The sequence below is a fragment of the Ammospiza caudacuta genome, chromosome 17 (genome assembly GCF_027887145.1).
Source record: "Ammospiza caudacuta isolate bAmmCau1 chromosome 17, bAmmCau1.pri, whole genome shotgun sequence".
NCBI lineage: Eukaryota > Metazoa > Chordata > Aves > Passeriformes > Passerellidae > Ammospiza > Ammospiza caudacuta.
The window spans coordinates 10,210,874-10,772,722 of NC_080609.1; the positions used below are offsets into that span (position 1 = coordinate 10,210,874).

The window sequence follows — 561,849 nt, forward strand, 5'->3', positions numbered from 1 at the left end:
CTTTCCCCTCATCTTCTGAAGGGAAGAGGCATTACTTAATAAAATCAGCAGACACTAAAATAAGTTCATCCAGTCCCACTCAGAATCTGACCCAACATGAACCATTTCCCTCTGCATTGTAAATGTGTTTTGCTTTATATAATTCCTTCTGTCCTCAGCACTTAGCAGGAACTAAAACTGTGAATTCTCAGCTACCTGCAGGTACACTTGGAACTGTTCTGCTCCTGCTGCCCTGACCTTTGCATGCTTATCAGCCTGTCATTTCAAGGCTTCTTGCTGTGTCCTTGCACCAAGAGCTGCTTTTTTCTGCAGTGCCGTCAGCAGAGTAACATTTTCAGTTGAGAGATGCTGAAGAAAAAACTAGGTCAGCATAGAGTAGGTGTTTTACTGGAGACAGTAAGGCATCCCTTAAAAGGAGGGCAGGGGTTGTTTTCTTCTTTGAATTATTAAAGACTGCAGTAGGGATAAGAAGTCCTTAGCAAGACAGGAGCCTGCCAAGTCCCCTTTTTCTCAGTTGCTCTCAGCTTTCTGCAGAACACCACCAACCCCACAAGAATGTGGCAGGAGACTCCCACCCCATGGCCCCATTCCCAAGCAGCTCCTTGGCCTACTCAGCTCTCAGATCTGGTTCCCTGCCCCTTACTTTAGGCATGCACATGCCTTAAGAGGCAGCCACTCTCATGGCCCTACAGCCTGGGGGCCCTCAAATATCCCACATCTAAGGAGATTTGGGGCAACCAATTGTGATATGGCTCCTGAAGCAGCTGCTTGAGCTCAGGCTGCAGAGTCAATACTGCCTCCACCTGCAGCAGATTCCCCAATTCCTCTGCCTTCTTGTGCAGCACCATCATCCCCACCTCACCCTGCCCTGTGTTGGAAGAGAGGAACTTCTGCCTGAATGCAGCAAAGGAATAATTTGTACTTAAACTTTGCAGATCACTCTTGAATAGGGAACAGAGAGGCAGCAGCACACAGAGGAAGAGGGAAGGAATGCATGTGGCTGGGCTGTAGGGGAAATTATGTACAAAATAAGGGACACAGTCCTGTGTTTTCCTTGATTTAAATTAAGGGGCTTCATCCAAAGCACCCCTGCAATGTCCCTAAAGAGCATTAAATGAGCCAGCCTGAGAGACCTATAGTTAACCCTCCCAGAAACCAGGGACAGGTCTCCTCTCACATGCCACATCTGAAGTCTTACCCTAGGCAAACAATATCAGCCAGGGGCAGAAACCAGGCAAGGACAACCTTCCTTTTGACCTAGATGGCTGTCACCACATGCAAGCTCCTTGTCTCACCTCCTCAGGCAGTAAAAATAGTACAAAATACAGAAGTCAAAGAGCAAAAGTAAAGCTCTTATTGCTTCCCATTCAGAAGGTAGCCGAGTTATTTTAAATACCTTCATTAGTGCAAGTCTGCAGATTCACATATGTAAGAGATGGAAAAAAAATTAGCTTATTGGAATGTTAACTAGCATATTTACATGTCACTGTAACATTATTTAGTAAACTCCAACATCCTAGAGCAAAGGTTCAAACTCCAATAAGAAACAAGAAAACTTTTCTACCTGAACACACACAAAGATCTTTTCCCCACCCTTCGGAACAAGAAGGATAGAGAGAGGGAATATTAAGATCAGCTCTATTAGGGTCAGAAGAGCTAAACAGCCATACAGTGAAGTACAACATACAGTTAAGTACATAAACCCTCTTCATCAAGGACCACTTACCTGGCTTTTGCAGAAATACTTCATATTCCAGCCAAGTGCTAAGTCAACAAGACTTAAGTATAGCAGGTTGTTTGCTGGACAGTAGCTTAAGTAATCCTTTCAACCCTAACTTCTATCAGGCCAATGACAAAAACTGACTTTTTTTTAAGTGGCTCTAATGTGAGAGTCAGTTTCACTGTTTTTATATTGTTATAATGTTGATTAAATACTAGCATAAGGTCTAATGACCATGTTCATCATGGTCTCTACTCCATACTCTCTTTGCATGAGATATACATTAATACTTGGAAAATGCAGCCTGAAGTCTACTGCATTAGTGACAGCTCACTAATAATGCCTAAGTGAAGCAGGGGCTGTGGCAGACAAGCCCACAGCCTGTGCTGTTTGTGCACAGCATGTTGGACAAGTGTCAGGGTCTGGCCACTGACTTGATCTGAAACTGCACACTGAGAGCACAGAGCTGGACTTGTGATGCTCACTCTCCCTGCTCAAAGTTACCAGACAATGTTTAACCTAAGGCTGTTACACTCCCACTACAGCAAAGCACTTTCACTCTGTCACATGCAATTATATTTTATGCCTCATTTCCTTGACTATGCAAGGCAACATGTACAAAATACAAAATAAGAACTGCATGAAGAGCTGCCTCACCTCAGGTGGCAGTGTTGCAGCTACAGACAGTGCTGTCAGTATTGCAGACAAGACAGCTTTAGCTGTACTCACACTTTTCCTCCCCCAGTTTGAGGGAAGAAAATTTGTCACCCCAAGTTACACACTCCTGGTGCTCCTATTAAGTGACCAATGGAACTTCCAGCCATCAGAAGACCAGCTCTGGCAGCAAGAAATCTGTTCCACTAGTTTTTCTAGTATCCTTCTGGGCTGCTGTACACAGAAAAGGGAGGCTTTACTGTATATCTTCTTCAAAGACCTTTTGTAATTATCTGATTCCCATAAGGACAAAGGAGTTTAGGTTGGTTTTAACAATAAAGTTTTAACACAAATTCTGGGTGTTGCTAAATAATGTCAATAAAGCCAGGATTTACTTTCCAGGTACAGTGCAGGGCTCATGTTTACAAGAGCAGCTGGAGAAGCTACTGATCCTGCAGATACTGGCACAACATAAATTTATAAAAATCCAATTAAATGGAATCACAATTGTGAACAATGATAAGCAATTCAAGAAAGGAAATTGGCTGCAAAGTCCAACAGGAATTTAGCATAGCAACATTCTGTTGCAGAACAAAGATGCTCAGGAAATTAAGTATTATAGCAATTGTTAAGGACAAACGTACAGTAAGGGGACATTCAGAGGATGAACAGTGTTGACTTGCATAACTAGATGCAGGAGAGAGAACACATGACAGACAGAATTCACCAAGTGAATACTCCAATTTTATTTGGAAATGCACACTAATGTACCACATTTACCATGTACGCTCTTCTCTTTAGGCATTTAAGAAAAGCCAGAAATAACAGCATTGTGGCCAGAGAGAGAACAGCAATCACTGCAATGCCAGCCCATGCCTCCTTGCTCAGGAGAGTGCTCCCTGCAAATCAAAGGGAAGGGCAGTTAGTGAGGATCTGTCTCCACAAACTAAGCCCAAACAACACCCCCCAGCACCCCCTGGCTCAGTACCTCGGGCTGCAGACCACTCTTCTGGCACAAGGAGGACAGGGCCTCCCAGGCTCACCACAGCAGAGTTCATAGCTGCCATCCCACTTTCTGCAACAGAAACACAGCACAGGTGAACCCTGCAGTGCAGGGGGTTATCTTGGATCAGTACAACCTAAAATCCTCTCAGACATTACCTCTCTTGCTTCTGGATGGCCTTGGGCATCTTGGGATGCACAATGGGGAGTCTGGGTGAAAACGGTGGCAGATCAGAACGCTGCAGTGGAAGTACACCTGGGACAGAATGAGAGGAGTGAGACACCTCTTCCTTTTGAAACAGCAGCTGCTCTTACTACTGTTCCAAGTCCAATGTCACCTACCAGGCCAGAAAGGGCTTTGTCACCAGAAACAAAAGCAAACGTCTTCACTTCCAGCCTTTGGCGATAGTTGGCATAGCTGACACCACGTCCCACAGGGTGGAACACAGTCCTGTAGCTGTCTAGGTCATACTCACAGCTGCCAATAAATGCAAACCCAGTCAGAACATCAGGGTAGAGAAGATTTGGGTTGTTGGTGTTGACTCCTTTAAGCAGCAGATTAAAGTTCAAGGCTGAGGTGCTGCCTTCTTCCTACAAATTCCAGCATTCCAGGGCAGCACTTAGAAGGCCCTCACACTTAAGGCTCTCTTACTAAAGAGGGAGCAGGGGAGAATTCGGGACTCCTCACACCCACTGCCAAAGGTTCTTTCACTTCTGTGGTGGGGCACTCACCCATCTACAACAATATTCCACTGGGGCAGGGATCCTGGCTCCTGGGAGGCCGTTGCCCAGCAGTCATCCAGCACCAGGTGCAGGCTGGGGTCATTGCGGTTCAGGACCTGAACTTCCAGGAAGATGGGCTGGCGCAGGTACCTCACTATGGGATACTGATCCTCACGGTAGGGCTGCCTGTACGAGTCCTCTGCAAGAGACAAAGTCACTCGTGTTAAATAACTCACGGTGCAAAGAGGGTCTCAAGCTCTTCAACAGCAGCTGCTTGAACAGCTCTGTCCAAGGGCCACAGATTTGGGGTATCTGCTTCAAGCAGCATGGATGAGCAGAAAGGAAGCACACCAGAACAGAAGTCCATACACCGGAAGAGTTCACTCATCCGCCCTCCCCTCCACAAGCTCCAGACACTTCCCAGCCAACTGAGCCCAGAGCCAGCTTTACCTGGGTAGCTTAGAAGAACTAAGGAGAGGGAGCCTTGATTCACTGAAGGAGGTGGAGGAGAAAGGTTATCTACTTTTACAGTGAGGGAGGCATCACCATTGCTGAAGGAGCAGATGACTGTTAACCTGTAACGGGAAGGAGCAGGTAAGTCATGTACTGTTGTGTGGGTAATACAGTACTGGATGGGCTAAAGATGCTTCCAGACACACCTGAGTTCACTGTCCCTTGAGATCCTGCCCAGGGGAAGGTCTGCCCATGATGACCTCACCTCATTCTCATAATGAATCTGCTCCCCATCAAACTGCAGGTAAATGACAGCATTAGTGAGGGCATTTCCTATGCCTGAATCCCACCCCACCAGCCCTGGCCACACTCACCCAGTGCCTGGTCCCACACCCGTTCAGGGGGACGTGGAACCGAACCCTGTCATTCAGAGGTGACCTGTAGGCTGGCCTGCACACAGGATCCCTGAGCCTGAGTGTATCCAAATCCAGCAGTGGTGTGGTACTCTCAGCCAGGATTTCAAAATCCATGTAGCCATCCTGGGTGCACACAGCAGCTGTAACAGAGGATCACAGAAGTTGTCATTGAGTCAGTAACAGCTCTGTCTGCCAGGAGCTGTTGGTAAGGTGACCTAATCCAACACGAAGTGCAACAATGAGCCATGCTGAGGGAGCTGCAGGAGTCAGTCTCTTACCTATTGGTGTGTGCTTCTCACAGGGGCACTCAGGCTGCATCACCATTGCCACTGTCTCCCCATGGAAGTGAAAAGCCAGTTTCAAAGAGGGCATGTAGTACTGAAGTCCTGAGCAGCTCTCCCCACGTAGCTGAAGGACAAGAGAAATTCTCTTAGAGTGTGACAAGAGCTCTTTTTAACACATCCACCTGTTGGAGCTGATTAACAAATAAGCCAAGCCTGAAGAGCACTCTGGCCACAGGGGAAGCTCATTTGCATTGCTCCAGGCATGCCAAATACCTTCCCCCTCCAAGAGGAATATTTTCACCTCCATCTGTTTTTGCCAAAAGACTCCAGGAAACCCAAGTTACCTTGCATGATGCTTATCTATTACAAAGCCAGTTTGCATTCATCTTAAATCACACCTGCCCTCAGCCAGCCACAGGGCATGACTGGCTCAACGGATCCTTAGTCATGGTGAAAGCCACTGTGCCTGTGGGTCTCAAAACACCAAGGAGGTGTGATCACACCAACACCTGTGATGAAAGGATCAGAACTCACCCTGGACTTTAGGATTCCCTTGTTAATATACAGCCTGATCCCTCTCTGTGTGTCCAAAGTGATTCCATTTTCCTGAAGCTGATCCATGGGGATGGTCTTATTCTCTACATCCACATCCATAAGGATCCCTGGAAAGGCTGGGATGGCAACAGTCATGTGTGTTGCATTACAGACTGCTGGACCTGCAACAACATCTTGGATAAATATAACATCACTTTCCCTGGAGCAAAGTGGGGTCAGGTTCTGGCTTTTTCCATGCATTACCTGGAGCACAAAGCATCCTTGACTCCACAGTCAGCCTACGCTCAGGAGGGCCGTACATGAGCTTGAATGCCACAGTGTAGAGCACCTTGTCATTGAGCTGACAAAGAAGATAGAGCTCTATTAGACAGTGCTCAGCTCTGATCCATCACAGGACCAACCCCAGAGGGCCACACACCGCATCAGGTTCAGGTCTACAGCAGCAGCTTCTTCCCACCTCACCCTTTCTAAAAACAGCTGCTGATCATGAGACTGCCAGTCAGATATTCCCAGCAGTGCATCAGCCTGACAATGCTTTCCACAGGTCTACAGGAGGGCGACAGTGCTGCCCAAACAGGGGCTGGGTAACGCCTCAGTGCTGATTCTCCATTCACATACCTTGTAGGACACAACTCCAGTGGCAGCAAAGGCCACCTGAAAGATCAGGTTGTGGCCATCAACTAGAAAGTTATAGCCTTGCTGCATTGCTTGCCCCAGGCTTAGCTGATGTATTCTGGTTCCATCATCAACTGACAGATTCCAGGGCATTGGAGTTGCTGGAAGCTGCAAAGCAGGAAATCAAAAGGCACAGAAGCATCAAGGCATTAGATTTCTCTCTGCAGGGCTGCCACCTCCCAGGCTTTACATTCAACCCTATATTGACAGGGCAGAACTAAGCTTCCCAATGAGATGCAAGTCCATCAGAGAGGTCCCTGCCCAAACTTGGAGATATCAGGCTCAGCTTATCCCAAAACCCCAGGTACTCCCCCCCAGCTCCCTTCACAGGGTGGAAGGAACATACCTTATGCTCATCACTGAGACTTGAAATGAGTCCTGGGAAGGTAACCTGGAACACAATGAGAATTAGACTGCAGGAACTTGCAAGGCAGTAGCCACACACCAAAATCTCCACTACAGTTTCCCAGAGTAAGCTGCCAGCATCAGCTTCCCCTGCAACAGGGCTGGAGCCAGACTGGGTGCATCATTAATGCTTTGCAAACCAACTCTCCAAAGAGCCAGCAGCCAAGCCAAAGTGAACCTGCAGCCAAGAGAGCTCCTTGGAGCTACCCCCAGATCCCAGACAACTCCAGGAGACAGCCACCCTGCTTTGGAAGCCTCAGAGCAGGACCTAGAGCACCCCCACCCCTCTACTTACTGCCATGAAGTCTTTGGTGCAGTTTGTAGCACCAACAAACACAGGAGCAGTGACTTCATCTGCAGGAATGCTGTCACAGTGAGTGCTGTAGGTGATATTGGTCTCCTCTCCCATTGTGTCATTCACCATCAGCTTCAGCCAGAGCTGGTGCTGACCATGCTACAGACAAGAGACACAAATTAGAAAGAGGCTGCAGTACTCACTGCAGCATGAGGGCACTAAAAGCCATTGAGCCTGAACTCTAACTCCAGAGCTGGTTTAGGTGTTTGCACCAGGACAAGGTGACTTCTTGTTTGAATAGCCCAAAGGAAAAGAACGAGCTCTGTAGGAAAGCAGGGGGGCACAGGGTTAGGTTGAGAGCAGAAGATACAAAGATAACTGCAGAAATCAAGGAGAAAACTCCAAGGAGTAGCAGGATTTAGTGCCAGAGTCAGCTGTCCAAAAAAAAAACTAAGCTAATAAACAGCAGAACAGAGTCCTCTGTGGTATTTCAAATACTTAAAAGCAACAGATACAAGTAAAGCATCTGGTTCTGGCCTCCCACTGACTACTCTACCTCAACAGCTATGATCAGCATATGGTGTTAATTGTCTGTCAATACATTTTAAATAGATTGGTGCTCTGAAACTCTTGAACATGGTCCATCTCCCTACAAGAAAACCTGTCAAGTAAATCAAGTCCTCTACAGAAGAGCAAAACATTTATGACAGGCTGAGGGATTTAATGCATAGTTGAAACAATAAGAATTTCAGTAGCTTTGGGTTTGGTTTTCTTTTTCATTTTTGGCATGAAGTGTTCTTCTGTAAAAGTTTGAGATTATCAGAAGTGTAAGTATCCTCAGTCTTGAGGAAAATTAGAAACACTATTAAACCCAGTCCTGTCCAGGGAAAAAAAAATTAAACCTCTAACTCCATCACAGCAGCTTCCTAGGATGAAGGCCCCCTTACCTGCAGGCTGGTGCAGTTGACAAACAGGACACTGAGTGTCAGCCTCTCATAATCCACAGTGTGCTCACAGGACAGGATCTCCTCACCTCTCACATCTAGGAGGGATGGGGAAGGTTAGCCCTGCAGCAGGCAGGCGTCAGCAGAAGGGCCAGGGCAGCAGCAGTACATACCAACAACACACACATGCCAGGAGTAGTTGCTGAGCTCTCTGGAAAACTCCACTTCCATCCCATGCCTATGGCAGGTCACATTCTCTGCAGAGCAAAGGCCACCATGAGCTCCAGCAGACCCTCCTGGAGGCACACACCCTGCAAGCCCCAGCCCGGCAGCCTCCAGAGCCCTCCCATGCCAAGGCAGAGGGGAAGCAGCTCCAGGCAAGCCCAAACCCACATCCCCACCACAGCCAGCCCAGAGAGAGCACATTACCCAAGAGATCCTGGACCCCCAGGCCATCAGCACAAGGGGCTAAGCACAGCAAAAATCCAAACAGGAGCAGCAACCTACAAGGAAAGAGAATCAAGTTTGAGAGCAGCAAGGAAAGGACACAGCTCCCTTCATACCCCAAACCGCACTCACCACATCCTTGAGTTGCTCCAGCACTGCTGCTCAGACCCCATCTCTTCAGGGCACCACAAGCTTGGCCTGGGGCTGCTCAGGGAGGGTTTTATAGGCCCTGGGTCTGGCTCACACAGGTGCCACCTCTCTGCTGCCCAGGGAACAGAGCACTTGCACCTGATGCTCCTTGAGTGGGGGGCTCACAGGAGACCTTAAGGTAATACTGAGTCTTTAACAGGGGTTGCTCTATTTTGAAGGCATCCTTTTCTTGCTCTGATAATGTATTCCCTTTATTCCCATGTTGGATATTTCATGGAAAAATGCATGTCTGTTTTGGTAGTTATTTTTTTAATAGGGTTTTCTGTGCCAGCATAACAACATTTGAGACACCAAGGAGCTCAACGGGGCTTTCCTTGGGACTATTTGAAGCACTGGTGAAGATATCATGGGGGAAGAGATTTCTGAAACCAAGGAAAATGTTTTAACAAAGCAAAGAGCCTGAATGCCAGGTCAGGACTTCTACTTTTGAGCACTCACAGCAAAAACTGCAAAAGTCTCTGTGATACAACAGATAATGTCACTGCTCCCAGCCCTGCTGTGTGCAGGCTCTGCAGGGGATGCCCTTGGACCCAGAGCAGAGCAGCAGTCACATCAGGTTGGTGTCACACTGAGCCTGGCGTGGGTGACCCTCAGCCTGGTGTGGGAACTGGCTGCTCAAGAGGACATCCAGCAGCAGCGTGTCCTGAGGCACAGAAGTTTTCCCTCCCTAAGAAGTGAAGAAATAAACTCTTATTTTTGCTTTAAATGTTGTCATCATCTCTGAATTGTGTAGCCACGATTACCCAGTGTGACTAATTCCATTCTTCTCTGAGCCCATTAGCTCCAAAGATCTCATTAGGCCAGCAGAGCCTTCCTTGCCTCCCCTTGCATGGCCTTTACCATACCACATTTGATGCTTTTAAAAGTTGCAATGAGGAAATGTTGTGCTGGGAAACACCTCATGCAAAACAGATGGCACAACAACATCACTGTGCAGGTTTATGCTCCAAGTTATCTTCAGCAACATAACTGGTGGTGCTGCAGCCTTTCAATCTAAATAGTTTTTTTAACTGGCAATATTTTATTTGAGACAGTTCTCAAATAAATAGAGTATAACCATATATACAGTGAAATCCAAAACCAAATCAAAGCTGCTGGTTAAGTAATTCATTAGCTTACAACACCATGTAGCATCACAACAGAGTTTCTCATGGGCCTGGTAAGACATGTCAATTGGAAGTGGAATGGTTCTGAAGTTCTTTTCACAAACAGAAAGAAAAGCTTCATTCTAACTATCCAGGGAGTTTTAAAAGTTCACAATTTTGAGCTTTAGTCTCAAAAGAATAATCTCCATTCAGGCTGAGAAATTTACCTCATTTGATGTTGAATCATTTATTCCATTTCAAGTTGAGGTTTTTGGATGGGACAACAAAGAACAAGTACCAGGAGTTTAGAAACAGATGAAGATTTTGTTTGGTCTTTTCTTTTTTCTTTCTTTTTTTGTGATGCCCACTTTTATGTCAGAAATAATAATAAAGCTGGCAAAGTCCTGCAGCTTCTCCCCAACTGACATGGGTTTTGCTTCACCTCTAATTAAAACTTGCAGCAATAGTTTCCCACTTAGCTTTGTACTGGGTAAATTTAAAATCAATATTTTCAGATGCTAATGGCAAAAATCACTCTGAGATCAACACTTTGTGTGCTGCATTAATTAAGAGAAAAGCAAGTTAAAGTACTTCTGTAGTAAAAACTAAGGATCTTGAAAATTAAAAGGACCCTTCTGCCACCAAATCACTTTTCATTTGTGTATCATGTTTCCTTTCTCCTACCAGGCACTGGTGATATATGCAGTATGTGAATGGTGATCATTTTACCCCTGAAAAAAGGCCAAGTAAAAGAAATAAAATTCAAAGGCAATAATAAACAGCTGATCTTTTATATATATTTACATGTATTACCTATCTTTGTTCTGCAACAGCTAGGTATTCTTGTAGCTGTAAATTTAGCTGTGTGCTGAGCCTGGTTAAATAGAAAACAGAATCAATGACAGCATCTAATAAAAATTTTTATTAGAAAAGTATTAATGCAGTGCAGGGAAACTGAGAGTAAAACTGTCTTCTAAAGTGGGGATGGACACTGGCCTGGGTGAGGCACAGCCCATCCTGACTGCTCTGGGAGGGCAGGACAGCACCAGGGACACCAGGGGCAGTCTGGGTGACACGAGGGACAGCCAGGGCTTGGCTTTACCCTGACCTGGAGCTCTTTATTCAAAGGTTCAAACCATGAGGGACAGCCAGGGCTTGGCTTTACCCTGACCTGGAGCTCTTTATTCAAAGGTTCAAACCATGAGGGACAGACAGGGCTTGGCTTTACCCTGACCTGGGGCTCTTTATTCAAACTGCCACTGGCTCTCCTTGTCCTCATGGGAAGAAAAAGGTTGGTACAAGTTCATTCCTGAAGAGCTCTTCAATGCCTGTCTGAGAAAATAATGAAGAGAGAAAGCCCATTTTGAGAGGTCTCTGGTGTGTCACAGGGGCAGAATTATGGGATGTAAATGAGGTGGCAGAATTCCATTTGGGGATTGCACCAACTCTGAGCATGGAGCTGGTTTGTGATTCTCTAATGGGGGCACAAAAAGCAACAAAACCCCACTGCTAATTGCTGAGGGTAGAGTCTCTGAGATCCAGGTTAATTCAGTGAGTCACAGAAAACAGCTTGGCAAAAAGTGATGTTTGTGTGGCAGCTCTTGTGAATGTGGCCAGGAGAACCCTGAGCTCACAGCACTGCAGGAAGCTGCAGTAGGCTCTTACCAACTTCTCAGCTGCTGTCTGAAAACTGGCTTTTTATATGGCTTGCTCTTTTTAGTAATTCTTTTGAACTTTAAGTTAGAATTAGTCTAATTCAATAAGTTTCTGGTTGTAGAGGTAGCCCTTAATGCCGCTGAACTCAGGGGAAGTGAATTCTAAACCAAGAAATCTTTGTGATGGGGAATGGACCATCTATTCCCAGGCAAGGACCACAGTGCCCAGCTGGGGCAGTGGGTGCAGACCCATCATGTTTCCTTTTCTGGAATTCCTTGTGGTATCCTGAGGAAATCCTGCACAATTCTGTGTCTAAACAGAGATTACAATACCTGTCAGAAGAGTTTTATAGTTGCCAATTTCCTGAAGATCTCCTGATGAAATGTAACTCACACAGCTGTGGTTTTGCCAGCTGTGACTTGCAGAGCTGTTGGGGGTTTTATCCAAACATCACCCTGTGCATCATTTACAGTCTGCATACACAAAATGGTTCCATGGAAGTGCCTGGTTTGTCAGGGGAGTGACTTGTTTTCAAATACAGCATCCCAGTAAAAGATGGATTACAAATGGCTTCACCAGGAAAGGTAACTGCTCCTGCTTTCCTCCCATCAAACTCAGGGATACTTTATTCCTTGGGGTGAGACCTGGTCACACTGACAGTCATGGCGTTTAGAAGATTATTTTGGAAGTCCTTTTGCAATTCCCACAGAACAGTCAGGCAAAAACACTGAGAAGATGACTGGATCCCCTCTCTAAGGAGTCAATTATGCAACAAACTGAACATGGCAGAGCCACCTTCCAGGAAATGAAAGCATTCCCCACCCACAGCTCCAGACGAAGAGCCTGCAAGGATGAACTTTGCCTCCCCATTCCCCTCCTCACAGGGATGTCTCAGCTTGTAATCATTAATCAGCTCTCCTGTGATGGAAGAGTGACTGTGCAGCCTGGATATTGCTCAGGAGCTGCTGAAAATGTCGAGCAGGTACCACAAAGCAGCGGCCGATGGCAACGTGGACCTGCTGAAAGAGGCCACCAAGAAAGACCTCAACACTTCAGATGAGGATGGGATGACTCCCACCCTCCTGGCAGCCTACCACGGGTACCTGGAAGCTCTGGAAGTCATTTGCAGGAGGGGGTAAGTTCAGCCAGCCTCAAAACTGCAATTCCTGCCTCGTGTTTCCAAGGCCCCGATGACCTCCGGCCCAAAAGGCCGAAAGTCACAGGAATTCCTTTAAGGCATTGCCAAGAATTGTTTCTTTAGTGGCTGTGGTTTAGGTCCAGAGCCTGCAGGGAGGTCTCTGTTGTTTCTCAGACAGGGGGTGAGGAGCCCTTCAGGTGTCTGTCAGTGAAAGCAAATCAGCATCCACAGGAACACATCAGGTCCTGCAGGGCCCTGGCACCTTTCCTTCCTCACTGGAGAAGGTTACCAACAGCCTTTGAGGATATCTTGAGACAAGATTCATAGAGAAATTCCTAATTTGAAACAATTTCAGCAAAAAGATATCTCCCATTTGCTTCCAAAGTGCAGTTAGTAGGCACTTGTGAAGATTTAATGCTGTCCAGAGGTGAGTCACAACAGACAGCCTTGAGGCAGTAACATCTAAAATGGTTATTTCTGTGCTTTTTAAACAACCACCATCAGGTTAAAATGGAGAATACTGATTCAGAAGCTGTGATAGGACCTTTGTAAACCATAAAAAAAAAAAGAAAAAAAAAGAAAAAAAAATAATAAAAAAAGAAAGGAAGGTTTTCTACAGGTTTATTTTCTAGTAATAAAATGTCTGAATCATTTAAATGTCTTACATGGTTAGAATGTCTTATTGAAGTGGTAATTACCTCTCCACCATTGCTCTATTACCTCTCCACTCTATTGCTCAGAGCCTACCTTTTAAGCTGTGGTTCTGTAATAACATCTAATTAAAGAAAATCTGCTCTTGTGTAGAGGTAGAGTTAATAAAATGTTCTTTTCCATAACAGTGAACAGATTGCAGGGAACAGCTGAATAACTATTTGGATGTATCTGAGTTTTCTTTTATTAAAAATTGAGTTGAAATTTTTTTTTTTCATAGATTTGCTTTATAGCTCATTGGGCTCAGGTGTGGCTGTGGTATCACAATGAAAAAGACCTTTGGACTGCGTGGTTGTTGCTGTGTCCTCAGGAGAGGCAAAAATAGATTGAAAGTTTTTCAACTTGTGCAATTCAGGCAGCTCCCAGGAAATACCTGTCAATAATATTCGTCCCTGAACACCTGCAAGCCAGAACAACTAGATAAGGAACAAATAGAAGAATTTAATTTTTTTTCAAAGTTTGAGTGAAAAATACATCTCCTCCCACATAAACTGAAAGAAATCACAGCAGATAACACAACGATCAAAATTTCTGTATATTTGTTATTTTGTGTATTTCTAAGTCTTTTTCTTGGTAGAGGACAGCTTTGGAACACTATCACCTCAAAATCTTCAAACATATGTGATTACCTCTATTTTAATCTAAGATTTCTTGACACAATCAGGAAGATGTGTCTGTCAGAGGTATGGCTGCATTCTCATTGTGTTTTTGGGAAGAAGCTAAGTTTTAGAAGATGTTTGAGCTGTTCTTCAGTCAGTTAATGTTTTCTTGTCAGAAAGTATTTTAATTATTTTTAACAAATTCATCCTTTCCTTGAAGAGGTTTCCTGAAAGAGGCTCTGAGGCACAGGACAATTTTCTTTAGAGTGGTTACAGATTTTAGGACTCTCAAGCTTTAGCCCTTGGAAATTTAGCAATAAACCCTTTTCATCTTGAAATAATTTATCTTCCCAGGCATCAGGAGACATTTTCTCTGCTTGCCTTGCAGGTACATGAATAAAGTCAAGACCAAATAGCAGAATCTACTTTGTTTTGTGTGAGCCTTCTCCTTGGGCAAGCAGGGAGCATGAGAAGCCAGAGCAGATGTCAAACCTCGTGCAAAGTCCCCCTGGGCTGGGAGCAGCCCCTGGAGTTTGTCAATTGTTTGAGACTCAGAGGCTGGCAGGTTCCAGGGGGAGCAGAGACCACAACCAGTTCTGAAGGGGGATGGATGACCCGGCCCTCCCCGGCTCAGGGTGCCCAGGCAGATCACAAATGTGGGAACTGAGGAGCCCAGCACGCCCAGCCACAGCCAGGCAGCTCCCCAGGCACAGCCAAAAAGCAGAAATATGAACACATGGCTGCCACATGGCTGAGAGGAGAAACTCTGATCCTCAGCTGCCACCTCCTCGTGGCCAAGCCTGAGCAAAGCCAGCTCTGCTGGACCCCTGAGCTCAGCCCTGCCTGGGGCAGCTCAGGCTGTGCCCAGATCTGACCCCCAACAAACCTGGCAGTGCTTTGCTGCAGAGCCCCAAAGGTAGAGATGATGCCTGGAGGACATTTTGGGACAGGATGTACCATGTCTTCCACAGTACAGCTCGGAGTCATTGAAATGCTTGAACTCCCAAGAGTAGAATTTTTCCTTGCAAATCTGATCCCTGGCTCTGAAGTCAACAAAGATTTTGGGCTTCTGTGGCCACCCCATTTTTTGGTCACAAGAGGACACAAACTCTGTTCTGAGCATTGCCAAAGCTGACCTTGTCAAATGTGTATCTAAATATTCAAGCTGATTCTTGTCTGCAGGCAGCAGTTCAGTGTGAAGTCAGTGCAAGAGTTAAAAATCAAGCAATACTTTTCACTGGCTTTAAATTCATTTGGAAAATGTGGCATTTTATTTTCAAATGAACTTCTGCCTTTCAAACCACCATGAGTAAAAGCAGCTTACAGAGAACAAAGGAGTTGACAAACAATGGCATCTATCTGGGCTTAAACTAATACCAATGGAGACAAATGGGTAATCAGGGCTTTACTCTGGATCATTTACCTATTACCTACCTAAAAAGTTACTGCAGGAACTCATTAAGTGTGTATCACTGTTGCCAGTGAGGAAACCTTCTAATATTGCCCTCCATTTGACATGCAAAAGGAAAAAATCAATCCATGGAAATGTTCTTGAAACAATTTTGCCAGTAATTCCAGTGAGAATAAGTCAAAGCCTGAGCCCACTTTTGGTTGCCAGACCCTGGGATGACAAAGGAAATGCCCTGGCTCCCTTATGGGGAGATGCAGTCACAGACAGCCCTGGGAGCTTGTGGAACTCTCAGGTCAGGAAGGAGAGCTCATGGCACACTCACAGGGCAGGAACGAGAGCTCATGGCACAGACACAGATCCACACTCAGGGCAGGATGAGAGCTCATGACACACACAGAGCCACATTCAGGGCTTGTGGCAGGGGGTGCAGCCCTGTCCTAGCAGCTGGGGCCAAGCTGAGCCATTGTCCCTGGGCTGTTCTCCTCAGAGCAGAGCACAGTGACACGTTTGGTGTCAGAGCTCAGTGTGGGTACCCAGCTCACTGTGTGCTGTTTTCCCTGGCAGGGGTGACCCTGACAAGTGTGACATCTGGGGGAACACGCCCCTGCACCACGCTGCCTGCAATGGCCACATCCCCTGCGTCTCCTTTCTGGTGAACTTCGGGGCCAACATCTTTGCTCTGGACAACGACCTGCGCACCCCGCTGGAGGCAGCTGCCAGCAGGGACCGCAGGGAGTGCGTGCAGATCCTGGACAAGGCTGCCACCCAGCAGAACCTGCTGAACCCAAAGAAGGTCTCCAAACAAAAGGCACAGGCCCAGAGGAACGTGGAGAGACAAATCAAGGAGTGTGAGAAGCGCCAGGAGAAACACCAGCAGGAAATGAACAGGAATTATATTAAAGAAAAGGTTGGCACGGTGAATTCTTCCAAAGGAACGCACTCCAGGGTAAAGCTGCCTGGGCTATTTGCTTCAAATGCCACAAGTACTTTAACCAAAAACCTGAAAGATACCTTGAAACTCAAGACAAAAAAGACAACTGACAGCACAAGAAGGCAGGAAATACAAAGGAATGACCAAGAGGATGATATGGGTAGGAAAAGTGTGATGCATTTGTTTGATGAGAAAGAGGAGGATGAATTACTGAATGACCTTGGAGAGAAAAACCTTGCTGATAATGACAGTCAGCTCTCCATTTTTCAGCGGCCAGGTCTTGGCAAGATTGTGTTTGGAAGGAATTTGGCTGCCGAGGTAAATCCTGAAACTGTGTCTTCTGAGAAAGAAGGTATAAGAGATACAATAGCCAGTGAGCTCTTTCAGTATGAAAACACTGAGAACCGCAGGGAAGGTGATGCTGAAAACAGTGCTGATGTCCCTTGGAATGAGGAAGAAGTGGTTTGGGATGATGAGGAAACAGAGAATACACCCCTTGAGGTATTTCTGGCATCACAGATGCTGGATGAGTTTCTTCCAGTCTTCATGAGGGAAAAAATTGATTTAGATGCCCTGATGCTATGTTCTGATGAAGATCTACAGAGCATTCAGATAGAGCTTGGGCCAAGAAAGAAAGTCCTGAATGCTGTGAATAAAAGAAAACAGGCACTTGAGAACCCTGGAAAAACTGTAGATACTTGCTTATAAATTATAATATCTGTTGTCGTTACCTACACACTGATTCATTAATTTTCCCTTTTTCCAGTGTTTAACTCTTTTCAGAAGTCTGCTAAAGCAAAAGGCAGAGAGGTTACCAAATGCTTTGGGAAGTACAGAGGGATAACATTTTTTCTCTCTGGATGAGTAGTTCTGGTGAACAGCACATTTTCTGCCAAAAAGCAAGAATATGAAGTTAAAAGCCAAAAAGCTTTTTCTCCCTGAACTGTTTATGTGGATTGGATTTCTTTTGGTCCAGATAATTTCAAATACCAGTGAAGGCCAGGCCAGCTGCATTCCTTAATAAAGCCCTTCCTTTCTTCTCCAAAACCACGATGCAAAGAGCATTCTCAGAGCCTGAGAGCTTTGAGTTTTCTCCATTTGCTTCTGAAGGATCAGTAAAACCTCTCTTCCTAGTACTGGTGTATGTCAGGAAAGGAATCTGAATCTTGATTTTAGCTCTGGTTTATTGACTCTAATCACCTCTGAATTAATGTAAATAAGACTAATTCACTGTAAGTTTCATATATTTGTCAGTAAAGTTTTTACTTCTGTATTGACAATAATTTAAAAATACACAAAGTAGCTTCCCAAGAGATGTTCAGTGTGAGTTGTATATTCCTTTCTTGTCTCATTAGACTGGATCCAATTGCCAGCACCCATCATGTCCTAAATGTCATCGAGGCTGCAATACTTTTAACTGCAAGAAACTGAGGTTTAACTTTCAAAATCTTGGATCTATTTTGGTATATCCCCAGCTTGGTTCCTATAGGCTGCATTTTCCATGCAAAGTCCCAGAAATGAGGATTCATATCCCACACCATTTTCTGTGGGTTGTTGTCAGCCTTAGCCTGAGAGCTGTGCATCACACACAGCTCATAAAAATAAAAAAAGAAAATGAGCTGTGCTGCTGTGGAAGCTGCTGCTCTTCCCACTCTATCTGGAGGCATTCACAGCAGGGTTCCCCAGTTCCCCTGGGAAGCCAGCACTATCAGATATAAATTAAGCACTCCTGTTGAGCTTTGTGAATCTAATAAAGTGCTTTTAGCAGCCATGCTCTGGCTAAGATCACAGATTTTGCATGCACATTCATTAGCAGAACATTTATCTTTAAAGCTCTTTTTATATCTTTCCATTAGCCAGCTATGATTTTTTCCTTAGGGCTCTGCTGCATTTGTGGATGCTAATCCTGGTTAATGATCTGGTTTTTTCATGTTTCTTCTTTCCACTTCATTTTGTGACTGTGATTTGTATATTATAATATCTTTTATTGGATGGACTTTATACTGCATTCTTCCCTGCTTGGATTCCTGCACACAGAAGGTTGATATGTTCTTATATTAAGCAATCACATCAAAGTCCTGTTCTGTGCAACCTTCCATGATGGCTTTTTGCACTCATTTGCTTTGCTGTTTTCAGATTTTATCAACCTCTGTTTCCTTTAGAGTCTGGGAGCACTGGAAGCCCAGCTGTGACTCCTTTCAGTTCAGCTGGAGAGATTTTATGTGCCACATGTGCAATCCTAGAGCAGAACCCAAACCCAAACCATACACCCAGGCAATCTCACACAAGCACAGCTCCACCAAGTACAAGGTTCTCCTTCTTAAGGATTTAATACTCTGCACTGAACAGACATTCAGAAAATGTGCAGCATAGGACAACTGAAAATCTGAGTATCACAGAGGAACAGAGAACTCCCTATTTCTTCCATTTACATTCAGTGATCACATTTATTGAGAGAGCAGTCACTGCAACAACCTGAATACTTTCTTTCTTGTCATCAAATAAATCAACCACAAACTAGAAAAGAAATTGACAATAAAATGAGTGTCAAAGACAAACAGCAGTATCTATTTAATTTTAATATAAATGCAAGTTACACAATTTCATGATCCATTAGTTTGTAAGAGAAGGAAACATAGAAATTGATGCTAATATTTCCCCTCAGAAAATCTAAAGGTGACATCCAAGCAATTCCCATTGTAGCTGAACTTCATGACATCAGAGGTACAATACTGAAGCCAGGCTCCCAAAATCTCCCACTGCCAATGAAGCTGAGAACAATGTGGGTTTTCAGAACCAGGTCTTTGGACTGGCTCCATTTATTTTTTAAAGTGCATAGTCTGTAGGGGAGTACATGTGAAAGTAAACTGGACTTATCTTCTTCCCAAACACTGCATCTCACTTCAAATTACAAATCTGGTATAACACTGGCCCAGAACTGGGATAATATTGTTATAATTATTAATTGCAAGTTTCTGTGGAGTCATTGAATAATGGAGCATCATCTATTTTCATGTTTACCTCAGGTTAGTGTAGCTCTGCATGAAGGAACCAAGAAACTAAGTCAACACAAGCTTCTGAACACTTCAGAAATGACAGAGAAGAAACAAGACATGTAAAAACAGAAGGGTAATTTTGCTACAGTTAAAACACATAAGCTCACAGAGAAATTTCTGTTGTTTTTTCTGATGGAATAAACAGGATCAGTGGAGTTCAGTTTGGATCCACACCAAACATCCCTCAGGCCTATCAGTGGTCTGGTACCTTTCTATGCTACCTCTGCCACTTAGTACATTTTCCAACCAGCTTACACCAGGCTTACAACTGGGAATATTATTTACATCACACCTGCACTGTACTCATTAACCTCTTCTACACCTACCTATGCATCCTCCAGGGCTTTAATGCCAGCTGCTCCTGACCCTGCTTCCTGTTGCTCTGCTCTATTCTACTGGCATGTTATAAAATGTCATCCTACTCTTCCACAGCAGGAAGAAACACTTAATAGCCTGCATGAAATAATGTGAAAATGGAAATAAAATTTCACAAGGCACAACTTGTGAGCCTGAGACAGGAATTTGTTTCCAGGGCAATAGCTGTTTTTCAGCAGATGCTCACTCTTTTGCAAAGCAGTTGCATAACAGCACAAAACTGGAACTTTTCCTTATGTGACTGGGCTCCTCTGCCAGGAAAGGATAATGAAAATTCCTGCCCCAGCTAATATCTGTGATAATACAATTAACAATTGAAGCATGGTACAGCCAAACTGAAAAGATTTGCCTGCATACTTGAAAGGAGTTTGTGTGGTTCCAGCCTTCAAGAAGCTTAGCAAAGCAACTCAGAGGCACCATAGATTAACAGCAAAATCTTCCTACAGAATTGAGATAAAAAGTTAAATCAGAACACATATTAGTCCTCACATTCTGTGTGACTCCTTGCAATGTGAAAATGGCAATATCCAGTGAGGCAGGTACTAAGGGAGGTACTAAGGAGAAACCCAGCAGTAGGGAGGTATTATTTTACTACATAAACCCCCACTCAGAACTGTGCCCTCAGTGAAAAACCACTGAGGGCAAAGGAAGGTGGATTGCAAGGGGTGAGAAAATGATGACTTCCAGTGAGCTGAAAGGGAAGGTGTGTCCAGGAGCCAGAGGAGGGCTGTGTGCCTTGGAGCCTGAAGACAAAGTCACTGTCCCGGGAGCACTGTAACCCACAGCTGCATTTAAAGTACCCTCACAGGTAAATATGATGCCAGAGCCCAATCTACAAACTGATCTATTTTACACCAGAATGAATTATCCCTCTAAAAAACCACAAAATCTACACACAGGCTTCTGCTACATAAATAATTAGAGAGGAAAGGCATTGATTCCAGAAAGATACCCTTGTTAGTATCACTGCAAACATCTAATACTTGCTGTTACAAAAGAGAGACATTTATTAACAATACTGCAAGTATCCAATATTTGAAATTAGAAGACTTTAGAAATTAGTCTATTGCTGAAATTTTACTTTTCCTTCTTGAGTGTTCTAGAAGGGCCACATGTAGATAGGATTGGTGCCTTTCTTGTTAGCAGAGGATTCATGGAAACTAAGTGCAAACGATTTTCTTGGCCTCACTGGCATTGTAGTCTTCTCTCTTTAGTTACCAGCTGACCAGGCATCATAAACAAATTTTGCTGCTACTGTGTCTTCAACTGCCATCCCTGAAAAAGAATTGAAGTTACCTTCAAACAGCTATTCAGCTGTACAAATTTTGCTTCAGAAGGGAACAGGAAGACTCAGGAGATGATCTAACTGGAGAGGAACAGGAATTATTTCCCATCCCAAACACCTAGAGTGTGACATTCAAAGTCCATAGCCATCATGCGGTGTTGGGTGTGTTGTATGAAGTTAATGTAACAGCAGGAATCTAATTTTCAGTGTTCATATCACAACTGGGCCCTTTTGGAGATGTCATGTATCTCAGAGCATGGCAATTCATGCCCAGTGGCACCCTTTCCCCAAGGCCAGCCCCACAGGACAGTGTCACATTGTCCCAGGTCAGACAGACCCCACGGTGGAACAGCGGGGCAGTCGGGCTGTGCTCTGTTAATAAATGCTGCACTCATGTCTTCAACAACTGTGAAATGGAAAATGGACTGCTATTGTTTGCCTGCTTTCCTATCACTTTTCATTACATCAATCCTGCTAGATAAACAAGAAGGGAAATAAAAAGGGAAAATGCAAATCAGAGTCTACTTTCTTGTGGACTGTGCAGTGCCACAGCGGTTCTGAAGATGATCAGCAGCTTTCCCACGCATGGGGGACCTAATAAAGAACAAGGCATTGTTTTCTGTCAGACTTGGACACAGGAAGGGCTGTTCTTACCCAATGATTTAAACACTGTTGTTTTCTCAGGCAGGGCTGGTTTTGTACCCTTCAAAACCTCCCCCAGCTCAGCAAAAATCTCTGCCTGTGAAAAAAAATACATATTTATACAAAAACATAATACCCACACATACATTAAGAGGGAAAAAAACCCTTTTCTTCTGAATGACTTCAAAAGAAAGAACTCCTCCAGTGCTGCATCCCAAAACTGATTACTTTCCATGGTGAAGCAGATCAACATTCAGACAAATTATATAGAAACTGGACAGAAATCAGAGGAGCAGAATGGTTTTCAAAGAAAAACAGCTGGCAGACTTTCCTCAGTAAGTTTTTTTACAGAGGACAGCTTGTTACTTGTCCAACAAAACACATGGGATTCCACACACATTACCATATCTGGAGCTCTTATGTTAAACCTCAAAAGTGTAAATCATATTTATTCTGCAGACACATTAAAAGAGAAAAAGAAAACTCCACTGAAGCTCAAAGAGTCCCTGCTGGCAAATCTGTGCAGATCATTGTCTGCTTGGCTTGTGTGGTCCATTCTTTGGGCTGGTCCATTCAGTGTCAATCACACCAAAGCCTCAGGGGAAGAAAGTTACAGGTTTTAATAAATAGATTTGAAGAATATTTATGATGACCAAACACTCCAGGAAATGTAAGTCTTTCAAAAACAATACATGGTTATCATCAAAAGCCAGTGCTGAAAACATGCTACTGTAATATGGTGTCAAAATGGCAGATACAGAGGTTGCATGGTTTGGTCACAGACAGAGCAATTGCAGTTTTTAACCAGTTTATCCTTCAACCCCTGCCTGGAAAGCATCAACAATTACATTTGATGCCCTAAAGGTTTCAGTGCAGGTCATCATCAATACCAACTAATTTCAAATGCAAGCCAATTGCCACAAAAACAAAGCTCATAGTTTCAGAAAGCCTTACCCCTGATAAAATAACATCTCCTGATTCTGTAAGAGCAGCGTCTCTGGAATCCACAAACAGAACAGAATTCTTCATCAGCTCATCATCCAGTTCTCTCCAGTCTGGTCTGCTTGCTCCAACAGCTAAAGCAACAAAACTGATGAACTTGGGAGCAATGTTTAAAACAAATTCCAACCACATTTTGTTCAAAAGACACGTGTGAAGTAACAATCAACATTATTATGGAAATGTAATGTACAAAATTTCCAGTGTTAGCCTTGGAGAAATACTGATTGATAGGACAACAAAAAAACTCCATTCAAGATTTGATATGTCAGTAAAACAGCTTTGTCAGAAGAGTCTGAGTAGCTGAGGCAAAAGAAAATCCTCTCCCTTTGTCTGTTACCTTTTATACCATTGTTTTCATCAGATCATTACCAAAGGAATTTTTCACACCTTAATTAGATTACCACTTACCCAGAGAAACTGAAAACAAATCATGGAGCTTAATTTTTTTTACACAGCACCAAGATCATCATCAACTTGTTTTGGGCTTAAAAAACAAGCAAACAAGAAACCAAACAAAAGCTAAAAGGACTACCCAATTATACTGTATTCAGATATTTTTTACACACCCAGCTGCTAAAGAACAATAAATTTGCATTTGCCACATTTGCATTTGTTGCTCAAATGCCTCTCCAAACAGTACAAATGCTTCAATGAAGGGTAAAAAAAGGCAAGGAAAGGAGAGAGGTCTTTGTGTCTGTGTTGCCCCAGTGACTGTGGACCTTAATTGATTTTGTTCTACTTCTGACTTCCCTGCCATGACACAACAACTTTCAATGACAAAGGACTAAATCGAGTTTGAAAAATTGGTAGGAAGCTGCTGGGATGTGGGACCTTTCTTTAAATTGCTCCCTTTGAGAACTTGCTTTTGTCTTATTACCAGGCTATCTGGAAAGTGCACAAGGTCATCTGAAAAAGACCCACAATTAATGAAAATAAACAAACAGAGGCACATCCAGAGACTCCAAACAATAGTGTGGCAACATCATTACAAGGCAGGCAACAAAAAAAGCACCACTCCAAACCTCACTATAATTAGAGGTTAAATTATGATGTTCTTAACTCAGTTACTGCATCTTCATAACTCAAGTAAAAAAGTAAATTGGTGTGATCAACTCCAAAAGAAACAAATAGAGGAGATTACAAAATTGGTGGAAGAAAAGATGACACCACCAGGGCAATGTAACAATGAGCAGTAACTACTTAGAAATAAGAACATTTGTTATGGGTTACTTAAATAGAGAGGAAGGTGAGAATAATGACAACATGAGAACAAAGATGATGTGCCACTGTCGTATTTTCTGGAAAAATCCCCTTGCCCAGGATTCTTCTCCTGGGAAGCTTAGAAGCCTCAGAGAAAAAGGAAAACAATATTATCTCATTTGCTTCTCCTGTGTTTTGCTGCTTTGGAATGTGGTTTGGACATTGTTGACCAACAGATGATTGTTTCATTGGTTTCATGTGAATTGTTTTAACTTAATGACCAATCACTGTCCAGCTGTGTCAGACTATGAGGAGAGAGTCACAACTTTTTCATTAGTACCTTTTAGCCCTCTGTAAATATCCTTTCTCTATTCTTTAGTACAGTTTAGTATTCTTTAGTATAGCATTCTTTTATATAACATAGATCATAAAATAAGAGATTAGCCTTCTAAGAACATGGAGTCACATTCATCATTTCCTCCTCCATTTGGGGAACCCCGAAAATGCCACAATGATGCACCACTAAGAGAAAAGAGCACATGGGAAAAGAGCAAATCCCATGCTCTAGCAAAACTGGATTATGCAGGCATTCTGACTCCAGGAGGACAGGCCTGGGAAAAGGGGTCCTCGGTAAGGTGGAAAAGTCAAAATGTAAAGAACATTCATTCCACGGAGCACAGAGAACTGCTTCTCAGCAGATGGTGATGCTAAGCAAAGCGATAATAAACACCTGCTGTACACAAGAACCTACCATTGATGTGGGCACCTGGCTTCACCCAGTCCCCGAAGAGGATGGGAGCCGTTGCCATGGTGACTGTCACGATGACATCGGCCCCTGTCACCGCCTCCTGGGCGGAGGCGCAGACCCGCACGGGGCCGCGGGCAGCGCTGGCGAACTGCACTGCCCTCTCCTTGGTGCGATTCCAGATCCTCACCTGGGGGAAACACAACAAAACACACACAGGTCAACCTGGAGAACTTCTCCTTGCTGAAACAGAACACTTGAATTAAGTTTTCACTAGATAGTTAAACATTGCCTAAAGGCTGGAGATTTTTTCCCCTTTAATGCTCTTATCATACAAGTGATTAAATACCAAGAGTGTTCAGCAACATTTGAATGCCTGTCTTGTGATGCTAGAATAACATCTCCTTGTAGAGGAGATTATTCTTATAAAATGCAAATATTTCTGAAAATTACATTTAAGCGAAAGTCACAAAAAACTTATCCAAGTATGGCATATACAGTAGGATCCTCTCAGACAAAAAGCTATCTGAAACAACTTTGATTCCTATCTTTTTTTCTTTTTAAATATCAACATTTGAGCAAGAAATTCCTGCTGCTCTGACTATTCTTGGGTTCTGCAGAAACAGAACCAAAATGTGGTTAATCTTAACTTTTATGGTGGATTGACCATGGCAGGATACCAGGTGCCCACAAAACTGTTCCATCACTCCCCTCCCCAGCAGCACAGGGAGAGGGAAGAGAAAACAAGATGGAAATATTAGTGGGTCAAGATAAAGGCAGTTCAATAGAACAGAAACAAATGTTGCAGAGACAGCCTTGATGCTGTGTGAGCACTGCTCAGAAGCAGCCAAAACACTGGGGTGTTATCAGAGCCCTGAGCTGCCAGTGCACAGAATTGTGAAGGCTGCTCTGGGAACAGGAGCTCCATCCCACCCTAAGCTGATACAACTTCACTGGCTGTACTTTCTTTACAATGAATCCTGCTAGAGAAAAATAAATGTATCTTCTTAAGAAGGGTCTGTTACCTCTTTAAATGTGAACAGTTCTGTGAAGATATCATAATGGCTGTATGCTTGAACACCAGCTCCCAAAATGCACAGCACTTCTGCAAAAGGTGGCATCAACAACTGAACAGGATCACAAATACAAAAAAAAAAATCAAAAGAGAATATGTAAGGATAATATATTAACAGGCATTACAAATATATATCAAAATACTACAAAAGAAAGCAGTATTGTTAGTCCTTTTAAACAATAAAAAAGAGTATGTAAACAAGTATTCAACAATCACCATATATATTGCGCCTTTCTTTTAATGCACAAGCAAGCATCAGTAGCACCAAAGCACATCTTGGCTTAATTCCAGCGTTGAATTGTCTGACTTGAAATTCAGATTTAAGATGCAACGGCATGAACAGCAAGTTCTGGGGCCTCTGCACACTCCAATATTAACACACCCATGTGGCTGATTAAGTGTAAAAGCACAGTGCTGGTGTTCTGCACTGGCTGAAAGCAGGGCTCAGAACCCCAAAAACCATCAGGACTGAGAGTGGCAGCTGCACAGGTAAACTGGCCCTGGCAGCCTCACACCAATCCACCTCTTGGCATTCACTGGAGCCATAAATCACACCACAAGCATATCCTGGCACTGCAAGAGCCATAATACAGAGACATGGTAAAAGTAGGGATGGTTCTGAGGAAAAAATAATAAAATTCAGTTCCACAATTGTTTTTGGCTCTCTGTTTTAGTTCTTGTCTGTGATTCACCAGTACTTGGCAAAGAGGAAGACAGGGCTGCTGGAGCCCAGCCCTAACTATCCTTGTGTCTTCTTTATGCATTTGCTGTGGCCACTCACTCCTGCCTAAAAAGCTTTAGAATTGTCTAGGCTCTCAAGGTTTATTCTGCTGCTAACAAATGGAGAAAAATCTCATTGATGCCATTTCCCAGTAGTAAGAATTTGTTTTAATGTGCCTTTTAGAGGCTGTGAAGCCCAGATTTCAAAGGTCCTTTGCGTAAAAGGGGTCTGTGAAAAGCAAATGCCATAAAAACAAGATGACAAATATGAGCTAAACTCAAACACTCCTGAAAATTTCCAAAAGAACACATGACAATGAAAGACCTGATCTTGAAGTACCTTCAGCAGCCAAGCTCCTTTGAAGCCAGCATGGACTGCATAAAAACCATAGAACTGACCAAATACAGAATGGCCAAAATGAATGAGGTCCTGTAACCTCCTGTCCAAGGAGTTCATTGTAAATCATTCTGTCCTTTGGTTCAGGAGAAGCTCCTGGGGACAGGTCCTTCACTCAGTTTTATGCCAGTGTAGCTCCATTGCCATGGATAGAGTCACCCTGGCATGAACTGCCCCTCACAAAACAGTGAGATCAGCCTTCATTCTGATGCAAAGCTGAGGAGTGACAAACAACACTATTTTTCAGCTCTGGCTCTCTTCTTACTGCCTCAGGCTTTGAGGTGAAGGCTCAAACCCTGCTGTGCAATGCATGGCCATTTGCTCTCTTCCTGATGTTAGCAGCCCAACCAAAGACAGTTTTTCTAAAAGAAACCCAACACAAAAATTTCCAGCTGAAATGGCAGTGACATAAAGCAATGCACAGTCAGATACAGCTCACCTGGCTTTAGACACTGAAATTTATGGCCATGGTCAGGGACAGTCATCTGGACACCTTCCAGTGACAACAGAGACACTGACAGACACCTTTTAGACAAGTTATCCATCTATACTGGGCATCATCTATCTTAAAAGAAATGGAAATGTTCTTTTCCCCTCTTTTTACAGGTCCAGTGCCACCCACCTGTCCTGTCCTGACAGCAGAAGGCATCTATCTAAATAAAATTCAATATATCACCTCAGCTACATCACTCAAAGCCATAAAGGGGCATGTTAAAACACAAACAAAAGAAAGAAAAAACAGTGAAAGACAGCTCAGTGAATTCCTAGAAGAGGAAGCCACAAAAATATAGCTCAGGTTCCCTCTCCAATCACACACAAAGTGTAAAAGCCAGACACGACTGACTCAAAACAGTGAATTTAAGTTTTCCCTGAAAGTGCATATGTTATGATAAATCTAATTTCAAGCTGTATTGGATGAAAAGACATTTGCATAATTTGTTCTAGCTATTTTATAACTCAAATCCCCACTTAGAGAACAGAAGACACACCTTGGTAGCAATGGCAGAAACTGCAGCTGTTCGTTTTGCTGTGATGACACTGCCATCCATGACCTTTAAAAAATTCAAACAGACTGAAGTGAACACTGAAAAATGAATAAATACCAAACTCATCCAACTTGGGAATGATGTGATGTTACAGATATAAAAGATATACACATGTAGAAGTCAGCAATTATTATCATAGGCAACCACAAACCATACAAAGTCACATTTAAACTGGGCAGCTCCTCTGTTTATCCCAGTTCTTCCACATCATTTCATCAGCACAAAAGGAGTGAAAATGATCAGAGAAGAGCCACCTCTAACTCACCCAGCTCCTGAGGCACTGCACTTCCCTGGCTCTCCAGCACAGGGAACACATGGATGTGACTAAAATACTCTGTGCTCCAGGAAGGGAGCAGTGCAAGCTGGCAGTGATTCCCCATTCTGTCCTGGTCTGTACAGAGGGGCGACAGGGAACCATGGAATTCCTCAAATGTGCATCACACATGGGACACTCCCGCCTCAATGTGCATTAGCTACTGCATACATATTAATTATGAGGCAAAAAACTCAAGGGGTTTGGTAGAAGAACCCAAGATAGTTTTCTTGACCGGTTTTGTCCCTGATTAATAAATGATTAATGAATCATTTATTAATGATTAATAAATCATTATTACTAAATTGCAATGCAAATAATCACTATTCTTTAAAAAAATCTGAAATTATTTAAAGAAAAAGTAATCAGACTCTGAATACTAGTCCCTGCAATGCAAATTGTAGATCTCTTTCAACTTGAGACATAAGATGGTTCAAGATCTGTTCTTTGCCCAGCAAGGTGGGGGGGTAGTGGGGGGGTATTTTTGCTTTCAAATGCAAGATAAACTTCTCCTAGTAATTTCTCCCTCCCAGTTACACTCTGAGCAATCAGATTCAAATCACAGGCTTCAGTAAATAGCACAGAGAGTACAGTTTAACAGAAACGAAATATAGACAGCTTTAAGCCAAATCCTGTTGGTAAATTCAGGCCAATTTACACCAGCTCCAGCTTCCAAGAAGCAGAAGTGAGAGCGGACAGCATGAGCAGAGGAGAACGCAGGACACACGAGACTTACAGCTTTCAAAGTGCCATTGCTGGGGTCGAACAGGAGCACAGTCGCCTGGTGGGAAGGCACGGAGGAATCCTTCAGGTGCTCATAGAAAGTCACCAGCTTGGTTGTCAGCGCGTCGTCCGCAGCGCTGTACGCGGGCATGACTCCGAGGTACCTCGGGGGAGAATTTCCTGCGTTACTCGCGCACCGCTACCACGGGAGCTCACAGCCAGCGACCGTCACACCGCTACCGGCCGCTCAATCGGCAACTCGGTACCGAGGGCCTTTTCTGATGCCCCGAACCCGCCCGCCCGGCCCCTGCCCCCCGTTGCCGCCGTCCCTCGGGCAGCCCCGCCGAGCCCTCACCCGCCGTGGCGGGGCACGGGCAGCACGGTGCGCACCGGCTGCACCACGCCGCCCGCCGCGCCCTCGGAGAAGTTGGCCAGGGCGGCCTCCAGCGCCGGCAGCAGGAGGCTGGCGCGGTGCAGGTGCTTCTCCACCTCCTCGGCGCCGATGAACACGGGAGGAGTGGAGCCCATGGCGTGAGCCGGGCGGACGGGACAGGACAGGATGGGATAGAATAGAATAGGGTAGGATAGGACGGGACGGGATGTCGGGACTCCGAGAGTGCGACACAGCGCACCGTCCGCACGGCCGCTAAGAACTCGCCGGGGCGGCCCCACTGCCGCCGGCCCCGCCGCGGAACCGCCCCGCGGAACGGAACCGCCCGTCCCGGCTCCGCCTCCGCGCCCCACGACCCTCACGGGCGCGGCGGACACCGCGATGTCCGCGCTGAAATCCTGCTCGAGTGTGGCTCCGGTGCCCTGGGCATTGTTGTACCCGCGGGCACCGTCGCTGTCCCGCCTCACCAAGGCGGCGCTTGGGGGGAAGGCGCCTGCGAACGCCACGGAATGGCCCTGACATAGGTTGGGCACAGCCAGCCTGGGGTCCCGCGTCCTGATGGACAGCCCGTACGACAGCCGCCAGCGGCACCCCGCGCCCCGAGGCATGGCCCCGAGGGTCATTCTGGGGCACATTCCCGGGCACATTCCCGAGGGACCGTCGCACCGAGACCCCGCGCGCCGCGGGGTGTCACGGCCCGCAGTGCCCGGGAGGGGGCGACACCCCCGCAGGTTCGCAGCCCCCGGTGCCCGCGCGGTGGCGCTGTTGCCGCCCGGCGCGCCGCCCGCCGGAGCAGTCGAGTTCGGGGTGCGCTCGCTGGAAGGTCAGCGCGGCGCAGGGCGTGCCGGGAAGGCGGGGTCTTCCTCCGGGACAGCCATCTTGTCCTGGCCGGGGCCGAGGCGAGGGTAGCGGGACGATGAAGGGGTTTCCGGTGGCCGCGCGCTCTCTCTCGGTGAGCAGGATCCGGGCGCGTCGTGCGCGGCGCGGGAGAGGCGCAGCTGGCGGTGACAGCCGTTGTCTGGGCTCGGGGGCTACGGGCGAGCCTGACCCCGGCCAGCCCGGGGCGGTGAGCCGGGCGGGGGGCGGCGGGTGGCGGTCGTGGCTACCCGGCTGCCCGTGGGGTCGGTGTGGGCTCCGGGGCTGGGGCCGGGACGGCGGGCGGGCGGCGCGGCGGGACGGCGGCTGAAGGTCAGACAGGCCGCGGGCCGGGCCTGGAGCTGCGAGCGGCGCCCCGGGCTTTGGCAGAGCCGCCCCGGCAGCGGCCCACGAGGCACGGGGAGAAGGGAGGTGAGGGGGATCCCGGTGCGCTGCTGAAGCTTCAGCTGCCTGGGATGAGGTGGTGCCCTTGGCATTGGTGCGTCCTGGAGGAGGGCAGGGGCAGAGGGCTTGTCCTGCCCAAAGCTCTGGCAGAGCTGGCGGACAGCTGGGTGGAACTGTGCTGGATGTGCGCTGGAAATGCGCTCCAGCGGGACGGAGAATGACCTCTGAGTGACAGCGTGTCAGTCCGTTTTAGATATGCGGTAGTGGTTCATAAATAAGCAGACTTAGAGTTTTAAACTAGGTGTCTTACCAAACCCTTGGAGGAAAGGTTGTTTCCTAGATTCATACAGTGAGCAGTAAAGCAATGGGAATTACATCACTGGCATCCGTACAGCCCAGTGCAGTGGTGTTCCTGTCACTCGGTTTTCACCCTGAGATGCATGGGAATTAAGTTATCTTCTAATGTTAAAACGAGAGTAATATGTAAATATACTGGTATAAGCAACTTCTAAAGTTCATGGAAAGTAATAGCATTTCTGATTTGAAATCAGTAATCTTGTCATTTCTGTTGCCAGCTGCTGAATGCAAGGCTCTTGTGGTGTTCACCTCTTTCCTGTGAAGCGCTGCTTCTGGTTATTAAAATCCTGGAATATTAGAATCATGGAATGGTCTGAGTTGGAAGGGACATTAGAGATCATGTCATTCCAGCCCCCCTGCCATGGGCAGGGACTTCTTACACTAGACCAGGTTGTTTCAGGTCCTACCCAACCTGGCTTTGAAGACTTCAAGGGATGAGGCATGCAGAAGTTCTCTGGACAACATGTCCTAGTGCCTCACTACCTCACAGGGAAGAATTTCTTCCTGAAATCTAATGCAACTCTATGACAGTTTAAAATTATTTCCCCTTGTCCTGTCACCATGTGCCTGTGTAGAAAGCCCCTCTTTATCTCTTTTAAGAGCCCTTTAGGGTACTGCAAGGCTGGAGTGAGGTCTCCCTGGAACCTTCTCCTGGCTGGACACCCCAGCTCTCTCAGCCTGTCTGTGTAGCAGAGCTGCTTCAGTCCTTTGATCATCTTCATGGTCTCCTCTGGACCTATTTTAAGAGGCCCATAGTCTGGGGACTTGCGTACATGCCACTGTTTTTACTCCAGGGTTTGAAGTCCTTAATTGTATTTCTACTTTAAAGTCAGATTCTTTTTCAGTATTTAAGGAAATGTGATGAACTAATTAAGGGAATCCATTCTCTTATGCTTTCTCCTTTAGAAGAGATTTTACTCACTGAAAGTAGCTCCTAAAGTTTCATCTTCACCAACTGCAGCAAAGGTGAAATTATGTCCAGACTCCCAGGGTCTTGAGGTCAGTATAAAAATACAGGTTGGTTTAATCCTCCCTCTGTTTTAAATTTATTTTTTAAAACTCAGTCAAAGCAGAGCTGTGATAGTACTTCCACTGAATGAAAACAAAAGTTTTTTTCTTTTTAATACAGATCACAAAATTACCAAATGGCTTAGTTATTGCATCTCTGGAAAACTTTTCTCCAGTTTCAAAAATTGGTGTGTTTATTAAAGCAGGCAGCAGATATGAAATCAACAGTAACCTGGGAACTACTCACCTGCTTCGTCTTGCATCTAATTTGGTAGGTGTTTATTGCCTTTGTTATTATGTTGACAGTAGGTGAAATGGTTTATTATTGCAAAAATAAATGGTGTGATAAAATGTAATGTAAGAGATCTTAGGAAGTGGAGAACAATGTAGCGTGGTACTTGGTTATGTGGTTCAGTGCAGGAGAAATGATAGTGTGTCCTGGAAGATGGGAAGTAATACTCATTTATAATTGTGCTTTCCTCTGGGGTCTTAAACTATATATATACTATATCTGTATCCAAATATACACATAACTAATTCTATTCAAGCTGCAGTAATAATTAGTTCAGATGGTTGACACAAACTCAGTTTTGTGCGTGTGTGGAATATTTCTGAGTAGTTTCTCTTACTGCTGCCATCAACTCAATATCTGTGTTTTAAACAGCTAGAATTGTAAATTGACCTTTTTTTGTTTGTTTAATAGACTACTAAAGGAGCTTCCTCCTTCAGGATCACTCGTGGCATTGAAGCTGTTGGGGGCAGCCTGAGGTTTGTACCCACATAGAAGGATAATCTGTGTTGCTGAGATGCACAGGAGCTCTAGGACTGAAGGAAACATAAGACAATAAACACAAAATGTGTAGGTGGATAAGCTCAGCAGGGTACTTGAATAGTGAATGTTGCCAAGGAAGATCTTTAACTTTTTGTTCTGTTAAGCTTCAAGGATGAGCTCATGATTTGTATCTTAGAAACACCTTTCAGTAAACAGAATATAAATATTGTGCCCATGGAAGAAATATAATTTGTCTAGGAGCTTAATTTTCTTTCTGCCTTTGCAGACTTTGAGAATAACTTTCCTAAAGTCAGTAGATTCCTTTTTTTCCCCTCCATCTTTTGTGAATAGATTGCAGCCTTGGGAGCAGTACAGACAGTAGTTAGCTTTTGTGAATTGGGGGTTTTAAGCCTAGAAAACAAGACTTAAGAGGAATAAAAGAGGGATCTCACTGTACCTGCTTTATTTCAGTGTATCTTGAAATAATCTAGAAAGATCTTTTTATCTGTTTGGTCAAAAATAGTGTTTTATGACTCTACCCTTTTTCTGGTCCTGTCAGTAACAAATATGTTGAAGGAAAAGGACAGGATCAGCTATGTTTTCTGCCCAAAGAAAGTAATTTCTAAATCACTTTGTTTAATACATAGGCACTTTTTTCCCCATGTTTTGCTGTTCAACCTTATTTGCTATTTTACCTTGAATTATTGTGATACCTTAAATTCTGATGGTCACAAGACACTTGTTATTACTTGAATATTATTACTTGAATACTGAAGATGTGAATTTTAATTGAGTCTGTTTCTGCTCTGTGTGTGTTTAAACAGCATCCCAGACAGATTTAAGGTTAAGTAGCTACTCCAGTCTGTACCTTGATTAATTTGATCAATGGAGAGTATGTGTGAAAATTCACTTCTGTGTTCTTTGCTGCAATGGATTTTGGTTTTTTTCTCATGCAGTGTGCACGCAACAAGGGAGAAAATGGCTTACTCTGTTGAGTGTCTGCGAGACCATGTGTAGGTATCTGGGTGGGCTGGAAAGGGAATTACTGCCTTCTTTCACACTGTTTGGTGGTGAAGACCTGTCATTTTACAGGGTGGGAGGAATATCTGTTCTCATGCTTTTGTAAAAAATCAGTAAATTACTATATTAATATTCAGCTTCATAGTCATGTTACTGAGCATACAAATGCTACAGAATTGAATTATCCTACAGAATTGAATTATCCTACTTTGTACAGCAGTGCTGATAATTGCTCTGGCCTGAGTGATGTGTTTTGTTGTTGATGTGTTGCTTGCAGATTAATTTGAATTGCTTTCAACTGCAGAAGAAGCACATGTTAGTTTAGTTTAATGCCTTTGTACCCTTTTTTATCTAGTGACACAGTGATGGAATATCTCCTGAATGTTACCACAGCACCAGAGTTCAGACCATGGGAAGTAGCTGCTCTTCAGCCACAATTAAAAGTTGATAAAACAATTGCACGTCAGAATGTTCAAGTTCGTAAGTGTGTTTTTGATCCACTGTATTGGCTCTGCAGGAGTTCCTTCAAAATGAAAAAACAGTGTGCATTTTGCTCTGTCACATGAACATTGAATTTTTTTGCTTATTGATAGGTATGGTCTTTGTGGTGTTATGGAACTTTTCTTAATACACAGATCTTTCCAACCTGTGGTAACATTTAGCAAGTAACATGCTGAAGACATCCCATTCTCCTTGACAACTTCCATTTTACATTTTTAATTCTTTTCAAGTACAACCAAAGAATGTGCATGTCATAAGTGTTGTTGACAATATATTTGCAGAAGCTTGTGTTCTGAAAACCATATTTAGGTATTACTCATAGGTGTGAAAATAGTATCCTACAGACTTCTTGAATTTGTATGGTTATTTTGGTATAAAAACAATATGTATTTTCATCACACTGAAAATGTGTTCCAGCTTCAAGGTTGTAAATTTAGATTTCTGAGTTTAAGGGAAAACAAAGAGGAAACACAACACAAAGCCTCAGTCAGGTCAAACCTATTCCTGTATATCTTGTGTTATTAACTCATCCTCCAAGATCACCCAGGTAGTTCTACTCAATAAACAGTAATTTGTACCACTCTGAAGCGTGTTTACCTTTGTACCCATTGAAGGTGACAGTGTAATGTTGGAAAAATCTCTGCCTCATACTGAAGTGCTTCTGTTTTTAAAATTAGTCTTTTTTTTTTTTAACTTATATCAACTGCAGGTTGGTTTTCATAGTAATGTAATATTTTCAGTTAGTTATGTTCAGAAACAACTATAAAGAAAGGAATCTTTCTCTTGAGGAAAAAGTGTGAGCAAATACAAGGAGAATATCGAAACAGGAATTACTAGAATGCTATTGGAATGCAAAAAAACTGATGAGAAGATACTGGCATCCTTCATCTGAGCAGGGAGATAGATGAGACACCTCACAAAGCTACAAACATATTCTAGAGAGCCTGTTCTTTCTCAAGAATAAGGAATGCCTACAGTGAAGATGATAATTCATAGGATGCTGCTCCCCTTCTTCTAAACACTGATTGCATTTATAGCTTGCTGTTGAAGCCAAAGTGTTGAGCATATATGTTACTATATATAAGTTTATTTTGGTTACTGCTTAGAAAGTTAAAGAACAGAAGGTCTCAGGCCAGATTGCTCTAGCCCAAGGATTTGGAAACTTCCCTATGAATTGGATTATTCCAGACCTGCTTTTGTAAATTGTATGGTCCTTAAAGTGGACCACAACTCCTTCATTTAGTTTCATTCATAACCTTCATTACATGTGGATCTTGTGTTAATTATCTGAAACTTTGTTCCTCTCAGGAGTGCTGGAAAAGTTGCATGCTGCAGCTTATAAAAATACTCTGGCAAACCCCTTGTATTGCCCAGACTACAGAATTGGAAAAATTACTTCTGAGCAGGTAGGGTTCTTTGTATTGTGCTAAATGTCTGTTTCAGTTTTTTGTCAGGAATAGGTGGTGAGAGAAAATTAATTTAATATATATACAGTCAGTATTTACTACCTTATTTTTTAATTAATCTGGTGTTGAAATAATTTATTTCCATGCAACTTTTAATACTGGGTACAGAACTGATATTTGCATTTAAAAAGATGGTTAATGTCAGTGGCTTACTGTTGACAGTAAGGCTGTCAATGAAATGCAGGTGTTCTTGTATATAAAAGGGTTTTGTAGTTGTCACTGGGAAATGCAATAAAATTACATTCTATAGACAGTTCCTTTTGGAAGCTTTGGAATTTGCTCTAAGAAGTATAAGGGGCTATGTCAAAAACACACATGATTTTTGTTCTTTAAACAAAATCCCCTAAAATTTGAATTTACTGTTGCAGCTCCACCATTTTGTCCAGAACAATTTCACAAGTTCAAGAATTGCTCTCGTAGGAATAGGTATGTATGTTCCTGAGTGAGCACTGCAGGTCCTATGGGAAAACTGCAGGAGAAATTGGAGTTCTCTGTAGAAGTGAACTGTTACCATAGGCTTCACTTTTATTTAACTGCTGTAGCTTTTCAGTGTCATTGCAAATATTTGTTGTATTGCAGGTATCTATCACTCTACCTTAAAGCAAGTTGCAGAGCAATTCCTAAATATCCGAAGTGGAGCTGGTACTCCTGGTGCAAAGGCTGTTTATAAAGGGGGTAAGGATGTTTCTTTATGTATTCTGAGTGACTGATTTTTTGTTTATAAATAGTAGTATTCAAAGTTACAAGTGAAAACTGTACAGTTGCACTAAATCTGGGCATTGGAAGTGACAGTTCAGATGCATGTCCCATTTAAATAAGCACCATGGAAAGTTCTGGGATAAAACTGAACCCAGCTCTTAACAAAGTTTTACCTGGGACATCATTTTTATCTATAAAGTGAAAAATAAGCTGCCAAATGGTTTCTCTTGGCAGTTTTGCTAAAATTCCTGTAAGAGTAGGTTAATGGCTGTCAGGAAATGGAGGCAGGATTTCTCTTTAGGAAGATGTGTTAAATGTTGTAAGTCAAAGCAATGCTTAGCCATTTCAGAGCAGTGTCTTGTACCATTACCAACAGCTATTATTTAGTTGGAGTATTAGATGTGTCTGTAAAGACATGAAGGGGAAAAAGAAAGTTTCCAGCATTTAATATTAATGTTTGACTGGAATAGCTTCAGTTTCTATAACCCAGCATAAATATTATTATGAACAGAAGGTACACTATTTTCTGGGTATTTGTTATGTTGAATTTTATCATCTCACACTGTGTGTGGTTCAGGGTCAGGTTCAAATAAAGCACAGTAAGGTACTGGGTCTTGTGCTAGCAAGAAAAATTTTGAATGTTAGACTTTTTAAAAATTACCTTCAGCCTCATGCTCCCTTCCTGAGGAGGCATGCAGTAACTTCAGGCCTTGCTCTTCTCTTGTTAAAGGGAAATGTTTCTTTCCATGCCTGTGAATGTACAGTAGTTTCTAATTGAACACTCTATTACCTTTTTTCTGTTGTATTTCTAGGAGAAATCAGGAAACAGACTGGTGATAGCCTTGTCCATGCTGCTATTGTAGCAGAAGGAGCTGTTGTTGGGAGCCCAGAAGAAAATGCCTTCAGTGTCCTTCAGTATGTTTTGGGTGCTGGGCCCCTTATCAAGAGGGGAAGCAGTGTTACCAGCAAATTGACCCAGGGTGTTGCTAAAGCAACCAGCCAGCCATTTGATGTAAGTTCAAAGGATTTTGGAACTGTATTCTGATTTTTAAGTAAAATGTGTATTATCTTTTGCAGTTGTGCAAAACAACACGAGAGGTCACTGCCTTCAGCTCGAATCTTAATTGGTTCTTGCACACATTGCAATGTATCAGGGAAGGGCTTCCAGTCTGATCTTTCCTCAGCACAGATGAAGTTTAGCTTCTTGAATTACAGTACTGTAGATCCTAATAGTAATTATTTTCCAGTGCTTGATGCTGAATTACTCTGATGCTTAAAACAATTAATGATAATGTTTGTTTTGCAGGTTTCTGCATTTAATGTTAATTACTCTGATTCTGGGCTCTTTGGGATTTACACCATATCCCAGGCTCCAAATACTAGGGAGGTGAGTTGCTGATTATAATTTAAGCATTAACAACATAACCTTCAAAATAGTGATTTGAGATAGTGACTGATTCATCTTAAAAAAGAAAAGGAAATTAATATGATTTCCTGTGTAAGAATGCTGCATATTCAGTTATGACTTAGCTCTGTTAGCTGGGAATGAGACTTGCTTTGTGGGAAGGACAGATTCATAATATGAACTGAAGTTAATAAAATGCCTTGAATTGCTGACTGTAATTGCTGATATACATTTGTAAGCCAGAGTATATCATGAAGAAGATGCTGTCTCTTGAGGCTGGGAGAACTGAGCACTTACATGAGAAATGGTGAGACCATATAAATGAATGCTGTGGTGCAGTTAAAATCCACATTGGTTTTTGTGCATTTTTGGGAATATTTTACGGTGGTTTTAGTTTTGTTATAAAACTTCTCAGAATTGTGTTCAGGCAGACAATCCTTACATTGTCAGCTGCTCTTCCCTTGAAGTTTCCAAGATACCAGAAAATAGAAGTAACATGTTGAAATTTGATGTGGGAAGAAATCTTAAATTATTTAATTTTCCTCAGGTCATTAAAGCTGCTTTGAACCAGGTGAAGGCAGTTGCTCAGGGCGGTGTCACTGATGCTGATGTCACAATAGCAAAGTAAGTGTGCAAAGAAGTCTCATGTGTGTAAAAAGAATTTTCTTAACAAGTTGTGAAAGATGCAACTATTCTGTACAGCTGAGCTTATCCTGTAATTATTTCCATGGGGAACTACTCACAGTCTTGCATTAAAACTGAGCCCCTGTTCATATTTTTTTGAAATCTGTACTGATTCTCCAGTAGTGTTACTTCCTAATAAACACTTGTTAGAGAAGTGTTAATATTTTCTGAAGACTGTTTCAATGTAAGAAATTAGCAAGTGTCAGCAGGTGCTGTCATTTTAATCATACTCTGTAATGTTAAGATGTGTTTAAATTAGAATCCTAAATTGCATTATTTAGGTAATTCCCTTTACAGTTACACTGAGCAATTCCCAAAACAATTATAATAAGCAATCTGTGCCATCTTCAAAGAAAAAGAGTAATGAGGGTCTGCAAGTGTGAAATACTGAATTAGTGATGGCACACCAAGTGCTGGAAATACCTGCCCCTAGGAATATCTGAGGGAGGGGGTTTCCAATGCTAAACTGCATGGAGCTTTTAAAGCTGCAGTTGTGCAAAACAGCATAGTACAGAATTGAGTAACAAAATGAAAATATTGTGTGTTGCAGGTATAAAACACAAGACTCCATGTAAAGCATAGTTACCCAAAATATGATAGCCTAGACATGATTGGTTCTGCCTTAGTCACTGGTAGCTAAATGGTGGATTCTGGACTTCTTACGCTGGGCATGATTTGTTTTGTGTGTTGTGGGTTTTTTTGTTCTTTTTTAACAAAGCTGCCTAGCATTAAGGAGTTACATGCAGTGCTAGTGTGGCTAGTTTTCTTTTTCTTTTTTTTTGGAGTTCCAGTTCTGGAATGGTTTCATACATTTCCTATATTCCTCTTTTTCCTTTATTGAAAAAAAAAAACCCAACCAAAAAAACCTACAACAGAAGCTTGAACATTTACATTCACTATTTCTTTGTCACTTAGGACAAAATTGCTCTGCATGCAACTATTCTTAATGAGAAAATTAGATATAAACATGATAGTTTGTCTAACTGCATTGGTTACCTAGACAGAAAAAAATCCTGAGCTAGAGATCTTCTGACTGTGTGGGGAGACAGAGGTGTTCAAGTACCTGTCATTTTCATGCTTGGACTGTTTGTGGTGCCTCTTTCCTAACCACGGAATCCTTCCCTATTAGAAAAGGGAAACCTTTCAAAATAAAATCGTGAGAAGTTCAAAAGGACCAAAACCTCATTGTATTTATGGGGTGGTAGGGAAGGTAATAGCAGGGCTTCCAAGCTTGCTCATTCTTGATGCTTTCTTTGATGGCAGAAATCAGCTGAAAGCCAACTATTTGATGTCAGTGGAGACCTCAGAAGGGTTGCTGAATGAAATTGGCTCTGAGGCCCTGGTTTCTGGCACACACACATCCCCATCTGCTGCTGCTCAAAAAATCGACTCTGTAGCCACTGCTGATGTTGTGAATGTAAGTATGTGTCAGCAGGCACAGGTGCTCCTTAATCACTGTGTCAGGTTTTTTATGGAAAACTGATGCTCATTTCTCTGTGTTTATAAACATACACATATTCTGTCTTTAAAAATAGAAAAGGCAGCTCATTCACAAATCCCAGCTGGGTATCTTTTGATGTCTTTACTTACTTTATTAACAGAAGATTCTTTAATGCACGGTAAAACTAGTGTAGCTGGGAATTGTGTAAAATTCTCATCTTCTTCACTAAAATTTACCAAAACTGCCAACTAATATTAATGGTAAACTTCATATTAGTTCCAGTGCAGGTGATTCTGTGTCAAGGTTTTTAGGATTTCTGAGTCTGGAATAATGGGTGTGTTTAATAAAACAATTAAGCTTTCAGTGACAAATAGGTGTAACTTTGTTGCTACTGCACATTATCTTGTTGCTTGTATGTGAAGCTAATTTCTAAAAATCTATCATAAAAAGAAATTCTGAGATAAAAAATATGTTTTTTCACAGTCATTGTTTATTTGTATTACAGCAACTAGCAATAGCTTTAGTAGGAATGAGATACATTGTATTTTATGGTGTAATAATTATTCAAGAATTAACCATTTTTAGAGTTCAGGCCTTTTATATCCAACTGTATCTGCCATTTCTGTTCACATTATAAAGTAATGAGCAGCTGCATTAGAAGCAATTAGATTTATACAGCAAAAGGAGGCTTGTTTACATGATGGTGTGTTATAGTAGTGCCAGGATTTGTTCTTTGTTTTAGTAACTTGAAGCTGATGAGTTGAGTAGCATCAACTCTGTTGTAGTGAATATTTCCTCATATCCACTTTCCTGATTTATTTTCAGGCTGCAAAGAAGTTCCTCAGTGGGAAGAAATCAATGGCAGCTTCTGGGGAGTTGGGAAATACTCCTTTTCTTGATGAGTTGTAAAAACAAATCTGGGATGGATTTGATTCAAGATGGACCTGAGCTCTAAGTCACTTATGTTCTAAATGAATTACTACTAACTTGTTATTTATGAATTCAGTTCTTTCAGAAGGTTAAGTGGAGTAATTGTGGGCTTGCACTCATCAAATAAAGTGCTGAGTTCATACATTTTGTGTAGAAGTTTTTTTCACTGAAAATGGTGTATAAAAGGCTGGTAAATCTGGCTCTGTACAGTGGAGGTAAAAACCACAGTGCAAAAACAAGATGAGTTTTGGTCAATGTAATAAAAACCAAATATGTAAAAAATGATCACTGCAATGAAGGCAAATGCAGTAATTACCACTGGTTAGCCATGTATTCTTGTATATTCAGGAAAAGCTCTTGATAGTTTGTCTCTACCATCCTTACATGAATTAAGTTGAGACTTGCCTTTAAACAAAGCTTGCAGTTCCTGCTTGTCTGGGACTAGCAGAGATTTTGTTTCTCCATGGCTTCTCCACAAGTGGCACTGGAAGAAGCCTTTGAGGGGATTAGCCATGTGTAACTATACGTAATAGGACATAATCTCCTAGGACATATTATTTTTTTTAATTCTAGGCATATATTAAAAGGAAACAGATACAATACATCATAAGAAATTGAGGGTTTGAAGAAGCCAAGTTTTGAGCTGTTCTGAAGCAAAGCCAAGTCTTGCAGACAGGATGCATGTGATACACAAGGGCAGGAGGAAGAGGTCTCAGCATGAAGGAGGTCAAACATCTCTGGCTTGGAATGCAGGATTACACAGGGCACCAGCATCATTGTGGAGTGCAGCATCACACTGTGCCTGCTCAGTGTCTGACCTGTACCAGATATTTGCAAATTGCTGGTAGCATGAGTGAACTCACCACACTAACTGTGAAGATTTATACTGAAAAACATCCAAGTCTATATCATTATCACTACTGGACCCAGTGTCATCTTCATCCTCAGTGTTTTCACTCATACTGGAAAGACACAGCATGCTATTACTTGAACATGCAGTAATTCCCATAGGCATTTAGTTAGCTTTTTATGGGAGCTTCATTTTTTTCAAATGCTTGTTCTAAAGACAAGTTCTTCAATTCTGGAGCTCCTCTAGTATCAAATATTATATTCTCCATTGTCCCTTGTGTACTCTTTCCTTTGGACTTTCTCTTTGCTCAGTCAACAAAAAAACAAGCTCTTCTTTTTCTGCTCTTTCAGCATAGTAAATGATTTATTTAAACATAAAGGTTTAATCTCTTGGAAAGCCCCTTGCTGTGTGAGCTTCCTTTCTGCTGTTCTAGCCTAATTATCTCATTTTAATACTTGTGTTCCTTTGCCTACCTCTGAGGTTTATTTCTGTTAAAACTCTGCCTCAGGAAAACTTGGAACTGCCTTGTAACCCATCTAGATTAATTCTGCTGCCTGTGTGGACCACCCTTAGCACTGAGAGCAAGATCTTCTTAAAGGCTGTTTGCCATGGCTCTCATGAAAAGTGCTTTTTTCCTCTTTAATTTTAAAAGTCCTAATCTTTAATCACTGTTGGGAGTTCAATTGATTAAGAAACAAATAAGCTTTGTACAGGATTGTAGCAAGAGCTCCATCTTGGTACCATCACCTGATTGTGTCTTGATGTGTTTTTTACACTAATGTCCATTACAAATGGGCATGACCTCTGACTTCAGTTTTATTGCCAGCCAGAATTCATGCTCACAGAGGAGAGAGGAAAGGACCTTAAGAGACATTGTCAGGAGCAGTCAGAGGTTAAGCAGGACGTGCCTGCAAGAGCTGAGGCATTCCAGCAGAAAGCAGCCACTGAAGATTTTTATGGAGAGGAAAATCTCCCTTGCACCACTAAGTTATTTTGAGGAGCCACACACATCATGCAGCCCTGTTTCTTCTTGCTGGCATGGAGAGTAGGACATGCTTGCCTCTGTGCCAGTTGGGTGAGTGACTGCAGGATTTTAAGACATTAGTACCTCCCACTACCTCTCTTAATTTCTGCCTCCTCCTAAAGTCAGCAGAGTGGCACCAGCTTGTTCACACTACAAGCAGTAATAAAACTGTTCTTTTGGGTTCCAATTTGAAACTTTTCAGATTTTACTCATCTTAGTCAGATGAAGGGAAAAAAGTCCATAAAGATAAAATCTAATTCACTGCAAGAAAAGCTTCTAAGTAGTGCATTTGTGCATCTTTTCTCAAGCCCCATACTCTGTGCATTGATATTAATGCCAAAATCAGTGTGCTGCTTGTGTTGTCATTGAGAGATGGAGCTTCTACAAAATGCTACATTTTTTGCAAAATTTTACAGCTTTGGTCCTAAACAAGTAAGTTCATCCTAAACATGAATTGAACAGATTCAGCTGTTTGTGGGGTTTTTATTTTTTGTGTGGGGCATGTGCAGAGTTAGATCCAGGTTCCCCAGGAAGCATGCTCAACTTGTTTTTTTTGTTTCCAAAAACTAAGAGCAGCTACAAAGGAACAATGTTTGTTACAAGTCCTCAGCCCACTTCACACCCTTCAGTACTTGCTGCAGTAAATCAAACACATCACATGCTGTAAATAATTTGATTCCTTGTAGTCTTTATTGAAAATGCTTTTGCAGCTTGCCTTCTTCAAATTGTTGCAAATAAAACTGTTTATTTTCACTGATGCATATTCTTAATATTCAATTATTAGTATTCTATTCTTAATATTCAATTATTAGTATTCTAATTATAGGTGGAGAAAAAAACCCAAGAAAAACCATCAAACCCAAACAAACCAAAACCCAAATCATTCTCATATTTATACTTCTGTATATCAAAGGGTTTTTTTTCAGGGAATGGATGAGCGCTATTACATCCTAAGAAAATAATAATAAAAAAGTATTTATTTCAAATTTATGCTCCAGATTCTTCCACTGAGTTTTATACTCAGATCAAAAGTGCAAAGCCTTTTTCCTAAGGCTAAGAACTCCACTTGATGCTTTTTATTTCATCAAGCAAGTAGATATTTCTTCCTGGTACCTGCAATTCTGAAGAAAGGACTGCCCAAACTATAAAGGCACTGCTAGGAAAATTGTTCTAATTTAAAGATATGCATTTTCACTGTACAGCCAGTAAATTTCTAAATTACTTCATTACACTCCAGTCTTTGCTTCATAGATTTCAATGTTAAGAGACAATTTCATGCTGGGAATTACCATAGCACACTATCATCCCTGAACTTCAGTTCATGAGTTTAATGTAATTGGGCTGGGGACCCATGTGAAGCATTCACATTTACAGAGCTTTCAATTTCAACTTTAATACAGGTGTCAGATGTTCCACAAGAAACCTTTAATAACTGGTAATAGTCTGCTAGCTCTGATATGGTTCATTTCAGGTTTAAAACATTTAGGAAATGAACACCTGTGTGGATTGTTAAAGCACAGAGATTAGTCTATTGCTACTTTGTAACTACTCTGTGTAATAAAGAGAAATAAAAAGCAAACAATAAGGCAAATTAATTTCAAGCCTTGTGAGGATTTGTGTTACTTGTAGAATGAAATTACTTGAACAATAATACACTGAATAAAGAATTATATTATTCAAGTCTAGTTGCTATATAAAGGTAATAGTCAAAATATTTTTTGGAAAAAATCTGCTGGTGAATAGGAAATCTGTTTTTGCTGGAGAACAATGTATAGGCTTAAATCTTGATCTAATTATGGAACAGTCACCATAGCAGCTATTTTAAGATCACAGGTATTTCATCACAGTGGAATGCTGGCACTGAGCTTTATACAGTTTGTGCTAGTTTCTTTTCTCTGTAATTTTGAACTGAGTTTCTTTTGATCTGTGTAAGTGTAAATAAATCAGAGACAGGCTCAAAGCATAAATGCAGAACAAGGATATCTTCAATGTAATTAAATTTTAATATCACTATTGGTTTTTTTTACCTGGTTTCGGCTTTCCATCATTAACTGCAAAGCTTTTTTCCTCAAGGCTTGTTATCTGGAGATATGGCCCACCCTGTACCATTGTGAGGGCTAATCCTTGTTCATCCATCCCAGTCTCTGCCATCAGAGCTGCAATCTGGGTGTGCTGAGAGAAGTCTTCCAGTGCTGTCAACAGCCCTTTGAAAAGTGAGAGGAAAACTTTACTAGCTGAAAGTGTGATATCATTCTTCAATAAAAGGTTTAAGGAGACATTTGAGAAGGTGCTGTCCCCATTCTTGGGTATTCAAACAGTTAAGCCTCTCATCCTTAGTTACTTCCTTAGACTGGCATTGTGTGCTGAGCTGCTGCCAAAAGATGACATAAACTTGCTTTCTGCAAATAAATACACTGAAAGTAGTTTTTACTTAGAAATTTATTTCTTAAAAGGTCACACATTTTGCCAAGACAAGGAGCAACAGTGCTGTTACTTAAGTATTCATTACCAGCAGCAATGTATTCAGGGAAGGTAGGGAACAGGACACAACAGAACAGAGGAGTTTCCAGCTACGAAGGACTTCAAGAAAATACAGCATGCCTATAGCAAATGGATTTTTTCAAATCACTATTTCTTCCATGCACCAATTCCTTCTGGTTTAGAGGGAATAATTTCAGCTATTTTTCATCAAAAGCCTTACAATTTTCTCCACCCTTAAGAAAATTTGTCAAGTAGAGGTGATTTCTATGGGAGTTAAGTACAGGGCTTGTCCTCCAAATAACAAATCCTACTGATTGCTGTTGAACACTTTAAGATTACTGATATCTCCATTTTGTTTGTACAGTCTGTCATCTACGTGAAATACTTACATAAAAATAAACAGCACAGGCAATCGCCCACTTGGCTTCCCGGTATGTTCCATATAGACCAGTTGTGCTGCTCTGGAAAAAACAGGTGGGTGTTCACTGTTGGAAGGAAAAAAATGGAAACTACTAGATATTTTCCAAGTACCTGTAGATTTAGGGGCTGTTTGGTTCATTTACTTCAACATTCCCGTACCAGAATTGACTGTATCGAAGGCACAGAGCTATTGTGGCCAAACCAGGCTGGTTTCCCACATTTGGTGCATTGTTCATTTTCTGGCTACAGACTCTCACAGTTCTGTATGGCTGAATCCATTGAAAAGCATGCCATCAAAAATGGCTGTGTTTGGGTGAGATTTCCAGTCACAATTAATTAGACTTCCTCCCAAACACAGACACAACGCTGTGTCGCGCTTCTGAGGGGCTCCACAGCCGCCAAACCTCAGTCCTTCCAGTCCCCTGTTCCCATCAGTGCTATAGAAGCAAAATTTCAGATTTTTTCTGCAATTTCAGCTCATGCCCAGCCTTGCAAAGGGATAAAGAGCAGGCACTCGAGAAACAGAAAGCAGTTTTTTGTGGTGAACACAGACCTGTGACCGTTCCCCAGCCCTTGGTACTGACCAAGAGGCCCAATTCTCGGTTCCAAAAAACCTCTGGGGATCGCGATGCAGGAGGACCAGCCGGAAGGGTCAGTGTTGGGGGTCCCCGGGTCCGAGGCAGGCGGGGACCAAGGGCGACGGGGTCCGGGGGCACCGCCCGCCCCTCACGGCAGCCCCACCCCGGGGCACCGCCCGCCCCGCCCTCGCCAATGCCCCGCCCCCTGCCCAGGCCACACCCACCGCGGTGCTTGGCCCCGCCCACTCCGCGCCTTCGGCCAGCCCCGCCCTTAACCCGCCCACCAGCGCAAACTCCACCTACCATGCACAAGCCACGCCCTTCTCCCACCAGTCGGCCCTGCCCATCAGAGCCAGGCCCCGCCCCGCGCTGCTCAGGGAAAGCCGCAGCGGCCCCGGAGCTGCCCCGCCCCGCCCCGCCCGGCATCGGCCCCGCCCCCCCGGGAAGCCCCGCCCCGCCCGGGGCGCGCGCCGGGGACCGCGGGTTCCCCTTCCGGAGCGGCCGCCGCCCCCCCGCCCGCCGGGTTCGCTTCCGGCGCCGTCCGGGGTCCGTTCCTGGCGCCGCCGCCGAGCGCGGCGCGGGGCCCATGGAGCCGCGGCCGTGAGGCGCCCCCGGCCCGGGCCCGCTGCGGGAGCCGGGCGGAGGCCGGAGCCGGGTGCCGCCGGAGCCGGAGGAGATGGACAAACTGACCATCATCTCAGGATGCCTCTTCCTGGCTGCCGACATCTTCGCCATCGCCAGCCTGGCGAACCCGGACTGGATCAACACCGGCGAGTCCGCGGGTGAGGGCGGCCGGCGGCGGGACCCGCCTGCGGCGTGCGGCAGGTGGCCGGGAGAGGGCTCCGGCGGGGCTCGGGGGCGGGCGGGGCGCGGGCCCGAGGGCGCTGGGGCTGCCCTGAGGGGCCGGAGGGAGCCCAGCCCGGGGGCTGCCGGCACCGGGGCCCAGGAGTGGCTGGGCCGAGTCCCGGGGGTTCCCGGGGCTGCTCCCCCGGGGCGGCAGAGAGTGGAGCGGCCGGGGGGAGCTGGTGGGTCCCAGCCCCGGCAGAGCCCCCGGCGGTGCCTCCCGGCCGCCTCGGCAGAGCCCGGTGTCCCGAGGGGTCCTGCAGAGCCGCCAGCCCGGAGCTGAGGGCCAGGACAGCGTCCCTGCCTGTGCTCCCCGGTGCCGTCACCTTGGACAGGGAATTGAGATCTGTCTCCGCTTACTTTGCGGCGGGTTTGGAGTCTCTCGTACTACACTGACGTTCCCTTTGTTGCAGGGAAGTTCTTGCTTCCCTACATCTTTTTTCTTCCCCCAGAATATTTCCTGCGTGCTGATTTTTATCAGCTTTAAGCCGGGATCCCATGTGGTTTTTATTTTAGAGTGTGGCATTGTTTACTTTAAACGAACAAGGATTTGAGCATCTTTCTTTTTACTAGTGATATAATTGTCTATGAACAATTTATTTCAGTCCATTGATAAAGATCTGCATGTTCTGATCAGTGGAGCAGGGAGAGAGAACAGGAGGAGGGCAGCTCTTTGATCTCATGTCCCAGAGGAATCCAAAGCTCTGTCAGGAAAGGAAGCCATCCTTACTGCAAGCAGATTAAACCAACTTAACCACTTTGGCCGGTCACAGGAGCCGAGGGAACAGCATGAAGCTGTGTCAGGGAGGTTTGGGCTGGGTATCAGAGGGTGCTCAGGCACTGCCCAGGCTCCCCAGGGCAGTGGTCACAGTGTTAACCTCTGTGTGTTCAAAAAGTGTTTGGACAATGCTCTCAGGCACATGGTGTGATTTTTGGGGCTGTCCTGTGCAGAAACAGGACTTGGATTTGATGATCCCTCTAGGTCCCTTTCAGCTCAGGAGATTCTGTGACTTTTCCTACACTTATGATTTCCAAGCAAAAAGAAAATGCTTGGAAAAATGCTTCCACAGGTTAGTACAGAGAAAATTGGTCTGGCTGTAAAGACTTTTGTCAAAAATTCTTGCAGAGGGCTTGAAAAATTTTCTTCATCTGGCTTGCATCTTCTATGCATGTGAACAGTTGAACTGATCCAAGTTGTGTCATATTTCCTTTATTCTAATGAAGTAGAGTATTAAAAACTATTTGGGATTGGTGACTGTACTCTGACCAGACTGTACTCATGGCTTATTTGATTTGCTTCTAATTACCTAGTCTAGAACCCAGACTTTCCTCCATGGCTCAGAGGAAAGGAACGAGTCCCTTCCCAAAGTGCAGCCTTCAGGAACTCCCTGGGTGACTTCACTGTTCCTCCTGTAGCTAATTGTGATGATTTTCCTGCCTATGGCTAGATAAAATGCTTCTTTCCTCTTATAATTCCACCTTACAGCAATGCTGTGGTAATAAGCCGTTCTTCAGGGGCTTAAAGTCAAATAAAATAGTATTAATTTCAAATATTTAAATATGCCCTTCTGAAGTCCTGCCTCGTGTTAGCAGATTTTGTGCAGTGTGTAAGTTGTTGGATTCTCTCTGCATGTATAGAAAGGAGATAACAAAAACTATTCTGAAAAAAGTGTTTATGGAAGAAGTCCTTTGGGAACTAAGCACAGTCCATTATGTTATTTTGTAAAGAAAAATGTTTTCTATCTCTTTGTGATACAAAAATTGTGTCCTAAAATATTTTAAGCAGCAATCATTATTTCTTTACTTAGTGGATGATTGCTTAAGAATCATCTGCCATTTCTGAGGTGCAGCTAACAGTTCTAATTAGGCTGGCAAACATGAAATCTGGATTTTTCTGAGGGACTTCAGCAGTCAAAGAATGTTTTGACAGACCTAAGCCTTTTTTTTTTCTTTGCTCTATTTTGAAGCCAAACAAATTCTTGTCTTGATAAAACCATAAAGGGAGCTGGCTACCATCCTTAATAACTCTTTTCTAGATTTTTATTGATATAGGATTCAATGCAGAATTACAAGAGTTGTGCTTAAAAGCAATACAAATGTGTATTTCTGGTGCTTAAACCTTCTAAAATAAGCCATGTGCCCAAACTGTAAATAAAGGAAGTGTGGAGATGCCCATTGAAGCAAGGACTTCCTGTAGTATTGAATTATGAGCTGGATGCTTTTATGAGTGCCATTCATTACCCAGAGGCTGCTGGGGAGAGCTGTGGCACAGGAGGGCACAGCCCTGATGGTGAAACCTGTCCCAGCTGCTGGTGACATTCAGGGACTCTCACAGACTGCTGTGCCTGGAGCACATCCAAGGATCCAGCTTCCATATGTGCCACTAAGAAGCAGGGTTTTTTTGGAGCATCCTGCACTCAGCTGGTGAAAGGAACTATTGGGTAAAAGAAAATGTTTCTTTGCTTTATCTCTGTGTTATCAGGTTCATCTCCTGTGGGAATTATTCTAGATGCTGCCACTACAAGTCAGCCTGGTAGTGAGGAGGAAGGGGAGTAAGAGTTTCTCTGCTTGGCTGCTGTCCTGGGGGCTCTGAAAGGCCGTGTGGGACAGCCTGGTCTCCTCAGTACTGCAGCTGCTTGAGGGTGGCAGAGAGCAGAGGTCTTGGCAAACCTGGGAAGGCAGCGCTGCATTGGCTCATTCAGAGCTGTTTACAGCCCCTAAGGTTGGGAACCTGGGCTTATGTTTCAGGGAAAAAAAATCTGATTTGAATGCTAAACAATATGTACCTCTTACTCCAGAGACAGTGATGAGTTTCAGCTAAATTGGATTGCAAAATAAATCACTGGCTTTAATGCTTCTCTGAAAAATTGAGATAGTTTTCAATTTTTTTAAATCAATATAGAAGGGCTGATTAGTCTCCTAAATCTTACTCTTAAAGATAAGTTTTATAGTCATTTGAAAAATGTTGTCTATAGAAATTTCTCCCCAGCAATTATCAGCAAAGAATTGCAACTGAGATTATTGAAGGTCTCAGATGCTTATCTGTCCTTAGGCCAGAGGAACTACAGCTTTGTGAACAGAGGTCCAAGTCTGTGTTGGACGCTTTTTCTTTATGTAGTTTTGTAAGAATTGTTCATTAACTTGGTTTCAGATATTTCATACATCTTTAAGATGGCAAAGGAAAGATGAAAATTGAATGGATTTTTCTTACAAAGAGTTCTCTGTGAGATTTTGTTATTCTTGCTGTGCAAGTACAGAACACTGATAACTCCAATCTGGGAACCAGTGGCTGCTCAGTATTCTTGCACTGCCTGCCTTTTCTTATCAAACTGACACTGTGTGAGAAATAAGGACAGAGTTGGCTTTAATTTCAGCCAATGCCCAAAGTGCCACTGATTTCAGTAGGAAGGAATTTTGCTCCTGTATCTCTACACTTCTGCAAAGAACTTTATAAGCTGATAGTTTTGTCTCCATATGTTCCTTTTTTTTGTGTGGGAGGGTCTTTAATGATTTTGATATTTTGTCTTCAGTGGGGGAAGAAGGGGGATAGAAGCAGCTCTAGCTTCAGCTCTCAACTCTTTTATAGGAAAAATGGTATGAATAGTATGCACAGTTGAAATTAGAGTTGTTAAAAGCTGTACATGCGGGGGGATTGACAATTTGAAATGCTTTTATGGGGTTTAGGATAGGTCAAGCAATTCAAGGGAATAATTTAATCAAGTAAAATCTCCCTTCAGAAAGCTAAGCTATCAGTTTGTTTATGTGGCTTAGTCATCCCTTCCTATGTAGCATGATTGTTCATTTGATTCCAATTTACAGAACAACTTGTACCCTGTTTGTAGCAGTTCTTAAGTTAACATGGGTGTCAGGATTTGGGGGTGCTGAACTGATGGGTACCTCCTAAAGCAGGGATACATCCCATCCTCCTGTGCTGCTCCACAGGTCACCAGGGAGCACCCAGGACAGTGTTATGGCCAGGGCCCTCAGCACATGCCCAACATATTTGTGTTCAGCAGAGCTTCCAATTCCACCTTCAATCTATGACAAAAGTATCAAGGCCGCTTGTGTTAGGAATTATACTTTTCATTTAAACTGCCTTCTGTATCTTGCTATGCAGCAGTGATAATGAATTGTAAATCTAGAATATAACATGTGTTTAAAATTGTCTGTTTACCAGTGGTGCCTTTCTGTGTATCTTCTAAAGTGTTATGTGTAGTTCTTGGGCTTTGCATACTCAGTTACTTTTTTATTTGTGAACGATGATTTCAGATGCAGTGGTCTTACAGAAGAGCAGGCCATTCCTCCTGAGGCAGTGAACTCCCTGCTCCTGTGGAATAAGTTGTCTAGCACTTGGTGGAAAATTACTGATGTTCAGTGTTATTCCTCTGCATGTCATGGCTCTTCCTGAGGAATTTTGTTTCACAGGTCCAGCAGGAGCTGTAGCTTTGTTGGGATCAGCTTAATGACCTATCACAGGTAGTACAACCAAGCAGTGATTCCTGGCTCCTGCTGAGCTTGAGACCACTGAAATATTTTTCTCTAATTGGAGCACTGACTGTACATGGCATAAACTCAAGACCACATGAAGGTGCTCAAATGAAACTACTTCTAAATAGAATAAAACAGATGAAGTAAATACAGTATCCACAACTTAAAGAGGGTGTAAACTTGTGTTCCAGCTAGCATTGTTGTTCTAAATGAAGTTGTCTGCTCAAAAATGGTGGTATGTAAAAGTCAATATGACATATTAGCAGTGATTTCTGCCCTTTAGGGCGTGTGCTGAGAGACTGTTCATGTACAATGCTCCCCTGAGGACAAGTCATGGCCTAGAGCAGCATTGTGCTGTCCTCTGAAGGAGATGGGGTTGTTTCTGTGATGTGTGGATAGTTGGCTTTTCAAAAACTGGCTGTAAAAAGGTTCTGGTGATCATTTGTTAAGCACCTTGCAGTATACTCAAAAATCACAGTATGCATCTCCCAGCTCTTCTCAGTAGAAAGTGATGGGACATGATAGGAAGCAATTCTACAAAATTACTTTTTCCTAATGTTTTTTGTGCTATCATGTAGTGACTGTGACAGGAGAAGTTATTTGCCCTTTCATGAACCTGTTTGGATTGCATGCTGAGAATACAAATAAAAGGAGGATGATACAGAGAATGAAGATTTATGTACCATCAGGTCCTAGAGGTGAGTGCTGAAAAGCAATCTCCCAAGCCATCTGAACATCAGAGTGTTAAAATTAGATTGTAGGACATAATTTCCAGGAAAACACATTTCTTTGATGGATGCTCCCAGGTGTGTGAGGACGGAGGGAAAGGTGGTGGTGGGTTGTGATGTGTTGTTGATCCCCACAGTGAGGGATGAGAACTTCCTGCTCCTAAGATGCAGGCCCTGCCAGCAGCACTTGCATTTCAGAGAATTTGCCACTGCTTTAAAAACAGCAATACCAAACCCAAACAAGAACAAGATTCTGAAGCCCATATAATCTGAATACTTTATTAAGAGTAGCCTGTTAATGGATTTGCCTGGACTGGGAGGGTCAGTGCCATCTTTAAAAGGAACATTTCCATTCCACTTCATGTCTGTAGATGTCTTTCAAGTGGATGTAAAAATGTGACAAAGCAGAGTGTTTGAATTGTGTTGGGTTCTGTAATCGACCAGGCCTTAAGGCACAAGAAAAATCAATAGAAAGGCATTGTTGTAATGGATTAATTTTGTGCTTACTCAACCACTCAGCATTTAAACATATGGAACTATTTTATGTGTAGGAAGAATCTCATGAAAGAGAGCTGTGTCAGCCTGGTTATTTGAGCCTGCCAGAGAAGACATGAGAGAGCCAATTGTTTTTGTCCATAGAGGAGCTGATGTTTTACATCTGCTTTTTAACAAATACAAACTCATGCTGCTCCTGTGAGGTGCATGGTGCATGTTTTGTTCTCTCTTTAGCATACAAAAAGGTACAAAACTGTTAGTTTGCCTTCCACCAAATCCTGTTGAATTCCCCACTCTCTAATTAGAGTTAGGTAAGAACTGATTATAGAGTACAGACCTGGGAGCCAATAACTTTCAAATCCAGCATCTGGCATGGCTGACTTTGGATTTTGGCAAATTATTGTGGTAGTACCTCAATTTCTTCCTCTGTAAAACAGAGGTAGTATCTTTATCACAGTAACTTCTATTAGGATTAGCAGCAAAGTTTTAATTTCATTTTGTTTTTTACTTTTGTTTCCTATGACAGTTTTACTTTATTAAACTAATGGGAGCAATCACAGAATAACAGGCATTTCATTTGGCTTTTCTAATAGTAGGTGCTTTGAATAAGGTATTTGTGTTTCAGATATTTGGAGTAACCTTTTTATTTACTTACCAGCAGTGTGCACAGTTCCTACAGAACTAAATTCTATTCTATGTGCAGATACAGATTTATTTTCTGTCCATCCTGTGCTTTACTCAAGTATGTAACTGTCAAGCTGCTTTATACACTGATGGTTTGTCTGTGGGAAAGGAGCCTTGTTGAAACTTCACCTCTGTGCCTTCAGGAAGTTACCTGCCTTTCCTCTGTTTTTTAAATCAATGTAGACCTGATTGGAGGTGTGTGTATTACGTTTGTTGCCACAAACTTACACTGAAATCAACACAAGAGTAACTTAAATGTATGAGTCTTAAAAGTAAGGATTCAATAGTGTATACTGCAAAACAAAGATGTAAAATTGTCTGAAATAATAAAAAAAAAGAATCCTGTTAATGGCTGGGGCTTATTAAAAACATTTGTATTGTTAAGTTTCCAGCCAGCACTTACATGTGAGCAGCATTATGTAAACTGCATTTGTACTTTTGCCAAAGCAAAGAAGATCAGTAGGTCAAACTTTTAAGCTTGACCTACTTTTTTTTTTTTCATAGGTAGTTCACAACAGCTCAACTTTTCCCCATTTATTTTCATGCTGTAGGTTTGTAGGATTTTTATCATAGACAGGAGTTCTTCACCTTGTTCTTGAATCCTTTTCCAGCAGTGGTTGAGACCTTTTTATTTCAGAAGAATGTAACTGGAGTGACTCATGGATGAAGAAGTATATTGAACTTCACAGAGAATAAATGCTGCTATCTATTTTAGAAATAGATATAAAATTATGTTTGTTGTATGGTGGAACAAATACAATATGGAGGCTGTTTTATTCTTCTACAAAGTTATTTGGGAAAGCTATAAAATTATTTAAAATTTTTAGTTCATACAATTTTAAATTTAAAAATAATTTTCCTATTACCTAGTTGTAAGTTATTATTGTAATTCATAGTGCCTACAAATTGAGTAGTTGACAGAGTTTTTTATTAGTAAGGGCTATATGCAGGGAAAAAATTCTTTGATAATTTTGCAGCAATCCCCTTATGTATGCTCTAGCTGCTTTGCTCAATTTCACTTTTCTTCCCCAAGCCTCTGACTGATGGAGATATACACAGATCTGAAAAACTGGAGATATGGCCAAGAAGAGGATCTGTGCAGGGTACGTGTCTGTTTTAAAGAGAAGGGAAACAAACCAGACGGGCAAAGCACTGGCCTGATTCTGTAGGGATCTATATGGAATCAATGGGCACAGGTTACATCCCTTCTCAGTGTGAAAATTCTGGGCTATTCCTCTGATATAATTTTGTTTCCTGTCTGATGTATTGTCTTGTATATATTTTAAATTTTGTAAGTAGAGTTGATGGCAAGAGTTTGGTTTCTCGGGTACCCTAGGAAATGTCTGATTGTGATGGTTTGTGTGTGGGATGGGCTAATCCAGTAGGAAATACTTGCTGCTAAGAGTTTGAGGTTCAAAATTCAGAGTGTGTGTAGAGCCTGGTTCCTGTCTTTGGGTAAAACATACTCAGTGTTCCATCTGGGTCCTTGGGCTGATCTGAAATGCTCCCTTGTGAGGACAGCAAAAGCCTCCCAGTGATTCACTGCAGTGTTCAAAGCCAGCACAGCCCAGTGCAATAGGCAACAGTTGGCTGCTACCCAAAAACCTCATGGGAGCTGCAGTTCTGTGCCATAAATTACAAAGCACTTTAGGATCATTAAGGATGACAGTCTCTCAAGGTGTAGTGATTAATACCCCACTTGGATGTTTAAATACTTGTCCAGTTGAAGACAGTTCACATTTGGCCTTGAACTTACTTGGTGGTGAGCAATTCTCTGTGCCATTGTTTGCACACTGCATTAAAAGGGCTGGGATGTCTCTGAGCTTGGTGCATCCAAGAATTTAATAATCAAATTACACTGTTCATAGACAGTAAAGTCAGGTAGGTTATTTCTGTAGTGCTCATCATGGAGCCAGCTTCCCAGTTCATTTTCTTGCAGTTCTTATTCCTGAGCTTTCCTTTCTTTCACCAAGTGGTTTCCACTTCTCTTGCTGTGACTACTTTCTGCTATTGGCAGCAACATAATTTAGTTGTATTTTAAGGGATCAGAACAGGACGTATGATCATTCAGTGTACCTCAGAACTGCTTTGCTGTGAATACTTCAGAAGGGCTGCTTTGAGCCTAGATTCTTTATACTTTTCTCAAATTGATGGCATATATACGAAGGTCTGCAATAAAATCTTTGTATACATAAATGAGAGGGATCCTGACTTTGTTGATAAGCAGGGTAAATGTACAGGTAAGGGGGAATGGTTTTGTCTGTGACTTCATCAGTGTGAGCTTAATGTATCAAACATTAACAACCTCTACTTGTAATGTCTTTATTCCAAAGTAAAGTGAAGAAAACTCATAAAGGGTTGTCATGGGCTTCACGCTTCCAGAAGAATGACTTCCCTATAGTGGGTGACTTGTTTGACTTGAAAATTTGCTTTGTCAATTTGGAGTAGCTCTACTTCTGTTCTCTATACAAAAGAGAAATACTCTACATTGAGCATTAAGAGATATTTTTTCTCAGTCATTGACAGTAATCCAGCAGTATTCCCACGGTCAGTGGAAGTGTCACCTCCAGAACTGCAACAGTGGAAAAATCTGATTTCCTTTCTTGTAGAGGAGAAAAGGCACTGCTGCTTCCTCTGGGCCTGTTGATGTGAGGAGCATTGTAGGCGTTTCATGCTGTGGGGGAAGAGAAGTCACAAGGGTGAAGAAAAAGCTTTTTTCTTTTCCTTAGGTTGAATTGCATTCTGAAACGAATTGTGCACCTAAATTCGTGCGTTAATGATGTGCTCTCCATCGTAGAAACTCGTGGGAAGAAGCATGTTTCACTTTGTTTTTTAAACCCACACTTAATTCAATTTAAAAACTATGCAACAAGATTGTACAGGAAACTTGAAGAGATTGAAAGGCTTGGAATTTTTAATGTGGTCCCATAAATTCTTTCAGTGGAATATTGCTGGGTCACTCACCAATTTCAAGAAGCATGCTGAAGTTTAATACATGAAAAATGGTAAAATAAAGAGAGTAAAGGCCAGAAGTAGCAGTTGCTGTTTCACAAACAGAAGTCTGTTGATTTATGCTCAATGTAATCTGAAGTAAATGTTCCCTGTAAGTAGATGTTCAGTAAGATGAAGTTGGTGATAAGAACAGAGGATCTCTTGGTTGTTTATATAAAATCTAAAATTAGAGTGAATCTGTTTCAAAGCATCAATACAACAACTGTATAAACATCTGTTAACAGATACATTCTTTGGAGCACTATATAACATTTGGTTGCTTTTCAAGAACAGTCCTACTCCTTGTTTCAATAAGATGGTATTTTACTTCAGTGAAGTGCAAGTTTAACTGTTCACGAATGGTCTGTCTTCTCTTATACTAGTAAAAAAAAAAAGTAAGAGAACTCTCCAGACTCTAACAGTTTATTTTTGTAGATGCCAATTTGTGATAAGGGAGAAAGTGTTATCACCACACAGACAGCACCTGTTAATTGCCTAAATAATTCAGGCTTAAATTATGCAGGCTTCTAAAACAAGGACTTGCCCTAGCAAAAGCAATAAGAAAATACGTACTTTGGGATAAATCCTGATTATGCTCCCTGCGTTCCTATTGTTCTTTGTTTTTAATATTTCCTTTGTGATGTGGACAGCAAGTAAATGCCTAAATTTGAGAATTATTACTGCAGAAGAAGGTTGGAGTTTGGTTTGGTTTATTTTCCAGTTTGCCTTTTGTATTTGTGGGGGCTTAAAATGTTAATTAGCCAGGAAGCTGTGTGCCAGCAGTCCTGAAGGACAGCTTGTATGTAGTTAAGCTATATCTCAGTCTGTCTTTCAGCACATGAAGTGTTACTTGTACACAATAAAATCTTGGCCCTGTACCTAATCCCTATTTAAAGTGCAGTTTAACCTGTATTCCCAGTTGTTACAAGCATGTCATACACAGATTTGGCAACAGTTAGAAAGTGCCTTTAGGAATAAAAACTAAGGTTAAGTTTTATTTTACTTGAAGTACTGTTCTAGTTGCAATGAAATACATTCTTTGGGTAAATAGGTGCTGTTCTTCAGTTGATATAAGTGCCTTATGAAAAAAGCAAGGCTAGTAGACAAAGACAGGATCTTGTATATCCCCAGTGAGTACAATGTTGGTACCCTGTGTGTCCAAGGAAGGACTTGCAAGACCAGAAATGTGCTTAATCTTTCCAATTTTTCTAGGGGTTTTAATAAAGGATTACTTCTACCTGCAAACCTCCCTTCTCATGTCCTCGTTGCTATAAATACAATCCTCCCATGTGCTGTAAAGAAACTGCCACAATTGTTAGTACATTTGGTTTGGGGTTTGAATGTTCTGTTCTTTATTTAGCATAGTCTGTTGTACTTTCAGGTAATCTGGGCTTAAAATATTCTCTCAGTAGTGGACCAAGAGAAGGCTGTGCTCAGGTGTAGGCAAAGACTGAAGCACATAAGGTGTATTTTGGCTGTTTGCAGAACAGACACCGAAACTTGGCAAATGTGTTTCTAACCATATAAATGCCAACATGCATTTCAACACTTCTCTTTTCACCTTCACCACTGGGTGATTCATGAGGCCATGGAGGAGCCAGATCAGTGGGTGTCCTTGGAGCATGTCTGATGCAAGCTGAGATCAGTGCAAAGCACAACAGTTATGTCTGACAGAGGAAGATGATCCCTACTCGTCATGAATTTAATTTGTTAAAATGCACAAGCAATCTTGAAGTCAGAGCCAGGACCTGAATCCTCCCCCTGCCTTGATTGCTTTTGTTATTATGTTAGAGAAGTTGCTTTAGGCTGTAACCAGGAAGGTTGAGAGTTATTTTCTCTCCATGAATAAAAAAGAGGGACAGCAATAGGGTACTTTATTTGGTGTGGTTTGGGAACTTTGGTGTATCTGTCGTGGTCTGCTTGAACATATATAATAAGTTTATAACTTGGCTAACTTGGGGAAATTATGCTTTTGGATATGCAGGAGTTAAAAATGGAGGGCTCTGAAGTCCAGTTGTTGGCAGCCTGTGAACAGACCATCTTCCAAAACACCTGTGTGGAAGGTGATCCACTGCACTGTGAGATCCAGAATTCCTGTGTTGTTCTGGTTGTGTTTTGTTGTACCACGTGGCAAACCCTGGCGCTGCCATTGCTGTCCCAGCCCGGCCACCTCATGTCACTGGCTGCTGTTGGTGCTGCAGCCCCAGAGAGCTGCACATCACCCCTACAGCTGCAGGTGCTGAGCAGAACACTTCTGAGAAGGTTGGGGCAGGGTTTATGGTATACTGGATAAAGAGGTATCATTTTACAGCTCTGTCTCAAGCCAAACATAACTAACTGTTAAAAAGAACACAAGCTCATCGGATGTTAAATGGCAGAACAGCTGTGGGTGTCATAGCTTGTGGCTTTCAGCTGAACATATGGCATAAAATGGTATGGCTGACTCAAAAAATCACTTTTAAATATTGACACTGCCTTTGATCTTTCTTTTTTTAGTTAGTGAATTTTGTCAATTTTGAGTAGCTCTACTTTGGTTGGAGGAAAAATGGAAATAACTAGATTCTTTGTTTGTGTTTTATACTAAATAAAACATTGCTTTCTTATTTTAGGAAAGTTCTCTCTTTTTTCCCAGGCCCTTGCAACTTCTGAAACTGTAAAGATTCTAGTCACTGACAAAACTGTTCCATTGTGAAAGTGCTTATAATGTTAGAAAATAAACAACCAGAAGGATGCAGCTTATTAGAGATCCTTTTAAGCAACATTTAATTAATGCTGTCTTCTGAAGTAGGAATGAATACCTTCTTCTGAAGGAAATACCTTCAGCACAGGCAGATTTCTTGGCTCTGATATGTGAGAACACACAGCCTTTGTTGTGTCAGGAGAGTTGTTCTGCATTAGTGCCTGAGGGTAGCTCTTAGAGAGTCTGGTGATCCATCACAAAAAAAAATCTAAAAAAGAGAGGGGTTGCAGAATTAAAAAAAACATTAAGTAGACTCAATGCACAAGCAGCAGGGCATTAAAAGTTACTAGAATTCAGAAATAAACTCACTTTTTATTAGTCCAAATGTCTGCAATTTAGGCATCTCTTAGAACTAATGTATCATAATGATTGTCATCTGTAGTAATAAACTTTTCTAATATGTGTAAGTCTTTCTCAATAGATGGCCCCTGATTTTTTTCCTTGGGAAAGGAAGAGGGAGGATGAAGACTGTGGGTTTTGTGGAGGGAGGATTTGGTTTGCATTAGGCATGATACAAACACAGAATTGAAAAATTGTGAGGCAACTTGGCACCAGATGTTCTTCAGCAGCAAGGCAGGCTTTTCTGCTAATATACCACAACTCCTTGGACTGGCTTTAGACTTTAGAATTTGGAATTCTTCTCTTTAGAAGTCAGTGAGATTCTAAGGAGTACCAAAAATGGTATCTAATAAGTTCAGTTCTCTGGAAATTAGATTGTTAAATACAGATAAATTGGTAGGTTCCTCATGGCTAACATAAGCTGTGTTTGAAGCCAGAAATATTACCTCACCTGTATGAATATTTTTAAGAATATTTTGTTCCTGAAGCAAGTAAGCATCCTTTAGAGCAAAAAGGGTGATCCATTTCAAAGTTGCTTTGGAAGGAAGAGAGCATCAGATTTGAGAGAAGGGGATAAATGGAGTAGAAGAGAAATAACAGGTTGTATAACATAATTTTACAGCAAGGACTCTTACAACAAGGACTCTTACAACAAGGTTCTTAAAAGATGCCCTCTAGATGTAACAGGAACTTCACAAGTAAATCTAGGTCTTTATTAAAAACTGACTTTTAATATAGTATAAATATTTTTTTAGCTGTTTGCTTCATACCAATAGAAATTCAGTGGGTGTATGAATTGATCTTGCATCTGGCCTTCTTCAAGGTGAGAAACTCCAAAGCTGTTTTCCCAGGGTTATGATACCTATTAGAGGATTTGAGAGACAAATTGGAATGAAGGCCAAAAGCAAAGATTTGGCATACAAAAGGTGGGAAAGATAATTTATGGTCTGTTTGTTTTGAACTATTCAATGTTATGTGCCTTTGCAGCTGATCCTTCATTTCAGCCTTCCTGCAGATCATCCTTTAACATTCATAAATCTCATTTTAGTGAGTCTTGGTTTCCTGTTAATCTATTACCTGAACAAAGTACTGAACATCCGCAGTGAGAGAATCAATCTGTTCTGCTGCATCCTGAGCACTGTGCTTGCATGGTACCTCAGAGTTATTTTAGCAGCATAAGTGCTAAAGAGCATCTACTCAAACTACCTCCATTCCTCTTGAAAGAAGTAATTATTTTTGTAAGAACTGTACCAAACATTGTATTCTCATACTCGATTAGAGACTGGCAGTTGATCTTATATTTTGATTCTTTTATATACCCCTTATACCTACCCAGGTATTACTCAGTTACTGTGTTGTCTTACAGTGACTGAAACACAAATGTGGAAGATAAGGTGTTCAACTTGCATATAGTTACTTAGTAGCAGTTAATTATGTGTATGTGCTGTTTTTAAAAATGCTCTGATATGATGCTATTTGAGGCTGTAAACTTTTAAAAATTGATTTAATGGATCAAGGTTGAAAATTGAGATGAGGACTATAATTTACAAGGCTGTAACTGAACAGCTGTAGATACAGAGCAATTCTGTGAGCTGTGCCTGTGGCCGTCATTCAGTGGGACCTGACATGCAGAGACCCCATGATTCTGTTTGACTCTTACAACATGGGCCTTGCTGTACAGGGTCTGGTGGTCTTCCCCAGCATTGTTAATTCTTTTTTCCTCCTTAGTTTTGCAAACCAGCAGGATGCTGTTATCTTTTTCCTCTTCACACTAGAGGTGGTGCCTATCCTACAGAGGCATAACTTTTCCCTTAACCCCTGCATTGCTTATTCTGAGCATGGCTAATCTCATAAGATGGTACAGGACCTGATTTCTAATGCAGTTTTGCACTGGAAAAGTAGAATTAACTGCATGGAGTTACCTCCAAGACTGTGGTAGGGAATGATCAGTACTGTCAGTTCCCTGGATTTTGGGAAAGGCAGAAGGGAGAGCCCTCTGTTTCCAAGAAACTACTACCTAAACTATGGAATTCATAGAAATTTTGCCCAAAACAAAACACATATTAATAAACCCAAAGAAGTCATTCTCTCTTCCCCCTTTGTACAGCAACATCCCTTCAAGCGCCTGTGCAGGAAAATAAATTCCATATGTAAGAATGGGAAACATCCCACTTCAACTGCCAAATTCCTTTGATGACTTTGAAAATTTTCTTCTTGGAAGTCCCTCCTCCTTGTTTCCTATAGGGGTAGGTGCATTGGAATTGTTCTTTCCATGCTGTGTTGTTTGTTCCTCTCAGAAATTCCTCAGCTATGCTTCACTCACATTGAAATCAGTCTTCTGTCAGAGAGCTTGGTTGCAGGCAGGGAGCAGCAAAAATGTTAAAGGCAAATTGGCCAATGCCAACTTGATGGTTATCCTTAACACTGGTGCCTAGAATTAGTCTGCCATGTCCAAATCACTGTGTTTTCTTTAGACCTTTCAGGTTTCCACTTGGATGGGCAACAAGCTACAACTCTGCTTATTGCTGGAGCCTGTTCCTCTTAGGTGGACCTGCACCTTTTCCCATTCAAGTTTATAATCTGAGTAGAACTTAGAAATTTTCCAAAACCAAGCTGTCCTTGTCTGTGGCCCAGTGAGAGTTACTGGGAATGGCTTAACTGAGGTGTCCTTAACTTCACATATGTCATTCCCTGGCATGTGACTGTTACCTAACCAGCAGCAATGAATGTTTTAGTGTGCCCAAATAACACAGCTCCATGGACTGTGCTCATTACTAAAACATAAAACTTAGCAGTGTCTTTGCCACACTGGCAGTGCTCAAGATTTATGTCACCACCACCTCATTAAGAAACCTCTAACCTGTGCTCTTCACTTAGCAAAGATGGTTTAACAAGTCCACAGTACACTAAAGTCTCTCCTTTGGGTAGGAACTGTCTGCCAGTCACAACTGGCATTTCCAGCAGCACCACTCCATCTCATCAGGACAGTGTGGGAGGGAGAGCAGGTGGCTCTCTGGGGGCAGTTCCAGTTTTAACCCCCTCACAAGGCATATTGGCCTTTTACTTATGGATCTTGGTGGAACTTGGTGATTGGCCATAACACTTAGTAAATGTTAGCATAGAGCATTTTGCTAAGGATGTGGTTGATGTATGGGAAGTAGAAGTAAGGAAGCTGTTGTCAAAGAATATAAGGGGTTGCAGATGCATTTAAACCCAAGGAATAGCATTTTGTATAAAATTATGGTAAAGACTAAATTAATTTTTAAGTTGGGACAGTAGGGGAGTGCAGAGGAGGAGCTCCAGGCTGAGCAAGAGCAGTTCTGAGGGTTTGTGCCTTGGAGGTTCATTTATCAGCATAGCTGCTCAGCTCTGGGACCTCCTAACATTTGAGCCCCACCTCATTCACTGCATCTTGCTTTTACCATATTAGTTATTTCTTGTGCTGTGGTGAGCTCCTCCTGGCAGTGTCACCTCTCCTGTGTCCATCTGGCACACCTGATCCCGTGTGCCCTGGCACTCAGGTGAGCACTGAACATCTCAGGGGCCATTATTATGCTGCTGCTTTCCAGCCGTGCTCTCGCTGTGCCACTTTTAATAATTCAGAAGTGATGTAGAGGAGGGGGAGTTAAAGGGCTGCAGCAATCTTTGTTTCTCTCCGTAGAGTGTGATTCCTCCGTGGTGGCTCTGTAGTTACCAGGGAAACAAGAGAGGGATGGCAGAGCACCGCGGGGCTGGAGTGGGACTTGGGGGTCGGCTCCCTGGCAGCTGCACATCTGCACCAGGGGGGAGAATCAGGGCTTGCCTTTCCTTGGTTTGGTGCCCTTCCCCCTCTTTTCCTCAATGGTTTTGTGAAATTTAATTGTTAAATAGGTGATTCTAGTAAAAATATGCAGTGTCAAAAAATGAGCATTACTGGTGTTTTGAGGAGTTGGATGATCACAAAATCTTTCTCTGAAATTAACTGGAGGCCTGGTTATACACAGACTGTCATTACTGAGAGGTTTTTTAATGTGTTAGAAATGCTTTGGCACTTCAGGGAATAGATTTACTGGAAAAGAATAAGGACCACTTCAGTAACATTTACTCAGTGCAGCATTCTCTGATTTGATAAAGGTCGAATTTCATTTTTAGTAATTAGCATATCTATCCCAATCACCCCCTGCTCTAGCTGTACTGGCCTGAATAATGCCAGTCCCAGAAGCTCTGGGGAGAGAGGCAGGTGAGAGCAGGGAGCAGCCCCTGCACCTCGGGGTTCTCTGTGGCTCCCCAGGGCTGAGCCAGGCAGGGGGAGGTGGGTGGGCAGCTGTGTTTACTGCACTGCAAATGTTTAGGGCTGGATCCATCTTTCAGCTGCCTAATCCACTGGCATTAGCTGTGCTGTTTGTTCCATACCTGTGTTAGGTGCTCAGATTTTCAGCAATTATGCTGAAGTAGTTCTGAGGGGATGACTTAAAAACCTTTTAGTTATGGATCTCGGTGGAACTTGGTGATTGATTTGAGAAGGGCTGTTGAGCTGTTCTCTGACTACAGGCAGAAGGACTCTGTGCAATTTTATATCTCTGTCCCTCTTTTCAATGATAGACTACATAAGAGGAAACAAGATTTTCTGTAACAACTTTGTTTGCAGCTCCCTGGCAACTGTTTGCTTGATTGCTTCAGAATGGAACCAACAGAATAAAATACCATATAAACATGCTCTTCTTTTGAATTTCATGGCAAATGAATACTGTTTTTCCACACCAGAGACTTCTTTTGAAGTCTGAATTCAACAGATTGTCACTATGGGACGAGCCCTGAGGTTTCATTTCTTGTTCCCAGTTTATGCACACAAGTGAGGTATTCCTATGTAGTCAACTTGAACTTTAACTGAATTTATGAACACATAATGAGGTTGATTTTCCAGTTATCTTTGTGAAACCTTTGGAAATGGTTCACAGACCTCTTGCCCTCCATTTGGCTCCCTAGAGGCTGCAAACTCAAGGTTCAAAACCTTAAATATGGAGTATATTGAATTCAGATTTGTAATCCATAAAGCAGAGTTAAGAAAAAATACTGTGTATGTGCTAGAAAGAGCTTAACCATAAAGCTCAGTGTATTTCCTCCAAAATGTCAGATACTGAAATTTAATTGCTGACATTTTAAAATTCTGATAAAAAAAAAAAAAAAAAAAAAAAAAAAAAAAAAAAAATACTCAACAAAAAAAAAAAAAAAAACTTTACCAGAGTAAAATAATACACTTGAGCACCAGAAGTGATGTTTAGGAAGCCATTCCCTGAATGGTTTCTTGCAATTGTCCTTGTGTATTAAGAAGGAATGCTACTGTGGTGCTCACAATTCAGAGATTTTTTTTCTTGTTTTCTTCATTTTCATTTCTGGGTTTTTTTGTTTGGGTGGTTATTGGGTTTTTTTTTAATCTCCTTTTGGAGCAGTAGATGCTGATAGTAAGAGAAATTGCATTAAAAATAATAGTTCAAGATGGAGTTCTCTTCTGTTTCCTCTAGATATGGTACTTCTGGGCTTACCTTTGGTTCTCTCTGAGTCTGACATGTTAAGTGTGCTCTTGTTACTTGAAAAATATCTTCAATATAAACTGCAAATTGTATGTACAAAATGAAATTGTTGTCTCTTGCTTATACATGCTCATCTACAGCAGCTCTTTTTCAGTTTCAGTTAAGACATAAAATGGAACCATGTTCAGCTGAGTGACTCTTATCATTGCTGCTTTTTCCAAAGTTAAAAATGCACTAAATTATTGCCACTGAAGTCAGGAGAGGTCTTTGCATTCAGAAACATCTATTGAGTGTATGATGTCATTTTTATGAAGTCATTCTTTGATTAGAATTGCAGTTTAGAAAAAACTGACTTCTGCTGTAAGGATAGCAAAATTGTTGTTAAATCCTGGTCTTGCACAGTGATTTGGATTAATTTCCTGTTCTATGATGCTGCAGTGAATGGCCTCTTTATCCCCAAACTACAGGAAACTGCTCAGTGTTTTGTGTGAGCTTCTGCAGTGTGTGTGTTCCAGGGAGCTTGACATTTAAGGACACATCTCCCCTCTGTCCCAGCAGCTGATGGGCAATGAAAACATTGCAAGCTATGGAGGAGAAGCAGTTCATGTAAAACTGCACTGTGCAGGCGTGGAGCTGGGCAGGATTATTGCTTGTGTAACCCTGGCTCAGGTTTGTGTGATCCTGGTGCACAGCAATGCTGTGATTGCTGTTTATCTGGAGTACAAAATGCCAGCTTTATTGGTTTTGTAGTTGTTCAGTTTTTGGCTGAAAATTCATCCCTGACTTTCATTCAATGGATGTGTAATTAAAAGGATATATTTGAATAAGACTGAAATTTTGTAGTCTGAACAAATGCGGTAAGAATACTTCAACAGAACAGGTTCAGTAATGGTTTCGCTTTTGGTTCTTCTCATCCCTTGGGATATGAAGCAGTACATTTAATAAGACTCTAAACATCTAATAAAACATTTTATGCTGCCTGCTAACCCAGCAGTTCTAAGCTCAGAGGCTGATGCTGCTGGTACTCGTTGCTCAGGTGTGAGCAGAGAGGATCTGTAGAAATTGGCTCCAGGGTGCCAGGAGGTGCATGCTAGGACTGGTTAATCTTTTGACTATTGGCTTTCTCCTTTGTTTCACACGTTTTCCTTCCCTCAAAAAGAGGCTAGAAAGTATGATAGTTGTTTCTTCCTCCAAAGGACATGCTAAACCTAAGCTTCCCAGTCTTACAGTAATTGAGTCTAAGTTGTCCTCTTTTTATTTGAAACAGGTCAACTGAAACAATATTTACTTGAAGTAATTTGTGGAGAAAGAAGTTGACTCTAATGCTGTCCACTTTTGGGTTTTGCTTCTAATGTAGATAAAGGATAATTGTGATTATTTAGGACAACAGTTCAGAGAAAAAAGACAAAATTGAGAAATCTAGAACTTAATGTTTAAGAGACACTGGAAGAAATGGATCTTAATCTTCCATATTAACTTGGGGTTAGAAAGATAACTTCATTATTAAAGCTCACTAAAGGCTTCTTTATGAGTCTCAAAAGCACTGACTTGGATTTAAAAGAAGATTTTTTTTAATTATTGTTTAACAGACAATACATCATTTTGGTTAAATCTTTATGGTTCCTGTACCAATCTTATCCTTTTCCTAGGATCTTTTTGATAGATCTTTTCTGTAGATATCCCAATTTCTGTGTGTAGTAACTCTTGTTAGCAATCAAAAGGATTGACCAGTCTTGCATGGAGGGACTCTTTTTAATGAGTTACTGTCAAGAAGTGGGGGCTTTTTAATGTTTTTAAAATCATACATGAATCAAATGCAGTTTCTGCTGCAAGAGTCAGAAGCTTTAAGTTGTATTTACAAATGAGGGAAAAAGATATTAGACAATTAAATGCATTTTAGGGAGGCTGCAACTCATTTTGTTAGACTATAAAAGTACTTCATCCTGCACATATGAGGGAGTGATCCTCTATGCAAGTCAGCTACCACGTTAGCAGATATTGGCAGGCTTTATTAGCAGTGCTTTATCCCTTTGATTAGACCTTGATTGCCACTCAGGAACCAGCTACAGCTTGCAGCCATCTCACTTCAGCTTGTGCAAGCGTGTGCTGAAGGAATGAAGACAGATGTTTATAGCATGCCCCCCATCCTCCGCGTTTGAAAGGCTCACTAAGGTTCATCAAAGAAAGAATCCCTTATTTGGGGCAATTCTGAGCTGTGGTTTGCAATGGAGCGCCCCTCAGAGAGGATTTTGAAAGTTTACTTGCCTCTCTGCTATGTGTTTTCAGGTGCTCTCACAGTTGGCCTTGTGCGACAGTGTCAAACCATCCATGGACGTGACAGGACCTGTATTCCTCCACGGCTGCCTCCCGAGTGGGTCACTACGTTATTTTTCATCATAATGGGAATCATTTCACTAACTGTCACATGTGGTTTGCTGGTGGCTTCCCACTGGCGAAGAGAAGCTACTAAATATGCCCGCTGGATAGCTTTCACTGGAAGTAAGTGACCTCAACTGCACAGTCCTGTATGCAGGATAAACTGGTGGAGTCTGAAATACACCATAGTGTTGGAAAGGAGCAACTGCTTAGGGCTCCTGCTATGCAAAACATTCCTTCTCTTTGAGTACCACATCTGAGGGAAAAATAAGTCTTCAGAAATAAAGGGGTTGGTGTCTTAAGTGACTGTAATTGAGAGGGAATAATGGTGTGAAAGAAAGAAAGGCCTGACCCCTTTACCTTCCTTGGACAGTACCATTAATTGTCCTAAGAAAATGAGCAAGGATAGAGGAGGTCAGTTCTGACTTGTGGTTGTAGCATTTCCTACTTCCCCGCTCCCATATATCCAGGACAATCCTAGCAGCTTGCAATCACTGAAATCCCCTCTCTGAGGCAGAGGAGGCAGTTGGTACATCTGAGGTGACCTGTCCTTACTCAGGTGTCTCGTGAATACCTCGTGTGGGGTTGAGGCTGGTTCAGTTCTGCTTCCTGCTCACAGCAGCTGCTTTATTCAGTGTCTGCATCCTAATTGGCTATGCAGGAGGATTGCCCACTGCAGAGCATCTGCTGTGCTTCACAGCACCAAGACTTCTGCTTCCAGAAGTGACCTGCAGCCGTGCTTTAGCCAGAGGGAGGAGTACCAGTGCTTTTCTGCCTCCTTCATTGTGCTCTGCATGAGTACCAGTGTAACTCCTCACAGCTGAGCCTGCTCCAGCAGCCCTGTGTTTGCACACAGGGAAGCATATCCTATGGCTACTTCAGTGCAAAAACAGTTATAATGAGCAAGGGGAATAACTTTCAAACTTCCTTTTCTTGGTGTGTGTTACAAGCTTAGCCCAACTCTGAAATGGTGCCTTAATGGTGGGGATGACAGCATGGAAAAACTCAAAACCTGAGGGCTTTTAAATTGGGTTGAATTATGACAAACCACTAAAGGTAATGTGAACACTAACTAGAAAATGCAAGTTTGTGGTTTACAGGGGCATAAATAAGGTTTAATGGAACTGTGACACCTAATGATATCTAATAGGAGTTAGATTTAACCTTGTTTTGGGGAAGGGAATAGTACTAAAAAGTGCTCGGCTTCAACAGAGGTACTTCACTGAGGTACTTGTACAATCAAAGCCATCTTTCTGACAACGTTGCTACACAGCATATTAAATTAATAGTGCTGCTCCTGCAGACAATGGAGCTATTGAAATGCTGCATCCATTGTGATTGACTTTCATTTATTTTCTGGTGAATGATTAAAATAGCAGACCTGAGTATTACTGAATATTTCATCCCAACTTTTCCAGTGCACCTGTTTATCTCTACATATTTCATGTGTATCTAATGTCTGTGGTGGGGGGTTAAAGTCAAAATGCTGTATAAAGTTAAAATGCTTGCAGGGAGCTGGAGTAAAAGCTCTTGGGTAAAGAGGGAGAGTGTGAGTTCTAGATATCAATGTTTTTCTTTAGTATCTGAAATCATCACATCCCTGCAGCTTTAGTTTTCTACAGCTGTGACGATTAGTTCAGCCAAAAGTGGTACCCTAAGGCTTTTTTGTTTTGAGTTTTTTCTCTAGAGATTTCTTCATGCCTGCAACAGGTTCATTATTAGATGTCTCAGTATAGAAGAACATTTTTATTTCACCACTTGTCTTCTTGGTATGAAATGTTTAATAATGAAACACACTAATTTGTTCTTTTGCAAGTCAGAATTATTCATAATTCTATTAAGATATCATCTCTGTGTTGCTGAAATTATAAAATTCAATGTCTTTGGTATTCATCTCCAATACATACAAGTCTGTGACCTTTGCATTCCTGTTAACAAAGATGATGGGGAATTTTATCTCTGAACTCACTTGTTAGGAAAATTAATTTTGAAAAATAGCAGTGACTGGAAGGAAGATTTCTAGATTTTTCAAAAAGTTCTTGAGAGTGACTTCTGTGGTTCATTGGATACAACCCAAATTAGTAACCTTTTTGTAGGTTAGTATTAGGGACTATGCAGCCATGTGGAATCAACTTGGAATACCCTGAGCAGATCCTTCCTGTGAAGTGCCAGTGCTGTTTAGATGAAAATGTGTAACTCATTAGAAGGGGGTAGGGAAGACTTCATATTTGTATTCCATCTCCTCTGCAAGTGATTTCAAAACTCAGTGGCCTCGTGCAGGCTGCTAGCAGATCATCTTCTCACAGAACTTTGTGAGCACAATGCAGGCCGTGCTATGCTGGGCAGGCAGGGAAGTCTGCTGGGGCTTCCAGGGGAAGCTCTGGGACTGGCAGCTCTGTTCCTTCAAATGCAGGGGGGTCTGGAGCAAATATCTGAAGCAAAGGAATCCTTTTGCTCAGCCTTTTCCTTACAACTCTGAGAGCAGCAGGGAAAGCCTGGTAAGAGGTCCTTTTGTCCAGTTCGTGCTGGAATTTATATATAGTTGTACAACTTATATTTTTCATTGAATTTTTGCTTGTAATCTTGGGATGACTCAAGGTGTTTTCAAATAAATACCTACAGCTAAATTTTTTCATCTGCATACCTATAAATATGAAGTTGCTGAGTGTGGTCTTGTTTATCTTGTTAAGCTAAGAGACATGAAAACAGAAGTTCAACCTGTCAGTTCTCTTTCTTCTATACCCTTCTGAAGGGATACACCCCAGAGGGTATTTACAAGCACAGCATTTGCCTCATTCCCCAGTTGTTGATGGGTTTAGTTGCACAGAAACTTATCCTTTTTGACAACTCAGCAAACAGCTTTGTGGAGAGGAGAGCTATTGCTGTCCTCCAGGCCATACTGCATGAGTGACAAAAGCCTTGTACAGGTAAATGTGAAGATTTTCCTTCATTTTTTTAGAGAATTGTCTTTCAGGAATCACTATTCCTACTGATATGATCAGTATTGTCACTGTGGGCATAGATACCATCAAAACTATCCCTGGTGTTTCAGTAGTACCACATTCATACAGTGTAATGGAGAGTGGGTTCCTGTTGGTGTTCATCTGTGCCCTACCCAGGTTTTGTGTGATTCTTCAATGAACAGGGTGTTACAAACCCATAGCTGTGCCTGGTGTGTAGGTAGCAGGCAAAGCTCTGGTCAGCTATTCCTTTGCTTGTATACCAGAACTGCCTTTTGCCATCCCAGCTTCTATACCAATCTCATCACTAATTATGCTCTGGGACATAGGGACACAAGTTGGTAGCCAAAAAGTGACCTGGTTCTGGTATTTTTCCACATCTCTAACACTGCTTCTATGTTGCTACCTCTGCTTCAGATTTATGTAAACCTCTGTCCTTTTCAGGGTGCTTGTTTTCTATCTTCCAGTTGATAGGATGTGGTGAAAATGTGGAAATCTCAAATGCTGTCATTTTCATAGTCCTTCAGACAAATACTGTCAATTTCCATAAATAGAAAAAATGTCCAGAGCTTATTCCCCATGGAGGCCACATAGCTGATCTCATGTATGTTATTGCAATTTTCGCTATTGCAGGAATTCACAGAGCTCCCTCAAGATCTGTTTACATTGTACAGATTCAGGTCTCTCACCATCTGCTGCAACTAGAAAGGGGATGAATTCTGTGTCTGCTACTACTGAATGAGGAGCTTCTCTGAGGTGTATCAAGAGAGAAGATGCTAGACAGAAAAATCATATTTCTACCATTTTCCTGCAATTACCAGAGAGTCTGGAACTGGTTTGGTTTTTTTCCTGAGGATTTAAAAGTTCATGAGCAATAATGGACTGCTTTTTGGAATGCAAGTGAAAATGGGGCAGGATAATGACATCCTTAACTAACAGTGAATGTCTGTCTCTGGCGTTCCCCAGTGAATAAAGTGCTTCTTGAGTTATTAAAGATTTGTACCAGGTGCTGCTTTCTATGTTAGATGTCTCTATAGAGGCAAGCAGATATTACAGTGAGCCTCTGAAGACTAAACCTTTTTTTAAGAACAGATTTCTTTTGAAGTTGTCATTAGATGCTCAAAACAATTTCAAGCTAAAGAATTAGAGGAACTAATTGGGTTTTTTGACAGCCATGATTCAGATGCAGACTAGAAAGCTCTTCTGTGCTTACGTAGGTCTGCTCAAGAAACACATACCCATGCTTTTCTCAGATGGACTCAGATGTTTGAGATACAATTAAGAAAAGGAAACATTTTTTAAGGATTAGATTGTGTAATGTGGAATTACATGGACCAATAATCATGTCGATTAAAACTTTCTTCATTGTTTGATGCTTAACATCTGGTGTCTGGGTCTTTGGTTCTGTTCTAATAGATGGCCTAACGAGGTGGCACTGAGCAGCAGTGTGGCAGCTGTGCAATTCCAGATGTTTTCTCATTGTCCCCTTCCCCTTTGGAGAACAACCCGGCGGTGCGGGCACGGTGCGAGCGAGACACGAGCCCCCTCCAGTGGCACATCTGGGTTTTCCTGCTCGGCACTGGCAGCCAGGAATGATCCTGCTCTTGCCTCAAGGTGTTGTGAAAGCTGCTTTATGTGGTTTGGAAGGCAAGGAGCAGCTGATGTTCTGAGGTGGATCATGGTTTATGAAAGCATCCTTCTTTGTTTATGCCTAGATCTTACTTGGACACACTGAATTCAGATCCATCATGCCCAGTATCTTCTAGAATATTACTGGTTTTTCCTCAAAGCTGAGACCTGTGCTATGGAAATCATAAGCACTAAGATATTAAATATGTGGTAAACTGTTCATCTTGGATATATACAGAGTCCATTATAAATGGTTTTAGTGTGGGCACTGTAGCTGGATAACTTGGAGCATCTGTATTTAGTGAGGAAGAGCAGTACTGAAGCTACACTAAAAAATATTGATGCTGCTCCAGCCAATCATTTCCTCATTTGTAAAGAAACTAAACTAGAAACTTTGTTCTGGTGAGGCTGAAGGGGACAGGCAAGCTCCTGATTTTATTTTACATACCTTTGGAAACAAAAGCAGCTGCAGCACTTAGGGGAGCTGGTGATGAAGGTGATGGTTATTACTGTTGCCAGTGGTTTTTGATGTTGCTTGACTTTTAAGGAGACTCAAATAGGGAACAGCATCCCTCTGTCTTGCAGTGGTGGAGAAGGGAAAGAGGAGACAATGACAGCACCTGTGTTCCTTACTAACAAACTAAAAGCAGCAGCCTGTGTTAACGAGAAAGGTGAAAAACTCAGCATATGGTGCCCTTTGTTCAGGCAGGAGCATTGTAACTTGGCTTGAGTTTTCGTTTTTGTGTGTGGCCAGGTAATAGGCAGAGTTTGAGGACTAGGGAGAGGCTTCAGTGTGAGCTGTGCTTCATGTCAGAAGATGTTGGTATGTGGATTTGGGGGTTGGTGAGAGCAGGTTCAGCTCTTCTCTCCCACCAGATCTAATTGGATTTGGTTGAATAATAGGTATTGTGGTGCTGTGTTCCACTCACAGTAAATAATGTCTGAAAGGAGGCTGAAATACATAGAAGTGAAATAAGACTAAAGGGCTAATACTTGACTGAACAGGTAGAATCAGATAAAATTTTGTTTTATTCTAATACTGATTAAAAAAAACCCAATTTTATATTCTTGCACATACAATCAAACCAATTCAAAAGCTAATCCATTTTATTGTGAAGAAAATCTTGCCTCTCAGAGGAGCCACATTTAGAATTCATTGCCTGGGTTGACAGTAGAGTCCTGCACAGCTACATCCAAACTAAACAGGGTTACTTTTCCAAAGGTGTGCTACAGAAACACTGAAGTTGTCATCTGGGAAACAACCCTGGGTGTTCTCTCCTGGATTTGATTAATTGATTGGTATTGAAATGTGCTGTGAGGAATCTTGGTTACTATTCATACTTGAAGGCCTGTGAAATCTGTAATGTAATTCTTTAACAGGAGTTCTGGATTTCTTGTACTTTCACACAGAGTCAGTTGCAAGAACAAAACACTTACATGAGTTTGAAGTGAAATAAAAACCCTCATTGCATGGTCTCTTTGTTCACAGAGTCTGAATTTAGTTTTTCACTAAGAAGCTGAAATTAAAGTGAATCAGAAAACTTTAATTTCATTGTATTACAATAAGAAATTCTAAGGATATTTCATTATCTAAGGAAACATTCATATAATGTTAGGAAACTGGTATCTTTTAATCTTAAAAGAAACTGTAATGACAATCTGAATGTTTTCTATTTTTAGCAAAGCTTTTACAGAAAATGAATGTGTGAAGAATGGGAGAGGGCAACTACAGTTGGAAAAAGACAACTGATAATAGAAAAAGTTTCTTCAGTGTTGAATGTTACTTTATCTTGATGGGGCAAAATTACTTTAACTGGAGAATAAACGACTGAACTTTGAGATGTGAGAAAAGTGTATCTACCAGCTTTTTTCTGTAAAGAGAGTTCATAATCTAGTGAGCTGAACTAAACTGAAATTACAGTCAAAACTGGGGACTTTTAGTCTTTCTTGGAAGTAGATGAGGGATGTTCTGAAAGCATCATAAAGCCTACTCAGTCATTGCAAGCAAGTTATCAGCTCAGATAGCTCTGATCTCAGCTCTTCAGTTCAATCAGGATATTTTGTTTTTCTGGAGCACTCTGTGAACAGGTAAATATTTTCACTTTAACACAGCAGTGACTGTTTTTTTCTTTTCTCTTTTCTTTGCAGTGATTCTATTCTGTATGGCAGCCCTAATATTTCCAATAGGATTTTACATCAATGAAGTCGGAGGTCAACCCTATAAATTACCCAATAACACAGTGGTTGGGTCTTCGTATGTACTGTTTGTCTTATCCATTTTCTTTACAATAGTGGGACTTCTATTTGCTGGCAAAGTTTGTTTACCTGGCTGATGAATGTCTGAACTGCAGGACTTTATTTTAGAAAAGAGCAAGACATCAGAATTGCATTCTCAGGAGGATGCCTAAATCAGACTATCAAACACTGACTGAAAAGAGGAATGCTTTGACTTGTTCTCACTATGCACTTTGGATGAAAAAAAGGAGAGCCTTTCCCATAACCAAATACAGACCACGTTGACTAATCTCCTGAGCATACTGCAATGCAGTCAGGTCTGCACTGTGATAGGAACTGGTGAAGAATGCTTTACACTGACAAGCATAACGCCCCACCTTACTGACTGTTCCTGTTTTTAACGTCTCACAATTCGGAAGTCAAAGTATTTATGAACTTTGTGGTGGACCAGAGGGTTGTGGAGGAACTCAAGTGAGGCTGGCCTCGCTGTTTAGGAGATTAGTGTTTTACATCTTCCTTCTGATGAACAAAGCCTTTGGCACCATTGTGGATCAATCTTGCATTACTGCACCAAGAAGCCAATAGATCAAAACATGTTCTCTCAATGTATGTAACAGCAAAAAGACATACATCCCCTGCTCCCCCATAAGCTCTAGGAAACACTAAGGAACATTGTAGAGGGGGATTTCGTCCTTATATTTATATAAATATATATATATAAATATATATATATTTTGCTGATGCAGTATACAGTGTGTGTGTATGTGTGTGTGTGTGTATATACACATATGTATATATATATGTATATACACACAAATGATTCCTGGAAAAGAACTCAGAATGCTTTGCTAGCAAAACACTGTGGTGTGCAAAACTAGAACTCAATAGAAAAAAGCCATTTTTCTGAAGGCCACATAGCTGAGAGTCTTCAGTTTACCTCATTCTTTGTAGCAGCCCTTGATTTTAACAGTTTTTTGTAATAGGTACAAACGATCCCATGCCTTTCTAGGTGCAATTTTAAGTTAAGCTAAAATTCTTTTTATGGTAATTTATTTGTATATGAGGGTAGAAGGTGAGATCATGTCATACCTTAAAATCCTAATTTTGGGAAACTGACACTATTTAAATTATTAGCAACTGTTGTACAGAAAAATCTCTTTTTTTCTACTTCATTGTTACATTAGCATTCATACATGTTCAAGCACAGCATTTTACCATAGGTAAGCATTCCTTTTAGCACATATAAAATGCAATGTTTAAAGTAATGCAAACACTATCCCACTGCAAAGATGGATGAACTTATCTTCAGCTGAATATTAATTCATCTTTGCCAAAAAATGAGCAATATAATTGTTAAAAATGTATGCCTTGTTTACTAAAGTTGTTATTTTAAATGTAGATTTAATGGCCACCAAAATTTGGAGTAAGTATTCCTCACTAACAGTAGTTTTATTTTTCAACACAAGGATAAACCATTGAATCCACAGACATCTTAATTCACTACTAGGTTGGTGTTCCAGGGAAGCTGCCTGTACTATCAGTATTTGTTTTCCTGTTAATACACAGTTTGCCTGAGATTCATTCTGAAAACAAAAAAAATTGTCTGTTTTGAGCACTGTTTCATTGAACTTACTAGAAGAACTGCATTAATGACCAGACAGTCATTTTAGGATGAGATTTATGTTAAAATAAAATCAGCAGTTTCCAAAATAATCACTTACCAGGTAAGCTGGAGTGTTTAAAAACAACACGGTTTGCACAATTATTTTAAACTCTGTGCCATTCAGACCATAGTGGGTCCCTGCCTTTCTCCATTTCTTCCCTCTCCCCCACTCAAGGTATTTTAGTACAAAAATGTAATTTGTTTATGTATATTTTCCTTTGAAATTTTTGACCAAACTTGCCACTGGAATGGTTTCTAAGTAATTGTTTTTTCCAGTCAGTTCATTCACAGGCAGAATGGAGTGTTTATGGATCACTAAATTTTTCCTAAGTGTATTAATCTGTAAATACAGCCAAGCACTTACTTGGAAGTCATGGTTTAATAATTAGAATTTGGTTCCTAATTTAAGCCTTCATCTGCATGGGCAGTCTGAGGCTCCTAGTGATAGTGGTGGAGGTAAAAGGCAGAGTTCAGCTGCTTGATATCTTCTAAAATTTTGGTGTTATCACTACTGTGTCCTAAAATAAAGTATTCACTAAAACTTGGATTATAAATTACATTTTCAGAAATGTTACACTTGTAAATAGTTCGAGATTTTTGTGACTGGAACACAGCTGGGGGGTGGGAGAGTTTCTAAGCTGCTAAAATTTCTTTCCCTTCCCACCCCTCCAACTTACTTATTTCAGTTATTGTAACATCATGTGGAGTTAGGCTTTGATTAAACAGATCACAATAATAATTTTTTTAAAACCAAACAAAAACACTTATCTTGGAGCACACCCAGACTGTGGCTGGCTGACTGGAAATGGATCTGGTCTGCCAGTGCTATTGCTATGAATTATTAAATGTTAGCAAAGGTTTAGTAAATAGATTTATTAAATATTTGAGCATTTCAAATCCAGAAATAGATGCGGCCAAATGCAATTTAGAAAACCCAAACCAGTAACTGAAGAGACAGCTGTCAACAGTTGCTTTTAATAAGGTCACTAAGTACTATATAGTACAGTATTAATTTATAGCAGAAAATCATATCTTGTAAACTGTATATAAAACACTGTTTTATGGTGCAATCATTTGTCAAACTTATGTCTGTTACTTTTGTTTTAAAGTTGTGTGCATTCTTTTCATACCTAAGAGCATCACTGTAAAATCTGCTGAAGACTATTTATAGGTTTTATTTGCACAAGGTTTTGTTTTGAACTACAGGAAGTTCGTATTGAACATGCCTAAACATCTGTAGAGTTTTTCAGTTCATGAAAAGCATATGTTTCCATATGAATCGTCTCCAAAGGTAATCCCATTTTTGTGTTAAGTGTTTACATAAACTTTTCTGATTCTGCCAGCCATTATTTTTTAACTTTTTGAAGGACAGCTCATTTTATACATCAGTAGAGATTTCCATTTATTCTTTTGCTTCTAAATCCTCCCAAAGGTTTGCCAACTCATCATAATGTAATTTGTGCACACTTTGTCATTTATTTGGCTAACAAAACGTGAGATTGGAAACTGAAAATACCTTCAGAAGGAAAAACTAGGAAATTTGTATAAATCTTATCATTGAGCTCAGCTGAAATAATCACCTGGAAGCTGTTTGGCTGAGACCTGGGGAGGGTGTGCTTCGCAGAACACACCAGTCCCACCATTTAACGGGGTTTGTGTGCTGTTGATGCACCGATGGCACGGGCGGTGCCACGCTCCGAGCCCGGCCTCTGCCTCAGCTGGGCCCTCCTGCCGTCCCTGCGTTCCCCAGACCTTGTTTAACCACTCCAGAACACACCTGTAGGTTCCTGTTTGCCCCGACACACACACACACACTGGAAAATGGAAGCTGTCCTTTAAAACCTTTGTGAAGGATGAACATAATGAAGGAAATGGTGTCTGCAGGCGGGCTGTCCTGCCTGGCCTCGAGGCCGGGCCCGCCGCCTGCACCCCCGGCCTTTACTGAGGGTTGTTTTCTATTGGTTAGAGCATTTTTTCAATTAATGATTTCCGAACAAATGTTAATACAAACTGTATAAAATGAACATAATTTTCTTCACTTGTATTTTTGTTATTGAGCAAGTTTATCAAAATAAATTGTCTACTAAAGCGACTGCCTCCGGCTGCACTGACTGGAACCAACCCTGCCACGCACAGGTGTCCTCCCTCAGGTGTGTCCTCTCTCAGGTGTCCTCCCTCAGGTGTGTCCTCCCTCAGGTGTCCCCCCTCAGGTGTGTCCCCTCCCAGATGTGTGTGTCCCCCCTCAGGTGTGTGCTCTCTCAGGTGTGTCCCCCTCAGGTGTCCCCCCTCAGGGGTGTGTCCCCCCCCAGGTGTGTCCCCTCAAGTGCGTCCCCTCACGCCCGGCGGGGCCCCTCGCCTCCCGGCCACTGGCGCCCTCAGGCGGCGGGAAGCGGCGCACCGGGGCCGGCTCCGTCTCCACCGGCAACGCCGCAACAGCGGGTGGGGGCCGGGCTGAGCCCCTCCGCTCCCGGTGCCGCACGAGGGAAGGGTCGGGGCAGTGCCGGGAGGTGCTGAGGGGTTCGGGGAGTCGCTGTCACGGACGCGGTGCCAGGGAGGGGAGGGCGGGCACGGGAGAGCCTTTCCCCCGTCAGGTGAGTCTCATCAGGCGGTGCGGGGTCGGAGGGGCCGAGGGGTCTCTCCCCGGTGGGGTGAGGTGACTCTCGGGCACGGGACACCGCGGGGACCCGGGGCTCCTCCCCCGTGAGGTGAGCGGGGTCTCGGGGAAGGCTGGGGCTGCGCTGACACCCGCTGTGAGCCGCAGGGCCCGGGTGGCCTGGGCCGGGGGGAGGCGTGGAGCCCAGCCAAGGGAAAACCGGGATTTAATGGTTTTTGCTTGACTCGTACCGCGCCCAAAGCCGAGGGCAGCTCGCCCACCCGCTGCCAGCCCGGCTGGCTCAGCTCCCGCCGCCGCGCTGGGCTTTGCTGTGGTTAATCTCTTTTTCTGGTTGAGCTCTGTAGCCGGTGTCCCAGCGGCTGTGCACGCATATAATTACCTGCATAAAATCCATTAACAAGCAGCTCTGCAGAACAGATCCTAAGTGTGTTTTCTATAAATGGATAATTGTAACTTCTCTTTATTTTTTAGTTTGCTGTTGTCCCACATACAATATAAATTGTCATTGAAGTTGCTGACAATATTAATACGTTTCTAATAGTGTTTATTCCTGAAGATTTTAACTTTTTTTTGCTCTAATGCTTTCTTTTTATTTTTAACAAGGCTAAATTTATTAATGTAATGGATACACACATCAGGAAAATGGCATGGTTGTTGGACAACAATCAATATTTGGAAAAAATTGGGTGAGGAAACCATTACAAAATCTAGTTGAGACTTCATGTAAAGTATATACTGTATCCCTTCAAAACATCATATATTACCTTAATGCTTAAACAACTGTCAAAGAGCAGTTCCTACAGAAAAAAACTTGAAATTACTTTATGACAATAGAGGAATTTTATGGGTAATGAATTGCTCTCATAAAATTATTGTCTTGTAGGTTGACAAAATTCCATCAACAGGGTGATCATCCACCAGGGCAAGATTTTACTGTGCCTCCTCTAGGACCAGATAATGCATTGCTGGGAACACATAGCAGCAAGACACAAGATGTGCTGGTAGGCGAGTTTTCCTGCAAAATGGAGCAGCTGGTGCAGTAATGCAGATCCATTATAAATTCCCAGTGGGGAATAAATAAACTGATAGACAACTAATATGCTTCCTTACATACATTTGCATATATACACAGACAGTTTGATGGTGTGATCACTCATGTCAAGAAACTGCATGTAGTTTTTCTGCAGAGATTAATCTGACAACAAATTGGGTAAAACAATAAATGAGATCAGCTGTTGATACTGCATTTTTCCTCCAAAAGGCAGAAGCCAAGTTCAAACTCTGTGTCATATTTGGGAGATGCTTATTTTTATTCCTCTCTGGTAAATCACTAATTCTTTTACTAATCTCTCCTATTTCTTGTCTTCATTCCTGTCTGCTCTAAACTAAGCTCTTTATTCCCTTCCTTTAGCTCACAGTCTGAGGGTGTTGTGAAAGTTTCTTTTCCTTTGTATCCCACATTCAGAAGAGTATTCCACTACGTAAAATTATGTTCTTGGACATGCACTGCCTAACAGCAACTCTTCTTAGGATTAGATTTTTGTCACATTTAAACAGCACATTTAATTTCTCATACTGCATGTAATTTTTTCTCACTTGATCTGTAGCGAGAACAAATGAAGAAAACACAGTCTCAAAAGGTGCAAACAACAGAAGAATGGATAAAAAGCTACAGTTTGGAATCTTTGCAATTAACATTAGAGTATCTGGTAAATGAAGACAATATTATTTTGTAAGTACACTGCCTTTTCTCTAGTCAGTCTTAACTTGTGTGCATCTCTGATGTTAACCATGCATAGTGCTCCAGGAATTCAGGAAATGGTGGTGAAGTGATGGAGTTTACAGAGGAGTCTGTTGCTGATTTTGAATCCAGGCTTTCTGAGTAAGTATCCATCTTCTTTACTGCTTTGATGTGTAACTAATTCTGTGTCTCCATTACTGTAGACACTACCTTAAATCTTAATTTGTTGTCTCTGGGCGCCTCAGAGTATCTCAACATTAAATCCTTCCTGCTGAGATTAAGGAATAATTGTATGTCACTGCAGCTGAGGGTTGGGGTTTTTTATGGAAGATGTTTATCAGCCAGGTGTTGATGTGAAGCTGTTTGCTCATTTTAGAAAGGCAGCCAGGGCCTGGTCAGGTTTCCATATGTAACACTGTGTCACTGGGGGTTATACTCATGAAACTTGGATTAGCTTCAAGCCATGGATGCAGATGTAACATGGAAATTGAAAGTATTCAAAGTGAATTTTAAATCTATAAAATCAAGAAACTTAAATAATTTAATTTATAGGTTCAATAAGCTGTAAAATAATCTTCACAATTGATAAGAGTGCTGCCATTTCAGCATACCTCACTGTGTCAGGCTTTATAAAACAGAAGCAGCTTTTCTGTTTTGAGAAAGCAAAATGCATTTGCCCCTTTAAAATGTTGGCTTAAACTTTCTGTTTGCCAACTTGTAGACACTATGTGCATGGAATTAAAAATCCATTGGTTAAAGTCAAACAATTTTAGAGGACAGGAAGCATTTTGTTTTACCCCAGGTTATAATATTAAACTGTTGGAAGTTGTTCTGCTTTAGGGAAAGAAGTATTTAAGTGGTGAGCCCTGCAATGACCAGTTGTGTAAGGGCATATTTAACATGTTTTAGAACACCTGTCTCTCACAGAGTTTGCACCTGTGAGAAAGGGCTGTGATGAAGACAGGTGTTGATTGTTACATTGACACCCATGTGAGAGAATGCTGTAGTTAATGTGTGCTCTGCCCTTTGTCAGAGTGATTGAACTCTATCAGCACCGAATTCACTGGCTGCTGCAGGACAGCAGAAAGGTAACCTGAGCTTTGCAGTATAATTTTAGAATGAAACTCCATATGGCATTAAAGACTAAATTAACTTTTGAATACTAGTGAAAAGTGGCTTCCAGAAAGCCTTTTTTTTTTTTAATTTTCCTTATTTACTACAAGTTCCACATTATATGCAGTGATGTTGACAGTGGATTGTTCTTCCTGACCTTTCATTGGCATGCAGTTTTCTGCTTTCTGGATTTACTCTTTTCCTCTCTTTGCAGTCTTAGTCATCAGGTCCTCTCAGCACAATTTAAATGGGAGCAGACAATGTTGAGCTTAACCTCTGCCTGGAGTGGGGCTTCTTGTGGTTCATTGTGCCCACCCTTGCACAGCTTTTCCCTCACACTGTGCCTGGCAGTGCCAGTGCTCAGATGTAACTCCCTCCTGAAGGGAATAGGAAAAGATGCAGCATTCCAAAATCTGGTTTCCACAAAGTTGCTTGATTTAGCCTGAAGGGGACAAAGTTTTTTTTATTCATCCTCTCAAGTAATTAATAAGTTGTCTTGGGAAGAAGGTAACATGATTCCTGGTAAGGATTAACTGGGAGCCAGTAGGACTCTCTTTTTCTCTCTTCTTCTTTTCCTCCTTGACTTTGTCATCTTTATGCTAAAAAGTTTAAAATTAAAATAAATACCTAATGCTTGATCTAAAAATGGTGTTGTAAGAATAAACAGTAAAATTATTAAACTGTAGATAAGATAATATTTACAGTGACTTTTCAAAGGTGTTCGGTGTCATAAAAGGAACTAAAGTTGGACTTTTGGTTGATGTGTCTCATTTGAGTTATGGACCTAGACTGTTGGATTTTCAGAAGAACCTTTTGGTAAGTAATAGTAAAGCAAATGTTGTCTATTTTAACATACCAATCAAGCTTTTGTGGAACTAGAAGCCAGGAACCAAATAGAAAACAATCAGCTTAAAATCCTGATGTAAAACAGAATAGAAATTTTCTGTTGTAGAAAAGTGTGCTCCAAATGTCTTTGAAAGTGTAGTATTTGTTAATGGCCAACACAGATCCAAATCAAAACACATCCAGTATACTTCAAAATATAATTAAGAAAAATGTTATTGTTAGTTTTTCAATTCTATCAGCATTCTCTGTGGAATAAACTTGCTTAACAAAAGCAGCTGTAAAAGGTAGAACCAAATTGTACATAGAAATATTTATATTAAATATAGTTTCCTTTAAGTTAACTTTTGTCACAGTAAGGCCCACTTCACAATTTTTGTCAGAACCTTGGTGAATTAATCATTTTCTGTCTTCTCAGAAGAAACTTGTCCTTTATTGTGCTCTTTGTTTTTAGAAAACTTTTGCAGTAAGGATGGAATATGTAGGATTGTATATGTATGGATATAATGTAGCTGGTTTAGTGTCTATATTTGACGCTTGGTACAATTCAGTTTCCCACAGGAATTTTTTACCATCAATTTATATTATTTTTGTGTTTCAAATAAAACTCCTTCAAGAAAACTCAGTTTCCACAGTCTGGTTTACTTAGCTTGAATATGTGAACTATTGTTTAGCCCTATCCATGATTGTGAGGTAACCATTTTTTAGAAATTGCATGGTGTGTGACTGTGCATTCTAGATCACTGCTGTTTCATGTGGTCATCAGCTGAAGAGAAAAACTGGTACCAGTAACATATATATCCCTGCCTCTTGTCCCATTAACAAATTATTTGGAATGCCATGAGTTTGCATGTTTTGTCTCTATCCTTACCAAATATTTGAATCTCTATGAGTTTTTCTTGGAAGCTTTTTTAGTGGTAACTGAAAATATTGCTGTAACTATTTTTAGGAAATTACTATTTTTAATCTTTTACATAATAACCCTGCCAGAAGCAGCATGGATAGTAATGCATTCATAATTTTTTATTTATTAGTGCTTAATAGATGAGCAGCTTTGTTATAAGAAGGAATTGTACTGCCTCTCATTCAGTACAGAAATTTCACCACTGTGGGAGACTCCAAAAACCATCAATGTTCATGTGTAAGTAAGTTAATTTCTCTGAAAAATCAAGGTGTTTCAGACAAGATCTCCATTTCATTTGAGCAATCTCATTTAGGTAATAGTGGTTTTCATCCTGTGCCTGCACTGATTTTAAGAGGGGAGAAAAGCAATGAATTTGACATGTGATCAGTGGTTTCAAGATGGTTTTCACATATAAAATATCTTAGCTGCTCCTGTGGTTTGTAGTAATCCTTGTGATCTATCTTATTTAGCACCTAAATATTCTTTTTGTCTTCCCTTTCCCAGGCTACATGAAGCAAGACAGTGGGTGCAAGAGCTGGAGCCTGGTCAAGGCTGCAATTTGCTGAAAGCCTTGAGGCATGTCCTTGCAATGAGAGACCTGAATTCCTTGGTCCTTATTGTAGGAAGCTGGTAAGTTCGTCTTCTGTCTTAACAACCACATTTAACCTGGATACAGGATTGGTACAGGAAACTGAACTTGATACAAAAATAAATAGAAAACTCAAGATCCATGTATTATGTATTTTTAGTATATACCTTTGAATTCCTTTATTTCTTCCCTTTTTTACTATTTATAAATCTCATTTCTGTTATGAAGGTATGTATTTCCTTTGCAGATCACTTATCACAGTAATCTATTGAGAGCCTGCTAGCTCTAGTTTTACACCAATTAAATGTCATTAAAGCTGTCACTGAAAGAGTCCACATCTTTGGGAAGATTAGAGGATCAGACAGATTTTGCTAGAAAATAGCTATAAGCATTCAAAGGCAGTTCGGTTATAATTTGAAAATTGCAATATTGGAGTTGGGCTTACAAGGAAAAGACTACAATAAGGATTCTAGGAGTGTTACCTTACTCCTAGTTTACTAATTGTATTTTATTTTAAATGTGCAAAAAGGGATGGTGTAAGCTTGGCAAGATTGATACTTAGAGTAATTGAACTTAAATTTCAGATATTATTGAACACACAGTGATGATTACAAGGTTCCAAGTTTTGCTTAGATCTGCTCAGAACAGAAACCAGAAGTTCATATACTATGTGAAAAATTCCCTAATTTCTGTCCTTGACAGAAGTGTAGCTGCAAGGAAAGGTTTTTGGTAGCCATCAGAGCTCAGGAAATGACAGCTGTGTGGGACACTAAGTTCTAAACATAAAGCAAAGTTTTACTTTTTTTGGTGCCTTTGGAAACAGGACATCCCTACATACCAGAGCTGAAAGGTTTTCTGTCACAGTGGCAAAGGCACAACTCCTGATCTTCAGCTTTCAGGGCTAGCAGGGAATACTTGAAAACATTTCATTCACAAGCTGTTCTGAATGGAAATAGAATCCCAGTGGGTTTGTTATCATCCAGACTTTCATGACAGAACCAAGCTCCAGTAATGACATCTCAGTAGTGGTTGAAGGAGGGAGAGAAAATCTCCCCAAAAGCATGATAACGCTAAATACCTAAATAATTCCCATGATTTATTATTTCTTTCCCAGTTTTTTTTTCCATATCTTCTTCAGTGTAGCCTTTTTTCCCCCATTTGATTACTGCCATTGTTAACATATTTTTCTTTTCTTTTTTAATCAGCCCTGACCAGTCTCTTGAAATATTATGTGATTATGCACAGCAGTGTACACTGGGGAGAAAAGTGCAGATTCACACTGTTACATATGATTGCAGCAGCCCTGCTTCTCTTGTAAGTAATTGTGTTAATACTGAACTTGCTGAAATAAACTTCTCTCATAAACTTGTGGGGAAGCTAACCTAGAGTTCTTGAATTAGTGTTCTTTTCTCTTCAGAGCATATTTGGACATATGAAAAAAGTTGTTTGGAGCATCATCTTGTAACTTGCTTTACTCAGTTTTTCAGCCATATTAAAATAAGACTGGTAAGCAAATGATGGAAACATAATTATTTTGGCTTTCTCACTACACGTATCTCAAATATTCTTTTTCTGTCTCTACTGAGAACTAAATAACAACAAACCACATTATCAAAAGAGACTATCAAATCAAGGTAACTGTTTCTCTTCCTATTTTTATATGTAGGCAGTTCTAAAGAACCTTGCAGAAGCTGTAGGAGGCCGTTATCATTGTTACTCTTCCCAGGGAGAGGTAGGTGACAGGGAGAGAGGCAAAGCATTTTTCTCTCTTGCTGATTCTTCACTTTGAGAAGGTAAAATAATTATCACCTGGGTAGAAGCTGATGGTAAGAATTAGTGCTGAAAGTCTCTGTCATAGAAATGCTGAGGATGTGCTCAATAATCCTGTGGTTAATTCTTTCTGCAACTGAAAACATTCCCTAAAAGTGCAATAAATCCTGCAGTTATTGTTTACTGACTTATGGCTGATAAAAGCAGTGGCTTACTGTAGAGTGATTCAAAGTAATAAAGTAATATCTTGTTTATAAATTATTACTAATTTATATGCAGAGCATTAGATGCATTCACACTCAATTCTGCCATTATAGGCAGTCTTGTATTGATGTTTGCAAAGTAAAGTAAGAAAGCTGCTTTCAGTTGGTGTTTGAACAATAGTTAACTTATTTTTCCCCATTTGTTTTTATAATTGCAGAATTTTGATAGCAGTGATTTTCATCTGCTACTTCAGGAAACCCAGAAGGCTAAGGACCTACTCAAGAGCATCAAACAGAGTTTTCAAAGAAGAGTTGGTGGCTTGCTTGGTAATAAAAGAGCAGATGTATGTATATTTTTATTTTCAGGTGTACTTTGAATAATTAGGTTTAGAAATTAAGTGTCCACAATATGAAAAAAATTGTATGATTGATCAGGTATTTTGATATGTGAACCTTGAGTATTCTCTATTGAAAATCCATTGTTAAGAGCAAATTAATAATAAAATCGGTAAAGGAGACATTTTACTAAATATTCTCCAAAATGCATTAATAGAACATTGTCCTGTGATCCCTGTAATGGGAATCTTAAGAGCACCAGCCTAACTCTGTGCACAATCATATAAATGCAGTTGCAGCTGTCCTTTAAATTGCTGCAAAGATACTTCCTCCCGTGTGATTTAGCTGGACATTTAAATCCATTGCAAACTTACAAGGGCTTGTCTTGTTAGCACTGTTATACAAGTCTGGGAGGAATTTTTTTGTGAATAAAATTTCTAATTATATTTCCCCTCATCCTTCCTATGCTGAACATAATTATTTTTTTTCTCTCTTCCAATCCCATAGTTACTAAGGACTGTGTAGAACTACCTATGGAGCAGAAGTCACTCTGGAATTGCTTAGAAGGTTCTATATCCCCAGTAAAAACCCATTTTTAGGAGGACCACTGATAGCTACTTTCAAAGTGTTTTGCTTGTTGGAATCCCAGCACTTCAGTTTTAATTATGTTCACCAGGATTCCATGCTGGATATTTTGAATTGAGGGTAAAAATAAATTATGTTAAAACTTTCAAGAGCTTTTCTTGAAATCTGTTTTAGGTTTCCACAGCATTTGCAAGTTCAGCACCTTCTAGCTTCTTCCCAAAGCCTCCAAGGCACAAAGCACCATTAGTTATTCAAACACCAGGCATCCTGGCCAAAACCTCAGCAGACTGGTTAAAGACCTATGGATTGAAAGGTAGCACAGAAAGAAAAGCTTGACAGGTATGAAACATGAATTAAAGACACACAATGTGTTTTATTTAATGTATATTTTTCTTCCTATAGCTAAAAAGTTAGACCTTTATCAAGTTCTGGCTCCCAATGCTTTCTCTCCTGTGGAAGATTTTGTACCTATTCTTAAAAAAACAGTGTCATCAACTCTACATGAGGCAAGTGAAGAGGAACTTTTTTTCCCTGGGTTTGTGGGGTTTTTTTCTTTCTATTTTTTTTTTATTTCTATTGCTACATCTTTCTAATTTAAATCAGCTGAAATTCTAAAGACTGACATTTGAGTCATAGATTCAACTCAAATATTTCATGTCATTCTTAAGAATGACCCAGGAAGAAATTCCATGTTAGTCAATCTTATGTTGGATTCTGTAAACAGTTAACTCCACTTCTCCTTCTAGAAAGTGATGATGCAGTTTGAGTGGTATGATGGAACTGTAAAAAATATCCATGTTGACCTGCCAGTACTGTACAACTATCAGGTGAGTTGTCTAACATGATGTGGTTTTGTCAGGGCTAGAGCACCATCTACTTATTCCTCATTAATTGTCTTGTTAGCTAAGTGCTGCAGGGATTCCTGTGCACACAGCTGTCCATGTGTGTCTGCAGCCACTGGGATTCTTACAGGCAGAGGTGATGGCTGAGGATTTCCTCCTTGGTCAGAATGCAGATCATCAGACAGTGGGGCAGGTTTGATGAAAGAGAAGCTGTCTGGGGGTGTTTGCTATATACTGGTCTTTTTCTTAGTCCTTTTTCTTTCCCACTTCACTGGCAGTCCTGACAAAGGACTATGGCAATGTTTCCAGGCAGGGTAAATAATCCATTAAAGTGGGAGTGATGTGAAGTCTGTGGAACTCTACAGCCATTCCAAAAGGAGGGTGTGAAGTGGCTGAAATGAAAAGCAGCTTCTGTGGCTTCTTGCTCACTGGGAGATTTGTGCATGCTAAATTGTAGTTTTCTTTGTGAGTTCAGTGTCCTTTTCTAGCTTGATATGCCCTCAAATAACACCTACATAGACTTGGAAAGGTCATGGTGCATAAAGTTTGGACAAATTACCTTAATATCAAATTGCTATTGTTAAAGAATTACATGTGTTTGAGGATATTGTGTTTATGTTAAATGATGTGTTTTGTTATGAACGCTGCCTAAAATTGCTATTGAAAAAAAGGTAAGCTTACAAAAACTGTAATTTTAAAGTTCTTTTGTTTCTTTTCTTGATATGCCTGAACACTGTTTTAGAATATGGTGGCAAGAGGAAAAGTGAAGTGGGGATACAGACCTTTAAATTCTTTGTTGCTTTTTTATCACTGTATGTTTTTCTCATGGACTGTGTTTTCTTATCTGCACTAAGAATGAAATGTTGCTATCTAAGTGAATGAATTTTTTTTTATTACTATGCTGTTATGTTATTTCTGTCCTAAGCATTTGGTAGTAAAAGACTTGAACTTTCTATTTTTAACATAAATTTTCTTTATTTATGCATAGAAAGTCCTTGCTAAAATGGTAAGAATCTATGAGAAACGAATTGACTGGCTATCTGTTGCTAGCAGAAGAATATGGGGAAGTGTTTGTGAAAGAAGGTATTGTATTGATTTTGGAGGTTTTCTTGTGAGGTTTGAAGTGTTAATGTGTTTGAGGAAGGTGTTTATTTACATTTTGTCTGAGGCCTTACCCAACCTCAGTTGCACATTTTCTGTTTTTCCTGTTTACAAGCCTTGAATGTGGAGTTTCAGACAAAAGGAAGGTAGCTGAGGCCCCTCTTACTAGAGATTTACTTGCTCATTGGTTAAGGATTGAATGAGCCCATCTGGCCACTCTGTTGTGCTGGGAACTCACATCCCACAGACTGTCCATCACACCTGTGGGTCTTTCCAAAACTGCTGCTCCCAAATTATCCCTTGTCCATTAACTGTAGACATCCTGCATTGTCTCTGCAAGCAACCCTCAAAACTGGCCATGCTGAGCAGCTCCTCATTAACCCTTTCCTCTAAACAGGAGTTTAGTGTGCTCAATAGCATCAGTCAGTCCATACCTGAGCAACCACTCTGGCACTGATGAGCTGAGAGAAACCTTCACCATTTGTCTTTGGAGTAATATTCCATATTACTGTCCATATTACTGTTCCATTAATGTTCCTGGAGTGCTGCCTGGGACAGGAGAGTGAAATATCCAATAACTCTCCATGTGGCAAACATCCACACATTCCAGGAGGGTTTTAGATACTCGAGTACAGAGAAGGGGAGGAGCTGTTTGGGGTCCCGGAGCATTAATGGCTCCTGAACAAGTAGCCAGTACCCTGATTATTCCATAGTTTAGGAAAGACAGAAGTTTCCATTACTGTTGCTATTTTGATTTTTTAAATATCACCTGATATTTTGCAGAATTTTTTCTTAAATAGATTCAGTCTTTATACAGCATGATCCATAGGTAGAAGATACTTTCCCTGACAAGTTACAGTGCACTAAAGATAAGAATACATAATTAAATAAGACATTTTTCTTTTTTTTAATGAATAGCATTTTTCTTCTACAGGGTGGTTGTACTTGTTGATATATCAGTGACAAACTCTGCCTACATCTCTCATATCCAACACTGTTTGAGACTTTTGCTTGAAGAACAAATGTCAAATAAGGATTGCTTCAATATTATAGCGTAAGTAACTATTTAAGAGTCTTTAAAAATAACTGTAGTGCATTGCAACGAAAGAAGTATGAGAGATTAGTTACTAATAGGCATATTTTAGTATTTAATGTTTTTTAGTGAAGTATTTGCAAAACTAGCACTGATTGGTCCTTATTGGGTGAGTGCATGAATCAGATATATGGAGACCAGATTAGTAATTAAAAATCACTTTTTTGGGTGAGGGTCACTGGAACTGATTGCATCATACCTGTAACAAATACTCACCCTGCTATATTGTTCATAACAGTATTAATTCACCTGTCAGAATCACACCAGAAGAGGATCTTGATGTCTCAGGTGCCATAACTGAGAGCACCCTTTAAATTTTACAGTAACTCCAATGCTGTTTAATATATTATAGTGGTAAAATTCTGTACTCAGCACTGGCAGGCAGAAACATGTGGCACAGCTGCTGGGCAGGTTTCTGGCAGGTAACACTAAGAACCAGCAGCTCATGGAGTTCCTGACATGGTGTGAGAACAGAGCCCTTATCCCACAAGAGAGATACAGGCAGCAGCTGAGGGTTGGAGTTCCTTCTTCACAGCCCTTCCTCTGAGCTCTTCCCAGCTCATTTGTGATCCTAATCAGGAAAGAAAATCAAATAAACCTTGGGTGATGGATAAATGTGGATAATTAAATGGTTTCCAATAGAAAATAGTTGACATCGGGCAGTTTTATATCTGTAATACCCTAAATGAGATTTTTCTTCATCTGTGAATTTATTTTATCTTTTTGCTTGTTCTAAACGATAATATGAAAATTAATTGCTGTTATCTTTCTGTGAAAGATTTGGGAGTGACATTGTGCCTTGGCAGCAGGAACTGTGTCCTTCCCAACCAGAAAACTTAGAAAAAGCTTGGAGGTAGGATCAAATAATTATCTTGTGTATGTGAATTTCACAGGGAAAAATTGCAAACAACTAAAAAATTGTGTGAGTTTATCATGTTACAAAAACAGGCTGCCATGTTCTACAGTGATTGTTCATAGTAGTTTCTTGTGAAAATAGCATTTTAAAAGTTAATAAGCTTGGGGTGACTTTATGTTTCATATGTATATATAATATCTATGTACAAATACACAAGTGTCTGTATAAGGAGTGAAGAGGTTACATGGAGAATTGAAAACTGTTTCAAGTTCAGTTGGGATGTGAGAGCTAAACAATGGGGTTTTTCCCACATGCTTTGGAAAAAATCCCTGCTTTCTGTTTGTGGAGTCACATCTTCTGTGTTCTCATTATACCTCTGGTTTCGTTTCTGTTTCTGTAAGTTCTACTGCATTAATATTTTTCCATGTGAAATGAGGAGAGAATTTTTTACTCTTTATGCTTTGTCTCTTACTTTAAAATCTAGTTTGCTATGCTGGCAATACAGAAACCAGAACAAATAATTTGTTATATAATCAGGGTTTGCTCTCTGTCATTTTCAAACATTTTAGACTCCAGTGCAGTGTTATTTAAGACACTTAGTTCTCCTCATTGCTTTGAACAGAAACAGGAGCTTTTGTTTCTTCATTCTTTGAACTGTAAACATCTTGGTTTAGGTGGGTGTTGAGCTTGGAGTGCAAGGGCAGTAGAAATTTCATGAGTGCCCTCAGAAGAGCTGTGGAAGTTGACTTCAAAGACAAAGATAAACACAAATCACAGGGACTCTACCTGCTGACTACTGGAATACCTGATCAGGAAACAGTGAGTGTCATCATAGGCAACTTTTCTCTAAGTTCCTATCAAATCTAATATCAACTTTATTTTTATCTTTTTTCCCCATGCCTTTTTCCCTTATAGCCAATCACAGTTCATTGACAAAATATTCCCCCTTTACATACCTAAGGCAGCACAACTGTCAGGATCCCAAACTTCCATTTCTATTAGTTAATCAATGTTAGTCATGTTAGTCATATTAGTTAGGCAATTGTTAATCATGTGTTGAAGGAAGCAATTATTAATTATTTATAGAAAATTCAAAACATGCTTTTATGTTTCCTTTCCCATTCCAGCTCTGGGCATCATTTTGCTTCAGATTTCTAAGTTGGAGCAAACTGATTTTTTGTAATTTACCATTTCTGTACAATTCATGTACAGAATTATTCAAACATACAATACAATCCAAATAATACAAAATTATTCAAAAATATTTTCCAGTGGAGCTCCATAGCACACTGTGTAGAGAGAGCTGCTGTTTTTATCCCAGTAATCCCTTGCCTGGATCCATGTTTGTAGTCAATGTGCTCCATTGCCACTAAGCTGTGTGCACAGCCCTGTTTTTATGTGTGTGCAGTGAGGTGTCTCCTCCTTTTGTCACCAAACCTCTGGAAGTTCCGGGCAGATAAGAAATTATTAAAGCCCATATGGCTGACAAGAAAATGAGGGACAAATGGACAGTTTCATCCCTATTTTGCTTCAGTGCACAGCTACATTGATGTCCACAATCTGACTTTGGTTCCCAAATGCACCCCAGCTCAGCCCCTGCCTGCAGTGGAGCTGTTGTCCCTGTAGGCAGCAATAGTGACCATTGTTGTGTGTCTGCATGGACTGAGGAGCCATTGCACCACTCAGGGCATGTTCCTGTTCTGAGCTGCTCCAACTGGGAGCACTTGGACATCACTCAGGAACCAGTGGAGCAGATGGAAGCTTGTCTGAGGTAGAGGCTCACCCCTGATGTTTCTTTCTGTCTGTCTTACAGCACACAATCAGTGCTTATGTGGCTGAGGCTTGTGGAGGTTTGGATTTGCAGCTCCATGTCTGTCTGTTCAGCGGAACAGAGGGCACTGAGATTATCCCAGCCCGCTATGCCACCCCCAGGGAGACTGCCAGTGCTTTGAAAGAAATTGTGCAGGCAGCCAGTGGGAGGTTTCACTGGTTTGGAGAAACAGGTATGAGCAAAGGAAAGTCAGCACATACTTCTTTTTCATTAATGAAATAATATTCATTAATGCTTTTTTACTCCGAAATCAAGTAGTTTACTTTTCTATGATATGCTGAGAGCACTGAGATGTATAACCCAGGTCATAGTGTTATTGAGACCTTCAGCCACTTTGCAGAATATTATAATGCAGCCTTAATGAAGGAATTTTTTTGTTCCTTCATTTGAATTCACCATTTTCTGTTAGCCTTTTTAAAGATGCTTTAAAATATAGTCATTAATATGATAAGTCCAGATGATCAGGCTTGCAGGAAACAAAGGTTTTTTGATTCTCTGCATTAGTATTTAGCATATGGTGCAAATTGTACATTTTAAAAAATACTTATTTTGTCCACTTTAAGAAACCCATGCTAATTAGCATCTATTTGATTATCAGGTATTTTTGAAAGTGATGATATTACCAGTATTATGTCTGAAATGGAAAAAGCAAAGAACTACTCCCAAAAGGTATGAATTCATAGAACTTTTTAAATTACTTGTTTCTTCTTAAAAAAATTCAACAGTGTTTGTTCAGCTGACAATTCAGGATTTTGGACAAAATTCTTTTATGATGAGCAGGAATGTTCTAGAGTGTGAGATTAATGACCACAGAGTAAATATGGACTAGAAAGCAGTTGCACAATAGCACTGCAGGGACTGGTGTTGGAGTAGCCATGATTCCATACCAAATACAAGTTTACAGTTCAAGTGATTCTCCTTTTTGTTGCCAATCCTGTGATGAATTATTTTCAAATAAATTAATTCTTCATTATAATAAAGTTATAAATGTTATATGCAAAAAAATAACATTACATTCTTGTAAGTCCCAGTATAGGGAGGGCAATCAGCACAGTGGCTTTGATAATTCTAAACCAGTTGTTTTCTCAGGTGTACTGAGGGTGTAGAACTAGACTATCTCACCATATTCCATGTACATAACTTTTTTCCCAAGCTGTCCAACAGAATAACTGCAGCAGTGTAGCCAGCCTGGCAGTGTGGTGCCTGCTTCTTATAAAAGTGTGAGTAGAAAGAGATCTACAGTAAGAGCCTTGTCCAGAGGGCTGAGAACCCTTTTGGATGCAAGTCTGAGTCACAAAAGTTGGATTTTTTTAAAAGAAGAGCTGCTAGCTATTCAGTGACACCTAAAAATACTTAGTTGTCATGTTGCATATACTTGGTTCACCATCTTCCACTTTGTTCCAGCCTTGGTTCATGTACACTGCTGCCTTTTGGTTTAGTCTGTTTGCCCAGAGCAGGAAGGGTTTCCATACAGAGTGTTTGGGCAAGCACAGCACAAAGGGGTTTCTGCTCAGTTAGAGGTGTTAAGCATTGTCAGATAGGAATATTATTTATTATTATAGTAGTAAATACCTGTCTTTGAAATGTTATTTCCTTAAATTCCATGTATGTGAATTACTAAGCAATGTGGATTTCCATTTCAGTGTGCATTCCTGGTGCAGTCCTTAAAGCAGCGCTCAGGAAATCAGTCTGTGAAACCCCTCACAGCAGAAGGAGACTCAGATGTGCTTATGAGGAATGAGAAAAAAAACCCACAGAAGGTGCCATCTCCTAAAGCCACAGCTGTGAGTCTGGATGGAATGGTTTGAAATTGTCCCACTTTTAATATGCTGTGTGTTAATTAAAGATCCTACCCAGCTATTGGATGTTGGTCTTTGTGTGAGAAATGCTCAGCTGAAAATTTGAAGAAATAAGAGCAGCACTGAGATAGTACTTTGAATTTGTTTGCATTCAAAATGCTCCATATACCAAAAAGTGCATCATTCTAAGTAATTAATTATAATGGAATAATGACACTGTAGTGTCAAAAGGTGTCTAAATAATCTTTCCTCTGACCTTAAAAATTAATGTTTAATGGAAACAAAGGTAAAGCAGAAATGTGCTTTACCAAATTACATCTATTTTGCAAGTCCTTCTAGAGGATACTGAATATTATGATGTTCTGCTCATTTACAGATGAGACAGCTGCAGCTCAGTAGCATGGCTTTGACCTCACAGAGAGCCAGCATAAAACAAAAACAGGATTCAGGATTTGTTTCCTGCCTGCTGTGCTCATTTCTGTGGAGCTGCACTACTGAATCCCCTGGGATTTTGCTGGTGTTTGTTAATTTTGACTGTTTTGAGTAGGTGTGCACATCTGGAATATGCATAAAGGGCCAGTGTCTGCTGGAACTTTCAGTTCTCATCTTTGCAATGGGAATGGCTTTGTAGGTGTGGGAATGTAGGAAATGGGAATGTAGGTGTGGGAATGTTGCAAAGGCTTTGTAGGCCTTCCAGGGTGTTTTATCCAAAGTGACATATTCTCAACACCTCTTCACAACTGCAGGAGAAACTAATTACTCAGAGATGACAAGAGAACACAGTTTTGCAGGGATTAAACTTGTAGAAAAGGGGTATGGGGTTGTCCACAGATGTTTGGTGATATTTATAGTAGAGCTGTATGTTAAATTAGATGTCAGTTGCTTGAAGGCTCAGTGTCACAGCAAGTCTTGTCCTACAGTAGGGTTAAACAAGTGCTTGTGCTGTTTAGCAGGCTGCTCAGCCCCTAGAGGGATAAGCCAAGCCCAAAGGAGAAATTACTGGTGTCAGCACTAGATTTTCAATAGTCACTAAAATGCTGAGGAAGATACTAAATGCTGTATATTCTAGAAAGCAAGGCCATTACCACACTAGGCTGCTCCTTCAGGTGGCAAACATGGTCCAAACTCCTCTCCCTGTAGGTGTTAGTCTTCAGGTTTATGGGAGCAGATGATATTGGCAAGAAAATTAAAACAGAGCCATTAGAGTTATTTAACCCAGCAAGAAACTGAAAATTAATGTGTTGTCATGGCACTCTGTGGATTTGTCAAAGCCAGAGTAAAGCAGGAATTAAATAATAAAGTAGCATAGTTCCAGCTTAGAATAATGCAGTTATGATCCACCTGAAGCACTTTTTACTTTTTTTTTTGTTATTAAAGGTGCTTAAGGATGTTAAAGACAACCATGGTGCAGAGAGAAATACTCCTGTAAGAGCACAGGCATGGCATCCTCCTAGTGCCAAAGCAGGAATTCCACCAGGTCTGAATGGATTAGGGGCTTCTTGTCTTCAGTTTCTTTTGGGTTTTGCTTAAAAGGCAGTATTTAAGTTAGAGATTTAAATTAAGATTTTAGAAACACCTGGAATTGTAATCTTTAATCAAATTTATAGGAACCATCGTGCTTGTTTTGGAATTCCTTTGGGATGAGTTTTAGCTGTAATTTACCTCATTTGCTTCTACCCTGTGCAAGGAAGGAACTCTGCACAGCTGTGCAATGATTTCCAGGTCCTGGGATTGAATACCTGACCTCTATCAGGAAATGCCATCAGGCTCAGCTGTTCAGACATTTATTATGCTATTAGTTCAATGTATACATTGCCACTAAATCTTAGATCCCATTTTAATAAATATGCTGTTCCACTTGATTTATTTGTGATCTAGTAATGAAGGAAAAGCACAACAGCAGTGTCAGGTTGTGTGAAGTGCTAACTCTTCCAACTGCTCCTGGTATATGAAAGCTCTTAAACTGATTCCAGTTACTGCTGGGCCCTTAAAGGCAAATTAATTTTTTCTCCATTTCTTCTTTTTTATTTTTCTGAGTTTTTTCTTTGTATCATCACTAACTTTTGCAGTTTATTTTTCTTTATATTAAATTTGAGTCTTCAAATCTCCTGATGTTGATATGTAGCAGTGTTCAGAAATCTCGATTCATATTTGCATCTGAGGTGCTCTGTACAAAGTTAACTGGTTTCTCCAACAAATATTATGTTTGTTCAAACCTCCAGTTTTTTTCAAACTAACTCCTGTGACATTCTTCCTAATGGCAATTTCTTATTTGTAAAAGTTCCATTTCTATGAAAGCTGCTGAAATAGTGCTGTAATATTTTTAATCAGTATCAAAGAAAATGAAGGATATATAATTGTGGTAATAGGAATATATGAAGAGAAGAACAGGGTTGGGTTCTGCTTGTGTGAGTTTTATCCAGCTGAGCTAAATTAATGAGGTTTTTAATCTATTATTTACTTTTAGCACAAACAGTAAAAGAATGGCCTCAGACTGAGAATAAAGGAAAGCACAAACCCAGGAAGCAGCCAGAGCTTTCTGTGTCTGCATTTTACACTGAAGAAGGAAGAAATGTGGGTATGTGTTATCAGGATGGGATGGGTGAAGCCCTTTTCTTATCAGCACTTCTATTATAAAACTGGCAGGATGGTAAGTGCCTGATAACCAGGGTGCCTTGAACTGAACAGTGAGTGGGAGAGAGTTTCACTTACCAAACAGTGGTAAGGATTTTTACTTTAGATGCAGGTGGGTGGAACTTTTTGCCTGGTTTTTGAGGTTTTTTTCTTTTGTAAAGTCCCTTGGGATCTTTTGGTTGAAGGTGTTCCAAGGAAAAACCCTGTGAACATGGTTCAGTTGATTACAGGAGATTTGCTTTAGAATCTTTTGAAGGTGACAATTTTTTTGAATAAGTGATTTTTTAGATACTTTGTTCATTTCTTAAATAGGTACAATATATCAGAGATATCCCAAGGCAGTGTGTGTAAAAAAATCTGTTTGCTCTGTCAAATTGCCAGAGGAAGAGGAAATCTGTTCAAGCAAAGAGGTATTTTTCTCCTTACTAATAAATTGCCATTTTGGAACTATCCATCTGAATTAATGTAAATGTTAACTGTGATTCTGTACAATGTGTTATTACTTAAACTGTTCTGATATTTGCCAACAATCAGTTGCTCTATTTGTTTGTCTTACAAGTGGCTGACCAAGTACAGTATTAAAAAGCTTAACCTGGAATTGCCCAGACTGATGTTTGGTCCAAGCTGTACCCACCAGAAGACAACTGTGGAGTCTCTGCACAAGAAAGTATCAGCAAAATACTGTTCTATCTTCCCCAGTGCAGAAATCAATGTAGGTTTTTGCAGATGTCAGGTAAACCTGCATTATTGAAAAGCTTTGTATTTGTTTAGTGAATGTTGATTGATTTTTCTGACTTCTTTCCACTCTTCCCTGTTCTTTCTAAATCATACTTCCACTAGCAAGCTAGAGAGGGTCTTTTATTCACTGCAAAAAAAAACCATTTAGCATGTTAGAAGTCCAAACTGCATGTTCTTTAGAATGTGTAGCATCTCCTCCATTCATACAGTATGAAAAATAATTTTTAAAATTTAAGTAAAATTTATCAAAATCATGTGTGAGTTGAAACGGGGAAAATTGGGTCTTGATTGTTTCAGTTTGTGTAATGACTGGAGAGAAGCACAGAAAATTAAGTGCAAGCAACAGAGTCACAGAATTTTTACCATGTTTCATAGAGAAAAAGACAAACATCTCCCTGGTGTCCAATGCCAGCATTGCACATATAGCAGCTCAGCTCAGATTTCCTGAAGTGAGCTGCTCTTGTACAAACTGAATTTTTCCAGGGGGTTGTGAAACATCTGCAGTTTCAGCCCAGAGAGCTGGAAACCTACAGAGAGCAGCTGGAGAAGGTGCTGCAGCGCTACATCCAGAGAGTGCAGTGGCTCCTCTCAGGTATTGTGTGCCTCTGGTTTGCTGTCAAATATCTACAAACCCTTCTTGTCTGCTGTTCTGGTAGGATGGATCTGAATGTAGCTCTGAACCTTCAGTGTGAATAAAGATTCTCTGTCTTGCATTTCATTGAAAGGTAAAACTTATTTTTGTCAATACAAGAGAATTCAGCATCTGTGCAACTGATAAACATCTTGCTTGCTGACAAATAATTAGGTTTTGGTCTTTGTGAATAGAGTAGAAACTTTCTATCAACAGAATATATACAGGAACATACACAAACAAAATTAGCTTTTCTGCATGTTCTGCTTAGAATGTGCCCTGCTTAGAAATTCAGCATCACTACTGGTGAAGACTGTTTTGATCTCTCTATTGCTCATCAAGATCTTTCTCAGGAAATTGTTTAATTTTTTACTGGATTGTAAAGCACAAATTATTTAATGCAAGTTGCTACAATTAGCTAGTAATTAATATTTGATAGTGCTAGTTTTGAAATGGCCAAACACTTTTCTATTGTTAACCTTTCAAGTATGTAATTGCCACTTGGATTAGACTTAATTATGTAGAAATGTGCCCAGAATTACCCTAAAGAATGAAAATTTACATTAGCTCTATAAAACAAGCCTATGTAATAACTCTTAATTGGTTTTAATGTTGTGGCCCAGGAAGCAGAAGATGGTTTGGTACCATTGTAGAAACAAATGTCTGTGTTTTGATTGATACATCTGGTTCCATGGGCCCATACCTGCCACCTGTCACAAAAGAACTTACCTCCCTTATCTGGGAACAGCTGAGAAAAAATGAAGTCAGGTATGGTGAATTACTGATAAAGACTGAAATCTGCACTCGTTATTATGTAATCAGATTGCTTAATAATTACAGTGATACAGCACTGAAACACAATTCCAGTAATTATTGTATGTTAGAGTATAATGTGCATGTGACAAGAACTGCTTTTTCTGTTGCTTTTACCAGTTTTAAGTTGTAAACTCTCTAAGATCTGAGCCTCTGCTGTGGGCTGATGCTGTTTACCCTTTTAGGCTCAGCATTCCCACAGATTCTCTGTTCATGGAAAGTAAGATATGCTTTTTGACTTTTCCAATGCTGAAGAGCTTAATCCAACACCAGGATCTTTGATAGGGGGTGTGGTTGGGTTTGGGTTTTTTTACTGTTGGGCTTGTGTTTGGGGTTTTTTTTAATTTAATGTATTTACTTATTTCAAAACTGTCTTACCAAAGTGACTCATTGTATTGGTTAGGGTTAAATGTTGTGGGTCATCTTTCTCCTCAGGTTTAACCTGCTGAGATTTGCAGAAAATACAGAGAGTTGGAAAGAGCATCTTGTAGAGGCAACTGATGAAAGCTGCCATGATGCTGTGCAGTGGGCTGCCACATGCCATGCTCATGGCAGCTCCTGCATCCTTGCAGCTTTGCAGGTTGGTGTGCCACAGCTTGGGGAGCACAGCCTGTCTGTGGGGGTAAAACAATTCCAACCTCACTGGTGACATCCTGGGGAAATGATGCTGTCAAAGTGTACAACATCTTTATATGCAAATCACTGAACACCTCAGAAATCAAGTCACTGTTTCTGGCCCCAGGGCTCATAGATACTCAAATTAATTGCTCATACTAAGTTTTAAAAAGAAGTCAAATACCAGTATCAATAGTATTTTTAATATTTGTGTTCAAAGAATACTGGAGAGGGGAAATAGCCAGTTGCTCAAACTGCTGTTTATGTACAGCTGTGGCTGTGCTATGTTGCTCTGACCCAAACAGGGTTTTAAATAAGCAGGGTTTGTTGGGATCTCATGGGTTTTGAGTACAATTCTTGAACTTCAGTAACAGGTGAAGAAACTTTTCTCCTATAAAAATCCTCAGTGTAGAAATCAACTAGTAATGATAACTTAAAACTGAACTTTCAGTTTTATGAGATTTAAAAATGGAATCCAAAAGGAAATGTTGCCTTTAATGAATGATTCTTCTTCCAGACAACCTTGCACAATCTCTAAATAAATGTTATTGCATTCATCATGAATGAAGTTCAGTAGAGCTGCAAGATGTGTATATTACAGAGATGTCTACTGAGTCAATTAGTGTAGCAAATTTTCCTAATATTCATTCAAGTCTTAGTGAGCCTGCTTTTCAGACATTAAACAACTTTAACTCCCATAAAATATGATGTAAAAATCTTCTGTCTGTAGTTGTCCAAAACCAGTTAACTTTCTTATTTCAATGAGTCAATTTGTGGCAATGCCCTGCTTATAAATATGTTGTCTTATGCTACAAATGATCAACTTAAATTTTCAAATTTATATCCTTGATCCCCTTCCCTAATAAGCGAAAATGAAAAGACAAAACTAAGTTGGTCAATGATCAAATATAAATATATTGGCAAATATAAACTATCTTACATCATTGGAATGGTGGTTTTGTTCTGAAGTATAACATTTCATATAAATGTACCAATTATTTAAGCTTATTTTCTGCTTTTCAGAAGGCTCTCAGTTTCCAAGGTGTAGAAGCACTGTATCTATTGACTGATGGAAAACCAGACACCAGTTGCAGTCTGATTTTGAAAGAAATTGAAAGATTGATAAAGAAACAAGATATTAAAATCCACACCATTTGTTTTAGCTGTGCAGACAGGTATATGATACTTTGCAAGAACAAAACAAAAATCTGTTAAAATGACTACTTTATTCATTGTCAGAAGTCTGTGCTAGCAAGATGGTAATGGGGAAGGTTGTTCTGGCACAGGTTCTGCCCCATGGCCTGCCTTTCATACAGGAATTTATAATCATGTCCTCCAATATATTTGTTTTAATGTCATATTTTTGAGAAGCTCTTAGAAATTTTTTTGCTCTTGCTTTCAGAAAATAATTTTCCTAAGTAGTTTTCTACTTTGTGCTAACAGAGGAGCTGTTGAATTCCTGAAGAAGCTTGCTTCCCAAACAGGAGGGCGCTTCCACTGCAGCTCTGGAGGTGAAGATGGACAATTAGCAGCACACAGAATATTGACAGAGGGGCTGGATGATGAAGATGTATGTTCAATAAATCAGTTTGTTTTGTTTCTTAGTTCTTCATCAGTAGAGAAACTTAATTTAAAAAAGACAAACAATTACGAAAAAAAATACAAAACTTCCAAGATATTTCATAGGAAAACCAAAAAGAGAAATCTTAATATCTGTTTTTGCCTTTCTGCTGCCTTGGTGAGGTGGCCAAGCCCATGAAAGGAATACAAAGTGCAATATAGGTTTTGAAAGAGAAGTAAAAAATATATTGTGTTGTCTGCATGGGGTTTTTAAGCTAACTTCAGCTTTTACTGTCTTCTTATCCTTCCCATCTTGTGTTTCATTTAACTGTAAAATCCTTATACAGTGCTTTGCACATTAATTCTCCAGCATGAGACCTCAGGCATTGCCACAGAGCCAGGTTCAGTCTAGGCTGGCTCTGCTCTCCCCTTGTAAGACCAAGAGCTTCTCTGCAAGTAGGGAAATTTAGAGCTTAGGATCAGTTTATTCAGGTGGAGAAACAGAAAACAATAAATAGGTGCAAGTTAAAACATTTTAATTGTGTTTTCAGAATCCAGTTTTCCCTTACTTTGAAGGAGATGATCTAAAGAACCTTACTCAAGAAGTAGCAAAAGCTAGAAGTTTCTTAAAGCAGGCAAAGTCTTGGAGGTGAGTATTTATAAATAATCTTTGTATTTATTATTTCATGGAATGAAGACAAGAATATCTGACTCCCAATGTCTGTTTTATAAAAAAATAGACCTGGAGAATTGTCTAGAATAAGAGTGAAGGACAATTAAATTGAAGATTTATATTTCTTCATTGTTACCCTTCCTAACTGCCAACCCAGACCCAGAAAGCACCAGTTCAATGGGAATAGTAGGCAAAAGTTCCTGCAAAGAGCTTTCAAATGCATTATACCTGAAAAGTCACCCAAGGACAGGGCTAAGCAGAGACTCCAAGGTGTTCTGTGCCTCTGTGAAAAACTGATGGAATTCTTTGGGATTTGTTTTTCTTTCAAACAGATTATTGCTTGAAAAATGGAACACAAACCAAAAAGACAACTCTGGCTTCCAAAAAAAGTGTTCAGGTAAACAGTCACCACATTTACATCATAGTTGATGTATAGTTCATGTATTTCAGTAGGAGGGTAATATTTTATTAAATTTATTCATTTCTAGCAGTAACTTTTTTCAAAATTTGAAATATTTGTAGTGATTTTAGTTCTTAGCTGAGATAGTCCACAGTAAAACCCCAAGTAACCAAAGAAGAGTTCAAAGAGAACCTGTTGGGGGTGAGAAGAGCAAGGCAGATGTGTATTTGAAGTTATTTGTAGTTATTCATGGTCTAGCAAGCAGTTAAGCACATTAGAGAGTTAGAGCCAGGTGTAATGGCTGAAATAACAATTGCTGTATGGGCTGCATGATTTATCTGTTAAATGAACAAGGCTGACTGGAAAATGTCCCCACTAATACAAAGACATCCTCAGCAAACAGGGCACTGTCACTACAGAGTGGTGGGAGAGGCAGCTGGGCAAACTGAACCTCTCCCAGAGCCAACTTGCTGCTTTCAATTGGCAAAGTAAAAACCACAGGAAAAGAGAAATTGCTGGGTGGAAGCACTTTCTCAGGGTTAAACAGACAGAAGCATTTGTCACAGAGCTGTTTGAGGGAAAACAATGGACACAGACAACTGCAGAGTTGCACTAGGGAACGTTGGCCTGCCAAGATATTCATCAAGGGCTTGGGTGAGGCAGATACAGAGCAAGACTGGGTTTTTTAAATCCTTGTTTCTATAGCTGTAGTTTGTATTTTGGTTCAAAAACATTGCCCAGTCATTCAAATAGGAATAAAAAAAATCCAGTCTGCCCTGCTGGCTAAGAATGCCTGGTTCATGGAGAGTGGAAGCTGGTGTGCAAGAGTGGGTGTGTGTGAGTGTGTCAGAGTGTGTCTGAGCCTGCAGAATTCAGCATTTAGGGGCTGATCCCTCCCCAGAGATGCTTGGAGAGGGAGCAGATGTAAAACCATCCTACAGGGGCAAGGAAGTTGTTACAGGCATGCAGAGGTAAGGCTGGTGTTCCACAACTGTCTCTGTATCTCAGCATTCCAAGGAAAACTATTGCTGGTGAAGTGTACAGGAAGGCATTCCTGTTAAAATCCTCCAGAAAGGGCATAGCACTGTAGCCCCATTAAACATGTAAGAAAGGAAACTTTATTACTTTTAGTTTCAGTTGTATTGGTTTTCCATTACTGTTTTGTCAATGGTGACCTGGAGCCCATTCATTTATTATATTTTGACTTGTATTTTTAAAAGTATTCATGTGCTTCACTTGTAGGATTAAATTTTAGATGAAGAAAAGATGCTGAAGAGGTTTGGAATGATAGCATTCACCTGCTTCTTTTCAAAGTGTGCTCACACCTTCCAGCTGCAAGCAGAAAGATGATTTTTTTTCTTTGTTGTCACAACTGCTGGCAAGACAGGAAGCTGCACATAAGTGCTGCACTCACTCCACTTGCAGATTTTGCAGGATTCAAAGTAAATCAAGCCCGACCTCTACAAAGTTTAAATAGAAGTAGAGGATAGTTTTCAATATAGCTAATAGAAATTTTTAAAGTGTATGTATCAGTGGTGATACAGGATCACAACTTTTGTTTCTCTTTTACTGCATTGTATTGATAATTTCTTCAGTTAGTTGCTGGTATGTCTAAATTGCCATTTTTGTCTGTTGTTTGAAAATTCTTTACTGATGCTTATTATCCCTAACAGATGGCTGTGATGTTAGGAAAATAATTCTTTATGCCAGTTTTGCATAGAAAGTCCAAGAAATAACCTTAGTGCAGAAAACAAAGCTTATAATTCATGTTTTTACACAGAGAAGTTTTGCTAATAATTATTTTGACTCTTTACTTTTTGTGTTGACAGTAAAGAAGAATTTAGAGCTGGATGAGACATGCAAGAAAATAATACCCTGTTGCTGATGTAGCCTGGTTGTGTTTTTATAACCAGACACTGCCTATCTTTTGAGCAATTCTATTCTTATATATTTCCTATCTAGAAAGATTAGAAATATGTTTGCCAGTATCAGTTGATTTGTGAAATATGTTTGTTTTTTACTGATTTCTGTAATGACAGCTCACTAGTATTTTGTAGATGTTCACTGTTGTCTTTTAGAGGGTTAGAAATTCATCTCAGGTGTTTCATATATGTAATATAATAAAAATAGTCATACTTCAGAATTAAGATACTTGATCTTCATTTATTCAGGAGCCATTTGCTTCTCTTGTGGGCCACTGGTTATGCTGTGATATGGGAGATTGTGTCTTTTCTACCCTTTTATCTCTTTTGTCTCTATAAAGATTAAAAATTCTTCTATCATAAATGTATCTATTTAATGTTTTATGCTCTGAACCAGGTGACTCCTGCCTTCCATGTTAGTGCCAGCCTTTCCTAGAATGCTGCAGTTGAACTGGTGCTTTGTGCTGTGCATCACTTTGTGATTTTATTTGTGGATGTGTGTAACTGCTGAGATGATTTTATATGAAAAATGTTAATTGTAAATTAATAGGATTGGTTACATTTCTGTTTGGGGTATAGATGATGATCACTGATAAAATGAGTGTTTCTATTAATAGAAATGTTAAAACAGTAAATCCAGGTAGAAAGGATGAGCTTTCTGCATTGCCAAAAAGAGTTTATTTGTTTCTTGGAGGATTTAAGAAATGTCACAGTTCTGTAGCATAGAGTCATATATTCCTATAAAAGTACTTTAAAAGAACTTAAAAGGAAACACACTTCTGCAGATGTTAAATGGTATCAGAGGCTCTTTGCAAAGTAAGATTATAATGAACATGTTGGATTTTGCAAATGTGGATAAGCATCAGAATATTTCAGTCTGTTGTGTTGGACTGCAATTCTCAAAGCTCTCATTTAGAGCCTTTCCCCTCCTGTACAATATTTGGTGTTCAGAGGTTTTACTCTATCAGAACAATTGCATTTACAGAGTGTCTCCATTGGCTGATTGTCAGTGGATGTGTAACCCCAGTTTGGGGCAGCCTCCATCAATACTCATCACTGAGCTGTGTGTTTTGGCTTGCACTGGTTGGTTGTTTCTGGCAGAGCACAGCACATTTCCTGCTTCCCCTGAGCATGAGCTCACACTCCAGCAGGTGTGGGGAACTCAGGAGCCTTCTCCTTGCTGGTGCCGTGAGCCAAGGGCTTCTAATCCTCCTGTTCAAGGAAATGCAATGAAAAGTAAGGAGCAAATGTTGATATTAGAATCTGTGTAAGCACAGAAGCTGTAAAACAGTCAGGGATGACAGGACTGAGCCATCACACCCCATCCAAGTTTCCTTTTGTGTGTTCAGCCTGTGCAGCCAAAGCCTTGTGGGCTCACAGGCTGCTCAAGCCCTGCCACCTCCCAGAGAGCTCCTTCCTTTAAAATACAGATTCCATCTCCTTGCTACCTACCTGGAAACTCCCATCCTGCCTGCTCATCAGGCTGAGGGCTGCTCAGCCAGGAGGGCATTTCCAGGAGATGCCTCAGTGGGGCTGACCTGAGCAACACTCAGTGACTGCAGTGTGGCTCTGTCAGCTCTGTGTCATTTGCTTTCCTGCTCTGTGCTTGCTGGAATGCAGCCCACTGTACTCAAGACATAATAAATGAGGGGTTCTATAATTGACCAAATGCATATTTTTCTGCCAACTAGTTTGTAAGTCATGTCATTGCTGTGACTCACTGAATATGCTGATTTGTGAGCAGTGAATTAAAGACAAATGGCTGAACCAGTTGTGTGTGCAGCCCCCTTCAGGACAGTGCTGCTTTCACAGCAGGAGTTGGGAACTTCTGTGTGGAGCAGCTGATGTGCTGCCACCATTTCCAGTTTCCAGCTGCTGAGCTAGGTTTGACTGGTGCAGGTGTTCATAACCCTTAGCAAGGACTGGCAGTTCAGGAACTCCTTCCTGCATGGGTCAGCCACAGCAGCTTCAGGGGACAACTTCCAGGACAAGGGAGGCTTGGCATAGTGACAAATTCCTCCATCCAAATATGCCTGAATTTGAGTCACCCCAGCAGTTCATGCTGCCTCAAAGGAAGGTGATGGCTCTGTGTGTTGTGTCCTTCAGAATTCTGTTCAGTAAGAATTTCTCTGTGCCTTATAAACATGTTGTTACTGTCAGCATTTATCTAGATTTGTAACTATAAACTTCCAAGAACTTAGGCACCCAAATGTGTTAATACAACTAAGTCACTGGAATTTTCATGGAATCACTTTACTGCATCTAAATCAGATGTATATCAGATGTGTATTTCATTCCATTGAACTTTGGGCCTTTGTGAAGCCATCTCAGATGCTTATAAGATATTTGCTTGCTGATTAGTTTAAATAAATAAATAAGTAGTAGGAAGAGAGAGGAAGAAGGGAAAATGCAATTCCAGAAATCTGCCAGCATCAGAAAATACCCTTTTTCTTCCCTGTCTCTGTTACAATAATGATAATTTAGGTTTGAGATAGTGAATGTGCTGGCAGAAGTAATTTATAAGGAGTCTGATATCTCTGACTTATATCACATGAGAGTTCATCAGTTAGAATCTCAAATTCTCCCCAGAATTTGATAATTAGCTTAGGCAGACCTTGTAAGCCACAAGTTTATCTGCATTCAGTGACATGGGCTGCTCTGTCACTGTGGTCATTCCTAATGTGGTACCAAGGCTTTTCTAAATAAAGTAAAAACCAGCAAATAACAAACCTGTTGGAATTGGTGTTATCATTTCTTTCACACACGCATTTGTACAGTTTGTTTGACACTTTTGTTGTCTCTGTGATTCCAGTGTGTAGCAAGCCAAGCTATGATCCCTGCTAACTGTATAGAAATGTGCCTTTATTCAGTACAATGTAATGCAGTATTTTTATTTATGATGCATTTGTATTCCTTCCCTTCAAATATTCCATAAACTGTCCTCTTCTTTAACAAGACCCAAGGGCTGATGCAGGGATGTTGGTTGCTGCTGTGAGATGTTGCTTTGTTTCTTCCTGTAATTCCATCCTGACCTGGCAATGCAGGCTCAGAGTTATCATTTCATTTGACCTGTAAATCAATCTGTGTAACATGCAAAGTAACCACGAATGCAAAGGAAATGAGAACAAAGTCATTTGAAAAGCATTTTATAGGGCACATTCCAAGGCTGTATTTATGTGTGCTTTATTCCTTCCATGAGGAAACAGTGAAATATGCAGAACTGTAACACAAATACACAAAGAAACAGGAAAAAGGAAGGATAGAGTGAGAATATTTATGTATGTTAATGAAGAATGGAGGGATTTAAGAAGAACCTGATCTCTTAGCTTTGCAGCAAGGAATAAGGATCTGCATCTTCCTTTCCCTTCTGGCCTGGACTTGGAGCATGGCATGGGTGAGTTGCTTTGCCTCTGTGAATTACTGCTCTAACTTAGCAAGGGATGTGAAGAATGTTGTGTTATAACAGTTTGGGTCTTACTTTGCATTTGTTGTTGTTGTATCAATATTGTGTTGGTAAACTTTTTAAAGGACGACTTCATGCCTTAGAAATGTTTGATATGTACCCATATTTAGCAATTGGTTATATGAAAAATATTCTGAATTTTCCTTTCCCAAATTCAGATCCCATGATTAATCTTTATGACTAAAAATTCTAAGCACAGCTAGACATAATTAGAGGAGAGCTCTACTCTTTTTCTCTTCCATTAACATTGCAAGACCTGATTTAAATGCTTTTCAACATTTTCTGTCCTCTCTCACATAAAGAGTGAATGTCTTACTGTTGTCACTTCCCTTCTCTCAGCACTCTGCTGTTTCAGACATCCTTGTTATGAGGGTGGTTGTTTTTGTAGTCACAGAGAGATAAGTTCCCTTAGTCAGAAGTACTCACACCCTGTGACAGCTCTGCCCAGACCTCTGGGGCTGCAGAGGGACTCAGCACTGTCCAAACGAGTCTCAGCACTCTGAGCTCACAGGCTGTGGCAGTGCCTCTGATGGGCATCTGCATGTGAGCAAGTGCACCAGCAGGAGCTCAGACACAGCAAGCTTGGACAGCTCTGCTAATTTAGGGCTTAGATGCAGAAAATTTTAGTAAGTCAGCTGAAGAGAGGATATCTTTTGTATGGCAGGTATTTCAGCAAAACCCTGTCCTTGAGTAGGTTTAAGAGAGAGCTTCGTCTCTTCTGATTTTCTGCCCTTGGGCACTCCAGAACATCCCATCCTGCCTGTGACTCACACCAAATATCCACTGTCCCCTTCACTCACACCTCTGCTGAGCTCCTCATGCTCTGGTTACTCTGTTAAAGGCCCCTTTCTGCACAGGATCCTCCACACCTGAAAACCATTCTCCAGGTTACCCCACAGCTGGGCACAGCTCCTGTCCTGTGGGCTGGGAGTGCAGAGCTGTGAATTCACAGTGCCCAGGACACAGACCTGGTCTCACACTTCTGCCTTCTGTGGTTTGAGCCCCTCTGGGGTCCAGCACCCAGCAGTGCTCAGAGCCAGCACAGGGACCAGCTTTGCCTGCTGGGGACAGACATTGTCTTGTCTGCCTTAGGCCAAATGCTCCTTACTCAATTCAGGCTTGGCTCTGGCAGCATGGGATTTGAAATGAACTTGTGTAAGCACACTGGGCTCCTCTATGAAACACTGCAATTACATTTCAACATCACTTTACAGTCTGGATGTGAGTAACATTTTGATAAGCCAAACAACATTTCAGAAATGTGGATCTCCTCCATGTAAATAAATGGACAAACTCCCTGACACCTTCCTGTTGTATTTTACAGTCATCTGCTATAAGTACTGGATGTTTTGTTTGTTTCTATGTGCCTACATGAACTATGAATGGTCACAGGAGAAAAAGTAGAAAAAGGCAGTATAGAGTTGTGATTCAAGACCAAAACCAAGTTCCAATCTTAATGCAGCAGCTTTTCTCCTTGTAACTTTAGCTTCTGTTTCTTTCAGCAGTACTTAGCAGGATGCATTGAATAAAATATGACCACCCTTCTTTGCTAAAGGTAAGAAAATAAACATAACAGGACAGGTACAAAATACCAGATCTGAAAACTCTGAGGTGTCCCCTTCTTGCCAAGGTGGAAACCAAGGCCAAGTTAAAATGTTCTTTGTTACATTTCACTGAAGAGTGAGGGATTGATATCCTTGGATAAGCTGACAAGCTGCTTTGACTTGTGAAGGAGTTCTGGAATAGCTCGTGGATAGAATGGAAACTTTATTTATTGATGAAATGGTAAAAGCTGTCAGGGCTGTGGACAGCTCAAAACCAACAGTTTGGTGTTCTTGGGGATTTTCCTGTGAGCTGAGCTTGTCACTCACTCAGCAATCCAAGAAGTGCAGATAAATTTGACAGATTCCATATTCTGGTTCTAATGCCAACGACAGGGACTTTAGAACATACACATTATGTGAAAATGCATTTGCCTAGGTGCCAGTTTGAGTTCTTGTCAGCACATGAACATTAAATTACATTAAATTACATTTAAATTGCAATTGGTTACCTATGAACTTGAGATATTTCTAACATGCAAACACTGAAAATTGTAGTAATTTATATTTAGATGTGGGAGTGTTTCTTTAGCATCTTAACTACTGTTTTGAGACGTAATTTTAGACACACCCATTTAAAAATGTTGGCTTTGATTTCTCATTGTTTAACTCGCAAAGGCAAATGTTTTAAAAGTGCTTTAAAATCTTAGGACAGAGCACATATATAATTATTAATAATTTCATTAATTCATCATTCATTTAAAATGCATTATTTAACACTACATCACGTTTTCCTGTTCTATTATGTACAAGGTTGTTTATTACCTTCACATTCATCCTGGAAGCCAGAGAACAACCCATGTGCCCACAGTTAAGCCTCTCTGCAAATACAAAATTGGGTTGGGGATGGAGATATAAAAGTCAGGATGAAAGTGCTGAGTAGCACTGCCAAACAGGATTTTTGTCCCTTCTCCAGTAGTTTATCTACAGAATGATGGTACCAATGGTTTATTTGTGTTGTATAGAGTCTTTTACCAGGTAAGTGAGAGCTACCATCCTATTAAGAAGGCTCTGATGTGGAGAATTTAAAAATTTTTTTCCCGAAAAGGAACGTAAATGATGTACCAATGAAGCCCTGCCCTTTTCTGGCTCCCAGCCAGGCAGCAGCCACAAAGGAGCAGGAAGAGCAAAAGGCCTGAGCACGCGTGAACTGCTCTGAGAGCACCCGATGCCCTTGAGTCACGAATTGTCCAGCACAGACACCTCACCCTCCTACCTGCACAGCAAGGCCTGGGAGACGCTGGCAGCAGGATTCTACCAAGGGTACTTACTGCTTCTTCAGCTTTTTTAAAAAACCTGATGTGTCTGACTTAACCTTTTTATGGGAAGTAATTGGAACATTTCTGATATTTGAAATGACAGTAGGGGAGCTAAGAGCAACTCACAGTGCATGTGCTGCGTGAGATGTGACTATGCTCATCATGCAGAATACATTAATAAATGAGAATAGCTCCTATAAATTCAGAGAAAAAAGAAAGTTACTGATTCTGAAAAGAAGCATTTTCAAAAAGAAAATTGCTTATGTTCAAAATTTGAAAACAATTTTCTAAATCCATGAAGCAGATTAATATACTAATGCTATTAGTGCTTCTTAAGAAAGAGATTTCTAGAAAGCTTTAAACTTTTTTATGCATTATTAAAACCTTAAGGAGGTATTAATGACAAGTATTCAAATATATACCATTTCTCAAATGTCTTTTTGTAATATATGTGATAAGCTTGACTTTATTTCTCCTTAGTTTATAAAAAGATGCTTTTTCTCAGAAGAGAATTTTATGTGGCTTAAGACTCCTGCAGAGCATACTCTAGAGATACAAATTTATGTTTCCTTGCTTGAACAGGACAGCATGCTTGTTTTAGTTCTATTACATTAGTTGTAATTTAAATTTTGTTTGGAAACATGGATTATTTTTCATTTTGAAATGTTTTTCAACATAAGGAGCTTGTGTTTTACACTGTTATGCCACTCAGTTTACTGAATTGAGTGAGCTGACATTGGTGTTAAAACCATGTAACAGCACAGAGAATATGGTCCTTTCCTGTGTCTGAAATCTAAAACCCAACATATAAAATAAGGAAAATATCACAAACAAAATTATAAAATACTAAGTAAGCAATAGTTAAGTAGTCCATAATTTTGTATGCTGTGGCTGCATTTTGTGTTACTTTTCTGGAATGATTTGTCACCTGGAGGTGACAGAGCTGCCAGCTCCCAGCCCTGCCCCGTTTCTGCCTGGGCTCTGCTGAAGCCTGCTGTGAATGGCTGAGAGCAAATGTACTTACCTGTGAGGCTCCTCTCATGCCAGGAGCTCTCCAGCTGAGAGAAAACCAAAATAACCTGCAGAGATTGGCTCCATATTCCTGTACTAGGCTGCAGGCACCCAGCTGGGCTCCCACTTTATGGTGACATGAATGATTGCAGATTTCTTCTGGATTTTTGTTTGGGGTATAAGAGCCTAGGTGCAAAGGCCAAAAGCATGGAATCAGGACAACAGGGACTTTCTGTGTGGGAAAATTAAATGCTGTGGACAAGTGTTGAATAAACTAATTTGCAATACAGAACAAGGTGTACAGATGGGTAACTACCATGGAGTTGTTATCCTAGAATGAAATTCTAATCAGTTTCCCCAGCTAGATGAACCCACAGGGCAGATGGCTTATCTCTTCTGCCCCTTATTGGTTTAGCTGTCTATGAATGCCCTACTGAGAACAATATGGTGAAAAGTTAGTGAGAACTGGACAGGAAACTAAATATATTTAATGTATAACCAGAAAAGCTTAAAATGGTAACAAACAAACAGACCCAAATGTGAAATAAAGTTGATTTTAAAACTAGAATGAATCCTTTCTCATATTTCTCATCTAAAGTCTTGGTTTATTTTCCTGACTTGCAGGATAACATCAATTTGGTATTAATATATCAGAAGCTAATGAGCTTTCAAGGATAAAATGTTTGATTAAACCAAGTATTAAAAAATGCCATCACAGCTGTAAAGGTTAGGTAATCATAATGGCTCTAAAATCCTGTAATTTCATTTCTATATAATATGAAATTTAGGGATATGAGGAAAAGACTCAATTTTGGAATATGAAAATATTCAGATTCATTAAACATTATACATAGAAAACCCATCACCAAAATGATGAATTTATGCATTTTAAACATGCTAAAATAATAAAACTAGTATGGGAGCATTGTAATGTGAAAGTCATTGAAATTACCCAGACCTCAAAGCATTTTGCAGGAATTTTCAAGAGATCTCCTCTCCTCTGTTGCAGCCGGGATGCCAGAGGGGTCCAGGGAAGAGCTCCCCAGCAGCCCACCCTGTGAGAGCCAGGGGACAGAGCCTGCAGGGCTGCTGGCTCCCAGGAGCAGCAGGACAATGGTGACAGGAGGTGGAGGCTACCTGGGGTACAATCTGGGATGTGCCCTGGTCAGCTCAGGAATTGCTGTTGTGCTCTTTGATCTTCGCAAACCCAAATGGGAAATTCCACGCGGAGCGGATTTTTTCAAGGTGTGTTGGAGTTCCATGTCTAATGCTCATTACCAAGGCTTCCTCTTAAGGACCTTTGATTAAAACATTGATGGAAAAGCCTTTCAGGACAAGAAGAAGCTGTGTTAAAAGGTCCTTGCATGCATAAGTACCTGATTAAGGGATGGCAAACAGGGTCCCAGTGTCTCCAGTGTCACCAGTGCTGCTCTGCTGGGCGGTGCCATTCAGCACCAGGGAAACTCAACAATGAAGGGACAAAGGTTCCTGCTCAGGAGAATTATTTCAAGGGAAAAGGTGAGAGCCAAGACAGGGCAATAACAGGCATCACAAATGCCAAACACTGCCATGCAGAGAATGATTGAGGAAAGTGGGATTTCTGGGATTTCCAGGCTGGGAAAGAGGTGACTCGGGAGTGGGAGAGCTCTACAGGCTGTGAGTGGCATTGTCATCTGTCCCAGAACAAGAAGGAAGGGCCATCAGGAATGAGGAGTCAGTTCAGCACAAACAAAATGATGTGGCTTTTCCTGCAGTGAGTAAAAGGCATGTGCAAAGCCTCAAGAAAAATTTACCTCCATTGGAAACTGCTGAATAGATAAATTAAATTAGGCTCAAGAAATTTTAAATTAGGCTCAAGAAATTTTCTGAATGAAAATGCTTCAAGACTAGAAGAGCACTCAGGGGAAAGCCCCACATTTGCTTGCCCTGTTCACCCTCTTCCTGCAGCACCCATTTATGAGCACTGATTCTTTTTGATTTTGAACAATTCAAGGAATTACTGTGTCTGAAAAAAGGGGGAACACAAGAGGTCTCCAGCACTTGACAGCTCACTGCTGTGTGTGGAGGACACATTCCCCAGCACCTCTCACAGCTGCTCCAGGTGCTCAGGTTTGGGCTCTGGGGGCACTTCCTGGGTGCTCCTGTCATGTCACACAAATTCTGGCTAAACCCAGATCTTGTCTGACCCAGGATGTTTTTATGTTCAATTTCATAAACAATTTTTACAGAATATGGAAGAGGGATAAAGTATTATTGAAGAACCATTCAAACACCATAAGCTCAATTTGTTAATGCTAGAAGTCCACATAATTTGATTTAAGTTTGTGGACTGATGGCAATTTACATCTTCTAAAGGGGACTCAGGATCTCACAAATGATCTTCTAGAACAGAGTTTTTTTATAAATCAATTTAGAAAGAATAAATATTACAAAGTATAGGAGAGTTACCTGGAGAATTGAACTATGGAGTCCCAGTAAATGAATTAATAGGCGACTTCAGAGGTTTGAGCCTTGAGCAGTGATTTGGGGATGGCTGATATTGTTTATACTGGTTAGCTCCTGTAGCATTGCATTGAGGGTGGGAGGGGTAAGTCAGCTGCATTTGTGAAATACTTTGGCAACCTTAGGAGAAAAAAGTTGGGAGTTAAAGACTGGTTAGATTAGCTCTTCATATTGTTCTATCAGTTATTCTCTGTTACTCTATCAATTTCATTGCAGGAAATAATATAACACCTAATATTTTGAAATATTTGGTGATTCCAAGGCAAACAGCTGAGCCCTTCCTGCTGTGATTTATTGTCCCTGGGGCTGGATTCTCCAGCCCTCCAGCACTGGCTGCTCCCATTCAAGTCAAACAAGTTTTGCCAGCCTGGAGGCTGCAGGACTAAGTGTGAAAATACGCATTATAATTGAAGCCAACAAGAGTCACCTTTGTTTTGCAACAAAATACTGGCAAAATTCTTAGTCATTGCTTTTTCTGCCTGTTCATAATATTTTATTTAATTGTCTGTGAAAAACAGACCAGAATATCTTTAGATTTTCCATACTATCCATAGTTAATAAAGTTCTATAGAGAATGTAAGGAGCTCTACCTGTCAAAAATCCAATGTTTTCTTGTTTTACAGGGTGATGTGAGGGATTATGAAGCAGTGTTCAAAGCATGTGAAGGGGTTGACTGTGTTTTCCATGTAGCTGCATGTGGAATGTCAGGATTGGAACAAGCAAGTACCATTTTCCTACAGTTTTCTTTGGTTATTTTTGAGAAAGAAAAACACTGTCTGCATGTAACAAAGAATGTCATTTTACAATATTTATGTCAGAAGTTGTTATAAAGGCCAAGTCGTCCATACAAGAAATAAGGAGGTATTCCTTAAATAATAAAGGCAAAGTGTGAAAGTAATGTACTACAAAATATTCTAGAAAAAAGAGATCAGAATTTAAAGATCTCAGATAAGAAGGTGTAGCCTTTTTCTCTGATCTGAAGAGTGACAGCATTGCTCTAAAACTGATGCATTTTCTTCTTGTGAGCTCAGTCATGAGGAAACAGACCACAATCAATATGTTCTGCTGAATTATAGTGATACTCACAGAAGGTGTTATCAAAAAAATCATGAACCTACTAATTTATTTCTAGGAACGGGACAGATTGCCATGGAACAAGAACTTGTGAAAGCTTCCAGGGAGCATCACCCCTGCCCATGATTCTTGTTTCTTTATCGTGGATTGTCTGGGGTGTGACAAAATATTGAAGCGTTATTATTTCCTTTTAAATGCATTTTATCTTACATTTTCCAACTTTCTTTGCTCATACACTGAACAAGACAATAAAAATGAGAGCTGTCAGAAATCACTGTGTGTCAGACAGAACTGTAACATGTATCACAAAAAGACCTCAGCTATTCTAGATCTGGCAGTTGTAACCATCATATTGTAAATGTCACTTGTTTGATTAATTCAATCTTGTGCAAATTCTATTTCTAGCTTCAAAAGAAAGATCAGATTGAATCCATAAATGTTGGAGGCACAAAAGTAATAATTGATGGTAGGTACCTAGATTTTCTTTTTCTGCATCTGATCCAAATAATAAATTAAAAAACATTACAATGTTTTTTAATGGATGTTTCCTGTAGAGATCAGGCAGTGAAATGAGGCTCTTTCCCTCCTGTCAGAGTATGATGTAAACCTGAGTGTGCAGGTCCCATTAAAGCTGGTAGATTTGCCACTGGTTTGAACTGGGATAGCTTTTCAACCTGGACTTCATTCCTTGGCAGTCCAACTAAAGCTCTCCTCCATGTACTGATTAGTTTTTGCCTTTATGTAATGGAGAAGTGTTATCCTCTTTCCTCATAGAAATAACATGAGAGCTGTTGTACTGTTTGTTGTGTCACAAACATTTGGTAACAGGCACCACAGATGTGTAAGTATATTTAGCTATTATTTTATCACATTAATACAGAAAACCTTCATCCTTTCTGCTTACTGTGATCCCTTTTTATTACACACAGATTCTTAACTACTGTTTCTGGAAGATGCCAGTAGATCTCTTTCAGGATATTCTATTCCAGAAGAACATTTTCCAAGTGTACTGTAAATACCAAAGCTACATTCTCTTTGGTTTTCCCTCAAAAACTAAGGGGGGGGGGGGAGGCAAAATCAGTTTTTATTTAGACTCCTTTTCATGCTGCCTGTGTGTTATTACTGAAAAAATGCAGAAATGGAATAGTAGGCAAGTAAAACTCTGAATGAGTTAGAAGGAAGGGTTGCCACATATTGCCTTCTTCCTTGCCCAAGCTCCAAACCCACAGAAACATGTCATGTCAAATTCCCATGGGCTCCCAGCAAACCAAGACACTGGGAGGAGCATGAACCTGCTCATCTACATGTTCATAATACACCTTATTATTGTATTTTTTCCCAAATCTTTACAACAATTAACATTTCTTATTTTCAAAATGAGCCAATGAACCAGCAGGACACACTGCTCTGTAAATTCTAAAAATTCCTGAGTTTGCATTTTAATTCTCTTTAACTTTAAAAATATTGTTAAATGAAAATGAAATTTACATTATACAAATTTGCAATGACAGATATGCAGCAGAATTTAGCTACAATGTCTTGGCTGCACAGGACTGGAATCCATAATTAAGTCTTTGTTGTGCAAATAACATTAATTTCCTTTGTACTTAAAGCAAGACTGATTATACACTGGCAGAGTGTTTTTTCCTGTTAACACCCCATTTGTCACTGATGAACAGAATGGGACAAAGGCAGTTCTGTGGCATGTGGGCAGGGCTGGCTGTGCTCCTGGGTGACTCCATGCTCCATCAAAGTGGGGTGCAAGAGGCAGCTCATGGAACAGGGGTGACCCAGTGGCCTTGGAGTGGCTGCTCCCCACAGCACTGCCCCAAGGGCTGTGCCACAACAAATGCTCTTACTCATCTCCTTTGTATTCAGTTTGGAAAATAAACATATTTTAAGAAAGGTGTCTCAAGGAAAAATCTTCCTCTCACCAAGATAATTCCTCTACCCAGTGACTACAATCCAGTGATGTGATAGTTACAGGTACCTCATAATGAAACATTTGGTGACCACAATGTGTAATATTCACATATTCAATGAAAATACAGCTGAATGGAAGATAATATTATATTAAATGATAAGGTAACATTAAAATTGAAGTATTACCTTTTTTCTATAATTGTAATGTTTGTTTTCAAAAATAAAATCTGCCAGTCCAGCTATTTCTCCCTCTTTGTTTTTGTTTTAAAATAATTTATTTTGTGTATCACTGTAGTCTGCAAACAAAGAAATATCCCCAGACTGATCTATACCAGTACAGTGAATGTGGTGTTTGGAGGGAAGCCTATTGAAGAAGGAGATGAAGAAACTGTTCCATATTTTCCACTGGAAAAGGTACTTTGTCCATGGGATGGTGTGGCATTTACTGTGCTCCAAAGGGTAGATTGTGTAAAGGCTGTTCTGAGAGCAGAAGCTGTTTTACTCTGGATGTTCTCAGTACATTCAGCACAAAAAGTGAGTTAAGTAAATACAAATGGACTTGAATTCACTCTGAAGCTAAACCTGTGCCACTAAAGTGTCTTTTTTTTTGTCATAAACAAACGATATATTTACTAATTCTCACTATTTCTGACTAATCTTACTATTCCTAGTTTTGTTTTGCCCAGCTGATATCTGTGAGCTGGCTAGATTGAAATGTTGTTTGTCATAAACAATGTTTGCCTTTACAGATTCAATAATTATCTTATTCTGCTTCCTTATAGCAATTTAATCATTATTCCAGAACCAAGGCAATTGCAGACCAAATGGTTCTTGCTGCTAATGGAACTTTACTCAAAGGTACCTACAAAGCATTTGGGGCTTTTCAATCATTAGGAGTGCTAATGGACATTCCTTTCTTTGGTTGCTCATTTATCAATAGTATACTTTAAGTGAAATAGGGATTTATTTGTTTCTATTCCTTTCTTCAGTGGATAATTAGCTGTTCTGATAATACCAATTTGTAAGCACTGTCCAATGGGTTCTCCTTGGAATCCCAAGAAGGTTTTCCAGGTCTGTCACAGCTACTGAATTCAGTTTCACACAGAACTGAAATCAAGTTCCAGGGAAGCCGAACCGCTCAGAATGGCCAAAATGAGCCTTAACTTTGCCAGTGTAAAATTCAGCCAATATGTGTGAGCCCTTTGCTGCTCCCCAGCTGTCTGACAGTCACCTGTTGCTCTCTCTCCAAGGAGGGGACAAGCTCCACACGTGTGTGCTGCGCCCGCCGGGCATCTACGGACCAGAAGAGCAGCGGCACCTGCCTCGAGTAGCCGTACGTGTCTTGTAGTCAGCTCTGGAGGACACCACAAGTGGTTGTAAGGGCATCACACAAGTGGTAGTACCTTGATTGCAGTTCCTAAGCATTCCTGCAGGAATGTGGTGAAAGCCTGGGGAGAGGTGATGTGGTGCAGGGTAACAAATAGCAGGAAACTGTGGGACAGGACCAAGCTGGGCTTCTCAGTGAAAAGGAAAAGTGGAAGGCTGAAATGTTGTGGTAAAAGAACTAGGTTTTTATCCCTGTCATTTAATGGAAATTGTCTTTTAAATATGCACTTTAATTGCTACCAAAAATATAATGTCACTATATTTTGCCACTGCCTATCAGTGCAACCATCTTTGACTTCCAGAACCACCCACTGGCTGGGTTTTTCTTGTGACAGGTTTCTTGTGCTGTAATTGTACACAAATACAGCAAATTCCAAGTATTTGAGACAAAATCATATTATACTGAATAATAAAGGAATAATGCAATTATCTTATGTTTTCTGTTTCTACAGATAAACATCCAGCGGAGACTTTTCAACTTCAAGTTTGGGAATCACAAGGTTCAGATGAACTGGGTTCACATAGGAAATCTAGTGCAAGCTCATTTACTGGCTGCTGAGGCTCTCACCTCTGAGAAGGGCTATGTGGCTGTAAGTGAACAATATAATCACTACTAGCTTGAGTTCTCAAACAGGTTTAATTTTTGATGTTTTGAGATCAAAGAGTGTCCAAAAAGTCATATGCTAAATTTTCTGAAATGTTGTGTGGCTCCACAAGCACACAGACAGTGCAAATGCATATACATTTCACTCATATTTTGATGAGGTTTTTGTTTGGTTTGAAAAGATATAATTTCCTGGGTTACTGGAGGAAACTGCATTTTTAACTGGCTTAATATACCATTCATTCACCATTAGATAAATCTATAGATCCTGTTATTATCTTGAAAATAGGTTCTGACCTAGATGCATAAAATTTAGAGCAACCATTCTGAGGCATTCCAGTTGAACTTTCAGAGCTGAAAATTCCAAGAACAGATGTACAAAATTAATGGACAATTTTTAAAGGTTTTTCTTTTTGTTCTACTGGTCACAATTGCAACACCAGTCTGAGGACCATGAAGCATTACAGAACTGGCATCATTGCAGCAGCTGCTTCATTCCCAGTTCCTGAAGGTCCCAGGTTCATTTAGAGTGGTAGGAACATACAGACAACAGGCACTGACACAGGTGAACACCTCTCCATGTGCTCTCAGGTAGTTCAGCACTTGGAAGCCCCTCAGCTGTTTTAGATTGATGCCATTCCCAGAGTCCAGGCTTGCCTGGGTGCTCAGGTGTTCCTGGTGCTCAGAGCTGGGCAGACTCCTCATCCATCAGAGCTGGAACTCAACCTCAGAGCTGTGTTTGTTAAATGCCATCAGTGCTGTCCCTTCTGTGGGACTCACAAAGGTCATTCTGTGCCCAGCACACCATGAAGAACATAATGCTCCAGCTACATGGGGAATTGAGCTCTGATGTACACTAGACCATGGTTAATCACCATGAGCCCAGCCACCACTGGGGGTTACCTCAGCTGCCTCTGGGTACATTCACCTTGTGCATGCTGCTGTGTTGCTCACAAAACCATGACAGGTAGGTAGGTATGAGACAGACAGAAAATTCCATCCTGTGCATAGTTTTGTCACTGTTTTCCTCTGCTTCTTTACCAGAGTGGCCAGGCTTACTACATCCATGATGGTGAAAATGTCATCTTCTCTGAGTGGATTGTGCCTTTGGTAGGTACTGCACAGCCCTGCAGCTCCCACGTGGGCACAAGTCCTGTCACTGACTGACACACCAGACCAACTAAATGAATTCAGTGCACAGAAATTACTGAATGACTTAACATTAAACTCAGTCCTGTTTTCTCTGCATATCCCAAAGTTCCACTGGTGTTAAGGGAAGTTTGAGATACCTGTAACTGTGGAGTTTGGCCTTATTGCTTTGAGAGGATTTAGCTGGGAGGTCCAGAAGCTGCTGCAGGACAGAGCATTTCAGGAAGCAAACACAAGCTCTGCCACTGGCATCTGGCAGGACTCTTAGAGCCATTACTTATCCCTTTGTCCTGGCATCAGCTGCAGCACAGAGGGAAAGCCCATTCAGAATCTTATCTTAGAAGCTAAGACATTAGCTTAGAAGCTAAGACTGCATTTTCAGAACTATTGGGCTGGGATTCTAGGAGCATGCCAAAGTTTTGATCCTGCAATGCCAGCACAGAAAATGACTGCAGCAGAAACTTGGGCCTGTATTTAACTGTAGTTCAGTATTCCAGTCTGGGTGGAATTCACTTCCCCCTTGGAAATTGAAATTTTTCTTCCCTTTACTGTCCAACTGCAGATGAAGGGTGGAAGGTGGGCACCAAAGAATGAGTAGTGGGCTTCAATTACATTTCCTACTATCTGTATTGACAGGAACACTAACTGGGAAAAAAAAAAGTTTACATACAAGTTTTGTCAACATTCTTTTTTTTTTTTCATGCCTCATTGCCACCCTCAATTTGGTATAAGTTCTCTGTAATTCTTTGTTTTTATACCCTTTTTAGTTTGAAAAATTAGGCTACAGGAAACCTTGGATACATATTCCTGTTCTCCTGGCTCATATAGCAGGTAAAAAATAAAATATATTCTTAATTATTGTGGGTCATTTGATTTTTTTTTTTATTCCTATGAAGCTACATAATGGTTTTATAAAATGCAGGGGCCCAAATTGCAGGAATTATTTAAAATAACATTATTTTTATTGAGAATAATCACTTGTGCCATGTGGTATTATTTATAGCAGAGAAAGTTTAAAGGCTATTCATAAACTCATAATGTACTTTATAAATTAAACAGTGCCTTCTGGCAGTAGGAATTACAGGATGTATAATATCAGCTTTGTCTCAGTTTATTGTTAACCAGATGTCTCATTAAGTAATTTCTGTTTCACAGCCACTGTGATGGAATATTTGCACCTGATACTAAAGCCAGTTTTTAGCTTTACACCTTTCTTGACAAGGAATGAGGTAAATATATAAAAAAAGATAATGTTTATATATTTCTGACTCAAATTCTCATTAAGGACCTGATATACCCTTTGGATTGTCTGCATTGCAGCTCTGTTTTCTGTTCTGTTTTCATTGTAATATCATTGTTGATGTATTTTCATCCAAGTTCTAGAAAACTGGATAGTAAAGTCACTGCCATAAGTGTCCTTCTGGCTTTTAGGTGTGGAATGTCACTGTAACTCACACCTTCCGAATTGACAAGGCACGAAATCAGCTCGGTTACAAACCAAAGAAATTCTCATTCGCTGACTCTGTGGATCATTACCTAAAAACAAGACCTACCTGCCAAGAAGATCACACATTCCTTAAAATGGTGTTTGTTTTTGGCATTTTGTTAAGTTTTGTCATTCTTTCTTTCTTCTAAAATCAAATGACCACTCACCTGTTCCAGAAACCTTCATTTTGTTTCTGAGTATTAATTACCTGGCCATGGTACATTCCTCAGCACTCTGGACTTTGTTATTCATATTGCTATGATGACACCTCTCTGACCTCATTAAGAAAGAAAAAAAACCCAAACAAAAAACATCTTAAAAAGTGAAAACATGGGATGTATCAGGAAATGTTCTCCAAGAGCAACAAGTGTTACAGCAAAGGAGGTCACCACAAATGGGTGCAGGAATAGCTTTAATGGACCTTCATTAAGGGATGTTTCATGCTGGGAAGCATTTTCTAAAAATGAGAATTCAGGAGGGTGAGAAGGTGGAAGAAGAGGAACTGTCACAGGACAACAGTGCTGTAACAAATCCAGTACTCCAGTGAAGAAAAGTCTGACTAAACAACTCTTCTGATGAAGCCACAGCTACAGCTACTGTCAGTTAGCCTGAGGAATTACAGAGACCTGGGAAACAGTGGAAAAATATGGAAAGTAAATATTTATAAATAATAGGTGATTAGAGGAGTGAAAAGCATATTTATGTAAAATAGTTGTATTGTTCTAAAGCTTTGTAAAAATGTAATAAATATCACTATGTGTGTTTGTAAATCAAATATATCCTTTCAATGCAATAATAAACAATAACTGAACCAAATAACTGAACCTCCTGTTTTTAAGGAGCTTGTGGGAAGGTGGAATTCAGCCAGCTGGTACTGCTCTCTGGAGTCACATTCTCCACAACCCTGCAGCAGTGCTGGCACACACTGTGTGTTCAGGGAATTGCATTTTGGGGTGAGCAGAGAAGCCAAGCACCAAGACAGGAGTGAGAATCCAACCTCTCTCTTTTCCCCTTTCTTAAGTCTCACATCAGTTGTTTCTTCGGTGGATTGCCCTGTGTGAGCCACCTGTGCTGCATGGACACACCAGATGTAGCCCACACAAACCTTCAAGGTGTCAGGAGTTTTCCCTTGGGAATCAGCTTTGCTCTGACCAGGGAGCAGCTGCTCCCTCTCTGGCTCCCCACGTGAATCAGGAGAGCTGCATTTGCCACAGTGGGTCATGGCAGACAATGATGGAACAGCTCTGCCATCTGATTATCTCCACTCATTATTCATTTTCTTAGCATTTTACAGGATTTTTAAGACCAGCAAGTTTATAAAGATTCTCTCACTCTACATCTATAGGATATGCAAGAGAGTCAAAAGCAATGCTAGAAGAATAAAGGTCACAGGTACAAGACAATACACAGTGACAGGAAAATGAGTGAGCAACCACAGTTACCACTGCAGCTTGTGCAAGCAAAGATTTGTTTTACTCTGTTTTTTTTATCTCTTCACTAAACAAATAGTTCTGTGTGCAGTGAAAGCAGTAGAGTCTGCTTGATTATGGATTTGTATTTGGAGATTGTCCTTGTCCATACAAAGTGAGCTCCCACTATATATCTTCCTTTAGCAGGGGCACTGCTCAGCTCTGTCTCCTATCCCTGGCAACTGACAGGAAGCTTAAAGAAGCTCTGTATATGTGAGACCCTTATCCAGGTTTGAGTAAAACCAGTTAAATTCACAATTTATCACTACAGAGCTGCAGCTGAGCCAGCAAGTGCTGCAGGCAGGCAGTACCATGTAAGCCTTTACTCCCTAAAAATCCAGAATAGAAAACCACAAGTGTAAAGTTACTTCCCAGTGAGAGCATTTTAGCTGCATGTAAACATTCAATTTGGTTCTAAATTAGTTATTTATAAATCTTTCAGATCACTTTTATTGGACTAATAGCTCAGGATGCATCCTGGATTACACCAACAGTTTTCACAGGAGTGCAGGCTCTGACCTTGCTTGGATGCTCCTCAGGAAGGATTAACCAAGGAACTCCCTGGCTTTGTGCTTGCAAGTCCCCGTGGAGTCCCATCATTTCAGTCCTGTAAACCAAACCTGTGGTTTGCTATTTTAAGTAGGATGCTTTTTACATCACTGTTATAACAGGACTGATAATCAATAATTGCCTTCAGTACATTTGTTTATCTTTCTTACAGATGCAGTATTTGAGATTTTAAAACAATGCTCAGTACCAGCTGGGAGTAGTCAGCTCTCTTATTTCTGTGGGTCTTTACTGAGTCTCACTTTAAGCTGGCTCTTGTTTGAGTTACTCCTACTCTAACATAACTGCAATGTGTCTTTAAGTGATTAAAATTTAATATGAACGTTCAGACATAGCACAGCTGTAACAAAAGAGGTAAACGTGTTCAAAGCTTAACTTTTGCCTGGAATGGGTAACTGAAATTCTGCAGCTCCTGACCCTTTTCACACCCTCCCAGGCTCAAATGACCACAGGGAGGCTCAGGTGGAAAGGGACCTTAGTGCCTGTTTGTTTATTTGTGCCTCTTTGGGAACTCCTGCTGTTTTGCAGGTGTCTCACAAGTTCTGCATCTCTATGAGCCATGTCCTGCCACCGACTGTCCAACCAGCGGGCAGGAGGTGGTGTTTTCTTCCTGAACAACCTGTTCAACAGGTACCTCAGTGTGACCGGAGCCCTCACTACTGCCAGGATGCTTTAGTGCAGCAGTCACAGCTGTGCGAAGACACGCGGAGGTAAGATGCACCGTAGGATGCTCTGGGATCCCAGGGATGCTGTGGCAGCCAGGAATACCGTGACATGCTGTAGGACCCCGGGGATGCTGCGGGCTGCATGGACGCCGTGTGAGGAGCAGAGTGCCAGGAAAGCCGTGCGATCCCAGATGAGTGGGACGCAGGGGTTCTGTGGAGCCGGGGGATGCCTGGGATGTCGGGGATGCTGCGGGGGCCGTGCGGGGGCTGTTGCGGGGCCCTGCCCGAGCCCGGCCCCAACGGCCCCAACGGCGCCGCCCGCGGGACCGCCCGAGGCCGGGGGTCGGCCGGGGCCGGGCCGAGCACGGCGCCCTGCGCTGCCGCCCCGCCGCTTTGCAAGTGAGATGCACAGAGCCCCGGCGGGGCTCGGGTGGCTTTGAATGTTTCATTGCGGTCGGGGCAGGGACTGCGTGTCGGAGGGAGTCGGGAGCCACAGCCTCTGAAATGTCCTGACTGCCGGTGAGGGGCCCCTAGAAGGGCAAGAACCTCCTTGTTCAGAAAATGAGGAATTCACGAGTACTTTTTTCTTAATGCAGTTATTAACCTTTTCTATACTATAGCAGCTATTTTATTCGAGTTCCCCTCGAAAGCAAGAGATTTGATAGCCTTGTTCTCTGATACACCTTCTAAAGTTATAAGGATCAGGCATCCCTCTTCCCTCCTGACAGCCTCATCTATCACAACTCCAGTGCTGCCAATGATAACAACTCACTGTGTTCTTAATTTCTGTTTAGCTGCTGGTACTTAGAAAGAATCTGGAAATACCACTTCTCTCAGATGTCTGTCTTGGCAGTAAACTGGGGACTGTAAATTCTGGGTTGCTTTTGTCTTTATCTCTCTTAGGCAGGCTGCATTAAAGCTACATTTTGCTGCTGTGACTAGATCTTGTCAACATGAAACTCCCTGAAATTGTCTGCATCCAGGAGTGCTATAGAGCCACTTTCACCATGTAGAAGGAATTTTTACATGTATCTGGTAGTGCTGGGCAGTATTTCATTGACACAAAATCAAAAATGAGTGGAGCAGCAACACCCATCCACCGAAACTCTGACTGCAGTAAGAGCAAACGTGCTGGAATACTCAATAAAATCAATATGAAAGCCGTGGTGACAGGAGGTGCTGGCTATTGTGGATACAAGCTGGGATGTGCTCTTGCCAACATAGGAGCTTCTGTTGTGCTGTGTGACATACACAAGCCTTTGTGGGTGATTCCCAGTGGAGTGGCTTGGATCCAGGTATGATAAATAATATCTTGCCAACAGTCAAAGTTAGTTCATTTGTATTTTCCATGTCTTCCTAGTTTTTACTGACTCCAAATACCTATTGCCAGTTATTTCAAATTTCTGTGACCTTTTTAACTTTGTGGACATCCCTCATGAATTTTGGTGAATGGATTTTAGTATATCTGAAATGATGAAACCAGCAAAACCTGTAATGCATGGAGCAGTTTCACTCCTGACTCCTCAGGTTCCTGCCTTCATCTAGGCCTTAGCTAAACCACCTGTAGAATAAACACAGGAGTATTGTGAACCTTAATGAATGTCTTTAAAGTTCTTTGGGTTCTATGGAAGAAAAGTATAGTTATCAGCAAGTAGGGAGGTGTGCCCAGTTTTGAGTCCCAGGATATTTGTACAGCAAGTACAGTTCCTTCTATATGGATTCCCTCTGTGCTAACCCACTGTGTGACAAATGCTCACCTGCAGCTTTGATCTCATGTCCAAATATCTTCTGTTGTGTATTACAGACAGATATCAGGGATTACAGTGCTGTACTGGCAGTCTGTGAAGGGGCTGACTGTGTGTTTCACGTAGCTTCCTATGGAATGTCAGGAACAGAGCAGGTGAGTCCACATAGTTTTGTTTTTTTCTGTGTGACTGCCCACACAGAGGGTGAGAGCCTTTGATGCTGTAACACTGCAGGACAGATTTCATCTCTTCATATTGCCCTGGACTTCTGGTAAATTGCGCTGTGCAAACTGGAGTGCCACCTCAAGCAGGCTGCTTGCAGTGATTTCCTCTCATTAGAGGTTCCACCAGCACCCTGGGAGGGTGTTGGAGATGGAAATGGCATTGAAAAGTTCTGAAACACTGTGAAGACAAAATGAAAGACAAGGGAGGCTGGTTCCCTCCAAAACCCTGATTCTTCCCTAAACCTTCACATGGATCTCCTAGGTGTTAAGGTCACTGGGAGGAATAAAACTTAACTAAATTATAAATTATTTCATATGTCTGAATTGTAACAATAACAATATTTGAAGTCTTTAATTGTTCACCATTGGTTTAAAAGCTCTACAGATGCTCTTTAGATGTAGGATGTACAGATGTAGGACTCTGAGTCACAATTTTATAATTAGAGTTACAAGCACACACACACATCCACACACAAACACACCTCTTTCTTATTTTATTTAATAAGAGGAACTTCAGTAATTACCCTGTCTGGATAGAACAGCTCACTCGAAGTTCTTTGCACTGAGCAATGCATAATTTGAATTGCTGTGGTTAGAGGCAACTGGTCACTAAAGTGCTACTGAAACACATGTATTTAACAAACTGCTGCAAGATATGTAATAACTGGACATATATTTTCAGAAGCACTACAATTTTCTTTGCTTCAAGCAGACTAGTCTATAAAAATACAAGAAAAATACACAAATAGTTTAAAAATAATGATTAGACTTCTTTAAGTCTGAAACAGCAGTCTAAATGGCATTTTTAACAATCAAAGCACTAAATTATGTTTATCTGGGGACATTTCTAACATCCCCCTATTGAATTGAATATGTATTATTACTATAAAATGCACCATTTTTTTCTTTTCCTAGTTGCATAAAAAAGAGATTGAAAGTGTCAACATTAGTGGAACAAGACTCATCCTTAATGGTATGTATTTAACTGTGCCATTGGGTGTTAGTACAGCATATCAAACATCACATCCCATTTAAGGAAAGCCACTTGGCCTTTTTGGCACACTCTGTCTGTCACCAAGTGCTTGACTTTGTTGGCAGAAAATGAGGAAACATGCAATTGGGGGGTGGGGTGCTATGCTCAGTTCTGCTACGAGGTGTGACATGAGAGCCAGCACTGCAGTTCAACTACTTCAGCTTCTCAACACCTTGTTTGACTGATGTGGGAATCTCTACATAATGAGTTAACCAATTCCCTGTGTATTTTGTAGTAGTTAACCTGCTTGCTAACAACTTGTACAGGCAGTGAGCAGCCCTTCAAGCAGAAGGACTTCTGTCCTCTGCCCAGCAGGCTGGAGGAGCTCTCCTGAGGCAACTAAAGCTCTTGTTTCTACTCTGATGTCTTCCCTTTCAATATGCTCTGCATTTCAACTCAGTCACAAAACAGAAGGATTTTCTCTTTGAAGATTTGACACTTTCTTAGAAAAAATGGCACACAAACTTTTTCCTAAATAATTTCCCACTAAAGTAATTAATTATTCATTGCAGCCTGCAGGAAAAAAAATGTGCCTCGTCTGGTGTACACCAGCTCAGTGAATGTGGTGTTTGGAGGGCTTCCCATTGAAGATGGGGATGAGGAATCCTTGGCATATTTCCCAATTGACAAGGTATTTCATTGGATTGATTCTCCAATTTCTCTGTTTATTTCCATGTTTCTGAAAAAGCCTGGAGTTTTTCTGACAGAGTTTTGCCTGATGCAAACATCCAGGCACAAGAAAGGCCAGGTGGGATGATGAAAGGGGATAGAATATAAGAAAATAAAGATAGTGTAGAAAGTAATCTTTCTAAGGAGTTGCAGCTGGGCCAATTATCCAAGATCAGGATCAGGCCTGACTTTAACAGGCCACAGCTGTAAGCAATGAGAAGCAGAGTGCTAGAAAAGAGTGGGGTGGCTGGGTGGGAAGGGAACTGGAGTCAGTGGCTGCTTTGTGAAAAAGAGTCAGTGCTCTGAGGAGCTGCCCATGAGAAACACCAGAAGGTATGGAACTTTTGTGGTAAGGAGACAACAGTATGGAACCCCTGTGATAAGATCACAACAGGATGAGACTTTGAGCAGCCTGGTCTAGTGGGAGGTGCCCCTGTCCATGGAAGAGGGGGTTGTAACAAGATGATCACTGAAGTCCCCTTCAACCCAAACCATTCTGTCATTCTATGAAAAAAAAAAGGAAACTCTTTATACTCTTTGAAGATGCTATTTACAACCTTGGCACATCAGTTTCATGTACATCAATATTTATATTTCTTTGTTTTCCTATTAAGGCCTTGATTTGGGAAATAACTCCCACAATGCTGCATTAGCATCAGGGTATTCCACCTGGACATGAGGATTCTGAGATATGGCTTGGTGCTTCTTTAGCTATTTATTATCCACATGATTTTTCTGGTTTTCCCTTAGAAGATGACATATATTCAAGGTAGAGCTGATCTGGAAAAGCAGCCTATTTTTATATGGTTTTATTGCATTTAATTAAAAAAGAGAAAGTACTTCTGGCTGCTTTGCATACACAGTTGTTTTTGGTGTCCCTCCTCTCTCCATCAAATACATCATGGTCTTTCAAGAAGTAAATATGGAGACAAAATATGAATATTTTTAATAACGTTTTAAGTAACACTTTCTCTGGGAGAATGCCACACAGAAGTGAGCAGGATACTTCAGACCAAGTGTAATGACTTCAAAACTTGGCTTTTGACTTTTCCGTTACCTGAAGAAGAAATCCAGATTACAAAGTAGTGATCAATTACATTCCTGGCAGCATCCAAAACATACATATATTTATTGCTTCTCAAATGTGCTGAAATTAATTAACCAGATTTGCATATACAAAAATACTTCCTTACCCTAGAAATATTCATGTGTTGTACTCTGAACCTAATATCCCACAAGTTCTGTATTTTGAGGTATTTGTTGCCTCTGCTGAGTGAAATCTAGTGAAGAAGAGAAGCCTCTCTGTCCCACCATTTCAGGAACAGATACAAATGTATTTGCTTTTTCTCTGTAGCTTGTTGACCACTATTCCAGGACCAAATCCATTGCAGAACAAATGGTACTAGCAGCTGATGGAATTTCACTAGAAGGTATTTTTGTCTGAGCATGAATTCATAGTAAAATTTACTCTTCTTCTTGTTCCTCCCCAGAATCCTGTGTCCTCTATCAATCCTTAGTGGACAAGACTGCCCAGCAGTTATGAAATTAAGTTACCAACTCCCTCTCACAAATTAGAGTATTTTCATTTATAAATTACTTTTAATTGGTTTTAAGTTCCCACAATGTCTGTAAAAGGTTTTAGCATGGTAGCAGTAAGTTCAGTATGTTCATGAAAAATAATAAGAGCGCTATAAATTAAACAAAAACAAGTGTTTAATGTCTCTATCTCATGCAGCATAAGTAAAACACAGATGCTGATTAAATTGTTACATCAACACACTCCCTCAAGTTATAAATTAAAATCTGAAGTGGGTATCTGAGCCTAGGGCTTGGAATTATTTATTAGTGCTTCCCAAAGTTTTCCATGTTGAGGAAGCCAGTTATACACTTGAAAACTTAAGCTCACCTGTGAGATACTATAACTGCCAGTGCAAAACAAATTAATGTAAAGTGCAACATGATTCTGTGTGACCAAGTGATACTGAGCTAAATTTAGCTGTGGACAACTTAGAGAAAAGACTCTTCACTTGATACTTGCAGAGGCTATAACAGATAGAAAGTCCATGATGGGAACTCCATCCCAACAAAATTATTTTGTTCAAAATAAGAAAAGGTATTTTTCCCCCTTTATTTCCTTAGCTGCTCTTCTCATCCAAGTCTCTCCTAATTACAGGACCAATACACAGTTCTATATTAGTCAGTGAAATAGAACCAAACATCCCATTTTGATTCTGTGCCATAGCAGGACTTATATTTTATATGTTTACAAGAACAGTTATTAGCAGATGATGAAACAGCCAGCTGATGTACGTGGGAAGATTTGATTTTTATGATCCCACTGAAATTGTCAAGAGCTTCTCCCTCACTCCAGTGGGAGCTGCACCTGCTGTTGAGTGAATCTTTCAGCTCTGCCTTGTACTGCTAGCAGGTCACTGCTTCCCATCAATGATTTTGTGGGGATTAGTTGGTTTCATTCCACTATCCAATATATTTTTGAACAACCTGCTCACTTCGGTGAACTCATGACCACAGCCAACACATTCATTCACTGCTCTGGCACAGGGACAAGACACTAATTAGAAAGAGATTTTTTGAATATCTGGTGTTTTCTAGGAACACAACTATGATTGCAGGACTTCTCTGAATATTTTCTTGCTATTTTTTATGCTGTAATTCTCCCATCTTATTATCCAACTCCTAATGCAGCATCTTTTGGTATGTATTGTTTTTTAAGGTAGTGAAATGAATTTAGAGTAAGTCCTGCTGCCTCAGCCTTTGGTTCATACAAACAAAGATCCAGTGCAGTGATGTGAAGGTCTGTTAAGAATCTTATCCCATGTTCTAGGAGGGGGAATACTCCACACGTGCGTTCTCCGCCCACCAGGAATCTACGGACCAGAGGAGCAGAGACACTTGCCAAGGCTTGCAGTATGTCATCCAAATCCTTTAACCAGCAGGGTTTTCTATGATATGGGTAAAAAACTGAAAGGAACATCACTTATTTGTATTGCAAATTCACTGATCTTATTGGGTAGCAATTCAACAATTCAGTCATTTGCTGAGGATATTATAACTTTTTTAACAAGCATTATATCTGTAAAGTGTAGATTTTAAAAGTCTTTTTTTTTTTAATTAAATACAAACACATGAAAATCTAGCTTTATAATTTAATGATTACCGTAAGATTCAGGCCAATCCATGATATTTTAAATGTCTGTTTACACGCAACTTACACCAAATTGTTTTAAATATTAATGAGAAGAGATACAGCAAAATATCTTATTTCCACTCTCAACTATTAACAGCTTTCCCTGTCCAATGAAACAGGTTCCAAAGTTGGAAGCACCCTCTGGTACCACAGGTTACTGAGGGCAGCAGCTGAGGTGTTCACTTTTTACTCTTTTTCACTTGCTTTTAAATTGCAGGGCCAACAGATGATGTTTAGAGCATGGTCCCTGTAGAATTCTGTGAGCAGTTATTTTAAAAGAAATAGCGTAATATTAAGTTATACACAGTTTTCAGGAAATAATAGATTCAAGTTGACCACATAATAGATATTTTTTTATTTGTGGCTGAGGTAGGAAATTATATTGCAGTCAGCCAAATTATATGTTATCTACTTGTATATAATTTTAAGAATGCAAAATATCATTTTAGTTAAATCTGAGATTTTATTTTAGCCCCTTTAAAAATATAATATTTAAAAATTTCTATTTGATTTTGAGCTTTATTGTTTTGAGCAAAATTTAAGGCATCATGCAAATGTCATGTTTTGCAGTTTCTAAAATGTACCTGTTCAATGAAAACTGGGATGCTTTCCTTCCAGCCAAAGTGAATCTTCCAGGTTTTCCTAGCCAAAGCTATTTGATAAATTTGATCCAATTTAGTGAATACTTTTGATCCACTCAGAACTGTAATTTAGCTTTCCATACAATATTTTATTTATCCCTAGAGCAGGCTTGTATTTTTTGTGAATTCAGGACATATTGCAATACATCTTTTGACATTTTCTCATGAGCAGTTCCCTTGAATATTTTTAATTGATTAATGTATTTCCTTTCTTTTTAAAATAGAGCTAAACTTACATTTAGCTGGACAAAAAAAGTACACTTTACCTCATTGTAAAACTCATTTTGTTACGGTTCCATGTTTGTTTTTATCTACAGAAGATTATTGAGAGAAGGCTACTTAGCTTCAAGTTTGGGGACCCAAGTGTTCAAATGAACTGGATACATGTAGAGAATTTTGTACAAGCTCATATTCTAGCTGCTCAAGCTCTCACCCCTCAGAAGAACTACATAGCTGTAAGTACACAGTAAAACCACCACAGATGTCACTTGACAGTGGATCCTGCACTGCATCCTGTGCTACAGTAACCACTGCAGTAATTAGAGTTATTGTCCTTCAGCTCTCATTGTTGTCTGTGTTAGCAGCTGGTCAGTGTGCTATGAGCAATGTGGGATGGGCACAGTGCTGCCTGTTGGTGTTGGTTAAGAGATGGAATATTCAATTCTATAACAATGTCTCCATCTCTGCATTTTTAAAATGCAATGTTTATAATTTCTGGAAAATGAGCAAAGAATGTTTGCTTTCTTGGAAATGAAAGTGGAAGTTCAGGCAGATTGATCCTGTTCCCTGTACAGGTCCAGATTTAATGTTCTGAACTGTGATGGTCAGTTCTTCCCAACAGAGGCACATTTCATTTGGGTTCATTGCTTTCAAAAACAGCCACAGCTGTTTCCTTCCTTGTAAATACAGGTTTTTAATCACCTAGAAGCATTGCTCTGAGAGTATATTAGAAAGGGGTTCAAAGTAGATTTTCTTTTCTTAAAGAAAATTTCTTAATTTTTTTTTTCTTAAAGTTCTTAAACTACTTTTTCTAAAACCCTGAAAGCAAAAGGAAAGCAGGAACACAGAGCTTGGCTACACAGGAGTGTTCTGGGTTCCAGTGAGCCTTAACCAGCCCCAGAGCAGAACATTTCCCCCCTTTGGTGGATGTGCCAGCAGCACCACTGGGACCCAGCTCCAGGGGTGTCTCTGCACATCAGCACAGCCACTCTGAACAGGCACATCTGTAATAAACCATTTATTCCAAGGCAGGTTAACCACACAAGCCACCTGCTCACCAATTCTGTTGCACCCAACAGTGCCACTGAATGAAACACAAGCAGAGTTTGTGACTCAGGTGTGCACCACTCATATTTGATATTGCTGGATTATTTTCAAGCTGTTCATAAGGGGTGAGATAAAGAAAAAGAAGTCAATATATATGCAGTACTATTTTTACTGACTTGTCTCTTCTCTACCTCTTTAACAGAGTGGCCAGGTGTATTTCATTCATGATGGAGAAAAATCCAACCTTTTTGAGTGGCTGACTCCCCTGGTACGTGCAATACTGATCTCCAAGTACACTAATTTCTTTAACTGTATGCAACTGCAGCTTTTGTGTGCATGCTACATTTGTATGTTTGCTTTGGGTGTGAGAGTTCCACATGGAACTCTCTGAATGTGGGCTTCATTCCTGCTTGAATTTCAGTGTGATCAGCACTGTAACAAAGCCCACCCAAAATACTACATTAAAGCAAATGTCTTCCCTGAGACCAAAGGACCCTCTACAGCAGCACCCTGTCCTGAGCTGTTACTGTCTTCATTTATGGGGCATGCAGATGGGAATAATGGGCATTTTGGGTGGGCAAAAAATAGAAATCTTAAGTTTTCATCTGTTCATTCTTTTCAAAATACCATGTTGTTGCTAATGATAGGCTCAAAACCATAAACATGTCATGATGTTAAATTAGGTATCAGCACTCTATGACAACTTGATTAATTATTGTAATTTCTCTCATTCTTTTAAGATACAAAAATGACACAGTGTCTGTGGGTAACATTTAATTGGCATCTCCTTAAAAATGAAAAATAGTAAATACTAAGAGCCAGTAAATATTTCCATAAATATCTTCTATATTGAAACTTTAAAATTTGTTTAAAGTTTCTGGGGGTTTTCATTGTTTTTTAAATCTTTTTCAGTTTGAAGGATTAGGTTGCAGTAAGCCATGGATACGTATTCCTACTTGTGTGGTCTATGCATCAGGTAAAATATTTTATCAACATTTCTCTTTCCTGTTCATGCTCCCCTCATTCCTAACTGTAATATAATATTGTTTTACTTGCCCACAATTTTCATTTTCATGTATAAAAATGCTGTCTGCTCACCTAGTGTTCAGCAGTGTAAAACTCACCTCTGTGCAGCTGAAACCAGAATGATCTCTTATTCAAGTCCCACTAAAAGAAGTTCTCTGTTGCCATATTTTTTATGAAGCCTCATGACCTTTTCACTTGATCTGTGCCCAGCTTTTTCCCTTTTCCAAAACCTTATTCCACAAGCACAGTAATTAAGATTAAATTAAATTAGATTAAATTCCAGCCCCTTGAGAGCAAGTAGTGAGATGGTGTTAGTAATGGTGCCCTGAGCTCTCAGGTCTGTGATTATCCTTTTTAGCATTTATAGTGTGAGATGTCCCAATCACAATGGCAAAGCAATTCGCTGTTCTTACTTCAAGTGAAAATCTTTTGTTATGCAGCCACATTCATGGAACACCTTCATGCACTTCTGAGACCAGTTGTTGACCTGCCCCCCCTGCTGACCAGAAATGAGGTAAAATCTGTGTCTGTAAACTTTCCTTAATTCCCATGGGATCCATGCATGTTCATCTGAGGGAGACTCAGTCAGTGGAAAGTAACACCCACCCTGTGCTGCTTCAGCCTCCAGTTTCCAGGGCAAATACATGCCTTGTGTACAATTTAGGCAATATATTGTGCTTGGTTGCCATGATTTTTGGAAAGAGTTTATGCTTGCAATCTGGGAGAGCTCCTCTCTGCCAAGGGTCAGTGTCCTGCATGCCTTGGCTGGGCCTTTAGGAACCTACCTGATGGCTTTGATCTGACTCTTTGAGTACCTAAGCAAGAGAATACTTGCAGAACATTTTTTGTGACATTTACAGATTCTACTTTGTGTCTTTTAATGTCTCTTTGTGCTTTCAAGAATCTCCTTTTGAGGGGACAATTTTAAGAATAATGTGTGCAATACTGATAGGACATTGATGTAATGTTGTGGGGGTTTTTTGTATTTTACATTTCCTCTAACTGTGTCTCTGCTGCCACTCACAGTTTGTTCCAGTTGCCTGTGTAGTCATACCTGTGTATGCTGACTCTTTTGTCCTGCAGGTACAGAACATTTCTGTAACTCACACGTTTCGAATAGACAAGGCACGAGCTCAGCTGGGGTACCGCCCACAGAAGTTTGACTTTGCTGATTCTGTGAACCACTACCTTGAATCCAGACCACGCTCATATTATAAGCTCTTCCTCAATATTTTCCTTGCTTTATTTGTTACTCTAATTTTGGCTTTTATTTTTACACAACTTGGTGGCCTCTCAATTTTGCGGTTTTTTAAAGGAAGAAAACACTGACCTGCACAAACTGCATGGTCACAGCATTGCTACCCAGAGCATTCAACTCCCACTATAGTTACTGGCACAGTGCAACAGAGAGACAGCTGCTGTTGAATTTACAAATAATATCACAAACAAGTGGCTGGACCTGAGAAATTAAAATACAGTAAACAATAATTGCCAAATCACTGAAACACAACCACAGTTATGATTGTTGCCTCTATTTCAAATCAAAACAACAACTTTCCAAATTGATTGCTGAAGTAAATGAGAACCTGCAGGAAAAACAAGAGCTGCAGACAGCCTGCAGTGCTTCACCAGTGAAGAAAAATGGCTGAAATAAGAAGAAAGACTGACCACAGCTTCTGTCATGGCTCACTACCTTGTGGAACAGAGGAACAAAGGCACAGACAGAACAGATTTCTGCAAATAACACACACCAGGCCGACAGAGACTTCACACTGTGTGATTTCATGAATTAGCTCTAGCACCACATCTGAAGGAAAATAAAAGTGTACTTGAAACATTGCTGAAGTCCGTGCTGTGCCTCTGCACAATTTCCCAGAACTGCCCCCTGCCCTGCCCCTGGCACAGAGCTGTGGGTACTGGCTGGTAGGGGTTTTCACAGGCTATTTTAGTTAAATTGGAAGTTACTAAGTAAGTTACATTAGTTAGGTATATTTATGACACAGCAGAGGAATCTGCTGCTATGGCTTGCACAGATCTTTGTACAGCTTTCTTCACCTCCTGTAGTTAAGGGCAACAACTAACACAGTTCAGTTCCTCAGCTGAACTTAAGGCCCAAGTCTGTTTTGGCACCAAATTTCTGAAGTACAGCAGCTGTACTGAGCAAATTCCTGCAGCAGCTGAAGTGAACAATGTGTTTTTCACATTACTGTTCAGCTAAAATGGACCTAAAGAACAGTCCAGCTCCTTCCCATCCACCATCCCATCACAGTGGGAATTTATCAGAGAAATCTCTTCCTCACGTGCATCTTTCTAACCTGTAACATGGAGAGAGAAAAACCAAGGGCAAGATGCAAACAGCAGAGAGCTTGGGAAAGGACTAGGGATGAGAGCTTGAGAAATCATGGTGTGGAGGGGAGTAATCACGGATGGGTTTGAGAATTGTGGAGAGGATGTGAACACTGGCACCTCCCCTCCAGGGGAGTCCAGAGCAGGCCTCAAAGCCCAGGGTCGGGCTGCTGTAACGCAAAAGCAGCACGGAAAGGCAGAACCCCTGAAAGTAACAGCGTTTCTTGTTTTATTCTTAAAGCAAGAGACCCGCTCAGTGGATAATCCCTTTTCTGTAGTTCATATCACAACTCTGTATAATATTGATTGTACCGACTGTGACTGACAACCCCAGCACCCTGGGCGCACCGTGCCCGGCCCGGGCAGCACCGCGCGGGCCCCGGGCCGCCCCCGCCGGCAGCTTCCCGTTTCTGCTGTGCGGGAGCGAAAAGGAGCCGCCGCGGCGGGGACAAAAATAACTTGGCAGCGGTGGGATTCGAACCCACGCCATCGAAATGACTGGAGCCTAAATCCAGCGCCTTAGACCACTCGGCCACGCTACCGCCTGAGAGTTCCGTCTCCCGCCAGGCCTCTTTGACGGAGCAAGCCGTCGTTCTTTCCTTCCATCCATGCACATGGCCCACCCGTGTCCGCGGCAACCCCCGCCTGCAGCGCCCGCCGCGCCCCGTGAACGCCGCTGCCGCCGCCGGTCCCGGCCCCGCGCTCTCCGTGCCGGCGGCTGCGGCGGCGCCGCCAGGCCGGCCCAGCGCAGTCCCCGCTCCCGCCCGGTAGGTGGCGCCGCCGCCCCGTGCCCGGCGCCGCCTGCGCACGTGGCCCCGCGCTCGGCCGGAGCTCGCAGCGGGACTCCTGCTCCTTCTCCCGGGTTCGGCCGGGCCTTGAGCCTCGGCCCCTTCCTCCCTAGGGGCTTTGGGGCCGTCAGGCTGCGCCTCGGGGGCGTTTTGTCCGTGGCAGGCCCAGGCGGGTACCTCGGCAAGACGCTGCCGTGCGGTCTGTGCCCCACAGCAGCCGCGGCTGTGGTGGATCAGCTCCAGCTGGTCCTCGGGAGGGCTTGGCCCGTGCCCTGGTCCCGCAGAGTAGAGGGCAGCCCTTGGCAGCCGCGGTAGCAGGTGTGCACACACTCCGGCCGGAAAGAGGGTCCGTCCTGCCCCGTATCAGCACCCACTGCCTCCCCTGCCCGCTGCAGGTGCCTCTGGCCCACCAGGGCACACGTGCTGCCCAGGAGCTGCCAGCTCGCTGCGAGGCCGGTGACCTTCCCTGGCAGCTGCTCCCTTGGCACGGCACTGTGTCCTCAGCTGAAGCATTCCCACCCACACGGGACACCCCGCCGCCTTTATCTCGCTGGCAGCTGGGGTCGGGCTGCCCGCACACACTTCGCTGTCCCGCCTGTCGCTGCCCCTTACCTGCGGCTGGGCTCCGGACCGTGTGGTGGTGGTTTCTTTCCCTGTCCGCCTCAATCAGAGAGCTGGCTTTGGCAACCAGAGCCTGATTCGGTCACTGGTGAGTAGAAGATGAATTCTTATGTTCTGGGAGGCCTGCAGGAGAAATTTGTATAATTACTTTGTGGACAGAGGTAAAAATAGCAAGACCAAATGCAATGCAATTAAAACAACATGGAGAAATTATGTTCACCATTGCCCTTCTTTCCATAGAAGAAGGTGCTTCCTGCACTGGTGCTGCAGGAAGTTTTAGGTGTGTGTTACATGCACCTCTCATGAGACTGGAGTGAGGTTTATGACCAGCTTGATTCACCTTGTAAGACCAGATTGTCATAGGAGTATGAGGGTAAAAATTGTCAGGAAATTGATTGATTTAAAGGCAATTTAAAATCTGCAGATTTAAACAAATGCAGAATAAAATTGCTCTGCAAGTTAGTATCGTAATGGGTGTCCTTTCCTTTTTCCTTTCAAAAACCACAGTTACCTAGAACAATGATTCTAAAGGAAACCTTATTTTAAACAAGCATACTGAAACTTTACAAGCTATAGTGCTCTTGGAAAAAAATTCATGCAGTGCTGAACATACTCAATGGAAGAATAACATACTAGATTTGCAGGTCACTGATTCCCTAGGTTGCCACTGGAAATTTAATTTTTAGTATTTTCAAACAACAAAAATAGTGACTCAAGCTCTTTAAGTGTAAAGGATAAAACACATATTGTATAAATAGAAAACTAAAACTAGAACATACAGCATGTCTGGGCCAATGCCTGATTTCAACATGTCTTTAGTTTTTCATCATCACTGATTGTTCTTTTAAGAAAATGTTACAGAGAATAGAAGAGAAGCCCCAGGCTTAAACCTGGGAATAAGTACTCCGTTGCACCAGGGTAGCAGAGCTGGCTTATTTAAAAGCATGAGAAATGTGTAGCTTGACAAGGCATCACCTGTGTTCCTGATAGAGCAGAACATTCACCATGAGGATTTATGGCAGAAAGCAGCTTTTAATTCAAAATAATGCAAAGTATTTTGTGTCCAGAGAAGGGCAATGGAGCTGGTGAAGGGTCTAGAGGGTAAATCCTACAAGAGGGAGCTGAGGGTGTTCAGGCTCTCTGCAACTCCCTGAAAGGAGGTTGTGGCAACATAAGGACCAGTGTCTCCTCCCAAGTAACAAGCCAAAAGGAAATGGCCCCAAGCTACATTGGGGGTGGGGGGTTCAGGTTGGATATCAGGAAAATTTTTTCCATTGAAAGAGTGGGTTAAGCATTGGAACAGGCTGCCTAGGGAAGTGGTGGAGTCACCATCCCTGGAAGTGTTCAAAAAACAAGTAGACGTGGCACTTTGTGATACGGTCATGTGGGTGTGGTGGGATTCAGTAAAAGGTTGGTCTTGACCTTGGAGGTCTTTTGCACCCCTAATGATTCCATGATTTGCCTGAGTTTAAAGCAAGCTGCTCTCATGACTGTTCAGCTGTGCTCATGGATCACACCAGTTACAGTATTCCACCTTTATCAGTAGCCTACCATGGCAGGTGGTGATTTTTTAACTATTATCAACACAATTTCACACCGTGGGAACCACACATCTGGCTTCTTCTAGGCTTTCAGAATTCATTTGATGAGTCTGTGCTCTTCCCAGGCCCTGCCATGAAGCATCCCAACATCAGCCCTGCTGGGTGCTGCTCTCCTCAGGGTGCTCAGCTGGGCTGACAGCAGAGTGCAAAATGAAGAAATAAATGCAGGTTCTGGTGCTCATGGGGCAAAAGTGCTCAGTTATTGATCTGCTAATGTTTACCACACTGATTTGCAGCTGAGAGATTAATAAGACCTCAAGAGTTTTTCTGCACAATCACTAACATTGCAAATGTGTTTCTCTTTAAACACTGCATGAATTCGAGAAAAAATGTGCCCTTAGGAAGCAGCATTAAACAGGGGCTCAGTCAAGTGTCTGCTTGACATTTTCAAACCAGGGCTTGCAGCCTCAGCGTGGTGCTGGAAATTGGTGACAAAATTACAGGTACTGTCAAATGGCAGGTGGTGCTCCAGCATGTGTGCTGCTCCCTCCAGTCCCCATGCTGAGACACAGTTTAATTTATGTAACTAATGGTGGGTTTTCCTGGCAGAGAGTCAGAGCATCTGCTCTGTGTGTTTTTAATTAAATATTGGTAATCTTCCTCCTGAAGATTATCTCAGCAGCAGTGTTTTTCTGCTCTCTTTGGAGAGCACAGGGATTGTGCATTTTTCTGTCTGTGGTGCTGCAAGAAACCATCCATCTGTCACAAAGGAGGTACTCACATCTTCCAGTCTTGGTTCTGTAACCTCTGCTCGTGGTAAAAAGCACTAATGAGGATTATTTACATGAGTAAGGGATTGAACAGCAGTAAAAAAGGCAGATTCTTTGCAGGCTGCCAAGTAATACAATTAAGCCAAAACCTATTTACATTAATTTCCATGTAACTCGTGAAAGGATAAGGAGTTTTGTTTAAATTTTCCACAAATTCTAGCTTGAGGAAAAGCTTAAACATGGGCATTTTCAACCCAGAAAGCCAGTGTTTTGGGACAAATTCAAATGTGGCTGCTTTGAGGAAACACGGACTTTGGAACGTGAAATCTGGTGCATAATACTGCCATTTCTTATGGGGAAATGTGCAATAGCGCAATTTAATTTAGCTCCAAAGACCAACCTGAAGCGCAGGCAGGCCCCATGGTCGCTGCTCCCTGTGCCTTCCCTCAGGGCTGGCACCTTCGGGAGCTGCCGTGCAGGGGGTGCTTCCCATGTCCTGCCCAGGACACCCCTCCTTTCAGCTCCGTGCCCAACACGAACAGAAATGAAAGCAAATTTGGGTGGCTGTCGTGTGAGCAGCGGCCACCCGTGAGACCCATCCTGTGAGACCTGCACACCCGCTCTCCTTCCTGTCCCCGGGATTCCCCATCGCTAATACCTAACGGTGTTAGCTGGGGGTTCTGCTCCGATTTTTGTCGGTTTTCTCACTGGAATAAAGCACATGGCAGGGTCCCAGCGCCGTAGGGCTGTGAGGCGGCGCGCCAGGCGCCCGCTGAGGGAGCGGGGGCGGCGCCTTGGCAGGACCGCGGGCGGTGAGGGGCGGCCCCGCTGCCCGGCTCCCGCCTCCTCCGTCCCCTCAGCGTGTCGGCTTCTCCTCCCACCGCCTGCCTTCCCTTAGCGGGGCGGCAGCTGCAGCGCGGTGCGGGGTCTGTGGGATCGCTCCGTTCCGGGTTGCACGGCGGATCTGGGCTCTCCTAAGCCGGTAGGTGCCGTCGCGGTGCGGGGCCTGGCCCGGCGGCGGTGGGAGCTGCCTGAGCGCCGCCCGCGGCGGGAAGCGCGGGAAGGGCGTTTTTAATTGCGGAAAATGACGATCGCTGGAGTGGTCAGAGCCTGCGAAAGGCCGGCGGGCAAGCTTCTGCACGGGCCCAAAAATAACCTGGTTTGTGGCATTGGGCAGCAGTGCTGTGCTCACACCTGAAGATTGGCTTTTCGTCCATTTATGTTTCCACGACAGTGCGCATAATTTGGTGCTTAGGCAGTTTAAAAGTGCCAAGTGCTGTCTGTGACCGTGGAACAGCTGCTGTGTGAGGGGCTGAGTCCGCCCTGACAGCTTGGGACGGCTCCAGGACGGTTCGCGTTCAGAGAATACTTCAAATACCTCAATGCGCATAAAGCATGGAGTTAATTAACAACGTGGGGAACTGAGCAAATGCCTGCAAAAAGTCAGCGGTAGCTAATTGTGTAGAGTATTTAAAGCCAGTTGAAATGAAAGGTCTATTAATGGCAATGAAGGATATTTTAAAGTTATCTTGGAAGTTCATTTTGTGTCCTTTTCAAGCCCCGTGTTTTGGATGCTCTTACCGTAGTGTTTATTTGCTGTTTGGATGGATTTCACTGGGAAGGGCTGTTCTTGCGCCTCGCTGCCTGCAGCTCTAAAAGCCATTGGTGTGTTTGCAGCCGTGCTGTGTTTCCTTGCACAGGGTTTTGTCTCAAATGCTTCGTATTCCGAGCTGGTGCAGTTGAACTCAGCCTTTGCTTCATGAATTTTGCATTGTTGCTCTCTAACACTCAGGCTAATAAAATAATTATCCCAGCTGTGCTTGCAGGCAAGCTGAATGGGATTTGTGCCATGGTGTTTGCAATAATGATACGCTGGAAGGGACCTGTGTTAAAGGCTTCTCATTAGAAATCTGTCTTTGGTAAGACAAGGTTTTCAAAGATGGACAGCAAGTTGAGATATCTCTGGGGTTTTTTATCTTGTTTTTTTATCACAGCTCTTACCTGGACTCACTAAACCTGTTTTCTTGCAGTGTGTGGTGCAGATGAGAATAGACATTTACTTTGCAGGTGTCCATTATTACATAGCTAGTGGGATTGTTCTGGACAAGTTTATATAGCTTTGGGTCTGTATCTCATAAGGGTGATAATACTTTTTAGGGTGCATAGTCTGTATAGTTGCTTAGGTTAAATTTTGTATCTGGAGTTTAAAAGAATGTTAATCTGAAAGGTTAAGAAAAAACCTATTTGTTACTCTTACAGGTATCCTGTTAAATGGCTTTAACTGATATGGTATTAAACCAAAAGGGATTTAGTATTATACCAGGGAGAGGTGGGTCATGGTTGCTTTAATGCTTCTCCACAAGACAAGCTGGGATTCTGTTACAGGGCAGTTCCTGCCTCCCTGTCCTGTCCTAAGGAGTTGCAGGGGGCTGTATCTGAGCTGAAACAGTGAATTAGAAGGAAATGGAGATGCTCCAGTTGTCCCCTCTTTTGCTGACTGTAGTGTTTCTATCACTCAGCCCTTTGGGATGAATTAAGGCAGGTTTAGATGCTGAGGCCACTGTAGAACCCTGGCCAAGATCTCACTAAACCCAGCAGTGCTTTGTAGCAACAGACACCCACAAGAAACAAGTCATGCTTTAACAGCCCTGTGATGTGAATTTTCCCTGCTGTTTATCTGTGTTCACATATTTGCATGTTGTCCTTGCCACTCACCTGCCCCTCCTGACCGTGTGGCTCTTGGAAATAAAGCCAAGAGAAGGAATACCAAAAATAAATACAGAGTAGAGCAGATTAAGAACTGTATTTTAAATTATCTGCATTTTGAATCACGTAGTACAAGGTTGATAAAAAATGGAATAAATTTTCAAAGTGAGTTGGAGTGGGTAGTTAAAATTACAGGTTGTGTGTGATAATGCAGGCTGGCAGGCTTGGTTTAGTGCAGTCTCACTCTCCTTGTTGCTTAGCCTTAGGAATGCTTCTGTAATGGATATTAAAGATTAAATTATCAAAACACAACAGCAGTAGTAACAGAAATTCCTACGTAGTACAACTTCTGTGCTATAATGCAAAAGCACAGAATATAACTCTTGGGATGAAGCTCAGGCTTTAATAAGGGTTTTTGTCAAGCAAACTGTGAGGTTTAGAGCAGTGTTTGTATAATTCAAAATGTGGTTATTGAATTCTGTTTTAAAGAGCATTTTATGTGAGGATGATTATTGGTACATACACTCCCAAAGTAAACATCACAAGTACTTTACAAGAACTATGGTTCCAAGAAAAACCAAGAGACTTTCATAAACACCATTAGCTTTAAATAGAAACTGATTTTAAATAGAAACTGTGTGGTGATATTTCATTTACACAAGTCACAGAAATCAGAATGTTTGCAGTCCCTGCTGCACAAACCCACAGTCCCTGCTGCCTCTCAAGCTGTCCTGAACCCCATGGATCTGCTGATGTGTGACAGCAGAAGGGAGTGCAGGACAGCCCAGGGTGTAATGGGGCTGTCCAGTGCTCTGGCATGTCCTGGATTAGTCACGTCCTTGAGCCACCATGTGCCAGCTGCTGGCTGTGTGTGTGACAGGCTCGGGGTTCTCCAGCACCCGGTGCACACTGGTGAGACCATCACAGTGAAAACAGCAGAGGCAGCTGAGGACGCCTTCCCCCTCCAGGTGTGTGTGCAGTGACACCTTCCAGGTGTGTGTGCAGTGACACCTTCCCCCTCCAGGTGTGTGTGCAGTGACACCTTCCAGGTGTGTGTGCAGTGACACCTTCCCCTTCCAGGTGTGTGTGCAGTGACACCTTTTCCTCCCAGGTGTGTGTGCAGTGACACCTTCCCCCCTGCCAGGTGTGTGTGAGTACAGTGACACCTTTTCCTCCCAGGTGTGTGCTGCTGCCCCTTGCCAGAACTGGCAGCTCCCCGTGCTCTTTGCTGGAGGAGCAGGTGAGCCCCCCAGAGCTGCTCCAGTGCAGTGAGGTGAGCTGGCTGACACCTGCAGCAGTGGTGTTCCAGAGCAGCTGCTGCCTGATGGAGTGCTGGAGTTGCTGCCTGAAGTGTGGGAATGCTGCCCCCATCAGAAGAGCAGTAACCAGCAAAATAATGCTGCTGGTGAAATCTGCCTCTTGTTAAGGCACTGTTTCTGTGGTGACCACTTTCTCAGTAACTGGGGAGTGAGGTCAGCAGCTATGAATACTTCTGTAGGAGTCTATTCATCTTCCTGTTTCATGCAGAAAGAAAACTGAAAATGCAAAGGGCTGAGGAATAACTGTAAAGCAAAACTGAAAACCTTGGTGTGTGGTTGTTTTATTAAACTAGCTGTATGAAAATCCCTAATTTTGCTGGGTGGGTAAAGAACTAAACAATGTGACACTTAGAAGTATCTGTTTTAAATTAAATCCTGTTGCTCAGCAAGCATCAGGGCCAAATTTTGAGTATTCTGACTAGTCCTCTATTTTGTACATGCCAGTATTTCCTGAGTATCTGTGTAAACTTCCACCTCTTCCAAGGGCTTTATTCATTCCTCCACCTCATTTTTCTGCAGTGTGCTACATTTTCAGCAACCTGTGGGTCATTGGCTGTATGTAAGCTAAAAGCCATCTTAAGTCTTGTGGATGGTGGAAATTTTTTCTGTGTTGTTCTTTACTGTCTAGTTCATTTGACTGATAATTTGTGCACAATATCCTTGAGAAGACTTGTCCTGAAAAGATTTGAAAATTTGACTGTGGTGATTGAGGTAAAACTCTCTCAAGTTTCTAAAACTAGTCTTGTGAAACTCAGCATTTCATGTAAGGAAGAATAAAGACATTTGGAGGAGGAGATAACCAAGGATACCAGGTTCCTTCTTAGGATCTTCTCTGTCCTGTAGCAGTTTAAAACCAGAATGTTACTTCTCAGCAGCTCCAGCAGAGGTGTCAAAACTACATGTAGGTACTTGAGGATTACTTTTACATGGCCAGATGCAAATATATTTCTTTTCTGCCAGTGTGCTGGCATCAGTGTCATGCATTATTTGTTCTTTTAATAACAACCTTCTCCTTTTCTCCTCTCACCCAGCTTTTTGCCCCTGTTTGTATGTGCATTGGAGTGGTGTGTGTTCCAGTCCTGGCAGGAGCTGAACCAACCTCCTGCAGACATGGCAGACGAGGACCTGATTTTTCGTATGGAAGGCATTGACAATGCCAGACCAACTGCAGTGGACTCTGGGAATTATCTTGATGGTGATAGTGATGATGAAGACAATTATTTTATCTGCCCAATAACTGATGATCCAGTTTCTAACAAGTCTACCAATACCAAAGTAGACAATTATTACAGCAGCTTAGCAAAAACTGAGCAGTACAGCTCAAGCTCTTCTCCCAGAAGCTTTAGCTTTAAGGTGAGTATTGGCTCCAGCCTTCATTAAAGTTTTGTTTTACTTAGTTGGCATGAGACATTTTCTAACTGCTTCATCTCTTGTAACTAACACTTTTCAATTAAGATACTCATCTTTTTTTTCCAGACCTGCAGTTAATTCCATTAAGCCAATAGTCTGACACTGCCATGGAATTGCTTACTGTCCCTTTCAGTTTAGTGGGGGATCTTCCTCCACTCAGTCCAGGAGAAAATTCACTGCCATTAGGATCAAACCATTTGCAATGCAGTATGTTGATTGGGAGATTCAAAAGATAATACAAGATGTATTACAAGATGCACACAAGATGGTGTAAGAAAAATTGGGGCCTGTCAGAAGATAATTTATGAATTTTGCTAGTCTGTGATATTTTTAGTTGGACAAATAAAATTGTAAATTATAAAATTGTAATGGTAAGTTTTTATGTTATAGCTCCTTCACAGGGAGCTTTTGACATGTTGACACTTTCATGCTTGGGCCTGAGGCATCACCCTGGCAGTAGCTCCTGACAGTGTGCACAAGCAGTGTCTGACCTTTTTGGGATGAGCAGCAGCTACAGCATTGCAGGGAGGTCAGAGGGGCTGTACTGGTGCTTCCTTGGCAGTGTTCCTTTTTCACTCAGCTCCCTTCACACAGATCAGGCCAGGCAATGGAGCCTCAAGTGACATCCACTCTGTAACTTACATTTCCTAAATAAACACAGTTTGTGTTTTGTTATTTGTGTTTACATGCTAAACTGGCATGTCTCTTAGATTTTCCTATATTTAATGTCTTTTATTAACACATTTCTTATTATAGATATTAACATTTATTTCATAGATACTCTAAAATCTCGGTTATGCCTAATGCATTCTTTAATTGTGAAAAAATACTGGGGATTATTTCAGTCAGATAACAGAGTGAGTAACACATTGGAAGTGAACCTGGCTTGTCTGCAGGAACATTTTTGCCAAAGCTAGTTAATAGAAACATTAAAAGGTACGTTTGCCTAAGATGAGGAGCAAAAGCTTAGTATAGAGATGGAACAGATGTTGGTGTATGCTAAACTGAGCAAGTTAAGACTTGGTAGGGAGCTTAGTCCTCATTTGTGTGTACATTTTAACATGTACTCAACACTTGCCTCTGGGTCTGCAGTACAATTTCTGACTCATGCAGTCTGAGATAAAACTGATAAGGACTTCAGAAATTGCAGTTATTTCCTCCTTCCTCAGCTGTCATTTTGCTTCTGCAGAATGTTTGTACCCATGTTTTGGTCTCTACAATGTCTAGTTTGGAACTGTAGCTCCTATTACAGATAAAATGCTTTGTGTTGAGATGTGGAGCAAGCCAGTGTCCATGTCCTGTTTAAGCTGCAGGGCTGGTGATTTCCAGCACAGTGAAGCAGGCAGGCAGGGCTGATGGCACCCTGAACCACAGCCTGGCCTAGCAGAGTCTGCCTGCCAGACCTCAAAGCTAAAGGGATTGTGGGCCATTGGTAATGAAAGGCAGAGCCAGATAGAGAGTTAACTCTATGTTTTAAACTCTATTTTTTAAATTAACTCTCTGCTTTAACAGGACTCAGCAATGTGTAATTAGCTAGTTAATAAGCAATACTTTCCAATTAAAAAAATTACCAACTTACCTCAATAGGTTTCTTCACAGGTGTTCTAAGAAGGAACTTCAGTTGGGAATATAAATGGAAGAGTGGCTTTTAACTGGAATTTTTTGGTTTTTTTTTACTACCAAAGAGAACCAAGACTCTTTGTCAATCATTTGTCTTATCACATGTATTTTCCTGCTTTCATGTCTCTCACGGATCCTTTAGAATGACACACAACATCGTTCTAAGCATGGCTCTGTGGTTGACCATGGTCGGGTAGGTTCAAAAGAAAATGTCAACAGCATATCTAATAGATGCATTTTGATTTTTTGGTTTGGTTTTGCTGTTTTTTTTTATTTCCTTTGGTTTTTTTTTTGTTCATTATTTTATTGTTTGGGAGGACTGATTGCCTCAGCCCATAAGAGTCATCAAGTCAAAACTAGAAGACGTACCTGTTAAATGGAATAATACCCATCCTGTGTTCTCTACCCTGAAATTTCACTGTGTGGCAGCCATATGCCTCCAGCAGGAGAAAAATTGCACTGTTAGCACCATTTCCATGAAATCCAACTGGTGTTTGTTTGAAGATTAGGATATTAGATGAGGTGTTTTGTACCAAACACCTCAAGAGATCAAGCACAAGTAATTAACTTATTTAAATTATCATCTAACATGAACACAAATCACCTTTTGGAGGGGGAATCTGCCCAAGAACATTTTGATACAGCTGATCAACCAAGCAGTTCTTGTTGCTGTCTCTCCTTATTTCTCTCATAGGTATTTAAGTATGCAAATTCTCAGGTCCATATGAGCTGTCATTGCATGACCTGAGGCAACTTCATTTTCTTATGAAACATGTAAAAAATCTTTCTCAACAAGTCCTTTAAAGTAATTTTCTTTGATGTAGTATTGTTTTCATTCTGTGTTATTGTCAGAAAGGGGTGCATTTAAATTGTTTGCAAGGTATACATGGTTAAAGCTGAAATTCAGAATAAACATGAACATTTAAAGCTTAGCTGCTTCAAAACCTTCCTTGATGCCATTGCTGATGCAAACTTTAAGTCTATTTTTTAATAAAAAGGACTAATTTTAATTCCTGAAGATAAAAAACAAATTAATCACAAAATTTAAAAAGTTACTGTTTCTGCACACTTGGAGTTCAGTCAGAGAGGCAGTAATAATATCTCAGAGCTCAATACTTCTTTATTGGCAGGGTGCAGAGTGCTTTTTCTCCTGCTCACTTTGCAGAAGGCATTTAGCACATCACAGGGTCATATCTCCAGTTTTCTTGGAAGTATACAATATAAGAGAGGGAGAACAAAATGTTAAGAATAAAGCATCCAAATTGGCTGGTAGAGAGAGACTGTACTCCAGAAAACTCTTTGATATTTTCCTCTTGACTTGGTGAACATTGAAATAGCTACTTGTCTGGAATTGTTATAATAATCAATTTTTACAACATTCTAATTTCTTCTTTCTCATACTGAGCACAGTCTGGGACCCTGGGGTTCACATAACTTCTTACTTTATCCATACTGATTTTATCTTCAATGCACTTTTTTATACTTACTCTTATGCATGCAAAACCAGCATATGCTGCTACATATGAAAAGCTAAAAATCAAAGCAGAAAAAGTGAATTAATATCATCTGGGTGTGCCTTGCTGCCATTTGCAGAGCATGTTAGAGATATCTGCAAATTACCACAGGTTTTGTAAATTGTATCTGGTATAGACAGTGCCAGCTCTGTTCTCAGTAACTTTACAGTGATGCAAATTGAACTGAAATTTATGCTTGATATATCTGAACTGAGTTTCATTATAATTTAAATTATTAAAATGTCAGAGTTGTCTTTGCTACTACTTGGTCCCTGCTCTGAGCAGTGCTTTGGGGGCTTGTGTGGTTGCACATCTCCATTGCATTGAGATCCTGATGTGCTCTAGTAAGCGCTGGTTTTGTGAGCTGCTGCTGATTATAAATAAAGTGCCAATCTGTACCTTCTTCAGGAAACCTGGAAACATGCTATTGAGAAAGCCAAGCACATGCCTGATCCCTGGGCAGAATTTCATCTGGAGGACGTTGAGATGGAGCACGCCACTCGTTACAGGTCTGTGGGTCTCCTGCTTTGGGTGCTGATGTTCAGTAGGACTGCTGGTTTGTGCAAGGGCTGAGTCTGTAAATATCTGACTGAAGAAATTCAGACAGAATATCTGGCTGAAGAGCTTTCATGATGCCCAAAGTGAGTGGGTCTTAACTCAATCTCCCAGGAAAACATAAATACTGCACATCATCAAAAATAAACCTTTCAGCAAACCATTGTCCCACTTTCTCTTCCATTTAAGGAGTATCTAGGACTTCCACTGTGTAGACAGGAAACAAGGCTGAAAAGTATTTTCTGGTTGATTTTTTAATGCCATAAATGTAATCTAATAAGGAAATTAGTCCCAACTAAGAGGAAGCTTTCTTTCCCAAACTATTTAAAATAAGTATGCAAAATACCCCCCCACAACTTTCCCAAAATAGCAGTTTCAATTTTGCTACTCCATGCAGTAATGTTGCCACAAATGTGGCTGGAATTTAAATCCTTATAAAGCCCAGAATAGCTCAGTGTGGTCTACGTGCTAAAAGGGAGTTTGGCCCTGGAACTGGATTCAGTGCTTTAACATGGGCTTTGCCAAAATATTTACTGTACTGACACAGGTTTCTGGGAGGAAGGGTTAGGGGTTAGAGGCCACTTAATCCCCACTTAGCATCAGTGTTTGGGGAGCCTCCCCTTCCAACCCCATACCAGTCATGCAGTGCTGCTCTTCCCCATAGACTGCATCTGTCCTTGGTCAGCCACACAGTCCTGAAATAGTTTGCATATTTTAAAATACAAATTAGTGATAATTTAGTTTAGGGTTACTCAATATCCTGTTAAAAAGAGATACCTCTGATACTCTTGTTTTTACCTCTTTCTTTGCTGCAAACTGGGGTGTATATACAGATAATGTATAAGTGAGAATCTGGGGAGTCTGCATGCATGAATTCCTCTGTGCAGGTTGGGGGAACCAGGCTGGAAACAATCATGTGTTGATGACTCAGCTGCTGTGGTTCCCAGTTTGGCTTTCACTGTGTTGGGAGTTCAGGGGGTGGGGAGGAGCCACAGCTGTACTCTTTGTATTGTCACGGGGTTGTGCAGGGACTTGCTCCTCCCTCAGTGCAGTGTTGGGCAGTTCCTGGCCCCACTGTGTCTCACAGCTGGTGCTGCTCACATTCTTCACAGCCCCAAGGCAAATATCCAGCCAGAACCAGGCTTATGCAAGCTCAGGGTTGGGAGAGACAACCTGTCCAGTGTGTAGAGCTTGGTGAGGCCCTTTCTGCCCCCAGTGTGCTGCCCAGGCATCACAGAGGGGGTTTAACTTCAAAGCAGATACAGCCTGATCTGTAGTGTTACAGAAGTTCAGGCTCTGCTTCAGAGTCTGTTCATTGACAGCAGTGTTCAGTGTCTCTTCAAAGAGCTAAATGTGTTTCTCCTTGCCTGCCCAAAATGAGGAGGGCCAGAGTGTAGTGGCAAGACTGGAAGCTTTTGTGTGGGAGTGGCAGCAGCACTTTCCAGAGTCAGTTACAGATAAGGAAGTATTGGTGCTGGAAATGAGAGGATTTGGGTTCCCTTTGCATTCTTCTGAAATATCTCCTGATTTTGCAGGTACAATGCTGTTACTGGGGACTGGGTTGAAGATGAAGTCCTTATCAAGATGGCTTCTCAAGTAAGATCACACTGTCCTTCATGTTTACTAACAGCAAGTTTGTCATTTCCTTTCTGTTCCTTAGTAGTGGCAGCAACATGTTTTCCTTATAGAAATTTTGGAGTCTCAGTGTAATTCTTTTCACCAACCTCTTTTTCTTTGTATCCTTCTCTCCAGAATAGAGTAGAAAATGGAGTCAGACCTTCCCTGTCAGCAGCACGAGGCATTTGTTCCATTCCCAGTGATTTCCCTTCCATGTCACCCCTCCCATTTCCTTCTGGCATAATTTCCCTGCCTGGCAGCAGTCCTGCTATTTTGTGTGCTCCCAAATAATTTCTGTTGTTAGAATGAAAACCAACTGAATTTTCTGTATGTGAGGGTAGCAGGCATTGTCCTTTCCCAGTTAAGTCCTGGGGTAGGTTGTGTGTTGGGGTTGCCTTGCTCTGTGTTGCTGGCTGTCTGGCATCTGGGGAGATGATGCTCTTGTTGGCACATCTTCTACAAAAGTCTAAATGCAGAGAGCTTGAGGTCTGTGAAGCTTCTTTAGGCAGTCACATAGAGCTGAATCCCAGCTGGGGAGAGAATTTAAATAGTTTATTTAAAAGACATAGCATTTCTTCTCTATGGGATATTGGTAGGGAGAGTTTTTATCCAAATGCCTTTTCCCTAGATACCGGCTTACCCTACCAATGGTTTTCACTTTTCCTTGAGGAAATATTTCTGTAGAGCCTGTTTGAAAATTGCTTTCTGCATGGTATAAAGGGAAAGTCATGGTTGTGTCTCTTACTGGGTAGAAATGAACTTTGTGGAAATGGCAATGCTGGGTTTTTGTTCTTTTCTTTTCCCCAGCCTTTTGGCCGTGGAGCAATGCGAGAGTGTTTCAGAACGTGAGTATCTGCCCACTTCATCTTTGTTGGCCTCCTTGCAGTATTTTTTTCCGTGGTGACTGGAATTTCACTTAAATGTAGTGGAAATTGTGTAAAGCTCTAGTCCTTTCTAAAAGGCTTTGCTGAGGGGTTTATCCCAGTTTGTGTGACTCCACCTGCAGGGAGTGGGGTTCAGAAAGGAGAATGTCCTCTGAATGTTGTACTTCAGCCATCCCTGGGAGGCAAAATATTCATGAAAGTATAGTAACAGCCACTTAATTTCTGTGTTCCTTGTGTGCTAAAATATCTTAAAATTTGATGTGAGGTCATTGGTGTGTGCAGCCTGGAGACCAACTTGAGGCCTATAGTTAGGCACAGAAAAGAGAAAGAATGAATGTCTGGTTGGTGCAGTCTCAACTGGAAAAGCCTCCATTGGTAAAGAAGGTTATCCTCCTAGAGCTTGCTTTGCATCTCATATACCAGTATCATGTTCTGAGTAAGGCAGAACTTGAACACTAACAGTTGTGCTTCCCAGAAAGATAAAGTGTGGGGGAAGACTGAGGAGGAACTTTTCATTCCTTGGAGAGTGTTATCAAATGTTATTGTGGGGATCAGCATCCAGCTATAAATTGGTGTGTGCTAAGAGATTACCCCACCCCTTCCAAGCTCTGGAAATAAATGTTTCCTGGAAAATGTCAGGGAGTGTGTGTTTGGAAACATTCCCCCTTCTTCCCACATGTGGAATCCAGAGAAACTGCACTTCATGTGTGATTTCAGCTCTAGAAAGATAGAAACTCCTGAAAGAAGGAAATACAATGTTTTGAACTTGAGCAAAAAAGAAGAAAAGTAACTCCACACTGTTCCAGTTTGGCTTTGGCATTTCAGTATCAGTTCATGCTGGTGGCTCTGTTCCTGCAAACCCAGCTGGATACAGTGGTGAATGAAGCCTAGGAAATAACAAATCTCAGCCTGCTGACATTGCTTTCAGTTCTTGTTATTAACCAAACTCCCCATTACACAATATTTTGAGTAATGCCATAAACAGAAATTTGTTAGCAGTTTTGCCTTAACCTCTGGTACTAAAAAAGCATAACTTGAATGTCAGCTTCCTACTGCTGGGTTTCCCATGTGTGTCAGTGGTACAGGGATATTTCCCATCTGGAGCTCTCTCCTAGATTTTTGTAACTCTGCAAGTTTTAGTTAAGACAGCTGCCCATGGCCCAATGAACCATTGTGAGGATATTGACTTTAGAAAAGCATGAGCTGGCTTGTTTTATGGAGAGGAGTGAGTTCCTTGAAGAACTGGGAAGATTTGGGATCTGGCTGAAATTCTTACCTCATTTCTTTGTTGATTCTTTCCAAGGCCTCTGTTGCTGTGACTGTGTGCCCATCCCTGTGGGAGGGCAGGCACCATGAATTTGCTTTGCCTGTAGAGTGTCCCCTCTACCAGGACCTCTGCTTCAAGTTCTTGGCAGGGAGAAGAAGAAGAACAAGGGGGAAGGGTTGAGTGTTTGGGTGCTGCTACTAATTAAAGCACCTGCCTAATGCATTTGTTGGCAGCCAGCAGATCCTTTCTTATCAAAGTTTTCCTGTGCTACACGCTGCCACACCCCCTGCCTCAGCCCCCCTGCTTTGGAGGGATCCGTGGATTAAAGATTTGCATATCAACAAAAGGGAAAAGCTGCATCGTGACAACTGTCAGGTGCAGTTTTCCTTCTGGGAGTATGTGGGTTACGGAACAGTCACTGCTGTGTGTTGAGAAGCAGCAGATTGCTTTTGTCCAAGGAGAGGTTTCTCAGTTCATGTTTGAAAGGCCACTCCCTGGTAATTTCTACGTAAAATAATTGTTGACATTAGAACAGGTTATTGACGAGGCACCAACCCTTCATACTCCAGGTTGGAGAGGAACAGGAAGGGAAAGGGATTGAAAAAAGGAGAAAGTTCAGAGCACAAGTAGCTGCAGCTAAACCAAACAGTTTGGCACATCCCAGCCATTCCCATGGGATGTTTCCTTTTCCCTTCTCCCTTTCCTGTGCTTCACATTTCAGGTGAAATACCTGGTAAATGAGTGAGGGTAATGCTCATCTTGGAGCCTGGCTCTGTCCATGCAGACAAGGAAATGGGAAAAATTGAATTAAAATCCTTGGGGTTCCTTTCACCAACAATTGATTTGTCTTTCAGAAAAAAGCTGTCCAACTTCTTACACACTCAGAACTGGAAAGGTGCCTATAATTATGTTGCCAAGCAATACATAGAGAGTGTGAGCAGGGATGTTTATTTTGAGGATGTCCGACTGCAGATGGAAGCAAAACTCTGGGGAGAAGAGTACAACCGGCACAAGCCACCGAAACAGGTGCATTCAAAGATCTTGCTAAGCAAAAATGCAGTGTTGTTCTTCTGTTGGGGTAGTTTTCAGACATAATTTAGAGGGAATTGTTTGTTCACACTCCATCACATTTAAATGCTTGGATAGATTCTTTTGCCCTTCTGTGTTTTCTGTTAAACTATAGCTGATTTTGAGTGGAGTAAATACAGAAATTGCTTTATATTTCCAAGACTAGGGGCTGTGTGTTTGTGAATGTCTGACTGTCCTTAGCTGTTGACTGAAATCCAAAATAATTTTATCTTTGTATTGCTCTCTTTGATGTGTGCCCAGCTGCTTTTGTGATAACCACAGATGTTATAGGTTTTTTTGCCAGCAGCAGTCTCAGCAAGCACTTAACTGTTAGTGCTCCAGGAGGGTAGATGCTTAAATCTTCTACACCAACCCAAACATGTAACTAGCAATGATTTTTGAAAAGAGCTGGAAGCCTGCTGGAAGCCTTAGCAATTTTAATGGCCAAAATTAGTGATTTTGATATGGGGGATATTTGCATTACCTCCCCTATGAGGAGCTGTTACTACTATGCTGTTACTACCTGGCTCCTAACGGCAAGGTGAGGTCTACAGTGAAGCACACAGAGAGGAATTTACAAATCTAGAAATTTTAAATGTCATTTTGGAGAAAGTATATAAGTAGAGTGAGAGTCGTGATGGTTTCTGCTTTAGGAATGTGTGTGGTACAGAGGGAGAAGGTGAGGCAGGATACAGAGATAACTGAACAGTAGATACCCTCAGCCCTTCTCTGAAAACGCATTTCTTTGAGTTGTGCAGTAGTGATTGTATGTTTTCCTCTCTGGGTGCAAACTCTTAGCAGAGTACTCTTAAGGTACCCACAAGATAAAATAGAAAGAAAGCCAGCACTTGCTAAGAATTTTTTCAGAGGGGTTTGTTGCAGATGTGAGCTGTTTTGAAGTGACTGCTTTTAATTTATGGAATTCCTCCAATAACTCGAGAAGCACATGACTCTTACCTCACCTCCTTTTTAAACAGAAGGATCTTTGCAATTGTTCAGATTCTTGCATTGGGAAAGTTTTCACAGCTGGAGGATTCACACACACTTTGATCTGAGGACAGAATGCTGTTAGTCACTGTTTATCTTCTTTCCCTCCCCAGGTGGATATAGTGCAGACCTGTATTATAGAAATGAAGAACAGGCCTGGAAAGCCTCTCTTTCATCTGGAACATTACATTGAGGGCAAATACATCAAATACAACTCAAATTCTGGATTTGTGCGAGACGACAACATTCGTCTAACTCCACAAGTGAGGCTTTGTTTAATGCTTTCCATGGAGTCTGCTGCAGAGAATTTCTGGGCTCTCTCCAGAGGTCTTGCATTACTGCCAAGAAAGGAAACTGCAGGCTCTGCAGTACAATGCCAGATTAATTTCTCTATTTGCAGTTTGTCTGCCCCTTACTTGGGGCCTGCTCTTTCAGGCTCTGAGTGTTTCTTTATTGGATTTCATTTGATTACAGTTGAGTTGAACAGGGTTAATATTTGGAAACCTTAAGCCCTTTAACTCTGATTATAACTGCAGGCATCAGAATGTTTCAAACTTTCTTCATATTGAGGCAGTGAAGAGATCTCTCATGTACTATGTACTGTGTAGTCCTTTGGTTCCTCACGTAATACCCAAGAGGTGGCTGGTATCCAACTCATGTAAATAAATCTAGTCCATTTGCAAATATAAATGTCAGGTTTTTCTAGCTGCAGCCTCTGAATAGCTGAATCTGAGATTGCATATAGCAATACAAGGAGAGATTTCAAGTGGTTCTTGATTCTTGTAAAATAAAATTTAAATATTATTGAAAAATGTAAAGTGGTCAGCATAAAAAAGAGGTATTTTACTGAGCCTTGGGAGCTTTGTTCTTTACATTTTTTCCCCACTGTTTTTAAGGTATTTGTCATGAGGCTTAATGTAAGCAGAGAATTTGTGTTCTGGGCTGTCATTTGTGCACTGAATCAGTGCTGTGCTTTCACAGGTTGGGAACAAAATGTTCCCTGGTATTTGCAGCAGTTAAAATGTTTGTCTATCACCACCAGTCACCTCCTCCAGACCTGGCAACACATTTTTTGGAGGCCTTCCCAGAAGATTCCTAATATCTCAGCTTTATTCTAAAGAGAAGGGCTTTTTGTAGCTGATTCTTGAAATGTGTTTTTTCAAGAGCACAAATGTATATTTCATTATCTGATACACAAATGTAGACACAGGGGGATCACTCCAAGGGGAAGAAGAATTTGTCTGGATGCTCACATTTATTTATGGGCTCTTTCTCCAAACTGTGGCAAAGCTAATGCTTGTTGGCAGAAGGAAGCAGTGTCCCAGAGATGCAGAGCTTGCACATTCACAGGCACAGCCAGGATGTTTATACAGAAGTTATTCTGCACTGGATTCAGAGCCCGCTGTTTTTCTCTCTGCCAGCCAGCTCCCCACTAGCTAAGGTGAAGACTATAGTGGAAAACAATCTCTAGTACAAAAATGAGGAATTAAGGAATCTCCTTTCCCCTGCCTGTGCCCACTGCTGCTTTTCACTTTGCCTTTTTATCCTCTGCAAGTTGGAGCAGGTTGGAGAGACAGGATAATACATGCTTTTGGTCTCTTGCTGCTTCCATAATGATATTTATACCAGTTATATTTCACTGATAGGGTTATCAGACATCTTTTCCCATTTATCAGAGTGTTGTAATATGTGTTGCTGTTTCCAGTAGATGAAGGGAGAGTGTTCTCAGATATCTTGTATAATTCTTTCCAGGCCTTCAGTCACTTCACCTTTGAGCGCTCGGGACACCAGCTCATTGTTGTTGATATCCAGGGAGTTGGAGATCTTTACACAGACCCTCAGATCCATACAGAGAGTGGTACAGATTTTGGAGATGGCAACCTAGGTAAAAATCAATGGTTCTGTTTCACTAAGGGGTGCTTCTCTTTTCTTCCCAGCTCTGCTGAGTAACCACTGCACTGGGTGAGCTGACACATTTCTGGGGGTGTCAGCTGGGGAAGTCCTGTTGTAAGGAGTCCTGTACAGGTCAGCTGTCATATAAGGGCAGTTTTAAAATGAGAGCTAATCTTGGCTCTTGTCTCCTGGCCTGCTCCTAAACAAGTAATGTAATTAAGTAGTTTTTACATTGTGAGAACAATAATCACAGCCTTTGATTTCCTTGCCACATTGCAGGAGTGGATACAGCTGAATGCAGAGATAGGCACTGTGTATTTTTGAAGTTCCAAGTGTCTATATGTGAAGTTGTTTGTAGGACACTACGAGATTTTTAAGCAGGATTAAATTTAGGCACATTTCTCAGTGATGGATTAGGTTTTTGTTATATCTTGTTCATACGTAGCTTTCCAAGATTTTTCTCACTTCTTTCACTCTCTCGTGCAGAGAGAGTAAAAAGCTCCTACAGGTGTTGAAATGGGAGTGGGTTAGGTGGCTACGAAGCATTCTCTCTCTTGGTTTTTTAGGAAAAGCTTTGGGACTTTCAGCTTTAGTAAGTAAATTGTAATATAAAATTTGACTAAACCCTTCCTTAACTTTTTTTAATGCCTTAGGTGTTCGAGGTATGGCCTTGTTCTTTCATTCTCATTTCTGCAACAACATCTGCAAAAGCATGGGGCTTGCACCATTTGATCTTTCATCCAAAGAGAAAGATGCCTTGGATTATAATAAAAAATTGCTTGTAAGTGTTTGATGAAAAAGTTTAATTAACAGGGAACCTTGAAATCAGTGCATATTTGGGACCAAGTAGATCTGAGAATGCTGAAATAATTTATAAATTTTGGATCTCACAAACCTGATTTGATGCTTGTTGCAAACTGATCTCAGTTTCAGTGGATTTTCATGGCAGTGGGACTTGATGTAACACTTGGAATGAAACTCAGTCCTAAATAAGTAAAAATGTCAGGGTTTGATATTTTGCTGCAGTGTAGAACTTTTCAAAGCAAATACTCCTGGATACCTGTGCATATTTATAGAGGACTGCTAATAAACATTCACACTGGCTTGTATAGCATGCTTAGAGTTCACAGAAGGATTATTGACAGGACTTTCCCGTTATTTCCCCAGGAATCTGCTCAGACAATTCTCCGTGGCACAGAGGAGCGGTGCGGCAGCCGCCGGGTGCGGACGGTGTCCGGGAGCCGCCCCCCGCTGCTCTTCCGCCTGTCGGAAACCTCCGGGGATGAGAGCTTGAGTGATGTGGCGTTTGACTCCCTGCCCTGCTCGCCCTCCTCGGCAACCCCTCACAGCCACAAGGTGGAAATGCTGAGTGAGTGAGCCTCTCATACATCACCTCTGCGGGTTCCTGAACGCTGGACTTGTCTTACCTTGGTTTTGTCTTTGTTTTTAAGCACAGCAGCATTGATTTAGTCCAGAACAGTTTCTAGTGCTCCTCTTTGAGCAGAAATAAAACCGAACATATTTCCATGTAGATAATTAATGCAAAGATGCTTCTGTGAAAAAAACAGCAATAAAATGAGGATACCTAGGGCTTTTTCTCAAGCATGTTATCCTTGTAAGAACAGCAAGTATTTTTTTTTCTCCTAGATTGGCCTGTGTTCAGTGAAGTAGACAACTTGGATCAGCTTGACAACAAAAGGGTGAGTGTCTTTCCAACAGAAAATGAGGCTGCAGTTGCCTAATAAAATGTCTCTTTATAGAACTTCTCAAAGGTTTTGTTCAGTAAAAGCACATAAAGGTACCTGCCTATTTCTCTTGTTGCAGATCATGTTACCTCTGCATTTGCTGTTTCTAGTAAAGGAAGAGCATTTTATCTTAATATTTTAGTATTCATTATTTTGCCACCAGAAATTCATTTGCATCTGGTGCATTTTAATGGATACTTAAAGCATGTGCCTGTTCCCCTGCCTGCATATTGTGTCTTGGGTGCTTGTCCCAGCTGCTGTGGTATTAAAGCTAAAGAATCCCTATGGATTAGGTCTCTGCAAATATTGGTACCATGGAATGTTAGAGAACCTTGCCTGAGGAGGTGCAGGAGGTTTGCAATGGGCATTTTCCAGTGCTGGGCCTTGGTGCCAGGGGCTGTCACTTACTGGTTTATCACTGAAGCTGAAAACTATATTTAGTGGATTCTTGATTTGATAAAATATGAAAGTCCTTGATTTGTTTTAATGTATGTAAGGGAGAAGACAGTCTTAGACTACTTTATGTATCATTAAGTCCTGCTCCTTCTAACAGAGGTAGGAGGAGTATTTTCATCCAGTCTAACCATCCAGTATTTTTCATTTAAAGAGCAAACCATTTGCCCTGTGAGAAATGTCAAGCTGAGGTCCTTAGAAAGTACAATGCTAATGCTGATCTTTTCTTGACTTCTGTAGGATTTTGAAAATGGTGGAGACAGTGGGTATCCCAGTGAAAAGAGAAGTGAGACAGAAGATCTGGATCATAGAGAGAGGGTAAGAACCTGACTGGTATAGCAGAGTTGGTATAGCCTATTCTTACTTAAACTGCTTTTGTAGGAGAATCTTCTTTTTTATCCTTCCTGATCTAGATCTGATCCTGATCTAGACTCTGAAAACAGAGGAAACAAAGAAATTCCCCCACGTTGCAAAATTACTTATTCATATTGGGAATGACATTCTTACAGGAAAAAGATGATTTGTAATAATTAGCTTAATTTCAAATATTGTGTTTGATTAGATGTTGTTGTGTGGGTTTTTTAAGTATTACATATTGCATTTAGGATGTATAACCATCTTCTTGCCATGTGGAATACATAAATATCTGCTTTCAGACTCATTTACTTTCTCTACTTTGTATGGATTGAAATATTACAGAACGTAATGTTGTTGTCAGGAACCTATGGAATTTCAGAATTCCTGGGGGTTAGTTGCTTACTCCTCTAAAATTTTTAAATAAATGGTTTTTGACCTGGAGATCTGTACAAGATATTTAATTAGAAGACAGGAAAGAGAATACTGCTTCTGGAGATACCCCTCCTTATGTCACCTCCTTTGGCAAGGTATTTGTCATGGCATCTCCTGCTTATGGGATTAAAGCCCATGTGTGCCAAGTTCTTTATCATTTTGGTATGTCTTAATATATTGTGATATGACTGATAGAAATGGATCCAGTGGAAACAGTTTTGGTCTTTATAAATTCACTGTCACTATTCATTGTGGAAGTAGGAGTAGTCTAGAGGCATGACTGGCACACATCAGTTGCTGCAAATTGAATGATGCAAATCTCTACATCAACGTAGGGCCATTCAAACAACAACCGGAGGCAGGAGTCTGATGAAGACAGTTTGGGAAGCTCTGCAAGGGTAAATAAAGCAGAAATGTTCACAGACTGAGTTTGCTGCTCTGCTTGTCCTTTGTTCCACTTACCTGCCACCTAACCACATCACTGAACCAGATGTTGGTTCCCCTTCCTTTTCAGCTACAGAAATTTATTAATATCAACTTACCACTCTATTACTTCCTTTTATGTTTTGTCTTTGTTTTCTTGTGAAAGAGGTACTGTGAAACAAATTGTCACCTCTGTAGCTGACCTCTGTCATAAATTCAGGATTATGCATGGGTTTCTCACTTTAAAAAAACTTACAGCTCTGTGAATTTATTTTCTGCCTAGCTAAATTATATTTCCTTTCTGCACTTTAGTTTTGGAATTCTGTCCTGTATGTAGTTGTTCTGTAGTTGAAATCATATCCTGTATGATTTCTTAAAAACATGCAGTGTTTGAAACAGATACACAGTGAAGAGAGCTGCTGTCACCTGAGTTAGGAAAGACCAGACCTTGTATGCTTTTAGAAAATACAACTTCTGTGATAATTTGTCTTGGTTATAAACTTAAACAAATAACTACTGTGAAAGGAAAGAAAAAGCAGAGCTTTGACAACAATTAATAATTTATTTAGATACAATTTTCAGAATTTCCTTTTAATTATTATATATTCCTATTTCAGAAAATTGAAACAGCTTTAACAGACTGAAGTTCTGTGCCAGCAGCCCTTCCTGTTGTGTTTTCTCTGTGTACCTGCAAAGGCCTTAATTGTGATAGGATTGTTTTCAGCTACTGTTTCCCACCGATCCGTTATGTTCGAAAATTTCTTCATTTGGCTTGCTCTTCATGAGAAATGCCAGTGCATGTATCTGCCTGTAATCTTCTGCATGGTTACATATCATTTTTCTAGAGTTCTAGAATGCAAGCTGCATTTAAAGTGTTGGGAACTGAATTTCTGGGCAGAAAAATATGGGTTTCTTCTTTTTTGTGCATGGATAACTTCAGTGCTTGTAGTGTGACTGTTCAGTTGCTTATTTGTGTAACTAACTTCTGATTCAGAACTTTGAGATGATACTTCAAAGTGATGATGTTCAGATTAGAAATAGAGGGGTTTACTCCATTTCTTTAATGAGGAGTAATAACCAATTATTCAGCTACTAACATGACTTTTGAAAGCTGTGTTTTGAAATACAGTATTTACTACTAAGTAACAGTATTAATAGAGGCTTTGATTCCTGGATGGTAATTCATATGGATGGGAATTTTAATTTTGAATATAAATAATCATGTATTTTGTATTTCAGGTCAGTGTGGAGAAGTGGAATCTTTACAACTCTTCCAGAGTCCACATCCACAGACCGTCCTGTGTTGCCCAAGAAATTCAGAGGCTCAATGCACTGGAACTTGAAAAGAAAATTGGGAAGTCAGTCCTTGGAAAGGTGGGATGGGTCTGCTGATACTGTTTTATCCAACAAGGAATATCTTGTATTTATTACTTACATAGAGGTGTTGCCCTGCTTGCATGTATTTGTGCAGTTAAAAAAAACACATCTATACCTTTCTGTCACCTACCCATGTTTTATAAGGGGCATCAGAGTTCAGGAACCCATTAATTCCATCTGCTTTTGGCCTTGCAACATCTGGGCTCCTTTGGGAAGAACCCTGCTGTTGTTAATCTGCATTTCCAGAGGCATCACACAGGAAGGACACAGTGGGATGGGTGTGCTGTGCCTGACCCACATACCTTGCACATAGGCAAAGCTGAGCTCCTGAAAACAGGGAGCATGGACTGACTCTTTTTACTCCAGACTGTTCCAGATAATTCAAATGTGAATTAAGTTTGGGGTTATGTATGGCCTTAAACCCACTCCTAAAACAGGATGTAAATCTAAGTGAATATCCTGGAAGCCTTACATTTTCTCAAACCTTTTGATGTTGGAAGAAACCTGTTTTTCACAGAATCTTTTAGGTTGGAAAAGACCTCTAATATCATCAAGTCCAGCCTCTGTCCAATGACCGCCTTGTCAGCCAGACCATAACACTAAGTGCTCTGACTAGTTCTTTCTTGGAAATGGAAAGAAACATTCTGGAGCTGTGATTCCACCACTTCCCTGGGCAGTCCATTCCAATGTTTAACAGCCCTTCCTGTGGAGAAATCTTCTTGATGTCCAACCTGAACCTCCCCTGGTGCAGCTCGAAGCTGTGTCCTCTCATCCTGTCACCAGCTGCTTGGGAGAAGTTGCTGATCCCCATCTTGCTGGAATCTCCTTTCAGATAATTGTAGAGTCCTAAGGTTTCCCCTGAGCCTCCTCTTACTCCAGGACTTAGCTCTAAAACCTGGTAAAGTATGAGCAGAGGGCTTTTGAAGGATCAGATTCCCACCTCATGCTGTGTCAGATTTGAAGGATCAGATCCCTCATGCTGTGTCAGATTTGAAGGGTCAGATCCCTCATGCTGTGTCAGATTTGAAGGGTCAGATCCCTCATGCTGTGTCAGATTTGAAGGCTCAGATCCCTCATGCTGTGTCAGATTTGAAGGCTCAGATCCCTCATGCTGTGTCAGATTTGAAGGGTCAGATCCCTCATGCTGTCTCTCGTGTGCCATTGTGTGCAGGTGCACCTGGCCATGGTTCGCTACCACGAAGGCGGGCGCTTCTGTGAGAAGGAGCAGGAGTGGGATCGGGAGTCAGCCCTGTTCCACCTGGAGCACGCTGCTGACTGTGGGGAGCTGGAAGCCATCGTTGGGTTGGGCCTCATGTGCTCACAGCTGCCACATCACATTCTGTCTGAGGTCACTCTCGAGGTATGGGAGATGCCAAAAAGCAGAATTGTGGTCCATTGTAAAAATATCACAAAGAATAGCAGGAAATGGAGATGACACAAAAACCATAGTTAGGTGTTCTGTAGCCTCTTCAGAGAAAATAGATTACTTTGTAATTAAGGATTTGGACAAAGCAGCAAAAAAAAAAAAAAAAGCTGCCTTTTTCTGGTTTTGCCAGCAAATTACTGCATGCCTTTGGGAAGCTTTTGAAGCCACCTCTACTGTTCAGCTGCTTTGTTTCTTGTGGCTGTGCCAATTTCTCAGACATACTAAATACTTGCTGACTTTGAGAAACTGCATTTAATGGTAAAGGGATGGTTTTAGAGGCATGCATTTTAAAGGTTTTGTTTTTTTTACTAGGATACAAAGGAGAACAGAAATAAAGGATTTAATTACTTGCTGAGAGCAGCAGAAGCTGGAGACCGGCCTTCCATGATTCTGGTAGCAAGAGCCTATGACACAGGTGTAAATCTTGGTGCAGACAGGTACTGTGCATGGCTAAGTAGATTAACTTGGTGGTACTTCCCTGAGGCAAGGCTGGGGCAATGATTTTTCTGCTTTTGTATTTTAGCATGTCTTTGTTATTTATGTGAGTTTTCTGTTTTGCACAACAGTGATACTCTTTAAATTTCCCACTGTCAAATAACATTAAACTTCTAATTGAACTTCACTGAGAATTCTCAGTGTGCAAAATAACTGATTTTAAAGTATTTATGAAACAAGACTCTGCAACTTGAGGTTTTTTCTAAATTGGTTGCTCTCACAAATGTAAATGCCAAAACCATACAGCTGATAATGAAGCTCAGACTCTGGAGTTCAGGAAAACACTTCAGTCTGATACTTTCTCCTGTAATTCCTGCATAAAGTGACCCCAGCTTCATTTTGCTGTGGTCACCTAATGTCATAGTGCAGTTAGGGAGTCTCCATGAGAACATTTGCTTTCTTGGAGAGCATTAAGGCTCTGAAAAGCCAGTACAAAATTGGATGCTGAATCTCCAATGCCAAGTACATTTGTTTCTTAAGGGAGCCATCATCAGAAATTATTTTTGCCTTCAGGGCCCAGGATTGGAAGGAGGCACTTCACTGGTACAACGCCGCGCTGAACATGACCGACTACGACGAGGGAGGTGAATATGATGGCACTCAGGATGAGCCCCGGTACCTGCTCCTGGCCAGGGAGGCAGAGATGTTAATGATGGGAGGGTTCAAGCTGGATAAGGATCCCCAGAGGTCAGGTGAGGCCTTGTTTCTGTTATCTGTAGTCTTGCTTTTCCTTCCTTTCTCCCTCAGCATGTGCCCCAAAAATAGATTTCTTGCTTCGGCTGTTACAAAACATAGAGAGGGTCAATACCTTCAGATTTGATTGTGCTCAAGGATGATAACAGTGAAAGAAGAGATCTTGGCAGCAATGGGGTAGTGGGTGGTGCCAGGTCCAATCTGTGGCACACTGAGTCACTGCCAGGCACCTTCACTCCCTCTGAGGTTGCTCTTCTGGGTCACTCCCCTGAGCTGCAGGTTGCTGCTTGTAGTTTGAGCTACACCCATGATTCCCAGGCCCTACACAACATTCTCTTAGTTGCTGTGTAACCTGTAGAGTCCTGGGGGGCTCCTACAGGCTGGTCCTGTTTGCAGTCCTTCCAGATAGACTGCTGGGGAGCCACCAGCAGCCAGCTGTATAACTTGAAGAGCAGAGGCCAGGTTCCCAGCTGCTGTAACTCTGACACTGTTAAAACACACCCCTACATCTGGCCCTGCAGTTTGACCTCCATTTCTCCCTTTGTCCTTTATTTGCTTCAGGCTAAAGCCATATTCCTTCTTTACTCTGTCAACATAACTGATGCTGTTTCCTCTCTAGGTGAGCTTTACACAGAAGCAGCAGAAGCAGCCATGGAAGCCATGAAGGGCAGACTGGCAAATCAGTACTATCAGAAAGCAGAAGAGGCTTGGGCAATGATGGAAGAATGACACTGAAATTCAGCACTTCTTGTATATAAATTTGTTATAGACTTGCTGCATTTGCAGCTACAAAGATGTATTTTTATGTGATGTTACCAGGTTGGTTTTTTTTCATATTTTAGTTTTATAATTTTTTTTTGAGGGTAGAAATCTAAATGTAAGTAGTATGTAGGGTGCCATAGCATACTTCTGTTTGTGTTTTAAAGTTGTAATACACACACACTTGAACGTTTTATACTTTTTTTTACTGTTAGAACTGAGTGGCCTAGTTTTTTGTCAAAAGAAAACGAGGCCTTATTGTTTAGGTTTTACATGTCCTGTTTTTTACACAGCAAATGATCCGTTTGTTTACATTTTTCTTCTCCTCCCCACATACATTCTCCTAAATTGTCAGCATTTCTTGATCGTTTTTGGTGTATCTCACCAAATTTGCACATGAACGTAAATTTTCTGTTTGTGGATGCAGCTACTGATGTTAACAAGTAGTCCCATTCTATTTTGCTGACATTGTTGGACACTTATTCTCAAATTAATTTCAGGTGGAATCCTTGGTTTGGTGAAGGGTAGGAGAGATGATTCAGATTGGCAGTGAGGATTTTCAGGGTGGAATGTTTTATTCATTACCAGCATTGCATATTACACCGTTAGAAAATCATTTATGTTCCTGATGAGGTGAGCCATCCAGCTACCTCTCTCATTTTCACATTTTGCACCATATAAAATTTTGTTTGTATAAAAATCTACTGATCTTATATCTCTCCAATAATGTACAGTAGCAAGATTTGTAATATATGGGTAATTTGAAGTTAGTTTTATAGTAGCATCTCAAATCTCAGTGAAGCTAGATCATCTCACTTAAAATGAGAACACGTTTTCCACCATTTCCAGATGGATGTTTGAAGAGGTTAGGAGATGTTGATTCACCTATTTCTATGTACAGAAAACAATTTATATGGTTTAAGTATATTTTAAATGGTATTTTATCTGCAAATACTATTTAGAGAAGAGTTTTTGGTTAGAAAGGGAAAACAGTATTACCCCAAAACACTTGAATTTGTGTTCTCTGCCTAATCCTAATCAGTGAGGGGAGGACAAATACCTGGTGGAGGTTGAATTATCATTGCATAGAGATAAGTTTCTTCAAATCCAGTCTTTTATTCCCAAGCTGCTGTGCCATCTGTGTGGATAGTACAGAAGCTGTTCCTGTTCCTTGGTTGTGGTTGACAGTCATTTTGCAGGAGATTTAAGATGGAGGCTTTTGCCTCCTTGGCCTGGCAGTCTCCTGAGGTGTAAATTGATGTGCACAAGGGGCAGCTCCTGTGAAGTGCTGAATGACCTGTGATGCTCACCACTTCAGCCAGGCAGGTGTAAAGCTTAGCAAGCCATGAGATGATGCAGAATTGATTAGGATTTCTCTCATGCAGAGACAAGGAATATTAATTTCTTGTAAAATGCAGAAGCTGTTCAGGGAACAGAAATCAGTTCTTCCTTTCCTGTGCAAGTGCCTGTCACTGGAATCAAATTATGCTCCCATTTTCTCTTTTTCATGGCAAGTGGATCTTGAATTGCTGTTTAGACATTATCCAAGGGTGATGTCAGTAACAACTGCCACTGTCTGAAAGAGGTGAGCTCCTGGTGGTTAAGGGAGAATTTGAATCCTTTCTAGGAGGGAAGGGAAAGTGACCCTTGGTTATTGTGCTTCTGGCTGGTGCTGTAACCACCAGGCAGCTGTAGCTGTGAGCAGCCTTGCAACACATGGCAGCACCTTCTTGCTGTAGATTGCAGAGGTTGTGGGAAAGCAGTGCCCATGGCCTTTTTCTTTTGTTTTGAGAGTGAGGGCAAAGTTCTTCACTCATTAATGGAGGAGTTTCTCATTTCTAGATCTCATCTGGTCTTAGGTAATGAGGCACTAAAATGACCAGATTTTTGGACCTAATATTTTTGTACATGCTGAAATACAACCAGAGAACTGCAATTCAGATGAATGTTTTCAGTGCCTATCCAAAGGTCTGCCTCAGATGCCTGAAGCCTCTCTGGGATGTGGCCTTTTTTTGCTATTTCAGTTCATAGCATAAAGGTATCAGCTGTCAATGAAAGGTGAAGCCCCTCACCTCTGAAGACAGTTGCATGGTCTATTTTGTGCAGAACCTATAGAGTGTGGGAACTATAAATCAGACACAAGTATTTGTTTCCCTCATAAGGTGGTGATGCCAAATCTTTGAGATTTTCCTTGAGGAGGAAGCATGTGTGACAACACCACTAACCATGTAGGGAGGAGATTGAAAGTGTCCAAAATGTGCATGCAAAGGATGTAGTGTGTAATTATTGACACTTTTTGGTGTAGTTTAATTTGCTGAATTCAGTAGATGCTAAAGTTGCTGACATCTCTGTGTAGATCTGGTATATAAATGTGCACACAATGCAGTGCAAAATTAATTAATTTTTTATTTGCAAATATTAATTTTGGTGATGAAGACTACCTTCTGTCCTAAGGTGTATCAGATGATTTAGCATACAATAAATGGGACTGTCAATAATATGAAAATGGAAATTGTTTACAGAAATATTCACACTTTATTCTGTGACATTCTTTTGAAGGCAAAAACTGTATATTTTAAAGACTTTTGCAATGATATTGCTTTATGCTGTATTTTTAATCTATTCACAATGAATAAATAAAAATCTGTATTTTTTAAAAACGTGAAAATAAATCTGAGGCTCAGCCTGCCAGAATTTACCTGGGTTCAGTGTTTCCAGATGTCAGTGGGAATATTTCTTGAGTAAGGATAGTGAGATGGAAGACTTTGTATGTCAGACCAGCAAATACTGCTTGCCTGCATCACTTAGTCCTCTCATTCACTTTTCTGGGTTCATTCTGGCTAGTAAATAAAATTGTTCTTTTTGTCACTTTTCTCAGTCGAGTTTTACTCATTGCTTGTGAGCATTTGCTTTTATTTGTTTGGGTTTTTCTTTATAAATTGCCAAAATTCAACCCTATTATTGCAAGCTTCCAGAAATCCTCTTTGTTGTTTGCATTATTCCATTCCCAATTTCATTCCCTTTCAACAGTCAGAAGTAACTAACTGGGAGGAAATTATTAGATGTGCAACAACAAAATCTGTTTTCCTCCAGAAAACAAAATGGTTGATGTGTTCTCTGATTTTGCATTTGATTACATATGTAGTGTCTGTAATGGAGGATAAAATGTAAGGACAGGAAGGCTCATTTGCAGGGTGCTACAGAGGCCTCTCTGTGCCTTTAGCATTTGTTTAGTCCTGAGAATGGGCTGGAAATTCCTGGGCTCTGTGATTTGAGGTGGTAAATAAATCATAGCAAAGTGACAGTGTATCATTAGATGTTGTGTCCCACCTCAAATCTAATGATACACTGTCATTTTGCTATGATTTATTTCCCTTTTTGTGCCAGAATAATCTGTTTGATACAGGCCCTTTCAAACTGTTCAAAAGGGAGCTTTTAATGTTGCCTTTTTATTGCTTTATTCAGACAGGTGGAACTTCTTATACCTGTGTAGTTTGAACAATGTGAAATTATCCTCTAGCAAGGGCACTGTGAAATAGCAGAGTTTCCTAACAAAAAAGCACCATGTGGGCCTCTGCACTGTAGAATCACTAAGGTGAAAAATGGTGAAATTTGGCTCTGCTCTAGCTTTATAGCCTTTGGAGGGTTTAGATATAACTGCTGTCACAGAGATGGAGTGTTTGCCAGTGGAACAAAGTAAGAATAGCCTTCTTCAGAAACCATGGAGACAGCAAACTCATAGCTTATAAAGTGTAAATAAGTATATTGACTGTTTCTTAATTACTGGTCTGTGGGACTGATTTGAATCTCATTCTCTTCCCCACAGATGTAATTTCACTCAGAGTAGAATGAGTGCTGACAGAGCCAGTGTAGTTACCATGGGTCAAGTCAGGACTTCTCATCTGAATTTGGACAGCCAGACTTTCATTTGAACCTCTCAGGATGAATGCAGGGCAGTGCTGCCAGGGGTGAGTCAGGGTATTTTCAGGTTGAAGTTCAGGGATATCTCTGAGTTCTTCCTGCTGATGGACCTAACTCCTGTGTGGGGACAGCTCAGGCTTTGTAGCCATTGGGCCTGGCCCTTAGAGTGGGAGTATTTGTTGGGTCCTTGCTATTCTCTGGCAATCTTGTGCAAGGAGAACAATTTAATATGTCTGGTAGCTTGTGTTATGTTGGAGTTCTCCTCTATGTTAATTCTTTTTTAATTTGGAGAAGGTCCTGCCATTGTAACTGATGTTGCACAGGTAAAATGAAAAAAACTGGTGACCCAACTGCCACCCCTGAGGGACAGCCTGTGCTCTTGCCCCCTGTCTGTGTCACACATGGCTGAGGTGAATAATCTTGGGTACACAGGCTTCCTTTGGTGCTCAGGAGAAATGTCTCTGTGGCCAGGCACAAACATTTCAGGGAGAGAGCATGAGGTCAGCTGTGACAGGGCTGAAAAGCAGTTTTCAGGAGGGTGTTGGTACCTTGCACTGCCTGGACAAAAGGACCTGTGGGACTGAGTGGCCCACTCAGTGAGGAACAGTTTGTAATGAGTGTTGCATGCAGCCTCCTGCACAAACACACACACACAAACATATGCTTGGAGGCTGTTAAAACTGACTTTTCTGCCTGAGCAGGTTACAGGTGATTTGCTGTGTGAAGCCAATTCAGGTCTGCCTTCCTTCTCTCCTCCCTGAGCCCCTCCTGCTGCTCTGCAGTCAGCTCCCTCTGTTCTTAAAAAAACCCACATCCTGAAAAGGCACTGAGCTGAGGGTGTGAAACTCTAGCAGCACTAGAGGAATTTATTCATGTTTACATGTGTGTGCTGTTATTCCTCAGTACTTGTAGGCAGTGAATGAAATTTTTAGCAAGACTGTGCAGTGCTGCAGCCTCTCACAATGAGAGAACTGGAATGCTGGCACAGGTTGCCCTGAGAGGTAGTGGATGCCTTATCCCTGTAAACATTCAAGGTCAGGTTGGAAAGCTACCTGATCTGGTTGAAGATGTCGCAGGGGGTCTGACTATCAGACCTTTTTTGGACACTTCCAACCCCAACCAAATCATTCCTTGGTTCCATTTCAGCAGCTCCCTGGAAAGAGAGCTGGCACTACCGGGTGCTGCAGGGACAGGCTGTGGGAGGTGCCAAGGGAAAGGGTTGAATGATGCTGTCAGCAGGACTCCAGCAGGTTTATTTTTTTTATCCTATTTACATGAACTGCCACAAGGACAGAATTAAATCAAGCTGCATTAAGGCTATGTGACCTTACACTAGAGAAGCTAGAATTTTTCTCAAAATACAACCTTTCAGTTGTAGTTAAGTGGTGAAAATAACATTAATTCTTTAAGAAAACTCACCAGACTTTCAGGCAAAATGCAGCTAGAGACTCCCAGAAGCAGTTTCATGGAGTACCAGCAGCTGAGGTGTGCTACCACCTGTGTGCACAAGTGTACCGAGTACTGCCGTGCTGGTCCCTGTGCTAGAGGCAAAAGAACAGCCCCCCAGCCATAAACTGCTGACTTTTGACTTTGCAAATTCAGTGAGCTGCGGCTTTGCAACAGAAAATTAGAATTCAGAACTTTTGTAAGGCTTTCAGAGGGGGTGGCCGGGCGGTGCCACACGTACCGCGCAGGGGCTGTGCTGCTCCGTGGCATCCACGTGGCAGCGGGCGCGGCGCGGAGGGCTCGGGCACAGCTGCTCCTGCCCGTCCGTTCCTGGGTGCATCGTGCAGCTCCAGGTGCCGCTGCTTGGGAACGGGCTGAAAAGGATCCCCCGCATTTTATTTTTCGGGTAGAAAGGGTGTGTGGGCAGAGCGGCTGCTGGGGATGGAGAAATGTGAAGGAGACGGGGGAAAAACCCGTATAGATTAAAAGTGTTGCCAGAATAACGTGGAACCAGGGCGGTAGCGTGGCCGAGCGGTCTAAGGCGCTGGATTAAGGCTCCAGTCTCTTCGGGGGCGTGGGTTCGAATCCCACCGCTGCCAGTAGCGCTTTTTTGCGCCGCAGCCCGGCGCCGCCGCCCCCTAGCGGCGGCGGCGGTGGTCGGGAGAGCATTGTGGGTAGGAGGAGGCGCCGCGTCCCCACGTGCCGGCCCGGGGGCCACCAACATGGCGGCTGCCTGACCGCTGCCCCGCCGCCACCGACACGGGGAGCGGGGGAGCGGCGCCGCCGCCGCCCGCCCGGCCCGCACACAGGTATGCCGGGCTGCGCTGTTTTTGCGCCTCCCGGGGCGCCCCGGCGCAAGAGACCCTGCGGGCGGTGGCGGGGGAGGAGCGCGGCCTGGGCTGGGGTGGGCTCTGCCCGTCCCGGGGGGACGGCGGAGCCGAGACTGCGAGGACTCGGCACGGCGGGGGCAGCGGGGGCGCGGGGCCGCAGCGCCCTGACAGGACCCGGCACGGGCCGGGGTGCGTGGAGGCCGGGCCGGGTCCGGCCGCAGCCGCGGCCCCTCGGCTCCCGCAGCAGCCCCGGGGGGCGCCGGCCGCTCCTCCGGGGGCTGTGAGCGGCGGCCCCGCCGGTGCCACCGGGGCCCGCAGCCCCGCGCCTTCCCCCCGGGGAGGGCTCGGCGTACCCGCCCCGGAGTGCAGCGGCTGCCCCTGCGTGGCACCGGCTCTGCGGGGCCGCAGCCCAGCCCAGCCGTCCCGCCCGGGGGGATTCGCCTCGTCCCCGCGGTCGGGGCGGCTCGGGCGGCTCGCTGCGGCCTCTCCGGGGCCTTTCCCCCAGCCCAGCGCTGCTGGGTCAGGGCAGGGCGGGCGCCAGGGGCGCGGAGCCGCGTCCGGCGGGAGCGCTGCCCGCGGGGAGCACGGGACGGGCACCGCGACCTGCCCCGGTGGTGTCACACAGTGACCCCTGCCCTGGCAGCACGGCCCGGCACTGCCGCACACGGGGTGAGGTGGTAAAGAAAGGTTCGTGCTTGATACATAACCTGGTAAAACCCCAAAGGTGTGCTGCGGTGACATCACCTCCAGAGAGAGGTCCTGCTGCAGAGGAGCCCTCTTGGCTTCACTGCCAGGGGATGACTGTGCAAAGCTGCTTGCAGGCGAGGAGAAAATGAAGCAAGTAATTGGGTCAAAATGGTAATTGCCATAAATGTATGGAAGGTGCTTTAGCTTCTTCTGGCAGGTTCCATTTTACTGTGTGCCGTGGGCCACCCTGAGCTACAGGGCTGCTCTGAGCCCCTTCTAGAGGTGCCCGGGTGCCAGAGGTAATGTGGTAGTGATTCAGGAAATGGCACTTTTTCCATGCTGCCGTTTCAGCATTTATACTTTCAGGTACTGATCCAGCAGGAATTCTTGGCCTTTCTTTCACATTGCATGATTATATGAAGTGTATTTCGGGTTTTAGTGTTAGCACTTTGGGGTCCGTTATTACTGACAAATTTAGGTAAAAATGAAATAGTGGAGCATTTCTTACAGGCCTGACTAAAAGTCTGTGTGTCAAATGATGTGCAAATTTGCAATTTACCTTCTTGCAGATATTTTGGCAGTAAAATAAAATTAAATCTATAATACTCAAATGCCTTTCTAAGCTCAGAGTGAGATGCAGGATTCAGTTGCTTCATCACTGATTTTTACAGTTCTTTAACCACAACATTTTTCGTCATTGGTTCTTTGTTGATGGTGTTATGGGCAGCTAATGAGCAGTTTCATGGATTGGTCCTTGCATTCTTCACTTTGCAGGAGAAATGAGAAGATTTATATCTCTTGCCCTCCTGTGAGCTGATAATTCACATTATACTTTGAGTTGCACCTTAAAGGAAAGTCCTTAAATCAAAAAGGTTCTACCAAAAGAAGTTTGAACCTGCTGACCATATTTGCTGTCTCTTAATGCTTGATTCCATTCTGTAACTCCTGTGGTATCATAAATATATGTATATGAGAAGTGTGGAAATTAGCACTATGTATGCATATATCAGACATAGGATTGTGTCTGCATGCCTTCCTTGTGATTCAGAGGATTTCTTCCAGTTGCATGAGTATTATAAGTTGTGCTGGGACACACTGCTTCCTATTTATAGATGTGTCAGTCTCACTTTCCAGTAAAAGGATCTGTAGTCATGCTTTGTCTTTACAGGACTAAGAGAAAAATGTAGTTTCTGTAACACAGCATTTCCCCTGAGTAGGGACAGGTGGAGTCACAAAGAGATTTTGTGTATAATTGCACAGGCAGTGTTCAGTGTGGGGCCAGAGACCAGATCCTTCAGGCTGTTTCTCTATCCCTCCTTAGCCCAGGGAATCTTGATTTCTCTTCTCAAAAGTGCAATAACTTTCTCAGAAGAGGGAGAAGGAGCCTAGCAGATGTTTGGCATGCAGGCTGTCAGGAAGGGAAGGGTGGTTCCCGGATCTCTCAGGGGTGTGAGGAAGGAAGGTTTGGACTCAGGTGTCCCACCTTTGGGTGTTTCCACATGTCCTCACACACCTTGGGCATCCTCCCACCATCAGCTCTGTGCTGGGTGCAGACTGCAGTTGTTCCATGTCTGCAGAGCTGTCAGGTGTTGGGACACCTGGGGACATGAGCAGGGAAGGCAGAAATGGAACTGACAAACTTCATTTCTTTAAAACATATCAGTGTGTGTTTCTGGGAGGAACTGGATGCCTGATCACAGAAAACACTGATACCAGTCAGATATCACATACTCAGGGTTTTGCTCACAGCCCAGCCTGTGGTTAAGGTACTGGCTTTTTGCTGTGAAGATGTTCTGCATTTCTACAAAATAACTTCAGATAGGAATCTGAAATACTGGGGCATAAATTTTCAAATACAAATGTATGATGCAAGGACCCTGGGACATGCTGGTGCACAAAGAAATGGAGAATGCCAGCTCAGTACCGGGAGGGGCATTTTTTTGGTAGCAGAGATTCTGTAGCTGAGAAATAGGGAATTATATTTCTAGGTGGAATGGCAGAAACACTATAAGCCTGAATGGATATTAATAACACTCGTATCCAGAATGTCTAGCCTCTCTGAAAGGTTTCTTAGATACCTCTGTGTACATTAGTGTGATATTTGAGAAGCCTGTATGTCAGCTGAAGTATACTGAGCTGCCTAAATTGTGTGGTGGCTTGAGTGTTTGAAAAAAATGCCATTTTTCCAGATGTAAAATGGATGCTGGGTTCCTTCTTTCCCAGCTGATCCTGGATGCTGCTTGTTTCTCCTCCTCTTCCTCCATAGGAGATCCAGAAAGAAGTAAGCTGTCCTCAAGGAGTGAGGACAATAAGGGAGAGTTCTTGAACACAGAGCTTGTTTCTTTGCCTGATCATCTTTGTTGCTAAAACTTTCCTTGGTCAGTTTGTGAGAGGTCTTATTTTGTTATGCCTATCTTGACCAGTACTGGCTGATTAACATAACATTGTTGCAGTGACATCCTGAATAATTTGTAAATCCTTTTGTTTGATTTCAGCAGGGAAAAACTATTGTTGATTTAGCTGAGAGATCATTTTTTATTCAGAGGTCTGAACCAGGCACAGCACTGACTCCAGCACTGGATTGAACATAATGAACTTTTGTTCCAGAGTATCCAGTCCTCAGTTAATATCAGAATCTTATTTTCATTGGGTTGGTGTAGTTATGAAGAAAAATCTGTTCTGCTGGTTTTGGAGGACTCCAGGAAAGGCTAAGCAGTGTGTTCTGGAGCTCTCATTTAGCAGTGCAGTCTGAGGAGTGGCAGGTCAGGAGACAAGGCTGCAGCTTGCCAGGGAGATGAAATCAAAGTCAGGGCATTCCCAGACTGCAATATCTGAGACAGGGACCCTGAAGGGCCAGCTGTGGCTGGAAAACAGCTGCTACCTGTGTGTTACTGTTACACACTTTATGTGTACATAAAGATACACTTTATGCAACTGCAAAGGGCTGTCTTTCCCTCCTTAGGGCTCTAGTTCAGGGCTTTCTTAGTAACTGCAGCTGTCACAGAAGTTATAGCAGTTTACCTATTGTTGAGTATCAGGGACCTGTTCATGCAAACACATACATTCCTTCAAAATACAGAATAAACAGATTATCACTGAAAGGAACCAAGTTAACTTGAACAATACTTTGGGCTGCATGTGGTATGTGACACAGATGAAATGATTCATATGACATTCCTCTTTTCTTTCAGGTTGTGCCAAGGAATAAGCCAAGAAAAAAGCTTTATTTTATCCTAGCATGGCAAATGAAGAAGATGATCCAGTTATACAAGAGGTAAAAGTGCATTGTGGTAACAGTGATTGTACATGAGAATTTATTATTATTTTTATTACTACAGTTCCCAGTATTCTTACACTGCTGAAAAAATGTGTCATCAACATCAGTGTTTGTCTTATAACCAATGGCTGGGGCTGTACAAAGAGTTATGTTGTGTGGACCATGGTATCTGTTTTGTCAGAATATCTTGTCCATGTTGGCAGATGCAGCTCAGGTTTTCACCCTTTGTAATCTGTCCATGGCAGAAGATAAGGTGGGGAATTTGCTTCTACCATTGTGTGCTCCCAGTGAACTCCATTGCATGTGTCTGGGAGCTGAAAAAATTGGAATGACTTTGATGATCTGTTAAACATGAATCTACAGTGTTCATGCCTTTTGCTGAAGTAAGGAGTTGTGTTCTGGGTATGGACTTTTTAAAGGACTGCTATGTCCCAAGAAATAGCCACAGTGTGTTGTCATTTGATATGTGATTTTACACACCAGAAGCACAAGGAAGGGCAAATCCATAGAAGGTGAAAAGCCATGAGAAAAGGAGTGGCAATTGTCAGGAGTGTATCTGAAATGGCAGCTTCCATATGTCTTATTCATGAAACATCTGTGCATTTTCAGTTCTGATGGCCAAGTGCAAGTATTGAACCAGCTTGAGGATGTGGGTGTCTCTTGTCTAATTTAGAAAGATTTTATAAAATACCAGTAAGGAACTTTTACCTTTCAGTTGTGCTGCCAAACTGAGAACTTCCTCCTCTTTCTATAATTGTCATAACAGATTTGCTTCATATCCTTGGAGGATAAAAATTCCTCTTTCACATTTGTTTGCCAAGTTTCCTTAGAGAGGAAACACAGCTAGAGCCACTGTCTGCTGCCTCTTTGTAGTGGGATTTTAGGTTTGGTTTTTAAAAAGGCCAAATGTAGAATTTCGTGTCAAAGTCTGCAGAGAGGAAACTTCTGACAGGAGAGTCACGAATCTATTTTATGTTAGAGTTCATATGAAAAGTTAATGCTGTCAGTATTTGAACTCTAAGGGTTCTACTTTTATTACAGCTGGCATCTGATGAAAGTTATTTGTTTTGCTTTTTAGATTGACGTGTTCCTGGCCAGAAGTCTACTGGAGAAGCTCTATCTATTTCAGGTATTTCTGTTAACTTTTATGCAGTGATAGTTTGTTTAAAATAAATGCAAAGAGCATAACTTAATGCTTTAGTCTGCCAAGGTCTGGGATATAGAGAACCTGTTTGGGTGTCATTTTGGAGGCAGGAGTGAGGCTGGTTGTGGTGGGGTCTGTGGGTGTGGAGACCTGGCAGCTTTGGCAGGATGGGAGATCTCCCTGGGATCCACACTGTCCTCTCAGCATTCCCATGTGGCTAAACCTGGCTCTGCTCTCCTGATCAGCAACATGTGGCCTGTACTTTCTAAACTAACATTTACTTGTATACCCACAGATATTTTACTTCTATTAACTCTACAGAGAGTTGACGCTGAGTGATAAGGTTTTCTTTTTCTGCTGGACTAATGTGTTACTGGTTATTGTGGTGTGTGAGGGGCAGGAAGGGGGCTGTGAAGGGACAAAAGCAGAGGGCTGGGAGGAAAACAACAGACTTTCTAGGTCATGTTCCCAAATCCCCTGATGACTCACAAATCAATCAATTAATGTTTTTTCTGGGTGTCTTGTCTCTGAGATGTGGCAAGTGGATCTGCATGTGAGGGGAGAGGGGAATTTGAGTTGATTTCTGTGAAATTCTTTGATCTTTAAGAGAAGAGGGGTGTATGAAATGATCTGTTTTGCAGTATCCCATTCGCCCAGCTTCCATGACCTACGATGATGTTACACATTTGTCAGCGAAGATAAAACCAAAGCAGCAAAAGGTTGGTCATCATTTGAGCCCAGTCTGTAAAAGTTTTTTTATGATGTGCAGAATGTACTTAGGAAAAGCACATTATGCTGTTGAGTTGTTCTAACCATGCAGCTACTTGCAGGACCAGATCTCTGTGCTTGAAGCTATGAAGACTTTTACTGTGTCTGTAAGGTAGAGTTCAGAATAAAAGTTTATAAATCATGGTGAGAAAGCCACTATTTTAACAGAAAACAGAATCACTCAGGGGAACATAGTTACTAATGGTAATTCAGTCTGTGGATGCTTGTGTGAAAAGAGCTTGAATCAAAAGGTCTGTGCAGTATTCAGAGAAGGGTTGAAGAAGGATTGGACCTTGGAGCCATCCTCTGTTTCAGTGTCAGTGCAAGTCTTGATTTCTCTCTTGCCTGGCAGTGAATCATCAGGAGTCCTTTTGAAATCACTGGGGCAGTACAGGTAAAGCATAGCCAAAGCCACAATCATTGCACTTGCTTGCAAATGTATCCCAGAAATCTGGCTATTATTTTACAATATCTTATTTTAAAACTGCAGCAGTAGATGTCTGTGTTACTTGAATTTGGTTCTGGGAAATGGTTAAGGGAAGTGCTTTGGTGAACTTAGGAGTTTGAATGCGTGTTTTGTTCATGAAGTCTTTTATTTAATTCAGCAAACATTTGCACTGTAAGCCCTGTACAAACCTTTGTAAATATGCTGTCTCATCCAGGGACTTGAAACTAGTTCAGTTTATGAATAACATGAAGGGAAAGAAAAAAGAAGATGGTAGCTGTGATACACAAATTTATAAGGGCTTTGACACGCCCTGAAGAATATGCTCTGTATTGTCATAGTATATAAATAGAATTATTATGCAGCAGGATGCTTATTTTTGGACATTGGTCTGAAATTTAAGGTTGAAGTGGGGGGGAATAGTTCTTCTTATAACTAAAGGTTCGGAGCTTGTTACAGTGCTCTGACAAGTGAAAATCAGGAGTAACTGAGGTCAGTGCTGAGTGCTGCAGTCTCAAATTAGCAGAATAGAGGCCTTTGCCTCTGAAGAGGACAGAGTTTTATTCTTGGTACCAGACTAGAAGGAGATCTATCTTATGAGGGATTCTGAATGGCTCCTTGGTGATAGGGAGGCTTGAATGAACTTGCTTGTGCACCTGATCTGTACTGATAAGTAAATTAGACTGATAGTGTCATGGAAGGAATCCAGCAAAGTGAATGTGTATTTCAGGGCTGCCTAAAGAACTCTGCTTTTTCTGATCCCATATGTGTACATGGAAGTTTTTGTATCTCCAGCTTGTTGTTTAAATGACCTCACTGTACCAAACCCATCTATGTGCTGTTCAGCTCTGTGTGAGATTGGCCCTGTGGATTTGATGCTGTTTATGTACTTAAATTTGCTGTAAACCTCTGAAAATGTTAGAAAGTGTGGGGTTGGGTTTTAATTGATCTGTTTGGGGTTGTGCCATGGTAATTAGCTGTCTTTCCCTGGTATTCTTTAGGTTGAACTGGAAATGGCCATCGATACTTTGAATCCGAACTATTGTCGCAGCAAGGGGGAGCAGATCGCTCTCAACGTGGATGGCGCCTGTACAGATGAAACCAGCACCTATTCCTCGTAGGTGTCCTCTTTGCCTTCCTTTCCTTTCTGGGCTGAGCACAGACATCTGTGTGTCCACCAGTGGCTGCTTTGTACACTCTTCTGTAGCAAGTATTCTTGAGAGTAACCTACATTTTTGGGGTGCATCATGAATTCAGATTTGCAGATAGAAGTGATGGATATTTGTCTGTTGTGGTTGTTGAGAGTCCATTTTGGGAATTGGTGCTTCAGACTTTTGGCACCTGCATGCCACATTGCCTGTGGAATGCCATCTCACTGCCCTCCTCTGTCTGCAGGAAGCTGATGGACAAGCAAACTTTCTGCTCTTCCCAAGCTGCCAGTAATGTTTCCCGCTATGCAGCTGCAGTTTATAAAAAAGGTAAGTTTCTTTTGCTTGACCCTCCCATCAGGGAAACATACTCATTTCAGTGTTAAGATAAGACCTGTTTATCTTTTTTTTTGGCCTAGTTTTAATTGGCTGATGGGTCTTTGAAGAAAGGAAAGTTTTCCCTTATCAGTGTCCCAAGAGTCCTTGAGTAGGTCTAGCGAAATTGTAAATATCATGTAAGAACACTCTGGGTTTGTAGATGCCTCCAGAATCTTAACAGTTCATGGTGGTCTGAAATAATATGCACTTATAGCATGAAATTATCCTTATTATTTATATTGCTTTCTTAATCTAAATATGTCTGTCTCATGTTCCTGTTCTGCACTTTTTGTCCCTCCCTTGACTGCCCAGCCCATCCCAGAGTTTTGGTCTGGTGGTCATTTGAGATGACAATATGTAGATTATTTTCAGTGATTACTATTTTACTAGGGGTCTTTTGGACTATGGGTCAGGCCTGTGCCAGAACGTGGCTCTCTACAAGATCTGGTTTCAACACAAAAGGCAAAATTACAGAAACAAGTCTTGATCTTTCATATTGCCCTGAAATCCTGAGCACTGGATGAATTTTTCACTTCAATCCTTTTTTACGTTTTGCTGTATTAAATATTTATGCTCAATTGAAGCTGCGGCTTTACAGAGACAGGGAGATAATGAAAAGTTGTGTCCTTGTGCAGTGGAAAAAATCAATTTTAACCAATATTAATTCTCTTTTTCAGGTGAACTTCACTTGACTCCACTACATGGAATTCTTCAGCTGAGGCCAAGCTTCACCTACTTGGACAAGGCTGATGCAAAACACCGAGAAAGAGAAGCTGCTAATGAAGGTAAATTCTCCACAATTGAGTTTTCTGAGGGGAGGTGAGATACAAGTTCTCTATAATGTGGCTGGTAAGAGTCATTCTGTTCTGAAGGTGTTTATTCTAACATTATTATTCCATTTCTTAGATTGTTTCATTGATTTTGGTTTTTTTACCTAAATGCTTTTATGGGCAGAGTGTGAGGGATTGGCAGAGGGATGGGAGGTGCTGGGGAGTGACAAAGGGTGGTGGTGGGGACAGTGTCCCCACTGCCACTGGGAAGGCCGTGGCAGCAGGATGTCCTATCACAGGAGCAGTGTGGTGCTGTCATACATGGCACAGTTTGGCAGGCTGGGATTGAACCCATGCCTGTGGAGTTCTCAGTGTGCTTTCTTCCTGCATGAGCCCCCAGACCAGCTTTGGCTCTTGCACTGCAGTGGTGTGTTCATTTTTGTGTTTTCTGGCAGGTGGTGATTCATCCCAGGATGAAGCTGAAGATGATGTTAAGCAAATTACTGTATGTCCACATTTTCCTTTTTATGCTGGTTCAGGTAACAGTTCAGAGTGACAGTTTGACAGTTCAGAGTGAAATGAAAGGACAGCAAACCTCAGCTGGTGCTGCTGACCTGGGCTGGGGTGGGAGAGGCCAGGTGGGCTCACCCTTGTTGCACAAGCATAAAGATGGCATTGAGAGCAAGGGGTGATTCATTGGAGCTGGAGCCCTTAGCTTGATGCTGATACACCAGATCAATATGGCAGATGGGTTTTGGGTTTTTTCCAAGGGTTTTAGGGCTGTTTTCAATGATGCCCAAATCTCCTAGGTCCGATTCTCGCGCCCTGAGACCGAACAAGCTCGGCAGCGACGTGTTCAGTCCTACGAGTTCCTGCAGAAGAGACAGGCAGAAGAGCACTGGGTTCACCTGCATTATTATGGCTTGAAGGTAGGTGTGTGCTGGCTCTGAGGAGGCTGCCTGGGCCTGAAGGCTCAGCCAAGTCCAGAACTGTTTTAAATCTGGGCCCATGGGAATCAGGGAATCATCAGAAGAATGAAGAGGAGCTCGGTAGGCTGGAACAGACCCTGAAGGGCTCTGTATCACCTGCTGGATTATGCTTTGGAGTCTCCACATTTCAAAACAGAGCTGGACAAATATAAAGGGGGTGTCTGAGTGTAAGAATCACTTGGGTCTTGGATTATAAACTGGTCTTTGTGAAAGACTTGGGAAACCCATTCAGTCAGGTGTAAGAAATCCTATTTGGCTGACTTGGGCATGTCTGTCAGGAGGTTTCAAAGGCACAGCAAGTGAAATGTTCCCACATCACATGAGCATCATACAAGGAAGTGAAAGCAGAACATCAGGTAGTGAGGTGGAACATTTGAGTGGTGGAATGATGACAGGGTGGGCATAGTTTGGAATGAGAATCAGCTCTCTGGCATTCTGTGTATTTTCAGTGTGTGATAGTGACTCTTGTTTTTTCCCTGTTTCCAGGATAGCCGTTCTGAGCACGAGCGCCAGTATTTATTTAGCCAAGGTCATGGCCTTGCTGAAAACACAGAATTAATTAAATCTCCCAGGTAATAGTTTGGTGGTTTCCTACAGAAATGGCATTAATTAGTTGGGATTGTTTTCAGAGTAATGAGCAGGTATATTCTTTAAAAATCTGCTCTTTGAAAATCCTATTCATGGTAAAAGTTGAATTGTTTTAAAACACACAGTAACAAACTAGCTTTCATCTTACTGAGGTTGCTTTCTTTGTTTCCCTATACCCTTGAGATTAAAACCTCTTGTTTTTACTCAGGGTTGTAGTTTCTTGTATGTTATCACAGCCCTACATTATTTGAACTGTGAATACTGCAAAGGAAAATTAAAACAAAAGCTTCTTCTGGATAATATAAATTAATTCTCCAAAGCCAATAACTCCCATTGTTATCAAGTCTTATAAAACTTCCCTTTGTGATTTGTGGGGACAACTGAAACTGCTTGAAAGGTGTTTGTGTCTGTTTCTTGGTGACTGCAGCTCTGCAAGAGCCTTCCATAATGCAGTCAGTGCTTCTCTGTCACCTGGGACAGCCATGGCCCAAGTAATAGTGAAGTGGCAGAGTCTGGCCCTGGTAATGGTGTTGGCATGTTTTTCTTGTAAATCAGTAAGTCAGTGATAGCTCTTCTGAAGTCTTTTGGATCTGATTCTTTCTCACAGACACTGGTAATTGCATGGGTGGGACAGAAATTTTGCTTTTTGCTGGGCTGATTCTGTCTGTGGGGTTTCACATGACCCTGCTGATGGCTGTCAGAGCAGCTGTGTTTAATACATTTCCTTGTGCAGATCCTCTGTTTGGACCCCTCTGCTGTACAAAAGAGCTGAAATTCTGACTCACACTTACTTCATATTCTCGCTTAGGGCAGAGGAATGTCAGTAACTTTTACTAGTTCTGAGGAGGTAGAAGTGGAAGGGAGAGCTCTTTTCAGGCTGATGTTTGTTTTGTAGATTCACACAAGCAGGTTTACTCTAAGTGAGAAATTATTGTACTTAAACCTGGTAAGTCTCAAGACAAGCATTTTAAAGAATGTGTTTCCTTTTCTTCTAGTGAATATTTAATGATGCTGATGCCTCCAAGCGTAGAGGAAGAGAAGTAAGTGTTTGTACATAGTGTTCAAAGTCCACATTGGCTGGATTCTCCTTTTCATGGGCTGCAAATCTGTTTATCTGCAGTGAGAAACCAATGGCTCCAAGCAATGTGCTTTCTATGGCCCAGCTGAGGACTTTACCCCTTGCTGATCAGATCAAGATCCTGATGAAGAATGGTTTGTAGCTTTTGTAACACATTTGCACTTCACTTTGTGACTTGTAGTTGCCTCAGATAAGGTGCTTTCCCCAGTATTACCAGTTCTGTCACCCCATCAGACAGACTGTCTGGCTCTCTGATTCTCTGAAGAATGTAAGTCCTAAGCCTTTCCCTAAAAAGAGCAGAGGCAGCTAATCAGACTGTTCATACACTTGCCATCAATTTACTCTTAGAAAAATTTCTAATTTAAAATAGCTTTCTGGATACACATTCAGCAAGTATCTCCTGGAATGTGGGGGTCTGAGCATGTACAGCCTGCACTTTGGCATTTTCTGGGGAGTTTTCAATGATACACACTTCATGAGTGTCACCTAGGAATTTTAATGTCTCTTTAGGATTACTGTCTGATGAGAGCAAATCCTGAGGGTTTTGCCTCAGGAATGGCCTGCCTTGTCAGGTATCTCTGCTTACAGATATTGCCAAAGATATAGGTTGGGTTTTTTTTTAAATTATTGTTTTATTAATATGTTAATTTGTGAGCCAGTTCAGCCAGTCAACTCGGCTGTAACACTAGCAGCTACTTTAAGAATATATGATGCCTACAGCACAGGGGGGTAAAACTAAGGCTTTACTTCTTTCCCCAAGATAAATCTTTGCCCGTGCACACGCTGAATCCCCGTTGCTGGCTGTGCGGGTGCTGTTGGTGACTCTGTGTTTGCCTTGCAGTGAAGGTGATGCCGTTCGCCAACCTGCTGGGTCTGCTGGGCTCGGGCACCGACCCCACGGCCGTGCTGCGCTGCGTGCAGCAGGTGGCGCTGCTGGTCCAGGGAAACTGGGTGGTGAAGAGGTACGGCCCGGCCCGGCCCGCCTTTGTCCCGGCATCGCCCCGGCATCGCCCCCGCATCGCGCCGGGACCGCCCCGGTTCTGCCCCGGCATCGCCCCGAGACCACCCCGGCATTGCCCCAGCACCCCTCCGGGCCCCCAGGCCTTGTGTCCCCCACCCACACTCCCAACTCGCGGTTGGAACCTTTGGTTTCTCGTTGTCAGCGTCTCAGTGCAGCTGCTCCGTATCCAAAGGGTTGCTGTGAAAGGATGATGTGAAAGGATAATGCCTTAGTGCCAGTCCCCAAGTGGGATTGTGGCTGAGCAGTGATGTAATCTGTGTTTGCATCGGAGTTGTGACAGGTTTCTGATTTCTGCACTCATGTTCTTTTGTGAGAGAGCTGTTCTGAGTTCTTCCAGAGATTAGCATAAATAGAAACACAGAAAATTAAACCAATGTCAGCTATAGTATTTCTTAGCAAAATTCAGTCCTGTAAGGATCTCTCTGCAGTCCTGTTGCTGCTCTTGTCAGCTGAAAACTACCCTCAGTAAATCAAGCATGGTGGTACTGAGTGTACCACATGAATTGGAGTCTGTATCATCCTGTTTATTAGGATAGAGCATCCTATTGGGAACTGAAATCTAAAATGCAGTATGATTTTTTTTTTTACCTGGGTGGAGCCCTGCATGCAGAGGTTTACAGTCTCTGGAATAGCTGTGTTAAGATGAATGGCATCAGCTGCCAGGCCAAGTATGCCAGCAGGGTGTTTCAGCTATTGTGGTGCAGGCCTGTATTAGCAATGTGACCAGCTTTTACAGCAGCCCTGCTGTCCCTCCAGCTGGTACAGGAGAGCTGGGAGCAGCTTAAAAGACAGTATTGTTGGCATTGAGATTGTTCTTAGGTTAGAGCTGATTCTTTGCTGCTAGTCTGAGGAGGATGTGAGGATCTGTAGTGGATGGAGTGTTTGAGCAGCACACATCAGAGCTTTGAAAAGAGTGGGGACCCATTTCTTCGGCCTGGGTAGGATCAAGATTATGAACCTGAATGGCTGTGGGGCTTTGGAAAGCCTGGTAACATCAGCTGGCCCTGCAAGCAGACAAGGACACAGACACAGAGTAATGTGGTCTCAGGGCTGTTGATTCAAGTATAACATTCTGTAATATTGTTCTGTTAAACCCTTGATTGCTGGGAAGGAAATAAAAAATTGTCTTGCCTGTACATCAGCATTTGGCTAAATGCTGCCTCCAAGGCTGCATACCAAGTTAGCCTAAGCACTTCTTAGGATCATTCTGGTCTTGTTTACATGGATCCAAGGGAGGGTAGGCTTTGCAAGAACAAAGCAGAGCTTGTAGCTGTGTTGCACACACCTGCTTGCCACAAGGCTGTGCTTTGCTGGTCTAAGCCTTTCTGCACTAGGGTAATTGCAGTGGTGTAATTATGCCAATGTTAATGCCTTTAATGAAAACCACGCTTTGCATAAAGGTGTAATTTAACTGCAGAACAGGGAGGGCCTGTTTGTTATGTTAGTCTTCACTAATGCCATTTTTCTGGAGTACCTAGTAACTAATTTCTCTTCCTTTTTAATTAACAGTGATGTTCTCTACCCAAAAGATACTTCTAGTCCCCATAGTGGAGTTCCTGCAGAAGTGCTCTGTAGAGGGAGAGATTTTGTTGTAAGTATAAAAGTGTTTGTTGCTTTTAATGAAAACACAGGTGAAGCTTGCCTGGGAGGCCACAGCATTGCAAAACTCTTCTGCTGTTCTGCAGGGAGGTGTTTCCTCCAAGGAAGTTGTTTGTGCTTTAATCCTGAAGGTGTTGTTACAAGTCTGCTGTGGGAATGTTGGTGTAGGCTCACTTTGTGTCTGCCTGGCAGGTTCAGATCATCTGTCATTAGCAGCATTCATCCTTTCTAGCACGTGCTGCAGAGCACTATCACATTGCCCCCACCATTCAGTGTGGGGCTTGCAGAACAGCCAGGACTGGATAATGAAGTGTTTGTTTCTCCAGCTCTATTTCCGAGGGCTCAGGACTGAGGGCTCAGGAGGGCAGTGTGGGTAAGCCTTGTGCTCCCTGAGCATGCACTGTTGATCTTTAAAAAGGACTTTATTCCCTAGGGCTGCTAATCAGTGAAAGGACTTTGTTCCCAGGCACCTTTTGTGAGCAGTAGCTGCACATGGAAGTTGAAATGAATATGGGTCTTGTAAACACACACATAACCACAGCAAAAAGGAACAACCTCTGCATTGTGTTTATTTTCACTAACCATGGAAAGAATTAAGGTCCTAAGTGGTTCCTAAATTCATAATCAGTTTATGGCTTCCGCCCCACCAGAGCAGCTCTGAGTGTACAGCTCTCATTTGTTTCACTTAGACCTGAGTGTTTCTGCAGAGTTTGTTCATGAGGTTTAGCTCTGAACAGGAGAATGCTCTGCAAGAGACTTTAAGGGTATTACAGTACTACTGTAAGATCAAACTGATGGTGATTGAAGCTGACTTTTCCTTGTCTCTTGATGTCTGCCCAAGACTCTGCCAGATGGAAACCTGGATTCAGGTGTGACCCAGTGACATAAGTGCTCAGGACACAGCAGATTAGGTGACATGTCTTCTGTAAAGTTCAGGAAGCAGAATTATTGTGCTCAGTTAAGTAAGGGATACTGTTTTAATATTTAGGATGAAAAGATACATTATTTTCATTTGGATTATGTCAAATATACCTTCCATGAGAAATGGATCTGTGTTGATCTTAAAGGCAAATAATTTGCTGATTAATACTACAAGAAGGAAAAAGTTCAAATGTTAGAAAATAGAAAGGATCAATATTTCTGGCTTTCAGACAAAGAGAAATGTGTGGTTTTAAGACTCAGAAATAGTATTGAATGCTGTATGGCATCTGTGGAGAAAATGTGTTCTAGCTTATAAAGTGAACTTTATTTCCCTATATTTCTGCAAAGTTATTAGTAAGTTTAAAAAACATTTATGGACTTCTTGTGCTTTAAAACAGAAATGCCCTGTGCCCTCAAGTGAGTGGATTGGGTTTGTGTGTTTGTGGGCAGAGAGAAGCTGAATGGGAGAGACGGAGGCATGGATGATGTTGTAGGCCAGGAAGAAATTGTCAGTAATGAGATTTTGGATTCTTAACAACATTATTAATACACACAGACTAAAAGAGGCTGTGCCTTATTTCATGGAGACAGGAAGAAATGAAAGGTCATGTTCAGTGTTCTGCCCAAGTCCTCTCAGCCTGCTGTGCAGAGCACCTGGCTGTGCCCTACCTGGGGACAGGTGTGTGAGTGACAGGACATCTTGGCATGACTGTCACTGTGATGGGGGTGGAAGAAGGGCACAGGCACTTTGGAGGGGCTCTGTGCTGCTGAAGGGCAGCAGCCATCAGCCTGCACAGGTCCCTGTGTAAGAGTGCATGGAGAGAGTCAGAGTCTTTAGGCTGATGATGAAGTGTGTGAGAAGTGACTTCTGGGGTCCCAGCATCACTGCAGTGCTTTAGTTGTTTTTTTTTTGTTTGTTTGTTTGGGTTTTTGTTTGTTTGGTTTTTTGTTTTTTTGTTTGTTTGGTTGGTTGTTGTTTTTTTTTTTTTTTTTTTTTTTTGGTTTTGAAACTGAATGGAGTTTGAGTTCAAGAGATTCCTTGTAGCTTTTGTAGTCATAGGTTTGCCAAGGCACACCATGGACTCTCAAAGCTTTTGGGCCTGTGTTCATGGCCCTTGGAGGACAGAAGGAGCCAGATGTTTTTCCTCTGGCTGAGAATCACTTACTTCTGCATTCTTGAAGGGATGGGGGTTCTATTTTTGTGGTAACATCGTTGAACAGGGTCATTGCTACAACTTCAGTGAAGCTGCTGCTACATGCAGTTGTTAGGTTTTCCTCTTTTGTTCCCTCCTAGATGTGGAAGTTCACACAGGACCGCTGGGTGGTGAGAAAGGAAGTAGCAGCAGTTACAAAAGTGAGTGGATTCCTTTTCTTCCCAAATCCAAAGGTGGTGATAAGCTGGCCAAATGTTGCTGGGCATTGTGTGGGTGTAGATAGTGGGTGCTGCTGTGAGCCTTCCCTCTCACAGTGCCTGCTTTGCTCTCCATCTGGAACAGGTACAGATAATACTCTTTCTAGAGAAAAACATTCTGAGCAGCTCCCACGAGCTTCCACAACTCCACACTGGCCTTGTAGCTGAGGGACTGGAATGCATCCTGTCCTCTGCTGTGCTTCAGTGGAAAGCTGGGCACAGTTTGAATTGAGCTGACTGAAGGTGCTCACACAGCCCACAGAGGCTGCTCTGCTTTGGGTGTCTTAAGAGCAACTCTTCTGTTGGCATTTGCCAGTTACAATATTGAGTAAAAACTTTAAAGCAACTCAGGCACCTCAACATTCTCTTAAAAGTAGCAAATGAATGAGAAACATTAAGTCAAAAGGACAAACCCCAAATTCTTTAAATGGACTAAAATGATGAAACATGAGTCAGTTTATGCATGGACCATCTATTTTTGGAATGTTAGAACCAGTGCTGCATAAAAGCTGGGCATGTGTAGGTGCAGCATGTCTGGCCTGCAGCTCTAAAATAAGATTAACATTGTAGAATATGCTTCTCTTCCCCATAGAGCCTTTTCATCTCAGTTTGGAAACTCCCTTTTCTTTGCAAAACATGCCATGAGCTATTTGACTCTGGGGTGATTAATCACCACGGCTCTCTGAAGTCCTGGGCTTTTAACAGTGTGTGAAAGTGTTGTGCTGCAGAGCAGGATGAGCATCTCTGACTGAGCTGGGTGTGTGCCCAGGGAGCTGCTCCATGCACACCAGATCAGCCCAGCTCCTGCCCCGTGCACAATGCTCACTGCTGCATCTGTCCTGGCTAAACTGACTTCCATGCTATTTATGCTTTTGCTTTTTCTTTTAGCTTTGCCCAGAAGATGTGAAAGACTTCCTAGAGCACATGTCTGTGGCAAGAATAAACAAAGGTTGGGAGTTCATGCTCCCTTACGATGAAGATTTTGTTAAGAAGCATCCAGATATAGTTCAGAGGCAACAGATGCTGTGGATGGGCATTCAGGCCAAGTAAATATTTTACTGTATTTTGGGGAAAAAGCTAAAAGCAAAGAACTGTTTAGTACAAGGGTTCTGTGGGTACTGATAGATAATGTGATCTGTAGTGCCTCCAAGTCTGTCCCTCACAGTGCTCAGTGGTGTGGTGGGAGGTGTTACTGCATCCCTCAAGTCATTCCTGCTTCCTGGAGAGATGGAAGGTTCTAGCTAATGGCTAAAGCTGGTATGGCTGCATGCAGACATAACAACTGAAACGCTCTTGGAATATTATGTCTTTGTCTTTCAGATTAGAAAAGGTCTATAATCTCTTAAAGGAACACTTGACACCAAAGAAACAAGAGGCACAATCAGGTAAATGGAATTGTGCTTGGATCATGCTGAAGCACTTGCATGTATTCATCTGCCCATCCCTATTCCTGAGTGGTGTTTTGGAGTTCCTCTCTGATTTTGAATGTGGTGGAGACTGGTTTTGTTTAATGTATTTTCTTTCTTAGTGTTTTCCTCTGGAATATTTAAGACAGATCTTGGTCTGTACTAATGTTACTGAGGTTGGGGTGACATCTGTGCCATCCTTGTAGCAGAGCCAGGAGGAGTCTGTGGCCCTGGGGACTCGCTGTTTGACACTGTAAAATCAGCTGGTTCTCTTACCCACTTGCTCATTTAAGGCAGCTTGTGGGGTGTAACCAGCTCCTGAAGGGAGGGCAGACAGAGCCAGTGCACAAATAATTCTCACCTCTCAATTTAATGTTAATGCAACTTAATGTGAGTGAGGTGATTTTTTACCTCCCTGATTTGCAGGAGGCTCTCTGGTGTGGTTGAGGGCCAAGCAATTACTGGAGAATGTAATGGCAGGAGGCTGTAAGGAGGTGTGAAGCTATCTGGTTTTGACATCCTTCTCCAGTATGTTTGCCAGTGAGACTATTAAAGTAGCTGCTCCAAAATCCTAAAAGATTGTAAAAACTTGAGATTCCAGAGTTTAACTGGACATTTGGCTTGGTGCCAGACACTGGAGCAATTGAGGAGTGTGAGCAGAACTGACAAAGGAGCATATGAATCCATTTCAATACCCTGTCTCTGATGTGCTCAGAAGGATTAGGTGCTGGGTTGTTGGAGAGGATTAGTGAGCCTGACAGCAGAGAAGGTAACAGCATGTGTGCTGGGCATGCCTTTGCCTCAGACACTGCACTCCTTGCTTTGGCAGGGACTGGGCTCCTCTGCTGCCAACACAGCCCTTCCTTTCCCCTTTGGATGTCTGGGTGTGGAGAGGGGAGGAAGGGCAGGATTCCATGGGAGAGAGCTCCTTCCTGTCCCTTTCACCCCATTACTGCGTGCTAACACTAAGCACAGGGTCTGAGCCTCTGGTCCTGCCTCTGGCAGGGGCTGCACCAGCCCCCACCAGCCACTAGGGAATCTAAAAGACAAAAAGAAGAGTTGTTAGACAGAAGTATTTGGGTCACAAGCAGAGATGTGTAAGCAGTTTGTATCCTGGTTTCCTGAATTGTGGACAAGGCCCTGGTGATTGAACAAACACACTTTGCTTTGGATTCCTTGACTGGAACACCCTTCCCAAACACTTGGCTTTAGAAAAACACACACTGCCCTCAAAAATATAGCAAAATCCCTCAAAATGTAAAAATCAAATCAACAGACTGGGTTTATGCCTTAGATTTCATAAGATGTTTCCTGGTTTCATTTCACTATGAGCCCTGCTGAGATTTATGGTACCTTTTGTTTCTTACCAGCTCATCCCTTACTGGTTTCTGGGGAGCAAAGGGTCAACATGGCTAAAGCAAAAGTGAAGCAGAACTTTGGGCAGCTGGAGAAGGAGCTCCAGAGGCAGAAGGCAGAGATGAAATCCAACGAGAGCTCGGCCAAGCCGGACGTTGCCAACATCCGCATCAAGGAGGAGCCTGTGAGCCTGGAGGAGCCCATGGACACCTCAGCCCACGAGGGGCTGAACAATGGCCTGGTGAACGGCCTGCACCCAGCCCAGGGCCCCCTGGACCCTGTCAATGGCCACCTGCCCGGGGGCTGCATCGACAGGGTCGCACAGGAACTGAAGGCCTTTGTGTCCTCCACGTTTAAGAAACAGTTTGTGCTCACCCTGAGTGAGCTTAAACGGTTATTTAACCTCCACTTAGCCAGCCTGCCTCCAGGACATACCTTGTTCAGTGGCATTTCAGACAAAATGTTACAGGACATGGTGTTGGACACTGGCTGCAAACAGATATTGGTGCCTGTAAGTATGGTTATCTCTTGGTGTGCTCTGGGGGAGGGATTGGAGCAGGGGGGCAGTTAAACATGTGAGATGTGAAATATTTGTGTCCTGTGCTGATGGACCAGAAGGACAGATGTGCTTGGATGTGTTGGATCTGCTGGAATTCTGTCTGGGCTCCTGCTTCTGGCAGGCTCTGCATTCTGCCCTGTTGTCCTTGGGACTCCATTTCCTCATCCAAGGTGTTGGGTGTGATTTGCTGTCCCAGCTTGCTCCTGTTAACTTGGGCAGTCCCAGATTCCCATCAGCTCTCCTGGAATTGCACAAGCTCCTTCCCTCGGGGACAGGGACCCAGCTGGGAGGGGAAAGGTGACATTGACTGCCTGGGAGCAGCAGGGCACACCCAGCAGAGCCTCTGGGAAGCAACAGAGCCCATGTGCAGCAGGTTCCCTTGGCCTCTCTGCTTCCTCTGGGCTGTGCAGAGGTGTCTGTGTCTTTGTCTGCATGGAAACAATGTGGGTGATTGCGTGAGACAGAGCAGGGCTGGGAGACTGCATTGCTGAGGAGAGCAAAGGCAGTCTGGCATCATGGGAAAGAGCCTAAAAGGAAATTAATTTTACAAGACATCTGGCACTGCTGATTGGGTTACACACAGAAGGAGCTTGGGAGCAGCTGCCTTTGGGAGAGAGGAGAAGGAACATGTGAACTGCTCAAAGGAGCAGGAAGCAGGAGGGCTGGGAGAGCCTGGAGCATGGGAGCTGCTGGGGGCAGCAGGAACGTGTTCAGTCGTGTGCAAAGTACATGTTGTGGCACCTGGGAGCCAGGCAACAGCCTGGAAATGTCACAGGGAGAGAGAGCACCAACTGTGGGGCTTGCTGCTTCCTCTGCTGGCACTCTCCAGGTCCTGGGGTGGTGCCTGCCCGGAGCTGTCTCAGTGCTGGCCAGGCTCTCCCCTGCACCTGGTGTGATGTGTGCCTCTGCCATGCTGAGGGTGAACAGCTGGGGTCATCCCTGCTCTGCTCCTTGGGGCTGGGGCTTATTTGCTTTGGAAATTTGAGGATTTTAGAAATCCACACGAGAAGTGACAGTGAGATCGTTTCTCTTTTCAAAAAGCAAAATAAAATCCTGCTGAAGAGAGTGGCCAGGAGCTTCCTTCTTTGTGGAAAACCCTGTCACAGGAGACCTGCAGAAGTGGTCCCTGGAATGTCTCTCGAGGACACTCTTGCAAGTTTAAGTTCTGCTAACTCAGAATTTGCTGCAGCTCTTGTGTGTGAGCCTGTACTGCTGGCAGCAATGTAAATCACTGCCCTGAGCCTGCCCTGATGCTCTGTGCACATGGCAGAGGTGCTGGGGCTGGGTTTCCTCTTTGCATGGGCTCAGACACTTTGGTGTTTCTTGATTGTTCCCCTGGACAGTTTTGTCAGAACCCAATAAGGGCCTGAGCTCAGGGAAAGCCCTGGAGGGTTGCTCAGTGTGGGATTTCATAGTTACTCATTAGTTTTCTGTAATTGGAAGTGCTTTGGTGATAAAAATCAATGATCTGAGGTAATTAAAATGATGTTCTTTGGTGGGTGAAGACACTCTTGGCTTGACTGCTTACCTATTATAGAAAATGTGTGGCTGAAAATGGCAATTGAGACCTTACCAGGTGAATGCAGGATCTGTTACGGAGCTGACCAACAGATAAACTCACACCAACAGGGTGTGAGGTAAACAGCATTTGTGGGGAGCCAGAGAGGCCACTCAGCTGCAGCTGAGGCCGTGGGGATGCCTGCAGGGTGCTGTGCTTGCTGTCCCTCATCAGGTGTGGGGGAAAAGCACAGGTCAGGAAAGAGCAAATCCTGAGCTGGTGCTGCCGTGGGAGAGGGTGAGGAGAGGGGACAGAGGAGAGGAGCCCTGGGCAGGCAGGGCTGGGTGCCTGAGCCACTCTCCCTCCCCGTGGAGGTGTCTGTGCAGGGCTCTGGCTCCTGGGCCCCCACACCCATTTCCTGCAGCCTGGGGGTGGTTGCTGCTGCCACAGCTCCCTTCCCATGGCCCCTGCAGTGGCAAGGTTCTGCCCAGGGATATTGAGGATATTTTTGAGGCCTCAGGAAATGATGTAACTGTGTGTGTTGTGTGTGTCCTGCCTGGCTGGGCTGAGGGAGGGGAGTGCAGCCTGCACTCACAGAGAGCCCTGCAGGCTGTGCCAGTGCCAGGCTCCCTCAGAGGTGAGATCAACAGTTTACCTTCAGGATTTCTCCAGCTGATAAGGTTTTTTCTGGCACTCTCAGCCCCCTCCATCTGGTGTAGCTCTAACTGAGGCTGCCTGGCAGTGGCTCAGGGCTGAGTGAGAACTTCCCAGAGCCCAGGGCTCCTCCCTGAGAGGTTCCACTTGAACGTGGCAGCCCTGGGACCTGGGGCAGCGTGGAGTTCATCTCCCAAGAGCCTGCACTTGCTCCAGGATCTCAGAGCAGGAAGGGACACAGGGCAAATATTTTTAAAAGGATTTTAAGGTAGCAGAGAACTGTATCAAGGTGAGGCTGGAGAGATCAAGGTGACATAAACCAGCAAAGGGACAGCAGATGGCAAGGCAGTGAACTCTCTGTGCTGTGTCTCTCTGAGGAATCCCTGGTGGCATTTCCCACTCCCAGGCTGTGTGACAGGAGCAAGCAGGCAGGGAGTGTTGGCTTGCAGCAGTTTGCAGAGGGAGGCTGGCTGGGAGGAGGAGATTCTGTGAGTTTTTCTTCCCAAGTACTGTGTTTGTTTGGAGCCGTTTCCTCCCAGAATGGCTGGATAAACACAGCTGTGGCTGAGGCACGAGGGGTTTGCACTCCAGGCTGTGCTGGCTCGCTTGTGGAGCCCAGCAGGTTGTGCCTGGGTGCTCCCAGTGCCCTGCTGCCCTTTGCCATCCCTGCTGTGGTGTGTGGAAGGAAGCTGAGTATGTGATTTTATCTCTGCTGAAAACCTACAAGAGAGATTATTCCTCAAAAGCAAGTGTCCTTGTGGGAGGAGAATTATGTCAGGTGCTGTGAGCCTAGTCAGCCTGAATCCTGGCTCTAAACCAAGTGTAAAACCTTGTTATATCCCAGCCATTTGGACTAACCTGCAAGTCAAAGCTGCTAATCCCACTAGGCAGCTCCCACTGGACAAAACCCTCCCCCTTTGCAATAAGATCAGAGGCAGAGCATGAAAGGAATGCTGATCCTTTCACTCTGTGATGCACAAGTCTTCTGGCTGGTGAGGGAGGCTGGGAAGAAAGGTTTGGTTTGTAGCAGCAGCCAGGACTGAGGGATGCTGGAACAATTGGGACTGGCTTGTTAGCTTTTCACAGATGATTGATTTAGGTCATCTGGGTGGTTAGCAAGGAATAAATCGTTAGTGACAGACAGGAAGAGACATGTCAGAGTGAAGGCATATTCCAGCAGTGCTCATTAGTCACTGCTGCAAGGGGAAATGTTAAGACAAATGGATGGTGTTTTATTTTTTTTAGGGGGAGAGGCAGTTGTGCTCCTTCCTGTCTGCAGGGGTGTGAGGCTTCTGCCTCAAAAAATGAAGGTGTTTCTCTAGCTTGGCACATGGGGGGAAAACAAAACATGCAAAACCACTGTCGCTTCTGGAGCCTGAAATGAGCCAATAGCTGGTTCAGTGTCCCTCAGTGCTCAGTCTTCTGAGTGCTGTAGTCTGCTCCAGAACAGAGATGGCAATACAGCAGAAGCTTGTCAGTAATGCTCATTTGGGATTGGTGAAGCAGATAAGTGCAGGATGGAGTGAATCTGTAAAACCTGACAGTGTAAAGGTAAAAACTGCCTGAAGGACCCTGCAGTGCACTTGGTGCTCTCAGCTGCTCTGGATGGTCTGGAAGCAAAAACTGCTGACAGGAAAAGTCTGCAGATATCTTGCCGTGGGGATACCATCAAGGTCCAAGCCCTGGGATTGTTCTGGTACATAGTGGTCAACTCTCCACCATGGGAAGAGTGGGAAGCTGTCCCCATGCACAGTTCATGGGATTCCAGTATGTCCAGCTGTTCCCTTGAAAGCCCAGCTGTGGTTGGTGTGTGACAGATGTGGCACCAGTGCCCTGTGCAGGGTGTCCCACCCTGGGCAGAGCCATCAGTCAGACCTGGGCATGTTGAGACACCTCAGGGTGCCATTCCCTGGGTCACAGCTGTGACACAGACCATGATTCCGCTCTGGCACTGGGGCTGTGAGAAGGTGCTGAGCAGGCACAGGGCAGCCAGAGCCAAGGCACCCCTTCCAGTGTGGGGTGGGACAGCAATTGGGTTTTTTCAGCATTTTTCCATGGCAGCCAGTGTTTTGATTGAGTAATGGGTGTCCAGGGATACAGTATCATGGAATCATTAAGCAGAACTCATTAAATAGCTGGTTATTTTTAACAGCCTCTTGTTCTCAGTTTCCTCCACAGACTGCTGCCTCACCAGATGAACTAAAGGTCTATGCACTTTGGGAAGCTGGTGACACTTATGATCAGGTAAAGAGAAAATAAATGACGTTCCCCCACTATATTTTTATTGAGTGTTTGGCATTGTTTGCATCCATGTTTTTGGAACTGGTACACCAGATAGTTTTTCTCTTTCTCTATGGGTATTTTCAACACCAACCTGTTTCTAGCTGAAAGGAAGCTCATAACATGTTGGTAATCATGTCAGTATCTCAGTGGCTGTTTCTGAACCTGTGAGAAGAAAGGATTCTCCAGTGCAGGCCTCAGACCAGGATCCAGTGCAAGGCTTTTTCCTTTTGATGGTAATGCAACATTAACCAGAGATTACCAGGTGTATCTGTTGTATCTGTTTATACTTAAGAGTAGGAAGTGATTGCAGCATATGTGAGCATCTGCTGAGTTCCAGCTCTGACAGAGTGATCAAGGTGAAAGGCAGGTGCCTGATGACCTGTGGGTGGGCAGTGCAATTCCCAGCTCCATGAACTGAGTACATTTTTATAGGACAGAGGCAAGAACTAGCCAACCTTTGCCTGGGGTGATGTGCACTCCCATGCAAGCATTGGAGAGGAAGGCCTTGCAATGCCTTCCTCAGTGTGTTGTTGTACCTTTTGAGTGCCCCAGGTCACAGAAGAGGAGCAGGAGTGGCCACAGGGTCTGCAGGGACCCCTTGGAGGATAAGGCACTGCTGGAGAGCAGGAACATAGGGGATGTTTTCAGGATTATGAAGCAAGAATCCTCTGATGTAGTTCAGGGAATGTTTTGTACAGACTGAGGCATGTGCAGTTTTGATAGAAAGGCAGGAATAATTGTTCTCTGTGGACTTACTGTGCATTTTCTTTTAAAGCATCGCCAAGTTTTGCTTGAAATCTTTTCGAAGAACTACCGAGTGCGCAGGAATGTCATCCAGAGCCAGCTGAGCCAGGAGTGTGGGGAGGATCTCAACAAGCAGGAGGTGGATAGAGTGTTAAAGGTGAGCTTCTGTTCACTTTGGGTTTGAGCCAACTAACATCAGTTTTAATGCTTGATTTGAGCAAAGGATTATATTTTACCTTGAACTGACAAATGATAAGGATGGTAGAACAGTTGTTGTTGGAATATGCACAAATCCCGTGTTTCACCTTGTTTTCTTAAAAATGCACTTGTCTCACTCTGTCTCCTTTCCCTCCAAGGAGCAGTGGCTCACACATTATTTTGTATTATTGCAACAAATCTCTCTGTCATCTTAAAGCAGCAGAGAATAGAGGGTAGTAAATGTGATACTTGAGTTCTTTTTAAATAATGCAGAATTAAACATCAAGGAGGTGGGAGGGCTCCGCCCAGTGCTCTGAGTTACCAACTGCTGCTGGTTAGTGCTGAAGAGCACGAGTGCCACATGTTCAGAAGGAAGTGGATTTTACTCTCTAGCAGGATGTGCAGCTTTGCACAGAGCAAAACCCTGGCCAAAACCAGCAGCCAGAGTAGTAGTTAACACATCTCATTGTAAATGTTTATTTAAATCCTTTCATCTCCCTTTGAAGATGCACCATTTACTTGCTCAAGAAATTTAAGGTATAAAGTACAGACCACACAGGCCATGACTTTAAAAGAGATGCAGGATGGCCCAGCAGAAAGTTGCCAACTAATGTAATACTTTAATCATTGTGGCTGGGCCTTTGCTCACTGTCACCCACTTCAATAAGACAAGTGCTTAAGTACTTTATTACATTGTGATCTGCAAATGAATAATAGCATCTTTGAAGAAGTACAGATCTGTTGCTGTGATAATAAACAAACTGGTCTTGCTTGAAAGAACCTGATCGTCTTAGCAGTGAAATAAGCTCAGACATTTCTGCCTGCTAGACAATATTTCCTTTGGCTCCCTGTGCTGGGGGATTTGTCAGTGACTGCATGAGCTCAAGTATCAGCCCTCCTGGAACATCTAGACAATGTACTGGCATTAGTTTTTCATGATGCTGTTGCTACAGATAACCTATTTCTAGAAAAAATACTTCCCCCTAAGTCTTCAGGCACTGTTTTTATATAAGTCAGTGGGTGACCAGCCTTGTGTTGTGGCAGGTTTTACTGCCTTGAATACATTTGTCACAGGACTAGAGGAAATTACCTTTGTTTCTGAAATAAAATTTAGAATAGAAAATCATATGATTTAATGAAATGGGAAGATTCTCTGGCTTCTTTAAGCCACAAGAGATTGGATTCCACTTGAAGTGAAATTGGTTTTGTTGACTCCTATTTCCCCATCTGCCTGTGCTCATTTTTATACATAGAGGAACAGACTGACAGGGTTTGTATTTTTGCATTTATAGATCACTTTGCAAACCCTCTTTCTAACCTCTGGGTTTGTTTTTGTTAAAGATGAGCCCCGAGACTTCAGAAACAAAGATACATTTAGGCTCCACAGCCTCAGTTCTGCAGTACTGCTTGAGCCTGTGTTGAATTACCTAAGAGGGAGGTTGGAGCAAAAGAAAGGGAAGCTGTTAGCTCAGAACTCCAGGGACTTTGTGCTCAGCTAATAGAAACAAGGAAATGAGCCCCAGGACAGCCCAATTCCTGTGCTGCTTTGCTGAGGCACACGTGTGGTCACAGCAGGGCTGAGGTTTGACACTTCATTATCATAGAAAGGGTTTCTTAAAAAGCTTCGTATCCAGTGACTGCCCTCACTCTCCTGCTCTGTCCTGCTGCTCCTCTCAGCCTTTTCCCCTCTTTCCCCTCTCTGCCCTGCTCCTCCAGCCCTCACACATCCTTCCCTCCCTCAGCTGGCTTCCCATGAGCCCCAGGTTCTCCCCCAGGAGCCTCTGCTGTTCCTCACTGCCTGGGCATCATTGTCCCTCTGTGGCTCTGTCCTTTGGGATGGGGACACCCTGTGCCCTGGGGTCACACTCCCTCTGTGCCCTGGAGAAGGGCTTGTCACTGATCATGATTATTGTCCCAGAGCCAGCCAGTCATTCCCAAGGCTTTATGGACTTTAGAATCATAGAGGCTTCAAGGTTGGGAGAGACCTTTGAGCCCATGCAGTCCAACCATCGATGCAGCAGTAGCACAGTGACCAGGAGCCATCAGCCAGCCCCATGCACACACCCCTTACACACCTCCAGGGATGGTGCCTCCCACGGGCCGAGCAGCCTAACAGAGCTAACAGAGCATTCCTTTCCCTCTCCGCAGGACTGCTGCGTGAGCTACGGAGGGATGTGGTATTTAAAGGGGACGGTGCAGTCCTGACAGCGGGGCAGAGGTGTCGGTGACCTCGGGGACGCAGGAGGAGCCCCAGCAGGTGGCACAGGCGGAGCAATGCCGTGGCTGGCAGCCAGCGCGGGATCTGAGCTGCCCTGGGGCGTGGCAGCCCCTGCCAGCCCAGACTCAGAGTTTGCGTGGCCTCGAGGCGCAGAGCCGCCGCGAAGGCACCGTGGGACCCTGTCTGCAGCTTGATTAATCTGGGATTTCTAATGTATTGCAATTCTCCTTCTGTTTCGTTATGACAAAATAAAACCATATAGTGACACAGACATGATGGAAAATCATGGTCTAAAACTTTATTTTGTAAGTAATGCCAATAAATTAAATTTGTTTACAAACATCCCAGTTTTTGTTAAATCCCTGGATGCTCATACTTTAGTGTGAGCATTGTCATAGCCCTTGCAGCCCTCTTCATAGAGAGCAGATAGTCGTGTTCATGGGAATGTCAGGCCTGGGAGGGGGGAACAAAATCACTGTCTGTGAACTCTGTACTACATAACCATTGTTCTCACCTGTTGTCTGTGAAATGAGTTATTTGGAGAAGCACCTACATCTGAGACATGGGGAACAGCTTCTGGATTTCTTCTGCTGGTGTGGGGATGGTTTGAGGGACCTTGTGCATTACTGTATGTGACAGAGCAAGGTAAGTAACTGAGGGCATCATCTGGAAGGCATCCAGCTGTAGTTACCACACGGCAACCATGTAAAACCTCTATTTTGTGTAATTTTTAAATAAAATTTTATCTCAAAGGTCAATTCTACCCCGCCTTGTATTTGTCCAAGAAGAAATAGAAGCTGCACCTGCTCCTTTTACATCCTGAAGGCCTGGGGAGGAAGGATGGAGGCAGAGAGCCAAGTGAGTGCAGTCCCTGAACTCCCTGTTGAGGCTGGGTGGCTCATCCTGACCTGGCCTCACCTGCAGTGCCAGCAGGAGGATCTGCTGTGGGCACAGCACAGCCTGGGCACTGCTGCTCCTGTGCTTTCCTGTGGGCACAGCACAGCCTGGGCACTGCTGCTCCTGCTCTCTGCTGTGGGCACAGCACAGATTGGCTAAAGGGGATTCCATTGATTTCATCGACTTATGCTCAGAAAAGGCTGAGTTGAGTTGTTGACCAAAATAAGAAGATTAAAATAGTTAATCCAGATAAGATTGGCTAAGAATATTGTCCCCATACTTACAGCAGTTCACAGGCACACTCAGGCACACTCTCACCCTTGCACACTACTCACACTGGAACTGCTGCTGCCCAGCAGGTGTGGTTTGCCCATCCCTGCAGTGGTGAGGAACACTGGCAGGGAACCACTTTGTCTTTCTCAGGGTGCTGCTTTCCAGTCTCTGAACTGGGGTGAGGGACACAGTGACAGGACAGAAACCTCAGGCACAGCAGCTTTTCTGCTTTCCCCACCCTTGGCTTTTTTTTTAACAGCACTGACAAAAACCACAACAATGAGGAACAACTACTTATTTTCATCTGGATTTCTGTCCTAGACAGGTCTGTTCTTTTCCACGTAGCATAACTCTTCTAAAATACAAATTTTGTGGGAACTCTATCTGAGCTCTGTAGGAAAGACAGCAGTACTAGATAATGCAGGTGCCAGCTGAACCAAGTTCAGTTTCCTGATTGGCACAGATGGATATAATTACTACTTACACATGCAGCTTGACTGGATTATTTATTTGCTTAGAAAAATATTCAGAAGATTCAATTCCCATTTTTAAATAATTTTCAGACTGCAATACATGTTTTAGAGAAACTCCCACAACATGAAGTGTTGATACTGCACCTGAAGGATGAGCAGAACAGAGAACAGTGTAAGGCAGCAGAGCTGCAGCAGCTGGACTAAAGGTGAGAAAACTGTCAACATTCTGGGTCAAGGGTTTGGTACCTTGCAGCAAGCCAGAAGGAAGCTGCTTCCCAAAAACTGCTGGCCACATTAAGCTATGAGACCCTTTACAAGGAGAAGAATGTCACCTTTCATTGTGCCTTTCTTCTTTCCTCCTCATTTCTCTCTGTTCTGAAGAACAACCTTCTCCATGTTCATTGTTTTTCAGAAATTATTGTATCAATTACTATTAGGGAATGGAAAAGGAGAGGGAGAACAAGAGTATGGTCCCATTTTCAGTAGGATTTGTGCTGGCAGCCCCCAGGCAGCATGGAATAGATTAAGAGAGGCCAACACTGGAAGCAAGAGACAAAACAATGTAAGGTTTTACCTGGCCTGTCTCCTCAAGCACTTAGAGTTTGTGGTATGCAACATTAAAAGCTACTCCACTATGTCAATGCTACTTCTAAAGTTAAATAGCTAAATAACAACTCTCTAACTCACCAAATACACATAAAAATGAACTTTGCAGACATTCCACCAGAGAACCGTAGGTCCCAAGTAACACATAGAGTCAATTCACAGTATCTTGCCTTAAGACAAAGTGCCCTACAAAGGAAACCATATCTAAAAAGCCACACAAACTTTACATCAAATCCTTTCTTAGTAGAAAGACATTTATACTAATCTGGGGGAGAACTTAGTGATTGTGAAAGCATGGTATTAGCTTAAAGCAAGCACAGCTTTCCACCACCCTGCCAAAGCAAGATAGCTGGACTGCTCCCCTCCTGGAGCTGAGGAGTTGCTGCCCCTGGGACTGGTCGGGGCTTTGCTTTTGTTCATTTTCTCCATCAGTGTAGTCACAGGGCTAGACCATCCCTGTGAACCAAAGGAGAGCTTGAGTCTGGTTCTTGTGAGAGATTCAGAGTTCTCAGCTCTGTTATTTCTGAAGTGGACTAAGGAAACAAGTGCCAGTCACTGCTCTGGCCAGAGCTGAAGTGTAATTTGAAGTAGTAGTGTAGCATAAAACTATGATGTTTGTTTGCTTTACAACCACTGGTTTGTGTGACAGTGCTAAACATTAAATCTACTGCTACACAGGAACAGGGAATCTAGCTGATAACTAACTAGCTTGTTAACTACAGGGCTACCAGCCTATCCAAAACATTCATTTTGAGTGCTTAAGAAACACATCAGTTTAAGGGGTCTTCTGACATTCATATGAAGTGTTTTCTTGACTAATAGATAAGGTTAGGGCTGAGAGGAGAGAGTCTTGTACTTTGCTCTGTGTTCATCTATTTCTTCTTTTGTTTTTCTGATACAGCTAAAAATCTCCTTGAATAGTGCTTTGTATTCAGGGGGAGCATTTGTGGAAGAGTCACTTAGCTCAGCAATTGTGAATTCTTGATTGCTAGCTGAAAGATCATACTGGGTGTTCCCCACGTTTAGGTCTTTGGAATACTGCTTCAGTGTTTGTACAGCCTTGTGTTTCAAAGAATCTTCATCCACTTGACACTTCTTCAAAAGCTCCTCATACTTCACTTTCAGAGCATTGTACTGAGCATCAACTTCATTGAGTACAGAGATCCCTCGCTGCTTCACAGCTTCAGCTCTCCTGATGCAGGTTTCCTCGTGGCCCCTGAGGATGTCTGCCCCGGCCGCGCTGCTCAGGAGGCTCTCGCTGCAGCTCCGTTTCAGTGCCTTCTTCTCAAGCTCCGATACTGTCACAAGTCCATCATCTGCCAGGCTCTGACCAAGCTCCCTGTCCAGAGATTCCTTGAATGAAATGAAAAAGGATTCTGGCACCAATTTCTCTGCATTATGGAGGCTGTTTTCAGACTGAAGGATCTGTCGCATCTCAGCTACTTCTGCTTCCAGCTCCTCCGCACGAGCCCGATACAGGTCTGTGTCAACCAGCCTCCGCTCCAGCTCACAGTTCTCTTTCACCATCAGACTGTACTCCTCTTCCATGGTCACCCTCTTCTCTTTCTCTACATTCAGCTGGGCTTGCAGAACTGTCACTGCCTTCTTCAACTTCTCATTCTCTTCTTCTAGAGGACTTAGCTGACTATCCATAGACGTAATCTTCTCTGCAAAGACGTGATCATAAACGAAATACCTGCAGAACAAAATAGGGATTATCAAAGATAGGAAGTACAGCTGACCACACCTAAAGCTTTCCTGTCCTGGGTAACTAATGACATATTTAAACTGTGTGCTAACACACTTCAGAGCACTAACAGGGGCCATTGCACTAACCAATCAGTCAGTTTAGTAATCAGAGCAGGGTTTGTAAGGACTTACATGCCACTGAACCAAGCTCACAGCTTAGGCAGAATGGCAGCTTGTTAACAGTTTCATGTTACAGACAAGCTGACTGAATAATGTAAGTTTAAATTATAATTTAAGTTTAAATACACATTGCCTCCCTTTACCACACAGTACTTTCTGACACTATTTTTTTCTACAGCACTCCACTCCTGTAACTTTTGTCATTATTGATATACAAACATGCTTCATAATTGACAAAGCAATGCTGGAGGCTGGTATTTTCACAAGCCTTTGGCAGCTTGAAGGATTCAGTTATCTTTTGAATTGTCAAGAAATAACTTCTTTTGGGATTTATGATTTATTCTAGAGTACCTCCATATAGACACAAGAGCCTGTTCTGTCTGTGGAGATGCTTTCTTTACAAAATTGCCCTTTAGGCTTGCAGTTAGTTTGAGCTTTTACCAGGTGATTGTCCCGATGGCCCCATTAATGCAGGTCAGCTGGCTCAAATGGCTCTACATTTAAAAGGGCAGCCCAGCAGCCCAGCCACCATTTTCCCAGTTTAGGTGTCCTCTTCCCCAGCTTCAGCTCGAAAAAGCTACGGAAATATCCATGGACATCCAAGGAAATCGTAAGTTACAGGAAATATTTTGCATTTAGTGAGTTTGTTTTTCAGATTATCTGTGTGTTTGCTTTTATCTGACTGAAAATACTGGGGGGCAAAGTGTTGTAAGCTTTCTATGCTATCATTTGACATGGCTGGCTCTGGGGACAAAGTGGAGCACCAATACTGGTGTGGTCTAGAAGCAGACCAGAAGTAATGACAGTACCATACAGCAGAGATGCTTTGCTAGTTGTGAATGTCAGGTAGTTTTTTTTCCAGCTTGTGTCTTAGGTTTTAAAGTTTTGCTTAAAATAGTTTAGTGTTCTTTGCTCTGTAAGGTAAAAACTCTTACTGGCGGAGGTCGTAGAGCTCCTTCAAGCATGAGAAGCTGTGCATTGACCTGGGCTGCTCAGATCTCTCCTGGCTCATCCGGCCTCGTCCGGGCTTCTTCAGTTCTTCCACTTGTCGCTGCAGGTCATCTATGTGTGTTTGCAGACTTTCAATAGTCTCTGTCAAGCTAAAAGGTGAAAAGACCTTTAAATAAACCTAACCTTTCAATTTGCCAGTATTGTAGAAATCCACTAGGCACAGACAGACACTCAGTAACTGCACAAATACACCTGGACTGCTCTTACTGATATTAACAGCTGGGGGGAGGGAATCTCTAAAAATCTGTTACCTTATTATCTTTTGTTGTGAAGCTCTACTCTCTGCAACCAGTTTTTGATTAGTGTCTTCCAGTTCTCTTGCTGTCACATCCAGCTGTTCATAGACTTTGGCATGCTGGTCGTTCATCTGCCGCAGGAGCTCCACTTGCTTTGTGAGGTACTGCAAGACAGTTCTGCTGTTACTGTTTGCCCTTGAAACACAAGGCACAGCTCCTGTGCTGCATTTCTGCTCACATTCAGAGAGAAACTCCTGAGTTTTCCAAATGTAAATTCCTGTGTTTGCTTTGGTAAGCTGAGGAGACACTATCAGTACCTAGGCAGCTTGCCTTTGTTATGGAGGCCACCCCAGGATGATGCAGCAGCCCCTCCCTGGAGGAGTGGGTTGGATGGGGCCAGCTGTGGATGGTGCCAGCTCTCTTTATCTGTGCCCAAGCCTTCTGCATGGGGCTGTGCTGCAGTCAGCACTGATAGAGCCTTCAGGCTCCAACACAGCCCTTACCTGTCCCCTGTGTGCTAAAGGTTGCAGTCTGCTCCAACTGAAATTTCTTATCTGCGTTGACCCAACAATTTTCTCAACATTAAAACTGAAATATTGGGTAGCACCATCCATAATTAAACATATTTTCAGCTGACCCAAGTTATTCCTGTCTGAAGCAGCATTAGGTTCAGCATGGCAGAATTTAGGTTGTGGTCACTCTTAAGACAGTATGTGGCTAGTATGTGTTAGGCAGTATAACTTATTGAATTCAAATCTTTAATTTCTCACAGGGAACTATTCCAGTTACTGTAATCCCCAAACAAAGGTCTCATGGCCTTTTTAAAAAAATAAAACCTCACATGAAGTATTCTCAATGTAATCCTCTTGGGTTTTACAATTAACTACACACAGTGTTTAGTTTCCTGAATAACGTCAGAAAGCTTGGAATTCTTAGTCTAAGCAGTTCACAATCACCTAAAGCTCTTTAAAAAAGTGTCTTATATTCTCCCACTCAGGACATGAGCATTTACATGAGATAGTAATTTTCTGTTTGAGTCTAACCCCCTAAATGTGAAATATTTTGTTCTTATATAGAGTTTGTATTTTACAATATATTCTGTATTACTACATGTTACCTTCTTAAAACTAAGCTTCAAGCAGGAACATCCAGCAAACTCCTAGGCAGAATTACTTCTCTTTACATAGGCCTGTTATATACTCAAAACTTCTACTATTCTACTTAACCTTTTACCTCATTAGAAGATTGTTGGGTTTACATTTTAGGCAATTTAAGAACAGATAATAAGTTAATCTAGGACTAGTAACTGCTCCATACAGACTTCCAGAAGATCAACATGATAGCTGTTGGCTAGATCCTTTTGTAGCCTGTGCACACATGACAGAGGATTTACACAGAAATAGAAGGTAGATTAGCAGTAGAATCTCAATGTGACCCATTTCAGATTAACTTTCCCTATTGGTTATAGCTGAAGGAAGGAGCTGGAGATCCTCAGACTTTCTTCTGCAATACAGGAGTGGGTTAAGCACAGGAGCCAAGGTTTGGTGCCTGAAGAGATGCTGGTACTTTTTACAATGGGCTTTTGCAGACCTTTGAGATGAATGCAAGGGGGGAAGCACAACTTCCTCCACCTTCCATCTCCAGCATCTTCAGGGCTGGTGTCCAGTTGGCCTGGTACAACCAGACCACCAAAGATGATGTCATAAATACTTCAGAAGTTCATGTTTAATCTATGTCGCCTACAATGGAGCACCTAACATGAAGCAGCACCTTTCATTCTAGCACATGGAAACTGGAGAGTGTCAGGATTTCCAAGGTCTGAGTGCTCAGAACAGATTCAGGCAGGAATAAAGCTGCTGTTTCCATGCAGCCTTTATTACATCCACAGTGATTAGTGAGTGGCACACGTGTCAGCACAAAGGTCAGATATAATGATCCAAAGCTGTAAAATGTTCAATGTGTTAGTATTTAATAGAGGAGATGTAATCTTAAGCACACCACAGCCTTTGACCCTTCTCCTCCAGCAAAGGCAATGCTGTATTTCAGAATGATTTCTCAGCCAGCTCTAGACTTTGCTGCCCATAAGATCCAAATTAATAGGGAGAGTCCCAAAGATTTACATGGATATACTGCACTGAATAAGCTAGTTCAGAAATTCAGTGTTGTAGCTACAGGAACAGCTGAATGATCACGGGTAGGTTACAGAGACTTGAAAATTGGGAAAAATCAAGCATAGAGACTGAATATGCCATTTGCACATGAATCCTGTGCAACGGGGTATCCTGTGATTCCACAAGGGCCAGAAATGCTGGTATGAAAATAAGAGACTGAACTGCTTTATACCTTGCATATTTTTATACATTACTTTATACATTGCAAACTTTATTCCCATTTGTTTCAGTGAATTCCTGTAACAATTCCTTGTGCCAGTAAGCCAATATTTTCATCTCCTCAATTGGAGGGTCTCTGGGTATTTGAACGAGGGGTTCATTTTCCCTTTCCTGACAGAAATCCAGGTGCAAGAGAAACTTCTTTGTGCTGCTATTACACTTTAAAATGGCACTGGGGAAAGAGAAAACACTGAGACAGGAGATAGGATTGGGAAGACAGCTTGTTACTACAGCAGATACAAATCCAGCCTTTGGCTCAACAAGCTGGGCAAAGAAAAGGTGCAGGCACTATTTATATACCAGAAGAATCACAAAAACTGTTCTCCCACTCTCCCTCTCCTCTTGGAGGGAGCTAATAGGACAATCCAATACACATCTACTCTCCTTGAGAGAGAGGAGGAAAGAGATTGAAGAGCTATCAGATAAAGCCTTCAAAAGGTAGCATTGCCAAAGTCTAGGTAGAGCAAGACATTGAGAGAAAAAAATTAATCTTGTGTTGTGTCTGAGTTTGTGTGACTGTAGTGTACTTGGCCCTGCAGCACACCAGCTATAGATCACTGCTGCAAGGACACTGGTGACACTTCTGGAGCTGCAGCTCTCTCATGTCCTCTGCAAACACTGAACCACCAGAACAGCTAAACAAGTAAACTGGCTTAAACCAAGAGGATATTGCATTTTTACCAGCACTGCACTGTTTCTGTAAATCAGTGTAGTCAAATAATATTTTCCACATTTCTAGACAGTGTTAAAATGCTGCTAATTAAGTAGCTACACTCCATCAGCCAGGTTAGTTGCCTGTCACAAAGTTCTTGTGTGTTATTTCAAAGGTATGTTGGAACTCTGCTAAACACTCTCTTAAATATGGCTGTTCATACAAGTACCTTGTGTACAGTATTTGTACAGCACCTTGGAAGTGTTTGTCTTCTCTACACCTTCAGAACTGATCTTTTTATAAAAGCTATTCATGGCAATGAGGTATTTCAGTCTCTGCAGAAGTAAATACATCTTCTAATGCTGTGGCAGTAATATAAACATCAGCCATTCCAACCAGTGTATCTCAGAATGAACAGGATAACAAAAATTTCAGTTAGCACATAACAGAAGAAAGAGCCAATAGATGAGGTACAAAAACAAAAGTAACCTCTAAAAACACAAATCAAACCTGCACTCAGAAAAATTCCTCCTCACTTACTATAAATGCTGCATTTGTGTTGACTACTTTAAAGACACCAATAATTCTGTAATTATTAAGGTTAGGATTCTTTCAGTTACCTGTTGCCACTACAATAGTGAGCATTTTCAGTCTGAAATTCCAACTGTACAAAATGCACATCTCTAATTGCAGTACTGCTAGCACAAAGGAACTCAGATTTTGTAAAAATCTGGTACATACCAGTCAAAGCCTGTTCCCTGTGATTCACACCAGAACCAAATGGAAATGCTGACTACATTTTCAATATGTTGTCAGTCAGCAAAGTCCTGAATATTTAATAATTTAATTATTAGAGACCATGCATTGCCCTCTAATAGCTGAAAAAAAAATCTCATTATGCTGACAAATGCTAGGTCTGCAAGAACACAGGCAGTATTAAAAAAAAGAGAAATTGCCAAAAATAGCCAGGTTTTTCCTCTCAGTTATCTAAAGATGACTGGTTTTGAAAGGATGGTTATGTTTTTGGGTTTTTTCCCTGGAAAATATGGAGCAATATATCCACTATATCCTATATTTAGATACTACTTAAATGGGGTTTTTTTCTGTTTTTTTTTGTTTTGTTTTGTTTTTGTTTTTTTTTTTTGTTTTGTTTTGTTTTTTTTGGGTTTTTTTTGGTTTTTTTTTGTCATTACAGGGTTTCTTTTACATTGAAATAGACTTTAGCTCCCTTTATCACAGATCAGTTTAGTGGAAGTAAATATCTTCAGATTTTACTTAAATCTCACTTCTGCACTTATCAGCTTTTAAATTACAATGCTGCAATCATTAATTCTCATGTAATAGTTTAAATTATTAATGTCTTTGTCATCATATAATTTGATGTTATTTTACCTGGCAAGATCAGAAAGTTTAGCAATAAAAATAACTGAAGTATCTTCTCTGTACAAAACTAAAAAATACCAGGCATTTGTCATTAAAGCAAATCCAACGTTTAGTGGCACAAAGCTTCTGGTAATCACACAAACAGTTCTAAGTATGAGCCACCTTTACCAGTTCTCAAATTCTCAAAATAGCAGAAGTGGTGAAAGATTGTTCAGTATTTTCCATTAGATCTCAAAGAAATTCAGAGCTTAACTTATACACTGTATGATGCAGGTCTAGATGTTTTCACACAGGGATCCTTTAGATATTTTACCTCTATCTCCTGCAGCTGCTCTTGATTTGTTGCATACATTTGCTGCAAGGATTCTTCTAGTTCAGTGTTACGGTCCAGTAGCGTCTTGCCAAGCTCAGCAGCAAGGTGAAGATCTAAACAAAGAAATCATGTTTGCATGTGAGTGAGAGAAACAAGGATGTAATCTAATTCTGAAGCCTGCTATCAAACACTTGAGGTATTTTCTCATTGCTGTTACAACTGCTGTGAGTTATCTCCAGTACCCAACATGAAGTTAGATTTGCATTAGTGATGTTCTTCTCAGGTTTATGCTAAGTCAGCCCTGACACCCAGGGACACATTTATGTCATGAGGGTTCCTCAGTTCCCCCGTGGCCCTTCAGACACACCCAGCCATGTTCCCCTCCCAGCCCAGGCTGCACCAGCTCTGCTCCAGGTCTCTGGGGCTTCACGCTCTCCACAGCACTCAGAGCAATGAGCACAGCAGACCCCATAACTGCTCATCAGCCCAGAGCCAGGCCAAAGCTGATGAACTCTTCATTGACTTGGCTGTTCCTCCCCATTACCCCTCTAGCAGAGCTCAGGTCACTCAGGATCATAGTGCTAAATGAAGGTTTCAGATGCTTTTCATGGTGAAACAATATTATCAAAAGATATAAAATTGATGGAGACTTGCAGCTATTCTGCTTTTCAAGCTCATAAACTCAGATGACAAGAACTGTTTCATGTGCTTCAAAACATCACTTTAAATGTCATTTGTTCTCGGGCATTTAATCTCAATTTCACTTCAGTCATCTTCAATCACCTCCCGGGTGCAGTGACTGTAGCTGTTGCAAATTAAGAAATAAGTCATCTGAACACTCAGCTCTGTTCTAGAGGGAAGTTTGATATTTGCTCAACAGCATCAAAATGCTAGATCTTCTGTATTATTATGTTGAAAGACACGTGTAATTTAAAAGCTAACATAATGTGACAAAGTAATAAATCTTGGTATTAATGCTAAAATTGCAGTTACTCTGTGGAGGGTACTACATGTCTAGGATCCAAGAGATTTCTAGAAATATCTTATTTTCCACCTCCTTCCCATCACATGACCCATGACCTGCATGCATTCAATACCACCTTGTTAGTTCTCACACAGAACTTGTATCATTAATCAAGAGAAGAAAAGTCCAGAAAATCTTTGAGTCACATCAAGAAGCTTTAAATGAATAAACAGGAGACATGTATTGCATCATCAGTGGTTACAGCCAGAGAAGCAAACACATTAATTCCATTTTCATTTGATTGCAATGCCCTTTTTTAACATTTATGCTCCCTCTGTTATCTTATCAGCTGGGAACTGTAACACATCCAATACTGCTCCAAGATTGTTTTGTGCTAACCTTCAGCTGGCAGCCTGTCCAAAATGATTTCTCCATCTCCACACATTTGCCAAAGCCCAAATCCAGACTTACAAGGACAAGTCAGTACAAACATTTGTCTATGAAGTTGTAGAAGTCCAATTCTGGCAAAACAACAGCTGTGCTATTCTTTACACATTCTTTAGAGCACAATGCATTGTTTCCTACCTTAAGGTCAGATTCTTAGCTTAAATGCCATAAAATTATTTAAAAGAAATCTCACTGCATGGGAGTTCTTCAGTTTTAAAAGATGTACAATTAGAAGGCACAAGGCATATTAGTCTGTACTTAGGAGTTTATCCTCACATCACTTTTTCACTGTAGCATTACTCATTACAAAGCAGGATTTAAAGTATTTGGATAAGGAAACCTTAAGGCATCCTGCTTAAATTTTTCCCATTTGGTAAACAGATTGCACATTGTTTACCATGGCCAGAATAACTCCCAGTCAAACACCAAGCTGTTTGTTCTATCTCATTACAGAATACTGTAGTCTTCAAATTCAATGAATTCATTATCCTATAGAAAATGGAGTCCTGCTTCACAAGTTCTTGTACTGCACAGATCTTCACTAGGAGCCACCACCTTTAAAACAATATCATTCAAAGCAAAGACCAGTCTATTCTTTTATTTTAATAGAGTAGAAAAAGAGCTTTAGAGAGGATTTAGGATTATGTTAAAGGCATAATGCATAATGGAATTACTATCATTTCCCTTCCCAAAGTGAAAGTTTGTTTTCATGTTTAAGTATATTTAGGAGTTTATAGCTTCATTCTTAAATGCCCCCTCACCTACTAATCAAAGAGCACACAGCACACAGTGTTTGGAGAAAAAGGTGAATAATGGCATTCATGTCATACCTCACACTCACTCTGTTTGTTAGACTGGCAGAGGCACAAATGGGTTACTATGGCAGAAACACTTTTATAATTAAGGTAATTTGTTTCTGAGGGGGAAAATACAGTGGGAGCACTCAGGAACATACAATAAAACCTTAACTCTAAAGGAAGCAAGTACTGAAATAATTTCATCTCTTCTAAAATTCAGATTTTTTTTGCATCCGTTTTTCTACATTGTCAAGTATCTGGAAGCCCTCTAAAGAGCAAATTTTACAAGAGAAATGTGTCATGTATGTTTTCCAGCTACAAAATGGAAAGTATTAATTTACATTCCTCTGGAGAGAGTTATGGTAGAACACTAGAAGCAAAACTGCATTTTCTGTTGTAAATTTATGTAAAGCAAAGCTAAATTCTGACAGACATGCCTTTCTCCTTTTCACCATAAAGATGGAAGCAGAGAGGTTTTTAATAATGCAAAATGCGTATGTGCAGATCTAAAGATCTTGGTTTTAGTAGATCTGATTAGTTGTACTGGTGTTTAACAGCTCCATCAGAAATCTCCAAAACAAGACTGCAAGGATGTCTTCTGTGATACTGAACAGCCCTCACTTACCTGTGCTTCACAATCTCTTCTGACTGCATAACCATCATTGAAAAAAAGATAAAAACAGTACCAAAATCCTTCTCTGCTACTTTTTCATAACCCACCTAACAGAATTATTCAGAGGATTTTCAATCTAAAATTAGCCTATTCTTTTAAACAGCAACAGGCACTAATTGTGAAAGAGGTAAAAGTAAGGCTAGTGTAAGTTTACTTAATTGTAAAACGAATTTTTTTTCTACTTAGTTTCCTATTTCTGCTCTGTATTTGGAATACCCTCTATTCTGTAAAAGTGAGTGACAGCAAGATGAAAAAGAGCAGTCCATACACAAAAATTCTTCTTTAAAGGTCAGCATACTTCAGCAAAACATTGCAGAAGGATGTCTGCTCCCAACCTTACAGGAATTCCATGAGCACTTTATGCATGAGCAATATGCCAGAAAAGCCCATCTCCATTGTCAAGGCAAAAATCTTTGGTACACAGGAAGACTGTCAAGGTTTTCCAAAACCCCTACCCTAAATTAAAGTCTCAAAGACCGACTGACAAGGACTTCAAGCTTGTTTCATGGTGCTTTCTAATGTTTTACAACCTAGGTTCTCATAACCATACTGATCAGTTTTTAAACATGCACTGATTGTTTGGGTTGTGAGGAGTTTCACGAGCCCTTGATAAGCACTTACTACCCTGTTTACACACACACACCCGTGTGTCTTAGCCTGGGCAGCAGCAGGAGGATCCTTCAGAGTCCAGAAATCATGTACAGCACAACATTTAAAAACCATTCCTGTAAAGAATTTCTTCTTTACATTTCAACTTGCCTATCACTTTCTTTTCCTCCTTTTCCTTTTGGCAAGGCTATTGGTTGCCTCCATTTAGGAAAAATAGAGAATCCCCAGAAAGATTGTGTCCACATGTTGAGGGGACATAACCTAACCCCCAAAATGCACTAATCCTCTAGAATGGAATACTGTTTCTTAAAAGATGACAGCAGAGTCAACTGGTGATTATTTCACTCATTTTAATTAAAAGATGAAAGTAGAGAAACATCAAGAAGGTAAGAAGTCAGTTGTTATACATTGTGAAGTCTCTTTGTAGGTTCTTCAACTCCATAAACACTGACATAGTAAAAACATTACTGAATCATGTCTTCAAACTTTTCACTCTCTTCCCTGTGACAGCATACTGCAGTTTCAGGATCTTACTTCAACTGATTTGTTTGTATCCTAGAGCCAGGAAAACATCAATTTTGGGTGAGGAGTACCTAAATACAGCTGTCAGTCAGCTATTTTTTATAGCATACAATTAGAGAGACCTGGCCCGTCTCAAAAAGAGTTTCTGTGGTCAGATACCTGATCTCAGTGGGAATACTGCTTAGCTTTCTCTATGCTTTACAGTACAGCAGCACCCACCAATCCCAAGAATTAATGTATTTCAACATAAAAGCAAAAGTGTAAGACCGGAGCAGGTTTGCAGGAAGCCACAGCTTTGAACTCGCCTTTCAAAACAAAGTCGGGATTTAGAACAAATAGTAGAACTAAGTAACTTAAGAAAATACCAGTCATAAATGCCACTAAGCTCTTAAGGAAATGGCACATTCTTTCCGTATCACGCTTGTTAAAAGATTTCAGTGCAATTATACTTGTATTCCTACGGCTCCTTTCTCATTTGTGAAATGAACAGCATTTACCTCTTGCATGTAGTGTTTTAAGACCTACTGATGGAATGACAGAAGCTATACATGTATATATCCGAGGTGTAGCGGAGTTATTTGTTATTTTAAAAAGAAAACCTAAAGAGTTTCTAAGGAACCTGCAACTAATCGAGCATTGCTACGACAACTTCATCGACTGGAAGCCCTTACAAAGAGCTCAACAGGGCGCAATAGCGCATCCGACCCGGTGCTTCCAGCACCAGCCCGAACAGGGCAGCTGCACATTCCGTGCAAGGTGCAACTTTCCGGAGAGCCGCTTCCCTCCCTCCGGCCGGAGAGGGGACCCGGCACCATCAGCTCGGCTGCCGCACCTCCTTCCCTCAGACAAAGACGGCCGCAGTCCTCACCGGTGACAGCGATTCGGCGCCGGCGGGAAGCGCGGCCGTGCGGGGATCTCGGGCTCCGACGCGCCTCGCCCGCACGACCGACGCCGCCCCGCCGCCCCCGAGCGCCCTTCCCGGCGCCCCGCACCGCCGCGGCCCCTTCCCTCGCACACCGCCCTCCTCGCCCAGCCCCTGCCCTCACACACCCCGGCGGTCCCCGCAGCCCCCTACCTCACCCGCCCCGCTCAACGCGGCCCCTTCCCTCACACCCCCGGCTCGCTCCACACCCTCCCTCACACGCCCCCCGCCGCCGCCCCGGCTCACCTTGCTGCAGGTCCTGCTGGTCGTACCAGGGCTCATCCTCGCGGATTTCGAACTCCTCCACCAGGCTGTCGGCCAGCATCGCGCCCCTTCTCCTCACTGGCGGCTGACCGGCGGCGCCCACCCCACGATGCCCCTTGCACCGAACGGAGCAGAGCGAGCCGGCAGCCGCTCCCCGCCTCAGCAGCCGCCTCCGGCCATTGCCGAGCGGTTCCGGACTTTGCCGAACCTCTCCCCCTTCTGGCCGGGCTGCGCCGGCGGCAACGTGGCAGCTGCTGCTGCCGCCACCCGCCCCCCCGCCTCCCGCGATTCAAACACAGCACCCTCGCCTCGCCTCGCCCGCGGGCAGCCAATGGGGAGCCGCCCGCCGCACAGATCGAAAGGAGGCTGCACCAATCATAAGGCGAATTTATGTCAAACAGCCAATGAAAGAAAAGAGAGGGCGGGCCCGGGGCAGCCGCGCCCCGCCCCGCGGTGCGCAGCCTCCCGTCACAAGAGGTGGGTCGGTGCCGCTGGAAGGGGCGGTGGTCGCCGGCGCTCAGGGCTGCTGATGGCGGGGCGCGGCTGCTGAGGGATGTCGGCTGCCGCTTGTGGCGGAGCAGAGCTGGTACAGGCCGGGGTGGGACAGTGCGACTTGGCTTAGGAAAAGCCGGGGCTCATTGTTGCCCCGCGTTGGGAGCGCTGAGGGAAGAGCCCGTGAGGAAGGACCCGGCGTGGCGTCCAGGTGCGGGCCGCCTCTCCGCCGGCGTGTGGGAGGGGAGGGCGGAACGGGGAGCCTGCAGTCCGCAAAGGGCTGGCTCCATCCCCGCACCTCGCTCCAGTGGCCGCCGCTCGCTCTCGCCTTTTTACCGCACAAAGCGGAGGGAGCCGTGTTTCCTGTCCAGGGACCTGCTGAGAGAAACGAGCGTAACTTCCCCATTGTTAACACACCGAAGGTGCAGTCCTGTGAGCGCCCCGAGCCTGGCGGAGCGGGCACCGGCCGGTGCCGCAGCCCGGCTCCCTCTGTGAGCACCCCCGAGAGCCTCCCCTCAGTGCTGCCCCTCGGGACCAGCAGCGCGTTTATTCTGGTTTCCGTCCTAATGTGGTGCACTCATGTCATCAGAAGGATGAGGAAGACCCGTGTGTCCAACCAGTCTGTCAGGGCTGTGAGCATTGCACAGCGGTTTGGGACCCAGAACGGCAGGGCAGGATGTCGGCTAGGGCGCCTCAAGCAACGTTTGCTATTATCTCTCGGAATCCACTTTTCTTCTTTAGACTCTTGTTCTAATTTCTTTTAGCAGTTGTCATCCTGCTGTGGGAGAAACGCAGGTAATGTCACAGTGCATCTCACTGGCCTCAACAGCCTGTTCTTTCAGCCTCTGAGTATTAACGCAGTTGTAACCACTAGAAATTTCTGAAACCGATTTGCCTTCTGTGAGTCACAAAATGTTCACCAGGGCTTTAACCTGCTCAATATAAAGGCTGACTGTTAAGAAGAGGGAGGGGATGCTCATGCATGATTTCATTGTAGTGCTATTAAAGGGAACATCTGGGGAAGGAAGTGTGGTACCTCAACTTCTAATTGAACCTATTTCATAAACAAGGTGCATGACTAGATGTACCAATTAGGGTAAAGTTGTGTCAGATCCTGCTTATTACCATTAGTCATGGTGCTAGAGACCATGTTTGTGCATTGTTAGAAGATTTTTGTTGAAGGAATTTCAAATGTCTTTCAGATTTTCTATGGGGACTATTTTTTATTTGTGTCAGAAGGAATCAAACAATTTAGAAATGACTGCTGGTAATGTTAGTGTGAAGCACTTTTATTCCTGGTGGTTGTGGAATTGGAAGGAAAGTAAAGTTTCCTAATTTTCCATTTTGAAAACCTGTGCAGGGTGCTCCAGGTGGAAATAGACATGAAATATCTACCTTTCCAAAAGCCCTAATATCCACTATATAAATAATTTCATTAAGTATATTTGTGAAGGTTTGAAAGAGCAAATGTGACACTTGCCAATAACATACTAATTGTAATGACTTTGATATTAATCATAAAATAATAATTTTAATTTTACATCTTTTCAATAACCTTTTCCTTCATTTTAGGTTTCTCAGATTGTGAAACCAAACTTGCTACAAAAATGCAAAATTTTGTTGCCTGAAAATGGTATTGTCTTAACAGGTGTAGAAAAATAAGTTTGAAGATCTACATCATGGTCATTCTCAAATATTTTTAAAAATCAGTCATATTCTCAGAAATAAATTGGCTTTAATGAAACAAATCCTAGGGTTCCAGTTGTTTGTCAGCTTGACTTTTTTCTTAGCTATAAAATGAAGTCACCTACTCTCTGCAACATGTTTCATATCACAGCATCTTATATATGCAAAAGTGCATCCACACTTTATTTGCTCTTCAAGCATTCATTTCCCATGGTGGGGGGATGGAAAAACTGCCTGTTCCATCCTCCCCAGCCCCACCTGATCTGTGGCTTTTGTGTGGTCCTTGCCAGCAATTCGGAAGTTCCTCCCTTCCTGCACAGCAGCCTCTCTTCAGCCGCCTTGCAAACCACAGGAAGGCTGGAAGGAGCCTTGGCTTTCATTTCCTGTTTCTTCCATGGTTATTTTTATGAGGAGCTGCTTCCAGAGCTGCTGATCAAGCAGATATTCGTAGCAGGTGTTTTGATGGAAATGTGAAAATTGCATTTACGGTAAAATAGTTGATATGCAGAGGAGCAAAGTGTGAACTATTGGCATAAAGCAGCTTGTAAAGCTCTGCATAGTAAGGCTGAAATTTCAGCTTGAGGTATCAAAATTAATAGCAGACAGCTGCCTTTAACAGATTTAAAAATGAATAAAGCTTCAGTTAAAAAATAGATACCTGTGAGTAATTATGTATTGGGCTTACAGAATCAAGTATAATCACGTATCGTCAAGGGCTACTTTTAAGTTGCTGTTAAACAACTTTAAAAGGTAGAGATTCCCTGGAGCTGGCTCCTTTCATGGCATAGTTCACACCAAACATGCTAAGATAATTGATGGAAAAGATCAGCATCTTAAAAATTTGTTGGCTGAATATCTGAATGGTAGATTAAAGAAACCTGTATTCTTGGGCTGAATCTCTGCTATGTGGGCATACATAAAATGGTGTGTGTGCTACTTGTTATGTTTTATTTACATGCACCCTTCCATACCATGAAACTGTAAATTTAAAGGTGTTTTGTTTTAATTTTTTTACGGTTTGTTAGGTGAAAATATTGCTTCCATGACTTCTTAGCGATTAGTATTTTAAAATAGGAGGGCAAAACTTGGTATTTGTTTTGAAAGAAATATTCATCTACGTGCATGCTGCATTTGACATTCATAGCTTTGAAATACATAAGGAGTTGAGTCACTTCATTCCAACATAGTCCATAATTTTAAGAATATATAACTAGCAAGAAAGATCTAAAATGTATGCAATTACTTTGAACTCTACACCAAGATGAGTGTTTGCAATAGGAAATTTTTAAGTGGAGTCTATACATCAGTTAAGAAGGGTTTCTTTCAAATTTTTGTCTACTTGTTCCATTGACTTCTAAATACTGATTATACTTAGAAATGCCACCTAATAACTTATTATTTTGGGCTCAGTTTCTTATCACTCTGTGAAATGTGTTTCTGATTTAACAAAAAAGGAAGAATGGGAACATTTTCCTCCAATAGTTCCTTTCTGCAGCTCTGAAATAAGCAAATCCCCCATGTTATTTCAATTTGGAAAATTATTCTACTAATTGTTGTAATTCTCTTTTGTAACTTGAGGAAGAAGAGAGCTGTACTCCTGGAAGATGAAGATTCTCTGGGGAATTCATGCTAATGCACTGGCATATTCTATGACTACCTTAGGTGCTGGAATGATGAACAGCATTTTTAATTTCTACTACGTTAAGCTTTTCCTAAACCGATACAAAATTTCAGAAACAGGATTTCATGTGGCACAGGTACTGTACAATGGAATATTTTGATTGCCATATTGTGCTATGTGTCAGTGTTATTACCACAAAATGATCCTTTTAATGACAGATTAATTTTGGAATCATTGCAATTCATTAACAGTAAATTATCTTTGACTTTAGTTAATCCATAAACAAGGGAACTTACACATAAAGCACATAATTTACAGCCTGTAGAATAAAAATCTCCAGACTTAATTGCTGAAAAGATTTTTATGTTTGAGAGCTTGAAGTAATTTTCTAAACTGATTTTGCACCTCAGCTCCATAGATAAGTTTGACATTAGTGCTTTCCTATGAACTGTTTAAGTACTTAAATACTGCATTTATCCTGCAAGTCATTATCCATGTGAGTAACTCACATTGTAAATGGTCTCCTGAAAGTAATGGGCCAGCTCATGTTTTGAATTAACTTACTGTGAGAGTAATATCTGAGCTGTGCAGGATGAAAGCCCAGATATATAAGGTTTTGAAAGAATAGTCTCAGAGACAGTTTATTTCACATGTAGTTGGTCACCTACCTACTTACTCAATCTTATTTTTTCAAAATTTCTATAAACCTATGAATACCCATAAGAATTTTAGAGTCTGTTTTGACTCTAAGTAGCTGTTACTAAGACCTAAGTAGCTGTACTAAGACTCTAAGACCTGTTCTACTCTGAGTAGCTTTTCTATATATTTATTTATTGTCTGAATAGAAGTTTCTTTTAAATAAATATGCTGTGTTTGCATAATCTCTGTAGAGGAATGACAGTAGTGACAGATTCCCTTGTTTGTGGCAGGTCGTGTTTATGGTCTGGAACGCCGTCAATGATCCCCTTTTTGGGTATGTGAAAAATGCCAATCACTTGTTTTTAAAATTTTAAAAGTTTAATAGTAATAAAATGGTTATAAAAATAGTAATACAATTAGAGTAATAATAATTTGGACAATTTGAATTAGGACAATATGAGACAATAGAAACAAAGACTAAAGGACAGTCTGGGTACCTTTTTCTGGGCAGCACGAGCCTGAAAAAGGACACACGTTAACAGAGGATTAACCCTTAAAAACAATAACCTGTTCCATATTCATACATCTCATACATGATGCATAAATTCCATTCAAATACAGGATTCTGTCTGGTCATCATCAACTTCTTCCTCATAATCCTAACAGTGTCATCCTGCCCGAGCGAGGTGGGAAGTTTGTTTGTCCTCATAACAGGGCAATAAATTCTTTCTTGTCATGGAAGTATTTTATGAAAAATCCTTTTGTTAGAATCTTTTTTCCTGAGAAGCTGAGAAGCTTAATCTTCTCCGTGTTTTGCTGCTTTGGAATGTGATTTAGAGAATTGTTTAGCCAGCATGTGAAATTGTTTTTACTTGATGACCAATGACAGCTACCTGTGTCGAGGCTGTGAGCAGTCACAAGATTTTATTATCATTCCTTTCAAGCCTTCTGATGAAATCCTTTCTTCTATTCTTTAGTATATAATTTATAATATATCATTAATAATTAATACATAATTTTCTATAATAATATCAACTAATATTCTAACTAACTAAAATAATAACTAATATATAATTTTCTTTTAATATAATATCATAAAATAATAAATCAGCCTTCTGAAACATGGAGTCAAGATTCTCATCTCTTCCCTCATCCTGGGACCCCTGCAAACACCACTACACCTTCTCTGAAAGATGTAGGTGTCCTGTGGCTGCTATCTCGCTGCAAGTCCTTTCTTTAGAAAGAAAGTATCCTACATAGCATAGTTTCTATTTTAACATTTTGTTATAACCTAGAACTATATTTAACACACTATTTAAGAGAATATGTCACTGTAGGACTTGAAACAACATGAGCGCACACACCGCTACTCTCAAGGTGAAGAAAAAGGGAAGTTTATTTTCTGACTCCAGCATTTATAGAGTGACAGTGGATTGGAGGGTGACAGTGCCACCTCTCCAGTGACACTGGACAAACTAGCAGTCCGTCAAATTTCTCCTCCTCCATAAAAGAATGCAAAACAATAAGTTATTTACAGAAAATGTGTGAGAAAGTTTGCTGCAAGAATGTAAACATCAGAAGGCTTAGAAAACCTTAAAAAAATCAGGGTGACAGGAATTAATACAGTATTACTTTCTAACACAACACACACAATATTCATTTGAATATTGTGAAAAACCAATGATAAAATCCTCATTTTCCCCAGGTACATTCAGGACAACTCCCGGCTGAAGTGCTGCACGCGGCGCCAGTTCTCCATCCTGTACGGGGCCCCCCTGTACGGCCTGGCCTTCCTGCTGCCCTGGTTCCCCTGGAGGCTCTATGGGGAGGGTGACTGGCTCTGCAGCCTGCACCTCATCGTGGCCCTGTGTGCCTTTGACGGGCTGCTGACCTTCGTGCTGCTGGCGCAGTGCGCGCTCTTCACCGAGAGCTGTCCCCGGCACGACAGCAGGCTCAGGCTCGTCAAGTACAGCCAGGTGGCCACGCTGCTGGGCTCCACCAGCGTGCTCTTCTGTGGGCTCATATCTGATAACATGGAAAACTTTGGGTATTTTCAGGTTTTCGTTGTTTTGATCGCAGCGCTAGCCACAGCTTGTATGTGTTGCACAGGTAAATACAGCACGAGTCAGTATGAGCAGAGGGCAGGTCACATGGAGGATGCTAACCTGGAAAATGGTAATGGAGCTTTCTCCTTGGCCTCAGTGGTTTCATTGACCAAACAGATCATGACAGAGAAGAACTTTCTGTGTTTTGTAACAATGAACTTCTTCCAAGTCTTCCACCTAGCCTTCTACAACAATTTCATGATGATCTTCGCGGATAATCTCATTCCGAAGGATGTCCTTTCTTCCTCAGTACGAAGTGTCATGTATGGAGCAGGTTTTATTTGTCCTCAGGTAGGTAGTTATGCTTTATTTATGAATATGAAAACCTGTTGTTTTAGTAGTGCACAGTATCCATTTAATGTTTGAAAAAATGCTGTATTTGGCATAAGGCATTTACAAAATGAGTGCTAAATCTCACTCCCCAGTGCTCTAGAAGAAGAAAATATCTCAGTGCAGGCTGATCAAGTGTAAGAGGTAGAGGGAGCAGACAGACAGGCTGGTGGAACATGTGTTTAAAACAACATGAGACTTGAGTAGGCAAGGGATGAATGTTTTGTATCCTCCAGCACTTATAATACCTAAGCATAAAGGAATGAAAAACATGGCCAAGATCAAATGCTTCTAAAGCAAAATCTACAGAATTCTGAATTCCTTTTTGTTTTGATTTGTTTTCCAATGCTGTGTATTATAAATGAAAGACTGGGCTCTTCTTCAGGAAGTTTCTGAAATAAAAAGCTCAAAATACCAGAAAAAATTTTAAAGTATGAAAAGCATTGTTAAAATATGTGGTATCTCAGTCATGGAAACCAAACAAAACTCTAAATAGCTGCTTTTGGAGAAAAATCCATTCCCATTTATTTTCTGGATTGGTCTGTTGGTCAGCAGTATTTATGGGGAAGAGAGACATCCTTTTAAGAGCCCAGTCAGGGATGAGGGGAGGAATAATGAACTGAAAAGAGAAAGAGAACCCAAAAGAGTAATGTGTGAAAACAAGCAGCAAAAGTATATCCCACAGAATTTGATCATACTTCTCAGCAGTAAATTAAAAATTCCTCTGTTCATTGCCTTCTAACTTCTTTCTCTAAATCTTCAAAAACTTTCTCTGTTTTTACCTGTTGGATGCTGAAAGTTAGGATACTCAAAATATGAGTATCCTGACATTCATTATAGGTGCTGATGGTGTTGATAATTTTTTAAAATCAGGCTGTTGTATTCATTAAATTGTAATGGGTTTTGATAAGTACTATGTATAAGAAGATAGATGAAAATGCAACTGGAATTCACAGCTCAATTTCAGTTCCCATTTGGGCTTTTGCATATAAAACATAGAGATCCTGGACATAACTTCTGTTCCATAACTCCTAACTATCTATAATTTCAACTTTTGTCCTTATCACAGCTTTAATAGTTTTGGAGTTTTCCCCTGTACCTCAGGCAGTTAGGTAATGAACTTTGGAAACAAATCAGAAGCTACAGAAGTTAGGAAAGCTTAAATAATTTTACACTTAATATATAACAATCACTTTTATTGATAAAATCAGTGTGACAGTGTGAAAAGAACAATCTTTCAGAAAATCCATCCCTTTCTGCTCCCCAGAGACTCTTTGTCTAGGAGGTCACTGAACCGTGGAGGGTTTGCTGTGACCTTATTTTTCTCAGGTTTTGTCCCTTTTTGCTCAAGATACAATAAGAGAATTCTCTAATGGCAATGTCCTAAACTTCACTTACTGGAAAAACACCCAACCCTTGTAAAATAAAGCTCCTTTTTATGAACTCTGCTTCAGTGGCCTCTGCTAAAATTCAGCTTCTGACTTAGGTTCCTTCTAGTAGTGGATGTGAGGAACACAACCTGCCCACAAGGAAAATGCTGCTGTAGCATAGACAAACAACTCTGAATTTGCATCATTGTTTGTATTTTCCTTACAAACACACAGTCTTAAAGACATGCAAGTAGTGAGGAATTTTCTAAGTCATAAGTACTTCCTGAGACAGGGTTATTTTGCAATTACAGGGAGACAGGAACATGGTGTTTACAATAGCAGGCATTACATGATCCCTTAGTATTTCTAGAGGAGGCACTTTTCAGCAGAATCCCTGAAAACAGCCAGGGGGAGAAATATGTTTTAAATTTCTTACAACAAGATATTTTTCTTGTACCACCTTTCCAGATTTGTTTTACCTCCCTGATCAAGCTTTTTATACAGTAGCACTTGCCATGATAATCCTTGTCTGACCATAGCATCCTGGCTTTATTTGTTATGGTAAAGCAGTGAGTTTGTACAATTGTACAAGGAAAATTCTTCCCTGTTCTTCATCTGAATATTACACAGTTCATCTCTATAACACAGAAGAAAGGAGAAAATGTGGATCTTTATACAGATCCACAGATTTTTTTTTGTGTATTTGTGACAGAGATGAGGACATGTAGATGGTGACAAAAGCCCATATAATGAAAAGAACATAATTCATTACAGAATGTCCTATTGAAACTGAAAAGTGAGGAGAATGTAGAACTTAAATTTTGTTCATACTCTAATCAGCACTTAATATTATTTTCATGAGTTAGCCAGTCATTAGATTCTCAGAATCTGCTCCTTGCCAAGATTGGCAAAATTAACACTCAGCCATGCACAAGCACTGGGCTCTGCCTTTCTGTGCTTGCTAGCAAAGCCTCTACCTTGCTTAGTTAAAGCTGTCCTGATGGGCTTGCTTTGACAGCTTAAAAATCATGCTTGATTTCTATAAATGTCAGTGAAAATAGTAACATCAATGAAAAAGCAATGACTGAAAATACATCTTTTCAGCAGTTACGTGGCAAGATGCTTGATTTACAGTTACCATACTGCAGAGCTAATACTTTAAGAAATAAGAGAAGTAAAGATCATGAGCATTAAATAATAGTTAGGCATTGTGGGGAACTGTTTCCCTCAGGATACAGCAGTTCTCAGGCTGGTTTTTCAGTGAAAGGGGACTGTACCTAGTAGAAGTGGCATAGAATGAGCCAGTAGACAGTTGTCTTTGTTCAATTTCTATTTTTTTTATTTTGTTGAACTTCTTAGAAAGGGTCACTGTTTGCTTTTTCTTTTCTTTAAAGGGTATTAATTATGTCAGGTCTGTGTTTTATAGCTCTCCTAATGCTGAGACACTGTACTGTGCCTTTTCATCTTATATGTGTATATATTATCTTTTCAGTGCCTTGTTCTTCTTAGTCATGCTTGGTTGAAGAAGTTTGGTTATTACAGAATCATCTTATTTTCCTTTTACTATGAAGGAGTAGCTGCTGCTGTCATGTGTCTTCTAGGGCAAGAACACCATTATCTGCTGGCATTTTATGTCACAACAAACATGTAAGTAAATCCACTCCCCTGTTCATAGACACAGCTGAAATACTTCTAACAGAGCAGACACTTGCTTTTATTTACCATGAAGATTCTGCCTCTGCTTTCATGGTTTTCATTCTGTTTCACTTACCAGAAAAGTTGAAACTCCAGTTACAACTTTTTTTTGTTTGTTTTTGTTTTTGTTTTAGCTTTTATTTTCTGCTTGAAATAAAAAATATGTTAAATGCAAACAGCAATTACAGTTTGCAGGCACATACCTCCAGTACTTTAACCTGAGATGCAAGGGAAGGAGAATCTCATGAAGGGCTCAGCAGAGGAATCAGCCTCTCTCCCCAAGGAGTTTGCTAGGAAAGCTCAGCCCTCACCCTGTGTTCCAGGAGCCCTTTTGTGCTGCACTGCAGCAGATCTGGGTAACTCAGGCTGGGTACCCAGCACTGAGCCATTCCTCTGGTGCTCAGTGTAAGATGCCAATTGCAGTAATTTCACATAAGTACATAATGATACATGGAAAACCTTATTTCAAGATAAAGAGCTGTTTGTATCAGACTACTGTTACAGCAGTTTGGTTTTATTTCTTCATGTTCTCTTTCATTGTTGTCTTTCTCCATGTTCTTTCCTGCCCTCTTTTTCTTCATCTTTCCCTCCCCACCCCGTTTTCTTTCTTATTTTCAGTATTGCAGTCGTGGCCTACTCTAACACTGAATTGTGTGAACAATAAATTGAATTTCGTTATCTGCATGTTTTAAATGATGAAGATGTGTTTTGATTTCTCCAAGAAAAAATTCCGAGGTACCTAAGACTGTATGTTTAAAGAGCTAGTTGTTCAAAGTACCTTGATAGTAAAAGCTCATCACACCCAAAATTGAATGACACAGAAATTGTAGTATTTTAATTTATTGTTTCATTTGGTTATTTGTTAACAATCAGCTTTGTATGTGTGTGTTTCTATGTGTGTGTTGCAAATCCATATATATCTATATACACCATAAATTCAGATCTAGGAATGCATGTAAACTATTCTTTCTGTTCTAAATCTTCCACCTTGAAGTTTATCTTCCACATGGTCATGTCTTTTCCAGATTTCAAGAGCAAATTTTCAGTTTCCCCTTTTTCTGAGGTGTTTCTTTTCTCCTGATCATTTAAAATGACATTTACTGTTAGTGTAAATTTATTGTCAAAGAGTCCATGACCTTTTACACCAATGTCCAGCAAAAAAAAAGAAGAAAACCTCCCCACTTTTAGGTTTGCATATTGGCTTCTAATTCTCAACTAAGAACAGATCTGGTAATGCTTTCAGATAGATCACCATGTTTTAAGGAACATCTCAGCTTTGTGTGTTTGCAGAATGTTTGTGTTGGTGTGTTTGTGTTTGAATGTCAGTTACAATTTCATTATAAAGTAAATATAAGAACTATGAACATCTGAAATATTTTGTTTTTCTTTAGGGTAATTGTGCAAGCTTCATTTAGCTTGTTCAATTTGCCTTTGGCAGATATTGTTGATGCAGATTTAATAAAGCACAAGAGGAGGTAAGTCAGTCATTACAGTTTTTTTAAACATGCTTTTTGCCTTGTTACTCTTTGGTAATAAATTATGTCAAATTAAAGGTAGTAAATGATCTGGGATCCTTGATACACAAGTACTTTTTGTGAGAGCAGCTTAGCACAAGTGAAGATCAGAACTTGAGTAAAGTTTCCTGCAGTTCTTTCAGAGAATTTAAACAGATTATTAGCTCATTTCTCTTTTTTCTTATACTATAATATAAGCCAAGTCCTACCAATTTTTGTAGCTTTATTTTTGCTAGCTTCAATTTAATTACTTTGTAACCAGGTACATCTGTAATCATGTACAGAATTTTCTGAAAGAATGAGGCCTTTCCAAGATGGAAAAGGTGTTAAGAAAGCTTTGCCTATGCTATGTAAAATGAAGATTTCAAAGTCTAACTGGTTCCTTTATCTCCTGAAATAAAAGTGATAAAACCTGCTGCAGAATAGCATATTGCAACTCATTGATCTTTCGGATTTTTATCAAAGTGCACAGAACTTCCTGTTGGTTCAATCAGTTCTTATGTAAGTGTAGATTCACTCCTGTTGAAGAACTTGCCCCTCAAATCTGTTGCTTTCATGAGGAAAAAATTACCTCATTTTCTGGCCTATGCATGCAAAATCTTCAGTTGTAATTAATTCTCCATGAACTGTTCATTCTGATTTAACTTCAATAATTAATCAAAGTGCACAAAGTTGAATTTAAGTACGAGTGACTTCAGAATTAGGGCCAAGCTGTGTCTATGTATATATCTGTGTATATATATTTATATAAATAAATATATATATATACTCATACACACACCCCATAGAGGTTTGTAAGCTATAATTTCCAAATAAATTGAAATTTCATTATGAGAGTAGATCTGCTATAATGTGTGTACTATATGAATCCAAAGATCATGATATTTAACATTTGCACATTAACAAGATTTCAAGGTTTTTAAAATCACAATTGTAATCAATACACTAATAAGTTTATGTTGTGCAATAATTTGGTTTTTTTCCCAAAATATTTCAGATTACCACTTTCCTCTATGGTTTTTGGTACCAATGCTTTGTTTACCAAGCCTGCCCAATCTTTGGCTCCAATGGTTGTGCTTACAATACTGAATCATTATGGATATTATAACCTGAATAATGTACCTGGTCGTCCTGATATAAGGTGAGATCAAAAAAGATACTTTAAATCTTAGAAAATAACATTAAATAGTCCTGTAATCTAAAAATAAAATTGATCAGCAATTACTTTGCATCAACTGCACTTCAAAAACATAAACATTTAAAAAATACTTATTAGTTGTTTTTGTCCGTGTAGAAGTACAAATGTTTTTTAAAGAGTAAATAATTTATTAAACAATATACATTAGGATATCTACCTATTTTGAAAAGCAAAGGATACCTTTCATCCCCTGGCTTTTTGCAATAAAAGAAGAAAATGTTTGAGCTCACTTAATAGCTCTTATTAAGATACATGTTGTCCTGGTATCTGCATTTTGTTTGCCTCATAAAGCTACTTCCTTAAATATATAATATAAAAAGTTAATCAGATTTTTGTTGTTGTTGGTTTTTGGTTTATTTTTGAGAGAAAGCAGTGTAATCACTGGAGGGAGAGACTTTGCCTGGAGTAGGAATGGAGCATTTTGGCTCCCATAGTCCTTACCATTCTAATGCTAATGATTTCATTGCAGTCCCTGGAGACCTTAATACAGCATAAAGCTCTGGTTGCTGGTTAGTTGGACATGTGTGGGCTTTTATAAAAATAAATTAACAGAGAATAACCACACTGAAAGGGCCACAGGCTGTATTTATGACCATCAGGAGGAAGTGGCAACAGAAAGAACAACAGAAGTCAGGGCTAAATGGAAAATTCAGTCCTGATTAGGATTTACTTGAAGGAACAATATGAATATCCTGAGAGCTACACAGCTCTCCTAAACCTTTACTAAAAACCTAAATGGAACAGGTAAACACAATTTTATATGAACTTTTGTGGAGATAGCTCCTGAGGGAGAGAAGTCTGGTTATGAGACACCTAAGGTTAGGAGAACATTCTATATTTGAGGAATTAAAAAAAAAAAATGTATGAGGACAAGCATGACATAAAAGAACAACAGGTGGTCTTCAGAAATGCATCCAGACAGAAGCAAAGGCAGCTTAAGTTTGAGGCTATGTGTGAGAACAGCTTATTTTAATGCTTTCTGTAGATAGCCAGTGAGATGATGAGAAGAGGACATGAACCTCATTATAATGTCAAATAAGATGAGTGATTTTTGCAGAAGACTTGTAGGTTGAACTGGATGGGGATATGAGAGGGCTGAATATATTCATCTTGATGATTCAGAGAAATTCAGATTTGAAACATAAAAACTGCAGTTCTGATCCCTTTCAATCAGAGAAATGATCCCTTTGTGGATGGATTTTAAATCACAGTAGTCATAAATCTTTTTTGCCTGGTAAATAGGCCCTGGACTATAGCAACAATAAATTTATTATTTAGAGGCTGAAATACTTGGAATGCTTAGTCTATAAATCCTGTGTTTTCACTTGAGTCATGCTGAAATTTTATTTATTTCAGTCAGGCCAGGAACAGCCTAAAACATACAAAGCCGAGATTAGTGAATCAGAGCACCTGAAATATATATTTCTCTTGCCCATCCTTTCAAAAGTAATTTCTTAAATATGAAGCAGTTTGCCTGTGTTTCCTGTACATTTGGGGTGTGAATGGGTTTCCTTTGCTTGCAAATGGAGTACAGGCTTGATACACAATCCATGAAGACCAGAAAGCTCAAAGTTGTTTCTAGGGAGTCACTTTGCCCTTGGCACTTTTCTCAGACCATTGACTGAGCTAAAACTACTTTTATATATATATATATATATATATATATATATATATATATATATAAAAAACCTATTGGCTGGTCTCATATTTCAGCCATAGGCAGACAGTTAAAATACACTTGCCCCAGGACCAAGTTGTTTGAGAACAAACAGAAATTAAATAAAAGAGATTGTTTAAAATACACCCAAACTGTTTTGGGGGGAAAAAAAGCTTTTCACAGATGTGCATTGTATAAAATGAAGTGTTATGACCCATACCAATACAATCTCAGCTCTGTCCTTCCTCCTGCTCCAAAGCTGGCAATATCTATTGAGTGCTTTGGAAAGCATTTGCTTTATTAGGTGTAGTGGCAGTGAATTGTGAAGATAGTACAGAGGACCCTTATTCTGCATTAACAAAATGTTTGGGCCCTGAATAAATATGTCTGAAGAGTTTCCAGCAATGTTGTTTACTGGGACAAGGCAGAGTATGCAGTCTATACACTATTTACTGCATTCTGAATTATTTTTAATAATTGATTTTACTAATAATTATTACTTTTTCTTGATCTGAGAGTTTGGGGATGACACAAAGCTGGGGCTGTGGCGCGAGCACAGAGGGTCACAGTGCCATTGGGGGGATCTTGGCAGGCTGGGGAAATGGGCTGGAATTAGACAAAGTCCTGCAGCAGGGCAAAGGTGATCCTTCCCCTCTGCTCACACACTGTGCCACATCCTTAGGAAGTGTGGGCACTGCACAGAAGTTAAGCACTTTGTCATGGAAAGTGGTTTTATATCTTTAAAATTTGAGCAATATTTTGCTGAATGGAATGTCCTGATTTTTCCTTTCTTCCATCATCATAGCAAAAGCAGTATGTGCCCTGTATGGCTTCAGATGTTTTTTGTTGGGTTTGGCTTTTTTTTCGTTTTTTTTCAGTTTGGCTTGATTTTTTTTTTACTTTGCTATGAAAAAGATGCCTAGTTTAAAACCTCCCTCTTCTGGAGAGCCACTGCAACTACCACCAGCTTCTCTTGAGAGTGCTTTTCAAATTCGTTCTTCAGAATGAAGATGTTTGGCAGCAATTCTTCATTATTTATTGAAGGCACTTTAAACTGTCAATGCTTTCATATTGCATTACTGAACTACCTGACATTCTGTTCAGAGTGATTTTAGGGCTGTTTAGGGAAACAACGTATGTTTTATTCCTGTGTGTGCAAAAAAAGGTAGTTGTGAAAATTTCTGGAGTTACTAGTTCAACTGTAATTGTGATAAAATCCAAGATCTGCTCTGGATTTATCCCAGTCCCTTAATGAAATATTTTCCCATTCCTTGTTTAGTGTATTATAATTTTTCATAATTCCTGCAATAACTTAAGGTTTTAGAGTACAACAGGTAATATTACTTTCTAAATCAGCATTGTTCTAGTGAAACCAAATCAGGCCTGCACAGTGAGAGTGATTTTGCAGATGTTCTTTGTGTCAAGGTGGAATAATGTTAGCATTGAAAACTGCAATCCTCTTCAGTGTGCAGAGCAGGCCCAATGCAAGCCCCAACATCCTGTTGACTGTGTCTGAGTCCTGTTCTCATCACTAGGTGTTAAATCGTGTGTCTGTGGGCTCCCTGTGGCACTGCTCCTGCAGTCCCTGGGGCAGCTGTGCCAGGGCTGTGCGTGGTGTGGGCTCCTGCCCCTGGAGGTGCGCTGGAAAAGCACTTGGGTCCGGGCCAGTAAACAGCTCCACATGGGAAATGACTGTCCCTGCCAATAAACATTGGCCGTGGCCCAGTGGCTGCCAGTGAACATTTCCAGCCACAAATGCAATTGCCCGAGTGATTGAGTGATTCACTCCTGAGCCTGGGGCTTTTGTTTTCTCCTGGAGCATTAGCACGGACGTGGTTTGAGATAAACTGAGGGCTCATTTCTGAGCCTGGCTCGGTACTAAGGACAGAATCTGGGCTTTGTTGGAGGTTGCAAACATTTTTTCTGTTAAACTGAGCGAGACATGAGTTGATTCTTTCATGATTCAGAGGAGCTCTTAGGTTTTATTCCAAAACCTGCTCAAGGTTTGGGGGATTTTTCACAGATTTCAGGTTTTTGGACCATATCCATAGCTGTGAGTCTCTTATCTCATCCCTGAATACTAAGGAAAAATTAGAAAGGAACATAAACTGCCTCATGGAGAGAAAGTTCACTTAGGGGCTGTTTCTCAGCTTGAGTTGACTTTCCTGATATTTAAGTAATTAGAATCCCATAATTAACAGAATACAAGCAGATAATGGTTCATACTAGATGAATGCCAAAATGCATGCTTTGAGCTGTCAGAAACCATGCTGCTCATAAAAGGGAGCTCATTTAATTCCTGTATTTTCTTGCCTCATTCATATTTGCTGATGCTTTTATTTATTTTTCATTAGAGAAGATTTAAATGAGGAAATGCCATGCATTCATTACAAAAAAAGAAAACTAGTGTTAATTTCACATTTATTCTTTCTATGGCTTATATTATCTTGTAATCATTTATTTTAAAACCAAATGAACTAAGGCATGATATTTCAAATTGCCCTTGAAACCACACCTGAATTTTGTGCAATTATCATTATTTCTGTCTAGCATTCAGCATCTAAAACATCACACTGTGGATAGTTAGAGCACAGATTTCAACTCAAATAAATTAATTTCATGTTCAAATGTTTGCTTCCATTTTCTACTTTTCTTTCTCTTCCAAATTTTTCAATCTTATTAAAGCTTTTTGGATGCTCTTTTCTATAATTGGATGAAATTTGCTTAAATTGATTTCTATATTACATAATCAGGAACGTAGTGAACAGGATTTCTTAGGTTGTATTAAAATTAACTCTTTCTATGCTAATTGTCTGAATTCCTCCCCCCTAGAGAAAACAATATATAATACATATCTGTATGTAGAATTAGAAAATACACAAGATTTTTCTATTTCTTTTACTTAGAATTGCCAGTACAGTAGCACAGTAGCATGTCTTTGTTTATAATGGGAATGATGTAAAAATAACTTGTTTAGTGACCATGGAAGTTAATCTTCATATTGAAAGCTGTGTTCTCATTTGTTCCAGCAGGTCGTTTTTGGATCTCCATGATGCCATGTTCTACCTGGTCTGTCTGGTTCCCTTCTGCATTGCATTCCTACAGATCCTGACCTGGACTCCCTTTTCCATCCAGAACAGCCACCTGGCAGCTCCACAGTAAATATGGAACAGTGGTCAGTGCTTCTCCTGCTGAACCACAAGAGAGTTCTGTAAGTTTTCCATGTGAGAGAGCAAAATTGCAAGATGAAACACAGTTTGAGCTGTTTCATTCAGTCTCTACAGACTGTGACTCACATTCAGCCTTAATGCTGAGCCTACACAAGTTTTTCCTAGTTCAGTTGCTTTCTGTTAATGGGTTTTATCCTTAATTACTTTATTTAAAGTAATTCCTGGTATATAATGATTCCTGTTAACTCATTTGAAGAAAGGATGTGGCGGATCAGGGAAAGGGATCCCAACCCAGCACCTGGAATTCCAGGGAACTGTCTTTTCTGAAGCCTACTGGTGGATTCATTTTGCCATGCTGATAAAATGGCAGATCTGTGAAGTTAATCTGGAAGATCTCAGTGGATCCATCCCTCATGGATGGCAGGGAGATAAGATTTAGATGGTGTCTAGCTGGCCAGTGTCAAGACAAATCTGACAACTACCATGGGAAGAGCCAAGAGAATTCACTACCCTGTGAAAGTCTGTGTAAGGCTGCAGGAGAAAAGGATCCAGATGCTGTTCAGTGTTGTTCAGTATGGAAAAAGCTCAGGAAGTCCTCACTGGCTTTCAGAACCTCTGGTTGGTGGAAGGTCAGTGCAGTTTTCTGGCTTTAAATGGGAAAATAATTTTGAAGGTGTGCTATAGATAGTGCCTTATAGAGAATGTCATTGTGGCAAGGACAGCCTCAGTCTGTGGGTCTAGGGTTCAGCTCTTGGACAAATGGAGGCACACACAGTTCCTAAACCAAGCTCTCCCTGTTCACTGGTGTTATGTTGGCTAACTCATTTGGTGTGTGACTATTTAAGTTAATTTCTGAATCATCAAGTTGAAATTAGTTAATTTCTGATTTTTTCAATGAATCCTTTGATTTTTATAAAATAAAGGGTTTTGGACCAAAATTTAGAAACATTGAGTCCTCTCTTCATTTCACACATTGCAATGATAAGACACATTAGCATGTTTACAGTACTCCCATTTAATCAATATTATTCTTCCTCCAATATAGCCACAGTGTAATAGTGCAGTGATAAACCTTTAGCATAATACAGTCACTGCATTTTTGTATTTTGTTTTGCCTGGACAAATACAGTTTTAGTAGCACTTTCTTAGGGAGTGTCACTTGAAAATACAAGAGCACTGTGGATCCCAGTTTTAAAAGGCTGAGCAAGCTGATTTTCAAGGCTCTGCACTTACTGTGACAGGTAACTTGGAACAGAAAGGAGTGTAAGAAATGGCTTTGCATTTTGGTGGACACCAGCATTATTTAATGAAGTTTGAGATTCGAAATACCAGAGTTGAGAAAACATTCATTTGTGCCTTGGCTTTTACATTTGCAGAGCAGAAATAACATCATTTCCTTGCCTTTTTTGAAGTGTGAAGTGCTTTCAAGGCGATGAATGAAAAAGAGGGAGATCATCATTAATTATTTAGAAATCCAAATGAATCCTTTGATAGAAATATGAAGATTTATGTTAAAATGTAAGAAGCCAGAACTGTGGTGAAGTTTGAAGTTGCCTTATCTGGTTTTTATCTGTCTTGTCAGAGACACTGTTGTCCATTTGCGTTGTGCAGGCTGACAGCATTATGTGCACAGAGAGCATCACTTGTGTGCTCTGGGGATGGGTAAATACAAATAGCAGAGCAGATACAGCCTGGGTGTTTGGGGTTTGAATTTGAAAAGATTTCCTGCATTGGATGTATTTATTTCATATCTGAAAGGCAGGAGTAGAAGTCAAAGGAATTTAAGTTAATATAATCTTTGATTCATTATATGAAACAGTCTTCTCCCTGACAGTTCCTTTAAAATGGTAATAACATTAAATAGTCTCTTTCTTTATTGTTTCTAAATTTCCTAAATTTCCCATGCTTATCCTATCTTCATAGAATATATATTTAAAAATGTACAATAAAATAACATTATTGTACCACAAATAAGGTTTGTTAGGTGACTGTGTTAGTTATTTCTAATCTTATTAGAAAATAGTGTACAACTGGAAGAGTACCATGCTATACAACAGGAAATCTAATAAGTGGTTTTAAGAGTCAAAATTACATCAAGAATTCATTGGAATCATCAGAATTATTTTTTTCTGGAAAATGTCTGGTAAAGTTTCCATTAATTTGCTGAAATAAGAAAGGAGTAAGGAGTGATGTGACTCAATGCACTGTTGGAATAGGCTCTACAATCTGCTGCATCTCTAGAATTCCTACAGGAAATGTACATAATCAAAGGTTTCTAAGCAAGACAGCCTAAAGACAGAAGACATTAACTGTAGAACAAACCAGTTTAGAAAAAAATCTGAGAAATACAATTCAAATTATTTAATATGTGAAATATTAATAATTTCCCATTTTATTATGCACTATTCTCCTATTTGTCTGTCCTATTTCCCTTGCTATAAGGGCTGGAGAAATGTCTTTTAGAGCATCAACAGTCAATCCCAAAGAGGACTGGAAGGGTGCTTTAAATTTGGGTGGTGGTCTCCCTCTGGGAATAGAAGGTTGGCACTGTGCTGTGAGTGACATTGCTTATTCTCCATTTCTCTGGCACCCACTAAACTTTGTTATCTTCTGCTAAACCTACATGATTGGTTTGGGCTGTGAATCAAGGAAAGGATGATCAAAGGCAAAAGTTCAGTGTCTTACAACAGCTGGTTTCCCTGCTTTCTCTCCTTATTAGCCAGCAGTATCTGAGCTTGAACTCCCACTGCTGGAAAAATGTCTCAATTTAATCTGGATAATTTAAGAGTGTCTAAAGTAGTCTCATAACTGATAAAGAGGCTAAAAGTGTGTGTATAGTATAAAATATGAAATGCTGTGGTAAGCTCAGAGGAGGAGAAATGTGATGCTTGAATCCCATTCTTAGAGTTTCTCTATAAATTCTGAGAATATGGAACTTAAAACACTGAATGAATTTTATTTATTGAAAATCAATAAGCAGAAATGTCTGCTAGACTAAAAGGATGTTGTCCAATAGACACTAAAGGATGTTAGTCTAATATAGTGGTAATATAATATATGCTCAGTGATGGAGTGAAAATATTGAATAAATGACAGCAAAGCATATTTAAGTGAGGAAAAATGATGTTTGGTGGAGCTTGCATGCTCACTTCTGGTTTGGTGTTGTACCAAAAGACCTTCCCAGTCTCCTGCTGCCCTGAATTTGGAACTGCTCAGTAATTCATGGATGTTCTGTGTTGACGTGGCTGGTAGGAATGTTTACATTTGGATCCAGCTCACAGCCTAATGCGTGCTGTCAGGAAGACAAGCAGGAAGGGGAAGGAACACTTCAGATAAGGCACATCTCCACAAGTACTTCCAGGCACTTCCTGCCATAACTGAGCCAGCCTGGGGGGGAAAAGGCTCAGTAGTACAGGCAGGCAAAAAATTCAGCTGGTTTGGTAAAGGAACATAAAACTGAGACTGGGGGGAGTCGTCCTGAAGGTCTGGGGAGACCCCACAGCTGGGATTCCTGGGTTACCTGTGGGGGAGAGGATTTCACATATCTGTGTTTACCTTAACGACCTCTTCTGGTAATCCCTTTCTTGCTAATGTTTCAATAATAGAAGGGAAAGTTGTTTTATCACTGCATTTGATGCCTTGTGAAGGCTGACCCAGAACAGAGACTAGATGGAGTTAAAGAATAAAGTAGGGATTTATTAGGAGGCCTCAGTAAATCCACCTTGGGCAGCACAAGAGCGCAGCCAGGGAGAGCTCTGGTTCACCCCAGGTGAACCCAAAATGGTCACAAAATGCACAACCAGTCATGGGGTCTCTCTATTTTATAAGTTCTGGTTCATTTGCATATTGGAGCTAATTGTCCAGTTACAGCTTTAGCTTATGAAGTCCCATCCTTCTTGTTTTTCTCTCTTCAGTCCACGTTGTTTGTGCTCCTGGGCCTGAGATTTGGATAATTTGTCCTTGGTCCCCAGCTAGAGAAGGAATTGTTTGTCTACCCACTCTGTGAAGAGAGCTCACCATCCCCTAATATGAAGCGCAGACCCACGCACTAAAGCAGTACACAATCTTAAAAATATAAAAGCTAAAACCTGAGGCATCACATTTTATTGGGAAAATTGAGGATTCACATCAAAGACTACACAAGGCTGTGCAGCCAGCCCTGCCCCTGAGGGGCAGCACACAGCAACAACGGCTGGGCTCAACCCTTTGGGACTGGGACCTTTTCTACTCCAGGGATTCAATTGATTATGGAAATTTTCCACCAAGACAAAGAAAAAACGCTCTCCAAATAGTGTTGCAGAAAGCAGAAAAGGTGATTCCATTATTTATGTTTTCCCAGCACACTAACTGAATGACAAAGCTGGCTTACCCCACAAAGGGTTTGCTGAAGTTGTCCAGCAGTTGGTTACAACTCCAGCAGCTTATATGCAAATGACTATAGATCAAAATTATTACCTAAATATGCATGAATAGTGAGTTCTTTATGGCTTGTCAAGAGAAAAATATGCTGAGTATACAACTACTGCATCAGAATATTAATGACAAATGTAACACTGGGTAGGAATTTTGAAAAATTCCATTAAAACACACCCAGGTTGTATGCTAATGATGCAAAGACAAAAGCTAGCAAATTTCTTGATTTATTTGATATGCAATCAATTATCTGTATTTTTTAATGTGATAAAACCAAGATAAGTTTCCCTGTGAACAACACGTAACTAAGCTGAAGTAGTTTTGTTTACTGGTTTATAATATTGTGAGCAGATGTCTGTTTAAAAAGCAGCAAATTTATCTTTTGTCGATTTGGATTTTGATTACAAAGTTGTTTTATTCCTGGAGGGAAAAAATAAACTAGTCTGTCTATACAAATAAGAACAGGCATGGAGAGTCTTAATCCAAGCCAAATAAAAATAGACCAAAAAGGCATTCTAGCCCATCTAGCTATTGGAGAGAGAAAAAAAAAATCAAAAAAACCAAACAGTCTTCAGTGGAAAACTGTCTAAAGCTCTCAAGACAAAAACCTTCCTCAAGAGGGTTAAACATCAGTGAAAATGAACTGCACACAAACATCCTCTGGCAATGTTCTGTCGTTGCTCTGGTTTTGCTGATTTCCCAGGACAGGCAAGGTTGGATGTAATCAGAGCTTGATCAGAGGAGGTTCCAGGTAAAACCCAGGATCCCAGAAGGGTCTGGCTGCCAGTGCCACCCTGCTCATGACACAAAGGGGCTGGACCCGCCATCAAACCCGCTCTGAGGGCTGGGACCCGCTCTCTGAGGGCTCCTCAGCAGCAATGTTGGGGCTCAGCCATCAAACCCGCTCTGAGGGCTGGGACCCGCTCTCTGAGGGCTCCTCAGCAGCAATGTTGGGGCTCAGCCATCAAACCCGCTCTGAGGGCTGGGACCCGCTCTCTGAGGGCTCCTCAGCAGCAATGTTGGGGCTCAGCCATCAAACCCGCTCTCAGGGCCGGCCCCGCTCTCTGAGGGCTCCTCACGAGCGAGGCTCGGCCCGCGCCGCTCTGCGCACGCGCGGCTGACAGGGCGGTGCCGAGCACGTGCGCCAACGCCACCGAGGCGGCCTCCGCCCTCCCGCCGGCCCGGGGCGGGGACGAAGGAGGAGCCCGGCTGGGGGGCCCGACCGAGCTGCCGCCAGCCCGCCCTGTCTGGGCCCGCTCCGGTTCGAACGCAGCGCGGCCCCGCCCGGCCATTGGCGAGGGAGAGGGAGGGAGTGCGCGCCAGGCCCCGGCGTGTCGCAGCCAAGGCGTCCGGGCGGGCCCCGCTGCCGCGGCGGCGCGTTCCGCCCGGAGCGTGAGCGCGGGCCCCGAGCGGAGCCGCCGCTGCCATGGAGCGGGGGGGCGGCGGCGGCGCGCGGGGCTGATCGCGCCCCTTCCCCATGAGACTGTGGCTGTGCTGGCTGGGCTGCTACACCCTGCTCCTGTGGGTGCTCAGGAGGACGATGTGGGCTGGCCCGGCCCGGTACCTGCGGAGCCCTTTATCCAGGTCCCTCTACGTGAATATGATGGGCAGCCACCGCCAGCCAGCCCCGGACGCCAGGGAGAACCACCAGGTACAGCCGCGCTGCCCGCCCCTCCCTTCCCTTCCCTCATCGTGCCGGGCTGGGCGGCGGGGGCGGCTCAGGGACCCCCGATCCCCGGGGAGCTCCGCCGGGCAGGGGCGGGGGGTCCGGCGGGGGGGATCGGCGGGAGGAGCGGGGAGCCCGCTGCGGGCTGAGGGGGCAGCGGGCCGGGCAGCGCAGACAAAGAGAGGGAACTGCTCTGTCCTGCGGTGAGAAAGTTGCCGTGCGCCCTCCCTGCGGAACGCGCTGCCGAGCGCTCCCGGCGCTGCGGGCTCGGGGGGCGCCGCGGGGGAGGCGCGGAGAGCCCGGCGGGGGAACGGCGCCTGTCCCGGCACCCGGAGCGGGCGGGTCGGGGCCGGAGCCGCTCCCGGGAGAGCGGCACCCCGGGTTCTTGACCTGCGCCCCTGGTTCTGGATGGGCACCCCGGGTTCTGGATGTGCACCCCGGTTTTCTCAATGCACACACAGATCTTTGTCCGGCGAGCCCTGTGAGAGCGCTCCAGGGAAGTTTGCAGGTGCTGGTGACGGGGGTGGGTTTGTAATCACAGAGGTGTTTGTAATTAGTACCTGTGCATCTAGAGGAAAACAAAAAAAAAAGTGGGAAGCTGAGACTCCCACAGAGGCCTTGGAGCAGTAGGGGGTGGCAGACTGGGAATGAGTTGTTGCAATGTGATCCGACTGCGATAAAAGGTTAGTGCCGTGTTTGGGCGGTGTGGCCTCATGGGTCGGTACCTTGTGGAGAAGTTAGGGGCCGTGCCCTTGCGGTGCAATGTTCATGTGATAGATTTCATTTGGAATACCTTCAGATCCGCACTGTGTTCTGGCGAAATGCTGCTGAAAATCTGACAGGAGTTAGAAGGGCTAATAAAAAGTCTTAGTGCAGAAGGAAGCTGGCAGCTTAATCTAGGTTAAATATGCAGAACCAAGCTAACGAAGATGTAGTATAAGCGCTTGAGGACTGCTGTACAAAGGGAGACCGTAATTCTTCCTGCTGATCCATTTCTGCAGCTTTCTTACTGCTTTGGGTGGGCTCTGACATCCAGAACCTTGTTGGGTGGATGCATCCCTGCAATTTAGTGCTTGTGGTCTGCTCTTGGGATTGTTCAGGACATAAGTACAAAGAGAAGCAGAATTCAGGTTTACAGGAAGAACTTCCTTCTGGTGAACAAAGAAAATCTGAAAGTCTTTTGTGTTGTTAAAAGACAAGTCAGGGAAATTGTGGAGGTGCCTGTGTCATTCACAGGTGGATGGTCTTCAGTGGATAATCTTCATCTCTGTTTTATTTGATCTAGATTTTAAATATAGGTATTGATTATTTAGTACATTCAGTAAGATTTATGGTTACTGAGTTTGTGGGGTAAGCAAGGGTTGGATGTTCAGACTGCTGGTACTTTGACTCTGTGGTTTTACTGACTTAACTAGTTTTATGTAAATTATTTAAAAGAATTTTTCATCCTTTTACTAATATTAGGCAAGAATTGCAATGTTTGTAATTTTTGCTATAACAAAGGTCTTAGTACAACAATCTGAAAATGTGTAAGAGATTGACACACACTTTGTCACGTAACTAGTGGCCTTTCTTAGGTTGTATGTGTAGAAAAAAGCAGTTTCTGTTCTGAGGAAAAAGTTCTGGAATTAAGCTGCTTTTCACCTTTTTTTTTAATTTGAAATTTAGATAGGGGTTTTTGGGAGTTTTTTTTTTCTCTCTTATAATGTGTCAGAATTTCTGTTATTCACCAGTGTTATATAGGTAGTTGTCAATAACCTTATTGGCAAGATTAACCATGAGAGATTATGGAATCATTGAATCATTAAGGTTGAAAAAGAGTTCTAAGATCATCAAGTCCAACCTTTGACCAAATACCACCATACCCACTAAACCATATTGGGAAAAAGAAATTGGAGATCTGTGAACAACACCCAGTTTTTGGAAACAAGCTTCTGTTAGTTGTCACCATCATCCTTCTGCCAGTGGTTGTGTCAATATTTAGAAGTCTTAAAGACAAGAATTGTAGGACTCTTGTTTTTCAGTGGAACTGCAGGTGAGAGTTCAGTGCAGAGCCCTGAGGTGGATGAGCTCAGGTGTGGTCATGCTGCTTATGGAACAAAGCCTCTGTTTCCCAAGGCTTTGTGAAGGTTTTCTTCTGGGTTGAACCTGGCAACACATTGCAAAAGGCAAATCACCTGAGCCACTCCAAACCTGTTCAGTGGAGTGAGGCAGCAGCCTTGAGAATGGAGCTGACCCATCCCAGCCTGCTCCTCAGCTCCTTGGGATCATTTGCCTCTGCCACACTCTTGGAATTGGCTTCTGAAGGAATGGACAAAGTGCACAAGCTGCTGCTTTGGTGGTTTTTCAGGAACCACTTAGGATTCCTTTTGGGAATCACTGGCCTATGCTGATTTATTTAGCAAGTGCTGAGCTGCAGTGAGAAGAGACCTGAACTGGTGAATCAGCTGTTGTGGGGATCCCTGTGCCGGGCTCAGAATCTGGGTTTCAGAGGAAAGGATCACTCACTCTTTCCACCCAGCAGTGTGTTTGAAAGTGCAGTCCAGAGCCTGATTCTGCCAGAAATGCATCATTGTGCAGGAGGTTTGCAAACCTCAGCAGGCACGTTTGCTGCTCAGCTGAGGGGTCTTGGGGTCCCCCCTCTCTGCTTTGGGCCAGTGTTTGATGGAGCCCCTGTCATGAATGTGGCACAGGGGCCCTGGGGCACTGTGTGCTCCCCTCTGCTGCTGGCACTGCACACGCTGCAGTGACAATCCTGTCCCATTCCAGTGATGATTCCAAGTTCCACTGTGTCAATGCTGTGTAAACCTGCCTTGAGTGAATGTTCCACTCCCAACAAGGCAAACAAATGTGATGGGGTCAGGGTTTGAGCACATGTGTGTTAAATCTTTGGGGAGTTACCCCAGCTGACAGTTTCTGTCCTTCCATGTGCATTTTTTACAAGGTTCTGCTAAAACTCTACATCTCACTTTAGGATACTTAAAGCTTCCTATCTGCACAATGAGCACATGCAGCCAGATTAATGAACATTAAGGAAGATTTAAGAGAGAGATGAGAGGGTGTTGGCTGTAGAGAATAATTCTTAATGGTAGAATGTAGACACAATGGCTTTTTATGAGAAGGACTGGCACCAACTCCATGTAAATGTAGGAGAGTGAAAAATAATAGTGATATTCTTCATTAGAAAGAAATTTGATTTTTTTTAATACAACTTTTGGCTATGTTGGCTTTCTAGGGAATTTACCTTGTAGATCTCTTCCAAGTACAGGGTGATAATTAAGACAAAATTAAAACCACTGTTTCTTAGCAAGTAATCAGTCCTCACTTTGTTACAGTTCTAAGTTAATTTAACCCTGAAGTTTGTTGGAAAGACTGTAGGAAAAGCTGAATTTTTGCATTTATGAAAATTGGCAATAATTTTGTATGTATTAATTTTGACTACTTCTGGGCTTACATTGCTGAACTTTTAAAATGATTCTTTATTTCTTTCTCTAGTGGTATGTCTGCAACACTGAACAGTTGTCTGAATCCCTTCAGCCTATTTTTGTCCAGAGTTACCTTGACCAAGGAACACAGATCTTCTTAAACAACAGCATTGAGAAGTCAGGCTGGCTGTTTATCCAGCTCTACCACTCTTTTGTGTCCTCTATTTTTAGCCTTTTTATGTCTAGAACATCTATCAATGGGTAAGTGAAAAGTCAATCTTGGGTAAGCTAAATACAGTTTGGATTTAGAGTTTCCAAGTGTTCGGCCCTACCTCTTGATTGGCCAGCTTTTCAAAATGTGAAATTTCCCTTTGCTACTCTGTCAGATGTGAAACACCCTCCTGTGTTCATCATTCCCAGCCCTCTTAGTGGTGAACACCATTTCCAGTATGGGGGGACATAGGAGGTAATTGCAATTAATACAAGGCAGTCAGAGGATTCTAATTGCATTTTATAACAATTACTTGTGTTAATTTTCTCCTAAGAGAGTGTTCTTTGTGTCTCTTCCCTCAGCTTTCTTCCCCCCTCCCACCTTGCCCTTTCCCTGCTGCCACATTTTTATCAGTTGCTGTTGTGATTGTGCTGGTGGCTGTATCCAGACTGTTCTGTATTATTGTACCTAAAACTCTTCCTGCTGGAGAGTGTTTGCCTGTCCATGGCAAATCAAATCTAAACACTGCAAAGCTGGCCAAGTGCTGTGCCTGGTAACACAAATGTGGAATATTGTCCTTTCTCTTATTCCCTGAAACAATTCCACCCCAATTTGTGTGTAAGCTGCCCTGGAACAGATGACTTCTGATGGAGCATGTTTGGCTTATGAACCATCAGCAAAGCAGGAAAACATAAGCTGATAAAACAGTATTCTTCTGTTCTTATTGCACCGGTTCCAGGAGAGTTTGGCTGTTCATGGGTGCTTTAGTGGTTTTTTTCAAACAAGGCAGGGCTCTTTTTTGCTTACCTCACCCCATTCAGACATGTTTAACAGCTTATCAGCTTTGACCTTATGAAAAATGCATTTTGTTACATTTAGCCAATTTCTCCAGTATCCCCACCTCTGCACCTGCTACATACTTCTGCACAGTCTGATACAAAATAGGAGCTGTCTAGTGGGGGTAGAAAAATAGTCTTTTTCCTTATTTTCTACTCAGATGACTTTATGAGCTTCCCTGTGGTGTTCTTAGTTATGTCTAGCTTTATCTAAAGGTTCCTTTGGTCTCTTCTTCCTTTCTCTTCCATTTTTTTTTCAAAGGCTCTTCAGGGCTTTGAATAACACCTCATAATGCTGTTAGGAATAATAGCTATGAGCCAATTATACAGTGTGGACTGACACATGTGTGCTGCAAGGGGGCTCTACTTAAATTGGATGTAGTGTGTTTATTTTTATACATTTGATATCCTGCTTAGTTTCTTCTCTATGACTTTGTATACTCTGTCCTTTTTGTTTCTTTGGGTTTTAGTAGTCAGCCCTTCCTAGGCCAGCTCCTTTTCACATTTTTTATTCTTTGAGTCTTTTTGTCTCTGTTTACCTTTTTTCCTGTTTGCTTTTTTCCCCCTGTTCATTGTCTTTAAGTTTAACCTGCTATCCAACAGGAGTTTAAAGAATAGTATTTATCTACCTGCAGTCTATTAGTGACCAGTTCTTCTTCCTCTGCCTGTTCTTCTAACTGTTTCATCATTGAATTCTGCTGTGACAGCTGGAACGTGTCACTGTGTAGTCTTCAAACAGTTATGGGCGGGTATGGCATTGACTTGATCCATAAGGAATCCAACTGTCACCTCTACCCAATTCCTTAATGAGTTGTCTATTTTCTGTTCCACAGCTTTTCATGTTGAATGCAGGATCTGCAGACAGCAGCAAAAGCCATTGTAACACAGAATTTTAAAAATCTCTTTTGCCCCTCCAGCGGCGTTACCCCCATGCTTTCTTTAAATCTGTTTTCTGTCTTCCCTCCTCATTCCACATCCTATTCCTCATTCATTGTGCATGCTTCTGTGTCTGCAGCCATTTTATTTCCTCTGTTATTTCATCCTGTTGGTTTGTTTTAAGGCAGGTAGCAGAGATTCGAATCTGCAAATGTGACAAATAAGGTTTCTTTCTCTTCCCCCTTTTTTTTTTTAATGCAATCATTTTCTTGAGCTGCACCCCATGAGCTCTTCCTTACCTAATCAAATTCCTTCTGGAGTCTTAACCACTGTAACTGCATGTGGCTCTGTATTTGATCTCTTACAAATGCAAGGCAAGTTGAACTGGATTTAAAATTTATCTGAGCAGTGACCTTGTCTACTATTATGTATGCCTGGTTCCTGCCAAAGCACATTCTAAATTTTTTCACTGCCTGTCCATTAAAGTTTGTACAAAATTGATCATTTCTTGTTTTACATTTTAGGCTGCTGGGAAGAGGCTCGATGTTTGTGTTTTCCCCAGAACAATTTCAAAGACTGCTTAAAATAAATCCTGAATGGAAATCCCACAGACTTCTTGATTTAGGGGCTGGAGATGGAGAAGTCACAAAAGTTATGAGTCCTCACTTTGAAGAAATCTATGCCACTGAATTGTCTGAAACGATGATATGGCAGCTTCAGAAGAAGAAATACAGGTATTGACTGAATAATTCCTACATCCTTTATATCAGAAATTACAGCAAGCAATCTATTTGTAATTTAATGAATGTTCAGTATTTTCAGTCAATTCCTTTATTGTTTGATTGTTGTGGAAAAGGTTAGCCTGTACAAAAGCAGAAAACCAAACACATATGATGATCCCTCTTACCAGTGTTGGTTTTTGTCTCCTTTATTACCTGATGTTTATCAGACAGTGTAAAGGTTCATAGGGCTGGACATGCAGCCATGCTGATCATTGATTTAGTTTCCTTTTCCAAAAGACCAGAAGGGATCAGGTCTGTCTCTTCTCTAAATGGTTGACCTTACCTGCACTATCAACACATCCACAGGGAATTTTTCTCTTCAGTAGTTGTGTCTGAAATCAGCTTGTTTTTATTTAACAGATTGTATCTCTTTTTCCTTTCACAGGGTGCTTGGTGTGAATGAATGGCAGAACACAGGATTTCAGTATGATGTTATCAGCTGTTTGAATTTGCTGGATCGCTGTGATCAACCACTGACTGTATTAAAGGACATTAGGAGTGTACTGGAGCCAACCAGAGGCAGAGTCATCCTAGCACTGGTTCTGCCTTTTCACCCCTATGTGGAAAATGGTAAGTGCACAGATTAACAGCTCTTTAGGCAGGTAAAGAAAACGTTTGTAGGATCTAGTTTCCCAAATTAAGTGTTTCATAAAAGACATGTTTGTATTTGATTTTTTACTAATAACGAGTAGAGGGCATGTTCAGAAGTATGAAATCATAGGTAAATAGGCCACATGATGTAAGCTGTTTTGTTAACTCCACAGAATACATTGTTGACACCAACAAAAAGCTCAGATATTGAAGTCACAGATCCTGTTTTGCAAGTTTACCACATTTCAGTTTGTTGGAGCAACTTGGGAAAACTGGTCTCTGATTAGGGCCCTTTACCCCAGCTGTCTCTAGTGACCAGTTGAGCAAAACCCCCAGAACTGTCTAATGCTGAGTAGAGCCATTCAGGTCAAGTTGTTTCAAGTGTTCCAGATGAATCCCACCTAAAAATCCATAGAAAGATAACTTTCACTTTCCAGCATGAGGTCTCAAAGTAGAATATGGACTCCTACAAATCCAAAGTATCAACCGCTATTAATATTGTATGAATTTACATTGTACTAGTAACAGGAATAAAAAAGTAAAGTTCAGTGCCAAAATTATTTACCCTACTTGGAATTTAAAGAAATATACGAGATTTTCAGATGAATCTGTCCTTATGACTAAACTTTTAAAGAGACTGGGAACCTCTTTACATGCCTGTGATTGTGGATTCAGGTTGAAGCACCCTGAAGGTGGTTTGAATTCCAGGAGGCTGATGTTCATCAGTCATTGTTCTGGTTCTCCTTGAGTGTTAAAACTTGCCTGTGGGGAGGCATGGATGGCCACAAAATACAGAACTAATCATGTTCTGGCAATCACTATGCATCAAACTGAATCTGGTTTTCTCTTTTTGCATGCTAGGGGTATTTTGATGGGAAAAAGGAAAAAAATAAGCATAAGAAGTAATGCCATTAGGTGAAGAATTGCTTATAATATAGTATTTGAGCTTGTAATTTTGTAACTGTTTTGAAAAGTAATGTGACCTAAATTAGATTTGGTGTTTTACTTAGGCATCTCTAAAATATTTCAAGCATATTTGGTTACAACTTATTGTTCCTATAATATGGAACAATATGGCTTCTCCTTGTAGAAATCCTTTGCCACTATTTGCCACAATTATGGATATGGGCCCATATAAACTGTTAACAGTGCAGGTTAGCACACACAAAAGTTACACCTTTCCCACTAAAGATTAATTTAACTGTGGGCTAAAGAAACAGACAGTTAGTTGCCAGACTGTCTTTGTGATGCAAAAACCATTTTAGAATTTCAGTATTTTCATTCAGCTGTTCTACATGATGCACTTTAAAAATAGATATGTACATATATTTTATATATAACAAAATTATACTTGGAACATTCAAAGAGGAGAACATTCCTCAGCTCAAGTAACTTCTTGTAGCAGCTCATTAAAACCAGCTTGGACCCATGTAGTGAAACTTTTTAATTTTGTAGAGGGAGAACAAATGGAAAAGTGTTGGGGCAGGTAAGGTGTTTGATCCAGTGATAATTCCATAGATTGAAGTGGAGAAATTATTTTAATCAAAATGAGATATATGGGTTATTACATGCAGTATAGTGGAATGGTAGTGGTGGAAGCTATGTGAATAACATAAATCCTGCTCTAAGAGAACAAAGCAAGGTGGAGAAGAAATTAAAATACAGATCTGTGCTCACTGTTAGTGGAATGACAGTGACACCTAGAGTCCAGAGGAGCTCAGTCATGAATTCTCTCTGGGGCTTTCCAGTTTTGTTTCAACATGCAGGACAACCAGAAATGCAGTTACTGCAGGTGTCTAAATCTGGCAAGAGAGCCTGATGAATCATCAGGTATTAGACCAGTCACTAAGAACAAGTACTACCACAACTTCATTTTTAATAGGTGTCTCACAGAGTCATATAAGAATCCTCTGTATTTCCTAATATAGACAGAAAAAGTCATTATTGGGTAATACATGAGTGGACTGGTGTAAGTTTCTCTAAAATAAAAATGTCATGCCATACTTCAGAAGTTGTGAACACTGGGAGCCTGGGAGTGTGACATTTCCTTGTTGAGTGTGTTAATGTCCTTGTAATGGATTGACAGGGATGAGAAGGCACAGGTGTGTATTCTGTCCTCCTGAAATACCATTAATTGAACTGGAAACACAGTAGTGTGTGAGATGGACCCTTGCTTTGTCTCAGTTGTCAGTTCTCATCTTGAAGAAGTGAGAAATGCCACTTCATTTGTTAAACAAAGCCTTGCTTTATTTAAATTATGATAAAAGATGCAGCTATTCTTTAGAAAGAAATATGCCTAATACCAGCAGGTACCTTATAAAAGTGCTGATTTTGCAGATTGGCTAGGTAGTAACTGCTGGAAAAGGTACTTAAAAAGTATACTGGATAGTGTGGTTCTTTTTTGTGCTTGTGTCCATGTTGAACAGGTCTGTAAAGGCATAACGTGGTGCTCCAGGTGTTCCTGACTTGGGATGCTGGGACTGGGAGATGGGGTTGTCAGCCTAGCAGGTGAATTTTAGTCTTGGAGGACAAATGTTTTCACAATGACAGTTACTTTCCCAAATAGGTTTGGAAGATGCTCCCGTCCCAAATGAGCTTTTCCAGGATAGTGTGTGTGTGTTTATATTGTCAGTGTTTTCTGCTTGCCTGTCTAATACACAGGTTTTGCTCTGTTTAAACTCTTCTAAGGCTCATTTACTGTTGGTCTGTAAATGTTACATCAATAACTACCCCATTAACATGAGCAAATCCAGAATTTCACCCATGAAACAAGTTTATTTTCTGTTGCTGTCAACTGTCAAACATCTTTCACATCCTGTTTTTTGTAACAGAAATACATAAAAGTTTATATAAAGAGAAAAAAAAGGAATTAAATCTAAAGTAAAAATAAAGCATCAGCAGTTGTCTTAGAAAGATGAAGTCTTTTCTCAGGGTTCTTGGAAATGAAAAAAGGAATATGTAACACAGATGTAAGGTACAATGCACTTGGTTCTGGTGATCTGTTTAGAAAATACTCCTGAAGAACACTGCCCTGCAAGGTTTTCTCCTCTTCCTTTAAAGCAAAGAAGTCTGTGAAGAAGCTTAAACTTCCTCACCTGCTCCTTTGCATGCAGGAGAACTGTTGAACAAATCTCAAGTGCTGCATGTGCTCATCTGTTCTGATAAACAGTGTCATCTTCCAAATCCTCCTAGGGACAGAAGTGTTTTGTTATTGAGGTGGTGGTTTTTTTTTTAATAAAGGCAAAATTTCTTTTTTGAGGCAAGCTCCATCCCTTTAGTGTTTCAGTAAAATCCTTTCTCCCCTCTTAGGCAGTTGTTTTTGTCCATGTGGTATCTACTTCAGTCTTCAGAACATGTTTCTTATCCTGTTGGCTTTTCCTAATCTCCAGGGGGCACAGGAGCAGTAAAACACAGCCCATATTTTCATATCTGATGGTCAAACCAAGGACCAGGTCATGTCAGCAGGGACTGGAAGGCTTTAAAGGGGTAATTACCCAGGAAAGTGATTGGAGCTGTATGGAAATAAATGAAGTGAAATGTACATAGGAGAAGTGCTTGACTTTGGTCTGTGTGTCATTTGGCTCCTCCTTGCATCTCTGAATGATCTCTGTGCTCAGAATAGGAAAGAATTAACATTGTTTCTCAAGAGAAGCAATTTTCTTTGCATGCAAATATGTGTGATTTCTAAAGTTGTGTAGTTTGGTTTTGTTTGTTGGGGTTTTTTTTAATAATTTACATGACATGTAAAATTATTGTCGTATAAGACTTAATGGCCTAAATTTAGAATGCTGAAATAAGTTGTGTGGCTTTACCCAGTGATATTGAAGACTTAGTTTAGGCTCTGTGTGTTGGAGGAAGGGAAATACCTTTAAATATATCACAGAGCTTTTGTAATAGTTTTGTTATGTTTCTGTCCCCTGCTCTGGGTTAGTGGAGCAAGAGGAGCTGAAAAAGCAGTACTTCAGTACTTTGCAAACATAACCTCCTGATAGCTCCAGGCATTTTACCAAACAGCACAGAACCAGACCTCTTCTTGGCAAAATGCAAATTTATGGCAGTTCTAATTTTAAATGTACAAGCATACATTTAAAAAGGGCTGTGTGTGTATATACACACACACATGTATAAATATATGTAATTGTATGCATCTGGCCATTTAGAATGCTTTATAATGTCCTTGACTGTCACTCAGAATACCTTTTTTACATCTCTATCAACTTTAAAGGAAATAGATACAGTAAACTCCTAAAACCTTCTGGTTTCCCTTTTCCCCCATAAATTTAGGTATTGGTGGGTGGATACTCACAGGCTGTTGTTGGTGTTGAGCATATCTCTGCTTTTGAAGCTCTTGAGCAATTGCTTGAAAAATTTTTCGGCCGCTATTTATTTTCTGCAAATAATTTAAAATATTTTGATTCAGTGCAACATTTTGAGTTGGAGAAAACATCTTTTTCTACCTTTTCTAAATTAGGTTTTTTTACCTGGATATGTCTTTGGGATTGTTACTTAGTAGCATTTTAAAAACATGCAGTTTGGCAAGCAGTAGGTTATTAAATTACATTATTATTGCATTACTTAACATATACACCTTCTTTAATGGCTCTTTAAATGTATGGATTCTGATTTTCATACAAGGATATGTTGTTGATTGATAGCAAAACCTGTTATTGTCAGAGGTTTGAACAAAATTTACTTAAAACCTGAAGGAAACAGTGTGTTAGAGATGGCCTTTACAGAGATTACCTTACCATGCATCCAATGTGCTAAAAATAAATTACCTGATTTGTTAAAACTAGTTAAATATAAATTGATAACTAATTTTGTACAAATATAAAGCAAAGCCTTAGCAGCTCAGATGTCTCTTTAATGGAATAATCAATTAATCACAAATTTGATGCCAAATATACTTCAAAAAGACAAGAAGCTGTGACTCACAGACAAATCAAATAACATGGTAACATACACAGTTCTCTGTTGTTTGGTCTTTCCCACTTTTCTTTTGCAGCTTTGGTTTTAGCTGGAGGGAGGGAAAATAAACGAAAAAACAATTAAAATACAAGATGAGAAGTTAGCAGAGTAGTTAAAATTGTTGCCCTTTTGCAGTGCCAGTTTGTAGGTAAGTGTTCACTAGGTCAGCTTATACCATTGGAAAAATCAGATTTTCACGTGTGAAGCCTTTTTCAGTTTCTGGTAGTAGATACTGCAAGTGTTTTTGCTTTGAGCACGGTGGGACCTGCTTGAAACACTACTGAATTCTCAAAAATAAACCAATGGCATCACAGATCCAGTTTTTCCCCTGAAGAAGGCTTGTTTAATTTTTCCCACTGTATTTTTCACTCTGCACCTTCACTTCTAAAGAAAAACAAAAATGAAAAAGCCAGTCCTGTCTTTATGCTCAGACAGTAATCACTACAGGAAAGACTCATTTTACCATATCATACCAGTAAGGACTGTGAAGTCCTGATTCCCCTGTCAAAGTCTCATTATCTTGTAAAGATTCCTGTTGTAGCTCTGTTTTTATCTAAACACAAAGTTTGTTCTAGATTTAAAAAAAAAAACCCGACAATCACATAACTGTTAACCATGTGCATTTTAATGGGTTTGTTTCTGTAAGCATAAAAATTTTTCCAAGTCTCTGATATTTTTAAATTTTACTAAGGTTTCCCTTCTGTACATCTATGAAGAGAATCAGTAGACAAGCGAGGTCAGTCTGCAGTAACTTTACTGCAGCTCATAAATACTTTTACATGAATTTAAATTATTATACTTTTACTGGAAGTTTATACTCTCAGGATAATTATAATTTCAGAATACCTTTTATTTTAGACACTTTACTGAAGAAAGTAAATGTGGTTCCTGTTGAGAGTCCAGGTATGTGCCACACAGGAGTTCACAGATGTGTGTGTGCAGCACATGGACTTCAACCAACCTCCTCTTTAAAACTTAACCATAATAGTTATGAAAACTAGAAATGTGTTTTTATTCCCCTTATGGAGATGTTAAAACTGCATTGATTTACAAATGAACAAAACCAGAAAATCACTCTGAGCCTACCTTGTAGACCACAAAGGAAATGAGCACAGCAGAGCTGTACAGGAACAGTAAGGTTGAAGCAATGATCATGGAGATGAGTTTTCCATGGCTGAGCTGCTTTCCTGATCCTTTATTAAAAAGGAGTGTTAGAATAAAGGGCAGTTCTGATTCACTTAATTTTTTTAAGACTCTGCATTCCAACCCACTTTCTCTGAGGAATTAAAAAACCATCTACCAGCAATATTTTTCTGGGTAATTTTCAGTCTAAATTCCTAAATGAGATAATTTTCCTTTTGTTCATTCATATGTTTGCAAGGGCAATGGAGACCTGTTAGTTTTGATTACAAACCTTTCCTATAGGGGTAGAAAGAGAATGGCATCCAGTGTTCTGTTCCTGTAAAGGTATATCTGAATAAAGCTCATAGACTTCTGTTCAGAAATGGAATTAGAGAAAGGAAGAAATATAAAGAAAGTAATAATCCAACTGAGTGTTTCTGGATTTTTTTCTTTTTCTGTTATAGGCATGTAAAACTGAAATGTTACTAAAGTTTCATCACTTTCTTAACTAGAGGCAAGTGATACAAAGGTTTGGAGCATTTTTCTCAGGCTGTCAGTGTGAATCCCCAGGTCTGAGGCCCTGCACTCTCTTGGCAACTTCTACTAAATGTTGGTTTCTCTACTTCCCATTTTCTAGTAGATACTTCTTTCTGACAGCCACAAAAGTCTTTCTGTAAGAGGATGTAGAGTGTGGTTAGACAGCAATAAGTACAAAACTTCTTTCTTTTGTAGAACTCTAGAGTCATCTTTATCATATGACAGAACAGCCTAATTAGCAAACGAGGTTGAGATGCTTATTTGTGAAATCCCTCTGGTTTTACTAATAACATCTTAATATAGCCATACTACTCCTAATGGGTTTGTTGGTATTTCCATCTTAAATGTCATTCTTGAAAGTATAAAGAGAGTATTTAGAAGAGATAATTTATTTCTTCTAAGATGCTTCATTAAGAAGGAATAATCAACTGACCTGTTACTGTTAGTACTGTTCCATCTCCTGTTTGTTTAGAAAGGGGTGACGAGTCTGAAAATGCTATTCCACAGATATAAACAGCGCTGTCATCTTCAGTCAGATCTTTTATCTGAAGTAAGATGTTATTTCCTGCTGAATGTACTTTGTACTTCTGATGATCTGTGCAGCCAGGAGTACACAAACCCTGATGTGTACTAGTTAAAAAGCGAAACCACAAAACTTCAGGTTGGGGTGAGGAGCATCCAGAGGCAGAGAAGGAGCAGGGTAGGGACACGTTCATGGAGGAGTCAACCTGCTGAAACCTGGGCTGGGCCACAGTGACTTGGCAGTGACCTGCAACACCTGCTGGGAAGGAACAGTTCTTGATGGGAGGGACAGCTAGAAAACCAGGTACAGTCTGAAAAGAAAAAACAACTGCTTTTGGTTCATTCAAGGAAAGGTGGGAGGGAAGGAAGAAAACAACTGTGTTTAAACTTGACATGATTAAGGTTGTTTGTTTTTAATAGTTCCTATAGCTTGCACATGTGCTCATTTAACACTTTTATCTACAGGGTGATATGCTTGGCTTTCTATTTTTTGACAAAATAGGGAAGATTGATAGATCTAAAGCAATGTGAATGTTTCCTTTGGCACTGAGAAGACCAGAAGAATACTTTGTGCAGTTTCTAGCCTGAGATGTAGTGCTGCCTGTTTGTGGGGGTACTGGCCAGTGGGGGTGGGTGTTGTGGGACATACGTGCAGTTGCTCAGGGGAGCAGTTCTGCAGGGCTTTCCCTCTCTCCTCCACTGTTCCTGGTCTGAGTCGAACCAGACAAGCTGAGGGCAGGTGGTGGAAATGTCATAAATCAAGACATTTATAATTTAGCAACTTCATAACATTGATTAGAATTCACAATAGTTCCTAGATATTCTTCCACTTCATCACATATATTGACTCTAGGTTTCTAAGAATAATAGTGCTTGTTAGTCCTGACATTTAAAAATGTGTGCAGAGAAAACAAGAAGGTTAATCAGAGAAGAGCATTCTAATTAAGGAACTAAAATGTGTGGTTTAGTATGTCTAGTCTGGAAGATTTTTTTTTAAGTTTTTATTGACATCCATGTGAATTCTGTGTTAATATATTTAATTTTATTCAAATAAATAGTGTAGTTATTTAAACTATGGCATTGAGCTTATTGCAGTGAGAATAAAGGTAGTATCTAAGTAGCATCCTTTTCTGCTTGCCAGAAAATAACAAACTAGAAGATAAATAAACTGACATCTCTTAGTGTACTGTTGAGACACAATTTGTAAACCTGTCCATGATGAACAATTAGCATTGTCCCTTTATCATTTTTCTCACTAAATCAAATCAGATTCAGTGGCTGTGACTTCTACAGGAATAAAGTGGAACTGATTCTGTGTCAGGTCCATAGCAGAGCCATTCCACAGCAGCCTACAGCAAGCTGAAGATTGTAAGTTGTGGGTGTACTTGTACCCTGTGTGATGAAGGGCAGTAGCCTGTGCTTCTGCAGCTGATCCCTTCTCATTTCCACCTTATCCAGGGGCTCCAGTGTCCTTGCAGAGCAGAACTCCATGGCCTCAGGTCACAGGTGCTGCCTGCTGGACTTCCCAAACCCTCCACCCAAACAAACACAGTGCTCTGAAACCGGGCTGCTGCTGGAGTGTTCCAAGCAGGGAAGTGCAGCAGGATTTGACCCAGAAATTACAGGCTACAGCAGCGTTTCAGACTTTTTCTTCTCTTTTTCAGGGAAGAAAAAAGCATTTGCTAGCAGTTGTGTACTTTGGAAGTTATATGACAATAGCAGAAATTAACCTGATTTTCAGCAAAGCTTTTCACTGCTTTTCTTTTGTAGCTGTGCTGCAAACCATAACCACAAAATTCTCAGTCTAGTTTAACTGCTGTTAAGTGAGAAAATGTAAGAAATTTTTGGAAAGTCTTACCAGCACCATACAGGATCCAGTCAAACGCCAGCATTAGCACGTTTTTAAATTTGTTGAAAGATGCCATTTCTTGTATCTCTGTGGAAATGAATCTTCTTGAAGGAAGAGGAACTTAGGAAATGTTTGGATTTGCAGAACTGTCTTAATCACAAGATTTAGAACTTCCTGTTTAGAAGGGTGTTTACTACTGCATCTAGCAAACTGGTTAAAGGTACAGACCAAACAGAAAGCTTTTGTTTGTTGTGGATGACATTACTTGGAAAATGAGTGAAGAACTTTAAATTTTGAATTCCTGAGAGTTGTACCTATAATCCTTCAGATTATTTCATTGGATATTACAAATAACAAGACATTTTCCAGCATGCTACTTAATCAGCTTCTTAATTGTGTATGACCCTAAGCAGCCTTTAGCAGATCAGCTGGTAGGTGGCCACTGAAGGCACAAAGTAGCCATCCACTGTAATGGGGGTGATCTGCTGGTGAAAGCTTCACAGCAAATCATAGTTTTCAACTTGCTGGCTCTAATTACTGTAATTACTTCTGTGCCTGTCTGCTGGACACGAAACTCACTAATGGCAGTTACCTTTTAGCCACTCCTGGCACTTCTAGTTTAAAAATGTAACAAAAGATAACCTTGAAGAAGCTGCTTTTGAACAGCAGGGATAAACTGGAACTGATCTTGCAACAGGTCTATGAGTGGTGTGGCAACCTCCTGTGTGGAGTGGAATGAAACATAATTAGTGTAATTATGCTTTCTGTAGGAAAATGCAGCACACAATAAAGTTTTCTTTATAATTGAAACAAAGCTGTTCTGTTTTCTCAGTAGGTGGCAAGTGGGAAAAGCCCTCAGAAGTTTTGGAAATCAAAGGGCACACTTGGGAAGAGCAGGTGAACAGCCTGCCAGAAGTTTTCAGTAAAGCTGGTTTTGCCATCGAGGCTTTCACCAGACTGCCCTACCTCTGTGAAGGTGACATGTACAATGACTACTACGTGCTGGATGATGCTGTCTTTGTCCTCAAGCCAGTGTAAGCCTGGGTGAAGTAAAGCTCCACAATCTAACCCAAGAAGCAGCCTCTGAAAGAGGATTTTGATTTATGGTTACTTAAAGGGAGGGAATTTTGGGATTGCCATGCTAAATAAATACCATGTAAGAAATTTAAAGGCCAAAATAATAATGTATTTCTTTGTAGTGTGATTAGGGGTGGGGGGGAAGAAAAGGTTGTTTTTTAAATGGACTCCTCAGCTGAGTATTTCTTTTTTACCAGCTCTTAAACCAACATTGCAATCTGCAATCCAGCAGCAATGGGGAATATTTTTTTATAATTACCTGCAACAGGGATCATATCCAAACAAAAGCAATAGTCTTTATAATGGTGAAACTGACAGTGTGAACTGTTGTGAAAGAAATCAAGCAAAATCTGGCAATAAAGTTATCCATTCACTTCAAGCCTTGTTGAATAAAACTGTTGAAATGGATAATCTTCCATGCTAAGTTACTTTCTCTCTTACTGTCATTCTTCACGTTTTTAATCATGCTAATAAACTTTTTTGAGATGACTTTTGCATTAACTTCTGTGTTCATTTTTGTAACCATAGCCATGCTTGCCTGCAGCAACTGCTGTTTGTGTTGAAAATCAAGCTTTCAGTAGCAACACAACCTTGCATTTATTTCAACAGCATTTAATTATTGTTTAATGGGATAACAGTGCACAAAAAATGTATCACTTTTAGTTGGGTTTCCTTCATGTTCTTCCCTGTCCTCATTGCTTTTGCATTTGCCATTTTCCATAACCAAGGGGTTATGGTAGAACTTGTCAAAACTGCATTTTAAGCTGATGGCTTTGAAAACAAACCCTCTAAGCAAGTTGTTGCCAAATGTTTTCAGCTATAAAAAGTTGCAGGTGGTTTCTTTTAAATTTTCTGAGTCAAACTGTCTCTGAGGATCAGGCTGTAGGGGCTTGATCATTTTCATTTTAGCTAGCTTGAGATATTTTCCTTTCTTCAAAAGCACTAAATTAATGCTATTTATTTTATCATGTCTTCTTTTAAAAACTGTTTAAGTGGATAATTTCTGGCAGTTGGGATATAACTTCTCTTTAAAACGAGAGACACCATAAGTAGACCTGGCAGGTGTATGTCATGTAGTGCTTGGATTGCAAGTGTGAGAGAGCAGAGAAGCCTCAGGTAAGTAAAGTAAGAACTGACTTCTGTTGCTTTTGAAGTCTAAAAAAGTTGTCTGTTGTGGGTTTTTTGTGGTTTTTATAATTAATGGTGATTTTATGCCAGGTAGGCTGCTTAACAATGTCATTTTAGGTTTACCTCAAGCTGATGGGTAATGATTTCTCCTGCCAATTTATTAGCTTTTTGTTGTCAGTCATCTTTGTGGAATAGTATTCTGTAGTATAGGGCAAGGGATGGTGAAATTTCAAATTACTTCTCAACAGTAATTTAGACTCAGTGTTATTCTCATTTCAGGATGTGCTGTTGCATTTTGGCACATAGTGCAATCAGATTTGTCTGTTGGGAAAATGAGCTGTATATGCTCTGGACTGAATCCATTAATTTATCTTCTGCTACCTTCATTTTATACTCATCTAGTAGTGGGAAGATGTTTTTTAATGTGTCATTAATTTAGGTTAAGGTAGCAAATATGAAGTAAGACAAACTTCTTCAAAGGTACTTAAGTGTTTTAATCCCACATGTTAAAAATCACACAAGAGACTGTATTTCATGTCTCTCATCTTTTAGTCCTGTCACTGAGGATTTCAGTTTGTAATGGCTTTGAGAGGTTTGGGAACAGAAGGTGCAATGTAAACAATAGGGGGGTTTTATCCTTTTTTACGATTTTCTACTTTGTTCACTCTATTTAACCAAGTATTCTTACACTTGAGATGAGGAGTTAAAAGATAACCAATGATGAAGAAAATCTTTCTACAAAGCCTAAATTCATCAGGGTCAAACACCTGCTTAGACCTGTTGAATAAACAGAATAACCCCCAGGACTGTACCTACACCTGCAGGTACAGTATTTCTGTGCCTACACCTGCATTTCTAAAGCCAGAGTTCCTTGGGAGGGAAGGGACTTCTTCCTTCCTACAGGCACTAAGAGCATTTGTGTGCAGTCAATGATGCTCACAGCTCACAGAAAGAAACTCGTGAGTCCAATAGTTCATTAAATTGCCCCAAATTTAAAGGAACAAGTGTTGCAGTTCCAATGTCCAAATTCATTACTCCTGGGTTTGGGAATCCTGCCGCGTCCTGCTGTGGGTGCCAGTGTCCATCCAAGCTGCACTGCAGTGCTCTCAATGTGCAGGGTTTTGCTCTGGAAAGTGGCTGAACTATTCTGTTCTATTCTCTCACGGTGGGCTGGATGTGTTGCACTGCAGGAAAACGATGCTGTGCCACATGATTTAGCCAGAAGCTTTCGAAGTTGGAACAGCTCATCCCTCAAAACCACAGCCCCCTTTTGCCGGGTGATCCCAGGTACAATCAGTTCATGCTCTGAGGGACCCAGGGCCACCTTCCCCTGCTTTGGCTGGGTAGATGGGACAGCAGGGCATCACCAGCCCTGTGTTTCCCTGCACAGCTTGGTGAGTTCTCTTCACCTGGGGACAGAAGCGTCCCCTCCTGCCGGCCCCGGGAGTGCCGAGCCCCTGCGGAGGCGCCGCTCCCGCCCGCCCTGAGGGCCGGGGCGCTGGGCCGGCGCCTGAGGCCGCAGGGCGGTGCTGGGCCCGGCCCCGCTCTCAGGGTCCCGCTGGAGCCGCCCAGCTCCTGCAGAGCCGGAGAGGAGGCGCCCACGGCGGAGGCAGGTAAAGCTCTCTGGGGTCCTGGCCCTCCTCCTCTTCTCCTGCCCGCTCTCCCTTTCCAGCCCGCAGCCTTTGAATGTGGTGCTTTCCCTCAGAGCCCGGGTGCCAGGGGAAGGTGGGCACGGGCAGTGTATATGCTTATCAGCGCGAGTTGTGATTGTAAGGTCAGTTTCTGGTTATCGAGCTTCAGATAAGGCAGCGACTGCATGGGGTGAGTGATAAAATGTCTAGGATTTCTGTCCATGGAAGGGTGGCTGTTCTGAAGTGAGAGGAGAAGGCAATCTGGGAGTTTCTCTTTAGCGGGGAGTCTTGCAGGCTCAGAAATCTCATCACAGCAAATGCAAGGGATGATCTCTGGGGAAATGCTGGGTGGGATCTGCGGGAGATCCCCAGAGCAGGATTTGGGACTCTCTGGAGGTTGCTGTGAGCTGCAAACTGTCCTATTTCACTCAAAAAATGAACTATTTCATCCTACAGGTTGTCTTGCCAGGCAGGGCTTTCCACAGCCCTTTTTGTGCCCTGCTGATTGTCCCCTTGAGGTAGTCAGGATGAAAAAGCACTTTCCTTAGCATTTAATCTCCTTAGACATTAAGTTAGCATGCTTTAATTAAAATACACTCCCTGATCAAAGTGACTGAATTGGAATAAACAAATCGGGAGTGACATTGGAAGCATGATTTAACCTATGCAGAGTAATCAAACTTTACTGGAGAATTATTAGGGCACAGGCAGAAACAAACACAACTAAGTTCATTGTCTAGGAAACCAGATACATCTGAATGAGAGACATTTACTGTGGTGCTCCCAAAAGAGTGGCTGAAAGGGGTTTCAGGTGTGTAAGAACAGGACAGAGGTGATAGCTTCTTGAAGTCTAAAGTTTAAATTTTTCATCATCTGTCAGTTTGAGTCACTCCTGTTACAAGACTGGAGTTAAGTATTTGCAATAGACTGAGGTATTGCTGGAGGCTTGTTGAAAGATATTTTTATAAAAGAGTACCTTGGTACATGAGATTAAACAGTCCAAAAAAGGTGTCATTTATCAAATATTCAGATCTGTAACTCGAGCTGTGGCAGAGAACTTTAGGGGGAAAGAAGAGAGAGCACAGAATTCAGCAACAAAAAGAAATGCAGAAATTCAGTGTCTTGCAAATAAACCTTTGAAATGAGGGAAAGGGAGACAAAACCTTACAAAGTGTCCTTATGGTCAGAGCCAAGTGGGCCAATGGGACCCTGTGTGTCATTTGTTAAATCAGGGACTAATCCCAGTGTAAGGAGTTGCCATCTGTGGGTCAAGGCATGATCTAATATCTCAGATTAATTTGTTGTTTTACCTGTGGGGGTGGTGGCTCTCAGGCTGAGCAGAGGGCCAGGCAGAAAATCCCCTCTGCAGTGGGATTGAAGCAGCTGATGGCCCTCAGAGCTGAGGAGGGGATGTGGCTGCAGAAACTCCTGTGAGGGTGAAACCTGCCCAGTCTTTCCTTCCTTCCTTCCCACCCCATTGCATTAGTGCTGGTGTATCCTTGTCCTTCAAGATACAGACCAAAAGCAACATGTTCATTTTGTTTTGGTCAACTGTGAAACTCAAATTTTTCTGGTGACAATCAGTGACAACCCAGTGAAAAGCTCTGGGTACCCTGTTACTGCCCTTCCAGAGAATTTATATTTCAGTGATTTTTATGCTGCATAGCACAGGGCAGCAGGGACAGCAAGAGCTACCAAAACATCTCTTTCCACACAAACTGTGGCTGTGGTGGTGGTGAGAGTTTGGTGAGACACTTCTTATGAGTACACAGACCACAGCTTTGATCCATCCAGGTGAAGTGACATGGTCACTTTCCCAAATGTGGGGCTTTGCTTCAGAAGAGCATAAGGATGTTTACTCCCTATTTGCCAAAAGTGGCAGCAGGGAAGGGGAGTGCTCCATCCCCTGCCTGCCTGGAGCACCCTGCAGGGACAGGGGACCAGGGCCAGGCTGTCCCACCCCTGAGTTCAGAGATCTGCAAATGGAGGGTCCCAGAGCAAGTCTGCAGTGACACTGCAGCTTAACCAGCTAGGAAGAGCTTTGGGTTTGTTCAAAGCTTCTTTATAATTTCCTTTTCATTCAGTTTTTCTTCTGTTTTATCTGATTTTAAAAAGATTTGTTTGCCTGTTTTAACAAAACTGCATTGAAGTCATACTTAGGTGCAGTGTAACTTGGTAAATAAATGGTGCTACAAGGAAGAGAATTAAATGAGCCACTTGCCATAGGGAGATAAATCTGACTGCACACACACTCTTCACGGACTTGTGTTTGCATGAAGTGTATCTCTATCCTAGAAAAAGATCTAAATTAAAAACTTGGGAGCAAGCAGCTTTGGATTGTTCTGATCTCTATCTGTACTCCATAGTGTAGGCTGTCTCTGATTTATAGCTATGAAATTTGGGGTGAATATTGCATTTTGACTCTGTTCTTCCTATTTTCCTCTTCAATCCAAATATCTTTTTATTCTAAAAACACCAGAAGAAATGTCCAGACTTTTGAAGATGTGTTTCTTGTTGATATCAATGAATCATGCCAAGATTACTCACAGTCAGAACTCTGAAGGTAAGAGCAGAACTCCTGTCTGAGGGGTGTGTTTGAGGCACAGAAAAAGCTGTGGTTAATAAATTAGGTGCTCTTTAGTGACTGGGACCATGGTCTCTGTTCTCTTGGCTTCATGGAGCTATGCCAGCAAAGAATTTCACCAATTTATTATTGAATAGCCTTCCCCCCCTCCACTCTTTTTCTGTAAATAAATGTAATTAAAACTGCATTAAATTTTTGCAAATAAATGATATATGTGTATATAATCACTGCATACAATAAATGTATTTTTGTGTAACACAATTGACTGATAAAACATTAAATTAACTTCTAATAATTGGATAATCTTTTACAGATTTGCCTCCATTGTTACACAAAGCTGTGGTTAGTATTTTTATTTGATCTCTCTACATTTTAACATTACAGCATTTTATATTATAATCTAAAAATAGTAATTTATTACATATATTTGTATTTTTTCCTTAGGAGGAAGTAATAGCTGGGAAATATCTCAATGGTAATGTTCACAGTTGTTCCCACTTATGCTTCTAAAATGAATTCAGACTCAGTATCTCACCATAACTTTTTATGTTCCATTTTTCATGTGCAGCCCTCCTAGATATGCTTTATTTTCAAAGGTAATGTATTACTCTCCTCATCTTGATTTTTCAATATTATCTTGCACTTCAGATATGATCTGTTTCATATCCACAGAAACTGGAACATTATGGATAGAATGAAGTTGGCACATATGATTACTTGGATTTAGGTCTCCTGGGAGGAGTATTTCCTGTTAACAGGGAAAAACCTGTTTGTCATGAAAAAGAAAAAAAAAATAGAGAACGAGGCTGAAAATAAATACTTGCTACAGTTTTCAGAAGTTTTGATAATTAACTTTGCTCACATGTGTCCAAATGACTTCTTAAGGAATTAAGTGCAGTTCCAGCTGTCTGTCCTCCTCCTTTCATTCTCACTCCATCCCCATCCTCCAGCTCCTGGTGGCTTTTGAATTATTTGCTAATTTTGCCCAAATCTGAAAGAGCAGGATAAGCCTCAAAGGCCATTCCACTCCTACATATTTTGAGAAAATCAGTGTCTGTGTAAGGAAGACTCAGTGAAATTAATGACTCTGCTGAGGGAAAGGCAGCAGTTCCTCCCTGAGCTTTCTGCAAGCAGATCAGAGCAGGCATAATGGGGTGCCAGAAAGCACATGCCTTGGAGTGGTGCTAATGGCAGCACCTTGGAAAATTGAGTTTATTGTGGGTGGTTGTGGAATTAGATGGAAAAAAACCTAATTAATTCCATTCCCCATTGAACCATGTATTTTCATTGCAGTAAGCAGATCAGCTATTATTCTGGCTGGGCAAAAAACTGAATACTTTTGTCATTATGGTGTTAGCATCACTCTTTGTTTCCCTTTTTCTGTTTTACTCTTGTAATCTGCTATTTAACCTGTTACATTATTTTACTTGTTACATTATTCTACTGGCATTTTTGATCCTGTTTTCTGTTACAGCTCTAATGTCTGGACAGCAGATCTGCTTACAAAAGTCATGGCATATTTTCATGCCCAGGAAGTTATGTTTACTCTTAGCAGCCTACAGGTTTGTGACATTTAAGGTGCATTAACATTTTTATTTGAAAAGGAATTTAAAAAACTTAATCTATCTCTGTAGCCAAAGCTAGTGGTCAATGATGGAGGAAAATAGGAAATAGGAATAGGTTGTCTTTTTCCCCAAAGATTGCAGGAGTATGCAAGGCAGAAATAAAAACAACTTTTTTTGCTTTTCCTCTGATGGAAAGTAGGAATTAGGATTTTTCATGCTAATTGTTTCTGAGTTGAGCATATATAAATGCTGTTTCCCCAGAAAATGACAGGTTTCTCCCAGATTTTGGCTGGCTGTAGTTCACACTGCTCCTTATGTCCAGAGCATCCTACAGAATGCCTCCACCTGAGCCCCTCCCTCATCCCTGCGCACACAGGGACAGGAAAGTGTCAGCTGTGCCATCCCTGAGCCTCAGGCATTCCCAGGAGCTCCACACTGCTTGAAACCTGTCCCAGGCTCTGTCACTCTCACAGCTCATCCTCACCTACATTTTCCTGCCACTGTCCCTTCCCTTTGTCAGGTTTATTGGCAGCCTGATGTTCTCAGCAGGCTGAACCCCGAGGCATAAAGAGCCGTGTTAATATTTGGTGGTGGCAATGCAAGTTAAGCAAAGGCAGCAAAGAACAATTGCAATTCAAATTCCAAACCAACTCTGAAATAATTCTGTCAGGAAATAGAAGGGGTTTTACTCCAGTCTGCTGCTAATGAACCTTAAATTTATTTCTGTTCCAGTGTTAAGATTCCCCTTCAATTTTTCAAAACAGGCATGAGGTTGTTAACTGGTAATGCAGCTTGATGCAAGAGAGAATATTTTTGGCTTATGACCTGGTAGAGACTTTTCCTCCCATCTAATTGCACATTTCCTTCCCTTTTTTAAGTAATGTGCACATGATACCTGATATTTTTAGGCTTTTTTTTAGCTCTTCAGAAGTTTCATTTTCACAGCTCTGCTGTGTGAAGCAGAAAAGCTTTATTACTCTTGTTTTATGAAGTGAGAAACTGAGGCATCTTTGTTAAAAAGCTCCCTTGAGAGGACTGGTTCATGAAGCTAAGAATAGGATTTGAAAATTGCTGTCTTTCAGAATGCATTTAGATTATTTTTGTTTTCAGTTTGTGTGGGGAATAGTTATTTTGATCATTGGCAGCACAGACAATACAGAGCTAAGCACTTAGTTCTCCTCGAGCACAGATTTTAAGGGAGTAAAAGTACAATAGTATGAGTTTTATGTATATTACACATATTTTTCTACACTTCAGATGTCCATAAAAAGTTACCTGAAGAACCTTTTATACCAGCCCAGGCAGCTACTGTCAGAATTGCAGCAGCTTGATCAGCAGCAGTTCCAAACTGCAATGAAGTACCTCTTCAACAGCAAAAAGGAGCATCTTGTAAGTGAATTTCCACATGTGAAAAGGAAAAGCTGCTGTCAGTGTTTAGACAAATGGAGAGGGACAGACTGGGGGGCTCACAGTGCAGGCTTTGCTGTTACTTACCTGGCTTGGATTGGATTCCTCTCCTCTTAGGTTAGACTCAGTTTATTTAACTCTTATTGTCTAAAAAAGTTGCTGCAAGTCCAAGTCAGTCATTTGGATTTTCACTGTAATCAATAGAGAGAAACTCATCTACAGAGAAGAGTTCTCCCTCCTGCAGTAACACCTAAGGTAGGTAGGGCCAGTTACTCTCAGGGAGCATCTTCTTTTTGGTGGCTGGAAAGAAAGCCAAGATGGCTAAAGAAGGTGAAATTAGTCATTTTGTTAATCAGCCATTTGAAATATCTTTCTGGCTTTCATTTTGGTTTTGTAAAAAAATTCAAGCTGGTCCCTACCCAATGCCAGAAAGGAATTATCTGAAGTAAAGCCAACAACCAGTAGTTTGCAGCTGTTTTTCATGAGAACAGGATGATATTATTTGTACAGTGCTCTCTGTCAGGCCTCAAAATGAACCATATATTGAATTAATCAGAGATGTTGATTTAACACTTTGTTGCTTGCAGGAAATAGGAAATATTATTCTTGACTGGGGCAAGATTAGAGAGAGAATTTTCCAAAGCCCAGGAGTAAACAGGACCTTGTTCCTTGTAACACTGGATAAATGCTTCCTGGCCCTGAGTGCCCTGGACTGTGTGGATATCCTGAGTCAGGTTCTGAGGGTGTCAGCAGTGAACTATCTCCAGCCTGATGTCGTTGGGAGTCTCCCAAACCTTCTGCTGGAGGATGCTTTCAGAAACTTGTAAGCCATTTATTTTTCAGACACAATTTATACTATATTAGATTTGCTGGCTATTGAAAATGAGGTTGCTATATGGTCTCAGTCTGTTTTCCAGATACAGCTTTCTGCTTATGTGTAAAGAATGCTGTTTCTAAAATCATTCGTCCATGTGTCATTAAAAAAAAATGAATAGTGAAGTCATTAGTGAGCTAACAAACCTGGTTATCACTTAGATCATCGTTGTTCAAGGACCTCTATGACAGAACCTCAGCAAGCACTCAGAGAGCTCTCTATGGCTGGATGAAGCAGATTCTACAGAAATCTTACAACATGAGTGGTATGTTACAAAGTGTTTTATTCTTGTTTATGATAAGAGAAAAGCACTCAGCAAAAGGCCTGCCCATTGTATTGAATTGTTTTCCCAGTTAACACAGGTTAGAGAGCTGTCTGGAATACCTTTTCTGCAGAACACAGTAAATATAATGTGTTTGTTACTCATGAACAAATAGTTCTCCAAAGATGCTTGAACTTATAGAGTAGAATCATGCTATTGTTAAGGCTGGAAAAGACTTCCAGGATCAAGTGCAACCAAGGGACTCTTCTTCTGTTCTGCACAGAGCTATACACAAGTCTTTTTCTTGTACTCCAGTCTTTTCTCTCTGTACTAAATCTGAAATAAGATACAGTGGCCAGGTGCTCTGCCAAGACTTGTTGTTCTCTTCTGAACTCCTGTGCAGATGAGAAAAACAGCTCTGGCTCAGGATACCTTATCCACTGCCCTGTTTAAAAACACAAAAGAAATGCAGGATGTTGTGAAAACACATGGCACCAACTCGATCAGGAAAGGGACATGATAAAACCAAAGTTAATTAATCTTGATTGAATGCATTTTTCCACACCTGTTTGCCTGGTTAATGTGCCTGAAACAGCTGTTCCATAGCTGGGACAGGCAGGATGGGCTCCACAAGGGGGCTGTGCAGGGCACTGAACATCAGAGCCTGGGTTTCACTGAGCATCCCAGCACAGCTGTCCTGGGAGCATTTTAGACTTACAGGTGTGTGTGTTCTTCCTCCCGCCCTAGAAATCAAAGGTTAAATGCCCACTTGCTTCAGTAGAGCTAAATTTACCTCTTGGGTCTCCTGCCATTTCAAAATATCAGAGTAAACCAGTGAGAGTGGAGAGGAGGCTCATGCTGCTGCTGTGAGGTGATGTTAGAGCCAGTGCATTGCTGGGGAAGCAGAGATACAGAATTTGCCTAGTGCTCCTCAGCAGTCCTGGGAAAATCCTTCAGCATCATCTTGGGTTTTGTCTGAAGCATTGGTGAACCCTCAATTTTTGGAAGATCACACAGCTTAGGAGGGACTGGGAGTTGCTGTGCCTCTTTTTCCTTCCTGGTTGCTGCTTCACCTGCCGAAGGCTGCACAGATGTGGTGAATCCACACCCAGGACATCAAATGTGGGCTGATTCCCAGCTGGTTGTGGCAGTGTGAACCATCAGCCCTGGGCAGGCACACTTGGACTGCAAGTCTAAAGCTCCCTTCTGTTTATCTGCACTCCCAGGCTACAGCAGAGTGCAGGAACAAAGTGATTTATTCACTTTGTGTGTGGGTAGCACTGGGACCACCTGGGATAGGGATCAGATTTTGGGGATCACAGCTGGCATGGCTGGTAATTGCAAATATGTTCTGCTAAAGGCCACAGTCAACATCCTTAAATGCTGCTGGTTTTTCTTTAGTTCTCTTGTCATGTCTTTCAACTCTCATAATATTCTGGGTAATGGGAGGTAATATCACTTTAAAAAACGCAGGCCTGACAGGTCTGCTGGGATCATCATCTTGTCTCAGTTAAGGAGCTTAGATCTGTGTTTTCAAAAAAATCACTTAATGGAGTCCTTCAGCTTCTGATAGATGCAGGCTGGTTTTTTTTCCCAGCACTGCAAACTCTTCAAAGTGCATGGATGATTTTATTTTAACAGAGTTGTGAGTATCAGCACTGCTGAGGAATGTGTTCAGAAGTGTCACACACAGAGCCATCCAAATGACAGCACCCTGGAGAAAACAGTCTTTGTGGCTCAGGGTACCCATGGAGTCCATAAATATGTTTTTTCTCAGGGATATTTGGATCTTGATTTCATTTTCAGTCCTTGGGAGAATGTTACTAAATGAATGCCATTTTTTAACTGCTATGCAGTGTTTTGTGGTTTTGTCAGCCTATTTCCATGTAGGTATTTGAACAGTTTTTCATTTTCTCCATTATTGCTACTGCATATTGCTGAAATAAGTAGCATCATCAATAATAATATATAAGATATATAATGTATCAGGCCTTCCTGATGTTCTTAAATAATGCAATTGATTAGGAAAAGTGAAATTTAAAAGTACTACTCCATGTTTAATACTTTTGGGTAATTTTTTTTCCTGTCCCACAATTAATCCATTCTCTTTTCTGACAACATAAAACATTAATTGTTTATGTATGAGAAAATCTGAGACACTTGAAACACTATTTCATTTTCATTTAAAAATGTATGGACTCATAAAAGCGTGGTGCTAAAATGTAGCAAATGGAGGGAATCTGACTCTCTCTGCTAAGGATTTTTCTGATTTGTGGATTTTTTTATTATTTAACAATAACAATATACTGGGTAAAATATATTTGAAAAGTAATTACTTTCTGAACATTGTAGTGAGTATTTATTTGTACAAAACAGAGTTCAATGAATCAACTTCTTGGGTCAGTGCAGAAAGCTTATGGATTTTGGGAAGATACATGGTCCATCTCCCATTAGAAGAAATTCTGAAAATTAGTCTCAATGAAGTAAGTAACAAAGTGTGGTTGGGTTTATTATTGCTATAAACAATATGAACACAAAAGCAAGCTTAAACATGAAAAATAACTTAATATATCTTATTAATTAATTATAAAGAGAAACTACAGAGGGGAAATATAAATGTATTCTTTACAAAATTCTTTTATCTTTTTAATTTTAAAGTGCTTGTCATTAATATGTAATTATTTATCTGTATCAGACTTCCATGACTTCTATTGAAAGGGACCAATGATAAAAGACCCTCAAATTTTGTGACATTTTGGCAAAGAATCACTCAAATCACTCACTCAACTTTGCCTTCAGAAATACTGGTTTATCCAAATCTTCTTGCTTTCTCTATAACATGAACAGGCTCAATTAATTTTGGGTGTCAGACAGAGACTTTTCAGGGTTCATTGTCTCCCAGTGCTGATGCATGGTTTTGTTTGTGCTGCTCAGATCAGGCTGTTCATCAGCTACGACAACGCAACAAAGCAGCTGGACATGGTGTATGATATCACACCAGAGCTTGCACAGGCCCTCCTGGAAAGGATAAACTCCTCAGGGTTTGATATGAGGAACACTTCAACTATCTACAGGCAAGGCTGCTTTGCTTTTTCTTTTATGGCTGTGTGTGGATGGAACAACTGACTAAGGAGAAAATGGAAATTGATAGCGTGGCACAGCTTTTTCATTCCAGAGGAAAAATCTAGGCTGAAGTCCAGCTCTGTTTAGCAACAGTGAAGAATTGCTACTTTATGAATTTTTGGAGGTGTGCCTAATTAGCTAATGCTTTGTCTCCTGCTCCACAGTGAGGAGGTGCCTGTAGCATTTGTAGGAAGGCTGCAGCAGTATCTGGGGGACCTAGGCAGAGCTCCACCACATCACAGAGCAATAAAATAAACTGGGACAGCAGGACATGAGTTGCCTTGCTGCTTGAATCACAGAACATGGAGGTGTTTGGGGGAAATCATTTTACAGTTAGGATTGAAGGAGGAAATCTCAACTCCTGCCAGCAGGACTGCAAGTGGGTTTAAGCTGACGTGGGTGTCACCAGAGAAGCCACAAAGTGAAGCACTGTAAAGCCTGCCCTGCTGTCCTCTTTGTCCTGCAGGGTGGAGATGAGCCATGCTTAAATATGTTTGGATTTTAGGTGTGTAAGCAGGAAACTGAATTTTCAGGGCTGTCAAATCTGCACTGAACTAACTTTACCACTGATAAAAAACCAAAATAAACTGCTGTTACTCATAAATACGCAGCGAGCATGAGAGAGCTCTGCGCTCCACATTTACATTTACATTGTCATATCAATGGATGCATTTAGTCCCAAGACAATGCTGTCTGAAATTATTTGTAGCCTCCTTGGGGGATACCTTGGAGTTTTAAACTAATGGAGAATATGCTTTATGGCTTCAGAGCTGCTGTCATTACTGCAGTGCAGCTCGCTGACTTCCGTGAAGCATTGCTCTTGTCGGAGGAGTAAGCGAGAGAAGAGTTATGCCCACGCTCTAAATTTCAATGTCAGAAATCTTAAAAATTATTTTGTCACTCACAAGAGCTGCCACATTCTCATGGATGAGAGAAATGTCATGCTCCATAATCCTTAATATATTCCATTTTTACGACACACTTAGTTTATGTTACTCATTTTAACCATACTGTTGATTTAAATGCACTTTTACTTTTAAGTAGTAGTGTTATTCATTTCTGCTAATCCCAAAGGAGATGAAGAGCTTTTGGTGGCTATGCAATAATGCATCAGAATGTAATTATTTGTTATTAAAATGCTCTTATAGATGTTTCTTTGATTTGTGTGTTGGTTTGATGATCTCCCATGAATTCAGATGTGCTGCTGAAGCAGTGTTTTGTTATATTGCTGGCACATTGTTGTTGAGGGACTGGAGGAACTAACAGCCTTTCTGTGCTGCAGAATTTGACTGAGTTTCTGGTCATGCTGCAGCATTGTCCACTGATGATTTGATTCACATCTGGACATTACTGCCCAGACTCTGCCTGTGCCTGTCTCACTGAACTGTGAAAAACCAGGGACTGCAGCAGGAAAGCTGGGCTTTGGCCATATCTTTGAGGTTCTTGTTCTTTGTAAATTATAAAAACAAAGGCTGAGATTTTACAGGGAAAAGGAATTGACTCAGGCTTCCTACAAACCAGTTCATCCCCATCACTGTCAAGTTCAAAATCCAGACATAGTGATGCACAATTCAGAGCTCTTTCTTGGCAGGGCTGCAGGTAAAGGCAGTACATAAGCACAAGGTCTAAGCTAGAAGGACACCTACAACAGGCACTTCCCCATGGTGGTGTGACTCCTCCTCTCCAAAAACTATGGCTGTGGTTGCACTTTACAGAGGTTAATGGAAATGTTGATTTAAATATTATGGCATGGGAACTGTGAAGGAAAATGAGCTCAGCTCAAAGCCCTGCCTTGCAGACTGCTGTGCTGGCACCAGTGGCTAGTGAGCCTCAGTGTGCTTTCTCCTGAGCAGTGGTGAACTGGACAGGTCTCCATCCATCAGCCAGTCCTGTGTTCAATGTGAATTACAGCAGATTTTTGTTTAATCCTGAAATGATAAAGAGGCCATGTCATGCCCCAGCTGCTGCTCTGGAACACAAATGAATTGTGTTGCATGTGGAATCCAAGCATTAGTTAGAGTTCAAAACATCCAACCAAACCAGACAAGAACTCAGCAAGCCCCTTCGAGAGACTTATTAATAGCCCTCTATTATTTTCAAAATTATCCTGTTGAGGGAAGTGGAGTCATTAAGTGGGACAATCCAGCCATGAACAAATGGAAGCAGGACAGGTAAATCCTCAAACACAAACAATCCAGGCAGGATTCAGCTGAGTACAAAGGCCAGTGCAGGTTGAGGCACTCATGACAAACAGAAATTGCTCAAGCTGTGATCACCAGGAGAGGGTACCAAGCTGTGTTTCCATTGCCCAACAGTGACACCTTTTATGTCAGAAGGGAGCTAATGTGTTTCTGCTCTATAGGCTGGGTTTGTTGGTTTGTTTTTATGATGACCTGGAAGAGATGGATGCAGCTGTGGCCCGGGCTCTACTTCATCAAATGATTAAATGCAATCAGCTGAGAGGTTTCCAGGCCAAGGTTCATGAGGTGTGTACAACACTTGTCCTTCTTGCCTAACATAACCCTGTAAACAGAGGAGGAAAGATGTTCTTCTTAAATAAGGAAAGAAATGAGAGAAAAATTACTGGGGCTTAAGAAATAAGGGAAAATTGTTATTGAGAATGCAAAGAATAGAAACCCATTTTGGGTGCTTATCCTTTTCTCATTCTGTTTCATATTCCTGTTCCATATACCTTTCACAACTGTGCTTCTATTTTTGAAATTTTATGAAGTGTGTGAATATTTGCCAATGCGTATTCCAGAGATTCCAGTTAATGTTTTGGGTAGTAATGGAAATTGGTTCTTGGCAGATTTTTATTTCTGATCTGCTCTTTTTGTTTGATTTAGCTCAAAGCTCAACTCCTGAACATTGCCATGCAAAACCAGACATTGAATGATACCGTTGGAACTCTGTCAGATGCTGTGGTTGGACTAACTTCAAGTCAGCTGGAATCTCTGTCACCTGAAGCAGTGCATAATGCTGTTGCAACATTAAACCAAGTCTCTGGGTGGGCAAAGAGCCAAGTTATGATTTTATCCAGTAAATATCTCTCTTATGAAAAGGTATCTCTGATAACAGCTTTCCCACCTTCTGTTTTTAAAAGTGAAATGGCTTCTTCTCAACAATAACTGTAGATTTTGAAAAGTTTAGTGCAAGAATTCTATTTAGTTGGTGACCTGAAAAATGTGTTTAAATCAAATAAAAGCATCCAAGATTGTACATCCCAAAGTAGCTCTCTAGTAACAGAAAAAATGAATATTTGGATTTGGCAGATTTGTATTTTGTCTGTGTCACTGCCCTAAGCAGAATTTGTATGATCAGGAATCCCAGGCTGTATATTCAAATATACTGCAATGCAAGGAATCAGGTCCTGGTTGAAGTTTCAGAAAAAAAAACTTTTGAGAAACTTCAGGCATTTGTTCAATGGGACAGACACAGAAAATGTATCCCAGGAAATAAATATATTAAGTATTTAATAAGCAGTTTTACTTTATTGACTTTTGCTTTTAAATACATCTGCTGGTCTCAATAAAACTTCCAGTTTGCTTGTGCTGTTCTCCCTGCAGGTTTTATCATTTTACAATGTGAGCCAAATGGGTGCCTTGGTGACAGGGATTGGCACCTGGTCCCTGCACAGCATGAGCCCCAGGGAGCTGGCTCAGATGATTCGAGGCACAACGTCCCAGTACCTGTCTGACTTATCTCCTGCACAGCAGCAGGGCATCCTCAGGAAGGTGATTGATTATTAACTCCAGATTCTCTCTGCCCAAGAGCACCATGACCAGAACTGTACAGCATGAATTAAACCAAGATATGTCCTTTAACTCAATGGTTAATGGTTCTACTGCCATTTTTCTGAACACCAAGTGTATTTTGAAGGCTCTCTCTTGCTTATTTCATTGTGGTTTTAATACTGTCTTGTTTTTCCTTTATCCTCTTAGAGAAATATTACACAGAATAGAAATAAGGGCAAATCCTGTAAATCTAAGCATCAGTTCAGAAATGCCATGTATTTTTGTGTTCCTCTTTTTAGATTGCTTCATCTGGAGATTTTTCTTCATCAGTCAAAGATATACAAGGAGCTTTCTTTAAAGAAGTCTCTCTTTCTGGTTTATGGAAGCAAACTGGATATAATTCTGCAATGCTGAACGAAAAAGAACTGAGAAGCAGCCAGGTAAAAATTGTTATGCAGTTCCCATTCCACTGCAATGTAGTGTGATGGGAGAATTGGAAAAGTGGTGTAATATATTTATGTTCAAGGAACACAGGTAAAAGGAAGGAACTGCCCCAATTTCATCTCAACATAAACACCAAAGGGCATTTAGAGCCCAGGCAGCACAATGAGACATTGCTATAGAAAAAGAAGCATTAATATGCTGCGTTTAAACCCCCAGGTTTCTGCCATGTAAATTGTCTCTTTCCACTACTGCATATTATACATTTGCATGTAATGTCCAGAGAGATGAAAGGTTGGATCAGATGATCTCCAGAGCTCCCTTCAGCCCTAAGTTTTTCAGTAGCTGTGGGCCATGTGCAGGTTTAGCATCATCCCATAATGCCAGTCAGTGTTGGCTTGTCTTGTGAAGAAAAAATTCATCTAAACTGGATGCCAAACCTTTTGTTTGCTCAAGGTGGACCACAGAAGTATCTTTAGAGTACATAAGAGAGCTCAGAGTACAAAAACCTTGCAGTAATTGTTGTCTCTTACAACTGGATTAACTAAAGTTACCTTTAATTATGGTGGTTTTATTTTCAGGCTTTGTATCTGTATGAATTACTGTCCAAGGAAAACCATCCTATTGACCTTCTAAGGTATGGACTGTATCTCTTTTGAAATGGGGTTTAAGACTAGTTTTTGAGAGCAACTTATGCTTATTCATTCCTGGATACCACAGGATAATTCACCTTCCTTATCAAAAGGAGTCTTCAAAACCAAAATGAGGCTCAAAGCATTGCAGAGGTTTGGGTGTTTTAAGGCTTTGTTGATATCTTTCAATTTGTTTGAATTTTTACTTTTAATTACCGGAAATGGGAGAGGTGAAGAAACTGACTTGGGATGGGGTTGTGGGGAGTAAGGACTAGATCCTCCTTAAATATTCATAAGATTGAAATTTTCCTTTCCTATCAGCACAGGACAGCTTGTGAAAGGAGTAACTTGTCAACTCTTTGAAAGTATGGACACAAACATATTTTTAGACAATTTTAAATTCTTTGAAATGAATCTTCATCTGCTTTCTCCATATCAGGTAAAGAAACAATAAAGACTTTATGTACATAAACATGCTACCCAATATCCAAATTAGGTAGATTAAAATTTGGTTTATTCTATTTTGTCTTGGGATTTTTTGGGATTTTTTTCAAGATCCTGCATGTCTCAACTTGTCTGTTAGCATATTTTATTTAAATCTCTTATGTGTGAATTTGTCTGTTATCATACTTCATTTTGACAATTTCATTTGCCACTTACAAATTGCAAGAAATTCCTACAGCTCTTCTGACTTGTTAATTCATGAGTAATCTGTTTGGAAATACATAGAAGTTTCAGAAACATACAAATGTTCTCACTTTCCCAAATATATAATGTTTCATCTCTGATGTCTACAGAAAGAAAACTAAAACAAGCCAGATAAAAATGCTCTCTGAAGATGATATGCACAGTCTTATATATGCTAATTTATATATATGCTGCAATAAACAAACCATATTTTTTATTCTTCTTCAAAACTGCTAGAGGTTTAAGAGCCTAAATTTTTGTTGCCTTTAGGTTAATTGTTTGGCTTGGAAATTTTGGAGAGTCTCCAATGCATCCATTCCTCCCTTCCTCTTACTGGCGCTTCCGTGAGTTACATCTTAGTCCTTCTTAACTTCTGAGCACTTTTCAAAGAATCCCTTCAGTCCTAAGAAAACTGATGATTCAAATAAATGGTGATTTATCAAAAATGGTCACTGACTGTAGGCAAAATCTGTCTCAAGTTAAAGTTGGTAATACTTTGTGTCTTTTAGTATGGTACGTTTTGGTGGATTCTTTTTTCCCTAGGTAGGCTTATTTGGTTTAGGTTTGCTTATTTGTTTTGGGGTCTTTTTGAGAGTGGATATATAAGACAAAACCACTGGATACTGCTGAAGCGTATTGCTCTGTATGGTTGGAAACATTCCAGTGTGTTTCAAGACATTTGTGTAAGTTAGCAAAACTTCTCCGTGACAGTTTTTTTCCTTTGAAAAAAAACAAAAAAAACTTGTGTATGTATGAGAACTCCTGAATTGTAAAATTTGTTAATTCCTTCCTTCCTTTCTTTCTTTGTGCCTTTCTCACTTTCTCTTTCATGACTGTGGCTGTGGGTTTATGAAGGTCAGGTTTGCATTCTGACACCTGAATTCTTTCTGCAGTTCTGAGTACCTGGAGTACGTTACAGGCCCCTTGTGTGTCCCTTTCCTTGAACGTGTGGGCAAGACTGGAATGGACCTTCTGAACCCAAGCCTTCACAAGAGGGATGCTGTCCTGCAAAAAGTACAGGAGTGCCTGGTGGGTATGGCTGAGAGGGGTCAGCAGAGGAGGAGACACCGTGGAGGAGGAGAGAGTCGCCACCTCTATGAGTTCTTCACCCATCCATCTGTATTTTTTGGGGGATTTATGTACTGTTTTAATTTTATTGTTTGCTCCTTAAGCAAACCTTTTTATAGCTTGCTTAGCAATTTTCCTTGACTGCATGGATGTTCCAAAGTGTTCTCATGAAATGTCACTGCTGGCCAGGACAGCCTGGAGCTGACCAGTTTGCACCTGGAGTGTTCCCCTGGCTCCAAGCAGTGCCAGCCCAAGCAGAGCTGTTGTGGCACAGGGAGCTCCATGGGAGAGGTGCTGGTACCAGGAGGATTTTGTGACTTCTGCTGTCTGGGAGCTGCAGCACTCACCAGTTTTTAGGGGAAACTAGTTCTTTGATGTAGCTGTGGCTATTTCTGTCCTTGCACACAGTACCAGCTGAATAATCCCCAGTGTTTTGGCAGCTGCTTGAGAAACCCCTTAGAGCTCAGCTCTAACAGCAAGAGCTTGGGGCCCCTCTGCTGCAAGGGGCCACATGAGGGCTGTGCTGCCAGACAGAGCTGCACCAGCTCTGCAGGTGCTGGGTGGTCACATTCTTTATGTGTGATTCAGGATGGAATAAAGAATTCTGAAAGCTCTGAGAAGTGCTTATGAAATATCACCAGTTAGGTTGGTAAAACAAAAAATGCAAGGCAGTCTCAACAGAAAATGTAGATTAAGTTGCCAGTGCACACTGTTGTGTCTTTGTTCCTTACATCTCAAATGAGTTGTGATGCAGCTGAGTGGTACAGGGCAAGAGCCCAGTCAGGTCTGCCAACAGGGCAAATGCTTCTTGTTTCAGAACAGCTCCATTGCTGATGAATATGATGTTGACCTCCTTGGAAATTTAATCTGCCACTTACCTCCAGCCTTTCTACATGGCAGAATGTCCCTGAAGGCAATGGCAGCAGCCCTGCATCAATTCAAACTTTGCCAACAGCTCAGCCACGAGCAGAAGATTGAAATTAAATACAAACTCCTCCAGTTATATGGGTAAGGTATTGGATACACCACCGTGGTCATGCTGATGCTTAGGCCATGCAAACACCAAACATTTGCTTTGCCCAGATGAACTGCAGTGAAACCAGCACAAAGCAGCTTCTGTCACTGCCCAAGTTCAGAGTCTTGTCCACTAGAATGACATTTCTGTTCTTGTGTGTAATGTGATAACTGTGGAACAAAATACAACCCCAGGGACACCCTGCATGACTTAAGTCCCAGAGGAAAAGGAGAGAAAGTGTAATGTTTATGTGGGCAGGCAAATAGACTCACTGGTCTGGCAGGAGAAAGGGGTTACAAGCAGAGAATGGTGCAGAAACACAAAGAATGGGAAAATGGAAGTGGGGTACTTGCTGTGCTGGTGAGAGAAGCCAAGTAAAGAAGGCTGCAAGCACCTGTGGCAATAGGAGAGAGCAGAGAAGCAGCAGAGGGATGTGAAGTTCAAGCATCTGCAGCAGCAGAGTAGGCAGTGTTGGATGTCACTAAGGACTCAGATTAGGAGGGTGAATGGAACCTCACTGGTATCAGTCATGCCAAGAACAAAGCCATCCTCTATCTGGCAAGAATATACTGTTTCTGTCTTGCATTGTCCCTTGGAAATATCATGCATTTGGAGAGGGAGACTAGTGGCACAGTTTCTAACCACCCCTTCACCCAAAATGGGTCACTTGACCCACCTGATCACATCAGATGCTGTTCAGCTTCCTGCTAGTCAGCATTTTTCTGTGCTAGGATAGCTGATAGCTGTATTTTCCAGCAGATCACATCCCTGCATTGATCTTGATACAAATCAGTTTTATTGAATCGTGGCACACTGTGCTAAATAAGATTTTATGTTATTTTATATCATTTAATTTTGAAGATATTTAAACATCCTCATAGTGGAGCAACAAAGCAATTAAAATAGTTTGTGGGAAACACGAGCTAGTAACATATTTGTCACTACACTCTTCTGTAGGCTCTGTCAGGCTGAAAATAACTTATCTAAGTGCTTTATTAAGTCACCCACCAAATGGGTTGACTGACATTTGTCAGATTTGGATGATGTTTCTATTTCTCTTTTGATAACCATTTTGCAGGCTACTATTGCAATATGAACTGACAGAAAATGACAAATTTTCTTTCAAAGAAAGAATGATTTCCCCTTGTTCAAACACTAATGCTAAGAACACTTGACTATTGAGGGAGAGCTCCATCACCACCATGTTTGAAGGGTTTTTCTGATTATATTGTGAGTTGCACTAATGCCCTATGCCCAGAGAGATGAGAAAATGCAATCTGATGCTTGTAACAATGAATCATCACATTGGCATAGAATTGCTTCTTGTATGATAAAGTATCATAAACCCACTGAAGTTTTAGTATTATTTTTATTGTAATGTTCTTTATTAGTAGAATTTTTCAAAATATTTTTCAGCCCCTCAAACAACTGGACAGCAGAAGCAACATTGGATGTTGGACCATTCATAGTTCTGCTGTCAAAAGAGGAATTAAATGTCCTTGTTGAAAAGGTATGCTTTGATTAAAAAATTTAATTTTTAACATAAATTTTAGAACTTGGAATTATGAATGTCATAATACAGTCTAAATTATGTCACCTGAATGCTGAACTAGGTGAATAATTCTTTTGTCCAGGAACCCTGTGTTAATGTTTCACATATCCTTGGCTCCATCAAAGAGATTTCTTCTTGAGAGTAATGTTACTATAAACAATTACTTGCATGTGTACAATGACAATTGTACATTGTCACATAGGGGAAAAAAGGGGCATTTAGAGTGATGCAGACTCATTTTTAGTACTTTACACCTTGCAGTGCTCTTTACTCCATCCTTCTGCCTCCCAACCATAAAAGTTGTATTTCTTATCCTGTTATTAATGGGATCATACTGATCAAATTAGCATTTACTCATGGTGCCCTTTGCCCTGGGGTCAGCATAGCACAAGTAACAATATCTGATGGCCTCAGCATTGCACTTTGTCATTTCCTTGCCCTCTTTAGTTCATATACTCTTATTTTTTTTATGCATAGGAGTAAACTATACTGGAATGAGGGATTCATTCTTCAGTAGAAATATGTGAGCACAGTCAGCAGCTTTTCCACTGGAGATAATGCTTATAATTGACAAGATAGAATAGAACTCTTCAAAGGAGAGGAAGGTGTCTAGCAGGGTGGAGGAGAGAGGTCAGAAAAGCCTAAGGAAGGCAAACAGGTCAAAGTTATTTCTCATCATTTAATTGGGTCCCTATCCTCAATTCATGTACTTACCTGGCAAATTTAAGACAAGTGAAATGAAACCTGAATTAAAATGGTGGCACTCACTGCTCCAGGAGTGGCTGGACACAGACACCAATCAGCTAGTGCTCAGGTGTTGCCAGAAGCTGGGAGGGCACACAGGATGGAGAATCACTCAGAATTTGCTTTGTTCCTAATTTTTTCCCCCTCAAATGTGTTCCAATGACCTTTCAGTAGCAGCCAATTACTCTTTTCTGAAACATCTGCACAATGGGACAAGACTGAACTGTCACTAACCCCTGCTTTGCTAAGGTCTGCACAAGACTTTCTCTACAAAGTGATTTGTTTTAAAAGGGAGAGAAGCCTTATTTATTCTTTCTTTCCTTTTGAAGTTCCCAGAGATCATTTTACAAATAGCAAAGACAATTGGACCGGTTTCTTCAGCTGAAGAGCTCCTGTCAGCTGTGTTTGACTCAGTCTCCAATGTCACTGGCAGAGTTCTCCTGTCCCTCAGCAGAGCTGGTCAGTATTGCACTGGGGGCCTTTGCTGCCATTTGGGGCTGAGATGGTGCAATTCAAACAGACTTTGTCTCACTTTGTCATCAAATGATTCTGAGAGGCCCAATAATGAAAGGGAAGTATTGAATCACTTATAAATTTTCAGGATAAAACAGTGAGAGTCTTCATTCTGCTGCTCATCAGAGTTGTATAATGCATTAATTGCTGAAACCTTCATTACAGGATTGCATAATTAAGCATTTCCTGGAATCTTTCTAAGTACACAAATGAAAAAGATGAATGATTCGAATTAGAGGGATTTGTTTATTTTTAATTATTTTATTTTTACTTCATAATCTAATTGAAACCCCTTGAATTAAAAACCTGTGAAGGTGACAAGTTACCATTGTGCCAAAAGATTGCACATAGTTAATCCTTTGCCAGACATGAGCATATGGTGACTGATCTGTTCTTAAATCTGACAATGGTGGCACTGTTTTTTCTGTCCAAATGGACAAGTTTGTAATCACCTAAAAGGTATTTTAATTAGCAACCAAACTAATCTATTAGAATCTCTGGTGACAAATGGATCATTTTCTTTATATCAGATAGATACTCTGACTATATTCTATTATTATAATAACAACTATTCTTCTCTTTTCTGAAATTTATCCAGGCAGAATTTGTAAGCTGTGCCATGGAAAATAATCCTGCTGTGGGGGAAGCTTTTGAAAAACACCAATGGGAATTTAGACCCAAAGATATTCCAGGAGTTTGATCTTGTCTGCCTTTGTCTTTGAAAATCTCCCCCTTGGTTCTCTGCCTAGCAGAATAGAGGTTCAAGCTCTCAGCAAGCCCTGAGCCACCCTGGAAATCCATCTGCTTGTATGGCAGGAACTCTGAATGATGACTGTGTGTCTCTGGAAATGAATTCTCCTCTTGCAGTGCTGTATTCATAGGCAGAGAGAAGTGAAGGGAGTTCTGAGGGTTGTGTTTTTTCATAGTCTGAAACAAAACATGACCTCAGTTGATCAGAGGAGTCATCACAGGCTCTAAAAAAAGCAGGACTGAGCTGGTGAAATAGCAGGGGGTTAGTTGACCTGTATGCATGAAATTCACCCTTCCTTCAACAAGTAAATCAGCAGATCACAAGCCATATTTCTTTAGACATGGGCCACAGGACTGAAGGTTCAGCAGCAGGTATTTCAATATGCCTGTGTCCTTAAGTGTTCTTTTTTTAAGCCTCTGGATCTACATGAATCCCAAAGACTTCTCTAATCAGCCCAGCTCACGTCCAGAGATCTCTCATCTGCATTGCAAGAGCAGTGCCAGCAAAGCTGAGGGTCTTTGTCAGAGGATAACTTGGTTCCAAGGCCAAGGAGGCTCCTCAGTCTTCACTTGGGGTGCATGAGCTCAGCTGGGGGGAATCTGGGAGATGAGAAGTTGAAGGATTGTTTGTGCTACTCCATAAATGCTTCTGCAGCCCAAACATGGTATTGAACTTCTATTACCAAACTATCTAATCAGCTGCACACAACTCACACAGTGGTTTCAGTAAGGAATGAAGTTTAATTACTGATTTGTAAATCACTAAAAAATTGGATGTTATGAAAATTACTCCAGAATAGCATTGAAGCTTTTCATGCCACCAATACTATTTTGCATTTCTCACAGACCTGTTGTGAGCTAATGTAAGTAACAATAGCAATTACCAGTGACAGAGTTCTTGCATCTATCTCTATATCAACATTAAAAGCACAGGTTTTAAGGTGCTTAAGGTAAGATGGAACATGAAAAGAAAAACTAGGGAGCTGTGTGTCTAAATGCTACCAGAGGGCAGTGGCAGTGCTGGAGAAAGAATTCAGGTGACCACAAGCACTGAAATGTTATAATATGTGTGTATATATATATATATATGTATGTGTGTGTGTGTTTTTCATCAAATTAAATCTGTAGCAAAAGGAACAGCAAAGTGGCATCAGGTCAAAAATCTAATTAGTGTTTCCCTCTTTAATTGCATCAGTGTATCTGGTATGTTAAAAATTATAAAATCAATGGGTTTTTTTCAAGGGCACGTAGTCTTAGGTTTGCATGACTTGGGGAAGGGAGCTGTGCCGTGTCTGCATGGGCAGTATTTACATGAGAAAAGCTGACCTTGTGCAGCAGGGGAAAGGGAAACAATGCAGCTTCACAAGAGGGAGGTAAAGGGAGAGCAGAAGATCAGCTGGTACAGTGGAAGCTGAGCAGCATTTTCATTTGCTCAACAGATTCAATCTTTTCAGTGTTCTACCCACTACTGCAGCTTCCTTTGATGCAAATAAATCCCTCCTCTGCCTCCTTTCAAAGTACAAATCTACTTTGTACATCCTCTCTTTAATTTATTTATCTGGGGGAGCTTAGCTGAGGCACAGCATCTGTGAAATTCATGCTTTTTACTGGTAATGACTGTGTCCAAAGACATGTAGGGATTATTTGGTTAGATAATTATTTAATAAGGTTTTCCTAAATTAGTGACAGGAGAGGGAGCAGTAAACAACCACATTAGGATTCTGATTTCTGCTTTCCATCAACATTAGAGGTAGATTATGTCAACAAAGACTAGGATTTGTTAAAACACACAATGGAAACTGTCTGGTTTGATAATGCATAGGCCTGGAACCTGACTGTAAATTAGATTTTTAAAGGCAGTTTGTCTGTCCAAACAGTGCTGTGATGAGTGTACAGCCCTCTCTAGATCCTGACATTTTAACAACAGGCTTGACATAACCAACAAGCACCGTGCTTCTCTGACACATCCAGCTTGTCTTCCCCTTGTTTAAATGTCAGGCAGGTCTTACAAGACATATATCTCTGTCAGGCATTGCAGAGTGCAAGGACCTCTCTTGTCTGTTACATTCTTGTTGAGTTGGATCCATGTTTGAATGTGATGTTTATTCAGCTGAAGCTCTTTTTGGTGAATTTCCACCAGGGTCATCCCAAACGTTTGCATTTCACTCCTGTTGAATGAAGGCTCCCAGAAAATGGTGGCTTAAACTCAGAACAAGCCCTTGCCTGGGTTTTGGTGCCTTTAGAGGATTAGACTTCAAAGAAACTTGCAAGATACTGGTAGTTTATATCCAGAACATTAATAATAGAACTATTTTTTAAATTCTTCAATTACAAAATAATTTATCAATATCACATCAGCAGCAGTAAATTTTCATAGTTGGTTGCTCTCTTAAATATCAATATTGCTTTGATTTATTTTGTTGTCTCTTTGATGAAAACTCTTACTATTTGACCTTTTTCAGATTGCCTGAGAACCCGAGCTCCTTCTTCAAATGAAATCATTAAATTAGGAGAAGCAAATGTCTTTTGGTCAGTTCAGGAACTGAAATGCATGGATCCAGAGACTTTTGACAAAAATGTGGAACTTCTTGGGGGTGTCGCAGGTTTTAACAGCTCCCAGCTGACTGTCTTGAAGGAAAAAGCCAAGCAGGTAACTATCCTGTCTGTGAAGGAAAATTAAATCTGTAATTTGATTAGGTGTTATTGAACTATGCAGTTCTAAAATAACTGTGCTATGTCAATGTCACTACTGCCACAAGAATATCTATGGTTTATTGGAAAAATAATGTGAGGTGGTGATAGAAGACTATTGCCCTTGCTTTAGAGTCAACAGGCAAGTAGTTCTGAGCTATTGGCAGCTGGAAAAGTGAAGTGGTTTTACTTTTGAATTACTTTTCTGCTTGCTTCTCACTTTCCTTTCACAAATGAAAAATCAGCAAGCAGTGCTAGGGGCTGTTGATTGCCCTGCTGAGAATTAAGCTTGGCATGTTAAACTGTCTACGTGGATGCTAAATATAGCTTCCAGTGGGGTAAACCCAAACTGACTGAAAGGCAGCTATTGGCTGAATAAAGCTGCTTTTTCCACCTTCTCACAGGCAGGGACAGAGCCATCAGTGGGAAATTTGAGGGAGGAAAAATCCCACCTACATTTTGTCTTTACCAGGAGCACAGTTGGGCAGAGGGCTGTGCTGGGGGCAGGTCAGCACTGTGCCTGGGTCTGGGGCACCAGCAGAGCTCTGGGCAGCCCTGCCCGAGACACAGAGAAATCAGACAGTGCTCCATGCCTGTTGTTGCTATTGCTCTTTTCCCTGGGGTGACCTCCTCTTGCTGCTTTGTGGTTGCCTGCACTGCCAGAGAATGGGCAAATTCCCAAACATAATTTTAGTTCAGCAAGAAAAGGCCTTAGGGTGCAGTAAGACAAATTGTTCTGGTTGCAGAAAACTCAGAGGTGAAGAGGGTGCTGCCCCAGCCTGGCTTCAGCTTCCTGTCAGCAGCATCTGCTGGAGGTTATCTGTTCTCTGCTTCCATCTCTGCATGGCCACTCTGTAATCCCCTTCTGTCAAAATGATCCAACATGTAAAAGTCCTTTTTAGGTTCCATCAGATCATTCTGACAGAATGAGGTTGGGAAGCATCTACAAGTTGCAGTTGGCAGCAAGCAGGAGAGAGTGCAGGAGGCTTGGAGACCTGAGGGCTGTGACCTCTGGAGGAAAGCAGGAGCAGGGGCCACATGGGCTGGGCAGCATCTCCTGAAACCAGCAGCTGCAGCTGTAGTGGAGCTGACCATGGATTTGGGGTAAACAAGGCCAACTGTGTAATTTTTAGCAGTGAAGCTCAGCTTTCAAAGCAGTGGAACTGCAGGTGCTGGAAGAGAAGTGGCTCTGCACAGATTTCTGAAAGCAGATGGTGCCTCTGCAGTTGTGTCGCTGCTGCCTTGTTGCAGGAGGACAACTGCAGTAAATGTATTCTTCCCAAGTCAGCTTCCCTCTGTCAGCATGGACACAGGTGGGTAGGAAAAGGGGGAAAAATGTAATCCTAGAAGAAAATAAAAACAGTGCTCCCCTGCCATAGTGAAAACTGCTATTCTTTACAGCAGTGCAATATATTGGTGTACTTACAGAGTGATATCAGTTGTAGGAAATTGCAAACAAGGTTGATACACTCACATCTCTGGCTATATTCGAAGACTCACAGGTCTGTAGTGCACTGAATGGCAGTATATTGTCTGTGAGTGTTTGTGCAGATTTCTCCTAGACAGACTTCCTATATATTAATTTCAAAATGCAATGTGGTGTTACACTGAGCATGAAGCACGAGAAATGAGACAGGACAGGCAAAGCTCTTTCAAATTTTATGCATAGATGCTGTTATGTTATTAACATCTTTGATTAAAGGTTTCATTAAGCCTCAACTACTCATTGTTCCAAACTAATTCAAAAAGTCTAGTTATCAGATTGTATCTTAATGAAAATAAGAAGCTTAGCTCACTTGTAAGTGGAAGGTCTCCCAGCTCTGCAGCAGTGACAGCTGTATGGATCTGTAGTTCTAGGTGAATGAGGACAAAGGAGTGTTTCAGTTTCATGTGTTGTGTTATTTATATCCTTCTGCCTGAGATTTCACCCACCCCTGTCAGATAATACTATTTATGAAGTACTTCAAATTCTGTACTTTATGGCCTAGATCAGGAAACAGACACTTGGCATTTTTGCCTGCATGTGTTTCATGTATCTCTTAAGCTAGAGAATTAAAAGCTTTAAAATTGGGCTAAGACTTTTTACTATCTATTTGCTTTGGAAAAGATTGACATTTCCCAGACTTAGACCCTTTATGACATTGTAAAACCAACATAAAAGATCTGGTGGAAACTCAGTTGGGAGGTACAAATCCAGCAATGCATCTCTTAAACAAATCCTTAACCTGAGGGTCATAGCTGGGAAAAGCATCCTGACAGCTGAGGCTGCTCTGTGCTGGATGTGCACAGCAGAGAGCCTGCAGCTCTGTGTGAGGAGTACCTAATTTCACACATCCAGATTCCTGAGCTCTACTTTGATATTTTCTGGAGGTTGTGCAGCTCCATGTCTATCTGATGGTGCAAACCCTATTTAGTAGGCAACTGCAGAGATGCTCTTCAGCAAGTCCCTAATAGTTTTATCCTTTCTAACTTTTTGAACAAAACTTAAATTGTAGCTATCTCAAAAATGGAGTAAATATTTTCCTGACTCAGATGGTAGCCCAGCCCTGAGCTTTTAGTTTTAATTTTCCAGGTGATGTTAGCAGCATGATGTTATACTAGAAACCTGTCATGTATTCACTGACACAAAGCAGAGTTACTGAAGTACATGAGAGCTTTAAAGTGAGCGTTTTTTTTAAATGTGTGCCTGGCTTGTTCAAGTCTCTTCCTCCAGCCAAAACCCAGTGTCTTTTTCTGTAAAGGCAATTGGCCACGTCTGGGGAGGTACTGACCACTGTCTGCAGTCTTCTGCTGTTGTCAAGGAAATGTAATTGATAGTTCTGGTCTCTGAAAATTCAGCTCTTGATGGACTTTTATTATTCTTTACTCAGGCAGAACTTTTCCTTATATCAAAATTTCCTTCAGTCTGTTCAGTGACAGCTTTTCAATCACTGCAACTTTATCACAAATAAAGTTAAAAGCAGGGGAAGTTGTCAGTTTAAATACATTGGTACTGGTTTAGAAGAGCCCCTGCTTATTTCCTTGGGTTTTTTACAAAGCTTTACAAATTTAACTGTATCTGTACAAATGCTTTGAATTTATTTTTTATTTTAACATTGTATGAACACAATCTAGAAATCAGGACTTTTGGAACTGGTTCTTTGTCTGTATTACTTGATTCTCTACTTTGTCTTTCCTTGTCAGTGACTGAACCAGGGTGACTTGTCACAAAAGCAACTTAAAGTCAGTCCCCTGGAGCAATTGCAGCTGGGAAGAAGCCTGGGTTGTGCAGGTGCTGCTTTCTTGGCAGTATAACAGTGTGGATCTAGGCACAGATTCCCATTTTTGTTGTTCTTAGTGATTTTGCTCCTACAGCCACACTTCCAGCAGTTCATATTCTGACTCATCAACAAGTCCAAGCTGTAAAAATTGCAGTATTTTAGATGAACTAATCGTTATTGGTGTAGAACCTCAAACACTTTCACAATACCTAAGCTTTGCTTTTTGTGTGCTAAGAGGAATATTCAGATTTTAGGACACTTGAACCAAAGGATTTGAGAATGGTGTATAGAGAGGAAGAGTCATAATGACCTGACAGATATTAATGGCTCTCATCTAAAGGTTTGGGGGTTGCTGCCAGACTGGAGGAGTTACCAGATCATCTCCCTGGGCCGCATTGCTCTGGCACTCAGTGCCCAGGAGATCCCAGAGCTGGACCTGAGCTCCATCGACACCGTGTCTGCTCTTACTCAGCAAACAGGGTGGACTCTTACCCAGGTGAGTGAGAGGGAGCTCCTGAATGTACTCCTGGTGAAAGGCTCTGCATTCATGCCCTTTGGGACTCAGGTCCTGGAACTGCCTAGAAAATAGATCCAGAGACCCACACTAGTCCCTGCTGCTTTTCTGCACTCTGACCCCAGTGAAAGTGGCCACAAAGTCAGCACTGGTGTGTGCCTGGCTGGGGCTTCCCTGGGGAGGTGGCCAAGGCAGCAGCTCCTCTCACACTGTCCCTGGAATAGACACTACTGCTGGGGGTACTGGTCCTTCCTAAGGACAATCACAGTCTAGGCAGTGTCCCCAACCCCAGCTTCCATTGCCCTAGAAGCCCTTTATTAGCAGATACACTCCTCTCATGTTCCTTTCCTTGAATAACTTCTAGTTATGTCAATGGGACTTTCATAATAAGAGTTTAAAACTTTTATTTATATATGGAATTAGCAGCATATTTCTGACTCTGTGGCCTGTCAGGGCTCTGTGACTGCACAGCTGCTGGCATGGTGGCAGTTCTGGCAGAATATCACAGATCTATTTAATAAATTCATGTTCTGAAGGGCACCATAAGAAGGAGGCACTTGGGAGGATTTTATACAGAACCAGTTTGCTTTTGAGGTTTCCTGCTGTCAGTAAGAGTAGTTAGTTAATAGGGATTCATCCTGCTGAATTTCAGTTGTCTTAAAACTTTGGCAGCTAGTTAAGCTAGTTATTTGAAGCTCAGCATTGTGGATACATTAGGAAATCTTGGAAGATGATTATTTCTTTCACTGGCTTTGGAGGATGCCTTGGTGACATGCTTGAGATGGGCTCAGTTTTTAAAGGATTAGCTTAAAATAAGCACCATCCTAAATTACTTGGGTTTGCAAAGGCACTTTGGTACCAATATCCCATTCATATCTGAAAATTAATCCTTGACAGAGGTCACCACTCATCTATGGCACTTAAATAAGGCAAGTCATCCTGAGTATTAAAATAACAAAATTACATATTGATCCCCTTAGGTATTTAATGTTTTCTTGTAGCAATGTAAGTGATCCTGTGAGGCAATCCAGCACCATTTCTTGTGGTGAAGACTTTCCCTGTGACCTGGCAGAAGTACAGAGTGTTTTTCACACCATTTGCATTTAGCAGGTGGTTGGGTAACAGTGCCCTGGTTTAGTGTCACATGTAGGTGGTGACAGTGCTCCTCCTGAAGGCCATGACCATACACTGGGGAGGCTCAGGATATTTATTTATGCTCCATCACTTTTGGTAAGATTTTAATCATCTAGTAACAAACCTTTCAATTATATTTACCCTGTTCATGCATAATATCTTACTGCTTTTGTAGGCAAGAGCTATTTTGCAAGGTTTTCTAGATGACTCTGGCCAGACCATCAGCACATTAAAAAGTTTTGATTTAGTTGGATTAGGAGCTGTTCTCTGTACTTTGAACTCCACAGAAATCACATCCATAAGGACTGCTGAATTCAGGTACTGCATTTTATATCTAGTGAAATATTTATTAGTAGCTCTATTGATAAAATGTGTTGTGCCATTTTTGTTCAATCAAGGTTTTCAGAGCCTAAAGGACACCTTTTTACATTTTAAATGCTTTTAGAAAAGCAGAAGGCATGCAGCAGTTGTTTAAAGTGTGTTCTTTTATAGTTTTCCTCTGCCATTTGTATCCCACCATTTAAGTATTGCATCAAGAAATACAGGTTTTTGCTTAAAACCTGAAATATTTGTATGCAATTTGTGCACATATATTTTAAATTGAAAATGGGTTTTACAGTCTTCTTACAGCAGGCTTAAGTATATTCCAGGCCTATTTAGTACCCCATGTAAATGCAGCTTGTAATGATGCCCTTGTTGCCTTTTGCAGTGCTGCAATTGCAAGAATTGGGCTGTTGTTCTGTAGCACCCCTGTTCTGAGGCAGTTTAAGAAGATGACAGAATCTGTGTTTGGGGCTGCTCCCAGCTGGAATGGCTCTGTTTTACAGGAAATTGGTACTATAGCAGGTAACAAAGCTACAGCTCCAGATGGTGATGGTTGTGAAGCATTGCTATTAAGAGATGGGTTCACCTAGCTGGGGATTTTTGCAGACTGGCAAAAGACATTCCTTCCAGAGGGGAATCACCTGCAGGGGCAGGCATCCAGCAATTTCAGAAGCACTGAGGAAAAGTCATGGGATTCTCTGTAAGGTTCTGTAAAGCTGCTCAAACTGACCTTGGGAAGCACAGCCTGAAGTTACTTAGGTCCTGTAATTTGGAAAGGGTAAATCAAGGAGGGCAAAACCTCTCAGGATTCCAGCCCCAGTCACTCTTTGTGAGCCAGGCTGTCCTGGGAGGAGCTGGCTCTGGCTGCCCAGAGATCCTGCCTGGAAAGAATGGGCTGCCCAGGAAGGAGCTCAAGGGCAGGGCTGGCCTGGAGTGATGCTTCTCCAGATACTTCTCCAGAGGGCTCTTGCAGCCTCTGAGACCTCCTGAGCCAGAGGTCACTCCCAGTTTTGTTCCTGGATTTGTTTCCCTCTTATCATTTAACTGCACATTGAGCTCTCAGAATTTTTAACACCCCCAATGCCTGTGGCAATGATTCCCCACCTGAAGAAGTCACTCCTACTGCATGATTATTTTCCCTAACATGGATCAGAAGAGACTGTGAATGAGCATTCCTTGATAACATTGCTTATGATTTTATAGGCTTTTATAATTTACTTTTCCAAGATAAAGTAGTTCAGGTAGAGTACATTCCATGTCAATGGCTAAGGTCAGAGAATTTGTAATGCTGAAATATAATGAAAGAATCAAAACAGAAAGAACCAGCATCTCTCTATATAACAACCTGGAATAAACCATTTATTATACATTTTTTATAAGTGCTTTAAGTTTATATTACCTTAAAATAAATTTAATAAAAATAAAATTAATTGAGTTTTTTTTTTTTCTATTCTGTGGGTTTTTAGGTGGTTTGAATGAGGATGAATTAAAAGCCATTGATAAAAGCTTGATGCCATATATCCAGCCATCAGCAGTAAGACATATACCTCCTGAAATTTTCCAAGTAAGAGCTTGATTACTGAAGAAGTTACTAAATTTCTATTGTTTTTACTCTGGTATAAATAAACTGCAGCACTGATTTATAGGTTTTGGGTTTTGGCAAAAAAATTTCTATGGTCTGTCAAGTGAGAGACCATCAAGGATCTGGAACATTAACTCTCAGCTGTATCATCTGTATTTGTGATGCCCATGAAACATGTTAGACAAGCTTTATTCATCCTTCAGAATGCATCCCAAAGAAATAGCAAGTATCACAAAACAGGGCATAGACACTGTATCTTTCAACATTTGATTCAGATCTGGATTTTTGTCTCTGTTTATTAACATTTGAGAGGATGCTGTAATAGCTACAGATTTCTCTGCTGAGTGTGCAAGAGCTGTTTTATTAACCTAAAATCTGGCACCATTCTCCCAAGTTAGCTCTGAAAAACAGATTGTGCAGGCAGATGCAGATAGAAAGGAATTACATCTAATTACAGCAGTACTCAATGTGGACCAGAAATTAGCACAGGGATCCTGAGATCATTGCCCCTGACTTTCTTTGACTTAGTGACAAGGTTAAAACTCTGCCTGGGCTGGTCTCTTTCAGATGCTCAGGCAAGCAATGTACTTATGGACATTGAGCTAAACAGAGTTAACTGTGTCAGCTCCCATAAAAAGGAAAAATTCCTTGAGCACTAACTGTGCACAGTACCACTGACAGTTCAGATAAGCCTAAAATCTCATTACAGAAACTATTTGTTTGCAAAACAGCTCTATATCATCTTGTAGAGTTCCTAACAAACAACATTTTTGTTAGCAAGAGTAGTAATAATACTACAACAAGTGATTAACAAAAAGCAGAGTACCTCTTTGGAAGAGTTTTCTGTATTTGAAAGATTCACAGAAGACTTTGGTTTTACACAGGTTTTTTATGGCTTCATTTTGCAGCTGTATAAATTATTCAGATTTTGATTTATGAAAAATTACATTGTATTATGTACTTCAAGTGAGTTAGGAAGATGTTCAATTCAGAATGTCTGAACCTGTAGGCATTTCCATGAGTTTGCTGAGTTTAAACCAGCACACCATTTGGTAGACAATGAAAAATGGGCAAGGGTTTGCTCCATCTGACCTACTTGCAAAGGGAATTTTGTCTTTCCAAAGTAGAACCTGGATGCAGAATTGTTGCAAGAAAAAAGGCTTGTTGTGTGGGAGGGTTAAAATGCTTGTGACTGCAGAATGTTAACTAGAACTAAAGCAAACCAGCCTGCTCAATAATGCAGGCTTTACAAACTGCTTAATTGCTGTATGATATAAGATAATTACTGTAAGATTATGATTGCCATGTTTAATTTTTAAATTTAATATGAACAAACTGGGAAGATTTTCAATCTAAAAGAGAAAATTGAATAATAAGATTAAAGCATGGGGTCTTTTCATCTCATTGCTCTACTGCTAACTATAATCAAAGGTCAAATGTAAGTTCAAGTGAGGTTGCTTGGGAGCAGAAATAAGAGGAAATAAATGAAAACACAAGAGGTTGAACAAATCAGAAAAGAAATGGCTGGAAAATTAAACTCCAACAATGTATTGAAGAAGTGTACAATACAGTGCTGGCATAGAAAGCTTCTCAAGCTGTCAGCTTCCAACATCAAAGAGAAAGGTGACAGATAGATGAGTGGTCAGGGAAGCAAATGAATACAGAGGATTCTTTTAAGCTCTATTGAGCTCTTTTATAGCAACACAATGTTGAAGGCTAATGTCCCTCATTCCAAATGCAAGGCAGTGCTGACTTCTGATTCCTTACCTGCCTTCTATAATTGACAGCCTAAAGCAATTTTTCTGTCTTTTGTTCCTCTCAGGCATTGTCCCCAGAGCAAATAGCAAACCTGGGCCCCGAGAACGCCGCCGTGGTGACAGGATGGCAGCGGGAGCACCTGGATGCAGCACAGCTCCAGAGCCTGGGGCTGGCACTGGAGGGAGCCAGGAGCAGCAGCCCAGGGACACAGAGCACGGCAGGAGCTCCCCAGGAGGGACAGAGCCCAGCTCCCAGCGGTGAGTGGGGTCCTCCCTGCTCCTGCCTAGCAGGGACACACACCAGTGGGGTCCTGCCTGCTCCTGCCTAGCAGGGACACACACCAGTGGGGTCCTCCCTGCTCCTGCCTAGGGAGGGACACACACCAGTGGGGTCCTCCCTGCTCCTGCCTAGGGAGGGACACACACCAGTGGGGTCCTACCTGCTCCTGCCTAGGGAGGGACACACACCAGTGGGGTCCTACCTGCTCCTGCCTAGGGAGGGACACACACCAGTGGGGTCCTACCTGCTCCTGCCTAGCAGGGACACACACCAGTGGGGTCCTCCCTGCTCCTGCCTAGCAGGGACACACACCAGTGGGGTCCTGCCTGCTCCTGCCTAGGGAGGGACACACACCAGTGGGGTCCTCCCTGCTCCTGCCTAGGGAGGGACACACACCAGCAGGGTGTGAGGTCTCACAGCACACACCAGGGTCAGGCCTCTATTCTGAGGTGGGTTACAGTGAATTTACTAATCAGCTTCTAAAACCGTGCCTCAAATCACATGCCTGCCCAAGACAAACGGCCAGGAGGATGTTGGATTTACTCACAGCAAGAGGTAATGGAGGAAGACTGTCAGATGGCATTAGCAGCTGTCTAGTAGCATTGTACTGTGCTAAGCACTAGCTTGTGTAAAAGGTAGTGTGAAACAATGAGCTTTTCCCTCTCCTTCTTTCCCATATTCTTTGCCTGAATGTAAGGCAAGGGTCTCCATCTCTGGACCTTCAGGTCAGAGCCTTTATGTGCAGCAGAATGTTGTTTGCAGAGCTGCAAGTGGGAAAGGAGGTAGTACTGAGGTGGATTAGTATCTTTATCCAGACTTTAGGGCCATTGAATAGTTTTTCCAACCATTCCCATCCTGTTTGGAAATAAAGCCTATTAGTACCTCTACTTCAGTGGTTTAATCTTTTACTTCTTCACATTTCAGTTTATACTGGGCAGTGTCAATGGATGTGTTACAGTGAGAGAGTTTGCACACAGTCAAGACAATGTTGAGAGTTTATCCCTATCAGCAGCAAATATTGTTGTTTGCAGTGACACCAGCAAGACATAAGCTGTTGGAGGAGAGAGAGGGAATCTGAAGTGCTGAAATAGGAGTAAGGGGAGCTAAATTGCTATGATGCCCTTGCTGGAATTAGGGCAGGCCTTCCCAGAAGCACCTGGGGAGTGCTCTTAGCCCAGTTCCCTCTCACATATGACCTGTTCCTTCTGGAGATCTGCCAAAGGGAGGAGTTTTCCAGGTAAAGATCACCTGAGTAGTTGAGCTTCTTGTCCATTGTTCCTGTCTCCCTATGAAATGCTTCTCTTTGGAGCTGTGTGTGTTAAATTGGAAGTGACATCTCTGGAGAGCTGGATGTAATTAGGATTCAATTGTTGCAATTTTCTGCACCTCTTTGGGGTGGTGTAGATAAGACTTCTAGTCCTGAGCTGTAGCGTGACACTGAGAAATAAAACCTTCTGCTTTCCAGGTGCTCCCTGTTTGAGAGGCTTTGGCATCTGGCTGTGTGCTGTGTTTACACTGCACCTGCCTTTCTGAACCCTCAGGGGTTGAGCTTGAGGTAAGTTATATTTTCAGTTAGAGGTAACTTTATAACAGAAGCACAGATCACCTGTAGCAGGGAAGAAGGACTGTGGGATCCCCTTCCTGCTTTGAATACAAAGATAACAATTCTTGAATAATTTTTCTGTATTAAAAGGTGTCTTGTACCTTGACTGGACTATCTCTGAACCTAATCAAGGGGAAAACACTTTATCTTATCTTCATTGTAAAGCCAAACATAACAAAGGTATATTTAAAACTCCGTATAACACCAATCAATTACTGCATTGTTACTTGGAACATGTTCGGATTTTAACATTTTGACAGGCTAATATTTAATAAGAGCACTGGTGGACTTGAAGTTTAGACTCCAGTTAGGCAAAATAAATGCTGAAGTATTCTACTTAGCCTTTAAGATTGCAAAACAAGGCCTGTCAAAAGACTTAGTGTTTTTCTTTGCTTTGATTTTCAGTGTCCTGGAGCTTACAACAGAGATGCTAGAGATGAAAGAGTGTCAGCTCAGCTTGAACAGTAGAATCAAGAGGCTCTGAGAATTCTGAGTGCAGAGTGGTTAAATTCTTACAAGCAAGACCCTCTCTTCTGCCATCATTATGAGAACTATCTCCTTTCCATAGCTTTGCCATTAACAAGTATCACAGTGTCCCTGCAAATTCTTGGAGTTTAAAAACTGGAAATGGCTTATCTGTCTCATGATAAGATCACTGAAATACAGGATTGTGTGTAGGTAGGAACTTGAATTATAGGGAGGAGAGGTAGCAGAGGACTGTTATTTGGAGGCTGATGTCTGATACCCAGTGCTTTTTACATGGGCAATTTGGTCACACTCTTCTGTCCTTTTGTTGGGTTTTCTTTTACTTCAAGTGTACATTTCCTGGAGAGAGGCTGTCCTTCTGTGTGGTGTAGTAGAAGCTGCACTAAAAGTTACTGCTGTTGCAATAAAATAGCTTCATCTCAGAGCTGCTGGTTTAAATCCTGCTCAGACAAGAAGTGATAACAGGCTCTTAGAATTTAAGCACCTCTACAAAAGGTAGTTTCCGCATGGCTGTTTGTATTCAATACAGAACTGTTGACACTGGGGGCATTGGCAATACTATGAGTATTTCATGTGACAAAATGACCATGGAAACCTGCTTATGTTCATCAAGAGACAGTGCTTTCACTCCAGGTGGTGTTGAAGTGGGAATAGTGAGGGGAAACTGTTCACTGGGCCTATGTACTACTAGGACTGTCAATCCAGTATTTTCCACAAGACCTAGAAAAAGGAATTTCTCATAATTATAAACCATAGATATTTTCCTGTGTTGTATCAGCATATGATTTAAGTGTCTAATATTAGCTTCTTATGCCTCAATATTTCTCAATAATTAGCTTCTCAATATTTTAAACAACGGGGGGAAAAAAGATATATTAAAATCCTCTTCATGTGAACATACATTTTGATGTTGTTCAACATGATTTTAGACCACAAATACATGGCACATTTTTCCATTTTGCCATTGCAAAAGTCTTATGTTTTCTAGACTAAAAAAGGCAATGCATGGACCAAAAAGTTTAGCTTTTTCTTTCAGGGCTGTACTGTAGCAAATGCCCTTCATACTGTAAATTGTATTTCTTTATGGCAAACATTACATCTGGCTTCTCAGCCCTGACAGTAGAATTGAAATTTTTCTCAGGTGGGGAAGCAATAGATTGTGAGGGAGGGAGAGCTGGAGGGAAGAGCCCAGCTGCTGCTGGGGCAGGTGAATGTGAGCTCCTGCTGCAGTTGGGAGTAACAGTTCCACCACAGCCCCATGTATTCTGTAATGTTAGCAGGGGCTCACTTGATTCTCAGGGCATTGTTATTGGCAAAGTAGGCAGTGAGAGCCATTTCTCACCCCTCCTTTCCCTCTTCCCCCTTCAGCAATCTGCTGCTTTGGGAACTGCCTTTGCCTATAACTAACCCTGGCAAGTGTGACATGATGTTATAGATAATACTACATGCTTTAGTTCTGCATTTTATAAGCAAAGAATTATGATTGCTGCAAACTGCCTGGCACTTTTTTCTCTAATCCTCATGGTAAGATTCTAGCTTCTCCAGCTGTGTTTCCTTTTCTGCATGGGAACAAGAGACTGAGACATATATTTAAATAGAAAGAAGTTTGTTTTATTAATTCTAGCAAATACATGCAAATATCCACTAAAACCAAAATGCATTATAAAGATTTATCTGTGTTTTCACGTTAGAAAGTTCTGCCTCACTCAGATGTGAAAGTACTAAAAGGTTTTTTGATTTCTAGAAATTGCCTGACTTCAATTGTGTGTGCACTTCTGAAGATGCAGGAGAGTGTTTTCATGTCAAGAAGACAGTCAGCATTTCCAGTTCAGCTGCTTAGGTCAGATATGTGACTTAGCTCTACCAAGCCCTTCAAAAATCTATGAGAGCTGAAAGTGATCTTCTTCTGTCAATATACCTGGGAGTGATTCTGTTTGCAATTATGTGAGTCAGAGTTTAGCTTTTAATTGGAGCAGGAGTGAGTTCTTTGTTTTGTGCCATCTGTGCTGTAATTTCTTTCAAGCACAAATTCTTTTAAATAGCTGAACTGCATGATTATTTATATATTTTATTAAATTAATAATTACATTAAGAACTTTGGCATTGCATTTATGTTTGGTCAAGGGCTTATCTATTTCTTACAAGAGTAGTGTAGGAGGGGTAAATGTGGAGCCCTGACTTAATGTTCTACTGATTTCACTGTGAGATTGCAAATCCTGTTTGGTTCATGAGATGGTGTGATCATTTTGGATGGCAAGTATTGTAGAAAAGCAATTTTACTCCTGCCAATGTCCCTCTTGTAAAGGTCACTGATGGAAAAGCCCATTCTACAAAATCTGGGATTCATTAGACACTTCCATCAAAACTGATGAAACTGAATTTCTGTGGGAAGAATAGATGGAAAGGGGAGAAAGGCATAGAGAGCACAAACATGCACGGTATGTAATCTGTGTGTGACCTGCCATCCATTCACAACCCTGCACACTGCCAGGGGAAACTGAAATGTGTGCACTTTACTTCCATGGAACAAAGCACAGAGCCCCTCAGTGCAGGCATCTGTCCCCTCTGCAGATGTGTATTGCATACAGCATGCATGTGAGCACTTTCACTGGAATGCATTCATGGGAAAAATGTCTCACACCCCCTCTCTTTTTGCCTGATCAGGATTTTAGGGAAGAATACACTACAGAGAAATGAGGTAAAAAGATTTGATTCTTAAAGAAATTTTGCTCTTTGTAGATGTGGGTAACATTTGTTTAAACCAAGCTTAATTTCTCCTACATCCTTTTTAGTTCTTGTAGATCTTCCAGGAGAAAAAAAATCAGATTTGTGCATAAATCTGCTGTTGAATATAGACCATGATAATAATTGTATCTGCTTATTGTGAGAACTGCAGCTCCTGCAGCTCTCCTCTCCACTTGTGACCCTTCTGATGATTGCTGGGCAGTGCCACACATCCTGTGGGATGCACATCCAACCATCCAGCTGCTGACAGTCACAACTCTGGTGTAGGCCTGGCCTCTCTGAGTGCTTTGAACCCTGTCCAGCAGAATGTGAGAGGAGCCATTTCATTCCTGTGATTAAATGTAGCATCCTCCAGGAGTTAACAAATGGGAAGAAATACTATTGTTGGTTTATTATTTCAGTGCCTGCTACCTTTATGTTCAGAATTGTATTTAGAAATGAGAAAAGGGCCACTGATTCTGGATCAGCTGGAGAGAAAATATCCCTGTGACCTGGTACTGAGGTAAGTGGCACATCTGTGGTATCTGTAAATCCCCAAAAGGAAGAAAACAACTGCCCATCCACAGTGTCTGAGAAGTGTCCCTGTTAAAGCTGGCACTCTGGCTGTTGTCAGGTTTTGTACAGTGCATGGAATGTTTGACTCCCAGTGATCTCAATCTGTCACATCAGAGCTCACCAGCTCCTCAGTCTGAGGCTCTAAAGATACTGTTTTAAAAAAAGGCATCCTTCCTTCCTTCCTTAATTTGAAGAAGCCCTTTATGCCTCTGTATAATCTGCTCAAATATTCCAGAGGCAATTACATACTGCATTATGGCAGGTTTAGCTTCTCACCTCACTGCTGTGCCTGGGGATCATCACCCCCTCCTTTACTTTCCAGGAACACAAATTGCAGCCCCATCATGTTGGGCTGGGACCTTGTCAGAGCCCCACTGGCTGCCCCCCCTTGGAGCAGATGTGAGACATTGCTCAGGGTGTGCCAGCCACACACATCAGGGGCTAAAGGAGAGCCCTGACTCACTCCAGTGACCCCAGAAAGCAGCAAGGACTCGGCAGTCCCCTGGAATGTGTCACTGGAGCAGGTACCTGGCCATGGGGCACCCTTGTGTTCTGGCTCCTGCTGTGTTGTGGTTACAGACACCACACTCTGCTGCCCAGTGGGACACTGCCAGTTTCCTCAGGGCAGTCTGGGAACAGCCAGCAAACTGCAGTACCTCATTCCTCTGTCAAACTCTGTTCTCCTTAGAAGTAAAAATCAAATTTCAAATAATCTCTTCCTCTTTTTTTTTTTTTTTCTTTTCTCTAAAAATGTTGATATCCAGGCTGGTACACAAATTTAAGCAATGGTGTCTCTTTATTTCAGTGAAAATGTTTACATGTTTTGGTAAGTTTGTGGGGGTTTTTGGTGTGTGTTTTGGGGTTTTTTTTTTTTTTTTTTTTTTTTTTTTTTTTTTTTTTTTTTTTTTTAAACAGGATCTGTAGGCATGTGATGAGGAGAGCTAAGAACCTTATAGTCCTGATTAGGAAAATATTCTCATCCGTGCCATATGATGTGGGGCAGCTTTAGGGACTGTTTAGTGCTGTTGCAAGGGAGGGATCTGACTTCCTTTTCTAGTAAGGCAGGAGGGAAACTGGATAGAAAAGACAGGTCTGCAAAGAATAAACAAAACTCCACTGTAAGTTAAATTTCTTTTATTGGTACCCCAGAACATTTGGAATTGGTCCTCAGAAAGAGCATTTTATGTATTGTTATACACAATTCTGTTGGAAAGTGCAGATAAATAACAAACCTCTCATAAAGTAAAAGAGACCTGTGTGCTATCCAGGTATCCATAATTTCATATTTTAGTTAAGACTGTGATCCATTATCAAACCCTCTTTCCATATCTTTCTAACTAGTCCTTAGACAGAAATGATGGGACTGCCTCAGACACCCCACCAGACCTTGCCTGGCATCAGGACATGCAGGAGTTTTGCACCATAGGATATTTTTATCAAAGTTCACAGCTGGTTCTTTATTTGTACCCAAAAATAGCCACAAAATGTATTACATTTTTTCTGCAATGAGTAGAAAACAACCAATGTCCATCTGCCCCTTCCTGTTCAGCATCATTCTGCTTCTCCAATCCGGATTAATGAGAGGATTTTCTTGCCCTGATGATGCAGGAACCCAGGCATGTTCAGAGCTCAGAGTCCAAGTGACTGAACCTTGAAATATTAACTGGAGGAATTGTGATTGATGGATTTCTTCTTTGCTGGCAACAGTACAACATTTATTTTCTAATGTTTTAGCTGGTATAATTAGCCTTACAAATATTTAACATCTCAATATCTGTAAACTTCTCTTTGAGGGACAAAGAGAAAAGGAGAGAAGACAAAAGTAAATTCCTGTAGGAGAAATATGAAAACAGTGGAAACCACTAATATGTCACAGATACAACAGATACTTTTTGGTTCTGCTTTCTTGATAATTTTTAACTATTGTATATGGAAGTGAACTGTATTGATTTATCAAAGAATAGCCATTGCTATAGTTAAAATCACATTGGTTTGATGCACAAGCTGAAACTGCCCTAGGTCATGTTTAATTGGGGCCTGACACGTTTCAACATTTAATCAGATGTCAGAAAACAACTTAGATCACAAACAAGTTCTGAATATGAACTGCATGAACTGAGCAGGGGTTGAGAGGATGGATGTCAGCTCTCTGCCTTTAATGTATCTATTAAATAGACTCCAGATATGCATCTGTCAGTGGTTTTATTAGCTACTTTTATTTCAGTATTCACCCTTACATCCAACCTCTTTTCTTAGGAAGTAGTAAGAGACACTAGGGAGTTTGTCAAGGAGTTGTACTGCTGTACTTGTAAACACAGTGTTGTAAGAGGACAGGCTTTGATTTCTAATCTCTGAAAATAAGTAAATTTTCTTTTGTCACACAGTGGGTACTTCCTAAAAAAGATAAACTCAATAGCAGGTACTAATCAGTTCTCCCTTCTCTGGATTATGTAAACTCTCTAAAGATTTCAATGTTTGTGCCACATTTTAAACAGAAAAATCAAAAGATTGTAGTTAGGATCCTTTTCTTAAATTTCAAAGAGTCGATAACCTTCTGCTGTGGGAACTTTTCAGCGTATAATTCTGTAACAGTAAAGTCCTTACGCTATTTCCTCAAACAGGCTGTGAAACAATGTAAACCAAGAGATTTTAAAGAAATGAGCAACCCAGCAAAGCACCACTGTTTACCTGGAATAAGCTGTTACCCATTTTCTGCAACCATTGGAAAACCTGTTCCTGGGCAGCTATTCCTATTTTTCTTTGCTCTTGTTTGGATTGATGGGGTTTTGTTTTTTTCACAGAGAACACTGGAGAGTTATTAAGAGGAGATGGCTCTTTTGAGCTGCCCACTGAACTTTGCTGGTCATGTCCTGTTTTAGGGATTGAGGACTCTGAAGAGGCAGTGTGCTGCCTCTCAAGGCATGGTTATTGAAGAAATAATTGCTTTTTTTTCTTTTTCTTGGAAGTTTACACAGAATCACGGAACTGTTAGTGTTGGAAAGGACATCTGGAGATCACCCAGTCCAACCCTGCTGCCAAGGCAGGGTCACCTGGAGCAGTGACACAGGAACGTGTCCAGGTGCGTTTGGAATGTCTCCAGGGAGGGAGAATCCCTGACTGCCCAGTCCTGTCCCAGTGTTCTGCAGCCCTCAATGTAAAAAAAATTCTTCCTTGCATTGAGGTGAAACTTCTTGTGTTCCAGTTAATGGCCATTGTTCCTTGTCCTGTCACTGGGCACCACAGAAAAGCGTTTGGCACCATCCTGGCACAGGCTGCCCAGAGAAGCTGTGGCTGCTCCATCCCTGAAGTGTTCCAGGCCAGGCTGGATGGGGTCCTGAGTACCCTGCTCCAGTGAGTGGCATCCGTGCCCATGGCAGGGGACAGAACGAGATGATCCCTGAGTACCCTCCTCACCCAAACCATTCTGTGATTCCAGGTTCTGTGACCCTCTGGGCACCCACCTTTGAGGTATTTATATGTATCGAGGAAATCTCCTCTCAGTCTTCTTTTCTCCAGACTAACAAGGCCCAGCCCTCGCAGTCCCTCCTAAGAGAGACACTCATCACCTTTATGGCCTCCGCTGGACTCTCTCTAGTGGCTGATGTAGATTTTCACACTGTTGGCCTCCAAAACATAATAAAATATATATGTACTATAATATATATTATATTCGCTATTGTATATATTTACAGATCAGCTTCTCGGCCGCCCCAAGGGCTGTGTCCCGCGGCCGCTCCCCTCCGCTGGCCCGGCCCGCGGCTGCCGGGGCGGCCCCGCCGTGAGGGCGGCGCGGGGCGGGGCGGGCGCTCCCCCCGCTTCCCGGCGTGCACCGGCGCGGGGCTGCCTGGCCACGTCCCCGGGCCACGTCGCTCGGTGCCCGCTGAGCTTGCGCCATCTTCGCTCCCCGGCTCCGGCTGCGCCGCCGCCTCTGCCGCCGCCATGAACATCTTCCGCCTCACCGGGGACCTGTCCCACCTGGCGGCCATCATCATCCTGCTGCTCAAGATCTGGAAGAGCCGCTCCTGCGCGGGTGCGTGCGGAGGCCGCGGGGCGGGACCGGCCGGGTGGCTCCGGGCCGCAGAGCCCGCGGGAGCCCCGCCGGGGCCGGGCGGCGTAGCCCCGAACTCCCCGCGGGCTGCTGCGATCGCCCCCGAAGGGCCGCGCCCCGGGGAGAGCCCAGCGAGCCGGGGCGGCGGGGGGGACCCGCCTGTCTCACTGGCTCGGGAGGCGGCCCCGGTGAAGCGGGGAAAGGCGGGGAGGGCATTGACCCCGCTGGGGCGCCCCCGAGGGCCCCGGGGCGGGTGGGCAGAACACGGCCCGGGCAGGTGAAAAGCGACGGTCGCTCCCGTTCGCGCAGGGGAGGGGGCTCTGCCCTCCTTCTGACCTCCCCGCGACTCGGCCCCCTCCAAATGCAGCGCTGGCGGAGCGGGTGAGCGGCCGGGAGAGGGGGAAGGAGGAGGCGCATCCCCGCTCCGGGGTGGGGGTGCGCCGGTGGCAGCTGCATTTCCCTGTAAGGTGTTGTGGTTGCCATTATTTGTACTTTAATCCCTGTGCCCCGGCGCTCCTGCTGTGTCCGGGAGGGTCGCTCCTTCCTTACGTAACTGCCCGGCGGCAGGCGAATGAATGGGGAGGCCGGTTTGGAGGGCAGGCGGAGGGGAGCGCCTCGTTCCCCGCGGGGCGAGCAGCCGCCCTGCCTTCATCCCTCCGTCCCTCCATCCCTTCCCTCGCTTGCCCTGGCCGCGCCCGGCCCCGGGCGGCCGGTGTCCGCGGTTTGGTGCAGCGCCGGCCGCCGCTGACTCGCGGTTCGCAGCCTCTGAAGTTTCCCCGCTCTCCCCTTCCCTCCGCGGCGGCCTCACGCTCCCCCTCTCCTTGGCTTTTGTGCAGGCATTGAGCCGTGCTTGGTGCCGCTGTTGGGGCCGGTGGCGGGCTCGCTGTCGGCCCGCAGCGGGAAGCGCCAGGAGGAGATTCCCGGCGGGAGCCGCGGGCTGTGTGTGTGACGTGGCAGCGGGAGCCGCGCCGGGACCCGGGCGAGCCCCGCTCCGCCGCCCCCCGCTGCCGCTTCCCCCCGTCCGCAACGGGCGTGCTCCAATTCCTTGGGCCGTGCTTCGCTCTCCCCTTCGCTGTACGGTGTGGTGGTTGCAGGGAATTGCAGGCAGTTCCCATAACTGCAGCGTAGCTGATTTCTTTCGGAAAGCTGGGAGCTGTTGTCATTCAAAATGGGCATTTCCTTGCGGTGTGTGTTACGTGGATGGGTTTTGTTGTGCACGGGAGTTTGACTGTGAGCTTGGCTTTGCCTTCTCTCCAGTGAGCTTCTCCTTCTTTAGTGAGGGCGGTTGTTCTTGAAATCAGTTTGCCACGTTTTGATGACACTATTCAAATACCGGGTTAGCACTGTTGAACAGATGTATCTGTAAAGTTTTCAGTTAAAAGCATGAAGAATTAGTTTAAGTTGTAACTTGAAATAATTCATTTTGGGGAAATGAAAGAGATTTACACTACAGGTAGGAGGAAGTACAGGTTCTGTGTGTTGTCATGTCAAATCACCAGCTAATCACTTGGCAGCACAAAAAAAAAAGAGTAAATGAATAGTTTTGTTTTTTAAAAAGTAAACTAATAGCTTTGGCTTTAAACAGACTTAAAGTAAAAGCTGTTCTTGACTTTACAAAAGAGGTCAAGCAAGTGACCCCACGGCCCACATGCAGCGATATTGCAGAACTATTGTTCCTGAGGTCACGGAGCACAGGAGCACCTTCCTGCTGAACTTACCTGGCTCAGGCTCTAGTGCATCACAGGAATCCTGCCTGGGTCTGGCAGGACAGGGCCTTGCCTCCTCCAGCTCTTGAGCAGAGCTTTGTCCTGTGTTGGAGAAATGCAGTCGAGATTACGAACAGCAGGAGGGTTAATGATCTAAAAGCTGAATGTCATTTAATGACTGAAGAAAGAAAATGTGAAATTCTGTTGCAAGGCTGAAATTCAGATAGGGTTTGAGCCAAGAGATTCTTGAGTGACCTTTGGATGTGAGGTTATTTACACAGCATAGTACGATGTGACCTGGTCCCATCTTTCTGCTTAAAGAGTGGTCTGATGTTGCTTTCCTTAAGCCAATTTTGATTGAGAATCTCTCCTAGTAGGGGTTTATTGATAAGAAAGCAGCCTCACACCAATCATTGGTACAGCTTTCTCCAGGACAGAAAAGTGAACGGGCCTGTATCACATAGAGGATACAGCTCTCCCCTTTCCCAAATTAGCCAGTGTCCTTGGACACAAGCACACATGCATGAGCTCTTTCAGTAAAAATATTTGCTTAATTCATTTTCCTGAGGGGAAAAAAGAAAAAAAAAAAAAAAAGAAAGCAGAAATGTGTTTGTCAGGGTTGCTTCTTTGGTGTCTTCTAGTTCTGCCTGAGTAGTCCTCAGGAGTAAATCCAGGTTTGTGTTGCTGCTGTGAGATTGGTGTCTGAGGCCTAGCAAGTTTGTCTAGAATGAGAAGAACATAAATACCTCAAAGGACCACGAGCAAAGAGTTTTATTTTTGGGGCTCTTATTCTGTTCCTCCTAGAGGTTCATTGGTGTCAGTTGAGGTTTCTGTTGATGAAACTGATGTAAATATGCATTTGCATATGTTTGTAAAGTCATGCATGACAATAACCCCTAAGTAGTTACCAATTAATGCTAAGCAGCTACAGAGAGCCACTTATTAGAGGGCTTTCTGCCATTTCTTTACATTGTATGGTTATTTGAACCATTAATAAATTAAATAAACTTATACCTCGTGGTTATTGGTGACTAAGGAAACACAGGCAAACCAGCTGCTACTTTAACCAGGCACTTTTGGAGCAGGCTTTGAAAATAAAGGAGGGTTTCTGGCTTCTGGCTGAACTGCAGGCTGTGATCCATGGAGAGCTGGCAAACCACATGGTGCCGACTCCTCTCTTCTGGTTGCATCTGTGTGTGTCTGAGCCCTTTGTTCCAGGAGAGCCCTGTAAAAGCAGCTGGAAATGAGGGAGACAGCCTGTGCACCTCTGCTGCAAACTGCTGCTTTTTGAAGACTTGTAGTCCCCATTTTCTTTCTTAAGAAGTGACTCCTCTAATTGAAGAAGATGGGTAAGGCTAGGCTCATCTGCACTTTGAACCAGTCTGTCTTTTCTGTGTTTGAGAAACTTATTTTTTTTCCTATTTAGTCAATAGGTTGAAAAGATAAAAAGGGGAAAGCAAATCACATCTTGACTTCAGAATTTTAGAGCTGCCCAGGAAACAATTTTTTGCATGTCTGGTTGTGTTTCCAAATTTAGAATTTGGAAGAATGTTTGCCACTCAAAATAACAGTTCAAAAATCATTAGGAAGAGCCATGGAGAATGTAATAGGTAACTCCATTATTGACATCATGTCATAATTAGGAAATTCATGAGACTTGAGGAATCCTGTGCTTTCAAACATTGTCCTGTTCAGACTGTATTTTCTAACCCATTTCAAGTCAAATTAGGTTGTTTGCTGTGCAAATTACTGCCTGAAAATTGATTTGCCTTTCTCTGTGCCGTTTATCAAGTGTTAAAGGTGACCTGCAGTTGCAGTGCTGTCCAATTATAAGCTGTATACTCCAAAAAAGTAGTATAGATAGTAAATGTGTAGTAGTTTTGCTAGGTAATGTAGCTGTATCTCAATTTTATGTGTCTATTGTGTACCAGATAATATGCTAAGATGAAGACTTCTGACAGTACTTTGCCATAGGCTGCTGCTAATTTGTCTGTATTTTCACAAAAACTGCTGCTGTAGGTAGCTTTGAATTTTTTCTCTCTCTCTTTGAAGGAAAGTATTCTCTTTCTCAGTTAGAAAATTTGTCTTTAAAATTAGGTTGGATTTTTAAATTGGAAGCACAGGAGTCAATGCTGGTACCTATTAGCAGAACCAAAGGAGTTGTGTTTCTGTGGGTGATGTGCACTTGGTACAGAGCTGAACTACTTTATTTTTAAAAGTCTGTGAAGTTTCCGTGGCAAAGTATTGGCTGACCTTCCTTAGAGTAATTTTTGTTGGTAGGTTTTATGGCTGTGATGTGCAGTTCATAGTTGGTAGGTGCTGTACACACTGCCCAGCTCAGTGCCTCTGCTCCTGCCTGTTATTCCTTACCTGACTCACCTCAGCAAAATGAAGTTGATAAGAAAGTACTACAATTTCAGCTCTGCCCTCCTGCCTGGCTCTGAAAATCACCTGAATTAAAGTTTCATGCTATGGCTTTCAGCCAAGCTGGATTGCAGAACTTGAAGGAGTTTTTCTATGTGTGAGCATGAAACAAAACGGAGAGGTTTGGTTCTTCCAAATTTGAGCCCAAAGCTTTGGAAGAAGAAATAAAACCATTTTTTATTTAGTTCAGGAACTAAGTAACGTGTGTGGGAGGAAAAGGAAAGGGAGAAGGATGAGAATAGCATCATTGTAGCCTCAGTGCATTGCAGGTGCCAGCGGTGAGCTGGGGTCAGTGCTGTGACACATGCACTGATACATTTCCTAAAGTCTCAAAATGCACAAAGTGGTACAGCTGTTGTGTTTACCTGTCCCCTTGCCCTGTTTCTGTTTGTTGTTTAGATGTTTCTCCCATCCCTTCATAGGCCTTTGGTTTACAATTTAAACCTTGCCTAGTCTAGTCTAGCCTACTTTACTTGAAAATTAGTTTAATCTTGGCTCTAGGGTGGGTTTCAGAATTTCACAACTATTCTAAAGATTCAAAAATCAGTGAGAGTATTGAAAGCCTCAATAAAAATTACAGCTTTGGGGTTGAGGAGATAAGATTGGCAATGGCTTATAAGAATTTGTCAAGTATATTATATGTATTTATGACAGTATATCCAGATCCAAATTTATAGCTATTATCAATAATAATTGTCTCTTATATGCTGGTTGGTTTTTTGTTTTGTTTTTTTTTTTTTTTTTCTGTTCCCAGTTATTTGCTCAAAGTCAATAGCATCCTAAATAATTTTGGCTAATTATATAGTGTAGTATCACTCTGTTCTGTAATTTGTCCAGGTGGATTTCTTTGTCCTGTGGGTTCTGACCTGAGGACAGCTTTGCTTGCTGGGAGGTTTTATTGGCAAGTTGTGATGCCCACAGGCACACCTGGGATGAGCCCAGAGCGCTGCTGCAGCTGTCTGCAATGTGGTTGTAGTTCAAGAAATGTCAAATGTATTTTTTTTCCTTAACTTTTGGAGGTAGTTTGTTTGGGGGGGGGGGGGGGGGTGGTTTTATTTTTGTTTTGGTTTTTTTTTTGGAGAGGTGGTGTGTTTTGTGTGTGATACTTGCAGCTTGTGTTTTACAGCTCTACAGCCTGCAGGTTTTGGGATGGTTTATGTTCCCTGCACTGTACTTGGGCTGTTCTGTAGGTGGCCAGTCAGGCTCACCTTGCAGACATTTCACATATGAAATCTGTAAACCCCTTTCTAATTGTTTCAGCCATTCTTGTACTTCATAGGTTAAATTCCTTCACCTGGAGCAGTTTATTCCATGTTCCTTAAGCTGGAGTGAGAAAGGACTTCAATAGCCATAGCAGATTGCCTTCTCCTAAAAGCCTTTCTAGAAATATCTCTGTATAAAGGGACAAGGATTTTCAGCCTCTCCTACAGAGTATTTTTCCCTCTTGTTTTTTGAAGAAGACTTGCATGCTTAGCTGAACAGATTCAATTATTTTCGCCCTGGATGACTGAAAACAAGAATAATTGGAATAACAAGACAGAGGCACAGAGTAGGTTGTTTTGTCCCCCTGCTGTGACACACCACCACATCAGTATTATGGAGCAATGCTGCACCTCAGCTTTCAGAAGCTTTTAGTGACTGACTGTGCAAAGCTTTTATGCTTCTAACTGTGCTCTAGTGCCTGAAGTTAAGTACAAACAAACATTTTGACATTGGGGCTTTGACCTAGAATCAAAAGTTGCTTTGAAGATGCAGTGTAGATGTCTGACATTTAATCTCACTTCCTTTTTAAAATTTTGTTTTAGTACCTAATAACATGTGGGTTTGATTGTTTGATGTTTTTCTCACCATGTGGCCAATTGAGTCTGTGAATTGAATTGCCTTATGTTTTAAAATCTACGTATTCCTCTAAAATCCCATTATTGGTGCCATCTTACCTTCTGCTTGTCACTGGGTCTGTTCTGTATTGCCCTTGTACTTTTCCAGCTATTCAGCATCTAAAGATTGTGCTGAGGCATGTGACAGCACCCTGAGAACTGAAAGCTAATGCAGCCTTGCCCAGTGATAATACAGAACAGATAGCTTGCAGGTGATATTTTTGGAGATGACTCTACCTGCTGTGAGTAACTTCTAAACCTTGTGTAGTGCCAGCACCTCTTCCAGTACAGGGTAACTTCTGTTCACACTACTGAGCTATATGGGCTTAGAATTCTGTTTGTACAGCTTGGCGACTTGGATTTTGTCCTAATTTTGTGATCAACTTGCTTAAAAATAAAGGATAAATCCTTTCTCATCCTTGTCATGAAATGTTTCAAAGCACCTCATCACTTTCTGAATGATTAATTATTTCCTTTATCACTTTAGGTATTTCTGGGAAAAGCCAGCTTCTGTTTGCACTGGTCTTCACTACCCGTTACCTGGACCTCTTCACTTCATTCATTTCATTGTATAACACATCTATGAAGGTAGAGTATGCTGAAGAGTTAGAAAAGCTAGTGAGGTTGCATGCAGAGTGCATAATGCCATTAGTAAAAGCCATTTTTAATGGCCCACTGCACCAAAGCTCTCAATGGGTTTTGGATAAAGAATGTGGAAGATGGACTCAAAATCCTCCTTCTTTTCTGCACTCTACATGCAATTTTTAAAAAACTGTTTATATCAGGACTGTGACATTTAGAACAAATGACATTTTGGTTATTGAAAGTACAAGCTTTTGGAAAAAACGGTTCAAATAAACTGTATTTCTCATTTGAGACATTAAAGCTCAAGTAAATCTCCTTTTATTCACTACAAGGTAAATTAGTATTCAGAGTGCACTGCCAGAATTGCAGCTACTGTCTGGTCAGAGGCTGATGAAAAGTTGACATGAGTAAGCTGTAAGGAATGTAGCTTCTGTGAGTTATACCCCTGTCACTTGCCCACTGAATGCCAGTGAGCCTAAATTTGAATTTTTTACTTGCTCATTCCTGCAATTTCTGGTGCTGAGTACAAGAAAATAAAGCAGTGATCTGGGAAAGAGCAGTATGTTTCTTTTTTTTAATCCAATTCCTTTATTTTTGGATTTTTCTAGATGCTTTTCAGCTTTAATTTAGAGGGTAGTATAACTTTGCCAAGAGGAAGGACTAAAATAATCAATAACACAAAATGGATGGATAAATTAGGGAACTAATACTATAAAATAATGTGTCTTAAACTCACACATTTCACTCAACAAGTGAAATGTGGATGCTTAAGTTTTAATATTAACAGTATAGATGAAGAGCTGTGGATTAAATAAAATATTCTTGAAACAGAAAATTTTTCCATATGTAATTTCTGATTGGAAGTTACCATAGGTGCACTAAAGGAGAAGGTAGGGGTTTTTTGCCATTTATTTATTTATTGGGTGTGATTCAGGGCCATGAGCACATCTTTGTTCTGCAGCCCTCCCAACCAGAAAAGGAAGGAATGTGGAAATATTAACTTTCAAAATGGTAACCTCTATTTCAGTTTCAAATGTTACTGCTTAGAAACTGATGGATATAATTGTCTTTTCAGCCCATTATTGTAGTGTCAAGATGAAGCTGCTTGAGTGTCCCAACACAATTTTGTGTTATATTTATTTATGTGTAGGAGGATATAATGTTACACAGTTATTGAGAACTTGAGAGAAGTTTAGCTGAGAAGTCGAGAGTTGAGATTCTTGAGATGAAGTTTGTAATGTAAGAAATTTGGATTCATTCACACTTTCTCAGTGTCTTCTGTGACCATACCTGCTGTGATTTGTTTACACCCATAGTGAAGGTTCCCTGGATCCTGTCCTGTGGTTCTTTATCTCCACTCAGCTGGGCTGCTCATGTAGCAGAGCCTTTGGATTCTGAGCTCCTTAATACAGTATTTGTAGGATTTTGTCTGTGAGCAGAGCATTTAGTGATTAATAGCATCTGCAAACAGTGGGATTTTTAATCTGTTACTTCTGTGTTGCAAAGAATCCTTTTTTAATGTAATAAATGGTTTGGAACATTCAGTCTTTGTGCTGAAAGTGGCAGAAGCTAAAATATTTGTCTAGTCTGCTGTACTGTGTTGACTCCAGGACAATGAGCTCTGTCCTGATGATGGCAGATTGACCTTTAGAAAGTTTTAGAGTCTCTCTAGTTCTGTATTCTCACCTGTAAAATGAAGCTTTTTGCTTATTCCACAGGGAATAGATATAAAGTCTACTGTGCCATAACCCTTCAAAATGGTTAGGCATCAGCTCAGATTGAATTCTGGTTCCTTGCTGCTCTCAGTCTCATAGGTTTTGGGGCCTCTTGGTTGGTGAAGAACAGTGTCCAGTTGCCACTCTTCAGATTTTAGAGATGTTCAAAGGTCCAAAGCAAATCAGCTAACTTGTGATATGTTAAATGGTTGTCTCAATGGGGATTATTGAATATTTATTTATTGCCACATCAGCCACACCATGCTGAGTTTTTTGAATTATTATAATCTTCCATTATTATTGTGTGTATGCACCTGCACATTTTAACCTAAATGTTTGGGGCAGTGCAGTTGCAGAACATGTGTTCCTTCTCCAGTCGCTTCCTTAGTTCTGGAAAGGGTCTTCACCTTTGGGCAATCACTTCAGCCATGGCCATGTGATGCCTTTAAAGCAGCAAAACCAGCAGGGCCCAGAATGGCTCATTTTGATTTATAACTCTGCTGACAAAAGTTAAACACCACAAACAGCCTGCAAAACCGCATAAACAATGCAAAGAATCAAAAAAAGACCACTCTTACTCAGTGCCTATTCAGGGAATGTGATTTAATCCTGGAACCTGTGTGGATTGTTTTGGGGTTCTTTCTGTCCTTGCCCTCAGCTTATCTACATCGCTTGCTCGTACGCCACCGTGTACCTGATCTACATGAAGTTCAAGGCCACCTATGATGGGAACCACGACACCTTCCGAGTGGAGTTCCTGATAGTTCCTGTTGGTGGGCTCTCTTTCCTTGTCAATCATGACTTCTCTCCACTGGAGGTGAGTTGATTGTGGGCAGGAGATGATATTTAGAATGTGAGGATGAGCATTTTTGGCCTGACAAGTGAATGGTTGTAGGGTGTCTCTGTTTAGTAGGTTCAGGCTAATCCTTTCCTCAGTGAATCTGTGTGGTGCAGATATCTGTGCAAATTTAAGGCACCTCAGGAGAGCAGCACTGTTATCAGCATAGATTATTTTATTAAGCAGAAGACTCTGTTTTTCCCAGTACACTATGATGGCTGTATTAATTCAGGATTCCTTTTGTTCTGTTTGTTAAAGAAATCCCCAGGAATGCAGTTTGTGAATAGTTGGTGCCACCTGGTGAAAACAAAAGGAATTATACTACTACTTAAATTCTATAGAATTGCAAATGATCTAGACTATAAAAAAGAACTGCATTATATTTAAAATGCAGCTATGTGTTTAATTGCAGAAAAATTATATTTTAAATGTCATTACAGAGAGTTCAAGCAGGTAATTTTTTCCTACAAAATAGAGAGTAATTTTACATGCTTGTTTTCCATGGACTGAGCTGCATTTTTATATTGGGGTTAAATGAATTTATTACAGAGTAAGGGAATTTGAATTGCAACACTTGGAGACATATTTTAAATTTTGTTCTGTGTTAACTCGTTCTTTAAACAAATAGATAAAAAAGGGAAGAACATTAAGCAGGGGAAGGGACTTCATCTTCCCTGCAGCTTTCTCAGCATGGAATCTGTAAGCTGCAGTTCGTGATAATGTGAACTGGATGCACACAAATTGACTCACAAGTAAACCTGTGTGTGGCAGCTCAGCAGAGAGCTGGTTTGGATTGGAGAGTCTGCTGTCTGCCAGGAGAGTTCCCTCCTCCCATCCTCTAGCTGATTATGAAGCTTTCACTTAGTTTTTCCTGTACCAGGGAAAATTTGCCAAAATACTGGACTTGTATGAATAGGTATTCATCCATCCATAACATTGTTAGAGAGTGAAAAGTCGAGCCAAGTCAAATATTTTCTGTCCTGCTGTTATCAGTGATTTACCTGTGGTTTTCTCCTTTCAGATACTGTGGACCTTCTCCATCTATCTTGAATCGGTTGCTATTCTCCCTCAACTTTTTATGATCAGCAAAACTGGGGAAGCAGAGACCATCACTACTCACTATCTTTTCTTCCTGGGTCTGTACCGTGCCTTGTACTTAGTCAACTGGATTTGGCGCTACTACTTTGAGGGATTTTTTGACCTCATCGCTGTTGTTGCTGGTGTGGTCCAGACCGTTCTGTACTGTGACTTCTTCTATTTGTATGTTACAAAAGGTAAGGAATACAGAACTTCCAGCTTCAGGTTGTGGAATGTAGCACAGTTAACAGGTTCATGGGGTCTGCTACATCAGCATTATGAGCTCATTAATTCTGTTTGCAAATTAGTTCTGAAGTAGCCTTAATTTATTGAGTACACTTTCTGCTAGTGTGAGGCATTTCTGAGGATTTTTTTGGGGTGTGGGTAGAATATAAATATACAAACGATCTAATGAACTTTTGGAAAAACTTAAGTATGGCTAAATATATATTGCTGTTGCCTTCCATGGATAAGCATGATCCTCCTGCTTCCCCTGACCATGCACACTGTTACATACAGATCCTGTGCTTACAGATACCTTTCTCAGTGGTTTAAATACCACCAAGAGTTGAAAGTTTCCATTATGTAACCACAAAGCTGTGTTATTTTAGTCATAATTCTTAAGAGGCTGTGGTGGGGAGTTAGTATGTCCATTGAGGATGAAAAGGGGGAACTCCAGGTTGCCACAAGAGGGCAAGGTTAGAATTGTTAATTCTAGTTTTACCAGTGTGTATTGAAGAGAGGCAGCCTAGGAGAGCTGTCTGCAGTGGAAGGTTTGGCGTGGAAGGTTTTGGTCCCTGGGACATTTTAGCAGTGTGTGCTTCTCCTGCATCACAACTTTGTTTTGCTGACTGTTTTCTTTCCCACTCCTCCTTGCAGTTCTCAAGGGAAAGAAGCTCAGTTTGCCAGCGTAAGTGCCAAAACATCACCAGCATCTGTCCTGTTGGATGCTTGGACAGAACAATCCTTATCACAAGCAAAGGTGAAGATGCTTGAGACAGAAAGTCAGAAACACAGCTCTTTATAGTGCAGGTAGTCATCAGCGGCTCTGTAAGAACGGAGGAAAAACAACCAGCAGATTTCTGTTTGATGCATCTTGCCTTTATCTTTTTTATTACTATGTATAAAGATTTTTTACATAAAGAAACTTATACTGTATTAATAAATTCAGTGTATGGTTTCAATTGGAATAGTTCCAAAAGTGAGATTTTTGTGAGATTGTTTATGACCAGGAACAAGTGCAAACGTTTTTTTTAATTTTCAAGATTTTCTTTGAAATGACTGATTTTTTTTCTTTTGTTTTTTTCAGTGCACAAATATGTGCATCCTTGATGGATGGTAGTCATCTGTTCTTTCCCTTTGATTCAGTTTTCATTCCACTATATTTATTTTTTTCCAAAAGGCAAATATATGTCAACTTTAAATCTGAAGCCACCGATGTTTGATGTGATGTGCTGGTGCCCAGTCTTTGTGCCATCTGCTGACATGGAGTTCCTTATTCAAAAATAAATGCTGGTGCTAGAAGGGGAACAGTCACATTTTGAAGTTGTTCCCCTTCTAAAACAGACTGATGGCAAGAGGGCAATGAGGAAATCACTTGAGGCCGCAAGGATGGGCTCTTTCTGTTCTGCCATGATGTCTGGGAAGGTAATCCCAAAAATGAAAGCACTTGGCAGCCCAGGTTGTGAGGGGTAAGAGATGAGATTGTGTTAATTAATGGGAAGTGTTTGTGACTGTTTGTTCAGGAAGAGGAGGTTAAATATCTTGGATGTCCAGCCCTGCTCCACCATTACAGCTGTGGGAAAGGGAGACATGTAAGTTGTTGATTACAGAAATCTGTGGGTGATCATTTTAAACAATATCTACATTTTCTTATTAATGAATGCTTTATAAGCAACTTCCATGTTCAGCTTCAAGTGGTTTTCGATGTCACTTTTGGACAATTAATATTTTTTTTATAAACTTTTCAGAATCAGCAGCACCAGTTACCATTCTTCATCCTTTAAATGATTCCCTTTTTTTACTGAGCTGTTGCATGATTTATCCTGTGTTACCATCCTCAATAAACACTTTATGAAATGGTGAAAACATTTCGGGGTTTTTTCATTTTTTTCGTTCTTGAATGTGAAAGTTTTCTGTTTGCCAGGGACTGGATGAAAAGTTGTGGTGAGGATAAGCTGCCTAATATCGTTGCTGTACTGAAATAAGTTTTTAAGGCTCTGAGGGGCATTATCACTGATGCAAGCAGTGAAGGCTGAGTCCTGGCTTGTTTAGTGAGAGCTCCAGTCTTCAGCCTGGCACAGAGCAGGGTTGGGTGCTTGTGTGTGTTTGGTTTTATCTGCAGGTTCATTTGCCATCGTTCTCCGCACAGTGAGCGCTGGCTCTCATTGCTGGGCCCCGCTGAGCGCTGTTCCTGCCGCGCCGCGCGCTGTGACGTCATTCAGCGGCCCTATTGGATCCTTGTTCCGGGTGTGTGACTTCACAGCGCGGTGACGTCACTGCTCCGGCATGCCCCGCCCACTGGGGGCCGCACTGCGCACGCGCCCTGGGCGCCACAGCCCTTTCCGCCGCCTCTGCGCGCGCGCCCCGGGACGGGGCGGGGCTCCCGCCAGGCGCGTGCGCGGCACCGCCCGATCGGGGCGGGGCGATGTCCGCAGGGCGGAGTGGGCGCGCGTGACGTCACTGCCCCGCGAGGTCGTGCCCGCCCCGGCGGGCGGTGAGGCCTGAGGCGAGGGGGGCGTGAGGGACCGGGCCCTGAGGGAGCGGCGGCGGCGGGACCCGCAGGATGCCGGGGCTCGTGCTGTTCGGCCGCCGCTGGGCCATCGGCAGCGACGACTTCGTGCTCCCGGGGGCCTTCGAGCTGTTCGTCCGGCTGGTGTGGTAAGGCGCGCCCCGGGGCCGCTGCTCGCCGGCCCGGCCGCTCACCGGCGGGAGGAGCGGTACCCGCGGCCCGGGCGCTGTGGGCCCCTGGCGCAGCTCGGGGTCACTGCACGGTGCGATGCCCCGGCCCGGGTGCTGTGGGTCCCCGGCGCAGCTCGGGGTCGGTGCACGGTGCGATGCCCCGGCCCGGGTGCTGTGGGTCCCCGGCACAGCTCGGGGTCGGTGCCCAGTGCACGGTGCGGTGCCCGCGCTGCCGCTGCGCTCCGGGCCGCCCTCCCCCGCCGGGTTTAATCCGCGAGTAGCGCTCGGGTGTTTCGTAATGAACGCGGTGGCCGCTTTGTGTCCGCGCCGCTGCGGGAGCCGAGGGGGGCAGCGATAGCGCCGGGCTGGAACATGTGGCTCCGTGTGCTCTCGGCGGAATTGTAATTCCTGCTGAGTGCTCGTGTAGTGGTTTCATCCCGACACTTCCCTTATGTAACAGGTCCCTTGTTTATCTCTGTGCGGTGCTTTCATTGAGGCGACCACTATCGATCAGCGATCGCTTCGCAGCAGGCGCTTCTCCCTTCCTGCTGTAACTGTTGTTATCTCCCTGCCCGCAGGTGGATTGGGATTTTTGTCCTTTACACTGTTCACAAGGGGCAGTTTAACTGTCCCGGGGGAGGATTGCTGCACAGCTACCTGCTCGGCCTCATCATTCTCCTGGCTTCCATAATATGTGCGTTATGTGCTCTTGTGTACGTCAGTATGCAAGGTAAATAATAATGATGTTTTGTCTTTATCGAGTAGGATTGTAATAGATGTCTGTTTTTAATCCGGAGCTGACATAAAACCTGTAAAAAATTGAAATGTTTTAATGGTAGTCAGACTTGAAAAACTCCAACAGCATTAGCATATTTGCTTTAATAGTATTATCTTTGTTAGTCTGTAATCTAACATAATGAATAGATACAACAGCTTAGTTCAGCTAATGGTTCATTGCTGTCAGAGCAGCCTGAAAACTCTCTGTGTGTGACCTCTGATGTAACACTGCTCCACCTCTCTGACAAGGATTTAGGGAAGTGTGTCCAGAATCATTTAGAATCATTATCATGTTAGTTCTGCCCTGCATAGGCAGGTTTAGTCATATCTTGTGAAAGTCCCTCAGCTGCAGTGGGCTGCCTGGGGAAAAACACAGAAAAGTGAATTGTATAAATGTCATAATAAAACTGACATTGAGTACTACTAAATAGAGCAGGACCACAACTTGAAATGAATGGCTGAACAGAAGCAAGGACCACAGTGCAACTTCTAATTATTTGTAGAAATGGTTCATTTTGAGTTAAAATTGCTAGGAAAGCTTTTTTTCTGGTGAGGCACCTGATCATAGAAGTAATGTTAAGAAGATTAATTTGAAATATGTGTGTGGTGTCTGGAGTAACAGATGAGACTCCACAGATTCCAATAGCTTGGTTCTCATGACTCAGTGAAAATAAGTATTTATGCTTCTGTAAATAAGCATTTATACTTCTTTCCATTTAAGCAATTTTAAGAGTGCATGAGGGGAAATGGCAGAGCAGAGGTGTGGATGATAATCCTGGCCTTGAATCTGACCACTGGTTTTCCTGGAGTTTCCAGAGGAGGGCAAGTAAGACCAGCCAGACTGTGATGTTTATATCAAAGTGTCACAGAATATCCTGGGTTGGAAGGGACCCACAAGCATCACCGAGTCCAGCTCTTAAGGGAATGGCCATAGAGGGGTCAAACCCCGTCCTTGGTGTTGTCAGCAGCAGGCTCTAACCAAAGCTGCAGAGGTGAGGGATGTTACTGTAAATAGCAGTGATGAAAGAACCTTGTTCAGTGTGAAAGTACAGCTGTGAGGCCATTGTAGCTGAGAAATGGAGCAATTCTGAGGCTGAATTTCCAGGAAAACAAAGGGTGAGGTGTGTTGGAATGTGTGGGTGTGGGTGTGCGCTGTCTTGCCCCGGCCCTTGTGCTGTCCTGAGGGTCAGTGATGCCAGCAGGGAACCTGCCTGCAGCCCTCACACCCTGGGGTGGAGTGAGAAAGGAAAGTTGTTCAGAGGAAGCACAGTTCCATGTGATTGTGTCTGTGTAAGCACCCACAGTGCTGCAGGACAGGCTGCAGCCTGGAGTGGGAAAAGGCAGCCTCTGGATCGAGGGCTTTTGAAACAGCTTCATCACTGGGTGTGAACCACAGCTTTGTTACTGGAACAGTTCCCAAAGCTGTTTTTGTTCTGCAGCCTTGACAAATCACTTGTCTACACCTGAGCACTCCCACCCCACTACCCATTACCCTGGGATCAGCAGACTGCTTTAAGAGATGAGCTGGCCAGAAGTTACTCCCTTTTTTATTGCCTTAGAGTGCTGAAACTAAGAGGTTATTAGTAAATTAACAATAGAGAAAAGAGCCTGAGAAGTATTTGTCCTGGTAATGGTCCTACTTTTGTTCTCCTATTATTATTTAGTAACTCCAGTAAAAAAAGTTCATTGTAGCCCAGCAAAATAGGATCAGAAAAGGAAATATTAACCAGCTAAAAGCTAAATAGAATAATAAAAGCAGGCCCCAGGAGTCACAAGGAACTGTAGGTGAGCCAGTGCTCCTGGATGCAGCTTTAACTTATGTGGGGCACAGCACTGCTGCCTCAAGTTCAGTGCAGAACTATCTCTGGCTAGAGTTGTTTTGGGTTTTAGTGGAGTAGATTGTAAGAATCACAGCTCTACATCCATTGTTTTTCTTAGCTTCAATGATAGATTTCCATTACTATGAAAGAACTTGATAGTTTCACGTAAGTTTCCTACTTTCTGTGAAGCCCAGAAAGTTCATATTTCCAGGTAGGATTTTATGTACTTCAGGTGCATTGTGAACAATTCTTGTTTTAAATTCTCTCTCTAATTTCAGGAACAATTTCCAATCCAGGCCCAAGAAAATCACTTCCCAAAATCCTTTACACTCGCCTGCTTCTCTATTTCCCTGAGTTCATCTGGGCAGTTGTAGGAGCTGTGTGGGTGTCAGACAACAGCGTGCAGTGTGAGAAGACTGTGGTGAATGGTGTCATTGGGACAGTTATTGCAAGGTAAAGGTGCCTCCCCACAAATCTAAGCTTGACTGTGTATGGGAAAGGGAAAATGGGTTGGTATCCTTCCCTGAAGGTCTTCTTGCCTTGGGAGAGAACGTGTGTGCTGCAGTGAAGGAAAGGAGGTGAAGGTCAGAAAGGATAAGAGGGGCAATGGGTGTGTAGAAAAGTGGATAAGTATGAAGTGCAGTAACCTGATCACTTAGCTGCTACTACAAAATGGAGCTGCTGCTCCTCTGTGCTGCTGCTTGCAAAGCTCTGGGCTGTGGTTCCTGCTTTGGTGCCTTGTTCTGGTTCCCAGAGTATTGCAAGCACAGCCCAAAGAGCTGCAGCCTCAGCACAGCAGCAGGTCTCCATACAGAATTCCATCCCCAGCTTCGGTTTCGGGCTGCCAAGAAGCGTAGTTGGGGTTTCTTGCGCGTTGTCAGAAGTGTGTGGTGTCACAGTCTGCCGTCCCACTCCTATCCCCAGCTGGATTATCATCATCTTCACCATCATTGGAGTTGTCATTGTCTTTGACCCCCTCGGGGGGAAGAAGACGTTCTACCTGCCCGAGGGCGTGAGCCGCAACCTGGAGAGCAGCCACTCGGGGCAGCTGCTGTACAACGTGAAGAGCTCTGCCACCAGGGTGTGGGAGAAGAGGATCAGGCTGCTGTGCTGCTGCATCGTGCAGGACGACGACCACCGCGTGGCCTTCACCAGCATCGCCGAGCTCTTCCGCTCCTACTTCTCTGTAAGGGCCTCGCGCGTGTTGGTGTTGGCCGTGGAGCTGTGGGGGGTTTTACAGAGCCTTCTGTGTCTTGTGCAGGACACTGACCTGGTGCCAAGTGACATAGCAGCTGGTCTGATTCTGCTCCATCAAGAGCAAGATAAAATGGAAAGTTGCCCCAAAGAGCCTGAAGAAGTCCTGTGTCATTCTCCATCATCTCTCGTGGTAAGATGGGCTTGGTGCAGCCTCTGGTGTCATTGTTCTGGGAAATGGTGCCAGGTCAAATTGAAATGCACTTCTTTCTGGAGAGGGGTTTTTGGTTTTATTTTGTTTATTCTTTTAATAAAATTAAACACTGCAATAAAATTAATAACAATGAATTATAATTCATTCCTCATTATTAATAAATGTAGTGAAAACATTCTGTGTGAAATAAAATCATGTAGTGAAATGTTTTTGTTGTCAAAAACATTTTTCTGCTTTTGCATGAGTAGAACTTTGAATGGGGAATAAAGTGCAAAAACAGGAACAATTTAGGACATTTGATCATTGAGGAACAGTTGGGAGGGAAGGGGAGCAGAGGGAGAATGAATATTTGATACTGTTTGCATACAACTGAGAAGGTAATCTAGTCTGTATTGTGGGCTGTTTGTCTGCTGCAAATACCCAGACAAGCTAAGCAGCAAAAATAGCATCTTTTAAATGCTTGCAGGTGATGGGTTAGTTTCCTAACTGATTTTTGCTGGTTGTTAGTGAAAAAGTGCCTTTGTAAATTTTCCCCCTCCTTTTAGCCTGTGTTTCATAGGTGTATGTAGTTTTACTGTAACCAGGAGCTCTGGAGTTCCTGGTTCCTTTACTTTAAAAGGAACTGTGTCAAGTTCCTGTGGAATGCAGCCAGTGGGATGGGGCTGTGCTTTAAGAGTCTGGACCAGAGAGCTCTGCTGCAGACTCTGCAGCCTTCCCTTGGACATCCTTAGGTAGCATAATTGCAGTGAATGTTGTCAGCATTGAGCTTATCAATGTATCAGCATTGGAAGAAACTGATTCAGTGAGAGCTTTTCAAGATCCTTGAGCTGTGTAGCTACATAAATAAACACAGACTTTTTCCTGAAATACAAGTGGTTATTTTTAGTTCCTCTTAGACCTTGAGGTTTTCCTTTTGGGTAGTGTGTATTTCATAATGCTTTGATTTTCACTAGCCTGTTTTCAGTTTTGTTCTGAGGCTGCCTAACACAACTTCCTCCCTTTCTCTGTTCCCTTTTCTTTCCCTGTGTGCCTCCAGACTGATGATTTGGATGTTGAGCTGGAGAATGCTGCTCACTACATGCTCTTTGCTGCAGCTGCCTATGGCTGGCCCTACTATGTGTACACCAACCCATATACTGCACTCTGTAAGCTCAATGGTGACTGGTAGGTTTGACCTCAGAGCTTAAAAACACACAGCTGCCTTCTGTTTAGCTAGTCTTAGCAGAAATAAAATAGTTACAATAGCAGTATTTTTGTTGCATTAAATTATATCACTCTTGGGTGTACCTTAGCTTGATTGCTGGAGTTATCTTTCAGAAATTCAGAGAAACAAAATTCCAGTGCCTTTCCACCCTCAAACAGATTGAGTTTTTTTTCCATGGGTTTGTGATTGTGATAAAAAATTCATTTAGCAAAATGACAAAGGAAGAGTTGAAATTAAATGAAATATGTTTTAAAATGAGGCTTTTTAGAGGTTTCTTTTGGGCACGGATTTACATACAGAAACAAAAGTGTATCAGTAGTTTTCTCTGTCTTAAGGAATTAGCAGAAGTTCCCTGTCCCTCCAGCCTCCTTTTAGTTCCTTTTGACCCCTACTCAGACATGTTTATGGTCAGTAAGTAATTTTGCATATTGCTAGATAGGATTACTGTATATGACCACTGGTATTTGTGACTGGAAGAATGATTTTTTGTAATTACTATTATGAAATATGGAGAATTATTTTCTCCAAGTGACTTATATTACTGAAATAATATAAGTCACTTGGAGAATACTGTGGATATAACATGAGATCAGATTGCTGTGCAAATTTTTGTTTGAATTTCCTTTTTCCTTGTTTGTATTTTCTCTCAGTGGTTTATAATGTTAAGAATTCTTTTCTTACTGCACTGTTTGCCAATGCTCCTGTAACAAGGCAGAGGTAACATCTTGCATCAGAATGTTTACTGGTGCTGTTGCAAACAGAAAGCACTTCTGATTCCTGGCAGAAGGCCCTCTGCAAATTTAACTGAGTTTGATTCCTTGAAAGGAAACCTAACAAATTGGAACATGAAAGTTTTTCTCCTCTGTGTCTGTTAGTTGCAGAAATAGACCGACAGATTCTGAAATAATGGGCAGTGATCGTCACAACTTTCACTTTGGATCCATCCTAAAAATAACAGGGCTGCAGTACAGAGACTTCATTCATATCAGCTTTCATAACAAGGTAAACAATCTGGACAGGCTTTGGGCAAGCTGTAGTGGTGAATTCAGGGAAAGCAAGGCCTGAAGGGTCTAGTTTGCCTTCAGCATTTATGAAGTGTAAAATGCAAACCCAAATGAAAACATTCAGTGTGGATTTCTTTTCTAATTTAACTAACAGCCACCAAACCATTGATATAAATCTGTCTCAGTACTGAAAAAAAGCACTTAGACTAACCAAATCAGAGACCAATTCAGCTTCTTTCCATAGTACAGTATGGAGCTCAATAAGAGCTTGCCCTTTTAAATGCTTACCCTTGCAAGATTTTGGTATCTTTACTGATTACATTTTTCTCTTCCAGATCTATGAGATTCCATTTTTTGTTGCTTTGGATCACAAAAAAGAAGCTATTGTGGTCGCTGTGAGAGGAACCTTGTCCTTTGAGGTATCATCCATCTGCTATCAATAATTTGCTTTATGGAAATGAGGGAACTCCCAGTACCCAGAGGAAATTGTGTTAGGCTGGCACATGCTAAAATAACTCGCTCACAGGTATGAGTCTCCCAGGTTTAAGTTGTAAACCCCTGCCCTTGGATGGGTAATGTTCCCTGTGCTGCTGGAGAGAGAGGGACAGGCAGGGGTAATTCCGAGTGACTGTGAGTGGAGGTGCATCCACAATGGGGTCTCTGCAGTTGGAAGCAGTTGCCAGGCTTGGAGCTGTGCTTGCTGGGGCTGGGGTGTGTGGTGGGATGTGCTGTGCTGCTCACACAGCTGCAGCCAGCTGTGACAGGGTGAGCAGCACAGCACGACCCAGGAGCCTCCCAGCCCTGCAGGGAGCTCTGACCAAGGCTTTGTTCACAGGACATTCTCACTGATCTGTCAGCAGACTGTGAAGACCTGACACTGGAGGAGGTCCTGGAGAATGGGTTTGTGCATAAGGTGTGTGTCTGTGTGTGTCTGCCTGTCTGTCTGTCTGTGGCTCTCTGTAGGCCAGCTCAGCAGTAGCAAGCTAGAAACTCCTGGGATCCTTAGTTAAACAGAAGAATGTTCTTGTCAGATGGATTGCATGAATTATTTCAGTGTTTGGTGCATCGAACGCTGCCTCTGGCACTGCAGGGTAGAATTTTAAGTCTGACTCTTGTCAGACTTAATGTCCTTATGAAATATCCCCAAACCTTTTTAACCCACACATACAATACATAGAGACCTCTTGGTTCTAACCAGACCTCTGTCAGGAGGATGTCAAAAACAAGACCAGCTTTGCACAAAGTTGTTTTTCTGTGATGGTGTTGTGTTTGAGCTACACCTGTATCACACCTCAGAGTAGAGACTCCCTTCTAACCTGAACTGCTCTCTTGCAGGGAATAACTCAGGCTGCAAATTACATCTATGGAAAGCTGATAAATGATGGAATTTTAAACCAGGCTTTCACAATTGCCCCAGTAAGTTACCTTCCAAATAATTTGATTTAAAAATTACCCACAGCTTTTTCTGTGTCCATCTAAGTTTGTCTTTTTATCTGCAGGAATATAGACTGGTGATAGTTGGTCACAGTTTGGGTGGTGGGACAGCGTCCATCTTGGCCATCATGCTCAGGAACTCCTTCCCCACCCTGAGGTGTTTTGCCTTCTCTCCCCCAGGAGGGCTCTTAAGGTGAGAGGCTCTGCTGCTGGTTCTGTGTCTAAGCTGTGAAAGTCAAGGCAGCTGCCAGCTGTGTTAGCTGGGCTGACTGTGGGAAGAGTTTGTATCTTCTCCACTCTCCACTCAAATTCATTTGCTCCATCTGGAGTTGAGTTCTTGGTGGAGTGTTACAGAATGAAACACATCTGGGGAATTACGCCAGGCAGTACAATTAGAATTTAAAGTAACTGTTCCAGAAAAATACTCCCCTGACTTGTCTGCCTTGGCCTGTTGGACATCCACACACCCTTAGAGTCAGCTCTGAAGTTTCTCTGTCACCTTCAGCAGGAAGGTCTGAACACCCACTGAGCCCCTGACTGCAAATGGTGCTGCCACATGTTTGTATTTCTACTGAATTATTATGATCATCCTAAAACTAAAGTGTGCTTATCTCCTTAGTGTATCTAAACTGCTTTTTTTTTCTTTTTTTTTTCTTTTTTTAAGCAAATCACTTGCAGATTACACTAAGAATTTCATTATTTCAGTCATTGTTGGAAAAGACCTTGTTGCAAGGTGAGATGAAAATACTTTTGAATTGGTATTTGGAGAAGTGTTTGATAGTAGACAATAGGAGGCTTTGCTTTACTTTGTTCTGTGTGTTTAAACAGGTTAAGTATGCCCAACATGGAGGATTTAAAGAGAAGAATAGTGAGAATTGTGGCCAACTGCAACAGGCCCAAGGTAACCAAATGCAGTTCCTGGTTAAAATTGTGGAATTGTTATCTGGGTTAAGCCCCAAATTTAATGCAGTGACTGCTGGTGTGTGAATTTTTGATCTCAAAACTGAGAGTTACAGTTGTGTTTCAGAACAAAATTGTTTGCATTTAATTCAGTGACATTTGTGTTACTCTCCTATCCTGTAACATTGTGTTGTTGGAGAATAGGATTCAGTAAGACTCCCAAAATACTGGCTTACAACATCACAGGCCTGAAATTATCTGTTTGCTAGTTTGGCTGATAAAAGGAAACTGTTAAAAAACAAAAATGGGAAAAAAACCCCAAACAGCTAAAATGACAAAAAGTTAGTAAGATTACTTACTTTAATAGTGTAATAACTAGTACCAGTAGGTAAGCAAATTGTTGATTTTACTTATATTTTACTGTCAGAGTTCATTTGGAAGGCAAATATTTCTCTGTTACACTGTTAAATCTTTTCCTCTTTTTACTGTTGGTGGGAAACAGTTTTGGATGTGCTGGATCAGGTGGTGTCAGGCAGGGTGGTACTGGAGGAGCAGAGGTGTGGCTCAAAGATTCAGAACTGCCATTTTTGAGCTTCTGAACTTGAATCTGCCATGGCCCAAGATTTCCATGTAGTCCTTGGGATGAGCAGAGGTCTGTGTGACCTCATAAATCCAGAATAAGATAATGGACAGGTAGAAGTTACAGGTGCAAGAAAAGTTAAACCTGCAGAGCAAGAATCCACATGGAGTAATTCAGCTGCTAAAGTTGGTCATGTTTTCTGTAGTGGTACTGGAGGCTAAGGATCCATACTGCTGAAATTAATGTCACTGGGGGGAAAATCTGGGAAGGAGCTTGTTACCAAACAAAATTTGGGGAGCATGTGCATAAAGTAATTTTTAATCTTTTAATTGTATTTCCAGAGGAAGTGTGTGCAAGCACACAACTAGAATAAGTAACTTGAAGAAATCCCAAAGCTGAACTGGGCTGTTCTCTCTGATTTCAGTACCAGATTTTGCTGCGGGGGTGTTGGTACGAGGTGTTTGGAGGAGACCCTGATGATTTCCCCACAGAGCTGGATGGGAGGAACCAGGATGCCCTGACCCAGCCCCTCCTGGCCGAGGAGAGTTTAATGGTTCATCGATCACCTTCCTACAACGCCCTCGAGGAGGAGCCACGCTTGAATTCACCCCCTCAGTACCCTCATCTGTATCTGCCAGGAAAGATTATCCATGTTGTTGAAGAATGCAGCTCTAAAAGGTAAGTGGAATGATGAATACCACTCTCCTGTCTCCCTCAAGCTCCTTTCAAAGTGCACATTTCCAGTTCTGTGCATCTCCAGTACCCAGTTTGGTTATTGCACATTACCCAGTTTTCAGTTTCTATTCTGTCTCACAACTTCTGTCTGTTTCACTTCAAGCCCTGGACCCTGTTCTCTTTATGCCTTATCCTGCCCATTTATTGCAGCTGCTGAAGTGAGGACTTTAAACCCAAACTTGGCAAGTTCAGCTTTGCCAGGTGGCAGTTTCTGCCCGAGACTGCAGATCTGCAGTGTCCTGGTAGGGGTGGAGTGGTGACAATTCTTCATTCCTGAGCAGTCCTGAGTGATGGTGATGAGAAGGAGGTGCAGTGGTGCCCAGTGTGTGCCCACACTGTCTGTAGATTTTCCTGTCACTTGCTGCTTTTCTGTGGATGCAGGAAACTGAGACAAAGACAGCAGAAAGCTGAAACTGCTGGAAGGGTGAGGACTGTGGCTTTGTTGGGGCAGTGTTGTGTTCAGGGGTTTTTTTGTGGTTTTTGTTGATGTTGGGTTTTTTTAGACAAAGCAACCTGAAACAGCCCATAAGCCAGGCAGGCCCTCATGTTCTGAAACAGAAATCAGAGCATTTTTAACTTGCACAACGACTATCTTACAGAAGAAAAGAGAAATTGCCCCTTACAGAGAGGGAAAAAAAGGATTGGAGGAGAAATTCACTTCTTTCCTCCCATTCAGTAGATCAATGTTTTGTTTAAGCTTCACATCTTTAATTTCTAACAATTTTAATACTGGTTGTACAAGTTAGATACTTGAACACCTCTGATCTGGGCAGGTTTTCCACTGGCTGCTCTTCTTCTTTATTGAGCTAATTTATTTTCATTTCTTTTACTCCACAGCACAGCAGTTACTAATGGGAGTTTTTCTAAGTAGGCCTAGCACACCAGAGCCCCCATCATGAATTTGGGATTTAATTTTACGGACTGGTGCATCCTATGTGCAGCATTAAATGTATTGCCTGGTATCCACTGGGATTTAATCCCTGAATTTGACATTAACCACGTGAATGTGCAGTGTTCAATGCCCTCCCCCTCTTTGCTCAGGCTCCATTCTGTGGTTTTGGGAGCAGAATTATTTGATTTATGGTGGCTTCTTTCCCTGTTAAAGCACAGGGAATGTGCTGCAGTTCTGCCCTCAGGGACACTTGATGGCAGCAGTTTTGCTGTTTGCTGAAGGGCAGACCTGGAGCTCTCTGGGATCCCACCTGCTGCTCTGAGAGAGTTCCAGTTCCTCCCTCAGCCCTGTCCAGAGCCTCCAGGTTGTCTGTTCCAGTTCTGACAGAGCCATTTTATTTCTGATGTGTTTTTTCCCTAGGTTGTGTTCTTCAGATATTAAATACATGGCACGATGGTCAAACGAAACCGTCTTCAGCAGCATTTTAATAAGTCCCAAGATGATCACAGACCACATGCCAGATGTTGTGCTCAAAGCTCTGAACAGTTTGTCTCAGGAACATGGATCGTGTCTGTCTTGTCAAACACGAGAATACAACCCCAGTGCAGTGTAAGCACAGCTCCAGCAGGACCTGGGGGCTTCTTTGCAGGTTTCAGGTATTCAGGACACATTCCACTTTCATGCTTAAGTGGATTTCAGTACTTTTCTCACATTGCATAAAATGAACAAGGGTCTTAGTGCCCTTGCCTCTGCAGCACTCGGGGAATGTTGTGCTGGTGAAAGCACAGACTGTGGCTCTGTGCTGAAGGCTGGGCTTGCCCAGAGGGGATCAGGATGAGGAGCTCCAGCCCAGCCTGTGTGTGCTGGCACGGCAGCTGAACGCTGACCAAGGTGAATGTGTGAGAACCACGGGGCAGAGCAGAGCCTTGCCAGAGCTCCTCCAGCACCTGCAGCTCCACTGCTGCTCCCTGTCCCTCCCAGGGGCTGCAGCTCAGGCCTGCAGGGTGAGTGAGCCCTGCAGGCTCAGTGATTGCACTATTTTTTTCTTACAGATTGTGCTGGGATCCCAGGGTTGCAGGGGAGGGCTTGTTGTGGTTAAATGCTGCTTGGATATACATGTGCAATATTCTTTACCTGTCTTTTGTATGTGTTGATCTACATCGTTGCTTTTATTGATTTTAAACTAAAACCACTTAATTAGAAGGAAAAAAGAAAAAACAACATTCAGGCCCTGGCATCATGTTGGTCACCTGCTCTAGCTCCAGCTATTGAGCACCACTCTGATTCTGCCAAGAACGTGTAACCAGTTGTAATGATTTTTAAAAAGTGGATTCCTTGTTTCTAGTGTGTAACTATTTTAGTTTTCTTTTTTCCTTTTTAAGGCTCAGCAGCATTTATTTAAAAGAAATTGATGTCAGTAAATTATGATGTGGTTGAGAATTAACTGTGTGGATGTTCCTGCTGTGATACTTGATATGGAGACAAAATTAAATAAAACCTTGGCTCCTGTGCAGTGACAGGTACAGTGCTGGCTGTCAGAGCAGTGAGGGCAGGCAGCACCAGGAGCGACCCTGCTGCTTTTGTGGCCTGTGGGGTCCCAGAGCCCCAGCCTTGGGTGCAGCCACTCTGGAGGAGGGGAGGCAACACAGAGCGGGGCTTTCAATGAAAGCCTGGAATCTGGGCCATTGAAGCACAAACTGTGACTGGTTCAGAGGAAAAGGATTTCTGTTTGCATAGAGGGCAGTGGAACAGACCCTGCCCCCCACTGCCAGCAGCTTTAGGGCACTGCTGGAGCAGCAGCAGGAGCTGTAACAACTGCACTGAGAGGGGCAAGGGCTCTGCAGAGCTGCTGCCAAGTGCTGGGTTCAGTTTGGGTTCCCAGGGGAGCTCTGCCAGCCTGGGCTTTGCACACTGGCCCTGAGCAGACACGTGCACACAGGGCTGCTGGCACGGAACAGGAATGTGTGCTCAGAGTGGCACAAGAATGAGACCCTGGCCCAGAAACTCAAACAGTACCACACTTATGATTCAAGGATTTATTAAGTAATACATGCAAAACATACTGCCAATTGCATTAGCAAAAGATCAATGTAAAAACTTCACAATTTTGCAACTTTTATTTTTAAATTTTGCTTTAGTGGTTGAAAGGGTGTAGGTCAACATCCTATTCCTGCCACTTTGGAAGGTACAGAACATGAGCACTAAGTACAGAACCTCACTGTTACCGTTACGCGATCGCTGCTGCACATGGAGTGACAGAAAGAACACTTGGCTGCATTAGTCATGTTACACTGGGGGGCCTTGCAAACAGTGATGGCTGAAAGGTTTGTCAGTTACAGAGGTTTCAAATATAAAAATTACTAAAATGTGTAAAGCTGCTTCACATAATTTTTACACCTAGTTAATAGACTAAAAGCTCCTCAGAAAGCATAACTTACTGGGAAATAACAGGAAAATGAGGATATGCTTGAACATTCTACTCTAAAAAAAAAAAAGAAAAAAAAGCAAACTTCTATCAGAAGGTTTTAAAATACAAGTTATATTGCTCAATAAGAAGAGATTCTACAAGAAAAGCATTTACTACATAAAAGTGGGAATGACTGATTCAGAATTGTACCTACCATGAATGCCCTACTTGAAATTCAAAGGAATTTACCCATGAACATCAACCTCTCTCCACTACTGCACCTCTGGGAAAATGGTTGCTGAGCTACTCTGGCAGTGTAGTGTAAGTCAGCTGTACAGTGTCAAAATACTGTCTGGCACTAGCTCCTGATCCAACCCAATACTCCATTCATTCATCACAATACAATGCTGTCAAAAGGACTAGATACACTTCAGTAAGAATAGTTAATTTTCCAATCACAGCAGCAAGAACTAGATTGCAACCAAGCCCTTACCAATGGTAAAGCATTTACACTGTGACTCAGGCGTGGCAGTCATTGCCAGAGATGGGTGCTGGATGCACCACAGGCAACGGCTGTGCTGGGAAAACAGTTCAGAATAAAACACATTAGAGCACAATGTTCTGCTAATTCCCCGGAACTGTTACTTACTGTGAAAAACTAGAAAGAGATTTTGCATTTCCTACCAGAAATTAGAGTCATTTTCAAGAAGAATATTTAAAAAACAGTTTAGTGCTTAGTGTTTGTAGCACAACAACGCGCCTTAGTTCAGCAGATAGTTTGGCAACATTTAATTGAGCAAGAAGAGGATTTTAAAAATAAGGCTTTACATAGGTGTATCTTTTCAAGAGTTTGCTCTTAGAAGGATGCAAGGTAAGGGTCATACTTTAAACAAACGAAACCATGAAATTGTCAATTGGTTGAAGAATTGATGGAAGAGAACTAATTTATAACAGAAAAAATTGGCATGTGAATGCTCCATTGTTCGAGCAAAGCACAGGGTCGATGGGCTGGGGGAGGGTGAGTTTACAGCAGCAGACATTTTCTCTTCCTCTTCTTTACAGGAGGGGGGCACAGCACTGCTCGGATGGCTTCATCAAACACTGTCTTGAGGCCTCGCTGCGTAAGCGCCGAGCACTCGAGATATTTCACTGCGCCTGGGGGAAGCACACGCAGTTACAGAGCAGCCCTGCACTGCTCCCAGCTGGCTGCACAACCAAAGCCAGGCATGCCATGTAACTAAGGTACAAGCTCTTCACAAACACAGCCCAGATCAGCCACCAGTCCCCCCCCGGTGCCATACCGATCTCTTTTGCCATGGCAAGGCCCTGTGGGTACGTGATGGGCGTCAGCTTCTTCTCCTTCAGCTTCTCAATGGTGTCCTTGTCATCCCGCAGGTCCAGCTTGGTGCCCACGAGGATGATGGGGGTGTTGGGACAGTGGTGCCGCACCTCAGGGTACCACTGAAAAACACAAACCAACAATGGGGTCTCGTGTGGGGGCTGAGTTCCCTGGAGGCCCTGGAACATCATGGCTGAGAGCTCCCAGGCCTTCACTGTGGGTCAGAGCAGAGGGAGCACCAGATCCCATCAGGGCAGGATCAGAAAAGGGCACAGCCCTGTTAGTGAAGCCAACAGCTATTCCCATGTACTTTAAAGTGTTGCCCATTAAGGGCTGTATTTCCCTCACACACCAGAAATGCCCTGACCTGCCCTTGCCCACGGAGACACCTCCTTGTGCAGCTGAGTTGTCTGAGGACATGGAACAGTCACAGAGCACGTGCAGAAGGATGGCTGATGCAAGGAACAAGTGCTATCAACCTAATTTTTACATACATTTGTTTTAAAACTATTTTTCTTTCAAACTGTACTAAAAGGAAAGCTCCTGTTTGTGATCTCAACACCTTGCTGGCTGAACACTTAAATTACTGTTATCAATGCATCAAGGAACAATTCGTACTGAAGTGTTCATGTGCCTGAACTTCCATGACTCACAAGTTAGACAAATGGATTTCTGCTTTTCCAAACTGCATTTCATGGGGCCTGTGGGAAAAACAATTAAAAAGAAGCACCTAATATTTTCCAAACTCTGCTGTAATGTGAACAGTATGAAGAACATTCAGAAATGGAACAGTACCAGCTCGTCCTTACCTTAGCACGGACATTTTCAAAGGAAGCTGGGCTCACGAGGGAAAAGCAGATTAAGAAGACATCCTACAAAACAAGGTGACAGAGTCAGCCCAACAGAGAAGCCACTGTAGAGTGTCATGAACAGGCCAATATCATCACTATCTCCATGATGTGCCAGCTCTACCACACTTGCAAAAGGCAAGGTCAGCAATACAGTTGCACACAATAATCAGAGGCAGCTTTCCCAGTGGGAAATCCATTCCCAGGCAGCTACAAGCAGCCAGAGAGAAAGGGGGAAAATAACAAATAGATTGCAGTCAAATTTATAATCAGCTATTGCAGTAGCCAGCAACTAGGACACTAATAATGCCTTTCTAGGGTTTTTCCCTCTAAATGTCATTTCTCCTCTATAGACCTCATCAGCATAGGATGTTGCAAATACACAACTCTAAAGCAGTCTTAAATTGCAAAGGCCAATTTCAACAGTGTGAAATTAAAAAAAAAAAATTACACAAGAATTTCCACAATTACTGCTTCCATACCCAAATCTAAAGCAACTTGTTGAACTTCTTATAGAACCTCACTCCTACTGAATGCCAGTGAAAAAAGGATTTAGAACTTTTCTATAACCAAATTAGGATTGAAAAGGGCATTAAAAATCTCAAAGTTCTTCCCTTTCTATATAATGAGAAAGCAGGAAAAAAAAGGGTATTTTTAGGGATCTTGCTTTTCAACTGAAGGCAAAAGGATTCTAAGTAAGAGCAGGTAAAACCATTTCAAAGCACGTGTTGATAGTAACCACAGGAGACAATTCAGGTTTCACAGATGACACCTTCCAGGTCTGCAGGCATTCAGAATAACCCAAATTTCCTCCATCTGTGTTGATGTAAACTTGCTGTGTGACCCAAAACTCAGCAGGTGTCTCCCAAACAAGGCCAACTCTCCCCAACCTACCTCTGCATCCGTACTTATTGCAGTACCAAACGTGCTACAGAATCAGGCAGGGCAGTGTTAGTTGATTGTGCTGCATTTCAAGGCATTTGTTAGGTCAGCAGCTGACATCTCACTGCTAAGCACTTGCAACCCAGTTGTTCATGCATCACCCCAAGTTTCCGTAGCAGCGTCCCAGAAGAAGAAAGAAACAACATCAAATCATGTGATACTATGGCCACTACTTCTGTTTTCCAATTCTGCTGGTTTGTGGGGACTCAAGGGCTGCACTTGAGGAGATTTTCTCCTCCACAAGCTCCAGAGAGCTCCAAAGAGATCTGGGGTAACCACAAGGAATTACTGGAAGATCTCAGGTGTCTTGCACACTAGTAGGAAACGCTATTTGTTTTCAAGAAAATATTTAATCTTAGCAACTCATACAAATTTGGTAACAGAGTTCTCAGATCTAGCAATTTGATAGTTCCAAGAAAGTATTTGTTCAAAAAATAGGGGCCAATTTATCACTATCATAGGCAAGACAAGATGACAGAACTTGGAACTGAAGTTTATTTAAAGTTTTACATACGGCAATAGGTTGATCTGTCAGACTGGAAGATATATTCTTACCATTGCTTCCTCCAACCTAATAACAGCAGGAGATAAAGTTACTCCTCAAATGGACTTAAGGGAAAATGTTTTCAGTCAGCAATTTCTGCTCACAGATATTCTCAAGGAGGATTTTCTTCTTAAGAGAGACGCTGCCCTGTAATTCAGCACAACCAGCTGCACCCAGAGCAGACACCAGCCTTCCCCAGAAACCAGTTCTGCACTGTCAGGGGAAACCTGCAAGATCAAACCTCTCCCAAAAAGCACCCAACTAACAATTTCTCTTTGCTTTGGTTTCCTGAGGAAACAGACGTGACCACATTTTCTGTCCCAACTTTTTCTTTCCCCAAATATTTGGAAATAGTAGTAGATTTCACATGCATTAAGGAGAAGATATTAAATTCCTGTATATTTTAATGAATAAAATAAAAATATTAATAAGGAGAAAAAGATAAAATTAATGCCTCACTGTGAAGTTACCAGCTGTTAACTGCTGGGTCACTGATCTCAGCACACACTGCCCAAGGAACCAACACCTGCTGCTCTCACCTCGCCCAAAACGTCCTTCAGGGGCACAAATAGGGAAAGGAGGGCCATGAGAACATGCAAGGCCTGAGTTTTAAATAGCACACTGAAGGAAAAGAGAGGCTGAACACAGATCCTAAAAAAAGCCAGGTTTCGTCAGCACCACTGTTCTCTTCCTCTGTGCTTTTTCTTAGTTGTGTGGGGGTGATGAATCTTTGATACTGCACAAGTCTGAAATCTGAATCTTCACAAGAACTTGAAGACTTACAGCCTCATTTCATTTTCTGCTGCAAAAAACCCATCCAAATAACTGAAAGTACTCCAAATATAACTGTACTGAGCAGTTATACATCCTTGCCCAGACAACACCTTTTCCCTAGGATGCTTAGACAAGGAATTATTTTGCAGTGTACCAGAAAGCCACAGTTACCTTGGCAGGCTGAAGACATTTATGTGCATTCTGTCCCTTTGTCACAGACATTCTGTTCCTACTAAAGATCTTTCAATATACCTTCTTCTAATTTTTAGAAAATATTTTTATGATGTTAAGCAAAACTGAAGTTTTAAGTGTCCTATAAATATCTAAGTATTAGAGAAAACCAGTTTTCCATTGTCTCTCCTAAAACAGACAGGTATTTCTGACATTTCTATTATAGTTGCCCACAACTGGCAAATTCATATCAATTTTGTGTATCATAACTGATGGGGAAGCCTAATGACTGTAAGTTAGTGAGCAGTGAATTAAGGAAAGATTACTGAAAATTGCACCAGAGTTCCTTAAATAAGATTCACATTATTCAAGAGCAGTTATGCTGTGGAGTGAAACAATTTTGCATTTTACATTACTAGCATTTCACATATATTTGACAGTCAACATCAAGAGTAATCAGTGCCCAAAAAACCCCGCAAATTACCCTTTCTTTAGTTCTAGCACAGCTCCACCAGGTAAAAGGCACTGCTGTAAAGACATTACAAACCACCTTTACAAAGATTAGCTGTAGCTGAAGTCACACTGGAAAGAGAAAGCAGATCACTTCAGTGTTTTCCTTGACCATGGAGAGATGCAGGATGCAGGCAGGACTTTCCCAGTTTGACACGGGGAGGACAGAGGCACATTTGTATCGATGTCACAGCACAGCTACAGCGAGCAGTGAAACAACCACGGGCTCGAGTACACTGGAAAGCTGGGACACCACAGCCTCTGTCAATAGCAATAATCTCTTCATTCAGTGCTGCCTCTTTCACATGTAGAACATCTTCACACAGACTAAACAATATCAAGTGCTTAGCAGTGACAGTGTCAGGTTGCAGCCAAACATGGCCTAAAACCAAAAACAAACCCTGCCTCTGGCAGGCATGCTAACCTGAAAATCAACGGACTAGCTGAGGGGACTATACACCGAGGTTTTTGAGCTGGTTTCATTGTGGTTTTTTTTTTTTTTTTTTTTTAAATCAAGCCTTCTAGACAATTCTGTGGCTGCAACTACACGAAACCCAGCAAGTACCAGTGCACACAAATACACAGGGCATGCAAATTTTAACGTTTTTTACAACTGCACACACCCCAGAGATTATAAATGACACCTTCAGCACAAGAAATGAAAAAGGGTCAACCTTACTAATAAATACAACTCCAGGTGTGACAATGTTGGCCTTGTTCAAAAAGAAAAATGCTTTTATGTTAGACCAGGCTGAGTGCTCTGGTGTCACCCTGAGCTCTTACTGTTTGCGGGTAGGAGAGTGGACGTAGTCTGTCATAGTCCTCCTGTCCAGCTGTGTCCCACAAACCCAGGTTGACTGGTTTTCCATCAACCATTACATTGGCAGAGTAGTTGTCAAAACTAAAAATAAAAACAAAGAGAGAGTTAGCTGCGTTAGCTTGCAGGAAAATAAGGCACCCAAGGATTTTTCCCTCACAGAGGGAAAACTGGGGAACATTTTCATTGCATCCATCAGCTCCCCAGAGACTGTAAAGTTGTTCTTTAAATAACAAGCGTGACATTGAGTAATGGAATAAAAAGTTACACGCAACAGACTTGGTCCAGTCTGAGCAGAAGTGATCTGTCATGGCTCTTCCAAAGGAGTGTTAATCCCAGTGAGTACAGAAAGCAGGTGATGTACTTAGCAAGCACTTTCCAGTCTTAGTGGGACATTCAGCAAGTTAATCTGTCTCATGGTGGGAGATTTAGAACAGAAGCTACAGGAGCAACAACCAAGAAATCCTTCATGACAACAGTAGGTAAGAAAAAAGCTAATTAATCCTGCTAATCAAAACCCCCTCTAGTGAAATATCAAAGCTCATAACCAGGGGCCAGTGGAGGCATCGTTTTTATCTCATCACTGCTGTGGGTACAAAGGTTTTAAATTCACTGGGAACACAAGACACTGTAATGCAAAAACTCGAATTTAAGACCAAAAAAGAGGAAACAGCAGTAACTAAGGCAACAAGGCCTTGGACAGGTAACAAAATTAATTTATAAACCTCATTAGAATGTATTGTGTTGTCTGCAAAAACTCATCAATACTTCAGAGAGCAGCACAGCCAGATGAAAACACAGAGACATCTGAAAAGGGCAAAGAAGCTGTACATGTATAAAGCACACCCAACAGGCCCTGGAAAAGAGAACTGCACTAATACTGATACTGACAAATCCTTATGTAAATGAAAAAGGGAAGCACCAGAATAAATGAGTCTCCACAGTCTGGCCTGAGGAGCCAAAAAGCCGTGGCTGCCTTGGCACAGGATTGGCTGCAGCACAAAAAGTGGAAGGAACAAATAAACAAAAAATCACCAGCCATGTAAGACAACTATTTCTGACTATGACAGAATGTTTTACAAGCTGTTCAGCCTTGGGACTGCTTATTATGAATGACATTAGAGACAGAAACACATTATTTTGGAAGAGAACAACCTCTGGTAAAATGTTAGCAAATGTTATTCCCGAATCAGCCAGGCCCAGAGGGCACAGAGAGCCAAAGCTGAGGGACCATCAGCAGGCACTGGTGTGACTGTGCCACAGTAACAGCTCAGAGTGCTCCTCACACACCTGAGGGGTGCTGGCAGCCAAATCAAACAATTCAGTTAAGGAATCTGGAATGGCAGCAGGCATGAGAAGCTGACAGGAATGAGTTCTTTGGATTTCACAAGTACTTACACCGTGGGTATGTACTCTCCAGGAAATGCATTGGTTGTGTAACTGATGAGTAGGCATGTTTTACCTACAGCACTGCAAAGAAAGAAAGTTCACATGTAAAACACATTCATCTTGAATAACAAGAAATAATATTCCTGTAGGGGGAAGAAGACTAATTACATCCAGACACCCAAGGACAACTGAACATCTCCAGTCACTACTGTGCAGGAAAACAGCTGACAGACCGCAGCTTTAAAATTACTGGCAATGAAAACACACCTAGTATAAACATCCATTTTGTGAAGTGATAAATTATCAGATTTTGTTTATTTTTAATCACAAAACCCCCCCAAAAACCCACATGAATTAATTAGACCACTAATATCTCCTAGTCATCTGACTGAATACTCAGAAAAATGGCCTTCTTCCAACCCTCTGAAATTATAAAGAAACTGAGAAGTACTTCCAGATACTCTTATACAATTCCAAAACTCTTATCTTTTCCAGAAAATTGTATACTTGCATAAGTGAAGTTAAAGAAAGCTTGAAAAGTATTATTTCTCAACACATCATTACTTTGGAATATTTAAGGAATGAATACAAATGATAACTCTCATATTATTTACTGCTATTACAAAGTGACTCCCCACATGTTTTCACCCACTACTCAAACATTTCATAAACCGATTTATAGATAAATTACATTCCAGGATTGGAAAACTTGGAACAGCAAACCTCTTCCTACTGATCTAATTCACCAGAGCCTCAAATGGGGGCAGGACAAGGCTCTGTTCCAGGATTCCTTCAAAACTCTGGCAGCCAGCTCCTGCCCTCTCTACCCTGCCCCCACATCTTATCTGGAGTCAAACATTTGATTAATGACAGCATTCAATTTTTGTTACAGTTTCAATTATTGTTGGAAAACTTCAAACTGGGCCTTATTTCTCTTTTGAAAATAGTATCTGCAAAGAGTGTGACACTGCAGACTGGTTCCCTTGCAGTGCACAATCCTTTGACCCTGTGAGGGATTCCAGGGATGCTGCCAGACATCCCGATCCCCCTTCCTGCTCTGGCCAGGGAAAACTGCATTGTCTTGCAGATGTTTTATCACCACAGCGATCTGCTCAAAGCCACTCAGCAGTAACTCTGAAACCTTGCTGCACCTACACGTAATGGTGTCATTAGGATGAGGTTTGACTCATGAGCCTCCTGAACTAAATCCTTCACCAGTCGATTTGAGTTTGTCATATCCATAAGTCACGGCTCAACCTCTAACTAAAGTCTCTCCATTCAGCTTGAAGCAGCTCCTCACAGCACTAGCCTAAGAAGGTATTTGACAGCAGCCTCTGACATCACCTGAAATGCCTGAGCTACTGAAGAGACTTCAGCATGCAAAATTATTTGGGATTTTGTTCCACACACTCATTTTTAATTGGAATTTGCCTTTTGTTTCTTAGTTAATACCTGCCCTAACACCCCATCTGCTGCAACTCTGATCATTCCAGGCAGTTTTCCACCTTGGTTTTCTCATCTGCTTCTAAGACACCAGCTCCCACAGTCTGAGGGTTTTTTCCTTTCAACACACACTCTCTTTACCAAGCTATAATGGCATCATGAAGGGAGGCATTTAATTCTGCTCTCATTAAGTACACTCTCTGAACATTCCCTCGTTGTAAAAGGCCTGAGATATACTTGTGCTCAAAAGTAGATGGATTTGCCATTAAAAAAAAGTTGTGTGGGAAACCATGAAGGAGAGTTCACCACACAGATACCTGTTTAACAGCTGTCAGAGAGGAGATCCCATCTTAGCTCCTGAACCAACTCTAACAAGCCAGAACAGGGAGTTAAGCAAAGTTATTCCTCCCCCATAAGGACAACTTGCTATTTTAGCTGCCTGCTGATGAGCTGATCAGTTGGGATGTGCTGCTGAGCTGCTCTCACACCACAGCCGGCTGTGCTGGGCCAGCTCACAAGGACAGGTGGGAAAAGCCTCAGGATCCCGAGCTGAGAGCAGCCAAATGCTCTGGGAAACCTCTCAGGGCACAGAGACACCTTCTCACGCCTCTGGAACCTGTCTGGGCTGACACTGCAGCTCCCAGTAAGGTCATTACAGGTAATTTGAGCTTCCAACAAATTAATGTTGAACTCAACGTGTTCAGCAGCAGACCAAGAACTATTCTGTGCATCCAGGCTCCTGTGCCTGCCTTGCACTGGAACTCCCCAGTCTGCCCTGGCTAATCAGAACAGCACAGGAGGGTGGTGAGAGATTTCATTCCAAGTTCAGAAGTGCCTGTAGTGTGTTTCTGCAGCACCAATCAGCCAGAGCCATTGAAACAAGAAAAAACACGTTCAACAGCCCCATTTCAGATGTACTCCAAGCAGGTTTCCTGCCTTCCTTGCCTTCTGGCTCACTGCCACACGAATCAGATCATTATGGTCACCAGTCTTAAAAATAAACACTAATGCCTACCTTTATAAAGTACATCCTCTAAGTGCTTTATCAACTTTTTTAGACTACTAATTTCTGTAATAAAGCACTCCCCTAAAGAGAATTCCAACTGTTTGGCAAAGTTTAAATCCTTACACATAAAGGCTGAGACTAAGAATCTAAAATAACACCAAGATTAGTCATAAGATTTCTAGCAACTACTTAATCACAGCTCTGTCCACCCACTATTACATAAATGAAACTAGCAACACTTGACTGTCATTAAAAACATGGCCTGCAGAAATCCAGCTTTAAATGCTTAACAAAACTATCTTAACAAAAGACAGCACTGAGTCCCTTTCTGATTCTGAGTAGCACCCAGGAATCAATGCATTAGCACATACGTTTAACCCCATATAACCACATATGTTTTGTTCTTGGGAATTAATACATATCTTCTCTTTATTTAAGCTAACAAGTTTTACGAAATTCCCCCACTGCAGCAGAGCTCCCTGGAGCCATGTTTTACCTGCACACAGGGGGTAAACCTTCACAAGAGGCTTTGCTTGTGCCATTTCTTTCTGTCTCTGAAGACATGACGTGCCCCTGCGGCAGACAGGATGCCCGGTCTGTGCTCAGACGCTGAGGAGCAGCTGAGATTTCCCGAGTACCACCCTGGGATCAAGAGTTCAGCGCTCTGCTGTCGGAGGTTTAGCTCCACACGGCTCCCAGATAAGCTCCATTACTCAATGTGCCACACCCTCTCCCAAATACGCTCTTCAGTACTTAGAAAACTGCTTTTGAAAGAACTTTTTCAGTAACACAAGTTACCAAATTTCAAGTCACTGCACTTTCTCCAGATGGCACGGGAGGGATCTGAGGTGCTCAGTGTCTCACACAAACACTGCACTGAACTCAGTGAGAAGCCAATTACTGTACACGTCCCTCCCCTTCTCTCCAGCCATCAAAGCAAATACACACCAAAAAAGCACAGCTTTAGCAGACAAAGGCCTCAGATCAAGCAGAACTCCAAACAAGAACTCCTAAATTACTGCTCTTACAGCATTTCCACAATTAAAAAATGCCTGCAACAAAAGAGCACGAAGTGTGACAACTTCTGCGGCACCGAGCAATTGGTAATTTCTCCAAACACAGAACTTCTCCCAACGTTACACAACATCACTGGAGGTTTTGTACCACTGAACAGCTGCCTTTCTGGAGTGAAAACAAAAGCTGCTAAAAATAACTTCCACCAATGCTTTTTCTCCAGTGTCAATCAACAGCAACTCCTGCAGTTCCTCCAGGGGCTGCTCCTCATCTGTCCTGCACATTCCTCCTGCCCTCCACACGACAGCTCAAAGCAACAGTTGGCATTGATTTCCCCCAAACAATCCCCACAGCAAAATAAAAAGAAACAGGGGGAAATGTGATAGCCCAAACTAGCACACATGCCACACTTTCCTAGCCAAGTTAGTTGTCCAAACATGCACTAGTCAAAACTCTAAGAACAAAAAGCGACTTACATATGAGAAACAGCCTACCCATTGACAAATTAGAAAAATAACCACAGGTACTTCTAAAGCTTTGTTTATTTTTGTTCCTAGCAGATCTTTGTGGAGGGTAGGTAAAACAATACCCAAGTTTTATATTACATAAGCAAATCTTTAACCTGCATTGTTTTACAGGAACACTAAAACTTTGGCCTTATCTAAGCCAAACAAGACGTTTCCTAGAATACCTGCAATGGAGCTCTTAAGCAGCAACAGCACAGAAAGACAAATAGTTAAATGTCTTTTAAAAACAGTGAACAGGGAATGACCAAAAATGAGCTACAGTACCTGAAAAGAACCTTAAGAAAGATTTGTTTCTAACTAAAGAGGAAGGACAATAAATTAAACTACTGTATTTTGTTCACACATAAGTACAAAAGTCAGGTAGAACTACACCACCCACATTTCCAAGACAGAGAAAACAGAAGTGCTGGGAAGAAGGATGGTTTATAAAGGAAATGACCCAAAGAACTGTTCTGTTGAATGAATTACTGAACATTTTACAGCTGGTTTGTGCTGAGTTCTCACTTCTAGAGGAGGAAGTAGACTGAACCTTATCCCCACCCAAACATGATGCATCACATTTATTTATTTATTTACAGCATTGTGAATACAGAGTTCAGATGAATTTTTAAAAAACCAAACACATATATGTATATGTATATATATATATGTATATTAGAAAAGCAATTTTGTTGGGTTTAAATTCAATATCAGCAAAAGAGCAGTCCACAGTTATCCTACCTGGCATCAAAGAATTACACTACTATGACAATGATTTATTGAGATGCCACTCATCTCATTTCATGTTCATATAGCTCCAAATCATACAGAGTGACACAGAACAAATTGGGCACACTGTAAGGTTTATCTTTCAGCCATACTCTGCTGCCTTTTTAGGGATTCTACATCCTTAAAAACAAATCAACAACCCCCCAAAACACAGACAACTTCAAAAATAAGGCACCACCTGAAATTACAGACCACTGTACTGAGTCCATTTAGCTACACTTCACTCCTCTAATCTACAGAAGTTTGCTGTGATACCAATTATGCTCAGTCTACACTAGGATTTTTGTTTCTCCTAAAAGAAAAAAAAAACCAACTCAAACTGCATAAGACAAGTCTTGTTTTCCAGCTGGACTGGGATGTTCTCCTGAGCTCTGACATGCAGGAAGAGAGAGAATCCCTCTGAGCTGAGCAGAACAGAATTGTGGAGAATATTCAAAAATACCAAATACAAACTCTTTTCTCAATTCCAGCACTCCTCACAGTGAAATCCAATTGCTAAACTAATGAGTTAATTCTAAAAAGCATCCCCAACTTGTTTCACATATAAGTAACACCATATTAAGATACTGAAGGTGTAACCACTCTTTACAGACAAGTATATCATTAACTATTTGTATTTCAAGGGCCTATCATTCTCCTTTAGACAGGAGCCTTACAAGACCAGATGTCTGCAGGCAAAAAATCAGTGTCTGCCCAAAAGCATTTATGATCTGCACAGAGTTGAGCCCATTTCACTCAGTTTTACTGCAAAAGTCAGACGTCAAAAATCAAGATCTTAGAAGGCAGAAAGTTTGTTACTTTCACAAAAAAGCATTTCAAATCAATATTCATTTTCGCATATAATTAAAACCACAGTAATTATTTTAATACACTTGGACTACTTCGGTGATGAAAGAAGCCCAGCAAGCAGTGGCAGTGCAGGGACGCGGCCCGGCCTGCCCAGCACACCCTGTTCATTCACGGCGGCCGCTCCTGCCCGCACCAAGGCGAAACCCTCGGCCACAAGCACGGCCCGGCCCGGAGCAGCGGCCCCAGGGCGATGCGGGGCTCGGCCCGGAGACGCGCCCGGCCCGCGGACCCCGCACACCCCGGCCCCGCCGTGCCGCGCTCCCCTCCCCGCCCGGCAGCAGCAGCGGCAGGAAGCCGCGGCCGCCACCCACCCGCCCCCGGCCGCCCGCCCGCCCGCCCGCCACGGCCCCGGCCCCGGCCCCGGCTCGGCTCCGGCCCCAGCCAGCCCCGCTCCCTCAGAACAGCCGGGCCGGGCCGCGCCCGCGCCCCGCGCCGGGATCGCCCACACCCCGCGGCGGGGCCCGGGCGTGGGGCCCCGCGGCCCGACACCCCCAGGGCCGGCGGAACGGCTGAGGGCCGGGCCCGGCTGAGGGCCCCTCGGACTTACCCGTCGCCCACCACCACACACTTGATGGCCTGCATCGGGGCTGCTGCTGAGCGGAGCAGGGAGCGGCGGCCGCCTCCGCCCTGAGCCTGGAGCAGGGACGAGGCAGCGGCACCACCCAAGGCGGGGAGGGAGAGGGCGGACTGCGGGCGCAGGAAGCGGCGCCGCGCTCACATCCGGCCGGGCCGCGCCGGGGCCGCCTCACGGGCGGTGCCTGGGCTGGGGCGGGAGCGGCCGGAGGGCCGGAGCCCCGCTCCTGGACTGGGTCAGTAGCACAGCCCGGCCCTTGATCCGTGCGTGGTGCGTTCAGGCGGAGCCGTTCTGAGCGGGAATGTCAGCGCTGGCACTGGTGGCACAAGCCCGCAACCCGGTCAGGGACAGCGGGCTGGGCATCGTCCCACAGCAGCCCCGTGGCGTGTAACAAGTCGCTCTCGAACACAGAGCTGCCTTTCACACCGCCAGACGCCTTTCCCGTCTGTCCCGCCTGGCACCCATCATGCAGCACCCTAATTCTCGGCATCTCTTGAAGCACGTTAATGTGTTTACAGACGTACTGAGCACGTGTAGCTCAGCTCACCCCAACGTTCCCCCTCTGCTCCTGTGGCAGGTGCCCACTTTCCCCAGCCAGGCACCTGCCATGGCACCATCTCTCACTGTGCCACCACTGCAGAGCCAGATTGTTTTCCTTCATCCTTGGATCTTCGCGCCATCCTTCCTCCTCTCGTTATCCTGTGTGTGACGTTAATTGTGCTGGCAAGTTTTGGATCAGCCTTCTCAAGATGGGAGAACTCAGGGACTACCAGGTCTTACAGAGCTTTGGGTTTCCTTTTTCACTCAAGCAAACCAGTTATTTCCACGAAATAGTGAAGCAGAAGTCAAGCAGAGCAGGTCTGATGATCCCAAGAGTCTTAATTTCTACACTTAGTTCTTGCCACAACTCCACTTGCCAGAGCATGTCCTGGTTGGGCTGATGCACAGGAGCACTGTTCCCTCTGTTTGCGTTGCCATCTGTTCCTGGTAGGAAGTGTAGGGAGAGGACCCATGCACACACTGCTCCTGCAACGTGAGGAGGAATGAAACCACCAGCAGGGGTGGTTTTCCAGTGATTTGATCACCTCTTAATTTCAGAACATTTCTAAGTTATTTTGATACCACACAATGCAACTTCATCAGTGGACAGAGCATTCCAAGACCGTTACTCCCTTTCATTTTTCTTTCATTGAGCAGAAATAATTCTCAGATATTTCCCATTAGAGAGGAAATCCTAACTACCACTATGAACCTAAAGGCTATTTTTGCAACACTTGTATGTGTGTGTTCCCTCACACAGACGGAACCTGAAATGAGTTGTCGCGTAAGTTCAGTATCGTTAAAGCCAAGGTTGTGCCGCTGCCAATGGCACCGCTGTGTGCCCGCAGGAGGGAGCTGCGAGGGGAGGTGCGGGCAGCAGCAGGATTGCGGAGGTGCGGGCAGGATTGCGGAGGTGCGGGCAGCAGCAGGATTGCGGAGGTGCGGGCAGGACCGCGGGAGGTGCGGGCAGGAGCAGGATCAGCCCCGGAGGTGCGGGCAGGGTCACCACGGAAGGTGCGGGCAGGGTCACGGCGCTCCCGCTGCTCCCGGCTGCTGCTGCAGCCTCCGGGACCTCAGAGATCCCGCACAGGAACAGGGCAGCACCACCAGTGTCTGACTGATGTCACACCCAGGACATGGCAAGATTCCAGGGATACATGAAACTGCTTCTGATTTTCCACCATCTATCTCTTCCTTCACCGGTTCTTTTTTTATCCAGTGTATAACACAGGGACGATTAGAGCTTTTTTTATGAAAAAGAGGCACAGCAGCATTTACAATATAATTACAAAATAGCAACAAAGACAAGGATGAAGGCTGTAGCAGACAAAACACTTCAGCACTAATTGTTTTATGATCCTGACATGAGACAAGACTTATCTTTTTACATATGTTCTTCTCAGTGCTCATCCACCCTATTGTTTTGGGATCAATTGTTTTGCACTGTCAAAAATTACTTAAATTAAAACACAGGGCATGGTTTAAATAGGTTTTAAATTGAGAATTTTATACTGAATTTGGTGCATAATTGACAACATTAGAAAATACGAACAGAAATACTCTTAGTCATTAAAAATAATATTACGGTTTGAGTAGATGATGATAATGGCAACATATTTAGACAATTTTCCTCCACACATTTGTAAATATTTATTCCCTCGAATGTTATTTAAAAAGCCTTTGGAATTTTTGAAAATTTTGCATTTGAAATCGTAGCTGATATCTCTCTTACAGTAGCTTTATTTGTCCTGGCAGACAATTGTGTATATGCTCCTTAAAATACATGAATATTATTCTATTGTGAAACATTACTATATTCCAGCTACATTTTATTTCATTCTTGCATCTTTTTTGGTTTACCTAGTATGCAGTGTGTTTGTTTTTAAAGAGAAAAAGATAACTTACATCATGCTACAAATACCCAACACTTTGCAGGTATGGATTCTCCCCTGAGAGTGGGAAGAGAGCAACATGGAATATTCTGAAACATTAGTTCAACAAAAGAAACTTATGATGAAACATAGGGCAAAGGAATGAAGTTAATAACAGACAACTTATTAGAAGAATTCTCAGTTTGATACATAGTACTGCAGTGCTGAGTTGTATACAGAATAGTTACAAATGCACCTCACAGAGCAGGATGGAAGAAAATAATAAATGGCAGTGAAAATAACCCATTATAAATCTTTCCATACCTCTGATAAAATAATGAATCATACAGCTGAGGCTTAGATCAGTCTTAATATTACTCCATGCTCTATCACCTTGTCTTCTCTCACCATTACAATTGCTGTTGAAAGCCTTTTTCTTAGACAACAAGAAGAAATCATTATTTAAGATTGTTTGGGAAACTGCCTGAATGTGTGTATTGTGTGTGTGCTGCACTGAGGGAGGATTATTCTCCTTTGTGGATGGGGAGTGGCAGGGTAATCACGCTGATGCAATACCAGAAAGTTCTACTCACCATGACACAGACTATCAACATTACAGAGACAATAATTATTGCCCCCTTTGTAGGATCTTTCATCCCCAATTATTACTGTGCTCTGCAACTGACAGCTCATGAATGAAGCCACAGAGAAGCAGAGAAGAGCCAGTGTACACTCTGTACAGGGAAACAAGCAGAACACCTGGCAGTGATTCATAGGTGTGCTCCCTTACTCACACATGACACCTCCAGCTGACAGGGGTTCTGTTCAGCTGCCTGCAGGACACAGCATGTACAATTCTGAGGGCAAAAGTAACCCTCTGTTCTTAACAATAATGGAAAAACTGGTTCAGGGTGAAAAGCTGTAACTGGAATTCACAGTCACTGGAAAACCAGGGGTTGGACTAAAGTGCAAAAGCCAATTTTATGTGAAGCAAAGGTGTGAAGGGTCAGAGGGAGGAATAAAGTTTTCAGCATATTGCACTCTTCTTTCTTTCGATAATTTCTACTAAAACCAGAAGCAAACCCCCCCAAACCTCACACAAAACAGAGAAAACTTACTGGAGAAAATGGGGTTTCCAGATGCTTTTACATCTTAAAATAGCTGACATAATTGTCTGTAAGAATTGTAATTAAGGCTTGACCCTAATTTGAGTTGGTGGCAAAAGTCAGGTATTTAATGATGTGGTATTAGGTACAGAGTAATTGGCAGAAAGAAGTCAATGTTAGACAGCAGTGAGCATCCAAAATTCCTTTCTGGACTCAAGTTCCACCTGTGGTGTTATTCACCTTTCTGGCCTGTCACTCTCTGAGCCCCTCTGCCCTCCTGTTTTTAAATCCAGACAGTGGATTTTATTCCAGCTGTTTGGACAGTAGCTATCACTTCTCACCTAACAGTTGCCTGAGATTCCAAGTTTTTTGCTTAATGATCTTTGAATTCTTTAGTTGACATCTCTTTGCAAGGTAATGGACCACATATTTTTAATTGGGGAAAGTGACACTATTGCTGTAGAAGAAATTCAGAGATCTTCACTGAACTTGGGGAAGTACCATGACAGAAAATGAATGTTAGAAAATATTCTAATCCACAAGTAATGGATAGATATTCCAAGCAAACAGTTCTGGCATTATTAACTTCCTGAGTGTTGAAAAAATCCTGTACTTGCATGTGATATGTACACTGTTCAAATATAGCAGTCAGTCTGCTCTAGAGGAACCAAAGCCAGCAATAAAAAAGGAACCACAGCTTTTAAATGTCAGCATTTGCTGCATCAGAGAGAACAGATTGAAGGAGCATAAAAATCAAAAGTTAGTATGTAAATCTTTACATTATTAATAAAGCATTGTAAAAGAAATGCATCCCATTCATGTGATTCTAGCATAGATGATTTCTCTGGTACATGAATAAAACAGAAACAAGTCCTGTATTTTCTTTAGGTAGTTCTGATCAATCTCTCTTCTGTCAAGAATTTCAGTTACAAAAACCAAATCAGGCTCTGCATTCAGTGATGTCTGCCCTCAGGTTCAGCAAGCAGTAACAGACAGTGCTTCCACTGTTGTGGAAGGCCATGGGACTACACACAGTGATCCCTGTATGTGCCTGGGAGCGTTTGGAATAGAAGCATCATTATATATTTATAAACAAGGACCTGAGACCTCTCTCTGTGTTTTTCTCTTCAGTTTTTTATCCCCTTTAACTCCCTCAGCAGAAATATGGGAATAAGCCTTTTATAGGCATCACATAGTGCCCTGAGGTGAGGCATTGCTGAAACACACAGACATGGAAGCTGCAAGTGCCCCTCACCTTCCAGCTTGACATCAAGCATTTCACAGGAAGGAGCCTTAAAATAGCAAGAAAAAGGCTATAAAGGTTTAACCATGACACAAGCCCATTTGGTATTACTAGTTTTGCTGCCTTCCATTGTCCAGTCATTTTTCACACGAATAAAACCCAAAGCTACAATCTGTGATGTGGCCCCTGATTTCCTTAGAAAGATTTAATGTTTGTTTTGCTCCAGACTTGCAGACAAGCTTATGGACTTCAGCAGAGCTGGGACCTAAAAAAGGACCAAAGCTTGTGTGGTTGGTTTGTCTGAGAACAGATGGAATGGGAAGAAGCCCACTTCCTCCTGTCACAGCTGTGACTCACATCCCAGCTGAACAGCTTCTCTGGCTGTGGAGAGCAAGACAAAAACCAGACAAATAGCACATGAGATCAAAGCCAGAAATTAAAATCAGGGGTTCATCACATAGCATGATCAACACTTGAAACAGAAATGCACATTTATTACAGAAATAAGACAATTATTAAAAAGTGATTATATATTCTAGTCTATTACTCACTGGCACCATTTGTGGAAATCCTGAAGAACTTTTAAGAGTGATAGATATAATAAATAAATACAAAATAGCTTATTTTGGCATAAATAGAATATACAAATTGTATGAAAACCTACAGTGTTTTTCCCCCAGTGATTTGATACTGATAAGCTGCAAAGTTACAATTTTGGTGAAGAGGAAAACTTCTCAAAATAAGGTATTTGATTTACTCTCCACTTCCTAAATATAAAAATTACAAAATTGTTCTGTTTGTAAAACACTCTAGGCTAACAGTGACATACATCAACCACCTTCTGTTTTACCCAGAGATCCAGCTGGGTATTTTGGGGTATTTCTGGATATTTCTGCTTACTGCTGGCACTTGGGTATTTTGAATTATTGTGAGACCCTGTAATAAGCTGATTAAAAATACCTGTCCCTGTGTTTCTGTGTGTAACACTGCCATAACCCAGCAGCTGGTGTGGGAGCTGTCCCTGCTGTCAGTGCCCTGTCCTGTGTGTCACTGTCACTTGCACATGTCCTGTTGTGCCAGCCCAGTGGGTTGTGGCATTTTCTGAGAGGTTTTGGAGAGGGAGGGCTCTCAAATGGCATCACAAACTCCGTGCTTTTGTCACCAGGGACAATAAATCTCTGAGGGTGCCTGGGAGTGTCCTGGCAGGTCACTGCTGGGAAGGAAGGCAGGGTGGCAGCAGACAGGACACCACACTGACGACAAATTTCCTTTCCTGAAATCCCCACTCACAAGAAGGGGTTTGTTGCAATTCTCTGGTGATTTTTTTTTTTTTTTAACTGAACTTTCATTCTATTCAATCTAAAATATTTGTCTTTTCCCCTCTTCCAAGTGCCTGTTTGAACTCAGGCTTTTGCAATCAGTTAATGCAATTTTTGCTTTGGATATAAAAGGCACCAGAAAGAAAGAACTGTAAGCATGAATAACCCTAAACTCTGTCTCATTTGCACACTCACTGCTCACAGTTTATCTGTGTCATTTTTAGTTCTTGGAGACCTGACCTCAAGGACAAGGATTGTTCTGTGTCATGCTGCAGGGCCAAAAAAAGGAATTTTTTCATAAACCTAAACCACTAAATATTATGGATATACACTGAGAAAGCTTAAGGGGATGATTTGAAAAATGTAACAACTCAGTAATGTTGAGTCACAACATTTTTTCCTTGAATAGAGGAATATCTGAATACCTGAGAAAAAATTTTAGGTAAAATGAAATAGAACATGAACAGTTTAGAGAAGATAAAGATGTTCTCTGATGCAACAGAAAAACAAAAATCAGGGCTGAGAAGGAAAAGTGAGATGATGGCATTAAAGTGATGGGAAATGATCTCTACAGCTGCAAATTGCATGTCAATAGTTTTGGTTTCTGCATAATAAAGTAATCAGTGTTTTAGCTAAATTGAAAATGATTTTACCACCATGACAGAGCTGAAATCAAAAGAGGAAGTGTGGGATGCCTTTGAGGTTTAGTTTCACTATCAAAATAATTAGCTAATTTCCAAATCTTCAAGTGACAAAATCTGGTAAATCTCTTCAATTGGTATTCAATTGCATTATCTGCTAATTTCTTTGTTGGAAAGCTAAAGAGTGTTTTATCAATCTCACTATTTAATGAAATAATTAGATCCAAATAAACACTGATGCTAACTTGTTATTATGACCTAATTTAGTAATTATATTGCCTATTTTAGTGTAGAAAGTAATTTACTCTTAATCAAGATTTGAAAATCGATACTGTGTCACTCATGTTGCAATGTGCAACAGGAGCCAGAACTAATGAGACTGGCAGACATCTACTGGTAAATATAAAGTTAATCTGCTTCCTGATTTAACCTTTGTGCATCCTACATGGTTTTCCAATTAGTAATGTAAAGCTGCTAAATGTCCTGCTCTGGAATGATTCTGTCTCTATCAGCTCGATTCTGTGTCAATAAAATAGTGTTTTATAAGAAGTTTAGGTCAATGTATTGATTTTTCTGTTTCATTTCAGTTACTGAAAGTCGATTGAATGGAAACTGTAAAGAACAGTCCTAGGGCAAAAAAAATGGGGCCATGTCCAAAAATGATATTGCTCAACTGTTCATCTGTTGGGACATTTTTGCCTACTTGAAAAGTGTCATGATGGTAATTTATCTCAAAGACCTACCTAGGAAATGTTTGCAAAACGGTTTTAAAATTTTGTGTGTAACTCAGATGTGAACAGTGTATTTTTAATTCATTATGTAACTCAAACATTGGCTTGAAAGGCAAAGTAAGCATTTCCTTGTGACAGTAGCTGGCTCATTTATCACATGTCAGTGTAAAAAACAAAATAACAAAAAATGCATCCAAACCCAGAAACCATCGTTGACATTTCACACTGAAAGAGAGTGGGTTTAGATGTTAGGAGAAAATTCCCCATGTGAGGGAGGTGAGGCCCTGGCACAGGCTGCCAGAGAAGCCGTGGCTGTCCCAGCCCTGGCAGTGACCAAGGCCAGGCCGGATGGGTTTGAACAACCTGGGACAGTGCCAGGTGTTCCTGGGTGGGACTGGGGGGCCTGAAAGGCCCTTCCAACCCAAACCCTTCCATCGTTCTACGACATCCATCAGTGCAGGTGTCACTGAGCAGGCCCGAGAGCACACCTGGCTCAGGCCCTCACAAAACAAGTTGATTTGCGGTAACCCAGGGGAGGTTAAAGCTGGGTGTCAGCAGCAGAACATTGCCCGAGCGGGCGGCGGGGCTGGAACGGCTCCCCAGGGAAGCGGCTACAGCACCAAACCTGATAGAAAATGTCCGGACAACGCTCTCAGGCCTACAGCGGGACTCCTGGGGATTGCTCTGTGCGGGGCCAGCAGCGGGACTCGATGAGGGCCGTGCTGGCCCCACAAGCATCACACCGGTACCGACACCGACACCGGCACCGGGGGCCGGGCCGAGGGGCGGCGCGTGAGGGCGGGGCCGCTCCCGTTCCAACGGCCCGCCCCGCCCGCCTCCCGCGCATGCGCATCCAGCAGAGCCGCGCGCTGCGGCAGCCCGGCCCGGCCCGGCCGGCGCACGCGCGGTGCTGACGCGCGGCCGCGCGCCCCGCCCGGCGGGCACGCGCAGCGCGGGGAGGCGGCGGCGGCGCCCGGGCGCGGCGCGGCCGCGGGAGCGGGGGCGGGTTTATGGCGGCGGCTCTGTCCGCACTCGCTGCCAGGCTCTCCCAGTCGGCCGCGGCCAGGTCCTACGGCGTGTTCTGCAAGGGGCTCACCAGGACCCTCCTCATCTTCTTCGACCTGGCCTGGAAGCTCCGCATCAACTTCCCCTACCTCTACATCGTCGCCTCCATGATGCTCAACGTGCGGCTGCAGGTGGGCGGGGGGGCCGGGCCGGGCTCGTGTCCCGGTGTCACCGGCCGGGCCCGGGGGCGGTTCGCAGCCGCTCCCCGGTAACGGCGGAGCGCCCCCGAAGGAGCGCCCGTCGGTGCGGCGGGGCGGGGGCTGTGCCTGCCCCGTGTCACCGGGCAGTGTCGCTTGGCTCTGCACGGACGCAGCCCCGGAGCTTTGCCCTTGCCGGTGGCCGGGGGCGAGTGCCCCGCTGGGCTGCTCGCTCTGCGCGTCAGCAGCAAACCCGCCGCTTTGCTGTGCCTTTGCCTAAGCCATAGCTGACTTAAATACTGGGAATAAATCGTGAATATGTGCACTTTGATAGCACGGTCCTGACACCTTGTAAGGAGCAGAGAAAACAATTTCCTTCCTCGGTTGATTGGGGTTTTTTTGAAATCAAGAACAGTTGCAGCACGGAAAATGCACAGTTTTAAATATCAATGTTATTGCATGAAGAAGATGCTTCAGATTGAATTTGTATCTCTCCTGTTTTGAGCCTGTTTCTACAAAACTTGGAACTCTCTAACACAGCTTTGACCTGTTGTAGGGTTGGAGTTTCATTGTTTTTGTGATGAAATAAAAGATTTACTTTTACCTTAACTGGCAGCAGGAACAGGCTGTGCGCTGTTGCTACAAACATCTGTTCTAGCCAGGATCAGACACTCTTTCTCCTCGTAAACATAGCTGTAATGAAAATTTTGACATCTGGCCAGTGGCCAAGGGCTGAAAAACAAGTCTGGTTAGGGTTTGTTACTTGTAAAAGGTAATTTGAAATGGGAAGAGGTCAAAATGTGGCATCTCCTATTTTTGTTGTTGCGATTTGCCCTAAAATTCTGAAGCTTGAAAATGAGCCAGATGGCCAGGAGTTGTACACGTAGCTTGGTAACCCTGGCAGCTGAAAAAGCCTTGCCTTTGCTGGTTATCAGTGTTGGTACAGAATGGCTCTCCTGGAACACCACCAGCTTTCCTTTGTGCTACAGCTGATTCCCGCTAACTGTGCTGGGCCAGCCAGTCTGACCTGTTCCCTCCGGGAAGCTTTTGTTGATTTCCAGTGTTGTGTGCCTGATTTCAGCTTGCACTTCTGTTTACTTAATTAATTAAGGATTACTTTAATAGTAACCTTCCATGTTAAGCCTCTAATCAGCCCCAGCCTGTCCACTGGTGAAGGGAAATGCTGCTGTTACACAGCGAATCTCTCTGGCTGCTCCTTTGCTGACTCACTTTCATGCCTGCCACCAAAAGAGAGTTTGTAGCAGATTAAACTGAAACTATAGACGGGCAGCTGGTGTTTGGGCACACTTCCTACCCCTCTGGATGTGCTCAAGCAGCCTGTAGGGAGACTTGTCTGCTGGGACAACTGTTACTTTCTGTAGCTGGCTTATTCTTTATGTGAAAGATTTTTAATTGTTTTTGGTTCAGTACACTGGGAACCAGGAAACTGGGTTAGCAGTGTAATAACTTCCTGCATTCTTTCTCTTTAGGTCCATATTGAGATCCATTGACTTGTGACTTGGTGTGCTGCTTCTGCTGTATGCTGCAACTAGAGTCAGTCACTCTTGTTCAAATCCAGCCTGTTGTGAAGCATCAAAGCTGTGCTCGTGTGCTCTAGGACTATGAAGAAAGAAGATTTTACCCAGAAACGAGTATGTGACAATGGCCCAGATCACCACAAGCCAGCAGCTCATCTGACACACGTGCATTCCATGTTGGACAGTTCTCAAAATCATAGTAGCAGTTTACAAGAATTACATAACACCAGGAATTTTTCTCTCTTTAATACTATACCTCTGTCTTCTGTTGGCAAGGAAATGCCTCTGAGCTTCAGTGAATCAGCAGGGACGAACTCTAGTGCAGCTGCTCCTTGGAAGGATTCATTTCATCTGCATTTTTCTCCTGGGAAAGACAATCTCCATAGGGTTTCTCACTGCATTGGTGGCATTTCAGTAACAGGCTGGCTGGAAGAAGCTTGGAGCATCTCTGGAGACTTCAGCTCAGGCTGCCCAGGAGACAACTTTGTATGTTTTGCACAATTCTGGCTGGGAAATTTGCAGTATAATAAAAACCTGTGGTTTCTGGAATTAGAAATGAGCAGTAGCAAAGAGAATGAATTGCAGTTTGTATTTTTTAAAGTATTGGAGCTTGGTGGACTTCCTGATTCCTGTTCTAATCTGGTTGCCTCTCTGAACAACTCTGCTATGGGACTCTCAAACAACCAGAAACCATGTGTTTTCCTTTGTTGCTTAAACCTTGTATCTTCAGAGCAAACACTTGGATATGAGCAAATGCTTATGAATATACAGTATGTGACTAATAATTTTCACATCATACAGCTAGTAATCTCTGTGCTAGCTTTTGCACTAGCAGGTCTCTGGTATGCAGTAGTGAAGGTAAAAAAGTACTGAGGTTTGAATAACGACTATTTTTAATATTAGCAGAAGATAAGAGAGACGAGGTTACAGTTTGGGTTTTAGTGAGAATTAGCTGAAGCAAAAACTATAGTTGTATAATTGCTAGTTAAACTGGCTGATGGAAGACTTTTTTTTTGAAGGAATAGCTGCATCTGAGTGTAAAGAACTTCATCATTTTCAGATCTGGGACTTCTGCAGGTCTGCTGATAACACTAAACTAGAACCTGATTTGATTAGCACAGATACTTTGTTTTCTATAGAGTTTGTACTAGTGGAGTGTTCTGGCTACTACTATTTATACCCATTTCCAATGAAACTTGTTTCTTGTAGAATTGAATTCCTGCTCTGAACCAACAGCAGCTGATGTATCAGTCCTTAAAACACTTTGAACTGGAAAGCTGTTGGGAGGGTGGTCTTCAATACAGCATAACTGTCAGCAGTGTTCTTTCCAAGGATGGTACTGCTCTAATTTAACAATGCTTTGTGAGCTTTATTGTGCTACAATAGACACTGTAAACAACTTTCTAAAACAATTCTTTTTCCTTGAAAGAGTGATTGTTATTACTGAAGTACAGTAACAGCTTCTGGGCCTTTTGGCTTTGGGACAGGTTTGCCAAAGAACAGGGCAAGGATGCTGGAATCCATAGAGCTGCTGGTGAATAGAAATTTGAGGAATAGGCTCCTGGTGGCACTTCAGTGGAGAAACTCATCCTGCAGTAGGTCAAACTTTGATGTCCAAAATCCTCAGCAGGGGCATTGCTGTAGATCAGCTTAATGTGCTCTGAAGGCTCACATCAAGAGGGAGGTATTGGTGTGAGGGTTTGGATGCATTTTCAGCTTCCCCTTGACTCTGACTTAAAAGTGAGGACTTAATGTGGAGTAAAGTGGTTCACACATCCATTTTGGGTATCCTTTCTGCCAGCTGGTCTTGCTTCATCTTGGAAAGAGAAGAAGTGATGTTGTACTTAGTTTGAACTGAACTTAGCTGGAAAGCCAGTACTTTCCAGTGTGGTGGTTATTGAACTGTTAGCACACATGTAGAGAAGTCCCTGATTATGAAGATAAGATGCTGATTATGAGTCTTAGGGAGAGAAGTGCTGAAATTTTTAAATCTCATTTGAGTGCTGAAAATAAGATATATTACTTTTTATGTGAAGTGATACATTGTGTTTTCATGATCCCCATTGGCTGATTGTTTCTTTTGGATACTAAAAGAGATGAAAAGCCACTTACTTTCATTTAGAAAATAACTTTTCCCTGGTGTGCTTTTAAATGATTGCTTAACTTGTAGACTTTTGACCATGCAATCACCTGTCACAAAGTGACTGAAAGTCCCAAAATAATAGTGGATTATGTATCATAAGTAATTACTCTGACAGCAGCAGTTCCCTCTCAGTCAAGCCATCCACTCTCATCTCCACTGCTGTAATTTATCAGCCTTGCAGTGAGTGGTATTAACACAGGTTAGCACGTGGTGTTGCAGAGGTTCAAGATTCCTGAAGTGATGTGGATCTGACATCCCAGAACACCAGAAACAGACACTTCCCCAGATGTCTGTGGCTTGGAGTCACGGTGTTAAGCTGCTGTCTGCCTGTATCTTGACCCAGAAAACACTTGGCAGAGTTGAGGGTAGAAGAATGAAGGCTGGGAGGGGTTGGAGCTTGTTTAAGCTGCCTTGATTGCTAAAGACAACGTTGTGCAACTCCATATTAATCTCTATGCAGCTCCACAGGTACAGCCATACCCTCCATGTATGGTGAGCCTTACTTTAAAATGTGCACAAACACAGTTCTGCACCCAAAACTTGAGTGCTTGGACTTCCTGTACAAAGGATCCATTGGCACAGCTGTACCTGCAGTTGTTACTTGAGACCTTGTTTGTACAGCTGACTGCTTGGCCTGGAACATTCTCTGCTGTGTGTCATTTGGGAACCACAGTTCTGTACAAGAACTTGGAGGTGAGATTGTCAGGTTAACAGGCAAGAGGAGTAGCTAAAGGCATAAAACCACAGTTTTTAATGCACCTTTTTCTCATGGTGATTTCAAAGGGGAGGAAATGAAACATGAGAGACACCACCAATAAACTAGAATTTAACTGTGTGTACAGCAGAGTGCCAAGGGTTCTCTCCTTATCGATGACGAGCCTATGGAGGAGGAGATCTTGGAATATTGAATTGTGTTACATGTCACAGTCCAGCTAATACAGTCCTGTTTTAAGCAAATTCTTGTTTGAATGTGTGGCCTTTCATTACTTATTACAGGATCACTTTAAATACAATACAGCTAAGTGAAATGATGGATGTTTGTTGTGTATTATATGTATATTGACCATAAGATACAAAGAATACTTAAGTAAGTGGATTCAATCCATTTTAAGATAGTTTATGTACCTTGCCTTGAATTTTATTGCTTAAAACCTAAAAGGTAATTTTAACTTGAACATTCCTTCTGAAATTCAAATAAAGCATAGTTTGGTATGTTAAAATCTCATGTAACAGACTGCACTTTAAGCCTGGGGAGGCCATGGATTGAAAGCGCTGTTCTGGCACTAACAGAACTGCTGCCCTGACTGAGGCAATGTTTCAATGGCTTTTCCTGTCTGGAGGGAGAATAAGGAACCTGAAGGATGGCATCCATCCTTTGAAATTATAGATAAATCTAACACTATGTGGTTTAGGCCACTGTTCTCTTCCTACAGATGTTTTGATATTAACTCGTCTCAAAAGATGGAAGGTGTGTCTTGGCCAAGAATTGGTTTGTGTGGAGTTTCATGGCTTCACTGTGTCCAGTGTGGAAAACTTTCCTGAGTTAATGTGCTGTTAGGACTGTCTCAGATGATTATTACAGTACAGAAAAATAACATTCTTAGTAGGGGTAAGGGACCTTTATACTCAACCAAGAGTTGCCTTCATATTTCTGTATTTTTGTCTCTCATCCTTCTCTAGGAAGAGGTTATTTCTAAGCAAAATGTCAGGGTTCTACTAAACAACTTGTGCTATCTGAAATTTCATTGATTAGTGTCCAGATCCTTCCTGCACTACATAGCAAAGTTTTATTTCTGCCATTAGAAAAGAAATAAGAAAATACTCAATATTAAGTGAATTTCCTACTAGTTACACTTGAGTGAAAATTTACTATGTGGTGTACTGCTATGAAAAGAAAATATACTTTTAAATGTGTGCACAGAGCTCTGCATGTAGATAAAAATTGTTTTACCACAGTATGATGTTGGGATGCTTATGAAAATGCTTATTTACTTTCTGACAGTGCAAAATGCAGTAGAGATGGTGCTGTTTCTTCTCCATGTGGTTTTTAGCCAGTGCAATCTCAGCTATTGTGTCTGCATCATCCTGACCAGGGGACAGTTCCAGCTGTAGACATTTTTTAACCTTTTGCTTTTTCAGTGTTGTTGTTTGAGGTTTGGTGGTTTGTTGTTTGTTTGTGGTTTATTTATCTCTTTTTTTTTTAAGTTATTATTAGGATTGTAAAGACAGCACTTTCTTAAACTTTGCCAAAGTTTGCTTCCTTTCTCCTTCTCTCCACCTTTGCCCCTTATAGGTATACACATTTAATTTTTGGAAGAAGCAAGCCTGTATGTACTCTCCTAATATATAATCTTATTGTCAGGTTGCTCCTTTTGTTTTTATGGCCTGGTCATGCACATATTTCTCTCACTATAATTTCTCAGCATAAGCATATGCTGATATTTTGTTCCACCTCAGAAACATTGTCCTGTAATTAATTATGCACAACAAATTGACAGAAACCATGTAGAAATGTAAGAGTCCATAGTCTCTCATCAGGGTGTATGACAGGTGGTGTTACTGACAGAGCAGTGTGTAGTCAATGTGACATATTTCTGCTTTTTTTCCTCTTCAAAACAGCTGCTTCAATTAAAATCCAGTATTTAATTCGACTATGTGGTATCTCTGACAGCTGAGAATTGCAGCTAGAATCTGGGGCTTATAAAACACATTAAGGTTAGAACTTAGTGTAACTTTTCAAAAAATTGAAGAGTACATTAAAGAGTAGGTGAATATTTTGAAACCTTTTTTTTTTCCCCCGAAAAGTGCACAGAATAAAATGTGTTCTGCCACTTGTTTCTGTTACAGCCAGTAACTGGGAGTGGGGGGAGAAGCCTTTTTAGACTGCAGAGCCTCTAATCCTCAAGGAAGAGCTGCACTTGCTAGAACTTTAAAATAAACCAAATGTTGCCTATAAAAGTACTGATATTTATGATCAACTGTCATGCTTAAATTACAAGGTCATAGATATCAATCTCCTGACAGTGTGAAAACAAGAGTAATAACTTCAGAAGTGCTAGAATAATGCTATCCTTTACCAGCCTGCACTGGTAAGAGCAAATCCTATTGTATTTTGAAATTAATCCTCTACTGCATCCCAAAATCTCAATTATCTTAGTATTTTTGGAAGTAGTGATACAAGATTCAGACTAAGATGGTTATTTCATAGTTAATGATGAAATCAATTTAAAAGCTAAAACATTTTAGAAAATGACCAGAGGGACTTCCACAAAGAAAATCTGCCTTGAAAAGGTCTATTTTATTTGTGTGATCTCTATATATGTATAGTCTGTTTTGCAAATTCCTTTCCTTCTTCATGGAAGAATGCTATAAACCTGACAGCAAAAGTGGTCAAAACCCAAACTTGCAAAAGTATCAGTGCTTCATTTTCTGTTTGTAGTCAATTTTAGCTATTATCAAACATAATACCTAAATGTAATTTAAGCTTTTGTTCTTAAAAGTAAGGAAATCCAATATTCAGTGCCTGATTCATTCACTCACTTGAAGTTGAGTGAAACCATTTCTTGAAAATGTGTTCTGCTACCTGATGCTGACTAATTTTATGCTGATACTCAATACTTCCTGTAAACTGTGATGTCATCCCTGCACAACAATTTCAGTCTATGGCCTTGGTCTTTGGGCCTATATTTTTTATTATTATTTTTTATTGCAGTGTGGGAGGTGGAGAAGGCTGGCACAAACCATTTATTTTTTTGTTCCAGAGAAAGATGTTTACAACTTTGAATGTATTTTAAAAATGTATTGTGACACTTTTAACTTGGGAGAGAAGTTTCCACAGTAGACTTGAAACCTGAAGAGAGGCTTTGGAATATCAGGAGTGCTCCCCAAGCTGCCAGGAGCTGTTGAGGGTGAAGCTGCTCACTCACACCACAGGAGGGAGTTACAGATCAGTCTTTGGAGTATTTTCAGTTAGTACATCTTGGTACAGTGCATTTCAGTTTGCCTTGTCTTATGGATTGTCACTGCAAATAGGTTCATGTGCAAAATCAATACACAGCAGTAATGTATTGTAACTGTTTACATTTGAACTCAGAGTACCAATGGATGGGTTTTGTCAAGCTATTTAAAAACAGAAATAAAAATCTTTTTTTTTAAGACAAGAGGTAGTTTTGGTGCTTCTCATTCCAATTTTCCACTGCATAAATTGTACTTGAAGAGATTGTGTTTCTGACAAGGTGAAGTCAGACAGGGAGTGGCTTTTCCAGAGGTACAATTTGGGAGATGTGTGTTTACAGAAACCAAACAAATTTAAAACCTCTGTGAGGATAAAAGGGCTCAATGCTTGCACCTGAACGTGGAAATCTAGTATGTGAACTCAAAGCTACTTTAATGATGTTAGCCACCAGTAGTTATTAATGGGCATTCTTTTTACACACTTTATTTTAGTGAGAAGCCTTAACAAGCCAGTTGCTTTCAATGCAGTTCCAAGATATTTCCTAAATAACCAGCTCCAATCTTACAGCACAGCTTCATTTTAAAGGGGAAAGCAAACCATGGTAAATGATAAATACATGTAATGGCCATAGCAACTCTTGCATCATCCAGGATGAGAAACACTGCTGGGTGTTTCTCTGCACAGTTAAAATCACCATGATATTAACAGATATGCCTGAGCTTTTGTTTCTGTTGAATGAAATATTCCCATTAAGGGAGTAGAATAAAGATGTATCCCCTGCTAAATGTTGAACATTAAAAAACATTTAAACAGGAGCCACTCACCCTTCAGAGATCTCTCTTCTGAAGCTGCTATCAGGTGACCTTTTGTTTCTAGACTCAAAAAACTTAATGTTTGTTTGGTCTGAGGATCCCTTGCTGCCACAAGTGATAGTTTTGAGGAAGAATGTTATTGTTGTGAGCTGTGTTCTGAAAAGAACTGGTATTAGCAGCCCTGAAGAACAGGCTAATACTCTGAGTACAAAATTAATGTGCACTTTTTTCTTCATAATGAATGCTGAGATCATATTTCCCCTCAAAACAAGCATTTAAACAGAAAAAAAGAGGAAAAAACTATATAATAAATAGTTAAATGAATATAATAAAGTTCTGTAAAGTTTTGCACGTGACCTCCATGGCTAAGGAAGTGCTATCAGTGCTCCCTGCACATCACTGTGGGTTCCTCATGGCTTTTGGAATTTTGTATGGCAGATCCTGAAATAGGAAATTGTAACCTTTGCCCAAGATGTTCCAGCCACCCACTGTGACAGTGGTGTGACACACCCTTAATTACTCATGTTGTCATCACTTTCAGATGGTTTATCAATAGTTTTACATATATTTATATGATTGGGCATGATTCCTGCAATGGAGAATGTTAAGGAACTCAGAATACTTTTGCAAATAAACTCAGACAGGCTACTCTGCATATCCAAATCTCTTCCTATTAGGATCTGAGATGCTTTGAAGTGGGATTTAAGGTGGTGGCCTATGACTTTGTGGTAGTCTCTTTGTTCATCTCATACTGTAAAATTCTGTAAGAGGAACTCATCTGTACAGCAGCCCAAATTTCCTCTCTGCAAATCTGAGATTGCCAGAGGAACTTCTTACCAATTTGCACTCATCACAACACTTATCTCTTCAGTATGTTTCTTGGCTCTTGCTTTTTCTGGCAGATATTGTAGCAGCTTAAAATTTAAAAACCCCAAAACCTTAAACCAAACACAAGTATCAAAGATTCTGCTGAAGATATTCACATTTCTTAGAGAGATGATTTTTAAAAACAGGATGGAGTGCTTTACCTTACATTAAAAAAAAAAAAAAAGAAAAGGTATTGGATGGGGTTTTTGCTATCAAGAACTGAGGCATGTTTGTAAAGTGCACTTTTAAGTCTTGAACGTTAGGAAGTGCTTTGTCTATTTGTTATCACAAGTATTTTTCAGACATATCAAAATACTCCTTTATTTATCTTTAACCTTATAGTTCAAAGAAAATAAAAAAAAAAACAAACACATTTTGGAATTCTTTCAAGTATTATGTTTTGTTAAAAGTGCCCCCAAGGGCAAAGGACCAAAACCAACACAGACCTCTTGCTCATTGAACAAAAAGCCAGCAGCAATGACATGCAGGATGTTTTTGATGCTCTTTGTTGGTTTTTTCTGGGGCTAGTGGCTGAAGCCCTTAATCACTTTAGCTGGAAGTTATTCACAAATAACCCCTCTGAGCTCAGTAATCCTGCCTTGCTTTGTATCATAAAAAAGTATTTTCTGCAGCAGGGATTCCTAAATGGCCTCTTAGATCTCAGCCTTGCATTCCAGGTACTGCTGACTGCAAGCACGTATGACCTGCTCCACAGCTACAACAGTTACAGCTTTTTTTCAATTTTTGTATAAAAGCATTTAAGAGTAGAACAACAAAAACTATTTCATGATGTTGTATAGCACCTTCTTAAGGGTTTGCTGGTACCCCTTCAGGTGTTTCTCACTTTAGGTCAGGTTTGTAGATGCTGAATTTTCTACCACACTGAAAATCAGAGACTAGCATAAAAACTTGTCAAAACAGAATGAAAATTCAAACCTTTTTTGAAGTTGTACAGCCTTCTTTTATCTTCTGTTCCCTCTAGCTGCTTTCTGAGTGAGAACATCTGTACAGACAACAGCAGGTTTCAAGTCCTTCACTTTGATATACGGTGTATGTTCCCAACAATCTGTTGCTTAAAATAAAAGCTGTCTGGTCTGTGTTGTCACTGTCAATCATAATTTTCAGAGCTCTTCCTCACATTTTCTTTCTGGTTTATAATCATTCGTTTGCAGTTGATAGCTGTATCTTCTGCTTTCCTTCTATTTAGCAAAACTACTTACTTGCCAGAGCTGGCAAGAAAAGTCTGCAGAACTTTTCATCACTGGATATTTTGTTACAGTCAGTTCATCAAGCTTTTTTTGCTACTTGCTCAATTCTAATATATTTCCATTAGGTATCCATAAGAAATTGTAGGTATTCCTGAAGGGATTTCTGAGCATTTCTCTTTCATCACATAGGAAGTGGTTTTTTTTGAAGGCCTCTATTGAAACAGCACTGTCCAAAGGTTTGATTCCCTTTTATATATGGCTATTTTTACTATAGTTAGTATAAAAGAACTTTTAGAAGTGACAATATTTCTGGTCAATCTTTGTTATTCACATGTGTTTGTTAAATTCAGCAGGTGATGTGCCTGGGAGGGCTCTTCTGCCTCCTAGCAGATATTCCAGCCAGGGTAAGATAATGAGATACACAAGGTGACTCCTCTCAACCTCACACACGAATCTGAGAGAAAAAAAACCAGAAAGACCAACCAATTAAAAAAAGTGTTTTGAAAAATTAGTGGTTTAATTCTATAGGTTATTTTGCCAGAAACATGGGATGAGAAAGGATGAATTAAAAGTTGAGACAGGAAGCAACCTAGACACGATTTTCCTTTATAATAGAAATTGTCAAGTAGTCCACATCACACAGGGAGGTAGGGTTAAGTAAAGACTGAAATGGGCTCAGAGGAAATTAAAAAAGCACAAGTATTTTACAACCTTTTTGTGGAAAAGGAAAATCACACTCTTACTATTATTCCAATAGAGGTATTTCTGTTGTCCTTCCAGCCCTACATGTACCTTATCATAATGCTACATGGAGAAAGCAAGGTAGAGGGGTTTTTGTTCTTGTTGTTTTGTTTTCTTTTATTTATTCTTGCATTTCAGAAAGTGTAATCAATAAGAAAAGAAATCTGATAGTAGGATTTATCTGTTTAAGTACCTTAGAGTGGTTTCAGTAGGACAAATCACAGCTCCAATCCTGTAATCCAATCACACAAGATCAGTACTGATGTCTAGCCCTGTTGACTTAATCAGAGCTCTGGAGCTGAGGATCTGCCTGTGGGAGCTCATCTACAATGCCTGGACTTGGTGATTTATGGGAATATCATTCAATTTAGCCTGGGTTAAAAGTGCAGCCCTGTGCACAGCAGAGTCAATGTGAATCTTCCCAGCCATCCCAATTGAGACAATATCATGTTCCTGAAGGGCCTTGAAATTTATTGCATACATTCCAAATACTGTACTCCTTACAGAACAGCCATCTTTCAGTGTACTATCTTGAAAAAAAGAGACAGAATTTACCATCTGACAATTGTAATAATAAAATACATTATGTCCAAAGTTATAGCATATGGATGGTCCTCTTAGAGAAATCTCCGGGGAATTCCAGTTTATAAAATGGTAACATTTGCTACTTTGTTTGAGTGATTAAATTGGTAACAGCTTTTGATAAGACTTTTTACATAGCTTTAAGCTCACTACTGCTTTTTAATCTTAGACATTCTCACATGAACTGCTCCAAGTAATTGTGAACAAGGTTATTAAAGCTTTTTATGATAAGGAAGTATAAGTTTTTTATTTCCTGGAGTACTAAATTCTAGTTTTTCCTTCTCAGCTACACAATGTTCATTTGTGATATGCTGGGTCTTGTATTACTTTGCTTGCTGTTGGAGATGCAGTTAAACATAATTTTAATATTTTTATCTACTACTATTGATCAATTATTCAGGGATAAATGTTAAATGACATCTCAAAAAGTTGCTGTTGTTTTCATGGCAAAGAAGTACTACAGAAGTGTTAAACAATTGCTGATTGTTAGCAGAAGGGGAGGAGACATTGTTTTAACAATGGAGGCAGACTCCAAACTCAAAGGTGGAGCTTGTGTCTAAACTTTTACTAAAGGGCCCTGTAAGGAAATTAAAGAGTTCCTGTTATCCAAGTGAATGTGAGTGGACAAGGCTCTGCTCAAAACTGGACTGAAACCAAGGTAGGATGTCCAACCAGCTTTGCAGCAGCATTCAGGGAGTCTTTTGCTCATCATGCTCCCAGCACACCTCCAATATTGTGATCTAGAGCTAAAAGACCATTTTGTTAACATAAAATATGAAATTGTACTTTTCCTGACTGCATGCAGTAACTATATATAAACACTTAAATATAAACATATACACAGATTAGTATCTGCTTGTTTAGATCAAGGATATATTCCTGCTTAAGTGCTTTCCATAAATGATTAAAAGTGCAGTAGAAAGAATGGAAACACACCCCAAGTGTGCAGCTGTAGGTGCTGCATTAAGCATGGTAAAAGCACACCTTTTTTGCTGTTGTGTTTCTCTGGAATTAGTACTGACCTTCCAAAATCCCATTGTGGTAAAGATATTGCTCAACTCATTGCTGCTGCCTATGGTCAGAATTCTGGAGTAACATCTTTTATTGATTAGCAGTTTAGATTTCTAAGAATACTGATTTATCTGCATTTATCTGTCATTATTTGCAGTTTCATGATCTAATAAAAAGAATACTACTTCATTTCTTATAGGTTCAAGGCAGCATTTCATTATTTTAGCTGAAGAATATGAAGAATTTATCTCTTTTTAACTGGTATCAGAATATCCCAACTTTACTAAAACAAAATTAAAATTACATTTATAGAAGAGAACGCTTTGTACAAATTATGCAAATCCAAACCATTTCAGGAAAAAGCAGCAGTTAGAAAAAGAACTGCCAGGCAAGTGTACTTTGTATAGAGTAAAGATGGAAATTCCACAGAAACAATCAGGATACTGGAGATTCAAATATAAGAAACACATAGAAATACTTCATGGATTAATTTAATGTATGGAGGAGATAACCACTCCTGTCAACAGGATGAAAAGGTTTTAACTGTGAATGAGACAATATTTAAGAACATAACTAGTACTTGGCAGTGTATTTATCTTGCAAATGTGATTAAGACGTTGAAAAAATTATCAGTTTGTTTTAATTGTAGTTATCTGCCACCTTGTTTTTCAGGTTTGGAGTCCTCCTTAACTGCCAAGCTCTGGAAAAGCCTTTCAGAGTAAAGGGGCAGGGTTTTGTTAGTCATGAGAACTCAGCTGTGCTCATTACCCATGTCCTGCTGGATAGCACTTCCAGCAGGAACAGCAGAATGCAGGCAGGGGGAAGAACATCCCAGCACAAAATAATTCATTTGTTCTCAGCTGGTACAGTAACTGAACTAAGTAGCCAGATCCTCGTGCTCTTGAAGTGTTCTCCATCACCAGCAGATTTCAAAGACTGCTATGTGAAAGTCTTTCAGGCATAACTGTACTGTTATTCTCTAATGTTTTCATTTTTTTCCACACAAACACAAAAAGAAATGGAGAACACAGTCTATTTAAAAAACATATTCTTTAGCCAGTGTGAAAACATTGAGGAGTACACATTTTCTTAAGCAGCTTTGTGCATTAAAACTGAAGTAATGTAACTTTTTATAAAATATGCTTTAATGGTTCCACTATTTTGAAATAAAATTATTTGCTTTCAAAACATAGCTCCACTATCATTGATTAATTTGGATATTTGGGAATTTCAGATATCCTGCTGAATGGCTCACCTGATCAATGCAGACATCCTTAAGAGGAGAGCTTGCATCTGTGCAAATAAGATTTCTGCTATTTGAAAATATAACAAAACTTTTAACGATCCACATTAAAAGGAAACAAAAAATGTTTAATTTAATCACTTTGTAGGACATTGTTGATTCTATTGGGTTTTGTACACTAGGTCAAATTTTTTTTATGTTACATTCCTTGTTTAGTCCAAATCATGGCAATCTGCCAGCCAGGGCTTTTAGTGATAAATTCTGCTATACAAAGCAAAAGTTTTTATATGTGAGGCCACTTCCTTCTGCTATTTTATCATCTTCCTGGTTTTGTCTGTTTTCAATAAATGCCTTTGTATTTTCACATCTTTTATATGCTTGTATACACAGACACTTTCCTCTGCATTAAAACTGATAGTTGCAAGTTGGTAAGGATAAAAAAGACAGATTGTTGACTTAAATTTCACTGCACTAATACATTATATGAATGCTTTAATATTACTGTATTAAAAGATCTTAACATTGATATTAAAAGTATTTCCTGAATTTGGCAGGGGGGAGGAGAGGCAAGGATGATGTTTCATAATAAGGTTTTAAAATGGAAATAATCTCTGGGTACAGCTACACTTTAGTACTACAGATTGGCATATGAAGGCTGGGTTCTCACAGGAATTTGCATTATTTTAAAGCATCTCAAATTTAAACACGTTGAAATTTAAAATCTGAAAAGAAATTATGATGGAGGTTAAACATCTCTCCTTTATCTGTCCCAAGGGGCTGAATATTTCTGCCTGAGGAGAAAAACCTAAAAAAACTCATCAGTAAAGAGGGGCCACAGAGGCCCCTGCACACACAGTGGAACCCAGTCAGTCTTGAGGGAAAGGAGAATTTGAATTAGGGGTGGTCAGAGGAGAAGGATGAGGTTGGAGGGAAAAAGTTGAAGTTGCAATGCAGCAAACTGGAGAAAAGCTTCTGGAACATACAAGAAAGAGAATCTGTCTCTGCTGTCCCTGCCCATTTTAGCAGTCTGTCATGAATTCCTTTTTTCCACAAAAAATGTTACCAAGGATGTAAGCTACAAATCATCATGGACTAATCTTTTTATGAAGACTTTTTTTGTTGTTCTGCAGACGTATTGTTCTTTTACAATCATATTAACAGACTAAAAATAACAAGGGCAGTTCTACCAGACTTAAATTACAATTCTGTTTCTTAGGCATTATTATTTTATACTGTGCTGATTGAGATCACAGAAATCTTTTTCTGACCACAGAGGTATAAGGTACCAAATTCATCCTTCCTGTAACTGTACTGAGGTAAATGGAGTTACATAAGGAATTAATTTGACCTGTCTCCTCCATTTCCTTGGAAAAATTCTTTGTTTTAGCTCTTGCCAAGTTTTCACTTCGACTCTCCCTTGCTTAACATCTTCTTGTGCCTAGAGAAAAGTTTTGCTTTCTTTAAGAGTATAAAGAGAAATACAGCAGGGGAAAGACAATTAAGGTGAGGATCTGCTTTTTAAATTACACTTCAGTTATGGTAAGAAAATGCCAAAACCTTTTTATTTGGAATAGATGTGTATGGGATTATTCTTACATCTGTGAGGATATGAAAGGTATAAAGCAGTACATATAACCATGAGAGGGCAAGGATTTCAGTAACGTTTTTCTGCCTAAGACCCATTTGTTTATTTCTAACTGCAACAGCTGTAATAAACAGGAACCTTTCTTGGCTAGAGACCAAAAGAATTTAAAATATTACAGATCACCTTTTAACAAAGAATCATCCCCTTTCCCTAGACTCAACAGGTATATTCAAAAATAACCTATGAGAGAAGCTGAAAGCCTACTCTCAGCAGTATATAACTGCAATTTCATGATGCAATAAATTTAATTTTTGGATGGCAATGTGGCATGAAATTCTTTGTAGAAACTCAACTTGGCAGTACAAAGTTATTTAAAACCCAAAACCGTCAAAAACAAGGACTGGTGAGTGGTTTTCCTCCCAATGGTTTTATGTTAGAGTTGCTATCATCTGTCTTCCTGCTGCCAGTAAAAAGCCAGGTTAAAGCTTGGTCTAAACTCATAGCTCACTAACTTGAAAGAAATGCAAATACATGTTCACATTTAATCTTGATCAATTTATTTCCATTAGACGATCTGGGATTGCACAGATGAGATGTAACTAACATGTAAGCCTGAGTATAGGCTCAGTTTGAGAAGGGCTGAGCATGAGGGATCAGAAAGTGAAATTAATGGAGAATCTGTGGTTCAGGGTAAGGTTATAATTACACAGGGATATTGTCCCCACAGACAAACTTACCATCCAGCAGCCTCCCTTCCTTCTTTCCACACCATCTGTGTGTCACAGTCTACCAGGGCTGCAGTTGTGCCAATGCAACTGTTTGTGGGTCCAGAGCATGAATTTAATCAATGGAACAATTCTGGTTAAAAATGATTGGATTAGACAGAACTTTAAAAATCTGGATTGAGTGATTTGATTTACAGCATGGCTTCACAAACAGCTGCACAAACAGCTCAGAGGCCACAATAAGTCAAAATCATTAGTTGCCAGTTCCTGCTCCTGTCTGAATTTATGGTTCCATATTTATTAAACCCAGATTTGTGCTCTGCTGACTAGCCAGCAGCAAGATTTGAGCCAGCTCACGTGGATATATGCCATTGCATTTCACTCACTGGTGAATCAACACGAGCACCTGGTGTGACCCCTCTAACACAGCGTGTCATGAGCAAGCTCAGCTTGTCACTTGGCTGCCACCTGTGCCAGGGGACACCAGCCCTGGTGCACTGGGACTTGGCTGAAGAGGCTTCTTCAGGCAGGAGAAGGAACTGTGGGGCTCCCATCCATGTGCATGCAGCCAGAGCAGCATTCATGCATGGTCTGCAGCCCAGCTGAGGCTCCCACTGTAGGATGAATCAGGAATTTTCAATTCCCAGGCCTTGCTGAGACTGGAGAGTGCTGTGTGAGAATCCATCTAACCATGCCAAGCTGGAGTCAGCCAGCAGAGGGGAATTCAGACTGTGGCTACTTCTCAGGGTGGGAACAGTCTGGCCTTAATCAGCACACTCTCCTTTGAGAGTTAATTTACATCAAGTTCTTTCACTTTCCTGAGATAGAAAAACCTTCTCCAGCTTCATGCAAAATTCCATTCATGATCTGTTTCAGCCCATGTTCTTTGAATCCAAGTCCTCTTTTTCTGTTATTTTAGGCCCAGCTTTCATGCTAGAAAGCATCCTGCTTGTGTCTAGTACTGTGCATAATTAATACAGGTAGAACAAGTTCTCATGCAAAGTGTATTTCAGATCAGAAGAACTACAGAGGTGATGGACTTTTGCAATTTTTGATGCATTTTGTTTTCCTCACTGGGACATTCTGGTGTTTTTTCCTCAATGACTCATAAGGGGCCCTATCAGTGTTACACAATGGAAACAACCACTGCCTTCCAAAACCAGTAATATTTGATGCTAGGGGTAGATAAAGCTCATTTAGAAATCTTAAAAAACCCACAAACCCTCAAATGTGTCAAGAATAGGAATTGAACTGCAAATAAAATTCAGGATATGATTTCAAAGTTAATCTGAGAGAAACCTCTGCCAAATTTTTAGAAGAGACATATCTTTATTCTTGGGGGTTTTGACTATTTTAATGGAACTAGCTTCCTATCCATACAAAAAAGCACCATTCATAAAAGATGTTTGACTAGCTAAGCTTTAGCTTTGATGTTCCCCAAAGCAATATAAAATACCTGCATGTAAAATTCTTTTGGCCTAAATGAAAGGTACAAGCACTTTTAAAACCTTTGAGACAACCAGCAAACAGGATTTTCTACAAAAATGTTTTTCCAGCTGAAAAAAATATGATCAGTGTGACAACATAAACATTTTAAGAAACAATACATGGCTAAAACCCATCTGCCAGGCAGAGGAAGTCAAAGAGTTTGCCTGAGGGGTTTAAGAATACCAGATTATTCAAGTACTGATAAATTTAAAAAAAAGACAAAAAAAATAGGGGAAAAAAAGGACAAGCTGATGGTCTAAGACTTTCCTGCATAGAAACTATTAAGCAATGTTTCTTAAAAAATAAAAACTGTTAGATTGTCTATATTTCAAACAAAAGTATTATTTAATACAATGGCTGGGTATCAATGACAGTGATGGTATCAACAAGATGTTGTTTTAGGAAATTAAATGCTTGCACTATTTTCCTAAACATGAGACATCTATGTGAGCAAGCTGCAAAATCAACCAATCAATTCTATATTATAAAACACTGCACAACACCTGCATTGTTTAAGATGTATCTATATTTTTGGTATAGATCTATATTCTCTGAGGATGTATTGTTGAGACTGTACAGATGTTCATGTCTCTAAGATGAACTGTTTTCCTCCAGGGTAACTATCCATCTCACCAGATCTAACAGAAATCACACTCAGCCACACTTGCAAGTGAGTGATGTCTTGCCTGCACAAGAAACAGGAATACCTGCATGGAGGTGAGTCTTCCTGCCAACAGTGAGGAGCATTATTCCATCTCCCTGTGGCTGACACTGACATCCACTCTGATGGCCCAACAGTTACTTTATTTCTTTCTGCACTGAGAAAATTCAAAATTTGATTTTTTACACTTGACTACAATGCTACTACGAACATCCTCATAGCTCATGCTTTTGATTAGAAATAAAAACTTTATGAAATCTATAATCGTAAAATTTTTATTTTCATTCACTGCTCTTGGAATCTGGCTCTAACTGAAGCCCACAGGAATGGCTTCATATTTAATGAGCTTTATAGACCACAAAAATGTGATGTAAGGGTTTCAGTTGTCTTCACTGACTCTCTGTATAGGGACAAATGCCATAACAGATGTGCTCCTCGACTCTTAAAATGAAAAACGACATGACAAATTACTTCTTAGTGGAAACTGAATCAGAACAGTTGCTGAACTATCCAAAAAGAGACAGAATAAAAAATAGACAAAGTATATTACCTGAAAAATCAGCAAGTAACCACATTTATCATTGAGGAATCAACCCTGCCAACAGCAGGTTTTGGAGAAAGCCCAATTTTCCACTAAAGACTTTCTATTAGACTATTATTTATATGAATGACAGACTACAAAGTTCTTCCAACACTGAAGGTTAGTCTTTTGGATAGGAAACTGACAAAACATACTGGTGGTAAAAACAGACCTAAGACTATTGAAGATGCTACAAGAAGGAAAAAAACTCAAGCAATCCTGAGAAAACTGCTGATTTAAAGTCTCAATCATATGAAGAAAAGAATTAAAATTGATATATACTTCAAAACAGAACAATGATCAAAATTCCATAAAATAAAGTAGATGCAAAAAAAGTTATTCACATGAGCAGGAAATAATTTATTGGAGTTTGTACTGGAATTTGCTGAGATTGTAACCTGTATTGCTCCTGGCATCTTTGTTGGTAAGGAACTACCCCATATTTAATGATAGTGGTGCTGCTGGTGGATTGCCAAAAACCAGGGAGGAGTTCTGCTATGGTAGAACTGCTATAGCTACAACTTGGAACTGTGACTGTAATTCTTTACTTGATTTTACACATTTTCAAAAAAATCTACTCCTGACCTAGTTAGGTTTACAGCCAGACATGAGCTTTACTTTACACACAGGAAAATGAGGCAACAGGGTGAAAGGTTTGATCTTAAAAGTTTCTGTGGCACCTCTCAGCTACACATTGAACAGCTTTGTCCACTAAAGCACCTTGTACACAGATTTAAGTTTTATGTTTAGAACACTTGTAGGATCAGGCACATGGAAAGTAAGTGTATTTATGATACACACAGCATGAATGGAAATATTTTAAGGAATATCTGCCATCCTTTCAAAGACACAAAGGCCTTGGAGAGAACACTATAATTTCACTACTCTTTTGTACTATGTATCATTAATAAGTCATCCTACTAAAGCAGGACTGAAGAGATTCTTCCTGAGAAGGTATTAAATGACATATATTCCAGAGTGCCAACACAGTAAGCTATATATTCAGCAAAACACTGAAAATTTCCCTATTCAAGTTACTAATGAAGGTAGAATAAAGAGCATTTTCCATACCTCATGAGTTTGGAATTGGATTTCACCAAGAAGTTTCTATTAAATATTGCAACTGGTCACTTGTAACTAGGACAGACATTTCTCATATCTTCCTTCCATCACAAAACAATTTTTCACTTTGCTATTAATTTGGAGAGTTTTAAAACTAGTTTTGCTGTCATGCAGTCAACAGGAATTTTGCACTGAATGGGTGGGAGGAGGACTGTTCTCCACACTTCACTCTCCCCTGCTAATAGAATGAGTGATAAGCCTTTTGTATTTTGGGGAAGGAAGGAAGGAAGGAAGGAAGGAAGGAAGGAAGGAAGGAAGGAAGGAAGGAAGGAAGGAAGGAAGGAAGGAAGGAAGGAAGGAAGGAAGGAAGGAAGGAAGGAAGGAAGGAAGGAAGGAAGGAAGGAAGGAAGGAAGGAAGGAATAAAAATGTACATTATATAAAGGTGTAAAACAGCATAAATTAAATGACAGCAAACAATCTGTGATTGATTATAAAATTAGACTTTTTCTCATGAACCAGATTCCCCACTAATGTAAATGAACAGTTTGCTCAGTGTGCAAAAATATTCAGAGCCCACTGTCAGTTCATCTGCACTGACTTATTTTAAACCATCCTTTAATGGCACTTTATAGACATAATTTCAAAATAAATCTCTCACCAAGGTGATGCTTCTGTTTTATGTAATCATATCCTTTTTTATAACTAACTTACTAAACTTGTAACAATATTTAATTTCAAATACGAATGACAATGAGGAGTATTTTAAAGGTTTATGATTTTTAGATGAGGTAAAACACTTTATTACCAGAGCAGCTGTCAGAAGCAAACCTCAGCTCTCAGCAAAATGGGCTGTAATAACCAGCTATTAGCAGCCGTGTCAAGAGGTGAGTGCTCCTGACACAGCTTCCTAGACGGTGCTGTCCCATGCCAGCCTACAAAAGGAAAATGAAAAACCCGATATTTTCCTGTTGGCTGACCTTTTCCTCCCACAGCTTCCTTTCTGAATAAAATTTTGACACAAACGGTTTTTAAAAAATAATAAGGGGCAGTGCCAAGGAAGGAAGGAAGGAAGGAAGAGTGATGTGTGCCAGTACACTTCAGCTTACCTTTACAGACTTTGGAGGCTGCTCATATCCTGACTCCCATGGTTGGTAACTCACTGAAGATCTTTACTGAAGACTAAAGAAATGCCAGAGATGCTCTGGCTCCTAGGGCAGTAAGCAGGAGAGTCCTTTCTGTTACCCACACAGACAATGCTCACCAACACAAAACCCCTGCACGGCCCAAGGGGCACAATCCCATTTCTACACCAGGCTCTCCATGACCTCTGTGGCAAGGGGAGCACCCAGCACCGGATACAAGAACAAGGAGCAAGAAACCAGCAGAATATATGCAGAAACATCAGATGTCTCGGGCTCTTTTCCAGAGACTTCAACCCACCTCGTCCCCCTTCACTACAGGGCTTCAGGCCACTCAGCCCTCACCTTCCAGTCTCCTCCCGCTCCCCTTTAGAATTCCCAAAAGAGTCTTTAGACCTCCACAAAAGAGTCAGGGGCTCTGCAGACATTTTCTGGCTCTTGCAGACCCCAAAACACGACCTCGGCCGGCACGAGCCCAGTGACCGGGCCCAGGCTCCTCTCGTTCCCAACCGCCCGGGCGACCCCCGACAGTCCCCGGGCACGTCGCTTGAGGGGCCTGGGCGCTGCGGGGCCGCGCCGTACGGGACCTGCCAGGGAGGGAACACCGCAAAGGGCAGCCGGGAGACCCCGCTCCGCAGCACAGGTCGGCCGGGGCGCTGAGGGGGATGAGCAGCGCGGCGCTGGCCGCGACCCTGCGGCGCGGGGGCGGTGGCGGGGGTGGCGGCGGAGGGGCCGGGCGGGGCCGCCTCCCCTCGGCGGGTCACATGAGAGGGGCGGGCGGCTGGGCCGAGGCGGTGGTGGCTGCCGGGGCTGAGGTTGGGTTGGGTGGGGAGGGACCGGGCTGCGGAGCGCAGCGGCAGTGAACGGCGGCAGTAGTAGCAGCGGAGAAGGAAGAAGAGGAGAAGAAGGAGAAAGAGAAGGGGCAGGAGTGGCTGCGAGGCGCCGAGCGAGTGGAACGAGCCCCGGGCCTCTCTGAGCCGCGGCCGCCGCGGAGCGCTCTGCCCGCGGTCCCAACATGGACGAAGAGGGTGGCGGAGGTGGCGGCGGTGAGTGCGGGGCTCGTGCCGGGGGAGCGCGGCCCCTCAGCGGCGCTGCGGGCGGCAGGACGGCAGGAGCCTCTGGGAGCTGCTGCGGCCGCGGCCCCTGCCGCCGGTGCTGCCCCGTCCCGCCCGGCGCCCCCGAGCCGAGCCGCTGTGTCGGCGCTACCGAGCAGTGCCCGGGCGGGCGGGCGGGGGTCGGGCCACAATGGGGGCTCTGTGTCCCGCGGCCGGGCAGGGTCTGGCGGGGGCGCGGCGGGTCCGGGGGCGGCAGGGCAGGGCAGGCGGGTCCCGGCCCCGCCGCCGTGACAGCCCCGCGCTCGCTGCTGCAGCTGCTCCTCTGCTGAGAGAGGGGAAGGGGCGAAATATGAAAAAGTCCGCGTCTGGTGGTGTAGGAGTGGAGAAAAGACTAATTGAGCTCTGCGAGGGCTCTGTTTGTGTGTGTCATCTTAATGGAGGCTCGGTGATAATCACGGGGTGGTTCAGCCAGTTTAAACAAGGTGAACTGTTTCCAAAGGCAGCGGCGTTAACCTTGCTAGATACTACTTTTAGAAAATCCGGACTCGCATGTTGGGGAAGCTTTTATTTGTATTTTTTTATCTTTCGGCGACCGGCTTGAGCGCTGCCCCAGTTTAAGGCACTGCAGACGTGCCACACGCTTCCCTCCTTTAATTTATAATGTGTTTTGTGAGTGCGTGTGTAAAGCTGCTGCCTGAAATAACCAGTTCTTGTCTATCATCAGCGATAATGGTGGCTGAGCAGGAGCTGATCCTGCCCTGGGGCAGAGGGATCGCCTGTGCATGGCCTGCCCTGTATTCAGTGTGTCTGTGCCGTGGTGGTGCGATGAGGGTTTATCTTAAACCAGATGCTAAACAGGCGGCCTTTGAATGCATTGGCTGATCTCTAAATAGGTAAAGTAAGGGCCAAGCATTGTATGATTAATAGTTGTGTGCTACTTGCTAATTCTAAATATAATTACCCAGAACTCGGAAATCAAGAGGGTGTGGTGTTTGTTTTGACAACTTGAAAAAATAATGCTGTGATGAATCAGAAAAATAATTCTTCAAGCAGTGGGTTGGAAATGTGGCCATTTCTCAGCAGGCATTTCTGCTTTTTTTGACAGCGATAGACTTAACTCTTAAAAAAAAAATCTGAAAAAGGAAAGACAAAGCAAGACAGTCCTGAAAAGTTATTATTCAAAGCAGTTGAAGACTGTAATTGTAAAGAGCAGAAAGCTCATTTAACTCAAAATATGTTATTTTCACAGTATTATGGACTTGCATCTGTAGTTAAGGGAAATGAACATGCTTGTTATTTGCACTAAGCCTGTGTAATATAGTACTTAATAACATACAAATCGTAAACTAGAAAGTGGACATATTGCTGAATTAATCTTCCATAAGATGTTAAGCATTTCAAAGTTGGATTTGCATAGGAGGGCAAATACTCAGGACGTGGGGATGACACAGTCTGCATTTAGCTAAATGCTGATTCTATATGTGAAGCCTGATTTGTACCTCTAGCATGCAAGTGAAGCTAATATCACTTTAATAAACACGTTTTTTTGGGGCAAACTACAGTATAGTGTATTGTTGTAAAACAATCACCGCCAAGTTGATTGGAATTTTGTTTTGCAATTGGTGTATGTGACATTTTACTCTGACTTCTTGAATAGAGACCCAGTCTCGCTTTTTCTTAGGGATTGCTGTCAGTTTGGGACACCAGGACGAGTTAGGTCGCTTCTAGCTAATGAATTGGCAAGTTGTTATTTTGTTTGGGGTTTTTTCCCCTTTTTTTTTTCTTTAATGACAGGAGGCGTGTGGATTTGACAGCCTGTTTTAAAACTCTTTATTGCTGTTGAGTAATGAGACTTGTGATACCTGAGCAATGAGACTCCCTTTGGAGCCTGACCAGGGCAGCCCGGTGTTTTGAACTTCTGCAGATATTCTAAATCCTCATAAAATTGACATTATTGAATGAGAAACTCTTTACAGCTAAGCTTATCACTCTGCACAGGTACTTTAGGAAGTATGCAAAATTATTTAAGGGCTGCGCAGAGTCACCCTAATTAGAGACTTGAACTAGATAAGGATGTAAATATCTAGGACATTGAAGTGTGATTCAGAAGGTAAGCTGCTATTCCCAGTTCAGCTCTGCCTGCTGCGCTGCTCATCAGTTTGATTTGCATCCTATGCTTCAGTTCTCTTATTTGTCAAATGGGGTCAGTTGTTCTACCACCTCTGATAAAAACTGTGAATGAAAACAGAGCTGTGTAAAGTCAGAATTTATTATTTTAGAAGCACTCGATGGAAGAGAAATGCTAATTAAGGGGATTGTTCTCAGTACCTCCTTTTCTTTTGTATGTGGAGCCCTGAACAGGGCCGTGCATTTATGTTCTACAATCCACTTGCACACAAGCCTCCCATTGATTTCAGCAGAGCCTCTGTGCATGGATTATTGATGCGATATGATCCGAGTCAGTTGGTGTTTGGCTCAACTAGCTTTTGTGTCCTGATTAAAATATCTCTGTGGTTTGCTTAGTGAAGGAAAGTTCTCCTCCTCCCTCTCCCCACTTGGTTTAAAACTGCATTTTGTGTGCTTTGAGTGGCTTTTCTCACAGGCTCCCAGTCGGGTGGTGGCGGTGCCAGTGCCGGACCCTCGCGTTCAATGGTGCTCTTGGTGTGGTCACACAGTGAGCGAGTGATCCTCTGGGAAAGGTCAAAGTGGATAAACAGTCAGTGCTGCAGGCACAGCATAGAGCTCCTGTTTGTTTTCTGAGTTTGACTCTAGTCAACGAGCAGCTCTTCAGTGCCCCCAGTTCAATTCTGTGCCATTCCCCTGGAAAAAGGCTGCAAGGTTGGGTATTTACCAGCTTCTGTGTGTTTATTTTACACTGTCTCTACAAAGAGCCCTAAACACACATGCCAGAAGGTTGAAGTCCTGCTTCTACTTGACAAATAGACCAACTTGTAGCACTAATTACGGCATTGAGGTTTCCCTACTGTTCCCCAAACTCTGTGCTTTGTTTCTGAATGTCGAAGCTCTTCTGGGATAGAGCAGTTGGGTTGCCAAGCTCTGTTAGCTGCTGGCTGTGTTTGCCAGCAGTGGTGCCAGGTAGCACGTTGGGTCTGTGATGAGCACAGAATGCAGACAGTCCTTCATCAGGAGAGGCACCAAGAGACCAGATCGTCGCACAGAGGACTCGGGAGAGTGGATTTGCTGCCAAACCAGACTTATTGGATGACTTCTGTTCTTCTGCAAGGCAAAACAGTTACCTACAGGCAAAAGCTGTTAAATGTAACAAATGACCCAGATTTTTCTTAGAAAAAAGTATTAAAATTGATTAAAAAGATATATTCATATGAGCAGCCTCATCTCTTCTTTCCACATTGTAATCCCTTTCATAGGTAAACCTTAAAGATACCACAAGCCATGAGGCCTCCTCAGGGTTATAGACATTTGCTTTGCATTTAAGACTAATTCTGCATGTTTTCTTATGAGTTTCTTTCATTATAAACAAATGTGGTTTAGTGCAGAAGAACGTTAAGTATGTTTCACTCCCTACTCGTCAAAGTGGATAACTTGTACCAGTAGTTTTAAATAAGAATTGTCCCAAAAGTCCTTCAGAGGAGGGCTTGTCCTTTTAGATAGCACTTTGGGGAAATCCTAAGATTATAAAAATGCACCTGAGTATTGAATTGACCACTCACCTTGGTTCTAGGGAGTGAAAAAGAGCAGATACAGAGATAGTCTGTTTATATAATTTAGTTTTTTGTGTTCTTTTGCCAGCCAGCAGAGCTGCATGCTAAGTCTCTTGTTTGCTAAATAGATATTTCTTCATGCTAAACTAATCTCATATTTCTTAGGATTACCTGTCAGCTCAGTAGGATCTTAATTTTTAGCCCAAAACCATTTAATCTGTTATCACTGCAGTAAAAAATGTCACAATAAAGTATTTTCAATTATGTTGTACATATTAGTTATTTTTGGTGGTAGCAGAAAATGTGCTTGTTAATTGCAGTAACTTGTTAATTTTTTCTTAGCCTGATGTTTGATATTTTTAGCTGTGACTTGGAAGAAAATGTGAAATTTTTGCTGATAGAGTTCCCAGAGGTGGTTGGTTGCCAAACTTGATGCATTGTTATATAACAGTATTTGGTGACATGCTCAGCAATGTAAGCATGCCTTGGATTTAGGGGAGCAGTGTGCCTGTAGCAGCATCTGTCTGTGCTGCTGCAGCTGGGAAGGAAAGCTGGAGGATTTACAGGAGGAACTGAGTGTGTTTTGCAGAACAAGGGCTGGGAATCACAGTAACAGCCACATGAAAGTGGGCTCCCCATGGGCACTGTTACCAAATGGATCTTGCAATCTTTTAATATCACTGGAGTTCCAAGAGCTTTCACCAATTGAAGGGATGCAGAAGGTGAGACAGCACAGTGATTTTCAGGATATATCCTGCAGTTCACATCAATTTTTTCAATCCCATCATATTTATTGCTTCCCCTTCTTTATTTTTAGGATTTTGAATGCTTTTTAAAGGGAAAATGAAAAAAAAATGCTTTCCTCCATTTTCTTCCTTGTACAAGGGTGTGTGGTGATAGGACGAGGGGTGATGGCTTTAAACTGAAAGAAGGTGGATTTAGATTAAATTTTAAGAAGAGATTCTTCATTATGAGTGTGGTGAGACACTGGCACAGATTTCCTAGAGAAGCTGAGGCTGTCCCATCCCTGGCAGTGTCCAAGGCCAGGTTGGGCAGGGTTTGGAGTAACCTGGGATCATGGAAGGTGTCCCTGGCCATGGCAGGGGAGTAGAATGAAAAGGGCTTTGAGGTTCCTTTCAACCCAAACCATTCTGGGATTCTGGTTGCCCTCTTTTTGTCCTATAAGTCTCTTTTCCTAGTCCAATAAAGGTTTGAAAAGCTTTAAAACATTTCATTTAAACTGTAGCTCCATCCTACCTGCTGCAATCTTCTGCCCCATTCTTTTCCCTCCCAATGCAAAAATGTTTTATTCTGATTCTTTATACACCCCATCTTTGTCTCCGAGGCCAACATTTGAACTATCACTCATCTCTTTTCCTTGTTGGAAGTCATTGAATGAGCTGTTTGCAGTCACTCTGAATTCAGACTATCTCCTAGGGGTTTATCCTAGGTCCTTTCCACACTTGTCCTGACCCCTTGTACTCAGTACATTCCCTTCCTCCTCTTTGTACTGCCAGCTGCCTCTAGTACTGTTTACTATATTTTTCTTTTTGAAATCTTGGTTTGTTTTTTTTTTTTCTCCACTTCTTTGAAGAAGTTATCTCCTCCTCCTGCTGTCTTACTTGCTTTTTCATTTGGAAGATGATCTTTCTACTTCCATCTTTTTTTGGTGAAGATTTGCAGGACCCTGTGCTTGCTTTATCACTCTTCCTCTCTACATCTTGTTTCTGGATAACCAAATTTGCAAATAAGAGTGGAACTATAGTATTTAAACTGGTGACTCACAGCACATACTCTGTGTGCTCTGGATCCAGTACCATCTGTCCCAGCTAAAATGTTGGCTTGTTTGACATCTTAACATTGTGTAATTGTCGTCTTAAGCTTAATGAGTCTGAAACAGCTCTTAATGTTGTTTCCACCCACTTCCTCTTTTTGATGTCTTTGGACACATGCTGGCATCCCCAGTGGTTATTGACAAGTAAATAGTGTGATGTTGTCATTTATTGCTTCGTAAAAAATAGTCTGTAGAGAAGATGTGGTAAAAATGGCAGTGAAAGGGCAATGGAAGAATATTGACATAATTACAAAACAAGACGTTCTCCTATGCAATGTTAATTTTCTCATTTGAATGCACAAATAGATTTAATCTGGTTATGGGATCACAGTTTCTGTAGACTTCTACATGGGACCAGCCAGCACACAGGTTAGCATTTTGCGGCAGTTTCCTTCTTTTTAAAGTAATGTGATATTTAATGATTTCTAGTTCACTTTGTCTCCCTGCAGTTCACGAGTACTTAAGCATGTACGAAGGAATTGCACTAATTTTGGTGAGGAGCTTGGACCTAATGACCATGTGCTTCATTCACAGAGGATAAAAATAAATCCCTAGCAGCTGGATTGTTAGGAAAACCTGTCAGAGTACAGAACTGTGAGGCAGGGATCCCAGGGAAGTGAAGAACACGTGGTGTTTTACTTTGTTTTATAAAAGCAAAAGAGAAGTTGTGTGACCAGATGTGCTGTTGGCATTTCTGACTTCTTCACTGTGTGTTCTTTTAGAGCAGCATATTGTACAGGAAAGGTGTATAAATGAGCTAGTAAGGGTCTATTTATTTATGCTATTTGTATAATTTTAACATCTAGCAAATGGGTTTTAATTGCATATGACTTCCTTCTTTTAATTTCAACAACTTCATGGGAAAACTTAGTATTGCAAATTTTTTTGGACAGCAGTGTTTCCTCTTAGTGGGATAGACGTACAAAATCTGGTAGAAAACCATGTGTTCTGTGGTCCTCTGAGATTTGCCTGAAGAAGGAAGTGGCTTGACCTATTTGGTTGCTATGAAGTAAAAACATTCTTGTTCTCTCTCTCTTCCTTTTTTTTTTTTTTTTTGTGAACATCTGTGTCACATTTATTTCATTACTTTCTGAGGTTCTTTAAGCACATTATTTGCTAATACAAAGGTTTATTTAAGGAAAATAAAGTGATACATAGCTGCTCCACAATTTCATTCAATTTCTGATACGTGCTTTTACATAGGTATGATATAAGTGGGTAAGTTTTCCAGTCAAAGTTGACATGTTGAAAGGCAAACACTAATGTTATCTAGTATTTCTTAGGGGAAAAAATGTGTTTGACAAATTCAGTAGATGGAGTTAACAGGAAATGTTGCATGCTGGAACCTTGGGAAATAAATCTAAATCATAATCTCATCTAGGATTTGAAGGTGTTTTGATTTAATTTTTCAACAGCTTGGCATTCTTAGTGTGGTTTTAGTGATTAGCCTCATTTTCAGGTGTTTATTATAGAAAAGTTGTCTTATACCATTTGTATAGAAGAACTGAAACTGATTCTGTTACTTAGCAGCATAATGGAAATTGTCCCAGTGAGGATATCTTTTGTTGATTTTACTAACAATTCTTCTCAATTTCATAAGAAAATTCTTCAACGAGAATCTAAGATTGGTCCATTTGTGAAAGTTGAATCTGAATTCAGACCTAGCTTTTGCTGTCATGCCCAAGGGGTTGGTTGGATTTTTTAATGTAAGTTCTTAATAAAAAAGGAGAAACCAGTGTTGATTTTTTAAATGAAATATGTTGAGTGTCTTAAGGAAACAAAAAAGCTGTGTGAAAATTCTGAAGTGTGAGTCTGCTCATCTCAGGGTATGGAAGAAGCTGACAGTTACTGTGGGAATTAGTTTTGGTGGCTCTTCTATCCAGCTGCTAGTTCTCACACAGCTTGTAGGAACATCTTCTGCTTAGGCAAATGAGATGGAAATTGAGTGCTGTGCAAGGTGTACTTTGGCAGAAGGAGCTGATGGGTAGGAAAACAAATGTGGCCAATGTCTCTTGTGCTCACTCTTGTTCTCACACACATGCATGCACAAAAAAAGACTGAAAAAATTAGCATATGCAAGTAAGGGAGCTGCCTCACACTGTTTTCTCTAAGAAGAACTGTGAGATGTAATCTCTTAATGAGTCACCTCTAAGGTTTTTATACAACTGCCTCATTAGTGTAACTTCTAGAATGCAGATTTTAATTTTTTTGTTTTAATATCTGATTCATATTGCAAAATACTATTGATGCTGTTTTCTTGTTGAATTCCAAGTATTCAAGAGTCTATTTGCTGTTACATTTTTGCTTTCATGTACTGTAGATATCATGTTCCTTAATAAGGTCCTTGTTTAGCTCTCAATCAGTGTTGTCTGTAGAGTCAAATTCTGACATAAACAAATCCCATTGCCTCACTTACAAGGGAGGGGGAATTCTCAAAAGGGGTATTTGTAGTTGCATTAGCTACTAAAAAATAAGGAATTATGGTTGCTTGAGGCAGTGTTTCTTATATTCAGCAGTCAGATTCCAAGTAAGTTTTTTTCTTTTTTGTGTTTCTTACTCAAGTAAGTTTGTTCCTAATGAACTTCCTGCCCAGTCATTCTGTTGCACCGAGGAGGAATTTTCCCACCAGGCCCTGTACTCTGAGTACAGCTTCGACCACTTGCAAATGAAATTTCTGAATTTGTAAAGCTGCTGCATATTTTTGTTCTGCTATTGTAGCTGCCCAGCCAGGGCATGTGGAGGAACGTTGTTTTCCCAGGAAGTTGAGGTTAAACCACAGTGGCTGTAAGAGGAGATGGTGGCTCTGTTGAGCAGAAACTCCATTCCTGGGGAAGAACTTTGCAAGTTCTATACATTCATTCTGTGACCATGAGCTCCTCATGTGTACAGTACAGGGCTGGCTCCTGCCCAGGACCATTCTCAGTGTTTCTGGAGAGACCAGGGGGAGCTGGGCCCTCTCTTGTGTGTGTGCAAACCCTGCCTGCTGGTGGGCCATTGTAGCACATCTGTGAGTAGATCTCTGGGCTTCACTGTATGAAATCTCACAGTGCTTTGTGGTTCCCCCTTTACATTTTTCATATTTTTGGTTCCATTTTAAAATGTTTTTTCTTTTAACTGAAAGGGTTCTGCTTGGTACCCACCCAAAACAAGCACTTTGTTTGCCTTCAAGAGCCTTTATTGGGTTGAAATAATCCTTCCTATAATCTTATATTTTGTAAACCCGGTATATACTAATTGGGGAAAACTCACTTTACATTTGGTATCTGTCATGTAAATACATAAATGAGTGGTCCTTATTATGGAAGAATATGCTCACAGACTCAAAAGCAACTGTGTTACTTTACTTTTTATTTTACTTCCTCTTCTGCTATTCTGTTTTGACCTGCTATACCCTTTTAGTCATTAAAATTATCATATCATGTAGTAGCAGCATTTTAAAGCAGCATCCAACTTTCATCTGGGGACAGGGAGAGTATCTCGTGCTCGTGTTCCCACCATCTCTTATCAGTGGTGCTGCTGTCATCCCTGATTTGCAGTTTGCAGATGAACCATTTTGTAATTGGAAGTTGATACTGGTAGCCAAGGCTAGTCAAAGTTTAGAGAATTGGCTCCTATGTGTAGGAACACATTTGCAGTCATAGAAGGGAGAGATTAAAAAGTTCCAGGTATATGGGAGTAGTTTATTCTTTGTGTAGATGTTGCTGATTAATTCGGTAATCTCAGAATTGTGGGAATCTCAGGCTGAGTCTGAAGCCTGTGTTCTGTGTATTGTGTGTGATCAGCCTTTCCAGGCAGCTGACATTTCAGTTTGCTGTACATGTTTTAGCAAGCATAGATGAATGGAGCATATGGATTTGATTATTTTTTTGGCTATAGGAAGTGGATTTTTGTGCATTAAATATAGTAACTTTCTTTTTTTAAATATCTGAGCGGAAACTTCCCCACTCCCAGTGATTTTTTTTTTGAAGAATACATGTAACTTTCTTCACTCTCATTTTGTGCAATGTAAGCTGGAAAGACTGCAGTGTTTTCAGTCTTGGTCTTGTACCAATAAATGACATAGTATCACATGAATGTTTTAAAAGATTAGGTGATATTTTATAAGAGCAAGCATAAAAAAAAGACTGGTCAAGTCTTTCCGCTGTGAATTCACTGATACTCACAGTAAAGAGAATATGCATTATGGTATTGTTTCTATTTGTCTAAAAACTTATTTATTTTCCTTTTGTATCTTCTACCTGAGTAAGTAAGCTTAGAAAAGTAACATGTTATGAAGGGGAAAAGTTGGGTGAAATTGGTAATCCAAATTAAATACAAATAATACTCTCAAGTTTATAGAGCCTGTGGGTGGGTGGACTTGGCAGATCAATCCGTTGTGGTATGTTAGACTTGAAAGAGCATATGGAGATGATTATTTTCTGGCATTTCGTAGTAAAAGTTTTTGAAGAAGGAAGTTTTAATTTCTTTTAATTTATTTTTTTTTTTTTAGAAATGAGGTAAAAAATAGGAAGAATAACACCTTTCACATTGAGTAGTAAAATAGTTTGCTGTAACAGCATACAAAAAACCAGTTTATTTGAAGGTAAGCTGCTAAAAGAAATTCTCCTACTGTTTTCCTATTGGCTGTCTTGTTTTCTGAAGGCAGCCAAAGATCCAGTGCAGCTGGGGCTAATACAGGACCCAGCTGTAACTTTTTTATTGTTGTTCAGATGTCCGGTGATGGTCAGATCTAAGTTATTGTGTGGAAATTCAGTAAAGGAAAAGGGTAGGGTGGGAAAAAAGTGACTCTCCATAAAAGTATTCCAGTAAAAGCAACAGGAACTAGGAGTATCCATTTCAGAGCTCTGCCATAAATCCCATCCTGAAATACTTAAACGCCTTCAGATTTTGCTGTAGACTTGAAGTCATTTAAGAGTTTTTGGTTAATTTTTTAAACAGAAATGAAGTGAATTGCTTGGAATGGGAAGGTGCCTGTTCTTTCAAATTATTTAATGGAAGAAGATGCTGTTTTCTCATCCACAGTACAAGGTTTTTAGTTTCTTTACTCTCTTTACAGTATTGGTGCAGTATATAATGCTACAACGTGGAGTAGATCAACAGGTTTGGTTTTATGAATTTCACTTATGCTGTGTTTCGCTAGTTTTTGTTTTACAGATCCTAAGGATGTAAGAAGGGGAGAAGCCTAATATATTTCTATAGAATTTGGTTTGCCTTCGGTATATTTGGTGCTTCCAACTCTGTAGTTTCGGTATCTACTTCCCTTCCAAATCTTCATTCTGAACTTAACTTGCTGAGGAAGTCCCTCAAATAGCTGCCTGAATTTCAGAGTTCTTTTACTGTTACTCCAAGCCTTTAATTTTGACTGTCATTACTCAATCAGTTTGTAATTACACTTCTCTAATTTAAGAAGTTTAATAACAATAGTATACAAATGATAAGTTCTGATTGACTGAAAGATACTTCAAATACTGTAAATTATATCCATCAATACTGACAGTGACATGAATTTTAAAACATAATTACTGTCTCAAACATAACCTGGATTCTGCATTTCTTTCCATGTGCCTTAATTGGCTGTTGATATTAATTTTTTGAGGAAAAAGAAAAAAGAATGGATGAAGATTTGTAGTGGGTCTGTTGGCTCTGGGATAGCCTGGCATTTTGCCCCTCAGTGCTAGAACAGAACAGCAACAACAACTTATTTTCCTTCCTGAGCAAGTAGGAGCTGATCTCTGGCTTCAGAATGGAAGTGAAATGTGGACAAACTCTGTGCTTAGAAGGCAGAACTCTTCTAACACAAACCAACTGCTATGCAAAAACATCTGTGATGTCCTTCTTTTGCATACAATAATTTAAATTAATACCATGCAAATAATTTGCTTTACCCTTTTTTTTGGACATTTGCAGGGATTAAATAACCAGTATTACATGGTTATTACATTAATTCTTGTTTAGTAAGAATGGTAGTCAGAGTTCTTTTCTCCCAATTTTTAAAGGCTATGTTCTTTATGTGAATTGTGAAGAGCCTAAAGAAATCTCTCAGTTAATTGTTTTCTTGAAATGCAGGTCAACTTCCAGTGCATTTTGCAAAATTGGTTTTATGTAGACTCTGCCAATGTCAAAGACCATTAAAATACAGCAACTAGAATGAGAAACTTGGCTTACAGATTTGCTTTAGGATATTTTGGCTGTATTCATGACACACTATAAGGAAAATCAAGAAAATATTTGTGGCTTGAGAATAAAATCTGCCAGCTAAGTTGAAGGAAGTAGTATGAAAATGTCTTGCATCTTGGAGAGGGAGAGAACACTGCACTGCAACTCCTACTGTATTGTGCTTTTCTCTGGAGCTCATATGGACTTAGGAGATCTGATTTTCTAATGTGATGGGAGAACATCAAATGGTCCTTCTCACATTGGAGAAATAATAGTACAACAATTCTAGCCAAGTTTTGGCTTTTTACTACCTCGTTTTACATTTTGAATAAAGGGTTTCCTGCTGAACAAACACATGTTAGTCTGATAGCATTTTCCTGTATTTGAATTGTGAACAGTCCAATGACTCCAAAAAGTGTATGTTGAAGTAGATACAGGGTTTTAGCATAGAATATGTGCATACAATAAATCTATTCAACTAATCAGTCTGCTTCCTTTCTCTCCCACCCCCTTACAGCTGGAAGTTCATCAGCTTCTGGTACTATATCTAGCTTCCTCTGGAGACTTTCTGGGGTAGAGTTAACAGGCATTGGTGAACAATGTTGTGATTATGTTCTGTGGGTCTGTATAAGTTGTCATTTTCCATTGCTGCTGTTTCTAATGGAAAATATGTCATCTATTTAGTACGAGCATATTATGGGTACTGTGCAAAGTTGCATGCTGCAGGGTTTAGTGGAAGCATGTACATCATCATTAAATCACTGTAAAGTATTTCTAGATTTCATTAGTGACCAGTTTGGCATGTAAAATGGAAAATTTATGGTAAGGTTTTATTTATTTTAAGTAAGTTCTTAGCTAGGATAACACAGGATGGCTGGACTTTCAAAGTTAGTTCATAATTAATTATGCTTTGAGGTTCTTCAGTGTATTTCAAGACATTGCTTTGAGGTACAAAGAATGTGGAAGAATTCAAAAAAAGAAAAACTAGATGCTTCCAGTTGTCACAGAAGCTGTGAACTTCATGACAAAATATTTGCAATCAGATCTAGTGGAATTTAATAGCTTGATTAAAAACTGTTATAATTTATTTTTGTTGACCTTTTTTCTTTAAAGGACCACAATGTAGTTTTTCAGAAGCAGCTTCTGGTCATTTGGAGATCCTGGTTAACCATCTGCAGGATCAGTTAAGTATGGCACTTAGGTGTTCTGCTTGAGCTTCAAATGCTTCAACAAAATTTCAAGATCCACTTTATTAAGACATGTAAAAATGTAGAATAGATGCTATGATTGAAGAACCTTTTAGAAGTAGTTTCTGTATGATTTTCAAGTGAAGTGTAGACTGCTGCCTGTGCAGATGTAAGTCAGAATTATTGGAGACAAAACCTGGGCTTAATAGTGCCACTTCTTTTATTACTAACCACTTCTTTCAGTGTTCAGGAAATCATTAAAACAATGAAGAGTTTACCTGTGGATGGTGTTCTCCAGGTGGTTTGTACTCACTGCTGCTGTCCATGTCTGTGGTACACAGAAGAATTTCTGAACTGCACTAGAAGTTTTCCCACTGTTCACTATGTCAGCTGTGGTGGAGCTGCAAACACTGGTGCTGCAGACTGCTGAACAGAAGTTACAGCTTGGTATTTCTGGCTGCCCTAAGGCAAGTTTAGGATAATTGCAAGTATGTTAATGTGAGTCAGATTTTTTCAGTCTTACACAAAGTTTGTCTTTGTATAATGAAAGCTTGTGCCAGGTAGAGCCCTGCTCTGAAGGCTCTGCCTCTTTGGAAGGGTGTTTAGCAGAGGCTACTTCTGACCACACTGTCAATGGAACTGGTATGTGCAGGTGAAAAATCAGGATTTGCTCTCGGTTTTACCCATTTAGGAAGTGATATCTTTTATTGTTACCTTTTGTGTCATGTTGAGGGGTTACAGAACTAAAACACGTAGTCCTACTTAATTGTTTCCTAATCAACAAAAATACTTAGTGTTTGAGCATGATGGGATGAAGTGGAAATCTTAGAAAAAATGTTTATTATTAGGAGCAGTGGGAACTGGTGGACTTAAAAACAAGATTGAGGGTTAAATCCCAGTTAGTTCCTTATGTTTTCAGGGAAAATGCTGAGACTCAGAGACACTGAGAATAATAAAACTAAATTGCTTAGATCTTTGAAGTTGTATGGATGTGATTTTTTTTTTTCTTGTTAGGTACTTAGCTGAGAAAAAATGACTAAGTTACTTGAAAATAAAGTACAAAAGATTATGTGTTCACATTATTTTTCACTGATCTCTGGAAGGAATGCAGTGATTTTGCCAGTAAGGGGCAGAGAAAACAGCTTAGAAAGGGCAATGTAATATTTCAGCAGATTTAGTTGAAACAGTTGGGGGAAGTTTAAATGGAAGAATGTATTTATTCAAATGAGTTTTTTGATCAGAATGCCAGGAGGTCTGCCTGGAGTATGAAAAACCTTTCTTTTTGTAACATAGAACTTATGTCTGTACTTAGAAGAATTTCAGCAGATGTTGAATGTGCTCTATTTTGGAAGCATGGTGAGGCAGATTTGGTGTGACTGCTGATGGGCTTTTGCCAAGCAAAAAATGAGAGACCAGGGGTTTGACCTTACAGTAAGTGGATCCATCCAACAGACTTGTTATCAGTGGGCCAGATAAAAAGCTCTTTTGTATCTGAGTTAGTGACCTGTCAAGCTAATTGTTTCATGGTGTGATGGCAAGCAACAATTCACAAAAGCTATGTGTATTCTTTTCTGAGGAATCTGAAAATGTTTCACAGTCTTAAATGAAGCTTTGCTATTCCCTCACCAACAAATCCATGAGTAAATTCCTGACTCTCTCTGTGGCCTCTCAGACTTCAGGCAATGTGACCAATGGGCCTGTTGATGTAATAATATGAAACTGGAGCATTTCAAGCCTAAGACAGCCAAGCAGCAAGGTACTGTATTAGCTGTAGTGCATTTCTCTCCCAGTACTGCAGCTCAGTGGTTTCCACAGCAGGTACCACGGTTACTTTTTTTAGAGGAGACTGCAGGAATATCAGAGGCTTACACAACATCGGACACCACATTGTGCAGAGTTGTGCATCCTGGAATCTGTCTTGTTTTGGGTGAATATGAGTGCTGCTCAAGCAGTTACTTGATAGATGAGCAGTCCTGTGTGGCTCTCCATAGCTGTCTTTGGAGACATTCCTCAGGGAAGGAAGATTGCTTTCAAATCCAGCTCCACCTCCTTCACTGTGCAACCGATCTTGGAAAATGAATAAATAGAAAGCTTCTGCAATAAATACTGTTCTGAAATCTAACTCCAGAACTGTGTCAGGCAGGGATGGGGGAAGGGGAAAAATCAACTTTGCCTTGCTTTTTCTGAAAATTGGATTGTGTGCTTTAGAAACAGCCGGCAATCCTAAGTAACGGCTAATGCTCCTCACTAATGAGTGCAGTGCTGTGAGCAGATCCCTCATTGCCAAGGGTAGATGTTACTGGAAATTTGTGACAGAAAGACTGTCTGAGCCCAGCTGTTTTGCTGGGAACACCGTAGGTCTGATGAGCTGTGCCTGAATATTGAGCAGGATTTGGGGGTATTGCTGGCAGCTGACCACAGGCTCTGGGCTCCAGGACCCCCCTGCAGCTGCTCAGCGACATTCCTGTCAATTTTCCAGGCTGCTCCTCGAAATGGATCTGACAGGAATGTCTGCTACTACTCTGGTGTGTTTGCTTTGCAAGTCTATTTTCCAAGATCTATCCTAGGAAAAAATGTAGGTACCTGCCAGCCAGCCACTTCCTCTTCCTCAGGAGGGGAAACACAGCCCTTCTGTGAGGGTAAAGCTGAAACACGTTACAGTCTTATTCTTTTTTCCTTCTCATGCCATTTCAAAAGCCAAAGGAATCAGTGTTTTTGTTTGCCTGTTCCTCACGAAGAATGTGATGAAATGACCTCTGCTTTCAGGAGGAATTGCCCCATTCTTTGTCTGAGTTGCTTGGATCCTGGAGCTGAAAGGAGTCCAGGTTGGCGACATGACATGTCTGGTTAGTCCAGTTGTTCACAGGGACTTCTGGGAGTCATGTACCAGTGGGAGATGAAGGGTCCCTCCTCTCCTTTTCATCCACACATACTCCTTGGGATGGCTGGGAGAAAAAGTCCTCTCCTGACTGACAAGGAAAAGAATTTGACAGAGGAGTATTTGCTCTTTCCCTGTCAGTAGTTTAAGCTTTGTCTCACACTCTGCAGAGCTGCTGGGAGTCATCCCAAACGTGCTGAAGTGACCACAGAACCAAATCCTGAGCAGTGCTGCAGTACTTCAGTCTGTCCAGCTTCCCAGTCTGAATGGGCTCCCACTTGTTCCTCCCATTTTCCATCTGCAGTCTGAGCAGGTCTCTCTCCTGTGCTGGTCATCTGAAGACTTGCTTAAAGATAAAGTATTTTTAAATTTCTGTCAGTGTTGTCTGTATGCTTGGCTCAATCAGAAGTGAGCCGTGCTGTCATAGGAATTAGTCATGGGACCATCCAGTCCCTTTCCACCCAGTTCTTTGTATAATTCTGTCTAGTAATACACTGCAGTTGTATTGGGCAAAACCATAAATGCCCCAAGTTAAAAGGCACATCTTGCTTCTGTTGTGTAGCTTAAAAGGTCTTACTTGTGGAAAGCTATTGCATCTACACATTTTAAATTCAGAATTTTCTCTTTTTGCTGCAGGCAAGCAAAACCCACTGCTCTTTTGCTGCCCTTTCTTTGCTCTGTAGTGAATGAGGGGTTTCAGCTAAAGACATGATATCTCTAATGTGACACATAGCTGTGCTGTGCATAGTTGGCATGGTGATCTGTTCCTTTCACCTCCTATATAGTGTTGAGGGGGAGCCCTGATTTTCTTCCCAAGACTCCCACTTGAAAAGTGGCTGTTGTTCTGCATTGCCAGTGGATACATAATGTGCTATCAGCTGCTATCCATGATCTCCCCACGTGTTATTGCTGCATCATCCTTTTCCTCAGGGGGTGCTAAAATTTTTTGTGACCTGAATCTTGCCATGAAAGTGTACTAAAGAAATTCAGAATTTGCAGACTCTGTAAAGACTAAATTTGTGTTAATGCATACTATAAATAAAATGTACTATAAGCAAAGGCTTTCAAATGCAAACATCAGAGAAAATTTGTTTGATTTCAGCTATGGCACTACCTAAGTTCCCCATTTGTTTCTCCAGTTTTGCACATACAAATGCTCCACAGAGAGAAAATGATTACTGAGCTTTCCCGAAATTATTTATCTGAGATTCTGCCTTGCAGCATACATAATGAGGAGGGGAAAAAAAATTCTTTCTGTTTGACAGTATTTTGTTGGTTTGATGCAGTGTAAAGAAAAAGCTTGAGGCCACTTCATTTTGGAGGATTGATATCTGTATTTATATTGGTGGTATTACTACACAAGGCTGATTCAGATCACCCTTCCTCATTATTTGCTGTGCAGAAAAGAAATCAGAGGCAATCATTTTGTTAAAAAACTGAAAGCAGAGTAAGAGAATTTTAAGGCGGTATAGATGCCCCACTGTCCCTAAGGCAGCAGGACAACACAAGACTGTGCAATTTTACTTACAGTGCTTGGCACTGCACAGCATTGCATTTGTCCCACATTACTTCAGTGTTACTGTTTTCCACGTTGGAAGGGGACTGTGGTGTTTAGATGTGATAATGTGACAGTGTGTAGCTGTAACACTGAAATCAGAATGGTGATTCACCAGGATTCCTGAATAGTAATTGGTAACTGATGCTGGTGGAGGCACATGTTATGTTGGATAGTATTTCCTGTATCTGTGCTAATCTGTTCATAGCCCTCTCTGAAACACACACAGTGTGGCCAACATCTCCTTTTTTGATTTCCACATTAGCTGGCATAAAATTTTTCTGCACTTCTTAAATATGCATGGATATGCATATTTTAACACTTTATATTATTAATGCAAGTATTAATGTATTTGGGTAAGAGACTTAAAATGTTAAGTTAAACTCAGCTTTCTTTTCATATTCAGTAATTTGTATTTACATATTTTTGAAAGAAAAGTTGGCCTAGAAGCATCTTCTGATCTTGAAGCAAGAGTGGAGTGACTTCAAAAGAAAAATGCTTCTGAAAGGAAATCCATGCTTATCTATTATTAATATCAGGTTGAACTACTTTTAGTATTTAGAGAATACAGCCTGTAAGGGTGGGGTTTTGGGGCTGAGCTAAGCTGGTTTTAGGGCTGGCTGACCTCAAGGGGGGTTGCTGTCCCCTGTACCTTTGTGCTGCCAGGAATTTGTGCTGTGCCTGTTTTGTTGTCTTGGGCAATTCTGAGGTCCCTTGGTGAAACCATTTGTCCTGCTGAATTGGGGAAAGGAACAACTCAGAAACAACAGGGTCCAGGCACTGAATGGCAGAGCAGTGCAGGAACACAGAGGAGCCAACTCTACCTGTGAAATCTTGCTCACACCTTGTCCCTGTGTGTTTTCTTCTTTCTCCCCAAGTGATGCTCCTTTATGTGATTGGAAGTGGTTCTTTCATTTAGTTGCTACAAAACATTTGGTTTCCTAATGGAAATGCATAAAAACATTGAAATAAGACACACTATTGAATTAAAGGAGGTCAGTATAATATAATCATGACCTTCAACACTGCCTGCTCATGAAAATAAAGAGCATGGGCAGTAAAAAAAATATATACTCATTACTTAAACACACCCTGCTTTCTAATGGCCACTATCTGTGTCAGAGGCCTAATTAGGAGCTGAAAAGCAAGGGAGGTGGCTGTGCAGTTTCTGTGGAGGGTATCTGTATCTGCCTGTCTCAGTGGGTGTATCTGTGCAGGAGGGTGAGGATGGGAAGTTGCTGTGGGCTCCTCTCTGTGCTTTGGTGCTGTTAACAAGGGCAGCCCATGGCTCCAGGGCAGGATTAGCAGCTCATGCAGAGCTCTGGAAGCCTCTCCAGTGCCGTTCCCCTGCACAGCTGTTGGTGCTCTGTTCCCTGCTCACAGTGTGTAAAACACATCTGCTCTGGCTGCTGCCTCCTCTGCCTTTTGTACTCCATAGACAGAAACAGCTGCAGGTACCATGGCAGGGCATGTCACTTGTGATATCTGAACTAAGATGGTTTTTGGGAGGCAGGTAAAATTTTCCCTCCCTCCAAATCAGTGTTAACTGGACCTTGATTTTGCACAATTTTGCAGCTGCCTGCTTTCTGCTTGACTAGAGACTAACACTTTAACAAATTATATAAGGCTATTTCTGGCCAGAACAAAAACAGTCTTGCATTATTGGAAGTAATTCTTATGGACTATAAGAAATACTGTTTGTTTTTTACAAGAGATGATTTCACGCTTGATGGTACTGTCACCCTGCTGGACCTTTTCTATATAGAACAAAAAATGTATTTCATATTTCCAATTTTTATTCTTTTGTCTGTTTTACAGAAACCTACACAAATATGTACCACTGATATAATAAACCTGCTTTGCAGCAGAAGTAAAAGGAAAAAATCTTGAAGGTGTAGCAGGTCAGAGGGAAACTATTTCCTCTAAAATCCTGAAAATGTATTTTTATGTGGTAATAATATTCATATTTTCAGGGTTTCCCCTCTCCTATTATTAGAAGCACAAAATGATAATATCTTTATTGTAACTTTCCTGCAAAGTATGCACTTATCCTAAAGAAAAAAAAATGTTTTCAGGAACATCTTGTAGTGGTGTGTGATTTCCAGCAGCTGAACAATGAGAATGATGGATGTGCGTTGGAGGTTCTCTTCTGGGTTTGGCCACTAATGTGATTTCTGGCCACAGAGTCCCTTGTGATTGAAAACTCAGAATAACTCTGCCAGCCATGGATTCTGTCCTAGATTCCTCATACCACCAACTGGTGATTTTTTTGTGTGTGAAAGGATATTGTGTACAGGATTATTTCCCCCCTTAATGGCAGTGCCATTGCTCCTATGCTGGAACGTGCTCAGCAGTGACTAAACAGCAGATTCCCACAGTAAGGTAGTGAAGGGAGCAGCCAAATCCAGCTGGTTTTCCTGGTGGAATTTCGTGTAGATTCAGTTTGTTTCTGCACTCTGAAGTGAATCTATTCAGAAGGATGTCCTCCTACGAAAACTTCTATGGAATTTTTAATAGCCAGAAGTGGTTGGAGCATTGTTTATACATCTTGTCTGAAAGCTGGAAAATGTTCCTCTAATCGAGTTTTAAAAAAGGGAACATGTAGGGGGAAAGGAAGAGAGAACAGCCTGAGAATATCCGTTGAGGCAAATGTTCTGAGACAATCAGATTTGTTCTCAGAGATGAATGTATATTATTTTAAAGGCCAGAAGAAACATGTCTACTGATTTTGTGTATGAGTAAGGAAAGGTTTGTTTAGTTTAAAGCCTTGCATTGTGTAAATATCTTTACACTTGCAAGATGTTTCAACTGCAGCAAAATTAAATTCCATCTAATTGTTTTTTGCTTGGAATGCAAATATTGGAGACCTCTAATTTTGGACTGACACAGAAGAAGGAAAATGTTTATCTTTATGAAACCAAGAAGTTAGCTGAGCAATGAGAGTCAGGGTGTTGTATTGCTTTGTAAGTGGGGTTACAGAATTAGTGTTTACCCTGTGTTAGATATTGTTAGATGTTTGCTTTCTGCTGGTTGTGGATATTTTACTGTGTCCTCTTGGGAGACTGAAGTCAGTTGAGGAGTCAAATGGGATTGCTTTAGACTTTGGCTGGTGACTGGCAATTAAAGGCTAGTGAGTGAATTTAAACAAAGGAGTTTTGCTTATTGCTAGAGAGGTAGAAAAGATTTAAATTTTACTACTGAGAAGGAGGATGATATCATGATTATGGACTTGGAAAGTACTGGGTTTCTGTTTCATATTATGGGATTTGCTCCTGGTTTTCACTACCTAACCTGTGGGAAATTTCTCTGCAAGCTGATCTGTTGCAGTTCTTTCTCAATCTCTAAACGTTTTGAGTTTTTTGGTACTTGCTAGCTCAAACATGATTCATGTTGAGAGTTGTGGGATAATGCTTTTCTTTGGATATTGTACTTGGGTTGTCCTTAGTGGAGAATACTTAACCAAGTGACATCACAACTGATGCACAATACACTGATTTCTGTGGCGAGATGCAGTTTGTTTGTTTTCCCCAGCATGGTGTAGTAAACAGAACTATATTAAAAGTGTGTTCCATTAAGTGTTGCATTACAGATGTTCATTTAATTACATATAGTTCACTTACAGGAATTGAATTTTATTGGCCAAGTTGGAATATATTAAATATTTTTCTGGTTTTTTTTCTGTTGGTAGTAGGAGTAGTATTGCAACATATATGGTGTTGTGTTTTTCTTTCTGTTTGTCCAAGAATTTAATTTGTATTTTCAACAACTGTATTCCTCATGAATAAAATATCTGTAGTATATTGACTTTCTATTTAGTAGTACCTGAAGGTCTGAAGTTGTAGAAAAAGGAGATGCTCTCCCTGTAAGCTAAAAGATTTCACAGAAATGACTTATATTAGGACATTGTCTTTATTTAAAGATTAGAAGATAGCATGAAAGAATGCTGCAGCTGTAGCTTGTTCACTGTACTGAAATGCTTTTGTTCTTTTTTAGTATTTAAATATTCATGCTAACTCCTCCCATCCTGTCTACTTTGTGTTTAGATTGGTGAGAGAAAAAAAACCACGCAGAACTGACTCAGAGAGGACGGCTAGAAAATTTGTTTTACAGAACAAATACATCATACATGCTCCCTGAGTTATTTTGTGTGGAGGATTATGTGAACACAGGGGTGAAAGAGAAGTGTTTGCTGGAGGCAGAAGGGTGGCCTTGGGAGGGGTCTTGCCAGAGCAGATAATCTCTTACCATGTACCTGCAGTGTTTGCTTGGGACTGTGAAGAAATTTAAACCACCATGGTGTTACCCTCCTATGTTAATATTTCAACAGCCTTAATGGAAATACAGAAATAGTGTTAGCCTTTGTTTTAAGACAGAGTTGAAACAGCAGGCTCAACAGCCATGAAGTCCCAGGGCCTCCTGGAGCAGGCACCTTCCAGGCTGTGATGCCACATGAAATCTCTTCAGAAACTTTTTCTGGGTGCATTGAGTTTCCCACTGATACATTTTCTACAGCATAAAGAGCAGCACTGGAGGAGGGAGGCAGTGATAGAAACCAGTAGAAGGATTGTAATGAGCAAACATCTTCAGTATCACACAGAGGCCAGTTCATGTGAGTACAGGACTGTGCCCTTGGGAGTGATCCTGGTGAGTCACACATCCCTCTGTGCTGGTAGTGTGAGGGGAAGAAAAATCCTGTCTATGCCCAGGGTTTCTAGAAGTTGAGCAGTCCTGTAACTCCCACTCAGTTGTATCCTGACTCTTTTACTCTTGTCAAAAGATACTGAAATATTTTGGCTCTGATATTTAAATGCCATTGTTTAAAGATGTTGCATTAATGTCTAGTTTTATATAAGTCTTCTCCAAGTGCAGAATCTTCTTTTCCAGCAGACTGCTTGTCTTGTATGTGGCAGATAAATACTTGATGTTATTCCCTAATGCAAAATGTCATCTGACTCCATTTAGCTTTTTTCCTTTCTGTCTAACAGCATCATTAATTATACTGTGAGGCTTGTCTCTACTGTGGCTGTGATCAGAGGAAAGGAAAATACAGCAGACAGTATTTGGGTGCTGTAGGAAAACACTGAGGTGTTTGATTTCTCTTTTTTTGTTGGTTGCTTGAGCACAGAAAACTGTTACAATTCGTGTTGATTCCAAAAAAGCCATTTCAGTCGTTCCAGATATTCCAGACCTGTCCCAAGGAGCCTTCACTGCATGGTGGAGTAAGGGAGAGGAACCTGCAGTACCACTCACTGGTGTGCAGATTTGGGAAGGGCTCATGGTAGTGGCTAATCCAGAGGCTTTGTTACTCAGCTTGAAGAAAAAGCAACGCCATCTATGAGTTCTAAATATTTATTGCTTCAAGATGATTTTCTCTTTGAGGTTTGATTACTATTTCCAGTTGCCAATGAAGGTGACAGTTACCAAATTGTCTTGCTTCAGCACACAGTTAAAAATTTAGCATCTCTTACTTGTACTGCTACTGTAAAGCTGCAGTGTAATTTCAGTACTGCAGAAATGGTTTAAGGATCTCAGAGTGTGCTTCCTAACTAAGAGAGTGATTATATATGGTTTGCCTTTTTATAATCAATATTGGGTAGCAGTATTAATTTTTTTTTGTCAGTTAACTAGTTGGAATATTTGTGGTGTATTTATGTACACTGTGTACATTAATTCTCTGTGGTATAGGATCTTGTATTTATAAGGTTTGATGCAAAAAGAATCCTGCCACTGTTCACATGCAAGAGATTTTTAGGAGTGGGTGGCTTTCTGATGAGGAGAGTAAGCAGGTAAACATACTGAAGTCTGGTATTTGTTCAACAGAAGACTGTCATTTCCTAAACTGAAAGTAATTTAATCATGTTTGTATCTGGAGTAGTTAAATGAAATCATTTGCCATAATTACTTCTTGTCTAACAAGGTCTGTTGCCATTTGGAGTTTGTTATGATTCGGATCCTAAAAGGAAAGGAGCTTAACCAGTGGATGTTGAAATAATCAATATATTTCATTATTAGGATTCAAACAGTAGCTCTGTTCCAAATGTGTGTTTAAAGCTCTCCTCTCAAGATGAACTTTTCTTTGTAATTCTGTTGCTACAGTCTGTTATGTGTGTATAGGACATAAAAGAGTGGCCTTGACCTTCCCAAATGAGTACATTTGTTGTGTGTTGCTCTTACAGATCTTATTAATTACTTTTGGTGTTCCATTTTACTGAGCTGGAAGGAAAAGCTGTTCTATAATTAAGGAGCTATTCCCAAGAAAGTGGGTAGCATTAGAACTGTTATTACAGGATTGCTGCACAGGAGGTGAATATTTGTAGTTGGTGTCTAATGCTGTACAAATGAGCAGAAGTAATCTCTGTCCAAAGAAGTTTCTTGCTGGGGAACATCTGATGTTCAAGAAAAGCAGTGGTTTTATGCTGATGATTTTTGGTCTTTGCTGTTGTTAGACAGAGACACAGGGTGAGGGCAGGATGAGTGACAGACACACATTTGCACCGTCAGTAGCAACTGATTTTTATCAGCAGGGTCATATATTTCATTTAGCATGGCCAATAAGAGACCTAAAATTGAATTAAATACTACAGACTCACCTAAAAGATGTTATACAAAGCCCATGTTTGTGTTAGATAACTGATTTTGCTGCTGTACTTGTGTGTCCTACTGCTGGGAGGTATTTGGTGTTTGGGTTGTACCTGCCTGCATCTCTGTCTCCAAAGCAGCCAAATGAAGGGGCTCTGCTGGCATTAGGGGATGTCTGAATTCAGCACCAGAATACACATCTTGTGTAGAGCATTGGCTGTTCTTTGGCTTTTTTCCCTGGAAGATAATTAATTTACATGTAGAATTTTGGTATGTTACTTATGTAATATAATTATATCCAGCTTGAATTTGGCAATTAAGCTGTAGAACCAAATCTTGCCACATCATATGATAAGAAGAATCCTTTAATTGTCTGTTTTTCTTTTGAAAGATAGATTCTGTCCATAGTCATTCATTCAATTACCTTACTTAGGATTTTTATAAAGCAGATTACAAATATATTAGATTTAGATTTCATTTATGTTGTTTATTTTGATTTGGTTTTGGGTTTTTTTCCTGAAAATGATGTAAAAGAAATGTCCTGATGTTTCATATGAGGTTATTTTTCCCAATCAGTTTAATGAGTTTTATGTGTAATGATGAGGTATCAAATGCTAAAAAATTGTACATTTTGCTCCATTCCAGTGCCTGATGATCTCTCCTTGGAAGAAAGAGAAGAGCTTTTAAATATTCGTCGCAGGAAAAAAGAATTGATTGATGATATTGAGGTAATTGATTTACTGTAAAGATCCTTAGAAGACTCCTTCAGTAGATTAAGTTACAGACCTAAGCTGCAGACTTAAATATGAATTTCAGGATTTCAGGTAATGGTTTTAAAAGTATATAAAAGACTTAAACAAATACTTCTAATAGTGAGCAGGGTTTATGCATCATGTGTGTGCTTTAAAAAAGATTAACTTCTGAATTTACGTAATGCAATATGTGCAGATGTCCACATTTTTTTTTGTGTAATCAAAAACTCATTAAACAGCAGATTTGCATCCAGGATAGGAGTGAGCGGGAAGTGTGGGTAAAGAAATCTTATTAATTGATAATGGCAGCTTGGTCTGGGTAAAGAAATCTTATTCATTGATAATGGTCTTGGTGCTCTGGGATAAGCACACACAGAGAGTGCAGGTTCATGTGTTTAAGTCATTCAGTTGTGATAAAATCTTTTAATACCTAAGGAAGCCCTAAGATTGTTCATTTCTCTTCAGGCAAATAACAAATATTAGACAATAAAACCTAATAGATAATATTATTATATGATAGATGATTTCAAAAGATGTTCTAATGTAGGTTAATGTATTGTCCTTCTTTCTTTTACAGAGATTAAAATTTGAAATTGCTGAGGTTATGACTGAAATTGATAATCTGACTAGTGTAGAAGAAAGGTAAGTAATGCCAACATATGGACATGATTCAGTAAGACCTTGGAACAGGTCTTCCAGGAACAGCAAGTAAAAATACCTTTCCCATGCTAAACAAATGATGGATTACCTTTATTTAATCTGTTATAAAGCCTGACTTTATCCCATGCAGGTGTGTCATTTGTTTGGCTAGAGAATATGTTGGATAGAGTGTAATATTTACTGTCCTGTGGATAAGGATATGGGTCTCTGAAGCTGCAATTCCTTAAAGGAGTTGAAAATTGTATCATAATTTTCTCCATTATGAAAAGTGAATGTCTTAATTTTGTAGTAGAAAATACAAAGTAGCCACAACAAATTAAAAGCTCATCTAGAATCTTTTTGTAAAAGAGTGACTGGTAAGTGCTTGTTGTTTCTTCATTGTCTCCATATGTAGCAAAACTACACAAAGAAATAAGCAAATAGCCATGGGAAGGAAGAAATTCAACATGGACCCGAAGAAGGTAAAGATTTTTTTTTTCACTTGTCAGAAATCAAGTCTCTGCTTGTAGTGTGACCAATGACAAATACTTCTATGGCTTTTTAAAGAAATATTTCTGATAATGTAAGCTCTTAGGCTTTGCTTGCATGTCGTGGAACACACTGAGCAGAGGGTTAAATTGGAAGCAGCCATCAGGTCAGGTGCCAGCTGTGTGCTTCTTTCACTTAAACAAACCCTTGATACTGGAGGTTACTTATCAACAACCAAATATGCCAGGTATTGATTGACCTGGCTGCTTTGTACCTGACAGAGGTATTCTATGTTGATATGTTAAATATAATTAAATTTGTTTTTCATGTGTTGTTGTTAGTGAGGCCATACTTCTTTTTCTTTAATGCTCTCCTATTTTATCTTTCAAAATACTTTGCCATATTTTTTGTTTTCACGCAGACTTTTATATTTGGATATCTAAAGCCTGTTTCTGAAAAAGGGCATGTGTGAACATCTGTATTTTTGTTCACACATCTATAGATACAGATGTGTACCTATCTGACTTGTACAAGCTTGGTTACCAGTTTCAAGGAGTCTGCTCTGCATGTAGCCAGGAAGTAATGCAGTTCTTTCTGGAGTGCCTCTCTGTTTCTTAAATAGTTGTTAATTTTCTGGAAGATCTGGGGACCTGCACATTCTCTTCCAGACTTCCCCTGCAATGTTTAAAAGAGCTTCTTTGACATATTTGACCTTTTGCCTTTGCTTTTCATATTTCATCTTCCTTGCTTTGTTTTATTGTCCTCTATTGTTTGTCATTGAGATTCCATTTTGAATTTGTGAAGAGTATTCTTTAAGGTCTTCTTGGAAATTATTTAGTGTTTGTTTTTCTGTGATCTTGACATGTTTTCTTTCCAGCTGTATTGAATTCTGTTACATTTTGGTGGCTTTTCTGAAACGTTCCAAGTACAGTGTGGCTTCTGTTCTTCAGACAGTTTCCAGTTTGCCAGAAATTCTCAAGTACAAGAAGCCTTTCTAAAATGCTGGCCATGTCTTTTATTTTCCATTTTGGTGACTACTTAACTTCTGTTCTATTGAGGGCAGAATACCCCCAAATATCCTGGTAGTTTCCTGTGGTCCTCCAGCTCTTTCAAGTCCTAGAAGTTTGTGGCAAAGTCACAGGATGATGTCAGATGCTTTCATTCCAGCATTAACTATTTTTTGTTATGGTTCTTACTGGATGGAATTATTTCTATAAATAGATGCTGTGGCCACGTTGCTACTGTAACATAATTTAAATGTGGTGAACAGCCTCAGAGCAGTAATTTCTCAATAGTGCCTGTGCTCAGTGGTGCTGCAGTAGCTGTCTGCTCTAAAGCTGTGGTGTTGCTTGCAGCTGCTGCATTAAGTTCCAGACAGCTGAAGTGTGTAAACATCCTTGTGGTGCTGGGAAAAACTACCTGGGGTTCACTGGGAAAAGGATATTTTTCATTCAGAAACAGGAGGGAAGATGCTGTCTGGATTTAAGAATGTCAAAGAACTGGGGTAATAATACTTGGGTTGAACCCACCAAGTTTCTTCCTTTAAAACCAGGTAACAAAGGTCTGGTATTTTCATATTAGCAGGAGCACAGTGAGGTAATTTTCTTTTATCATTTCTATTTGAAGACACTATTACACATTCATGAGTGTGTGTAGAGCAATTCTCCCTTGCCCCCTCTGAAAATAAGTGTGTGTGATGCACTTCCAGGATGTGTACCTGGGAGTTTGGCTTTGGTAAGCTCCTGTGGGAAGGGCTGTAATGGTGAAGTTTGTAAAACACTTCAAAAATCCCTGTGCAGAGACAAAGTTGTGCTGGAAATTCACCATGCTGAAGTTGGTACTGCCTGTGTTGGGCCCAGGAAATGAATTCTCTGTGACAAAGGCAGGGTTTAAGTAACTGCAAAATTTATAATTGAGTTACTGGACAAGAGATGAAATTCAAAGCAGATTTCATTGCAGTGATGTAAAATAAAAAATAAATCCATGCAATATTTGTAGTGAATATTGAAAATATCTGTGGCAATGAGTTTTGTGTGGGTAAGTTAAACTAGTACAGCTGTCATCTGTCTCCTGTCAGTCTACAGAAAGAAAATTTGCATCAAGACAAAAGATAGTGTAGGAGGTGGGGGTTTGCTTGGCCTATTTTGCCATTTATTCCAGACACTGAAGTTGTTGTCTCAGACAAATTACTTTTCCTGTCTGTTTGACTTCTGGTTCTTTTAACATCTTAGGAATAATTAAAAAAAATTCAGGAAAAGGAAAATTAAATTGATTTTTTCAATATGGGAAAGTGTCTGCTTCTGTGCACAGAAATTTGTTTTCAATACTTCAATCCTGTCCATTATCAGTAACTTGTACAATTCCAAAAAACCTATTCAGATCCATCTGTTTATACCAAGCATGAATTATATGGTCCAGGTGTTGAACCAAGGGAATCTGCTGTTTCTGATATCAGAGGAGAGATTCTCTTTTGATTTTCAGAGATGAAAGCTTTTTGAATAACTTGGGATGGGAGAAAGCACTATGTTTTGTTGTCAAATATTGTACAAGTAAGCTTTGAAGGGATCAGTTCTGAGGCAAGCTCAGCAATTTCTGGTTCAAGATATAATGGATATATTCTTTGCAAAGAAATCATGTCTGTTGTGAAATGACTTATCAAAATATTAAGTTGTCAGAGTACCAGCCTGGCATCGAAATTTTTCAGATGATGATGAAATTGTTCTGAGAGAATTACATACCAGACTTTCTAAAAAAAGCTTCAAGCTTTATAACATCACAGTTTACTTTCCCTGTTAAATTGGGTCAGAAAACTGACCTTTTTTGTCAAGCAGGTAATAATTTCATTATTAAAAACTTGAATTAATCAAACAGAAGGATAATAATGCTTTTGACTGTTACTAGAGGGCCATCTATGCTTTATTAAAAAAATGAGATTTTTTTTCAGTTGTCATGAAATAAATAATACTCCACTTGCAGAAATTGAAAAACTAGAATTCTTGAAAGTCTGAAATAGTCTAGTAGAGGATATTAGTGATAATTTATTAACCTCTTTTGTACGTATTTGGAATCCAAGGCATTAAGGCTACCTAAAGTTTCCATTTCTACTTTAACAACAGGCTGTTGTTAGGATTGGAAGAAATCAGCAGGAGTAGCAGCATCTGTGCTGGGGTCTGTGGGCTGAACAGAGGATGGTTCTCTCTGCATGAGCTGCTCAGTGTCAGATCCCTCCCATCCTTTCCATAATCTCTGTGTAACTCAGTCTCCTTTCTTTGCCACTTTCCAGAGAAGTCTCTGGGTTTCCCTGGTTTGTGCCAGTTGTAGGGCAGTAATTTATGGAGGAGTAGGAGTCCAAGTACCCTCTGAGGGACAGGGTAAGACTCTCCACCTGCCTTTGGTAGCAGCTGACTGAGCAGCCCTTTGTGAGTAGTGTAGCTCAGTCCTTTGTGAATAGTTTAGTTCCAGCACAACCAGAATTCACTGATAATCCCAATGTCAGCATCAACTCTTTTAAACCGGTTTCAGTATCTTCAGCTGTGACTTCCTGCTGCAAGTAGTGGCTTGATGTATTGGGTTGCAGTTTGTAGATTATACCAGATGCTTGATTTTGTGTCATGGTGGTAATTAAGTAGTTTCTGTGTACCTCTTCATTACATGATTTTGCAGATTACAGCTCTGCAGACATTGATGCAATGTTGGGAACAGTCCAGCTCACACATTAGCTCCAAAGAGCAATGTGCAGTCATTATTCAATTAATATTTGATCTTTCAAATCAAATATTGAAGGTTGACGGATTCAAACTGCCACCTAGTACTTCTAGCCTTAAAAATGTGTTTTCATTTTCATCTTAAAACCAGTACTAAATATTGCTCATCTAACTGAAAAACATTGTTTACCATTTTATTAAAAGAAATAAAAATCTGTAGGTAATGTAACTCTTAATGTGCTATGTGTATGTCTGTGTCAGTATATTAATACCAAATGTTATGAGTGATATTTACTTAAATGCTTATGGAAGAAGACATAACATCCCTTTTCCTCTGGAATTGCTCTCCTAGGGAATACAGTTTCTGATAGAAAATGACCTCCTGCACAACACTGCAGAAGACATTGCACAGTTCCTTTATAAAGGAGAAGGATTAAATAAAACGGTAATTGGAGATTACCTTGGTGAAAGGTAAAGTAAAAATATTGAAACTTTGCTCTTGAGCTTACAAAGCACTTTCACAGGTTTTGGGTAGTTTCTCTTCACAGGCTGCAGGAGAGAGCTGCTCAAGTTCTCTGAGATTCATAAAAGCTACAGTGGGGATGTAAAACTGCTACAGTATTGTGTTAGCTTGTTATTTCTATATGGGTACATCATGCAATGATAATTAACTATAATTTAGTATTTTGAGTAAACCAAAACATTTGTCTGTAGCACAGAATTCAATACCATGAGCTTTTGGAATGTCTGAGAGTTGTGTTGCAACACTCCTGGTAACTCTTAGTATTGTGTCCTGAGGAGGAGTGATTTACAGTCAGTAATAATAGGACTGTAAAGAAATTACTTATTCAAACAGGTATTTCCTGGGACAGTAGCTCCAGCAGGTTTTGGTGTTGTCATTTCCCTGCACACACACGTCCCATTGCTCAGCAGGTGTCTCCAAGGGCAGCTGCACCCTGTCCTTATCAGCCCTGCTACAATCAACATGCAGTGTGAATATTTATGCACACAGTTGCAAAACCCAGTCAGAATGCAAATACCTTCCATTGCTGTGCAACCCAGGAATTGGTTTTAAAAGGCAGCTGAGGGAGGCAGGAGTGCAGAGGGTTGGAGTGTGTGCATGGACGTGCTGGCCCATGGTCAGTGCCACCTCAGGAGCTCTCAGAGGGACTCATATGGGATGTGCTCCTGTGCTGCTGGCTTGTGCAGGTCCCTTCTGAGACACTCCTCAGGCTGGTTCCAGCAGCAGCTGCGTGGTTTTTGCTCAGCAGTTTCCTCTTGGCTTTCATAGGTTCAGTCAAAGTTTTTACTATAATATGAGCATTTTGAAAATAGATCTTTGTTATGAAGTCTCTATGCAGAATATGTAGACATGTCAACGGTTTTTATACAACAGAATTATGTCTGAGGAAATTCTCTCCTGCTTTGCCATCCCCTCTCAGGGGCCCATCATAAATTACTTCTGTATTCTCGCTAAATATAGCTGAGGACAAGACCAGGTTAATCAACAGACTGAAATATTTATATAATGTTCTGCCATAAAGAGATAGAATCTATATTACTGACTTTTATAGTCTTAAAGCACTCAGCAAGCTGAGAAAAATGAATGGTGTAATGGAATAAGGTAACACTTAAAAATATAGCAAAAATTATAATAAATAAGGGATGAATTGCATCCTAAAAAAAGACTTAAGGTTTCTTTCTGTGTGGGTAAATATTCACTTCTTTTTTAAAGTGGCTTTCTGGAGCATTTTATTATTTGTCTTGTGTCTTTGGAGGTGTACCCAGCACAAGTACTGCATGCCTATAAACAAAATAAAATTTGCTTTAAGCAAAAACAAACCCCTCTGGAGTGCTCTCTTTTATTACACTCTCATGCCACTTCATTGGAAAGCAGGTGCCCCGTTGAATTGTGCATTGCTAAATTTGATGAGAATTGCTTGGATTTGCTGAGAGAACTGGTGTGTTTTTCTGTAAACAATGTAGGAGCATGCCAATGAATGAACAGTTGGTTTTAGGGTATTTACTCCTGAGTTGCAGGTTAGTCTGACTGTGCAGTTAGTCAGCAGAGCAGCAGATCATTCCTGGTGGGTGCACACCTTTCTATTTTTGGGTGAGGCTGATACACAACATTCTGTCTTGGTGAGGTATTTAAAGCACACCCTGAGGATTATAAACCTTTATTCTTCTGGCACAGGAACTCACTGATGGTTTGGGCCAAGCTCTGTCCATTCACATAGTTTTGTGTTCATGACATCTTTAAATGTTAGTTTTGAATTTAAACATCCTTGTACCAAACAAAGCATGATTTGGCTCATGATTTGCGTACTACTGTAAGAGATGGTGAGAGGAAGCCCTTTCAGAACCTCTTCTGATTTTAGTTAACTTTGTTCTACCAGTTCTTGGGAATGGAGTAAGAGTACAGTACATGCTAAGCAGCTCTTTTCAAAAGCTGTTCTTTTTCTTGGATGCAATCAATAGAAGCATTTTTGTTTCTTATCTTTGTATATAAATTAAGATACTGCTTCAATATTTTCTGTTCTTAGAGTGGAAAAAGGATAGTTAATTGTATGTTGTATGGCTAGAGAAATTAGTCTTACATTAGCCATTGTTTTAAGAATTCATGACAATTTCTGCAAAAGGCTTTTTACTGATTGAATTTCTCAGGTATCCTCCTATGTCAAGGAGATAGAGTAATAATAAATGTGAAGTACAGTAGAGTGATAATAAATGTGAAGCAAAGAAGGCAAGGCTATTTTTAGGTCATTTAAATAAGCAGTTCTAAAATACGTTCAAATGTACTGGCTTTTGCTAACCTACCAGCAAAAATGGGCAAAGTACTAGTGTTAAACATGAAAATACCTTTCAAAAAAAGTGTAGATTATTTCTGATGGCTTTATTTGATCAGTGTGTTTATTTCCTTATTTGTTTTCAGAAGCAAATCGAGATAACTAACAAGTCTTTAAAGGTCAGAATTGTAATTGTCTGTTTCTGTTTTTCTTTCATAGAGATGAATTTAATATTAAAGTTCTTCAGGCTTTTGTTGAACTCCATGAGTTCGCTGATCTCAATCTTGTACAAGCCTTAAGGTGAGTAAATTCTTTCTGTTTTTTGACTTGAGCTTCCTCTATCAAATTGCATGTTTATATGAGTCACTGTGTTGATTTATCCGTCAGCAAGCTGCTGTACAGCTCAGCACAACTGTACAAATTACTGTGCAAGTGAGCAGAGACAGCTCTGTTTAACCCTTCTGACTGCTTGTGTGTGTGCTGCCCTTGAGGGTGAAAACTCCTGGTTATTCCAGGTTATTTTCAAATAAAAACAACTGAAACAGCTGTTAATCCTCCGTGTGCCTGCCCATATGTGGACATTTGAAGACCTGTTTTATATCTTAGCACAGAGATAGGCTAAAAAAGAAATAAACTCTTTACTTAAGTAATTTTCTTCCTCCTTTTACTCCACCTCAACTTGTCCTTCTGGGCAGGGAGGGGGAGAAATCCACTGATCCATGCTCTCACTGATCATGTTCAATCACAGAGAGGTAAACTTTGAAACAAGTGATTTCCTTCTGCTTGCCTCAGTTTCCTACTTGTCATGTGAAAGAGAGTGTGATATCTTAGTTTGTTTTCTTCCCTTGCTACATGAACAATTCCCTTGATTTATCTGGGATGCTTGCGTACAGTGACCTTGTGAGATCCCTTCTCATCTTGTTGAAAATCTGTAACAGATTGATCAAATTAGGTTGACTTAGACAGTTCTGCCTGTTTTTTTGCCCCAAGTGACTCCCTCCTGACACCAGATAAATGGAAATGTCCGTGTGATCTTTGTTTCTGGTGCAGTGCCTTGTGATGTGGAGTCAGAACAGCTTTGCTATGGTTGAGTGATGTGGTGATGATAACTTGAGCTGCCTGAGGCTTGGGCCAAAGAAGCTTTTCTGTGGCTGCTGAAGCTTGTCTGGGAAGCTTCGTATTCCTGTCTCTTTTTACCCAGTTTGATGTTAGGTTTGACTTTATTCTTCCTTAGCAGCTGCTACTATTAAATGTTTGTATTTTGGTAGCTTACAAAATTGGTGATCTGGGTTGGAACCTTGCACGAGGTGAGTAAAAGACAGTACATAGAGCTGACAAGCTAAAGATGGCCTGTGACACTTGAATATAATGTCCTAAAATGAAAACCAATGAAGACAGGAATAAAGGGTTGTTATATTGGCATCCAATGTACAGGGAATAGTGAGAACTTGTTTTGCATGGCAGAGCATGTAACTTTGCTGGTTTAGATCCTGGTTTAATTCAGATAAATCTTTTGCTAAGAGATAAAAGGATAAATTATGAAATTCATTGGAACATTTTAGTGCCTCAGTGTGGCAAAATAAATTTGTGAAGACTTCTGTCCTGTATGCATTCCAGTGTACCTCTATGTAGAAATAATAAGTTACAAAAGTAAACTCTGTATTTCAGTTTATGCTGCTAAGCAGCAGCAAGATCTGCTGCATATATTCCAGAATTACTGAAATGATGACACAAGTTGTTCTTTTTAAGGCCTAGGTCTGATTCTTTAGGGTGAGCTTACAGTAGACAGGCAGCACCTCTCTAAGCAGTGGGGTTTTCTTCTTGTTGTTACTATTTTTAGAAGGTTTTGTATGAATTTAAGTAAATATGTTAAGTCTTTCTATATTCCTTGTTTCTCTCTCCTTACACCAGAAGTATTTTGTATGATGTGTCTTTTTACATTGTGAATAAAGTCTAGCTGACTGTTCATTGCTTTTTGTAGCCAGGAAACCCAAGGAGGATTGAACTCATTTTTTCCCCCCATAGCATTCTCATGGCAAAAATGGGATGCATACAGAAAATTGTTTACTAGTCTGGAAAAGAGAGAGAGCCTCAGAATATGAACTGCCATATTATCTTGCCTGATAGCATGCAGTGTTGCTGGCTGAGTTACTGGGCTAGCCATCTGTGCATGTTGCTTTATAATAGCTCCTGACTTGTGTGTTGAGAGATTGAGAACATATTTCTAGGACATTCTATATAGACAATGCTGATTTTTTTTTTCTTTTTCTGTTTGTTTCGGATTATTTGTAATAAAACCCTGATATATAAATACTGGAATGAGTCTAATAACTATTCTTCCCCTTTTTAGGCAGTTTCTGTGGAGCTTCAGACTCCCAGGAGAGGCTCAAAAAATTGACCGTATGATGGAAGCTTTTGCTTCACGCTATTGCCTTTGTAACCCAGGAGTCTTCCAGTCTACAGGTCAGTCACAGGAAACCACAGGAGTTCCTAAGTACTTGTGTGATCCAAATATAATTTTTTTATATATGTTTGCGTGTGTATGTGTGTTCTTCTGCATCTGATGCAAAGATGGAAGTTAGGGATAAAATAATGTGTGAAATGAGAAATACCTGAGAAATGAGAAAATGTGACTGACTAATCCAGGAGGTGCAAGCCTATGGTCAGAATGCATTTTTATTTATAAAACATCACAGAACTGCACAGAATGCTCTGGCATTGCTGTTCTGTTTGGCTCTATACACAAATAGATTGCTCTTGATCACTTAATTTAAGGAACGGATAGGATGGGAAGAGGTTGGTGTAAAGCAGGTCTGTAACAGCTAGAGAGGAAAATAGCTACTGATAACAAACTGCTGAAGATGCAGGCACATTTTTCCTCTCTGTAGCAGGTTTTCATCCTGCTTTTTCTTACACAGAATCTTGTACTTGAATTCTGGGAGAATTTACTATAATCATAACCATGTCAAGAGGCATGATAAGATTTCCTTTGTCATCTTCTGATATTATCCAGTAGTGTAGCTGCCTCCTGTATGCCAGGGAATTGAATCAATGTCATTTTCAGTCTTGTTAAATGCAGTCAGAATATTACTTTGAAGAGACCATTCTTGCTCTTTGGAGAGATCTTTGGAAGTACTTTGAGTAGGAGGAGGCTGATGGACCAGGTTTATTATAGCATCCACCACTATGATTTAGGCAAAATCTGTGCAGAGAACATTTTTCCCAACTCTTAAGCGTTTCAGCTGAAATGTTAATTTAAGGTGATAGCAATAAGCATAAGAGTTTAAATTTTTTTGATTCCCATACAGATTTTCTTGTTTTTTGTTTGAATTGTAACAAAATTTTTTTTCTTCTTGGGCTGATTTCAAGAGCTTAAGGATTTTATACTTTTATGTACAGTGTTCAGGAATTTTTGACTGTTTCTTTTCCTTTATCAGTCAGGATGAGCTGTACACTAATTTTACAGGTTTGTACACACAACACATGGGAAGATAAACCCTTTTTCAAATCTGATTTCAGATACATGTTATGTGCTTTCATTTGCCATTATTATGTTGAACACCAGCCTGCACAACCACAACGTGCGAGATAAACCCACGGTGGAGAGGTTTATCTCCATGAATCGTGGAATTAATGAAGGTGGAGACCTTCCAGAGGAATTGCTGAGGGTAAGTTGGGCTGGCTAGGACAAAGCCTGGCTTTGTGTTTTTAATAGCAGACTTAAAAGTGTGCACAACAGTTCTCAGGCAGATTTGTCAAGGGAGGGCAAAAGAACATTTTCTGGCATGTGTAACCATTTGAGTAGCTGAAAGAAGCATTTTTTGTTATTCACAGTACTTTGAGCTAGTTCTGCCTATATCCAACCTTTTGTTGAGAACAGGCTGTTTCAGAGAAAATGCTCTGTGTATCTCTCAGTAGTTTGCCTATGACAAAATTCTTGTGGAATTGGGTGCTTATGAAAAAAGTAGCATTTCTATAAAAAAAATCATAAAAATTATTTTTTCTTTATTGCCTCTCATTTTCCCCACATTTTATGAAGCTCCCTCCTTGAGAAATCAGTAGAAATAACTGCTGTAAGACAGTGTTATGGGCTACACCATTTTATGAAAACCCAGATTCATTTGCCAAAACTTGTTCTAAATGAAGCTGATCTTGAAACCTTCAAAATACCAAATGCTGAAGTTAAAATAAAAATGTCATTGCTAGGAGTGCTTAAGAAATTTGTACTGAAGAGAGACTTGTGTACACATGAAGTAGTTTAGAATCAAATTTTATCAAAGTAGTAAACAAAGACAGACGGGGGTGGTCCAGAATTTTATGGACAATATTTCCTGTGCTTTTTATACTAATAGTCTGAGAAGCAGTAAGATATCCTGGTTGCATTTTCTGTTAAGACATTTATTAATGAGGTCTTTTTCCTCTTTTATTTTTCTAGAATTTATATGAAAGTATTAAGAATGAGCCATTTAAAATTCCAGAGGATGATGGAAATGATCTAACGCATACATTTTTTAATCCAGATAGAGAAGGTTGGCTGCTGAAATTAGGTTAGTCACAAGGGCAGTTCTGCTGCTGTGTGTTTGTTCATTGTTAGCATGTTTGCTGCTCTGTGTCTTCCTGCTTTCTTGTGAAGGTAACAGGTTTCACTTTGTATTTAAAAATGTATGAACCAAAATAAGTAGCTCCTTTACGTCTGAAGGCTGTTGCTTCTTATTTTGCATACCCAAATTAGCAATCAGGTTCAAACTTCGGAGTTTTATTTCTGAGATCTGAGAAATAAAAACTCGTGGACAAAAAGGAAACACCACATGGTATTTACCACATGCTGTGACTGATAAATAACAACTGAGTCTCCATAAGGTCATTTCAGAAAACTGTGTGTGATGTTTCAACACAGTTTTCTGTGTACAAAAAAAGGATTTCTCTTCAAATAGTTATTTTTGTATGTCTTTATTTTTCCATATTATTTGTGAGTTTCTCTTGGTTTGGTTTTGGCTATGATTTTTTAATGAGTGGTTTAAATGTGCCTTCTTGTTTTCCTTATGGCCTATGACCTATCACCTTTCTGTTCTGTGACTGGCTGTCTCTGCTTATTCTGCATTAGGAGGTATGTATCTGATTGCTTTCCAGTCCCCTCTTCTTCAGTTGCTCATTCTTTTATTTTCTTCCTCCTTCCTCAAGGATTTTTCTTTTTTTCTTTTCTTTTTTTTTAATCAGATTCGTTGTAGCATTTTGCTTTTTCACTCAGTGTCACTAACAGTGTCATCAGTGGTGCTCTGAGGGACTGGCATGTCAGTGTCTGACTCACATGCAGGTGTGTTCTGCAAAAGAAGAAAGCATTTACATGCAAAGCAGAAAAATAAGGATGACTTCAGCACACTTTTATCATTCATGGAAGATCATAACAAGGAAAGAATAATCTCTGCTGAGAGTAAACAACATGTCTTACTCTGTCATGAAGTTTCAGAGTGTTTTTGTTACTTGTTAATCAATGATAATAGGTTATTGAAAGATTGATTACACTTGAACTACATATTTATAAAAGCTGTTCTTTTTCCTGCTTGTTTTCCTTTTAAAATATTTAGCTTATCTACACATTTAGCTTATTTAACAGTCTTAAATGAGCTTCAGATTTAGGGTTGCAGAAACCTCAGGTAGTTCAGTCTCCTGGCACTGTAAGATGCCTTTATTTTTACAGACTTGTAAAGTTGATGGGATTCACTTTTTTGCTTGGCCTTAGGGATTTTTTTCCCTATATAAAGGAGACTGACACATTGTTTTAGGAGTTGTTTTCAAGACAATAAATTTTTAAAATTTAAACACCAGCACACGCTTGCCTAGCTAGAGACAGCTGTTGGCCACTTTAATGTGTTGAAGTGGAAGGAACTTTGCACTTGGAGAATGGTGACTGAAGTGTGGAAATTGATGTGTGCTGGGGTGCACATGGGAAGGATGGTGAAGGTCAAGCCTGGATAGAGCCATAGGCCACAGTGCTGATTGCACCTGGAACTTGGTGGTCATGCTGGTGCTGGAAGGAAATGGATGTGAAAAGGAAGCATTTGGAATTCATTCACATGCTCCCCAGTGTCCAATTCTGACCTCTGTGCTACAGATGCTGTGGAGCTCCTTTTCTAACTACAAAGAAGCAAAGTGTTGCTTTTTGACCTGTATTGGCTTAGCTAGCACAATGTCAAACATGACCTTGCAGCTTTTCTCTATTTAGTAGCATGAGATGATGGTTAACAGAAAAGCCTTTCAAGCTGCTGTAGGTGGAATGTGCTTTTGGAGGAGAGGTCGAGTGTAAGGCCAGGCTGTGCCTGTTGCTGTTGCCAGTGCTCCCTCATGAACTTACACATAATGGGAGTGCAGGCAAGTGTGAGTGTGTCTAGAGGAGTGACAACATCCTCTGTGGAAGAAACTGCCCATAAAAGAGATCTAATAAAAAATAGAGGAACAAAGAAATTGAGGAAGTGATGACTGAAAGTAAGTGAGAGCTGCCAGGAACTTCTGCACAGTCTGTCTGTGGTGCAGTCAATAAACCACAGGTCAGGACTGAAAACTCTGTCTGAGTGTGCAGTGTGCAGGATGCAGATGAGGCACAGTGCACAGAAACCCAGTAGTAAAAGGGTGTGTGAAGCAGAAGGGTGTTACACGTAACACTCCCACGGTATGAGGGTTATTTGAATAAAGAAATGAAACGTGTCCAGAAGCCTCCAGTGAATCAGCCTGGGAATGCCTGGAGCTGCCTTCTGTGAAAGACTGCATTTTTTCCACAGACACAGACTGGTACAGACTAATACACTGCTAGTTTAGATGCAATGACCAGAAATAAACCTGACATTTTTTTCTTAATTTTTTTCCCTTTTATTTCTTTCCTCTCCTTCAAGTTTCCTATTTGCTAGGAGTCTTAAACTGTATGTTCAGAGTGCTGTCTCAATCCACATAATTTGCATTTTTACAGTCCTTTCTCTTGGGAAGCACTTCTTGTGAAATGGGTGTGGTTTCCTTCAGTTCTAGAGGCTTCTGATACTAAAAACTTGTGTATTGTTGAAATGCTTAGGAGACAAACTCCTGTATGAGGGTTTAAGTGCTCAGTTGTGATAAAACATAGAAGATAGAAAATTTTTATATAAAACTATAAACATGACTAAGACTACTTGCAGACTCTGAGTATATCAAGACAGTATTTTGTATCTGGTGTTTCTCATAGTCAGCTCTTCCCATTTATGTAGTTGTGCCTCTTTTTTTAGTATTCCATCCCTTACTGTATTGATTTTTCTCTGGGCAGAAGATAGATATTGTGCAACTTTAATATATTGTAGAATTCATCTGTCCAAGAGACACTAATCTGGGTTTTAGAAGGCTGGGAGGGTACAGAAGGCTTTTGGAGAGTTTGCTGCTCTGAATTGTTCAGAGGTGACTGTGTTAAGTCCGAATGCCAAACCTGGCAGCCAGACAGCAATTCTGGTTTTATCTATCTAGACTTAGCCAGTGCCTTTAAATAGACATCTTTATCTTGGTAGGCCTAAATTATCATTCAGTTCTGCATCGTTTGAAGCATGGTGTAATGAAAATGAATGCAGCAAGTTAAAAACTGAAAGCTGCTGAATGCTAGTGAGTGCTCCTTGGAGTAGCTTGATACACTGTGAGCCTTCAGACTTTTCTACATAATGAATGGTGTAGATAACATGAAATTTTCTACCATCCACTCTAAAGTATTTTGAAATTGTTGCCTATGCTCTCTTTGCTAATGCCCAAGTTAGAACTGTTGTGCCAGGAAGGTGTTTCCTTACCTTAAACAGCTTCTCTTGGCCAATTGCTTGGTTTGTGTAATATTTTCTTCTAGTTAGTTAGAGGGAAACTTTGACATTATTCCCCCAAACTGGAGAGGAAATGATTTCAGCCAGACACATGAGTGTTTTAATTTTTTCTGCCAGTCAGGCGGTTACGGAGTGCTTGGAGAGGGTCCAGGAGCTTCACATCCGGGCCTGTCCCGCCAGCGGTGCTTGTTCCAGCACATCTGGCCTTGGGAGGATGTTGTTCCTCCTCCCTGATCTGGCTGGGAGAGCAGGGCTGTTCATCAGGTACAGGAACTCGGGGCCTTCCTGTACCTGCCTGCCCCTTGTGGGGACTGAGACTCTTCCAGGGTCAGGAATCACTGCTGTGCTCAAGGGAAAATGCTTCTTAAAAGAAAGCCAAGCTTTGATCCAACCAACTGTGTGGTTGCTGAGTCTGTTCTGTCTGGTGCTATCTAAATGAACTCAGGAGAAAAAAAAAACATTTTTGGTGTGTGCATCTCTCAGCTCTAAAGTTTTTAATATAAATGACCTGAAGATTTGAGTAGAACTTTGTAACTTTAGATACCTTGCTGCCTTTAGCCTTAAGGCCTTTTTTACTTTGGAGATTAATGTTTCGTTAAGTCCTTGCCAGTTATTTTTCCCTTTATTATAGATGATTTATTTTGCCTTGTTGCCTAGTTTATTCTTTCCCCAGAGTTTAAAAAAAAATCCTCTGTTGAGTTACAAAGGTGAAGAGGATTTCTGTTCCTGTTTCTGTACATTTTCCCTTGTAGCCTTTTCTTGTAGTTTACTTACATTTCCACCTACTATGGAAGATACTTTGCTTCTATATTTCATTATTTGAGATGTCTGTGCATTTTTGTAATCAGCATGATCTTTCAGAAGTATGTCACTTATCTCTCCATTTCTGAAATGTTTATGGATTCATACTCTGGTTTTCTTGATCCTCTTCTGCTAACTTAATTCCTTCCAGCCTTAATCTTTAAAAGGCTGGGAGCTGGAATAACAGATGAAGTATGGCACTAAACCCTCTGTTGTTGCTTTGTGAGCCTACAGCAATCTCAGCCAAGGACAAGAATGTTTTGTTATCACGTGTTTTTACCTATTAATCTCATGTGCAGTTTAGAGGCCACAGTGCCTTATCAGCCACCTGCTTGAGCTGCAGCCCATTGTAAAGGCATATTAAACACATGTGATGTGGTGACCCCTGCAAAATTTGATTAGTACAGATTAGATTTTGAGCTTTATTAGAGTTTCTGTGCTGTTGACAGCTGAAACTCAGTAATGGGATGACAGAGACTTATATGTGAAAGTAGTTCCTTATCCCACCAAAAAATCCTGCCTAACTGCTTTCTTTTTTTTTTTTTTTTTTTTTTTTTTCTCTTTGGAAGAGTAACTGATAGCTTGGTGCAGCAGGGGCTTAAGGTCTATTTCAATGACTCCCATGAGTGCTGTAACCCAGTGAGCTACTGGCTGTTTTAGGAGAAGGGAGCAGTAAGAGGGATGTTGATGGAAATACATAATCATCTTTGAGGTTTCCCTGGAACTGGGCAATGTTTCATGACAAAAGCTTCCTCAAAACTGCAGCATGATTACAGAAGGTTTCAAGTTTGAAAAGTCTGGCTTTTCCAGAGAGAGTGGATGTTGTCAGGAAAACATTCAGCAAACTCAACTGCTGTTTACTGCTTGGCAATTCATGTTGTTCTGGGAGTGTATGTTTTAGGTCTGTTGTTTCTTTCTTAAATTATAAACAGGTCTTCTTTTAAATATATGGTTATTACTAATTTTTTATTGTGTTTTGACTTCATATCACATTTAATGAGAAATGCCTTTGTTCACTTCAGTCTGCTCTGTGCTAGTAACCTCTTTCCCTGTCGGATTCATTCTCTCTCCTCCTGAATTATTTTCCTGCTAGCACTGGGCAAGCCATGACCTCTGATAGCTGATATTACCTGTTAGCCTGAAAAAAACAGGGTGTTTTAGGGTCATAAAAGCGTTAAGTGATGTTAATCTGCTAACCTTGGAGAGCAGAAGGTGACTGGGGGTGCTGGCAGGGGTGCTGGGCTGTGTGAGAGCGAGTCACGTTGGGAGCTGCAGGGAGTGCCCTGCTCCCTGTGATTCCATTGGGCTGGAGTTCATCAAACCAGGCCCAAACGCTTCCTGATACCTGAGCCAGCTCTCGGGCAAGGCGCTGGGGATTTTTCTGGTGACTCACGTGCCAGTTTGAACATCTCTGCAGTGTTTGTTTAAGGAGCTGTCACAGTGGTTGTACTAAAATTCAATTCTTCCCTCACTGTCTCCAGTTCACTCAACCATTCATTGTGTCACGGCTTCTGCATCTTGCACATTTTTGCCTTCACTTATTTCACCACACCTGCTTGCAGATTAAATTTTTCTTAAGATATGAGTGCATCTGGTGGAAACAAGTTTATTGAGTACACTTAATGTTGCAGTGTGTTATTTTAGGACTGGGTTATTGTGGAGGTTGTGAAAAGTAGCAAAAGGAAGGTACAATGTACAGCACACTTGGTCTGCAGTGCAAATATGCAGTGGATTGGTATCAAGAAATGTCATGATATCCCTAGAATTGTTCTTTAATTTGAGTTGGATTTCTATATTAAACAAAAACCCAGCTATCTTAAGCACAACAAAAAGATAAAAAAATACGCTTATATCTTAAATTTGATTATATGACTTGGATTAAACTGGGTATCTTGTGTGTATTGATGGTGCTCTTTTAGGCACAGGTGTTCAGTAGCAAGATCAACTCTTTTGAAATGTTGGCTTAATGAAATTAAATCACTGCTGAATGGATGATGCACAGGTGGTGACATAATCCTGAAGTCACATAACTATGGTGGATCTAAACCTTTAATAACATATGCTTGCTCTATCTACAATTGGCTTTCTTGGAAGTGAATTTTAAAACAACGTAATGTGGGAAGCCAAGTGTGTTCTGAAGCAGCCCTTGGCAGAAACACAACTGAGAGGGCCAGAACAATGCTGTTGTTTCTAAAAAGAAACTGTTCCCTGCAGGGTGACATTAGCAGGTGTAAGGAAGAGGAACTCTGTGGTTGCTGTTGTCTAAACTGTCAATGAAGGAAAAATTGGCATTTTTGGAGCAGTAGCTATTTCTTCTGTCACGTGTACTCAATGATATATTAACCCATGAAAAGAAAATGTTTTTAAAATACTGAAAGATGACATATTAGTAAATATGGTATATTTTGGCATAGGATTTGCTTCTCATCACATTTGTTCTGTTAATGTTTCTGAGCACCTAACGCACTTGATATTAAATCTGAAAGTAGAGACAGGTTCTTAACCACATCTTTGCTGATGAGTGGAGTGACAGGAAGGTGATAAAAAGCCCTTTAATTTTATTGATGGGACCCTTTCCTTGCCCAGGACAAGCTGTTGGGGGGTTTCTCCTGTTGCAGGGATGCAGTTGCTGGTTCTGCAGCCGGTGCTGCTGTGGGTGTCAGAGCAGCCCAGGCTGGCCTCACTCACCCCCAGCAGCAAGGGCAGGGTCCTGCCCTGTGCAGAACTGGAATTTTTGGTGCAATGAGCACATGTGAAGGCCTGGACAGAGGGAGCAGGTCTGGCCACTCACTGCTGCCCATGGCTCTCGTGGCTGATGGCACCTCCATAGTTGATGCTGCCTCAGGACAAGTTGCAGTAACTTCCTTTAACCTCACTCATCTGTGCCTGATCCATTTACCATTAAGCAATTAAACCACACTTTGAAAAATAAGAACTTAATTATTTCCTTGCCCATTGTTGAAGCCCTGACAGCAGCACATGTTTAATTCTGGAATCCCTTTTGTTTGTAGGGGGAAGAGTAAAAACATGGAAACGGAGATGGTTTATTCTGACTGATAATTGCCTGTATTACTTTGAATACACAACAGTGAGTATATATCATGGTGAATTTTCTTTATAATCAAGATTTATGAGTAGCTAACAATGTGATATTTTCCTGATTTTTTAGGACAAAGAACCTAGAGGAATTATTCCATTAGAAAATCTTAGCATAAGAGAAGTGGAAGACCCTAGAAAACCAGTAAGACAGTTTCAAATTTATTTTTTAAATGAAGATGAGTAAACCATATGGAACTTAATTGTACTGTTAAATGAATTTATTTGTCAGTTTTGTTTTGTTCTTTTAAATTTATTACTTCATTTCTACCCTCCAGAACTGCTTTGAGCTCTACAACCCCAGTCACAAAGGTCAGGTAATCAAAGCGTGCAAAACCGAAGCTGACGGCAGAGTGGTGGAGGGCAACCATGTCGTGTACAGAATATCTGCTCCCACCCCAGAGGAGAAGGAGGAGTGGATTAAATCTATCAAGTGAGTTTGAAGTCTGAAATATCTTTCAGAAATGAAGTGTAAGCTCTTTTCAGAGCGTGATATGAAGAGAATCTGTTGTAACTTGTTGGAAGAACTCTGATGTGGCAATGTCCTCGAGGACTAACAGTGAGCTCTCTGGGGTTGGTGGATCAAGATTCAAATCTGTTACTGTGTGGTCCTAAGGAAATTCTGCTGCTAACTCAGATGAGGAGAATATGGATTTGTTGTTCTATGCAAGTGTAAAATATTGTGTGAATTGTCTTTAGACCTAATTCTATTGGATTCTTGCTTCATCTAATAATTAACTTTAGTGACATGTATCTTAAGCATGTTCACAAGCAGCTTTAAACTTCCACAGCTTGACTTTATGTTGGAAGGTTTCTAAGCAGATCCACACTTTAAATAAATAATAGTCAGGATGTGAAGGTGTGAGCTCTGAACACAGTGGAATAGACCCTTGTGCTGAAGAAATAGTTGCGGTGCTTAGCAGTCAGCCATCCATCTTAAGAGTGTGGAGTCATCCACAAGGAAGAGAGAACAAAAGTTTTAGTTTTCGCAGCTATTGAAATAGTTAATGGGTATTTGTTAACCAAACTGATGATTCCTTTTTTCTCTTCTAGAGCAAGTATCAGCAGGGATCCCTTTTATGATATGCTGGCAACAAGGAAAAGAAGAATTGCAAATAAGAAATAGAACATGAACAGCAACTTGTGACCTGCATCAACCTATAACTGAACAAACTGTGGAGTGATAGAAGAAATTGGACAAACTAAATGAAGACAACTGTAAATTTTATATATATATATATATACACATATATATATATACACATTTTACTATGGCATAAAAACTTGGCAGAACTTTTCAGGGTAAATAGTTACTGGTATATAATTTGAAGTAAGCTTCAATTCCCAGAGAATTATTATATTGGAACTTAATTCAGCTGAACACATGGAAGCCTTGTTTTCACTTAGATTAGTGACAACTCCAGTTTACTTGGGTTGGGAGGGAAGGAGTGCAGGCCTAACACTAAAATGTCCTTACCTGTTACCTGAGCACATTTCCCATAAAAGAAGGAACTTGAGTGCAGCACCAGCAGTGGAGCACAGCATGACCTGGCACTGCATTTTCCCTGTATTTTCCTGTAAGCAGAAACCTCACAGTCCCAGTGGCAGTTTTCAGTCGTGTGTGTTTCACAGGAAGAGCTGAGTGCAGCTTTCTTTCAGGATTCCTCTCCTACCTTCATGGAAATAGCTTTCTTTAGAAACACAGTGACTGGCAGCTCAGTGGGCACCTCGTGGTGCCAGAGGGTTTGTCAGTGAGCACTGAAATGCAAATACAGGCAGGGCCCAGCAGCAGAGGTTTGAGGCTGTGGCCATGCCATGAAGTACCAGATGTGGTCTGGTGTTTGCCAGCTGGCTAAAGCTCATTCCTGTCTGCTCATACACTCACAGCAAACACTAAGGTCTAATGACTCGTTTAATCTGCTTTTTCTATAGTAACTTCCTTCTTATGTTTGAGATGCTGTGGTTTGATTAATTAACACTAAGTTGCTACTAAAGGAGTGAGATAACAGAGCTTGTGTGACTTCAGGCCTTGCATGTGAAAACACCCCCAGATAATTTCACATGCATTCAATGTTTTTAAAGGGAAAAGCCAGGAAGGTGAACTGTAAAATGTCCCTGTAAAATGCAGCCCTAGAGAGTGAAGCAAGGAGGATTTATTCCTTTGCTTGATAACAAACTTTGGACATAGAGAGTTTGTGCAAGTTTATACAAGTTCAGTATTTTTATTGCATTCTTAAAGGTGATTTTCAGATTTGTGCTACAGCAGTTGGAATTGAAAAAAATAGATATTTTTACTAAAAATAAAGTATTGATTGCCTGGTGCAGCTAGACTTCCCCACAGGCATGTGTCTCTGGTTTTGAAACCTGTGAAGGTCCTACTGCTGGGTCTTTCAGGAACACAACTGGTGCAGCAGATTTTACTCCAGTGCTTTTCTGTTGATAGCACACATATTGTTCTTAAGGTAAAACCCCTAATTCCACAACAGGGCAAAAAGTGGGAGCTTTTGACTCTACTGCTTCTGTTACTACTCAGTTTTTCCCAAACTTGTTGAACCTGAGTCCTGCCTATTGTGCCAGTGGATGTGTTGGAGACCCAAAATGTTCCAGCAGCTTTGCTTGTTGGTCACAGGAGCACCTTTGGCTCTGTTGTGGGGAGATGTGCTGCACTGGCAAACCCACAGACTTACCAAGGTGATCTGTCTGAAATCTCCTTTGAACTTAAGGGAGAGTCTGTTTCACTGTTCTGTCTTACTGATTTGCCTTGTTTTGCATGGAGTGTCAGCCTTGTGAGTGTTTTGCTTTATTGCATGTTTGCAAAAGAGGCTGAGAGGAAAAGAACAAAGTAAATTTTCCTACATTTTAGATTTTCCCCAGGGTGTGTGGAATTGCTGGGGTGAATGTTTAAATCTTAGTGCTTCCAAAGGAGTAAAACTCAACCAGAGGAGGTAGAATCCTTGAGTAAGTGTCAGTGTGGGGATATCTTTTCTTAATGGAACACATTTAAACTCTTCATAGAAATTAATTGTGTGTCCTGTGTTTGCAAAGCAGCACAATGATGGAGCTGCTGCCAGCACTTGTTTTGAGTCTTCTGTTCTGCAGTGACATTTTGTTTTCAAGCACTGCATACATCAAGTCTTAGCTTTGGACAAGTAGATTTGTAATGCAAATAGTGACAAGCCAAATCAGTGGTACTAGTGAGCACAGAGGTGAAAGGCAGCAAATTCAGTATTTCTGGAGAAATGTGAGATTACAAAAGCATTAATAAGCCATGAAGCACTTTTGTATCAATTTTTATTTTCTGAAATACCACCTTTGAGGAAATCTATTTATTTAACCAGGTGAGGATGTCTGTCTATAAGCATGAAGGAAAGGCCTTGACAGTTCATTTCCTGTATTTAGTTTGAAGTTCTTATATCCAGCAGAAATAATTATTTAGAGTAACATGTAACTGAGGATATTATAGCAGGAAATATTTTATTTCTTGGCATTGAAATGCATCATCTTAAACGGCTACTTGTGGTGCTCAGTGTATCTATTTAATTTACCAAAGCTAATGGAATACCATTTTTTGTGTGTTAATATTTGATTTCAAATGTTCTTTGTAACAGTATTAACAGGGAGTGAAACTGGCCCAAAATTTCCACTGGCCACGGGGCCAGTAAAACAAAGTGGCTTGTGAAAATTTTGGCCATATTAGGTACTATCCACGAGAGTGAAGAAAAATCTCTCAACCTTTCCCTTTTTTATTGGGCTTCAAGTCCAGGGGTGGCTACTGAAAGTGGCTGCTTGGTGGCATAAAGCAGGATCTGTTACAGTTTGGCCATGCTGAGGAAAAGTCCTCTGGGGACAACAGATTCTCCCTTCCTGTGGCACTGAAACTTGAGGAATTCTTGAGCTCTTTGCTTTTGGCCCTGCCCTCTACAACTGCAGGGCAGGGAGAGCCATGGTGCCAGTGCAGCTGGGAGGGAACTGAACTTAAGCTCAGCTGGACTGACTTAAATTTTACAATATTCTGACAAAATAAGCTCTGCATCACTTAGCATTTTGAACCATTTTAAACTGGTACAAAACGGAACCTTTATAAAGTGAGCAGCATTTATAATGCTTCATATATAAAAAAAACTGCATATTTTTAAGATTTATTACATATCTATGTAGATATGCTTGCTGGAAAAGCTAGGTCTGTTGTAGACCAGATACTACAAATTGAGACTTGTGGCTTACCAGTTTCATTTCTATATTTTCTTGGAAAATGTTTCTAGCTAGAGTTTAAATATAAAATGTAAATACTGTACAGGTATGTATTGATATGAGTATTACATCGTGTATACAAGTGATTTGCATGACAAATATTCTGTATCAATCATTGTTATAACGGTGATGTTCCTATGTAAAGCCACTGCAATATTAATGTTTTCATTTATCATTAAGACCTGTTGCTTAAATCTGTCAATTTTCTCAAAAATAAAGTGTGAAACTGTACTGTCTCCTCATTTACCAGGAATACATGGGAGGCAATAGCTGACTCTTAAGAGGTTAAGGTTTAATTTTACAACTGCTCTTGTAAGTAAAAGGCTTCTTTTCCCTACCCTTAGGCACAGTAATTTAAATTATCAGGTTTCATTTTTTTCAGAGAAAAACCCTTCCACTGCAAAATGTTTCAGTGAAGTGTGTTACCACATGAGTGTGACTCCAGTAAAAGGTTTCCCTTGAGAGCCACCCTAAATTGAGGTATTTTATTTTGTCAGTTCCCTGCCAGGAGTTAGTCAGATGTGAGGGGGAAGCGGATCTCTGCTCCTGGAGTGATTAATTAGTTTCCTCAATTAGCAATTAGAAACAGGTGCTGCTCTCACAGCTCTGGGGCAGTGACACCCAGTGCCTTCCCTGCTCCAGAGCCACGGGGCAGCACAGCAGCCACACAAACTCCTCTCAGACACTTCTGCTGGAGTCACTCATCACACAAAGGACAGGACACCAAACCTTGGAGCCAGAGGTCAAGGGAGGACAAAAAAGCCAGATACAGGACAGGAATGTTGGTTACTTTGCCATGTCACTTTATGTAAGTCACATAACTGTTGCCATAGGAACATTATGCAGGTACATTATGCTTTGGCTTGATGGTGTTCTCCATGTACCAAAAGATTACTTTTAAGTATTTAGTGAGATGTTAACCTTGCTCTTTTTTGCTTTTTTTCCTGTTAGTTTTGGTTTTGTGGGTTATTCTGTTTATTGTCATACACAATACCAAGCTCCTGCTGAGCTCCCAGCCTGGTGCCTGGCTGGGGAAGCTTTAAGTTCAGAGGAGAAGCCTTCAGCATCCTTGTCCAGCCAGCTGCAGTCCCAGTTACTGATTTTCTTCTCTGGCTCCCACCAACAGCATCTTCTCCCCTACACTGAGAGGAAGTTGTGACTTCTCCAGTGTCAAACACACTCTGCCAGCTGTCAGCTCCCATGACACAGTGCATGTTAAATAACTCAAGTAAAACTCAAGTAAAAATCCATTTTAACTTTGCTGTATTTATATACTATATAAATTTTACATGCTATATATTTACAGTGGGGCAAGTGCTTTTTATCTTTAAAAAAACAAAGATCAAACTTTAGACATCTCTGAACAACACAGCTTGTATAAACCAGACAGATTATTCAGATGAACTGTATTTAATACAGGTTCCCCACTCATCTCCTGATGCAGGACCAGTGAATAATAAGTGCATCACAGTTTGATAGCATTTAATAATAAAAATAAAAATCACAGTATGAATTTGTCTGTAACTAGACACTTTAGAGAGACAAAACAGACAACTGAGACTTAAGACAAATGACAGTATATTAAGAAAATGTAATAAAAACATATGGAACAATATACAAATAGTCTTGAGAGATACATTCAGAACTGCATATTTGTTGTTTCACAATGTCGAAAACCAGAAGATTTTCTTCAGATCTTGAATATAACTCAAATGTGAAGTAAATTAGTTTCTAGTGTCAGACCACAGAAAAAAAAAATGAAGCTCTTGCAAAACTTGTGAAGTTTTAAATAAGTCTTTAAATTAAATATACAGACTGTCAGTTGCAACTTTTATAATTCCTGGTCGCTCTTGCACCAGATGTCTTAACTTGGAGTAACATTACATGAATAACATAAAGTCAACCTGAGTCTGTAATTAAGCAGCATTTGAGATGGTCTATTCCAGGGCATTATCTCAGCTCAGTGAGATATTTATGTGGTAATTTACAATGTTCAGCAGTTGTAAAAAGTTTTCACCCTTTTGGATTAGAAGTATATTTTAAAAAAGAAAGTCTCAAGTTAAAAACTAAAAAAAAGTTCTTATATGGTAAAATTCTGTACAGAAATGTTAAGCACCACTTATGACTGGATTTTGTCTTGATGGTAATTGATAATAAATCTTAAGTTTTGATGGTCAGTATTGGTAATGTCAGGTTTGAAGGTAAGAAGTCGTTGAAGGTAAGAAGTCGTTGGTTGTGATGGTGAGAAGTTGTTGGTTTTGAAGGTGAAGGGTTGGTGGGGGTGGTGGTCAGAAGTCCTTGGGGTTGGTGGTGGGTTCAGTCTGAGTATTGAAGGCTTTCATCACTCAGCTCCACATCTGAAAGGCAAAAGGAAACCAGGTCAGTCCTGCTGTGACATTTAACATTAAACTGTCTCAGGGGTTTGATTTCTAAAAGACAAAGCTCAAAGCTGCCCCAGCTCCATCTGCTCCCTCAGGACAGGATCCAGCTGCTCCCCAGTTCTGGGCTAAGGCTGCAGGGCCATACAGAGCCTTAGGACAGAGCCACCTGCTCTAACAGCAAGTGCTGGACCTTGGCTGGATCAAATGTAATTGAAGTTCTGCCTAGAAAGCAGCATTGTTTTAGTAACAATCTTGTGGTCAGGCTGACCAAATTGAACCCACAAGGGCAGAGCCTTCAGAAGCTTGCTGGAGAGAACATGTAGGAATGTAGGAAAGAACTGCTTCAAAGCTGCTCCTCCCCCTCTCCTGTATAAACTTGGCTGAAAAAACAACTTCTCACTAGCTGTTTTCATCCTTTATTTATTCAAAATAACAGGAGTTGGGTGAAAAGGCACAACCTCACAATTCCTCAGTGGCTCCTTGCCTGTCCCTACCTTGAGACATTCAGTATTCTAAAAACACAAAGCAGATGTTATCCAACAGAGAATACTACTTGAGACCTACTTAAAAAAAAAAGAAAAAAGAAAAAACCCCTGACACTCCAGAAGATGGAGCTAATTAACATCCATGGACTTGAGGAAATACTAAAAATCCCAACACTTAAACTGCTTTTGGCAGCCCTGGTCTCCCCCTGGGGTTGTTCAGCTCCTCCTTCCTGCTCGGCCCCGCAGCCTCAGTGCCCTGCCCTGAGCAAGGAGACTCAGATCAATGAATTCCTCACCAAAGCTGCTTTGGAAAACCCGAGTTTGCCACCTGCTGGCCACAGAATCACCAAGGCCAAACCACGGCTGAGCACAAGCATTTTATTCTGTTTAGTTTCTGATTCGGCAGCTAGAACAGACCCTGTCAGTGCAATAAGGGTTATTTTGGACATGAGTATTAAAAAAGAAGCCTCCTTTTACACCATTAGGATTTGAAAGACCTCAATTCAGTTCTTAATTTCTTTTCATTAAACAATAATGGGTGAACAATCAGCTTCCCTCCACTCTAATTTTAGGATAGAACTTTTGGTTATCTGTGTCTTAAAATACAATCAGTTTTCCACAAATGCACTTCTCCTTTGCCGTGAGCAAACTTTTCAGTGCAAGAATTCAGTGCACTAATTGTGGCAATCTGCCTAAGTGTGGAAACCCCATGAAAAGGACTTTAATTTTCCAGAATTTCAAGATCAAACTTCTCCAATTTTTTTGTGTGCTATATTGACTGTTTCAACATGACTAGAAATGAACAGGACTGTCACTGACCATTAACCCAATTTTTAAACTATAGGTATAAAATGTAGACAATTTAACAATTAAACTTGCTTTTGGATAGTGAGCTGTCTTCTTCACTTATCTTTGAGTAAAATAGTTAGAGGATTGTTTTGCTTTTCTATTAAAATAGATCAGTAATTGGAACTGGTTTGTGTCAGATAACAGGCATTTAATAAGGTTTTATTTCTATAATAAACACTTCTGTTCAGCAAAAATTTCATGGGAAATGTTGTCAAGTTTGATTTTAGATGTTGAATTTGTTGCAGTGTGCAATCATCTTCATTGCGTAATTTTAGAGCTAATTAAACTAATTAATTTATCTACTGCAAGCCCAAGTTGAGATTATGACAAGCAACAGCTGAGAGCTCAGTGTAAATTTAGTCAGGCACACAAATTCATATTTGGGTTTTTTGTAAGAAGCACCAGACAGACTTTTTCAAATACCAAAAATGGAGAAAGAGCTGTTTCCTCAGCCCACTTCTATGTATTGTTAAGCCTATACTAACAGAAAAATCCCACAACTGAATAAAACAATAGCAGGAATTTAACACTCTCCAGGTGTTAAATTGTGAAGTGTCCTCTGGAGGTTTGACAGCTGTGCTTAGAAGGCAGAGCTACACCTGGACCAACAATATTTCAGTATTATCACCAACTCCTGTTATTCTGAGTGAGCATCCTCCACTGTTTCTATGCTATGAACAACTGAATGTAGTATTTTATTCAAATTATAGAATGGTTTGGGTTGAAACAGGATCTTAAAGATCATCTACTTCCAACCCCCTGCCACGATGCTGTTTGGAAGCTGTGCTAAAACCCAGGGATTTCATCAGCCAAGCATTTAAAGGTGTTTATAACAGCCAGGAGTCCTGCCTTACCTCTGACATACTCAGTGGATGCCATGGAGCTGTATTTCTTGCTGTCACCTGCACCAGAAGGCTTCTCTTCCTTGTAGGGTTGTTTACTGCCCTGGTTTCTGTATTGCTCACATAAATGGTCATCTGGAGGACGGGATTCTTCCTTCTTCTCCCATGTTTTCTTCTGGAAACGAGGATCTAAATATTCCAATAAGTCTTTCAGTTTCCTGTCGTGCTTCTTCTTTTTCTTCTTTTTCTTATGTTTGCGATTGTCATTGTCAAAGTGGAGCACAGAGCAATCCAAATCATAAAGTCTGAAGGAAACATGCAAGTTAAAAATGGAAAAACAGATGTGGCACTTGATGTATATATGAAATGTTATTTATTTACCACAGGTGACGACTTGCAGAGTGTCTGCTACTTTGTGGTACTTTCTGCATATCTAAGTTAATTTAGATGCAGCAATCTTAAGCCCTCAGAATGAAGGACAAGAGGTCATGGTTTGTACACAAATTGTTAACAGGCATATGGGGAATTAAAAAAAAAAATTAAAATTGTAACCTAATCAAGAACGGTGTGCAGATGTTATTCTGTCTACATTGTCCAGCTCTAGTGTTCTAACACAATTCAGCAACATCTTTCCTATCTTCTCTTGGCCAACCTAACAACATGATCCCGTCACATTATGACAGATAAGTTACTTAGAAACAATGAAAAAAAGGCAGACATGAAAAATACCCAGAAAATAATTAGGAAAAAATTGCTGATTATGCTGGAATCCTTGCTTACTTGTAATCCTTCTCTCGATGTTTATCTTTGGACTTCTTTTTCTTCTTGACCTTCTTATACTTTTTGATTCTTTGGTCATCTGTCTTTCGGCATTTCTTTTCTACGTCACTTCCACTTTCTTCTTGGTGGGAGTATTTTCTTTTGCCATTTCTTAGCTTTTCTTTTTCATTTTCCCAGGAAGAGTCCTCGAAGCTGGAGTGAGCTGAGCCTGCTGGAAGCGCGTGCCTCTCACGGGAGTATTTTTCCGAGTGCTGCTGAGGTACTGAGCAGTGGTGGAAATTTGCTCTGTGGCCGCTGAAGTGATGCACATCCTCCTCTCGGGAGAGTGTGCTGTGAGCCCATCTGCTTTTGCAGTGATAATCCTTGTGTGACCTGCTGTAAGCTTGGCTCAGTTTGTCATAGTCTTTATCACAATGAGAGGACCTCCTCTCCCTACCATCCCTTGTTCCATGGGAGGAATAATAATCATTGTAGTACCTGCATTTGTCCCATCTCCGTGATTCATCTTGATAGTATCTTTCCCTAATCCAGGGTCTGTCTCCTTTGGAATAATAATACCTACTCCTGTCTGGGTCTGTCCTTTCCCTGCTTCGGGATCTGTAGCGAGAGTATTTTCCTGAGCTCCTGCCGTTACTGGGACTGTTCCTTTCGTTGTGGGAGGATCTGTACTTGCTCTCACTGCAATACTCCTGCTTGTGACGGCTTTGCTTGTTTGTTTCCATGCTGTGAGAGCTCCTCCTCCTCTGGGAATGATCATCTGGTTTGTTTCTGGTTTGCCTCTCCTTCTCCTCAGTGTCCGAGCTTTCTCTCTTCCTCCGGTAGTGCTCTTTGTCAGTTCTTTTAGAGTCATGGATTTTTTTCTTATTTTTTCTCATATGTTTATCATCATCTTCACATGTTTTATTACTCAGTCCCTCATCTGCTCTAGAAAATTGACTTTCCAATACTTTATCCAGCTTTGTAATAGAAGAGTCATTAACAGGTGGTACCTCTACATAGTTATTAGAAATGTCCTTTGTATCTTGGCATTTATCTGGAATATCTAGAGATGCAAGTTTTTTAGAACTACATTCAATGTCAGGCTTTATAAAGGAAATTTGCCCTAATTTCTCTTTGCTCTCAGGAGATCCTTTGATGTACAAAGGATTTTCTTTTGAAATGAGTTCAGGTTCTTTTGATCTTCTTAGTTTGTCTTTATCTCTGATGTCTTCAGATTCACACTGCCCAAGGAATTCACCTTCAGTATCCAAGGATTTTTTCCTAACCTTGTGCTGACCATTGATATTGAGATGTGCATTATCAGCTTTTGTTATAATACTTTCAGCAACTTCTTCTTTGGTAAAAATGGTTTCAGAATCTGATTGAGTAAAAAGTTTCTCAACCTCACAGCTAAAGTTGGAAGGAACCTTCCTGGATTCTTCATAGGCAAATAGTGCTTCCATCACTACAGTATCTGTAACTCCATCATTGTCAGAAGACTTCTGAGGTCCAGAGACACTGCACAAAAATAAAATCATATTTTTAACTTGAAAAAAATCCATCTAAAGATGTTAGGAGTAAAATCTCCTAAAAAAAAAAAAAAAAGTTGCTAATGCAAAACTCTGAAAGACATTGACTTTAGAAAACCATTCTTACACCCCCCTCAGTTCCCATGGAAAGTTTTTCTTCTCTCAGTTCTGCTGGTCTTGCCTTAAAAAACCCATCCCAAACACATCCAACTCCTTCACTTGCAGCTCTGAATCTCATCAATAGCCAGAACAACTGTATTTGCTCTTTCCCCACTTAGAAAAAAGGTAAACACACAGATTTCCTATTCTCCCAGGTGAGAGAGCAGATTGTGGGAATTTACATTCACTCATCCTAGGATGAAAAAAGGGAAAGAGGAATAGAAAAAGTATTCCAGACAATGAAAGAAAAATGTAAAAACATCCTGTGAAAGTTTTACAGGAGGCATCTGCCTGTATTTAGTATCAGGATAATGTGTGCCCAGTGCTGATGTTTGCAATACCAGATATACAGTGTGGAATTCCCTGTACTGATGTAAATATTTTTAAGTATTATTTAAGATGGATAAAATAGTAATAAACTTGTATGAAATCTTGTTTTAATCAGTGCAGTCACTTTACCTCTTTTCCTCTGACAAGCTGTTCAACTGGCTGTACGTAAGAGATTCTAAGATACCTTGAGGATCTGGTGACAAATCTTTAGGCATCTACAATTAAAACACAGAAGTTAACAAAGAGAAAAAATGCTATTTTTAGTAAAAAACCACTGCTGACAAACTTCCAACATTACATGTTACACAAGATCACAGAGATACCTGCACTCTTCCCACTTGACATGTCAGCCCCCTCCTCCCAAAAATGTATTTTATGAAACTTATGAAGTATTATCTCCCTGAACTTCTCTTATGTTGACATATTTCATGTTAGCTCAGCTCTGCAAATTCAGTGGGATAATAACACAAAGGGTTAGAATAAAATCTGTGCTTATGTTTTCTTGGTATTCCACATTGTAGTGCCCATGAATATTGAACATATCATAGCTGAGAAAGTGCAGATGAACAAATGTAACTCACCGCTTCAAGCACTCCGTTTGCCTTAGAGAAGAAAATCTCAGAAGGTTTAACGGGTTGGACTTGGCAAGTGGAATCATCAAGTTTCAGTCCATTTTCTTTATATTCATTATCTAAACTAATAGCACCATTTAGGGAATCAATTTTTGGCAGCTCATGCTGGGATCTTTCTTCAGCATTCTGACAGGATGAATGGGAATTATGCAATGTACGGACCACCTTCCCAATCAGAATCCCATTGGAAGAGATGACATTGCAATGCCTTTTGAACAAGCCCTTTGACTCCTCGGGTTTTCCTGAAGGCTCTGCACCGTAAGGGACCATGCTGTCAGAACAGAGCTTGGGGTTTCCATTCACTGCTGGCTCAACAAAGATTTCATCAGGAACCTCCTGCTTGGAGACATTAGTAGCAACTGACACTGTGGAGAGGTTTGAGGTAGGCTCTGCTGCAGAAGAGTTTGTAATTGTGGCTGAAGGAAGGGGCTTCAGATCCTCCTCCTCCACAGCGCTGCCGGGGCACTCGGCCTGCGGCGCCGCCTGCCGCGGGGGCAGCTTGTTGTGAATACTGATGGTGATCTTCTGGGCCTTGGAAGGGTCTGCCATTGACGGCCTGGAAATGGCCCAGTTCTGAACACAAGCTGTTGGTGGAGCTGAAGAAGGCCTTTTCACAGCAACACCAACAGTACTGGGATCTTCTTTCAAGGGTCCATTTCCATTTAAACGACTTGAACTCTGGATTTGAAGAGATTGTAAGATGGACATGTTCAAACACACAGCACTGGAAGTTTTACAACATTAAATTCTCATGCTAAATTGTACTACAGACTGCCTCAATACCCAAGAAGAAACCTCATCTTCCTCCCAATACACACGCACATCCAATGGGTGTGTGTAAATCCTGCCTTTGGTACCAAATGAGCATCAGTTTCACACCCACCCAAACAATTTAACATTGACTAGAGCTATTAAAAAATAGTCATTTTCCTCCCCGACAACACTGGAATATTCCTGCTAATACTCAGGAACAAGACAATTTGTAGTCTATCACTGTCTCAACTAAAGTAACACTGATAGGGACAGGGCAGATATTTACTTTTTAAATTTAAATGACTTAGGCATTAATAGACTACTTTTAAAATTTAAGTTATTTAGGCATTAATAGACAAATTGTCTCAAGAGCACAGCTCTCAAGCTTTAGGAGAGCTGGAAGGGTAAAGTAACAAACTGGCATGGCTGCACAGTTAAGGATTAGCCACTGTTTGAGCAACTCTGGCTCTAGCATGAGGGCTGTGAAGAAACCTGCAGTGTGGAAGGGAAACAAACTCAAAAAACCCCACCCTACACCAAAGCCTGGTATAACGTGGTGCTGTTATCCCCCTGGAGTTACCTTGATCATGTGAGGAGGCAGCCGCGGGCCCATGAAGGCGGGCTGCTTGCTGCCGGCGCCGCGCTGGCCCAGGAAGGAGCGCGGGTAGGAGGGCGCGGGCAGGTAGAACGCTCGCTCGCCCAGCGTCAGGTCATAGCGCCTGGGGACAGAGGGACACCTCAGCTCACAGCTCTTCCTCAGCCAATTCTGGATTAAACCCATCCCATAATCTCAGCAACAGCGAATATAACACAAAAGACACATCTGGAAGATTTAGGCAGGACTACAAACTGAAGATTAGATAATGGTTTTCCTACAATGACTGTCCTTTCCAGAGCAATGGTTCAGCCTCACACCATCTATAGCCACGATTTCTCCTCTTTTCTAAACCAGCCAGCTACAGTGAGCAGATGGAAAGCAGTGTACCCAAGTGTAGAAGTTTAAGGTCGAGCAATGAAAGGTAATAAATGACACAGGGAATTTCCACTTAGACAGAAAAATACAAATAGTAATACTCTCCTACAGTGAAAAGAAAAAGCCTTCAAAACAAGAAATGCATTAGCAACTTGAGAATAAAAATGTTCTGAGGACATCTGGTGTTATTACCTGATGTAGAAAAGTACGTAAGCTTGCTGATTGAGAACTGTTTTGATATCAGAAAGCTCTACTGAGGCATCATTCATTCGGTACCAAAGTCCATTACCAGCCTGCAAACAAAGACAGAATATCTTCAGATGAATTGCACGTGTTCCAAAGGACATCACAGATAGAGCACTGCAGAACAAAGCATACCAAAACAAAGCAAACAAAGCACATGATGCAATGTTTTCCCCTAAAACCACTGGTTACCAATAACATTTTAATTTGTTTGCCAGCACAAATTTTATCCTGTTAGAAGCTGAGCTGATCTCTACCTTTATGAAGCAGAGATAGTGTCCAGCATTACAGTTGAAGCCACTATGTACAAGAACTGCATACAAAGCATAGATGAGGGGTTCTCCAATAGATTGGGACATATATGCTCGAAGATCCAAATATTCAGGGTATTTTACATCCTAAACAAAGACAAAGACGATTCAAAAGTTATCCTGAAATACTTCATGGAACAGCTTGAAAAAGACACAGATTAGGACTGTATAAATATATTTTTCAATTAACTTGAAAATGCCTGTTCCCAGAAACAACATTTAATAACTTAAGCTGCAGGGAGTTGTTTTCCACAGAATTAGCTCTTTAAGGGGAAGGTATGTTCTTATGGTCACACAGGAACTCTATCAGTATTAAAAAGGAAAGTAACAGCCATGGTTGCTAAGTTGTTATATCAACTTCTCTTACACTGTAGTTACTGCCTGAAATGTGAACAACTTTAAAATGAGTATTCATCTTTGAGAAATGCCCATTCCAAGAAGATAAAGGAGCACTCCAGCTGCAAACATACCTTGTTGATCTTTCCACCTGTAAAATTTGCAAATCTTTTCAGTGATATTGTGAGAACATTGGAAGAGCGATGTATCGTGTATCTCTTTGATGCTGGAACCATCTTTTTACACCTTTAAAACAAGCACAGACATTTTTAACATTATATTCTTTTCTCACTCAGAAGTGAAAAAAGTTTCCATCTCTCACATGTGCTTATGATATTTGAATGATATTTTGCTTGTATAATATGTTAGATCTTTTCTTAAATCCATAAACTGCATTTCAGCTTTGTTAGTGGAGAGAATGTAGCAGGATATTAGAGACAGCTCCACGGAACAAAGGATTTAGGACATTATCTCTGGATAGCCAAGTAAATGCCTGAAGATGTATCTTTATGTCAGAAAGGTAAGGCAGTAAAAATATGTAAAGAAATCACTGGAAGGAAACAGCCATTCTGCAAGAGGCAGACAATATTGGACAATATTGAGTTTTCTTGTACTGAGGTTGCCTGGAAAGACAAACTCTCTGCAGTCCTTCAAAACAAAATTGTTAATTTCATTTGTTTCACTGCACACTCAAAGGAGGTACAGACTAAGTCCTGAAATGCAACCATCAGCACAAAGACTGAAACATGTCACTTCACATTGTCAAGAAAAGTACTGCTGAGTAACAAACAGAAAGGATTTGACTGCTTCTTTTAAAACTTCATGTCAAAATACAAGGCACAGAATTCCAAACTAATGGAGAAAGCCAGTGAAGAAAATAAGAGAGCCACCCAGAATAAGGAAAAAAAAAAAGAATTGTTTTGTAAAATTCTGAAACTTGTATTTAGAGATGAAGGTTTCAGGCAGTAGTAATCCTTATTAGAAAAAATAAGGGTAGAAAAAAAAAAAGGAAACTGAAAACTAATATAATAGTTTGCCAGCAATGGAAATGACATTGTACATACCCCAAACCCTTCTTTTCAAACTCACAAAAAGACTAAACTTGTGGGTTTGTGTGTGACTGAGCTGTGTTGCCTCCCACCCCAGATCCTTGTCCACATCCCTGTGCTCCAGCTCACATTCCTCAGCCATGCCTTTTAACTTCTGGCCATGAGTATTTAGTGTGCAACTTCACACTCAGGGAGGCTGACAAGGCCCAGCACAGACAGGATCAGGAAGAGAAGTCTAATGTGAGCAATACAATTCTTATAATGTATTTACAAATATTCAAACAGAAATATAAAAAAATACTCATTTAGAAACGAGTGCATTATTTCCCAAGCTTTGAATGATTTCAGTATATTAGTTATGTAAACAAAACTGAATGAAACAGCAAGTCATCTCTGTCTTACTGCTAAACAAAGTCAAGAGATAACTCATCCTCCAAGTCATGCACTGCATGAATATGTAACTTGTATCAAGGTGTAATTAATAACAATCTTACTTGCTACATTTATAGCTGTTTTCACCATCCAGCTGTTCTGGTTTCACAAATTGTTCTAGAGCTCTGGTGACAGATGTAACTGCCTGCATGAGTAGAGAGAAAGTAGAACACTAAGTCACAAGAACTGCAAAATTTCCAGCACTTACAACAAGCACTTTACAAGAGAACCTTGCTAGTTTATACTCAAGTGGCCTACTGTGAACCAGCAAACACTGTGAAGGAGGAGCCAGAAATGGAGTTCTCTGAGTATTTACCTCATTTCAAAATGATCCCACTTCAAAATAAATAAATTTTGCAGTGCCAGACAGTATCTGTGGTATGCCTTGGCATTAATAATGAGAAAAATCAAACCCATCAGTCTAACAATAGATGTATATTGAAGTAGAATAATTGAGAAGTATGATTATATCATTGTTTGTGTAGCCATAATTATTATTTTTCCAGCTTAAATCCAATCCAAACATGGAGAGCATTTCCATGGCTTCCACAGAACAACACAGTCCAATCCACCACCATCCACTCCCAAGCTGTTTTGCTTTAACAAGGTAAGTTTCTAAGCAAAATGACTTTATTTTACAAAGCTCTACAAGCATTTACACAACCCAGGCCATGCTCACAGGCATTCTTACCTTTATATCCAAAGTAACGTCGAGAAATGGCTCGTACGTGTCCGACACTGCTTTGCAATTCAAGCACTTTACTGGAACCAAAACACAAATGCTTAACATCACTTCAATGAGACTAACTGCATGAATTTAAATTATTAATACACATTACTTTAGTCAAACTACAAACTCCTTTGCTACAGACAGACAAAAAGACACAGATCAGTTCAAAAGACAGTAATTTTTTTTAAAAAGTACCTCGAGATCTGAGATATCCTCCAAATATTTGATAAATAAGTGTGGTGGCTTGAGAAGATCTGTCTAATCTGGAAAGAAATTAGAGTCAGACCTCAGAAGGCTGAAGCACAGAGTTAATTCCTCAAACAATTTTCGGTTTTATGAAAACCAAGGACATAGATTTTAATTCATGATAGTAAATAAAGTAGTAAGAGGGGCTAGGAAAGATTGAAATGTAATTATTTTATGCCTTACTTGGTGCTTCCATTCAAGCAAGCTTTCTGTAAAGCATCAACAGTGAAGCATAAGAATTCATGTGCATCCTCTTGACTGCCAAAATGGAAATGTTTTCCTATTCCTAATAAATAAGAAGGTTATCATATAATTATTTCTTATAGAATGAAATAAAACACACATTTCTAAAATACCTCTTCTTTAAAGTAGCAAAAATATTTACATGCATCAAATAACTCACTGTAAAATTAAAAAAAAAATTTAAAATGAACCTGTATGAAACTACTTACTTTTAAGGCCATTGATAACAGATGTGGGTTTGATAGCATTATTAGAGCAACACAGGACCTGGTTGATGTGACTTTCCATTGTGCACATCATACAGAATCCTTCTACATGACCTAGGGAAAGAAGAAAGCATCCCATTCTAGTCAAATACACATTGCTAAAAGGAAAACCCTCACCAAAATAGTAATAATCTAAGTAGTGGGGGCAATGTCCACTCTCTGTGACACATTCCCTTCTCCTACAGTGTCAATATCCCAACAGTTTTGTGGCATTTTATTATGGAGAATTGTACAGAATAAAACTCCTTAAATCACAGACCAGGCTGCTCAGAACCCCATCCACCCTGGCCTGGAATATTCCCACTGGAAGGAGCCCTCCCCATGGCAGAGGATTGGAACTAAATAATTTTGAAGGTTCCTTCCAATAATTCCGTGATTCTTAACTGAAATAATTTTTATATATGAGAATAAAACACAATCAAACTTCTAGGAATATATATTAAGATACCAAACTAGAAAGCATACAGCTGCCTTAGGAAACAGCTCCATATTTATGGATATAAAAAGAAACTCCCCTAGGCTTAATAAAGTCAAGTATAAAATCAAAATTCAAGAACATTAATTCCAGGCTTTAAAATATACAAACTTAATTATTTAGAATAAAATTAGCCTAAATTTCAGTACAGTCTCCCCCAAATTTGTATTTGAGTTCATAAAAGATTAGCTTATAGTGCTTTCTAGAATGTTTGGGATTTTTAATGGGTCAACACTGGACATGTAATTTATCACAGTATTAGTGCACTGCAGTATCTCAGCTGTGAAGACTAAGAATCTTCAATGCCAACATCCTAAACTTTATCACCTTTCTACCAGCAGGAAACCCAAATGTCAAATGTTCATCAAATGCCTCACTTTACAATGCACTTCATTATTCACATGAAGCAAGAAATGATCTTTTCTTTAAGTTTTACGTGGCACATTAAATTAACAAATTCACTTTATATGCCTCCTATAATTCTGAGCTTCCTGTTAGCAAAATCATAGAACCATTTAGGCTGGAAAAGACCTTGAAGATCTCATTCAAAAACTGCTTCTACAGGCAAAATAGAACAACTAAGAATTTTCTTCATAGAACCCTGTTTTTCTTTCCCCTTTGGAGCTGTCCAACAGATTTATAGTGTTAGAAATACTCACATGACTTGGTGTGCTCAAGTGAAAGCATGTAATTGGCAAGAGGAGGCGTGTAGGTCAAACACTGGAGAGTAGAATTAAGGAAACAAGTGTTGCCGAGGTTCTGCAGCCCAACTCCAACACTTTGTGTTTGCTGCCAATCCATACAGATTTTCTCAGGTGGAAAAAGAATTCTTTGTGGCGGAGCAATCCCATCATTAACAACTGCAAGAAATTTGTGTTTTGAAACGAGTTGTACTGGTTTTGTTTTAAAAAGGGTATTTATTTTATTTTAAAAAGGGTATTTTGTTTTAAAGAGGGTATTTAAAAAGTAGGATTCTGCAGGAGCAGCCTGAAGAACCAGCTCCACTCCAAAACACAGCAACACATGATGCACAGCTTTAACACTGCCACGTGAATTTGCTAGTCAACACTCTCCTTTGGACAATAGTTTATTCATCTGTTTTAATTCTTCTAATAAAAGACACAAACTCCCACTCTGATTTTAGCACCCGATTTCTTTATCTCTATGTCCTTTAATCTCTTAATTAAATTATTGTTTTTTTCCTTATCGTAACTTAAACCACAAACTTACACTTGTGGTTATGCAGTAAGAAAAATCAGACAGACAAACAAGTAAGCAGCACAAAAAGTAACCCCATAGATATCAGATCTCTTCCTGGGCAGTGTTATTATTCAAAGACTTGTGAATAATGGAAGCCATGAATAGACATGGTAAAATGTACTTTTCTCTTCAGAACAGAAGAGACCTAGGTACATCCATGCATTATGAAAAGCTCCCCTTGTTTGATTTTACATAAATAAAAAATACTTTACAAATCAATTGTAAATAGATAAACCCAAGTTCTGCAACACCTCTCCCTGCAGCTGCCTCAGGGGATGCACAAAATTGAAGTCTGTGGCTGCACTCTTGATTTGCTGTAGTCCCATTTTACAGCAATGCAACAACTAAAATCTGCTTCTACTTTGGTTTTGTTTTCAACAAAAAGGAGGGAGGACAGAAGACACTTACCTAGATCTCTTTGGGCAAAAGGCTTTGATTTTTGAGATGATCTACAATAAATATGCCCCCCAGGACCTTTGTCCACAGAGACTTTGTTTGGATCTTCTGTAGGAGGTACCCGGCCCAAACTTGCAGTGCGAGACGTCATTTTTTTAGTACGGGGTTTCATAGATTTGTCAGAGCGTCTTGAGGAAGATTTTTTAGACTTTGAAGATTTTGGCTTGTTAACTATGGTCATTGTTCATATCTGCAACAAGGCAAAAGTTCTGTTTGGTATAAGAATGTCCAAAGTATTCCAGAAAGGAAAGACCAAGATAAATCCTGCCCCTTAGTTTCAAAGAACCTGAAGAACTAAACAGCTAAGAATGATTACAAACAAGGGAACAAAACCCCAAAACACACCAAAAAACTCCACCCAGTGCAAAACTGAATGCACAAAGTAGATTTTTTCCCATCCAAATGGCATCAATATTTTTTTTAACTTCTGCTGAGTTAATGACTGATAGCATTTATTGGGATTTTAAACCACTATAGTTGCCAAGATCTTTTTCTTAAAAGAAGCTGTGAGCAGTGGCACAATCAAGTGCTGGCCTGGTGAGATCCAGGAGGAATTGTCTGGCCAACATCTTCCAGCTCCTGGGAACCACACACCACTGATGACACAGAGCATGGGAAACAGCTCTGAGAAATCTTGGGAAAAAGAGCTAGAAAACACTTGCAAATTTATTTCCACCTGGGTTTCTTCTACCCTTCCAAGAAGTATTTGTTTGGATACAATTTTGGCAGTATTCCTTGTGGTATTTTGTACCCATCATTTACAATGCTTACTTATAAACCAAGAAGTTGAATTCAAAAGCATCTTTTACAGTTCTACTTATGTAAAGTTGTTTTGCCAGGGAAAAACAAAAGAGGAATGTAAACTATAAAAAGAAAATGATGACTGCAACAGAAAGCAAAACAAATCCTAATCCTCAGCCTTCAAGAATAAAGGCAATAACTGATACCAAGTCATTTATAAAATGCTGATTACATTTCAAGATGTTACCTCTTTAAATACATGTAATGTTGTGTGTATAGTAAGCTGCTGAACAATTACATGATCAATTATCAACTCCTATATGTAAATTTTTACTACTATCGTACTCTATCATGTAAGGCCTGTTCAAGTTTAGGGAAACTATAAACTTAACTGAGGGTTTAAAATATAACCTGCTTTGTAACACTAAAATAACTGAGAGAACAAAGCATGAAGCAGTTTCAGATTCATGGCACAACTTCATTGCTAATGATGAAACTTCCAGTAGATTAAACAAAGCACAGTAAATCGCAGAACTTCTATTCCCACAAAAGACAAATCATGTGTGGAACCTTTAATTAGATTTTTTTCCTCTCTAAATTTTCAATTTAAAAGCTACCCTGTACACACTTTCCATTTTAGAGACGATAATACACAAAAAATGGGAAATTCACCTATGTAACTGAAAAATGAGGACATCCTTGTCCATTTCAAAGACTAAGATGACAATTCTTGGGCTTAGTGATTTTCAGGAGAGATCCAGACTCCAAATTGCAGATACTGGTGACATCTACTTTTCCTGATGGAAAGGGAAGGGGTTTCAACAACATAATGAACTTATTTGCAGGACAAAAACCAGAATCAAGACTGCAGTGAAAGGCAAACAGAAGAACATTATCACAAAAAAGATTTGGCTTTATACTGACCAATGAGGGAAGCCTCACGTATTTTTAAATTTATTTTTGACAACTGAGTAGCACTGATTGGTGCTGCTAATTTAGTTTTGACAACTGATTATCAGATATCAAATGCTAGACACCTGCAACTATCAACGGATGTCAAAAATAAATCCACCACTTTTTCAAAATCTATCAATATAATTAATTTGGATAGAGCATCTTTTGATGAAGTAGCACAAACATTACACGGATATTTCCCCACTGTTCACTGTAAATACAGGTTCTGCTCCTGTACCACTGCTGAACATAAATTCCCATTGCCATGTGTATTGAGCTCTTTTTCCCTCTGCTATTCCCATAACAGACTTCTCACAGTGTGATACTGACGAGCAAAACAGCACAAACAGTTGCTTTCCTCCCATTTGGAGTGATGCATCAGCGTTGTTTAGATTCTTTTTTCGCAGTCTCATCACAACACGCATCAGTTAATACTCGGATCTAAATATTTATGTTTGGTCTCCGCTTTGCATACAATAAATCACAGCTCAGGAGGGTTTTATACAAGATCCCGTTCACAGAACCGCGTTCAGCCAGGGAGTACGTGTCTTTATCTCAGTACAAACCAAACACTTCCAGCAGCTAGTGTCAAAAACAAGAGCGGCACACGGCAACAGCGAGGCACAAACAAGGAGCAGGAGGAAACTACTCCGGCAGCAGCCCAGGCAGAGTCACCCCGCTACATCACCGACCGCACCGCACATGCCGCCGGCAGCAAAAACAACCCGGGGCAGCGCACAACACAAACACACGCCCCGCGCTGGTTTTACTTTCGTTACAAAATTAAAGGCAGCAGAGGCGAAAGTGATTAATGCATTTACCCTGGCAGCGCAGGCGGCGGGGAGCGCTCGGCGCGGGGCAGCTCCGAGCTCCGTGTCCCGGGGCCGTTGCGTGTGGCGGGACCGAGCCCGGCCCCGCGAGCGCCCGCGAGCGCCTCGCTCCGGGCGGCCCCGAGCCCCGGAGCCCGCTCACAACCGAACCGCCCGCCCCGCCAGCGCCAAGCCCGCAGCACCGACCCGCTTTCCCTCGCTCTGCCCTTCTGCGGGGTCCCGCTTCCCGACAACGTGCTGACACCGGCAGTAAAAGGCCGCTGGCAGGGGCAGGGACGGGCACCGCACGCAACATGTCCGCACTCAGCGCGGCAAGAGCCCAAACACACACAAAACAAAACCCAGCCCGACGCGCAGGCGAGGGGGGCCGGGAACCGGCCCTGAAGGAGCTCCCGCCTCGCCCTTGTTCCTCTACACCTCACACCGCCCGGCCCCCAGCCCCGCGGCTCCCCGCCCGGGCCATGCCGCCTCCGCCGCCCGGCCCCGTGCTGACCTGTCCGGGCCCGCGTCCCATCCCGGCCCGGGGGCAGGACCGCGGCGGCGGCGCCCAACGGCGGCTCCGTGCCCATGGCAACGCGGGTGGGGGGGCGGCGAAGCGAGCGCGGAGCCCCCCGGGCACGGGGCGGAGGGGCCGCGGGAGCCGCCGCCACCGCCGCGCCGAGCGGGAACAACGCGGGGGCAGGCGGGGCACAGCGCCGCTCCCGCGGCGGGACGCGGGGCCGGGGCGTCCCGGCCGCCCTCCCGCCTGCGCCGGGACGTGGGGGACCCACGCCGAGTCCCCCACGCCGACAGCGGCAGGAGTAAGAAGGAAGGAGATGCGGGCGCCGGCGGGACCCCGGCGCGTAACGGAGAGGGCGGGCGGGCGAGGAAGCACCGCCGCGCCGGGAGGGGGCCGGTCCCGCCGGCCCAGGGGGTGGCGGCGGCGGCGGCGGGGCTGGGTCCCTCCGCCGCGTGTTGGGGACGGCGCCCCGCCCCGCCCGGGGGTCCCACCCCCTCCGGCTGCCCGCCAGCCAGGAGGGCAGCGGCCGAGCGCCCGGCCCGCGCCCCGGCGCGGTGGGCTGGGCTGAGCCGGCTGCTCCCGCCGGTCGCTTTCCCTTCCCTTTCCCGGGCCGGCCCCTCCCCCCGGCCCATTGATTTCCAGGCGGGAGGCTCACGCGGTGCCGCCGGGCTGTGCCGGGGCCGCCGCCGGGCCCGGCGCTGCCCCCCAGCCCCATTACCTGGCTCGGCCCCGCTTGACTCGGCGCTGCCGGGTCCCCCTCGCCGCAGCCCCCGCCTCAGCCCGGCCCGCTCCGCCTACTGTTACAGTCCGTCGGGGAACAATGACGTCCCTCCGCCGGCCTCTTGCATCCGGGGCCCGGCGCCGGCCGGGCAGGCGGGCGGGGGGAGGAGAGGAGGCGGCGGCGGCGGCGGGGGGAGCAGCGAGCGCCTCCGGGTCACACGGGGACCGGCACCGCCCCTGTGCCGCGGCCGGGAGCCGCTAGAGGGGGCTCGGCGACCCCCGGTCCGGGCGCGGGGCTCACGCGGGCTGCGGGCGGTGCCGGTCCCCGTGCGGAGGGGAGGGGACGCTCCGCTCCCCACCGCAGACCTTCGGTACGAGCTCCTGCCCGCCCGTCCCCGCCTCTCGGACCGAAGGTTCCCCTCTCGGGTCTATCCCTCCAGTCCATGTTTTATCTCTCCGCGCTCAAAGAGCGGCCATAAACGCTGGCCCGGCCCCCGGAGCCGCCCACGGCGGGCCGGGCGGGTCCCGCCGGCCCCGGCCGATGGGATCCCGGTGCCCGGCATGTGATGAGGGGCGGGAGGGCTGCGGCCATGCGGGCGCCGGTACCCGCCATCGAGTTCCCTGAGGAGAGCCCGGAGCCGCGCTTTGACGGTAAGCGGGGCCGGCGGCAGCCCTGTGGGTGAGCGGGGAAATCACGCCTTTCCCCCGGCTGGCAGGGAGGGTAGGAGGATGGAACCGTCGCCCTCCTCTTCCCGTCCTTCCCCAGCGCTCTGAGGCGCGGGGGTGATGCAAGAGCGGGCAGGCCCTCAGCAGCGCCCTGCCCTGAGGCCGCCGTGCGAGCTCCCCCTGCCTCGGGCTGGGACGCCTCGGCCTCCCCGGGTAGCTGCTTTCCGAGCACACTTACAAAAAATTAATTATGTTCCTAATTGGCCTCTTAAAGCTACTCGCTCAGTTGGCAGCTTGGGTGCTGCCTCTGTGGGCCGGGGTTGTGATGAAGCTGTGTGGCTGTACATTGTTTTCATGTTTAGGTAAATGGGTGTGTACTGAGGCCAAAGTTCATTTGCCTGACTGTCCTCTTCCAGATTCGGATGTGCCGGCGGAGCTGCGAGTTGCAAACGGGTCGCAAAAATTTGTGAAGTTCACTTCGACCATCCAAAACCAGCTGCTGCTTGTGTCACTGCTGGAGCATCTTTGCCACATGTACACACACAACCCCGTTCACTCCAGGGGTTTGTTCCGAAGTCAGTAGGAAGAGTTCATTCGTGTCTCTCAAACTGCCTCACTGCAGTGTGTACCAGACCCTTCTGTGTAGAGTTACAGTGTAGTACCAATACAAAGCTGTAGGTTTCATCCCGCTGAGACAAGAATGATTCTGTGAAGAGGATGAATAACTTAAATCAACTAAATTGGCAATGACACCGTGTCTTATTTTTGAAAACAGTAACAGAATATTGCTGTAGATGTAAGGATCAGACAGTTCTGTTTCAGCTAGATCGTGTGAGTTGCATCATGAGAAGGGTAGCAGGGTAAATTATGTTACTGTTATATGTAATCTAAAAATGCTGGTAGAAGAGGAATTTAATAAAATATTTATCAAGAAGTAGGTGCAGTAGAGTCTTCACTAAATATTTCAAAATTATATTCTGTAAAAATCTGTGTCAATACCTTTACAAGTTCTTTATTTTGCCATAAAGTCTCTTGATATCATTCAAGGAATTCACATTTTTTAAAATACCTTCTTGGTATATGACTTACTATGGCTATTTTGTTCATTTAGGTGTACACTTAGTACATTTAAGAAAGCATATCCAAGGGTTTTGTCCTTACTTTACATGACTGTAGGAAATAAAATGTAATGTGTTTTTCATAGTTAAACTTATGCCATTTATAGCATCACAGTTGCACCCATCTCCAGGATTTATGAGGGTTTGTTTGCCAGAGTTGTTTTACTCCATATGAAAAAGATGAAGTGGTGTAAGGGAGTGACTTCATTCTCTATTATGAGTATGTTTGGATGGAAATTAGAAAATCTTGACATTACCACTTCTGATTATAAATCCATCCTCATAATTGTGAACCTGCTTTGATTTTTTTCTTTTCACTGATCAAAATCAGTCCAAAAGTAAAATGTAAGTGAATGGGTGAAAGTGAAAATGAAAGTGTTTGTTTAACTCATCTGCTGAGGCGAGGAGGCAGAGGAGATGCAGTTGTGACCTTGGAACACAACAAATAATTGTATTTTGTGAAGGGATTCCCATTGAGCAGCTCTAGTTTGGTTTGAATTAGTTTAAATTGCTAAGGGTACAGGAACAGCACTAGAGTAGGAGGGATTATTCAGTTTTTCAGTCATGTTATATTCCAAATTAGATTTCATGTTTTAAAACTTTCATGGTCTTATTGGATGGCTTTATTTCATATTTTTCTGTCCTTTTCTCTGTTCCTTTGTGCAGTTCTTCGTCAGACTTTCACAAGAACAGGGTTACTCTCTCCTTTTGTCTTTTGTGATGAATTTAGTACTATAAGACTGCAGCACAACAGAGCCATTACTGAACTGATGAAAGCAGCTAATCAACAAGTGCTTAAAGGGGTAAGCTTTGTTACATGGCTTTGGCAACCTCTGCAGTAAGGAGCTTTTGTTTAGGGATTCTTTTCATATTGGATTGGGTCTTTTTAATAATTACACAAAATAACTCCTTAGCTCTTTGGAATGGCATGCTCTGGTTCTGTAGGTGCAAACCAGTTTTTGAAGCCATCAATATTTTGTACCTTGTTAAAGAGTAACAATTTAAAATGTTTGTAAACAAAGGCAAGGTGTTGCTAACACTCATATTTGTATTAGTGGAGGGTGTAGTTTGTGTGCTTGTACTTCAGGCTGAATCAGACCTGTTTGCTTATCTTGCTGTTTGAACTAAGCTAGTTAATTTTGTTTTAAGCACATTTTAGAGCCCTTATTTTATCCTGTTTGCCAGCACAACTCTAAAAGGGCAGTAATCTCTCCAGCAGAGAGATGTGAACAGATGACCAGTGGGATAATAATACTTTAATGTGTTGAAGCTCTCTGCAGCATGTGAATGTCTGTCAGAACCTCATTTTCTTCCAAGGAGGTTGCAGTTTCTGTTCTGATGAAGCTGTCCATGCCACTGGCACAGCAGACCTGTTATTCTTTTTATATGGCATGTTTTTATGTTGGATTTTGTTGTTTCATAGGAACTTGATAACGGAGAGGCTCTTGCAATTGGGTATGTATTCAAAGCATGTAGAAATACTAAATTGACTCCTTCCTTAAAGTTCTTTGCTCCACTCTGAATTTAAATAATACTACATTTCATTTCATATTTGGCTGTGAAACAGAAAAAATGGTAAAGGTTTTTCCAAATTCTCAAAATGATGTGGTGATAATTCGTTCTTCAAAACAAATCTTGCAGTCAGTGCCACAGTTTAGGAAAACAAGATTTATCAGGCATCAATGTAAAAGAATCTGAACACTTCTGTTAAAACAGAGTGTGGATTTGTAGCACATGTGCATGCTCTTCAGTCTGCTGGTTTTCAGTATTTACTGAAACTCAGGCTGGTTCAGTATGGTAATGTGAAAGTACTTTCCTCTTCTTTCCATAACATGAATAATATTTTTAGCATGTGTACAGCTGTATCTTACTTGTAAGTTGTAATTTAGTTTAATGCAGCCTAACTTTTCTCAATTAGGGAAAAAGAAGTTCTCTTTGAAGCACAGACTTCACGATACTTGAATGAATTTGAGGAGGTTGCAAGGCTAGGAAGTGGAGGATATGGCAAAGTATACAAGGTATTCTTTACCTCCCATATAAAGCTACTCTGTTTATATCTGTTTTTTGTTGGAATTTGGAGTTACTCTTCTAGCTGTACTGCCAAATGTTTTTGAATAGAAGAGGTGCAAATCTGTACCTTAAAAGAAAGTTGGTGTTTCATTTCAAAAGCTGCTCAGTTGCAATGAGTTTTGTTTGCCAGAAGCAGGATACATCAGATGTTTTACTTTGTGTATTTTGACCCTTTTAAAGTGAATGAAAGCTCCTTATTTGACATGTGAATTATTATGATATATTGACTCTACACAGCATCAGAAGTGATTGGTCTGCACTCCCCAATGCTTCAGTTGTGGCTGCTTTTAAAAAATGAGCATAAACTGTCCAAGCCAATGTTGAATTGTACTAAGTACTTGTAGTGTATGGGCAGCCCAAGGTTCCCTATGAGATATGTGCCATGTGGAAATGACAAATGGGGTCTCACATATTTATTGAGGACTTGTTAAGCCATTATCAGGACCTGTGTGACAGCAGGGGCCTAATCCCAGTTTAATTCCCTGATACAGGTGATATTCCATAGGAGTGGGGTGCAGAAGTAAAATTTTAGAAAATAGTGGGTTCAAAAGGATTGAATTAATCTAAGCACATTAACATCTAATTTTCTCCTATTGCAATTGTTTTCAGGTCAGAAACAAGTTAGATGGTCAGTTCTATGCTATTAAAAAAATCAAAATTAAGAAGGCTACAAGAAGAGATTGCATGAAGGTATTCTTCTTCCTGTGTTTTGTCCCTGTTTTAACTCCTCTGTAGCTTATTCTATTCTAGTTTATTAATGTAGCTAATACAAGTTTTTATGCATTCTGAATTTCCAAGGGTTTGAGCCTATCAGTACCTAGTAGAAAAAACTAAATGAGACACATTGAAGTCCATTAAAAGAACTGTTTAATTACTTAAATTTGGTAATCTCTGCAATGATGAAAATCAATTTGTTTTAAAGCTTTCACTTTTTTTCTGTTACTGTAACAATTTCATCTGCTCTTTCTCTCTAAGAAACTTACTTTTTGTTACCTTTTGTGTTCACTAAGCACACAAAATAAAGGAGTGTCACACTGTGGGGTTTTTTGTCTTTTTAGGTGCTCCGAGAAGTCAAAGTGCTGGCTGGGCTGCAGCATCCCAATATTGTAGGCTATCACACTGCTTGGATGGAGCAAGTTCAAACAGTACATCCAAAAGGAAAGTACAGCTCATTGTGTAAATCTTGCTTGCATCTTACAACCTCTGTACTGCTATTTTCAGGAGAGCATTACTTCTCTGATAAAATGACTATTTTTTTCCCCCTCCTTAAAAGAACTAAAAGAAAGGGAAATTGCAAGTGATCACCAGGTCCTTCTGTGCATTCAATCCCTCCTTACCAGATAATTTATCTGTTACTTAGTAATTAATTTGGAACTGTGGAAATATCTGCTTTACCTGTGGTAATATATGAGGAGGAATTTAAAGTTGTGTGAAGGTCAGTGAAATCAGTGAAAACCTTTTAATGCAAGAAGTGGTGAGTTGATGAGGAGAAGGATGAAAGCTGAGGAATGAGCTGCCTCAGATATTGGGGAGAAAGTGATGAATAGGACAAAAACCCCACAAATTTGCAACTATGTTTTGAAGTCTCAGAGATGTAACAACGCTAGGAATAAGCAACCCAGTATGCTTCTCTTCTGATCTGGAAAAGATCTAAGAAAAACTGAAAGAACCTGGAAATACATACTTTTAATGATAACCCCCCCACCAAAAACTCTTTATTTTGCTTTCCAAGTTAGACTTTTTAAATTTGATTAATTGTGTTTCATAGTCCTGCACTGACAAAGCAATTGGATTTTTTTGTGTATCAGCTACTGTCTGTAACTGTTGAGAATTTATCTACTTTTGTGTTATTTTACACCTTCTTCTTGGTTTTTCTCTTCAGGTTCTTTGTTCTCAGCTCTTTGCACACTCTGTCCTTTGGTCCCTTTGTAACCCTAATCCATTGGTCCCTTTCTAGTCCTTTCCTGGAATGCCTTTAGCAATTAAATCTTTTGATCCTCTCTTAGTGGGAGGTTTGGTTATGCTCTGTATAACTTTATTGCTTTCTAAGTCACTGACTTATTGCCCAGCCAGCCATAAGCACAAAAGAAAAGGCATAAGTGCATAGGAAGTTGACAGTAGAGTAAAACAGGCAAAACTTTTTAACCAATGATCCAGAGAATCAAGGGAAGCAATTGTTTAATGCTGGGGGTCCTTAATAAGTATTTAATGGAATTGCATAATGGAATCTGCAGGTAGCTTCTGTGGTACTTTATGGTTTCTCTTGTCTTACAAGATTGATGTTTTGTATTTGCTTCTGTGTCCTGAAACAGCTTTTTCATGTAAAAATACAATTTTAATGACAATTATTTCCAAGATATCAAGTGTCTTCAAAACAGCAGCAGTGTGATGTGAAGGGTGATGCCTTGTGGAGCTGCTTCTTTAACTGTGTGTTATTCTATACATTGTAAACCCTTGCTTTGAACAGGCTGACTTCTGAAAGATCAAGTCTAAGTAGATATTTATGAAAGCCCAGTACAACCCTTTTATTAACTTTGTACAATGTATATTTTCTTTTCATTTAAAGATTAATTAATTACATGTTAGGGTAGCTTCTTAGTAGACTTAACAAGTCCCTTTTGCAGCAGCAGAAGTAGAGATAATCTAGAGCTATCCACAGGTAACAAAGTTAAATTAAGTGAGGTGCTCTAGCTTAAATGGTAATTTTTAGTAAATATGTGGATACATTATTTGTTTTATGAAATACCATATTTATCTTTGCATCCAACAGGTAAAACAATAATGGAGTTGCAGCCACTGGTTTTGGAGCAAAAGAATAGCAAGTGAGTATTACTAATCTCAGTGGTAACAAATTCAGCTTTAACTTCAGCTGTGTGTCTGAGCCATTGCTGTCTGGGACAGCTGTCCATAATACCTGCTGGCAGAAAGGATTAAATCAGCTGGAGCCTGCACTGAAGTTATGTAATCCTGGAGTTTTATGTGAGGAAGCAGCTGAGCTCTTACTTGGGAATGCTGTTTGCAGTTGGGGAAAAAAATCAGTATGGTGTATCACAGATGGTATGAAACTGTGTACTTATTTGAATTTCTCTGCCTTTGTTGTTTTCAGTGATCACTGTCACATCCAGAGTGTGGAAAGTGATAGTTCAATTATCTTTGCTGACCTTACCTCAGAAGAAAAGAAGCCCTGTGACAGTACCGGTCTTAAAAATGTGAATAGAGAATCAGTGCAGAATATGGATGTGAGGAATGACTTTACAAACAGCAATAGCAAAGAGTGTGTGAAACCAAATAAAGGTGAATTATCCACAGAACTACAAGGAGGCTTTGTAAATAGTGATAACAGTTTATCAAGTGATGTGGACAATCATTCAACATGGGGACCTCATTCCAGTCTGGATCAAGGTGCTAGCACTGAAAGTGAGTCCAGCTCTGAAAGCAAGTCCTGCTCTGAAGGATGCTCCAAAAATGAGGTAGCGCTCTGTGGAGACTTTGAGGTAAATACAGTTCTCTTTAAGTGTCCTTATCTGCTGTCTAATTTGGTGATGTTTTTAAAGCAGTTCAGTAGACAGAGAAAATGAATGATTTATAAAAATAAATTTAGAAGAATGGAATGACTGCAAGTAGAGCCAAGAGTTCAAACAAATTTTATTATGTGGGTAACATCGTTTCAAGGAAGCTGACCAGAGGAGCTGGCAAAGCTCAGCATCTGTGAGGAACTTCCCATGTGTTAGGCCTCTTGAGTCCTTTCAAAGTACCTGCATGAATAAAAAGTAGTACTTAAACAGCCTCATCAAAATTGAAAATCTTTAGCTTTTAGTAATGAAAGGTAAAGCAGCTATTAATGGTGAAAGTGTGTTGATATGTCATGTGTGCCCCTGCAGTGTAGGAGTACATGGGAAGGAGATAAAAGCAGATTTGAGCAGGGAATCACTTGTGCTTCTAAAACCTTGTTGACATTTATACCACACCACTGATGTGTTTTGTATAACAAGCCAGCTCTGGAGTGCTTCAAGCTTTTGCTATCACTTGGAGTTCCCTCTTGCAGGAAACCCAGTTTTAAAGGTGTCTGCTTGAGTTGTCCAGGTTATCAGATGAACTGGTCCATTACCAGAAATTGAGCTGTATATTTATGGTAATAAATCAAACAGTCGGACTCAAAGGCCTTTTCCAACCTAAACAATTCTGTCATTCCATAAAATTCTGTATGAAGAAGTTGATTTTTTCCTGCTATTTTATATGGATTAAGCTGGAATAAACCTCTGTTTAGTATTTCTAGAGGTTTCAAACTCTAATTTGAATATCAAAGATACATCTGGCAGTTTTGTTAGCATTTATCATATAACAATTGTTAAAATTTGAGAAACAAGCAAAAAAACTCTCCAAAACTAGATAGCATTGTTGCATCTGCTTCTTGAGTGCAGTAGATTACTAATACTATACTTGATGTCCTTATGGTACCTGTTTTTATTTAAAAAATGTTGGGTTTATTTACTTTAAAGAAAATAACTGAGGAAATACTGTTCATGTTACAATGGCAAAATGATGTACAACTATTTTTCTTTTAGGTGGAGTATCACTTGATGCTTCATATACAAATGCAGTTGTGTGAAATATCCCTGTGGGACTGGATTGCTGACCGTAATAAAAGATGTAACAAGAGATCAGAGGACACTTCTAGTAAGATTCATCACTGTCTAATTCATTGTAAACATTTTTTTTTTTTTGTAATTTGAAGTGCAGTTATCTAATTTTATTTTACTTCAGCAGCTTATAATACAGATCTTTATTAAATTCTTTATTCACTTAATCGAATAGCAGCTTGTATTGAATTTGTGCATGATAGATGTTGGTAAAAGAATTGAAATTCCTGAGTTTTAGACAGCTCTTCAAAAAAGAATGACTGAATGCCTGAGGCATAGTTGTTACCAGGGGAGATCAGTGTCTGGGCAATGCTCCTTATTTGGAGCAGAGTTTTTTATTGACAGAATCTGGGGCTTCTCAGAAAGCTGGTTAAAGGCTAATTTATCTGCTGCAGAAAATACAATTATATCATTTGATCCAGACAGGTTAATTTGTAATAGGTTAAAGAATGTAACATTGACTTTTTCTGAGTGACCAGGGGTTCTCATGCCCTCCTACCAAGCAGTCATCAGCAACTGTTGACATTTGGAAGAACAAATCCAATGCTCTTAAAGCAGTAGAGACTTGTTCCATCCTCTGGGGTGGTTGTACAAAAGCAGCTTATGCACATCAGGTTGTAAAACAAAATGTGTGATTAATGTTTTATCTTGGTTTTAATCACTATTAAGGTAAATCTGTTGTTTTCATTGATAGGGACAGGTTTACCAGCAAACTGTCAGCTGACTTCCACTAATCTCTCCTGTAATCATAATATTTAAGTTTTCATGAGTTAAATGATTATATTCCATGAAATGACAGAATTATGATGGCATTTGATCTTGCAAAATGCTGTTTTCACACCTTTTCATGGAAAAGGTGAATATTATCATAGGTTAGACACAAAGAGATAGAAATCCAAATGTGAGTAAATGGTGAGTGTTCAAAAAGACATGTTAAATATGGCTCATTAGAGCAGGGAGACAATGTAGTTTAATAAAACAGTAATGTGGAAAATGGTCAAAACAAGGAGGTGCTAAGTTTATTTAGGACAGCTACAGCCAGAGGAGATTGAGGAATTTCAGAGGGTAGCACAGCGGCAGAAGGATTAGGAATAAAACAAGAAGAGTGCAAAGCAATGTAGCACAAAAGACAGCATGTTGCTACATAAATTATTATGATTTTATCTGGAACTGTATTTTTCATGCTCGATCAGGACTTGCATGAAAGTAAAAAGTTTCCTAAATTCATAATCAAATAACTGTCTGATGGGGTTTGGAAGAATCTTTTCAGAAGGATATATGTTCATGTTCCTTGACCTTTCCTTTTTGGAATTTTGATGTTAGTGACTTCTGGCTGATTCAAAAATAATATCTTGAGAAAAGCATATTAAAATCTGTATTTAAACACACTCATTCTCTTAAAAATTGATTCCACATCATAATAAACATAATTCAACCATAATACCACCATAATCTTACATAACTCAGTAAAACTAGGTGAAATAATTTGTTTTAAGGTCCATACCATCTTGTGGATGTTCCCTGGATAATGAAGATTTTCCAGGAGGTAGTGGAAGGAGTTTGCTATATCCACAGCATGGGAGTGATGCATCGAGACATTAAAGTAAGTTCATCAAATTATTACTTGAGGTGAAGAAAACAAAGACAATTTACATTATGGGAGAATGAAAGCAGCTTCACAGTTGCATTAGAGATGACCTGGGCTCTTAAGAATTTAGTTGTTACATATGAGAACATACATCATCTCCTCTATAGCAGTGCCATGCTTTCTTTACTATCAGCATAGTACTGTTACACTGACTTACAAGTGGATTTTCAGCTCTGGAGGTGTTTTCTCCTTTGAAGCCATTTTCCTTCAGAAACAAGCATGGTCAGATTGGTTTTCTTTTGTATCAGTCTTTCCTTAATCAGGATAGGAACTTAATTACCTAAAAAAAGAATATTTTAGGTAATTACAAAAATTAACAAAATCCCTTGACTACACTTCAGTTTGCTAACTGCATACCGTTAGCTTTTGAGAATATCTTCTAGTTGCTTGCTTACTGATAGACCTGAATAGCAAGGAAGTGAATGTGTGTTTTCCTACTTTGCTTCCTACTCAGGTTTTCTGCATCTGATACAGGAGCTGTATGAAGAAATCATGATTATTAAAACTTCACATGTGGAAGCTTGGAACTACTTGAAATCACAGAGTCTTCACTCTGGATTAATTTTCATTTTTCTGTCAACTGGTCCAGGGTGAACAATTTTTCATTTTGCCTCCCCATTTAGCATCCTGCTGGCCTTATTGTCCAAAGTCTGGTAGTTACATAAAGAATTCCACAATTCCATACAGTTACTGCAGACCTGGTTTGAGCCAGTTCTCATGGGTTTCACCATATATTCTTCTAATGGTGATTTTGCAGATACCTAGCAGAGACTGTAATTTCTGGGATAATATTCTAAGAAAGTCTTTCAGTGTGTGAATTTCTGAGAACAGAAGCCCAGTGGGTGGGTGTCTTGGATATGTTTTTACTTCAGTGGATATGAGAAGCCTAGCAACTTATTCAACAGTGCTGCATCTTTTAAGTTTGATCTGCACTGAATAAAGGAAAAGAGTGGAGATTGCCCATCTCTTGTTAAACTATTCACATCTCCTTTATACACTAATAAAAGACCAAGTATTTCCTTTGTGCCACCTGAACAAGTTGGGGAATTTTTCTAGGTACATAAAGCTTGCATTTCTCCTTCTTCGTGATCTTAAAACCAAAATATCTGGATAAAAACTGTTTCAGTTTTCTGAGTCACAGCTCTCAAGTCTGTCATAATTTGGCTTTTTTTTTTCCTAGCAGCTTCTCAGAACCAAGTAGCATATTGCAGCTGCTTATCATACAGAAAAGGGTATTTTGGGTTGTATTATGTCTAGCCCAATGATATTTAGTCATCCTTCCTGCTGCATCAGTTGGTCAAATTTACTGTCCACTCTGCCTGTTCCTGTGCTGCAAATTTCCCAATTTCTGTTGGGAAAAAAATGTACTTAATATTTTCACTGAATCTTGGTTTTTTTCTGTTTTGCTTTTCCTCCTTTTTTTCCTTGTTCCAGATATGTGGCTTTTTGGCCCAAATGGGGTTGCTAACACATGATTTGGTATCAGCAATAACTATTTTCTCTCTCCCACTACTAAAATGTTAGTCATCTTATACCTGTGAAACGCTGGATTTTACAGACTTTGAAACAGGTGAAATTCTGTAATTCTTTACACAGACATGTTTCTAAATTGTATTCTGTCTTCATTTGCAGCCTAGAAATATCTTTCTACATGGATCAGATCATCAGGTAAAAATAGGTGACTTTGGATTAGCCTGCAAAGACCTTCTTTGGGATGATGCAGACCAGGAGTTTCAGACAGAACGGATAAATGGTAAGAGAAGACAGTGTCATGGCTTTCAGTGTTTAAGTTTCTATGGTATTAAAATCATTAAAGTCTTACTTGCAAGGGTAACAACACTTGCTAAGTCTCAATTGCCTTTCAAAGGACTGACACATACGTCAGGAGTGGGGACGTGCCTCTATGCCTCACCAGAACAACTGCAGGGATCTCACTATGATTTCAAGGTAGAGAACTTTGTTTTGTTTCTTCTTTTCTCTATTAACATGCTAGATAATAGAAATAAATAAAACCTTTCAATTGGCAAATACATAAACATTCCTCCTACTGTCACTCCTAATGTTTTTCTTGAAACATGGATTTCAACTTCCGTTCTTGTTTGTAGTTAAAGCAAAACTTTTTTTTTGCTATGTTGATAACATAGTAAATAATATAATAATATGCAGATTTGAATTTGTGTTTACAAGTGTCATGATGCTCTTCATATAATCATGAAACTTCACAGTTGTGAAACTTTTTCATAAAATGATTTTATAAGAAAAAGAAGCCCACTAAGTTAAAACTGCAGTTATCCCAGAACTTTCTCTTCACCCCATTAACAGTCAGACATGTACAGCTTGGGTGTTGTCCTGCTAGAACTCTTCCAACCATTTGGAACAGAAATGGAAAGAACAGAAGTCCTTACACATTTAAGGACTGGCCAAATTCCTCACACTTTCTACAAGAAATGGCCCACTCAGGCCAAGTATGTGAAACTCCTCACCAGTCCAAGAGCTACAGAACGCCCGACGGCGGCTCAGCTTCGGGACAGTGAACTCTTCCACACCACAGACCAGGTAATGTGTGCCAGCAACCCCAACCCCTCCAGCCTAAAGCAACATAAAAAGAAAATGCCCTTTGTATCCCTGCCTGCATTACATGTGTTTGGCTTTGAACTTAATCACACGTTCCTCTTAAGACTCTTTTTCTGATTACAGTATTTAGGCCACTGTATTATTTCTGGTGTCTTTGCAATGAGATAGCTGGTCATTAACTTTAGGCAACTTGCTGAAGACTGTACAGTTGAGAGGCATTTTTATAGGTCAGAAAACTTTCAAAGCTTTTCATCACATCTGCAGATTCTTCTAATAATTTTTCCTTTTTCATGCCCCACTGCTTTATGGATTTAAGTTATAGTCACTTGAATGTAGAATAGCTGAGTGCTGCTGCACAGTGTCTGTAGTGGATTGCAAGCACAATTCAAGTAGGGCAATAAGGCTTTATATCCTTGTTTAGCTATAAATGAAGTAAACTGACTCTCATTTTCAGGTTATTTCTAACCTCCAGCAGAAGGTGAGACAGCAAGAAGAAGAAATAGAGAAGCTGAGGGAGACAATAAGACAGCTTTCTGAAGAGCAAGATGAACAAACAAGACAAGGCTCTCCTGTTTAAGTACAGGAAGAACTATCCTTGATCGTGTGTTAAGTTATATAAAATGTTTCTTTTTTTACATAAAATACTTGAATGCATTTTCATTTGGCTGTCTGTTCTTAAAAGGTATTTACCTTTTGCCTTGCCCGAAGGCTCCTGAGAAAAGAATCACTTGCAGTGGAAAAACCAAGAGCACAGGCTGTATACCGTAGACATTGAACAAACGTGTTACACAAGAGTTACAAAAAAGGAAGGTCACACCCAAAAGGCAGCTGTAATGTTTTTATTATTTTAGGATTCTGTCCAACTGTAATACCTAAAATACATCTCAGAAAGGACTCCAACATTACAGCAGACACGAGGTGGAGTAAGATTAAAACAACATCAGTGTGAAGGGTAGGGGCTCACTTGAGTAGCTTCATCACAGAGCTGAAAGGTGCCAGATTCTCACAGGACTTGATCCACTTCTGCACGTTGGCCGGGGCGCTGCTGGCAGTGCCCGTCTGCTGCAGCGCGCTCCACGCCACCACGTCGGCCAGCGTCAGTTCAGTGCCCACCAGCCACGGGCTCTTGCCCAGGGCGGCGTTCATGGAGCGCAGCACTGCTCCCCTCTCCTTGCTGCTGCCTTCTTGCAGCTGCAACATGGCTGTGTCCACCCAGCTGTCGATCAGAGTCGAGGTAACTGCGTTGTACTTCTGCCCAAACAGGGAAAAGAGGAATCGAGCGATGTTCCCCTCTCCTTCTATGGGGCACATGGTTTGAATGCTGAACTTCATCTGGGGTTTGGGAACTGAAATTAACAGAAGGGGAAAAAAAGTGAATCCAACATAATAAAGAAATTAACTAGAACAGTAATTCCATGATGAATATTTGTGATGCCAGCACAACTTTTAATATTAACCTGATGAACAGTTCTCAGTCCTGTGGGATAAAGAGATCGCTTTTTTAAAAATTCAGCCAAATCTCCCCCATAATTTCTAGTTACCTTATTTGTAGAAACTAAAAAACATGAAAAAGCCCCCCCAAAACCTGAGGGTACAAACAACCCTGTCAATGCCATGTGTATTTTAACAGCAGTTACTATGAACAAGAATCTTTCTCTTCTGGCCCAGCATGGTTCAGAGCTATGAAAAGAGAACAAAAATGTTTCCTGCTTCTTCATATCCACCATATGCCAGCACAGGGACAATGAGGCATCTCTGTGCAAGGGTTTATAGCACAACTTTCATTTTCTCTTCTATTGTAAAATATTGATCTACAAATTTCCTTCTTACCATCTTTCCAAATCAGAGTAAAGCCCAACTGATACTCATGACGTGGCTGCTTCTTAGTCTGCTCTCCAAAGCATTTCAAGAGGTTTTCTGGCACACTTTTCACTGATGAATGCGTGTGAACAGCTGATAATATTTTGTACCGTTCACAAAGCAGACTGTGGATCACTAACAGTGACAGTGGAGGTAGAGAAGGATTTGCATTGATGACAACATCTTTCAGGGCTCCATAATCCTGAATGGAAAGTAAAACATTCAGCAGGTAAGACACATTCCAGGTCATACTCATAACTACTGCTTTCATTTGGCACCAAAATGTACAAAATCATGCACATGTATACCTGAAATTCTAACGATATTAAAGTAAATAAATTCAAGCTTGGACATTTAAAACTTGTTTAAACCTTTACACATCCTCCTTCCTCAACATGTAATTAAATGGTAATTGTAGATTGTGTACTGAGTTCTGAATGTCCCAGGTTTTAATGCCCCCTTCCAGCCCTGAAAATGGAATGTTGAGAAAGCGCCAATGTAGCTGCTCAACTAAACTCACCTTTCCAAGCATGAGATCTAAATCTGCTCCATTTGTTGACAAAGGAGAAGATTGATCAGTTTGAATGATATTTGTTACATCGAAGTCAGCATCTGGGGTTTGTATCATCTTGGAGAGTCCATCCACAGCACTCTTGAGTTCATACAAGCGCTTCAGAATCTCTTCCTGGCGGGATTCAAGTGCTTGAAGTGATGGGTCAACCTCCTCCTACAGGAGAGGAAAAAGCAAGGCCATATAAACATTGACTCAACTCAGTGAATAGTCTACAGCTCACTTAAGGTTAAGTTTTGAAAGACTAAACACCTACAAACAGCCAGACCATGGGTTTATGTCTATCAGTAGTCTCTCATCTGTATGAGTACGGTGAAATGGCATATTTAATAAATTTCTGAAATCTTCCTGCTTAATAGATGCTTCTAAACCATTACAGCAAATTCTGTAACACAGTCAAAATCAGACAAAGAGTTGGCAGTGAAGTGCTGAACAATGACTGAAAAATCAAAGACAGCTTGTCAGGTTCTCAGCCCAGAAGAGCAAAGTTGGTAAGTCTGTGGTACAGTGGCAAAACAAGGAAACTTTTTGACAAATCAGGTAGTTAATGAAAGTAAAAAGCCCTGCAAGTTTAGATGGATGGATTCAGTCTTTGTTTCAGAGAATATAAATTACAGTGGAAAAAAAAGACCTTGGGCTTTACATGTTAATACCAATGCAGCTTTTAATCTGTATTACCTCACAAGCATCTCATCTTACAATCTCTTTTAAAAGAGGATGAAAAATATACTCCTGTGGCAGGTTTTAAGTCTACTAGTTTAAAATAATATTAAAGAAAAAATTTCAAATAACCTATTTCTAAGCATCCTGAATAAGGATTAAACAAACCCAAACTATCATGGATGAAGAGCTAAACAAGGTATCCAAGTAAAATATTTATATCCATTTAACATAATATTCTCAAAGACAAGACAAGGGAAGACCTCTTAAGTGCCATTATTTAGTTGTACACAATTCCATCCTTTGCAATGGGAAGGCATTTCATTAGCATTTCTGTTAAGTTCTGCCCCAAAGTTTCTCCTCCTCAGTGTCTCCACCATCGAGCTGGGTGAGGGCACGGCAAATCCAGGATGGCCACAAGTGGCCTGTGAGAATGCCAAGCACTCCTGGCACTGGAGAGACGCTGCTCAGCTAAACCTATGTAACACAGTATTTGGCGTTTTTGCCTTATTTAAGGCGAAAGAAACTGAAACTAGAAGCTGAGGCTGAGGGAGTGTATTTGGCTGGAACCCGAGCTGAGGCAGCAGGGCGATGATGCAGCAGGACGGAGCGAGGCCTGCTGGGCGCTCTCCGGGCGGGCAGAGAGCTCAGCACGGCCATTCAAACACAAAAACCGCCACAGGGACACACGCGAGAGCCCAGGAAAGTTAAAATGAGAACTGCGGACGGCTTTAAAGACACTACAGGGAAATTATTGAAAACGCTGATTTTATTTAACCCTCGGACCCGCCGCTTACGGCGAGCCGGAGCCAGGGCCCCTTCCGGGGGCTGAGGCAGTGGGACTCGGTCCCGGGATCTCTCCGGCACCGCAGGCTCCTCCCGGTTCATACCGGAGCTGGGGCTCTCACCGGAGGGAACACCGGCCCAGCGGCGGCATGCCTGACCTGGCCAGAGCGAGCACCGCGGGCCCCAGCCCAAGCAGGTCCTTCCGCCCACCCCTCGCTCGTACCTGCGGCGGCGCGGCGGTGCCGGGGGCGCGGTGCAGGTTGGGCAGGGGGTACATGCAGCTGGGCAGGTGCTCCGCCAGCACCGCCGCGCTGTGCAGCGGCCGCACCTTGTACATCGCGGGCATGGCGGCTCCCGGCCCGCCGCACGCCCGCTCCGCCGCCGCCGGCCCGCCCGCCCCCGCGCCCATTGGCGGAGCGGCTCGTGATTGACACGCGTGACACCCAATGGGATACGGGTTCGCCCTTACGGCCTTCTGCTATTGGCCGGCGCTGAGCTGCGGAGCGCGTCCCCACAGGATGGTGGGCGGGGTTACGCCGCCGGGCCGGGAGCGCCGTCCTTGTGGGGCGAGCGCGCTCCGGCCGCTCGCGGCGCTGAGCGAGCGGGGCGGGAGCCTGAGGAGAGCGCGGCGCGTACCGCCCCGCCGGGGCCCCGATGGAGGCGGCTGCGCCCTGGTGAGTGTGTGCACCGACCCGGCACCGGCCCTGGTCCCCGCGCTAGCACCCCCTGCCCAGGCCGCTTTGCTCCCCTCACGGGAGCCGCGCTCCTCGCACGGGCCGTACCCCGCGGTTCCGGCTTCCCCTGGTTCCTGCCTCCCCTCCCGGCTCGCCTGGGGAAGCCTGAGGGGTTTCTGCCGGCTCTCACCGCTGCCCGTGCTTTGCTGTCCCTCTGTCCCCAGCCCGCAGCCCGCCGGGGCCATCCGGCCCATCGACCGCCGGTCTGTGCATCGCATCTGCTCGGGGCAGGTCGTGCTGAACCTCGGCACTGCCGTGAAAGAGCTGCTGGAGAACAGCCTGGATGCCGGAGCTACCAACATCGGTAACTCTTCCTCGAATTTTGGAACTTTCCGTAGGCTTCTAAAGCACGTCTTTTCCCTCAAAACGAGTGCATGTAAACAAACCTGGGCAAATACTTTCTGTTTGGGCCAAGCATCTTTGCAGTGATTTTACACCTCAGGTTAATAAAGCATTCTTATTGCCAGACTCCAGCTGCATTCCTAGCAGCATGTGAGATTGTGTTACTTAATTTCTAGTGACCCTTTGGCCACTAAAAAAGTGGTTGTTCCATGCAGCAGCGGTGATCAGGCTGTGCCAGCCGCTGGCCTTGGGCTAGCACAGGGTAAAGGCGGGGCTGGCTTGCAGAGCATCCAGGATGGGGTAATTGGGAAAACTTCTGTTCAGACACAAGTTCAGTGAAGCTGAATTACCTGAAACTACAGACTGGTTTGCATTAGATTCATCTAACTTTTGATAGCTGTCAGGGGTTAGGGTGTTTTTTTTTGTTTGTTTGTGGTTTTTTTCCCTGTTATTATTCAATTTTGACATGGAAAGTTATTATTTGAAAAATTGACTTCAAGTGCAAAATTGATACCAAACGCCGTGTGTGAACATAAAGAATTAAAATACTTTATGACTCAATTTTGTAGATATAAAACTTAAAGATCATGGGGCAGAACTGATAGAAGTTTCAGATAATGGAGTTGGAGTGGAAGAGGAAAACTTTGAAGGCTTGAGTAAGTTGAAATTTTTTTGTAATTTAGATGTGGGCATTTAGTTTAATCATATTTAATGGACACTTGGCTTTTACATAATGTGTGTGTTACCTGCAAGACTTGAGCAACACTAGACTGATCTTCTGTGGTGCTCTTGTGGTTATAGTTCTTGTGCCTCAGAAATAGTCTTTGGTTACTTTGCTTATTTAAGTGGCACAAGCAATAGAAATAAGCACAGAGGAGAAAATCTTAAAAATCCATGTGGATTAATTCATGTTTAATCATTGGTCATTGTTGGAGTTGAGCTGTGTGGAAGGGGCTGCTTTGGGACGGTGAATTATAAACTCGAGTATTTGCTGAAGTGGAACTGACATTGTCCTGCCTGTCAAACTTCCCATTTGCTAGTCTGGAATTGCACAAAATGGGAGCAGAAACAACACTGTCTGATGAATCTAACTAACCACTGCAGCAGAAATACTGTCATTTCTTTTTTGATAAAGCACCTCGGAATCTTTTCCCCATAGGTTATTCCTCAGTAACTTTGGTGTTCACTGAGCAATTGTGGATCATCAGAAACTCAGTGTGCTGCTGTTCCAGCTCAGTGAGAGTTCAGGGGTGCTGCTCCTGGGTCAGTTTGTCAGCTGGTGACTGGTGCTGCACTGATGGTGTGCACTGAGTCCTCCTCAGCTGTGGTGGTGGCTGGGCTTGTCCTCTGTGCCCCATGCGCAGCACAGGCTGCTGCTGCTTCTGGCAGGACAAAATCTGTGACAGGTCCAGCAGCAGCACAGGCAGGTACTGTGTCCTGCTCTGAGGCACCTTGCAGAGCTTATAGCAACAATGCTGAATAAATCTGTGATGTAAGTGTGAAATGGCAGGTGCATCTGAGGATTTTAAAGAGCTCTTGTTTATAGCAGAAAGGGAAAGCAAGCAGTATTTTGTCTTTAATCGTTATGTGAAATGCAGTGAATTATACAGAAGGTGTTTTGCTTCTTGATATGCAGACAAAATGTACTTGCATAGACCAGTGGCACTTTGAAGTGAAATATAAATTTGAAATATCTTTTTCCAGCTCTGAAACATTACACATCAAAGATACAAGATTTTTCTGATCTAATACATGTTGAAACATTTGGGTTTCGAGGTGAAGCTTTGAGTTCACTGTGTGCATTAAGGTAATTAATATTATTTATTAGTAGTGGGAAGTTACTATATGCACAAAAGCACTGCACCCTTTCAGTTTACCATTACTGACAAAGTGGGGCTTTGGAAACTTCCAGTTCCTGACTGTCAGGTCAGTTTTGAACATTAGGTTGCATGACATCCTGATTGATTTCCAACCAAAATTATTCTGTGTTTCTAAGCACCTAATTGGTCATTTCATGTACAAAATTTGGTGTTACTTAAGGATGCAGATCTTTACAGGGTGGGATTGTGTATTTGCATGAGTATTTGATGTAAAGCACTGTAATATTTAAGTGCTGGTTGTTAGGTTGTAACTCATTAAGGTTGTACTTAAATTTCTTTCAGACCAACTGTAGATTTTAAATCAGCCCTTGTGCACAGTGCTGCTGGTATCTGTTAGTGAATGTAGTGTTTAGCAAAACTAGATTTTAACACTGAGTTTTATAAGAGGGGGATGAAAGGGATACAAATAAGAGTGTCTAGCTAGGGAAATGTTACACTACTCTAAAGAGCAGGTTCTTGGTTGTGTATGGGGAAGAGTTGTTTTGATGAAATTAACAGTATTGCTGTAGTTTCTATGCTGCTTGTCACGAGGAATAGATAAGATAATATGGTGCTCAGGGAATAATTCTGTTGCCTCTCTCCTCCCAGTGATGTCACCATTTTCACCTGTCACAAGTCAGCAAAGGTTGGGACCCGTTTGGTGTTTGATCACAATGGCAGAATCACCCAGAGGGCTCCTTTCCCCCGGCAGCAGGGCACCACTGTCAGCATCCAGCAGTTGTTTTACACCTTACCAGTGCGGCACAAAGAGTTCCAGAGAAACATCAAAAAGGTCAGAAATTCCCAATTCAAAGCAGTATTGTCCCCCAGAATTCATTCACTGCTGAATGAAATTCACTTCTCTGTAGAATGTACTGATTACAGACTATTTCATGCCTGTCTTACATCTTTATCAAATAACAAAAGTCTTCTTGCATGCTTTTCTCTTCTACTTTGCAATATTTGGATTTAAAGGTTCATTCTCAGATTTTGAAAAGAATCCATACCATGATCACTTATCTCTATTTTAAAACCAAACTGCTGTGTTGTGGCTAAATATGTCTTGTAAACATCCTATTTATTTTTAAAGTACTATTTTTCATCTATATATATATATTTTTTTTAATTTAGCTCGTAAAGATTTTAAGGATAAAGCTCCCCCCTTTGTTACCTGCAGATATTGAATGTTTTGTTTATACATTTGTGTTTTAAAAAGAGACATTTCATATGAATTTGAACTTTCTTTTTACTTTAATAGGAATATGCAAAAATGGTCCAGCTGTTGCAGGCCTACTGTATTATTTCCAAAGGAGTGAGGATTAACTGCACTAATCAAATTGGCCAGGGGAAAAAAAGCTGTGTGATATCCACTGCTGGAAGTCCCAGTTTAAAGGAGAACATTGGAGCAGTATTTGGACAAAAACAGGTATTGCTTTTATTATTGAAAAGAGAGAGGATGTAGCTGTGTAGAGGGAATTGTAATATTTAGTAAGTGTGAGAGGATGGAGTGTTGGTCTGCAGCGCACCCCAGAGGCCGACAGAGGAGAGACACCCCGGCCTCCACGGACTCTGAAAGTCCTGGATCTGCTCAGAAATGTTTTAGAAGTTATTTACAACATGGGGTTATGGCTTAATATCTCTCTGAAGCCAGTTTTAAGAGCTGTTGTGTCAGCAAATGGACTGTGTGTCACAAGAACAAGCAATTTTAAAAAATCCTTAAAATGGTGTGATGTGAAAGTCTTAACTGAAGAACAGAAAACTGAGGTGTATCCACATTGGCAAGCTCTTCCTATGAAACTAAGTAACTTTATTCTGGAATCCCCTTTAAATTCTTTATTCTGCAATCCCCTTTAAATGGGATTGCAGTCAGCCCCTGTAAAGCTGTAGACTGTGATGCTTTCTAAGGTAAGCTATAAAAATAGTTGTTATCCTCTAGATAAGAGCAGAGATGATAAAAAGCTCAAAAACATCCTTCCTGCAGTCATCAGATATATTGAGTGGTTGATAGCTGCTGGCTGTTGATAAACAATTTTTCCCTCCACAGTGCCCATCCAGAGATCTCAAAGCCTGTTCATGCTGTGGCTGAAAGATGGGAGGGAAGATGTCACTTTGTCTTGCCTGTGGCACCAAGCATAGTTGAAAATTGAGTGTTATCTGAATAGAATGTTTAGCTTATAGTCTGTATTTTAATGTTTAATACTTAAATTGATAGGAGCTGCTCTAATGGCAGAAAAATAATAGTGGCATGACTGGGAACATGTTTCTGGTAAATGTAACTGTTCTTAGGGAGCTTGTGATTCAAATAACACATTTTTAATAGTTTTATTGTCCTTTTAAAAGAAACTCCTATTACTCTTTTTGTCTTTTAGCATAAAACTTGTTTAGGTCATATATATGTCAAACTGTGAATCATTTTGTTGTTCTGCCTGTGTACATTTAATGTAAGGGTCTGTGAAATAACTTAAGCACAGGTTGTGATATCAAAGGATGAAAACAGGCATTTCTTAGAGGAATATCTCTGTTTCTCAGTAAACAGTGCTATTATCTTCTAGTGGGTTTGGATATTTTAAGTGTTTGTGTTGGTCAGCTCTTGGTCAGCCAAACCCACTATTTTTCTCAAGTAAATTTTAAGGCTATTAAAGGACAATAAAATAGAAGGGGAAAATCTCTATAGGTTTGATGTTTCACTTCTTTCCCTTTTTTTTTCTTTTTTCAGTTGCAGAGCCTTATTCCTTTTGTTCAGCTTCTTCCTAGTGAAGCTGTTTGTGAAGAATATGGACTCAACCCTGCTGACATGCCACAAAATCTTTATAGGTAATTAGGAAAGTACAAATCACTGCTGCCTGTGGCACTTTACCATAAACCAAAATTTAAAATAATAAAGTGAAAAAAAAAAGCTGTGATTTATAGTATTAAAAAGAGCCAAGAACAGCATAGTAGATACTGGAATGCAGTTTTGTAGTAGCCTTTGTCGGACAAGGAATTGGGAGAGGAAATGTGTATTTACATATTCACTGCTGCTGTATAATAGTGTTTCCTTAAGCCCCTTATAAAGCACATTCCCCCCAAACTTGCTTCTCTCATCCATTTCCCTTCCTCTCACATTGTTTACCCAACAGCATTGGTGGTTTCATTTCCCGCTGTGATCACGGTGTGGGAAGGAGCACGACAGACAGACAGTTCTTCTTCATCAACCACCGGCCCTGTGATCCTGCCAAGGTGAGGGAGTTTTCTGTCATCAGCCCCATTAACTCAATATTCTCTGGAAACCTCAGCATTAGCACTCATGTGTATGTTTGTTTCTTGGTAGTAGAAGTTCCTCTGTCTCAAGTTCCTGTCTTAGTTGTGTCTTTGAGTGAACAAGATCTTAATCATACAATATATGTTTTAGTACATTACTTAATATACACTGGTGCAAAATAGAAGATAATATTTTTGAAATTTATTGGTTTTTTTCACCTTTTTTGCAGGTGGTCAAGATTGTGAATGAAGTTTATCACTTACACAATAAACACCAGTATCCATTTGTTGTCCTTAACATTGGGGTAGATTCTGGTACGTTCTGAATAATTTTTAGTAACTTCAGTAATGGCTATTACAGTATTACAGTTTATTCTTCAATGATGTTTGTATTTAGAGAATATTTTCATTTTCATCTGTATGACTTCCTGCACTCTGGGGACTTTTTAAGGCCATGTTGGTGAGGGAGAAATAGATTCTAACTGTGGTTCCACTATTTTTCCCCTCCACCTTTTCTATACTCAAAAATATCTTCTTAAGTGATGAGGAAAAGGTCATCTTAACTACAAGAAAACTTGTATCGTGTGTTTGTTTGCTGGGATGTTGAGACAGTTAAATCTGATTTGCCAATAAAATGGCAAACAAACCAGAACTAATTCTGTGCAATAACATTGCATTTTATTTGTTAAGCAGTTCTTTTTTTCTTTTTTTTTCCAGAGTGTGTTGACATCAATGTAACTCCTGACAAAAGGCAAATTTTACTTCAGGAGGAAAAGTTTTTATTAGCAATTCTAAAGACTTCTCTGATGGAGATGTTTGGTAGTGATGTTAACAAACTAAATGTCAATCAGAAACTTCTGGACATTGCAGGTAGGACACAAAATGTGAAAGTTTTGAGTATGATATATGGCAGAGAATTAAAGATGGAAAAAAGTGTTTTTAAAAACCCAAAAAAGAAACGAAAAAGAAAATTAAATAAAAACTAAAGAAGGACCCAAACTTATTAAGTGATTATTATGGAAATGACACATGCCAGCACAGCAGGATTGACAGTCAACTTTGTGAAGAAAAAATTCACGCAGAATTAATCGATAATGCTTGCAAAAGATTTCTCCCAATATACTAAAAGGGACATATGGCTTTTTTATGAAAATGTCTGTGAGAAAAAATGGTTAAGTGGTCATAAATAAAATAGAAAAATTAAGTATGAGTTTATTGGGTTTTAAACTTTGATTCTTTTATGTTACCTACAGAAATTGATGATTCTCTTGTGACTGTGCAGTCTTTCAAGATCATCTCATTCTCTTCCTTTCATTCAACAGAGCCCCTTCTAATTTTCCTTTTTGCTGACCTACAGAATCAGTTGTAGCCTGATTCCCACTGTTGTTTTAAATTAACCTTCAGTAAAATCCTGTTTGGACTGGCAGTTGATGGGGTTGAAGTTCTCTAGTGACCAGCAAATCCCATATACTCTAAGTGTCTATTCTGCCAGCTCCTTAACACTTTGCCAGTGGAATTTTATGTGACCATTAAAGTGTAAGAGCAATTCACTTTTCATTGTCACTCTGTCATTAAACTCTTCTGATAATATAAATAAATATGCTGATTGGACTGATGACTGTTCCAGTTGAAAAAGAGACTACAAATTAATTCTTAGTAGTTGTGATTAAATGTCCTCAAGATGTAACTGTTTCTGTGTTTGATATTAATGCATTTCAGCCCTGTATTCACTGTCTGAAGCTTCAGGGCTCCTTTGAGCTGTTGGCTATTTTTCCACCTCTTTTCATTCCTTTTCCTAAAGTACATAATTTAATTCATGTTTCCAGCTAACTTAGAATCTTGAAATACTCTGTATTGTGATTTCATTAGGTAACTTGAAGAAGACACTTCCTGAAGAGGCAGAAAAGCCTCAGGCAGACATGCTGTCTGACTCTGAGACTGAGAGTCCAAGTGGTGAAGGCAAAAGAATAATGACTCTTGCCAGATTAAGGGAGTCATTCTCTCTCCATCAAGCAACAGAAAGTAATTTTCAAAGCTCTAAAAAGGTAAAACAGCAGCACAGTTCCCCTAGACAAAGGTTACTCGATCCCACTGGGGGGACTGTAAAGATTCAAAGGTCTGTCTTGACTAAGAAGGCTGAAAGTTGTCAGAAGTTGGACTCAAAGGTGTCAATTCCAAGGAGACACTTGGGAAAATTAGAAAATGCTTCAGATTCTGGATTCTGTAGTATTTCTGAGTCAGATGCTGGATGTAGTACACCAGAAGCTGGAAGCTGGATCAATAATGAAAGTGCAGTTAATTCTGAGGAAGAATTCTGTAGCACAGAAGAAGAGATGCAGAAGGAATGTCTTCAAACTGCTGGGTGCAGTAAGAAATCACTGGATTGTGATGTTCAGGTCTTGGGCACTGAACCTGAGCTAGGTCAAGTGAATGACTGGACTGATCAAAACAAGCTTTCTCAAGAAGCAAATGGTTATTCCCCAAGAGTAAAACGTTTTAAAAGCAGAAACTTTAAAAGTGAAGCAGATGATTCCAAGGCAGACAAATATCCTGAAGAAAAGAATGCTAGTGTTGATGTACTGGTGGAAGTTAAAAAGAAAATTGTGCCTCTTGAATTCTCTATGAAGGTTTTGGCAGAGAAAGTAAAAAAGGTAATACAGCAACAACAGAAAAATACAGAAACTGAAAATTACAGAAGATTTAAAGCAAAAATTAGTCCTGGGGACAATAAAGTTGCAGAAGATGAATTAAGAAAAGAGATCAGGTATTTCTGCTTTCAGTTGTTTAATGTATTCTACTCCTCAGTTCATTAAATTAGTTAAGCAAAAATATAAGACTTGTCTTGAGGGTGGCAAGAGGCTTGCATGTACCTGCTAGGTTTGGGTCTATTTTTTAATGTCACAAAAAAACTATTTGATGAGTTATTTTACTGACAGAGCAGCTACTTGGACTAAGTGTAAACAGAATGCGAAGCCACAAACTTCATGGATTTGGCTTAGATCAGCCTTGTAAATTGCAGCTCAGTCAGAGAACCACCAAATGTCATGACAGATAGCACACTGAAAAGACTGCATAGCTCATATTCCTCCCTTGTGTGAATGAAATTTGATGAGACATCCCTGGAAAAATAAAGTTACATTCTGGTGGTCAGGGGACAGTCAGTGTCTGTGATTTGTTAATATTTGGCTTCAAAAAATGTGTTAGGAAAGTCTTTAATTGTGAAAAGAAGGCAAATATGTCAGCTGCCTTCAAAACCACCCTGCCATCTTCAGTGTTACTTACCTGGGCTATTGCCATATTGCCTGCTTCTAATTTTGTTTTCACAAATGGGGGGAACCTGTCTTAATGATGGATTTTGTTCTGCCAGAAAGGACCTCATAGGTCATTGGCAGATTTTCAACACTTATATCCTGCTTAAATAAGATTTTTTTTTTAATATAAAGTGTGTTCTGCAGGGGAGAAACAGAAGTTTTTAAGTTTTACATGATAACTGATAAGGGTCTAATTCATAATCTCTTTTTTTTTTTTTTGTATACAGTAAAGAAATGTTTTCAAAAATGGAAATCATTGGCCAGTTCAATTTAGGGTTTATAATAGCAAAGCTGAATTCTGATCTTTTCATAATTGACCAGCATGCTACTGATGAGAAATACAACTTTGAGATGTTGCAACAGCACACTGTTCTCCAGGGTCAGAAGCTGATAGTGTAAGTATTCTCAGTGTTTAACAATAACATGTGTTGAATTCAATGTTTCAGAAGGATATCTATGATTTATATTTATGTAGCATTTCACACATTCAGAACACTTGAGACTCAAGTGGTTTTTATATTCTGTGTTTCCAAGAGTCAATCCTTACATGAAACATCAATTCCATGGGTGCAGTTGTAGCTGTGCAGAAAGTCAGTGGTCAAACAGATTTCCCACAGTGACAGGATATTGGAAACTGTTCCTGCAGCAAGGAATGCTGCCCAACTGACTTCATCTGCTGAGTAACACTTGGAAGCAACTGTTACCTAGTGAGATTTATTTTTTTCACACAGCAGAGTGAAAAGTTTTACTACAGAGCTCTGTTTTAAGTATTTCTAGGTTGTTTCTGAAATCAGTCTTTAATGCTCTGCACTGTGTATCTATGCAGCTCCATCTTTTTTTCTCTCTTTCAGGCCTCAAAATCTCAATTTAACAGCAGTAAATGAAACTGTATTGATTGAAAACCTGGAAATATTCAGAAAAAATGGCTTTGATTTTGTCATAAATGAAAATGGTGAGTTTGGATGATGTTAAAAGGACATCTGCCATAGTTACCACTTTAGTTACATTCTATCAAAAGATTAAACATTAGTATATATGCACATCACATCATAATAACATTTTGAAGTAGTTTCTCAGCTTTTCTCTCAAGAAAAAAGTAATTTTTTGTACTTCTCTGTATCTTTATTGTCGTTGCAAACCTTCCAGCTCCTGTAACTCAAAGAGTTAAATTGGTATCATTGCCAACCAGCAAAAACTGGACTTTTGGGCCACAAGACATAGATGAGCTGATTTTCATGTTGAGTGACTGCCCTGGAGTGATGTGCAGGCCCTCCAGGGTCAGGCAGATGTTTGCTTCTCGAGCTTGCAGGAAGTCTGTAAGTACTGCACTTGATGTTTGTGTTCAAATAAATAAATAAATCCATTTCCTGATGTAGTGCAGGTGGCTGTATCTGCATGTGCATTGCAGGGCAAGTTTATTTACTGCTGAGTGTTAACAGCTAATATCCTTCCTTCTGTTCCTCATGTTTTTATCTAATGTACCTTGGGAAATATTTCTGCTAGTTTTTTTATTTTGTTCCAAACTAATGCACTCATGAACCCACTGTGAGCTGTGTTTTGTCTTCTGATTGTCTGATTGAAGGTGGTTTTTATTTTAATGCTTTGTACAGAATTTGCTATGGTAGCTGAAGTACTGCTCTGGTCTGTGTCAGCTAGCAAATGGAAAAAGGAAAGAATTCATTTTTTTTTTCTTTGCTTGCAGGTGATGATTGGAACTGCACTGAATGTGCAGGAAATGAGAAAACTGATCACCCACATGGGTGAGATTGAGCATCCCTGGAACTGCCCCCATGGAAGGCCTACTATGAGACACATAGTCAGTTTGGACTTGATTTCACCACAATAAGTCAGTGTCTGTTTATTGACATTTTAAATTTTAAACCTTGGCAATATTTTGGGCTTTTATCATGATTCTCTTATTTGGAGTAAAAATAATTTTAGGCAGTCTTCAAGTTGGAAACAAGAGCACTTGGAGGCATTCAGCAGGGTTTCCTTGTTATGCCTGTCATCAATACCAACATCCTGGAATTCATGTAAATAGCTTCTCTCTTATTGCAATTTACTGTGTCTTGTACTTCTTTGAGCAGCAGTCAAAACTTTTATAAAATAAATACATTTATATATAAAGATAAGAAGTAGCTGAACTTCATTCATAGAAATACACTGATTCTGAAAGTCAAGTGAAATGTGAATTCAAGTCCCTGGCAATGCCATAAACCAAATATTAGTTTTCAATGTTTATACATCACATATATGATAATTTTAGAGAAAATTAAAATTATACATGAGTTTAAATATTTTTTCTTATACCAAAGCTGGGTTTTGTTAGATAATGACTTAGAGCTTTAATATTGCATTTAATGATTAATTTCCTGTTATCCGTGTTTAAGACTTGAATAGAATTATTAGTCTGGCATAATTACTTTTTATTAGCATTGTTCCCTTCCAAATTCCGAACCTGTTTTTCAAGAACAGGGATTCTTCGCCTGATAATGAATGGGAAAAAAAGCTGGCACTGCCAGTTAGGTCAGTCCAAATTCTATCTCAGTAAAATCAAAACAGGCAGAAAATTATCTGTTTGAATCAGAATCCATTAAAACGGGTAGCTACGCTCTACCAGTTCTGTAGGACCAAGATTTAACCCAAGAAATCTGTGTTTATGTATCGTGTTCCCTTCATGCTCCATTTGCCACTGATGGAGCTGTGGCCATGATGCTGCTGCTGTTCCTCCAGTCCGCGCCGCTTCTCCGAATAACGTGGCAGAGCCATGCCCGTGGTACGGGGCACGGCTGTGGCCGGGAGCCTTCAGCAGAGTGTCCGTGTCCGTGTCCGTGTCCGTGTCCGTGTCCGTGTCCGTGTCCGTGTCCGTGTCCGTGCGGAGCCGCGGTTCCGTGCGGGAGCCAGCGCGGCCGGGCCCGGGCCCGCGGCGACCGCGTTGTTATGGCTACGGCAGCGCCTCGCACTGCGCCTGCGCGGGAGAGAGGGGCCCGGCACCGGCCCCGGCCCCGTCCCGGTGTCCCTCACACAGGGCTCGGTAAGGGCTCGGTACCGGCCCGGCCCCGCTGCCCCTCAGATAGGGCTCGGTACCGGCCTGATCCCCCTGCCCCTCAGACAGGGCTCGGTACCGGCTCGGTCCCGCTGCCCCTCAGACAGGGCTCGGTAAGGGCTCGGCGCCGGCCCGGCCCCGCTGCCCCTCAGACAGGGCTCGGTAAGGGCTCGACCCCGGTTCGGCCTCGCTGCCCCTCAGACCGGGCTCGGTAAGGGCTCAGGCCCGGCCCGGCCCCGCCGTTCCCCTCTCGGGTGCCGGTGCCGCTTGGGGCAGTTCCTGCCCGGCCTCGCCGCTGCGGCACTCGCAGGTTGGGTTCTTGCACTACCAAGCGGTGATACCCGGCTGTGAACATTGCAGCTGTGCAGGCAGTCCTGTAACCTTCAGGTAGCTCTCAACTGGCAAAATAACTGCAAGATGTGGTGGTTATGCTGTGCTGTCGTTCAGTCTGCAACTCATAACTTGAAAGCAAATTAAATCAATAATAGTAGTGCAGGTGTAACTTCCCAGAACTTGCCGAATGCATATCTTTGAGAAACGGCTTTCAACTTTTCAATGTAATTAATAGCTAAAAATCGGGTAAAGATGGAGATCTCCATGTGGCAAAAGCAGGGCTACTGATAACACTTCCATCACAGTGGTTTTGATGGAAGACTTGGATGTAATTTACAGACATTGCTCCCTGTTAACCTTGTGGCCTGCCTGCCGCAAGCTGACACCACTGGCTTGAGGAATTGCTGTTACAGAGATTGCTTTAATACATATATTTATATTAATCACAGAAATACTGGCGTTTTGGGGGTTTTTGAGTTGGTTGGTGTTTTTTTGTTTTTTTTTTTGGTAGTTATCTGTGTTTTAGGTTATTTAACTAGTTCATAGGTTAAAAACATGTACGTTAGACAGAAATAAATTTTCTTTTTTCATAAGGGAAGTACACACTGAGACGATTCAGCAGCTATGATAAAAGGCAAGAAGAAAGATGGCAAGAAGAAAGATGCTAAGAAAGATGGTAAGAAGTCAGCTGCTGAGAAGTCAGAAGAATCTCTAGGTACCCCAACTGATAGCAGCTTAGCAACTCTGGGAGATTTGCCAAGTGACTCATTGGGTGAAGAAACTCCAGCAATTCCAGAGGCACCAGATGAAGAGCCAGTGGCAGAGGAACCACCAGTCCCGCCTGTTCCCCTGTTCCACGAAGAGCCTCTTCTTGCTCAAGTGATTGTTGAAAGGTACACTTGTTACAAATACAGCAGTGAAGTCAAGAACTCTCATTTAAGTATCTCTGCTGTAGCCAGTGTCATACAAACACTGATTTGTGGCAGAGAATCAGGTTATGCAGACCTAGTAGCAGTGGCACCTTAGGAGATGTACATGTGCAATTCTGCTGCCTTCCTGCATCCTAGAGTGCTGCTGGTGCTCTCTGCCTGCCAAAACCCTCATTCTTTTAGCTTGTTCACCTTAAATGAAGTTTTGTTAAAGTATACAGATAACTGGTGAAGGAAAATATATCATGTAATCTTAGTTGTTGCTGCCTTTTAATGCTTAAAGCTGCTCATATCTCTTCAGAATGTCCTAAACTGAGGAAGCAGGTGAATGGCAATGTTAATAAAATCCTTTTGTATTTCAATATGATGTTTATATCTAATGTGTCATATACCAGCATGCCTGACTGTAAGGTAGAGAATACTACCAATGTGGGGTTTTTTCTTAATTGAAGGAATTATGGGTCTGAGGCAACACAACAATGATGTGGAATGTTACAAGGAAGTTTCAAAAAATTGAAAATTTTCTTGTTGTTCATTGTTCTACACAAGGTGCATCAGCTGACCTGTGTGTAGACCATGGTAAATCAAAGGTCATTTATGATCATTTATGTGATTGTATGGTTGTTTATGTGATTTAGATCTATTGACAGTGACTTGAAATCTTCATCTTTAGTTTGGTTTCTTTGTAGCTATGAAGGTGAACAAGTTAATGAATTCTATGAGGGCGAAGGATTTATATGTTTTGAGGGAGGAAATACATACAAGGTGAGTGTATAAGTTTATTAAGAATTAGCAGAGTAAGTTCTCTCTCAAGAGCACTGAGAAGCATTGAAAGCTCTATTTAGTTTCTGGCATTAAAACTCTTGATTTGAAACTAGTAGTTGGAGGGGAGTTAATTCTTTTAAAATCTTACAGTCACTGTAGGCTTCAGCTGGGGTAAGAGTAAATAAATCTGCAAGTGATGCTATTCTCTTCATTTTGAAGGGTCTGTTTTCTGAAGGGCGTATGAATGGAGAAGGGACTTACACATGGGCTGATGGAGTGAAGTATGAGGTAAAGTACAATTTAAGTTATAACTGAGCACAGTTCCGTGCAGTTAGATGTGCAAATTGAAGGAAAGTAGATAAGTTGCAGTAATTGGTACAGTGGAAGTGGAAAATGCAGAGCTGTGGCAGTGATTTCAGTTACAAGCCTGACTTGTCCCAGAAGGTTGGGAAACAGAGATTTGATTTGAATGTTGTCATTTAATCTTTCAGGGAACATTTGTTAAGAATGTGCCAACGCATTGTGGCCGTTATACCTGGAGTGATGGCACTGTTTATGAAGGATCAATCCAAGATGGACTTAGGCATGGATATGGAGTTTTCAGGAGTGGTACTCATCCCATTTTTTACGCTGGTTTTTGGTGCAATGGCAAAAGACATGGAAAGGTCAGTAAGAGCTAAATGAGAGCATGGGCTCCTTCAGGAACAGCAAGTGTTACCGTGCAAAGGTTTTGCTCTGTTGCATGGTGTTATGCTGTGTAGAGATTTGTTTTTCCTAGGGAGCTTCTGTGAGGTTGTGAATACAGTTAATACTGTAGCCATACTGTTGGAAGGAAAAGACTGAATGGGTCAGAAAATTTATCTACCTCAGACTGAGTACTGTAATTAAGATGCCAGGGTTAGCTCTCTTAAAGTATTTCCAAGAGGTTTGAAAAAATTGTAGACTTTGATGTAATGGAATAGGATTTTTCTTTTGAACATTTGGTGCTTTCTAAGGTCTCACCTAATATTAATCAAAAGAGCTTGCTTTCTTTATTTAATTCTATCCCTTCATCTGCTTTCAGTACAGTGAGTCAAAGTGACCCTAAGTATTAGAACATGATTACAAGCGTCATATCATTTGTATGTGGTGTTTTATTCAGGTAGATGAATATTTAGGTGTTTAAAGTGACTGTGCTCTTTGTTTCAGGGTAAAATTTATTATGATCAGGAACAGACCTCCTGGTATGCAGGTGATTGGGTAAACAATGTCAGAGAAGGATGGGGATTCAGACGGTAAATATGATAACACTTCTTCTTACCCTCAACAGTTTTTATTTTTATTTAAAGTGCATACAAATGCTTTCATTTCATAGTAGTATGTACTTTCTGCAGTTGAATAAAAAATGTACAAAGTGCTTTATGATAACAAGACAGACTTTAGAAGTGTATTTTTGTTTCTACTGACCATTCACACAAAAAAATAGCTTAAGACAAAGTCCCAAATCAGCTTTGGTAAACCACAATTTAGCAAACACACTTGATTGATTTGAGCAGATAAAGCTGCCTTATGAATAAATGACTTCTCTGTAGAATTATATATAAACAAATATTGTTAATAGCTATGGCAAAGAATTTTTGGGAAAAAGAGCTGGTTAATACTTTGAGTGATTTCTAAATTAAAAATAGGAGGTATAAAGGGACTACAATAAAACCTCTGTGTCCATGTCATAGTGAGTCAATTTTCAATTTAATGCTTATATTTAACCTTAATAAATTATAAATTTATTAGCAATGAGGTTTCACATAAATCTTCCATAAGATCAGCACAGAATTTAGTATGAATTAACTTTTATTGGTTTTTTGCAGCTACAGATCTGGAAATACATATTTTGGTCAGTGGAAGCAAAATCTACGACATGGACATGGAAAAATGATATGGCTGGCAGATAACCAAGAGTATGAAGGAGAGTGGGAGTGTGGCCTGCAGGTATAACTTCTTCCTCAGAAACCCTTCTTTAGTTCAGCATCTGTCCACTACTCTATTGGAAAGCTAAATAGGGAGTTTTGTGCAATATCAAGTGTGGAGAGTTTAGTTCAAGCATGGCTTAAAGAAAAAGGCCATGAAGCCATGCAATTGAGAGAAAAGTAAAGGTAGCTGTGAAGCAGTTCCAAAAGCAGTTCCCAGCCTGATTTCTATAAACAATTAGACTCTCTCAGGCATCACTTTATAAACAATAAGGTTCTCAGGCAGTTTTCCCATAACAAGCAAAGCACCCTCTCTGGGAAAAGATGGCACCCTGGGAACAGATATGGAAGTTTTGGGAACCTTTCATATCACAGTGGGAACACTGGTTTTATTTTGTGTAAACAATCAATGGTATTGTAAAACAAAAGGAGTGGTTAGAGTTTTCTCTGTTAGCCTATCATAAACCTGGATTTTGGAATATGCATGAAGTTCGTTAACACTGTTATTTAAACTGGCTGATCGATCAATAAACTCGAGTTCGATGCATCAAAGGATGGTCGTTCTCCCCTCACTTCAACAATCAAAGCAGCTTTGTATGATTTTTGCCAGTTGAGTTTGCTAGTTGAGATAAAAAACTATGTTCTTTATTGTAAATTGATTCTTATGTTAGCAATATTCAAATTGTTAAGGGATTTTGATTTAGTCTTATAAAATCAAAATTTCATTCCCTAGTGGAAAAAAGAAACATTTTTCAATTAAAAAAAAAAAAGTTAAAGAAGTGTTTGTGACTTAGCTTGAGCTATGACTTCAGCAGTAGGTATATGTGGCATTTATTTCTGTGTCACCTGTAAAATACTAGACCACACTGTTCCCTCTTGGAAAAGTTTTATGATGGGAGACAATTTTGTGGCATTTTCAGTTCCTTCCATTTATTATTCTGTTTCAAAAAGAAGGTGCGTTACTTGCTCTGTCTTTTCACTCTGCTTAAAATTTAGGAGTCCCTGGTAGAGCTTGCTCAAGTATGTGTTGATGCAGTGCATCCTCTGGGTGCTTCTCCCATGCACCGTTGTAGGATCTCCTTCTGTCCCTGCTTTGAGGTGCTGCAGCCATCAGCTGGGGGATTTTATTTCAGAGTCTGCCAAAGTCTGGATCTGTTTTTTAAGCACACTTTTTTTTTTTTCAGCACGGTTCTGGCATGCACACATGGTTTTTTAAGAGAATGGACTTGTCTAAGTATTCTCTATGGAATGAATATGCGGGGAATTTTGTGAAAGGGGAGCGCCATGGCCATGGGACATTTCTTTATTCTGATGGAACAATGTACAGTGGAGAATGGGCACATAACAAGAAGCATGGCAAGGTGAGTATTGGCAGAACTACAGATAGCAGCAGAGCAAACTGTCCTGCTCTGGATGAGTGGATCTCTAGATTTCTGTACAGCAAACTTCATTCAGTTTGCAGTGTGGATGGAATCCTCACACAAAGGGCAGAGACTCCACTGAAAGCAGCTGGAGTCCTTCCAAGGACACAGGCTGACTCTGTGATTAGATATATTTTGGGTATACAAAGACATGTATTTCACTGTGGAGATTTTCAGTTCAATAGGTGCATCTTGAGTTTTGCAGTGGTTGGTCAGAATTTCACACTTCCACTGTGAGCTAATGGATTTCAAGCTGTCCTTGCACAAAGAAGTTCTTAAAACCTCTCATAAAACAGACTTTTGAAAAAGCTCTGAGTGGAGTGCCATATATGCATCTAAGGAGTACAAACAAGTCTTTCTGTATGGGGGAAAAATACTTTTCAAATCAAACAGATATATAGTCAGTCCTTTATCCCAACAGTGTACCTATTTAATAGATGACAAAATGCATTATAAAAGACAGTAGGAAAAATTATTTTGTTGTTTCATATATTGCATTTTAGCCAAGATTCTGAAAAGGAAATTTGACTGAGAGAATTAGCAGTTTGGGGCTTTTATAAATCCTTGTTTTATATTTATATTATAATTAATCTATCTGTAGGGCATCTTTGTCTTCAAGAGTGGTGTTTGTTTGGAAGGAGAGTTTGAGAATGATTGTCCTGTGGAAAGGCCTCCTCGTCAAGGCTCTGCTGTGAAGGCCAAGAACCGGAGAGCCACCAGCCTAAGAAAGAATTTTGGCACTAGTGAGCAGCTTAACAAAACAAATTTTACTTAGTTCACATTTTGTTGTTCCATTTTAGTACAATATGAGATTGTTTGTACATACTCAAAGAGCAGACATATTTCCTCAAAGAATTTAGATAGAAATGGGAGTCATGGCTTCTGCTTCCTTCCTGTGTTTCTGTGAGTGACATGGAGTGAAGTGGCACATCCACACCACATCTTGTAATGAGTGGAACTGTTGTGTGAAAGTTTCACAGCTTTTTTAATGTCTGCATTTTCTTTTGGTTAGGAGTTCATTTGACAGAATTGCTCTTCAGTTGTTCTGCTGTTGGTTGTGAAATCTCTACTGCTTACTGTGAAGGAATCTATTGTTCCAAGTTAGTAATATAAGAAGGAAAAATACACATTTTGTTTTTCTGTGTGTGTATATTGAGCTTTGTTTTAGTTTGTTCTAACTTACTTTATTTGTTTGATAGAAAGGACTGCAGTCGTTAATGCCTTGGGAAAGATTTCTGTTCTGGGATCAGATCTTGATTTGGATGTATCATCACTGCTTGCCTTCTTCCCAAGGGAAGACAGAGAGAATGAATCACAAAAAGTATAAGTCTACTGTTTGATACTTTCAGTTTTCCTCTGTGTTGTTTTTCATACTATTTTATTTCTGGTTTATTGGTGTTAAAGTAATGATTTTCATTAAACAATTATTTGAAAATCTGAAAGCCATGAAAACAGAAAAGCAAAAAGTATGAATAGACAATATTGCCTCTTCCGAGCTTCCACTAAAAAAGGCCAATTAAAAATAGGCTAACGTATCTGGAAGGGAATGGAGCAACCAGCTTTAGCTACTCTGAGGTTTGTCTGCTGATAGAGGATGATTTGTTTGTATCAGTCACCAAAACCCTCTGAGTTGAAGCATTACTTTTGAGTAATGCTTTTGTGAACTCTTGGCCAGGGATATGCAAAGTTACAAGGTCAAATAATTATCTGCCCAGTTACAGAATCAATACAAACTGGTCTCTTCTTGCTTTGAGATGATGCTGAAAACATATCCTGCTTTATTTAGGTAGAACTGGCTGTGTTGAGGCATATTTCAAAATTGAGAAGAGCCTACTACTTCTACTGTACCTTGGGCTGTACTTCTTGTGACAACACTTGCAACATGACTATGCTGCAGTTTTGGAGGTTTCTGAAGGACTGCAATTTTCATCTCTGCTCCGTGACTCTCGCTGAAATAGATCGAGTGTTGAGAGGTTTGTACTCCTGGTGAGCAGGGTAAGCTGTGCAGAGTTGGAGGGCGACTTCTCCTGGCAGCTCAGCTCTGGGAGTTGTGGTCCTGAGTCAGTTCCTCTGTGCCTGTGAGTTCTCAGTGGATCAATTTCCACTTCCCTGGGCACTTCTGGTCCTTAGGCGAGAAAATACAAAATAAAATACGACATAAAAAATTGCACTGAAGATCTATCTGTTCAAAATATGTATTCACCCCTGGTCTTGCCATTACTGTTTAAGAGAGAGTGAGAGAATTTTGAGAGAGAAGTAGAAGAAAAAAAAATTTTTTTTCAGTGTTCTTAACTTTAGTTTGCATGTAGTATTTTTTGGTCTTCCATAGAGCCAGGTCATCAATCAAATCCCTTTAGACCTGCCCTGTCCTTAGTATGTGAAGGGTTTACCTCCAACTTTGAATCCCCTTTTATTTCTGTATATGCTGAGTGGATGCATTTCTAGAAAGAGAATTGTCCAAGATGCAGCTATAGGGGGACAGTTCTCCCTTGAAACTTGTTTGGAAGTGCTGCATTATCTGGTGTGAGATTTCTGGGAGTGTTGTTACACTGTGAGGGGTGCAGATGGAGAGGATAAGAAGGGCTGACAAATCAATATGCCTATAAGCATTTTAATATACATGAGAACAGTAGAAATTTGTTTTTCTAAAAATTTTTCAGGTGATCAATCACCTAAGGACATCCATGATCCAAGTGACATAGTACTGTTCAGAACATTTGTATGCTACCTTGTTCACCTGGCATTTCATATCTATCATGAAAAGTGCAAGTAAGTTTCATCTTTTAGTGAAATTTATTTCAGTGTAATCAGTTTGAATCTTCCCAGACAAGAGAGTTTTTGTTTCAACTGCAGAGATGAAGTTCCCCATCTGCAGAAGTGTTTCTTAGAAATGATGTCCAGGAATGTTCTGCCCTCTGCCTGTTGTGTCCAAGGTAAGCAATGCTATTTCTTCTCTGCAGAATTCATTAATTAGTATCACATGCATTGCAGTTTTATTGTTAATGTCTTTTTTTCCCAATTCATTTTAGGTATCTTATATTCTGGTGGAGAATTCTCATCTTTTGCCATGAACTACCTTGAGAAATGCTGGGAAATATATGGAGATTTTTGTAGACCATGTCCCAGACCTCCATTTGACTCCACAGTGAAGCTGAGACAATTCCTCTGGATGTTGGATGTAATAATCTCATTTTGCTCTGTTTTGTGTGATTAGATGTGCTTTCTTTGTTCAGTTTATATGAACCTTTTAAAATAGTCCCTGTGGCTTCTGCTCAATTGAAAAGGTGGGAATGAGGTTATTTGTGCAAACTGTCCAAGGAGCTGTAAAGGAACAGTTGTTCTTCTGTTATTTATGGACTTTTTAAAGATTTGAATTGTAATTTTTTACTCTTATCAAATCCTAGACAGATGTGTTTAGGGGAATATAAATATTTTTTTCTGATCCCCACTGTGTCTTCCTCTGCCCCATCTATAAAATGTGTATATGAGCATGTCCTATTGTTAGAAGTCAAAGACTGACAGCTATTGAAATAACACCATAAACCATTTCAATAATGTATTTACTACAAGAGGAGCATGAGATTCTTTACTAAAATTCAGTAATTTGGGGACAGATCAAGATTACTATGAAGGTAGAGAACAATTCCCCCTGGTATGCCTAGGGTTGGGGTGCTTCACTTTATAAATCTGAGCAATTTTTTCATGAAGAAAAAATTGGATAGCAAAACTGTAATTTTTTTGTATTTCTGTGTATGAACTTTCTCAAGTTCTTTTGTAACACTGCTTTTGCAGTCTAGGGAAAATTCCCATTGGCTTCAATAGGACTAGAATTTCTGCTGTTAATTACAAAAGTGGAAGTATCATTTGAAGCCACTAGAAATTTTGGCAAAGGCTTGAAAGGGAGGTAGATTAGGTCCATGTGGGGCATGCCTTAAGTGCTGTTAACATGTGATATTTATTCTTACCCAGGATTTTAAACTTCTCAGTGAACAATTAACTGCTCCAATAGTTCTGGAAATACTTGTCAAAGTTGGTGCCTCTGTACCTGACATCTATGGTGTCAACCTGGAGCTGGAGGTGTGTATGGAAATTAAAACATAGTTCATTGGTACAGGAACAGTTAAAATTGCTTTTAAGAACTGCTGCAAATGCAGTTTTTCTCATCTTAGCACAGTGTCAGCATACTTGAGCATTCAGAAAGGTCCTTAGGAGTGCCATAATCCAGGCAGGGAAATCCCCTTTGCAGTGGAGTGCTGGTAGTGACAGTTCTGTCCTTGGGGAGCTGCCTGACACTGTGGATATGCAGTGATCACAGAGGGATTGATCACTGCACTGGGGCTGGCAAGGTGGATCAGTAATTAAGATGTGAACCCACTGATCCTGAAAATCTGGTGATGCAAGAAACCTGATTAGTGACATGTGAGGTGCTGCCACCTCAGTGACTGAAGAAGACTCTTGTGCTACCTGAGAACTGGCCTAGTACAGAGAGTTTTCACCCTTAAAGAATTAACTCTTACTTAGCAACAGCCTCTTGTAAATAGCATAACTGAATTTGTTTTAAACAGGATCTGATAAACTGAACACACAGTGGAAGTCTTACTAAGGAATCCATTATAAACCCACTCAAGGTTTCTAGCAGCATCCCATGCAATTAAAATATGATGTGTTAGGTAACAGCTGTAGTTGTGAGTTACTTGTTAGAGAAATTTCTCATAGCTCCAGATAGAACAAAAATCAGTGCAGTGCTTCAGCTCAATATGATTTGTATAAAGTGTAACACATCATATCCTCTCCTGAATATTTTAAGCTTTGTCTGTTTTCAGTTTTTCTTCAGACAAAGGGATGTTTGACTAGATGAATGAAGCCAGGGGGACTTCACTGCCACTTCTGAGTTCTTTGCTTGCTCAGGTACACAGGCCTGTTAATGAAGAGATTTTGTAAAAATTAATTAATTTACCACTGCCTTTGTTTTACTCTAGATGGTTTTTCTGGAATTTTTTGAATCTCTTCTTGAATGTGCATTGGTGTATGTTACTGAGGATATGGTCCTGAAGAAAGAAGCTGAAGATAATAAGAAAAGAAGTAGCTTTGAAATCAAGGAGGTCCCCAATGAAACCTCAGCTGTGTCTCTCACAGAACAGGCTCCACCCCAGGTAAAGCAGATGCAGACCTGTTCAATGTTGTTGTGTCCACTGAGAGAGTGAAGTCAGGCCCTGAAAATGTTCTGTTTCCTGACCATGGAAACCACTCTCCCCTTTTTGCATAAATGAATTCTTGATTGTGTCTTTCTGCTTTTTCTGTTTGTTGGTACCTTAAATTTTAACATCAGTGTAGACAGTTTTAACACATTTGCACATTTTCCTAGATAACTGAAAATACACATAGAGTACTTCTGAAGGAGAACTGACAGATTGGTTGGCTGGTGAAAGATTTGTCTCTTCTGCATTAAGCTGAATGTCTAAAATTGTCCTGTAAAAATGGCATTTTTATACAAGCTGTTGTGTGTAGCAAGCCTTGCTGTTTGCCCACAGTTGAGCTGTCCTCTTTTTCTTTTTGCTAAACTTCAGAATAAGGATTTTGTAGGTTGTGAGATGCTGCCTGTGACACTGGTGTAATTTGTGTATACAGAGTAGTTGAAGACATGAATTAGAATTGTTATTATTTGGAATTATGCACAAGATGAAAGTATTTTTATTAATTCAAGGAGTATTCACAAACATAATTTCACAGCCTCTGTGCCACTGTACACCACCACTTCCCATTCTTTAGCCAGTTGTTCCCACCCTGTGCACCCATTCCCTTGCAGCATCACTGCAAGCAGTGACACAGTTGCACAGTGAAGTGGTCCACTTAAAATAGTAAAACAAAAGAAAAAGAAATTCTTAATTTAAATGTTCTGAGGCTAAAATGTTTCTTGTGTTACATTTCATTGGTGCAGCAGAAGTATAATTGGTACAGACATAAATGATGACATTTCCCAGGCAGCTGAGCTCTGCACTCAGGAGCAGATGAACAATAGATGAACAATATGTAGAGCAACATGTAAGAACAGAGAACAGCTCAAAGAACAGGAGCTTTCATTTTCTCTAGTGCTGTCTTTCCCTAGCTCTGAAATAGGATAATCCTGCTGGCCTGGCTGGTATCGAAGGGAAAGTGTTACCTGGAAATACTTGAAAAGGTGAAACACTCCTGCAATAGAAATATCTTGAGATAAGCATGATGGCAGGATGCATTTGGCTGGCAGAATGCTTTGGAGATGGGAATTTGCACAACTGAAAGGGACTTGGGATTTCACTTTGGGATTTGAACACAGGGCCAGACATTCAGTAACTGAGTTTAAAACTTTTTGCCAGCCACAGAGACCTGGTGAAGACACAGAGCCTGCTCCTCAACCTTCTCTGCTGGGTGAGTACTGTATAAAGTGACTATAAAACCATAAAGTGGCTTGAGGAGATTCACTTTTTCTGCAGCTTTCAAAACAATTAAACAGGAGCTGCTCATGGAAACAGGTGATGTATTGCAGTCACAGAGGGCAGCTCCATTCAGTTTGGCAATTATGACGAAGTTTAAGTTTACCTTTCCATGCCTGCTGTACACAGATGGCTGACTAAGTTGGAATCTCTAAATTTTCTATGCTTTTTAATTAGAAGCTATCATTTTTTCATTAAAAATATTTTTTAAATCTTAATTTATCCTGTTCTGTCCACTCATGTGGGCATGGAAACAGGAGCTTGAACTCTGCATTGTGCCTTCATTAGAAACAAACTTTTCATAATTTCAGAAGCATTTTAACCACAGGTCTGACTTTCATGGCAGATGACAACCTGTATTTGTTTGTGCTGAAGATCAAACTTGGAATTTCATGCACAGGATTAAAGGCTGAGAAATTTTAATTTTCTTTCTTTGCAATATCAGAAACTCTTCTTTCATTTCCCATAACTCCTGGAGAAAGCAAAGATGATGGATCAATGCCAAACAAGGATGTAAAAGAAGAAGAAGATTCCTATCCAGAAAAGGAATTGATAGGTAAAACAATCCTACTGTTTTAGGACTTATACACACAAATCTCTTGTAGCTCTTGAATTGTGAAGTTTTATTTGTATAGGCAGATTTCAGCTTGTCACAAGAGGGCAGTAAATGAGCATTAATTCTGGAGGAAGATTTTTAAAAAATTTAAAATATTTTAAAAAATAAAATAAAACTTCAAAATTAAATAAGATATTTAAGAACTGGCTCACAAAGTTTCCCCAGTTTCAAAATGCTACATTTTATCTGCAGGACATCTATAAGCTGTAATTTGTATTTACTCTATGAGAAGCTCAAGATGCAAGCCTGTCTGTGGAGTGTCTTGGACAAATAAAATGTATTACTGCCATGTCCTGCTGCTTCTACTTAAAATAAGAATTATTATTAATGGTGCACCACCACTAGCTGGGATAAGATGCCTTATGTTAGGACAGGCCAACATTCAGGCAGGAGAGATGTTCAGTAAGAGCACTTTGAAATGTTGAGGGTTGTAGTTTTCTGTACCATCTTCCTTCCAGCTCATTAGCAGATCTCATCTGGGTTGGTTTTTGTATTTGTTTAATGTTTTCTGCTGCTACAGAACTCAAATCCAAGGACAGAGGTAGACAAGGATGTTTGTGCAGTCATCAGCTCTTTAGCTGAAATCTGATGGGTGAAATGTTACACGGCTGAGTTTTGTTCAGGGCCCATCAGCTGGGCCTGGCCTGTTCCCTGACATGACAAGGGACACTGGCACACCCTCTGTCCTTTCAGCTGGTCATGTTTGTCCATCCCTTCCCCCATGCACAGGAGGCACAGATACTGAACTGTCATCAGGTTACTGCAGCAGACTCTTAGCACAGGATTAAAGGGGAGAGTTCATTGTCTTTTTGTGCCATTCCCAGGGCCAGGTCACTGAAGCTCCCCCCATTCAGTTCCAAGTGTCTCACACCTTTCATCCTCTGTACCATGCAGAGGCCAGACCTTCCCTTTGCAGTGTCAGAGCTGAAATATTGTAGTCCAAAACACATTTGAAATAGAAGTGCCCTGCTAAATACACATGTTTAATTTACATCTTGCAGATGAACCAAAAGAAGATAAAGATGAACAAAAGGAGCTGTGTAGTTTCTGGATGTGTCAGGTGGAAATCTTTTTCACAACTAAGTTGTTCCCTGCTTTTGAGCGTGAAATAGTGCTGAGAGATAAAATAAAAGAAAAAAACCCCCAAGATGCTGAATTAGCTGAGCTGAGAAAGATCCAGGCTGAGGAGCTGAAAAGGTGAGTGTTGAATCTTGTCTGGCAGTACTGTTTATCCTTTCTTTTCCACTAGCAAAATAATTGAAAATGAGAAGCGTGTTCAAGAAATTAATATAGCTTACTGTAGCTGGCAAACAGACTCACACAGGTTTCATTAGTAACATACAGAATGTAACTCATGTGCTTTCTGCCCCTGGCTGGGGTAACAAATCCAGGCTGCTTTCAAGTTACAAACTTAGCTCTGGTATTTCCTGGCACTTGGTTCTTGCTCTGTGCAAAGGCAGTTAAGACATATTTGGACTTGAGGGGGATATTAGAGACTTTCTGCTTCTCTACACTGTGGCAGTTTATGCTGCTCATACTCTGACTAGAGCTGCAGTTGTTTGGCCAGTGGAAACCTTTCTCCCTTCTCTTACAGTACCTTAAATTCAAATTTTGTTCATGCAGACTTATTGCTGAAAAAGAAGAAGAAGAAGAGGCAAGAAAGCAAGAAGCAATTGCATTACAGGAGAGTGTCAGGCTCAGTGAAGAAGCCTCATCATCTTGGGAGACACTGCTCTACTGGAGAAACCTCCAGCTGAAAAAAGAGGTCTCCAAGAGAGAACCCTCACCAACAAAAAGCTCACGAGGCAGTGAGGCTAAGGCAGCACCCACAGCTACCAAGGCAACTGCTGACAGAAAGAAAAAGAAATAAATCCTCTGCTGGGAACTGCTGAAGCTTCAAGCAAGTCCTCTTCCAATAAGGGAAAAAAAAAAAAACCAAAACCAAACCAAAACAGCCCCAGAAGACCCACAGTTGTAGGAAGCTGTAAGAATGGCTCAACTGTGTGCACAAGACTTGCTGCTTTCAGAGGGAGCAGCCTTTTACACCAGTTTTGGGTAAACTAGCAGCAAGTTACACAATGCAAATGAACACAGATGCTTCTAAAGTGTAACAATTATTAGTTTTATTTTTCAGCAAAATATTCACATAACATATCAGAATGGAATGGTACAGATGAGTTCAGACTGGTTTTTAATTAGTTTGGACATAAACATTTTTAAAATTTAAAAATTTTATGGTCAGAGTTTACAGATTTTAGTAGAAATTTTGATTCTTACAAAGCAAGTATTGCTTTACTATTGTCATTATTCCAGTCAATAATATGACTAATAACTTCTCATGTTGAACAAGTGCCTGACATTGACATCTTCAATAAATCAGCCCTTTGCAGATCAATCCAAGAAGAAAATATTATTAAACTGTGTTGCACAAAGTTTCTTCACTTCTTCTGTTAAAAAAAACCAAAAAAGCCCCATCAGTCTTGTATTTTACAGAAACCTCCTCAAGAAAAGCCCTGGGGATTGTCATGGAGAATATAAAACTCAAACAGAAAAAGTCCTGAGAGTTTCTAATGTAGAAACACACTTAATATTACTCTCTCTTCAGTAGGAGAAAGTCAAGTCTGATGTCTCCCAGTGGCTGAAAGTGGTTTAAGTGTAAATTGTGGGCCTCTCAAAAACACTGCAACAGCAGCAGACTTGGCTTAACATGAAGTTAAGGGAAGTATATGATAACCCCTTTTTCAGAGAAAGGAGGAATTAGGATATTCTGTTACAGTAAATCAAGTCTGCAAAACTTTTGCTTTGTGTTATTTGGTAGACTGATAAACTTCCTAGGTTTATCAGGCACAGAAACACTCACTCACTGTTTCTCTGTGGTAGGTTTGATGCTGAAATACAGTTACAGAGAGATTGCCAAGTTACACAGCTCATTCCTCTTTTTAAAATGCTGCTGGGCTTTGGTCCTGCAAGGTAGGAATTCTTTCCCATTGTCTAAGGGAAGGATGTGCTAACAGGAGCACATTGCCTCCTGTTAGAATGGAGAGCCCTAGCATTGCTGCAAGATTCAAACAGATTTTTACAGAAATAGCAATGTAAATGCTTATTGCATCTTAATGTTAATTCTCCCTCTTAGTCCCAGTAAATCATTCTCAAAACCACGTTAGAAACAAGACAGTGATGGATGGGGATCACTGACAGGACAGCCACGATGTGTGAGTAACTAACCCTGCATCACTGACAAACAGATGTAAATATATTCATCTCTCAGCTGTAATACACTTTTTAAATTATGCCTAAACTAAGCTCACAGTGCTGTTCTTTATTATTTGAAGGAGGAAGAATGATTAATAATTAAAAATGCCTGCTGAATATTTATGCTGTCCTTTCACAGCTGGGAGTAGGCAGACTAAAACCTTAGGCAAACTCAGCAGCTCCATCAAAGATCAGTCCCTCTCTAGACTCCTCATGAGATGGGCTGTATTACTTCTCTAGGGACACATTTTAGGAGTAACTGTATTTAAAGGTAATAAGAAACAATCCTTACCATTAACTTCAATCAGATTTACATTTTTTTGATTCAAAATAACATAGAGTTCTCGCTGGTCAGACTTTTTCCCAACTACCCAGTAATCACTCATTGCCTTCACAATAATTTCCTCGTCTTCATCAACTCTGAAAGAATTTGTAAAAAGTAAAGAAGGTGGCAGCAAGATCATCTTCAACAACTTTATCTGCATTTGTTAGGACAGCTCAATGTCAGAAATTGTGGTTGTGCAGTATCAAAGAAAACACCAGTTCTAACTTGGCCATCATTCAGTCCAGGTTGAAGGCTTCAGAAATGGCTGCTCAGGACGTGCCCAAATGTGTCAATCAGTAATTTTTTTCATTAGCCAAGCACTGCAGTGAAAACACTGAAGAAAGCACCTCCCCTCCCTTCTGGTAAGGACACACTTCACAGAATGAGGATTTGCTGCACAGGGACCAAACACTGAAAGCTGGAGATGGGTTGGTGATACTAAGCTTTCCCAGAACTGCTACACCTAGACCTAAACTGTGCTCAACAATTGGATATCTGCTATAAAGCTGTCACAACCCAGTACTTCCATTATATCATAAAACACACTTTCTTCATTTATAGAAAAATGGAAACCTTGTCCTTAAGCATAGTGGGGAAACAGCTTGTTGCTAATTGGAGTTAGGGGCATCCCAATCATTCAGCACTGTCATGTTCTTTCTTAACTTTTGTAGTGACAGAGGGTCTCTCCTACCTTGCAGCATGACACCCACTGACTAAAGGCATTATCTTCTCTGTCAGCAGGGCTTCAGTAACTGCAAGGTTTGCACTTCATCCTTTGTCTCAGCCCTAGAAGCCACCAGCTGTGTCAGGGCAGGTGACACAGGCAGAAGCAGGTGTCCCTGTCCTTTACACTGCTTTCCCAGATTAGACAGACTCTTGTGCTTCCCATCCCATTTTCTATGACTACTCTGAAGCCTCCAATAGATGAGATACTTTCTTTGATAGAGGCCCTGGCCCTCTTTTAATTTTTTGTTTAAAAGGACACTAGAAGTTTGTTTTTTGGTTTTTTTTTAAGATGGACTACTTCTAAGCAGCACAAAATACCAAACATGAATAGCCAGCCATCAACAAAAAGACTGGAAATGGCCACTCCTTTGCAAAGAAAAAAAATCTGCTTGACAGGAGGAGTTCCAGACTATTTAACAGTCAGGCATTACCTGGAGAAGTCACTGTTGATGTCACCCAGAATCTTCATGAGGTCAGGGTGAACAGATGCAAGTGATACACTGGGGGTTTTCCTCATGTGAATGGTGCTTTTCTCTGCCAGGTTCATGTGATTGAAATAGATAAACTTAAACTGAGGTTCCTTCTCAGCCCTAGGAAGATTTAAAAAGAAAAAGTGATTTGTGAATACCAAGATGCTCTTTAAGCACAGGCTTCCCAGAGAATGGTTAGTGAGCCAGTGCAGAGCTAACTTACACAGCCTGGACTTCTCTTCACACTGAAGAGACTTTTGAGATTGAAGTTCATTTTAACACAGTTTAAAAAAATAAGACAACCAAGCCTGCAGAACCAGCCAGTATTTCCCCTTCTGCCTCTCAGGCTGCCAGCAAAACACACACAGGGGAGTCTGAAGGCCTTGCCCCACTTCAGAATAGTAATTAATTTGCATTTTTCTAATGAGCTGTTTTTTCCTGGCCGCATTTTGTTCCTGCTGCTCTCCCTTATGCCAGTCAAAGCTGATTTGAATGGATCCTGGGTCTTTAATTTGAGCAATAAGTCATGTGCTATTCATTATTACAACCAAGAGAACAAACTCTTTCTTGATCCAGGCAATTAGATTTTCCCCCACATCATTTGTGTGGGCCAAGCAAGAGACTATTTTCAAACTCCTGCCTTGGCAGTCTTCCTCCATTTCCTCTTTTATGAAGTTAATATTAAAAACCTAGAGCTGTAATTTTTTGTAGAAGTCACAACACACTCAGACTGACCAAAAACTGGCTGCAGCAACTGGTACTTGAGGCAATGCATTATTTAGAAGCAGAAGATACTGTGATGACACTGCTCACCTTAGCAAACAACCAGATACCCCTGCTCTCTGTCACCCACATGCATTAGTGTCAAGGAACTGTATCATGTTTTCAGGACACCGTGGCATTAAACTTTTAAAGAGTTAAAGCTGCCAAAGCCAGTCCCAGATGACATCTAAAAACCCCAAGTTTAATGATTTAGTAGATTGGCACAATTTCAAGCACACCCTATTCTATCCTGTGCAGTTTTGCTGATTTGGGATGGTACCACTGACTGAGTTCACTCACACACCTATCTTTGGCTGAATCCTTTTATATTGCCATATGGGATACTGCTCTTGCTTCCTAACTAATAAATCTATCAAAAAATAAATGCAATTTTATTGCAAGTCAGCTCTAGTTCTAAGTGAAGGATATTTTCTAAAGCATTAGCATCCTTTTTCTTTTGACTGTTTTTTGCCCCTCAAGTAATTACCTTAGTCCTGCAAAATAGGAAAATAAAAGACCTTTTTTCCTCACCTACTATACATGGCAACACTTCAAGAAGCAGTAATTCTGGAAAAGTCCTCAACAGTAAAGCTTCCACTGCAACCCAATAACTTACTCACTAAAATTGCCATTCCAGCCAGACAATAAACATTTGTTCCTAAATTAGTAACACCTATTGTTACTTCAGGGAGACCCAGATATGCAATAACATGCATTTATAAACACTTAAGATGCAGAAAAGTAGACAAGCATTGCTTTAAGTACACCATTAACGCTTTCAAAATTTGGGCTCATTATTTAAGCGGTTCATTTAATCTAAATTTCACCAACTAATGAGGAAAAGAAGTGTGGTACAAACCCTGATATTCTCTTGTTGATGTTGTATTGTTCACATATGTCTGATGCCAACACCGTGAGCTGAGGCCCAACAATGCTGTCCAGTTTTCTGCAGAACTCCAGTGTGGGTGGAATTGAAGCTGTCAGGCAGAGAAAAGGCAAAGGTGAGATTCTCTTCCCACAGCTGAAGGTACACTTTCTGCAGTTGTTTTCTTAAAACATCAGTGAGAGTCCAAGGACAAATTTCTCCCACAATTCAAACCTCAGAGGTGAATTTGAATATGGCTAAGTGAAGCAGTATTTAGTCATTTTATTGTGTAAAATGAGTTACTTGGACCACTGGAACAAAGATAAAAGACTGATAAAAGCACTCATGAAAAAGAGACTCAAAAACCAAATTAATATGTGTATTTTTCAAGAGTAAAACAAGCTGCATGTCAAAGTATTTTACATAGAAAAGTCTTGGCAAATAATTGATGCTAATAGGTACTTGCCATCAATCATAAAGCAGACAGCAGCACTCATTGCCTGGAACAAAACAAAAGCAAAAAAGCCATTTACAACAGATTACTTTCACTAAGTGAAATAAATGACAAAACTTCATTTTTGAAGTTGCACACACAGGTGAGAAGAGATTTAAAAATCCTTTTTAAAGGTAACACTTCAATAGGATAACCTTTTTGCAGTCCTGCACAACACAGGTTAGCTATGATTTTAAAATTCAGCTATGAATTTAAAATTCAATTAACTGCTTAAGTTGTAGGGGAAAGATAAAACTTGGTAAAAATGCACTTTATACAAAGATACCTGCAAGAATCTCCCATTTAAGGTAAGAACAAAAAATTTTTTGTTTTATTGATTAATCCCATATAAAGCAAGGCATGAAATCACCTAAAGCAACTAAAGGCTGGTATTTTGTTTGAATAAAACAAAATAATTGTTTTGTACAGGGTACAGGAGAGGAGAGAAGAGGATTCAAGCTTTAAAGCTTGTTGCTAGAAATGCCAGTTTTCTGTCTCTTATAGTACACCTTTCTATACAATTTCTAAGTATTTCACATCATTGTCACCTTCACTGCACAATGATTCCTAATTCTGAGGAGTAATTGCAGAGGAAATTGTAATACCTTATAAACAATTAAGTGAAGCTCTTCGTAAGTGTCATCAGTGTTAACAAATATTTTGGGGAAACGGCATTTTGTTTCTGGATCATTCAGATTTAAAGGTCCAGTAAGAAACCTAGAAAATAATTCAACAGGTCAGATGTGATGAATACTTGTATTTCAGTTTCTTGAATTTAACAGATGTTCTCCAAACTTGCAATTAGGAGTTCTCATGATTAAGGATGTCCAAACCCACAATTATGCAAAATAATGTTGCCCACTTGGTTAAGTACAGAATTCCTCACTGACATGCAGAGTGCAGAGGAAGAACAAATAGATAAATCCTAGATTAAACTGCACCTTTGTCTGGAGAGCTTGACTGAAAAGAAATGACTGGAACAATTCCCAAATTTGTCACACAGTGCATTAAGAACAATGGGAAGAAAAATAAATCTGCTGTACTGTTAATGAAGCATTTTCTCTTTTTTCCAAGGGTGAAGTTTTACATTGCAGCAACAATTGTGTGACCCTCAGGAATGAACTGTGTGTGGAATATGTATTCAAAACACACACACTCCTCCCAAATGCTTTGCCTGGGGGGAAGAAGCAGTAGATGGTGGCAGTAAAACAAGACCTACCTTCCATAGTGTTGGAGATTTCCTGGCATTTCCGCACGTATTGGAGAATCTCTTCCTGCTAACTGAGGGGGAAAAGAACATACAGGAAAAAACAGCTTAGAAGAGAGAGAAAAGAGATTTCTCTTTGGTATTTTAGTCTTTAGTACCAGATAAACAGGAACAAAATACCAAAACCACCCAACTACCTTGCCCCTCAAAACCCCCAGCCCAGCTACCTCAGGCTCCATGTGCCTTGGAAACAGAGATGTCGTGAGATATTTGTACAAAATTCTCATGTCATCTTGCTCCAGTCCACTCCTAGAATATTGTGGGGAAAAAGAAGCAAATTATGTTTGTGCTGCAGTTCAGATCACACATTTTCCTCTAACTAGCTCAGACCAATGCCTTTCTTACTGAATGGCAGCCTGACTCATGTTTTCTCATTTTCATCCAACTCTGTCACTAATTTAAAAGCTTCCCTATAATGGCACTTACTCATAGGACTAGAAATTGAAGAAACACAAAAGAATTACTGAAGTACCTACCAGATAAGCTGGTCATTGTAGAGAAAGGCAGTGTACTTGACTATACTCAGGCTTTCTTCCATCCTGTTTATAAATGACTGGATTTTCAAGTAAGTCATTTTATCCAGTGGAAAGAAGCTGATTCCACAAAACACATCCAGCAGATCACAAGACTGTAAGTGCAGTGTCTGCAAGTACTGAGAGAACAAAGACAACTGGCTTTTAGAATTCAGAAAACTGCCAAGGTGTGGATTTAAAGGACAAATTTGAGTCTAATCCCCTACAATCTGGACTAAAAATCAAAGAAAAAAAAGTTCTTCCAGTGCTATTTGTCTGACACATTCTTTCATGTGGGGACAGACTTTTTACAAAGGTTTGTATTTGGACTGAAGGAAGCTCAATTTAGGTTAAACATGAGAAAGTTTTTTACAATGAGGGTGGTCACACACTGGCACAGCTTGCCCAGAGAGGTGGTGACTGCCCCATCCCTGGAAACATTCACAGCCAGGCTGGACAAAGCTCTGAGTAACCTGATCTGGTTGAAGATGTCTGCTCATAGCAGGGGGCTGGCCAGGATGACCTTTAGGGGTACCTTCCAACCCACACCACTCTGTGATTCCATGTGTGAGTGCATGAATGGGATTCCAGGCATCACTTTGCTTTTATTTAATCATTATGAAAACAGCTTTTAAGGAAAGTTCAAGATCTTTTGAGAGTATAAGCAAGCAAAGCCTATCTTACTGATATTTAATTTCAGATCCAGTTGTAGAAATAGGCACAGATGCTTTCAATGTGTAATGGAATAAATAATTTCCATTATTCACTTTCTTGATAGACTGTAATCTTTAGCAAGAGATTTCAAATGCTCTGTCAAGTGGTCTGTGGAAGATGCTTTATCCAATGGCTCCCTCTACAGTCACTTCACATTCCTGAATGCCCACAAGAAATACAGACCAACAGGGTGACAGATCTCTGGCACAGCTTGTGAGTCTCTCTGTTTTAGCAATAAAAATTTATTACTTTGTTTTTTGCAAAGGTCTACTTTTAATTTAGTCTGGACAGCAGCACACGAAGGCTCATCATGGTGCTCCTTGTGCCAGTGGTGTTTATTGTGGAGTCTACCATAAGTCTTACACAAGCAAGACCCTCCCCAAGTCCACAAGCAAAGCCTGTACTTTTGTTTATGCTGTGACAACACTGTGCCATTCTACAAATCTGTTAAAAGAACAAAATTTTAAACACCATTACACAGTGCCTACACTCCATCACTATCTCAGATCTCAATACCACAAAGTACAAACTGCTGACAGCAGTCCTGTTTCCTTGCTTGCAAACAAGAAAAATGGGAGCAGGCACTTTTCAAGTGTGATGAAACTTCTCATGTAGGAACTCAAAATTGTGCCAGATGAGACTACTCAGTCAGTTACTTTATGTGAAAAATAGGTTTTGCCTTTTATCCTTTCACTATAACATCAGCTATTAAATAACATTCTGAAGACTACTTACAATGCATGCAATATTTCCTGAAGCCTTCTTAGGATTGGCTACTAATTCCACGTAGTGGAGTAGAGTGGAGGAGTTAAAAAATTCATCTATTCACTATTTCACAGTATGAAAGGACTTTAAGCATGCAGGTTGTGGAATCTCCACCCCTGGATGTTTTCAGGTCTCAACCACCCAAAGCACTGGGCAGGAGAGTTTAAATTCAGTGTTACCCTTGAGTAGGAGGCTGAACTGGATGACCTCCCCAAATTCCTTCTAAGCTCAATGAATCTTCAACAGTCACTCAAATAGGTCTGTACAAACTGTTATCACAGTAACCAATTCAAACATTAAAGCAGAACTTTGAAAGAAGGAACACAATTCCATCAGAAAAAAGATCCAACAGTTAAGTTGTTCCATCAAGTCATAACCACGCTTGTGGTTCAACTCCACTGAAAGAACCCCAATCTGTCAGAAAAGCAGGAAGTATTTGACAAAGTGAGTAACCACACACTTTGTGTTGACTCTACATCTTTTCCACTGCCTGTGTTTTATAGTCACATTGCTGCCACTTTTTCTTTTTTTTTGGGTTTTATTTCCAGTGCAGAATCACAGTATGTGCCTGAAAAATGAGGTCTTACCCGATGGAAGAATTTCTCTAGTCTCTCCTTTAGCACTTTCACACCCCCATCTTCCATGGCTCTCAGGAATGTGCCATTGAAAAGCTAACAGTTTAAAAAGAAAATAATCAGTTAATTGGGTAATCATTTACAGACATTTCTTTTAACTTGGTTATGAATATGGATTACAAAATAACTCCCATTCCTTAACATACTCCAAATCAATTCAAATGTATCCCTTCTTTACTGAAAAAAACATTTAAATTTGCAGAGTCCCGGTATTAATGGCAGCAGAAGCAAGAATTTATGTGTTATTGAAGTATCTCATGCTCTTGTCCTGTAAAAGGCCTTGAGCCCCCAGAGTTAGCCCTACCTTGTACATGCTGTAGCACTGCTGGAGGACTGAACTATAAACCTTGTCCTGCAGGAAAGAGAGCAGCACATCAGTACAAGCAGAGGCAGAATTACCAGTATTTTGGCTGAGCTACACATAACATGTGTTTGCAAAGAGCCAGCAAAGACACAAATCGGAGAAATCAAGCTCTGAAAAGCTAAATGACATTGTCATTCAGCATCTAGAAATGTCTCTGTATTTATAAAGTATGATTTCAATAAAGGGAGTCCCTTCCCCCATCACATTTAGTACCAAAAGAACCTTCAGAACTCATGCCAAGGATTAAAAACAGTGCCCTTCCCTGAGGCCAGTGGTCAGTGAAAATGATCCTCTCTCTGATGGTCCTCTTCATCCAAATCAAAGGCTGAAGAATGTGGGACACTACAGCAGGTTTTATGGGGCTGAGATCTTAACCCAGAACAAAAAGAGATCATTTTATCTGGCAAAATAGAGTCCCTAGGACTCCAATCCTTTTCTCAGGACAACAGAGAGGAACAAAAGTAATGCACACTGTAATGAACAGGGGCAGGATGACCAACCAGCTTTTTAATTATTATCCCACCCTGCCAAATACCCTTCCTGTATACAATTCAACAGACATAATGATTCTGCAGCTTGGACAAGAAATCCCATCACAGTTATGAGCTTTTTTCGTTTTCCAGACTAGTAAATATTACTAGCAGTCTTAAGAAAGTAATGACATGTATACTGGCACCTAATAAAAATACAGAGATTTAAGAACTTAATTAAACAAACAGATCCTAAGAAATATTCACCTATTTCAAGCTAAAAGTCTCAGCTGAATAGTTCATCAGTGTTTACTGAATGATCTTGAACTGTTCTCTGGATAATTCTCTATTTTGTCCTCTTCTTTAAACTTCACTGAAAAGTACTTTGCCCTTTTTCCATTTATGAAGATAGATATAGATATATAAAAAATCAATTTAACAGCAGTTCAAGAAGAATTAAACTAAGATATTTCTAGATGGAAGTACTCTCAAAAATACAACATAACTCATTAAAAAAAAAGGAAAATTCATTATTACCAGCAATTCTTCTTCCTGATATTCATAGACTGGCTTTCCATCTTTGTGTTTCTCTATGATGGGATTCCGTACAACCTAGGAAGTGGAACAGGCTGGTATGAGACAATGCAGAATGCATTGAGAACATTGCAGGATGGTGCTTTAGGAATATGCATATCACGTGCATAAGTACCATGACCATCCAGAAGTTTTCTTCAGGTTCATGGAAAAACTGTCTGTTCTTCTGGGTATGTAGGGATTTTGCAGGTTTTGTTGGGCTAAAGGTCCTGAAAAGAAAACATGTAAGTAGATATAGATATTTATACACACTCGCAAGAAGACATATAACTGAGATATTTAAAATACAGTGCTTGTGCCAAAACAATCACCCATGCAATCAGAATTCCTACCTTGTGAACTGTACTATAGCTTCACACAGCCCTACATTTCTAATTTTTTCATTCTTTTCTACTTCATTTGGATGATAGAAGAGAATCTTCTTTTCTTCCTAAAATTTGAAAAAAAGAATCCAAGCAAATGCATTTTAACAAAATCAAAGAATATTGAGTTCATGGTTTGTTTGTTTTTTTAATCCCTTAATAACATAGGCAGAATTTTATTTTGTACCAAAATGGATTTCTGTAATAATGGATAAAAGATATATTAAGCACACTTAAGCAGTCAAACATCCCATGATATGTCAAAGGGCCTTGTAAATTGAAGGCTATTGATATCACAGGCCCCAGTTACTTCTGGGCCTGTTCAAAGCAAGGCAAGCTTCAAAGCCAGCTCAAAGCATGACAAGCTTCAAAGGGAGCTCAGATTGCCCCAGGCCTTGTCCAGTCATGTGTTCAATACCTCCAGAGATGGGAATCCCACAACTTTCCAGCTCTGCTCTGATGTTAGATCACTTCACCTTGAAGAATTTTTTTTTCTATCTCATCAGAATTTCCCTCCATCCATCCTCATTCTTTCACTTCAAGAACCACACCCCATCATCTACTGCTTTCCTTCAGGCAGAGACTGCCCTCTGCCCCCTTTCCACATTGTCTCTCCTCCAGAATGCACAAATGCAGTTATCAAAGGCTCCTCTGGTACCCCACAGACTGCACCCCCTGACTGACTGACTCACTCAGGGCTTCTCCACTAGGCTATTTCAGTTTGCCAGTATTTTTCCTACTCTGGGAATCCCTGGAAGATCACAGCAGCCACTGTGCTGGCCAGAGGGGAAGCACTGGCTTGGCTGGACCTGCTGAGCCACCCTCCCTCCCTCCCACAGCCACAAGCGCTCACTGCTGATTCACGTAGGACCTGTTGTTCAGACTGATCCTGTTGTGCAGAGCTGCTCCCAGCCAGTCCACCCGACCTGCCACGGTGAGCCAGACCATTCCACCCCACACACGGGGCTGTGCTGAGCTCCAGAGGCTCCTGCCGGCCCCGTCCCCCGCTCGCTGGGGTCCCTCGGGACAGCGCCTCATCCTCCAGCGGAACAAGCAGCTTCCCCCGGGCCGGAGTGACCGGGAACGTGCTGAGGGCAGGCTCAGCCTCCTCAGCCTGTCACTGCTCTGTGTGTAAGTACTGCTCTGTTCAGGAACTATTAAAGCTGAACCACACAACACGCTGTCACCTAAAGCGAGAGACCAGAGCTTCCTGACTCTCCTTACTAAGGGACACACCGGCGAATAAACACTAGCAGTAACTTCACTGTAACTAAGTTAAACAGTAACCTTTCTACCATATTGTAGCTACGTCTAGAAAGATTTTTAGACAAAGTTAAAGCATCAGCAAAACAGTTGCTGACTGTCCAGCTCCCCATCTACAACATACGCCGGGCTGCAGACAACACCTTTGGTTACTGTTTCTTTTCGGTGTGAGGCAGTGCCAGACCCCAGTGGGGGCGGCAGTCGTACCCAGCCCCGCGGGTACCCAAATGCCCGGTACGGATGCGGCGGCCGCGGGCCGGGAAAGCCGCAGCTGCGACCGCCTTTGTGCGGGGCCGCTCCGCAGGGACAGCGCCGAGCCCGCACACGCTGCGGCCCGGCCTCGGGCACGGAGGGACCGCCGCGCCTTCCCCGCATCCCCGGGCGCAACATCCCCCTGGTACCTCTCCCTCTTTGGGCCCCAGCTTGGGGTTGTAGATGAAGAAACTGAGAAGGGTCGGAGCGAGCTGCTTCTCCTGGCCGGCCGCCCCCGCCGCCGCCATCCTGAGCCTGGGGCCAGCAGCCGCCAGACACCATCGGGGATCGGCCCGAGGCCGCCGCGGCACCGGCCCCGCCGCGCTTCCAGCGGCCCCGGCCCGGCCGCGGTTCCGCCTCCGCGCCCCGGAAGCGCAGCGGCGGCCGGGAAGCGCTCCCGGCCCGGGAGCCCCGCAGCGCCCCCAACGGCGGCCGCGGGAACGGCGGGAGAGGGAGCTCGTGCCGGCGTTCCCTCAGCCGGAGCCTGCCTGTGCCCGGCGTTCCCTCAGCCGGAGCCTGTGCCCGGCGTTCCCTCAGCCGGAGCCTGCCTGTGCCCGGCGTTCCCTCAGCCGGAGCCTGTGCCCGGCGTTCCCTCAGCCGGAGCCCGTGCCCGGCGTTCCCTCAGCCGGAGCCTGTGTTTGGCCTTCCCTCAGGCAGAGGCCGTGCCCGGCGTTCCCTCAGCCGGAGCCTGCCTGTGCCCGGCGTTCCCTCAGCCGGAGCCTGTGCCCGGCGTTCCCTCAGCCGGAGCCTGCCTGTGCCCGGCGTTCCCTCAGCCGGAGCCTGTGCCCGGCGTTCCCTCAGCCGGAGCCCGTGCCCGGCGTTCCCTCAGCCGGAGCCTGTGTTTGGCCTTCCCTCAGGCAGAGGCCGTGCCCGGCGTTCCCTCAGCCGGAGCCTGCCTGTGCCCGGCGTTCCCTCAGCCGGAGCCTGTGCCCGGCGTTCCCTCAGCCGGGGTCGTGCCCGGTCGGGATCGCCATTCCCGCAGAGAGCTCCGGCCGGTGGGCACGGGGGTTCCGCGGTGCCCCGGCCATTGCGCCCTGTTCGAAGCACGAAACCACGAGCGGTTCATTCCCTCAGGTTCGTTCGGAGCTGCCCGGCAGCTGCAAAATGTAGAAGCGCTTTGTTTTTAGAGGTAGAATCCGAGATTTGAAAGATGCAATCAAGTTTGAGTAAATAGAAGGAATTGGCATGCAGCATCACTTAGTTCAGGTAATCCTTTTACCATAAGTAGAGATATTATGTCTATTCCGATTATTTTTCCATTTTCTGTCTGGCACATTTAAGATAGTGGAATTTAGCTAATAAAATAAGCTTTTCTATTGCTTTTCCATTCCTGTCATAATAAAATTCAGTGTGAGCTAAACTAGAAGTAAAAATGGCTACATGGTGAGATGTATAATTTTCTTCTTCACAGGAGAGTGAAGTTTAGGAATCTGAATAAACTAAGGTCAGATATTTGCTTAAATAAACACCTGGGTAAGGTATAAAACATAAAATTGAATACCTTATTCTGCCAAGTCATTTAGAAAAATGTACTAGTAAACTCTCCTAGTTGTGCCAAATTAAATCTGAAAAATACAGTATTTATTGATTTTTTTGGGTAATATTTCTTGATATATTTCTTGTAATTGTTTTCCTTCTGTTATTATTTCAGTTTCTGTCATCACTCTTAGTTTTTATTTACTTTCATTGCCAGTAGTATCATCTATGTAGTCTTCCTCAGCCTCAGCAGGTGGTGTATTCCTTGAGATTCCAACCCAGTGCAGTAGGAGCACTGTGTGGAATAGAGATGCTCTAAGACTGCAGCAATTTAATATTTAATGTGTGCGCTCAAAAAGTGAACGGTGTAAGCCAGAGAGGGTTGACCACTGTTTCCCCCAGGGCTGCTGCAGTCAGCTCCATCTCATCCCATCCCTACTTCTTTGTGCCATGGCAGCAAATCCCTCTGGAGTCAGCTCCATCCCTTCCCTCCTGCCTTGTGCCGTGGCTCAGCTTGCAGTTTGGATATGTGGGTTCCTGGGTGTGAGTTCAGGCTCCTTTCCCTGGGTGCAGAGATCCCCACCACCTTGGCTGTCACCTTTCCTGCCTGCACAGGTAATTTTAACCCAAACTGCTCAAGAGTGAGCAGTCACTCCTGTACAGGCAGGAGTGCCAGGACAGGACAGGCAGAGCATTTCCAGACAGTCCAGCGCAGAAGAGCTGTAGGAAATGTTTTCAAAGCTGCAGAGGGAATCTGCATTATCGTTTTGTGGTGTTTTCAGAAAGGTCACAGCAGAGGATAACTCCTTTCCCTTGCCAGGAAGACCCTGCTGTGCTGAGCTCCCAGCATTTCCCTGAGCAGGGTCTGAGGAAGGATCAGGCCAAATGTGTCAGGATGAGATATCCACATTCAGTAAATCTCATTTCCTCCCCTACAGCTCTGAGTTAAAATTCAGCAGTGTGTGCAGTATGGCTCTTTCATTGAGATCTGTCCATTTGAAGGGTGCAGCACACTTGAGACAATTTCTGGGAACATCCAGTCAGGGTTGAAAGTATCAAACAAAAGGAGCCAAATTCCCCTCCTTGCTTGTGTTCCTCTGCAGGCAGGGATGAGGTGTTGATCAGGCCAGAGGGGAAGTTAATTTGTTGTACTACTCTGCATAAAAAAGAAATTATGAAAATTGGTGGTATTGATTATCAAGTTTAATAATTTCTCACCAAAGAAACTAAAAACCAGCAGTGACTGTAGATTTTTGCTTGTGCTGGTTGAAATGTTTAGCTGTGTTTGTTCAGGACTTAGCAGGATGAACACCCTGGGCTGTGCCTTGGGGTGCCTGTTTGCTGCTGCAATACCAACACTGCTGCAGGGAGATATTGTGGGGGTACATGGAGCTCCATTGGGCACTCACTGTAAAGGGGGATTGCTGAGGAAGGTGTTTGCATGTCCAGCTTTCCCTGGGAAGGGAATTCATGTATGTGTAGTGATTGCTAACATAGAATTCTGCTCAGTGCAACCTCATCTGCAACTTGGCATTGCTTTTGGTGGAAGTATTTGTGAGAATCTACAATGAGCAAGTGATAACAAATTCAATTAAATTATTACATTTCTAATGTGCACATTAACAGGGCATGAAGAAACTTCAATTGTGGTTCCAATTTCATCCCATCTTCTTAATTGTATGTGCAGTAACACCACACCTTGACATTTGCAAAGTGGCATCAGATCACCCCGAGTTTGAAATGTGATTCCCAGCCCATGATTATGTAAAATTAAACTGCTGCATAAGTACATTGGGAATTTGCAGGACAACCCCTGCATCAAGGGACAAACAATTAACAGCTTTATGAGTGCTTTCCAATTTGTTTTTAAAAGTACATAGAAGTAAGAAATAATACTGTGTAGACATATGTTTTGGTTTGTGGAGCCTATTTCTGGATACTATTTTGAGCACTTCCATCAGCTGTGTAGTAGCAGACTTCACAAAAAGGTGTGCTATAAATCACTCTGGGTGTTAGAGCTGACAGCTTTAAATAAATACAGCTGACAGCTCAAATAGCTGCTCCATTGACAGTATGTGGTCTAAATGTGTTAACAAATGCGTGGACTCAGCACTTTGGGATTAGTTTAGCAAATAAATTACAAAATAATGCTGTGACCCAGCAAAAAGCACAATGCCTGTGTATCCCTGGGCTGCAGGCTTTGTTAGCACTGCAACAGGCCAGTGGAGCTGTGTGGGAAAACACAAGAGTGCAGCTGGAGCTGGGCTCCTGCTGAGACAGCCCTCACATCCCCCAGGCTTCTTCTGAGTGATGTCAGGGAGTGTGAGCAGCACTGGGGCTGTCCTGGTGAGTAATGGTTTAATAATGGATGCATTTGCTTTGCAGGACCACAGGTTCATAAAGGAAGGCAGTAACTTCACACTGGCTTGGGTTATGATTAAGAATACAAAGTTACTGAGTAGCAATTATTGAGAAACTGCTTTCAGGGAAAACTTGAGATATTGAAATTGTTTTGCTTGTTTAATGTTACTAGCTTGCACCTGAAGAAAAGCTGGGAAGAGAAGATGAGGAAGGGGCTAGGCAGTTAAAAGAATTTCAGCTCTGAGGATGGATTGTATTAATAAGTTAATTATTTCCATTCTGAGCACTGCAAAAAATGAGAATTACATTAAGAATGATGTCACAGTTTGACACATTTAAGGCATGGCATTTTTCTGCTTAGAGGTTGAATAAAGCTAATGAGTTTTTTTATATCTTAATTTTAACTGTTCATAAATACAGTACACTGGCACAAGGTGTGTACTTAATGTGAACATGTAATAGCACTCTTGAGACCTGTATTTTAAGGGAATCATAAGTATTCTAGTGCTTTCTAAAAATGTATTTTTATAGTAGTTGTGTCCATTGTATGCAATGTACAACTGGCAATTCTGAAAACCAATTCTGAAAACCAATCTGTGAGCATGACTGCCAGTGATGGCTGATTTCTGACTGCTGCTTTCATGTCAAATTGTGGTGAATGCAGACTGATTATTGTTTCCATCCTGTTTGTTAAATATATACTTACAGTGAGCACCCATACCCATGTGTTAAATGGAGGTTAAAAATGGTCAGTATGTTTAGATTTTCCTTCCTTGTCAGTCAGTAAAATCCTGCCCAGGAGCTTTCTCAATGACAGGGGCCTGCCTGAAGCAGTGGGAATTCTACATACCATGTCTCTAGGAGCTTTACTGGTGGTGTTTTGTTTTAGGCTAGGGAGCAGACCAGTATCTTTGTCAGTGAATAAATTCAGTTTGAGTTATTACCATCACATGTTTTATAAGAGCATTCAAAAGTATGATTTAATGTTTCAAGGATCCTGGGGAAGTGATAAGATGTTTTAATTTTAAATGTTTCTTGCTACAAGTCAACAAGTTTTCCCTTACTTGAATCTGCTGGGGTGGGTGCTGTACTGATGGGTTTTTAAGATACTTTTTTCCTGATGGAAAGCATGGAAAGATTCTTTAACTGCAATGCTTTGGATGTTTGAGAGATCTCAGAATATCTTGAGTAGGGCAAGTGTATTTTTCTGTTTGGTGACCTGCTCCCGCATCCTACTTGCATCTCGGTGGAGAATAACAGAATTTTTACTTGGCCTCTGGGTTTCTTTGTTGAGGTCCACAGTGCAAAGGCTGAGACTTTGAAAGGAGCAGAGTGCAGCAGCACCTGGAAAATTCTTTATTTTACAGGCATTTGCCTGCCTGATGTAACATGATTAGTCAAGGTCAGGACACTTAATTGTCGGTGAAATGGAGAGCAGTTTGTTTGTTACTTACATGTGAACTACTCAAAGACCCTTCTGTCATCAGAGTGGTTTCACTGCCAAGGACACACTTTATTTCTTGTGACTGTCCTGTGACATCCATCTTGTGTTCTGAGAATGGCCATGCTCAGTTCATGGCTCAGACCCTCAGCTTGTGTAAATCTGAAGAGCTCTGTTTAAGTCACGGATGCTCTAGAGATTTATATTCTAGAGCATGTTTCATAATGTTAAGAAGTAGTATCAAAATCCAATATTTATTTTTTATCAGTTTATATTATTTTTGTACAATAAGAGGAAAAATTGTGATGATCATATTAAATGTACTGAGTCTGCCAGCTTACAAACAACTTGTATGTCAAATTATTGTATCAGAGCTCCTAGTCTTCAATGAAGACCTGAGTGTTCTGAGAACTTGAGCTTAATCCAGAAGGGCTATTGTAAACAGAACTCCCCAAAATTGCAAAAGGTATTCCATATATGAAGATCTGATAAGTTTAAGATCTTGGAGGGATTAACAGTTTTGGTTTAAGAATTCTCAGTAAAGGAGTCAAAAAAATAGACACAGACTACAGTATATGATTAATTTTTATTGGATATTTTTAAGGGAAGTGTCTGCTAAAGTAGAGGTTAAAACATGGTAAATAGTCCACACAATGAAAAAATCAGTAATCAGTGTTTCATTATGTTGCTAAGGCAGTGAAAAAATAACAGACACTGTCAAGATAAATAAGGGACTCCTGATTTTCAAGGTCTGGGAGTGTCTCCTGCAGATTCATCCCAATTCTCTCTGGTTTGGTCCTTTTGAACCTCTAAGCCTGCACCATTTCCTGGAATTCTGTGAAAGAGAAGAGAATATTTACATGAAAGAAATATTAACATGAAAGGATTAGGAGTAAAGAATTAGTAGCTTATCAAGAGATTTAGAATAGGAATGAACATAAAATGTTTTCTAACTGATGATGATGACCAGGGAAGAAATGTGTGGACAAGAGGCATTGCCTAGACATCTCCTTCTAAACAACACATGGACAGGCAGTTTGTTTTGCTGACTTACAGGGCATAATTAAATCTTCAGGGTAGTTTTGTTCTTCTCTCTGCATAATACAGATCTTAGGCAAAAATAATGGAATGGCTTACATGGAATTTAAGTAAGAAGTAGTTAAGAGCTCAAGTAAAAATATGAAAAGCGAGTCCATATGTTATATGAGCTGTTTGTAATGCTTCAGACATTGAGAAGTGTTGATTTCAAGCACAGCCTAAGCTAAAAACACTGTGCAGTTCCATGAGGTATGATCCTGGGGCGGTGAGTTGTGCAATAAGATACTGTTATTTTAAAGATCTTTTAAATGTTTGGCTTCCGTGAATTAGAGTATCTGATCAGTCCCACCCCTGAGTGATTATGTGTCTGTATTAATATACAGATTGCTCCATAAATCATGTGTGTTTATTCTGGAATAGTTCCTAAGGAACTGGATTTCATTCCTTCCAAAGAAAGAAACAGAGGGGTTCTGTCCTGCTAGTGCAGTGAGCTGGGGAATCTGCACGCTGGCACATTCCCTGCATGCTATTCCCTCAGCCCCTTTCATGCTGCTCTGGGCAGCTCACTGCTCTCATGGGGCAGGCTGCCATTAGCTGCAGGCCTTTGTGTGTGTGCTTTGTCTCCAAAACAGGGCACAGAAATATGGAATTAGGAGATCAGGAGGTTTCTGCACCGTGCAGCCATTAAATCACACCAGTGTTTGCACATGGTGAGTGCAGTTTGCTGCTTCCTTAAAGAGCTGCTCCTTCCTATCTGGATCTTAACCTGCCCCTAGAGATAAAGAGCAGCCATCCCTGCACACATCCTGCTCTGGGATCTCTTACTGGGGCTGTGACACTCGATCGTTCTGTTATCCTTACATGCAGAGCAAATACAGAGCTCCATGCTTCATGTTGAGAATGATTTCAGTGCCCAGTGGCATTTCTGTGGGGCAGGAGCTGCTGGAAATGAGCTGATTATGAGCTGTTTGTTCTCCTGTACAGCTGGTTCTTTTGTCCTTGATTTTACATTTGTGTGTTCCAAGTGATGCCAGTGCTGCCTTACATTAGAGTGAGTGGGAGGAGAAATAAGGGGCAGTTCCTTTCAGAACACCTTGAAATATGGGAGTCAGTGGCATCAGGAAAGTTCCTTAAGGTTTTTTACTTGCTCAGGAAAAGGAGTTGCAGAGATGAACCCGTAAGATCAGGGACCATTTCCACCCTTAAACAGGTTGGTACTCCAGGGTTTCAGTAAAATCTCTGGGAGTGCATTAATTTACCATCAACATAAAAGAGAATCCCACATCACTCCTCATTCTGTACTTAAAGCAGTCAATACCTTCAGCCCCGATTTTACCATCCCCATCGTGGTCTGCAGCTGCCAGGAAGGTCTTGGTTTCTGAGGCAGTTAACACTCTGGCTCCACACTCAAACCTCTGAAGGAAATACCTTGGGAGGAAACAACTTGGATTTAGATTTTCACACCACAGTATTTTTAGGGTTGTTGTACAATCAAAGAGATAACCACCTCCAAATAATTTACCACAATAGCCAAGTCCTTAAAACACTGCTTTTTTTTTTTGACAAGCTAAATCTTACTTGTTTGTATTTCTGCTTTATAAGTGCAACCCTGGTTGAATTGATTCTGTCCACTATGAAAATCCAGCCCCAGGGTGCTCTTTTGTTCTATACTGAGCATAAAAGGCAGGTATTACTAATCTGCTATTTTCTGAATGATCTATTTAAATATATCTTTCACAATCTGCTGAAGGTTTATCAACATTTAGCATAAATTGTGTTCACATTTACTGAAAGCTCTGGAATGGAAAAAGTGTTTATTTTTATAATATCCTCCAAGTAGTTAACAAAATCCTTACTTGAGCTCATCTTCCTCAATAAAGCCGCTTTGGTCATTGTCGAGAATCCGGAAGATCTCCTTGAGCTGGCTGCTTGTCTTTTTAGACATCCCACTGATCTGAAAGAATTTTTTGGGACTAAAGGAATCTGGAGCTGAAAATAAATTAATAAAGAAATTAACCCCAGACCACTGCATTCAGTGTTCCTAAATGGTCTGAGGATGATACTTTGTTACAATTTCATTGTTCTAAACATGATCAGTAGGTGAAGCCTGTCAAAGAATGAATGAATTTGCAATACTGCCCCATACCCTACTAAACATCCAACAAAATCATTTGAGAATGAGCTCCAAATTGACTATATAAACCAGTAATGAACAAACATACTGTGACAGCTGAGTAAAGAGATTACAGAAATCTGTTTAAAGTATGCACTTGTTCAGTATTCCTTTGGGACTGAGTGAAACTTGCCCCAGGTTACACAAAATAAGAGACTTTGAGATTTTGAATTGTTTTCTCACCTTGGCAGTCCCGCAGAGCAGCAGCGATGTCAGAAGGGCTTAGAATGTCTGTAAGGCTCATTTTAAACCTGTGCAAAATAGAATATTGCAAACAGAGTTTTGAAATACAAATGCATCTTACAACAAATTGGGTTTTTCTGTGTTTTGAAGATTACTATAAGGTCAACAAGAGTAGATGGATCTCATTGATCAGAGTGACATCTCTGGTATTCCTTAACTAATTACAAGTTTTAGTACATCCTTAAAAATGGCAGTTCAGAAATAACAGTTGTTGATGAGATGGATTACATTAACCATGTTGTGAGCTGATGATCAATATTTTATCATTTACCTGCAACCTGTATAAATACAGCACATATTTAAACTCTATGTAACCATTCATCTAACAAATAGTCTACTGGAATGCACAGAATCTGGCAACACAAGTAACAATACATGCAGTTGAAAAACAAAAGGTAAGAAAGTTTACTTCTATTTTCTCCCCCCACAGCTCTGAAGAATAAAAAGAAAACTGATACTTATCTATGTAAAGCCCATCCATATGTAATTCCAGCAATTAAAATAAAAACCTTAGAACAATGGTTGTTGTACTTACTAATGGTGCAGCTCTGCACAGTAATTTTATTTAATTAATCTCAAGTCGCTGCTCACCTTTAGAGTTTTCTCAGCTAGGTAAAGGAAAAATAGCTGAGGAGATACCAGGCAAAATAGTAATGTTGGCTCTGGCTTGCCACTCTGTCTTATAAAGGATTCAAAAGGTGACAATAACCACTACTTGGGTTACACTTCCATGGATCAAATGTTTGAATTGGGACTTGGCTCAAATTTCTTCCTTAACTAATTAAACTTTTCTTTCTATTTATATCCTAAGATAATATGGACAAAAAGAACAGTTTTTAAAAAATAAATCCACTAGTGCTTAATTAAGTACAACTCTGCCATCAAAGCAGCCTTTCAGCTCCAAGTATGTTCACAGGCAACCTCTGCACCTGAGAGTCACTCTTTGGAAGATGACTCCAGCAGTCAAATCCTCGTGAGAAGAAATGAATTTGTTTGTTCCCTGGCTCTGTTGATCCTTTGGAATGTATGAAGGAGGTTGGAGATGACAGATCAGAGGTGCCAATGTGTCATTCTGACAAAGATAACTTGTCACCAGGGTGGGGGAAAGCATTTCTAATTTGGATGATCTTTCTGCAGTAAGGTTCATTTTGTATTTCCTGACCATTTTCTGAATTACAGAAACAGAAACCAGTGTATTCAGTGAGAGAAAACTATGAGCTAGGTAATGCTGAATAAACTGATCTTGTCATCAGTATTCCTTGGAAGATTGTATATAATCAGTTGGCCTGCTTAATAATCCATTTTGAATGTTTTGAATTACATGAAATCAATAATAGCCTTACTAGTTGTAGCAAGTTCTACAGGTTGTAGAAATCAGATTTTATTAGTGTGGAAATAGTTGTATATAGATTTTATAATACACTTGCACAATCTATTTCATTAATAACAAAATTTTAATTTAAATAAATGAGAGTTTATTATATATTTCAGGAGTACTACTTTTGGAACAAAAAACCTTAAGAAAATTCATAACAGCAGATGGGAAGTTTTCCTTCTCAGACAAAAATATGTTTCCATCTTTAAGGGGGTTTAAATGGGCAAAATTCTAGGATGGAGACCAATAAAACTCACATGTATTTTGGTTAGTATTTATTGTATAGTAGTCAGTAGTGGTATCTAAACTGATGTTCTCTTACTCCATGAACGTTGTTTCATTTTTAAACCAATGGAAATAGCATGGTATGCCAAAGAGGTAATATTTTTCTAGTAGCAACAGTTACTAATTATACTGTGGAGCAGAGTAATAAATATAACTGAGCCTTGATGTAAATTAATGGACTACAGTGGGTTTACCCTGCTTGGTTTCATGACGGTGAGAAAAGTGTAAATCATAGCAAATGTTCCATAGCTCTGTTTGAATTGGGATAGAGAAATGCAAGGTATAAGAAACACAAAATGCAGACATAATTTAATGACACTTTTAACTTTCTTGTTACCTACTTTGTATGTGACGGAACATGGCATAATTCACAAATATTCAGACTTACCTTTGGTCCCAAATGCAGCTGGCCAGGAACAACCAGGCACTTGTTCTATTGCTTCCAGTAGGAAAATTTGTTATAGTGACGTGGAAGAAGACTTTACTGGTGAACCTAAGAACCCTGAACTGCTGTAAATTAGCATTTTGTGATTAAAACAAATTAAACAGTGCTGACTTGTACAAGCTGAAGCTCTGATCACAGATCTTTTGGTGTCCTTTCCATTTATGTTTTTCATTCAGTGCTATATATTCATTTTGCTTTCTGCCTGAGATTTCCATGGCAGTGACTGTAGGGATGTTCTTTCTGTGCTTTCTCCAGAACTATCCTGAAATAACTTTCATTCTCTTAGGTACCTTTTTACACTCTGTTGTATTTTCTCCTTTATGATCATCTCAAGTTAATATGAGTTTGAGCAGAAGGGTTCTTTTCTTACTGCCACAATGTTTCTAGAGAAAAAGGTGTTTTCAGTCCTCTGTGACAGTGCCATGGATGTTCCTTTACAGGAAACTTCCTTTGTTTCTGCTGGCTCCTACACAGTACTCATGGAATTGCTCTCTTTGTCTGTTTGACTTGCCATGCAACACTAATTATTGACAGTTAATGAGAACAAGGGAACTGAAATGGAGAAAAATGACAAGATCAAGGTGAGCACATAATGCTCAAGCTCAAAATAGATCTGCAACTAATTTGGACATTGTTAAAAATATAAACACCAAATGTTCAAAGAATGACATCTGGTTACCTCATGCACTCTGGCATAGCAGAGTGCTGAGCTGGTTTTATGTGTATTCAACAGTTGTAGAATAGCCAGAATTAGTATTATATTAAAATATGATCTCAAATAAAAGGGAGATATTTGCTATGATTGCTTTTGAAGAGATCTTTTAATGTTTGAAATTCAATGCTGGCAACAAAAGTGATGCTAATCCTGGCTGAAAGATGGTCTACAAAAGCCTAAAAGAGCTGAATTTCAGAATCAAGTTGATGTCACTGTACATTGATACAGGTGGGAATCTAGGGTTACTGGGTTTTATTTATTTATTAATGACACCTCATCTGAAGTACAGGTTTCCCTCCACTACAATTAGAATGCAATAATCAGGGGTTAGTATATTAAGGGATATTTTAATGAGATAATTTATTTTACATCTAAATTATCTGCCTGTTTTACTTCTTTCTTGGTTATGTGTTAACTTAGGTGGTTGTAATTACTTTATGCATTCAAAAACTAGAGATCTATGGAAGTGGTTTTTTTTAGAGATGCTATGCAAACAATGTAACACTATAATGAAAATCCTCAATAAATCAACCAGAACAACAGCTGCTAAGTAATGAGCAGTTAACAATAGCTCAAAATCTGACACAGAATCTTAGTATTGCACAGTTTTCAAGAATGTTTCACACTCATTCCTATGAAATTAAAGAAAAAAAATTAGTTTTTGTTTGAGTGCTTTGGCTTTTTTTTTTTTTTTTATTTTGCTCTATGGGAGACATCTAAAAGTTCTGTTGGGTTGATCATCTGAATATTTATGTACTTGCTTACCTAGTGTTGTTTTCACCTGAGGTGTCTTTATTAAATAGTATTAAAGCCTCTTTTTTTTCAGACTACCAAAATTAAACCTGAAGGTGTTACTCTGAAAAATACAGAATATTCATATTGATAAGTTCTTGCTAAGGTTCTAGGTTCTTTAGGAATCTAAACATATGAGACAATTGTCTTCAAATCAAGTGCTATTTACTTCTCTAAGTGTAGAGGAAAGCTGTGTTTTGGTAAAGCATTGACAGGTTGTGGACTGGTCTTGTACCCTCTGTGTTCTGGTTTGCATAAAGTACAGAGTTAATGAGCAGTGGCAATCAAGCAAAGCTGTGGCAGATGCAGAAGAAACATCAGCAGTTGTCTCAGGTGAGATCAGAGGAGAGGTGTTAACCTGAGACCAGCTACAAGAGTGTAAAGAGATGCTGCAGCAGCTCTTCTCAAACCCACAAAACTCCATCTTTCAGCCCTGCTTGTGTCAGGGCCAATGGTATCATGATCCTGGATAACAGATTCTGCCTTTGTAATGAGTTTGGAAGTAACTAAAATAGATACCCAGTAACCCCTGTGGTTGATAGCAGTGTTGATGTCTCAGTGGTGACAGCAGAGAATCTTAGTGTGTTCCCAGCCATAATCATTGAAAAGGACCTTGACAACAAAATTAATTAAATCCTGTCACTTCAAGCTGTCTCTTAGGGCAGATGCTTTAGTCCTAGAGAAATAAAGAAATCATTACAGCATTTAATTTGAGTTGCTGCTTGGCCATTTCTAACAGAGAGGTCTGAGCACGTGCTGTAGTATTTGACTTTTTTTGCTACAATGAAGGAGGAAGGCCAGGCCCTGGTGACAAAGCTTTCTTTCCCTGCAGCAGTACAGGACATTACCCAGAGCACTGAGCAGAGATCTGGACTAGAGAACCCAAGATTCAAGATAGATTCTGCAGCACAGTGGGTCTGGAGCTAAAGGAAAACAGGTACTTCTCTCACGTTAGGGGAATCCCATGTGAACTTTCCTCAGTTCAAATTATGTTCTTATCAGTCTGTGGGAGTGAATTTAATTTCTGTTTTAAAATGACAGCAGAGTAGACTAACATAGCTGAGTAATAGTGTCACTAGTTCAAAGAGTCTGGTCTGATAAACATATTTTTTCACTTAAAAAGCTGTCCTGGAAGATCTCTGACAGCATTTGATTTGTGTTTGTCTTTAAAAGCATTTGGAAGTTCTTCTGAGACTCAGTAATACAATTTTCTGTCTCTGACCCTAAAGGTAATTGTCTAACATGTTTCTGTCTGCTGTCAGCATTATAGACAGTGTCAGATGGAGGCACCTTTAAAAATCTACATTTTTCAGGGTTTCTTTCCATTTTAGTAATAACTGTGCCTTAATGTTGGAGGCTGTTAAAAAATCTGGATGCTGCTATTGTGCCATGTAAAAGATAAAAAGATAAGTACAGTTCTACTCTACTGTTACCAAAGGCTCTTTGCACATGGCTGCATTTCACTGTGCCCCACAGTGTACGGAACCATGGTGAAATAAACCCAATTCCAGCCTCTTCTGTATTCACTGCCTGTTCTCATTGATTTCAGGTGGATTTCAGCCATTAATTTCAGCAGTAGGAGGATGTGTAACCCTTAGTGAGCCTTGAAGTAAAATTACCCTGTAATTAGAGCTAACTTTATTGTAAATAATCATCAAAAGTAATTTGTTTAGCAGAAATGGGCTAAAGAAAGGAGGTTCAGACAAACTGTTAAAACACATGCACCAAGCATGTGACAAAATTCCATTGACAAGAGGCAGTCCCATATTTAAGGTCTCAGACCTCCAAATGTCTGACTCCAGCAGAGTTGTTCACTCTAAGGGAGCTGTTTGGGACTCTGTGCTTGTGACCAGGCAGCATTTTTTCCAGCTGAGGCACAATTTGAAGAGCTTTCTTAAATCCCATGGTAAGTAGTAACAGAAATTTCACAGTACCTGACAGCCCACGTGAGGAAGAGAGGAAAAGAAATTGAGTGAGTATATTCTTGTGCAAAGAAAGCAGCATTTTTCTCCTCTGATCTGTTAGTGGCAATGCTGGAAGAAGGAAAGGTCTAAAAACCTCTCTAGTCACAAGCTCTTCTTAACTTTCTGGAGTGATCACTGAAGCTGATACCAGACTTACCTTGTCATGAATTTTTTACTGTTCTTAATGGAATGGTAAGTGGTGAAATTGTCTTAGATTTGTAGGCCTAGCAGGCTAATCAGGGTGGAAGTAAGTGTGGTTAAATAAAGGAGCTGCCTGCTATCTCAGAAGTTATCTGAGCTGTCTGTGCCCTTCTCTCTTATTTAGCCATTAATGTTGGTACAACGCTTGAAAAAGTCTGGGTGACCCATATTGCACAATGGAAACATAAAACTTGATATCTGCTGAGAAACAAAGCATTTTCTGACAATAATGAGAGCTTTTAGCCCTGCAGTCAGGCTGCAGTTATTAATTCTGCAAAATTCCCCTTTTTAATTGCTCTTCTGAGATGACATTGAAATAATGAATGTCAATTTGCTTGATGGATGATTCTTTTTTCACTCTTACAGAAAATTCTACAATATTAGGACCGGATTCATTCATTAGACTTAATGGAAATATATTTTTGGCTAATGTATAGAGCATGAACACATTATTGAGTATTCATTAAAGTCTTGTAGACTGCTTTAACTTTGTGTAATATGATGATTTCCACAACATTGTATTGATATTTCCTTCCTTTTCCATAATGTCTCATCATAAATATGTTGTGCATCAGAACCACAATAACATCAGCAGGCAATTTTGAAATTAAGGTTTTTGATTTGCAGATATTGAAATATCTTCTTGAATACCTCCAACAAATACATTGTGAGACAGTCATGCCAGTTTTTACAAGTTTATTGTCCAAGAATGACTTTTCAAGAGCTCCAAATTTTTTTCCATGAGTATGTAGGAGCAACTGTAGTGTTGGAAGTCTAATGTTTGGGATGGTTAAAGCCATCTAGATTTTTAAAAAGGCTGTTTGGCTATGTGTTTATTTTGGTCACATGTCTAAGACAAAACCCTGATACACTGTGGTGTTTCATTAGACACTATTAGCAATGAGTTCATTTTTGTAGCCCAGTTTGATTGCTCTGTGTGTTTATACTATGACAAAATTGTGGTGACATCATCACACCCACACTTTTCAACCAGAACCCTAACCTAGGGCACAAAATGAACTTCAGTTAGTGAGAAACTACTCAGAATTTTTCATTATGTCTGTCTTGCTATTTCAATCTGTCTGTAAAGAAAATAATTATTATTTTTTTAGCAATTTTTATAGCAATTTTTTATGATACTTTCCTTACAAACATTGATGCATTTTATACCCCTGTGAGATGTGGGCATTGTGTTATTCTCAGTGCTGAGAAGAAAAGCAGCAGAATGTTGATTATTTAGGCAACATTCCCCCATTTGCTCTTATGGAGCACTGGGACTGGTGTTTTTGAAGTGCTTTTTGCAGAAGTGGCAGGTGGGACACGGGAGTGTTATGGAATCATTCGAGCACACAGAGCACTGTTTTAGCTTCTCAGCAGTGGAACAATAGTGCCATCGGGTGGGCATGAAGGTGAGGGATTCCTGGGGGAATTTTGAATGTACTGCTGTTTCAGAAATCTAAATTAATCCTGGATCCAGTTGATCTTAAATTGATGACTTAATTAGTGCAAGCTTCTGCAATATACTTAGTCTCTGAAACACAATCACTTGCATAAAGAATGACAGAAAAACATATGGAATATTAAAATACCTCTTGATTGAATACCGCTGCCACTGGTTACCAGAAACAGGTTTTACACCTGGACATTTTATTATTTCTGGTTTTTATTACAACATATGCTAGCTATTTATGCAAATATTGAAAATTCAATGGCCCACAGAGATGTTTTCTATTTCTTCTCTTAATATTTATGCTTATAGCTTTAATGCCCTAAATTCAGATGTGAAGAGTGGATTCCAGTTCAGTCCCCCAGTGGCATACACCTGCTTAAAACACCTGGCAGTGTGGCTTAAGTAGTGCTTTTACCACTTCAGATGTTTTCCAGCAATATGAAACCACTTGCCAACAATTGTTCATGACCTTTCAGGGTACAAAATGTGTAAATAAATGGTAGGTTTGCAATAGGGAAGATTGTTTATGGCACATAGGTCTTGGTCTTTACTTGACTGCTGACTATGATTTGACCAGTGCTTGAAACTCTGTAAAAGAAGAAAAAAAGAGTAATACAGTGGGACCTCTGTTTGTAATCACACAGCCCAAAATTTTCTCTCCTAATTTTTAGAGTTCAAATGGGAAACTAACACTGCTTCCCCTGATAAAAATTCCTTAAAGGCAGCACATTGTGTATTCCTGACACAGATAGATATTTAAGGCAAAGGAAGTGTTGCATTTAAGTGTCCCATTGTATCACAGTTCACTAGCAAAAAGCAGTGAAATTATAAACTGAATTTACTTCCATTCCTGAAAAAATCTCCATAGATGAGAAAAGGGACTGAGCACTTTAGCCAGGGGCAGAGTAGAGAGCTGTTTCTATGTCAGATCCTCTCTACAGCACAGCAGATCTGAGCACCTCAGCATCAGATCCACAACACGCAGTACATGGAGCAGGGCAGGTGCCTGGAGCTGCCTTTAGGAAGTCTCAGAGGCAGTTATTATCATTTTGACAAGGGCAGTCTTACCATCCACTCCAATTTTACCATCTCCATCACTGTCCCCTGCTGCCAGGAATGCCTTGGTCTCAGCATCAGTCAAAGCTCTGGCACTGGCTGAGAAATTCTTCAGGAAAAGTCTGGTAAAGGTGAGAGAGCAAATGAGAGAGACATTGTACTGAAAGTGTTCAGGGTTTGGGTTGGTAATAGCTGCAAAATTTCAAGCATGATTCAGTTCTTGAGAACTATTTAGATGGTAAAACTTCCTCTAACTTTGTTGAGAGTGAGGGTAAGGAAGTAAGAGGATGCTGCTTCACAGCCTAAAAAAAATCCTTGATGACATCTTGGTTGAATTGAATTAAAAAGACAAAATTAAATAATCCTCTGTAGTGGCAGGATTCATCTTCCCTCCCTTGTTATCTTCCTTCTTTCTCCAAAGATGCAGAGTCTTAGCAGGAGTTTCTCTAAGCTTACTTTTAACTTTAAAGTCTGATGAATGTGATCTGGAAGGTAGAATTCATGTGACAGAAGAAAGATGAGAGAAAAACGGCCCTTTGAATTCAGTCTGGTAAAAAAATCTTACAATAATAAAAAGCAGCTATAGCAGAACTGCTATTTTTATCTTCACAGCCTGTCAGTTTTGCTACATGAAACAAGAATTTTCAGTGCTGTCAGAGTTTCCCCATTGTGATCCAGCCTTGACTTTGTTATTTGACTTGCAGCTCCTCCAGCACCAGCACTCACACACGGGTGCACAAACACATGATTGTCTCCCATCCAAAGGGGGAGGAGGAAAGGGAATATTTCTGATTTTATCATGCATTTTTAGTGATAAACCACAACCCTGTTGGTAACATTTTTATTTACTTACTTCAGTTCCTCTTCCTCAATAAAGCCACTCCTGTCCTGGTCAAGAATTCCAAAGACTTTGGCAACTTCGTCTTTGGACTTGGAGTTGAGACCCACTTTGACAAAAAAGGTTTTGTAATCAAATGAATCAGCAGCTGAAATAAGCAGATGGAAACAAGGAGAGATGAAAAAAAGTAGTCAAAAATCTGGAACAAAAAAAAATAGCTTTTTGATCAAAAAGCAGCAAACTATTCTGCAGTACAGTGAGGGTAATTACAAATACCAAGTAACAGTCTTTGATTTTCCTGAGTTTATATCAGATAAATGGGATTTTTCCATCAACGATGTCTCACAGCTAGGAAGGTAATGAAATAATGACTGTGGTCTTCAGCATGCAAGAGAAGACCCTTGTAACATAGATACTTCATTGAAAGACATGTTTGTAGAACTTGGTAGTAAATATTGGGCTTGTATTGAAATCAGCAGTAGTTTTATTATTATTATTATCTGAAAAAACAGAATTTCTGATGCAGGATTCAGCCTTTGGATTTTTTCATCCTTAAAATTGCTGCAATGCACAAATGATTGTGGGTATCTGTAGCTTGCTTGGCCAAGATTAAAGCTTGCATCTGTTCCATTACCTTGAGTCCTTTTTTTGGTTTTAGTAAGAGAGAATTTTCTGTTTCTATTGGGATTGGGACTTTGGGGTAGCAAGGACAAAGGAATTTGATAGCTAAACTTAAAACATAGATATTACCTTGACAGCTCTGCAGACCAGCAGCAATTTCAGCTTCTGTCAGGATACTGGAAAGAGCCATGCCAAGGATACTGCAAAATGAAAAATACTGTTGGGTAGAATTGGGTAGAATTGCCACTGCTCTGGGTCTCTGAGCTGTGCAGGTGCCCCGAGGTGAGCCCAGGTCCCAGGGCAGAGCAGATGAGCTGCCCTGCAGGTGCCAGCTGCTCCATCCTCATTTCAGACACACATTGTGCATCTGAGTCACTGGTATTTCCAGTTAAATCTTCAGGTGTACAAGCTGAGGACAAAGCCAAATGTATTTATAGAACTTCCTGGCATTTGGGCATCTTCGGTTATTTCCATGCGTTTTTTGTGTGAATTATTGTGATGTCTTCTTAAGTTCCAGAGGAAACATTGAACTCACCTGGCCACTTAGTTTTCCCCAACCAAGAGCAGAAAATATTGTCAGGTAAAAAATCAGCAGAGTCCTGTTGACTTAATTCTTTTTCAAATGACATAGAGAAGGACTTATATAGAACTTAGTTAAGTCCTCTTGACCTTTTAGAGAAGTCCTGGAGGCACGTGATGGCTCAGATACCCCAGGGGATAAGTTACTGTGGCTGACAAGACCTGCTAGCTAATCAGATTGATATTTATATCCCAAAGGAATGTGCATGGTGCTTTAGACAATATGGAAGGTTTAGTGCCATACTAATTAAATCCTCTCAGCTTGATCATATTTTAGTGAAATGAATTTTTTAATGTATAAATGAAAAAATAAATATATTTTTAATTGTTTAACGACAGCTAGAAATTGACATCTTCAAAGTAGACTTTGACTTTTCAGGGCCCAATCCTGATATGAATTATCTATGAAACACTACCCTGCAGTTGCCCTAGTAGTCTTCAAAACATACTAATACTGATACATTTGTAATGGATATATCTGATATACAAGTACAAGCTCAAAGACAGAACTTCTTCAGCCCAAATTACTTTTAATAAGTTGTTATATAAGCTTTGGTTAGCTATAAAAGTCTCATCTTGACAGCATTTGCTCAGCAGTAATTAATTGCATGGTGCACATTTAAAATCATCCTAGTAACTGTGACCATTTACAAAATGAAGGTTGTCAGCTGCTCAGCAGGACACAGGAGAGTGGATCAGTTATGGCCAGGAGGGAAGCAGAGCAGTGAAATCAATGATAATTGCTTCTTCTTTGCTGCATTGAAAAGACAAACTTCTGTAAGGTCTCAAACAGCAGCTAAGCTCAAACTGCAGCTTTTCTCTTACTGAATATGAATTGGAACTCCCAGTCAGTAAACTCATGGAATTTATTGGGACTTAACGGCCTTGAGAATAATTAAAATAGGCCAGGGGTGTAAAAAGCCATTGAGAGAACATTTCACACTCACACATACATAAGCATGGCTGGAGTATTGCTTAGGTTTAAATAACATTTGAGTGACAAGAAAATTTATAACAAAGCCTGTTCTCTAATCACTATAACATAAAGCTGCTGTCTTTCAAAAATTAGGTACATGAAAATAAATACAAAACCTCATCTACCTCAGTTCCCCTTGATTTCTTCCAGAGAGGAATTTTTAAGAGAAACATTGACTATGTTAATTCCAAACTCATGCAGTGTGGTAAATTGAAAATTGTGAAAACTAACTTTTTGATATAAGATCAACTGAACAAGTTACTTTTAAAGGCATTTTATCCTGAACGGGTGGAAATATAAATTAAATAATTCAATTTTCCCATTGGGAATCTAGCTGTGCCTTTGGGTTGGGTACCTAGGAAATAATCAAGAGCATGGCCAGGGATCAGAGAAAATCTGATAATTGTATGGGAATTAATTAATGAGTAATCCTTTTGAGGAGCCCATACTGAGATTACAAAGCATTTATTATGAAGAGCTTTGGAGTATTTCTGTGGCAAACCAGCACTTGCCCGAAGGTGGCACCAAAGACAGGCAAGTCCAGCCCTGACAGCTCTATGGAACTGAGGGTGAGGAAAAACCGAGGACCAGGATGAGAACAGGGTAACAGGAGGGTGTTCATCAGAGGGAGAGAGAAGAGGGAACAGGTATTTATAAGAAAAAAATCTAGCCTAGGAAATCACTTGAAAGAACAGGAATATAAACAAACTAGACTGATAAATCCAAAATAATTCCTGAGGATTCTCCCTTCGTGATGATTTAGAAGAACGTGTTACTTCATCTGCCTAACAAAATCAGGGTTTACTGTTTATTTTTATGTTGGCTAAATTTTACTGTCCATTATGGATATCATTACAAATATAAAATAAAATTGTTCTGGAAGCCTGGGAGCTAAAGCAGGAAGTCAGTGTCTAGGAAATACAGCTGATCAATACGTCATTGTGATGGAACTGATGTGATTCCTGTTGAGTCAAATATTTGTATATTCTACTTGGACAGAAGTTCCCTTTGAATTTAGGGTCAATAATTTGTAACTGCAGGGAAAGGCATTGTCCAAGGGTATCTTCTTTTTCTATTGTAACTGGAATGGTGATCTGTTTTTCTCTTCTGAAGCTTGATAAATAAGACTGATTTTCTTGTTTCCACAAGTGTAGGACATGCTGACAAACAAAAGTTCTGGAGTAGCCATATCTCAGCTGCTGATGAGCTCTATAGATATTTGTGCAGAAAGTTTACCACAAAGGCCAGACCAATATAATGGTATCTTTCTGTGCTTATGATCAAAACTAATGGGGAAATTTGGTTTCATAAAATGTGAACACTTTAGGTCATGCTCCCCAGTATCCTCTTATTAAAATGTTTTATAATATGTGAAAAATTGAGCATGAAAATTTTAGGTATGTGTCTGTTCAGGGATTTAATCAAGATGTGTCTATTTCAGTAACTCATTCCAGGAAATTAATCCAGCCTTGGCCCCCTCTGCCCACACTGTTTGTGTGAAGAGTTCCAGGCACCTCTGATGATGCTGCATCAAAGATTTTCCACATGGGCTGGCTGCTAACTCAAAGAAGAAACTGTACCAGCCTATGTGTGCAATGAATGTTCTGACATCCCCTTGCCCTTTCTGTGCTCTCTACTTGTTAGAAGATGACTGAACTTTCAAGCAGTTGGAGAGCTGAAATTGAATCTCAGGTTTACAAATGGCTTTTGGATTGGGATTTCCAAAGGAACATGAATTAGGAGGCAGCCAGCTTCCACTAAACACCAGGAGGTTTTATCTCATGCATGGTTCTGCTCTTCTTTCAGGGCAACTCAAAATTTTTGTTTAAGAGAGATGGTGAATTCAGTGGCTGGAGCACTAGGGTGGGTTTGGGATCGTGACCCTGGCCCTCTGTATCCTTTTTCCAGGAGCTCATGTAGGACTGTAGATTTCTTTGTGCTTTGCTCCTGCTTAAAGGGATCATGGCACATCTTTATTTCATAAGAAGTATAGGGAGGATTAGAGATTAAACTGCTCCCACAGGATGAGCAAGGGACAGAAATGTCTGAGAACTCAGAGTCCTAGTGGAGTTCAGATCTACCACTCACAGTTTGGGTTGCTCTTTAATTGCCTTAAGTGAAGGTAAAACACACAAACCACGTTTCCTTTATACTGGGAACTGTGAAGCAGTTTTATACTGAGTATTGTTATAGTGAGTAGGATGGTCCTACTCTGAACATGAGAGCAGGTGATCAATGTGAAAATACCAGGGGTTGCTAGATTCTTTCTGATTTGATGTAGCATAAACCATTTCTAACAGAATTTTAGTTTTTAACTGTGTACTCAGCAGTGTTTTATTTATTTAATTCATTCATAGCAGCTTAATGCAGAGGATTCAATCCTTATTTATCAGATTGACCAGGGAGGTTATAGAACCTGTATCCCTCATGATACTCAAACTCATCTTAGTCCTTCCATCCCTCCCTTCTGAGGGAGTGACTGGACCAGAGAACTCCAGACCTTTCCATCAGGAATTACTCTCTGGTTCTGTACCTTAATTATGGTAACGTTGTGATACCAACCATGTGTCTCTTTGGTACTTCAGTTGGCATTCACATAGACATCCTGCAATTGAAGTTTTTCTCTAGCATGATTGCATTGTCAAATTCACAGAACACTCCATGATGTTCCATAAAAAACTGAAAGCTGCCACTGACTTAAGTTAATTAAAATGAACCTTGCCAGAAAACATCACATTTTTTGAATTTGTTTCCTTTAGTTGAAAAATGCTCTTTTCTAATTTGGTTGAAATGTGGATCTAAAATGTGGATCCTAATGCCAAAAGAAACCTTAATAGAGAGTAGGTGGTATTTTTGCTGAAGCCTACAGGTTTTTTTTTTAATTGGGGACTTCTTGGATTTTTATTATAATTCCTTCAAATGAAATGGCTGGATAATTTTAATAATATTTAAAACACATCTTCTTGCCACTATTTAAAAAGAATGGATTTTCTTATAAGCATAGGTGAAGTTGCAGCACACACAAGGATTTCCTGACTCTTGAGAGTGTTTCATTCCCTTGTGGCAGCACTAGGCAGTGATGTGCAGTTGTTCAGCATCTCTGAAATACAGGATGGGCCACTGAGCAGTCTTGCATTTCTTGCATTCCACATGAAAGTCTCAGAGGTGCAAGGAATGCAGTGTCAGGTCTGTCACTTCTGGTACTGTGTGTGCCATCTGCTCATACAGTGAAGGATAGTTTAGTGATCAGCAGTGTGAAGACCCAATGTATATATTGCATCTGGGTATTGCTGCACATCTAGGTTGCCCCAGGTTTTTTCTTCAACAGGGAAATAATTAAGGTAAAAGGAGCCAGTCTCATCATTATGCAAAATATTTCAGTGCTGCAATTAACAGCAGCTATAATTTAAGCCCAGATTTAACATCAAAGGCAGTGGGGATAGAATTAGGATTTATATTCATTATAATTCTGCCAAGGCTTCAGTGAGTCTGATTGCTAGAATTCCTCTTTTGCATTTACCATCTTAAATTGGTCGACCGACTCTCTTACATGCCTGGGAATGAGGGAGCTGTGCTTGCCTCACATAATCATCTTGCAATTCATGGAAATGCCAACACTGGCTGTTACATAAAAGTTCCAAAGGCTTTGTTTCTGCTCTTCTTCAAAACAGCTGCCAAATCATAATTATCATTCAGTTTTAGTGAAGAGCAATAAAACTACAGTCTGCTTGTGAGCTGGAGCCACAGCATGGGACATGGGGAAGGAAACAGCTAAATCAGGGTGGGGAAATTTCTGACACACTCAGCCAGACATGCACATCTACTCAGCCTGCTGATGTCTGCATTTAGAACATTATTTACTTTGTCCATTGATGAAGACAATGCTATAATCAACTCTAAATCCTGTAAGACACTTCTCAAAGGGAAGACTAGTTCTTAGTTTTCAGACTGAAGAAAACTGCTGATATTACGGAACATATAGATAATATTTCATATAATAAATGAAAGACTTGAGAAATGGCCATTATTTAACAATGTAAGAGCTTTAGGATAACCAAACAGCAAGATTTGCTGTAGTTTCATCCACAGGAAATGCAGAAATTCACAGATGAGGCAAATATTTTGTTTTGTACATGTTAAGAGACAATAAGCAACAGGCTCATGATTCATGGAAAAACCTCCAGGCCTGTGGCCCAGATTGTCAGGGGACCATGACTTGTGACAGTGTCAGAGTAGGATTAGACCCTTCTCCTCTATCTCACAGCTGCCTTAGATTTCATGAAAGATAAATCTTCTTAAGGGAGAGACACATTTTAGGCCATAAACACTTTCTGGTGATACGATTACGCTGTGGTCTACTACTTTATTTTGGAAAATTACCCACAAACTTATTCTGTGCTTTGAGCTAGGTGTGAACTCTTCTGAAACGTCTCAATTTTTTCTTGTATTCTCAGGGTTGGGACTTAATATGAATTATTTTTAGCTATCTTTTCAGCATTGCTTTTCCTCAAGTATCAGAGAATTAATCAGAAAAAACCTCAATTAAATCAGTACAATTAAGCCTGAGAAGATATGATAGGGTTTAAGATCATCAAAACTTTGTCTGGTGAGTCAGCATGCTCAAGTGTGAGGATGGAGAACCTAAATAAAATTTTTAAAAGCAGCTTTTTCTCCCGAGGGTCTTTTTGTTTAGTTGATTTTTTAATTGTCTTCTCCCCTCTCCCAGCCACAATTTCAACATTATCAGTGGTGGAAAATCACAAAGTGCCTTCTTTACAATGGAAATGTAACAATGCCATGTGACCAAAACATTGCAAGGTTTCTCAGCAATCAGGTGTGTGAACTTCATGTGTGGGGACTGTTAATGCCTGGAACAATATAAAAATGTACAAACACATGCTGAGTGCGAAGTGCTTGCTGGACGAGGTAATTGGCAGAGTCAGTCCAAGGTTGCCTTTGGTCTAATGCTGTTTATGCCTTCACCAGAGACTGGAATTCTGTCAAGGAAGAAAGTGAAAAAAGCAGGGAATAAAACTTGTTGAAAGTAGTTCTTTGACATCTTTAAAAAGATAGATAAAAATGACTAAAACTCCTAGGCATGGAGGGCTCCCAAAGTTATTATAACACTGCACAAGCTACTGCTAAACTGAGATTCTGGGGGCGTAACAGATTTTTCACTCCTTAAAAAGAGTAAGTGCAGGGAGGAGGAGTGTGTCTGTAAATTTGTATTTGTGGGAAATCCTGACTTAAAGGTAAACTATCTTTACCCCATTACAAACTCTGATAATAGCCAAGGAAGAGGAGCCTGTAGCTCTCAGTGAGAGTTTTTGTTATTCCAAATAGAAAATATCTGTAGTGAAGTAATTCCAGAACGGGAGATTCAATGGTTAAGGGCCAAGATCTGCAAATTACAATGCCCTATTTGGGGCTCATAAACAGAAGCTGCTAAAGCTGCTGCTAAAGCAAATTCCTCCAACAGTGTATCTCTCTCTCCTCCCAAATCTGGCTAAGATTAGCACGTGTGTCTGTTGGAGTTATTGCCACCTGTCCTAGTTCAGCTGAGACAGCCCTGTTTTCAGTGACTTCATCTCTAATACATGATGCATAATGTCCTATTTTTCTGTGCTGCAGTTTCTAAAAGAAATATCCTGACTAGTTCACATCATCCCTGTGAGGTTTTCTTCAGGAATTTGATTGAGTTTCTCAGAGGAAACTGTCCAGTGACATGTTAACTTATCAGATAATTTTCCAGCAGAAAATCCTGTGCTGCACTGCTGTAGTTGCAGCCTTGAGAAACAATACCAGTCATATTTTACATTAGTGCATTAAGCACCCAGTAATAGTGGCCAGTGTTTGATAGGAGACAAAGAAATAAGTTTTTTTTGTCAGACGTGTTTAAAAATGGAACTGTTGTATGGCCAGAAGTGCAGAACATCTACTGCTGTAATAGAAAATCAGAGACTTTCAGGTGTTCTGAATCTTTTAAGAATCTGACACATTGAGTCTATGGGTCAGAAACACTGCAGAATTAACCCTAAAGCTGTTATCATTGATTGGAAGACCAGACTTTACACTGGGCTTAAATATTCTGTTGCTACGACAGAGATCAAATAGGAATAAAGCTGTGAAAATAAAAGAATATTTGCTCATACAAAAATTGTGGCAGAAAGTGTTAGGCCAAAGTACTCGTGTGTATTCTTCATGCCCCAGTTTAAATGCAGCCTGAAATGTGTGCATTTTAAACCACAAAATTTATCAATTTTCCAGTCTTACCTTCAACTCCAATTTTGCCATCACCATCGGTGTCCCCTGCAGCCAGGAAAGCCTTGGTCTCTGCCGAGGTGAGGGCTCTGGCGTTTGAGGAGAAATTCTTCAGGAACAGCCTGAAATATAACAGGGTGCTGTGCTTGAGTTTTCCTCTCTGAAACATCCCATAAGGTAATGTCTGCTCTTATTATCTGAGGGAATCCACACAAGATTCAAGAAACTACCAGAATTTGTGTTTTATTTTTAAAATAACATCAAGAGTTTCTTCAAGGACACCAAACAAGTTCTAAGGTTTTTGTTTGTTGTTTAAAGAAATAGAGCAGCTGAACAGTACTTACTGCAGCTCCTCCTCTTCAATGAAACCACTCTTGTCCTGATCAAGGATTCCAAAAACTTTCTTTATCTGATCAGGAGTTTTGCTGGATAAACCAACCATGGAGAAGAAAGACTTGTAGTTGAAGGAATCATCAGCTGGAAGAAACAGAAGTTGTTAAATATTCTCCTTTGAAGTTGCTACTACTGTGTGTATTCCTTGTGAATATGTATGTCTTTTTTAAAGCATCAGCCTGCTCTCTTTCTCTTGTTCCCTGGTGTAGCAAAAGAGAAGATACAGTGGATAATAATTTCCCTTTTTAATCACTCTGTGCCCGTGGTCATGTTTCCTTTCAGCCAGTTTGAAGTTTTCTGCTACAATGCACATTCCGCTAAATCAGGATTTATGCAATGTGTCACATGCAATTAATAATAAATATTGAGAAGGTGCTGCTGTGACTTACAAACAACTCCTGTAATTCTTCATTAATTTTCACAGAGTTCTTACTTAGGTGAAGAATTTGATAGAAGAGTAAATAATTCACAGACAAACCAGATCTTTGAGTATTTGGAAAATTGACTTGGTCTTACTGAACAGTTCTTAAGAGAAGTGAGACTGATAATTGCTTCACAAATTACACTCTCATTCTGCGAGCTGAGGCTTTCTCTGAAATTTTGAAGGACAAGGCCAACTTTAAATTTAAGTCTTTAACAGGTTTAGACACTGACAGCTTAGTGTGAAGGCAGCCCTAACTGAAATGGTGATTATTTAATTGCTGTTCACCACTTGTGAGACCTTTTGAATTTAAGGGACTATACTGTAATGCAGCTTAGAAAGAGATCTCACAGGGAAGGAATCTGAGGGGAAAATGATAGGCATGTCATCTTAAGACATAAAAATGATATGCATCTTCTGTCTGCAGAGCAACCATTCCTTACCCAGGCAGCTGGAGAGAGCAGATTCAATATCTTTAGCAGAGAGGATGTCAGTGATGGCCATTGTTGAACTGTAAAATAAATTAAATGTGAGCTACTTAGTCATTAAAATGACTTCTCTCCTACTTTCATGGCTCTATTTGAAGTTCAGCAGTGACAGTGTGTGATAGGGGAGACATTATTCATCTGATGGCAAGTGGAGCAGGCTGTAACAGATGTCTGGAGCAGGTGCCTCCACTGAAAGCTGGGAATGAGGGAGGAATTCTGCACGCGGGAGCGTGGGGCTTCCGAGGATCTGCTGCACTGGGAGAGCACATCCAGGGTGTCCAGCACCACACAACTTCATGGCTTCTGTGTGGGTTTTCCTGGAGGTGGATTATTACTCAGTAAAACCCAGAGGGTATTTACAGCACACATGAGAGATAGGGCTGGTGTGTCCCCTAGAACTGTACCTGGAGTAAAAGGAATGTGAAAAATCTGGTGTTATTATCAATAGATGTAGTGATCTTCACAAAGAATGAAAATATTAGTGTAGAATTAGTAATAGTAATTTTACTCATGTAAATTTGGAGACTAAGTTCCTCTCCTGTTTAGTTACAATGATAAATGTGTCTTGCTGGGCTACTGCACCAGTGAAATATTACATTTCATGAGAGCTTTGTAAAAACGTTTTTGTCAGTATTTTCTGAGGTCTTTTTCTTTTTGCATTCCATATAAGTTATAATAAACCTCATTTTTGCCCAGATTTTGGCATTTCAGTAGATTGTTGTCTTTAGAACAGAAGTATCATGACTTAATATTCATTCTTAGTAAAGTGGAGGAGGTGTTTTTTTCTGACACAGCGGCTTTTCATGTGAGAAAAATACTCTGTCCCATTCAGCCACCAACAGCTGCAATAGTTTGCCAGTGCAATGTGTATCATGTAACAAAATGCTATAACGCTTGAATTTCTAATCAATTTTTAGTGAATTGATGCAGTTACAGTTTGGTAAACTGTACACACCAGTGCAGACAGGTTACAGTTTAAAACTTGCAACATTACTCTTAATTCATGTTAGTGAAGGAAAGGGACTAAGGCATAGAAAAGTTATTCTTGAAAGCCAGAAGAGAATAGAAATATATTTTCATTAATCCCTAACTGGTCTTCAGCAACATCATTCTTCCTGTCTAAGCACGGACTGAGAAGGAATCAACTAGTGATACCCATTTATAGTCTGTGCACTGGTTTGAGATCTAAACACAGGTTTAAACTTTCTCTAAAATATGAAATGGCTGCCTCTGTACCTGTTGGTTTGCAGCAGAAGAAATTGTCAATCATTTTAGTTCCTTTCTGAATATCTCTGAAATGGTTAAGAAAGTGATGGCACACGTTCCCACTGATGGCAATGGATCCTTCCCCAGCTCAGGCAGCTGGGTTACTTTTCTTTTACTGCTGAATTATTTTGTCCCAGTGGGTTCTTGTGCAAAATACTTCCCCCTCTCAGCATTAGGCAATGTAACTTTGAGCTCATCTGTTCACCTAATTCTCACTGCTGACAGGATTAAAAAGGGGAAGAGTTGAAGGAAAACCTAAAAATCACAGCATTTTTGACAAGGGACATCGTTCCTGTCTGTTCCATCCTCTAATCCAAATTCTGATTCTATTCTATATTAGCTTGTAAAGATACAGCATCCTGGAAGCTGAGATAAGAATAGATACTTTAGTTTTGCTTTTGTGTTTCTTTGAAAGCAGAAGATGTAATCAGCTTACCTTTGTGGTCTTCTTGACTGGGTAAGGAAGCAGTCAGGTTGGGAGGAAGGTACTTGCAGTGTGTCTCCAGCAGAGCTGAGCTTGCATATATATACTTTAAGTTGTATACCATATACAGATTTTAGATTTCAGCGTCACGAAGGGGGAATGGTGTCAAATGAACTTGCCTAACTAATCATCTTGCACTATTTTTATCTCAAGAGAATACATATGATATTTGCAAACGAAACAAGATAAGTGGCCAGATAGGCAAAAAGAACAGAGTCATGTCAAATTTCCTCTGATTTAAGCAGAAAACACCAGCTTCTTCATGTGATGTAGGGCAAGACAAAAGTCCCCACTATCTGATATGCTTGATCTGAAGAGTCAGATGAAATGAAGCACAATAACTTCTGAAGAAGTGTCTTTAATGACTGTTTAAAAGCAATAACTTATCTTACCTGTAGACACTCTCCGTGATAGAATTTCATCATTGGAGCACTAAACAAAAAGAAAAAAAATTAAAAGTATCCTTTTAACTGTTCAGGTATTGTTTGCATAGCAAACCAATCAGGGAAAATAATAGCCATGTTATCTCCAGAATATCTGATCTGTTGTTGTTTGGAAAAAAAACCACACAGTGAATTTGTTGCTATAGGAGGTAAAATAATATTATGTCAATCCATCAGAACAGTTGGTTGGGGGAGGGTATTTCATCTGCTCTGTTTCCAGAGAAAATCTTACAATTCTGCAAGATTCTGACAACCTGTTTAGTTGGGTATGTATGAAGTAAAGGGGTTGTGATCTGCCCAGCTGTCTCTGAGACAAAAGCCCCTGAGCCCTACATGAAAGATCGATCTTTGCTTTCAGAATAGAGAGGAAAATTTCAATAGCAACATCATCGCTGTAGCAATTTCTGAAGAGTGTCTTTTCCCTTTTCAGCCTGTCTAGAATCCCTTTCAGCGGAGTGATTATTTTCTAGAGTTGTTTGGCCAGTGCTGTTGCCCAGTGTTCCTTTGTGCTAGTTACTTTTTTCATGGATATTATGTGATCATCTCAATTTTCTTCCATGAACGTTGTAGCCTAGCTGGGTGAGGAGCCTGTCAGCTTGGATCTCACTTGTGCCTTGAGGTAGCAGGACAGTGAAAGACAAGTCATATGGATGACAGCACAAGGTGTCATTATGGCCAGGATTAAGGGATGGCAAGGGATGACAGTGCAAGGGGCATCACAGCTTGAGGTGGTGGCACAGTAAGTGATGGTGCAGAGACTGTCCTAATGTCAGAGAGAGCATCAAGGCATCTTTTTTCCAAAGCATTTCCCTCTAAGATGGAAGACAAACTCAATCAGTCACTGAAGCCAGTCACTAATAAATCAGGGTGCCAGACAGAAAAGTGACAAATGGAGAGTACCTACTGAACCTTAGTGCATCCAGCAATGGCAGCAGCTGATCAAAAGGCAACAAAAGACCATTGCAAAAGATCCTCTCTGTGGAGGAGGTGCTATTTCATTTGCAGTATATAAATGTAAGAAAAAATACTGCTACAAGTTTTTTTTTTTCTTATTAAAAATTCTGCAAGTCTGTCCTCCACAGATAATTGTTTTGCAGAGAAGATAATTCTTTTGTTGGCTAGGAATGGCTGATGAAGATTTCAGCTTTCCCTATTTTTTTGAATGGGTTCTTGACCAGCTGGCGCTGAAAAATTTCAAGAAGAATTTGATGGAGAGATATTTAATACTGGCTCTTGTTGTCAGTGGTGACATCTGGTAGAAGGGGTACAAATACCACTTTCCCCCTGAAACTCTTATGAGAAATTACTTTTATTCTAAATGGGCAAAAATTCCTCTCCCTTTTACACACACCACCCTTTCCTCCTCCTCCAATTTGGAAAATTGTTTACATAGTGCCAACAACTGATGTGCAGTACGTAGGGTGTCCAACATAAAAACTGATGGCATGAAATGACCTAATGAAGCTAAGTTAAGAGGAAGGCCAAATTCTGCTGAAACTCTTGGACTGCAGGAGTCTGCATGGGAATTTGGTCCCTGGTGTCTATTTCAGAGAATGCATTTGATTTTAGATGCAATGGCTTCTCATTTTGCCCAGAGCTAATTCCACATATGTTAACCCCTCGCCCCCACTCTTCCCTTTAAAAATAGCATTGATTGCTGTTATTTCTCTTAATGCCTGTGGGCTGTTGCCATTAGTTTGAACTTTATGTGAAGCATATAAGGATGCAGTCTTTAAAAGTGTGCTCTGTTTTCTAAGAGGTTTTGACAAGGTAATTTCTTTTGTGCCCTACGATTTTAAGGGTAAAGCATGCAGTCAAATGATTTATGGTTCTGATCTGTTCAGCTGTATTCAGACTCCAGCAAGTTTTGGAGTCACTTTTGCAGTAAGATTGGAGGCACTAGAGACCCAGAACATGTGCACTGATGAAATGCACAGGGATCATGTAACTATTTACAACCAGTGTCCAACAACCATTTTCTTTTCAAGCCCTACATTAGAGATTGCATAAGCATCTGTCTAAATCAAATACTGTTAGGAACTTTGCAGCTGCCATCCAACTTCACAGGGGAAGAACTGAGGAATTATGAAAAAGTAAGGAAAAGATATTCCTTTCAGCCTGTCAGGCTGCCACTAAAAGCAGTTTTAAACCCTTGGGCTTGAGCATTTCTCTTTGCTCAAGGCTCTTCTTTCTGGAAGCATGGAGTTGTTTTATTCTTCCCGTTTTTAACCTTAATTCTTTTAGCATCTGAAGCTGAAGCTACCTCCCCAGGTTGAAAAGCTGTATTTTAGGTCATCCTAAGTTCTGTGATTGCTCTATAATCTATTCCTGTCATTCTACTTTGAGTGCTAATATGAATTACGTGCAAGAGAGCAACAAGAGTTGTGTGAGTGCCTGCTTTAATTTAAATAAGTGTGATTTAGTGCCTCTTACATGCCTGAGATAATTTTCAGATGGATGAGATGAATGCCTCTGATAGGGGAATCCATGGTCACGAGTCAGGGAACAGGAATCACCTGACAAAATGTGTGTAACCTATTGTTAAATGGCTTGTGAGCAGTGAGAGTGGAATATTCATTCAGCTTGTAATTTGCTTTGGGAATCTATGAGTTGAAAGAAGCTGTGTAGATGTAATTTAGTGTAATTATATTAATGCATCATGCTCCAGTCATTTGAGGAATGTAACTCCTGGGAGAGATCTGGGAATATCTGTGAGGGGTTTTAGGTTTTACTACTTAACCTACTATCGATAGACACCTCATAACTACTCCTCCCCCACCCCAGTAAAATACTGAATAAAGAAAAATGCTGGAAGGATTGCTATGAGGGGAGGAGGCTGTATGTGGGAAATACACCAAATAACATCTGGTTTACTCTTGCAAACTTGAATGAATCACAAACTTCAAGTAATTTATTTTTCACCAGCTATCATTCTAATGTCATGTGGGTTCAACCTCTGAGGTAGATTTTCAGAGGTGCTAAAAATTTACAATGCAGCTTTTCAATTTCTGGTGCCCTGTAAAATGTTAATGTACAAAACTTTTTCAGTCATATTTTTCCTACGTGCAAAAAACATAATTTTTAAGCCAAGTAGATTGTTTACATATATCAGACAATTTGTGGTCCTCCATGTCTGAAATGGGAATTTCAATCCTGATTCCAACATTTGAAAGGAATATGGGCCAGATGTAAATTCTATGTGATTTCTGAAGCTGTAGTTCAAAACTTTTATTCCTGAATTTAACCTTTCCAGTTCACTTCCATTTCTGTTTCTTTCTAAAAATGTTCATTCAGTGGTACAGAAAGAAAAAGGCCTTTTTTTAAAGAAAGAAATTCTCATAGTCTGATTTCTGAAATGGTTTGAGTCTGTTAAATCTGATACAATCATTCATAAACAGACAAGATACTTGAACCTCCAGATGACTCCCTCCCTAGGTTTAAATTACCTGCAGTAAGTGTAAAAAAAATAGAATAAATTTTCTTGCCTTAATTCTGAAACAAAAAGCTTATTATTTTTGAAAGTGTCCAAACAGAAATGGCAATAACAAGGTGTGTGTAGGAATATAATGGTTTTTGTGTGGAAAATAAAATCAATTCTGCCAAGGCAATCTTCTCTAGCTAAGCTGGAAGCAAAGACATATGCTGAAAACAGAACTTCTATTCAATATTTCATCTACCATATTCTGTTCTTGAGCTCTGTTCTTCAAATCCCGTGTGGTAAAATCCCTCCCCATCCTTGTTACAGGAGTTGTAACTTTACTCTGTGTGTTTACACTACGTAGCCTGGTGCAGTCCTGCTCCATAACTGTGGTTTATAAGCACTATAAATAATCCTCAGTTGCAGCAAGCTCTCAAATATAGATGTGTTTGAAATGAACTCAGATGTTTTTCAGCCTGTCTGTATGTTCTTGTAGAGTCCTTATCCCAGTGTGTAAACAACAGGTCCCACTATAAACAGAAACAGCTCCTTGGCTTGTGTAACTGCAGGAGCACCAAGTAAAAACTGAGTCAAACTGGGTCACTGTCTGTGCTTTGCTGATCTGGTATCCATAGTGCTGAATAAAGCAGGGCCTTTGATTCTTTTGGCAGAATTGCTTTTCAAGGAGGTGTGTGTATATATATATATATTCCAAGGATACACAGGTTTCAAAAGTCCCAGATGCTGACTCAGAGATGTTTTCTCTGTGCATAAAGCTGAGCTCCAATCTGACTTAAAGGTGCCCAGCGAGGTGTGACTTAATTCCCTTCTCCTCCATTTGCTGAGATTGGGAAATGGTCAGGACTTGTCTGGGGTGCTGGGCTGCTTTTCTATGCAAACTAGAGCATGATAAGGGGCTGGTGTGTGTTTGGGTGTTGTCCAAATGTGGAGTTCATGTCTCCAGGGCACAACACCCGGACCTAGGACCTCAGAAACAGTCCTTCATCCCTCATTAGATGTTGCCAACAACACTGACAATAATTAGAATGAGGACTATAGAGAAGTAAGCTGAATGAATATGGAAATGGGTACTAGAGACATAACAGCATCGGATATGAAAGCATCAAGTCTTTACAAACAAGAATCCATTGAGCATTTGAGAGCTAAGCCTGGTTTAATCAAATGGTGCATCAATGAAGTGATTCCACTGTTCAAATATTTGGAGGATCAGTGGGATGAAAAGACAGAAGCAGGCATTGTTCTTCCCATACAGTGCTGCATTTGTGCCTTAGCTCCTGAGTGATATCAGTGTCCAGATAATCCAGTGATTTCAAGCGTTATTGTATAGCATAGGACAACCCATACAGAAAATGCAAGTTCTTCTTTTCCATTTATGAACAAACCACATTATATTCACTGTGGATTTCATTGGCAAATTGCTGCAGTCAGGTGTAAAGTAAATTACTTCAAGTCTCTTGCTCTGAATGAAAAATTTAATTTATTGTATTCAAGTTATAAATTCACTTAACAGTCTTTCCTTGAATTGTAATGGCTTTCATCTGGGCTGAATTATAGTAATGACTGCACCTTGCTAAAAAGGATACATTTAAAAAGGAATTTGACTAAACAGGAAGCTTAATGAGAAAAAGGCTGGAAAAGGCCAGGTGAATCTCTAGAGCAGGAGGCCTGTCTCCCTTGGAACAGGAATTCAGCCTGGCTGTGCCTGGTTCATTGTTACAGCAGAAAATGCCCTTGAACTGCAGAGGAATTGAGCTTGAGCTCCTGCTCACACAGGAGGAGGTAAATGGGGAGGTGCTTGATGTACTTTTGATTTTCTGAGAGAACTCACAATTTTTGAAGGATTTCACTTATTATTTTATTTGACTTTTGCATTTGGTATACCATACAGCAACATCCATATTTAAAAATCCAGATGGTGAGAGCAGAAGGTGTCTTGCTGATTCCCAAATTCTCCATCTTGGCTTGTCCTTTTCTGAGTAGGGGTGGATGAAAGAAGCTGATAAGGACAATAAATGCGTAAGAACTTTGCTGAATTTGAGAAGTAAGAACATTTTGCAAATATATTCTATGTTCTACACTATGCTGAGCTGGGCTGTACAAGCTGTAGTTCTGGGCAAAATTTGTCACGTAGAATTTTTTCTGGAAAGTCAATTACTTCTGTGGCCAATGTGATGTTACTGAAATTTGATTCTTAAATGAAATGTGAAGCCTTTACTAAGAAATGCTCCAAAGCTGTTATCTCAGAATACCATGGCAAGGTAGTTTCAGAATACCAGATCCCAGCTACTTCCTGAAAGTTGCAGCTATATAAAACCTTCCTGAGCAGTGATGTTGAAAAATGCATGTTAATCAGTGCAGATCTTCCCCATCACCTAAGCCTGTAATTGATGGTGCCATCAACAGCAGAGACAGTCATTTAAATTATGAATGCTTCTGGTTATGAATGATGGATTTTTTTGGCATAGGAATTAAAGAGTATGCATTATTAGAACTGGTAGAAGAATTCAAGTCATGCTTTGGAGAAAAGTACTAAGTTAGGCATGGTTTAACATTCATGAATATTTGGTGAACAAGCAGATTTTTCTATTAAAGATGTAGGTATTACAAAATGGATAGAGAAGCATCCACTGGATAAGGTTTGAAAGTTGTTCTTGTTGAAATTGATGCATAAGGCCACCACTCTTAAAATCTCTATAAGCAGTTCTCTATAAAATCTCTAAAAGTCAGTGCCTTTATGGATACAAACAACTGAAATGACCAGCCTGGTCTTTGTCAATTTATTCCATTTTGATGGAGGCAATCCTGGGAGTTTCTGGGCAGTGACTCTGCTGGGTCTGAGTGCAGTGACTCAGTGTGACCCATTCCTCTGGGACATTTGCTTGGACATCTTCTATAATCTGAATTATACTTATTTGCAGAGTACATTTCTATTTAGACCCCAAGCATATGGACAGTGTTATTAACAAAAGGAAAACCCCAAGCTCAGTGTTATTAACAAAAGGAAAACATGTAAACTTCTTTTCTGCTGAAATGGCCAGCAGGTCATCTTCCAAGAGGAGGATTTCCTTTGATTGAGTGGAATTGGATTTCACCCAGTTTTAAAACTAGAAGTATAAAAAACACAATCTGATAATCAGGCAGCACTTGCATCTTGATGTCCTAATTCTGCCAGTTCTGTAGCAACCCCCTAGAGTTTTTCAAGGAAAACTGCATAAACAACAACAATGGCAAAAATAGCAAGGCTGCTATTAGAGAAACAAACACAATCAGTAAAATGGAAAATAAAGGTGCAATCTTTAGAGGTTAAAAAAATATCTATAAACCTCCTGGAGACTGCAGTCTGTGGGGTATCACCTGTGTAGGGATATTGCCAGAGAGGTGGGATTTGAGAGGACAGACCTGGGAATGAGGCCATGGTGCTTTGGTTCTTGTTAGCTCAGGTTCTCCAGGAAGCCCAGTTGAAGGCCATGGCTCAGGGAGGTCTCAGCTGTCCCTGGGCAGTGAGGAGCCAGCCCTGCACAGCACACTCAGCTGAGCCTCTGGGGAGGAAAACAGCCTGAAATTCAGATTTCCCGAGAGAGCATAACCTGTCTGGAGACACTGTCTCATGACTGGACAAAGCTCAAGATTTTTCTGGCTTATTTAAAGTAATCTGGGTAAGCCCCACTGCAATAGAGCAGCCATTTGTTCCCCTGAGGGGATCTGACATTGTCCCAAGTGTGAGCAGTGCCCGTGGGTCTGTTCCTACAACAGATTTACAACCCTGCCACAAGCAGCAGGAGCAGGGCTGAGTATCCCATGCTTGCTTGGCATGACATGGCCTGATGTGAGAAATACAGAATGGAGCTGATATAGTTACTAAACTGTTTGTGTCCGGGGAATGCTGAGCACATGCAGAGCAGATGGAAGAGATTAAAAAACCATAGAATTATAGATGAGAAATGTTAACAATTAAAGCAACAAACACGAGGTTTCTCTGTAGTCTCTTTCCTGATTATTTTGAAGGGTGTTTAGGTGAAAAAGGCTTGACATACAAAAGTTATTGTTAATTGCATTCACAATCAAATTAATTCAACTCAAACAATACTTTTCAAAATGATCTTTGTTTCTATTCACTCCAGCCTAGCAAAGGAAAATCAATGTGTTTAACCATCATTTAATTTAGAACATTTTAAGTTGTCTGATGAATCTGATAATTCAGCTTGTCCTCTACTGTTTCAGCTACTAAGGAAATTCCAACTAAGGAGCTGCTAGATCAGATATCCTGTGTCTCAGGTGACCCAAGATCCCCATGATGGTTTTAGCACCATTCCTAAGAGAACCTTACAGACTTAGTGAATAAGAGACTTGTTTACCTGAATATGGCAGAGCAGTTAGATTAAAGGATATTGGCATCAGTATTAGAAAACTCAGAAGTAAAGGATGATGTATTGAATATTCTTTGTTTTTGCTGCTAGTAGTGCAATTCATTAATAACTATTCAGTAGAAAACAAAAGATAAAAGAAGCTTAATAGTTCCTTCTTGGTGGGAAAGTCCACCAAAATCATGAAGTATATGTAATATGACCCTTAAATTCTTTTTTTCCCCTAAATTCTAGTTTCTAAGGTTCATGTCTGTTCCTCCCACTGTGCTCATAACTGAGCAAAGCTGAATAATCCTGCAGCAAGAACTTGTGCTTGTGCTGCTGCTCACAAGCCTCATGGTGTGATCTTGGCACAAAAGCAACAGTACAAAATTGAAAAAGACCACGAATTTTACTCTAGCCCCAGGGTTTTCTAAAAGCACAGGCTCTCAGCCTAGTTTAAGACTGTTTTTTCAGATCACTGACAGGGTGTAAAATTACAGACTGGTCAATGCAGATAAAGCTGACACATATTTTCAAGCACAGTGAGAGTTTAGGGCTATATTTAACAAAAACACTGAGTTCTGTGTTTGGGGAATACACTCAGCCTCCATACCCAAAAGAGTCCCCAGAATCCAAATTCTCTCTAGCTTCTGTTGATCACATCCCACACACTGGTTTCAAATTTTATCAGATTGTGCTTGTTTAGGGAAAGAGATATGTTTTTGAGGTAAATACATGGAAGATGGGTTTTTAAAATGCATCCAATTTTTAACTCTCAAGGACTTAGTGTCTTTTCTCTATAGTGCTGCTAAAAATGCAGCCTTGGATTTCCTTTTCATGCAAGGGAAAACGTGCAGTCTTGACAAGCTTGAGAGAAGGGACATATTTTCTGATGTTGCCTAGAGCACATCTGTGCACGGAGCTATTTCTGCCTTTATCTCACAGCTGATAACATCAGACCTCTGGAGTTAGGAAGGAGCTGCAGACAAAATGCTGAGTTTTACAAATCTGTCTGTAAATATCATAGTAGAACTCCTGGTACAGTGGAAAACCTGGGCAAAATGACTCTTCTTAACACTGATAATTAGCTTCCCTCCCCACACAAATATACTGCCTGTATTTTATTGACTTCTAAATATTTGCAATTAATATTATAAAGTCCATTTCTTTGAATCATATGTGACAGGAATCTTTCCTTGGTGGTAAAGGCTGTTTTTGTTCTGGGGAGCACAGAGCACTTTCCTGATCTTTCTGAGATATTTTGTATTATCTGACATTTCTGCAGGCAACATTTGCTTAGTGGTGAATTGGATTGTAAATTCTACACCTGTGAAGTTGTAGGAAACGAGTCTTGGCAAATTTCTAAATAAAGCTCTGGTAAGGAGTGATTGGGAATTTAATGAATACAGATTGTGGAATCAATCTCTCAATGTGTTTTGATTAGGGTAAAGTGCATATATAATAGGGGTTTTTATTGCACCACTAAATATGACAATACTGAAATTTATTATGTGCTCCTATTTATATTACTTTCTTTTACTTTTCATTCTTATAAAACATTTCAAATACAAAAGATTGTTTCCCTCTAAGTTCTTCAGCTGGGAGGATTTAAATACAAATAAAAAGTTAAGAGGCCACAATCCCAATGCTGAGAAACTCAAAGGTTTTATAAGAATGAAAAGCAAATAAAGATAATTTTTTCCCTGTGCATGGGAAGACAGGCTCTGTATGTGTGTGGCATGTCAGACTTTACTTTATGATTTTTGTATTTATAGCTTTATAAGAAGAGGATACTCAGAGAATTGCTCTGGTGGTTTTATTCTGCATTGAGGAGTCTCTCTGATAAGGAGATTTTCTGGGAAAATGAATCAAGTAGGAATCTCAGCACATGTGACCCTGGGTAGCCCCACAGTCTGTGTGGGCCCAGCCATGTCCCTGTGTCCTTCTCCTCACCCAGCACAGTCACACAACCTGCGGCTCATGAGGGTGGACACAGCTCTCTCAGAGGCTGCTGCTGTCATTCCTCTGTTGTCTGGAGAACAGATTGCAGAATGAAATTAACGTTCCCTGACAGAAATAAATACAATACACAGAAAACACAGTGTTCCTGAGTCCAAAAGAAAGAAATTCCATGGGTTTCTACTGGGACTGGAGTAAGATTTATTCTTGAAAACAACATCATCATTTATAAATTATAGGGACAAATATCTGAAATTTATAAATGCCTGCTGTATGAGACTTCCTGTTTCCATTGAGGTCAATGGAAAAATTCCCATTTATTTGAGTGCCAACATGATCTGGACCACAATAAGCCATGTTGCCATCAAAATTATGTTATAATTAACATTTGGAAATTGCTTCACAAGGTGGATGTGATAGCTACAGAAGAAGTGGGCCATTAGAATGAATTGAAATTGAGAGATTTGTTTCTCAACTACTGAAAATTAAGTAGTGTCCTTGTTTTTACCAAGATCTGTAATTTTTTCATCCTGTACCTCATCATGGTTAAAGCCATTTTAGTATACTTTGTGACCATTGTCAAAACACATGGAAGTTTCTCTTAAGGTGATGTGGTCATTTTCAGCCATATTCCTAAATCTACTTCCCAGTCAAAAGAGGAACATTTCAACATTTCAAAGAAAGATGGTAATTGTCAGTAGAAGGAGGAAGCAGCCCCTCCTCAGGCAGCAGTGGCTGCAGGATGCCCAGGAATGGCAGCAGGCATTTGGCTGAGTTGCTCTCATGGCTGAGTTCAGGAGCAAGGACCTGCCCTGGCAGGATCAGCAGGACTGGGCCCCACCCCTGCAGTTCTGCAGTTCTGCCTCCAGGGATCACCTGCCTGTGTATGGAAATTGTTTATGCTTTTCAGAGAGAGAAATGCAAAACCCTGGATACACTATCTGAATTCTAATTCTGAGGTGGATTTTGAGCCTCCCTGTGGCCCTGGACAGCTGATATTTATTGTGTGCTTTGTGCCAGTTTGCCACAGGCATTTAAGTGACAGGCTTTGTCTTTAAAAAAGGGTCAAAGGAAGAGGTCAAAGCTGAAAGGGAAAATTGTTGATACTGTCTCAGTGTATGTTGAACAGATTCTTATGCTACAAACTGCTCAATTGCAAGACAGATGATTCAAGGAATCAGATCCTACTCAGTGTAAATGTATCACAAAGATGCTGTTTCCATCACTTAAGATGCTGCTTCCCCATAAGCAAAACTTGGCTAATATCTTTAATGGCTGAAAGGTTTGTGTGAACTCCACAGTTACTGTCAATGATTTCTGGAAATTAAAAATTGTACTGGAATACAGGTTAGTTGGTTTTGTTGTCAGGGTGGGGTTGGTTTGGTTTGGTTTATCTTTTAGCTTTTCTCTAAGTTCTTTAGTTTAGTAGAAATGGAATTTGAGTTGCATTGGTCATGAGTCTTTGCTTGTCCCTATATTGATAAAGTTTCAGCTTCTGCCAATTAAGGGCTGCCTTATGGTAGATTTGGTCCATGCATGAATTTCCCAGCTATCAAGATGGTATTTTATTTTAAACTGAAATAGTTCCATCTGATCTGCTCTGCAAGCCAATAATAAATGGCAAAGTACTCAATTCAGAAAAATAAAATAGTGGGGATTTTTTCTCTACTTCATTTTGTTCTGTGCAGTTCATCTTGGGCTGGGGAGAGAAACAAATATTGTTATGGAGAGCAAAGAGCAGCAAATATGTTTATGTATTTCTAATTTTGTCTTGGGTGTTGAATTGCCCTGGGTTCAGTTGCATAATGATAAGTAAAGCAACTGGACACAATCCAGTGCAAAGTGATGCATGAAACCAGCACTTTTCCCCCCTAGTGTGTGAAAATTTGTATCAGCAAGAAACAGATAGTCTAACTTGTATGTAGCTGGAGAAGTGCCTGCATTTTGATACCTACATTCTTTTAAAATGACTCATTCTTGGGTGCAGACACCAGATCCTGGTGCTGACACTGGCCTTCATTAACCCTCCATCCTGTGCCTGCACTGGTGTGACCCCAGCAGGGCCACAGGGAAACTGTGGGCAAGGCTGGGGGAGAGGCTTCTTGGGTGGGGATACAGCTCAAAATTCCAGCTCACAAATCCTTGCTGGAGCCAGGGTTAGAGCCAGGGTTAGGTCTGAACTCTGCTACCCTCTTGTCACAGCCCTGCACACCAGATCCTCTGCCCTTGAACTTCACTGTGTGACTGCCTGGGGTGGTCTGGCTGCAAACCCCACTGTCCTGGCCAGCCACCTTCTGTACAGGAGATGGGACAAGGTGCTGCCTTTTTAAAGAAAAGGCCAGTCATTGCTTTTCTGCTGCTAATCAAATATATTGGTTGTTACAGGATCAACAATCATTTTTAAAATCTCCACCTGTGGTATTGATTTTGTTCTTTCAGCCTGTTTCACCAGGAAAACCTGATGTGTGACTTTCTGTGAACTACGTAACAGGAAAGACTCATTTTAAAAAGCCTGTAGTGTTTAAAGGAAATGACATTTTTTAATAAATAAATTACCTTTAAAATAACTATCAAGCATCAGACAGAGTAATCAAAGAATAATTTCTCTGTTTTGCCTTTTTAAAGACAAGTAAGAAATTTAAAGCGTCCTGGTTTTCACACAGCACCTCAACAGCTACTTGTATATGGCATAGAATAATAATGTTTGTGTGAAAGGTGGAGGGGGAGGTTCAATTCTAGAATGAAACTCCTGTTTGGTTTTGGGTTTATATTGTTTTTTCCAAATCCACATCCAGTTTCTGGGAGGTAGATCTTGTAGCAGGATTTGAAGCAGTGCAAGAATAAGTATGTAAATAAGTCAGATTAGTGCCAGGAGTGGGGAATGCTTTAACTAATGTTGCAGAGTAAGCTGGTGTAAAAATGTGGGTAAAGATCATGCAGATTTGTTGCTAATCAGCCAGTCAGCAACTCTGCACTTTGGTTTTTCACACTGTGACTCTTTTAAATAAGAAACAAACATACAAACACTTTGCAGATTTATCTGTGGTAGGTGAAGATCTGGAGCTTAATTGTAATTAGCAGTAGCAGTTTGTGGCTGGCTTACACACCTCCCAAGGCTGAATTAGCAGTGGCAGAGCGAGCACATCTTCCCCACTGTGAGAGACAGCTCTGACCTTTGAGAGTTCAGCAGGCCTTGTGAAACTGCTGGGATTTATTAATCACTTGGATTGTTTGGATTGACAGAAGGACAACTCAAAAGATGGTAAGTCATCATGAATGTGGGAGTTCATGTCTGTGAACTCTGAATGGTGTTTGAAGGTTCATGATTTATTCCCAAGTGACTGAAGCAGCAGGGTGGGAGCTGAGGTCTTCCAGCTTTTTTTTTTTTAATTTTTAGATGCATAGTATTGCACTTTTGAATGAGGTGTAACTTAAACTGGGCTCTTGGAGCAGTCAGCTGTGGAGTATTCTGCTCTTACAATGGTCAAAGGAGTGCTGTATGTTGGAAGTCATTGATGGAGCAGTAGAGGGATCAAGCTGGGCAATTGCTCTAACTAAAACCAAAGCAGAAGGATACACACTGTCTCCTCCAGCTCAGCTGAGCTATTGAGCAGTGGCTAAAACTTGTCATCAAGGCTGAGGGGCACAGGGCCATCCAAGGCTTTGGTGCTGCTGTGGTGCTCCTGCAGGGTGATGCAGAGCAGTGCATTATTATTAATCCCAAATAAGCACCTTGCACTCCATAACACATTCTCGGTATGCAGCAGTCAACAAGCATGGAACTCATCTGTGCTAACTGTGTGCAAACTCATTGAATTCTGCACCTACTTGACAGGCAGTCCTTGCAGATTAGATTATTTTTCTTGGAGCAGGCAAGATTTGCCTAAGAGGAAATGTCATAAGAAAAGGATGGAAAAGAAGAGTGAATTCTGTTGCTTAAAGGCTGGTCCTGCTAGAATAGAAGGGATAATGCACTAATCAAATTTTGACAAGGTATTAAGGAGAAAAGATGGGAAAGCATTTTTGAACTGCTTGCACTAAAGCTGGATGCCTGAAAAAATAAAGCAGTTCTTATGCATAAACATAATTTTGATTTAGTTGGCATTACCCAGGGATAAGTCATACATCTATAGCAGCCATAAACGTCAGTGCATGAAAGAATGGGCCTCACACATGCTGGTGATGCCAAGAAATCAAAGAGACCACCTGTTCCAAGATGAAGTACAATATAAATAAATACAGATACCTCATCTTGCCCAGCTGGTACCAGCACAGGTAGCACGTGTTGCATGTGATGCATGTGGACATGAGTGTGTGACTGAAACACACATGGCCTGACCTGCTTGTACAGGACAAAGAGAAGTAACAGAGGGGTGATCATAATAAAGAACTGTTCTGGGAGAATGTTTCACTGTGATCAGGCTCCTTCAAAAAAAGGCTGCTTTTCAGGCTTTCAGGCAGGGAAGGACAGGTGACCCATGAACTGCACTCAGAAGTGGGCTCTGCTGCAAAGATGGGGAGATGAAAGTATTGGACTTGTCAGTCAGGGCTTGGCTTGTTGAGTCCTCTTTCTTTGTGCTTTCTGAGAGACAAAACAGCCAAAGCAGAGAAGGGAGACTGAAGAGAAATAAATAGGCAGGGAGCGGAGAATGACCAAAAGACAGAAAAATAATGAGAGTGAAAAGGTGAACAAGATGTTGTTCTGTAGTACATATTGGAGGTGATTTTGTCTTTCTCCTTTCAGCTGCTGTTGTCTGAGCCTGGCAGGAAGAACAGGACAAGGCTGGTAGCCTGCAAACACTGACTTACAGGCTCTGGCAGGATTGACATCAGTGTGTTAAGATGTCTCTTGCCTCCCTCAATTTTCCTTCTCTTACTGTGTTTCCTTAATATGTTTGTTACACTTCTCAAGACTTTTTAAAACCTAAAGCCTTTAGTTGTGGAGGATTTGCATTGATGTAGGAAACACTTGTTCAAGGGCTAAGAGTATGCAGCCCTTACCCAGCTTGGCTCCTGGCCTCTGGCCTGTCCCCAGCCTAGTTCTGCATCGCTTTGGAATGGCCAGCCCTGCATCCTGCCATTGGGAATGCCCAGTTCCACATCCCAGTGCTGGGAATGCTCAACTCCCATCCCACCGTTGGGAATGCCCGTCTCCCATCCCGGTGCTGTGAATTCCCAGCTCCCATCCTGCCATTGGGAATGCCCAGCTCCCATCCTGGTGTTGGGAATGCCCATCTCCCATCCTGCCATTGGGAATGCCCATCTCCCATCCCGGTGCTGGGAATGCCCATCTCCCATCCCGGTGCTGGGAATGCCCGTCTCCCATCCCGGTGCTGTGAATGCCCATCTCCCATCCCGGTGCTGTGAATGCCCATCTCCCATCCCGGTGCTGGGAATGCCCATCTCCCATCCCGGTGCTGGGAATGCCCGTCTCCCATCCCGGTGCTGGGAACGCAGAGTTCCCGCAGTCGGAGTGCCCCGCTCCCTGCGCAGGGAGGCTGCTGAGCGCCACCTCGTGCCTGCCGTGCTGGGGCTGTGGCCGCGGGGTTTTTGGGAAGGGAGGGTGGCCGGGGGGTCCCTCGGAGCCGGGAAGCAGCAGGATCAGGTGCTGGGCTCTGCCTTCCCGCAGAACACTCGGCAGCCGCCGGGCTCTGCGTGCGAGCGGCACAGAGCAGCTGAGGTCGTAATCAGGTAAAAAAAATTGAGCTTCTAAAATTATTTGAAAATATTTTATGGAAAAAGCTGCCCCTCTTACACTGCTGAGTCAGCCAGGAGGATGGATATGAGGATTTATTGATAGGACACTAAATGCTGCTCTGCAGCGCAAAAAACGAGGCACAAAATATCAGCAGCAAGGTCAAGGAAGCTTCTAGGGCTGCCCTTCCCGCTGCTGTGCTGTTTTGTGTCCCCTCTGTCTGTGACTCCTCTGGCTCCCTCAGGTGAGCACAGAGCTGCTGTGACATAACCCAGACCCTCTCCATCCTGCCAGAGTGTCTTGTACATGATCCTCCATCCCACTGTGATCTTTTCTGGTGCATTTCTCTGCAGTGGAGGTTCAGCTTTCCAGAAAGATTTTTCCCTAAGGTCCTGGTTCTCTCATCAAGCTGTGAAAAGCTGCCATTGGCATCAGTACCTGACTCATATCACCCATGCTAAACCTTAAATAGATGCCTTCTATTATGTAGACAAACATTGGATCCTCAAATGAATGAAGAACCCAATTTCAAACAAAGCAGTTCTTGGGGATTTGAAATATCCTGCAGTGTCATATCCACTGGGACACAGGAGTGTCTAAGTGCACAGGCAGGGCTTATTGAAATTATGCATTCTAAGAGAAAAAAATCCCCTTACCCTGACAGGCTACAACTTACACAGGATTTTGTGATTAAATCAGAATTATTCATACCAATTTCATGTTCAAAACTCCAGAAAAATAAGAAATTATTTAATGTGGTGGAAAACCCAGGCAGACTGTGTGAGAGCCCCAGATTCAGATCATGATATCATTGGGAAAGGGCTGAAAAGCAACATAACAAAGTGAGATCAAACCATGGCACGTGTTGTTGCTGCTGTTACTAATACTCTTTCCACAAATGTTTGAGATGTTGTAGTATTTTTCAGACATAAAAGAAAGAATTACATATGGCCAGGTAGATCACAGTGGGATATGAGCTTTTTTTCAGTTTGACATGGAAACAAATAAAACAAACACGCATTAGCAATTATTTGGCTTCCTGTTGAGAACATGTTATGTAACTACTCTGGCTTTCCTCATAACACAGGGTGGGGAAGATGATAACTGTAGAGAAAGGAAAAATGCAGACATACACCCTGCAGTATTTCAGGGAATCACCCTTGGCAGGTGCAGAAATGTGTCCTTGAACTTCCGCAGCGTCACAGCTTTATCCCATTCCATACTGTGATAAAAGAGCAGAATCAATAACTCAGGGAATGGGGACTGGGCAGCTGATGCTGAATAGAAGTCTTAGGAGGTAAAGAGTATTTAATCCTGTGTTTAATTTCAGTTAGCAGGGGCCAGCCTACAGGAAAGTTACTCCAGATTTATACCAATATAAGCGAGAATGCAAAAAACAGACACCTGAGAAATGAAAATTCAGCAATAAGATTGTACAGAATAAAATGTCATCCAATGATTAGTTTGGGCCATGGAACAGAGTGCATTATGCTGGAAAAGGGAGAGCCACACTGCACTAGCAGGTGCTCCAGTGCTGCAGAAGGGGTCTGGAGAGGAGGAGTTGGTCTGTCTACACACCTACCCAAATCCTTCTGCACATCAGTGCAGCCAGGTGCAAATCCCAGCTGCCTGGGAGGAGAAATACATCATTTGGCTATGTGTCATCCAATGTACTCTGCACTTCCCAGGCAGATGTAATTTTTTGGAGGTGAAGTTGAATAACTGGCAAAGGCCCAGTATGTGAAAAAATCCCAGAAACTAACTTGTGCAGCAATGAGGATGTGCTGGGAGGAGCCTGCTGGTCTCCTGCTGGTGAAACACTTTGGGTATCAGAAAACTCTGTGATGAAGCATGGGATCCACACACAAGAAATACAGAACAAGAGAGATCAAGCCTTGTTTCAAGCCTCTGTTGGTATTTCCCAAACATTGATTGCCCACAGACTCATTTTCTTAGTCATGAAACTCTTCTGTCAGATTACCAAGTTCCATATTAAGATTGCTTAGGTTCTTTGCCCTTATTCTGTCTTTGAAACACCATGCAAGAGTGTGCTCTCCTTCAATAGCTAAAGGAGTTTTCTGTAGTTTTCATTCTAAACATTTTGTTGATCAGATTATAACAATTTTATCTCACAGTCATGTTAACCTTTAACTTAGTTCTTTTCCCACTCTATTTATCATAAGATCTATTTATAAAAGACTTGCATATTGTTCCTCCACTGTCACACTGAAGAAGTTCATGTTCTTTTTATCTCTCCCTAAGACTGCTAATTCTGTAATTGCTTTAATAGCCAGTCTGCACTGATTCCAGTTCAAGCTAATCTTTTTCAACACTGTTGACAGGAACTGTATAAATATTTCACACAAAATCTTACCAGTGCCTCGTCTAAAAGTGCCAATATTTCCTTCTCTGCTAAAAATCTCACCTAACCCATCTGAACACTACATTATCTGTTTCCACATCTGTGTTGTGCTGGCAGATTTGGCACACTGTCAGTCTATCAGAACACTCAGATCTTTTTCCTTCTCTGTTGCTTCCAGCTGATGAATCCCAAGAACATGACTTTGCAGTTCACATTATTAAGTTTCTATCACTGCAGGCAAGAAGGTCATCTAATTCCAGTGTGGTGATCTGGTCCTCCTCAGGACTGGCAATACCCTCCAGCTTTTTATCACATGACAGTTTTTGAGGCTGGGCCTGATGATGTTCCTAGTTCATGGAAATGTGGATTATATGGTATTGCTCCAAAGAGTGATCCCTAACGAATCTGTTGGGTAATTTGCTCCATTCTTGTAAATCCTTTTTCATTATAACCTGTTGCTCCTTCTTCACATTGTTTTTATATTAATCTCTATCACCTCCACTTTCAGTAATGAATTCCTGCAGAGCACTGTATCAAATGATCTGTTTGAACTTCAATAGACTGAGTTCACTGCATTATTTCATTCCAGAGAGACAATTATCTTACTCATGATACAGCAGCTCAGTCTGATATCCTCTGCTCTGGTAAACCATGTATGTTTTCTCACATTCTGTTTGCCTCCCTACAATTAATTTGTTCTAAGACTTGGCATTATACTGAATTTTTAAAATACATTTTAGAATATGTATACTTTCTAAAAATACACTTCAGAAATATAAACATTGCATTTGCTATGCTGAAGTCCTAGGCAAGCTTTCATTGAAATTCATTAAACACTGCTTGCTTTTACTTGTAAATTCATATACCAGTCATTTCAGTATGCTAGGGAGGAGATTGTATGTATTCCTCAATAGTTTTTTGCATGAAGAAATATACTCTATTTTTCCTAAGACTTGTAATTTCTGTTAGACTACTGCTTCCTTTATATGTCAATCCCATCTGTTATTAGCCTAATGTCAAAGCAAAGGATCATTGCTTATTCTCAAGAAACACCATCTCTTGTTTGCTGATTTATTATTTAAGAAAACCACTTTATACCATCTCTGTGTCTTTGATGGAGCTCTGCTATCACTGGTGGCATTAATTTTCTGCTTTAGGTCTGGGAAGTGAAAGTGTTCCTTAAACAAGGAATTGCAGTTCTTACTTTCCTGTAATTTTACATCTCTTATAATTTATATTCAAGTTTGAATAAAGAGGCTGTAAAAGATCCCCAGCACTGTCCTGCTGGGGCAGTTTTTGTCATCCCTAGTCTGAGTTATTTCCACCAAACAGAATTTGTTTGGTCAGTGTGATCACAGATTTCTTTAATACTCCGTCATTTCCTCAACATTCAGTGACAGCCTCCCTCTCCTCTCATTTCTGTCTTCCTTAATAAATTCTCTACATACTGCATTAGTGGGAATTTTTTGTTCTCAGCAGAAATGCAGAAGACCTCTCCATGCTCCAGCAGAGTTACTGGTGAGCTCCTGATACCTCACCTTGCCTTTGGCATTGCCATTCTGTCTTGCAAGGCAACTTCCAAGGAAGACAGGGCATGTCCTGTGTGAGGCCCAGGGGGAGGCTGTGCCCTGCCATGCCCAGATGATAACCAAACCCTTTTCACAACCAAAGATGACCTGAAAATAGACATTTGATAGCTTAGCTGCCTGTGTGAACCCCCTGACTCCACAGGCCCTCAGGCCCTGACTACACCCTCAGGATTGTCATAGAGAAGTATTAATATAAAGAAAGAGTACAGACACACTGATTTTTGTGCTTATTGATTTGTTCCCCTGTGGATGTCATATTTCCAGTATTTTTCTGGAATTCACAGCCAATGAGAATAGTCAGAGCACCTCCTATGGAGAGAGGAGCCATCACAAAGCCATTCACTGAGGTTATAAATTTTAGCAGAGCCAGGGGGAAAATATGCTCCTTGATCTCCTGAATCCATCAGAGATTTGCTTCTTGGCACTGACTGCAAGATCAAACAAAAAGTAAAGGACTTGTTGAGAAATGCCATTGCTGGAGTTCTTTTGGCCCAGTCACTTGTGTCTGCACACACCCAGCTGCTGTGGCTGGGAGTGCCTCCAGACAGAGCTGGGTGATGCAAAGCATTTTCCAAATGTTTGCACAATGAAGAATTGCCATGATAGGCTCAGGAGCAACTGTTTTCAGAAAGTAAATATTGTGCATTTCTAGATTAGATAATAGCTAAGGGCAGCACGCCTTGTGGCTGGAGCCTGGAGGCAAAGCATAGCAGCAAATGAAGAGCAATTCTTGTCTCCTACAGGAGGATGAGACTTGAGCTGTGCAGCTCAAGGAATGCTCTCCCTTTCAGCCATTACCAGTGGCTGCAATGCATCATGCCTAATTTTTCAGAGATGTAAAATTAAATTAGACAGGAGGAAAGCAGTAAAAGGTTCGGTGAATTGGAGGAAGGGTAATAAGTTTGTATCTGATTCATCTTCAAATCATTCCATCAGAGCAAAAGTAGCCCAGGTCTCTTCAAAGTGCCAGCAGCTCCACAGTGTTCACAGTTGAGCAGCTCTGGTCAGAACTTCTGCCTTTCTCCATGTAGCAAGAACAGTTCTTTAACTGCAACATTATAAATTCAGATACAATAGCTCTCCTGTTGTCTGGTAACATTTTCTGACTATGTTTCCTTATTGCTGTTATCATGCCATTCCATTGTAGTATGTTACAGAAAGGATTGGCATTTACCTGGCATATTGTATCTCCAAAACAATTTAGTAGCTCTTAATTAGTAGTTCTCAGAGGGTATTAGGGGGGTAATCTCTCAATAGAGAGGATAGAAACAGCAATTTCTGTTTTGAAATGTCCCATTGGTATTTCTGTGGGCTGTTTGATGCTCAGAATATTTTTAAAGAGATATTTGGTCAGAGGCACTTCTTTAGAGGAGTTTGGGGATTGATTACTGCAAAAGGACAATACGGTTTAAAGTCACACCACCAGTGCAGTAAGATAAAATGGTTGGCAAAGAATTTTTGGTCTACTGGTAACAAAGTGTGCAGGCATTCTTCCCATCAGCAGAATGTCAGGAAACTATCTGAAATTTCTTGTCTTGTCAAGGCACCTGCATCTCTAAGAGTTCTTTTTGCTTGCCTGTGTGGAAAGGTGGCTGAGACAGGAGGTTGTTTCACCTGGAGGAAGAATTGCACGTGGGAAGTGGCTGCTGAAATAAACACTTGATCTTGTGTCTGCAGTTTTAGGATGGAGAGTGAGCAGGAGTCTTACTTAAAGCTGGTCAAACAGTCCAGCTTGTGGGATTCCTAGCAGCAATTCCATGCAGGAATTCTGCGCAGTCTGTATAATGCTACCTAGACTGGAACCCCCATTGGGTAGACAGAATTTTGTCCATGATTTCAGCTCCTAGGCAGAGTGTCACTGCAAATACTACCAGAACTGAAAATTGGGCAAATGTGTTCTCTGTTTCTGAACATCACCCTTCAGCTCCAGCTCAGGGGGAGTTTTGCACATGCAGCAGTATGTGTGACAGCTTAATAGAGATGGCAAGGATACAACAGTATTAATGACACTGTAATTAATACCAGCAGTATTTTAATAGTACCTAACTGCCAATATATGTCCCAGGTCCAATTCAGGGTGACTGATTGGTTTAGAAAACCATGTTGTTTTGGTGCCTCTACAGTCAAGGCAATTACTACTTCAGCTTGTAGTCTGCAGCATCAATCCAGCTCTTTTCAAGGCATTATATTCACATTGGGTTTTTTGATAAAATGAACTTTGCAATGGAAACTCTTGTTCTGACTGCCAGGCAGTATTAGCAAATCAGGGCTGTGACCCTGTGAGATGCACATGAGTCAGCATTGGGTTCAAGTCCTGACTGCAGAATCAAAGTGCAAAGACTTATTTGGCTTGTGGGAGAGAGAAGCCTTATTCAATATCTCACATCTCATTCTGTAACCTGAAGATGCACAATGTGAGTTTCCAGGGGATGATTGCTTGAGGGTTAAGCAGAAAGGAAGGTCCCAGCATCTTTGCCTGTTTTTTAGCTCACCACAGGTTCATTAGCATTTAGGGAAAATGCTTTATGAGTGATCACACACTTCTTTGTTCCAAACTGTATTGTAATGTGAACTACATGTCACAGAAAATACAGAATAATCTTTCCTGTTTACAGAACTAGACAGTCTAGACTTCAATTTATTTATGGTATTTATTTAAAGCTTCAGTTTTGACCTAGATCCAGTTCTCATGTCTGAAAGATACATAAGTTCTGACTTTTTTCCGCAGCAATTTTCTTCTTAAGGCTGTTAATGTATATTTATGTAGAATCAAGAGTTCCAACCTCTTATTACAGGAACCATGTAGTATTTTTAACAAGAGTCAATTGATTCTATGTAAAATTATGTACAGGATACTGCAGTCAGGGGGAAAAAACCTTCTGGTCCACATATATTTGTTATTAACCGCTTTAATTTGACCTACCTGGTTTTAATAGCAGCAGTGTCAGGGGAATTATTTGCATCAGATTTTGTGGAGAGAAAAATCAAGGAGGAATTCTATTCACCCCAAATTAAGCTTTAAAGCTGCAAAGCTGTCATTATGTGTATCAAAGGCTGTTGAAAGTCATGTTGCTGGGAATAACTAGGGGGCTTGTTAATGCAGTCATGATCATCTTTCTGACAGAAGCTCACTTTCAGGAAACGTGATATGAAATTTTCCTTAGGTTCTCCTCTCATTCCCATACTGTGTTTATTTCACTCTTAGTGTGCTTCATCTTTAATTTCTCAGTTAGGAGCTAATTATCTACAAAACTGTATAAGGAAAGATGAGCAAATCTGAAAGGAGTCTTAAGTGAATGCAAGTTACATTTTCTTTTCCTAATTTTGGGAATGGGAATTTCCTCAACTTATTTGGGTTGAGGCCCTTGCATAAATAGGATCATATTGTGCTTCTAAACATAGCCAGAGATTCTGATTCCTTCTCCTTGTAGTTCCATTTGAAAGGCACTGTTTTCTTCCATGTTCTTTTAAGTGGGTGTATTTCTTCCTTTCAGTAATCTCTGCAGTATCTTATCAGTCTCAGGGCTGACCCTTCCCTGTGTGAATGGCCGGAACTGCTGTGGAGTCTGCAGCCCTAAACAAAGGGCACAATCAATGAGGGATTCTTCTGCAGCTTAAAGGCTTACAGAACTTGTAGACATTGCTTCATTGGGATTTTGAATGAATTCTTACACATGTATGTCTATCCTGTGCAAATCTATCTGTGCCATCCTTCCTCAGTAATTTTAATTTTTTTTTTTAAGATCAGGCAGGAGCCTGAGTTCTTCTGCCAAATATAGTTCTGTGAAGCAAAAGCAAAAGCATATCAATAATAATGCAGTAGACAGAGAACACAGGAATGACTGTTCTATTTCACATCCATTTGACATTTGACTGTGTCTCCTTTATGCTGAAATTACTGCACAAAACAATCAGTTGCAGTGTAAGAGTCTCTTTCTGTAAATAAATGTGGCTATATATGATAGCTGTTCCCAGGCCAGATGATGAATTAGACTCAAAATTACATACACAAAATGCATGACCAATTGCATATTTTAATTTGTAATTATCACAAGTGCTTATGCTAATTGCTTGTTGTGCAGTAGCAATAAAATAAAACATAACTGGGTTAGTGTTTGCTGTCAAGCCATTTTCAGTGTATAACAACTGATTTATTGGTCCTCTGAACCAATGAATATTCTTTCTCTATGTGAATTATCTATATATATCTAAAAATCATTAAATGCAAGATTCCTTCATCATATAATCAGAAAATATGTAAGTTATTATCTATATGCTGTCTTCCAAATGGCGACTTTTGTATCTATGTCTTATTTAGATTTTTGCCTCTAACAGGGAGCATTGTGTTTTCATTGCACAGCACTAAACACACTTTCCCTCATATTCTGTAATGTCATGCAGTTCTATACAGCAGCACAAAACTCTGCTTAAGGGAAGAAAATGGCCAGAGCCATCTGGAGAGCACTGAATTTCTCAGTAGTGGACAAAGTGCATTCCAGACAAGGACAGGAAAGACAGAGCAGAAAAGAATTTAGAGCACATATGGGAAACAATGTTCCTTGGTGAGCTCTTTGGACATTAAACCAAATATGGGAAACAATATTCCTTGGTGAGCTCTTTGGACATTAAACCAACCTGTGGCAGAGCTCCTGGGTGTTTCTCACTCTGAGTTTGCTCTCTAAGGAGAGCTGTGTGCAAGAATTGAGCCACCTGCATGAGTGTCACAGCACCAGAGCAGAGGTGAGCCTGGGCTCAGGCTGGAGCTGGTGCTGTCCAGATCTCTCTGGGAGTCATTGGCAGGTGATGGTGGGGCACATTCAGGATCTGCTGCCTTGCAGTGATCAGCTTGATGTTCTACAGACCTTCCTTCTCATTGTGGTTTGACCCCAGATGGAAACTCAGCCCCATGCAGCCACTCACTGGTGTCTGCCTGGTGGGATGGGGAGAGAATTGAAAGGGTGAAATTGAGGAAACTCATGAGTTGATATAAAGGCAGTTTAATGGGTAAAGAAAATTCACACACACAAGCAAAGCAGAACAAGGAATTCATTCACCACTTCCCATGGGCAGTCAGGTTCAGCCACCCCAGGAAAGCAGAGCTTCATCCCATGTAACAGTGACTTGGGAAAGCAAATGACACCACTCTGAAAGTCCCCCCTTGTCTATTCTTCCACCAGCTTTAGACATGGAACACGGAGCCTTGTGGTCTGGGACATCCCTTGGATCAGTAGGGTCACCTGTCCTGGCCGTGTCCCCTCCCAGCTCCTCATGCACCTCCATTCTCCTGGCAGGTGTGTGGGGAGAGGAGCAGCAAAGGCACTGACTCTGTGTGAGCTCTGCTCTGCAATAACAAAAACATCTCGTGCTATCAAGACTGTTTCCAGAACAAACACAAAACACAGCCCCATACCAGCTACTGTGATGAAAATTAACTCTATCCCAGCCAAACCAGCACACTTCTCCCCTTTCTCTCCCATTAGCACCTTGTCTGCAGGATAAGGCTCACAGTACATGAGACCAGGAATCCCAGAGTGGATTTCCTCTGCAGTGGGTCTGCCCAGGCAGGGAATCTAGATCAGCATGGAGAATGTTAACAGATGGCTGCCAGGCTCGTGTTTGCCAGCTGGAGAAAAGCACAATGCAGCAGGGATGTGTGTCCAAGCCCTTTGCCAGTGGTGGGACCAGCCAGTGAGGAGCAAAGCTCTTGTAACTGTCCTGATCCTCAACAAATATAAGCAAATCCAGGCAGAGGAAAAATCAGATATCACACACTGATGTTACTGCTTATGCGCAGAGAGCATTGCAATATTTTCTAGTACGACAGGAGTATTTAATTTGTAGGAATTTAATATGACTTGTGTTAATTTGCTGGATAAAAATAATATTTTCTATACCTACATTTAGAGAATCAGCTTTTTGAGACATGTCTTTAAGAAAAATAAATATATCTAGTGGTTTGCATGGAATGAAGATTATATTTGGGTCAAATAAAAAGTGGTCTATACTTTGGTGGGTAGTTAAGCTGTAAAATTTAACCAATGAAAGGATAAAAGTGATAATCTTGCTTTTACCAGCTCAGCAGTAAGCAGAGCAGGTGCAAGCCATGTTTAATCCATGACCCCTGGGAAATGGTAATGTTCATTTCTGTTGTGTTCCTGTGCCAGATGCCAGGCTCTCCAAATTTCTAATTGAGAGCACTGACTAGAAAGAACGACAGGACACAACCGAGCACCTGGGTCACATCAAAATCAGAAAAGCTCTTTAACTGCTGCTTATTGTAATGTGCCACCGTAGGCAACACCTGTGGTAGGACTTTATAAATAGATAACCTGAGCTGTGCTCACACAAGGGGAATTCAGAAGCTGTCAGCTTGTTAGGCAGTTTTCCAGCAGTGTGCTGATGGCACATGCCCATAATCCAAGAGGAAATAATTCCTCATGTTTATATGGTACATCATGACATAAAGTTGTGGGGGTTTTGTTATCTTTAAAATTCCCAGTCTGCTTTGGCATTAAAGGAAGTTCCAAGCAGATGTGTCATGAGCATTCCTGATGTCTTGGAGCAGGTTTGTCACCTCCCATGTTCTAAAATATTTGTGTGGTCAAAATTGCTTAGCCATGGTAGCACACACTTGCAGAGGAATTAAACCTTTGGCAAAGGTGCTGATAACTGTTTTCATATGTAGTTTAATCTCTTACAATACTTTTTCTCAATTTGCAGTGGTAGTCACTGTACCCTCTGGAGTTCACAGCACTGAACTTCACATCCCTTTTGTATTGTGTACAGATATGAAAGAGATCCTCCTGCTGAACATTCTACAGCCCCTGGGCTTTGATTAGCTTTAGACCTTTAGATTGAATTTCCTTCATGTTCAAAGAATTTACATTTGAATATATGAAGAATAAAATGCATTTTCCAGCTACCATTGATTGCTGATTACTCAGTGTATATAGAGTGTATATAGAGATTCATATTAGAGATTCATATATTGTCAGCAAATTGTCATCAAACCCCTTTCTACTCTTCAGAAGTCATTTAGATTCTGTATTGTTTGACACACCAGAAACACCCCACTAAGGTATATTTGTTGGTTTTTACATTGCTTTGATATCAAAGGGAAACACCAGCTCCCTGTGAAGATAAATGTACTTTTTTTATCTGGACCAATTTTTCTTTTATGGCACTGGAGAGCAAAATTGTTAAATTGACATTTAATGAATAAGATTAGGCCTTTTCACTTTGGTCAAAGCTTTGAAAAGCAACTTCATCTGTAAGACTACAAAATGTAAATAATTTTGTAAACCTGTTTCTGTTGAATTAGCTTTATTAAAAAGATAAAGGGATTGTGGAAGATAGAAGGGCTTTGGTTCTTGGATGATCTTTGGACTCTCAGACTGCAAGGATAAGGAAAATGAGCTAAATATTTCAGGTTTGTTTTTGTAAGTAACCAGTTAATAAGTAAACTTTTAAACTAAGGTGCTGTTCTTAAAATGGCCAAGGTTTTTTAAAATGCATCTGATATTTGATTTTAGTGAGTTGTTCCTTGTCGGTGGCATAAGCTTTGCTTGTTAGCTTTTATTGCTTTCTCTAATAAATTTGCACTGAAGTATTTTATACCTCTTTTTCTTCTGATTAACAAATAGCACAGACATTTATAAACAATTGTTACCTTCTGTAAATGGTTCTTGTTCTGAATGTGATCTTTTGAACCAATAATTATTAAAAATAATGAAAATATTGAAAATTTTGTTTTCCAGTTTACATGTGCAGGATCATTGATTTGTGCTCCTTCCTCAATTTACAAGATTCTTCCTGATCCTGTTTAAGTTGTCTTGATTCACTCAATTCTCTGTGTAATTGTTCATGTTGAAATGTCAGTGCTGTGGAAGACAACATTCATTAATATAAGAAAAATACATAAGAAAGCATAAAATTTCAGTACAAGGTACATCCTTCCCTTGCAGTGCAGCAATAAGCTGCACCTTCCTTTAAATCCTGGATCCTTGTGCTTTTCTTGCAGGTGAGCACTCCAGCTGAAGGCATTGAGACACCAATTGTCTCTGTTAGCAGCTTCCTTAGTCTGTTCCTTTATCCTTTTCTGGATCTGCCCTCCACATCCAAGTGCTTCTGTTAAAAATTCCTTTTGTCATTATTACAAATGATTTTCAAACTGGGATGAGCTTCCCCCCCATACACAGGGGGTCCTCAGCCTGAACTCTTTGCTTGTGCTTTCACTAAAACTGAGTGTGGAAGCCAGTGAGAGACTGTTGAAATGAAATGCAAGTGCTCTAAGGTAATTTCTGGTTTAATCTTAGAGCACTTGCATAGGATTGGGTTATTAAGGCTATTGAAAATGAAAAGTGAGTCCTGCATATGTAAAAAAAGTCCTTTAATCTTAAGTGAATTTCAGCTTGCTCAATGTTAATGAGAACTAGTACTTGTATGAGACTTTTTCTTGATTGTTTTCTATAGTTAGGTACAAAGTGGTATGGAAATGGAAAAGACTACCTTAATAGACAGGCTGATCAAGAATCCCCTGTTTGGTAGGACTCCAAACAATTCTTGGCTTTCAGTAGGTGACACATTCAAGTAGTGACATATAACACTGATCAAAATTTAGTAGGAGAATTCCTATTTAGACAGACATGCGAATCATGTTTTATCTTGCACTCAAAAGTTTGTCTTCCTTCATTGAAAGGATTTGTGATTAAGAGATTCCTGCTGTTCAAGAGGTCTAGAAGCAGACAATGCTTTTTTGGCATTTTGTAAGCAGAGTTTACATCAGCAAATACTTAGCTGAACATGGCTAATTACAGGAGCACTGCAGCCTGGGGATGGTTTGTTCCTCAGAGGCACTGCCTGGTTCTGTACCTTGTGGGCAGCTTTACTAAACCCTTACACTGAGGCAGAAGTGCTGCTGAGCTGTTCCTTTGCAGAAGTGCTGTTGTTGTCACCTACACCTCCAGTGTAAGAACGCCCCGAGCCCCACGAGGTGACATTTGCTTTTCTGAGCCAGCTCAGACAGGACAAGTTCCTGAGAGCTGCTGAGCACCTTCCCCAGCTCTTGCCTTCGTGGAAGGATCGCATGAGGAGATGCTGTACTGCAACCTCCTTGTTTGATCTCCTGCTTCTTACTTGGGCTGTTTGTGAGAATATTCTTTCTGCTTTGCTTTTTTTTCCCTTGACACACATACAATGTATATTTAGATCAGGACTGCATTAGGCATTCATTTGGTTAAATGGTTTCTCACTCTATTCAGTCCTGCTTTGCTGCATCTGGAGCAAAATGTAATAGTCCACAGAGTTTAATATTTGCTAAAAATAAATAGGAGAGGGTGGAAGGAATTTCTAATGTAGCTGAGAAAGTTTTACAACAGCTTTTTTCACAAAAATCAAAACTTTGCATTTCCTTTTGTGTGATGGAAATTAATTAAACCTCCTGTACCTGAGAAGGGAATAGTCACATATAATTTCTCTCTTACAATTTTGGAGGAAACTTTAAAATAGAGATTTATCACCACAGACAATCTTTTTATTTCAGCATTAGGTAGTTGTCAGTGGCATAAAAAACAGCTTCAAATTTGGCATGAATTGACAGTTTGGATGGTAACATCATGAGAATAACATGTGGGGAAATAAATTTACCCACTTGTGACTGTTTTTTGTAAATCAAGATGGAATCTTGTTGAGAATAAATTTATACTGATGTTGGCACTTATACTTTTTTGAGGGAGTACTTAAGTTCTCCTTCACAAAAATTAATTCTTTTGACTAACTACATTGATTCCATATAATGGTTCAGTGGACTAAAGTGAAATGAATATAATTTAATAAAGTAAATAAAGTAAATTTAAATTAATTGCATGAGACACATTTACAATTATAATCCATTTTCATATCTTAATGTTAAAACTTACTGAAAGTCTACCTGTTTGAAGTCAAAGGAAGCAGAACCTTCCTAATCCAGCTCATAAAAATCTACTAGGTATTCCTGAGTCAACATACATGAAATCTGTACTAAATTTTGCTGGACGTTAGTGGCAGATGCAAGTCCAAATATTAAATATTTCCCAAGAAGACTGTAATTCCTTCATGATTTACAAGGAATGGATTTTAAAAGAGCTGTTTTATCTTTATTTAACACATTTTAAAATTAATGCAAACTGAATTTTCTACTAGCAATTGAAAATATGCAATATCATATAATCCAGAGGTTTGTTTCTCCATATGCAAATTTAATCCTTTGTGGGAAGAAATCAGGGTGTTCTGACTAGACCCATTTTAGAATGACAGATAGATACAATGGGAAAACAATTGACTCAAATGGGAAGATTTCTTTTACTGTGGAACTTTTAAATGAAGTTTTCTTCAGCCAATTTTCCTTAAAATGTGAAATTCTGGATGCTGGACTTTGAAATGGAGAAAAAAGCCTCCAGTTATATAAAAAAACTATTAGGTCACTGATGACTGAAGGTGGAGGTTAAAACCAGTGATATTTATTTTGTCTCTGTCAGGTGGAGAAGCAAATCACTTTGTTAAATACAAAAAGACAGCACTGACAGGGAAAGAAAGGTTATATTTGAAAGCAGGAGATGTGATTCTTTTGTGGAGAGGGAGAGCAGAGTGTGTGTCTCAACATTCCCAAATAGAGAAGCCAATCTTTGTGCTTAAAACAGTGATCTGGAATAGGAGCTGGGTCCTGTGATCAGCTCAGCTCCAGGTGTTTGGTGATGCTGTTTTGTAGTAAATGAATTGTGATTTTGTGATTCTTTTGGGGCTTTGTTCACAGTTACACCGAGGACCTTTAACACCCCCCTGGCAGCTCACCGAGCCCGCCGGACAAATATTCCTTCTGCACGAATAATGTTATCAAAAATATTGAAGAAAACCAACTGAAAATCAAACTATCAACATCCTCTCCTTGATCCAATTATCTGTCTCTAAAAAAAGGTTTTAACACCTCCCACGCTGAACAGCAGCTTCAGTAATTTGGCCATGATAGCAGTGCATAATGAGGAGACACGAGGCAGTGATACGTGGTGACACGTCCCATTTTGTGTACAGGAAGAGTTTGGTTGAAGTAAATATCTTTTCTTTGTAGGTACCTTTCAGATTACTCACTATTATGTTGCTCATCCCATTAGTCTCGTGTAGTTACCACAGATGTTTAATTGCAGAAATTGTAAATGAGTGAATCTAGCATTCCTGAGGATGGAGATAGGAGATGAAGCTTTGCATCCTTGGATTTTTTTTTGATGTTTGTGGTGTATTTGAAGATGGGGAGTAAACTGTGACTAAGGTGTAGAACAAAGGATTGGAAGGTTTGGTTATTTAACTTCTACCAGTGACTAATTCACAGCCAACCTTAAGTGTCCCTTCATTATAGAACAGTGCTCTAACAAGTCCCTGTAATGATATGCTGCCATAATGCCCCAGATGATATTACAACATGATGTTTTATCAGAAAATTACATCAAAGGCCCAGCATTCAATTATGATAGGCTGGGTTGGGAAATCAAGCAACCTGCTGTGCTGAGGTGCAATGAATTGTTTTCAGCAGTGAAATGAGAACACCCTTGCACTGTAGATGTGCTGGAAGGCTACAAAGGAAGGTTTAAACTTCATGTCTGTAGCTGCTATCAATCTCAACATTTTTTCTCTGTAGAATTTGCATGAGGTTGGTGGCAGAACTCAGAAGTAACTCAGACCCAAGGCTCTGCAGGTATCAGGGCGCAGGATCTGCCTGTGTTACACCACAGGAACACAGTGTTTGTTTGGTGTTGTTTGATTAACCATCACTACAAAGTGTGGCTCTGACCTCAGCTGCAAGGAGCCACACTGTCCCCATGCCATGGTGTCCATGCTCATGGGAGATGGCATAGAGTGAAGGATAAATTACTAACCTTGATGCTTCCACTGGATATTTACAGCACATACAGAAAAAGACACAGCTTTGTCATCACCAGCCTCAGTATTACAGCAGCAAAGAGCTATTTAAATGGAGATGGTGGCTGTTTGTGTATGAAAAAATTATGTCATACATATCATGTATTGTACATAATATATCACTAATTTTAAAGGGAAGGGATCACATTTTGCCTGCCATCCATGACATCCACATACAACCAGACAAACAATATTCTGGGATTATTTTAGAGAGTAATTCATTATAAATAGGATAATGAATTAGTAATAATTTACTAAAGCAACAAAAGAGATGATTGTATTCAATTTATTATTCAAGTAAAATATTTCCTTTGGAAGGAAAACTAATTAGAATGTTTCAAAAAATATGGGTCATTTGGTAACATAATTAGTGTCTTCAACTAGACAGAAGATAGCAGACTGAGGTTAACACACACACTTGGTACGAATAGTTTGATTCAAGTATATCCCCATGGTAGAACAAATTCAGAGGGACAGCGGGGATTTAGGTTTGTGTTTTGTCTTCCTGGACACCATGTTCCAAATACTGCTTTGAACACAAAACTTTCCTTTCATGTATTCCCAGGGGTGCACTCATTATACATTTCTCTGGACAATCTGTGCTCCCAAAGTCATTATATAATCTTGACATAATTAGCCTTTTTGTTAAATTATTTGGAAAACGGAAATCAGGTTTGTTAGTCATATGGTATTTCCCTGTTTCCTCACTGCAGAGAGCTCTGATTGCTTAGGATTAACACTTGCATTTATGCTGCTTAGAGCTGACACCTCATTTTCATGTACTCCAAGTTCAGCATAATCACAGACCTAAACGAGAATAATCTTTATTTCTAAACCCCGCTGGTATCAATAATTCAACAAGGTCACCTCCAGCCTTGGAAGCGCTCGGGCTGCAGAGGGAGCGTGGTGTCCCCATCCCAGTGTCCGACCTGGGGCTCATCAGCCCCGCAGAGCAGCAGGAACGGGCCGAGCTCATCCCGAGGGATGGAGCAGGGGCTGTGCCCTGCAGGGCTGATCCCAGGGGATGGAGCAGGGGCTGTGCTCCCCATGGCTGATCCCAAGGGATGGAGCAGGGGCTGTGCCCTGCAGGGCTGATCCCAGGGGATGGAGCAGGGGCTCTGTGCTCCCCATGGCTGATCCCAAGGGATGGAGCAGGGGCTCTGTGCTCCCCATGGCTGATCCCAAGGGATGGAGCAGGGGCTGTGCTCCCCAGGGCTGATCCCAGGGGATGGAGCAGGGGCTGTGCCCTGCAGGGCTGATCCCAGGGGATGGAGCAGGGGCTCTGTGCTCCCCATGGCTGATCCCAAGGGATGGCAGCAGGGGCTGTGCTCCCCAGGGCTGATCCCAAGGGATGGAGCAGGGGCTGTGCTCCCCAGGGCTGATCCCAGGGGATGGAGCAGGGGCTGTGCTCCCCAGGGCTGATCCCAGGGGATGGAGCAGGGGCTGTGCTCCACATGGCTGATCCCGAGGGATGGCAGCAGGGGTTCTGTGCTCCCCATGGCTGATCCCGAGGGATGGCAGCAGGGGTTCTGTGCCCCGCAGGGCTGATCCCGAGGGATGGCAGCAGGGGTTCTGTGCTCCCCAGGGCTGATCCCGAGGGATGGCAGCAGGGGCTCTGTGCTCCCCAGGGCTGATCCCGAGGGATGGCAGCAGGGGTTCTGTGCTCCGCAGGGCTGATCCCAAGGGCTGCCCGGGCTTTCTGCTCCCGCGGGGCCGGTCCCGGGGCAGTTCTGAGGGGCTCCACGCCCTCCCCGGCCCTGAGGGGACACTCAGCCGCCAGGGGGAGCCGCTCCCGCCGCGCCCTCGAGTCCTGCGCGCGGGCTCGGCCAAGCCCCGCCTTCCCCGCCCCGCCCCGCCAGCGGGTTGGCGGAGGGAGACGTCAATCCGAGAGACGCCCCGCCCTCCTCCGACTGTTCCGAGCGCGGCTTGATTGGCAACCGCGCGCCGCTGCTCTCGCGCCGCAGCCTTCCCCCGCCCTAGCTCGTCCTATGCAGATCGATTGGCTGATGCGGTTGTCAATCACGGATTAGCCCGTTCCCAACCAGTGGAGCCGCCTCCTGAGAGCGAAGCGGGGTTTGATTGGTGCTTCGGGCTGTCAATCAGCGGCGCGCCCCGCCCCGTCGCGGTCAGGTAGCCCGGAAGATGGCGGCGACGGCGGCCGGTGGGGCTCTGTGAGAGGAGCGGCGGCGGGGCCGATGCCGCGGAGTCGGGGGGCGGCGGCTGCCGCGGGGGCTCCCCGGAGTCGCTGAGAACCTCGAGCCCCTCGTTCGGCGTCGGGCCTCGGTCCGGGAGCGGACGGCATGCGGCAGCGCGGGGGGCTCGGCGGGAGCGCCGGGCGGCGGGGGGGCGGTGGCCCGCGGCTCCTCGGCCCGCGACACCTGCTCGGGCTCGTCCTTCTGCTGTGGCCGCTCGCGGGGAGCGGCGAGGCGGCTCCGCTGCCGCCAGCAGGTGCAGGTGAGCGCGGGGGAGCGGGGCCGGGGGCGCGGCTCCGCGGCGGGGCCCGGGAGCGGCGGCACTGCGGGTTTCCGAGCCCCCGTCCCTCCCCCGTGCTGCGGGCACGGCTCCGCCGAAGCGTCGGGAAGGGCACGGCGGGCGGATGGGGCTCCCCGGCTGTAGGTCACGGCTGTGCCGCTGGCAGCGGGCGAAATCCCGCTGTGGATCGCTCCGAGCCTGACACTGCGCTGCGGGATTGTTCTGTCTGTGTTTACCGCAGACCTTCTGCCCGTAGTGCTGCTGCTTTCACCCGCTCTGAGCTCGGCGGGGTTTTTCTGTTTTCTGCTTCTGCCTGTGAATCACCGGGACTCCCGTTCCTGGGTGGAGGCTCCTCGGGGCAGACGGCACTTCCCTGTTTTCCGGTCAGATTAGTCGGATTCCCCCCCGGCCCCCCCGGGCCCGGCTCTCTAAATAGTCCTGTAGTTCACATTTATTTCTCTCGTATGTCAGGTAACGCTGAGTTCCTTCGATTTCCCTGCCTATTTTCCTGTTTGTCTTAAAGGCACAAACTAAACAGTATGTCCTCGCAGTCGTAGGACTGACTGATCAGAGGTTTATTAGGATTCACAGGTACCAACTATGTGTTTGATTAATTTTTATTGTTGGTGTTTCATTGGGGCTTGGAAACGTAACATTGTATTGAGACTGAATTTTGTTAGGGCTGGGTTGGTTGCAATGTGTGCTGAGGTTCCCTTCTAGCCGTGAGGAGTTGTACAGCTTAGCTAGACAAGATGTTGAGGGAGGAGCAGGAGCAGTGGGGAGGGAGAGATACGAAGCACAAAGATTAGTTAATTTGGCTGCTCTTCCACACCAAGTATCGGAACTGGGAGTGGAACCCATACTTCCTTTATTTTTGGACCTGTGTCTCTTTCCCAGTTTTTCCTTCCCACAACATTTATGAATTGTTCATAAGTAATTCCCTCCATCAGCTGGCTTTGAGCTCTTTCATGCTTTGTGTAAAAGTGAACTTCTGAAAAAGAGAAAACTGTCAGTCAAATCTTTATTTCCTTTGATCTTACATGATAATTTTTTTATTTATAAAATACTTGAGATTTATCCAAATAATATTAATTTAGAAATAATATTAATAAGGGAAGACAGCAGAATCAGTTCTGTATGAAGGTTTTTATAATGTCTTTCCTGGGTCTTACTTTCTTTGAAATGCAGTTAATTTTCCTATTTAAAGGGAAATGTCGAATGTCAATTTTTTTTTAATACAATTTTCTCTTTTCTATGAGGACCATGCATGTACCTTACAAAGATGGGAGAACAAAGCATAACTTCCATGGCAGTGGTAAAAAGCTTTATTCTCAAAATGAAAAGCTAATTGGACAAATTGCAGGACATAGTATTAAAGTGTTGTTGTTGTTGTTTTTTTTAATTCTATAATTTAAAAGGTGTGCTAACTGCAGGACTGCTAAGAGAAATATTTCTGATGCTGTGATATTGGGCTCATACAACATGAATGAGACCCTGTAATTTTATCCGTAGGTTTTGGTTATATTTAGGCCACAGCATGTATCCATGGGATGTTAGCTCAGGTTCAGCCAGCTGTCCAGATGCTGTCATGGGAAGCCCAGTGAGCTCCAGGAAATGAAGCTGCTGCTTTCTCCTGTGTCTTTGCCGTGTAAGAGACAATGTATTTGGGTTATTTTATTGATGGATATTTAGGATTGAAACTTTAGGGCCTCATTAGGTGCCTTTTCCAGTTTCACTGGCATCTGTTCTGCTGGGAGGACTTCCTCCTGCCTGAGATAATGTGTGCCTGGTGGGTTTGAGTGCAACAGGTTCTTAGGCTGCAGCGTGTCCTGTATCATCACCTGTGTGAGCAGCAGGAGCTGGGGAAAGCTACAACAAAAGCTTTTGTTTTTCTTCCTTCCTGTGAATATCTGCCCAGTGGATGACAATGAGACTGGTTCAGCTTGAACCTTCTCTGTCTGTCATTCTGGGCAGGTTTTAAACCTGTCTGAAGACAAACCTGTGACGTTATTTTGCAGGGTTAGGAGTCATGGGTTGTGTTTAGAAACAATTCAGCCACATTGTGAATGTCTCCCTTGTGTGCCATGACAGGCTGCTTTGATTTCCTCTGCTGGGGCTGGCAGGGGGTGGTGGGCTCCATTCTGGACCTTGGCAGTTCTTGCAGTTGACTGTAACACTTGGTCTGATACACAGGGATTGGAAACTTGAGAGGAAATTATTGGGCTTTTCATAGAATGATTGCTAACTGGTTTCAAAATTACTTTAGAGTCCCACAGTTCTTCACCTAGCAAGAATGGTTGCTTTTTTGGCAATGGAGAAACATTTTTATGTGTGTTGCTTGTGATAGGAAAGATGGGATCCACAGAAAAGGGAGGAAAGTGCCTGAAGTTATTGTAAGGAATGTTATAGAATCTTTCATGAAGTATACCTGTAATAACTTCTCCTTTGGGGAGGAAGCTGGAATGCTGGAAGTGGTGATGGGCAGGTTCTAGCAAGACTAGATTGGATTCCTTGAGCAAAACTGCTCCAATTTGTGGGCATGCAGTGAAAGTTTGCCAGCCTGGGTGGCTGGGGAGCTGTCAGGTGCCAGGGCCCTGATGGAGAGGAATGATGCTGCTCTTCTCAAGTGTGGCTTCAAATTGCTTGCATTGACAAGGTGTTCTGTAATTTTTTTTTTTAATCCAACAATAAGGAGAGGAGGTAAAGGAAATCAAGCTTGGACTGTTTCCTTGGTAAGGTTCATAGCAATTGTTATAGGAAATGTGAAAAACAAGCTGTTGAAGATGCTACTGCCTAAAAATACTTTACCCAACTTAGATTTAATTTATTCTGTGAGTGGAAAAAAAGGATACTGATATGTACTGTGCTAGTTCTGAACTTAGGGTTTGACCTTATACTGGAGGTAAGAGCTGGGGCAGTTGTGCTGGAAAGGAGTTTCAAGGCTGAGGTGTTGAAGTTGTCTTTCACCTGCAGAGCATTGGGGATATTCCCAAGTGCCTCAGCCTAACATGACTCCCAGTCCCAGCTGTGTGGCTGGAGGAAGGACATTTGGGCACTGCTTTCCAAACTGCCATGGCTGCTTTACTGTGCTAAAGCTGCACATGTACATTCAGGCTCCCAGTTGTGACTTGGATTTCCATACTTGACCTTAATTCCACTGAGCATCTGAATCAAGTGTGTGTGTAATGTCAGACAAAGTGTTTTCATCATCTCTGTGCTCTATGAAGTCTTTGCAAATACAAAGAAGAGGGACTCAAAAATACTTTTATTATCCTGTAAAACTTGAATAGGTGGTAGCATTTTTAACAGGTGTGCTCAGTTTCACACTTGTGATGACTGCACAGACTGATCAGTTGAGTGAGGAGCTGCAATTGATGCCTCCATCATTGCTTTTTGAGAGCCTTGGCACTGAGTGGCCCAGTTGGGTGTCAGTGGCAGGGACTCTCTGCTGATGGACTTGGTCATGTAGGATCCAGGAGGAGATGATTAGAATTTGGTGTATAATATTCAGAGATGTTCATCTGGAGTATCTAAATATTCATGCACCTGTACGAATCTGAAGTATCTAAATATTCAGTCAGCTGGCCTCGGGTGACAAGCTAAAACTTTGAGATGAAGTCACTTTTTTTTATTTTTGCATGAAGATGAGCTCTGTAGTACATACATACTCCTGGGAAAATTGTTGCTTTTGGGTTGCTTTGGCTTGATGTTTTACTTGGAGTTCTGTCAGACTGGGGCCAAGTTGCAGTTGTGGCCTGTGGTTTGGTACCATGTAAAATGTCTGTGACTTGCACATAATGAGAAAAGCCATTTTCTAAGTGTATGCAAGTTAGCAACTCGAATCACTGGAAGTTAAGAAAAATCTTGCTTTTACAGTGGGGATTTTAATTGTGGTCTGTGCCTTTCATGGGAATGGTCTATCCTTCCTCCCCTTTCAAGCTGAACTTGTTTACTTGGCCCTGTATTTCATTCTATAGTTTCTGTCCCAGGAACTAAATAATCATAGAACTAAACAAATTGAACTGGAAATTTGTCTTTTATCTTTCATTTGTACCTGTGAGTTTGAGGTAAGAAGCCAGCCCTGACTCTGGCCTGCAGGGATGTTCCACGCAGAGCTTTGTTCACAGCCTTGCTTTGCTTTCTCTGCCTGTGGCTGTAAAGTGTCTGGACTTTGCTACAACTAAAGGAGTCCTCATAGCACGAGGTCACTTTCTGAAGCAATTTCTCATGTCTTGAACTCTTGGGTGTATTTAATAATTCTCCAGGTATCATTGCAGCATATTAAGATAGCACTGATCAGAGAGTGTTTGAAGGTTTGTTGGCACAGCATCAGGTGCTGGGCATTGGTTTGCAAGGACCCATTGCTGGGTGCTGGTTGTGTCCCTGCATGAAAATAAAAAGATTTTGTGAGACCCAACATTCTGGATAGGTAAATATGATTGGGAGTAATTTTCTGGGTGCTTGCTGTAGTCTGGTTTCACTGTTCACACACAGTTTATCTGCATGGGATAAAGGGACCTCAGGCTGTGTAAATGCCAGAGCTGCAAAAGTCCCAGTTCTGTCTCAGCACTAACACTGCAGCTCTGCAGCAGAAGGACAGCACATGGAGTACTGGAGTCCTCCTTAGGTTTTATTTTGGGGCTGCCTTCCTGTTTGGTCTGGGCACTTAATGTCTGGAGCTTGATACAGTTCTGGATACAATTTACAAAAGCTTCAATGCTTTTGTTGCTCTGTATGAGCTCTTTGTTTTCATTGTACTGCTGTTATGAAAGGTCTTGAGCAACGTCTAGATACAAGAAACATTTTGTCAGCTTTTATAAGCAGAAATGTACAAAATGTGTCAGGATAGTCCTTTCAGTCTGCATGTGTGCTTTAAGTGCAGTCTGTAGCAAGGTGTTGTGCCATATACAGCTTAGGCAAGGTAGTGGTAGGGAGCACATTGTCAGGAAATTGTCTTCTGAGTGATTTTCAGTATGAAATGCTGTGCAAAGTAACACCTTGTCCAACACTGCTGCACTTACAAAAGTTTCCTTCCTGATAAGAAAACATCTCTGTAGTGACTTAACAGTGACATGACTCTTCTGGGACTACCACTGCAGCGTGGTATGAAAGATGTGTAGAAAATAGTAACAGGAGATTTTTTTAGTGCTGACTTTTAAGCTTTCAGCCTGTAGAGCAGATCCAGTTCTCCAAAATCAATCACTTTTCTCCATGGCCTGGGATCCTTTAGCAA

The 561,849-nt window shown here is 41.3% G+C and overlaps 28 protein-coding genes, 2 non-coding genes and 1 pseudogene across 40 annotated transcripts; 19 read left to right on the forward strand and 12 right to left on the reverse strand.

The window, feature by feature from the left end:
* Nucleotides 1-3,096: 3,096 nt before the first annotated feature.
* Nucleotides 3,097-8,759, reverse strand: ZP2 (zona pellucida glycoprotein 2). The gene is made up of 18 exons (XM_058816032.1): nt 8,706-8,759; nt 8,556-8,629; nt 8,300-8,383; nt 8,130-8,224; nt 7,183-7,341; nt 6,829-6,873; nt 6,426-6,590; nt 6,051-6,147; nt 5,787-5,968; nt 5,247-5,376; nt 4,927-5,108; nt 4,759-4,850; nt 4,550-4,674; nt 4,109-4,298; nt 3,719-3,854; nt 3,536-3,632; nt 3,363-3,449; nt 3,097-3,273 (listed from the first exon to the last, which is right to left on the reverse strand). Exons 1-18 carry the CDS (start codon nt 8,744-8,746, stop codon nt 3,137-3,139), a joined length of 2,118 nt encoding a protein of 705 aa, XP_058672015.1. The 5' UTR covers nt 8,747-8,759; the 3' UTR covers nt 3,097-3,136.
* Nucleotides 8,760-12,495: 3,736 nt separating this feature from the next.
* ANKS4B (ankyrin repeat and sterile alpha motif domain containing 4B) lies at nt 12,496-17,504 on the forward strand. Its single transcript, XM_058816240.1, has 2 exons — nt 12,496-12,659; nt 15,948-17,504. The coding sequence occupies exons 1-2, from the start codon at nt 12,496-12,498 to the stop codon at nt 17,020-17,022; spliced, it is 1,239 nt and encodes a 412-aa protein (XP_058672223.1). The 3' UTR covers nt 17,023-17,504.
* Nucleotides 17,505-18,873: 1,369 nt separating this feature from the next.
* On the reverse strand, nt 18,874-29,473 carry CRYM (crystallin mu). Its single transcript, XM_058815821.1, has 8 exons — nt 29,249-29,473; nt 28,907-29,057; nt 27,801-27,863; nt 25,645-25,746; nt 24,626-24,809; nt 22,627-22,748; nt 21,685-21,769; nt 18,874-21,020 (listed from the first exon to the last, which is right to left on the reverse strand). Exons 1-8 carry the CDS (start codon nt 29,419-29,421, stop codon nt 20,956-20,958), a joined length of 945 nt encoding a protein of 314 aa, XP_058671804.1. The 5' UTR covers nt 29,422-29,473; the 3' UTR covers nt 18,874-20,955.
* A 639-nt stretch (nt 29,474-30,112) lies between these two features.
* Nucleotides 30,113-40,969, forward strand: LOC131565118 (cytochrome b-c1 complex subunit 2, mitochondrial). The gene is made up of 14 exons (XM_058815820.1): nt 30,113-30,236; nt 31,808-31,900; nt 32,031-32,180; nt 32,613-32,677; nt 33,638-33,694; nt 34,057-34,181; nt 35,511-35,608; nt 36,037-36,094; nt 36,248-36,343; nt 37,180-37,379; nt 37,674-37,754; nt 38,320-38,396; nt 39,720-39,873; nt 40,723-40,969. The coding sequence occupies exons 1-14, from the start codon at nt 30,201-30,203 to the stop codon at nt 40,804-40,806; spliced, it is 1,374 nt and encodes a 457-aa protein (XP_058671803.1). The 5' UTR covers nt 30,113-30,200; the 3' UTR covers nt 40,807-40,969.
* A 5,770-nt stretch (nt 40,970-46,739) lies between these two features.
* MOSMO (modulator of smoothened) lies at nt 46,740-77,912 on the forward strand. Its single transcript, XM_058816075.1, has 3 exons — nt 46,740-46,962; nt 67,285-67,497; nt 74,112-77,912. Exons 1-3 carry the CDS (start codon nt 46,857-46,859, stop codon nt 74,294-74,296), a joined length of 504 nt encoding a protein of 167 aa, XP_058672058.1. The 5' UTR covers nt 46,740-46,856; the 3' UTR covers nt 74,297-77,912.
* A 1,184-nt stretch (nt 77,913-79,096) lies between these two features.
* Nucleotides 79,097-103,598, forward strand: VWA3A (von Willebrand factor A domain containing 3A). Its single transcript, XM_058816177.1, has 33 exons — nt 79,097-79,161; nt 79,359-79,476; nt 80,083-80,184; nt 80,275-80,357; nt 81,250-81,304; nt 82,047-82,145; nt 83,207-83,313; nt 83,581-83,706; nt 84,871-84,979; nt 85,332-85,397; nt 85,857-85,982; nt 86,734-86,872; nt 86,962-87,065; nt 87,306-87,386; nt 88,390-88,484; nt 89,437-89,556; nt 90,374-90,448; nt 91,126-91,270; nt 92,265-92,454; nt 92,881-92,951; nt 93,926-94,066; nt 95,459-95,558; nt 96,549-96,659; nt 97,028-97,125; nt 97,275-97,427; nt 97,937-98,045; nt 98,708-98,852; nt 99,333-99,477; nt 100,536-100,687; nt 100,956-101,082; nt 101,624-101,721; nt 102,078-102,142; nt 103,388-103,598. Exons 1-33 carry the CDS (start codon nt 79,097-79,099, stop codon nt 103,402-103,404), a joined length of 3,537 nt encoding a protein of 1,178 aa, XP_058672160.1. The 3' UTR covers nt 103,405-103,598.
* An 8,817-nt stretch (nt 103,599-112,415) lies between these two features.
* Nucleotides 112,416-121,674, forward strand: LOC131565290 (putative short-chain dehydrogenase/reductase family 42E member 2). The gene is made up of 11 exons (XM_058816099.1): nt 112,416-112,646; nt 114,527-114,622; nt 115,383-115,443; nt 117,196-117,314; nt 117,683-117,758; nt 118,151-118,233; nt 118,739-118,876; nt 119,935-120,000; nt 120,807-120,870; nt 121,195-121,268; nt 121,471-121,674. The coding sequence occupies exons 1-11, from the start codon at nt 112,416-112,418 to the stop codon at nt 121,672-121,674; spliced, it is 1,212 nt and encodes a 403-aa protein (XP_058672082.1).
* A 3,505-nt stretch (nt 121,675-125,179) lies between these two features.
* Nucleotides 125,180-135,826, forward strand: LOC131565289 (putative short-chain dehydrogenase/reductase family 42E member 2; annotated as a pseudogene).
* A 1,018-nt stretch (nt 135,827-136,844) lies between these two features.
* TRNAL-UAG (transfer RNA leucine (anticodon UAG)) lies at nt 136,845-136,926 on the reverse strand. The gene has a single exon. It is a non-coding gene; the product is annotated as a tRNA-Leu (tRNA).
* A 4,107-nt stretch (nt 136,927-141,033) lies between these two features.
* Nucleotides 141,034-167,926, forward strand: EEF2K (eukaryotic elongation factor 2 kinase). Of its 3 annotated transcripts, XM_058816210.1 has the most exons (19): nt 141,034-141,086; nt 145,161-145,482; nt 147,302-147,352; nt 149,082-149,182; nt 150,764-150,824; nt 151,653-151,690; nt 153,851-154,022; nt 155,165-155,314; nt 156,804-156,936; nt 157,598-157,725; nt 158,112-158,313; nt 158,592-158,644; nt 159,383-159,460; nt 160,267-160,329; nt 161,594-161,728; nt 162,903-163,091; nt 163,470-163,594; nt 164,166-164,344; nt 164,965-167,926. In XM_058816210.1, exons 2-19 carry the CDS (start codon nt 145,240-145,242, stop codon nt 165,072-165,074), a joined length of 2,211 nt encoding a protein of 736 aa, XP_058672193.1. In that variant the 5' UTR covers nt 141,034-141,086; nt 145,161-145,239; the 3' UTR covers nt 165,075-167,926. The 3 variants fall into 3 exon arrangements, with proteins under 3 accessions (XP_058672193.1, XP_058672194.1, XP_058672195.1); XM_058816211.1 differs by lacking the exon at nt 147,302-147,352; XM_058816212.1 differs by lacking the exons at nt 147,302-147,352; nt 160,267-160,329.
* Nucleotides 167,927-170,988: 3,062 nt separating this feature from the next.
* Nucleotides 170,989-171,070, forward strand: TRNAL-AAG (transfer RNA leucine (anticodon AAG)). Its single transcript has one exon. It is a non-coding gene; the product is annotated as a tRNA-Leu (tRNA).
* A 94-nt stretch (nt 171,071-171,164) lies between these two features.
* POLR3E (RNA polymerase III subunit E) lies at nt 171,165-199,188 on the forward strand. The gene is made up of 21 exons (XM_058816213.1): nt 171,165-171,280; nt 175,180-175,262; nt 176,344-176,394; nt 177,051-177,128; nt 178,624-178,739; nt 179,018-179,100; nt 179,826-179,933; nt 180,374-180,423; nt 180,728-180,847; nt 181,394-181,479; nt 182,491-182,535; nt 182,616-182,707; nt 183,415-183,535; nt 185,104-185,185; nt 187,409-187,468; nt 188,414-188,571; nt 188,846-188,910; nt 190,302-190,798; nt 195,165-195,242; nt 196,057-196,182; nt 198,372-199,188. The coding sequence occupies exons 2-21, from the start codon at nt 175,227-175,229 to the stop codon at nt 198,426-198,428; spliced, it is 2,109 nt and encodes a 702-aa protein (XP_058672196.1). The 5' UTR covers nt 171,165-171,280; nt 175,180-175,226; the 3' UTR covers nt 198,429-199,188.
* On the reverse strand, nt 198,723-213,944 carry CDR2 (cerebellar degeneration related protein 2). Its single transcript, XM_058816214.1, has 5 exons — nt 213,725-213,944; nt 208,545-208,657; nt 203,822-203,970; nt 203,495-203,659; nt 198,723-202,386 (listed from the first exon to the last, which is right to left on the reverse strand). The coding sequence occupies exons 1-5, from the start codon at nt 213,801-213,803 to the stop codon at nt 201,519-201,521; spliced, it is 1,374 nt and encodes a 457-aa protein (XP_058672197.1). The 5' UTR covers nt 213,804-213,944; the 3' UTR covers nt 198,723-201,518.
* Nucleotides 213,945-217,502: 3,558 nt separating this feature from the next.
* On the forward strand, nt 217,503-232,028 carry LOC131565413 (transmembrane protein 180-like). 2 transcript variants are annotated; one of them, XM_058816280.1, is made up of 7 exons: nt 217,503-217,677; nt 218,471-218,514; nt 219,886-220,576; nt 223,478-223,632; nt 225,072-225,155; nt 226,192-226,335; nt 231,079-232,028. In XM_058816280.1, the coding sequence occupies exons 1-7, from the start codon at nt 217,525-217,527 to the stop codon at nt 231,209-231,211; spliced, it is 1,404 nt and encodes a 467-aa protein (XP_058672263.1). In that variant the 5' UTR covers nt 217,503-217,524; the 3' UTR covers nt 231,212-232,028. The 2 variants fall into 2 exon arrangements, with proteins under 2 accessions (XP_058672263.1, XP_058672264.1); XM_058816281.1 differs by having other exon boundaries at nt 231,082-232,028.
* A 4,912-nt stretch (nt 232,029-236,940) lies between these two features.
* Nucleotides 236,941-254,572, forward strand: METTL9 (methyltransferase 9, His-X-His N1(pi)-histidine). Of its 2 annotated transcripts, none has more exons than XM_058816013.1 (5): nt 236,941-237,283; nt 240,794-240,984; nt 243,171-243,380; nt 243,814-243,998; nt 253,853-254,572. In XM_058816013.1, exons 1-5 carry the CDS (start codon nt 237,110-237,112, stop codon nt 254,053-254,055), a joined length of 963 nt encoding a protein of 320 aa, XP_058671996.1. In that variant the 5' UTR covers nt 236,941-237,109; the 3' UTR covers nt 254,056-254,572. The 2 variants fall into 2 exon arrangements, with proteins under 2 accessions (XP_058671996.1, XP_058671995.1); XM_058816012.1 differs by having other exon boundaries at nt 236,949-237,283; nt 253,850-254,572.
* Nucleotides 246,821-253,116, reverse strand: IGSF6 (immunoglobulin superfamily member 6). 2 transcript variants are annotated; one of them, XM_058816014.1, is made up of 6 exons: nt 253,027-253,116; nt 251,080-251,424; nt 250,074-250,180; nt 248,983-249,036; nt 248,326-248,409; nt 246,821-247,207 (listed from the first exon to the last, which is right to left on the reverse strand). In XM_058816014.1, exons 1-6 carry the CDS (start codon nt 253,091-253,093, stop codon nt 247,169-247,171), a joined length of 696 nt encoding a protein of 231 aa, XP_058671997.1. In that variant the 5' UTR covers nt 253,094-253,116; the 3' UTR covers nt 246,821-247,168. The 2 variants fall into 2 exon arrangements, with proteins under 2 accessions (XP_058671997.1, XP_058671998.1); XM_058816015.1 differs by having other exon boundaries at nt 251,080-251,479; nt 253,027-253,098.
* A 4,765-nt stretch (nt 254,573-259,337) lies between the features above and the next one.
* Nucleotides 259,338-290,307, forward strand: OTOA (otoancorin). The gene is made up of 28 exons (XM_058816182.1): nt 259,338-259,416; nt 259,751-259,779; nt 259,882-259,912; nt 260,006-260,033; nt 260,912-260,999; nt 262,260-262,391; nt 262,997-263,232; nt 263,445-263,548; nt 265,922-266,028; nt 266,480-266,619; nt 269,031-269,154; nt 269,515-269,730; nt 270,235-270,402; nt 270,702-270,842; nt 271,425-271,480; nt 271,797-271,914; nt 272,433-272,506; nt 273,056-273,191; nt 274,048-274,238; nt 275,662-275,755; nt 276,871-277,000; nt 280,267-280,454; nt 284,096-284,251; nt 285,579-285,721; nt 286,113-286,249; nt 287,194-287,291; nt 289,132-289,328; nt 290,271-290,307. Exons 1-28 carry the CDS (start codon nt 259,338-259,340, stop codon nt 290,305-290,307), a joined length of 3,378 nt encoding a protein of 1,125 aa, XP_058672165.1.
* An 8,277-nt stretch (nt 290,308-298,584) lies between these two features.
* On the forward strand, nt 298,585-311,083 carry KDELR2 (KDEL endoplasmic reticulum protein retention receptor 2). Its single transcript, XM_058815779.1, has 5 exons — nt 298,585-298,765; nt 305,278-305,378; nt 307,749-307,907; nt 308,950-309,202; nt 309,885-311,083. The coding sequence occupies exons 1-5, from the start codon at nt 298,675-298,677 to the stop codon at nt 309,917-309,919; spliced, it is 639 nt and encodes a 212-aa protein (XP_058671762.1). The 5' UTR covers nt 298,585-298,674; the 3' UTR covers nt 309,920-311,083.
* Nucleotides 311,084-311,654: 571 nt separating this feature from the next.
* DAGLB (diacylglycerol lipase beta) lies at nt 311,655-324,173 on the forward strand. 4 transcript variants are annotated; one of them, XR_009275433.1, is made up of 15 exons: nt 311,655-311,885; nt 312,485-312,636; nt 314,782-314,956; nt 315,428-315,890; nt 316,948-317,075; nt 317,991-318,117; nt 318,455-318,538; nt 318,955-319,032; nt 319,455-319,535; nt 319,619-319,746; nt 320,218-320,286; nt 320,382-320,454; nt 321,458-321,711; nt 321,919-322,192; nt 323,081-323,296. XR_009275433.1 is itself a non-coding variant. In XM_058815836.1 (15 exons), exons 1-15 carry the CDS (start codon nt 311,791-311,793, stop codon nt 323,271-323,273), a joined length of 2,025 nt encoding a protein of 674 aa, XP_058671819.1. In that variant the 5' UTR covers nt 311,655-311,790; the 3' UTR covers nt 323,274-324,173. The 4 variants fall into 4 exon arrangements, 2 of the variants coding, with proteins under 2 accessions (XP_058671819.1, XP_058671818.1); XM_058815836.1 differs by lacking the exon at nt 321,919-322,192 and having other exon boundaries at nt 315,428-315,689; nt 315,765-315,890; nt 323,081-324,173; XM_058815835.1 differs by lacking the exon at nt 321,919-322,192 and having other exon boundaries at nt 323,081-324,173.
* Nucleotides 324,174-324,758: 585 nt separating this feature from the next.
* RAC1 (Rac family small GTPase 1) lies at nt 324,759-338,713 on the reverse strand. The gene is made up of 6 exons (XM_058816346.1): nt 338,556-338,713; nt 332,411-332,482; nt 330,979-331,096; nt 327,216-327,278; nt 326,369-326,528; nt 324,759-326,222 (listed from the first exon to the last, which is right to left on the reverse strand). The coding sequence occupies exons 1-6, from the start codon at nt 338,588-338,590 to the stop codon at nt 326,092-326,094; spliced, it is 579 nt and encodes a 192-aa protein (XP_058672329.1). The 5' UTR covers nt 338,591-338,713; the 3' UTR covers nt 324,759-326,091.
* An 8,330-nt stretch (nt 338,714-347,043) lies between these two features.
* On the forward strand, nt 347,044-355,076 carry LOC131565381 (small integral membrane protein 10-like protein 2A). Its single transcript, XM_058816239.1, has 2 exons — nt 347,044-347,229; nt 348,726-355,076. The coding sequence occupies exons 1-2, from the start codon at nt 347,044-347,046 to the stop codon at nt 348,744-348,746; spliced, it is 207 nt and encodes a 68-aa protein (XP_058672222.1). The 3' UTR covers nt 348,747-355,076.
* Nucleotides 355,077-369,403: 14,327 nt separating this feature from the next.
* On the forward strand, nt 369,404-418,067 carry CYTH3 (cytohesin 3). 2 transcript variants are annotated; one of them, XM_058816361.1, is made up of 13 exons: nt 369,404-369,622; nt 394,149-394,231; nt 394,833-394,897; nt 395,310-395,376; nt 399,440-399,558; nt 402,096-402,176; nt 404,227-404,339; nt 405,396-405,544; nt 406,312-406,423; nt 413,509-413,585; nt 413,667-413,738; nt 413,872-414,026; nt 414,647-418,067. In XM_058816361.1, exons 1-13 carry the CDS (start codon nt 369,592-369,594, stop codon nt 414,717-414,719), a joined length of 1,197 nt encoding a protein of 398 aa, XP_058672344.1. In that variant the 5' UTR covers nt 369,404-369,591; the 3' UTR covers nt 414,720-418,067. The 2 variants fall into 2 exon arrangements, with proteins under 2 accessions (XP_058672344.1, XP_058672343.1); XM_058816360.1 differs by lacking the exon at nt 369,404-369,622 and having other exon boundaries at nt 394,115-394,231.
* Nucleotides 418,068-419,100: 1,033 nt separating this feature from the next.
* On the reverse strand, nt 419,101-437,483 carry USP42 (ubiquitin specific peptidase 42). Its single transcript, XM_058815684.1, has 17 exons — nt 437,326-437,483; nt 433,536-433,773; nt 432,527-432,727; nt 431,336-431,446; nt 431,067-431,169; nt 430,833-430,900; nt 430,599-430,669; nt 429,970-430,052; nt 428,561-428,672; nt 428,037-428,177; nt 427,729-427,829; nt 427,144-427,282; nt 425,760-426,488; nt 425,308-425,393; nt 423,182-424,678; nt 422,414-422,706; nt 419,101-420,201 (listed from the first exon to the last, which is right to left on the reverse strand). The coding sequence occupies exons 2-17, from the start codon at nt 433,762-433,764 to the stop codon at nt 420,161-420,163; spliced, it is 4,005 nt and encodes a 1,334-aa protein (XP_058671667.1). The 5' UTR covers nt 433,765-433,773; nt 437,326-437,483; the 3' UTR covers nt 419,101-420,160.
* EIF2AK1 (eukaryotic translation initiation factor 2 alpha kinase 1) lies at nt 437,428-451,333 on the forward strand. Its single transcript, XM_058815687.1, is given in 17 exon segments — nt 437,428-437,479; nt 437,482-437,891; nt 437,894-437,978; nt 438,410-438,568; nt 439,778-439,914; nt 440,535-440,566; nt 441,030-441,129; nt 441,791-441,871; nt 442,240-442,337; nt 443,950-444,003; nt 444,288-444,675; nt 445,747-445,858; nt 447,318-447,424; nt 449,102-449,222; nt 449,337-449,416; nt 449,792-450,025; nt 450,498-451,333. Coding segments are annotated over 17 exon segments (2,373 nt in total). The 3' UTR covers nt 450,621-451,333.
* Nucleotides 450,877-454,308, reverse strand: AIMP2 (aminoacyl tRNA synthetase complex interacting multifunctional protein 2). Its single transcript, XM_058815688.1, has 4 exons — nt 454,144-454,308; nt 452,424-452,630; nt 451,874-452,105; nt 450,877-451,389 (listed from the first exon to the last, which is right to left on the reverse strand). Exons 1-4 carry the CDS (start codon nt 454,264-454,266, stop codon nt 451,004-451,006), a joined length of 948 nt encoding a protein of 315 aa, XP_058671671.1. The 5' UTR covers nt 454,267-454,308; the 3' UTR covers nt 450,877-451,003.
* A 165-nt stretch (nt 454,309-454,473) lies between these two features.
* PMS2 (PMS1 homolog 2, mismatch repair system component) lies at nt 454,474-465,492 on the forward strand. Its single transcript, XM_058815764.1, has 15 exons — nt 454,474-454,594; nt 454,819-454,958; nt 455,566-455,652; nt 456,701-456,803; nt 457,465-457,648; nt 458,114-458,281; nt 459,572-459,669; nt 459,975-460,074; nt 460,326-460,410; nt 460,813-460,965; nt 461,965-462,859; nt 463,634-463,801; nt 464,258-464,358; nt 464,553-464,722; nt 465,109-465,492. The coding sequence occupies exons 1-15, from the start codon at nt 454,575-454,577 to the stop codon at nt 465,250-465,252; spliced, it is 2,616 nt and encodes an 871-aa protein (XP_058671747.1). The 5' UTR covers nt 454,474-454,574; the 3' UTR covers nt 465,253-465,492.
* A 1,917-nt stretch (nt 465,493-467,409) lies between these two features.
* LOC131565087 (radial spoke head 10 homolog B-like) lies at nt 467,410-481,361 on the forward strand. Its single transcript, XM_058815768.1, has 19 exons — nt 467,410-467,678; nt 468,404-468,479; nt 468,699-468,767; nt 468,971-469,144; nt 469,668-469,753; nt 470,327-470,447; nt 471,610-471,786; nt 472,448-472,589; nt 473,046-473,167; nt 473,633-473,819; nt 474,507-474,615; nt 474,700-474,779; nt 474,876-475,024; nt 475,816-475,923; nt 476,826-476,999; nt 478,200-478,251; nt 478,762-478,872; nt 479,934-480,129; nt 480,556-481,361. Exons 1-19 carry the CDS (start codon nt 467,410-467,412, stop codon nt 480,800-480,802), a joined length of 2,649 nt encoding a protein of 882 aa, XP_058671751.1. The 3' UTR covers nt 480,803-481,361.
* CCZ1 (CCZ1 homolog, vacuolar protein trafficking and biogenesis associated) lies at nt 481,015-493,385 on the reverse strand. The gene is made up of 15 exons (XM_058815769.1): nt 493,173-493,385; nt 491,479-491,576; nt 491,262-491,355; nt 491,090-491,164; nt 490,023-490,070; nt 489,671-489,754; nt 487,569-487,744; nt 487,260-487,341; nt 487,045-487,106; nt 486,431-486,542; nt 485,799-485,832; nt 485,327-485,444; nt 483,667-483,825; nt 482,477-482,604; nt 481,015-481,379 (listed from the first exon to the last, which is right to left on the reverse strand). Exons 1-15 carry the CDS (start codon nt 493,269-493,271, stop codon nt 481,324-481,326), a joined length of 1,425 nt encoding a protein of 474 aa, XP_058671752.1. The 5' UTR covers nt 493,272-493,385; the 3' UTR covers nt 481,015-481,323.
* Nucleotides 493,386-498,909: 5,524 nt separating this feature from the next.
* LOC131565251 (parvalbumin, thymic CPV3) lies at nt 498,910-501,890 on the reverse strand. The gene is made up of 4 exons (XM_058816048.1): nt 501,696-501,890; nt 501,196-501,328; nt 500,658-500,767; nt 498,910-499,136 (listed from the first exon to the last, which is right to left on the reverse strand). The coding sequence occupies exons 1-4, from the start codon at nt 501,754-501,756 to the stop codon at nt 499,111-499,113; spliced, it is 330 nt and encodes a 109-aa protein (XP_058672031.1). The 5' UTR covers nt 501,757-501,890; the 3' UTR covers nt 498,910-499,110.
* Nucleotides 501,891-508,213: 6,323 nt separating this feature from the next.
* LOC131565207 (parvalbumin beta-like) lies at nt 508,214-512,106 on the reverse strand. Of its 2 annotated transcripts, none has more exons than XM_058815974.1 (5): nt 512,033-512,106; nt 511,627-511,697; nt 510,892-511,024; nt 510,069-510,160; nt 508,214-509,570 (listed from the first exon to the last, which is right to left on the reverse strand). In XM_058815974.1, exons 2-5 carry the CDS (start codon nt 511,685-511,687, stop codon nt 509,545-509,547), a joined length of 312 nt encoding a protein of 103 aa, XP_058671957.1. In that variant the 5' UTR covers nt 511,688-511,697; nt 512,033-512,106; the 3' UTR covers nt 508,214-509,544. The 2 variants fall into 2 exon arrangements, with proteins under 2 accessions (XP_058671957.1, XP_058671955.1); XM_058815972.1 differs by having other exon boundaries at nt 510,051-510,160.
* Nucleotides 512,107-515,972: 3,866 nt separating this feature from the next.
* Nucleotides 515,973-522,379, reverse strand: LOC131565112 (parvalbumin, thymic). Its single transcript, XM_058815813.1, has 5 exons — nt 522,318-522,379; nt 520,571-520,638; nt 519,658-519,790; nt 519,326-519,435; nt 515,973-518,049 (listed from the first exon to the last, which is right to left on the reverse strand). Exons 2-5 carry the CDS (start codon nt 520,629-520,631, stop codon nt 518,024-518,026), a joined length of 330 nt encoding a protein of 109 aa, XP_058671796.1. The 5' UTR covers nt 520,632-520,638; nt 522,318-522,379; the 3' UTR covers nt 515,973-518,023.
* Between the last annotated feature and the right edge of the window lie 39,470 nt (nt 522,380-561,849).

Excerpts from the sequence above, each read along its gene's own strand:
- DAGLB (XM_058815835.1), top strand. The coding sequence starts at position 311,791 with ATGCCGGGGCTCGTGCTGTTCGGCCGCCGCTGGGCCATCGGCAGCGAC. Across the intron at positions 319,747-320,217 it reads CCCCCAGGAGGGCTCTTAAG|CAAATCACTTGCAGATTACA; the intron begins GTGAGAGGCTCT and ends TCTTTTTTTAAG. Across the intron at positions 320,455-321,457 it reads CCAACTGCAACAGGCCCAAG|TACCAGATTTTGCTGCGGGG; the intron begins GTAACCAAATGC and ends CTCTGATTTCAG.
- ZP2 (XM_058816032.1), bottom strand. The coding sequence starts at position 8,746 with ATGGGGTCTGAGCAGCAGTGCTGGAGCAACTCAAGGATGTG. Across the intron at positions 5,109-5,246 it reads TGAGAAGCACACACCAATAG|CTGCTGTGTGCACCCAGGAT; the intron begins GTAAGAGACTGA and ends CCTCTGTTACAG. Across the intron at positions 3,274-3,362 it reads AGAGTGGTCTGCAGCCCGAG|GGAGCACTCTCCTGAGCAAG; the intron begins GTACTGAGCCAG and ends TTTGATTTGCAG.
- LOC131565112 (XM_058815813.1), bottom strand. The coding sequence starts at position 520,631 with ATGGCCATCACTGACATCCTCTCTGCTAAAGATATTGAATCTGCTCTC. Across the intron at positions 519,791-520,570 it reads TGCTCTCTCCAGCTGCCTGG|CTGATGATTCCTTCAACTAC; the intron begins GTAAGGAATGGT and ends TGTTTCTTCCAG. Across the intron at positions 518,050-519,325 it reads TGGCAAAATTGGAGTTGAAG|AATTCCAGTCTCTGGTGAAG; the intron begins GTAAGACTGGAA and ends CTTCCTTGACAG.
- USP42 (XM_058815684.1), bottom strand. The coding sequence starts at position 433,764 with ATGACCATAGTTAACAAGCCAAAATCTTCAAAGTCTAAAAAATCTTCC. Across the intron at positions 427,283-427,728 it reads TACGTACTTTTCTACATCAG|GCGCTATGACCTGACGCTGG; the intron begins GTAATAACACCA and ends CTCTGTCCCCAG. Across the intron at positions 422,707-423,181 it reads CATCGAGAGAAGGATTACAA|ACTTTATGATTTGGATTGCT; the intron begins GTAAGCAAGGAT and ends TGTTTCCTTCAG.
- LOC131565207 (XM_058815972.1), bottom strand. The coding sequence starts at position 511,687 with ATGGCTCTTTCCAGTATCCTGACAGAAGCTGAAATTGCTGCTGGTCTG. Across the intron at positions 510,161-510,891 it reads ATTGAGGAAGAGGAACTGAA|ACTTTTCCTGAAGAATTTCT; the intron begins GTAAGTAAATAA and ends CACCTTTACCAG. Across the intron at positions 509,571-510,050 it reads TGGTAAAATTGGAGTGGATG|AGTTTCAAGCACTGGTCAAA; the intron begins GTAAGACTGCCC and ends CTTCTTTTACAG.
- POLR3E (XM_058816213.1), top strand. The coding sequence starts at position 175,227 with ATGGCAAATGAAGAAGATGATCCAGTTATACAAGAG. Across the intron at positions 178,740-179,017 it reads GAAACCAGCACCTATTCCTC|GAAGCTGATGGACAAGCAAA; the intron begins GTAGGTGTCCTC and ends CTCTGTCTGCAG. Across the intron at positions 182,536-182,615 it reads CCAAGCGTAGAGGAAGAGAA|TGAGAAACCAATGGCTCCAA; the intron begins GTAAGTGTTTGT and ends GTTTATCTGCAG.
- CYTH3 (XM_058816360.1), top strand. The coding sequence starts at position 394,115 with ATGCTAAAAAATTGTACATTTTGCTCCATTCCAGTGCCTGATGATCTC. Across the intron at positions 399,559-402,095 it reads GGAGATTACCTTGGTGAAAG|AGATGAATTTAATATTAAAG; the intron begins GTAAAGTAAAAA and ends TTTCTTTCATAG. Across the intron at positions 413,586-413,666 it reads ATTACTTTGAATACACAACA|GACAAAGAACCTAGAGGAAT; the intron begins GTGAGTATATAT and ends CTGATTTTTTAG.
- IGSF6 (XM_058816014.1), bottom strand. The coding sequence starts at position 253,093 with ATGGCATCTTTCAACAAATTTAAAAACGTGCTAATGCTGGCGTTTGAC. Across the intron at positions 250,181-251,079 it reads AACAGTACTAACAGTAACAG|GATCAGGAAAGCAGCTCAGC; the intron begins GTCAGTTGATTA and ends TTTTTAATAAAG. Across the intron at positions 248,410-248,982 it reads ACCAAACAACAGAGAACTGT|AAAATAAATAGCGGCCGAAA; the intron begins GTATGTTACCAT and ends AATTATTTGCAG.
- KDELR2 (XM_058815779.1), top strand. The coding sequence starts at position 298,675 with ATGAACATCTTCCGCCTCACCGGGGACCTGTCCCACCTGGCGGCCATC. Across the intron at positions 298,766-305,277 it reads GAAGAGCCGCTCCTGCGCGG|GTATTTCTGGGAAAAGCCAG; the intron begins GTGCGTGCGGAG and ends TTATCACTTTAG. Across the intron at positions 307,908-308,949 it reads ATGACTTCTCTCCACTGGAG|ATACTGTGGACCTTCTCCAT; the intron begins GTGAGTTGATTG and ends TTCTCCTTTCAG.
- LOC131565413 (XM_058816280.1), top strand. The coding sequence starts at position 217,525 with ATGAAGATTCTCTGGGGAATTCATGCTAATGCACTGGCATATTCTATG. Across the intron at positions 218,515-219,885 it reads GTCAATGATCCCCTTTTTGG|GTACATTCAGGACAACTCCC; the intron begins GTATGTGAAAAA and ends CATTTTCCCCAG. Across the intron at positions 223,633-225,071 it reads TTTTATGTCACAACAAACAT|GGTAATTGTGCAAGCTTCAT; the intron begins GTAAGTAAATCC and ends GTTTTTCTTTAG.
- LOC131565290 (XM_058816099.1), top strand. The coding sequence starts at position 112,416 with ATGCCAGAGGGGTCCAGGGAAGAGCTCCCCAGCAGCCCACCCTGTGAG. Across the intron at positions 117,315-117,682 it reads CATATTTTCCACTGGAAAAG|CAATTTAATCATTATTCCAG; the intron begins GTACTTTGTCCA and ends GCTTCCTTATAG. Across the intron at positions 117,759-118,150 it reads TAATGGAACTTTACTCAAAG|GAGGGGACAAGCTCCACACG; the intron begins GTACCTACAAAG and ends TCTCTCTCCAAG.
- EEF2K (XM_058816210.1), top strand. The coding sequence starts at position 145,240 with ATGGCAGACGAGGACCTGATTTTTCGTATGGAAGGCATTGACAATGCC. Across the intron at positions 157,726-158,111 it reads ATTATAATAAAAAATTGCTT|GAATCTGCTCAGACAATTCT; the intron begins GTAAGTGTTTGA and ends TTATTTCCCCAG. Across the intron at positions 160,330-161,593 it reads GTTTGGGAAGCTCTGCAAGG|GTCAGTGTGGAGAAGTGGAA; the intron begins GTAAATAAAGCA and ends TTTGTATTTCAG.
- LOC131565118 (XM_058815820.1), top strand. The coding sequence starts at position 30,201 with ATGAAGGGGTTTCCGGTGGCCGCGCGCTCTCTCTCG. Across the intron at positions 30,237-31,807 it reads TGGCCGCGCGCTCTCTCTCG|AAGAGATTTTACTCACTGAA; the intron begins GTGAGCAGGATC and ends TTTCTCCTTTAG. Across the intron at positions 34,182-35,510 it reads ACGTCAGAATGTTCAAGTTC|GAGTGCTGGAAAAGTTGCAT; the intron begins GTAAGTGTGTTT and ends TGTTCCTCTCAG.
- PMS2 (XM_058815764.1), top strand. The coding sequence starts at position 454,575 with ATGGAGGCGGCTGCGCCCTG. Across the intron at positions 454,959-455,565 it reads TGCCGGAGCTACCAACATCG|ATATAAAACTTAAAGATCAT; the intron begins GTAACTCTTCCT and ends TCAATTTTGTAG. Across the intron at positions 460,075-460,325 it reads GGCCCTGTGATCCTGCCAAG|GTGGTCAAGATTGTGAATGA; the intron begins GTGAGGGAGTTT and ends CCTTTTTTGCAG.
- METTL9 (XM_058816012.1), top strand. The coding sequence starts at position 237,110 with ATGAGACTGTGGCTGTGCTGGCTGGGCTGCTACACCCTGCTCCTGTGG. Across the intron at positions 240,985-243,170 it reads TCTAGAACATCTATCAATGG|GCTGCTGGGAAGAGGCTCGA; the intron begins GTAAGTGAAAAG and ends TTTACATTTTAG. Across the intron at positions 243,381-243,813 it reads CTTCAGAAGAAGAAATACAG|GGTGCTTGGTGTGAATGAAT; the intron begins GTATTGACTGAA and ends TTCCTTTCACAG.
- CRYM (XM_058815821.1), bottom strand. The coding sequence starts at position 29,421 with ATGGGCTCCACTCCTCCCGTGTTCATCGGCGCCGAGGAGGTGGAGAAG. Across the intron at positions 27,864-28,906 it reads GCAATGGCACTTTGAAAGCT|GTCATGGATGGCAGTGTCAT; the intron begins GTAAGTCTCGTG and ends AATTTTTTAAAG. Across the intron at positions 25,747-27,800 it reads TTTCTGCCATTGCTACCAAG|TTGTTGATGCCACCTTTTGC; the intron begins GTGTGTCTTCTG and ends GATCCTGTTCAG.
- VWA3A (XM_058816177.1), top strand. The coding sequence starts at position 79,097 with ATGGATACACACATCAGGAAAATGGCATGGTTGTTGGACAACAATCAA. Across the intron at positions 87,066-87,305 it reads TGTCATCAACTCTACATGAG|AAAGTGATGATGCAGTTTGA; the intron begins GCAAGTGAAGAG and ends TTCTCCTTCTAG. Across the intron at positions 100,688-100,955 it reads TGTTTTAGCTGTGCAGACAG|AGGAGCTGTTGAATTCCTGA; the intron begins GTATATGATACT and ends TTGTGCTAACAG.
- AIMP2 (XM_058815688.1), bottom strand. The coding sequence starts at position 454,266 with ATGCCCGCGATGTACAAGGTGCGGCCGCTGCACAGCGCGGCGGTGCTG. Across the intron at positions 452,106-452,423 it reads TAGATCTCATGCTTGGAAAG|GATTATGGAGCCCTGAAAGA; the intron begins GTGAGTTTAGTT and ends CTTTCCATTCAG. Across the intron at positions 451,390-451,873 it reads TACTCTGATTTGGAAAGATG|TTCCCAAACCCCAGATGAAG; the intron begins GTAAGAAGGAAA and ends TGTTAATTTCAG.
- ANKS4B (XM_058816240.1), top strand. The coding sequence starts at position 12,496 with ATGTCGAGCAGGTACCACAAAGCAGCGGCCGATGGCAACGTGGACCTG. Across the intron at positions 12,660-15,947 it reads GAAGTCATTTGCAGGAGGGG|GGGTGACCCTGACAAGTGTG; the intron begins GTAAGTTCAGCC and ends TTTCCCTGGCAG.
- CCZ1 (XM_058815769.1), bottom strand. The coding sequence starts at position 493,271 with ATGGCGGCGGCGGGGGCGGCCGGCCAGGAGAAGCAGCTCGCTCCGACC. Across the intron at positions 491,356-491,478 it reads GCTATAGTACAGTTCACAAG|GACCTTTAGCCCAACAAAAC; the intron begins GTAGGAATTCTG and ends TTTTCTTTTCAG. Across the intron at positions 490,071-491,089 it reads ATCAGGAAGAAGAATTGCTG|GACAAGGTTTATAGTTCAGT; the intron begins GTAATAATGAAT and ends TCTTTCCTGCAG.
- OTOA (XM_058816182.1), top strand. The coding sequence starts at position 259,338 with ATGTCCAGACTTTTGAAGATGTGTTTCTTGTTGATATCAATGAATCAT. Across the intron at positions 260,034-260,911 it reads GATATGCTTTATTTTCAAAG|CTCTAATGTCTGGACAGCAG; the intron begins GTAATGTATTAC and ends TTTCTGTTACAG. Across the intron at positions 271,481-271,796 it reads CATCCTATTGACCTTCTAAG|CACAGGACAGCTTGTGAAAG; the intron begins GTATGGACTGTA and ends CTTTCCTATCAG.
- LOC131565251 (XM_058816048.1), bottom strand. The coding sequence starts at position 501,756 with ATGAGCCTTACAGACATTCTAAGCCCTTCTGACATCGCTGCTGCTCTG. Across the intron at positions 500,768-501,195 it reads ATTGAGGAAGATGAGCTCAA|GTATTTCCTTCAGAGGTTTG; the intron begins GTAAGGATTTTG and ends TTTCCTCCCAAG. Across the intron at positions 499,137-500,657 it reads TGGTAAAATCGGGGCTGAAG|AATTCCAGGAAATGGTGCAG; the intron begins GTATTGACTGCT and ends TCTCTTTCACAG.
- CDR2 (XM_058816214.1), bottom strand. The coding sequence starts at position 213,803 with ATGCTGGCCGACAGCCTGGTGGAGGAGTTCGAAATCCGCGAGGATGAG. Across the intron at positions 208,658-213,724 it reads CCAGCAGGACCTGCAGCAAG|ATCTTCACCTTGCTGCTGAG; the intron begins GTGAGCCGGGGC and ends TTCTTTGTTTAG. Across the intron at positions 203,971-208,544 it reads AGCAGCTGCAGGAGATAGAG|TACCTCACAAAGCAAGTGGA; the intron begins GTAAAATATCTA and ends ACTGTCTTGCAG.
- LOC131565381 (XM_058816239.1), top strand. The coding sequence starts at position 347,044 with ATGGCGGCGGCTCTGTCCGCACTCGCTGCCAGGCTCTCCCAGTCGGCC. Across the intron at positions 347,230-348,725 it reads TGCTCAACGTGCGGCTGCAG|GTCCATATTGAGATCCATTG; the intron begins GTGGGCGGGGGG and ends CTTTCTCTTTAG.
- MOSMO (XM_058816075.1), top strand. The coding sequence starts at position 46,857 with ATGGACAAACTGACCATCATCTCAGGATGCCTCTTCCTGGCTGCCGAC. Across the intron at positions 46,963-67,284 it reads CAACACCGGCGAGTCCGCGG|GTGCTCTCACAGTTGGCCTT; the intron begins GTGAGGGCGGCC and ends ATGTGTTTTCAG. Across the intron at positions 67,498-74,111 it reads CTGGATAGCTTTCACTGGAA|TGATTCTATTCTGTATGGCA; the intron begins GTAAGTGACCTC and ends TTTTCTTTGCAG.
- LOC131565087 (XM_058815768.1), top strand. The coding sequence starts at position 467,410 with ATGATAAAAGGCAAGAAGAAAGATGGCAAGAAGAAAGATGCTAAGAAA. Across the intron at positions 477,000-478,199 it reads CAGAACAGGCTCCACCCCAG|CCACAGAGACCTGGTGAAGA; the intron begins GTAAAGCAGATG and ends ACTTTTTGCCAG. Across the intron at positions 478,873-479,933 it reads TCCAGAAAAGGAATTGATAG|ATGAACCAAAAGAAGATAAA; the intron begins GTAAAACAATCC and ends TACATCTTGCAG.
- RAC1 (XM_058816346.1), bottom strand. The coding sequence starts at position 338,590 with ATGCAGGCCATCAAGTGTGTGGTGGTGGGCGACGG. Across the intron at positions 331,097-332,410 it reads GGAGAGTACATACCCACGGT|TTTTGACAACTACTCTGCCA; the intron begins GTAAGTACTTGT and ends TTTTATTTTTAG. Across the intron at positions 327,279-330,978 it reads CACTCTCCTACCCGCAAACA|GATGTCTTCTTAATCTGCTT; the intron begins GTAAGAGCTCAG and ends CTTGTTTTGTAG.